General features: G+C 41.7%; 39 protein-coding genes and 3 long non-coding RNA genes across 78 annotated transcripts; 22 read left to right on the top strand and 20 right to left on the bottom strand.

Moving 5' to 3' along the window:
* Window positions 1–30169: 30169 nt before the first annotated feature.
* On the bottom strand, window positions 30170–33064 carry Creld (Cysteine rich with EGF like domains). Its single transcript, XM_043426580.1, has 3 exons — window positions 32522–33064; window positions 31459–32215; window positions 30170–30980 (listed from the first exon to the last, which is right to left on the bottom strand). Exons 1-3 carry the CDS (start codon window positions 32684–32686, stop codon window positions 30754–30756), a joined length of 1149 nt encoding a protein of 382 aa, XP_043282515.1. The 5' UTR covers window positions 32687–33064; the 3' UTR covers window positions 30170–30753.
* Window positions 33065–33510: 446 nt separating this feature from the next.
* alphaCOP (coatomer subunit alpha) lies at window positions 33511–40541 on the top strand. The gene is made up of 5 exons (XM_043427533.1): window positions 33511–33743; window positions 36156–37380; window positions 37461–38408; window positions 38528–39682; window positions 40010–40541. Exons 1-5 carry the CDS (start codon window positions 33664–33666, stop codon window positions 40244–40246), a joined length of 3645 nt encoding a protein of 1214 aa, XP_043283468.1. The 5' UTR covers window positions 33511–33663; the 3' UTR covers window positions 40247–40541.
* Window positions 40542–41238: 697 nt separating this feature from the next.
* Hcf (Host cell factor) lies at window positions 41239–52712 on the top strand. Of its 3 annotated transcripts, none has more exons than XM_043427532.1 (8): window positions 41239–42818; window positions 43686–44393; window positions 44734–44879; window positions 44984–47980; window positions 48115–48339; window positions 48438–48822; window positions 48931–49031; window positions 51149–52712. In XM_043427532.1, the coding sequence occupies exons 1-8, from the start codon at window positions 42659–42661 to the stop codon at window positions 51152–51154; spliced, it is 4728 nt and encodes a 1575-aa protein (XP_043283467.1). In that variant the 5' UTR covers window positions 41239–42658; the 3' UTR covers window positions 51155–52712. The 3 variants fall into 3 exon arrangements, with proteins under 3 accessions (XP_043283467.1, XP_043283466.1, XP_043283465.1); XM_043427531.1 differs by having other exon boundaries at window positions 41240–42818; window positions 48931–49035; XM_043427530.1 differs by having other exon boundaries at window positions 41240–42818; window positions 48931–49048.
* On the bottom strand, window positions 52502–53758 carry LOC122415422 (uncharacterized). Its single transcript, XR_006261920.1, has 2 exons — window positions 53370–53758; window positions 52502–52986 (listed from the first exon to the last, which is right to left on the bottom strand). It is a non-coding gene; the product is annotated as an uncharacterized lncRNA (long non-coding RNA).
* On the top strand, window positions 53740–84204 carry CRMP (Collapsin Response Mediator Protein). Of its 2 annotated transcripts, none has more exons than XM_043427543.1 (12): window positions 53740–54051; window positions 54263–54458; window positions 65671–65765; window positions 67111–67423; window positions 70003–70182; window positions 70387–70500; window positions 73141–73373; window positions 74860–75196; window positions 75556–75711; window positions 76179–76449; window positions 76751–76826; window positions 77178–84204. In XM_043427543.1, exons 2-12 carry the CDS (start codon window positions 54420–54422, stop codon window positions 77218–77220), a joined length of 1857 nt encoding a protein of 618 aa, XP_043283478.1. In that variant the 5' UTR covers window positions 53740–54051; window positions 54263–54419; the 3' UTR covers window positions 77221–84204. The 2 variants fall into 2 exon arrangements, with proteins under 2 accessions (XP_043283478.1, XP_043283477.1); XM_043427542.1 differs by lacking the exon at window positions 73141–73373 and adding an exon at window positions 71751–71983.
* LOC122415415 (epidermal growth factor receptor kinase substrate 8-like) lies at window positions 77177–134268 on the bottom strand. 4 transcript variants are annotated; one of them, XM_043427534.1, is made up of 9 exons: window positions 133670–134268; window positions 106457–107383; window positions 93817–94177; window positions 93340–93401; window positions 92663–92916; window positions 91879–92218; window positions 90185–91407; window positions 89329–89446; window positions 77177–86410 (listed from the first exon to the last, which is right to left on the bottom strand). In XM_043427534.1, exons 3-9 carry the CDS (start codon window positions 93951–93953, stop codon window positions 85269–85271), a joined length of 3276 nt encoding a protein of 1091 aa, XP_043283469.1. In that variant the 5' UTR covers window positions 93954–94177; window positions 106457–107383; window positions 133670–134268; the 3' UTR covers window positions 77177–85268. The 4 variants fall into 4 exon arrangements, with proteins under 4 accessions (XP_043283469.1, XP_043283470.1, XP_043283471.1 ...); XM_043427535.1 differs by having other exon boundaries at window positions 106457–107373; XM_043427536.1 differs by lacking the exon at window positions 106457–107383.
* LOC122415420 (uncharacterized) lies at window positions 105659–143651 on the top strand. Its single transcript, XM_043427546.1, has 4 exons — window positions 105659–105703; window positions 140776–141070; window positions 141340–141489; window positions 142717–143651. Exons 1-4 carry the CDS (start codon window positions 105674–105676, stop codon window positions 142908–142910), a joined length of 669 nt encoding a protein of 222 aa, XP_043283481.1. The 5' UTR covers window positions 105659–105673; the 3' UTR covers window positions 142911–143651.
* On the bottom strand, window positions 135407–149053 carry LOC122415416 (probable ATP-dependent RNA helicase DHX35). 2 transcript variants are annotated; one of them, XM_043427539.1, is made up of 12 exons: window positions 148887–149053; window positions 148260–148474; window positions 138336–138515; window positions 138116–138256; window positions 137766–137928; window positions 137499–137660; window positions 137080–137226; window positions 136794–136935; window positions 136389–136675; window positions 136008–136313; window positions 135767–135920; window positions 135407–135613 (listed from the first exon to the last, which is right to left on the bottom strand). In XM_043427539.1, exons 1-12 carry the CDS (start codon window positions 148918–148920, stop codon window positions 135487–135489), a joined length of 2058 nt encoding a protein of 685 aa, XP_043283474.1. In that variant the 5' UTR covers window positions 148921–149053; the 3' UTR covers window positions 135407–135486. The 2 variants fall into 2 exon arrangements, with proteins under 2 accessions (XP_043283474.1, XP_043283475.1); XM_043427540.1 differs by lacking the exons at window positions 148260–148474; window positions 148887–149053 and adding an exon at window positions 140734–140849.
* A 134-nt stretch (window positions 149054–149187) lies between these two features.
* LOC122415419 (sorting nexin-8-like) lies at window positions 149188–159665 on the bottom strand. Of its 2 annotated transcripts, none has more exons than XM_043427544.1 (9): window positions 159431–159665; window positions 156815–156942; window positions 151991–152123; window positions 151613–151806; window positions 151279–151396; window positions 150696–151155; window positions 150269–150485; window positions 149991–150179; window positions 149188–149820 (listed from the first exon to the last, which is right to left on the bottom strand). In XM_043427544.1, the coding sequence occupies exons 1-9, from the start codon at window positions 159471–159473 to the stop codon at window positions 149713–149715; spliced, it is 1590 nt and encodes a 529-aa protein (XP_043283479.1). In that variant the 5' UTR covers window positions 159474–159665; the 3' UTR covers window positions 149188–149712. The 2 variants fall into 2 exon arrangements, with proteins under 2 accessions (XP_043283479.1, XP_043283480.1); XM_043427545.1 differs by lacking the exon at window positions 159431–159665 and adding an exon at window positions 158755–159089.
* A 261-nt stretch (window positions 159666–159926) lies between these two features.
* On the top strand, window positions 159927–168531 carry LOC122415263 (integrin alpha-8-like). Its single transcript, XM_043427248.1, has 26 exons — window positions 159927–160105; window positions 160395–161170; window positions 161250–161389; window positions 161494–161667; window positions 161738–161845; window positions 161938–162138; window positions 162275–162451; window positions 163119–163351; window positions 163524–163767; window positions 163848–163986; window positions 164065–164126; window positions 164214–164343; window positions 164624–164709; window positions 164837–165031; window positions 165107–165206; window positions 165282–165456; window positions 165562–165743; window positions 165971–166101; window positions 166253–166334; window positions 166454–166601; window positions 166766–166976; window positions 167113–167279; window positions 167351–167531; window positions 167600–168014; window positions 168079–168175; window positions 168282–168531. The coding sequence occupies exons 2-26, from the start codon at window positions 160822–160824 to the stop codon at window positions 168508–168510; spliced, it is 4356 nt and encodes a 1451-aa protein (XP_043283183.1). The 5' UTR covers window positions 159927–160105; window positions 160395–160821; the 3' UTR covers window positions 168511–168531.
* Window positions 168520–175969, bottom strand: sbr (small bristles). Its single transcript, XM_043427541.1, has 10 exons — window positions 175831–175969; window positions 175546–175652; window positions 174597–174952; window positions 174395–174481; window positions 173679–174116; window positions 173483–173595; window positions 172825–172861; window positions 172498–172730; window positions 172236–172404; window positions 168520–172144 (listed from the first exon to the last, which is right to left on the bottom strand). Exons 2-10 carry the CDS (start codon window positions 175622–175624, stop codon window positions 171704–171706), a joined length of 1953 nt encoding a protein of 650 aa, XP_043283476.1. The 5' UTR covers window positions 175625–175652; window positions 175831–175969; the 3' UTR covers window positions 168520–171703.
* Window positions 175970–176505: 536 nt separating this feature from the next.
* LOC122414531 (tetratricopeptide repeat protein 39B-like) lies at window positions 176506–192098 on the top strand. 2 transcript variants are annotated; one of them, XM_043425884.1, is made up of 12 exons: window positions 176506–176752; window positions 176844–176943; window positions 178691–178736; window positions 178822–178850; window positions 178951–179131; window positions 183581–183713; window positions 184783–184915; window positions 185086–185185; window positions 185295–185360; window positions 185512–186233; window positions 186395–186628; window positions 186887–192098. In XM_043425884.1, the coding sequence occupies exons 3-12, from the start codon at window positions 178716–178718 to the stop codon at window positions 187206–187208; spliced, it is 1941 nt and encodes a 646-aa protein (XP_043281819.1). In that variant the 5' UTR covers window positions 176506–176752; window positions 176844–176943; window positions 178691–178715; the 3' UTR covers window positions 187209–192098. The 2 variants fall into 2 exon arrangements, with proteins under 2 accessions (XP_043281819.1, XP_043281820.1); XM_043425885.1 differs by having other exon boundaries at window positions 178929–179131.
* A 237-nt stretch (window positions 192099–192335) lies between these two features.
* Window positions 192336–197438, top strand: Ipo9 (Importin 9). Of its 2 annotated transcripts, none has more exons than XM_043426016.1 (13): window positions 192336–192498; window positions 192884–193275; window positions 193386–193619; window positions 193703–194072; window positions 194222–194481; window positions 194609–194876; window positions 194997–195313; window positions 195550–195769; window positions 195856–196127; window positions 196216–196606; window positions 196716–196864; window positions 196944–197016; window positions 197125–197438. In XM_043426016.1, the coding sequence occupies exons 2-13, from the start codon at window positions 192940–192942 to the stop codon at window positions 197322–197324; spliced, it is 3090 nt and encodes a 1029-aa protein (XP_043281951.1). In that variant the 5' UTR covers window positions 192336–192498; window positions 192884–192939; the 3' UTR covers window positions 197325–197438. The 2 variants fall into 2 exon arrangements, with proteins under 2 accessions (XP_043281951.1, XP_043281950.1); XM_043426015.1 differs by having other exon boundaries at window positions 196216–196624.
* Window positions 197404–326804, bottom strand: Slip1 (SLo interacting protein 1). Its single transcript, XM_043426017.1, has 7 exons — window positions 325129–326804; window positions 206277–206729; window positions 205589–205759; window positions 200828–200926; window positions 200469–200504; window positions 199014–200336; window positions 197404–198400 (listed from the first exon to the last, which is right to left on the bottom strand). The coding sequence occupies exons 1-7, from the start codon at window positions 325147–325149 to the stop codon at window positions 198059–198061; spliced, it is 2445 nt and encodes an 814-aa protein (XP_043281952.1). The 5' UTR covers window positions 325150–326804; the 3' UTR covers window positions 197404–198058.
* Window positions 326805–334375: 7571 nt separating this feature from the next.
* LOC122415262 (uncharacterized) lies at window positions 334376–340493 on the top strand. The gene is made up of 15 exons (XM_043427246.1): window positions 334376–334385; window positions 334498–334670; window positions 334741–334989; window positions 335102–335312; window positions 335440–335654; window positions 335798–335995; window positions 336126–336267; window positions 336400–336540; window positions 338386–338555; window positions 338672–338854; window positions 338934–339144; window positions 339342–339556; window positions 339723–339905; window positions 340032–340173; window positions 340263–340493. The coding sequence occupies exons 1-15, from the start codon at window positions 334376–334378 to the stop codon at window positions 340394–340396; spliced, it is 2577 nt and encodes an 858-aa protein (XP_043283181.1). The 3' UTR covers window positions 340397–340493.
* Window positions 340494–341177: 684 nt separating this feature from the next.
* On the top strand, window positions 341178–344461 carry LOC122414290 (serine protease inhibitor 3/4-like). Of its 2 annotated transcripts, XM_043425412.1 has the most exons (9): window positions 341178–341218; window positions 341321–341442; window positions 341525–341694; window positions 341818–342000; window positions 342859–343069; window positions 343145–343359; window positions 343520–343717; window positions 343850–344027; window positions 344115–344461. In XM_043425412.1, the coding sequence occupies exons 2-9, from the start codon at window positions 341433–341435 to the stop codon at window positions 344243–344245; spliced, it is 1296 nt and encodes a 431-aa protein (XP_043281347.1). In that variant the 5' UTR covers window positions 341178–341218; window positions 341321–341432; the 3' UTR covers window positions 344246–344461. The 2 variants fall into 2 exon arrangements, with proteins under 2 accessions (XP_043281347.1, XP_043281348.1); XM_043425413.1 differs by lacking the exon at window positions 341178–341218 and having other exon boundaries at window positions 341395–341442; window positions 341528–341694.
* A 517-nt stretch (window positions 344462–344978) lies between these two features.
* On the top strand, window positions 344979–347756 carry LOC122414292 (serpin I2-like). Its single transcript, XM_043425414.1, has 9 exons — window positions 344979–345112; window positions 345490–345629; window positions 345930–346106; window positions 346207–346399; window positions 346471–346685; window positions 346820–347023; window positions 347147–347288; window positions 347370–347408; window positions 347545–347756. Exons 1-9 carry the CDS (start codon window positions 345103–345105, stop codon window positions 347676–347678), a joined length of 1254 nt encoding a protein of 417 aa, XP_043281349.1. The 5' UTR covers window positions 344979–345102; the 3' UTR covers window positions 347679–347756.
* Window positions 347757–348525: 769 nt separating this feature from the next.
* On the top strand, window positions 348526–351291 carry LOC122414289 (alaserpin-like). Its single transcript, XM_043425411.1, has 8 exons — window positions 348526–348687; window positions 348810–348958; window positions 349055–349237; window positions 349471–349684; window positions 349759–349973; window positions 350271–350468; window positions 350580–350721; window positions 350955–351291. The coding sequence occupies exons 1-8, from the start codon at window positions 348576–348578 to the stop codon at window positions 351113–351115; spliced, it is 1374 nt and encodes a 457-aa protein (XP_043281346.1). The 5' UTR covers window positions 348526–348575; the 3' UTR covers window positions 351116–351291.
* Window positions 351292–351591: 300 nt separating this feature from the next.
* Window positions 351592–354410, top strand: LOC122414295 (leukocyte elastase inhibitor-like). The gene is made up of 8 exons (XM_043425424.1): window positions 351592–351734; window positions 352020–352144; window positions 352240–352422; window positions 352528–352738; window positions 352818–353032; window positions 353253–353459; window positions 354020–354167; window positions 354269–354410. Exons 1-8 carry the CDS (start codon window positions 351725–351727, stop codon window positions 354388–354390), a joined length of 1221 nt encoding a protein of 406 aa, XP_043281359.1. The 5' UTR covers window positions 351592–351724; the 3' UTR covers window positions 354391–354410.
* A 544-nt stretch (window positions 354411–354954) lies between these two features.
* Window positions 354955–360924, top strand: LOC122415261 (serpin B6-like). The gene is made up of 8 exons (XM_043427245.1): window positions 354955–355070; window positions 355180–355277; window positions 355488–355673; window positions 357497–357704; window positions 357791–358035; window positions 358373–358585; window positions 358705–358834; window positions 360725–360924. Exons 1-8 carry the CDS (start codon window positions 355061–355063, stop codon window positions 360922–360924), a joined length of 1290 nt encoding a protein of 429 aa, XP_043283180.1. The 5' UTR covers window positions 354955–355060.
* Window positions 360925–361988: 1064 nt separating this feature from the next.
* Window positions 361989–364326, top strand: LOC122414294 (serpin B5-like). Its single transcript, XM_043425423.1, has 8 exons — window positions 361989–362083; window positions 362289–362443; window positions 362551–362754; window positions 362972–363176; window positions 363270–363475; window positions 363647–363850; window positions 363921–364059; window positions 364185–364326. The coding sequence occupies exons 1-8, from the start codon at window positions 362074–362076 to the stop codon at window positions 364289–364291; spliced, it is 1230 nt and encodes a 409-aa protein (XP_043281358.1). The 5' UTR covers window positions 361989–362073; the 3' UTR covers window positions 364292–364326.
* BORCS6 (BLOC-1 related complex subunit 6) lies at window positions 362468–366371 on the bottom strand. 3 transcript variants are annotated; one of them, XM_043425434.1, is made up of 6 exons: window positions 366132–366371; window positions 365431–365961; window positions 365161–365321; window positions 364872–364990; window positions 364446–364650; window positions 362468–363346 (listed from the first exon to the last, which is right to left on the bottom strand). In XM_043425434.1, exons 1-4 carry the CDS (start codon window positions 366231–366233, stop codon window positions 364939–364941), a joined length of 846 nt encoding a protein of 281 aa, XP_043281369.1. In that variant the 5' UTR covers window positions 366234–366371; the 3' UTR covers window positions 362468–363346; window positions 364446–364650; window positions 364872–364938. The 3 variants fall into 3 exon arrangements, with proteins under 3 accessions (XP_043281369.1, XP_043281368.1, XP_043281370.1); XM_043425433.1 differs by lacking the exon at window positions 362468–363346 and having other exon boundaries at window positions 363741–364650; XM_043425435.1 differs by lacking the exon at window positions 362468–363346 and having other exon boundaries at window positions 363741–364650; window positions 366127–366360.
* Window positions 366372–366744: 373 nt separating this feature from the next.
* Ric (Ras-related protein interacting with calmodulin) lies at window positions 366745–369799 on the top strand. Its single transcript, XM_043425441.1, has 4 exons — window positions 366745–367354; window positions 367578–367634; window positions 367778–367851; window positions 368077–369799. The coding sequence occupies exons 1-4, from the start codon at window positions 367204–367206 to the stop codon at window positions 368503–368505; spliced, it is 711 nt and encodes a 236-aa protein (XP_043281376.1). The 5' UTR covers window positions 366745–367203; the 3' UTR covers window positions 368506–369799.
* An 890-nt stretch (window positions 369800–370689) lies between these two features.
* Window positions 370690–374840, bottom strand: LOC122414298 (uncharacterized). Of its 6 annotated transcripts, none has more exons than XM_043425429.1 (6): window positions 373542–374840; window positions 373125–373425; window positions 372837–372918; window positions 372508–372588; window positions 371863–371943; window positions 370690–371747 (listed from the first exon to the last, which is right to left on the bottom strand). In XM_043425429.1, the coding sequence occupies exons 1-6, from the start codon at window positions 373757–373759 to the stop codon at window positions 371653–371655; spliced, it is 858 nt and encodes a 285-aa protein (XP_043281364.1). In that variant the 5' UTR covers window positions 373760–374840; the 3' UTR covers window positions 370690–371652. The 6 variants fall into 6 exon arrangements, with proteins under 6 accessions (XP_043281364.1, XP_043281363.1, XP_043281361.1 ...); XM_043425428.1 differs by having other exon boundaries at window positions 370690–371750; window positions 373542–374839; XM_043425426.1 differs by having other exon boundaries at window positions 370690–371750; window positions 372418–372588; window positions 373542–374833.
* A 408-nt stretch (window positions 374841–375248) lies between these two features.
* LOC122414285 (uncharacterized) lies at window positions 375249–379500 on the top strand. 3 transcript variants are annotated; one of them, XM_043425403.1, is made up of 4 exons: window positions 375249–375354; window positions 375490–375614; window positions 376054–376894; window positions 377184–379500. In XM_043425403.1, the coding sequence occupies exons 2-4, from the start codon at window positions 375579–375581 to the stop codon at window positions 379001–379003; spliced, it is 2697 nt and encodes an 898-aa protein (XP_043281338.1). In that variant the 5' UTR covers window positions 375249–375354; window positions 375490–375578; the 3' UTR covers window positions 379004–379500. The 3 variants fall into 3 exon arrangements, with proteins under 3 accessions (XP_043281338.1, XP_043281337.1, XP_043281340.1); XM_043425402.1 differs by having other exon boundaries at window positions 375261–375397; XM_043425405.1 differs by lacking the exons at window positions 375249–375354; window positions 375490–375614 and adding an exon at window positions 375673–375911.
* Window positions 379501–379665: 165 nt separating this feature from the next.
* LOC122414286 (uncharacterized) lies at window positions 379666–383233 on the top strand. Of its 3 annotated transcripts, XM_043425408.1 has the most exons (4): window positions 379666–380168; window positions 380315–381215; window positions 381624–382228; window positions 382350–382631. In XM_043425408.1, the coding sequence occupies exons 1-4, from the start codon at window positions 380115–380117 to the stop codon at window positions 382497–382499; spliced, it is 1710 nt and encodes a 569-aa protein (XP_043281343.1). In that variant the 5' UTR covers window positions 379666–380114; the 3' UTR covers window positions 382500–382631. The 3 variants fall into 3 exon arrangements, with proteins under 3 accessions (XP_043281343.1, XP_043281341.1, XP_043281342.1); XM_043425406.1 differs by having other exon boundaries at window positions 379815–380168; window positions 381624–383233; XM_043425407.1 differs by lacking the exon at window positions 379666–380168 and having other exon boundaries at window positions 380619–380788; window positions 380872–381215; window positions 381624–383233.
* Window positions 383006–386094, bottom strand: LOC122414288 (uncharacterized). Its single transcript, XM_043425410.1, has 9 exons — window positions 385953–386094; window positions 385673–385872; window positions 385066–385493; window positions 384844–384929; window positions 384454–384628; window positions 384321–384376; window positions 384177–384248; window positions 383904–383969; window positions 383006–383663 (listed from the first exon to the last, which is right to left on the bottom strand). Exons 1-9 carry the CDS (start codon window positions 386038–386040, stop codon window positions 383392–383394), a joined length of 1443 nt encoding a protein of 480 aa, XP_043281345.1. The 5' UTR covers window positions 386041–386094; the 3' UTR covers window positions 383006–383391.
* An 8-nt stretch (window positions 386095–386102) lies between these two features.
* Window positions 386103–388572, bottom strand: LOC122414296 (torsin-1A-like). The gene is made up of 3 exons (XM_043425425.1): window positions 387705–388572; window positions 387325–387584; window positions 386103–387019 (listed from the first exon to the last, which is right to left on the bottom strand). Exons 1-3 carry the CDS (start codon window positions 387976–387978, stop codon window positions 386420–386422), a joined length of 1134 nt encoding a protein of 377 aa, XP_043281360.1. The 5' UTR covers window positions 387979–388572; the 3' UTR covers window positions 386103–386419.
* Window positions 388573–388579: 7 nt separating this feature from the next.
* On the top strand, window positions 388580–394717 carry LOC122414284 (uncharacterized). Of its 2 annotated transcripts, XM_043425400.1 has the most exons (5): window positions 388580–388773; window positions 389265–389610; window positions 389703–389840; window positions 390189–391189; window positions 391313–394717. In XM_043425400.1, exons 2-5 carry the CDS (start codon window positions 389274–389276, stop codon window positions 393101–393103), a joined length of 3267 nt encoding a protein of 1088 aa, XP_043281335.1. In that variant the 5' UTR covers window positions 388580–388773; window positions 389265–389273; the 3' UTR covers window positions 393104–394717. The 2 variants fall into 2 exon arrangements, with proteins under 2 accessions (XP_043281335.1, XP_043281336.1); XM_043425401.1 differs by lacking the exon at window positions 388580–388773 and having other exon boundaries at window positions 389179–389610.
* LOC122414303 (uncharacterized) lies at window positions 390729–391338 on the bottom strand. 2 transcript variants are annotated; one of them, XR_006261733.1, is made up of 3 exons: window positions 391199–391338; window positions 390986–391109; window positions 390729–390848 (listed from the first exon to the last, which is right to left on the bottom strand). It is a non-coding gene; the product is annotated as an uncharacterized lncRNA (long non-coding RNA). The 2 variants fall into 2 exon arrangements; XR_006261732.1 differs by having other exon boundaries at window positions 390740–390854.
* An 84-nt stretch (window positions 394718–394801) lies between the features above and the next one.
* Window positions 394802–410259, bottom strand: LOC122414293 (antichymotrypsin-2-like). 9 transcript variants are annotated; one of them, XR_006261730.1, is made up of 9 exons: window positions 405766–405922; window positions 402533–402660; window positions 402266–402448; window positions 401955–402165; window positions 401530–401744; window positions 401213–401407; window positions 400973–401108; window positions 396453–396700; window positions 396097–396234 (listed from the first exon to the last, which is right to left on the bottom strand). XR_006261730.1 is itself a non-coding variant. In XM_043425422.1 (8 exons), exons 2-8 carry the CDS (start codon window positions 402611–402613, stop codon window positions 395194–395196), a joined length of 1191 nt encoding a protein of 396 aa, XP_043281357.1. In that variant the 5' UTR covers window positions 402614–402660; window positions 410113–410259; the 3' UTR covers window positions 394802–395193. The 9 variants fall into 9 exon arrangements, 7 of the variants coding, with proteins under 7 accessions (XP_043281357.1, XP_043281350.1, XP_043281356.1 ...); XR_006261731.1 differs by lacking the exon at window positions 396097–396234 and adding an exon at window positions 397735–397952 and having other exon boundaries at window positions 396562–396700; XM_043425422.1 differs by lacking the exons at window positions 396097–396234; window positions 396453–396700; window positions 405766–405922 and adding exons at window positions 394802–395363; window positions 410113–410259.
* A 742-nt stretch (window positions 410260–411001) lies between these two features.
* LOC122414302 (uncharacterized) lies at window positions 411002–412435 on the bottom strand. The gene is made up of 4 exons (XM_043425442.1): window positions 412341–412435; window positions 411964–412200; window positions 411740–411894; window positions 411002–411375 (listed from the first exon to the last, which is right to left on the bottom strand). Exons 1-4 carry the CDS (start codon window positions 412393–412395, stop codon window positions 411208–411210), a joined length of 615 nt encoding a protein of 204 aa, XP_043281377.1. The 5' UTR covers window positions 412396–412435; the 3' UTR covers window positions 411002–411207.
* A 183-nt stretch (window positions 412436–412618) lies between these two features.
* On the top strand, window positions 412619–417229 carry NC2alpha (negative cofactor 2 alpha). Of its 3 annotated transcripts, none has more exons than XM_043425438.1 (5): window positions 412619–412756; window positions 413886–413958; window positions 414109–414202; window positions 414324–414503; window positions 414990–417229. In XM_043425438.1, the coding sequence occupies exons 2-5, from the start codon at window positions 413904–413906 to the stop codon at window positions 415351–415353; spliced, it is 693 nt and encodes a 230-aa protein (XP_043281373.1). In that variant the 5' UTR covers window positions 412619–412756; window positions 413886–413903; the 3' UTR covers window positions 415354–417229. The 3 variants fall into 3 exon arrangements, with proteins under 3 accessions (XP_043281373.1, XP_043281372.1, XP_043281371.1); XM_043425437.1 differs by lacking the exon at window positions 412619–412756 and adding an exon at window positions 413234–413598 and having other exon boundaries at window positions 415023–417229; XM_043425436.1 differs by lacking the exon at window positions 412619–412756 and adding an exon at window positions 413235–413598.
* Window positions 417230–417367: 138 nt separating this feature from the next.
* Window positions 417368–421971, bottom strand: lin (protein lines homolog). Its single transcript, XM_043425409.1, has 2 exons — window positions 420817–421971; window positions 417368–420730 (listed from the first exon to the last, which is right to left on the bottom strand). The coding sequence occupies exon 2, from the start codon at window positions 420529–420531 to the stop codon at window positions 418720–418722; it is 1812 nt and encodes a 603-aa protein (XP_043281344.1). The 5' UTR covers window positions 420532–420730; window positions 420817–421971; the 3' UTR covers window positions 417368–418719.
* Window positions 421972–422111: 140 nt separating this feature from the next.
* Xpd (general transcription and DNA repair factor IIH helicase subunit Xpd) lies at window positions 422112–426485 on the top strand. The gene is made up of 13 exons (XM_043426324.1): window positions 422112–422456; window positions 422532–422631; window positions 423064–423318; window positions 423442–423675; window positions 423759–423882; window positions 423977–424073; window positions 424179–424312; window positions 424404–424933; window positions 425182–425357; window positions 425461–425740; window positions 425830–425940; window positions 426013–426111; window positions 426212–426485. Exons 1-13 carry the CDS (start codon window positions 422452–422454, stop codon window positions 426344–426346), a joined length of 2280 nt encoding a protein of 759 aa, XP_043282259.1. The 5' UTR covers window positions 422112–422451; the 3' UTR covers window positions 426347–426485.
* An 87-nt stretch (window positions 426486–426572) lies between these two features.
* Window positions 426573–429766, bottom strand: Tbce (Tubulin-binding cofactor E). The gene is made up of 8 exons (XM_043426325.1): window positions 429669–429766; window positions 429194–429376; window positions 428519–428908; window positions 427753–428040; window positions 427528–427657; window positions 427146–427452; window positions 426851–427068; window positions 426573–426773 (listed from the first exon to the last, which is right to left on the bottom strand). The coding sequence occupies exons 1-8, from the start codon at window positions 429722–429724 to the stop codon at window positions 426681–426683; spliced, it is 1665 nt and encodes a 554-aa protein (XP_043282260.1). The 5' UTR covers window positions 429725–429766; the 3' UTR covers window positions 426573–426680.
* Window positions 429767–430105: 339 nt separating this feature from the next.
* Glo1 (Glyoxalase 1) lies at window positions 430106–432044 on the bottom strand. 3 transcript variants are annotated; one of them, XM_043426389.1, is made up of 4 exons: window positions 431909–432044; window positions 430729–431074; window positions 430464–430531; window positions 430106–430367 (listed from the first exon to the last, which is right to left on the bottom strand). In XM_043426389.1, exons 2-4 carry the CDS (start codon window positions 431022–431024, stop codon window positions 430180–430182), a joined length of 552 nt encoding a protein of 183 aa, XP_043282324.1. In that variant the 5' UTR covers window positions 431025–431074; window positions 431909–432044; the 3' UTR covers window positions 430106–430179. The 3 variants fall into 3 exon arrangements, with proteins under 3 accessions (XP_043282324.1, XP_043282325.1, XP_043282323.1); XM_043426390.1 differs by lacking the exon at window positions 431909–432044 and adding an exon at window positions 431772–431795; XM_043426388.1 differs by lacking the exon at window positions 431909–432044 and adding an exon at window positions 431184–431430.
* Tbc1d22 (TBC1 domain family member 22) lies at window positions 431957–437070 on the top strand. The gene is made up of 8 exons (XM_043426385.1): window positions 431957–432138; window positions 433276–433446; window positions 433834–434384; window positions 434488–434618; window positions 434732–434986; window positions 435065–435314; window positions 435421–435644; window positions 435851–437070. The coding sequence occupies exons 1-8, from the start codon at window positions 431969–431971 to the stop codon at window positions 435989–435991; spliced, it is 1893 nt and encodes a 630-aa protein (XP_043282320.1). The 5' UTR covers window positions 431957–431968; the 3' UTR covers window positions 435992–437070.
* Window positions 437071–437221: 151 nt separating this feature from the next.
* Apoltp (Apolipoprotein lipid transfer particle) lies at window positions 437222–454001 on the bottom strand. The gene is made up of 22 exons (XM_043426376.1): window positions 453810–454001; window positions 453410–453454; window positions 452201–453308; window positions 451663–452032; window positions 451277–451586; window positions 450405–451203; window positions 449643–450144; window positions 449378–449519; window positions 449111–449284; window positions 448448–448993; window positions 447294–448194; window positions 446085–447174; window positions 444189–445982; window positions 443550–443911; window positions 442019–443403; window positions 441753–441937; window positions 441502–441656; window positions 440119–441293; window positions 439745–439962; window positions 438661–439656; window positions 437994–438443; window positions 437222–437437 (listed from the first exon to the last, which is right to left on the bottom strand). Exons 1-22 carry the CDS (start codon window positions 453871–453873, stop codon window positions 437354–437356), a joined length of 12855 nt encoding a protein of 4284 aa, XP_043282311.1. The 5' UTR covers window positions 453874–454001; the 3' UTR covers window positions 437222–437353.
* A 174-nt stretch (window positions 454002–454175) lies between these two features.
* LOC122414797 (uncharacterized) lies at window positions 454176–455892 on the top strand. The gene is made up of 2 exons (XR_006261817.1): window positions 454176–455086; window positions 455174–455892. It is a non-coding gene; the product is annotated as an uncharacterized lncRNA (long non-coding RNA).
* A 67-nt stretch (window positions 455893–455959) lies between these two features.
* Window positions 455960–458906, bottom strand: LOC122414795 (speckle-type POZ protein-like B). Its single transcript, XM_043426387.1, has 2 exons — window positions 458769–458906; window positions 455960–457393 (listed from the first exon to the last, which is right to left on the bottom strand). Exon 2 carries the CDS (start codon window positions 457389–457391, stop codon window positions 456396–456398), a length of 996 nt encoding a protein of 331 aa, XP_043282322.1. The 5' UTR covers window positions 457392–457393; window positions 458769–458906; the 3' UTR covers window positions 455960–456395.
* A 654-nt stretch (window positions 458907–459560) lies between these two features.
* On the bottom strand, window positions 459561–466295 carry Myo61F (Myosin 61F). Its single transcript, XM_043426378.1, has 20 exons — window positions 465808–466295; window positions 465158–465371; window positions 464846–464961; window positions 464696–464766; window positions 464397–464605; window positions 464109–464291; window positions 463616–463822; window positions 463034–463293; window positions 462774–462943; window positions 462466–462620; window positions 462246–462374; window positions 462017–462170; window positions 461704–461935; window positions 461399–461629; window positions 461155–461314; window positions 460823–461068; window positions 460520–460735; window positions 460328–460428; window positions 460145–460247; window positions 459561–460068 (listed from the first exon to the last, which is right to left on the bottom strand). The coding sequence occupies exons 1-20, from the start codon at window positions 465810–465812 to the stop codon at window positions 460054–460056; spliced, it is 3177 nt and encodes a 1058-aa protein (XP_043282313.1). The 5' UTR covers window positions 465813–466295; the 3' UTR covers window positions 459561–460053.
* Window positions 466296–471970: the final 5675 nt, after the last annotated feature.

Raw genomic sequence — 471970 nt, 5'->3', positions numbered from 1 at the left:
ATAGCCTCAGCCCTTCGAGATTCGGGGTGAAGCTGGGTGTGAAATACCAAAATCCTGTGGCAGGACACCCTGTATACAGAGATGTGGTAGGTGTACCCGCGTGTAGCAAACTCCTCGGGGCATGAACGTCGTTCCACAGAGGACTTTAGCCACCGCATGAATCGAGGCTACGTGAACTGGACTTATATTGCTTCGAATATACGGGCATTATTGCTACGCGAGTTTCACCACAGATCTCCACAATTTCGCCCTTTCCATTTTTATTCTCCGCTTATTTTAATAGCTCCCTGTGCAGATAAAAAAGAAAAGAAAAAACAAAAACGTAATATTAGCTGCTGCAAATCTCTGGAAGGGTTTGGACTCGGAAAGTTAATCATGCAATCGGGAATTTCGGCGAAATTTGTCCCGCACGAAGCGCGTGCGATGCAGCAGCGAATGGACTCTAACTTTGAGGAAATTCGAGTCCACCCGAGTTTGATCGCGTTTCGATTAAAATCCTCCGCAGAAAACAAGCTTTCTCCCCTCCAGCACAGTGGCGTTCATTTATTTCGAGTGTTTCCTCCCATAATTCCCATAAAATCGATAACCCCAACCCGGTAGAGCAGCTTTTACTTATTCGTGGTTTGAATGAAAGGCTTAGAGGATGCAGCTCGAGCGTGTGCTCGCCGGGCTCGGCGAGAGGGAATCTCCTCGCTGGATGGAGAAACGCCATGCAAAAGAGAGCCACATACTCTGTGTGCGGACTCGCGCCCGAGAGGGAATATCGTAGCAGTAAGCCAGTAAATACGAGTCATGCTCGGAGCGTGCATTCTTCCTCGCAGAGGTTCTCCAAGCGGGATTTAAAGCTTCGAGTCCTTTATATTTGTGCCGAGCGCAGGGCCCCCGCAAAAGGGATTTCTGATCTCGGGCTACTGATAACAGGCACTCACGCATGGCGAGCTCCTTTTCATCGAGAGATTCAACAGCTGGACTATGTGCTCAGGGAATTATTTTGGAATAATTACTCAGCCCGTTTGTATAAATGGAGGTTTGAATTAAGGGGTTTTCCTGTTTTTACCGCGACTGGAATTAGTCGAGGAGAATTTCCTCGGAATTCTCACGTTTGACTCGAACCCTGGAGACTCCCTCGGGGCTATTTGCTCCGTGATATTTAGCGCGAAATACATTTTATAACGCTTTCCGGACGGGCTCATTCGAGGTACTTATTACATTTTTTCTTTCCTCTTTCGCAACGTTTTTCTCGAGCAATTGGGACTGAGAATAATTCGAGTGAAATTTACTCAGAGAGGCCGAGCTCGAGTATATAAATTCTGGGAAGAGCGAGCTGCGAGAGCGAAAAGAGAATAGAGATTTCATATAATAGGTAAATGAATAATGCATAATCGTCCTTAGGGAAACGTCGGAAACGAAGCTTTTACGCTTCCTCTGTGTCTCTGGCTTTATAGAGGCGCACGAAACAAAAAAACACGTTTGTTTTCTCCCTCCTCGAGGACGAAACCTCGCTCTCTCTCTCTCTCTCTCTCGCTCGTCGAGAATCTCAAAGCAAAATCTCGAGCAAGGACCTCTCAAACTCGCTTTTCTCTCCGCTGCGACTGACCCATTTATACTCCGCTGCACGCGCTTCGCCACCAAACTACCGAGATTTATTATTTCTCGTATAGCACCAACCACGGAGCACGACACGACCGACTCCGAAACCTCCTCGACGTCGCGTCCTGCCTTTCAACCTCACCAAGGGAAACCATATTTTTCGCGATCTCTGGCTAAGTACTCCAAACGAATTGAGACCTCCCGACGTACTGATTCAATCTTCCTGTTCAAAGTCACTGGGTTTGCACTCAAATCAGCAACAGAAAATAGCTTGTTTGAAGGAGAAAAAGCAGAAAACTCATGCAAATTCGTTTTCACGGGCTTTTTGTAATCCTCATTCAATCAACAGCCACTTTCTTACTTGCTCGTCCACGAGGGAAGTTTGGACGCGAGTTTCTTGATTTTTAAGGCCTTTGTACACTTGCGATGGCCGGATAAATGGAACATTTTTTTATCAGATATTCTTCAAGTATAATGCTGAAGAATATATTGTCACCCAATTTCATAAAGATCGGAGCAATAAATTCGCGGGTGTTTAAACCGACCGCCCGGTGCGCGCGGTCCTCTGATACTTGAATCTTTAAACGCGATTATCTCAGAATCGTCTTTTTTGAAGAATACCTTCGCGGTGGGGACGATTACTAAAAAACTGGTCCGATCGACATGAAATTTTTACCATTTATTTATTATACTAAAAGCCAGGGCCTGGACGAGGGATTTCGTATTTTGTTGGGAAACATAAAATTGTAAGAAAAATACGGAAAATTTAGCACCTCGAAAAATGAATTTTTTGTTAAAACTCTCGCCGTTTTTTTCTAAATCAATATTTTAACAAATCCTTCGTCCAGGCCCGAGCTATTGTCATAATAAATAAGTGGTATGAATTCGGTATTTTGAGAAATTTTTTCACGAAAAAAATAGTGCAAGTATACGCGAACATATGTACCAATGGAGCTCGTTCACAGTTTTTCAATAAACATTAGTTTTCTCGTCGAAAAGAAATTGAGAAAATCAGGTTTTTCCGACCAACTGCAAGTGCACGAGTCCTTAATACGTTTTTTTACCTGAAAATCCAATTTTTTGATCCCCGTCCCTCGACTCCAGTTTCGGACGGTTCAGTGGGACGCAAAGAGTCAATCTTTTTGCCTCATACGCGAATAAAGTTTTTTTATTGAATGGTGGGCATAGCCAATGGATTTGAAACACGAAAAAGGAAGGCTCTCGAGTATATTCGATATCAAAAGCTTAATCTTGAAATGCAAAAGAAAAAATACGGATAAGAGTAAAACGTGAAATTCGTATTGAAGCTCTAATCAAGAATTTGAAGCGTGCGCGAGTGTTTTTTTGCTCGTGGCCTTTCTCGGTCGTTCACTCGTTTATCTACGTTTTTCACGTGAATGACTCGAAACGCTACACACAGAGAGGAAGAGAGAGAGAGAGAGAAAGAGCGCGGTGCCTGTCGATATAAAATATTGGCACGTCTCTGCGAGACTCGAGCGAGTTTTCGGAGAGGAGCAAAAGCAGAAACAGACGACATACACGATATTTCATGAAATCTCACAAACGTGCAAGCCATTTTTACGTGTGTCGATGAGGAGCGTTGTGCCCGAATAATAACGATGTGCACGTTTCGTTATAAGCCAGCACGAGCGAGTGTGTGTTTCGTCTTTGAGTATATAAATGCTGGCACAAAAAAAAACGAGAAATATGAACGAGAACAAACGAAAAAAAGCGCACAAAAGTACGTCGAATCAGGGGCAAAAATCGAAGACTTTCGGCTAAAATTGCGCCTCATCGACCTGCAAATTAATCGAAGAGAGTGTACGCGAGCCCGTGTACGCCTATCGAATAAAAACCGAAACTTCAAAGCTCCGAATCGCGTGCACCGGCTTTCCCTGACAGCCCGAGGAACCGAAACGTTTCGCTATTTTTTTCAAATATTCAAGCCCCCCTTTGTGATGTCATTTTCCAACATTTTCAAAAGACTTTCATCCGATTCGTTTGCCTCTAAATGTTAATTAAATCAAAACACTGATCCAATGTGCTTTCGATTAAAAACCAGCTGCTTCGCATTTCCCAATGAATTTCATCCCACCGAACATGGCCCAGGTTCCTCAAAAAATTTATCTTCCCAAGACCGAAATAAAATCCACTCACGAGCCGCTGCTTTACCACAAAACAGTATTTTACAGCATGTAAAAAAATACATAAAAATCCATCTTTACAATAGTTTTCGTAAAAAGTAAACGATAAACGTCAATATTTATTCACAAAAATGCAACGTAAATTTTATCATTCAATTTTAAAGATCGTCTTTTTTCATCTATTTTTCAACGTGACGTCACTCCGATAGTAAAAAGTCTTGATTATAATCGTGCGCTCTGCGTTGTTTTGAAATTTTTGCAAATGATTATGCACGTTTGTCAACTTTTATCATTCATTTTATTAAAATCGCGTCACGAAAGACGGTTTTGAGGAAGCAGAAAGTGCAAAACTACCAATGATAAATGCGTTTATGGTGGCGACGAATCCACAATATTTCGTGGCATTTTTACGCCCGCATTATTGCATTATTGCATATCTTCACAAATTTTGTTACTTTTGCTCTTTCGCAATCGTATTCTAGCGGAGTGACCTCACAAACCGAAACAACATGGCGGCCACCCGCGCGAAAATGGAAAGCGATGAATAAAAAATAGTTGCTAAGACACTCTTCGGTCTCGTAAATGAAAAATAAAAAATTTAACTGGCTCATTGCGATGTCAGGATTCCTTGAAAACAGTTCTCGAGGAAGACGCAATTTCTCCAAAGTGTCAAACCTGAAAAAGCGAACGCTCAAAACGCTCATTCATTTTTGACGCATGCGGGAAAAAAGAGTTGGAGAATCTGCAACGTGATAGCTGTAATAACTCAAAAGATATCGTGTGTACATAGGATTGAGGGAGTTTAAAATTCAATTATATCCTGTAGGATGGTTATAATCCGATATCCTCGTCCCTCCAGCCGCCCCTCGTCCTCCCGATCTCCCATTCACTCCCTATTTTAATCCCGTATTCTCTTCCTCTCCCCCCGGCTCTCTTTCCTTCGACTCCCCTTCTCCGATCGCAACCCTCATCACTCGAGCACGGGGAGTCGGAGCTGCCTCGTTTCCGCTCCGATCCCTTATCCCTTTCTTCCCTCTCGCTTGCAGGAGTCCTTGATCCATCGCGATACAATCGATCTCGCGGTTTTCCTGCTTTTTCCGGGTCGAGCAAACTCTCCTTTATTCTCTCGAGCCTCGAGAGGACTGGACAGCCGGGCGAGAGAGGCGAAGGGAATTGAGGCGAAGCGGAATCTCTTAATTTTAAAAGCTGCCAAGCTCCTGTCCTTATTTCGAATAATAACGGAGGAATTTCATTCGATTTTCACGATGAATTCGTCTCGGTTTGTTTGCAATGTCAAAATAGCTTGACTCGCGGTTTGCTCCGTCGTCGTGGAACGTGAAAAATTCGCTGAATTTGCGATCCGAATTCTTCCGCTCCTCGCTTCCCCTTTTCTTCCCCCCCCCCCCCCCCGCCCCTCGTTTTTCCACATTCTCGTAGGTGCGGTGTAAAATCCGAGGCTGGTTGGAAGCGGGTGGATATAAAGCAGCCACAATGGCTGAGCGTATGCGGAGAGGAACGCGTTCCAGGAGGCTCCTTTGGCCGGAGCCGAGCACTGGGGAACTTGGTGATAGTTCAACCCAAAAAGCCACAGCAGAGCGAAAGAGCGGCGGGAGGCTGGAGCAGAGGAAGACGGTTTGAAGCGCGGTGTGCACAGAGCCTGTGGACTTTGATGCAAGTCGTTGCAAGTTCTTGATAGCGGAGCTGGTCGCTTTGTCGTGTAATGTGTCTCTGCGGTTCGAGGTCAGCCAGTACTTTGATTCCGGAGTTGCTCGCACGAGCGACGGGAAACCGACGGCTTCGTATTTGTGGCTGAATTTAATTTGAGAGCTCAAAGGTTAGGAAGCTAAAGAAGAAATAATTCTGCACGGTATTTGCGAGCAAAACTCCGAGTCGTCAAGAATCGTTCTGCGATCACGAAGATCCTATTCGCGAAGAAACTATAAATTCCGAGGCAGCGTCCTCAGTTTTCAATATTTCCGAGTCTTTATGAATGAGCCGCGAGGATCGATTGCGGGGCGTGCTTACGTGGCCCATTTTTTCTTTCGAACGAAAAATCGAATTTCGAGAGCTTTCGGGGCGACAGCCCCCCACTCCCGGTCCTTCTCTCTCTCTATTTTTCAACCCCATGGACGCGCAAAACGAGGGTCAGGGTTCGTCCCAGCTCCGTCGCCATAGCAACCATTCGGATTTTGGGGAACTCGCGGCCTCGCGATGGAAAAGCTCCCGAAGCAAATCGCCCTTTCTTCCTCCTCTTCGGCCTCCCCCTCGAGCCCCATTTTCGGCTTTGCTGCTCCGGGTAAAAGCTGCTCCTATGAAAAGCCATGCGCGGAAAAGCGTCAGAATCCATCTTGAGAAAAGCCTACACGCAATGACGATACCTTATTGACGTGACTTTTCTTTCGAAAATATCCACCTCGCCCTCGAGCATCCGTTTTCTAGGCGACGGGCAACCTGACACGCCCTTTTAACCAGCAGTACCGGGAATAAATTATCGCTTGCGTTCGTCATTCGATCGACGATCGGGAATCGAGTTTCCTCTGATTGCAAAAGCTTCGTCCCTGGAACCCCTTCGCAATCGTATTAAAGCGATCTACTTTAAGGAACTCGAGGAAAAACGTTCTTTAATGAAGAAAAAGCTTTCCACTTCAGCTGCTTCGAGGAAACGAGTTTGTCGTCAATCAATTTCTCGATCCAGAACCTCGACCAAATCAAATTTCTCGATATTTCATTGCTGATGCATTCGAGGACTGATAAAACTCTAGAAAATTCCGCACGAACATATCGAAGGAAGCAGAGCGTTGCTTGGCAACTTAATCTCCTTCAAGTTATTCTGAGCATTAAATTGAGCTCCGATACGATTTTTAAGAGAATGCAGAAGCTCTGGGAACGATAATCAAATATCCAGCTTACGTAAGACAATATTTGTAGTTTTATATCGTAGATTTGATTAAGGCTCGTAGAAAAAGGAATACGAAAGTTCGTCCTCCTGGAATTCTGTTGCTGCACGGAGAAAAATATGCATGTTGTTACAACAAAACGTGGTTTGCTGACCACGTTGGTCTGTTGCAGTAGCAATACGAACTGTGAATGTAACGTGCGAATCGTACGATCAGCAAACCAATGTTTGTTACGAATACTCACAAATATATGTTATCAATGATTTGTTAATCCAACAAATATTCAGTTAGCGTGATCTTTTTCATTGCTACTACAATGAATGATTTTTAGCACAACTAACAAACGGTAGTTTTGCTACGCGCACTAAGAGATCTTTTCCTTATAATTAGGGTGCTTAAAAAAAATTTTTTTTCCCTCGCTCTTATCCCTTCAGATTTTAGTATTCGATGAAAAAAATATCGTGTCAAAAAATCAGCCCTCTAACTAATTTCTTAGAGGTCGCTCATCTCACTTAAATTTCCCATTTAAGGAGGGTGGATCACGAAATAAAAATAATCAGAATTTGATAAAATTTGGTGATAACATTCTTTGGCATCAAATATACAAATACAATTTTTTTCAAATTTTTTTACCACGTGGTTATCGAATAATTGAGCGTTAAATCGAAGTTCTTATGAACGAGATGTATAACTGTGGATATGTTAACTCTATGCTTATACACGTGAACTTTAGTGTTCAATTACTCGAGAGCTATGCGGTAGAAAAATCTAAAAAAATTTTTATTGTCTTATATATCTTTAAAGAATAGATTTACCAAATTTTATTAAATTCTTATCATTTTGAAATTCTTAATATTTTTAACATGGTTTAGCATGGCAACATTGTATCGTCGCGATCCACCCTCCTTAATTAACATGGGAAAATTTTGCTTTTCGGCAAAAGTGAAAACACTCGTAAACGACTCAATACTTTTGCAATTCACGCATAGCATCTTGAAACTGGTTCTTTAAGCTTTCCAAAACCCTACGATAGAACATAATTATCAATTATACAACAGGCATTATAGCCACCGGAAAATTGCACACACACACACACACCTGATTCCTGATGCACACTTTCGATGTGCGCGCGCGTGTGTGTGCGGCTAACTGGTCTAGTGTGAACTTCAAAATATTCAAAAATAGCCTATTTTATCACATTTTCCCAACTAATTCAAAATCCCATAATTTTATGGAAAATGTCAGCCTCCTCCGATGAAATTTCATTAACGGTGACTAATCGAAGCTATTCATGCAAAAAAAAATGCTCGCATCGTTATTAGGAAGAGTAGCCAATCTGCATAATAACTGAAAATTCAAAATGGCCGTATTTTCGTTTATGATCTCTTAAAATGTCATTACAATCGCTGAATTACGCATGTCTTTTAATGAACCATGTAAAAAAAAATTCAATTTTAGATGGCTATAATGCCTGTTGTATAATCGATAAGTATGTTCTACCGTAAGGTTTTGGAAAGCTTAAAGAATCAGTTTCAAGATGCTACGCGTAAATTGCGAAAATATTGAGTCGTTTACGAGTGTTTTAACTTTTGCCGAAAAGCAACATTTTCGCATGTTAATTAAATGGGAAATTAAAGTGAGATTAGCGACCTCTAAGAAATTAGTTAGAGGGCTGATTTTTTGACACGATATTTTATACTCATTGTTACTCATTTCTAAATATAGCTAATCCCTCATTCATTTCTAGAACCCATCTCCGTTCCTTCTGCAGCATCATTGCCACGCTAACCAGCACAGATAGTGTTTATATCTATAAATAATACAAATTAAGAAAAGTAATGAGCAAAAAGATTTGCTCTCGTAACGTGAATTTTTCTCCGTTGGCACAGCAAATCCGCAATGGTTATTTTAGCAAATGCTATTTGCTATTATAACAAATCGAACGATAAAAAATACACATTTGTGACCGTAACTGGAAAATTTGTCGTCACTATGTTAACGTTCGAAATTTGTTGTTGTGAGTTGTGGTGAGACGTCGGAACCCATAGATTTTTCTCCGTGTGTGTTTTAAACTCTGCAAAGTTCAAGTTTTTCATTCACAGTGCGGGGGAACTGTCGAGGGGCATTAATCGAGAGTTTTATCACCGAGAAACTCGTTGGAGGTTCCCGCTCGCGGAAGAAGCAATAAAAAAAGGTGCAACGATTGGAAAAACTGGAGCCAATAACGAGCCGCCTCGAAGCCGTTTTTTTCACGCGGTCTTTTCGAAGCGAAGTTGTCCTTCGTCGAAGCACAATATTTTCAGCGCCTTTTGACAAGCCTCCAAAAAGGAGTCGAGCTGATCATAGAGGAGAGGACTTTGGACGAGGTCGTGTGGGCACAAGGTAAAAAAATGTTGGTCTCGAGGCCTGTGAAGCAACGACAAAGACAGCGATAACTCAGAGATTTTTTGTCTCCCTTTTCCTAGCGAGTTCGTTGTCGTCGTGGTTGTTTCGTTCGTAAATTTCTTTTCAGCGATCCGGGATGGAGAGACCGCACGCCGGAGATAAAAAGAGGTTCCGTTAGCGGAGCCTCGCCTCGGCCACTCTCGCGCGGTACGTGCAAACGCGAACGTGATGCAACCGAAGCATAACGCTGCAAAAGTCGTCGTCGAGGGTTGAGGCCTCGAGATGTTTCGCGCTCGCTCTCCCTCCTGCCTCGTTGCGCGCTCCGTCCTGAGAAACTCTTGGAAGAGCGGGGCAGGTGAGAAGTTTTCAAGCTCCTCTCTCGTCTCAATGGGCGATAGACAGAGGAGAGCGCGTTCACCTGAGCAACGTGGACAGTATCTCTGGCTCGTGAAGACAAAACACTGCTCTGTGCCTTTATTTTCTTCGAGGTAAATTACAAGGCTCTGCTCCTCCGTTCCGTGAAAATCAAGCAATATAAAGCAGCAAATGAAGGAGAAAAAGGAGCGGGGCGGAGGGCCGGAGCGGGAGTTTCGGTGCGTCCTCTCATTACGCGAGAACGAGAGAGAAGAATTTCTTCGGGAGAAGATTGTTCGAACCGCTTTCCAGGAACGGGGCTTCCTGCCGGAGAGATAAGAAGACTTTCGATTCCGCCTCAATTGATCTTTGGCCCTTTCTCACTCGGCGAAATGAATCATCGCGCGCTCCTCGCGCGCTCCTCCCCCCCCGGAGCAGCATCCCGGCTCGACTTTGAAATTCGGAGAAAACTTTCCACCGCGCGGCACCGGAATGCAAATTAAACGGGGGCCCGCTTTTGCACGGGCCCATTTTTGCCAGACGATAACAAAGACCTTGGTTATTACGCGCGTAGGAGGATCCCCGGCTTCTTCTTCCTCCTCTCACTTTTACGCGACGAGGCGTTATGACACCGAGCGAGCGACCCGTCGAGCCGTGTCGAGGCTTTTCTCTCGACGCGCGTTCCTGCACCACGCTAATGAACAACGCGGATCGCCCGGGAAAACGGACAAACCGTGTCCAATTATTTATTCCCTCGAGTCCTCGCAGACATTTTTATCCACTAAAATCGGAGCTAACGAGTTCCAGGGCTCACTCTTTTATTTCGTTGAAAATAAAAATCGCTCGCGCTTCAAATAATTCACCAACTTTTCCGCCGCGGGCCAAAGCCCCAGGAAAAAATCGACGCGGGCTTTGAGCCGCGCGAGAACATGCCCGACTCCACTTTCGGCACGAGCTAAACGAAAAAAGAAAAGCCAGAAAATTCAAACATTTACTCGTTCGGGAAAAACGTGACAATTTCTCTCCGGCAAAACTGAACGGTTCGTGCGAGATTCTCCGGCGCTCTCGTTCCCTCCTCGCCGCGGAGAGGTCGCTCACCCCAAACCTTCTAACCTTGCCCACTTCATTAATTATACATTGCGCTCAATTAGTGAGCGAGCTATAATGAAACGCAGACGTGTCTCCGCTTTCTCCGAACCAAAGCTAGTCTCGCTCCTCCGATTTTCTCATCAATTCCGCCCCGAGGCCTGCCTTTTTTCATCATTTCGTTTCTCTTTCCCTCCCCGTCAAGTCCCTTTCGTTTCGACCATTTTTCACAACATTTTCTCCACAAAATGGAGAAAAGAGGCCAAAACCTGCTCGGGCTGGGCTGTCGAAAGAAGCAACTCGACATTGATCCCGTTCACCACTTTTCCCCTGGATTCCCGAGACTCGTGTCAGAGGTATCGACACGTTCTAAATTCGGTCTGCGCATCGATCGGCTCGCGAGGCTTTTCTTTCGACTAATTTCCATCCAGCCTGCGATTCCCGGAGCTCCGATTTGCGTGAGTTTGACGAAAGGAGTGCGAAGCCTGTGAATTCATTAGAGCGAGCGGCTTCGTCGGACTGGCCAAGGATTAACAAAAAAAATATGGGAAGGCATGTCCGAAGGAAACAATCGAAAGCTCGATTGCGCGGGCGCGAGTGAAATTTTGATTGCGTTTCGCTCGCTCGGGACGAAGCCCCGAATCGTGAATCCTCGCTAGAAAATCCTAATGAGTAAAATTTTGATATTCTCGAAAGGTCGCCCTTAACGAGTTTTCTCTCTCCGCGGAGAGGGCCGGCAGGGGGCAGCTGTAAATGGGTTGTACAGAGTCGAGTTAAATGGTCATTAACCATTGGATTACGAGGGATCGAGAGGAGTCCGTCTCCGGGCCATGGCTCGGCCGCAACAGCGGCGCGGCCTTGAAAATAAATACTCACTAATGACGTAACGTCTCTCGTTGTTTCCCCCGCGTCCCCGTCGTCCTCTCGGCCCTCCTCGCTGGCACAATGAAGCTCGTGAAAAGCTTGCCTGTGTGTCGCGCTCTCTCGAGAAGTAACGAACGCGTTCGCACACACGTAGGAGCCGCGTGCGCGGCTTCGCGTGCTCGCGAGAGCTGGACGGGATGTGCGAGAGACGAGATGAGAGATGAGTGTAACGGTGCCTCGTGCCCTGTGTGCGGCCTCGCGACTTTCTTTTCCCCCTGTCAAAAGAACAAGCAAAACAAAGCGGCGGATTACGGGCCTGAAATCTTGACGGGTCCGAGACGAATAAACGTGCGAATCGTCGCTAGGAATTATTGCTAAGTTAAATCAAAAGCGTCCGGAGGTGGCCGAGCGGGAAAGGGGGCGAGATGACCTCAAAAGTTTGCCACAATCAGCATTCGCTTTGTGATCCGGGACGAGGATCGACGCGGCTCGGAGGCTGAGCAGCGTCCGAGTGCATTTGTCGAATCTCAGGAAGCTCGAATATCGATGCTTTGTCTCAATTAGCGCAGCGTGCCGGATTACCGAGGGGATTCTAGTGGGCCACTGAATATTCCGAGTTCGCCCGGGCGACGAGAGCAGGATCAAAGGAGTCCTCGATCCTCCCCCGCGGGTGCGTTCGAACGATCGATCCCAGGGGTCCGGAACCGAGCCAGGGTCCTCGCTCGCGCGAATTTTTCCTTCGCTTCTCCCGCTTCGGTGCCAAGAATAGCCTAAAAATAGCTCGAGCATTTCTCCCTGGAGTCGGGGAAAGAAAGAGTTTCGTTAACCAACGAAACGATCGAGCCAAAGGAGCGTCGAAAGTTAGCGAAGATGAATTCCGAGCCGGATTCATTCCTCGGAAGCGGACGGGGAGGCCGCTCGCACGAGGGGCATCGAAAACGTCCGTGGTCGCGAGCCAACAATGAGGAACAGCGAGTTATCTCGAGCGCGTTTGTATTCGGAAATAATCTTGCGGTGCGGCGTGAGCCTCGAAGAGAGAATTTAGCACGGATTCCTTCGCCTCCCCCCACCCCCGGGTCACCCTCGCAGTGGGCGAAATCCATGCAGCTCTCCTCCTTAATCGGCGCAGCCGAGCGAACGCTCCGTCTGTCCTTTGCTCTCCGTGGCCTACTACCCAGGAATCTCGAACGTCGAGAATCCCTACCAACGTCACTCCAGCCCTCGTATCACTCCTCCGCGTCCTCCTCCTTCGACTCTCGAGCTTACCCCGCCGAGCAGCGACGCTCGTGCATTTTATGCACACGGGAGAGAACCGCATCCGAGTCCGGATCGCCTCCGAGGGATGACGAGGCCACTGGACGCTCCTGGCGAGCGTTATCGACGGCCAACAATCCTCTACGGCCTCCGGACTCTCCGGGGCTGCTGTTTTCGGCCGCGGAAAACCGTTTTTGCGGCTTCTTTTAAAAACGGTCTTTTTTAAAAATGGGGGCAGTCTCGGACTCGAGTTGAGCTTGACTGGAACTTGGGATTTTTGGATTTTGCGCTCTGGGAATTTTGGTTCTTCGGTTTTTTCTGGTGGACTTTGTCTTTGGGAATTTTTTCGGCTTTTCGAATATATCGGCGGGACGTGAGGGGATATCGGCTTTGATTTTTGGGGAAGCAAACCCTGCGGAGGGGCGTTGGACCACCTGATTTTGGGAGGAGACTCGGGACGAATCGATCCAAGTTTTTGTGACCTCGTGCCGCCGCTTCGCGAAGATAAAATTACTATAAATCTGGGATGCTGTGACTGGGGGTCGCGCAATGAATAAATCATTCGCTCGTGTTCTTACGATTCTTACTCAACGCACGAGAAACTCTTACGACAATTATTCATGAGCTGAAACGAGGCTTCTCGGTTCTTATCTGCGTGATTATTGAGTGGAGAAATTATCGCAAATATTCATTGACGTGGCTCCTCCTAAGATCGGTTTTAAATTCGATTTCGCGACTTCGAACATTCGTTCAAATGGCTTTTAATCGGGAAAGGGACTGACGAAGATCGTTCATGAAAATGACGGCGGGAATTAATGGCAGCGAGAGATTATAATGAAATTTATTTCATTCGGAGAGCTTCGAAGAGCCAGAATGAAAATCGGGAAGCTGTCAAAAGGTGAGAACGAAATTGACACGCGAACGAAAGCCTCTGCCTCGAATCCCAGGTTAATTCTGACTCCGTTTCCCCGATTAAAAATCCGATTATTTTCGATTCCTCGACACCGATTTAACGTGCATAATTAGATACTCAAATTTACCTTTTCATGGCCAGGAGCGCAGCGATTTCATCGATTGACAGGTGCCTCGGTTGAGCCCCGGAAGGTCCGACGGCGCGATCACTTCGACGGGAGAAAGATTTTCTTACGAAACGTGGAGTTCGCGAACGTGGAGTAGAATTATTTTTCCGGGTGTTTCCGGAAGAGCGAGAGAGTTCCGACGATCCCCGGGGCCGGGGTTCGTCGACCCCAAGCTCGGGCTTCCTCCGTCAATGTTGGCAAGTTCCGAGCTGTTTTTTTGCCTTTTCTCGCTCGAGCCTCGAGAGTCGTAATAATTGAGAATAACTGAGAACAATTCGCGTCCACCGTCTTCGAGTTTCCGTGACGGAGTGCTGCTGATCGTACGACTCGTGCGAGCTTCGTGGAACGTTTCTCTCCGCGCGGAGGCGCCTGTTTATTCCTTCTCGCTTTCTCCAACGCGGCTTTTCCAACACTCGCGCGTCCGAGAGAGCTTAGCCTCTGCGCCGCTCAAATCCTCCTCCCACTCTCTTTTACTTCGCACTCTTTCTCGCTTCTATCCCAATTTCTCCCTCCCCCGGTTCCCTCGCCGCGCTCTCTTTCTCCATATTTTTTTCGTTATCTTTGCCTCTACCCCGGCCCCCGACTCCCGCCGGCTTCCTTCTTCATTACAGACAGATCAAATCTCTATGAGCTCTTAATTATGAACTCGCACGAAAATTCAATTTCTTCGTTTCTTTATTCACTCGATTTTCCAGCATGAATATTAACTTGATCGTTGGATCGTCCAGGGACCGAAAATCCTCGATATTTCACGCTTCGAACAAATTTTTAAGGTAGCTCATGCACGAAACCATTTTCTTAACAACGTCTTGAAATTTACACAGAATTTAAATCGCTAGTCGACTGACGCGCGTATCAAATTTTAAAGGTCTTCTTCGTCTTCGTCTTGTATTGATTATTTAGGCAAAAGTCCTTAAATACGAAAAAATACACAGGATTAAAGGAACTGTGCGAAAAAAATCGTTTATCTTTCCATACGAATGAACGCTGCTTACGAAGTTTATGAAAAACGTCGACAATAACGATGAAGTATGCAGTGAAGGTCTGGGAAAAAATTCGAGACGATTGTCTTACTAGTAATAAAGATGTATTACTTTTAAAAACGCTTTTAGACCAAGTTTAACGTACCGATTAAATGTATTGTTAGTGAATTTGTATTACAGCATATTTTATTAACATGTAAAAATATTAAAAACGCTAGTTTTGCAAAAGCATCAACTGATAAATGCAAATTTCCACGCTGACACATTTTCACTGGTATTTTTCAAATAATTATCTGCGTTTTTTCATCGGTTTTGTTGCAACCAGTCTCATTTTGTTCGTCAATTAATCCTCTATGAATCCACCATGAGTTGTTTTTTTTAACTTGATCGTTTCGCTGCTGTATTTAATTGTTCATTGAGTGAAAAAACTTTTTTATTCATAATTTCTGAATGAATGAGTTTAAAGGAAAATCTACGTGGTGAATTCGTAGAGGATCAAAATGAGACTGGGTGCAATAAAACCGGTTAAAAAATACAGATGATTCTTTGAAAAATACCTGTGAAAATGTGTCACCATGAAAATTCGCATCTATCAGTCGATAGTTTTGCAAAACTATCATTTTGAATATTTTTTCACGTTAATAAAATATGCTTGAATACGTATCTACTAAGAATAAGTTTAATCGGTACGTCGAACTTGGTCTAAAAGCGTTTTGAAAATTTAGCACTCATTCGACTAGCATGCGGTACAGAATTGCTGTCACAGGCTTCTTTTTATTAACACTTTTTTCTTGATCCATTTCTATTTGTGTTTTCCCTTTGCGCTCTCCAAAGCGATTTTTAGCATAAAAAACTAGAGTATTTTGGCCAGGGGCGAATGAAATTTGGGGTTCGGTCAGCGATGGATCCCCGATTAATAAACGGCTCGTCATTTCATTCGCCAAAGGCTAAGTTGAAAAAATTCATTTAAAATTTCGAATTAACAAATCTGACATTAATTTAGAGTGATTATAAATTTAACAAGGAAGAAAAAATCGAAGGAGTGTCAGCACCAGAACTTACGCTCAAATGTTACTAGAAAAAAGTCTCCGGAGCAAAGTGAATCGCGAGTAAAAAGCATTTTCGTGAAGCGCGATTTTCAAGCTCCAATTTGTCGTTTATTCTCTGAAAATGTTCGTTAAAATTTGACTCCATAAACCCCGAGGATTCGTTTCAGCGTCGATGATTCGCGGAAACGAGATTTTTCTCCCGTCACTTTTCCCCAGGTCGGATGACACTTCCCTGGCCAATTAGCCGACGAAGCGAGTCCTTGATTTCTGCTCTCTTCGCAAAAATAGTAGCTCTCGCTATAAGCAAACGTCGAAGGCGTTGCGAGTGGGGGGGAAATAAGGGCGTAGGAAGAGAAAAAGCCTCGTCAGACCACCCTCGCTGGGGTCCCAGCGGTGCGTGTGTGTTTTTCGTAATCGAAATATACGAGCTGCCTTCCCACGTACGCACATCCCCTCGTGGACCAGTCAGCGGGACGACGCTTCGGCGGTGGTTACGTCACGCGAAGGATGGAGCGACCAATAGGCTCTGAGAAAAGTATCTCCGCTCTCCAGGATCACGAAACGCTCCAGCGAACTTTTCTCTTTTTGTGGGAGCCCGGGGACACGTGGACCATGTGTCGGGGAGACTCACACGGAGAGAAAGAAACTCGTGCGTGTGGACGTGGCTATCGAATCAGGAAAACAGGAGCTCGAGAAAACCTCGTAAATTTGAGTCAGAGTCGTCAAAATGGCGGGGCTCTTCCCTTTTTTTTTTTTTATTATTTTTACGAGCTAAATGTTTACCCTTTTCCATTGACAGAAGTTTGAATAAAAATGATGCCCTGGATGTTTCCTCTGAGAAGAGCTCCTGGAACGATTCTCCATCGTGGAGATGGACGAGCTCCTGTAACCGGATTTTAAATGAGAAAAGCTCGCTTGACATTGAAAGTGGAAAACGTGCAACTACAGAAGAGTTATGGGGACTCGTGTACACGATGTAAAGAGCCGGAGAGGAGAAAGATTGGAGCTGAGAGAAGCGCAGTTTATCCAGAAAGTTTCTTTATTGTCGTTCGTTTCTAGTGACAGTAGCAATCTGTACAAACTGCAGACTTTCTCTACCTCCCTCTCGAATTCCATATTTTTATAGACTCATTTTGCCGTCCGTCCATTCCCTGCGGACGGAAGACTTTGGTCACGATTTTTTTAATTACTCCGTCACACGCATGTGCCGGTGCGACTGTGCTAAAAAATGCATCCGAAGCGTCGTGCTCGATTTGGTTTCATTGCTACGACGCCACAAAGTGGTCTCTTCGACAACGGACGAGAAATATGCGTATACGCGTTTGTTGACGTTCAAAGCTTTCCCGGGGAATGAGAGGACGAGAAAAAGCAGGGAGAGCGAACGAGAGAGGAAGAAAATTGTGGTACTGCGGTGATGAGTTTGCTGAGGATTGATGGCCTCTCATCCCCGTAACAATTCCTCCCTCCCCCCCCTCGTATTCCACGTACGAGATATTGGCTCGAGCTCGAAGTAAAGGGCGCCCAGTTTGATGGCTTCCAGTTTATCGAATCCTCCCTTCAATTATTCCGATCACAACTTTCCGCCTGCGCTTTGACATATTGATACAACCATTCCTATATTTTCAAACAACTCGTATATCCCCGACCTTCCCACCCGCGAAATATACCAACTTTACTCTTCACACTCTTCAGACTTTTTGCTCCAATCTGACTAATGGAATTTCAAATTTCAATGAAATTTCACCTTTTTTCACCTCGCCCCACTTTCTCTCTCTCCCCGTTCATCCATTAATCATTCTCCAACATTTTTTTAACAACTTATTTCCCGAGTAGCTTTACTCTCCACTCGGATACCAAGGGACGTTAATATTCGTTCGAACGTTCTTAAATTATTTTGAATTTTCGTTATTTTTCTCCTCAAAGTACTGCTTTCTTTGCTCTTGGCTCTCAAACCCGGAGCGTTTCCATTAAAATTTCATGCATTTGGCAAAAAAACACTGAAATATCGAGTCTGACGAAATGTTTTTTCCAGTTTTTAGTGAACGCGGATACGAGAGAGTGGCTTTTTGGAGCAAACGCCTTAATTAGGCGCCCATAAGCACGAGGATTATGGGAGGTACTTTGGATATTCCGTCAGACGATGGTTAGACCACACCTCCTCCGGGTCCGATTCCAAAAATGCGGTAAACCCTAAGTTTTGTGTGTGCACAAACTGACCATTTGGTGCTGACAATGCGCGCGACAGAGAACTGGCTTATTATCGTATGGGGCAGGAATAGAGGACAAATAATCGATAGCTACGCGTCAGAGTTCCTCGAATTTCCACCAATGAGCTGACATTTGGGCAAGGGCGAAGGGGCGGTGACCCCTTCGCACCCCCTCACTACGCGTGAAAAGCATTTCGAGGCCAGGACAGAACGAACGAATCAACGGAAAAATGCCTTGTCCCCTTTGGGCTTCTACAGCCCCTGGCTACTTTTCCCTCTTTTGTTCCCTTCCCTGGCTCGACCGAGGGCTACTCTTCGCCAAACATACGGGATGCTTCCCAAAATGGCGTCTATACGTATCCGATCCTCGTCAACGTCGAATACCGTCCTTTCGTTTTTAATGACCTGCCAAAACAACGAGCTAACCGAATCATTCGGTTGGAGCTGCGTTCACTAAAAATCGAGAAATGTAAAGGAACGAAAATTTCGGGGTGCGATCAACTCGTTCCCTTTCAGCCAACGAAATCGTACAATTTGTGCAAATTCGTAACGGACACGAATATTTCGAATTTCGTTGAAAGCAACTTGATGGGAGATATTTGAATTCTTCGTCTTCACGATTTTTCTCCGAGGATATTATTCAACTTGTGCGAATTCATAATCGAAACGAACTTTTCAAATTAAGGTAGATCATGCTCGAAGTATTTCACCGGCGTCCAAATTGGACCGAGTTTCACTCCCTAATTAATGATTAATTTTCAACTTGCTAAATGACATGCCAATTTTAGCCCCACCACCTCCAATCATTTTATTCAGAGAAAGTACAGTCTCGACGAGAGCCTCAGGCCAGCAGACGACAGGGCTGTCAATTTACCTGTCCCTAGACTCTACAAAGTCTACTCATTTGATCAGTGTGCTCATCAATTTTGACTGCTCATTTTTTGCCGAAATGACAAGCCATTAATTAAACGTCGATCCATCACTGACCCAGCCCCAAAATTTCATTCGCCCCTGGCTAAAATACCGGAGTTTTTATGTTAAAATCGTTTTGTGTAAAAATCGCGAAAAGAAAACACACGCTGGGAAATAAAAGTGTTAATAAAAAGACAGAAGGCTGTGACAGGAATGGCCCGAGCCAAGAAAAAACAAAATGCCTGAATAAGCAAATGTGAGGTTACCCGAGTGCTCTTTACCAATTTCTTCGTTCAATCTTTAAGGTAACACTTCTTTGTACGAGCAAGACCATCGTCTCGAATTTTTTCCCAGACCTTCTTTATATACTTCGGTACGTTTTTCATAAACTTCGTAAGAAGCGTTCATTCGTAATGTGGAAAGACGAACGATTTTTTACGCTGAGTCTCTGTATATTTTTCCTCGTATTTAAGCACGTTTGTCTGAATAAGCAATAAGACGAAGCCTTTAAAATTTGATTCGCGTGTCAGTCGACTAAGCATTCAAACTTATAGTACCTTAAAGAAGATTGGAACAGACTGGAATGAAACAAAGTGTATACGAATTTCCGAGCCAAAAACTAGAGATTTTAGTAAACTTCTCGATCTGCCTTGCCTGAATCGTGCATTTATGCATATTGCTAATTAAAATGAGCGTTCAAAAATAAAATAGAGAGTAATTGCCTCGAGAACACGAAGCTGAGAACGCCCGAGGAAACAAAGATTCGATATTAACCGAATAAAGATTTTGGTCGGACGAAAAGTGACGTTTGATATTTCCCAAATGTTTATCCCGAATATAGAATTGTCAAGAGCTCACTTCCCTCTTTACTTACCTCGACATTTTGCTCAGCTACGATGCCAAAGTTCACATTTGCTTGAGTGCAACACCAATCGAATTATAACGATATTATTTAGCATCAATTATTCCTCGCTCCACCGGCAACGTCGACCATTTTCGTGCTATTTTGGTTGGGCTCGTAGGAAGATCGAGCCGCATATGCACGAAGGCGAATAATTGACGCGCGTCTCTCGACACACACCCGTGCATGAGCTTTTATATTTAACATCGAGATGAAGATTAATATTTTATGAGACTTCTCGCCGTATATGAGCAAAGATAGAAAATTCTATCGATCCGAAATTATAGCTTGCATTGTCTCCTCGGATGCGCTCGCACCGGCCGAGATTCTTCCTCCTTCGCGTACACCGCGCTAATGACGATAATGACTCGAGCCTGATAAAGTATGTCATAAAGCTGGAGCCAGGAGTAAACAACCGGTAATTCACTATCTGCACCTTTATTTCGCTCGAGTATTGTCGAGAAAGCACTTCGAAGATGGACGACGAACGAGGATCCACGAACGGCAATTGCCAAGGAAAAAACGAGGAATAAAGTCTACCCGAGTTTTACCAACGAAGCAAAATACTCCGCTTCTCATCCTCCTCCTCCGAAGCCTGCTGCACTCATTCGCAGAATCGAATTTAATGCTCATTGCGTGAGCAAGTGCACGCTCCTTCTTACTCCACCTTTTTTTATTTTCCTCAATTTTAGTGCCAATACGCACGAGTCCCTTTGACGTACCTTCTTAGAGCCCTCGCTCTCTTTTATGCTCTTCAATTATCGATAATTTTCATGGCGAATTAAATTCTAACGATTTTTCGAGTTTCAGTGAAATTGCAACTGCGAACGTAATTGATTCTCGACTTTTGTCGACCTCAACGACACTGGATCGTGATCCAAGTTTCGAGAGCCGGCAAAAAAGTAGGAGGGACAACATTTCTTGGAAAAGCGAGATTCAAAATATTCTCGAACCTGTTGGATTAAACGAGAGTCTGAGATTTTGGGAAATGGCCAAAAAATAGGAAACAATTTTCAGGAATTTCGTAAAATCAACTCCGAGAGATTTAAAATTGAGCGCAAAGTCAATAAATTGAACGGGAACGAATTCGGGATGAAATTTCTCGTGAGCAGCGCCAAAGAAACGATGAACAACATCCGGCCTCAGAAGCTGAGGTGTCTGCGTTAAAATGTTTAATTAAGAATATTTCATTCTTCGAAAAAATGTAAAAGGCCTCGCTCCCAAAGCACCGAGATTCTCAGCTCTGTACAATAGTTCAAAAGAAGAATAAAGGATTGTCGTTTATGTGAAACTGTACTCGGTGGTTTTGCAGCCGCGTCGTTGCGGGCGTTGCATCAATAAAAAATGTTTTACGGTTCAGCTCGTAAAAGAAGCAGAAAAGTACAAAGAGAGCAATGGGGATTGAGAGAGAGGCGGAGAAGCGACAAAGACTCGTCTTCCTGGTTACAAATCTCCAACTTCTTCGGTCAACTGCGTTATTGTGCTCCGTTTGTAATTACTCACGGCTCCCCGCGATTTCATGAAATCCGTGTTCGATGAAACGTGATAAAATACAATAGACTCGAAGCCCTGCGTCAATTTCTCTCTCGCGTTCCACTTTGAGCGACTTTTTAGGCATTGATTTCCGGTCTGTTTTGCTCCAGTCATTCCGCAGCCGCGCGCCAGCGTTTCTCACGAGACTCTCAAAATCGATTGACCCGAAGCGAAGACTTGCCGAAGATCATTTTCCAAAAAAACCGAGAACCTTTCACCGAGTCGAAGAAAGTGTTCGACCGTCCAAAGTGCTGGCTCCGAACGACGAGATTCAATTCGACCCAACAAAAGCTAATTCCCACCGAAAGGAGCATCCCCAATAAAAATCTTTCCGTCGTGTAATTACCTAAAAACCAACAAAAAGCGATTCCGTTTGAAAGCGATGCGAGAATAAGAGCTCAAAACGAGCCCGCTCGCTCGAAGCTGCTGTCGAGAATGATTAGCGATGATTGGCCACGCGTTTGGCGAGGCACGGTTTAACGCGGGTGTGAAAACCGAGGTCGATACACCGGTAATCGGCGCTCGGCTGCGAGCGAGGGCGAGGCGGGCGCCCTTTGGGAGGAAGATCCAAGTTTTTTCATCGCTCTTTCAAGATCCCGTGAAACTGAGCAGGAAGCATAAGGAACGCGAGAAAAGTGAACCGACCATCCCGGCTAATGGGAGCGGATTCGAGCCGTTATTTTTTCATTTTCGCCCTTTTCGTAAACTCACGCTCGCGCAATTTGGGGCGAAGAAACGGAGAGGGAAAGGGGGAAAGAACGGAGGGAAGGTTCCTGGCGCGCCCGATGACACGGTGCAGAGTTTTGTGCGCTAAGGGCGACCCCTGATCCGACAACCTGGCGATCCCCCTTTCTTTTTTAACTCTCCCCAGCAGCAGCAGCAGCAGCAGCAGCAGCTTCGCCCGGTTACCCCGCTGCGTTTTTTTCGCGTTTTTTCTCCGTGCCGGTGCCTCCGAAAACGCTACGCGTCTCGCTCTCCGGGCCTGTACGCTTTTCGTGTCGCATGTGCAAGAGTTGACGCTGAATTTACGACACGAGGGCTGCGCTGAAGTCGCCGCGGGGCAATGAGGCGAGAAAATTTTGCCACTTTTCGTACTCCCACCAAATTTGTGAGGATTCGACACTCCAGTGGAGTTCATCGCACTTTATGGGCGACCTTCGAAACGTCGTGACTCGCTCGAATTTTACTTCAATGCACTTCGAACAATGCACTACGATTGATCGATTAGTTACCTAACGGGGGGAGCTTTTAAGCATTTAAAAAAGAGTCGACCACGCTGTTGCTTTACGAAATTGCCTTCGGTTCGTTGTCTTCACAAATTCTGCCTCTGAAGAAATGTTTGGATTCGCGGCCTCGAGATCGCTGTCGGCGCTCGAATTCAAACTCGAACTTTTCAACAGTTTCGAGGCCTTTGGATTTGAAGCGATCCAGATCACGGCTTTCGTCGTTCCGTTGCATTCGACTCTTTACAAAATGGCTTCGGTGAATCGTTCTTTTAATATTCAAACAAACTTGGAAACTCGAGGGCATTGAACACGAGAACTCTGCACACTTTTGCAGAATCTTCGATCACGAAACACCGAAAATGGAGGCAAATTGTCGCGGCTTCCAAGCCAAATCTCAGTGCTCGTAAAATAGTCAAGAAAAACTTTAACATCGTCGAATTTCGTTTCATTGCGAAATATTGATTCGAAGCTTTTGAAAACTCATTCCCAAACGAACGTTTGAGAAGTTTTTCTCGCTAGTTCAGCAGTTTTAAGGCGGATCAATAATTTTTTAAAAATTTCCTCAAAGTTTATACATTTTGCGAAGATTTATTGATTCCTCGCATAAATTGACTGCAGCGATAGCGTACCTCGGTAAACAGTGTAAAATCGCTCCGTCCCGAGTGGAATTGAAAATCGAATGTGTTTTTTCGAGCGATTCCGAGGAGCGTGAAAACAGGAAGAGGCCGCAGGGTCTCACAGTCCGAAAGAGCGAGTCGTCGGACGGAGCAAGGAGAGCGGAATTCACGGCAGCGTGGATCATCGATTTGGGCGCGTGATGCTTGGCTGGGCAGAGCGTTCCCGATCGGTACTTATCCATCCGGCGAGGCCGGGTCTGTTTATCAGCTATTCGTTCCCGATGAGAAGAGAAGCGAGGATAGCAGAATCGACGCGGGGTTTTTCTCTCTCGATTTCTCGTCAGAAGCACACGAGCGGGATTACGAAACCGCAGCTTTGCTCGTCGTCCGAGTCGTCAAACCGAATCCAGGCTCCGAGAGACAGTTTCACCGTTACCGCGCGCTCGCCGCGGGCGAAAAAAGTTGTAATTGGAGTGAAAAACGTTAGAATTGCGAGGAAAGAAGGTCGATTGGCCCGGACGCGGGAAACTGCGATTTTTCAGCACTCGAACAAAGCCACCGCGCGTCAAACACTTAGAACGCACTTGAAGCAAAATGCTGGTCGAACTCCGGGAAGCGGGAGACGAAAATTTCGCTCAGGTTCCGAGCCCCCCGCGGCGCCCCGCCCGGTCGCTTATCACGGTTTCGAAAAGATTTAAAAAATATAAAATTGCGAGTTTATTTCGAGGCGGAGAGAAATGCCACGTGCCCCTGCCAGGAACACACTGCGATGTTTGTCTGGAGCCAGAAATCCAAAGAGTTCTCATTCTCTGCTCTCTCTCTCTCGCCCTTTTTCCTTTTTTCTGTCTCCCTCGCTCTCCCTGCGAGTCTCTCGTTCTCTCCTCAGGAACAGGGACTCGCCCGTATTATTATTTAAAACAACCCTTCGAGGGACCGCGAGCAGGGGGTAAAAGCCTCGGGGAGCTGAGCGTCGCGCACACATACCTCGTTTTTTAGCACTCGCTCCGCATTGGGGGAAGCTTTAAAACGTTGGGGTGAAGCATTACGCTGCGCCAGAGGAAGGGTGAACAAACTCGCGCGTCTCGCACAGACCTCCAGGTGCCCCGGAACGCAGCCTCCGGCCCGTTAAGGGGGTACGTGGGAATTATCTAGACAGAAAAATATCGAGGGGCAAACATATTTTTGGGATTACTCGTCGGTCAAACGCTGCTGCGGAAATCGTCGATTTTTAATTATCGAATGCTTCTCGATATTTTACAGCGGTGATTAATTCGGAGTCGCTTCGAGCGACAGTTTTGATGCTTCACCGTTCGTTTGGGGCTCAAACAACGCTGGGGTCGCGAGGACAGTGGATCGGGGCATTTTTTTCGGAACTGGTGGAAAACATATTTAATTGTGAACTGATTTTAGCATTTTTGGGAAAACTTGTCAGCGTTGCATCAGTTCGGAGTGACGCTTCGAAACGGTTGAAGGACGGGAAGGGCTTTACATCACTCAGATAAATGACTGCATGACTCAATGGTGGGTCGCGAGATTATTGGGGTTTGGAAGTTTTTCAAGAGGTGGTAGGAAGTCGGGAGGAATAGTTTCGAGGTGAATTTGCCAAAATTATTGAACTTTGAGATGAATACAGAAATGACATTTGTAGAATGAAGTTCAATTTCGATCCAAATATTAAATTCGAAATTCGTGCACTCGGAAGAAGGTTCGAATTACCACAATCCTTAGTCACAGAGTTATCGAATTTTGGGGCTGTAGAAATAGCCTTCGAATGTAATTTGAACATATTTGTGAACATTCTAAATTGCTGCACTTAATACTGATTATAAATATACAAGAAGAAGATCATGAAATTATGTTTAGATTTAAATATACGGTAGATCAAAGGACCGCCCTTCAAAAATTGTATAATATGGATATATTACACTGAGTATTGCATCCCTCATCCCGGCGCCCCGAGTTTTAATAATTTCCGGGTCGGTGTTCCGTCAACGAGAAGCCGAGGCGTGGGGATCCACCTAATGGCGAGTTCGTGAACTAAGCGACAGTTCGGGATGCCCCGACCCGCAGGTTCCCGGGGCGGGGTGCAGCGTCGAGGGTTGGGAGTGCCGTGGGTTCGGAGGAGCCTGAGGGATCGGGTGCCTGGGGCGCTCGGTGTCGGGTTCGTCCGCCGAAGCTCGGTGCCCGGTCCGAGCGTGCAGTCGGGAGCTCCGTGTTTGAATTCCCGCGGCGTATTCGGGGGCCGCGTAGCGGCGAGGGGGACACTTCCGTCTGCGGAAGTGCGTCCGCTGGTAGCGAGAACCGAAGTTTCCCAGGCTCCCGCACGGGGTTCCGGGCAGCTGAATTCCGGTCCGTCTCTCCGCGCTTTTTCCCTCCGGGCTCGAGCTCCCGGCCCGGGACGCTCGGCGCGCGTCGATTTTCCCGCAGCTTCTCGCCCCCCCGGTCGAGACTCGCCCCGACTTCGCGGCCAGTCCCCGGCCCTCGTCTCCCGCATCGCCCGCTCGGTCCCCGCTCCCGTGACCGGGACGCCGGGCTCCCGGCCCGGGACTCCGCGCGCCGGGGTCCTTCCCTCCTCGACTCCGCGCCGCGCGACGCGACGCAGCGACGTCGAGTCCGGCCCGAGGCCCCGCGCCCCGGTCTCCCGCGCCCCCGGGCTCCGAGCGCCCGCTCGCGCGCTCCGTTCCCGGGAGCGCGCCGTCCTCGCCGCGGACCCGCGAGTCCCGTTCCCCCGGTTCGGGAGCCTCGGTTCCGCGGCTCGGAGGCGCGGAGCCTCGGCGTTGTCCCCGGGCCCGGCGACCCCGGAGCCCCCGGCTCGAGGCCCCCCGGTGCCGCGCCCCCCGTGGACTCCGCACCCGGGGAAGCCGCCTTCCCCATCGACCCGAGAGGCCCGGTGCGCGGCCGCGCCCCCCAAAATCGAAGGCCCCCAGGAACCGCGTCCTTCCCCGGGCGACGGAGCCCCGGAGACTCCGGCGCCCGGGGAACCGGCAACGAGCCTCGCCCCGCGCCGTTTCCCCGCCCAGTCCCCGGCCCCGCGCCCCCGCCGAACGGACACAAGCCCCGCTCCCCTCCAGCTCCGCAGTCCCGACCGACACCCCGCGCCGACGACCCCCGCCCCCGTCCCGCGGTCCGACGCGCCCCCGCGAGTCCCCCCCCTCGGGACTTCCCTCCCGGAAAAAACACTCGGCTCCCGATCCGCTCGGACTCGGTCGAACCTCGCCGCAACCTCCGCTCCGGCCCCGTCCAGGACCACGGGACTCGACCGCGCCCCGGCAGTTCCTTCGATCTCCGTCGAACCGAGTCCACGCGACCGGCGAATCTGACCCAGTCCCCTCGGAACTTTACGCCCGCGGATCTAACCCGGGCTCCGGGCACTCGAGCCTCGGCCGAGGCTCCTCGCTACCCCAGCCCCCGCGCGACCGAACCCACCCCCGGAATCTCACGGCACCGGCTCCCCGCGACTCGCGCCTCGGCCCCGGGCCCCGCAGCGGGGCTCGCGACCCGGGGATTTGGTCCTGGAGGAAAAATTTGAGTTTGAATTTAATTATTGCGCATGTTTGTTACAACAGCCTTCAAAAATTTGTATAATATGGATTTATTAAACTGAGTATTGCATGCCGAGCGTCGTCCGCGTCCCGCTCAAGTACACTCCCGTCGCCCGAACCGTGTACGAGAGCCCATGAGTGCGTGCTCGCTCTACCGGCGCGCGGAGGAACCACCCCGGCCGGGGGTTTCTCCGCCTCCGGGCGTCGCTCTCCCCGCGCCCGTATCGTCCCGTCGCTCGTCGCGGGTTCCGCGTCCCGCGTGCGCTCGACCCCGTCGCCGGGCCGAGGCCCGCGCGCGTTGCGCCCCGCGGCCGAGGTCCGGGGTCCCGAGTCCGGGGGCGCGCGTTCCCGGGGGGCCGGGGAGCGCGGCCCCGGCTCCGGGGGCGCCGGCCCGGCGCGGGCGCCGCTCCGCCGGGGCGCGCCGCCCGGGGCCCCTTCCGGAGAGCGTCGCGCCCGCGAGCGCGCCGGCGCGGCTCGCGGCCGCCGGGACGCCGCGCCAAAACCCGAGCCCGGCGCCCTCGCCCCTCCGGGAGCGGACTCGCTCCCGGCGACGGGAGCCCGCTCCGCCCGCGCGCCGCGCCGCCCCGTCCGACGGGCCTCGCGGCCTCGCGCCCGCCGCCCAAATTCACGCGCACCGAGACCCCGCGGGCCACGATCTTCCGACCGCTTTTTCCAAACGTCTCTCGGGAAACCCAGTGCACTTGGAAACTTTCATATGCACTCGGGATTCTGGACTCGGGGCTCTCGGGGAAACTCTACCACGACTCTCTCGAGAGAGGCTCGCGCTTTGGGAGCGAGGGAAACTCTCGCTCTTACCCCGCTACGCGGAGGCGCACGCGGCCCGATTCTCGGCGTCGGGAAAAAGCAGCTCTTGAATTTTTTCTGGATGCTCGCAAGAGGAGCAAACGTCTGCGCGAATTGAATTGAGATGGATCTGAAATTATGTTTTTATTTATTTATGAGAAGCTTTGTCAAGCTTCCGGCTTCTCTTCAAAAATTTTTATAATATGGATGTATTACACTGAGTATTGCATGCCCGGAGTTTCGTGGTTCGAGTTTATATGCTCCCCGGGCGCTGTGTCGTCGACGAGAAAGTTTGGAGCGGCGCGCCATCTGTCGGAGGAATGGAGCGGGGTCCCAAGGTGGATTCCGAGCCCCGTACTTTGCCCGTACGTTGGAGCGGATATCGGAAAATTGGATTTGCCTGCAGGGAGAAAGATTCGCGTGTTTCTGGAAGCCGGAGTTGCGAGTTATGGGAGTCGCCGAGAAATTTTGTGTGGGGGAAGCAGTATTTTGGAGTTGCGAGCAACGAGGGGGCGCGGGGTGGAAGGAAAAGGGCATGTTTTTTGACGCGGAAACGAGTGATCGTCGGTGTCGAAGGGATTCGGAATTGTCGATTCGGGATTCTTCTTTGGTTTGTTGTAAGCGGGCGGAGCTTGTTCTGAGCTTGATGGGACCACGGTCGATCTCGGGGTTTGCGAGAAATTCGGCGGTTTTTTTACTTTTGTGTTCATGGGGAGGACACGGCGGGAAAGATCGACGGGGAAAATTGCAGGGGAGGAAATTTGGTCGGCGGAACGATGGAAGTTTGCGGGTCCGTGGCGTTCGGCCGTTACGACGTGCTTCGGTGGAAATTCAAAAAATGGAGGAGTCGTTTTAGCGAAAATATTCAGGTTTTCTCCTCATGGGGAATTTCGGGAGCTTGCAGCTCTTTATTTTGAGGAATTGTTGGTCGGGAATACTCTAGGAACGCAAGGCTAAATTTGATCGCGGGGAAAGGTTCGAAAGTTTCTTGCAAAATGAGGAAAAATTGCGGGTCCTCTCGACGCGCCAGTATTTTTTTACTTGACGTCGTTCTGTGTCTGCTTTTTTTAGTCGCTTCGGCTCTCGGCGATCGTCAACAATTCCCGGGGGTTTTCGATCGCTGAAATCCCCGTATTTGGGAGGTAAATTACGGTGGTGTATTTATTCTTGTAAAATGCCGTGGGATAAAAAATCTAAGTGCTTGAGCAGTTCGTCAAATACGCGTGAGAGTCTCGCAAGTGCATTCGAGGTTATGTTCGGAATAAGTCGGCTGGATTTAAAATTTTTGTCTATAAAAAAAACACGCTCGACTCGACGATGCGAGGGCGAAAGCGCACAAAAATCAATGCAGAAGGTTTATGTTTTGTCACGCTTTCGCAAACTCCGTAAATTTCGGTTTTTATAAAGTTTGCCAAACGTGATTAAAAATCGAAATTTCGGTCACGAACTGAATATCGATGCTTTGAAATATATTCAGAGTCACATGCAACGAAATATTTTTGATCCGGAATTACCCGTGTGTGTGTGCTTGAACTCGGTGATTCGTCTCCGGCAGCTTGGTCGATTTTCTCGTACCAACATTTGTTTTCGTTCTGATGAAAGAACTCGATCCTTTGAAATAATCAGATTCACAATTTTCCGTCCACAAAACAAATCTCGTTCGAACATTTTCATTTCCGTATATTTTCGCAGTGAAACAAAAACATCGAACCAAATCCAACGAGATCGGACGAGAATATCATGAATTCGACCAAATTTTTCCGTTGCGTTAACCAACGTCGTCCGTTATTCGGGCAAAAAGTGAATCTAACGAATCCGAGCATATTTTATTCGAAACGAGATTTGATTGGTCGAACGTTTTTCAGTCCATTGTTTCGTGAGCTCAACCATTTCGACTACCACAACGTATTATGTCGTAACGTACTCGATTTGTGCCTTAACCCGGTTTTCAGGAAAGGGGATCTTGAAATTCGTACGTTCAATAGAGAAAAATGCTAGTAGGCATGTAAGTGTAAAGATGGGGAAAGGGGAGTAAGAAGCAACCGGCTGAGCCCGAGAGCGCTGGGGTTGCACTTACGCAACGTGATTTCGACGCGAAGAGAAAAGTTAAAAAAAGAAAAAAAGAGGAGAGAGGGTAACCCGCTGCACCGGTCCTTGGCCCCTAAAAAATCCAAAAATCCCATTCACTGTATCAGCTCACCCTATCGAGGAAATATGTGCCGAAGGATTTTCTTTCCTCGTCTTCTCCCCCCCCCCTCCCCCTCCACGCTGCTCGGCTCTTTCTCTCCAGCCGTGACAAAAGTGTTCTACCCATTTTTACCCCTAAAATCGCGCATGCACACGCTCGAACCCGGTTAATGCGGAGAAACGAGCGCGCGGATGTTGAGGGAGAATAAAAAAGCGAGGGGGGCGAAAGGGGGAAGGAGAAAAATCTCATTGTATTTGGCAGCGTCGAAAAACCTTGGGGTTAAAAATTATCGTTACGTTTCTCCGGTTTCCGTCGCTATTTTCGCTTCCCTCTCGCTTTCTCTTCTCCTTTTTATTGTGTCTTTTGAAACATTGTGTATTGAGTATCATATCCACCTTTTTCGTATTACAGTGCCCGGATTATTTCCAATCCCTTTCAAACTTCGCCTCTTTCATGTCGCCTCCGCCCGCCATTTTTTTCCATACCTCGAAAAAAATCACACAAAACCAGCACGAGTTGGGGCTGTGGAACTTCATCGTGAAATCAAAAACACATTTCTCTGGCATCCGATCTTCATCCATTTTAATCCTGATTAACTCAAATACGTGGACTAGAAAATACATTTCTATTGAGGAACTAAATGAAATATTCCATTCGTTATTTCACTATTTGGAAGTTTCGACGAGAATTCAATCCCAGTGGAAAACGATTGGCGGTTCGATCGATCGAGGAAAATTTACAAAAATGACATTTTTCCTGAATTTAATGACAAACTCACCATTTTTTGTACTTAAAAAATGAACACAGATTTTTCTTGATGGAAAATTCAAGTACAGGTTTAATAATAATTATAATTAAACATTCAGTCCCCGAGACATAACCAAAAATACCTCTTCATTGTGGCGTCTCTGCGTCCTAACCAATTTACATATTTTACATTGGAAATTTGTGGAGAAAACGTACTTCGAATCTCTCGTTTTTAACTCTTTTTTTGGTAATCGAAATTTATACAAAAATGCAAAAGATCAAACCGAGAGATTCCGTTCACTCGATAATTGTAAATACTCGACTGTTGTCACGCACATAAAACCATTTTTTCCTTAATTAAATCGATTGTTTTTTTTTTTTTATTTTCTATTCATTCGGCAGGCCCTAAAATGTCCATATTCGGTGTGGCACTCTGGACGTTCGTGTTTGCTATCATGTATTCGGAAGCGGATATGTAAACACCGACCATCACTCCTATCACACTCGCAGCGTAAATATTTCGTTGGCATATTAAAATTCCTGTCGCCACGAGGAGACCGAAGTACGTGAGGTAACGAGCCCAATTTTCTGTATTTTTACGACCGAGAATGTCTGGATCTGAAAAAAACAAAAGAAAAATACTCATAAAATATTTTCCTACCACACAATATCGCGGAATTTTATTTCGTTCGAATATTTCAAACCTCTAGATAGAAACATCTCTTTGGTATTGAACGTAAATTTCTTTCATATCTTGGACTTTTAATAAACAGGATAAAAAACCGTTGAGAAATATTCACGCGAATTCGTTCGTTTTCTACGATTCACGCTCAACTATTTTCATTCTTGGAATTGAATGGTGGTGGAGATTGCTGTTATCGTAGCCAATGGTATTAAAAATTCTGGTATTAATTTTTGTAGGAATATTATCAAAAATATGAAATTTAATATCTTGACGGCAAAAGCAATCCTTTGATTATTTGAATTTCGTTATTGCTTTTTGGGGAAAATGAATACTGAATTACATCGCAATATTTTTCATGATGTTATTTCATGACAAGAATTTTCAAGCAATTTCGTTTCTTTGATAACTTACTTATACAGATATTGTCCTTGAGCTCATATTCGTCAGCACATTTGATACACATGTCCGGGCCATCCCCGGTGCAGCCATTGCAAGCCCTGTCACATCGCAGACACGAATGGTTTCCTTCTTTATTAATGCAGAACTGATTTCCTGGACAGTATTTGTCGCTTTCTAGGCATTCGTTGATGTCTTCGCATCCTCTTTCACCCATCATCTGCCAGCCATCTTTGCAACTCTCTAGGCAATCGGCAGGACCTGCTCCTTTGCAGATTCCTACACAGGCTGTGTGACAAGTTGAACACAATAATTTGTTCTCGTCTCTGTAAGATTCGTAATGGCCGGCAGCGCACTCTCCACAATTCGTGCCTGTGTATCCTCGATCACAGGCACACTGGCCGTTTCCTTTCCTCGTTCCTGCACCTTTGCACTTTCCATTATTGCTGCAAACATTGTCAGGATAACCCTCGCAAGGTGTGCATGCCGAACCAAAATGATCTTTTGGACAACAACGCTGCGTCACTTCTATACAAAGGTAAGTGAAAATGTCGGGGTGTTCACTTTGATGGTTGAACCACCAATCTTCTATATTCTGCTCCAGTTCTTCTGCCAATGTGTAGCATTGATCTTCGCCTCTATCCACGCCTTTGCAAAGATTCTCTTGAATTTCTGTCAGTCGGACTTCGCTCTTCGAGTAGCTCTTCAGCTTGTCCTCTTCCCATGCGGTGTCGCCTCCCTCGAACTTTCCTCTCTCCGTTCTCTGGATTTCCTGGTGGACAGAAAATTTCATTATTGAGCAGAACAAAATAAATTTAACCAAAAAAAATTCTATATATTGGTGATTCTGCAGGAACTCGACAAACTCAACTTTTGATCAATGATAGGAAGCACTGTCTTAATGATACATTTTTTTGACAAATTGCCACTGTCAGTTGGAATAACGATAATTTAAAAACTCAGTCAAGGCTAAATATAGAATAAGGAATTGCAAATAAAATTGCAATTAAACTAAAATCAGAATAAAATTTGTGAGAATATTTTCAACTTGTACAGAGTTCAATTTTGATTGGCTTACCTTTTTGAGACTCCCTGTAAAAACTTTGCATGCTGCACAGGGTGGCAGTTTTTCTGATTTCAGTTTCGACGGTGGCGAGTATTTTTTACTTTCGGCAAAACCGAAAGAGCAGAAGATAAAAAGTGAAGTTGCATGGAGAAAAAAGATACTGGCAGGCTTTAACATATTCTTAAGCGCTTCTGGCAAATCGTTACTTAAACTATAGTTATTTTTTCAAGTATGTACTCGAAAGAATTTCAGTTCTGCTGAAAAATTAGTAAAAGTTTGCTAATCAATAAATATTTTAGCGGTAAAAATCTGCCAAAAGATTGCAGTTTTCACAGCAGACAAATTATTGAAGGTGTGTTGACAGACGCAATATCCACCACCTTGCCGTCTTAGCCAATCGTAAGTGGACGTGCGGTTGGAAATTCACCTATCACAAATCACCGCGTAGAATTTTTCAACTTTTTTATTCAAATTCCGAAAGCTACTGAATTCATAACCAATAAATATTCACATTATTCTAGAGCATTTTAAAGTCTATTCAACTCGAAACTATGCATAACAATCGCGTTCGACGATTAAAAAGTTCGATAATTAATTATTAACTGTTGGTAACCAATAATTTTGGTATTCGAAAATAAAATACCATGAAAATTCGAAATTTCATATTTATTCAAGTTGAAAAAGGCGATTGAGTCACGATGGTTATTCAAAATCATTTAGAAATAAAAAAATCAGGAATCGTATTGTTGAAAAAAAAGATTAATTTTATCCATTGTTGATTAAAAATCCAACAAATCCGTGGCAATACATAGTGGAATTATTTACTGATGCATGATCAAGAAGTATTTCGCCCCTCTTGTTCTGCGCTCCGTTCCTTCAAATTCGATGCAATCGATCAACTCAACGCGCGCGCAACAAAAAAGCCAGAAATTCGAAACTTATTGGCCAAGTTCATGCAGGTCGGTGTGACGACCGGCAAATAAAAAATGGTGTATTTTCGAGTTCAGTACAGTTGGCAAAGGTGTAAGTCCACGATATCCAAGTGACGTGTCTCGATCTCGGCTGTGTGAAATAACGACAATTAGAAAAACCGCCTGGGCGGTGATAAATGTTTAATCTTTACGGTTTTTTTCGGTTGAAAATACGAGAGAAATATGTTGACAAAGTTCGAGACCAAATCAGCGAGGGTCAAGGGACTCTCCTTCCATCCGAAACGTCCATGGGTACTTGCCAGGTATGTAACCCCCAACAATCAATCGCTATGTTTAAAAAAAATGATTAACCTGCTGTCGGTTTGACATCTGCAAAATTAACACAGATTCTACTTCATCACGTGCCATATTTTGATTTTTCGAGAAAAACTCCACCTTTTTCAAGATTTTTCTTATTTCAACGTATTTTTTTCCATTCTTGACAAAACAATCGAGATATCATATTTTTTAAAAAACACTGGACAGCCTGACTTCTACAAAATATGACATCTGAGTGAATTTCTAATGCTGTTGTGCATAGATATTCCGAAAAAAAGTGACTCAATAAAAATGACATTCAGTGTTCTTTATTATAAAAGAGATTTTTTTCGTAAAAAATTAATTGTTCATTTTACATAAGAGTACATGCATCGGATAAAAATCTTTCTCATTTTTACAAATATATCACAATATTCATTCACTTAATTCTCAGCTGTTTCCCAAAGTTATACATTTGCCACGGTAGTTGCTATTCATTTGCAGTTCCTCCAGTCACAGGCATTGCATCAGATTCCTTATTGAGGGTTGGTTCAATGGCGACATCTTGAGCTTCTTGTGACATTGTTTTTTCCGTTGAAGCAGTTTTTGTACTAGCACTTGCCGCTTTTCCCATTTCCGAAATGGAATTTTCTTTAACAGTTTGCATAGATTTTTTTGACTCACTGAACTTTGTAGGAACATCGACTCGAGGATTCTCAGTCTCCGAATTTGTAGATTCCATAGACGTTGGTTCGACTTCTAAAATTCTGAGTTGTAAAACAGCGTCATCAGAAATAGTTTCTGTAGGAATATCAGATTTTTCTGTCGTTGATTGTTTTTCAGAGTTTAGTGATTGTGTTGCAGCCTCCTCAGCTGGAGTTTCCAACAGAATGACAGGTTCCTCCGGTGTGATTCTCTGATCGAAGCTTGGAAGTTTCAAAGGAAGTTCTGAGATGATAGTTTTAACATTGACCATGTTGGCTTCCGAGTCCTCCGATGTTCTCCTCACTTCTTGAGACATCGCCTGCGTCTTGGTAACCTTACTTCCCGATTCCGTTACCAGATTTTTCATTTTGTCACAATCAGCAGGAATATCTTGGAATACAGGCCTTTGTAGGAAAGTAGGTCTCTTGTCATAAGCGATCAGAGGTTGAACAGAAAGTTGTCGGCGGTAATACTGTAACGTTGGTTCGTGATGATCGGGGAGAGGAAGGGCAACATCCCTGGAAAGAGGTTGAGGAGTGTTGTAGAAGGTGTATGGATAGGGTTGGGCAGGTGTGTAAGGCTGAGACGGAACTAAGGGTTGAGGCTGAGGGTAGAACTGCGGCGGGGAATACATTTGAGGATAACGGAACATTTCATAATTGGGGTAAAATGGTTGTGGGGAAAACTGTCTCTGGGGAGCTGGATAAAAGTATTGCTGAGGTGTTCGGATTCCAAATTGGAGGTACGGGATGGGAATTGTTGCCCAGCATCCACTCGTCACTACTATAATCTGGGAATACCAATTTGAAAATCAGAAAATTTGACGACGAAAAGTTTGTTTATTTCGAATTCGACATTCGTCTTTTCGGTATACTCACAATCAATGACGTGATTCTCGACTTCATGGTGTTTGTTTAGTGCACTGTATAACCCAAATGAAGAACTATCTACAACTGCCTGCTCATCGTTTATCCTCATCTATATACACCCGTTCGAACATCCTAAACGCCTCGAGCCCCACCAATTTTGTTCAAAAACGCTAACTGACCCGAATGTTTTCTCGATGAATAGCCTCAGGCTATTCCTGTTTACACAACGAAATCTCGTTCGAACCGTTATTTCGTTCGAAGAGTTATCTCACGGGCGTGGGCCATCGAAATAACTGGTTCCTAACCAATAACGGTAATCTATTTTCACATGGGGTCAATACTCCTCTTAATGACAAACGTGCGAAATTAATTTTTTTACCGCACTCCCGGAAACTCTGACACCGAACACAAAGACATTCACTCGTCTTCAGGCAGTCCTTTTTTCTTATTCTCACAGATTCCACGTAATGACATGGGCAATAAAATTTACATAACGTAATCGCTATCCAAGCATCAACGAGTTTTTTTGATAATTTGACCACTTTTCAACGGCTGGAATACAGACGCTATGTTCAATTCAAATTTCCCTAATTTATGCACTGGTTTTTTCCTCGGCTCCAGTAGAACGTCACATAAATTGTTCCTCACATTTTTGCATAATTCAACCGACAAACTTGTAAATGCTGTGAAAATTATTGAATCAGGTACGAACCATTGAAAAATCATGAAATATAAAAATATTCGAAAAAAAAAATGACAGCGATTTAAAAAAATTAGAAGAGATTATTCTTCTCGTATTCCACGAATTTGAACATGAAAATGATTGAGCAATTTCTGTTGCAGTTTACACAATGGAGTCATCCAACTCTGGGACTATCGGATGTGCACGCTGCTGGACAAGTTTGACGAGCACGATGGACCAGTACGGGGAATATGTTTCCACAACCAGCAGCCGTTGTTCGTCTCCGGTGGGGATGATTACAAGATAAAAGTATGGAATTACAAGCAGAGAAGATGCATTTTCACGCTTCTCGGTCATTTGGATTACATAAGAACGACGATGTTCCATCACGAGTATCCCTGGATACTGAGTGCATCGGACGACCAAACTATAAGAATTTGGAACTGGCAGAGTCGAACTTGCATTTGTGTTTTAACGGGTCACAATCACTACGTCATGTGCGCACAGTTCCATCCGTCAGAAGACATGATCGTATCAGCATCGCTCGATCAAACAGTTCGAGTCTGGGACATTTCTGGTTTGAGAAAGAAAAACGTTGCCCCTGGGCCCGGAGGCTTGGAAGACCATCTCAAAAATCCTGGAGCAACGGATCTTTTTGGACAGGCCGACGCTGTTGTGAGGCACGTTCTCGAAGGCCACGATCGTGGAGTCAATTGGGCCTGTTTCAATCCCAGCATGCCTTTGATCGTTTCTGGTGCAGACGATCGTCAAATTAAAATGTGGAGGATGAACGACCTCAAGGCCTGGGAGGTCGACACCTGTCGAGGACACTACAACAATGTTTCCTGCGTTCTTTTCCACCCGAGACAAGATCTCATTCTCTCTAACTCGGAGGACAAAAGTATTCGCGTCTGGGACATGGCGAAACGCACGTGTCTCAATACTTTCAGGAGAGAACACGAGAGATTTTGGGTCCTCGCCGCCCATCCGACGCTGAACCTCTTCGCAGCTGGCCATGATTCCGGAATGATCATCTTCAAACTGGAAAGGGAACGTCCCGCTTATGCTGTTCATGGAAACCTTTTGTATTACGTCAAAGACAGATCTTTGAGGAAATTGGACATCACCACGTCGACGGATACCTCCGTTATGCAGATTCGCGGCGGTGGGAAAACTCCTGCCTACAGCATGTCGTACAATCAAGCCGAAAATGCTGTTCTCATCTGCACCAGATCTGCTGCTAACATCGAAAATAGCACTTACGACCTTTACATGATCCCACGCGAAGGCGACACCAACACCGATCCCGAAACTAAGAGGGGATCGGGCGTCACTGCTATTTGGGTCGCTAGGAATCGTTTCGCTGTTTTGGACCGAGCTTACTGCGTAAGATTCGTACTCCACTTTATTACGATTTTCTGTAAAACATTTTCGAGCAACGAATCATTTTGTTTTTGTTTCCACAGCTGGTGATAAAAAATCTGAAGAACGAGGTCACGAAAAAGGTGCAAATCCCGAACTGCGATGAGATCTTCTACGCAGGAACAGGAATGCTTCTCTTGCGTGACAACGATCAAGTTATACTTTTCGACGTCCAGCAAAAGCGAACCCTAGCTGAAGTCAAAATCTCGAAATGTCGCTACGTCGTTTGGTCCAGCGACATGTCGCACGTTGCGCTTCTGGGAAAACACGTCGTCAACATTTGCAATCGTAAGCTCGAGTCGTTGTGCACGATTTGCGAAAATACGAGGGTCAAATCCGGGGCCTGGGACGATTCGGGAGTTTTCATTTACACGACGAGTAATCACATTAAATACGCTATCACAACCGGAGATCATGGAATCATCAGGACCCTCGACCTCCCTATTTACGTTACGAGGGTCAAGGGCAACCACGTTTATTGCTTGGATCGCGAGCCCAGGTCGAGGATGCTGAAAATCGATCCCACTGAATACAAATTCAAACTCGCTCTCATAAACCGGAAGTACGAAGAAGTTTTGCACATGGTTCGCACCGCGAATTTGGTTGGACAGTCGATCATCGCGTACCTGCAACAAAAAGGTTACCCCGAAGTCGCGTTGCACTTCGTCAAAGATGAGAAAACCAGATTCGGCCTCGCTCTCGAATGCGGAAACATCGAAGTCGCTCTCGAAGCCGCAAAAACTCTCGATCACAAAGCCTGCTGGGAAAATCTTGCGCAAGCTGCCCTCCTCCAGGGAAATCATCAAGTTGTCGAAATGTGCTATCAGAGAACGAAGAATTTCGAGAAACTCGCGTTCTTGTACCTCATTACTGGAAATCTTGATAAATTGAAAAAAATGACGAAAATCGCTGAGATTAGAAAAGACGTTTCTGGACAATATCAAGGAAGTTTGCTTCTCGGGGATATTTACGAACGTGCCAAAATCCTCAGGGTAATTATTTCCGACTTTTTTATCGTCAAATATTTCAATTAAACTTTTGAAGCTCCGCATTACATTTTCTGACTAATTTCCAATGTCAATAAAACCAAAAAAATGTCCAAATTTTTCAGAACTCCGGACAAAATTCCCTGGCGTACGTAACCGAAAAGATCCATGGAATCGCGACCGAGGAGGACGACGCACAGATCGAAACGATGAAGGAAGAATTGGGAAATTTGGAGGAGGGAGCGCTATATTTGCGGCCCCCGGTTCCGGTCCAGCAGGCCGAGAACAATTGGCCACTACTGACAGTATCGAAGGGATTCTTCGAGGGAGCGATGATGTCGCGCGGAAAGAGTCAAGTAGCAGCAGCTTTGGCTATCGAGGAAGATTCGACGGCAGTGGAAGGTTGGGGTGCGGACGACGAGTTGGGAATCGACGACGAGGATGGAGTCGAGAGTGGGGAGCCAGGCGCCGAAGGCGAAGACGGTGCCGGTTGGGAAGTCGAGGACGTGGACCTCCCGCCCGAGCTCGAGACTTCGGTCCCAACTGCCGAGGACGGTTATTACTCGGCGCCGACGAAGGGCGTTCCAACGTCCCAGCACTGGGTCAACAATTCCCAGCTCGCGGTCGACCACATTCTCGCCGGATCCTTCGAGTCCGCGTTCCGTTTGCTAAACGATCAAGTCGGCGTCACCGAGTTCGAAGTTTATCAAACTCATTTCCTGAACACTTTCTCACGAGCTCGCACGAGCTACGCTTCCCTTCCGAGTATTCCATCCCTCTATGCTTATCCTCAGAGGAATTGGAAGGATGCGACTCCTAAAACCGGGCTCCCCGCCGTGGGTCTGCATCTCGTCGAACTCGTCCAAAGACTGCAAGTCTGTTACCAACTGACCACAGGAGGAAAGTTCCTCGAAGCGATCGAAAAGCTCCAGGCGATACTTCTCAGCGTTCCTCTCCTCGTCGTCGACACCAGACAAGACATCGCCGAAGCTCAGCAACTCATCGAAATCTGCAGGGAATATATCCTCGGTCTGAAAATGGAAACTGAGAGAAAGAACTCTCCCAAAGGAACTCTCGCTGAACAAAAACGCGTTTGCGAAATGGCCGCCTACTTCACACATTGCAACCTACAACCCGTTCATCAAATATTGACTCTACGGACTGCTGTTAATATGTTCTTCAAACTCAAGAATTACAAAACTACCGCTTCGTTTGCTCGGAAACTCTTGGAACTTGGACCTCGAGCCGAAATCGCACAACAAGTCCGCAAAATCTTACAAGTACGTTATTCGTTTACATACTAGAAATTCGGGCAGCGAGTTAATTTCGAACCATCGATTTTCGAATTTCCATCCATTTTTCACAATTACGTGAAAATTTCAATTTTTTAAGCACCTCTTTGAACCAGGATTTTTATTCCATAAATAAACTGCAATTTCGGTATTTTTTAATTGATTTTCGATTTTTGGCTCAATCTGACACAAATCTGGAGAGATTTTCATGGCATACAAATTTTTAGTATTTATTTTCATGTTCCATGAATTTTTTGTGGTTTCCGAGGTGATATGCCGAGCGTTTTTTTTCATGAGATAACACCTTGTTTTCAGGCCTGCGATAAGAATCCGGTAGACGAGCATCAACTGGCGTACGACGAGCACAATCCTTTCTCGCTGTGCGCAACGACGTACACGCCTATTTATCGTGGAAAGCCGGAAGTCAAGTGTCCTTTGTGCGGCGCGAGTTATCATCCTCAGTATAAAGATACAGTATGCAAAGTGTGCGAAGTTTCCCAGGTTGGCAAAGAGTGCATTGGACTTAGGATAAGTTCGTTACAATTCCGATAAATTTCACAATAATATACAATATTATTAATAGTTATAAATGATTATTAATGCGATAAGAAATGCGACTATTATTGTTCAGTCAATGAGCTGTCAAGTATCGTTGTTGGCTAAAAATATCACAAGATTTTAAACACCACACTTAGAATGCGTCCAGCATAATAAAGTTTGTAAAAAAGTGCATTTTTGGCTGAATAATAAGAGCCTTTTTTGGGATATACGATCGTCGTTTTAATTTTTATAGAAACTATGCTGAAATATCAAAAAATCGAGAAATAAAAGTGCTTTCGTAAACGAATCTGTAAATGAGAGAGTCATTAGTCTTGGACGGTGGAGCCCGCTTCGAAAAACGACATTCTGATTTCTTTTGGTTTTCAATTAGTTTATTTTTTGATCCATCCCAAAAAATGGAATTTTCAGTGTTGTCGCCAAGAGCGGCGCTTTTTAACGACGAATCATTTTTCCCAGAATCATTTTTATCTTATTTAATGCTTGAAATTCAACGCTTCGCGCGGAGTCATTTGCTTTTGTGTGAAGTGAGCTGAGCTCAGGATGGCAATTGGCGAAAAAAGTGCCGGCTTCGACGCGAAACTCCCTAGATTGAATTTTTGTCCACTGCAAAGCGTTTAGGCCATTGCTTTTATTTGTTTCGAAAATTCTGTGATTGAAAGCAGTTCCGTTTTATATTTTGTTGAAAAAAATTTTCGCGATACTTACTACATTTGCGATATTTTTAGGTTATCTTCGTTTTTCCATATGGTTTACGAGGAAAAATTATTTTCATTATTTTATAACATTTGAGGCACAAAAGACGACGTTCAATTGTTCTGTTTTTTTGTTTCGATGTCAAAGTCGTGATATTTTCAAGGATGCAGCTCGACAATTGCTGACATTGGATAAAAAAAGTGTGAATATTATACGAGAATGATGAGCATAAATTTGGGTCAAAAATTATTTGTTCAGTGTGTTTCGTTGAACAAAACATACTCGGAGAATTGAAGTCGAAGCAAAGCTTGCTCTGCTTGCTTGGCTGCAAAAAAATTCCTGAAAAAAAAACGAAAACAAAAGACGGTTGGCATCACTGTGTGTTTGTTACCGTCGTGAAAAGTTGTGTGTGCAATGGTGGATGGGATTAGTGGAGGCCGCTTGTGCGTGCCGTCAAACTGCTGATAGCAAAAGAGACATTCATTGCATTAGTAGAAGAAATAAATCTGCATTATCGTCAAACGCGAAAGGTGAAGTATATCGGTGAAAAGTTTGTTGAGCGTCATTTGAGGAAAGAACAAATAAAAGAAATCAAGCCCCGCGCAAAAAAGAGCATCGACGTATCAATATATTTTTTTTCTCTTTTTTTTCATTTTTGACGCGACTTTCCATATATTGGAATAAAGAAGAATTTTAATTTGTCGCGGAGGCGCGTGCGTGTGTTCCGTGAAATTTGGCGGAATCGTGTTTTGGCCGGAATTCGGCAAGCTTTTTTTTCATGAGGGAAATGTAACCACGAAACAAAAATAATAGAGAAACAGCCGGTTCGGTAATAATAATAATAACCGTGCGAGGGAGTGGGGCGAATGGTTGTGCAACGTGAAAAATTGTATTTTTGTCCGTACTATTGGCGCTCTTTGAAAAACGGCCGTGAAGAAGCGCCCTGAAAAAAAAGGAAAGAGGAAAAAAGAAAAAACCGTGGGGCCCCCTCAGTGCCGTAAAAATCGGGCGTGTAAATAACACGACGAGGACAGCCGAAGAAGAGAGATACGGCGTAAAGCGACTCGCTTCAGTGTGTACGTCACGGACTGTGAATTTACTTGGCTGTGCGCGCATGTGTGAGTGTGTGTCGGTTGCCGACGTTTGGACTGCTGCCTGCTGCTGCTGCCGTGCGCGGGGTTGTGCTTCAACAGAGAGAAAAACCCGCCGGGTTTTCTTTTTTTAATTTCTTCGAAATACACCGACGTGATAGAGAAATTCAACGAAGTCTCTAATTCCGCCTTTTCCCTTCGTTCTCCTCAAGCCCGCAAAGTTTTCGGGCGATTTCCCAATCATAAAAGACCACTCGGAATTTGTTAAGAAGGTTAGAGTTTTGCGGGTGTGAGAAAAAACGTTATATACAAGTTGACACAGTTGAAGTTAGTTTTCGAAAGTGACAAGTATTGTTGGTTTTAACGTGCAATTATTGAATGCGTTAATGGTTCGTGAATAATCGCGTTTTATAAGTAGAAAAGGACGCCGAAGTTGAGGACGCTGAGATAAAAAAGGAGAAAAAAGAAATCACTACGCCAGAAGCGCGTTTATCGGTGTAGTTACATTTTCAGAAAGTTGAATCTTGCTCGCAGGGTAAATACGCGAAGTGGCGTGTACGTGCGTGCGTGTAAGTGTGCGCGTGTAGATGGTAAAAAAATGATGTGATCGACGGTCATCATGGCGGCACCCATGTTAAAGTGGAAACGGATCACAAATCCAACCGGGCCCCAGCCAAGACCCCGTCATGGACACAGGGCAGTCGCCATTAAAGATCTCATGGTCGTTTTTGGCGGTGGCAACGAGGGTATAGTTGATGAGCTACATGTTTATAATACAGGTAAATATTTTTCTTCTTTTTTTACTCTTCCACCAAACTTTCGTTGTGCGTCCTTTTTCGCGGCCCATATCAACGTCTCTCTCTCTCTCTCTCCCTCTCTACATACACGGTTGTTCCCGCGATCCAATATGGCCGCACGCGTTGACATGACGGTCACCGGCCGGATCTCTTCCTATTTTCTCTATTTTTCAACCCAATTCTCCGCTACACATCGTTCTCTTCTCTAAAAATAAAAAGTCCAGTTTGAATTTTATGCGACCCTTCTCTCGTTTTAACATCTGAAAAAATTGGCATCCAATCTCCTTGTGTCTTGACATTTTTCCCTGTTTATACGCGCGGGAGCGGCCATTGTTGCACGTTTGCCCCCTACCACCGCCTTCAACGCGCACCCGCGCGCCGCTTTTCCCGTCATTCCACGTTCGCGCTTCTACTCTCTCTCTCTCCCCCTCAATATAGCGCCATCTTCTACTCTTCTTTTTTCTCACAATGTCGCCAACTTCACGGTGCAGTTGATCGCGCATGCGTTATTATTTCAAGCGGAAATTTAGAATCCTGATGCAATATTTTTACTCGTAGTACGGAACAAACATTCGTTATCTCTCAATATCAATATTTCCTGAAATTATTTTTTCAATACGAATGAGTTCTCAAAATTAACGGTTTGTTTGGAATCTCAAGATTAATATATCATTGAATCCTTCGAAACTTTTTCATTAACGATTTTTTTATTATTGAAAATTCAACTCGCGCATTCTACAAAAGTAAAACTTTGAAAACGAGTGAAGCTTCAACCTCATCCGTTAAATACACGATTCTTTAAGGAGATCCTCCACGAATTTTTTATTGAGCAAATAACGACTGTTCCAGCGACGAACCAATGGTTTGTCCCGTTAACAAAGGGCGACATACCGCCCGGCTGCGCAGCCTATGGCTTTGTGGTGGATGGTACGAGGATCCTGGTGTTCGGGGGTATGGTTGAGTATGGAAAGTACTCGAATGAGTTATACGAGCTCCAAGCGAGTCGTTGGGAATGGAAGAGATTGAAGCCGAAGCATCCCAAGCACGAGCAGCCTCCTTGTCCGAGACTCGGTCACAGTTTCACGCTGATCGGAAACAAAGTTTTCCTGTTTGGTGGACTCGCCAATGACAGCGAAGATCCTAAGAACAATATACCGAGGTACTTAAATGATTTGTACACCCTGGAATTATTGCCAAATGGTGCAACCGCTTGGGAAGTGCCACAAACGCACGGTCACGCGCCTCCGCCGCGAGAATCCCACACCGGAGTCGCCTACACCGATCGTGTCACTGGAAAATCATGCCTTGTTATTTACGGCGGTATGAGCGGCAGTCGTCTCGGGGATCTCTGGTTTCTCGATGTCGATTCCATGACATGGAACAAACCGATTGTTCATGGCCCTACACCTTTGCCACGCTCGCTCCATACCGCCACTCTCATCGGTCATCGTATGTATGTCTTTGGAGGATGGGTCCCTCTCGTCGTCGATGATGTCAAGGTCGCGACCCACGAGAAAGAGTGGAAATGTACGAGCACTCTGGCATGCTTGAATTTAGGTAAGTTTCAATACGTTGGAAAATATTTCAAGTTAGTCGAATATCTTATTATTCGTAAAAATTGAGTTAATACACTTTTGCTGTTGTACTTTATCTTTGTGTCGTCCCATGATTGAGCGGACGGAGCTTAAGAGTTAACGGGTTCTGGTCTCCTTCAAAGATTGGAGAGTCATTTTTGACAAAGAAACACATTAACGTCCGTATTCTCCATCGTTAATTGAAGTTCGAGCTCAGTCATGGAATTACGTCACACAGAATTGGAATAATGAAAAATTGAGAATGTCATTGAATGAGTGATCGAATGAATGACAAAAAATGCTCCATGAATATTTATTTACAGAAACACTGACTTGGGAACAGTTGACGGTAGATTCTCTGGAAGAGAACGTACCGCGAGCACGTGCGGGTCACTGCGCGGTAGGAGTGCACAGTAGATTGTACGTGTGGTCGGGTCGAGATGGTTATCGCAAAGCATGGAACAACCAGGTTAGGGTCAGTTTGTTTCACGCCGAAGGAAGATCGACGGAGGTGATCGATCGATTGTTTTCTCGGAATCGAAAACTAAAGTTTCTTAATGTTAAATTTTTCAGGTATGTTGCAAAGATTTGTGGTATCTAGAGGTGAGTAAGCCTCCGGCGCCGTCGAGGGTGCAGCTGGTGCGAGCGTCGACGCATTCGTTGGAGGTCAGCTGGACTGCGACGCCCTCGGCTCAGTACTATATTCTGCAAATACAAAAATACGACATGCCACCGGCAACGAGTGCGTTCCCGGTAGCGGCCCCGCCGCCGACGACCACGCCAGCGTTGACGCCGGCAACGCCGCCGACGATTCCGGTATGTTCACCGCCGGTGACAACGGCAGCGGCAACTCCGATGATCCCAGCGGTTGTGACACCGGTGCGTCCTACGGTTCCTCAAGCTGCGCCGATTCGCGTGCAAACGCCGGTCCAAATGCCGCCGGTATCTAAGCCGATTTCGTCGCCTGTAGTCGCTAAGCCCGCGAGCCCCATGACACCCCGAGGGAATCTCATAAGAATCCGTTCGCCTCTGGTAACATCAGCCTCGATCGTTGCTTCGCCAGTACCGGCGTCGACAATCGCTGCTACTACGATCGAGCAGCCGACAGTTGTAAACCCCGCGACGACCGTCAGCCAATCACCATCCGCGATGTCCGGCATCGCTGCACTTGCTGCGGCCGCTGCAGCCACTCCGAAGATCAGTATGAATAACATACCGATGATTTCACAAGCCGGAACGAACACCATAAGAATGAAGAGCGTGCAGCCGGGCCAGCAGATTCGTTTCGCTGCGCCTGGGGCAACGGTTCTACGAACCGCATCTCCGCAACAGAGTAAACAAATAATTCTGCAGAAACCCGGACAAAATATAACTGGACAGCCGCAGATAGTTCATTTGGTTAAAACGACCCAAGGCATGATGGCTACGGTGCCTAAAATGAGCTTGATTCCTGGAAAAAATGTTCAAGGCGCTGGAGGCAAAGCTCCCAACCAAGGACCGACGATTTTACGACTCGTTAATCCGAACACAGTTGCCGGACTTAAAACTTTGACCACCGTTAAAACTTCAGGGCTCGTGGCGATGAGCAAAGGTCAAAGTATAGCTGGAAAACAAACAATTATGATCACGAAACCCGGAGGCAACGGGGGACTTGTCGGTCGGACGAATCAAATAATCGTTGTAACTACGGGCTCGGGTTTACGAGCCGTTCAGGCTGTCACTACGTCACAGGCCGGCGCCGGACAAGCTGGAAATCTTACGACTCCGGTTAACGTTCTTCCCCTATCGGCAGCCAATCACGTGACGAATCAGCAAGGTGTGAAGATGATCGTCGTCTCCTCGGGTGCTATGGTGGGTGGAACTTCCGGTAAACCGATTACAATCACGGTTCCGGGTCAGGGCGGCGTACCGAAGACGGTTACGATCGCGACTAAAGGCGGACAGCAGACGATCTTCAATCCTGGAAAAAGTCAAATCGTCACGATGCCTCAGATACAGAAAGGACAAGACCCTCTAGCAGCCGGAAAACCTGTTACCCTCCAAATGTCCGGAGGCTTGGGAGCTAAAACCGTGACTCTGATGCCAACGAGCAGTTCGATCGTCACGACCTCCGCGGATTCGATCGACACGACCAAAATGATGTTCGTTCCACAAAAACAGCCTTCAGCTTCGTTAGCCTCGACCTCCGATGGCCCAGCAACGACGGATGCTGCTCTCGCCGCTTTGGCTGCCGAAGCTGGCCTCATCGATCCCGTCCAAGAGCCTTCGGGCGGTTTGTCTTTCATGGTCGCTGACGACGTAGCTGGTGACGAAAAAACTGACGACAGTTGTAACGGCAACGAAGCCTCGGTGACCGCCGCCCTCGTCTCACAATTGACGGCCGGAGAGCCGATGCAAGTCGACGGCGAAGGGAACTTTGTCATTCCCCAGGTCGACGGCCCTTGTGATTTGCTTTCCTCCGACGACGAGGACGCCGGGGCTCCCGAAACGACCACGCAATCGGAGGCTGCTCTGGAATCTCTTAACGAAGATTCCCAAGAGATGGAGCAAGATCCCGCGCCTGTCGCGAGCACGGAAGAGCCGCAAGAGTCTTCGACAGACCCCACCGACGAGCCCGAGCCACCAAAGCCTTCGGAAAGCGAAGAAACCCAAGCACCGAAGATCGAAGAGGCCTCGAGTCAAGAAACCGCGGAATCGGAGCCTGCCACGCAACCAGAAACGCAATCGAGCGAAATCACGACGGAAAGTACCAGCGAACCGGAGCCCCCGAGCGAAGGCGACATGCAAATCATCAGCGATCCGCCGTCGGCTGATAATTCCGTCAAATCGGAAGCTACTCAGCCGGTCGTTGATCCGATAGCCGAAAGGATGGCAGAAATAGTGACGAAGGACGAGAAATCCGAGGAGAAATCCGACGGTGAAGAAAACCAGAGTAATACGATCGTCGCTGCGGACCTGCCTCCTCTCCACGAGAAATCCGACGCCGAAGCTCTCCTCGACGCCCTCGAGGATCAGACTTTCGAACCTGCCGACGAGGAAATGCCGGCTGAAAAAGACAATATTAAAAAAGAAAATTCACCCGGGGCTCTCCCTCCCGAGTCCATTAAACTCGAAGCCCCCGAGCCAATGATCACTGAACCATCGCCACCAATCGTCCCACAAGCAACCATCACACCAATCATTGCTCCACCAACGACCAACGCACCGAAAATTCCTTCGATTCCTGTTGCGCCCCCAACCACAGTCCCCACTGTAATCCCTACTTTGTTGTCACCGAGACAGATTAAATCTGATCCCCGAGACGAGCCCATGGAGGATGATAAACCTCTCGACGAATCCATGTCCTCCGTTACAAATGGCAATTCTAACGCTGATCAAGAATTGGAAGCGTTGCACAAAGCTATACAACGGGAAGCTAAAGATGATCTTCCAATCAAAAAGGAACCGCTCAAGCAAGAAAAGGAAAACGAACCGCGCCCCGAAGCCGGTGATGATTCAACCGCTTTGACTACTCTTGCTACCGCGGCCCTCGGCTCAGCCGAACAACCCGTCAAAGTCAAAACCGAGCTCGTAAGTCTTCTTCATTTCAATTCCTCAACTGTTTATTTCCATTTTAATTCAGTAATTTGAATCTCTACAAAACATTTAACTCGTGCTAATGAAAAATCATTTAACAAGAACTTTCAATTTGTGTTTCAATCTAGACCGACGACGAGAAAAAAGATATAGATTGGTACGACGTCGGCGTAATAAAAGGCACGACGTGTACGGTTCAACATTACTATCTTCCTGGTGACGAGCCACTCGACATGTCTCAAGCTCCCGGAGATATATTCAAGGGCAGAACAAAGATTCCTCTGGAATCTGGAACAGCCTACAAATTTAGGGTTGCAGCTGTAAATAGTTGTGGTCAAAGTGCATGGAGCGAGGTGAGTTGATCACTTTATTTTATAATGAATTTTCATTCGCTATCAATTCAATTGAAATGATCGATGACGTTTGAAATTGTTTTTACTCGTTTTCGTAGGTATCCGCATTCAAAACGTGTCTGCCAGGATTCCCGGGCGCTCCGAGCGCAATAAAAATATCAAAGTCTGCGGAAGGGGCCCAATTGTCTTGGGAACCACCGCCAAGTCATTTGGGTCCAATTCTCGAGTACTCCGTCTATCTCGCGGTTCGTAGCGCGAGTGCTGTTCCCAACAGCACCGGCGAAGCGACGACAGTCGCAACGACCCCGACTCAGTTAGCCTTCATCAGGGTTTACTGCGGTCCTACTAATGCCTGCTCCGTGCCCAATAGTTCACTCAGCGCTGCGCATATGGACGTCACTACTAAACCCGCTATCATTTTTAGAATAGCAGCACGTAACGACAAAGGATATGGACCAGCCACTCAAGTCAGGTGGTTACAAGGTGCGTGTTTTGTCCCGAGTTTTTTATTTTTATATTCGTTCTTGTTGAATTTGTACAGACGCAGAGTAACTTTGAACAATTTTTCACGAATCATTTTCATTTTTCCAGATCCAACGACAGCAGTGAAAAGTAATCCTCAAGTTAAGCGACCAGTAAACGACGCCCGCTCGCAGGCAAACTCCCCTCAAAAAAGAGTTAAGCCCGAAATGGCAGGTGACAATTTTTCGTGAGTTATTTCCTAACGTGAATCCAAACCAATCCCAATTTCAACCAAATGAAGCATCAAAAAGGAGTAATAAAAAGATAAGGAGAAAAGCGAAAGTTGAAAAAAAAATTCCTCCCGAGCCCTCGATCAGCGCTAAACTTATAATTTTATTTCCGCTGGTACACACACGCCTAAACAACGTTGAAAGCGAGTTAACGATTCGATGAATTGTATTCCTCCGTGCGACCAAGCTCGCTAGGGACTTTGTGTAAAAATGAATAACAAAACAACACGATTAAAAAATGGCTAATAAATGTAGCGAAGGTGAATTAATAACGAAAAACGAGTGAATTTTTCAAAGAATTTATATTGCTTTCTACAGACGTTACGAAACATATCGCAAAAATACACATTGAGTTAGTTCGTTGATTATTCACGCGCGATTGCCAATCGAACTTTTTGAAACTGTGAGAAGAATTTTCATTTTCTGTCTTCATGTCCACGGCGAATAAAATTTAAATCGCAGTGCAAAAAGCTAATTTTGTAAATACGCGTGTGAAAAATCAAATTTGCGATGAAAGTGGGCACGCGAAAAATTCAAAAGCATAATAAACCGGGGAGGTAGCTCGGAATAATGGTATTTTTGTAAGAGTAGTCGAACTCAACTTTTGGGATACGACATCGAGGAGTCGTTATTGGTTTGATTTTAATTACCAAACACGAAATCTACACAAAGAAAGAAACGAATAAATGGGAGAGAAGAGAATAAGTTTCTGTGCTCATATATGAGCTCGATCATTTTCGTGAGACACTTTGAAGTCGAGAATTTAAAGCTCCGTTTTAATATCTTGGGAATTGAATCGTGTCTCACGACTCGGGCAAACACGGTGCTAACAATCTTGTCTCGATATCTCTCGAAATCTCGATTGAAACCCGAAATCTTTATTTTCTTAAACTGCCAGAATGTGAATAAAAGAGGAGAAAATAACACAATTGGTAAGGGGGAACGTAAATTTTTGTCGAAAACAATAAACACGCACGTATTGCAAATTGTTATTTTTGTAATTAGTCCGTATTGGAATAATTTTTCCACCTTTATCGTTTTGAGTTCTCTCAATTCGGTCTTCCATAATTGAGTGAAAAAATATGGAGAAAAAAAACTTCAACACCAATTTACATTTCCAACGTTGAATCGTTAGTCTCTTCCAATTCAATCGATTTTTTGTATAAAAACCTACAAATCTTAACTTTCACACACACAGGATAGACGTTACAAGTTGCACGAATTATAACGAGAGCACTTTTTCCCCTTCACCGCATTAGTGTACCGTCTCCGTACTTGATAGTCATCGAGCCTTCAAAATTTACGAACAATAAGTGAAAACATCCAATCTTTCCTTGCGGTATGAAAAATGGCCCTAAGAGCTGTCTATCGCCGATGTATAGTGGAACAAAAAATCAAAGTGCCTAGGATATAGAGATGAATATAACTGAACGTGCTTTTTTCGTTTCACATTATCACTGATTAATGGGGAAAAGAAATGAAACATTTTTTTATCTCACTTCACTCGAACCTGAGAAAGTACGACTTTTATTTCCTTCTTCGAGTCATCGTAACGACTTTTCACACGTTTGTAAAATTTCTTACAGACAATGAGTCCAATCTCGTTGAGATGATAATTTATTGATGAAAAATAAGTGAATTGACGTCGAAAGATTCATCATATTGACTATGATTTCGAATGATCATTTTTCCGTGACAAACTTTGTTTTCTTCTGGTTAAAAATCAATGATTCTCAGGCATTTTGGAAATAACAGTCGTACCTGAAACCATCGATAAACAGATCCCGAAAACTGATCCTGTAGAGTTACGAAAACGCGCAGAAATAAAAGATTTGTGTGTTTTTTAAATAGTATTTTTGCGATACGCGCAGCACCCCCCTGACACAATAAAGAGAAAAAAAACTCAAAATTCGAAAATAATGGCTCTGTGGCCGAGAGTGAGAGAGAAAGAGAGAGAAGGAGGAAAAAGAAAATATTTGAAAGAAACCCTTCGAGTGAAACTTCTTGAGTATCGTTGCAACGAATGTCCGTAAATAAATAATTTGTGTTGTCTTTAGATGTGAAACGTCATTGAGTGATCCCTCGTAATCGACTGGGCGTTTTGTTGCCCTCCGCGTTGCGGATTAGCGACGAAAACTTGACGAAACTTGGTGTGGAAGGACACGATATTGTGAAAACGTGTTTCGAGGAGCGAGGAATCCGGGCGCGGACAGAAGGAAGCTGTGAATTTGTAGATTTGTCGAGACAGGGATGGCGATTTGACGGTCCTAGAATTCCCTGTGTAACGCTGTACGTGCTAGAGTCGAAATGCCTCCAATTTTTTCTTCCGAGTTCCTTTCACGTGCTACGAAAGAAGGGGAGGGGGGGGGGGGGGAATAAACTGGAGGTATTTCGTAGCTCGAAGCACCGGAAATTGTACATAGGTGAGCGTGTGAGACACGTGCATCGTCGAAAGTGATAGATTACCGTTCATTTTGTCCTTTTTTTTTAAAAACCATATTTTTCCGTTTTCAAAATCTGTGTCTGGTTTCTGTATAAAACGAGAAAAGCAGAAATATCTAAGGGACAAGAAGCTGGAGGAGAAAAGCTGGCGGCGTTACGAGAGCCCACTAAAAATCCATAAAGAGCCATGAAAGAAAGCACGTTCGTGTGGCTCGAGTTTGTGAAAATGCCAGAATGAGAGGAAAAAACAAAAGTGAAGAAAATGGACATGCAAAAGCGCCGCCGAACACGATTTTTGACAATGAACCAGGACATTGTATATCTGTGAAGTATCTGTAATAGTAAAAAAGAAAAAAACAAACAAAAACTATTGGTACGAACGAGAATAATGATTAAGAGTTATTGATACGTGACGAGCGTTTGAGGTGATGATTCAAGTGAAACAAAAAATAAGAAACGAAATACTGACGAATTAAAAGAGCGAAAGAGAGAGAGAGAGAGAGAAAGAGAGCTAGTGAAGTAATGAGAGATAAAAAAAGAAAGAAAGAAAAATGAATAATAATAAATAAGAATAATAATTAATGCGATCGGTCAAACGAAGAAGATATCTCAAACGAATATTAAATTTTATGATATATTTTATTTTTGTTTAAAATAGTAGACAGGATTATTCAATTGGTATATAAAAGAAGAAAAAAAAACACAAATAAAAGTAAAAAAAAAAAAGAAAAGAAATTATAGAACAGCAAAGAGTCGTGAAATAGCACGTGGGGTCGTTTGATTATTCAAACTTTTGGCTGTTCTTTTGCTTGGTTATTCTTCTATCATTTATTATCTCGTATCGAATCATTTAAAAGTATATATATATATATACAACACACACACATTATATATATCGTCTATTCTTATTTACCACTTTCGATAAAGGAATTATGAATAATTTAAGTAAAGCTAACCTCCCCCCTCTCTCATAAAGAAAAACATCCCACCCTTTTACCCTTATGAAATAAAAAAATGGATCGAAACTTCGAATATAAGAGCATTTCATCTCTCATTTAAGTTACAGTGTGTCACCGCTATACTTTTCTCAATGAATTATTCAAAATATTAATTCTCTTCGATGGTACAGTGTTAAGTATATATATATTATATAATAAAGAAAACAAAATAAATGTCAAATTTTTGATGTCATATTTATTAGACGATTTGCTCGTTTTGTCCCAATCTTCAGCCGACTTTGCAAACTCGATTAGAACGCCTTTTTTCACTCGGCCTTTGTGCACTGCCGATGGGAATTGTGGTCTCGTATTACGCCTCAACGGATACTTCTCTGTGGAGCGTGACTTTTTTTATTCTCAATCACGTTCATCGTGTAATCTTCACCGGTTAAACACACCCGGCGAATCGTTACTGTGATCTTCCGTAATTTCTTCACTTCAACGTTTCCGGTAAGCTAATCAGGTTTCGGTCAATTTAGTCATTGGAGTTTAACGCAACGAGCGTTGGGCTCGTTCGAGTCATTTTTGGTAGCAATCGAATGACACGGTTCAGACTCGAAACTCGAGGAGAGTTTAAACTTTTACGAGCCAAAAATAAATGAAATGATCACTTTTTGGATTTTTTTTTTTCAGTGCAAATCTCACGAATTTCATTCGAAAAAGATGGTGGAAAAAATTCTAAGGGTAAAATATTTACAAGAAGTATTGCAACAAAGTGTGAAGGAAAAAAAATTAAATTTAGTGCTCAATTATTGCAAGCATGTTGTTTGGAATAAAAGGTTAAAAATAGCTACGAAGAATCGAAATGAAAGGATGTCACATTGCTGAATATTCCTACCTCGGGTTTTCGAGAATAACGAACTGCAAAACGATTGCGTCAGTAATGAAAAGCGATGAAAACCGTCAATAAGTACCACGGAAATGTCAATTCATCATTATAATTGTGAAAGTTTCCACCCAATTGAGAAAGACTTGGAGAAAGTAATTGAATAAACTTGTACAAGTGGACTAATAAATTTGATTCTTCTTTATATCGATCGATTTCTTTTTTCTTATTGCAGGTTGTCCACCGACTGCTCAGCAGAAAACGTTTGACTTTTTTTGGCAAGCGCAGCAAAAATCCCCCGCTGTTAAATCGCACCTGAGGGGGAGTCTCCGCGCGAGCAGAAGAACGAGCGAGCGACGAAGAGAAGAATAAGATGAGCAGAAAGATCGCACACACATGACTGAGTGGATTCTCCCCTAGCTGAAAAATTCGGAGCGATCTTCGTGGCTGTTTGGACGTCGTAGAACAGAGGGAGAGAGACGCAGCGAGAGGGAGATAGAAAAAGAGAGTAGCGGAGGAATAAGGCAACGTGAAAACGGTAGAGGGGGCAGGCGTCGGCACGGGATGAGGAGCAAACGACGCTACTGCGCGAAGCGAGTTTGCGACATCAGTCGATCGCAGGCAACTCACCGACAGGCGCGCAAGCTTGAGAGCTTTTTTATAGCTGATTCTTCTCTATACACGAAGAATACGAGTAAGTTAAAGAAAGAAAGAAAGAAAAGCAGGCCAGTGTTGAGGGTGTCGAGAGACAATTTTGCCTGCAGGAACAAAAGTTCGCTAATTTCAAAATAAGCTCTAAATAAAGTCATACGAGAATCGAAACTTTGCCGGAAGAAACGAATTTCGCGCGTGTATTTTTTCCACACTCTTTTCCTTTGGCTAACCAGTGTTTCTATTTGATTCAGTTGAAAGAACACATCGCGCGGTGTGGTCCAGACTCGAGAAGAAAAACCTAATCGACGCGAAGTCACACGACGAGAATAGAAAACGAGTTAAACTTTCGGTGGCGAGAGGAACTTCGGGAAACGTACCGGCGATCGACACGCCAATTTCGCCGAGAAGATGAGCACTCCCGTGAAGAAAGTACCGATCCATCTGCAGGTGAGCCAAAAAGAGGGAACACGAGATGCAACCATCGAGCCATTTGGGCGTATTATGAACTTGTTGTTTTTATGCCGGCTTCGAGCACAGTGCTTTGTCAACAGCCGAAGAACGCCCTTTTCCACCTGAGATACCGGTCGCTCACGGCTATTTAACGCTCTTTACACCTCCCAACTGATAATCGATCCTCGACTCTATGCTTTTTTAGAAAAAACACACGCGCAATAACGCTCCGCGAATAGGCAGTTACGTAATCTTTTTAACTGTGCGTCTGTATGCGTTTTTTAATGAATAATGACAGCTGAACGAGTTAAGTACGCTGAACGAGTTAAGGCGTAGGATTTGCCTCAATTTCACGAGTTTTTACAGAAAGCTTTAGCTCGCACTTTCAATGACGTTTTTCTATTTATTCGAATAACTGTTTCCATTCATTTTGCTTATAACCAGGAAAATATCGTTAGGATGGTAAAATTTGTTTGAATTTTTTAGTGCTGTGCAAGTCTAACTTTTTGGAGTAAAATGAGAAACGATCGAATTTCTTATCCGAGCGAATTTCAATCAAGATTATAATTGTCGGAGCGAATTCTCCCTCTCCCAACTTCGATTACCGAGAAATGAAAGAAATTATCCGAAAAAGTAGATAAAATAATCGATTCTTATCAAGCGGAGAAATTGGAGTATTCTGGATTTAAAAAATTCTCGTGTTATCTGACAAAATTGTACGCGACCTCAGGTTGCTTATCGAGTAAAAAAAGAGAGAAATTTGCGTGGCTCCGTCGATTTAATCTTTCAATTTGATTCGAGCACTCGACGCGAGTACGAGCGAAAAGTTTTAATCGTATTAATGAAAACGCGTTCTGTGAATGTTAAGAGGGATTGTGTAATGTCATCGAAGCACGCGTTTCAACGCTCACTGCTATCGTAATTGCACTCGTAGATGATGCTCGCGCATATAAATACTTCCGAGCACATTTTTAAATCCTTAATCTGTAATATCATGACGAATCGCGGAATCGCACGAAGAGCTACGAGAATCACCGTTTTCAGAGACGGTACAGAGACGATGCTGCGGGTATAACAGGTGCAGGCGAAACAAGAAGCATACACTAACGCTCAAAAGTTTCACAAACCTCTCAGCTCCTCTCACAACGGGAAAAAATCATTTTCTTCATCTCAACGAATTCCACAACGAAAATCGTCATTGCACAATCACGAGCTTCAAATTCATCAATAAAAAAGGCGATTTTTTTCCCTTTTCAATTATTATTCAATAACAGCAAAGTTTAGAAAACATAAGAAAATGATTCAGTCGTCCACCTCATGAATAATTCAGTCCAAGATTAAAAATAGAATTCACAATTATTGTTTCCTCCCATAAAAGCTGTTTGGCAAATTTTTGTTGTTTGCACGTTCCAATTACGTGTCATCTGTATGCGGGTCCCTGTCAGAAACTCTCGTTACAGAGAACGTGTATAACAATCAAGGATTTTGGTCCCATCGTGTAAACATTAAGTAAAAATTAATGTAGAATAGAAGCTTGGAAACTTTTGAGAGGCAGTGTCTATAGATTTTGTATATGGCAGTTCTAGTGGACGGTAATAGGAATCCACTTGAAACTCGTTCGTCGGTCTTATCAAAAAAAAAAAAAAATCCAAGTACCCGGTGAGTGGCCACCGGCTGAAGACCACCGACCTGCCAACCGCGTAACAATCTGTAATACCAGTGTAGGATTTTGTAATCGTATATCTCGTATCTCTCGGCCGTGAAGAATCGTAGCTCATCGATATTATTTACAGGCCAAGCCTCTTTTTCTCTCCTTCATTCGCTGCTTAATCATTTTTCTTCTTTATTTATTCGTTTAAGCTTTTCAATTTGTTATTCTCGCACTTGTTCCCTCGGTCGTCGACGCTTAGTGGCGTTGAATCTCATCGGCTGTTTTCGCAGTTTTATTTCGAGATTGAAATATTGCTGATGGGTGGTTGGAAAGTGGGTGGGAGTGGGAGAATATTGTGAGGAGAAATTGATTCGAGCGAGGAAAAGGGAGAGAAGAAGCAGGAAATTAGATTGGAACCTTACAAAAAGTCGTGACAAATGTTCTCTTCCTGAATCGTTGTTGAAATGAAATAATGTCGAATTTCTCCACAAACTTGTAGACTCTCCAGGGGCCATTGAGCGAGGCGTTTAATCGAGAATAAATTACATTCGAAAGCCCCGGACGAAGAAACTCGGCGAATCTTAGCCGAGATCTCGAAAAGTCCTAAAATAACTGAAGAAAGCGAGGAAGAAACGAGTTTCGGAAGAAATTTTATCACGCCGAGGGAATAGCGAAGGCTGCTTGATTATTGATCGGGCGAGTATCTTGCGACAGTAGTGAACGCCACGAGGCGCGTCTCGTCGAGTTTCCCCTCCAATTATACCATCAGCTAGCACTTCGAAGAGCAAATAGAGGAATCGTCGAATGTGGATCAATTAAGAAGCAGCGCACTTCCCAGGTGTTTCGATCCACGCCGCGAACCTTCGTTATGGAGAGATAAAAAGTGTTCGCAAAGAAATTGAGATCGAGCCGCAGCTCGGGGGAAAAACTGGCAGAAAGTTCTCCCTGCTGAAAAAGGATCGCGAAATTTTTCCTCCGCATCCTCGTTGTTCGGATTTGCTGAAAGTGGTGAATGAGCAGAGGAAAAAAGGCGTTTGAAAGTGGTCGGGTCAGCTGCGCCTCCCGAGCCGTGACAACGAACCGTCCCGTTAGAATTTACTGTTCTCGTATTTAACCACGAGGAAAAAAACCGAATCGAATTCATATTCGAACGCTCGGCCCGCGTGGAAAATAGAAAAAATTCGTATCCGTCCACGAAACTACAAGTTTCGAAGAAAATACGAAACGCGTACACAGATAAAACGGGGTCGGAAGCCTCCCGTGAGGAGTGGGTGTACTGGAAATATATACGAGTCGCGGCCGCGAATCGATAGTTCGTTGACACTCGAGCTATATACCAACCGGCCGGGCTCTTTCTTCACTATATTCGTGTACGACGGAAAACGCTGGGAAATCCATGAACTCTGCCCCCTCTTTTTCTCTCTATACCACGCTAAACTCTAGCTTCTGGCATAAAAACTTCGGTTTTTACTCGCCTCTGATCTTCCCCTTACTTTGTTTCGTAAATATGCTTATTTCTGTACTCAGGCCGAAGGTTATTAGCCTTTTATTCTCGCCATTGTTCCAGTCGCGAGGTTAAGTTGAATAATCCATTAATTTAGTTTTCGATCACTCAAAAATGCAGACTCCTACAAAAATACATTTGTCTCCGTCCTGGAATCGAAAAATCGAGGAATTGCGACGAAACTTTGGTTTTATGGAAATCGATTTTCTCTTTTGAAGCCTCCAATACGTGCTTCTCAAATTTCCCAGTTCAAATGGCCCAAAAGATCGAATAATCGAAACTAAAAAGTTTCGTTCTCTCCTTTCTCTGTTTGGTAAACCCGGATATTTCTGTACTCAGGGTAAAATTTGTTTGCCTTTGCTCATGCATTTTGTTTGGTCACGAAGCTACGCTAGTTTCCAAGCAAATTTAATTTGGAAGGGAGCGAGAAGCTTCACTTTTTCGAAATTCTATTTTTCCAGAATTAAATCTACTGGAAAGTGGGTTCGTGAATATCAAACCTGAGAGGAGAAAGGGAAAAAAAACATCGTTTCTGTACATGTTTTTCGACTGTCAGTTCCATTTGCCCACGTCGTTCCTGACAACATTTCCGTAAATGGGTAAACGCAAACATCGCCAATGGGCGAATGTTTTCATTACCATCAAGTGCCACAACAGAATAATCACGTTTATTCGAATTCAGCTTCAATATTCTGTTGATCCAGCGACCACTCAAACAAACGTATTTTGAAATACTCGAGTTATCCTTGGAAATCCCACTAAAATATCCCACTAAAATAGCAAAGCATAATTATCAAACGAAATTCACAGTCGCAGTGCAATTCATAAACACTCAATATTCTTTTTATTCTGATTTATGGAGCAATAAATTGTCCACCGTCTTATTTTCAACCCTTCATTAAATTATGGAGATCGACGTGCAAGGTGTTGCTGATATTTTAATGAATATGTATGAGCTGTCAGAGCAGGAAATCTTTGATATTCTAATGAGGCGTATTATGCTTCAATTTTTGCAGGCTAATTAGAATCATTCTCAATATTAAGTGGTGCAAATAATCAGCAAAACGAACGTGAATTTTATTAATTCTGAAGAAGGATCGAAAAATTGTTTTTCGTGCTTCGAAAGTGATTTCCAAGATTGAGAATGAATTGTTCGAGCGACTTGATAACTTTTCTGTTACTTTTTCTTATCAAGCCTGTGAATCGTGCTAAATTCTCTTAATCGTTTCAGCCCCAACGATTAAACTAAAGCCATGCAATTTCCGAGCATCTCGAAATTTGAACTTGAGCCAGAAAGATTTGGGTCGTCGTGAGCTTCGTTCCCTTAAATCTGTTCGTTAGAAACGAGAACTCTGAACGTAACGACGTTGCGTGATGCGGTTCATACTTGTTGGAAATTCAACGTTTTATGTGCGAGGCTCGTGTAACCCATCCGCGATAGGAACAGAACAGGTGCACTTTAGCGGTATTCCTGCAATGCGATATGAATCTGTATAAATAGAGTTAATAAATTGATCGAGTTTACGAAACCTCAACGCGTTCATCAAAAATCGAATAGGGAAAATCGGACACTCTGCGACCCTGGGAAACTGAATTTCCCTTCCCATTCCCAAAACTTTATTAGAGCACGAAAGGTCTAAACCCTCACGAGGAAAGCTGCAGTCAATCGGGCCCAAAACAGGACCCAAAAAAATCATTTGGTGCAACAAACTTTTCAAATTTCCAGCTCAAGCAAACGTTCTTCCAGTTCCAGAGTGAAGGGGCGTAGAAAAAGGTTGAGCAACTGTCGAAAAAGCTTTTCAGTCGCCATGGCAACTCCCTTGAGAAAAAACCATCATCCAGCAAAATATTTTCATTCCCAGCTCGACTACTCTCCAAGCGTTGGAGTCGAGTTGGAAAAGAACGTTGAGCAATCGGATGAGAGGTTTTTCACTCGAAAATTTCCCAGCTTTACGACTTTGCTCCGAACTTGATAAAATACTGATAAAGGGTCTAGAAAAGCCTGTTTGAAAACGAGGCAACATTGAAACTGTGGGAGTCGATGTTGGGTCGTAACAAAGCAAACGTAAACATGGCGAAATGTAAGTAAATCGAGTGTCTGAGAGATAAGTTAAGCAACACATAGACCCGGTATCAGGAGCCCGCAGGTTGTCGATTCGAAGTGCACGTATAAATAATTTGGCGCGAGTGTTCGCTCGGTGGGAGCAAGGGGGAAGCCAGGTGTGACCTACGCGAGTCACCGTTTCCGGGGCTGCTGGTGTGTAGCGCGTTAGTTTGTTTTTTCTTCTGCAATACCGCGAGCGAAACTAGACCGCATGCACGAAGAGAACTCACGGCTCGCTTAGGCCAGCAATGATGGGTTTGGGTGAACAAAAGATCGGAAAAAACGGTGCTCCTTTGCGGTGCTCGATTTGTCGACTGTGCTCCATCCTCGAGCCTCGTTAGCCGTGACCCGTTGGCCAGAGCTAGCGAACGGTGCTCGAAAATCTAGCGAAAGTCCTCGAGGCAAAAATACTCTCTTTGGTGTGGGAGAGCGAGTCCGAGGAACCGGTCGTTTCTGTCATAATAATTCGCCGGAGGGAGCAGCGATGGAACGCTCGCGAGACGCTGTTTCGTCCGGATTATTCAGCGAGAGGGAAAGTCCTCGATGCTCTTAAACGTCCTCATTCATTTCTGTGATTGTAGAGAAGCTCGCAGAAAAATACGAGCGCTCTGCACACAGACATGTGGCTACCGTCTTTCATTGATTCGCTCGCGACGTAACTGCGGCAAAAATACCCTCTCACAGCCCCCGAGTCTCGATGCGTCACTGCTTTTCCACTCTCCTCGTTGCTGCTTTAGGGACAACCGCCTTGGAGCGATACTCCACGCAACAATCTCCGACAACTCGATTATTCTATCGTTTACTGACACTCGAGCGAAAATTAACGATTTTATTTTGGACTTGTAACGAGATTTAGTTGCGGTTGTAATTATCGAACGGAGGCTCGAGCAGAACGTTGCGTCTCGCAGCTTGGGCTCCTCGGAAACTTGTCGGTGATGGCGAAATCGATTATCGATATTTAGCAGAGCAGAGCCTTTGTCGAGAAAACCTTTCTACAATTTTCCTCACTCCAAACGCCTCGAGAAACACGAATTTCGATGGTGCAAAGCAGCGGTTATTCTCAGTGGAAAAAGTCGAAGGAGATTGAGACGCAATCTGAAGATAAGCCAATCTGTGTCCGTGTGATAAGAAGCGTAGGGAAAGAAAGTTTTACCGAAGATCGCAAGTCCCAATTATTTTATTGGCGACTTTATTCATGGGGATGAGTTTCGTCGAGGGTTCTGTGACGAAGGAGCCATTTTATTTCCCTGTTAAAATAAACGATGGCCAAATTCGACGAGGACATTGAATTCCTTTGATTAAGGGGGGTCCTGCTTCGGAAGGTCAAAAAATTGATTGTTTTCAGGAATGTTTTCAGGATGGACGGAAATAATTCACTGTAGCAAACTTTTCGGTGTAGCTTCAAGGATATTTCTGAAGTACGAAAAATTTTTTTAATGCGAGAAATACTAATGTGTACATGGTTTATACACAAAGTCTGATCGTCGAAATTTCTCAACTGTGTACAATGCGGAGATCGTAATTATTGTCTGTAACGAAAATTCCAAACTTTTTGTCCGATTTCATATATTTTCCTTCCATTTGAACCTATAAAAACCCGAAAAAATTACGAAATTTTATATTTTTAGCGAGTTTGAAAAAAAAAACGCTTCTAAACAAGAATATAACTTCAACGTGGTGTAAATATAGAATTTTTTCACTTTCTAAAGCAGAGCCCCCCTTAAAAGGCTGGACTCAAATTAGTTTGGGGATGTTTGCAATTTGTTTGACAGCTCTCAGCAGGGTGGTTTCGTCGCGTGGGGAGCGGAAGAGGATAAAAATGTGAAAAGTGATGCCGGAGAGGTAAAAGTGGTATCGATTAGACGATGGGATTCTCTCATCGCGTGTTCTCCAAACGTCTTTCTCGACGAGTTCAAAACCAGATCCAATATACATATGGGAAAGGTACATAAACCGAGTTGAAGGTGTGTTGGTAACTCGCGTAGTAAACATTCGAGTCTGACGTCATTCTAAATTGCACGGTTCCTCGCGCTTATTTCCATTTCGATTTCCAACTCTCTCAGGAAATCCGTTCGCAAGCGAGCAAGCTCACGTAGCGTGCTCGACTCTAATTCCATTCGAAGTTAACTGGGAGTTTCTGTTCCCCTCTACGACCCAAGCTGATCACCCTGCTTTTTCTCACTCCGTTCCACCGAGCGGACTCGCTATCTCAAAATTTGGACTTAATCTCGGCCCTTGTATCAACAGGCAACCGAATTTTATCAACTTCCCAGTTTACCTCACGGTTTTATGGGAACTTTTGTAGCTCGGAAGCCTTGGAAGTGATACTTTCGAGGGAACAAATTTTGACTTTGTTTGGCTTCGTTTTTATGGTCTTCCAACTGCTCACTCGTCGCTAATCATTCCGACACCGTTCCTGATGGATAATTTTTTATTTTTTAGCTCCAAAAAAATCATCAACGTTAGAGACTTGAACGAAAATCCCTAAAAATCTTGATTTTTACTCCCTAATTTCAAATATTATCACTTTGAACTAACGTCAGAGTTATCAATTCGAAATTGTAAATAAATTTTCCCAACTTATTTTTTGGTGAATGAAATTACAAGCCGTTAATTAATCAGGAATCCAGCACTGACTCGACCCAAAATTTCATTCGTCCCTGGCTAAAATACTCTGGTTTTTTATCTTAAAAATCGCTTTAGAGAGCACAAAGGGAAAGGAATCAAGAAAAAGTACTAAAAGAAGAAACAAAATGCCGAAATAAGCAAATGTTAGGTTATTCGAGTGCTCGTCAACAATTTCGTTCAATCTTTAATGTAAAGTATCTTTATTACTAGTAAAGCAATCGTCTCCATTTTTTCCCCAGTCCTTCATTACATACTTCATCGTTATTGTGCACGTTTTTCATAAATTTCGTAAGAAGCGTTCATTCGTATGTATTCGTGTGTATTTTTCTTCATATTTAAAGACGTCTATTTAAGGAGGGTAAATACATAAAAAATTTCAAAATGATAAGAATTTAATAAAATTTGGTGAACATATAGTGCCAAATTTAACAATACTAATTTTTAAAAATTTTTCTTCTGTACAGTTATCGAGTAATTGATCACTAAAGTTCGCGTGTATAAGCATAGCGTTTCCATATATTTGGTAGACATTCCGGGCATAAGAAATCTGCTTTAATGCGTATAATTACTCGATATCTAATCAGAAGAAAATTTTGAAAAAAAATTGTGTCTTCGCACTTCGACGTTGAAGAAAATTATCACCAAATTCGATCAATTTCTTATCATGTTGACGAATGTAGCCACCCTCCTTAAATAACCGATGAGACGAGCCCTTTAAACTTTGATGTGCGTGTCGGTTGACTGCCCGTTGAAACTCTGTGTAAATTTCAAGACTTTCTCAAGAAAATCGTTTCGTGTTTGATCTCCCTTAATTCCGGTGGAAGCGAGCTGTCGTTGCTTCGACCCGCTGATAATTTTCCGATTTTCCATCGTGGCATACTTTCCTGAGATGATTAAGATTGCAGAGATAAAAAACTAGAGATCGAAGGCATATTTCAAGTGCGTAAGGAGAGAGCGCATCTGTCGAGAAGTTTGCTTTACGCGGGGAGTACTTTGAAGAATAATAACGATCCATCCCGTCGAGCGAGAGGCTCAAAGATTCTCGAATCTATTTGCAGCCCCTCTTTTTTCCTTTTCTTTAATTATCGAGGAAAAAACAGTGGCTTCGTCGTTAGGTTCTCGGGGCAACACGTGGTCCCAGATGCTCGGAATTCCGATGAGTTTCACACGCATTCTTAGGCCTTAAGTTTCTCATACGATCGAGAAACTCTTCACGACTATTTTCGACTCCATCGCCAAACATATTCCGAAGCATGTGCCGGGCGGCCCTGGGTTTTATGGACTCGCAAACCCCCTTTATCTGTATTCTCGCTACAATTATTTCCATTTAAAATTCTCGCCGCATCTGTCAACTCGTAATACGCGAGGCCGACGCCCACGCGAATCATCGAATCGAGACGCGATTGCTACGCTTCAGATTTACCCAATCGATACCCGCACGAACCGCAGCGATGCAGGCTTCGTTAATTCTCCCTCGGATCACACGGATCGTAGTCACTCGAACACGTGCACGTGATTTTCTCGTTCATTAAAATCATTAAAATCCACTCCCGTTCGTGAAGAGACACTTTTGCTGATTATTCGGCACGTAATTTCCCTCGAGTTTTAACAGAATCTGGTTTTTCCAGAATTCGATTCCATAGCAAATCTCCAAGGGTGTCCAGAGCTTGACCAAATCAACTTTTTTTTGCTTGAGTATCCGTCTTCACAAAGCCCTTCGGCCCTTCATACATTTTGAAACTACGCGGTCACTCGAATATGAAAGCACGTGGAGCTCTCGCTGTTTTTACACTTTTTTCCCTTTTCGTTGCTCCCGGGACGAATATTCATAATTTTTTAATTCCCCCGTCAATTTGTTTGAATTGAATAAACATCGATTTAAAAATATCAATAAATATCTGGAGAAGTCGTATCATCCTGATATTTGTATTCACAGAATTTGCATCCCCGCAGACCTGAATATTCAGTTTCGAGTGCGTGTCACATTAATTGCGGGAAAATCGTGGCAATTTCCCCCAAATTGACGCTTCTTCGTGGACTATTTTTTTTTAGTTTCCTCGAGATTCCTCAGGGAAAATTTGTCAAGAGGTTTGATCATATTTTCTAGGCATCGAATCCCCCGAAGCGTTTTCGGAGCATCCGCAGAGCCTGTCCTGCGATGCCCCACTCCCTCGGGCGATGCTGCGAGCGAAATATGATCGCTGCTGGCTGAGGGAAAAACCGGTGGAGCGAGAGATCAAAATATCGCGTACGATTGCAATTGAGCGTGGAATCCCTGGCGACTCGAGTGACGGGTTGCAGGAGAAATGTTTTACGAAACATCGGTTAGGCGAGACAAAGAGGAGGGTTTAGAGTATCGCGTTACGTTGCATCGCACGGAGGGAAGCGCCTCGGAGGGCCGAAGGGTGGCTCTTAAGCGTGCAGCGCTAAAAGGGTGTGTTTGATGGGCGACGGGCCAGCGACGAGCCAGTGTCGGAAAATCTATACCGCAAGGGTCGAGCAGGAAGCGTGTGCCTTTACGTACGAAGTACAAAGAGGGATGCCAGCAGGGTGGAGTTCACTCGCGGTCGACACGCGCTTCCCGGCTCTCCGCGAGGGTGAAAATCCTTTTATTCGTCCCTCCCTCGCCGCCTGCTTTTTTACAGGCGATGGTATTTCGCCGCATTATTTCCCAAGCCAATGTTACTTCGGGGCGAAAAGTTTGGAGAAATTTGCTCCCTTCCGGGAGGAAAATCGCGCTCCAAATTTGTTGAGGAAACATTTTATGCTCGGGATCGTTGGAGCTTCGAATTCAACGGAGAGAAAAAAGATCGAGTGACCTCCCGCTCGGTGAGATTGAAGATTCGACGATTTGGAGGCTCGATCGAGGATTTTCGTCTCAATTTCGCGCTCGAGCGAGTGGGGTTTTTGTCGAGCCGCTTCCAATGTCCAGGGAGCGATTAAAATCCGATTAGAATGAGCGAATTATAATGTGAAAATCGAGTTTTCTGTTATAGCTCGCGAGTTGTTGAGAAAAAAGGGAAAAAGCGGCGCGTGCTTGGTTGAAACATCGTCACAGACGCTGCTTGCTCCACATTCCAAATCGGAGAAGTTAACGCGCGTGCTGCACCGAGTCCGTACAGTTTTACTTAGTAAGCGAGCTGATGGATAAATGACGTAGAATCTTCGCGAGCCGGCGGATACGGAACTCATCGTTAGCCCGAAAAGTCAAGCGCGACGAGCCCCGCCCCCTGCGAGACTGTCGAAACCCTCGATTTCAAAAGCACGTCGCGCCATCCACGATGCCTCAACATTTTTTCATGATTTTCTCCCTCTGTCGCAGAGCTCACAGAATCGGCTGCTCATAAAAAATGGCAAAGTCGTCAACGAGGACGGAATCGTCGACAGCGATGTCTACGTCGAGGATGGAATTATCAAGTGAGTTAAAAAACCCGACTTTTTCGCTCAATTTCCACGTACGATTTAACCAAAAATGAGAATATTTTTCTCCGCTCGTTTTTACTTCTCTATAAGCTTTTCCTTTCACCATATTTTCCGGTAATTTTTCGAGCTCATTTGCACGCTTATTTCTTGAGGGAAAACCCTTTCAGCGAGTTTAAAAATTCATGTAATGAGTCCGGGATGGTCCACTGGGAAAAACCTTGGAATAATTCACGTCGAAGGAATTTTTTAAAATATGCATTCCAAAGGGGCTCGGAAAGGTAGAAAAAGTATGTAGAATGAAACTGGTGCGATAATCCATGCGCAGTGGGACGGTCACCGGAAACGACTGGGGACCTTGTTTAAGCCCCACGGCGAGCGAGTTCGTAGTGCACGGAGCTCGTGACTCTTTTTCTCTCTCCCATCACCGGGGCTCCCCCCCACGTCGATGATTTATAACATTGTCCGCGTTAAGTCTGATATTAAATTCCACCCTCGTACTAACGAGCCTCTCCGCTCTCATTTTAAACACGAGCCAAATATCTCAACCTCGCCTCACACACTCGATTTATCGCTCGTCGTATCTTCATTCGTATGAATTTCACCCTCGATCGCTCGATAGACGGTGGCCACGTTTTATCGGGAATCGGGAAACCTTGCAGCGTCGCAACCGCGTTTGTTTGGGCTTCTCTGCCATTTAGCCGTGACACAGCTTTGAAAATACGACGTTTCTGCAGAGCTCGACAGTCCTGAACGAACTCCACTCGCTTCGCTTTGTCATCGAACCTTCCTCCGATGATAAAAAGTCGATTTTATCGACGTTTCGTAGCCTTTCAAGGGGCTGACCGGAGGAAAATGAAGCACGGTTTTGTATTGGATCGCGAGAATGAGAAAAAACTGTACGAGTCTCGTCGCACCCAGTTTTCATTTTTACAAACTTACGCTTTTGTAATTGGAAACAAATTACCGAATTTCGAGGATCTGGAATGATGCACGTCTATTTCGGTCGCTAGAGTTAGATTAATGACCGACCGAAATGTTTTTTCTGTAAGCTCTTAAAACGCGTTCCCTTTCCGCTGAAAGCGATTGAGGTTGGCCTAGCTGGCACAAGGGAGAGTTCGTTCATGCGGCGGCGTCTCGACGTCTTTGCACGACTCTCGCTCTTTATTCTGAGCTTACTCTAAAAATATGTCTCGGAGAATCTGCCCTTGGGTGTCTCCGCATCGTCTGGATCTTCGGAGGCTCGGAGATTCGCAGTGACCTTGAATTTTCGAGCACATTTTAGTCCCCAGGACTGGAATCGATGTTTGTGACGTTTGCTCGTTCGCTTATCCAATTTCAGACAGCTGGGCAGAAACCTCATCATCCCTGGAGGCACTCGGACCATCGACGCACGCGGAAAATACGTGATGCCCGGAGGTATCGATCCCCACACACATTTCGAGCTGGAACTCATGGGCGCCACTTCGGTGGATGATTTCTATCAAGGCACCAAAGCCGCTGTTGCTGGCGGTACTACCATGATTATGGATTTCGTTATACCCAAAAAGGGCGAGGGCCTCCTCGAGGCTTATGAGAGATATCGAGCCACCGCCGATGAGAAAGTTTGCTGCGATTATGCTCTTCACATCGGTGTTACCAGCTGGAATCCCAGGGTGAGGTTTAACGGATTATTATTCTCTGTATAGCAATGCTTTGGAACTTCCATTATCGCGTGAATTCGAATAGCGAGTGAAAACGGTAAATTTATTGAAGCTCGTTCCCAACGAAGTGGAATGAGATTTGTACAAGGACTGTTGAAACGAAGGAAGAGAAAATTATTTGTCCAACAATAATAATCCACTCGATTGTTTCATTATTAACTTTTCGTTTGAACTTCGAAATTTTCACAACTTTACAATCCGTTTATAACTGTCAGTTTCGTGTCAATTTTATTGTAAATGAAATCTGTTAAGTTGGAAGATTAATGAAAAAAAAGTGAACGCAGAACGATCTATTTGAAATTGAAAAATTTCAATGTGCTCCAAAATGTGGAAATTCGTTGCCAGCGATTAAGTTTTTGGCAGGAAAAAAACGTGGAAACAAATTTCAATGAAAATTGGCTGGTTTCATTCACTTCGATTTTTACTTCTCCATAAAAACTTTGAAAATTCGATAATTGTGAAAAATTGACTTAGCTTTGGGAGTTTATTGGCAGAACAAAATGCAGTTGAGAAACGAATTGGCGGAGGTTGGGAAATTTGAAGGAGAACTGACCAGTTCAACGAAGAAGATAAAACAATCGTGCATAGGTCAGTGGTAAATATTCGTAGGCACGAAACCGAAAACGCTCCGAATTTAAACGTCCTGCTCGAGTTGGCCGAAAGTAAATAAAGTGAGCGAAGCAGAGAGACAGAGGCCCGTCACGAAGTTTGAACTCTCATGAGGTCATCGTGTCATGTACGCCGAGGGTGTTTCACACGGTCTCAATTTCATTCAAGCACACTCATTGCCCGGCTACGTTCATACGACGAGAGTAGTTAATTAGAAAAACAGGAATCCACACTCTCGCGTGCTCGTACGGAAGAGAAAAGTGTGTAATGCTCGGCTCGATAACGGATTACGAAATAGAAGATCGTTCGTTTGATGTTTACACAACGTTTAACCATCGACGGAATTCGTGACGTAATAATTGCGCTTGTTCGCTCAGGAACCCTCAACCAGGTCGTGCTTCATTAGTTTCGTGTTACTAAACCGGAAACTCTGCATTTTACGGTGCAACAACACCCGGATACAATTCCATTGTATCCAAACACGTTCTGAGGCTATTATTTGCTCAAAATATGAGGAAAATTTGAACTTGAACTCGACCTTGTTCCATTTTTGTCAAAAGTTCGTAAGAAATTTCGTTCAATTTCCTCAGCGTTTTCGATCCTCGTTTCGATCGAACAGTTCTCAGCACGCAAGGTTTCGGGGGTCACAGAGACCCTGGACAGCAAAGCCTAGAAAAAAATGAAGCCATAAAAGAATTTTTGACGTTTCTTTGTCCAGAAACAGCTTCAAGGCTCGAAGAAATCGCTCGGGAACTCCGGCAGTCAATTCTCCAGCTGAAATTCTTCATTCTCCCACAAAGTTCTCACATCGTCTTAAGAGGCCTCGCGTAATTACATATTAGGTCGTGCGACAACATGTGTTTTTGGATACGCTCGCTCAGTCCCGAGTTAACTGGGTTACCGGGTAAACGAACACTGAGCACGCCTAACACGGAAATCACGAGCGGAAATTCGTGGGAACCTTTTAGGTGCACATCGCAGATAGAGAAACTTACCGACTATTCATTGCGTCCCTCAATGTTCTCTGGTGCAGTTCAATTGAGGTTCAGGGTCAAAATGTGGAGCGGAATTAACCCGGATTGTCATTTTTCCATGGGTGAACTTTAGATTCTATTTTCTTCAGTTTTTTCGTCAGCATTAGGAGCTTTTTTATCACTTTTAATGAACAAGGTTTTGAAAGGAGTTAGAAAAACCCGACAAATTATTGTTTTTTTCTGAATACATTGAAACGTCGAATTTTCACTAAAAATAGAGATCGTTACTCAACTGTTGTCGATAAGTAGGCTAAATACAATGTTACAAAACAGTCCTTGACACGGACAAACGTAATTCACGAGCGTCCCATTGTCGAGAGTACTTTCGTGGACCATTGAACGCTCTCGTTGCTCAAACGCACTTAAGGCTCGTGTATCGAGAGGTTGTGGATTGAAATTCAAATGTTGTGACGTCATTGTTCGCTCGCAACGGGCTGAATACATTTCCATGACGTTAAACGCCTCTTTAATGGTTAAACAAATGTTTGGATTTTCCTTCTTTTCTTCTCGGTTCTGGCCGAGTGTCAGTGCTCCAGGCGACACACAAAACAGTTGGAAACTCTCTCAAACCGCGAGCCACGAGATCCAAGCTCGATCCACGAGCTCAGCTTTCTCCCTTTTATAAATACGCATTTTCTGTATTTTGTCGAAGTACACAACCGAGAGAGTTTTTCACTATTTGCACGAGTCGCGGAGATTGAAGTTGGACTCACTGAGAGTGGTGCTCCCGAGAATCGCCCGTGGTTAAGTTGTGACCCACATCCACCGAGCCGTGGCTCGATCGTCGATGCTCTATCGCTTATTCCTTCTGCAAACGTGGAAAATTTTAATCCCAGCTCTGCCAAGCCATTTTCCTTGCTAATAAATTTAATTTTTTGTCTTTATCAGGTCCAAGAGGAAATGACGACACTCGTCCAGGAACACGGCGTCAACAGCTTCAAATTTTTCATGGCTTACCGCGACCTCTTCATGCTCAGAGACCCGGAACTGATCTCAGCTTTTGGAGCCTGTAAAAACCTCGGCGCTGTCGCGATGGTGCACGCTGAGAACGGGGATTTGGTTGCCGACGTAAGAACTTTCGCTCGATCTCAAAAACCGTGGGATTCTGATTTCTAACAAATCGCCTTCAGCCAACTCGATGGTCGAGGCTAATCCGAAGATAACGTCGTGGACGAACCACGATCGAAGACGTTATTAAAAAATGAACATTTTTTAAATTAATGACGAAGGAAAGGATTTTATTGATTGAGATTTTGTTTGTTGCCGTGACAGAACACGAAGAAGCTTCTGGCTGCGGGAGTGACTGGTCCCGAGGGTCACGAAATGTCACGTCCCGAAGAAGTCGAAGCCGAGGCCGTAAATAGAGCCTGCGTCATAGCGAATCAGGTATTTGATCGGTGGCGTTCGATTTTTTATTCGCCCATCATAATCTTTAGGCTGATTTATAATGCAAATTCTGCTTCGGTGAGCGTAGACGTATTTTTAGATTTGTATGAACGCTTTAATACATGCTTCTCAATATATTTTAAGCCCTGCACTGTACAGTTCCTCGGAGCTTATGACTACCGGAAAAGAAAGGATCGGAAAGTAACGATAAACTTGGCGCGGACAATTGCACGTTCCTTTATTACGACCGGATGGCTTTACGATCCTCTCGAAAGAGTCTTAGAAAAATCACGGTCTCTTTTCTTCGAGCCTCGCGCAATCTTCGCCTGCCGCCGCACGCTCTCGTAAAAGAACTTGTGGTCGTTATTATACTCGTTGTCTTCTCACTGTCTCTCAACCAGAAAGAAATTACCGTCGTACCACAGTTTCATTTACTTTGAGTACGTGCCCGATCGTACAGTCGCGTGCAAAAAGTACCGCGATTTCAAAAGCGACTCTACACAATTGAAAAATCTCGAGTAATTTCGTCTCTGGTTGCACTGAAAACTGCTCGAATCTGCGACTTCCATTTTTCAGTGGCATCAGCCTTGAAAAAGTTGCTCGAAGTTTATTTTTCACTTGCCTCAACGTCCCAATAACATTCGCAGAAAAAACGGGTTTTAAAGGCGACTGTACGACACGCGAATTCTTAAACGTATCTACAGTAAAACCTTTTTTTCATGTTATTTTGTAATTAGAGCAACTGTCCGATCCTCCATTTTTTTCCGATTGTCATTCACCTCGCTTTTTACTTACACACTCTCCATTTATACTTCTCACCTGTTTTTCGATGTCTTATATAAGGCCACCGTGTCATTATCCAATTATGCACTCAAAAACTCGCTCAATTCCTTTTTTTCTGTATTCATCGTTGTAAGTATCCTCTACGTAGCTTTCGAGTTTGACAAATGTGTGCAAATGACCATTTTTTAAATGCAGTTTCACTTTTTCCACGAATCTCAATGTTTTCGGGCCTCATTTTGGTTTGCTTCGAATTCGATGCCATTTCGGGTGACCCTGTGCCCAATTTTTTTACACAATTCAAATATTCATGTTTTCCATTGAAGAAATCTTTCCAAATTCGAATTCGCTCGACCCTGGTCGCCTAAATTCCAATGTCATGGAACAATATAAAAAAATATTGCGGCAATGAGAATGAGGCTTGAAAGCAAGAAAAGTGTACACGGAGGCTGAAAATTTCGCACGCTTAGGTCGACTGTCCGCTGTACGTAGTGCATGTGATGAGTCGTAGCGCGGCGGAAGTTCTCGAGGCTGCCCGGAAGCGAGGAGTCTGTGTTTGGGGCGAGACACTGGCCGCTGCTCTCGGAACCGATGGCACCAACTATAGTCACACTTGTTGGAGACACGCAGCCGGCTACATTCTGAGTCCACCGTTGAGGCCGGACACGGATACGCCGTTGGCCCTCATGACCAAATTAGCAGAGTGAGTTTGCCACCGAAAATCGTCGATGCGTCGAGCAACAAACATCAGCGAGAAAAAGGGAGGAAAAATCATTGAAAATGAAGAAAAACTGAAGGGGAAAGTCATCGGGACGAGATTTCGAGAATACGAAAAACTCGTCTCCGTCTAATCAAACACTTTTTCCATGAGCTTGCCACGCGAGCGAGAATTCCAGTTTACTTTTTAATCACTCTGAATTCTTGGCGTCGAGTGTTTTCTTCTCGCCTTTGAACACCGGCGATTTCTCGCTCGTAGACTGCCCCTATCGACTTTTATATCCATATATATCTGTGTCTATAGCCCCCCCAAGTACGTGAGAGTAAAAATACGAGCAACAGATGTTTGTCACGCCGATTTAGATATACGGAGCGCAATTTCACACCTGCATGCATGAGCTTCGATTTTATTTCTGTACTTTACGTTTTCCATTGCTACCACCACAATTTTATTCTCCACTATTTTATCGTTCGCATTTATCGTGGCATTAGCACGGAATCGCTGTAGTTTACCTGTAGAATTTATGTCGATAAGGAATTCGATTGGAAAGGTTGTTTTTTCGATTCTCCCAGGGAGAAATGGCGCTGATTCTTAGTTCAAAGGGCCCTCGAACGGTTCATCAAACTCGATTTAACATCAATCCCACGAGACCTTGAAAATTCGTTTTTCTACACTCTGCGCGTGGAAAAAGATTCTTCAAGGTCGCAGAGGCTGCAATACATTTTTGCCTGAATTTATTGGCCAATTTTGTCCGACGTCTAAATAATTTCTCGTTAACTGAACTGAAATCCAAAAATACGATTATTTCGTCTTCGAAAAATGAATAATGTTCGCCTCCCGATGTTTTCGGTGGGTCGAAAAATTCATTGGATTTTCCAGACGAGACAATCGTCTTTTTTGGCTTATCGAAGGCTCACAAACGTTCGCTCCTTTGAGAAACGATGAAAACAATCCTTGGATCGTCGGTTATCGGTCCGCACTATTTTATCGCATATTCTCTGTCTTTTTCTCTGCATTCGTAAGGTCGTTGGAGCACGCGAAGCACGAACTTGCATCAATTTATTTAGTAGAAAGAACTTCTGTCATGCTTAAGAAGATCCGAGATGTTTATTATATTGGGAGGAGGTTTGTCTCGCGTCTAGGTCAATTGTCCGTTGTACGTGACCGCTGTAATGAGCAAATCCGCGGCGGACGTGATAAGCGCAAAACGCTCAGACGGCGCTGTCGTTTTCGGCGAGCCAGTCGCCAGCAGCGTCGGAATCGACGGCGGTGAACAATACGGCCAAGACGTCGATAAGGCCAGACGTTTCGTCACTTGCCCACCTTTGAGACCGGATCCAACGACGCCCGCTTATTTGGTAGAAAAACTTGCCGAGTAAGTAAGAAAATTCGAAGGGAGGGAGGAAAACTCGTCGAGAAAACGAGGTTTCTCGAAAGTCTGATTCTCACGACTGCATCTTCACTGAGGCAAATAGATGGGCAAGAACAAAATTCCTATTTCGATTCACCTGATGCCTCTTCACGAAGATTCAAGGGAGAATTGGAACTTTTTGAAAGTTCCTGACTTCTCGAAGCTTCCTAATGGCTCCCAAGTTGCGAAACTTCTAATTACTAGCTTCGCTACAGTTTTTCGCCCGACGAAGCAGCACCGACTAGAATTATTGTTTCCAATAATTTAATAACATCCTCGAGGAACATTTAGAACTTGGATTCGCAATGATTCAGTGAGCAAAGATGATTAGGAGCGTGGGTAGAGAAAATTACAATCTCCAAAGTTCATCGAAGCTCGACGAGGTTCGAAGTCTCTTAAACTAGTTGAGTCGACTCCAATTAATGTTTACAAATACGATAAATTTGGAGCGAAAATGCACGAGTGCTTTCGACATTCTGCTTTATTTCTCGCTGAAACGCTGCCTGATTTAGCTGCCGGGGAGATCACGATTGCCTTAAAAGTATCGAGAGAATGAACCTCCGAGTACGAACTCGTCGAGCATTTCGATAGAGAAATTTACCGTACGATCGCTAACCAGTCGCGCTCGTACGTTTCACGTCGACTCTCTTCCTCCTCGCAACTCTCTTTCTCCCTCTGCGTCTCAACTCCGAAGATATAATTGATGCCTCGAAAAAGAATGAAAATAGAAGAACGCATAGAAACTTGAGTGTACGCAGGAAGGATGTTATAAGTAACGGGGCGTCAAGTGACGTGAGCTATTTGCATTTAAATTTATACGACGAGAGATACTCGACTTTGATATGCAGAGAGAAAAGCAGACGCCGGGTGTCAACCTATCAAACGATCTCGGATGAAATTTCTTGCTGTTAGTGCGCGAGCAAAGGAAAACTGTTACAATTGCAACGTCCGCGACTGCGATTTATTGCTTCGTTACGAAGCTACTTTTATTCCAGTAAAATCTCGTGTTTTCAATTCTTATCGGGGGATTGGAAAACAAAAATGAAATTAATCTCACTATTTGGAAATAATTGGGTGCCAGTGATGCGAATGCCAGACTGCGCGGAGACTCGTCGTAATTAAAAAAAAAATTAATGGAATAAAGGAAGATAAGACGCCGGAACAAGGGACTTAATATTCATGGAATATCACTTTTTTTAATTGCTTTTATTAGCATTCACTTGTTTTGTTACATTTTGTCAGTTTCACTTTCAAACTCGTGAATATTCATTTTCATTATTGAAGATTGACGAATAAATTAGACTCGAGTGGGAAATTTGACGATAAAGAAGTTTTTACAAGGAAAATTGCAGGGGAGATTTTTTTTAGGAGTAGAAATTCATTGTTCAGCCATTTCGTTTTTACGTAATCGAGCTCATGACCGAAGATTCTAATGATAAAAATTATTTAGAGACGGCCTACAAGTCACTGGCAGCGACAACTGCACTTTCAATGCAGACCAAAAAGCCCTGGGCAAGGATGACTTTTCGAAAATTCCCAACGGCGTCAACGGCGTCGAGGACCGCATGGCTGTCGTCTGGGAAAAAGGTGTTCACGCAGGACTCATGGATCCTTCGAAATTCGTCGCTGTGACGAGCACAAATGCTGCTAAAATCTTCAATCTCTATCCGAGAAAGGGCTTTATTGGCATTGGCTCCGATGCTGACATCGTCGTATGGGACCCCAACAGGAAACGAACCATTTCCGCTAGTACCCACGTTCAGGCTGTGGATTTCAATATTTTTGAGGTAAAACGAATTTGATAGTAAAATGAAAGTGTTTCCTGGGTCAAAATCGTGTTGTGTCCTCCAAGAATCGAAATTTTAAGTTAATTTCTGTCAATTAAATGCTGCCTTCGTTTTTAACTGTATTTTGACAGTTTTTCATTGTCATATTTCGAAAAAATTGTCTCCTGCCCAAGAAACCATTAAAAAGTACTTCAGAAGCCTCGTTTCTGGAGCTCGGTAATTGAGACCTTGAAATAACCGCCATAGAGATTGCCCACTTAATCAAAATTCAAATTACAGGTTTGTTGGAAGTTTTTCTTACAAACTCGTGCCCCGCGAAACGTGAGTGTGTAATTAACGACTTCTCGGTTTTTTTTCAGGGTATGGAAGTTCACGGTGTACCGGAGTACGTAATTGTCAATGGCAGAGTATGCGTCGACGATTGCGAGGTCAAGGTCGTTCACGGCTATGGCAAATTCGTTGAGACCCCGGTTTATCCTCCACACGTGTACGACTTGATTGAAGACCGTGAAAAGGTTAAATTAACGAACCATTTTTCTTTCGCACTTTCGTTCAGCATCTTTCGCTCCTTTCAGTTTTGAAAGCCGACTACATCATTTTCATAATTCAGTTTAAAGAAAAGCTTAAAAGCGTTTAAAAGAAAAGCAGGGAACTTGATACAAAACTGAATTACCCAATCCCCGGTTCCAGGGTCACAATTAAAAATTCATGGAAAATGTAAAAGTTATTAAAGAAAAAGGAAAAAAACTTCGAAAATTGCACAGAGTATGGACTTTTATTGATGTGACAACGATTTGCAGGTTAGAATGCAAAAAAATAAAGAATTTTACGAAACATCGCAATGAGTTTTGAAGATTTATAAAAAAATATTAAATTTTCCGTGTGCACCGACTGTTTAGACTTTCGCCGTTGGCAAATTATTCCTCGACCCGGCTGGAACCTTCAATGATAACTAAATTTCGTTTGACGTTTAAACATTCAGAGACCACGTGGCGTCGCGAGAAACGGAGCCCAGGCGAAGCGATACGCGGAGGAGGATGCGGCAATCGCAAAGGCGCGCGAGGCTGCGAGAGCAGCAGCCGCTGCACGAGTTAATCAAACGAACGGAACCCACGAGGTACAGCATAAGCCAAAACTGCCACAGGTTTCGTGCGTGCCAACGTTGCCGGATTCTGCGGTCGTAACTCCCTCAGCGAAGGGCCCACGTCTGGAAGGTCAAAGGAATCTTCAGGATTCGACTTTCTCTATCAGCGGTTAGTCACTGTTCTCAAAAACTTTTTACCGGGCAATGATTATTCCCCTTTTAACTGATTCTCAACGATCGTATATAAAAATTACCATGAAAATCGTGAGAATGCTAGAATCATGACGAAACTTTCATTTCTATTGAAGGAAATTTGAATTCCAATGATCATGAGATCCAATCGATTGATTTCCAGTGATTTTTATGCCTCGAATCATTGACCTTTCACGATTGCGAAGCAACGTCACGTTCTAATTTCCAATGTTTCTTTTTTTTTTTTTTTTTATTTTTTTTTATTTTTTTTATTGTAGAGGACGTCGACGATGCTCGGCGAGCGTGTATTCGCGTGAACAATCCACCGGGCGGTCGCAGTGCCGGAGGTTTTTGGTAATTCAACCAAGTCACACAGGGTCTACGCTTTGATGTGGGATATAACAAAAAAGCAAAAGCAAAAAAAAAAGAAAAAGAAACAAATAATAATGTGTACTGAAACAAACACGTGTCTCTGCCCTCCCTTTCCCCGAGGATAAGGAAAAACGAAAGAAGAAAAGAAAAAATTTATTTAATTTGTCCCAACTTTATGTTTTCCGTCCCATTGATGACCCACGAACCAAATCCTTGCTCGAAAAATTTGTTTCCCATGGGTTAATCCGCTTTTAATATTTCGCTAATCAACCAAATATTAATTGATTAAGTTAATACATCTCTCATCATTGGTCATTGTTCAAATCGATCAAGGTCTGTCTCAACCAAGGAGGATTCGGAAACGAAGCGCCAGTAAAGCTCACTCTCACGCGCTCCCTTAACCCTGGATCTCCGTGATACTACGCGGCTTTTAAAAAATATCAAATTCCAAACCTATTAAAGCTTATCGCGAACTTAATCGGCTTTTCGCGCGCAATGAATAATAAATAAACGAGCTAAAAAGAATCGCCGCTTTACTATTGATTAGGAGACTCGAATCTATCGTGAAAAAAATTTACGGAGACTATAAATTCTCTTATGTTTTCTGTTTGAACACCTTTTGTAATTTTTTCCTAACGACTGGACGTGTGAGCACTTGGCAACAGACAGAAAAACCTTGTAACAAGGTGCTTGGGAACAAACAATTTGCAAATAATATAAAAGCAAAAGAGAAAAAAACTATTTAAACGAAGTCGAACAGAGCCGTGGTGCATTTGAACAATTTTTCTTTCCTATCATACGTCGTTGTTTTTGGTTTTTTTTTTTCATCATCACGAGTGTTTGAACATCACGACTGATAAACAACTCGCCGCATGTTGAATCGACGTTACATTCAGATTTTATTGGCGACACAAAGTTTCATTTTTCCTTTTTTTTTACAACTCAAACAAACAGAGGCTTCGTAAGCACATATTACACATTGTACACGAAACAAAAGAGTGCGTAGAGTCTTTAAATTAATGTGAACAATTGCGTGTCCCAAGAGACACGCTCAAGATCATAAATTATTATTAAATTATACGCTAATTGTAATTGTATTTAATAAACGAGTAAATTAAATAACTAAGGTACGTTTATACATTGAAACAAATGAATATAACGAGTAAGCGTCGTTTCATGACGGTGTCCCAAGAGACCCGCTCAAGATCATAAATTATTATTAAATTATACGTTAATTGTAATTGTAGTTAATAAACGAGTAAATTAAATAACTAAGGTACGTTTGTACACACAAACGTTTATGAAACAAATGAATATAACGAGTAAACGTCGATTCATGAAAATTGCGCATCGGATATATATATAACCCCTAGCGGATTGTAGGACCAGGATTTTGCTCGAAACGACTACAAAAACGACCGAAATTGGTTGTTTTTGTACTTTTTTCGATCGTTTCCTGGTCGTACGATCCGCTAGTGACCGTACGCATTTACAATACACATATACATATATATTATATTATTATATATTATAGCTAAAACTGCGAAGCAGCAAAATTTTACGGTTTACACGAAAAATCCGACTAGATATTACATTCAAATACATCACATTGTTTCCATCGATTAATAACACCACGAAAAAACGAATTGTTTTACGACATTGTGTTCCACATTATTATTTGACAATTATAATAGACATTGCGATTGATAATTTTTAAAGAAACGCGACGCACAATACAGTCGATTATTTACGACATAAATGTGTTATATTTAAAAAAAAAAAAACAGAAGCGGAAAAGAGAATCGAAGATCAAGAGTGCGTTATTTGCTTAAGTCTTAAAAGAAAAAAGCAAACAAGTGTGTTTATTAGGATGGGTTAAAAAAAGCAATTTGTTTTTTTTTTTTGGATCCGACACAGAAAAACTAGATCCCGGACACCTCTATAGAAAGTACTTATAAAAAATGAGGTCTTAATGTTAAAGGGAAGATCTTTCTCATCACGGTTTCCATTTTTATTTCAGTCTCATAAAAATGACCATATTTCCTCTCTAAGCGATTATTAAGACAATCCTCTATGCATATTTTTGTAGGAAATCGAACGCCCTACAAAAGAGGCCTCTTACACTTTTTTCATTAACCCGACTATTTACTGGAGGATTTCAGGGTTGAAAGTTGAAGAAAATATTGAAAAAAAGTTTTTTTATGTTTAGTTTGGTTACTTAGTGAAAAATAATTATTGTCAAATGCATATTTCCATAGGAAATTAAACGCTCTCCAAAAAAGGTTTCTCCGCTTTGATCGCTTACTCTAACCGTTTAGCATATATTCGTATTCGAATCCCAATGTGTACTGATTTTAGCAGTTTTTTAATAACTATTTTAAATTTACCCATATAATTCATGGACTTTGAGAATATTTATAAAAATTTGAGTCCGTTTCGATAGAACAACAGCTTCCAGCTCACGCCTTATCTTTTGTTTGGGAATATATTTCTTTTTAATCAATTTTTTATAAAAATTTTCTTTTCAAAAACTCAATTTTTTTAGGTCCATTTTAAAACAACAAGAAACAAAAAGACTAAATTTTCGATTCACTATTTGACTTTTTAACAACCTTTGTGTTACCGATTTCTTAAGTTTGAAGTTTTTTGTATTCTCGACTATTTATTATGACGTAATAATAATTACCCCATATTACATGATTTTTTATATCATATTTTGACTTCTTGAAATGATAATATTGTGAAAAAAATTATTTCCAAACAAAAGATAAGATATAAATTAGAAGCTATTATTCTATCGAAATAGACTCAAATTTTTATGAATATTCGCAAAATCCATGAATTATATGGGTTAATATAAAATAGTTATTAAAGAATTATTAAAATTAGTACGCGCATCGGGATTCGAATACAAATATATGCTGAACACTTAGAGTAATCGATTAAACCGAAGAGATCTGTTTTATAGAGCGCTGAATTTCCTACGGAAATAAGCCGTATTCATTCGACAATAATTATTTTTCAGTAAGTACCCCAAAAAAGGGTTCAACAAGTTCTTCAACCTCTAACCTCGAATAATCCGTAAATGGTTAGATTAAAAAAGTGTAAGAGGCCTTTAAAGGTACTGGTTTAACAAACGATTGAAGATGAAATATGGTCATTTTTATATGAGACTGAAATGAAAATGAAAAACCGTCATAAGAAGGTTCTTCTTCTCAATATTAAGCTCATTTTTGCTGAGTATCTTCTAGAGGTGCCTAGTTTTTTTGTGACGAATCCAAAAAAGCAAAGTCGAATTTTTTTACCCAGCCTAGTAATTATTATAAGTTGCGCCTGTACCGAGTAGAAGATATATTTATAAGGTTATTGACACTGACATTTGAGTATATATTTCATCTACTGTTGACACTGACACTTGAATTTATATTTCATCTACCATTGACATTGACACGTGAATATATATTCCATCAAACATTGACATTGACACGTGAATATATATTTCATCAAACATTGACATTGACACGTGAATATATATTTCATCAAACATTGACATTAACACGTGAATATATATTTCATCAAACATTGACATTGACACATGAATATATATTTTATCAAACATTGACATTGACACTTGAGTATATACTTCATTTACCATTGACATCTACCATTGACATTGAAACTTGAGTATATATTTCATCTACGATTGACATTGAGATTAATTGTTAAGACGTTAATATTTATCCAGCATGTTTTGCCAGTTACTTTATTTTTCATTTTTGAATATATATTATATTGTACCACGACATTATTACGATTAGAATTTGTTAAGTCTGTTAAAGCTTGTTACAAACCGTCAGTCACTCGTAATTTATTATCATCGATAACGAAAAAGAATGTTTCAAAATCATGAATTTCACTTTTTTTTAACTCATCTTTTTTGTATGTCTGAAAAAATTCAAGGGAAAAAAGAATCCAACGATTTTTAATTCTTCTGCAAATTTTGAAACTCATTCGAAAATTGTTTTCTTCTTAAATGAAATAACGAATTGTTCGTCATTGGTCTTTTGGTTTGTACGAATTTTATGACACGTCAAATTACGAAAAGTCAAATGAAGAAAGTCTCTACAGTTATCGATATCTCGATATGTTTACATCCACAAAATACAGAGTTGAAAGACGTAGAAACATTACACATCCTGTCCTTAATTCCCCCCCCCCTCCGTCTCATTGAGTCATTCATTTTAGAAATAAGCAAATAATTGTTTCATGTCTCGGATATATAATAATGAAGAATCTAAGATCATATTACAGATAAGATTTATAGAAATGAGCAGACAGTGCACCATTGCAAAGACCTCCAAAGTTTTTGTTATTCAACGTTAAAAACGAAAATAACGTTGAAAACGAAATAGAGAAAAAACGAACGAAAAATGATTCTTAATATAAAAAGGCCTAGAGCTCTTAGAAATTGAAGAATTTGTAAACAGCGTCGAAATTTTTGTACCTAAAATAGGTGAATTCTAAAAGTAGAATCTTTAGCGTTTAACTATAAGAAGGAAAGAGACGAAAACAAAGAAAAGATTATTTCAAAAGAACATGCAGAGGCTGATAAATTTCAAGGAGCAAAATATTTGCTTAGAATTTAGACAGCCAAGAATCTTTGACGTCGACATATCGATGATGCGATTAGCTCGTTTACAATTATTCATTCTTCGAGGCAAATCGATTGGGCTATAAGAGCGTGAAACGACGAAAAATGGTCTTTTGCAGCCAGTGCCTGTCTGCTGGCATACTAGTTTATTCCTTGTCAGTTTGAATATTATTTAATAATATTTCAAACTGTCAATTCGTCAGTTTAAATATTTTAATAATACTTCAAACTGACAGTCACTGTGGGTATTCTAACTCCAAAGAAACGTGAATAACGTTAAAATAGTTCTGTATCGCAACCATTTACTCCCCCATAGTTCATCATCCTCTGGTATAATAGGGTATTCACATTTTCTACGAAAATTTTTATAACGAAATATAATCTACCCTGAAATCCGGTTTGGAAAAATAGATTGTACCCTGCATTCGAGTTGTACTGAGATTTGTATCCAGTAAATGAGAAAGGCATGACAATTATACATTGAGGCAAATGTTTTTTAACGAGCATATACGAATGAATGAACATCAATACCTAAATGAGCAAACATTTAGTGTTTGCTTCCCAGGCTTTATGTTTCATGTCTTTCTTTCATTTTTGTGTGTCGTTATTTTAATGTCGTGCCAGATGGAACAAGTCAACAGACTTACATTTTCGACAAAAAACGTGCATCACATTCATAATTGAATAAATATACGTTATATTCTGAGTGTTTATTTCAAAAATTAAATTTTTGTTAATCCCTGTCGTGTTAGATTGCATCAGTTGACTAGTCGTCATCGAAACGACGACTTTCATCACATTGATAATCTTTCAAAATATATGCATTATTTTAGCCCTGATTGACATTTCGTAATGTTTTTCAAAAATTAGATTTTCTTTTTTTGTTTGCATATATGTTGCACGACATGTCTTTTCTTTATTTTTTTTGATGATCACTTTATGATCACATTTCCAATAGATTAAATACACGGATTATTTCATTATGACATTGAATATTTTTGTTTGAGAAATTAAATTTTCAATTTTTCGCTACTGATCTCAATTTCAATTGTGATCAGTTGCTTGCTTTGTACGTCGAGCGGCCCTCTTATCTTGTAGATCACTTTTATGACCACATTAATAATGCATTAAATATAATTTTTTTATAATCCATTAAATATAATTTTTTTATATTCCATTAAATATAATTTTTTTATATTCCATTAAATATAATTTTTTTATAATCCATTAAATACACGCATTATTTTATCTTACATTAAATATCTGTTTCAAAAATTAAATTTTCAATCTTTCTTTAGTGATCCCAATTCCATTCGGGTTCAATTGCATATACGTCAAACGACTTTTCTTTCTCTTTTTTAAAGACCACTTTATCACATTTGCAATCCATTAAGGGGGTTCCCCCGTGCAGCAACTTGATTTTTGGGAGTTTTTTCGCGATATTTGTGCGGCGAGAAAAAAAAACATAGACTTTTAAATTTTGAAGGGTTTATTTATTGCTATTTCGACTCTATCGGAGAATTTTTTAACTCTGGTATCTCGGGTAGGTTCGGTGCAAAACTACTCTACAGGAACAGACATGTTCGTCCATGGTCTCCACGATTCCGGGGTCAAGAAATCCCCCGGAATCGTGGGAACTATGGCGAAGCATGTGGGTTCCTGTGGAGTAGTTTTACGTCGAGTCTACCAGAGATACCAGAGTTAAAAAATTCTCCCATAAAGTCAAAATTGCCATAAATGAACCCTTCAAATTTTAAATGTCTATGTTTTTTTTTGCCACAAAAAAATCTGAAAAAACCTTGAAAAGTCCGGCCACCATACGGGGTGATCCCCTTAAATACACGCAATATATCATTATTTCATTATACATCTGTTTCAAAAACTAGACTTTCAACTTTCCTCTGCCGGTTTCAATTCCTTCCGTGTCCAATTGCATATAAGTCGATGGACTTCTCTTTTCAACGGCGAGTTATATATCATATTTATAATAGACAAAATACAGGTATTTTTTCGTGATTGACATTAATTCGCAACTTTTTTTGGTCTTTTTGGTTCTTTTTGGCTTTTTTTGGCTTTTATGGCCTTTCTGGATTTTTTTGACTTTTTTCACAACTATACGATTTTTGTCCATGCAGTGAATAACGGAGTATCTTGTTTTTTGGCTTTTTCGTATTTTTTGGCTTTTTTTTTGGCTTTTCTGGCCCTTTTGGATTTTCTTGGCTTTTTTCACAACTATACGGTTTTAGTCCATTCAGTGAATTTAGAGTCGCAGCAGCGACTCTGAGACAAGCACATTTATAGGATTATTATGTATGCTCTATATATTGAGCAGGTGCTTGCAGGGAATGAAAGTTGGTATTCGTGTGTCCTTCATTATCATCGCTGTCCTCAAAGCATGATTTATTGTTTTTATACTATGAATATCTCGCTCGATCGTCGTCAACGATTCGTTCGAACAAATAAATCGAAATAATATGAAAATGTGCTAATCTTAAGTGTTCAAAATGAATTTTTTTGTTTTGGCGACGCGCAATTGTGTAGGAAAATATTTGCGACAACAAGAAAAAAAGAAGAGAGCGTATATTAGTTGATACTTAAGAAATAAGAAATGATACCATTCAGAGTATCTGTTTATGTCTGTTACAATGTATATGTGATTGCTTTAAATAAATAAAATATATATATACATATATATATATAACAATGATATGGAAATGTGTAACTTTTTACTGCAGCTTTTCATTCAGAATGGGAATGTTGAACCTAGGAAATCGAGGAATCTGATGAATTACCACAAAACCTTCGAGAGCAATATTTTCCAAATTTTCAATCACTTCATGAGTTGCTTCAGTTGGCAATCGTAACATGAAGAAAAAATCGTTCTAACGTCCTGCTATTAAGCCGTTCGTCACAATTACACAGACACACAAAACAAAAAAGTACTTTTACCAGACCCATCAATTTCGTATCGTAGTTCGACGAAAAATCATGCATGACTAATGTCAAAAATGCATTTTTTTTTGACATTTTTAGCAATTTTTCGCCAGTTACTCAGAATTGAAAGGCGCTGAACTGTCCCCTAATCAGAATCAGCGCGTCAAAACACATGGAAATTGTTGAGTCTTGTCATAAGTACTGCGGCCACTTTTTTCTTTTGTGTGCCGGTGTTGTTGAACATGTAAACATTTACTTGAGGTGATCCATCACTTTCAAAGTCTTACCAAAGCGCTTTGCTGTCAAATTTTATGGAAATTCAAAATATTCATTCAATTACCAGCTTTTTTTTGAAAGATTTATTGCCCAGACTTCGAAATATTTTAAACAAGGCTTCTGCAGCTGTAAGAATTATGGAAATAAGTGATTTGAATTATCTCACGATAACTTTTGAGGACATTGCGATAAATATTGAAGGCGAATATTAAGCAGTAATTAGGCCGAGAAACTTTGTTTTTTCCTGAAAAACTTTATCCGTTTTTTCATGAATCCATAAGTTTTTATCCTCTTCAAACGTGACAAGTGTCATCGTTACAGTCAAAAGATATTTAATTGAGTTTTTTAAGCATCTCAAGCTTTTTAACGTGACTGAAATGAGTGAATTTTTTTAAAGAATAATATCTCATTCGATCTTGTTACTTGAACGAAAATACTTGTTTTTAAATAGTAAGTGTTGTAAACAAAAGTTTTGCATTCCCGACTGCGTAACGAGGAATGTCTTAGTCGCAGAAAACAAATGACAAAGTAAGAGGAAATAACTTTAAAAAAATACGGATGATTTACTCCTTTTTTGGAGGTTCTTTGATAGTCACGTTTTCAACCTTTTGACGTGCTTCTTCCAAAACCTTTTTGAGTTCACCGGTTCTTGTGGCATAATATCCCGAGGCATTGCGCGAAAGCACGAGTTGTCCGTCGAGCCTCCGGCCTTCGGAGATACCGCATTGTCGTTCCAATTGTGATTTGGTCAAAGTGAAAAGTTCGGCACCAGTCATGCCTCGGAATTTTTTGCAAAGAATGTCGGAGAAGGCCTTGGACTTCAACCATTTTTGGACTTCTCGCGGGGTCGAACGTTCGGTGACGTAAACTAAATGAGATTTGAAATCATCGGCGTTTCGTTTCTTTCCGCGATATAGCATCATGACGGATTTCAGTTCCTCCTGCATTTTATCTTGCTGAATTGCCGTGTTAGATTTCTTGCTGTTTATCGTTCCAAACGTGCTGGAACTGCCAGAAGCTTCCTCAGACTTGCTGGAACCGGCACAACCTTCTTTAGACTTGCTGGAACCGGCAGAACCTTCTTTAGACTTGCTGGAACCGGCAGAACCTTCTTTAGACTTGCTGGATCCGGCAGAACCTTCTTTAGAATTGCTGCAACCGGCAGAACCTTCTTTAGTCTTGCTGGAACCGGCAGAACCTTCTTTAGACTTGCTGGAACCGGCAGAACCTTCTTTAGGCTTGCTGGAACCGGCAGAACCTTCTTTAGGCTTGCTGGAATCGGCAGAACCGTCTTTAGACTTGCTGGAACCGGCAGAACCTTTTTTAGACTTGCTGGAACCGGCAGAACCTTCTCTAGACTTGCTGGAACCGGCAGAACCTTCCCTAGACTTGCTAGAACCGGCAGAGCTTTTTCTAGACTTGCTAGAACCGGCAGAACTTTTTCTAGATCTGCCGGAATTAGCAAAACTTATATCAAAACGTTTGGATCTTGTGAATAGCCCCTTCGGAAATGGTGGCGGCATCGGAACCGATGAGACTGAAAGTTCTGCAATTTCAGTCTCAATATCTGCCAGATCTTGGTCGTCTACTTTGGATGATAACGATGATGATGCTTTTTCAGCAGGCTTTTGAATTTTGGTGAGCGTTTTCCGTATCTGCCATTTTAAGGACACCTCTCGCTCTAGGGCGCTCGACACGCTGGAACCTTTCACCACAATTTGTTATTAATTTAGTTTCAAGCTCCTTCTATCATGATATTATTTATAATTAACAATATTATTCCCAATGCACCAGGTAACCCATGCTTAAATATCCGTCGCCAGCACTTACCGTCATCGACAGAACGTTTTCTCAAGAAGCTTGGACTGAACGTGACAATACATTGAAGCGTGATTTTGGGGGGCGAGAGCACTCAGCATCTTTCTCGAGTTTAATCGTTTCTACATATTTTATTTCATGTTCAGACTCAAGAGTCGAATGTGCAAAGGATCAAAATTTAAAGCGATGCTATTCTGAAGGTAAGAATTTTTTGGCATATTGTCGCGAGCTTCAAGAGAGTTCTTTACAAATCATTTGACCACCAGTTTTCTTTCTCTTGTTCTCATATTCGTTCAAAATATTAATAAAAAAATGTCAATCCAAAATCATGAGATAATGAGCAATTGTAAGCAAATATTCGAAAAAGTTCGACCACTGATGCTTTCATCCAAAAAAAGGAAGCCATTGACCACGGAGAATTTCTCGTCTGATAGAACCAATAATAAATGATAACATACGTTTGTCACATTGAGAAAGAACGATGCACGAGCCAAGGGTAAGCCTTAAACAGTAATAATATAAATAATAATAATAATAATAATAACAGTAATTGTGATGACAATGAAAGACGATGAAAGTACATAGAAAATATGGAGCGCAGGCGCGTACGAATGGGTATGTAATATTCAAATGGTGTTTATTAATAAAGATTTACATAAATTACAATACAATGAAATACTGGACGGATCGAATCTTCAACCCGCGGAGGAAGTAACAGGTGGTGGAGATATGGAGTTGCGTAAACGAGGACGACAGAGGTAGAGACATGACGAGAGAGATCACGCGACGATAGAGTCAAGAGTAGAAGAAGAAGGAGCAGGAACAATAAACAAAATTTAAGAGAGAGAGAGAAAAAAACGACACGATTGGAATATCCGTTTCAGCATTCAATAATATTTGTATGAAGACACAAAACCCACATGCGTTTTGATAGGTGTATGCATTTACGAATGAGAAACATTCTGACAAGTATTTACTTTGCGCATAATCGTTTTGCTTATGTACACGCAAGTTTATTTCTCAATATTAAAAGAAATGGAAAAAAAACGCGTCTCGAAATTCAATGATTTCGTAAAGACGAATGGACTCTTAAGAAGCATTTCTCTCTCGGTCTACGCCTACTCTTCGTTTATTGTATAATTTACTTTCAAAACATTCATATTCGCAGACACACAGCCACGCGCACACTTCAATTGGAAGCCACACACTCTCTCTCTCTCTCTCTCGATAATATTCCCGGGATCTCGAACGACTCGAGGAGAAATATCTGTTTTGGCGTGTGAGGAATAAAAAACATTGCCACTTTGCAGCAGTAACAACGTGATTTTTCTCTTGGACGACATAGACGAATCCTTCAGCAATTTTCCATGTAGTTTGTACAAACTATTCGTTAAAAAATATATATTCCAACGTGACACAACAGTTATACAAATAGACACACACACACATTTATCCCACACATTGGACAGAGGACAAACCAATTACTGAATGAAACTTTATGTTTGTTGTTTTTTTATCCTTCGTGTATAATTAAATTAAAAGTAAAATTCCAACGCAGCTATCTCTCGCAATTGGGTCTTTTCGGTGGCGATTATATTTCTCGACGCCCCCTCCCCAACGAACGTAAAAACAATGTTAATCAAACTGTAATATCTAAAATTTGGTTAGTCGATAAATACGTGACTTATTACGATCGTTATGCATCGTAGCTTCAGAGATTTTCTTAAAAAAAAAAGAAAAAAAACACATCAAATTTCTCTATTACATTAAAAAACTAGAATCGTTATTTTCTTCAAAGAAACTCTAAATTACTAGTGATAATTAAAATTACTCATAACATCGAGAGTAAGCACTGGACATGAAAATTCCAGTTTTTATATGTCACCGAGAAATTCGAATTCATCCCATCTCTGCTGCGCGCACGTCGTTCGAGACCGATATTTTTTTCATGTTTTGTGAAAACGATAATAATTAATCAAAATACTCCCGGATTAATTCCATTTTCTGGCGTATACGTGAATATTGATAAAACCAGGAGAAAAAAATTCATATGCTTGGATTTAGTCGTCAGAAAAATGGATAAAAAATATATATATATTTCTGAATTTTTCATGAACCAGGACGACTACAGAATTGTAAATAATATTGCGGAGTTGGGTATTAATAGTCATTGTAAATAAAACATAAAGCTAATAAAAGTCATAAATAATAGCATACAAATTTTTTTTCGTTCAGTGAAAGAGAGAAACGGTGCGTCCACGTTATTATTTGATGGATTATTGGCCGAGAGTGGTGTAGAACTTGGCTGGTATTTTCTCACGCAACGATAAAACGAGGCGATTTGTTTTTTCGCGTTTTAGAAACATGACTGAAGCACGTACGAGGGAAAATATAAAGGCCAAAGTCTTGAAATGACGACTTTCGTGAAGATTATTTCCATTCGAAAAGCGCATTCTCTCTTTCTGTAAGCCCCGTTATTCGAACACGAAAAAAATCAACGCAATGGACTATGAAGCTACTAAAACATAAAATAATGCGATCGCGCACATAAGACTCTGCTTCAATTCTGGTAATATTCTCAGTCGTAAGCGATTGTAAAACAAGGGAAAATATTTTTACGTCCCTCTGCGTATTCTTGCTGATGTAATATATACAAATACACGTGAAAACGATTGGAAAAGCGATGAAACTTTTCAGTATTTCGCGAAAATTCATTCGTTGGAATGTAGAATAAATTCGTGTACGCGCGTGCTCCTCTTTTTGCTTGGAGGCAATCAGCGTCTCATTAAAAATATCGGAATTCACCTTTCTTTCCAAGACGCTCCTTACGGACCCAATCTGCCGGCGCTGGTGGTGGAATAGCGTGAGGTCTATGTGTCGTATCCGGTCCCGGACTTGTACTCGTGCCCTCAATTTCGGAGTCCTTTAAAATCGGTAATAAAATATATTATTTTTCAAAACTCGAGAAATCCGCTAGCAAAAAACCCCTAAACGTCGATGGTTTATCCGTTGTTTTAAGACTTTTGTGGCTGCGAATCAATGATTTTTCTGCCTGTCGAAAAATGTGTCTGTTCACTTGATTTTAAAATGTCTTACGAAAGTGTTGTATCAATTTTTCGTCCCAGCGCAGTTTCATCGTCATACAATAAAATCGTTTAGTCTCGATAGCAAAGCACTCTGTCCCGAGACAATCGAAAGATTACTCGCAAATGCAACAACGTACGATTTTAACGCGTCACTCGACAGAGACGAGTCATTGTTCATTGTGTCATTCCTCGAATGAGACCCTCAGTTACATTGCAATATCTACATTCGTCCGGCGAATATATACACTACCGTACGAAAGTTCGCAGGTAGGATTTATTTAATCAATCAATCGTGAAAATCCTTCAGTCTCGGGGACTCGATACTTGCACTTTTTCCAAGTACGTGAAATAACTTTTCGCAGATGAACCAATTTGTATTGTAGTTTGTTTACAAATAGAGGTTTCTTATACCGAGGAAAAGTTGATACCGCGAGTCCAGAAAATTTCCGGGTCAACATGTCCTGGAGTGCAGCCCAACAGTGAAAAAAATGGCATCTTAACCCATGAAATTGCATAAAATAGTCGAATGATTTGAAGCTTCTTAACGAAAGTGTCAAAAATGGGAGTTTTCTTACCTCGTAATTGTAGCCGTGCCCCTGTCGTTGGTATCTGCTCGCGTACACCGGATTGTTGAAAACATCACTGTCGCCAGTGTGTGCTGGGTTATGCGGAGTGACGATGGTATGAGGAACGTGAGCAACTTGACCCCTGGAGTTTCTCGCTTTCCACCATTTCCTGCTGTCGTCGAGTATTTCAAGATACTCGCCCCTGACGACGGTTAATTCTTTGTCGTTATTGGCGGTCCTGGGATAAGTGACTTGGACAATTTTAGCGTGCCGAGTGAGCAGATCGTCGAGCCAAGATTCTTGTGCCCTATCGATTCCAGGAGCGCCTCGGGGTCCTCGTTCTATGGAATCGACGGAGATATCGCTGTGAGCTCGAGTCTGATCGACGCGGTCTCGCTCCTCGCGAGCGTACAATTCGGAGCCGGGTCCGTAGTTTCTCTCGAAATATTCGTTGGTACGTTCCTCGCGGGGTTCGTACTCCAGGTAGTCGCTGCTGTAGTGAGATTCCTCGACTTCGCGATGGCTGTAATAAGGATCGTTCTGTTGTTCAGGAATTTCGTCCCTCTTTTGTTTGTCAGCGTTGAGAAGCGAGGCCAAATGATCGTGGTCCCGATGATCCTCGGGAATGGGGCATTCCGGGGACCAACCGTCCATGAAAATTGGGTGATAAGCGGGGACGTGATTCTTCCATTGGTCTCTGGGGACGAGCCACGTGTCCCCCAAAGAATGCCAAAGTTCGGTTTCCTTACTGGTGACACAGTGGATCAAAAGATTTACAGCTTCTCGAGTCAGAAGCGGGGATACTACTTTGCTGGGCAGGTTCGAATCGTAATTCGTGTCGTGGGACGCGTCCACGATGAGAGCCAACGGGGTGAAGAGAAAATGAACGAGCTCCGGAGCGTTCGGATCGTGGATGTGAGCCTTCAATTTAGCAAGAAGATTGAACGAGAGTTTAAACTTTTGAAATATATCGACGAACTCCGATTCCGGGGGCGGTTTCGCTCTCATCGTCAACATTCCGTCGCCCAAATTACGCTTTTTTGATTTACTGTTGCGTCTTCTACGCTCCAATTCTCTGGATGCTGCTGCCGCGTGCTGTAAACGAGCAATAAACTTCTCGATGTCGTCGAAACAGTGATTCAGAATCGTTACATCTCGCTCGTATTTTTCTGACGACGTCGATGACACTTCGTCGTTGTTTTCCTCGCGCGATATATCGCTCGGCCCGTCATCTATAATGCAGGCAAAATCATTACTATCTCTGCTTAACGACGATACAAACGGTCTGTAAGAGCCTGTAAAATTGCCAAAATCACGAAGCGAGTATACTGTCAATTATTAAGCTTTCATTCAACGCTGCAAAGTGTTTTGCAAAGTTTTTCACGTTCCTGCTTCGCCAATATTTGTTACCTCTACCGATTTTCCTCGGTACATTTGCGCACGCTGGACGTAGAAATTTGTGCGAAAATTCTTGTCAGATTGAATAAGAGTTTGATGAGTCGTTATAAATGAATGTGAACGGTGAATGAAAATGGGCTTTCTTCGTCGAAAACATTCATTAGAAATTTAAAGAGAGTGATTAATAGGGAAATGGGATATCTCGTTGCACACAGAAATACAAATGCGTCACACTTAAGTTGGAATAACGAAACGAGCATTTTGATTGAATTATGAACTATAAAAACACATATGCAAATTCTCACTCGTAGCTGCGTTGAAAGCCGAGACTTGTTCCCGTACGTTGACACTGTTGAGAGGTGGCTCTGGTGGCGGCAAAGTCGGCGGCGGCGGGATCTGACCTCTCGGTCCCCTTGACGGTTGCGCCGGTATCAGTTCCCCCAACTGCAACCGCTGCAAATCCCTAACAAGATCCTGGGCGGATACGCTCTGGCACTGGAATATGTGCATCTCTCCTTGCTGCCCAGCACCACTTTCGTCCGCGACTATAAACACCAGAATGTTGTTGTACATTTCCATCGGATCCCGCGTTATGAATGCAGTCGGCTCTTGGATCAATGCAGCTGGGAATCTCTCCATTACAATCTGCAAATAGTCGAATTATAGTTTCACCACTTTCCACATTTAATGGCCTCCCAATAATAATCATTCCTTCGATACGAATGTTTTAACGACTCGAAAGATCGAACGAAATTACGTAACATTCGCGGTAAATAATTATTTTCCATTTGTTCAACATACAATTTTACGAGTTTAAATGTCTTTGTTAAGTTAAAAAAATCATTTTTTTACTATTTTTAAATAATCAAATTCTTTGATCGTTGAGATTTTTTATTCCTTTTACAACCACGGAGACTGACCGATAAGGTTCCTCTCAAATGTCGTTTACTCGGAGGCCTCAATTTCCGAGTAGCCAATTATCAAATGTCGCTAAATTGTTAAAATTCGGTTAAAAATACCTAAAATTAAGACGATAACGAGGAAAATGAATTTTTTTCATTTCCAAGATTATTCTTTTTCTTAATTTACCCCAGTCTCGGTATCCATTATAAGGACCCAGTTGCGTTCGAGACGAAGTTGCATCTTCTGGCTCCAAATGCCATTGCTCTTCTCCAATTGGCAGAGCCGTCGCATGCCATCGGCCGGATACATAATTCCCGCTTCTTTGGCGACTGTGAATGTCGCCAAGTGTTCTATCATGAAGATCGGCTCGGAACTGCTGGTGCTGGGACCAGCGGCACCGGAAGCGTGCGAGGGACCCGGTGCTGGTGCTGCTGCATCATCTAACAAGAAGCCATTAATTTTTGAAATTCAAGCATAATTTCATCATCGCATTCGGCACAAATTCCTTTGTACAAATAACGAGAAAATAATTTCAACAATTTCGTTGAAAGCTCAGAGTATTCCACGCCAATTATTTCAACCCTAAAAATATTGTTCTCAAAACTGTTCTCTCAATTTCATCAACCACCGAAAATTCGATTTCCCACTAACTTCATCAATGCTTTTAAAATCACGCAAAAATTCGATAAATTTAATTTTCATCTTCCTCGTAAAAGGAAAAAATATTTCCCTCCAATAAACCCCACAAAATCCAAATATCCACAAACTTTATCAACATTTTGGTAAGCATGATAGTGCACTCAATTTAATTCGATATACAAAATAAAGTGATTGAATTTCTACTAAAATCGAGTAGCGCGTACCTTTGTCATAGGCAGAGGGAGCAGGGCTGTTGAAGTAAGGCATCGTTCGTCGCCTCACTAAACTGTAACAAGAGATAAAAAAATGAATTTACTTTTAAACGTTTTTCATGATCGAAGGAGCGCGTACAGCGATAAAAAATGAAGTTACGAGGCAACGGCTTATGGGATCGGAGAGCCGATATTACATTTCATAAATGGCGAAGCCTCGGACAAATATACTTGCGAGACATGTCGTATCCGGCGTTCAACGAACGCATATACACTTTGCTCGCCGTACTTGGTGACAAGAAAGTTAACTACTGTGCGTTCGCGAGTACGCCGTATACAGTACACAGATATAAGTTTATCCGTCGATCATAAACGCGTATATATTTTAGCCGATATTTTTTCAGCAGGCAAGAGGAGCGCTGTGAAATGGAATTTCTAGCGCCCTAATTCGTTTGCTCAACCTGTCCAATGGAATTTCAAGTTACATACCTGGAAGGGCACACTCCGAAAACGGATATTCTTCTCCCACCTCTGCCCCTCGCTTCGTCGGCCCTGTCACCCCCGTCACTCCCGTCATCCCCGTCATCCCCGTCGCTACGGACGGGCTTATCATTGAATTTTTTCATCGCGGAGTGCTTACAATTTTTCTATCTTACTATACTCCGAGGGACTTTTTATATTTTATGGATTCTGAGATATATTTTTCTAGGACAAATTTCGATCGGTTCAAGCAGTTATTCGCTTCGACGTGATTCGCCGTCTGATCGGCAGATTCGAAGGTCGTCGAGCTCGTCACCGATGCCGATGACTATCCGGGAACGTTCGTTCGCGGTTATTCCGGATGATCGAGCTAGAAAATTCAAGTACAATTATGTCTCCTCGGTTCATGGCGAGGATCGGGAGTGCGTGCGCGCGGTAAAGTGCAATTAGCCGCTCCTAATTTGTGATCGTGATCTCAGAGGAGATTTTCTCCGATCGGACCGCGCGAATGAGTCGTGTAGAGTGCGGCGAGAGTGTGAGCGGGCTCTCCCTGTGCGACGTTGTAGCCGCGACGGTGAAATTCCGCGAGGGGAATATCGAGAGTCGGAGAAAAACTCGGCTAATGGATCGCTCTCTGTTTCCATATTTTCTCACAAGTTTTTTCTTCCTTATCCCGATCGGCGATGACCATTGTTCGAATTCGCCGTTATCAAAAGCCTTTGCGAGTGTCTGCGCGCGTACATCGCGATAGTCGACGATTATTGTCGCTCGTGCAAGGGCGATAAAACATCGAGATTCTTCTTATCTAAACTTCCACTTCGTAACACTCTCGTGATCCTCCGAATACTTCCTCGGAGAAAATGCGACTGAAGAATAAACGCTTAAAGCGCTTTATTCCTTCCCGCGTGCGTTCCAGTTACCCATATACCTAGATATTGACGCTCGCGACAATCGCGGATCGTCGACGATGAAACTATTCGGCGAGCTACTTCCCCGCGCGACGATTAACGGCTCTCTGGCAAGCCTCGTAAAATAGTAACGACGCACCGGATTTTCGGGCTTTAGACAGCCCGAAAAGAGACGCGGATGTGATCGATCGTTTCGTATCAGTCGCGAAGCTGAACGTTGATTGAGTGATTCACTTAGAATATTCGAGTTTTTAAGTTCTATCTCAATGGCAAACAGGTGGCTTTGTGCTCGCGCTTTTATTCTCGCGTTATTATGCCTCCCCGCGAGCGAAATAATGCACTAATTAAATGCAGTCTCTATCTCTCTCTCAACTTCAGCCCCGGCAAATACAATTTATGGACTACAACGCTCAAGCTCGTTTATTATCGGAAAAGCCAAAGTCATTCCATTAATATTATTCCATTAATTAAATCTCGGCCGGACGACCTTCGGGACACAGAGAACTCTCTCGCGCGGCCGAGCGCTCTTTGCCTGCCCTCGATCCCATGTCAGCCCACAAAGTTGATTCACATACGAGAAATCATTCATCCTCTCTCGCCCGCGCGCGCGGTCAAGAATTACAATGGGAGAGAATGAGAGGAGCCTCTGAACTCGACGCAACTTTCTACCTTCGCATAATCAATCATTCAACGACGCCGAGCGCGGTGAAATTTTATGAACACGCGTATGGATAAATCGCGAGTCGCGGGCCGTTTACAATCGCATGGGGGACAATGCAATTTCGCAATTTTGTAGGACTCGCGTTTCGGGCTATGACGATGGCTCTAAACTTTTTGCGTCAAAATTTCTGTCATAGGAACGCATTTTTAACGATTTTTGACTAATCTTTTTTTTCGATCATCCTTCAGCCCAATTTTCTCCCAGGAACTTGTTGTTACCTTCGGAATCTCGTTGTGGTCGAAGGAATTTTCATCAAAACGAACGCGTTTCAGTTTAAAAATTTTTTAATTAACTTACGAAAGTACTGCTGGTGCAGGTACTTCCGTCGGGAAAACAGAGAGCGAGGCGTCGACTGATCAATTAAAACGTCTGCGTGAGTCACCCTCAGGATTTCAGTAAACAAACGAAACATTTTTATCTCCGCGTATACTGAGAAGGTGGAAGCCACCGATGCATCGCACAACGTTGAAGAGAAGAGACTCGAGAGCTCGTGTTTGCGTTACAATTTTTCAACGCTTGTTTGTTTTTCAGAGACCCCGCATGCACATATGAAAAATTCTTTTGAAAATATATCACCGTCTCTCGTATCGCGCTCGAGAGACGAACGAATACAGACATGAACGCGTACGAGGCGATATTTGCAGGGGCGAGGAGAAGCCTTTGTCGAGATAACACGGATGCGAGAGTGGAAGAAACACGTCTGCGTGTGGGGAAGGAATATTTGTGGTAATTAAGGAATTTCGAGGCGGTGAAACTGACCCCGCTGGCACTGAGACCGTTTCTGACTAATTTGAGGCTTTTTTCAGGTATTTTACCGGTAAATAATAAGATTCTGGAATTTCAGTGGACGGAAGTAGCAGAAAGTGATTCATGCCCCGTGATCTTTACACTGAAAACGGAGTTTTGTTGATCCCACATTTATTTTGTTGAATCAATCGTTGATTATTTGTTTTGTTGAGGCGTACAAATCTTTGGTCGAATCTCGTGAAAATGGTTAGAAAGTATATTTTGTTTTATAGACTGTCGATATTCGGTTGATTTCTCAGGATATTCAATCAGCCGATAGCATCGATATTTGGTTAATTTCTCAGGATGTTCAATCAGCTGATTACATTAGCTGATAGCAGCATCGATATTTGGTTAATTTCTCAGGATATTCAATCAGCTGATGAATCTATTGTACTGCCAAACGTTCCGGTTATAATTATTCGTGCTATTGAAACAACAACAAGGTTGTGGCTTACTAAAATTATTTTGTTGCGTAGACAGTGATTTTTCTTAGAAAAGCGAAAAAATGGTTAGTCATTTTGATTTTTTTGTAAACAATGTGGATTGATCGGTCACAATCTTGCAAAATCACCAACAAATATTTTATCATTGAAAAATCCATTTTGGCTAGTTCAACAAAAGCATTTGTTGAAATTATATTAATTCTAAGTAAATTATTAACTATATATACGGCATAAATAACGAGGTACTCAAAAAACTGCGAAACATTGTTTGTTTTTTTATTTAAAGGATGAAAAGGATTGCTTTCCAAATTCTCGAGAAAAATTTTAACAAGCATGAATACGAAGAAATTTTGATTAAAGTGAAATGTATATTTGATTAAAGTGAATGTAATTAAAGTGAACGAATATCCTTATTTTACAAGCGATAGGTATATAGCGTAGTGGATAGGGTGAGTGCGTAGGTAGGAAATATAGGTCTGGGCTTCAATCTCGGTTCAGGTAGGAAAATTTATTTAGAATCTGTCCGTTACCTATGCTCGCAAAGTGATAGGTTTGAACCAATAACCAACTCTGAATCGATATGAATTTTTTCGCTGCATTTTTATACGTAATAATTTACTTTTATTCATTTTTTAGAAAAAAAAAAAAAAAAAACATTTCAGCGAAATCATTTGTTCGGGCAGCAAATATTTTTTTACGGTAGCATACAATATGCTCACGCTCGCGCTGTGCTAACAAAAATACTTCTCTCCGTGTAAAATATTAATTTTATAATAATATGAAAAATGGCTTCACAGCAAAGCAAACTCATACATTCACTACATTATTAAGTGTTTCATAATAATTGGTATCTCTAGATACGTATCCGTTAGTCGTAGCGTCATGTTTAGTAAATTGAAATAATCATTTATTAACCACATCAAAGAATTATTTTAAATTCATCCAAAATATCTTATCCGACGTATTCGACTGTTTAATATGATTGAGTCAATAAAGTTTGGGATGTTTCAACGAAATTTCGTTTTCAGTGGAGCTATAAACAAAAGAGAGTTGAAAATAGCAGCAGAAAGCAGGAAAGTTGGCTATGGAATTATGCAGCTGATTTATAGAATCAAATATGAAATTTGTTTCCTCCTCAATGCGACTGTTCAAGTGAAAACACGGTCAAAGCTGCTCGCTGGAAAGTTGACAAAAGGGAATGAACTTCAATAGCTTCCCGGGCAGAGGGCAAACCCCGATAATGCAAATTAGAAAGGGAGAGATAAATGTCAAAAGGAAATGAGGTGGTTTGGCGACAAACCACGAAACAACAGAGAACTTAATGTGCTTCCTCTCTCCTCCCCCTAGTCCCCCCCGCGATCAAGTTAGGAATTCTCATTATCGCCTCGCCAGAAGTAATATCCGTTGGCCGTAGGCCTCGAACCATCGCTTTCGCTTCGCTGCGGCTGCTCAATGAATGCAATATTCATATTGAATTATAATAAACGTGCGAAATCAATTTTAATCAATCTACATGTTCAATTAAGCTCGAAATATGATTGAAGATCGCGCTCTATTCGCGGGGCCGGTGAAAAATTTCTATTGCAGCGAGCAGCGGCAGTTTCAAGGGCGAGATAATATTCATACTATTTAATTGATTTTCGGTGAGAAAATGCGACGCGGAATTGACTTTCTACGATGGGCGATTACCGGGCGAATAGGAAATCGCATCACTCGGTTCGAACTAATGTGAGGGCGATGAGAAAATCACGCGGGAACGTCCCACTCGCGAAAGCATTTCAGTTACAATTTAAATAGAATAACGAACGATTTTATTTAATGTGAAAAGAAAATCGAATTAAAAGAGGAAACGAGTTATCCCTGAACGGTATGATCCTGCGGATTCCCATTGAATTAATCACGCGTATAGGGAAGAGTGCGGTAATTCCGGAGGCGGGATAAATATCGACACTGCATTATCTTTATATTCCGAAACCCCCGCGTTCATGCAACAAGCTCATGTTATACGAGGCGTGAGTTGATACATTTTCGTTGAGGTAGAGAGCAGATTGTAAAATTTCGAACATTTTGATGTAATTTTTGCCCATAAAATGAATTGATGGGTAAAATGAATTGATGAATTACAGAATAAATGGTTTAAATTTTATTGAGAAAATAAATTTAATGTCGTAATTCCATACGAGTATCATAAACGCTTTCCCACCGTTTTTTAAAAATCAATTAAATCTAGAAACTTCGCAATTTGGGAACGCGGTTTCGTATGAATTGATTGTTATTTTTTTTTTTTTTTTATTTCAGATACATACCTCGTAAACAAATATGAAAGAAAACACCGGATTATGATATTGAGTGAACAAATAACGCAGTGCGAACGATGTAAAAATAAAAGCACTTAGTTTTGTTTTGAAAAATATGGAAATCCCCTGGATCATGTAAATTGAGTGTGAGATGTGTGCTCTCAAAATTGCACGTGAGCAAATACGAAAGTTCGGAATGAATCTGAATTTATAGAGTATTGTTTTCTGCTAAATCTCTGTAACAATTTTTGTTATCACGAAATTTACACCGGATATCGTAAACAAGATATGAAAGATCGTACATCGTAAATTGATTTGGGAATTTCATCATATGCACACTGTAAAAAATTTTATGAAATTTATAATACTTTTACTATATACAGCGGTGTATGAATTTTACAAACTGAATATATGAAATGAAAATTAATACGCTTCTGGGGTAAATTTAAAACAGTATTATAAATTCCCATAACTGGTATGAAATTTACAATACGTGATATTCAATATTCAAAACGAGTTTGAGAATTTTTCAAACTAGTGATGTAATATCCCATATTGTCAATTGGAAATTACAACATTTGTATATGAATCCACCTGTCGGGAATAAAACATTGAAAATACAGTACAACTTTGAAACTTATTTGCAGGTGTTTGGAAAATGATATACATATGAAGTTGCATTTTTGGATATGCGTGATTTGTGGTTCCAAAAATGGCCTTTCTAAAATGCTAAACGAGAATAAGAAACAAAAATTAATATACACGGTCGAAAATTATATGAACTTTTCAATAGATTTGCCATATAGTTTTTTTTTATAATTAGTTACATCACAAACCCCCATAGGTTCAGAGTTATAAAAATATTAAGAAGATTTCAGAATTTGACTGCCACCATATTGATACTGCCATTCCGAATTTTAAAAATCTAATGACAGATTCGTAATCAAGTTTTCAATCCTTTCAGCCCCACTTTTTTTACAGTAACGCAATTTTCGTCAATTTCTGAATCCGATGTCAAACATTCAAAATTCGTAACTTCGCGCAAATCGATCTTCGCTCATGGCAATAAATACTTGGGAATTTCCGAGGACGCTGCATGATTATGAATTCGATGTTAGTTTTCTGAATAATCTAAATGGCGGTCAAAAAAAGAAGAAAGTGAATCTATGTCCATAAAAATGATTACTCTAGGGTTTTTATTATTGACAATGAAAAATCGTGTCAGTTTTTATTCCAATTCGCATACAAATTAATAGTTGCCAAGGTCATCCAAGGAGAGCAGAATACAGAACGCTGATGCAATTTTTTTTTTTTATTTTTTGTTATTCTCTTGTTTTTTTTCTTTTAAATAAATAACTATCTATACCAGATTTGTGAATAGTGACCCCGTAAAAGTAACAAATTTCAGGCCAATTGGATCGATTTTCAAAAAAGTCGTCTGTCATTCAATCTGCCATTTTAAATTTTGAAAATTTCGAAAATCTGTAATCCAATTCGTAATCTACGACCCCAAAAACTTCCGGATACCAATTTTTATCAAAATCAGTGCAGACGAAACATTCCTGATTAAATGAATCAAGTCACAACTTATTAAATAATGTCTTTTTGGCTTAACATCTCACCAATGTCGTGGTAGTGTAGTTGGGAGCATGCATTATAAAAGGGGAGGTAGGTACGTGGATCGGATCAATTCCCCCATTGGACCAAGCTACATAGGTTTTGGAACCGGCTATGTGTGACATATGGCCGTTTTCTCCGACGCGGTTCAAATTCAGTTCAATTTTTTTCATATAGTTTCGGGATAGGATGAACCGAGTTTAAATCCAGATTAACGTTGGAAAAACGGGCAATAGTCAGTGTTAGCTGAAAATGGGCTGACCCACGTTTGATACGCAAAATTTCAATCAACCACTTTGTTATTAACAATCTCATGCGAAAAATCGCCGTTTTTTTGCGTACAAAATGAAAACTATCAGGGTAATCGTGATAGCGTCAACACAAAAATTGTAGAAAATTAAAATACGAAGAAAATGAGCGGTCAAATAACCCAATCGGACCTTTAGTTTAAGAGAAAATCGAAAAAAACCAACAAAAAACAGTTTTTTTTTAAATTCATATCTCGGTCTTCTTTTGAGTTGAAGCGTAGACCTTCCGGCCAGTACTATTTATTAATATAAACTTTATGTGTGCGAAGAGCAGGCAATACTGTCCAATCCATAGTGTTCAATCCGTGGCCATTTCAATTTTTTACTATGCAATTTCTCAGCAGGCATAATTGCGACGGATATTATGCGATTTTAATTTATCAAAACGATTTCGAAAGTAGAAGTCCCATACTTCAAAACGTTCATCTTGGTTTTTCTCCCCCTCTCTTCAACTTCTTTCGCGCGCTCGGCGGTTTTACGTCATATTCTATTTCTAACATGTTTTTCGGCGTTTTCACGCAAAGCCAAGATGAAAGTTTTGAAGTATATAATTTGGTTGTTGTTGTTTTTTTCCTCTTAAATAAAAAACCACCTATACCAGATTTGTGAATAGTGACCCCGTAAAAGTAACAAATTTCAGGCCAAATGGATCGATTTTCAAAAAAGTCGTCTGTCATTTAATCTGCCATTTTTTATTTAAAAAATTTTGAAAATCTGTCATCGAATTCGTAATCAGCGACCCCAAAAACTTTCGGATACCGATTTTTATGAAAATCGGCGCAGACGAAACATTCCTGAATAAAAGAGTTATTAGATCATGCCTTTTTGGCTTTACTTCTACCAATGCCGTGGTACTGTAATTGGGAGAGTGCATTATAAAAGTGGAGGTAGGTAGGTAGATCGGATCCACTCTTCCATTAGGCCAAGCTACATAGATTTTGGAATAGGCTATGTGTGACATAGTCAGTGTTATAGCGGAAAATGGGCTGGCCCATTATTCGGCGAATAGCTCGATATAATCTAGTGAGATGTTTGATATGCGAAATTTCAACCAACAACTTTGATATTAACAATTTCATGCGGAAAATCGCTGTTTTTTTGCGTTTTTGCGTACAAAATGAAAACTATCAGAGTAATCGTGATAGCGTCAATACAAAAATTGTAGAGAATTAAAATACTAAGAAAATGAGCGGTAAAACGACTCAATCGGACCGTTAGTTTAGGAGAAAATAATAAAAAACGACCAAAAAACATGTTTTTTTTTAAATTTATAACTCGGTAATTTTTTAGTTGAAGCGTAGACCTTCGGGCCAGTACTACTTATTAATATAATCTTTATGCGTGCGAAGAGCAGGCACTGTCCAACGCATAGTTTCCAATCCGTGGCCATTTCAATTTTTTACTATGCAATTTCCCAGCAGCAGGCATAATTACTACGGATATTATGCGATTTTAATTTATCAAAACGATTTCGAAAGTAGAAGTCTCATACTTCAAAACGTTCATCTTGGTTTTTCTCTCCCTCTCTTCAACTTCTTTCGCGCGCTCGGCGGTTTTCACGTCACATTCAGCTCTATTTTTCACATGTTTTTCGGCGTTTTCACGCAAAACCAACATGAAAGTTTTGTTTTGGCGTGAAAACGCCGAAAAACATGTTAGAAATAGAGCTGAATATGTCGTAAAACGACCGAGCGCGCGAGAGTAGTTGAAGAGTGGGGGAGAAAAACCAAGATGAACGTTTTGAAGTATGAGACTTCTACTTTCGATATCGCTTTGATAAATTAAAATCGCATAATATCCGTAGCAATTATGCCTGCTGGGAAATTGCATAGTAAAAAATTGAAATGGCCACGGATTGAACACTATGGATTGGACAGTATTGCCTGCTCTTCGCACACATAAAGTTTATATTAATAAATAGTACTGGCCGGAAGGTCTACGCTTCAACTCAAAAAATTACCGAGTTATAAATTTAAAAAAAAAATGTTTTTTTTGTCGTTTTTTTTATTTTCTCCTAAACTAACGGTTCGATTGAGTCGTTTTACCGCTCATTTTCTTAGTATTTTAATTCTCTACAATTTTTGTATTGACGCTATCACGATTACCCTGATAGTTTTCATTTTGTATGCAAAAAAAACAGCGATTTTTCGCATGAAATTGTTAATAACAAAGATGTTGGTTAAAATTTCGCGTTACAAACATGTCACTAGATAATGTGGAGTTATTCTCTAAATAATGGCCCAGCCCGTTTTCAGCTAACACTAAACTATGTCACACATAGCCCATTCCGAAATCTATGTAGTTTGGCCGAATGGGGGATTTGATCCGATCTATCTACCTACCTACACTTTTATAATTCACGCTACCAACTACACTACCACGACATTGGTAGATGTCAAGCCAAAAAGACATTATATAATAAGTTGCGACTTGGCTCTTTTAGTCAGGAATATTTCATCTGTATCGATTTTGATAAAAATTGGTATCCGAAAGTTTTTGGGGTCGCTGATTACGAATTTGATTACAGATTTTCAAAATTTCAAAATTAAAAATGGCGGATTTAATGACAGACGACTTTTTTGAAAATCGAGCCAATTGACTCGAAATTTATTACTTTTACGGGGTCATTATTTGCAAATCTGGTATAGATAGTGAAATTGTTAATAACAAAATTGTTGGCTGAAATTTCGCGTGACAAACATGTCACTAGATTATGTGGAGCTATTCTCCAAACAATGGCGCAGCTTGGTTGCAGCTAACATTAATGTCAGTGAAAAATTTATCTAGCTTGGCCTACATGTAGGTTAGGAATTTTTCTTCGAATAAAATGATTCTAGAGGTACCAGCTACTGGGATGACCATCACGGATAGTGAAAAATAATTTTTCAATTGATAAAATGATATTTTATTCGTCGTATCTTTAGCTACATCAACAACAAAAATATAGAAGAATAAGGATTTGGTAATTAAAGTTAAGCGTGTGTATATTAAATTTGATATACAACAGTATAATATTAATATTAGCAAATAACTTTTAATATTTATATACATGACAGTCAAAATTCTTCCGCATGTGTATTAATTTTCATATATGCAAGTATAGTCTTTTTCATGGGCTACAATTTTACTGGCATAATACCCAGTTTGGATTTAAAAAATCTTATCTGAAATTTCACACACCGTGTCCGCTTAAGAACTTCCCATACGAGTATATTAATTTTCATACAGAAATTTTTTACAGTGTGCTTCGTTATTCATCAATTTCGGTTTGATTGAGAATGGATCGAGCGGTAATCACCGTTCGCAGGTTTCCAGCCGGAATGATATCGAATTACTTAGCAGCGATTGGAAAGCAAGTTGTTTTCTCGATAAAATATAAAAATCAACGTCAAACTATCGAATGGAAAGCCCACATAATAATAGTTACGAAAAGCGTAGTCGCGTTTGAGGTACATCGTACTACGATTGCGTTTAACGTTTATGAGGATTCCCAAGCTACTCACCGCGTAGTGCAAACAGGAATATGAGCAATCGGCATAATGGGAGTAGCTAAAGGTTTCGATGCATCGCATGAGAAAAAAGGTTTGCGCTTTTGCATAATACGCGCTGTATGAAACAGTATTTACTGAATAAATATACGTACGTGCATGGCCGTGCTATAACCAGGAGTCTCTTGTGGAAATTCTCACAAGTTGAACCGCCAGGAGAGAAAGGCGAGATATGTATGCAGTTAGAGGGTGTCCGGAGAGTCGATGGGACGATTCTCTCGCGGAATTTACCTCCTCAAGTATTGAGAAACGATTTTGGCGGGTTCCCCAAGTTGCCAAAAAGTCTCCTAACTCCTGAGAGTGACTCGCTCGTTAATTAATATTCCCCGGGGTCGCGGCGCGTCGGGAAAGTCGTCGCGGGACTCGTCTCTCGGAGGTCTAGCAACGATATTTACCGGCGGGATTTGGAGCGTGACTTTGGGCAATCCTCGTACATATTAACGCGTCCGATTGAGCATGAAGTATTTCCATCTCCTTCTGATCGCACGAGTTCGAGCGCCACGACGAGTACCTTTGAGCCGAGTATTCGCGGGAGCGTATGCGTTCACAAGCGTCTCGTTGTGATGCGAGCGAGAGTATCAATCAGTATCGAAAGCCCTCGGGCAAATAGCGCGTAAGCTTTTGCGGACGACCACAGCTCCTATTGCTACACGCTTCATGTAAAAGCAAACGAAATTCGTGATTGCGTTCGTTCGCTCACTCGTGACACTAACGTGGGATACACAAGCCCGGCGTGCCCAACCAAGGATTTCAGACGATCTTCGCGCGCGAGCACTCGGCTAATGAATCCGATGACCGCGCGCGGTTTAACTCGTGACTTCTTATCGCGGCTATCTCTTTATTGTGCCTCTACCAGTTCGTTATCTATCATACGCGAACAGAGTTTTATTCCGGTCCGAGAACAAAAGCTGTTGACGCGCTCGAAGCGCTGGCTGCTTCGGGCCGGGGCTCGCGAATCTTTCGGCAAAGAAAATCGTCGCGATACACAACGATAATTAAGGATAAAAGAAGGCCAATGCTACTGTTTTATGTCGCAACTCAAATCCGCGGTCTCCTATGCGCGCTTGCTTCTTATTATTGTGAACATTATCGTCGCGTTCGGTGGTCGTTAATACTCGTATTACAACTGTCGTTATTATTATCATTATTATCATCAAGCGTATTGGAGAACGAACTCCGCGAAAGAGCCACTCGGATACCGAGGCTTATTACATCTAGATAATGCGCGTTTCCTAATGATTGTCACGAACCGAGGACTGAATTCTGTGATTGCACTTTTTCTCTAGTATGTTCACGACGCTGAAGTTTGCAACGTTCGAGTCCGACGAAATGAACGAAGAAAACATGTGTAATTCACCATTTTTTATTTCACTTTTTCATTTTTTATTTCAAATTGAATAATTATTGGAGGGTTTTTCAAAATCATTTCGTTCGACTCCAACATTTCAAAGTTCAGCGTCATTGTTATTCCCGGTATTTCTCATTTATTTCTGCCCTAGCTCTGTCTTTGCTAGAACCGTGGATATTCACAGCGACACTGAAGTTTGCAACACGTTCGAGTCAAACGAAATTAAGGATAAAAACTTTTGTAATTCATGAATTTTTTCATTTCACATTGGTCTCGACTGAAAAACTACGAATTGCAAATAAAACAAGTGACAGAATTGAAGAATTACTGGAATTATTGAAGAGTTTTTTCAAATCGTTTCGTTGGACCGGAACGTTGGAAAATTCAGTGTCAACATTCACATTAATAATGTCCTAGGGCGGGTTGTTCCAACTTCTTGGTAAGTCTATCTGACAGCTAAAGGTCTACAAGTCAATGCTTTCATTCACCAGATAAGCTACCTAGAAGTTGGAACAACTCGCCTTTAATGGAACAAATAGCTTGAAGGAACGTGAGAACTGTTAATACGAGTGTGCGAGTACAAGAAGGATCGTTCAGAGTGATTGCAAGAGAAGATGCACTTTGCTAATGATTGATTGTACAGAGTGTCTTAAGTCTCAGAGATGCTTACTTGTGATTGTGGAGCAGAGTTCGGTACCAAGCGCTGCGTCAAACTGATGTTTCTTCCTCGACTGTTCGCCAACGAGGAGTCTCTCGTCAATCGTCGACGTGAACTTAACCCCCACGCTTCGACGCTTGCGTGGTCCGAACGGTTGGAGCTAGAGTAAATAAGCAGAGGACCGATTCTGATGGGCGTTAAATTTCCTATAAAAAAGGTCCCGGGGACGATCTTCGATTCGCAGTACTTCAGCCCTGAGAGGGGCTCGAAATATAAGCGCATTCGCTGTTGCTTCGCACGTGCGTGACCTTCGAAAACTAGGTCTCCACCCGAGCAGCTCCCCAGAGCGAGCTGCCGGGGATCGAGCATTCCGGCCGGGAACTTTTGTGCCGGAAATTTCGTTTTCTACGAAATCTGTCCTTCACATTTTTTACTCCAACTCTCACCGTTTTTGAGCTATCGACAATATCGAGTCCCGGATTTCGAGAACTTTCCTAAGAAAGAGCTCGAAACTCAAACGATTGGAAATTTGATTTTATGTTTGAAAACAAACCCCGACCTTGACGTTATAACAGCTGGAACCTGGCGTCGAGCACCCTGTAGGATCTGGTGTAAAGCTCATGCGCATATTCATTCTCTGTACGTTTGTATTACTCAGGTTTCTTGTCCATGCACTCACTTTTATAAACGTAGTCCATTACAAGTATTACCGATCCCCCTCACGTTCCAGCTGTTTTGTCCTCCCCTACTCGCGCACGAGCTAACGAAACTTTTAGTCTCCCTCGAACTCCTCCTTCTCCCGGAATGCCTCGGTGTCCTTGGTTTTCACTGGACGCCCGGTGCACAGCGCTGAGTTCGACTTTCCAATGGGAGACCATCTGATCGGTGACCCATAAAAGCATGTGGCACACCAACTTTGCTTTTCCTTCCTATATATCCCTGATAATATTATTCATAATAACATCACCTGAGGGCTGGTTCGCGGAATATACTTCAAAACACACAACACCCGATCGATAAATATTCTCCGTAAACTAAACTCGTTTTTTCAATATTTTTTTTCAAAACATTTTACAAACTTCGCTCCGCCTGTTAATTATTCCCTAGGATCTTTTCAACCTGATGAGTAGTATCGAAATTCGTTGCTGATGCATAATTAAACGATTCTCAGAGGCTTCCTAAGAAAACTCAATATTGCAGAGTCCTCGGCGCCCGGGAAACTACACAAGCTCCAAAACCGAGCTTCAGACCCTGAACCCTGACCGTCAATTAGCTTTTTTCTTGCCATCCGGCGGACTAGTACCCTCCGAGGACAGGAATGGGGAACGAAGGCGTTTCTTGATCTCGAATTCGCTTCGTGACCAAAGAAAGTCGAGTGCATTATCGAGGCATCGGGCCCGCGATATTCACCTACGAAGGAGCAGCAACAGGCATTAGTGCACAAAGTCGCGTTACTCGTCCGCGAGGCTCGCGCTATAATTAGAGAAGAGTGAGCGCGAGCGAGAGGGCAGATGAAAAAAGGAGAAAGAGAAGTTACCACACTCACAGTTCATCGACCGTTACGCCTGTACGTACGTATATATATGAGTCTTTTAAAACCGGCAGGAAAAAGCAGCCGGCTGTGAGCTGGTGCGCGCAGGGAGGCGAGCTAAGTTTCTCGTCTATATAATACACTTTTCATCCGCATTCACCTGTACGCGCGGTATGCCGCGCCCGACGAATTTCGTTGCATTCTCTGCCTTCGCTATAAATATGTAACCGAGACTTCGACTCAGAGGAGGATTCGCTTTTACCTTGCTCGACACTTTTTCCGAGCGGCTCTTTTCGCGCCTCGCTCCTGCGCCCGCATTTCCGAGGTCCCGGAGAGCACGTAGTGAGAAAAAAGTCCATTGTAGGATTTACTAAACGGCCGAGCTAAAGTGGTAAAAGATGTTAAAACACGTTGATGAAGTGACTATTTTGTTGCTGAATTGACTGTAATTCCAATGTCCAGTTTCGTCCAACATGCGTTTCGATAGCCTGTATAACAATGAAGTACTTGAAGAAATGCTGTTAAGAGCATGGATCAATCGACTAACCTTACCTCGAATTTTCGAAATAAAAATTCTCCGATGTCGTTTGACTAATCAAAAAAAGGCTCTGTCAGCGGACGCGGAAAGATGGCAAAAATACGCTGACAGGGGCTTTTTTTTATTGATCAAACCGTGTTGAACATATTCAATTTCGAAAATTGCAGCTATCTCTCTCGTACTCACGGTGGCGAGATAGCGATTGCTCCATCACCTTAAGTATTGTCAAAAATTTAACATATCTCATATTATATACGGAGCATTATAAGCAAGAAGTTATTCCCATAAACGCATGGTGTACGATAACTCAAATATGGTTTGATAAAACATACTTTTTTTATTCACAATCTTTCACTATGTGCATTATACCCATTGGTATTTGTTTAGTAAAAAACACTGAAATGTCTGCTTACATACGATTAGGCCTTTAACGCTCGAAAGGTGCCTTTTGCATGTACTCTTTTCTAGGGGATTATTCACTATGAAAATGTCACTGAAAAAATTCGTAAGCTATCTTGTTGATGATTTTTAAGGTCGCTCTTTTCATTGTGCCATTAAAATTTAACTGAAACTCTTTTTTTTATGGTTTTTGCAAAATCAAGAAAAAAGTAGCAATTTTTGATATCCATTTTTTTAAAAATCCACAATTCGGAAGCCCTATCATATATTTTCCAACGATAAAGCGCACGAATCGTGTCCTCGATGTTTGTACTTTCGAAGTACGTGCTTGGTTTTTTTCCCCAGGGCTTACCAGTGCAAATAAACGATAAAATTGCTGAAATAAAATGTTTAGTTTGCAGGGTATTTAAATTTTGTGACACGAGAACGAGTATTTTAGAGTTTATTTGATGTCCAAGGTTTTGGATTGCCGATCCCGAATTTGCCACTAGTTTTGCAAAATTTGTTCAAACAATCGTTGACGGAAATTCAAAAATTTTCAAAATTGTTTCCAGAATCTACGCGGAAAAGTACGAAAAATATAGTTAATTGGCTTAAACAAATTTTAAACGAAGATAAAAAATGAAAAGTTTCAAAATTATTGATTACGAGGAATAGCGCACGGGTAATATGTTGCCACTGTTTGTTAAAACAAATTATTTGAATTTTTAAAACAATTTATTTAAAGGAAATATTATGAAAAATTGATATTTTTCGAAATTCTTTCAGGACTTATGACCCACGCAGGAATATATGATAAACATATTGGAATAATTATTTTACAAAATTCGATTGAGCAAATTTTTTAAATAAATAATTTCAGCAACTCAAAATTTTTATACATCTCTGTCTATGAGTAATAATGCTTCGGATATACAATTCTACTAATTGTTCAAACAATTTGTTTAAACGAATTATGACAAAATGTAAAATTTCCAAAAATCGTTCCGAAAGTCATTATCTAGACGCGTTGTCATAATTTTGGTGAAGACATGAGACTAAATTCAAACTCTTCAGAATTATTCCATAAAGAGCTGTCTATTAGAATTCATACATGCAAAATATATTCAGCAAATTTCACTTACTCTGCTTGCATAGATTATTAGTTCAAATAAAATGTTTTGCTTCCTCTTAGAGGAAGCTATGTCATGCACTGCAAAATTAAAACGCTTATAACTCGGAAACGGTTTGAGATACAGGGCTACCATTTTGCACAGATATTGATCTATACAAGCTCTTCATTCTCTGATAATTTTGTCAGAATTTGTAAAAAATTACGAATCGTACGTCGTTTTGAAATTTTCATAAAAAGGGTGCCGACGCTCTAACTTTCGAAAATTTAGAGATTTATTAATATTTTTTTTTTATCAAAAAACTATCATAATAGGAAAGTTGGTTTTGAATTTAGGGAATATCGGTTGAGCGATTTAAATCTTTGATTTTTTGAAATTTATGAAAATATGAGTTTTTCAAAAAATCGTCTAATAGCTTCAATTTTTGGAAATTTTGTAAGATATTGTGTATAAGACTGTACTTCCTCTATACTTTCCAGCAAAGTTGTCGAAATTATTTAATTTCAATGTAAATAGAAAAACGATGAAAATTGAATGTTGCAAACTGTTTTTTCTGATGGCTCGTCATTTAGTTTTTTTTTATGAATTTAAACAAAGAGATAAATTAAAGTTCGTAAAAGAAGGTAGAGAGAATACATTATTTCCTTGTACACAAAAAAATGCTGCAAATTAAAATTTGCAAAGTGCTTCCTCAAGATGGTCAAGATGCACGATGCTCAAAAAGCTTCCTCTATGAGGAAACCAAAATGAAAAATATAGCACCTCATAGAGTGAGCTTTGAGCATCGTAAATCTGAACACCGTGCATCTTGACCATCTTGAGGAAGAAATTTGCAAGTTTTTATTTGCAGCATTTTTTTTATCTCGTGTAATACACTGCGGTTTTACCTTTCAATGTCCATGCTTCAAGAATAATTTCATCCTATTCTTTATTTTTCATTTCATTTTGACAATACTATTTTTACTACACTACTGGAAACAATTAAAGAAACAAGAAATTTCCGTAGATTTTTTGCCAATTTTTGAAAAGCTGTGTCTCAGTCAAACATAGTGATATGACGATAAATAAAAAAGCATTTTGAAGCTTTGTTTTTTGACTTTGAAGATATCCAGTCATTTTTTACTCTTACATTACGGATACTGAGAAATTTCATGAAATACCTCCAGAGGAAAAATTTGCAAGTTTTTTATTTTTTTTCATGAGTGTGCACAGTCTTGAAAAAATTTTTGCAACTCGAATCAATACAAGCATCGGGTAGCTTGTTCATTTTCCTTCAATTTCATTTTTTAGAATTCTCCGTACGATTTTTTTTCCTCGCAATATTGACGGTTGAATAAAAAAAGACATTTTCGTATTGAATCATCGATATATCAGCGAAAAACCATCGCACAGGAATCCCAAGGATGGTTTTGGAAACTTAAATGAACGCACTGTAAAATGCTTACCCTATTTACGAGGAAATTTCTATCGTTCCATTCTCAATATTCGTTTGAAAAAAGAGTGAAAAAATGTCCTTTTACAACTCTTCAGAAAATGGACTGCAAATTTATGAATATCAATGAAATCACTCATGTGAAGCATAACTTTTAGAGCTCGATGTATCCACAATAACTCTACCAATTTGTAAGTTGATTGGGTGAACCGTTTTTCTGTCCCGAGAGATTCAAGTTTTGCAAAAAAATTAAAGGAACACGATTACTAGGCCTAAAAATGACACAAGCATTATTAAAATGAAAAAAACGACTTTTCGTTGACTTTTTCTACAACTTCATCAAATATCGCCCAAATTTAAAATATGAAAAAAGGAAAAAAAAAACCAAAATTTCCAAAAAATTTCGATTTTTTTCAAGTTTCCGTACACTTGAACGGAAACTTGCACTGCACGGATGCACGTTTGGCCCAATTTTCATACGATATTAGGTCTTGTTGTCCCTACCGTCGGTATTTGCGTTACCCAAAGCGTACCGAGGGAGAACATGTCGGACCCTGACGAGATCACCCTGACGAGATTTTTAAGGATGTTTATCTTTTCCTGGTTGTCAATGGCATGTTTGGGTTTCCCAGTGCTGAGCATAAGCAAAAGATACGACCGAAATGAATTTGAAAAAACGAAATTGAAGGTAAATGAATAAGCTACCCGATGTTTGTATTGATTCGGGTTGCAAAAATTTTTTCAAGACTGTGCACACTCGTGAAAAAAATAAAAAACTTGCAAATTTTTCCTCTGGAGGTATTTCATGAAATTTCTCAGTATCCGTAATTTAAGAGTAAAAAATGACTGGATATCTTCAAAGTCAAAAAACAAAGCTTCAAAATGCTTTTTTATTTATCGTCATATTACTATGTTTGACTGAGATACAGCTTTTCAAAAATTGGGAAAAAATCTACGGAAATTTCTTGTTCCTTTAATTGTTTCCAGTAGTGTATGTTGCGGTACCTGTTTTTCATCGACATAGTGCAAAATAATTTGTTTCGCCAATTTCTGGCGTTTTTTATTCATGGAGTGAACGATTTTCGGAACGATTTTGAAAAATTTCAATTTTTTATCATACTTTCTTTGCACAAATTGCTTAGATGATTCAAATAATTTGTTTAAACAGATAGTGACAACATATTACAAATGTATTATTTCTCGTAATTAATAATTCTGAAGCTTTTCATTTTTTGTCATTCATTTAAAAACTACTTAAGGTAATTCATGCACGAAACGATTTTCTTAAGAAAGCTTTGAAATTTACATACACAGAGTTTGGGTAATCGACTGACACGCATATCAAATTCTAAAGGGTTCATCTAATTGGTTCTTTAGATAAACGTGTTTAAATATGAAGAAAAATACACATCACTGTAAAAAATTGTATGAAATTTACAATACTTTTACTATACAGCGGTGTATGAATTTTAAAAACTGGATATATGGAATGAAAATTAATACGCTTCTGGGGTGAATTTAAAACAGTATTATTAATTCCTATAACTGGTATGAAATTTACAATACGTGATATTCAATATTCAAAACGAGTTTGGGCATTTTTCAAACTAGTGATGTAATATCCCATATTGTCAATTGGAAATTATAACATTTGTATATGGATCCACCTTTTGGAAATAAATCATTGAAAATACAGTACAAATTTGAAATTTATTTGCAGGTGTTTGGAAAATGATATACATATGAAGTTGCATTTTTGGATATGCGTGATTTGTGGTTCCAACAATGGCCTTTCAAAAATGCTAAACGAGAATAAGAAACAAAAATTAATATACACGGTCGAAAATTATATGAACTTTTCAATAGATTTGCCATATAGTTTTTTTTTATAATTAGTTACATCACAAACCCCCATAGGTTCAGAGTTATAAAAATATTAAGAAGATTTCAGAATTTGACTGCCACCATATTGATACTGCCATTCCGAATTTTAAAAATCTAATGCCGGATTCGTAATCAAGTTTTCAATCCTTTCAGTCCCGACTTTTTTACAGTAACGCAATTTTCGTCAATTTCGGAATCCGATGTCAAACATTCAAAATTCGTAACTTCGCAAAATCGATCTTCGCTCATGACAATAAATTTTTGGGAATTTCTGAGGACGCTGCATGATTATGAATTCGATGTTAGTTTTCTGAATAATCTAAATGGCGGTCAAAAAAAGAAGAAAGTGAATCTATGTCCATAAAAATGATTACTCTAGGGTTTTTGTTATTGACAATGAAAAATCGTGTCAGTTTTTATTCCAATTCGCATACAAATTAATAGTTGCCAAGGTCATCCAAAGAGAGCAGAATACAGAACGCTGATGCAATTTTTTTTTTTAATTGTTTGTTATTTTCTTGTTTTTTTTCTTTTAAATAAATAACTATACCAGATTTGTGAATAGTGACCCCGTAAAAGTAACAAAATTCAGGCCAATTGGATCGATTTTCAAAAAAGTCGTCTGTCATTCAATCTGCCATTTTAAATTTTGAAAATTTCGAAAATCTGTAATCCAATTCGTAATCACCGACCCCAAAAACTTCCGGATACCAATTTTTATCAAAATCAGTGCAGACAAAACATTCCTGATTAAATGATTCAAGTCACAACTTATTATATAATGCCTTTTTGGCTTATCATCTCACCAATGTCGTGGTAGTGTAGTTGGGAGCATGCATTATAAAAGGGGAGGTAGGTACGTGGATCGGATCGATTTCCCCATTGGACCAAGCTACGTAGGTTTTGGAACAGGCTATGTGTGACATATGGCCGTTTTCTCCGACGCGGTTCAAATTCAGTTCAATTTTTTTCATATAGTTTCGAGATAGGATGAACCAAGTTTAAACTCAGATTAACGTTGGAGAAAACGGGCAATAGTCAGTGTTAGCTGAGAATGAGCTGGCCCATTATTCGGAGAATAGCTCGATATAATCTAGTGACATGTTTGATATGCAAAATTTCAATCAACAACTTTGTTATTAACAATTTCATGCGAAAAATCGCTGTTTTTTTTGCGTATAAAATGAAAACTATCAGCGTAATCGTGATAAAGTCAATACAGAAATAGTAGAAAATTAAAATACGAAGAAAATCAGCGGTCAAATAACTCCATCAGACCGTTAGTTTAGGAGAAAATCCCAGCAGGCATAATTACTGCGGATATTATGCGATTTTAACTTATCAAGACGATTTTGGAAGTAGAAGTCTCATACTTCAAAACGTTCATCTTGGTTTTTCTCCTCCACTCTTCAACTACTCTCGCGCGCTCGGCCGTTTTACGTCATATTCAATTCTATTTCCAACATCTTTTTTTGCGTTTTCACGCAAAACCAAGATGAACGTTTTGAAGTATATAATTTGTTTGTTGTTGTTTTTTTTCTCTTAAATAAAAAACCATCTATACCAGATTTGTGAATAGTGACCCCGTAAAAGTAACAAATGTCAGGCCGATTGGATCGATTTTCAAAAAAGTCGTCTGTCATTAAATCCGCCATTTTTAATTTTGAAAATTTCGCAAATCTGTAATCGAATTCGTAATCAACGACCCCAAAAACTTCCGGATACCAATTTTTATCAAAATCAGTGCAGACGAAACATTCCTGACTAAATGAATCAAGTCACAACTTATTATGTAATGCCTTTTTGGCTTTACATCTCACCAACGTCGTGGTAGTGTAGTTGGTAGCGCGCGTAGTTAGAACCATTAAGTTAGGTAGGTAGATTTGATCGAATCGCCCATCAAACTAGGAATTTTTCTTTGAATAAAATGATTCTAGAGGTTTCAGCAACTGTGATGACCATCACAGGTAATGGAGAGTAATTTTTCAATTGATAAAATAATATTTTTTTCGTCGTATCTTTAGCTACATCAATAACAATAATATAGGAGAATAACGATTTGGTAATTAAAATAAAGCGTGCGTATATTAAACTCAATATAAGACTGTATATCAATATTAGCAAATAACTTTTAATGTTTATACACATGAAAGTTAAAATTCCATCGCATGTGCATTAATTTTCATATACACAAGTATAGTAATTTTCATGGGCTACACTTTTACTGGCACAATACCCAGTTTGAATTTCAATAATCGTATCTGAAATTTAACACACCGTGTCCGCTTAAGAATTTCCTATACGTGTATATATTAATTTTCATACAGAAATTTTTCACAGTGCAGGGGTATAGGGACCATGCGTAAAAAATTGTTAATCTTTCCATATAAAGAATAAACGCTTTTTGCGAAGTTTATGAAAAACGTATACAATAACAATAAAGTATACAACGAAGGTTTAGGAACAAATTCGAGACGATTGTCTTACCAGCAATAAAGATATATTACGTTAAAGTTTGAACGAAATTCGTAATGAACACTCGTATAATCTCACATTTGCTCATTTCAGCATTTTGTTTCCTCTTGGCTTGGACCATACCTGTCATAGCGTTCTGTCTTTTTATCAACACTTTTTTCTTTGTCCATTTCCCTTTGTGTTTTCCCTTTGCGTTCTCTAAAGCGATTTTTTCCGTGACAAACTTTAGTATTTTAGCTAGAGACGAATAAAATTTCGGGTTCACTTAGTGATGGATCCTCATTTAATTAATGGCTTGCAATTTTACTCGCCAACAAAAACGTTGGAAAAATTTATTTACCATTTTGAATTAATCACTCAGACATTAATTTAAAGTGATTTCATCTTTAATTAGGAAGTAAAAATTAGACTTAACATGGATACTGAACTGTGAAAAGTGTTAGGATGAGCCGTTTAGTTGTTATTTACATCGTAATGGGTAGAAAGAAACATCGTTGATGTAATACATCATTTTTCGGTAAAAATTCGATTAAGTTTCATCACTCAAACTATTGTGTTAAATTTATATACGAATCGTCTTAAATATCCAATATTGTATCACTTTATCGTTTCACGTTAATTTATTCGTCAGTTCAAAAATAAAAGATGTTTTATTTTTATAATTAAGGTTAGGATGCTATGTGATGCTTTTTTGATATACGGATGATGAATACAATTTGGAATATTTCAAATTATATGCATTTTTTCGATTTCGTTTCGAAATGAACTACCGCAAATATGTTTGCTGCAATTGATGCTGCGTCGGCAAAATAAATTCAAAGCGGCTAAGATTTTTAGCGTACCAAAGTCGATATGTTATTTCGATTAGCGAATGAGGAATAAGGCCCTACTACTACAGAGCTCACGAATAAAGTGATTAGTCGGAAGCACATATTTAACAATAACATTGAGAGTAAGATTGTAGAAAACGCTCTGGCGATGAAGAGTAAATTTTACGATTTAAGGAAGTTGAGGCCGTACAGTCATTTTTTTAATCCAAATGTTATGACCTGTACCTCTCAAAAATATTACAGTTTGGCAATGTTGCATACACTTTAAAGAAGAATTGGGGGAAACAAGACGAAACACTGGTGAAAGCTCAGTCGAAAACACGGACGGTGACGATCCTAGCCTCAAAAAACTGCACGGGAAACAGATTATTATTAATAGAATCTCAGCAAATCTCCTAATAAAACTGAAAAAAATGCTGCAAATTAAAATTTGCAAATTGCTTCCTCAAGATGGTCAAGATGCACGGTGTTCAGGATGCACGATGCTCAAAACTTACTCTATGAGGTGCTATATTTTTCATTTTGGCTTCCTCATAGTGGAAGCTTTGAGCATCGTGCATCTTAAGCACCGTGCATCTTGACCTTCTTGAGGAAGCAATTTGCAAATTTTAATTTGCAGCATTTTTTTGTATACATAATATACAATGTATATACATGTATATATAATATATTTTCTTTACCATCTTTTACGAATTTTAATTTATCTCTTTGTTTAAATTCATACAAAAAAATTAAATGACGAGCCAGCAGAAAAAAACAGTTTGCAACTTTTAATTTTCATCGTTTTTCTTGAATAATTTTAATTAATTGAATAAATTTAATAATTTCGACAACTTTGCTAGAAAGTATGGAGGAAGAATAGACTTATACACAATATCTTACAAAATTTGCAAAAATTAAAGCGGTTAGACGATTTTTTGAAAAACTCATTATTTCGTAAAATTCAAAAAATCATAAAATTTAAACCGCTCAACCGATATTCCGCAAATTCAGTACCAACTTTCCTATTATGATAGTCTATTTATAACAAAAAAAAATTATTAATAAATCTTAAAATTTTCGAAAGTTAGAGCGTCGACATCCTTTTTATGAAAATTTCAAAACGTCGTAGGATTCGTAATTTTTTACAAATCCTGACAAAATTATCAGAGAATGAAAAACTTTTATAGATTAACATCTGTACAAAACGGTAGCCCTGTATCTCAAACCGTTTCCGAGTTATAAGCGATTTAATTTTGCAAGTGCCATAATACACACACGCACCCACGCACGCACGCACACATCCGGACATTTTTTTTAGATATGATTTTTCGATGTTTTGGGACATTTTGAGCACATTGACATTGAAAATTAGAAAAAAAAAAAAATTTCATCGTCACATAGCTTCCTCTATGAGGAAACAAAAATTGACATTATTCAGCAAGTCTTGTTCATGTTGTTCAAAAAATTTCATATTGTTAACATCATTTTTAACAGAGATATCACCGAATGTGTCTTGACTTCCATAAAGTTACGTGTTATTTGGCCCAAATTGTTATTGATTTTTCTCAGCAGCGACGCTCCTAAACTGTCTGAAAATTTACCTGATTTTTTTTTACACTTCACTTTATAAGATGCAATCGATTTAAAAGTGATGAGATCATTTTCATTCTAATGCCTCAACTTCCTTAACTCAAAGGGATCATAAAAAATTGGTGCCAGTTAGTCGTCAAAATTACATTGAAAATCCTTAACCTTTTAACGTCCAAAAGACACCTTTCACATGTCCCATTTTCTACGTGATTATTCACTATGAAAACGTCATCGAAAAAATTCGTAAGCTTCCTTGTCGACTATTTTCGAGGGCGCCCTTTTCAATAGTGCCATTTAAATTTGGCTAAAACCCTTTTTTTATTATATTTTTGTAAAATAAAGCAAAAAGTCACAGTTTTCGAGGTGTCCGTTTTTGTTTCAATCCACGATTCGGAAGCCTTATCATATTATTTTCCAATAATAAAGGGCATAAATCGTGTCCTTGATGTTTGTACTTTCGAAGTATGTACTTGGTTTTTTCCCCCCTAGGCTTACCATTGTAAATAAATGGTAAAATAGCTGAAATAAAATGTTCAATTTTTAGGGCATACAAATGTTGTGATGAGAACGAGTTTCTTGAAGTTTGTATATAAATCGTATACAGTGTCCTAGGTCGCTGATCACGAATTTGCATAAAATTCTAATAAAAGCGTTTGTTTAAAAATTTTTTTAACAAATTATGACGAAATGTCGGATTTTTCCAAAATCGTTTTTCACGATCAATAAACCGTCAGTAATATGTTGCCACTATTTGTATAAACAAATTGTTCGATATGTTTAAATAATTCATTTGAACAAATTATGAAAAAAATGAAGTTTCCAAAAATATCACCATATGGAACCACGCACGCTTGGCCTCCCGCCGCCGGAGCACTAGTAAAAAAAGTGCAGTTGGAACACGAACTTTTCGATAATTTTTTGACACGAATGATTCCGTAGAATTATCTCAACGTACTAATCAACGTAGTAACAACAGTATTGTCGAAAGGCTATTGACAAAGAGTGGAATCAAATTATTCACGAAGCATGAAAGCTACAACATCTGTATTTTACACGTGGCAAAGAAAAATTCCATTTGAACTAATTAGCTGTACAAGCAGAGTAAATGAAATTTGCTGAATGTTTTTTTCATGTATGATTTCTTATAGACAGCTATATTTGGAGATGGATTCTCGGAAGTTCCAATTCAATCGTATTTAAAAAAATTTTTTTATTATGACAAGTCGTTGTTTATGTCTTATTTTTCGTAGTTAATGATTTTCGGAATAATGGGAAATTTAATTTTTTTTCATAATTTGTTTAATCAAATTGTTTAAACAATTCGAACAATTTGTTCATACAAATAAGGGCAACATATTACTGATGGTTTATTGATCGTGAAAAACGATTTTGAAAAAATCCGATATTTCATTATGATTTATTAAAAATTTTTTAAACAAATTATAAAGATGTTTGTCTTACGTATTTTTCCGCGTAGATCATGATTCTGAAAAGAAATTTTCAAATTTTCGATTTTTGACTATAATTTGTTTAAACAAATTAATTTTGCAAAACTATTTACAAATGCGTGATCAGCGACCCAAAAAACCTAGGACACCGTATACGATTTATATATAAACTTCAAGAAACTCGTTCTCATCACAAAATTTATATGCCCTAAAAATTAAATATTTTATTTCAACTATTTTACCGTTTATTTGCAATGGTAAGCCTAGGGGGGAAAAAACCAAGTACATATTTCGAAAGTACAAACATCAAGGACACGATTTATGCCCTATATTATTGGAAAATAATATAAGGCCTCTGAATCGTGGATTGAAATAAAAACGGACACCTCGAAAATTGCGGCTCTTTTGCTTTATTTTGCAAAAATATAATAAAAAAAAGGGTTTTAGCCAAATTTAAATGGCACTATTGAAAAGAGCGCCCTCGAAAATAGTCGACAAGGAAGCTTACGAATTTTTTCGACGACGTTTTCATAGTGAATAATCACGTAGAAAAATGGTACAAAAGGTGTCTTTTGGACGTTAAAAGGTTAAACACAAGCAAGAGCCAATGGTTTTATCAAAAAGAAAATGACAAATTTTATGATAATCTTGAGAAAAAATTTTATCCGAAAATGACTTTTCGGCTGCGCCTATATTCAATGTAGATGAAAGTGGGCTCTTTATCGTTCAGAGTAAGATTCCAAAAATCAATGATCCTAAAGGAAAAAAATAAAAAATTGAAGCTGTGACAGCAACGAAAAGAGAATCACTGATAACCGTTGTCCTCTGTATGCGTCCAGCAGAAATATTCGTGCCTCCCAGGATGATTTTCCCTCGAAAGAATATGATGGATACTTCAATAAATTCAATGGAAAATACTTTCATGATTTTCTAATTAATATGAAGTGAAGTTAATTTGGAAAATGCCTATTCCAGTTCATCTGCACCCTAAGTAGAATATCATTTTTTGACATTTTCTACTCAACTCAAAATTTGACCTAGTTCTTAACGATGTATGGTACAAAAGTCTAAATAATTAGAAATTGATCAAATTTGGTGACAATGTTCTTCAACATCAAATGCAACAACAAAATTTTTTTCAAAATTTTCTTCTGCTTAGTGATCGAGTAATTACGCATTAAAGCAGATTTCTTATGCCCGGAATGTATACCAATATATATGGAAACGCTATGCTTATGTATGTGAACTTTAGTGATCAATTACTCGATAACTGAACAGAAGAAAAATCTTAAAAAATTTGTATTATCAAATTTGGCACTAAAGAATATGTTTACCAAATTTTATAAAATTCTTATCATTTTGAAATTTTTTATGTTTTTAGCATGGTTTAGCATGGCAACATTGTATCACATGTACCAAATATCCTTAAGTTTTTAAAATTTTTTTATTCAAGGTTATTAAAGCTTCATACTTTTTTCAACGTTTTCATGCACCTTTCCTTATGTACTCTTCTGTAATGTTTCACATATTTCTTAAGGTAGATCATGTCCGTAAGATCATATTTTACGTGTGTCTAAATTGGGTCCATTTTAACTTCCTAATTAAATATACAATCACTTTAAATTAATGTCAGAGTTATTAATTCAAAATTGTAAATGAATTTTTCCAACTTTTTGTTGGCGAGTGAAATTACAAACCATTAATTAAACGGGAATCCGTGACTGACTGAACCCGAAATTTTATTCGTCTCTAGCTAAAATATTAAAGTTTTTTATGTAAAAAATCGCTTTAGAGCGCGCAAAGGGAAAACACAAAGGAAAATGGACGAAGAAAAAAGTGGTAATAAAAAAACAGAACGCTATGACAGGAATGGTCCAAGCCAAGAAGAAACAAAATGCTGAAATAAGCAAATGTGAAATTGTACGAGTGCTCATTACCAATTTCGTTCAATCTTTAACGTAATACATATATATCTTTATTACTAGTAAAACAATCGTTTCGAAATTGTTCCCAAACCTTCGTTATACACTTCATCGTTATTATGTACATTTTTTATAAACATCGTAAAAAGCGTTCATTCGTTATATGGAAAAAATAAACGATTTTTAACGCACAGTCCCTATAACTCTGTATATTTTTCTTCATATTTAAACACATTTATCTAAATAACCAATCAGACGAACTCTTTAAAATTTAATATGCGTGTCAGTCGATTACCCACATAAACTCTGGCTAAATTTCTTTTGACATGGTCAAAAGAAAAGATTTTTCTTCTGTACAGTTATCGAGTAATTGATCACTAAATTTCACGTGTACAAGCATATAGCCTTTCCATATACACAGGTATACATTCCGGGCATAAGAAATCTGCTTTAATGCGTAATTACTCGATAACTAAGCAGAAGAAAATTTTGAAAAAAATTGTGTTTTCGCACTTGATGTTGAATGACATTATCACCATATTTGATAAATTTCTAATTATTTAGACGTTTGTACCATACATCGTTAAAAGCGAACTCGTATTCCGCATATATGCTGCACTTCCTCTGCATGCGAATAGCTCCAAATTGTTCATACAACATTGATTGTAAGAGTCCACCTCTATATCCTGCGATTATTGGATAAACTGTTTTGGTAAAATGAACTATAGTCCGTTAATTATGCTCACTTAACATATGTTTATGTGATTGCGGTTCCGATCAATCAAACATCATTTATGCTACCGCAGAATTATCGCGAATGCAATTGTGTACACCGTATAACTGTATATAAATAAAACATTTCTCTCACCTTAGGGAAACGTGCTACAATAATGAAAATACAGTTATAAATACCATATTTTTATCTGAGCGCGGTAATCATACGCGTACGCGTCGAGCATTCACGTAAAATGCTCAACTTTTAATCTTTAAATGTCAGAATTGTTGCGCGTTGCGCCATCTCCTCGAATCCGTGTATACACGAGCCTGCGATACTGCGCCGATTCCTTTTCGTTACAATTCGTTTTCACCTTCGATCGCGATGCTAACCTGTTGCTATCGTTTATTCCTATACCTCGTTCTCCGGGTTATATGAAACATTCACGACTCTCTCCGAGCCACGACGCTACGGAATCCCGCATTTTTTTCCCTCGACCAGCTCCTCGATGATAACAGCAGGAAATACGCGATCGTCGTCTTGCTCGCGACCGATATTCGGCCACGGTAGTGGTCCCTTCCAGAATGAACTCACCCGAAGTTCGAGAGGCAGCTCGAGCTTTCATCACAAACTTAAAATACCCAGCACGATGAGCGACCGCGACTAACGATCCCCCGGCCGAAAAAATGAGCTCTCCGAGCACGCGATCACAAATTATTATTTTAATATCGAACGGAAGGCGCAGGATGCTTGCGTTTTTGCCGAAAAAAAAAGTAAAAAGTGAATTTTATATCGGTTATGCAAGAGAAACGAGGGGGAGGATAAAAAAATGTGCGTGTGAGAGAGAGAGAGAGAGACACGCCCTGTGTATTGTGAGAAATAAGAGAGATGACGGAATGCGCGCGCGAGTTGTCCTCTCGACTATATAGCGAAGTGCGAGAGAGGCGCGAAACGTCCTTGACTAAAATCGAGTATGTGCACGAACAATTCTCGCTTCTGCGACATCGAGCAGCCTCCTCCTCCTGCTCTCCACATACGCTGCTTTCGTCGTGCAAGTGTGCGCGTGAAGAATTCAGGACGTTATTATAATCATTGTGCAGCATGTTTGGAATATGTTTGCAACAGAGAGTGAATTCTGCTCTCGCGAAAATGCGTCAAAGATTGGACGGTTTTACGCACCCGGCCGCAAGCCCGTGCGCGCTCGTTTCATTTGTTTAATTCATTAGCTAAGAGGGAACTTTATTAGACGAAAATTTGCCCGATTCAAAGGGATTCCAGCGAGGAAAAAAGCCGTAATACTGCCTCATCTTCGCATGTTTTTCCAGCCGACGAAAGTTTCATAACTTTTAATTAAATGTATATGAGAGCGCAAATTTATCGGGAAATTCCCAAGGCCGGGGTGTTTTCGTCATTGGACCCAAAGTTGAGGAAATTTAATTGACGAAGTGATCGGGGTGTCCTTGCGCGCGCGGTGCAATGCATGGAGAGAAAATCAATAAACTTCGGGCGCTAAAATCATTTTGCCGGAATAATTGAATCTCCAGGAAAATTCATCGAGTTTTCGTGCTGTTTTCAGATCGTTTTTTATTTTATCGTTATTGCGTCATCGCGGAACGAAATTTTCAATAAAACGGTGTTCGATGATAAAGGGAAAGGAATCCGGCAATAAACAAGTTCGAGTTTTCACAGCCGTTTCCGAAGGATTTAAAATCGAGTAAGATTCCCTCGTGATTCTCGTATGTCCGCGCACTCGTGACGTCGCCCCGCGAATTTGAAGAAACTGAGGAAATTACGAGCAAGATAAATGGGAGCTGGATCTTTTGAGAAACCGAGACGCGAGCGTCGTGTACATCGTGTGTGGGAAGGATGCGAGCATTTCGGAGAGAGAGAGAGAGAGAGAGAGAGAGAGAATGAGAAAAGGCTGGCGAATTCGAGAGAAGAGGAAATTGGAGAAAAAAGGTGCAATCGAGAAGCGCGAGGGGAGAGAGAGAACGTCATCGAAGCTCTTTGGCGTACTGTAAACGCGAATAACTCGTTCAACGCGTATAAAGTTGCACTCTTGTCCTCGTGCGAGCGTGTGTTTGCTGCCATTCTGTCAGATGAGGACCGTTGAAGTTCGCAAGCTGCGAGAATCTCTTCTCTCCGTTCTTTTAGTCGAAAAAAAAGGTAAAAATACACGCAGCCAAGGTTTTCACGTGGAATGTGACCGGAATGAGGTTCCCGCTCAGCTCCTTCCCAATATTTTTCCTCTCTTTCAACTTCCTCATGTGCACAAGAAGAAACAGCATCTCTCAAAGACGTGCGCACGAGTATCGCGAATAAATGAAAAAATTCTCAAGATATCCGGATCGGAGAGCGAAGACAGAATGTGCAAATATATGTGAAAGTAAAGTAAAAGCGAAGCTCTGAGATATTGGATCATCGGAAAGAAATTGATAAAAGTGGGCGAGAGTAGTGCGATGAGAATTGAATATATTCTTGGGTGTGGATTTCTCAGTGAAGAGCGTGCAAGAACTGAAAGGCGAGAATTTTTTTCGAACGAAGAAAAGAAGCTGCATTACGAATGGAGTCGGAATTCAATAAAGTCCGCGCGATGAAAATCATTGGAGCATAAAAATAATGGAGGATTTTTCCAGAATTAACAGCGGATCTCTCTCTGTGCGTAGCACGGGATCTCGATTATCCGAGAGATCGGCTCGAAAGTATGCTGATTTCTCGCACGAGCAGACAAAATACTCGAGTCAAATGATAACAAATATATGAGAGCAGATTGAAATCGCTCGTCCCCGTACATCGGACATTTACAATACACGAAGAAAATTCCTCCGTCGCGTTTTATAACTTTCTATACGAATAAAATGTCAGCAACGACGCCGGGCGAGGGAGAGGCCCGCGCGTAAATACATTCCAGGTATATGAGAGATGCACCGGGACAGAAAACATGGCCGAGAATAATAGCGAGAGTGAGAGGAATACGGCAAATCTCTTGGGGGGGAAAAATAGCCCGGGGGTGTACACGAGCAGAGAATCAGATTTTATATTAAATGTACAAACGTTAGAATATCCGTTCCTCTTATTTTCTCTCGCACAGATACAACCCTCTACCTTTGCCCCGAAGTCTCTCTCGCCCCTTTTCTCTTTACGACATTAGAAGAGATGAAGTATTGAAAAATAACGGAGCCAGATCCGCAGTTATTTTGAAAGAACCTCTCGCGGTCTCGGCGCGCGTATGCGCGCAACGCTCATCGCGGAGTGCTCGAATCTCGAAACATCTGGATGTCAGCCTTGTTATAAGCCAATTTCCGAGTGCACAGGTACAAAGCGCTCCATTAATACTATTTATAAAGGTCAGCATGGGAAAAAAACGGGGCTTTCGCATAACTGTAATTTTATTCCATATTTTTCAAGGAAACTCGGTCACGCGCTATTTCTCTCGAGGGTATATTATTCTCCCTGGTAAATCTTTGTTATTTATTTTACATGTAGAGCAGACACGCAAATTATAACTAATATTATTGCTCGTCTTTGTGTACGACGATTCTCGAGGCTCGCAGCCTCCACCCCGTTGCGTAGAATTTCGAGTCTTTTCCTTTGCCGGATGAGCCTCGTGCGGCCACGAGCTTCTATTTTTTTCTCTCCGCTGCGAACGTCATTAGCGCGCTTGGCCGCTTTTATGTCCGTTGTTATCGGAGTGGGCAAATTTCTGTGCGTGCATGCAGGCCAAACGGAGCCGTGGACACACTGGACGCTTCTCGAGGCGCACCTGCGGCTCGGGCCTACGCGTTGTCCGGGAGCTTTGTCGAGCTCGCCGCATTTTCCCGAGGCTCCGGAATAAACTCGTCCCCTTGCCAACAGATTTTTCAGTAACCGCGCGCGAGGAATCAACCTCCGGACGATCGGAGCCTCGCCCCTCAACGAGTTCGATAATTACCGATAATTAATATTCATTCGTCCCTGTGTCGCTTCCTGCTTACGGAGACTAAAACTGGGCGCTAAGTTCAAGGGAAAATTAACCGAGCGGAATGCCTTTCGCGAGCCTCGAATTTATCCTCGGTGCTCAAAGATCTCTGGTAAATGCGTTATTTATGGTCGAAAACACTCAAACGTCGATCCGAAAGCAAATCTCGAAACTCCTCGGAGGATAACTGCGTTAGGGGATCCTCGCTCGCATCCGTTTTCATTCTAGATTCATAAAGAGTTATTCGAGATGCATAAAAGGTTGAAATATTGTTTTTCTCGGAATAGTTGAACGTTTGAATCTGCGATTGCAATAAACTCTCATTTCGATGAGATTGAAGGGTGGGGATCAAATGTTGGAATGAATAAAATTTCGAACAGTTACAATTTCGAGTTTATAAACTTCGAATGATAATATGGAGACAGATAGATTCGACTAGAGCTTTGAATGCCGAAAATAAAAAAAGCAGAAACTGCAAGGTTCGAAGCACGTTTACATCGAAAATAGAATGTAACGATCGCCCATAGGACGATGGCGAAAATATCGATTTTTCGAAAATCCGACTATTAATGTTTCGATTCATAAATTACTACAGTCAGCGATACTGTGAAAATTCACAATTTTGAAAATATAATAACGAAAGATCAAATATTACTGAGATTGAAATAATGAAACACCAAAAAGTCGAACAGTCAAAATAGCGAAAAGTTAGAAAGTCGATCGATCAAAATAAAGAAACGCAGCGGAGCTCCAAATACACGCGTCTCACTCACTCGCTTACTCAGACCGGTGATCTCCAATTTTAAACATCGCCATTTTGACTTTCGCCTTTTCGAGCCACCGCTATTCCGCATATCTAAGTTTTATAGGCTCGAAAAATTTACTTTCGATTTTTTGCTACTCTATATTCTGGTCTGTCTGTAAAACAATTACTCTCCATTTTGAATTCGAAAATATGAACTTTTGACATTCGGATGGTCTGTTAAAATTTCATTCGAAATGAAAACTATTGAAATATATATTTTCGGGTAAATACGAATTCAAAGAAAGAATTCTGCTGAATAGTAGATCGGGAATAAGAATTTCGAATTACTTATTTTTCTCCAAACTGATATGACAACTTAAAAAATTTCGAAATATCGACCGTTCGAGCGAAAATTAAGGAAGTTGAGGCTGTACAGTCATTTTTTTTACCCAAAAGTTATGACCTGTACCTTTCAAAAGTTAGGCCAGTTTACAGTTTGGCAATGTTGCATACACTTTAAAGAAAAGTTGGGGAAAAAAAGACGAAAAACTGGTGAAAGCTCAATCGAAAACACGAACGGTGACGATCCTAGCCTCAAAAAACTGCACGGGAAACAGATTACAATTAATATAATCTCAGCAAATCTTCTAATAAATCTGAAAAAATTGACATTGTTCAGCAAGCCTTGCTCATGTTGCCCAAAAAATTTCATATTTTTAGCATCATTTTTAACGGAGATATCACCGAATGTGTCTTGACTTCCATAAGGTTACATGTTATTTGGCCTAAATTGTTATTGATTTATCTCAGCAACGAGGCTCTTAAACTCTCTGAAAATTTAACTGATTTTTTTTTACACTTCACTTTATAAGATGCAATTGATTTAAAAGCGATGACATCATTTTCATTCTAATGCCTCAACTTATTCCTTAAGATTTTCGCTCGCATCATTTTGTTTTCTAGATTCATAAAGAGATATATTTAAGATGGATAAAAAGTTGAAAAAAACGTCGGCTACACGTGGAAGAAAATATTGTTTTTCTCGGAACAGTTGAACGATTGAATCTCTGCGATTGCAATAAACCCTCATTTCGATGAGATTGAAATATTGCATACAATAATGATCGAGGGAGGAAGGGCAAGAGAGCGATGAGTAGATTAAGATTTTTATGAATATATTTCTAGTATGGACCAGTGGAGAATCCTCCTCGTATTGAGTGAAAAACGAAGTGCTTTTCAATTGACTGGTTCGCTCGGGAGTTTATCACGTTTTTTAATAAACGATCGCGAAACACGGGGATTGATAAAGTTGGTAGATTTTTAGCCTCTGAAGCGAAGCACCGGGACTTTTCGAGTGGGAGATAAAAAGCGTTTTTCCCTTTGAAACAGATGACTAATGAAAAGCGTTTAGTGATTTGAGGCAAATGAAAAAAATGCGTGCTCGTCGTCGCTCCGTTCAATCGATCAAGGTCCTTTTATATGCAACACGGGGAGAATCGATGTGGAAATCCTCTGTTGCGTGCTGGACAACGGAAGAGAAGAACCGCGCGTGGCGCCCGAGAGGGGATGAGGAAAACCCGCGCGAATATGGGGTCAAGTACGAATCGCTGTATCGATGTACGACCTTAATCTAATCTCGCCGCTTTTTATCTCTCGTTTTCTCGGGCTCTGTGGGGCAGGATATTAGCGATAAAGAACGAAGGATCGTATAATAAAAAAACGAGGTTTTTCCTTTCCCCGGGGGCGCGCGCTGCGCGCGTAAAAACCGGAGCGCGGTTCGCGATGCGCGCGATCCACCAGCACCGGATCGCTTTCCTTTCGAATTATTCATAATAACGGATTAATCTTTCGTTGGCCAGACGCTTTTCGACGATAAAGACGCAACAATTTGTCTGAGCCCCGGCCACCCGCCGCCGCGCTGATAGACGACACGAAAACAGGCGTTTTATTGGACCGAGGAAAACAAAAAAATGGTCAAAAAGCGAGGCCAGGTGGAAACACGCTGCTTTTATCTGGGAACGAGGAATGAAAAAAAGGAGGAGAGAAAAAAAAAGAAGAAGAAAAAAAAAAAAAATAAAAAACAATAAAGAGAGAACAAGTGCGAGCGAGCTCCGGAAGCGAATAATCGATTTTACCTGCGGGTGCTTGGCAACTACCGTTCTCACTAAAAACTCCTCATAGCAATCTCTGTACACTGAAAAAAACATTCTCGAAACTTTTTCCACCGTATACGGAGGAAACCGCGTGCGGATGAAAATCGCGGATTCCGGAAGCTCGCAACGCCGCTGGCTCCTTTTGCGAGGGCAAATCATATTTCCCTGCTCGAATTTCATTGCCAAGCGATTCGTGGTCATTGCTGGTCCATCTCCGCTCCATTTTTATCTCCCTCTAATTGAGCGATTCAACGGCAAATTTTATCCCGGTAAATATCCCCAACAAATATTTAACAACGAGCTATCGACTCGACCAGCTTCCTGCAACAATTTTCAGTTTTCATTCGTTTACCAACGGAAACGTTGTACAAATTGTTCCCGGAAATGAAATCTTTCGATGATGTACATTGGCTGATTTTCACCCTCGCAAATATAACCAAATTAATCATCCATATGAAAACTAATAACAATGTTTTATTTCGCTCTATACGCTTCCGCACCGCACGCCCCACGCGCGCCTCGTTTTACTCTGAAAACAAGGGAAACCGAGAGACGACGATGCACCAGGGCAATACAGCCGATTCGAAAATAGCGAGAGACAAAAGAATTGAATTATTTGAGATTTTTCAAAAGTTACACGCTCGAAATGAGAAGAAAAATGTTTTTTCAGGTAAAAAACAAGTCCCGTTTTTTTTTTAAATTTTCCGACCATTTTTCAAAAATTTCGGGCCCGCTCGGTCGAAACTGCGGTCAAAACAACGTCACGTTTCACGAGGCTAGGCCAGTTTTGTGACGCAAAAAATTTTACTAAATTTCATCACTTTTGAGAGCAGCGAATAAACCGGGCTTCTCAAACCTCTGCAAACTGCGAAATTCCCTCAGGTGAACCCGTTTTGCCCTCGCTTTCCCTGCTCCCGCATCGGATGACACGCTACTCACAATCTAGCAGCGCGCACTTATATACTAAATGGACACGGCTCTTTGCACTGGGCGTGTTCAACATCGTACGCAATAAACTGCTGTTTTCGTATATAGCTATATATACATTTAGTGGTAAATTAAAATCGAGGCCTGACTGTTCACCGCGTAGAGGCAGAGCCCACAGTTCGACCTTGGGGATCGATTTCCCACGGTTTTCGAGAGTCAAAATCAAAGCGGAGGCGCTAAAATTTGGTTTTAAACGAGATTGTAGGTTGCGGCAGAGAAGAAAAAGAGGGAACACGTGGGCGAGCAGCGAAAGGGAGGATTAAAGTGATTGAAGTCGAAAATCGAGGGCGCTGCTACTATCGTAAACTCGATAGTTGGGAGGAGGAGCCTTTGTAACGGGAAAGGAGGTGAAAAGCAACGACAAAATCGAGGGAGAAGGAGAATTCGAGAGAACGATTATTTCGGAAAAGGGCTTGAGGAGTGAAAATATTTTATTGAAAATTCGATATCGCGAAAGCGAAGAGAGCTGAAATAAATCGATCGAAGAGCAGCGCGGGGACGCTGCGGAGGAAACGATCGAGCGATCGGGGACGCAGGAAAACGGTGCGGCGAATAAGCATATCGAGGAGGAATAAAAAAGTGAGAAAGTTTACGAAACGACACGTTTGCTGAATATCCGTTGCGAAGGAACTCAACGAATCGTCACACGCGAGGACGTGACTATTGTTAAATCGCGTTGGATCAGCGAGCGACGCTGTTCTTCGACGGATTCCCCGTCCGTCGCCTCCGCGACGCTCGTGCTTACGTCCACGGACAACGCGCATACGAAGAGAGACGCGTGACGGTCGCGAGATCGTCTCGCACCTGGCTCCTATCGTGCACCGAAATTATAAGATGCTGCCGCCGTCGCCGCTCCTACACTCGCCTCTTTCTTTCTTTCGTTATTCTCATTTATAACGCCTCGTCATCGAGACTCGCTCGCTCCCACCGTTTTGTTTTCTCTCCGTCATCGAAGCCCACAGCTTCGCGAGAGTCCGAGACCTTTTCATGCGTTATTTCTTCGAGTCAACTTTGACGAGTTAATATTCACGTTTTTCCGCCCGCGAGCCCGACAAAAACGGTAACGATTTTTTGAATATTTACTTCGAACGAAATATGGCTACGGTATTTTTCAATTTAAGACTATAAATTCCAGCGCTCATTGAATTCCAAGCGCAAATCACGAAGTCGGGCCAACGATTATTCCCAATTACTCTTCTCAACATCGAAAACGAATATTCGTTGAATTTTTTTTATCCGCTCAAAATAATTCGAATATTGCGACAAATAAACGAAACTCTTTTTCCGCCGCTCGATAAAATATTTGGACTAGAAATGAAAATTGGGTCTCAGTGAAAAGTTTCTCTCTCGCTTCGATCGAGTGCAAATTCGGTTTTTCGTCGCCCCAGTGACGCAGCCTTCGTGTTGGCTAACGAATTACATTTTCGCAGGACAAATAAAAATCAGGTAGAAACGTCGTCGCTATAATGCGGCTTAAAATCAACGATGAATAACGTTTTTCGAAAAACCAATGCGAGAATGTTTTTTCGAACGCAACGAAAAGCACGCATCTTCGCTCGAGGCACACTGGATTTCCTCGTACTGCTGTTCGTACGTACCGGTGTACCGTTAATTCGGGCGGAACGGGGAAATTACGAATTCCTTCGCTCCCCCACTCTCCGCGCACATCACAGTGAACCCCATTGCACAATGAGTAAGTAGTGTATCTTCCCGGGGTGCGAAGGCAGGAAAAATAACGAAAAAAATGTCCCAACTTTTGGAAGAATGTTCGCTGAGAGCGACGGAATCGAAGAATTTTGTGAATTCATCGAGCCGTCGCGACTATCGAACTCGCGGGACTGTTGCATTCGCTCGAATCGAATTGAGTGAACGAAAAACGTCAGAATAACTAAAAGCAAAAACATTTGATCGCGTCAATTGTTTATCAAGAGAAAAATAGAGTCCCGGAATTTTCCAATTACGAGAAAAAAAGCACAAGCCTCTTAATTGCTTCAATCAACGAGATAAAAAAGTGAATAAAAATTTCACGTCTCAGTGGAGCTTCGTTGCCGCGCGAGAGAAAAATATAAAACTGGCTCTTTGGGTGTCAAACGTGTCGTCGGCACTCGTCGGACTAGCGAAAGAAAAACTAAAAAGAAACGGGAGAAATCTCCGGATTGCTGTGTATATACGGCGTAGTAAAAATACAAGTTAAATTCCGGAGAGCGTGATCTGGCTCAATAATTTCCATAAATTCCTCGTATAACTTCCTGGACCCATTTAACCAAGATTTCCGAGAGCGAAAGAAAGAGAGAGGGGAAGAGGCGAGTGAAATTTCTCCGTCGTAAGAGGTAAAATGTAAAATAATACGTGAAGATGTATAAGCGGCGGGTAAAAAAAGTATGCACGCGGAGCAACAAGTTCCGCTCCACAATTTCGAACTCGAGGAAACTTCCCCTTCCCCCTGCCCTGCCCGCCATCCGCCACGCCAATCATCGCATCTAATTGCATAAGTAATGGGGCTTTAATCGCAAACCACATAGCATTTTAATTGTTACAATAAAAAACTATAAATCGTAATTAATCAAAGGAGCTTTGGAGAAATTCATTCTTGTGTACGTGCCTTAATTTATTGTCAGAAAGCTGCAACGAGGATAACACGAGAAAAATATACGAAGAGTATACGTTTGACGTTGACATTCAGGCTACGAAATATCTGCGATCTGGAACGCGGTGAAAAGTGTCAAAATTCTATTCATCGCTAACGATGAACAAGCCTCCAAATTAACAACGTTCAAACATTAAAGTGCAATTACCAACTTATAATTTTCACCTCCGATATATTCGACTGTACATTAAAATTTATCGACTTTTAATTATTCGGTAAACCAAGGAATTCGGAATAATTGATACTTCATTGAAAATTTTGGCGAATTGCCATTAAAACTTTCCGTTACAGTGCTATCATGATATTTACGATAACTTATGAAATTCAAAGAATCTAAAGGACGTGGGAAAAAACTCGAATGCAACGACCATTGACGCGGATAACGAGAGTTGGAATGCGATTTTGTAACGAATAAATTCGGAAAAATAAATCCTGACGAGAGAAAAATAATTGTTAAAATGAAAATGAACTTCGATTATGACAGTAATTTCTTATAATTTTATCGTCATTTTGATTTTCACGATGATTTATCGAACACCGTTCGTCGAGCGTGCGAAACAGTTGAGCGACGCGAGAGATTATACTGCTGCGTCGCTGCTGGACGTTGAAAGAGTTGAAAGAGTCGTGTGTACGTAAATATATACGTATATATATGTGACTCCATCATATTCGGAGAGTTCATTAACGGCAGCGCGACAAGTTTTCAAAATCATTTCCATAAATACCTTGAGAGCTACGTGAGATATCGTGCGTGGTTCAATCCTGTTACGAATACACGCACGAAATAACTATGCTTTCAAGCACACGTATACCGATTAAAAATTGATACAGCAGGGAAGGAAAAAATTCATAAAAAACGAATGAGTAAGATACGTACGAGACACTTTTCCAGGCGTGAATTTTCTTACAGCGTCAGAAACATGCCACGATCCTTCAGTCGCACGTTTCAATCTCGAACAATTTTTAAAAACACTGCTAAACGAAAACTTCTAGCGAGTTTTTCTTCGTTTTTTACGAAGCCGTGCGCACCTAACTCCTTCAAAGTTTGATTGCTCTTTTTTTCTAATTCCTCGACCGGAGGGATTGGCTTGACGTTTCTTTTTACGTACTTTCGACACACACGTTATATTCGCCTACACATTCACGAATTTTCAGTACGAAGCGAACAACAAAAAATCGAACAGCCGCTTATTCATCGGAGATTTCTTATTTTTATTTCGCTTCACTTTTTATGATTTTCTTCCTTTTAAAACGTTCCTTCAGAGTTCCGACGGGAAATTTGATTTACCCACGCGTTTGCTCACTTTGTAACCCGGCGCAGCAATTCGGTTAAGCTTTTTTTTCAACTCGCCTGTTTACAACGCAGACGCAAAATGCAACCTATGTATATTTCAGTAGACACGTCTTTCGTCCCGCTCATCCTCGACTGGCAAATGCCTCAATGACTACCTGTATGTTCCGCTGGCGGCGACTGCTTTCAATCCTTTTCCCCTCGGCCTACAACCATTTTAAACTTGTATTTCAATCTCCATCCTCTTCCCACTTCATCTCTCACCTATGCTCTGACGATCTCTCTTTCCTTTTCTATCTTGCTTTACCTGCTGCTCCACCAAAACGAGACTTTCTATAGCAGCAACTTTTAGTACGAAGATCCAACGCTCAAGGCGCTGAGTCTCGGGATGTGTGGAATCCACAGGTGTGTTTTCATAAAAGTATGCACGAGTCGTCGGTTGCCGCATGGTTAAGACGGTTAAGATTTTTCAAATTTTTTCATTACCTTTCGTCTCCTCTTTCTTGTTGAATCCAATTTTAAATTATACTATAAATTACCACTAAATTTTCAACTGAATTTTCTCAAGTGGTTAACCTTCAAATATCTCGCAAATATCTTGGCATCGACGAAATATCGATGCAAGTTATTTTTCATCGATCGGCAATTATTCCTGCGCACTGTATTATCAACTGATACAAGTTGTTTGAAAAAATTGAAGATTTTTTGCGTTACGTTTACGCGTGAGTCATCGATATTTGTGAGAATTAAAAAATTAATAGTTTATAGAGCTTTTCGGTCGATATTCAATGAGATTGATGCACGTTTTCTCATAAAAATAAAAATTTACAATTCCTCGATTTCGTGAGAGTTTGTAAATTAAAATTAGTAAACAGCGAATTGCTCGATTCGATTATTTACAAGGCGCGATTTCGATATTCTCGAATTGGTCGAATAAAAAGGAAATTTGGGGCGGGAAAATGATCGGAAACGCGATCAGGTGATTGGGATGCAACTTTTATTTACTCGTCAGTTTGCCCTGACGCCTGGAGGTTTAATCAATTCGAAATAGTCAGTGGGTCAGGGATAACCGGAAGTGAAAAAAAGACTCGTAAAATTTCTCGTCACTTTCGCAGAGTAATTAAAGAAAAAAAAGATACGAAATTCTCGTTGCATTGAAACTTTCGCTGATTTGCTTTTCTTGCGGTATTTTTGGTGGGCGCGAACCGCAGCTCTGCACGCGATCGAATCCCCTTGATATTTAAACCGTTTCTATAGTAGGATATTTATAAAACGAAGGAAAAAGCTTGAAATAGAAAAATATAAAATGCGCAACTCACTGCGTTCATGAAAATAAAAAAGTAAAGCTCGACTTTGGGTCGATTTTATTCACAATATATAAATACTGTCGTCGTGATAAATTCTTAAATAGGATCGATCGATGTCCTCTCGAAAAAATGCGGTGCAAGTTCCACGAGCCATTCCGGCTTCACAACTGTCAATTCTCGCATGTAGGTTTTCGTCGTTTGGAGGATTTCACAGAAAACGATCCTGAAAACACACACACACACACACACGAAGTTTCAGCAAATTTTTTGAAAAAATGTGTAGAAAAATTGGAACTCTTGGAAAATCACGAGCAAGTAAAATATATTTCCTGGGCTTCGGGAGTTTGAGGTTCAATAATTTTCTTCGTTCCATTACCATTGAGGTTGCTGAAGAGTGTACAAGCAGCTGTTTGGATGAATGTATAAATCGCGATTGCCTCGAACCGTTTTGTAAACTCCTGTGTAATGAAGAAAAGCTGCATTCGGAAAAAGTCCAGCGCAGATACATTTCAGTATACTTTCGAGGTCGCCTGAAACAGAGTGCATTCACAAGTTTAGTAAACAAGTGAAATGACGAAGGAAAGATTTCAAATAAAATTCCGACTGTTTTTACTTACCCTTTGACGAGAGAATGGGAATGTCCAATTTTTTCATCAGTACTCTCATCTGCGTTCTTATTTCCATCGCCCTTTTGAGGGCTTTGTGATTGAGGAAGTGTTGCTGACACCAAGCGGGTGTTTTATTTTTTTCGAAAGCCGAATAAATATTCAGCAGTGTGAAGAGATCTCCTTCGGCGACTTCGAACTTGCGATGAGCGACTCGAGCTTTCATTGCAGCTTGGCCGCCTCCAGGTCGTACGAGAACGTTTTGGACCTGAAGCATCGCCAGGATCGTCGATATTTCCTCAGAACACTCCATCTCGCCTGTTATTAACGAATTATTTAAATTAATTTAAGCTTAAAAAAATAATATTGAAAACTTCGAGACTGCAGTTTTACCGGAAACAATGAGACATTTTGCGAGGACAGGCTCGAGGGGCATTTCAGCCATGGTCATTCCCAAGGGCGTTGTCAATTCACCACGATCGTTGACAGCGCCAAGCGCGTAGAGCAATTCGAGTCCGGCAAGAAGATTCTTGCTGGGTGGCGATGAGGGAAAATTAAACCTCAAAACATTATCGATCCCGAGGGCTTTGAGCTGGAGAATCGCAGGCGCAAGATCAGCCCGCTGCATCTGGGGTGGAGTCGATTCGAAAAAATTTTCGTAAGCTTCCTCGGTGTACAATCTTAAAAAAAAAAATTATTCATTTCGTCAAAAGTGTGAGCAGGCACTTTGAAAAAATCTTATTTTCAATGAAAATTAATCGTCGTTATTTAATATCGAAATTTTTAAATGTCAGTTACCTGTAAGCCCGTCCGGATTGCACGCGACCAGCTCTGCCTGCTCTCTGATTCGCCGAGGCTTTTGAAACCGGTGCGATAATGAGACTGTTCGTTTGCGTTTCGACCTCGAACCACGGAAGTTTAGCGAATCCACAGTCGATGACTGCGCAAGTAAAAAATAACGAGTGTCAGACCAATCACCGTTCCTTATTTTGTAGTTAAAAGATTTACTCATTACATCTCGCAACCGCGTAACGCAACGACTGATATGTAAAAGCCCAACGTTTCGTAAGCGAATAAATATTACCGTGCACGATGTTCGGTATCGTTATCGAGGTTTCAGCGATATTCGTAGCGACGATCACTTTCCGAGAGTCTTTCGATGCTCTGCGAAATACTTTGAGCTGCTCCGAATTTGGCAACGAACCGTACATCGGTAGCGCTATCAGCTGCACTGAAAACGATGAACGAGAGATCAAATTTCCATTCGTCACTTAATTCATTGCCACCCGAAAGTTTGTTCAAAACATTGGAGTAAAGTTTGAAAATTTTTCAACGTGAAACATGGTATTGGAAAACTATGAAATTCGATTGTTCAAAAAATCTTACAAAAATCCCGACACTCGAAAAGAGTCTCGGGTTTTACAAAGAATTTTTAAAATTTTTTATATTTCTGAGAACAATATGTGGAGCTGTGCGATAAAGAAGCGCTCTAAATTCACCAACGTTTTCCTTCTTTGACGAGTCTCGCATGTTCGTTGAGAAGAGATACTGCGCGATCGACTTCTTCCATTCCGGTGAGAAAGGCGAGAATATCTCCGGTTTCTTCGCTCTCGTGAATTTTTAACGCGGTGTCAACGACGGCTTTGACATAATCGGCGACTGGATCTGCGAAATTATTGAAAGAACGATGAATCACAAAAATTTACTGCGATCCATTTCGACGGAGAATTCTCGATCGAGATTTTTAAAAAAAACGAAACATTTTTTTACCTCTAACGTAAAAAACATCGACCGGGTACAACCTTCCCTCGACGCTCAATATCGTAGCCGTGTCGCTCGTGCGGTCTTTGGTCGTGTTCGTGTTAAGAAAATCACGCAGTTGCTCAGCGTCCACTGTAGCTGAGGAAACAATGACTTTCAAACTTTTTCTTTTCTGTGGAGAAAATCAAAATGGATTGTTTTTTTCTTTTCCCTTGAGTATTTTGGATTTTCAAATGAAATTTTCACTGGAATCGAGCTCGAAATTTCGAAAATTCGATAAATCTTTAAGACCATTTTCCAGAATATATATATTTTTTTTCATCTTTTTTTTTTCATTACTCAATAAAAATTCAACGAACCCTGATTATTTTTTTCAAAAGTCCCATGATTATGTCCGTGAGCAAAGTTCTTTCGTGTACTTCGTCGAGAATAACGACGCAGTATTTCGTCAGCAGTGGATCTCCCATCATTTCCCTCAATAGAATTCCCTCGGTCATGTACTAGGAAAAGCGTGCAAAAAAATGAGTAAAAATTGAGTTTGAGGAGGGGGATTAAAAAAAATCGAAATTCGACATTCACTTTGATTTTTGTCCCAGCGCCGGTGCAGTCGTCAAACCTTATGGAATATCCTACTTCGGTTCCCAAAAGGCAGCCTCGTTCGTCGGCGACTCGATTCGCGAGCGAAGTCGCTGCAACTCTCCGAGGTTCTGTGATACCGACCATTTTTCCATCCGCACCCCATCCCGCGTCCACGAGGTACTGGAAAATATAATTTTAACGTTTAATGGACGAGCCTGGTGGAAAAATCGACCTCTGGTTTGGTCGGGCACCCCGCTCGAAAAATTCATCAATATTGTGTACAAATTTCGTGGTAAACGGGTCAATTTCAACGTAAATATCCCCGTCATTAAGGAAGCTCACGCGAATCTAATGGAAATCGAAAATTCCAACTTTAACAGTTGAAATTTGGAAATGTGCTAGAAATATACAGCGTGCATCTACTCCCGGAATTATTGCAGGATCTACAGTCTAGTTGGCGAGAAAGCAATTAACGAAAATCTCATTTTTTGTAGCCTCAAGGCTCCCATGGCAGGCACACTTCCTGTGCGACCAATTGGATTTAATGAAACAGGATCCTCCCAACTTTGAAGAGCCAAAAACGAGAATAAGAAAATATAATATTTTTGGACTTATTCGAGGTTATCGAGTAATAACGACACAAACGGTGGAAGGTTTGACAACACCATGAGCAGGTGATTTAAAATATAGAAATGCATACGCATATTAATAGAAAACGGCTGTTGTCACATTTTGCTTGACGATTTTACTCCGAAAGTATGACATTATTAAAAATTGAACAATCTCAAAAAATAAGTAGCACATTATTTTAATAATTGGGAGAATAAATTTAAGGAAGTTGAGGCATTAGAATGAAAATTATGTCATCGCTTTTAAACCGACTGCATCTTATAAAGTGAACTGTAAAAAAAAAATCAGTTAAATTTTCAGACAGTTTAATCATCTCAAAAAATAAGTAACACGTTATTTTAATAATTGGGAGAATAAATTTAAGGAAGTTGAGGCATTAGATTGAAAATTATGTCATCGCTTTTAAACCGGTTGCATCTTACAAAGTGAAGTGTAAAAAAAAAATCAGTTAAATTTTCAGACAGTTTAAGAGCCTCGTTGCTGAGATAAATCAATAACAATTTAGGCCAAATAACATGTAACCTTATGGAAGTCGAGACACATTCGGTAATATCTCGGTTAAAAATGATGCTAAAAATATGAAATTTTTTGGGCAACATGAGCAAGGCTTGTTGAAGGATGTCAATTTTTTTCAGATTTATTAGAAGATTTGCTGAGATTACATTAATAATAATCTGCTTCCTGTGCAGTTTTTTGAGGCTAGGATCGTCCCTGTTTTCGACTGAGCTTTCACCAGTTTTACGTCTTTTTTTCCCCAACTCTTCTTTAAGGAAGTTGAGGCTGCACAGTAATTTTTTTTGCCCAAAAGTTATGACCTGTACCTTTCAAAAGTTATTAATATAATCTCAGCAAATCTCTTAATAAATCTAAAAAAAATTGACATTATTCAGCAAGCCTTGCTCGCGTTGTCCAAAAAATTTCATATTTTTAGCATCATTTTTAACGGAGATATCACTGAATGTGTCTTGACTTCCATAAGGTTACATGTTATTTGGCACAAATTGTTATTGATATAAAACTTTTGAAAGGTGCAGGTCATAACTTTTGGGTAAAAAAAATGACTGTACAGCCTCAACTTCCTTAAATCGTTTAATTGATCATTAAAAGAGCAAAAAAGTTAAGTTGCTTTTTTGAATGACAAGTAACGCGTGACTTCTTAAAAGGTTAAAAATTAAAAGGGATTTTACTCAAATTTGAAATCCGAAAAAATCCTAACGTTCAGTAGTTTGGGAGAAAAAACCTGGCTGCAAAATATCTCAAAAATACGAACAAATTTTTCAACTTTTAGTCAAACAATGTTTGAAGATAAACCGAAAATTGGGTGAATGTTGAGCATTGAAAGGACCAGCTCGGGGTTGGACCTTCCTGAAAGCAGTTTCAATACGCCGAAGAATATTTCCCATCGATTCTCATAATCAGTACCGCTCCGATAGAGCAATTATGAGGCTTTTGTTGGCCGAATGCGAGTGGGAGTTGATCGATTAACGGAGCTCGATTTGCTGCCTCGAATATATCAAAAGCTTTCAACGATTCTTCAAATTCGTTAGAAAAAATATGGAAACAATATTTTTGGGAACGATGGATCGAGACGAAGCGAACACGCGCGTACTTTTATGTACACTTCACATCCCGTTGTGTAAATAAATTCGCATGGAAAAGAATAAAATCCCAGAAAATGAATGCAGCGAGAGTAATGTTAGCTCAACCATGTACACACAGGGTCGTGATTTGTCATCGAAAATATACAAAGCTTTTAAAACGAACGTGCCTGTTATCTCACGAGCATCACGAATTTCGTGTTAAAAAATAGATTTTCGGTGATTGGGCAATACAGTGGTGTCATTGTTGGCCATCGAAAACTCTCGTAGCTGTGCTGCTTGCAGAATTATGGGGGAAGCTTCATCCATCCTCTGAGGAATCAGCCCCCACCTTTTGTCACCTGTTTCCAGGGAGTACCGCGTCGTTTGCATCCCAGTTCAGTCGCGCTTTAACTTCCTTCGACAACGAACGTTCTCGAGTTCCTCCAGTCAGCAGTCGGTGTATCATCATCAATACGATGAAACCTGCACTCTTCTTCATTGTTGCTATCGTTTGCCTTGAGATGGGTAAGTCCATTGTATTTTAGGGAATATTGTCAGAAACTCGAATTAGCTTGAAAGAAGAATTTTTCGAAAAAAATGTTGTTTCTTCTTCCTTCTTCTTCTTCTTTTTTATGGAGTAAAAAAATGCAGGCGAATCATTTGACGTTTCATTTATTATTTTTGTAAACTGCGAGGGATGATAATTGCTCACATTTTCCTCGATTTTTCTTCGAACCATAAAGTAATGACTTTGGTGCAGACGAATTAACGAATGTTTTTGTTTGTTGTTCCAGGCAATACTCTCAAGTGCTACAAATGCAATGATCCACCAAGCAAAGCCTGCGGTTTTAGGAGCTTCGACAAAAATGGTTTAGGAGTCAAAATAGATGAGTGTGAACCGGAAGCCAAATGCATCCGGACCGTCACCTTCCAACCGGAAGATGGTAAGTAGCAAGAAAGAATTTTTAAAATTTTTCATCGAAAATAAAAAACAACGTTCGCATAAGCAAGATTCAGCGAAACGTTTGAGCATCTATCAATACTATTGACGATCCACACTACCGATGGTGGTGCTCGTGTCCCACGGAAAAATGGCGCTATTGGAGTGCAGTTACACTACAAGGGCAGAAAGTTTGACGCGCAGTTCAGGGCTATCAAACTTCTGCCCGTGTGGTGTACACTATTTTTCTTTACAGCTGGTCGAAAGTACGTTTCTTCCGAAACATGCATCTATCGATAAAAGATGTTTTTGATGCCTGCCCCGACATTTGCTGCACGAGCGAAGCGAGTGCTCCAGGTCGGAGGAGCAGGCATCAAAAAAACAAGATTAGCAAAGATAATTAATATGAATATTTGCATTCCTATGAACCTGAAAATAGATCATTATTCCGAACGATAATATTAATTTTATCAATCTGGTCACTTTATTTTTGGCTTTCGCATTGATTTTATCTGGAAGGATAAACGTATGTTATTCGTTTGGATTTGTAGCAGTATAGTGCTGTTTTGATAATAGTGCTTGAAAATAATATGACATTTCCATAACATATTTCCAAATGAATAATATAACCTTATTCGTACGGTTTGCGGATGTCTAGACACAATTTTTCAAAAAACGTGTAGGCAATATCGATTCAAACGTCAAAAGTCAAAAAAATAATTACGTCAAACCTTTCGGATTGCAGAAAAGTGTTTTTTCGGCCCGCTGCGCGGGCCGAAGTTGCCGCATTCCGCCTGCGTCGGACAGAAAAATCGTATACACTCCACGGGAGTGAAATTAGACCACCTCAAACCGCGTGCTTATCACCCTCGCCTTCGGCTCGGGTGACAATTCTGCCCGCGGTTTGAAGTAGTCTGTTTTCCCTCTCTAAGTGTGTAATATACTATTGCTCCCGTTGAGACAAATGAAGTGCGTGCAGTTTTGACAGCGCAGAAATGTTATACTTTCGGCACTGAAATCGGTGCCGAAAGTACGTACTTTCGACCGAGGTGTGAAGAAAGAAATTTTTTTTCTGCAACTTCAGATGAAAAAAAATTATAAAATTTTTCCCCCCAAACATAAAAGACTAATTCATCATAAAAAATAGCCAAAAAGTGAGCAAATTTTAAAACCTCAAAATTATATCGTTCTCAGCAACATAAAACCCCAGAACTTTGATTTCTTCTTTTAGGCAAAGCAAACGAAACGTCTCGAGGCTGCTTTGTGCATGAGACAGATTTACATGGTTATTCGCAGACACAGGGCGTACAGTCAGAAGTCCTCTACTGCGAAACCGATCTCTGCAATGGAGCAGATTCCATCGCCGAAACTCTGATATCATTTTTGGTCATCATTACAATTTTGGTGATCGCAAGTCACGATTAATAGCTTTCAACCGAAGCTTTCACGAAACATGTAGAAATGATTTCATCATTTTCTACAGGTAGTCTTTATTAGAAACATCGCGATGTCACTGTAACCATTAATGTTACTATAACCATTAATGTCAATATAACCAATAAAGCGTATGGATCAGTCAACTAACCTCACTTGGAATTTTTGAAATCGAAATTCTTTGACACAGTTTGATTGATTAAAAAAAGGCTCTGTCACCTTATGCAAAATGATAGCAAAAATCGACTGACAGAGCCTTTATTTAATCGGTCGAACTGTGTCAAAGAATTTCGATTTCGAAATTTGCAACTATCTCCCTCGCATTCATGGTTACGATATACCGACTGATCCATCCTCTTAATGTCAATATAACCAATAATGTTACTATAACCATTGATGTCATTACAACCATTAATGTCACTACAGTCATTAATGCACTATACAACCACTAAACTGCCACTTTTCGAAAGTGTTTTCTCCATGAAAAACACAATCGAATATAATTCGTTAAATAAATGTCGAAAAATTGTGAAAAAAAAACACAATACAATATAATTCATTAAATAAATGTCGAAAAAATGTGAAAAAAAACACAATACAATATAATCCATTAAATAAATGTCGAATAAATGTGAAAAAAACACGATCGAATATGTAATTCGTTAAATAAATGTCAAAAAAATGTAACTCAAATGAATAAAGAGAACAAATATGACAGTATTACAACGAAAATTGTGTGCGATTCTATTTTTTCAGCGCCTTCAAATCCCAAAGGTAGATGGGTGAAGATTACGCGATGATGTTTTTGGTAGGCAAAAATGAATACGTACTGGATAGATTTGCAAAATTTCGACGCTAGTTACCGTGTAGCTTAACAGCAAATTAATTGTTGTATATCGACTTTTCTCTGACACTTATCACTCCGGCATATGAAAGCCGTACACACATGAAAAGTTATTGATTTTTTTCGTTAGTTATATCCAAGATTTCGCAAAAAAAATCGATCGTTGTATTTCGTGGATATTCAAGAATACATGAGTATTTTAGTTTTTAAAGCTTTCGATTGAAAATCGGCTGAAATATGAAAAAATATCTGATGAGAAATCATTCGGATTCCACGACAAATGGATCAGTAACATTTGACAACGCTGCATTCAATATACGCTCGCATGTGACGTCAGTTCGACCTTTTGGTCATATTTTGTCGTTCGTTAGCTTCGCCATGTTTTTTTTGTAAATTTTTACAAAACGACGATTTTTATCCAGGTATACTTTTTGATCGTTCATTTTTTCATTTTCCCCCACTGCAATACTACTAAAGTTATTGGCGTTACGAATTTTGTCAGTTTCTTGTTGGAAAAAATAAACTTCATTGAAAGAATCGAGTAAATATTGAACTGTCATAAATATCAAGTTTGCAGACTCCTGGCCAATGATCAATGAGCCGTGGTTGTCAAACTCTCCTATAAAATTTTTGCCAGAACTTTTTAATAGATGGCAAGGAAATAAATGAGCATCTTGAGAAAGCTGCTCTCTACGAATATTGTGTTTTTTTTTCATACTGAAAACGGATGTTTACCTTTCTAAATAATGCTCGATATTTATCCACTCAGTACAAAGCTATCAAGATTAATTTGAGGCGAAAACATTGTTAACCCTACACCTCATGTGCCTTTTTTCATACCCTCAACCTCATGACCGGGGTTTGAACGCACCCCACTCTTTTTCTGCTTATAAATCCGGTCCTACGATGCTAAACTGACTTTATCCTACACCATTTTCTTCGTTTTTTTATAACGAAAAGAATGATGTACGATAAAACTAATTTCAATTGAATTTATATATAAAAAAATCGGTCGATAATCAGTCGATAATGTCGCTTGTTAGGACGGGAGCGTAGTTTGAAGTTCACGTGGGGTGTGCTCACACCCCAGTCATGCGTTCTAGGGTTAAAAGTCAATGTTTGTTGGGCTCGGATAAACAGTCGGAGGAATAAAGTTAAAATTTTTGTCGGTGTGATCTTGTTCAAGAGGAAGCGAGCGAGTACGAAAAAAGTCGATTCAGATTCGATGGCTGTTTGACCGAGGGATCAAACTTCCCTTCATGGGGATGGGAAAAATTGAATTTTTTCAAATTTCACCAAAAATATATCTCGTTACGAGGGTAAATTAAAAGTTGGATAAAGAATAAAAACAATGAAAAAGACCATAAACAAGTTTATTCTTCACCTGTTATTTGATGGGTATAAAAATCATTTTCGTTGCTTTTAAACTTGAGAAAAATGCGATCGAAGCTTGTTTTGTGAGCCAAATCGTTTGATGATCTCGATTCATTAAAATTGTGTATCGGTCTGTACAACGATATTGAGTGACTCGTTGGTATCAGTATTGAATGCGGAATCCATAACGTAAAGAAAAGATTCATGATAATAAAATTCAGACAAGTATGCAGAAATAATGACGGAACCGTAGGAGATCCATTTGGCTTTATCGATGTAACTCCACGTGCGATCGACGAAAATGGCGATGAGAAGAAAATCGGCGAGAGCGTGAGGATTCGTTAGGCGCCACAAGAGGGAGATGAACAAGAAAGAATTGAGTCTGGAAATTTCAGTTTGTTTGGAGTAAAGTTGTGCGGCGTGAGTAGAAAAGCCTTGTGGAAAATCTGATTCCAAAAGTTCACTGAAAACTTTAATGTAACGATTCCAGGTGAGGCTGGAAGCCAAGAGGCTCCCACCGAGGAAGATCATCGACAAAATGACGTTTTCACCGTGCAATTTTTTCCTGTAAGCGACACAAGCCCCCGAGGCTTTTTGATCGGTCGGTAGAATCATTTGGAGCTTTTCGTATTCGGGCTTCGACAGATTTGTCCTTAAATATTGAAAGACACCGAGCAGAAGCGCACTCATTCCCAGAGCGTCGCAAACAGCGTCAACGTAATAGCCGACGCTCCCAACTTCCGAGCGTTCTCCGTCGATGTTTCTTCTTTTCCTCGCGACGAAACCATCCAAATCGTCCAGCCAAGATCTCACTTGAAATAGAAGGACACCGAGCCTTCGCCTCCGCAGGGATTTCGACGAAATGCATTTGGCTGCTGCAACAGCCACGAAAACGTGGCTCACGCTTATTCCGGTGGGCGTTATCCATTGACAGGAACTTAACCCTGTCAAACGATTCACGAGAGCGGCGAGTGGCCCGAATATATAAAAATTCGGATAATCCAACATCAGACCTTTCACCGTCACTTTGCACAGCGGATCCAAATCACAATCCGGCTTTGGCTCGTAATCACTCTCATCGGTCCATTCTCTGATCCTGTAATCACGCACTCGATAATACAATCTAATATCCATTACTAAAAAATACAAAACTACGAGCCCACAGGCTCCAACGATTGTCCTTTTTCGCCAGAGCTCCGTGGCTGCTGGTATTCGTCGCATAACTATTTTTTTCATTTTCCTTGAGACACGCGAATTCTCGGTACGAAGGGAAACGCTGACAATTTTTTTATCTCGTTTCATCGATTTTCTTCGTATCGGATTTTTACCGAGTTTTTCCTCAAATTCTGTTCCCTGAATTAATCATTCGTTGTATAATCACTCTGTATTTTGAGAATTCAATTTGGTTCAGTAGTTTGTAGTTATTTTCACTTTCTTAGTTCAATTTTCTCGCATTCTAGTATGATTAAGCATACTAGATGATTCGAAAGAACGGAGCGACACTATTCTTGCTTTGAGAATACAATCGAACTGGAAAAATTAACACCTGAGCTGTATCCTAGAGAAAGAAACTTCTTAGTATTGGTTTTATCTCTCTGGCCTTTGGTTATCTTATCGAAACAGAATTTTTTTCGTTCAATCAATATCCAAGTAAAAGATCAAATCGAAGAATCACTCGAAACGAAAACAATGTTTGGCGAGAATTCCGAGAACGGATTCAGAAGCATATCGATGAAGATTCCGACATATCCTCGCGTTACACTAGATGTCTTGAGTCGTCAACGTCATAACTCGTACTGGTCATAAATCGTAGTATGAGTTTCCTCTCCAGGAACGGAGATAACCGTGTTGCACGTCGCCCAGTACAACTAAGCCTGGGTCACTGTTTTACCAGCTTATCTATTCAAGCCGTGAAAAAACCGGTAACTCGTTGGTGCTGGATAACAATATTAGTCACATTCCGTTCTGCAGATGGAAGAAAAAATGTTATTGAAAAAACTTTCTTTCGAAAAATCGATCATCAAAACAGGCGGATATTTTTCAATAAAATTGCATTTCTCAAAAAATATATAAATCAAATTTTCAATCATTTCGATAAAAAATCATCAAAAAATACTTCTGCTTATGTCAGAACTAGAATTAATCCCCATGGAGAATATGAAAAACCTATTTGCCTATGTATCCCTAAGCTATTCACCTCTAATTTTAAGTCTAATCTTTACTCGTAATCATAAGCTTAAGATAATATAAAACAAAATATGTAAAACATTGGAAAGTGTGATAAAACCTTATAATGTGCTGTATAAATAGTTCGACAATTTGTAATAGGCTAAACGCGCCTCAATACAAATAAACTCATTATCATATTATCATACTTTTGCTTATGATAAATTGTTCTTTTTACTCATCATTTATTTTGGTGATTTAATGATTCTACACTCAGTCCAATAATATCTCGATTCCATAGTATCCCAGCCAATTCCATACGAGTTCAGTTTTAAAAAAATGATAATTCTTTTAAATTGCACTCATATAGAATTCAAACCTTGCAAATCCCTGCTTCTAGGATTATGATCTTCAAAATCGAGACCAAACAATCTAAAGTTCAAAGTTTTTTTCTATCCAGGCTGGTCCTGGATTCATCAAAAGTTCAGGAAACTACCATTTTATGCCGTATAATACCTGGATAATAAATATAGACCCATTCAGGAATTAAGTATTTTCAACGTGCTATGGATTTGCCAAATTAGAAAATTTTGTGCTCTCCTAAATTTTCTGAAAAACGATTGCACTGCCTATGAATTTGGACGAAAATTATAAGCAGGATTACAATGTTATTCTGCTAACAAGGTTTTTCGTGTGAATTTCTTATCCATAGACGTTGGACGGTACAAAGCAGAAATAAAATAGCACAAATGCTATTTATCTCGAGCATATTATCTTAAGCGTGTCTGTATTGTTCCAGAAAATGAGCAAAATACTTGAGTCGATATAGTTCTCTAGGCCAGACACGTATATTGTAGAACAATAAATGTTTTTATTTCACTGATAATTGATTCTTATCGAAAATTAAACTAATACAGAAAACTAATAAACAAAGAGATTATCAATAGCGTATATACCTGAGGAACTTGAGTACTTTTTCCAGAGCCAGTTTCACCAACAAGGACGATTGATTGATATTTTTCTAGTAGATATATTATGTGGTTTTTGTTCCGAGCTATCGGGAGCCGTTGACGTTGCAGTGTCAGTGCCAAAGACTGATTTGCGTTGTAGATAAACTGAGTCGAAGAATGCGCATCGATGTCTGGTTTGTCTTCTTGCCATGTATTATCTCCTGAATGGAAAATTAGATGAGATTTTTCCTTTCGCTTATTTGTCTAATTACTAATGGAAGAAATTAAAAATTCAGCTTTTCGGAAAAGTGACAGTATTTCATATATTTAACGAAACTTTTATTTAGAATCGTCATATAAAATTATGATGCAAAAGAAATAGAAATTGCCTTCCAATTGACTGTCTTTTGCAATTCGTAGTCATCTTAACCTACAAATCGTTTGATTCGAAAACACTGATACATTCAAAAATACTATCGATTCTTCGTTTGAGGAAAGAAAGCATGAATAAAAGCCATTGGTAATCTGTGAAATGATTCAAATTAAAATCATCCGAAATGAATTTCGTTCACTTTTGCAAAAACAAAAAAATAACCTAAAATAAACATTTTTTTGTCACAGTTCTTCACGTACCTGGTGCGAGGAATTTTGGTTTAATGGTCAACATTTCAGTGGTTGATAATACAAACGTGTTATTAGATCTTGTTGGGTTTAATCACATTTTTTAATCAACATAAGAACAGTAAATTATAAACACTTTAGTACATACACGCAGACATTGTTGACTGAATTGTCACGTGGCGAACATGGTGCGGCGACTTGTGGAACTAAAATCAGTGGTAGCGGTAGGATCGAAATAGTAAATTGCGGTCTTTTTTCAATTTGTTTTCAGCCGATGGACCAATTATTTTATTTATTATTCTTTTCGCTTAGATTTTTCTTTGGGAAATGGACGAATTTTATTGATTTTTCGTTTTTTTCACTCATAGAACACAACAACCCACTTAGCCTGACGTAACAATTGTTCTTGAATGAGTTACATGAGATATACATAAATCTATATATACATATGATATGTACATGCAGTAGTGCCGTCATTCTTAATTTTTTTTACAGTTGATAAAATATATATATTAAGTACACAACGAGGACTGTAAATACCATAAAATATTAATTTCTGTAACGTTAGTTTTTTATTACTGATATGAGAATTTTTCGGCTGGTTGTGCGTCGAAGTTTGCATCGTTGTAAGACGAAAATTCTTTCCACTAATTTTATATCATCAAATCGTTGCAGATGAGGTCCAAATATATTCGACCAGTTTCCACTGCATGAATCTGCATACCAATCGTAGAAAATACTGAACTTTATTTTGCTCTATTTCAACGATGCCAACTTCAATATCGTAATTCTGTTGGTTCTTTTTCAACACAATTCAGTTGAAGACTGTAAATCTCCGTCACTTGAGAGTTCCATCGTTGGCCGATACACCGTTTGAATTGATCGTAGTTTTCTCGGGGAGGCACTTCATGATCGTGGGCTCGATTAATTTCCATACTTCTGCGAGCTGTCAAACCAAAGAATAAAACAGTTTTCATTCTCGGTAACGTTTTTATAGAAATTTTATATTTCACGTTTTGATTGTTATCCTTCATTCCAATTAACCATTTTTTTAAACGAATAATGAATTTCACAGTGTGAATTATTGTTTGTTTTTGTCAACCTCATGACTCTTACTTCGGAATGTCCGCGTATTTGAACTTCAACGAGACTCTGCAGCACAGTCGCAAGTATTTCGAGATGGGCATGTACGAGTTGAGTTTCCATGTGCAAACAATGAAGAGAAAATGAGTTTCTTAGCTCAACATTAGCGATAACGGATTCCTGAGCGACCATTTTATTTTCCAAATACTCCACGGTGTCAGCCTATATAAGATAAATAGTTGTAAAAATACTTGACCAACAATTTTGACAAATTTCATACTTTTCGATCGTCCATATTCCAATTATCTTACATCCGTGCCACGAATGACGCCTTGCATCTGCCGTTTCTTTAAAGCCAGCATCGTCGACAAAGCTCTTTGATGATCCGCACTTACGCCTCGTTCGTGACGCTCGCACAATGTTCTATGAGCTACGAGAACGTCCAGAAGCAGGTTGAGTCTCTCGCACAGCATTGTTTCCTCTCTCACAGCCTGTTGCAAGGCTCTCGCCGACAGGAGATTGAATTCCCTGTAAAAATAACCAAATGTATCAATGGAAACTTGAGATCAATTCAAGTCGTCCGTTAAATTCAGTTTTTTGAATTTTTTGTGCCTTTCCAATTACTTGAATCTTGACAGTGACAAAATGAATAAAAAAAAAAAAAAGATTTCTCTATTGAAAAGTAAGCTCTACGATGTTTTTATAATTAAATAATCATTCGACGATTAATTGCCCCACTTTGAAATAACGTGAAATCCTTTCTTCATGTCATGCCAAACGGTAGATCCGCCACTGGCCCAGCCACTGCTACCGTAAGGTTCAGCGGCGAGGTTCGTGAGTTGAGTCCCCAATTCAGCCATGTCGGCGGCATAACTGTGCGACCTGATAGCCAGGCAATCAGCGATATTTTTGAGCCTCGATATTCCTAAAAGTATAACCCTGATCTGGTCTCGACTATTGGCGAATTCCGTTAACGTTTCAGGGGGCACGAGTTCCTTGGCTCTCGAGGATAATTCCGAGGTGGCGAATTCGTCCGGAACTCGCCTGAAAACTTCGCGGATTTTGTGCTGGGTTTCCTCCCCGGTGTAAGTGAAGAAGAAATGAACAATCGGATCTTGTCTCACTATTGGATGCCTCGCAATCAACGTCAAAAATCGCAGTAACGATCTTCTTCGCTCTTCGAGAAATTGCGAATCAGCTGAAATGAAAATCGAACAACTCAGTGACGTTGGCACCAAAATATCACGAATTTCAACCACTTCCAAGAAAGAAAAATGATTGCGAAATAAGATTGGAAACTTTCAAGTTCCTCATCGAATACCTCCGACTATTTTCTTCGGTGGAAGCTTCGGTATGAGTCTGTAAGGAAATCTTGCGATCAGGAGCTCGTGCAACGAGACGAAATCGTTGTAACGCCTATGCACGTTCGAATTGAAAGCCTGTGGAATGGTAAACAAACAATATTAATTTCGAAAACCAAATTTGATCCATCATTAGTTGAATTATAACGCTACATTTTTTTGACAAAATCAGCATTTCAAAAGGTTTTCTTTTTCTCCAGTTGACTATTCATTGCTTTGAAATGACTTCAGAAAATAAAAAAAGCATGAAAAATGTATTTTTTAATAGAAAGATTAAATTTTTCGACTTCTCACCTTACTGCTAACCAGATATTCCACGTGTTTCAAAAAAATGCCTTTCCTTTCAGGCACGAGATTAACTTCTATATCATCCAGTTTGCAGATGTCCGTGTAATTGATGCCCAATTTTGCAGGATTGTTTCCACGGCAGAGTCTCTGAGCGAGGAACGTCACTTCGGACCAATCGCCCAAAACAGGTACAGGAAGTTCTGGTTCGACAAGAAAATCAAAGAAAATGTTATTCGATGGGTTTGAGCAAGGATTTTTCCTTTTCGGAAATGAACTGATTTTCAAATTGTGAAAATTTTCGTTTGCGGAGAGACAAAATAGTATTTCAAATTCAATGGTCCATGCTCGATTTTCCAATCGAGCGTAATATTCGTCTTATCATACCTTGAGATTCTGAGTTTTCCAAAAGTTTATCACTAGGCTGTTTGCCCGCTTGAGCGAACGCGACCAGAGCCAGACCCTTGTAGAGCCCACTCCTCGTGAGATAGCCCACTTTGCTATCAACCAGTTCCCAAATCTGTTGAAATGCAAACAAACAAAAATTAGATGAAGCAAGCGCACGATTTCGGTTTAAAAAACTTCAAATTTTTCGAACAAAAATATGCACAAGAATTATTGTCCCAACTGTCGACTCCGAGGAGACTAAATCATTTTTTTTACATAAAGCAACCTTCAAATTCTCATGACCTTGGAACAATAATTCCCAAAACCATGGCCTCGCATTGGCGAAACGAGTTCACGACTAATTTTTACACAAAAATAAACAAATTTATAAATCGTAACGTTAAATATTATACGAGCAATAAAAATTCATAGTTAGTGCCTACGCACGCATTAGAATCAGCTGAAGCCAACGCACGTGCGTATATGTGTATGAAAGCGAGAAGATGAGAGTGAATTCGAAGAGGCTCTGCACCGCAAGGTACGCTCATGAGCCACACGGCAGATTACAGTGACTCGTTCGTACCCGAGGATCTATTTTTCCACGTGGGCAATGACGTAGCAATCACTCGATGATTTGTGTATGAAAAAAAAAAATTGAAAAAAAAGAACCGGAGATTGATGTTTTGTTGGATTAACGAAGGAGAATGGGCCTTGAAAATATGAGTTGTGGGATGTGTGCATGGGGGACGGAAGTCATTAAAATTTCGAGTACTTTGTTGGACCGTGTGGAAGGAAAATATTGACACAAAAATTGCGCTAAATTCTCATCACTTTTCCGACCATTTTCCTTTTTCATCGTCCACGTTCTCGTTCAATCGCAAATACAAAAACCAGTTAGCTCAAAGAGCCAGCAATTAATTGCGGAAAATAAAGATAATGAAGTGCGAAGTGGAAATTTCTCCCTCGAGAGCGATCGAAGGTCGATTGAGACGAGAAACTATAAATAAAGCTCTGAAAGTGTAAACTTTGTAACTTATCGTACGCTACACACTCGAAGTTTCTCTCGCGAGTGCATCGTCGAGGACGTCGAGCACGGGGAGGTGCGTTATACATGAATATTTGTGCCCTAACTGCTACTGTTGAACGCATTGACGAGTGAATGTATTCCGTTGGTCGGACCCCTCGCTCGTTTCTCTCATCGACATGACCGGGTGTCATTAAACCTTAATCGTCGATCGAGCTCGAGCAGGCGAGAGACCAGCGATGATCTGACAGCAATTTATATCTTTGCACTCACCGTGCACCGAGCCAGTGAATTTTTTCGCTATTTCATTCAACGATTCTATTTCGGGCTGGAGCTCGTTGAATTTATTTTTTATAAATTTGTTTTCAGTCTCGAATGCAACGAGGCGAGTATTTTCCAGCTTAATTACTCGAATTTATTTCAAGCTTTTTCATTACATTCAATGATCCGTTGATAAAATGTTGAAAGTGGCAAATTCCTGGTTCGGCTTTTTAAAAAATATTTACAAAAAGGAATCGAATGAATTTTTATCGAGGAAGTTACGAGCTTTTCCGCGTCTCTGTGCCACATTATTCTTGCTTCGTTCACGTAGATCCGAGCCTAGTATAGCGAGTGCATTTTTTTTATAACATCTACGAAACTACTCGCCTCTTCGTCTATAAACTGCATTATTATCATTGCACTCTCGTTATCAAGAATAAAACGAGTGCTCGGGTCATGCGTGATATTCAAGTGCGTTTCACTTTGCCCGCTGCTACATAAACGTAGCAATTAATCAGAAAACTCTCGAGCATTATTTGCTTGTAAAATAACGAGCGTGACCCAACAACGAGGAAGGAAACGCTCGAGTCTAGTCATTCCTTTTCACCTCTGTCATTTCCGACCGCGACCATTCACGTTTTTACTCTTCTCTCAAATACCATCTTCAACGTCACTTTTCTTAGGATTAATTCGTCAACGAATTTCGTGTTTTCCTGCCTCGTCATTTCTTGCTCCACTCGAATATTTCGTGTTGCAGTTTTGTCAAAAATTACGAAAAAAAAAGTAACGAAAATTCGTTTTCTCGTCGTTGAATCGGCCGTCGAAAGAAAATTTGAAAATCATCCGAAAATTTTTCAACGACAGTGCCTGAAAAGTACCGAAATTCTGTTTTTTTTAGATTTCAAGTGACAGGCGAGAGGATTTTTAACCCAAAAAGCTAAATGATCAGAGCTCCAGCGTCCACGTTGCTAGAAAAAACGTCAATTGTGAAAAATGTTGAGTCCTCGAGGTCAATATTATTAAGTTGCGTGTATACAACAACGAGAAAAGCTTGCGCAACAGGTTTACAATTTATGATGATAATATATGACGTCTGCTCGGTCCGAGTGGAAGTCGAGCCCACGAAAAAGGAGTTGTCATGAGAATACATGAAATTGGACAGAGAAGTATTCGAAACGGGCGTTCCAGCGACGATAACGTTCGTTCGATATCACTTTCCGCCTCTCGTTTGTCTCTGCGTGAGAGAACCAGTAAATATTCCCGATGGTGCGTGTGCGACTGTTTAGATTTGAGGAAAAATTTTAGCCGAGTCTCTGAGAGTCGCCAACGAGCGTTGGAGTTCGCGAAATCCGTAAATTTATTCCCCTCCAATCAGGATAATTCGTCGCACGAAAAGTTAGAATTGACGTGAAGATTCCAACGTGAAATAAGATAATTCGAGTCGAGTCCATCGAAACATTTGTATAATACGAAAATCAGGAATTTTGCTTCTTCGTTTTTTCTCATTCCGACGGAAAGTTGACTCTCGAGCCTGTGCTTTCAAGGTCACCTTCAGTCCCTCGCGATCCATGTTTATAACGCTTGCTACTTTGTCCACCTGACTTTGAGTTAGAGGACGAAATGTACGTTAGAGAGACAGAAAGAGAGAAAGAGAATAAGGGAAGAGAGAGAAAGAGGAAAAGAGCGAAGAGGAGAGCAAGCTCGCTCGTCTGGAAACTTGACTAGCAACAACTTAATACGCGCGATTAACGAAGATGCTCTCTCGACGTTACTGGTCGTACCAGTCAAGATACTGACCATGAAGATTTTATCCCCTTCCCTCCCTGCCCTTGCCTCCCCCCGGCCCTCCCGCCGGTTTTTAGACTCCTCGTCTCGACCTTAACGTGTGTACGTACGTGCGTATATATAAATTGATCGCGCCCACGAATTACGTTTTATATATACCTTACGAGCGATACGTGCCGACAGTTTTGTGTTGGGGGAACGAGAGTGGGGCTACCGAAAGTGTATTCACATTTTCTCATCACTCGGCACACAAAAATATTAAGGAAATGTGAAAAAAGCGACTTCTCGAGTGAAGAAAAATGGATTAAAAATGTCAGGCGTTGCTGAAGCTCGCGAGTCTCGAAAAGTTAAGAAAAGACCATTTTTTCGAGGAAATCTTGAAAGTTTTACGACATTTCCAATTGACCAAACTCATTTTTTGCGGTTCTCAATTAACAATCGTTTCTCATTCTCAATGTGAATTCGAAGTATTTGCAACGATGAGAAACGAACGTAATTGGCACTGAGCAGACTCGAAGTTTATTCTTGATTTACGACGGTTTGGGATCGTAAAATAAAACTCTAATCCTCCAAGACCATCGTCCACGTCTCTTCGCAGTGTGTAATTCTCCTTACGGAAACTTTGGGGGCAAGGGAAAAAAATTGTAAGCAAATACACCGCGCCTACCGAGCTGCTCAGTCATGTGTGAGTCGCACAAACTATTAGGACGGCAAACAAGCAATTTCCTTCGCGTGTCCACGCGAGAGCGATCAAAGAAGACTCCGAGGCCTCGGAAATCATAAACCGACGAAAACAAATGACGCGGGAGTTGAGAACAACAAAAGTAATAATACGAGAGGGGAGGGAATGAGGAAGGAAAAAATTGAAAAATTGCACCCAGCCAAGTTTCTAATTCACGGGATTAAGGTATAACTGGATGGATAGGCTCGACCAAAAATTATATCTTGATCGGAATTTCCGTACTTCGTGATGCAATAAAAATCTGTGAAAATTCAACAACATTTGGAAAGCTATGAACAACAATTATCAATAATAATATTTCCCAAAAGTTAATAACAAATTGTTTAAACAATTAATTATTCAATAATTTTGCGGTGACCTATTGTTTTTTTTTTACGAATGGAATGTGCGCATTTTTCTGAATGCTCATGATTTTTTTCATAATTTTCATGGATTTTTGAAATTCCCTTTTTTAAATTTCTTAAGTGGCTCTATTTGTACATATTTGATCCAGTAACCTTGAAACTTTTCAAAACTGATGGTAAATATGTCGTCTAAAACTTCCAAAATTTAAATTGTTAAAAATTTTTTTCAAAATTTTTTCAAGAAATTTCAAAAATCCGCGAAAATTCTGAAAAAATTCATGAGCATTCGGAAAAATACACACATTTGATTCGTAAAAAAAAACAATGGGTCACCGCAAAATTATTGAATAATTAATTGTTTAAACAATTTGTTACTAGCTTTTGGGCAATATTATTATTGATAATTGTTGTTCATAGCTTTCCAAATGTTGTTGAATTTTTTCAGATTTTTATTGCATCACGAAGTACGGAAATTCCAATCAGATATAATTTTTGGTCAAGCCTATCCATCCAGTTATACCTTAAATTCATGCGCGAACAACGGTAAAAAAAGAAAAACCGGAAAAAAGCGGAAGTGAAGAGACAAACGGTAGGAAAGACGCCGAGAGGCAAAGAGCGAGAAAAGCAGCAGGAAAATGGAGATAGAAATGGAGAGAAAAACAACTCACCTGACTGAGGACTGAACTGCTCAGCTGTGACTTGACGAGCAACGACCTGAAGACCTCGCGTTCGACATTACCGCTCGTCGGCGAGCATATTTTCTCATAAACTTCACGGTAGAAAGGCGGTATAGAGCCTTTTTATTTTCGTGTTCGTACGAGGCAAAATCATGAAACAGACGTGAGAAAAAACATTTTACCAAACAAAACATTACAAACAAGTTAATAATTCAACGTGAAGTGGGAATCGCAAGTTGCAGAAATACAATTTTCCATTACTCGACTCTCCACACACGCACGGAGGCAACAATAGAATACGAATTTAGTGAATTTATTTGCATGTTCCTTTCAAGATTTATGTGGCTTCGAAACCCCGTTAAAAACTCGGAGCTTCCGGTGCAGTAAATCCATCAAATCAACCGTCTTCCTTTCCATTTGACGTTACGTCAATTTTCATGACATTTTGTTGTTCACTATCTACAAATTCGACATATTGTCACATCCGTGATAGATCAAGTGAAACAAAAGAGAAGATCGTCGTTGTTGAATCTCAATACTTTAATCATATTTTCAAATTTCGGATTTTTTTCCATTTTTTCTAACGAAGCGAAGGAAGAGATAAATTTTTCTTTTTCTCATCGAAATTATCGATGATTTGACAACGTTTTAAAAATGAATTAAAATATCGCTGATTCTTATCTCATTATTTTTCATCGAATTCTTACGATAATGGAAAGAAAAAAAAATTTCTCTCGGCCCCTTTCGGCGATCGCTCCTTCGCCATTGTTTTCGTCACATAAATTTCTAATGGAGCATTTCTCGTCTCGCGGTGTGTTATTTACAAGGAGCACCTTTCGAACAACTCTTGCATCGAAGTCTCCGAGTCACCGTGGAATTTCTAGCCAAGGCTCAATGTTCCCTTACCTCTCTATGTGCTGGATATATACATAATATACGTACACTGTGTATACGTGTATACACAGAGCGACGATTTCTCAAAGACACTGCGCGTTCAGTGGTTCAAATCGTGAAGAAAGTCAAATTAACGCCGAACATTCTGTCACGATCGTGTCGTGAGAGAGAAAGGCTATTTCCTTAGAACGGAAAATATCAATTTCGAATAAAGTTCGACCGAAAGCTGTATAATAATTTCACAATAAATTTTCTCCGGAACGTAAACAGTGTAATAAATTTATCAAGATTTCAAGAAACCTCAAGATCTCACGAATTCTTATGTTCGATACACGAAACGTGATTTCAAAGATTTTTATTTATTTATCCATTAATTGAATCACGTATCAGTGGCTAAGAGCCTCGATAAAGAATTTCAAGGCCTTGATACGATCAGTGTCAGTTTCACGACCCCTAAAAATACGCAGTCGCAATATTTGAAATATTTGAACTTCGGAAACATTTGTAAGCAGCTTTACGTCTCATTGCTCCAGTATAATATAGACTATCTGAAAAAAAAAACAGTGGAAAATACGTCAGTGCTCGAAAGAATTTGTACGTGACGTAGAAGCATGATAAAGATGATATTTCCAGAAATTCATCCTTTTCCTATTTATGGAAACACCTGTTGATTGTTTGAAAATAAGATTCCCGGAGATATTTTGAGGGTTTGATAACACGCAAATGAGATTTTTCATTGTCATAATAAAAAGCAAGCGAATCGTTTATATATCATTGGAAATGTGTCATTTGTTATCGCATGCTGTGTGTACATTCCGGAGAGCGAAGAATCGCGATTTTTCGCTTACTGTTGACGGAAAGGGAGTGGAAGTTAAAAACAGAGAGTATTCGAACTGGTGGGATTATTTGAATCAGGCGACAGAGAAAAAAATAATAAACTTAAAAGTTGGAGTCTCGAGATATGGAGCTGTCAAAAGTTGTCACGTATATCCAATTATTCGATGGTAATGATTGTTTACATAAAAATAATGATTTACCGAACGACAGATCGCCCGACGCCATGTTGGATTTTACTAATGTAACATCCGAGTGTTCCTTTTACCGGTTATCCACTTAAATATTTCAACACTTTTATTGAACAATTTTTTCACTTAAAAAAACCCGACAACGATTCCTAATCTGACACCACGAATGGACACGAATATTCGCACTTACGTATTTCAACGAGTTTTTCAAACACAAAGTAAATAATATGAGAATAATTTAGAGAACGTGACAAATGTCCCGCAACGAAAACAGACACGTCGTACGCCATTGCCGTGTGGCGAGCAACTGGTTACTGGTTGACTGGGTTTTGCCTCTCGAGAAAAATCCGCCGAGTTCTCTCCTCTGACAGAAACCGAGTGCATCGGCCACAACCAGTTCTAGCCGATCCAGCATGCGCGCACGATTTTTCCTTTCTTGTTTTTTTTTTCGTCTCTGCGTAATATCGCAATTGCAATATTGTCGTTGCAGCGACGAAAGTGATTTTTATCGAAATTTCAGCCGTATTTCAACACTTTAGTAAATTCAGAAAAACTTAAACCTAAACAATACTCAAGTTTAGGAATATTTACGCATTTTAAAAACCTGCTTAAATTTATGTTAATGTTTATCCTGTTGTAAATGTGAACGAATCAAGATTTTTAGAAAAAAGTAGAACGGTGAAATTACCTAATAACTCCACCGGTGGTTTTGCCCTCAGAAAATCGAACATATCGTTTTTTCCACATGTGACGTCAATTTGTCGTAAATAAGATCAATCGGTATCACAACGTTACATAAAATTCTACAAATAAAGGTTATCAAGAAACATTTGTACTGCCACGTACATGATTTTTTGTTAATCGCTATCGATCATTGCTTTTATTCTTTGGAGTATCAGGTTAATGATGTCGGAAATTCGCAGACGTTCTGCTCAACAAGTTGTCTTTTGTATATCTCCTCATTTCTTTCTCACTCGCGAATAAAAAAGCCAATATTGCTCTCTTTCTCTTTTACCAACCAAACTTGGTCATCTCGAAAATTTGAATCTGAAATTAATCGGTGCTGCCATCTGCAAACTCTTGAGTCCAAGTAGGCCATTTTATTGCAGAGCCATCTGTCATGCTACGATGAAACTAACACCACGAATTCTGAAATCAATAAAACAATGATAAAAAAGGTAAAAAACGATTATCCTAGAAAATATTTATTATTCATTTTTAGAGAATTTGTGGAGAGTGAATAATTCGAATTTGAATTTAGTCGAAATTTGAAAATTCTCCGCGTCTCCCTGTAGAAAGGGCTAGCAAAATTCAAATTATTATCGTTTTCTTGGAGGTTAGACATTAATCATTGCTCAACTGGGTAAGAAAATTTGAAAATTTTTCCATCAGCTCTTAGTAACGAACATGCAAATACTGGCTTTCACTGACAGAATATGACTGATTTTGCAATGTTCGTTTCATCAATTCGTTCCAAAATTTATATTATCGAAATTTGTCTAATTTTACATTTTGAATTATTTCATATATTCTGAACAATACGTTGAAATTAAAATATTCATATTTGTATTGGCGAAATTTGATACCAATAAAGATTAAATGAACTACAGCCCATAACAATAATAAAATTTATTATTTTTCATGAATTTCAGCGTTTATTTTCCAATCAAGAGCAAAATAATTATCAAACCGGATGGACACAACATGGCATTACAGATCACATTCAAAAATTGGTAGTTTAGTTTGTCTGCGTTCTTTGATTACAAAGCCATCTGAAATCAATGTTACCAAGGAAAGAATCCGTCCAACTTGGTTGCATCTTATCACTATATTTTTCTCTAAAAGAATGCTCTACGCTGCAGCACAGTACACTTTAGCAGCGGGTGTAATGTTTCAGTACCATACATATTTGGGATTCCACTTGCTCCTTTTTGCAGCTTGCATGAATTACGTCTAACTATGTAAAATTTCAGTCTTGCAGGCGAGATTTTAATTTATTTAATTTTACAATTCAATCTTTGTTTCGTTTCATTGAGAGTATTTTTTTAACTGTAACATTTCAATTGTTCTCTATTTAAAATGTTGCTGAACTCCCTCAGAATTTGCAATGTTCCTCGAATGGCCTTCAAACTTAGAATATCCTTTCGATCCAATCGAGAATATCAGTATTTAACTCGTCGTACTCACACTGTAAAGCCTATTAATTTATATACAAAAATCAAAGATTGTGCAATAGTCCATCATTCAAAATTTCACACTACACGAAAACTCGATATCCCGCCTGCTCTTGCCTTTCTCGTTCGCCCTCTGGTTAACGTCGCAGCCTTTCTCTTTGGACGTTATTTCAAAAGATGGTGGGCCAGACTGACTCCGACTCAGAAAGAAATGTACAAAAAATGGTTTGCTTCAAAGAAAGGTGTTTTTCTAGGTGAGAGTATATCTTATAGGACTTTAAACTGCATTGATAAACAACGAAACTAAGATTCTAATGAATGAATTTTTTCTAGGCATTCTTGGAGCATTTTTCTCAGGAGTGGGCCTGTATTATGTCTCGCATCTTGAAACTGATCCATTGACAAATCGTCGTCGTCTCATAATTCTCAATGACAAGCAACAGGCAGCTCTTGCCGACATAACTTATCAAATGGTAATTTTGGAAAAAGAATGGAAATGTAATTACAATATTAAAAATTCATTATAAAGATAACTATTCGAGTGTTTCGGTCAATGAAAACTCACTATATTTTACAGAACTTGGAAAATGTCAAGGACAAAATCGTCTCTCACAGGCATCCAGGATTCAAGAGGATCATGGCAGTCGCTGAAAAATTATTAAATGCTAACAACGACTTACCGTTCGTAGCTGATGAAAGTTGGACTTTACATGTTCTCGATGTAGAAGGAGAAAACGCATATGTTTTGCCTGTCAGTGAAACACAACAAAAATGTTGTTACATGAAAATTTGAATGCTAAATCGAAAATTTGGCTTTGCAGGGTGGACACATATTCGTTTATTTAGACTTTTTGAAATTAATGGAAAACGATGATCAAATTGCTATAATATTGGCACACGAAATTGCTCATGTTCTTCTCAAGCATGCGGTCAGTATAAATCGAAAAACAGAATTTTTCGAGTGCATTTTTGTAGTATTCAATCATTTCGCAAAATCTTTCATACTGTAGTTTTATTGCAGATCGAGAAAGTTTCGTACGGAATAATTTTAGATATTTTGTTAATTATACCACTGGCTGCGCTGTGGGCAATGTTTCCTGACCTTCTAGCCTTTTTTCTACAAAGTTTAGCCAAATCCTTGCTCGAGGTTTTCCTGCATTTGCCCTATAGTAGAGCTGTGGAGAAAGAAGCTGACGAAGTCGGGCTTGCTTTAGCCGCCAAGGTCAGAATTTCCTATTAAGGAGGGTGATTTATCATTGAAAAATTTATTTTCATATTTCCTCTTTGAGGGAAATAAAACTTGATTTTCCACTACGAATTCATCCAATCGAATGATTCAAACTCCGTTCAAACAACAGGCTTGTTTCGACGTTAGAGAAGCCGTCGTTTTCTGGGCAATGATGAAAAGTCTAGAAGAAATGAGTGGCAAGCTTAAAGAGCTTCCCATCGTCTCAACCCACCCGAATCATGCAGAACGTGAAAAGTTGTTGAACTCTAAAATGTCGAAAGCTCTAGAGTTACGAATGCTGGCAGGGGTAAGGAAAATTCATGATTAATAAATTGATGTAACGTTTTTAATATTTTCCGTTTAATAATTCACGTTACCTTATCATTAATCATTTTTTGTAATTCACAGTGTCCAACGATACCTCGTCTGGACCCAAGAACGAGAAAGCGTTCGATAGAGGAACAAGCAAAATTTTTCAAGTCGCGTGGCTACCAGTTGAACCCAGAATATTAAGGGGCTCCGCCTACTCTTCGATATTGCTGTACACTTACGTTTTATCCTCAATTCTGTAAACATTCGCGCAGTATTTTATCATTTCGAATATGATACAATTCGGGGAATAAAGACGAATTGAATTGAATGTAGAATTAAAGAGTGTTTCAAATCGATAAATGCTTACCAAACTTATTCTTGATATTATTTTGACAAAAATCATTAAGTTCTTTCTCTCTATTCTACTTTCATCGCATCATAAAATGATGATTAAAAGCTTATAAATAGAATTAACTTTCGACTTCAATACTGTCGTCAGTCGGCGCTTCCTCGTGATTGTCTTATCAATGCCCTTCCTGTACATGAGACAAAACTGATGTATAACTTTAGTGGTATACCATCCTCGGTCACTAGAACTCATCCTCGGTCGAAAAATTGTTTAATTTTTCTTTGCTTTCCACTAGACCATTTTTTCATAACAGAAATTCGTGTTTCACCATTTTCGGGCTGCGGGGGTGAAATTTACCATGATAAAAATACTGCTGCTGCTTCTTCTCCCGAGTTTATCATCCACTTACAATTTGGACGTAAGTCATCCCACGGTGCATCAACCGACTGCTAACTCTCGATCCGGAAATTCGTACTTTGGATACAACGTTATTCTTCATGCGAAAAGTCATACAGCAATAAATGGATCAACAATTCGGGAATCGTGGTAAATATTGAAATTTTATCGACTCGAATTATAAAAAATTTGAATTTGTTTTAATTCTGAAAAAGCCAGTCATTTTTCAGAGCTAAAAAAATATTTTTGACCTGTTTTACCACGTGTTGCAACCTCGATCAATTTTGTACTCATCCATTTTCGAATGTTTCATTTTTTGCAGGGTTATCGTGGGAGCTCCAAAAGCGAATTATACGAGGCAACCAGATCATGGAAACGAAATATCCAACGAACCAGGCATGGTTTATCGTTGTCTCCTAAAAGGTTCTTGTTTTCCTATCAATGTCACTAATCCTGACGACGAAGTTGGATTCATCGAGCAAGTGCAGCTAAACACTTTGATCGATAAAGACCACGGTTGGTTTGGGGCTGCTATTTCGTCCCATGACGACAGTGATTCTTTGACCGTAAGTCGCATGAAACGTCGTGAAAAATACTGAAAATCATTTCAATTGAAAACTATTTTTAACTCGCTAATTAATCGAAGGTATGTGCCCCCCGGACTATTGTGAAAATTTACAACACTTTTGCAATTGTATACCAAAATACAATGCACGGGGTGTGTTACAACGGAGGATTGACATCCGGAAGCTTGCAAATTGAAGATAAAAATTTCACGACTTTCGGTACGATTTGATTTTTTTAAGTGTGCTTGTCGATTTTTCAACAAGAATTTCAAAAATGGCTCCATTTTTGTGTTACAGAATTTTCTTCATCTTTTTGGTACAATCCTCTAAATGGGTTTTCTGTGCATTATCCATCGCAGGTCAGTCTCAGTAATTACGACGAACCAGGAAAATTCTTTTTTAATTTTTTCTTCCGTCTATGAAACTGATAATTGTATTATTGCCAGACAAAGTCGCAATCTCGTCCGATTCGCCCGATAATTGGATCACCGAAGCACGAGCTGTACGGATCCGTGCGTGAAATGGGTCAACATAAACCTACGGAGTTACCGGTCAGCGATGATCTCGCACAATTCGGTCAGTTAATTAGTCAATAACAAATTGGCTAGTAATGAAGCTCATAAATTGAGTTTTCACCACACATGCGCTGAAAGTTCAACTTTCCGAAATTGGAAGATTGAATTTTCGGTGCACGTGTGGTGAAAAATAGTATACACTCCACGGGAGTGAAATTAGACCACCTTAAACCGCGTGCTTGTCACCCACGCCTTCAGCTCGGGTGACAATTCTGCCCGCGGTTTGAAGTAGTCTACTTTCCCTCTCTAGGTGTGTAATATACTATTTTCTTGATTTCCAGGGTATGCTCTGACCTCGGGCCATTTTTTCAACCCGGACCAGATTATGGTTGCTGCTAGTGCACCTGGCTGGCAATACGTTGGACAGGTATTGAATAAATGAAACAACTTTTTCTGAGCTCATTTAAAAAAATTATGAAAAAACGATGAATTCAACGAATCCTGCGTCATTTTTGTATTGATTAACAATCGAATCACTTTTTCTTTATTTATAGGTAGCAGTTATGGATCCACGAACAGAACCGATGGCAATTGTAGTGTTGATCGAAGGCAGTGTCACCGGGGAATTCTTTGGCGCGAGTCTTGCTTCCGGAGATTTGAATAAAGACGGTCTGGACGATTTGATTGTCGGCTGTCCTCACTGGAAAAATGACAACGGCAGGGTTCTCATTTATTTTGGTCACAAAGGGGTGAGATGCTGTGTTTTTTATTCAAAATTAAATATTGTGCTTCCTGTTTCTTGAACTTTGGTATTTGTTTCCCAGGGGTTCTTCGAACCTGATGTCGTCTTGGAGGGAAAAGTGGTCGACGGACTCTTCGGATACTCCGTAACTTCCGGTGATCTTGATGGTGATGGATACGATGGTAAAAGTTTTAAAAAATCGATAATAAAACTTTAATTCTTCTTTCAACTTCTTATTATTCGGTTTTTGGTTTCAGAAATTATCGTTGGAGCTCCTTGGGAAGAATCGGGTGTAATTTACGTCTACAACGGTGAAGCAAAGCTTCAGGAATTTAACATGCTCGAAGCTTCGCAGAAAATTGTTGCTACCAGCGACGAATTTCAGCGATTTGGATTTTCTCTCTCAAGGCCAGTTGACATGGATGGCAATGGGTTCGTTGACAACAGTTTCAAAAATTTGTCATTGCCTAAAAACGAAAATTCGTGACGAAACCGATGACGAAAACAGGTAATCGCGACTGTGGAACTTTGGTTCAGCTTTTCAGACCTCGGTGTGGGTGCCTACGCTTCTGGCCATGCAATTGTCCTTTATTCGAGACCAGTTTTGAAAACCGAACTCACTCTGACGACGTATCCATTAACTTTGCCTAGAAATTCAACGAGTTTTATCGTCGAAGTTTGTGTCAGCAATTACATAAATAATAAACCATCCATGTGGCGTGAGTATAAAACCATTTGTTTCATCTTGAACGATTCGATCCCGAAAGTGTACGTAAAGCAAAAGTCTCTGAAAAAACTTGAAAGAGTAAAAGTTTTTGATTCCGTTGAGCTCTTTTTTTCTAGGGGAAACGAATCGTCCAGGGTCGAATTTCTCAGTGACCATTCGCTTGATCAAAATTATTTTTAAATCAAACTTACATGATTGAATCTTTAAAACTTCTTGTAGCTTTCGAATGTGAGGCAACGGTAGACGAAGATTTTAAACGTGTTGTCTACAAGTCGAGCAATAAAATGGTTCTGACGTGGAAGAAACCTCCGCATGGCAAAGCATGTGACAATACAACGTTTTATTTATCGGTAATGATCCACTATTTAATTTTTTTTACCTCCAGTTTCGACCAAATTAATCTTAATGATTAAATCAAATATCAAATCAAAATCGAAACAGTAATGACGGTAATGAAGTGCTTAATAATCAAATTTTTTAATTATTGTTGTAATTTTCCAGACGGGCAGTCGTAACTTCATCGACGTTATTGAAATCGTTGTAATTCATCGACTTCTGAACAGTTCTTACGTTTCTCAATTGCGTGAGTCTCATACTGCCGAAAATGATTAATTCCAATATTATTTATAAACTTACAAATATCAATTGATACTAATATGTCTGGAAAGAATTACAGTTTTGCGAAAATTCATTTTATTTCAGACGTCGAAAAATGTGAACTTTGTCCCATCGAGTATAAAGGCTCTCACTCGACCGTGGCCCGCACGAAGCTTCCTTTCGACATTGGCTGTGGAATGGACGACATTTGTCAGTCTTTTCTATTCGCTAAACTTTCGTTGGCGAACGTCAAGTGAGTTACTAATCAACCGCGAGAAAGAAGAAAATGCAATAGCAAATACGAAAGTTATTGAGCACTTGAAGAATCAGATAATTTCGCTGGGCTCATTGATGTACCAAAAAGTTGCAATTCAACCAGCATCACTCAATGATTTTTATTTAAATTGTACTTCTCAGTGATTCCACTTGGATCATTGGTTCGGATGATCTCAGTTTGGAACTTGTCATCGGAAATCACGCTGAACCGGCTTATTTGGCGACTGTCAAATTTTACATTCCAAAAGGAATTACACTGCGAAGTATTTTGCCTTCGTGCCAAGAAGATACTGACGGAGAAACTTTGCTTGTGATTTGTGACATTGGGAATCCGTTAGGAGCATTGATGCAGGTTCTTATTGAAATTGTTACATTGTTGAGTCCGATTGATAGAAAAACAAATCGAAGTACAAGTTTCTAAATTAAATACTGACTTTGTAACTGAAAATATTTTTTAATTTCTTCATTGGAAATGATTAAACAATCAGAAAAAAGTGAGCCTCGATCTGGACATGAATCGCATGCACAACGGCTCAACCGACGGAACCAAGCTCGATTTTCGAGTGGACATAAGCACTCGAAGTGTAAATCGAGGAATCGTGTCAATTGCAACTCCTTTGCTTCTCAAAGCTAACGTTTCTGTGGCTCTAACAGGGTGAATTTTAGAATTCAGTTTTCCTTATCAATAATGTATCATAGAATAATGAAACGTATTTTTGATTCTAGAAAAGCCCATGACAATTATTACTTCAATCATCAGAATGAAAAACCATCGAACGTGACGTTTCAACACACGTACCAAGTTTCTCGTTACGGTGCAACCCCAATCTTCGAGGCACGAATTTCCGTTCGGGTGCCTTATAAAATTGGAGACTTGGAATTTCTGACAATCACAAACAAGCCACGAGTAAGTCGAGGCAGAGAAAGGCTCCGATATTCGTTTTTTTTCTGATTAATTTTTTGCATTCTGAAAAGGTGGCCGTTTTGGGACGTTTCCACGAATGTTCGGTGGAGGCCGTATCAATTTCGCCGCCTCAAGTACCCATGGACAAAACAAATACCAATAAATTTGAGGAAATGCTTCAATTGAATACTTTCGCAAATCATACAAGAAATCGACGAGCATTGAAAAATGTCCCGACTTTGAACACGAATGCAATGATGCCTCTTGTGCCCCTCGATTTGAAGGGACCGACTAGCTCTGAAAATAATATTCGTTCGGACTTCTACACAATATCGGACCGTTCGAACGCTGCTGAAGTTTATTTGAACTGTTCAACTCCGAATGTCAAATGCGGACGAATCGTTTGCAACTTGGCTCACTTGAAATCATCGCACGATGTTGGAAAATTGCAGCTGAAATTTCTCATAGACAATTCCAAATTCACAGGTATTTCTTTTAAAAACAAATTCGAATATTCCATACCACTGAAATCCTATTTATCCATTCACAGACGAGGCAGAAGAGAATGGAAAATTCATTTACTTTTCGACTGAAGCCATGCTGGAAGTTCTGAGTCCCACGATGCAGTTCGACGTTCCCGGCACTGGGTAAGTCAGTCAAAATGTTGATAAAAATCGTTGAACGGATGGGTGGTCAACAATTTTTAATTTTCTAACATTTCGCTCAGCTAAAATTTGAACAATCTTTCCACAGGATTGTTGTGCCCGTAACAACGACTTTCCACCGTGCCCAAGGTGTGAAAAACGTGAGCATCTGGATAATCCTCGGATCAGTATTGTTGGGACTTCTGACGCTGCTCGTGTTGGTGATAATTCTCAATAGAATAGGATTTTTCAAAAGGAAACGAAAAGAAGAGTTGGACGAATTGAAGAGCAGCGATGACATTCCCCTGGCGACCGAACTACTTTCGTGCAATGAATAAAACAACCGATTCGTCACATTTCTTTTATTCGTTTTTTTCTTCTCTTATTATTTTGTTGCCGGAACAGTTATCTTATCGTAGTGGCTTGATCGCTTATTTCTTACATTCGTTCGTCGTTATACATAATATATATTTGCATTATATATATTTAGATATTTGTTTTCATTTTCATCAGGCCAAGACACAGACACACCAAGTCAAATTCCACTGGTTCAAATGGAATTTCAATTTCTACTTAGGACTATATACATTTACATTTATTCTTCCACATCATATCAATGTTTGTCAATGCACTCAATCCTGTTGCCATGAAATTAACTAGTTTTTTTTTCTTCATTTATTTCTTTTAATAATGTTTTTTTCTTCTTTCGTGTTTATGTACATTTTTTTTTTTTTAAAGAGAAAGTGATACAAAACTGAACATTCGTACGTTAGATTAAGAATAGTTTCGCGAAATTTCAATAACGACGCTGTTTTTTTTCCATTTAACATGAAATTTTTCAACAAAATTCGACGGTTCACAAAATGTTTCGTTTTAAAATAAAGAAAAGAGAAAAATATAATAGAAAGTTTTTATCTCAAATGATGACTGTCATATTCAATTTGTAATTTTTGAATACGACTCGTCAGCGCATGCTCTTTTTCTCATTCGTATCTTCGTATCCTCAATGAAAATCTTCCCTTCCTTTTAGTCAACGTAAAAATACATTTATCTTTGACAAACAATCCTTTTGTCCTCGTTGACATACTTTTCAGTTATGCTAACTATGAAATTTGACGTTGTGAAAGTTATCAAGTGAATGGCTTTTCGGGCCACGATGACAATTTCGGAAATTTTCTTCGCGGTGGAGAAAATTAGTGTAAGAGCATGAATTACTTTTCGTTTAAGTCATCAACGTCGAATCTGCAAAATCTTCGACTTTTCAATTTTTTTCTACCTCTCGACAATAAAAAAATAAAAATGTGGCTATTAATTTTTCTGTTGCCACTGCCAGCGGTGATTCAATCGTGGATAATATCATCGATGAAATCATTTCGCATTTTTAAAAAAGTTGTATCTGCAGAAGATTCGTGTTGCCGGTGAATAACGTGGCGATGTTTCGTCGCTGTTGTTCACGGTTGTTTCTTCTTTTCGTCGTTATCACGTTGGGAATCAAAAATACATTTGATTCAGCTGGAACTCTTTTATCATCCCAAAAAGCAAGAATCAGCACTCCGGACTTCCGATCGCAAATGTGAAGAGCGATTGGAGGATGGAGCCAGTAATCTTGGCGACGAATAAAGCGAGTTTTTCGTTTCCTGTTCACGGATGATGGTGACCGATCGACGTACACGTCGATATATGGCCCAATCTTCGAACTCTCCGTTTGACACAGTGCTGTTTTGTTCGATCAACATCTCACAAGACACTGCGAGATGAAACGAACTCTTCGAGCCCTGCTTTGGCAAGAGCCCTGGCCCCAAAACAATGATGTTTCCCTTTCCCCAGCCTCGAACAATAATGAGCTTCCAATTTTCCTTCCCATTCCTTCCAGTTGACGATTATTCGATGTTTCTTTTCATCACGAAGCCGTATAAATTTTTTTTCATTTTTTTCAAACTCTTAATGTGTAGATTCATCTAAAAAAATAATATGTGACCTGTCCAATGATAATGATCGAAACGAATTTATGCTCTTACACTGATTTTTTTCACTGCAACGATTGAAAATTCTTATCTAAATTAGCGTTGTTATTTTCTGTTTAAACCTCGCTTTTTGTTTCACATTCGCTAAATTCTCAATGCCACATAAAAAGCTTGTACGAGATTGCGATTACTGTACCACGATACACCAAATAATATGATCATTCGTGAAGCGCTTATTGTTTGATTACCCGTTTTTTTCGAGCACAAACTGCGAGATGAACTTCCAATCGATTTTTTTTACAATACAGCAAACGAAACAAAAAAGTATTTCAAAAGAAAGTTTTAGAATTTGTTGCTTGCCGATTGTTCGTTATCGTTTGAATTTCCATCCCCGCAAGAAGGTTCAGAACAAAAATGGAACTAAATTAACTTATGATTCTATAATAATAATTTATCATTGGATCCAAATGAATGGTGTACATGGGTTTGAGCCAACATCGTTGCGAAGACACTATTTGTCGAAATGATATTTTTTACGTAAAAAAAATGAAAAATAATTTTTTTAAATGGCAAAAAATGATCAAGTTCATTCACGGAAAAATGGAAAATAATCATAACTTTGTTGTCTCAGATCACATGTACATGGCCTAGAGATAAGACTGACTAATATTTTTTTTATACATTTTTTTCTTCAATTTCCAACTAAGGCAGTGAATTTCATCAGGTAAGGAAATTTCGTCGCAACTGCCATCGAGCTTTGGGCAAATGAATTTTTTTTTTATTTTTTTCACCTAATTTCTTTATCAAATATTTTTTGCTCGAAACTATTTAGATATTTTTTTTGTTTTTCGTTTTCTTTTTATACAGTATACAAAGGATTATCGACACGTTTATGTGCATAATGAAATCAACCCTGCCACCTGGAATATTTATCGTACACACTTCTGGGCCATTCAAAATATATCATAGCTTCGTTTTTTTTTTTTTTTTTTCATTCGTGAATTACTGAACGCCGCTGCGTAAGACCGGCACGGGAAATTCCCTTCTAGTCGAATTTCAACGAGTACCAAATGAACATTTATTAGTTTGCCTTTCAGCTGAATTAGGTGATCTGTGTAAAAAATCGATTAATATTTAGACGTAGATGAAGAAAGCATCGTAACAGATTTTCGATAAATTCAGAAAACGTAAAAGGCAAAAATTTGAATTGATATTTTTATCCGCGGAAATGTTTGAGTTTTTGCGTTTTACGTTCCTGCTTTCCTGACAATTTCACAGTTTTACATACTAAAATGTACTCGATTTTTTACCAAACGAGATATTTTTCCATACGCTTCAGCTTTTTAAACTGAAAGTGAATGAAATAAGATTATAGATAGAGTTTGATTTGTGCGTGTGATTGGTTTTTTTTTTTTTTTAAATATTTAGTGCTCGTATCGTTCGTGGGAATTAGCCGTTTCACGAGTGTTTAATAATTACGACGGATACCTCGGAGTTGTGAAGAATTTTCATAACTTCGTGGTAAATAGTTCTGTTAAAGGTTTGCAAGATATGAAATTTGGCAAATCTATTTTTTAAATGCTTCGGGAGGTATCCGACCGAGTTTGAAGAACTCTTGAAACGCGTTAAGAGCTACGTCGAAATTCCAATTGACTTCTTTCAAACACTTGAGACTCCACTCGAGATTCATGTTCGTGTGTTGACTAAGCGTTATCGTCATTTGTTGTCTTACTTCATCGGTCAGAGGGGACGACGTTGGTGCGGACGAACTTCCTGGTGCGGCGGTGTCAACCACTGCCGGAGCCGCTACTTGCATCACTGGACGCGGTTGAAGAGCTTGCTTCTCTTGCATTTGCGTTGGCGAGGTCAAGTGGAGCTGCTCGTTTCTTATGCAGTATCCACTTCCCTCAGGTACTATCACAAATGTTCGGTTGAAGAAACGTAACGGTTCGTCTTTTGTTTCGGGCTCTTTGAATAGGCCTGCCACCGTTATGATCATCATTGCATCCTGAAGGTATATGAAAATGTATTTTTGAATGTGAATATGGCGAAGAATTCTATTTTTGCTTTTATTTTTTTATTTAAATTCGATCACATACCGTAACGAGGCCTATATCCATCGTGAAACTGTTGAGATCGTGTCTCGTTCGTGGCATTTCCGAAATGTATGAAACGACAGGTAAACGTCCGACTTTCAACAGTTTCCTTCGTCTCACAGCATCGGTGACTCTTTTTAGGTTTCGGTTATCGGCGTGATAGGCATTAAATCTGCAAAACATAATAATGGAAAAATTTTGATCACGAACATAGAAAATAAAGATTGTTCAGTGTTCTTTGGTTTGTAAAGTATCTCAAACTTACTTATTACTGTTGTACGATTGTGATAAGGTGAGACTGAAGGATGCCTGTTCGTGATAAGCATCGAGCAAAGGCTGTCGATTATCACTGTCGAAAATGAGAAAATATTGTTGTAAGAATTGGCTGGCGATTTCTTGGGCCTTTGCGTTCGCTACGAACATCCTCTGAGTTGGTGGGAGTTTGGTTCCTTCGTTCTCGACGTCGAAGCCAATCGGCCGTGGAAGTTCCTGGCCATCCTAAGTATTTGCGAATGTGAAGAAAAATTGAGTAATAATTAGCAACTCTGTATCAGTTATTTCGAGTGGAAATATTAAAAAGTCTTGTACTCACTAATCTGAGAAGCTTCGGAAATTTTCCACGGATGTCACTGTGGTGAAGAAACAAAAGCCAGGAGATTGGAAGCTCCGAGTTAATTGTGACGAGAAAAAAAAATGGTGCCTCATTAATCACTCTAATTCAATGAGACTTAAAATTTACAGTATTTTTCGATGCCACTTACATTCCATATTAATATAAATCTACTTTTCGCTTTACCTGCAATCGTGTACTACATGTTGATGTTGAATAAACAAAAAACTAGTGCAACACTAGGCAGGAGAAACGTACTCGTGCAAACACTCTGTTGAGTCTTTGAGCTCAGAAATGTTGAAATTCCGACCGTTAAATAACATCCGATAAAAATCATATTAAAAGATGGAGAATTCATGAAGGAATCAGTTTGGGATACTAAGAACATGAATATATTTTGTCATCAAGATTCGAACCCACGATCCCTTGAATTGAGATTTACGATTTTTTCCTGTTTTTTATGTTATGGGCAGCTTGGTTTTCACTCATCTTTGGTCTAGCGCTTTTAGCAACAACAACAATGTTTGTTATTAAAAAACGCATGAGACACGATAAACTTTTCAGGAAAATCGCGTACCTTCACCTTCAGTGTGTACTTGGTATTCTTTTCTGTTTCTCGTGCACAAGTTTTTTACGTTACCTGATATACTCGTCGTGCCGGGTCTTGTATTTATCGCAAACGGGATTTCCGGCCAGGCGTAATTCCTCGAGTTGCAGTTCTTTCAAAGGATTCAATTGATTGAGTTCTCTGATCTGCGAATCAAACGAGTAAAATAGATTAATGATTAGTAGAATAATTCGACTACAAATAATTTGAACTTGATATGAAAACTTACTTTGTTGTCGCCCAAGTATAAAATTTTCATATTCGTCAACTTTTTCATCATCAGTATCAATTTCTCGAAAGAGTACAGTTGATTATGATCGAGGTTGAGAGCTTCGAGATTTGGTATAACAGATGTAACGATGTCGAGTGCAGCGATAAGGATCGAGGGTCGTGATAACGCGCAATAATAATCTTCGACGAGGTCAGGATCATGGTGAAAACGAGCAAGATCCAGCGCGTTCGTTTCTTGAACGTAACGTTTCGCCATAGCTTGTTTCATAGAGTCTCTCATTTTTTGATCGATGTTGTAATGAGGAAAACCCGGATCGACGCGAACCGCGAGCTTGAAACCTTCGTCGACTATTATTTTCCTGTCGCACGTTCGCAGCTTGTTAGCAACCTTCTGATCATCCACGTAGAAAACTACCGCAGTCTCGGTCGGCCTCCACTAAAATAAGAGTGAGAACGACAGAGTTAAGGACGTGGAAATTTTTCATCTTGTTCACGAACTTATTAGTTTTCAAACCTATCCCCACTTTGTTTGTGAATTAAATTTATGAGAAGAAAAAAAAAGAATGTCATTTGATTCAAAGGTAGCGGATTTCGACATGGTAGGAAAGTCTTTGTTGCTTTGATACGGTTTTCTTTTTGAAAAAGGTAACTCGAGAGCTTGAACGAATTTGAAATTTTTCATTTAACATTGAAAAAAATATCTTAAACGCTCACCATTATTGGTACAAAGGTTTCCGGTGCAATCAGGCTTAGCAGCTTGTTTGTTATGAACGTTCTCTCATATCTTTGACCATAAGGGATCTGTAAAGGCACAAATGATTACTTTTCAACTTACGGTACATAAAATTGTCTATCGATACTCCAAGAATTATGGTACTTTTGGAAAAATTCATTAAATTCTTTCTTTTGTACATACCGTAATCCTGTACGATTGTGTTTTAGTAGAATACCAAATAGTGTCGTTTTGTGGAATAACTTTTGGGTCATTCTGTCGCAACCGAATTCCTCTTCCTTGGGCAAGTTGACTATTGCGTCCCCTGGGAATTCCTCTGCCCCGTCCATGCTGCATAACGACTTCTGGACCATTGTTGTTAGATCCAGCAGACATGGGACAATCCTCATCGAGTATTTTTTGGAGAAAAGCCACTTTGAAAGTTTCTGATCTCTCTCGGTTCATAAATCTTTGCTTTTTAAATGATACGCGTGGTCTGCTCCCTCCGACACTTCTTGTTGCCTTCATTGGCACGTCTTCTGCAGTACGATCATCATGATCTGAAAATCCCAGTTTTTAAATCATTCATAAAAAATGTGTCATATACAAAAAATGGATATTTACTTGTATCTATGATATTTCAAAAAGAATAATTGACAAAAAACTATGATAGAATATTTCATCAGAAAATTGGAAACTATGTTTATCGATATTGGCTTTGTTATTATTTTTTATACAAAAAATCTATAGAATTGAAAAAGGATGAGTCACACTGAAGATATTAACAATGAGAAAGTTGGATAAATATTGACAAAAAAGAAAATTCACTGGAAAAAGCATTTTTTTCCAATTTTATCGTTGTTGTTAGTTTTTACACCAAATATAAATTTTTGGATTTGAAAACCGCAAGTTGCACGAAACTCACAAGTGATTTTGAAAAAGTCACAAGTTTCATGCATAACTGAGCAAGAAAAAACATGTGCTATAAGTATATATTGATAAGTGGGAGAGAAAGAGAGAAGTCGTCCGAATGACCTTAAAAAAACTGATGAAATTTATCGAATGATTGGAAAAAAAACTCGTAACCTTTCGTAACCTCGTGATGTAAAAATGGATCAATGGAGAAAGTGTGAGGATAAAAAGAAATACTCACCAAAATAATTTTTCGTGAATTTTCTCTCCACGTTGGTGGGCTCCGACCGCCACGGCGTTTTGCCAGATTTTTTAGGCATTTTGTAAATTGATTGAATTCGTTGATATCTGTAAAAATGAAATCACAAACAATTCTATGAAGGTATTGCGCGCATTAAAATCACTGCTTGTAAGCCACGAAAACGCGTGAAAACCACACAATGTTCGCGTGCGTTTTTGAGATCACGATATTTCACGCCCATTTAAACATTTCTTTCAAAACTTTTGCACGATAAATCATACGTACGGAATATATTATTCTTTATTACAATTGTTTAATAAAACAATACGCTGTTCGATGTTAATCGAATATACGTTAAATACGTGACTTCTTTTTTACTCGTCTCCCCAAGCTGGCAAAAAAAGAAGCAGACGCATAACCTCGGAAAACAGCTATTGCAACGGCCTAAAAAGTGTGTATCCGTACAGCAACGCCGCTAGTGGATTATTTTATAACTCAGCATGCAGCAAAATTCATTTAAATTGTGGCGGGAAAACATTGTGTTAGGCGTTTCTTTCAATTCAATTGTACATCTTACTGATTAACAGGTTGAGCTTTGTATACCATTTGCAACGCAATCCTTAAAATTGAAGAAACTCGCAAAATTATCGCATTTTTTCAACGAAACAAAAAAGAATCAATAACGACCGTTCATACATTATGCGCGGACTTTTATGAGCTGAAGCGTATCAAAGCGTTTCAATTTAGCTATATTCTCTAATGCCCAGAAAACAATAATATTGTGCTAAATAATTCATACGATTCCATACCAAAACATTGTCGTTCCACGGCGTTATCGATTATTTCATGCGATTGCATCATGCATTCATTTTTTCATTTTTTAAAATCATTAGACTAGATTCACGCCGTCACTGAATCTCCTATTCGACAAGGCTCACGGAATAGTAGACGAATCTAATATACGGTGGAGGTTGGAGGTGTAGTCTGTCCAGTCTGTCGCACAGTCTGTCATCGTAGAGATTGCCGAGCGGAGTGTTCGAGGGGATTTCTTGTTTGTTCTCTCGGACCCACGTCCGCTTGTCAATCAGTCGATCATTGCGTGTGAGTGTGTCGAGTTGTCACATATAAAGTCGTCCAGCGGGCACCACATACTTTTTTGAATCCGCGCGTTTTTCCTCGGTTCGTTTGTATCAGCTGGAAAAGTCACGTTCGTATAGCTTTTATAAAACTTTATCACCGTAGCGAACCTGCGTGTTACATTTAGTTATAAATACATATTATTTTATCTCGGTTAATAGAATTCGAGTAACACGAAATTGGGGCTTTTTGAGCGATAATAAATACGAGTGATAACAACATTTGAGATTCGAATAATCGATGAGGTACGACGGTTGACAGGTGAGAAATTTTCTCTTCGATATCTGTCAAGCTCTTGGCGTAACTTTTTAATTCATTAATTAGGTCATTTATGTTTAGAATTCAAATTTATTTATCATTTTCATTACAATGCGATATTACTGGAGAGAGTTTTGCACGTTTAATGAGATCACGAAAGACTTTCGTTTCGGAATAGAAAAAAAACATCACTCTTGTATTTTTGCCCCTTCCACAGCAAGGAGCAACGACTTTCAAGACTTCTTATTTCCATTTATATACAATAACTGTATCTAGCGTTGTTTCATTTTTTTCCATTACTCATATTCTGACACGCGACTCAAGATTCTCGCTTAGTTATCCTCTACTCCGTCGTGCAAAAATGAACTAACTCAATTACCTCTCGAGATGCGACGTACGACGTCGTGTCCATTTCGTAAACTGTAGATCTTCGATTGTATTACTCTTAACTAAGATTTTAATACGTACAGCGGATCGATTTTTTTTCACGAATGCCCATTGGTAAGAGTTTACAAATGATGTATTATGAATTTTTTTAAATGACATTGAGAAGGACATTGTTATGAAAACTGACCGTACTCTGTTGTGTCGTATTCGTTAGAAATTTATTTTCTTCCATATCCTAGGATGCCTAATGTTGTGATAACGTTATTATTGTTAATATCATTGTTGTTTTATCGTGTTCAGCTGTATTTATCTTATTATTGCTCATTGATCATTACATTAATGAGAAATAATATAAACTATCGTAAATTGATCTCATAATACGTTTTATGAGTGATTAATATTCAAAAAATTCGTAATTATTGCACGGATAATAAAAATGATTTTTAATGTGTTGACAATAACAATGCACCTGTACACGCATAGGACCTTTGGAACGTACTGAAAGATTTTGAATTTCCATCGAAATAACGTGAGACTGAAATATAAGATTTTTGACACTAAATAAATGTATAGTTTTAATGACCAAATGAATAATCTTCGTACTGAAAATAGAGTTTTTCAAATCAAATTTTTCCGTGTATTTTCTGTCGAAAAAACTGATTGCAATGAATTTGCAATACGATCGAAATTTTTGCTGTCACTTGACTTATCATTTTCGAAAATGTTATTCGACGAGAATTTAAAGCATTTTATCTGCGATTAGCTTAGAATTTTATCCAAGAAAACGCTTATCCGAAGGCCCGATTGTTATTAGCAGTGTTAGAAAATCGAGTTAACATGAAAAAAATACACAGGTGGAACGATGAAATTGAAGTGGTTTGCTACTCGATTTTGAAAATTTCATAAAAAATATTTTCCCATCTTCATAAATTGTCTTTTATTAATTCCTGGATATTTTATTGCTTCCTTTCTACCTTAGACACAATATTACAATAATAATTGATCAAAAGAGCAACGAGAGAGAATCCTGGCGAAAAAAGCGATAAAAAAGGCTTCTCATCTAAAAAGTAATGAGTTTATCCATGATGAAAAGCGCATTTTCAAAGACCCGCGACGAATTGCACTCTTGACATTGAAATTCGCAGAGTAACAATTGACCTCGAAATCTAACCAGCACACTTTAGAAATCCATCCCAAGAGACTTTCACCCACTGATAGACACTAATGCAGAAGAGATTGGGAGGATGATAAAAATAGTCACTTCTCGTAGTAATCTAGAAAAATAAAAACAATTTTTTTAGCCACAAAGAGGGTCCACTGAATTGAATAACATGTTGCTGTTTGTTTTTGTTTCTCATTGCAGATACACACGCACTATATCATCAACAATGTCGGACATAGAAGACGAGGTGAGCTTCTCAATATCAATAAAAAATCACGAAGACGCGAATTCTCGTTGTCGAACGTGCTTAATGTTTCGTTCGATTGTTTCAGTTCCAAGATGCGCAGGAAATGATTTCCGCGTGAGTTTAAACCCGTCGTCACAATTGTCCTATCGCCTGCTTTTTACCATATAAATGAATAAACTTGTTGTTGATAAGCCCCTGCTGCATGTTTTTTCAGGCCAACTACGATGGATCTGACGACCGCTATCGCCGAAGCTAAGCGCGCTAGCGATTGCTTCTTCAACAATGATTTTCAACAAGCCAAAAATATACTTGAACCGTGGGCGGACAGCAGCATGTATCATTCACTGGGAAATAGCGTTTTTGCTTTTCTGGAAGCCATTTTAACTTTCGAACAGGTATAAATAAGCATCCCAGTCGAAATGTGTTAACAAAAAAATAAACAAACTACTGAACGAGCAGTTCGAATGGACTTTGGGCAAGAACGATCTCAATTATTGGGACGGAACTCGCGTTAACCCTCTCGAACCGAGACCTATTTCGCGTTGACGGAAAATTATTCCCTTCATAATTTTATCTCAAAATACTTTCTAGCTTTCGAATCCATTTCGACATTTCAGTTTTTTTTTGGGAAATATGAATTGTTTGATGTTCGCTGCGCCCAGCACCAGGTCCTTGGGGAACGAAATGAGGAAAATTTACCAATGAATCTAGCACCTAATACCTTAAATACATCATATTAGCTTCTCTTTGAAAGGAAATAACGTTTGGAGTACGAAGAACAAATGTGTACGCACTTTTCTTTTGCGATAACTAAAGCACCTTTTCACACAACGCCAAGTCAACATGAAACGCCGACTTCATATTGATATTTCGATGGGTTAAAGCAGTTTATCTCTTGATTTAGGAGTATCAATGGTGCAATCTAACCTTGCTTCATGGAAATAGGCAATTAAAACCCTGACCTTACTGACCGATGCAGTTTTATTGGGTCTGGAAGCGCGTGTTGCGTATGAGGCAACATACGGTCCGAGAGAGTTAAGGAAGTTCACGCGAATCTAATGAAAATCGAAAATTCCAACTTTTGGAGATGAAATTTGGCAATGTGCTAGAAGTATACAGCGTGCATTTATTCCCAGAATTATTATAGAATCTACCGTCTAGTTGTCGAGAAAATAATTAACCAAAATCTCGTTTTTGGAGGTTTATACACAGCCTCTCATGCTGTCTGACCATTTGGATTTAATGAAGTAGGATCCTCCCAACTTTAGAGAGCCAAAAACGCGGATAAGAAAATATAGAATGTTTTTAGATGTGAATGATGTCTTGAGAAAGCCTTGAAATGGAAAAATAAAAACACTTATTTGAGGTTGACCCATGATAACGACATAAACGGTGGAAGGTTTGACAACACCATGGGCCAGCTGGTTTAAAATAAAGATGTGCATACTAGGGTGGGTCAAAAAGATCGACTTTGTTTTTTTTTTTTGGATTTGACACAGAAAAACTAGTTCCTAGGCATGACTAGAAAGCACTCACCAAAAATGAGCTCTTAATATTAAAGAGAAGATCCTCCTCGTCGCTGTTTTTCATTTTCATTTCAGTCTCATATAAAAGTGACCATATTTCATGTTTAATCGGTTGTTAAACTAGTTTCGATAGAATAACAGCTTCTAACTTACGTCTTATCATTTGTTTGGAAATAATTTTGTTCACGATACTATCATTTCCAGAAGTTGAAATATGATTTTTTTTTAATTATTCGATGTCATAATAAATGGTCGAGAATATAAAATCTTCAAACATACGAAGTCGGTAATAATACAAAAACAAAAGTAATCAACTCAGTGTGAACTGAGGCAAAAGGTAAAGTCGAATTAAGAAGGGTGGATCACGAAATCAAAACAATCGGAATTTGATAAAATTCTTTGGCATCAAGTATACAAATACACCCGTCTGTCTCTAATAAATTAAAGTTCCCGAAACGATGGATTTTAAATCACTAACATTACATAACTCGGGATTGACTGGACGGATTTACTTGCAACAAGGACCAATAGAAAGAGAAAAATCGAAAAAAAATCGTCACCAATTTTCAGATTCTTTCATGAAATGGTTTGTTTGTGAGAGCCGTTTGAAAATTCTGTGACGTCATAAAACCGGCATATTCGCGTATATAAGAGTACGGAAGGGATCGCGCTGGCTTTTTTTTGCGCTGCAGTTTTTTCTTTTCTTTTAATACTCGGCGTCCAGCAGCTACCGCGTCTTTTGATACAATTTTTTTCAAATTTTTTTACCACATAGTTATCGAATAATTGAGCGTTAAATCTAAGTTGTTATGCACGAGATATATAACTGTATATATGTAAACTCTATACACGTGAACTTTAGTGTTGAATTAGTCGAGAGCTATGAGGTAGAAAAATCTAAAAAAATTTATATTGTCTTATGTATTTTTAAAGAATACATTTAGCAAATTTTATTAAATTCTTATCACTTTGAAATTCTTAATATTTTTAACACGGTTTGGCATGGCAACATTGTAACGTCGCGATCCACCCTCCTTAAAGCATCGAAAATTTATTCTTTTTGTTTTTTGTTGTTTTAAAATGTAATTAAAAAAAATTAGTTACATTTTAAATGAGCCAGGTGAAAAATATCAAATCATGATTCGAAAGCAATATATTCCGAAACAAAAAGATAAAGCGTAAGTTAAAAGCTGTTCTATCGAAATGGACTGAAATTTTTGTGAATGCTCTCAAAATTTATGAGTTATATATGTAAATTTAAAACAGTTATTAAAAAACTGTCAAAATCGGTACGCATTGGGATTCGAATACGAATATATGCTAAACAGTTAGAGTAATCGATTAAACCGAAGAAACCTTTTTCGTAGAGCATTTAATTTCCTACGGGAATATGCCGTACTCGTTTGACAATAATTATTTTCCAGCAAGTAATTAAACTAAAAAGAAAATTTTTTGTTTTTAAATCGATTCTTCAACCTTTAACCCCGAATATCCTGTAAATGGTTAGATTAATGAAAAAAGTGTAAGAGGCCTTTTTTGTAGAGCGTTCAATTTCCTACAAAAATATGTAGCGGGGAATGGCTTAACAATCGATCAAAGATGAAGTATGGTCATTTATATATGAGACTGAAATAAAAATGGGAGGAGAATCTTCCACTTGATATTAAGAGCTCATTTTTGGTCAGTACTTTCTAGTGAGGAACTAGTTTTTCTATGTCGGATCCAAAGAAAAACAAAGTCTATTTTTTGACCCACCTTAATGTATAATAAATAGAAAATGGCTGTTGTCACATTTTGCTCGACGATTTTACTCCGGCAGTATTTCAACCGCTATCATTGTATTAAAAATTTATCAATCTCAACAAATAAGTAACACATAATTTTAATAATTGCGAGAATAAATTTTATTCGTTTCGTTGATCATCAACCCTCTCGGACCGTATGTTGCTTCTACGCAAAACGCGCTTCCAGGCCCAATTAAACTGCATCGGTCAGCAAGGTCGGGGTTCTAACTGCCTATTTCCATCAAGCAAAGTTAGATTGCACCATAGATACTCCTAAATCAAGATATAAACTGCTTTAACCCATCGAAATATCAATGAGAAGTCGGCGTTTCATGTTGACTTGGCGTTGTGTGAAAAGGTGTTCTAGTTATCGCAAAACAAAAGTGAGTGTACACCATTTTTTTTTGTACTCCAAACATTATTTCCTTTCAAAGGGAAGCTAATATGATGTACTTAAGGTATTAGGTAAATTTTCCTCATTTCGTTCCCCAAGGACCTGATGCTGCGCTCAGCGAACATTAAAAAATTCATATTCCCCAACAAAAAAACTGAAATGTCACAATGGATTCGGAAACTAGAAAGCATATTGAGATAAAATTATAAAGGGAATAATTTTCCGTCAACGCGAAATAGGTCACGGTCTGAGAGGGTTAAAAGAGCAAAAAAGTTCAGTTGCTTTTTTGAATCGCAAGTAACGCATAATCTTTCTTAAGATTTTACAGAATTTCCATTTGTCCCAGCATCAAATTTCTTCGAAAATAGTTCGCATTTTGTTTCCGTAGGCTTTGTCAGCGAAGATAAAAGAACAGAGAATACAAAAGTGGAAAAAAAGCCTGAAATTCAAGCAACGAATTTAACCCTCTGAAGTATAGTGACATACTGACATGTCACCTACGTCCACTCTGTTTTTCTTCAATCAAATTGTTTTTTAGTGCCTAACAACGAATGCAAATGTATTTTTAAGATGTTCGGAGATCGATCGTGACTACTTTACCGCTATTAAGGGTTCATGTTGCACTTAACAGAGGGTAATAATGTAATAACCCCTACCTCAATAGCCTCCGAGTACCAGATTTTGTTCTGATTTAATGATTTTTTATATTCTCAATCCGCCATATTGGAGCAGCCATCTTGAATTTCCAAATGTTGAATCGAGATTCGTAACCAGTGACCCCAAAAACTCTCCTTGATACGAATTTTTGAGCTGATTGCACTCGAGGAAAAATGTATGCTTCAAGGGATTAAATCAGAAGCAATTTGAATGGTTTACCGTTTCAGATTTATCAACAAAAATATTTTTCAAAGAATTCATTGTCTCAGTCAATATTTGAGTCTGAATCGATACGAAAAAAAGTTGATCCTCGTTTTCAATGAAGATTCAAGGATAAAGTGTTTGAAAAATAAAATAAATTGACGTTCGATTGATTGAGCAATGTTTTTTTTAAACGAGAGAAGCAAATCTCCGCTCTGCTTTAACGCAGAATATGAAAAGGTCCTTATTCATCCATATTCGTTTTGTGATTCGTCGATATAGAGACACATAGAAAAGGCTTCGGAGGCAATAAAACTGTGCATGAACGTTTGCTCGAAGCACCGACGGCACACCACCTTGACCCAGAACATCGGTAAAATGGTGAAAAAAACGAATTACGATCTATATACAATCGGTGAGTAAATTTATCTGAAAAAAAATTCAAAAAAAAGCAAACAAATGCATTGAATGAGTGACATTGCTATTGGAAAGTTTTATATAGTCACGAACTAAATGCATAAAATAGCGAGGAAGTACAGGAAACGGGAGCTTACGCAATCTCTGCACGTCAATTTAGGTGGATAGGAAAAAAATTAAAAAATCTGAAAAAGAAACTTTTTATCGTGTTACTTCGTTCTACGTGTCACTTTGTATTCTGCAACTCTCAACTTCTCTGCGAGTTCGTAGCGAGACGTAAACACGGGTTAATGATAAATTCTGCTAAATGACCTTCCAACAATAATCTTCGATTATTATTCTCGTCAGAACTTTCAAATTCAATGAGAAATGCAAATGTAGGTTGCACTTTTTAGTGAGCTTTTATTATTCTGAATATTCATCGTCTGAGATCGCCGCATTGATTCAATTAAGCTTCCTAATTGCCATAAAATATTTGTCTCCGCTATCTCGTCCTCGGCCCTTTCAATTGAAATTCTATTATCGATTTCCAATTGCCTCGGTAATTATATTTCGAGAGATTTCTCTTGTGCTTGAGTGAAACACACTAGAATACCGCTTACGGTAGCAATTATGTGTCACATCAAATACAGGAATACCACTTATTGGTGTAATTATTGACTATCGGTTTGGATAGTGCACCACAAGCTGATGGCATTTACGTAACGTTCTCGAACGACGCACTCCTCTGTACGATAATTTGCTTCGCAACATTCGACCAGTAAACTAAATTTACTTCCTGTGCACTTAATTTTTCTCGTTAGAACAAGTGAAAATTTGAAGTAGCTTGCTTGAACCATCTGGAACTTGGGAATTATCGAGTTTCCATTCGTTGAATTACCAGATAAATTTATCTCTGGGAAATACATTGGAGGATTAGGTTCAAGGTCGAACGTGATTTTCCTCGGAACAGTGAATCGTGAATAAAACGATTAAATTTTCGTTGTACGTGGATTAGATCCCGGGAATCCTTTTTGCATAATTCGTCAAAAATGCGAACGAAAAACCATCAAGAATTATTATTTCAGAGGAAATACATGCGGAGCTTTGCTATGCCGAGTCCCTCCTGCTCAAGGCCTTGCTCACCTTCGTTGAAGATGAAACGTTGGTCAGCTTCGTCAAGGCCGGACTGAAAATTCGCACCTGCTTCCTCTCGTACAAGTAAGAGGGAGATAAATTTGTGGGTTTCATCATTTCCACTGTAATTGCGAGTCAACTGCGAGTCTGATGAGATTCAGAATTTTTATTTTCTTCCACATTTTATTGAAGAACGTCGGTTACGCTCCAGTTTTTTTTTTTTTTTTTTTTATCATTTTTTTTTCTGATTCCAGGGAATGCTTGACTATACTGAGGACTCGAAAATGGGAAAACGAAATGCACAGGGTTCACTTTGAGAGCGGAGTTCGTATGGGAATAGGAACTTTTAATTTGGTGAGTGAGAATAAAAGAGACTCGTTCGTACTCATTGATTTTTTTCGTCAATTGTTTCCAAACACGAATCTCGTGTCTACTGGTGAATAAAAAATGTTATTAATTGCAGATGATATCATTGCTGCCTGGACGCGTAATAAAACTTTTGGAATTCATTGGATTTTCGGGCGACAAGGTAAGGTCTTTTTACGACGCATCGTTATAATTGTGGTTTTGATCAATTCGAGCACGTCAACGAATTGTGAAAGTCTCGAACCTTGGGGAATAATTGGGAAAGTTATTTTTATTGATTGTTTTTCGAAAGTTAATTGTATTCTGTTCGACAGAACTACGGATTGAAAGAGCTGAAGATAGGATACGAAGAGCATCGTGGGATTCGCCAGGTTCTTTGTTCAATGACGCTGCTCTCTTACAATTTGATAGTATCTTTCATCCTGAGTCACGCGGACGGTGATTTGGAGTGGTGCGAAAGAGCTTTGCATGAGCAATTGTCACTGTACCCGAACGGAGTGTGGTTTTTGTTCTTCAAAGGCCGTCTCGAGTTTACACGTGGAAACGTCGAAGAGAGTGTTCGTTGGTACATGCAATCATGGAAGAGCCAGACTTTGTGGCCGCAATTTCATCATTTATGTTTCTGGGAATTAATGTGGGCTAATTGCGTCCAACAAAGATGGGACGACGCTCTCTTTTTCGCTTCCTCCCTCGCTAAAGACTCAAACTGGTCACGCACCATTTATCTCTACCAAAAAGCTGCTATTATGATGATGAAGGATTCTGACGTGGGGGGCAAACAATGCGAGATGATAAGCACCCTCATGATGCAAGCACCGACGCACAAGCAACGCATCGCTGGAAAATCTCTCCCCATGGAAAAATTCGTCATCAAGAAAACTGAGCGTTACTTCGCTCAGAAGAAAAGTCTAGTCCTTCCCGTTTATGAACTCATGTTCGTGTGGAATCTATTCAGGGTCGTCGGCAAGCGTCGCGATTTTGTTTTGAGCATGTACAAAAATATCGAGAATGCTGAAAATCATTTGAAAATGAGCCCGTAAGTCTCATTCGTACTCGAACCTCATTTTTCAACGAAAACCAACACTTATAAGTTCACTTTTTACACAGAATTATAATATTTAACGAGTTTTCGAACATCCACTCATCCTCGAGATAACGAGCCTCGGTATATTTAACTTCGCGTTTTTGTTTCAACAGCAAAACCGAATATCAAGCGGATAACGAGGGATTGTTGCTGGCGATTAAAGGCGCGTGTCTCAGACAAATGAACCATCTTTACCTGGCCGAAGATTGTCTCAAACGCGTTATAAGCATGGAAAAACAAATAAAAGATGACACGTATCTCGTACCTTATGCAATCTTTGAACTTGCCATGATCGCCAGTGACCGAGGCGATCAACCTGCAGCAATCGCTCTCTTGGAGAACGCCAAGTTAGTAGATTATCTTTTCCTCATGTTTTCAATTACGTGCTTCCATAAACATAATTATAAGCTTCGAGTACACCGATAAGATTACACTCTGTACAGAATGAATGAAAAATTCGAGGCTCACTTGAAGAAAAGTTAAAAACGAATGGCTTTGATCACCCCATTCGGTGAATAATTTTTCTTGAAAGCGGTTTTTTCTTGAAAACTAAAAAATGAAGTTGAATTTTACGTACTACAAAGTCCTTCTGTTTTTTACTCCAGAAAGCACTACACTGGCTATTCGTTGGAATCAAGACTTCACTTCAGAATACATTCAGGCCTGATGGAATTAAATTCTCCGAAAGTGGATAACAACGTTGAAGAGGCTACGGAAGCGATATTGACCGTGGACGGTCGGCTCAACGTTCAAATGAAGGAACTATCGATATTGAACAGCAAGTCTACGAGAAAATCTAACGGTACTCACAGCGGTACATCGAGCCGTAATAATGTCCATATTGACGACGGTCAAATCGCTGGGCCTAGTCGTACGAGCTCGGAAAAGGCTGGAGTCGGAAGTAATTATTCCGTAACTCGAATCTAGAACGTATTTGTTCTACAATGTTAGTTTCAATGTCGACTCTCGAATCAGCAAAAAAAACTACATAACAATCAGAGAGATCTTGATGTTTTATGTCAAGTGTCCCATGAATCTAAGTATTGAGCCTAATATGGTAATATATGTGCGACCAATCATATCGCAATCATGTCCAAATATCAAATTTGGATTATGGGACTGATTATTAAGTGCTGGAATCGAGCGAGAGGAAAGAAAAACTAGGATAAAAAATGATAATGACAAAAAACAAAAACAATGAATACAGGGAGGAAAATATGAAAAATGCGAATGGAAAATCGAATGGAAAATCGATTGGCAAAAGTCGCAATTTTGATGTCGAAATGTCAAATAGAGAAATATAATTGTATGTCTCTGGATCATCTGGAAAGAAAACGTTTTGTTTTCTTATTGTGTTCCCCACGAGGATTCTCGAATCGGTAAAGCTTCATTGACTGTTCGTCTAAGACTTTACTCCTCAACAAACAAAAACAATGAATAGACGAAGAAAGATATGAAAAATCGGAATGGAAAATCGAATGGCAAAAGTCGTAATTTTGATGTCGAAATGTCAAATAGAGAAATATAATTGTATGTCTCTGGATCATCTGGAAAGAAAACGTTTCGTTTTCTCATTGTCTTCCCCATGAGGATTTTCGAATCGGTAAAGCTGCATTGACCGTTCGTCTGAAACATTACTCCTCAACAAACAAGAACAATGAATAGACGGAGAAAAAATATGAAAAATTGGAATGGAAAATCGAAAGGCAAACGTCGTAATTTTGATGTCGAAATGTCAAGTAGAGAAATATAATTGTATGTCTCCGTGTCACCTGGAAAGAAAACGTTTCGTTTGCTTATTGTGTTCTCCACGAGGATTCTCGAATCGGTGGTAAAGCTTCATTGACCGTTCGTCTAAAACTGTATTCCTCAACAAACAAAAGCTTTGTGACATGAAAAACGCAATGACAACAAACAAAAATGATGAATATGGGGAGGAAAATATGAAAAATTCGAATGGCAAAAGTCGTAATTTTGATGTCGAAATGTCAAGTAGAGAAATATAATTGTATGTCTCCATGTCACCTGGAAAGAAAACGTTTCGTTTTCTTATTGTGTTCTCCACGAGGATTCTCGAATCGGTAAAGCTTCATTGACCGTTCGTCTAAAACTGTATTCCTCAACAAACAAAAGCTTTGTGACACCAAAAACGCAATGACACCAAACAAAAATGATGAATACGGGGAGGAAAATATGAAAAATTCGAATTGCAAAAGTCGCAATTTTGATGTCGAAATGTCATATAGAGAAATATAATTGTATGTCTCCGGATCATCTGGAAAGAAAACGTTTCGTTTTCTTATTGTGTTCTCCACGAGGATTCTCGAATCGGTAAAGCTTCATTGACCGTTCGTCTAAAACTGTATTCCTCAACAATCAAAAGCTTTGTGACACCAAAAACCCAATAACACCAAACAAAAATGATGAATACGGGGAGGAAAATATGAAAAATTCGAATGGAAAATCGACTGGCAAAAGTCGCAATTTTGATGTCGAAACGTCAAATAGAGAAATATAATTGTATTGCTCCGGAACATCTGGAAAGAAAACGTTTCGTTTTCTTATTGTGGTCTCCACGAGGATTCTCGAATCAGTAAAGCTTCTCATTGACCGTTCGTCTAAAATTGTATTCCTCAACAAACAAAAGCTTTGTGACACCAAAAACCCAATAACACCAAACAAAAATGATGAATACGGGGAGGAAAATATGAAAAATTCGAATGGCAAAAGTCGTAATTTTGATGTCGAAATGTCAAGTAGAGAAATATAATTGTATGTCTCCGTGTCACCTGGAAAGAAAACGTTTCGTTTTCTTGTTGTATTCTCCACGAGGATTCTCGAATCGGTAAAGCTTCTCATTGACCGTTCGTCTAAGATTGTATTCCTCAACAAACAAAAGCTTTGTGACACCAAAAACCCAATGACACCAAACAAAAATGATGAATACGGGGAGGAAAATATGAAAAATTCGAATGGCAAAAGTCGTAATTTTGATGTCGAAATGTCAAGTAGAGAAATATAATTGTATGTCTCCGTGTCACCTGGAAAGAAAACGTTTCGTTTTCTTATTGTATTCTCCACGAGGATTCTCGAATCAGTAAAGCTTCTCATTGACCGTCCGTCTAAAATTATATTCCTCAACAAACAAAAGCTTTGTGACACCAAAAACCCAATGACACCAAACAAAAATGATGAATACGGGGAGGAAAATATGAAAAATTCGAATGCAAAATCGAATTGCAAAAGTCATAATTTTGATGTCGAAATGTCAAGTAGAGAAATATAATTGTATGTCTCTGTGTCACCTGGATAGAAAACGTTTCGTTTTCTTATTGTGTTCTCCACGAGGATTCTCGAATCGGTGGTAAAGCTTCATTGACCGTTCGTCTAAAACTGTATTCCTCAACAAACAAAAGCTTTGAGACATCAAAAACGCAATGACAACAAAAAAAATGATGAATACGGGGAGGAAAATATGAAAAATTCGAATTGCAAAAGTCGCAATTTTGATGTCGAAATGTCATATAGAGAAATATAATTGTATGTCTCCGGATCATCTGGAAAGAAAACGTTTCGTTTTCTTATTGTGGTCTCCACGAGGATTCTCGAATCGGTAAAGCTTCATTGACGGCAGACTTCCATCCCTACCAGAAACATTTCTACCAAAATTAATGTCTATCCAACAAACAAGTCCCGTAACATTTCTACCACTATTAAAACACTACCCCGTAACAACTCATCACATTTACATCCCTACCAAAAACATCTCTTCCAAAATTCAATCCTTCCGATTACATCTCCACCAAAATTCATGTCTATCCAAAAAACAAGTCCCGTAACATTTCTACCACTATTAAACACTACCCCGTAACAACTCTGCACATTTACATTCCTACCAAAAACATCTCTACCAAAATTCAATACTACCAATTACATCTCCACCAAAATTAATCTCTATCCAAAAAATGAGTCCCGTAACATTTCTACCACGATAAAACACTACCCCGCAACAACTCGACACATTTACATCCTCTTACCAAAAACATCTCTACCAAAATTCAACACTACCAATTACATCTCCATCAAAATTAATGTCTATCCAATAAACAAGTCCCGTAACATTTCTACCTCGATTAAAACACTACTTCGTAACAACTCGGCACATTTACATCCTCTTACCAAAAACATCTCTACCAAAATTCAATACTAACAATTACATCTCCACCAAAATGAATGTCTATCCAATAAACAAGCCCCGTAACATTTCTATCACGATTAAAACACTACCCCGTAACAACTCTAGCAAAATGGATATAATTCATTTTATAAATGTCTACCACGTAACATCTCTACCAGAAAATATTTCCACCACATAAAATGTCTATCCATATACATCACAACCTCCACTTTTGTTGGTAATGAAGGGTTAACCTTTATAAAAAGATAAACCTATTTAACCGTGAAAATTGAGTCATTAAAAGATTTTAATGACTGTAAAAGATTTTAATGACTTTAATGACTCAATTTTTACGGTTAAATCGGTTTATCTTTTTATAAAAGTTAACCCTTCCTTACCAACAAAAGTGGAAGTTGTAATGTATACGGATACATATTTTATGTGGTGGAAATATTTTCTGGTAGAGATGTTACTTGGTAGACATTTATAAAATGAATTATATTCATTTTGGTAGAGTTATTACGGGGTAGCGTTTTAATCGTGGTAGAAATGTTACGGGACTTGTTTATTGGATAGACATTAATTTTGGTGGAGATGTAATTGGTAGTATTGAATTTTGGTAGAGATGTTTTTGATAAGAGGATATAAATGTGTCGAGTTGTTGCGGGGTAGTCTTTTAATCGTGGTAGAAATGTTACGGGACTTATTTTTTGGATAGACATTAATTTTGGTGGAGATGTAATTGGTAGTATTGAATTTTGGTAGAGACGGAAGTCTGCCTTCATTGACCGTTCGTCTAAAACTTTATTCCTCAACAAACAAAAGCTTTGTGACTTTAAAACCACAATAACCAAAATCAAACGTACTTTCCTGCTGTCTTGACATCTCCATGAGTGTACACACACGCAAACAAGTACACACATTTCCTACACTCGATTTAATGTATATACGCACGTAACTCGTGAAAAATGAAAATATAATTTTTTAGATGAGAGAGAAAGTACCATTAAATGATTGGTATTGAATTTTGTAATCAATTGACTATAACATCAGGGAAAAAAGCAGAACTAAGCACATTGAAAAATGGAAAAGTTCATAAAAAGCATGGATTTATCATAACGTTTCGACGATTCAAATTTCAATACCATTGAAATGGGACAAGAGAATTGAAAAATGGCGGGTCCATGAATACGTCACACGCATACATATTTGCTATATAAAAGTATTGAATACAAGCAAGGAATAAGGCACCGATGGAAATTAGTAGGCCGATGAATCAGTCTGACTTTAATCGGACAACCTTATTCCTTGTTCTTTATTTTTTTAACGATATTTTTTGTTAGATTTTAGTTTGTAAAGAATCTAGTGACGATGATGAACAGGGTAGTAAAAAATTTATTTTTTTTACAAAGATTCCTTCGTAAGTAAATAAAATACTTATTTACTTACGAATAAATAAATATTTATTTTTACATCGCATATCTGATACCCAATAGATATCTCTTCAAATGATGTGCAAAATCTAAAAGACACTAACCTAACAAGAAATCTTTCAGAAACTATATGTGAAAATGAAAATCTAAATGATGGCCAATATGTGTAAAATGATATAAAGATGTGAAATATATATTTTAAATGTTTTTCGAGTGGTTCTCTATCTTTTTCCTCTCATTTTCTACCATTGCTGAGATTTTTATATTGCAGGAAAAAAACAAAATATGAATAAATTCAAAAATTGAAAATATGACGGCTCTATATGAGATTTCCGGTTTTTGGACCAATGGAGAAACGCCGTTCATCAAATGACCAATGACATGCGCACGTACGGGGGTTTCTAATTTGCCGGTAAAACGTCGAGCGCCTATATACATGTGTACGTTTCGCTATTGAGAGCACGAGGTTACGTGCGGATTGTCCGTGTCGATTATTCCAGTTAATAAATTCTCCTTTTATCCCTTATAATCGATGCTAAAATAGCACAGGGAATAATTTTTCTAGAATTAAACTGTTACGATATATACGTTTCGTTCCAGCGCTATGGTAAGTTCGGGATTTTTATTATTTTTTTTTTGAACAGATATAGCCTGTTTGGAGATATTGGCCGGTACTATACCCAATTTTCCACACGTTTTCAACGTCACTGTGTCATTTTCACTATTGTACGTGCTCTCGGTTATCTGTCTCCGAGTTAATTATTTTGCCGTGCTTGAAAACGTCATTTATATATTTAAAAAACTACGCTTTATTATTTATTCCAAAGCACAAAAAATTTTCTCGTATTTATTTACGTACGAAAACCAAACTTTTCCCTGTCCTTGCTGTACTTTCAAATTCTACTACTATTCTAAAAAAAAAAATTATCAACTCCGAATCCTTGTAGGGAGTAAGAATTAATTTAAAAAATCACTTATTTTCATAACCGCAGATCTGACAAACCAAATGTGCCCTTGAACAAGTGAATAATAACAAGCAACATTTAGCATGAGTGCGGCAAATGTTCAGGGTTCTTTGAAAGAGGCCCTCTACGAAACTCTCAATGGTATTCTCGCACCTCACAGAGAAACTCGTCAAGCTGCCGAGCAAAGAATCCAAGCCTTAGAAGTAACAGACGATTTTGGTATACATCTTACGGAATTTGTTATTGATCCAAATGGATCCTTACCCATTCGACAACTGGCTTCTGTACTTTTGAAACAATACGTGGAATCTCATTGGAGCTCCACTTCTGATAAATTCAGACCGCCGGAAATTAAACATGCCACCAAGGAAAGAATTAAAGAATTATTACCCTTGGGGCTTCGGGAATCAATTAGTAAGGTAATGAAGCGGAGAAAGTTATTTTATACAGAAAAAAAGTAATGTATTCGCGAGAAGGGACTTTGCTGATTTAACAAATTATTATCTATTGAACTCAGTCATATTTCTAGGTTCGTGCCTCAGTCGCGTATGCAATATCAGCCATAGCGCATTGGGATTGGCCTGAAAATTGGCCAGGACTATTTGACATATTAGTGAGTTGTCTCAGTGGTGACAGTGAATTTGCGGTGCACGGAGCAATGAGAGTTCTTACAGAATTCACTCGAGACCTCACGGACAACCAATTACCCAATGTTGGCCCCGTTATCCTTCAGGAAATGTACAGAATATTCCAGAGCGAGACTGTAAGTGGAAATTTTTCATGGAAAATGGCTTGTCAAAACGTAAATCTAATAAAGACGTTTGTTTCTCTTTTGTTTTTCTGCAGCAATATTCCATTAGAACTCGTGGCAGAGCGGTAGAAATATTTTCAACAATAGCAGCATTGGTTGCTACGACGGGACATTATCAAAAGGGTTTTGTACAGCAATATCTACAACCGGTGATACCAATGTTCACTGAGAAATTTGTACAATGTTTGCGAGTTCCTAACGGCCCGACGAGTGACAGCGGTCTCAAAACCGATATAATCAAAGCTATCAACTGCCTTATTTCTCATTTACCCAAATATGTGGCAAACTTTTTACCACAAATTTTGCCACCCATATGGGACACTATGACACAAAGCGCTAAGGTTTATCAGGATGAAACGGTCAATGGGAACGATGACATTAATGAAAAGGAAGTTGATTCTGATGGTGAGAAAAAAGTCGAAAACTTGTGTCCTAAATTCTGACAAAAGCTTTCATACTATTATTTTTTCCCTTTACAAAAACAGGAAAAAATTATTTGAATCTGAACAAATGTATTTGAATCTGAACGAATAATTGACTTTCGTGTTTTTTAGGCGAAATAATAAACTTCAACAATTTAATAATTGCCACATTCGAGTTCATACACTCGTTGATCGATTCTGTCATGGACCGCAAAAGATTCTCGAGCCTCCTCGACAATCTTCTCAAAGAAACAATGTATTATCTCATTATATTTATGCAAATAACCGAGGAACAAATTGAGCTATGGACGAGTGATCCGAGCCAATTTGTGGAGGAGGATGATCAGGGTTTAAACTACAACGTTCGCATATCAGCTCAGGAATTATTAACTGTGAGTATTCTTTGAAATCGAATTAGAGGTAGAGAATGTATGATGAAAGTATTAAAATATATTTCAGTGATTTCATCGGTTCTGTGTGGATTTTTCGTTATTCAACTTTTTATCGCACTTTTCACAGGCCCTCGTTAATCACTCGGAAGTTGTATCCATCAATGCCCTATGTGAAGTTGTAACTCGACATGTAGAGGAGACAAATCGACAAAGAGCTGCAGCAACGGCAGCTGGTGGAGTGATTGATCCAAACTCTTGGAAAATATATGAATCTTCGATTTTGGCTCTGTGTACTGTCAAAAATGAAGTTATGGAAATGCTTCAAGCTGGATCTTTGCATTTTGATCTCGTTGGATTTTTGGATCGGGTAGTTCTCGCTACTCTCAATAGTCCAGGTCAATAATTCGTTATGCAGTCTCAAAACTCAAAAATTTAGTCTACAGAAATATCCAATTCTTGTGGATTGCAACTTGAAACAAGGAAATAACGCTCCTTTGCAACATTTCTTCTATTAGGGGCCCATCCCTTCCTACTCGGTCGTTGTCTCTGCGCTGGCGGACGTTACGCGCCAAAATTATTGCCCGAGATGTGTTCCCGTTTCCTGGAGGCAACGGTCAATGGCCTATTGGAAAATCAGCCAGCATGTATACGCATAAGCGCGGTGAAAGCGGTGTACTGTTTCTGCGAAGCTTCGACAGCCGGAAATCCGGCGATCGAGAGTATTCTGCGAAATCATTTGCCCGCTATATTCCAGGGTCTTTTCAGTCTCACCAATCAACCGACTAACGCAGTTTTAACGCTCGTCATGGAAACATTCGCCGTTTTGGTCACGGTAATTAAATTCCAATGAAATATAACGCGTTACTTGTTTTTCATGCGAATTCAGGGTGAAGCAACGTCAATTGCAATTCTCTGAACGAAGTGAATTTGAAATGCACGAATCCCTTCTAAAATTGATCGAGTAATTCGTTTCCTTAATTTTGAACATCGTTAAAATTTTTCCCACCAAGAACTTGGTAGGATTCTACGAATTCGATTTGTTATTGTCACGAGAATTATTGTCCGCAGCTCGACAAAGCATTTACGGAAAGTATCGAGAACAAGATCTGTCCATTCACGATAGCAGTGTTTCTGAAGTTCCATAGCGATCCGGAGATTCTTGAATTGTGTCAGGACATATTTAAAGCGCTGACAGAAAATCCTCAATGCATTGGGCCGCTACAGACGCGAATAATACCAACGTTGATCAGCATGATGGCGGTAAATCCCATGGACAAAACCAAAGATGGTGAGAAAATGATAATCTTTATTTACAAAAATATTTTGTTGAAAAATTCTCAATTCAATTCTATCCCCTACATTTTTTTTTGTCAGAGGGCACTCGATCCGTGGCTCTCGACGTTTTGCAAGTACTAGTGCAATATTCGCCAAGACCTCTAAGCAGTGCACTCGTAGAAAACGCTTTTCCGGCTGCTTGCCACTGCATTCTCAATTCTGAGGAAAATGGAACACTCCAATGTGGTGGCGAAGTCGTACGCACTTACCTTTCGGTGGCAGCTCGTCAAGTCACTGAACATCGCGACAACGAAGGATGCACCGGGCTGCAATACATTTTGCAAATAATTGCGCAACTATTGAATCCTCGTGTAAGCCTCACGAGTCAAAGAGCTTTATTTGGAAAAAAAAAAATTCTATCAAAGGGCCTTGAATCGATGAATTTCTCTTAAATTTCAGTCGAGCGAGTTCACGGCAACTTTCGTTGGAAAACTGGTGACGACTCTGATACGAAAAGTAGGAAGTACTCTCGGAGGAGATCTCGATCTTCTGCTGAAAGCCGTTCTGAGTAAAATGCAGCAAGTCGAGACGCTGACAGTGATGCAGAGCTTATTGATGATTTATGCGCACCTGATAAACACCGAGTTCGATGCGGTTCTCAATTTTTTGTCGACTGTACCGGGGCCAACGGGCGAGAGCGCGCTCGCATTTGTACTTACCGAATGGGTAAGCAGGCAGCATCTCTTTTTTGGTGGTTATGACAGGAAAGTAACGACGGTAGCGTTGTCGAAAGTCCTTGAGCACGGTGTGACGAATGATGACACGAGATTGAACGAGATTACAGTCAAAGGTGAACAGATATTCACAGGTTCGCGGATTTTTATTTTTTTTTTCTTTTAGTTTCGCCTCGACTCGAGCTTCAATGAGAAAAATAAGTAACGAGCCGATGTTTTTTTCAGATAACGAAGGCGGCGTGAGAACGAGGAGCAAATCTCTCACGCAACCTTATCAGTGGACTACCATTCCTGTGCTCGTTAAAATTTTGAAACTCATTATAAATGAATTGTCGGCTGACATGGAAGCGATCGGTGCGAACGATGACACCGAGGTTCGTATTTTATTTTTATCTTCTGTAAAATGTCAAATTCGCTGCATCCCATTATTTGACTTTTTTTCGAATGATGCAGACCTCGGGTAACGAAGATGACGAGGACGGCGAAGACACGTTACTGGATCCAGGCGACGGGTCTGATTTACTTCGTAAGTATTTCTCCCTCCTTTAAAACTATTGACAAGTTTTGAACATTTTATTTGAAGGAGATTGCTCATTCTCCGGAAACCTAATTTTCAAATACTTCGAAATTGAAGGTATCGTTGATGAGGATGAAGAAGAGGAGGATCCAGATCTGCTTCAAGATTCGATTTATCACCTAAATTTGAACCAGTATCTTCGAGATTTCTTGACAAATTTCTCGTCGCATCACTGCTTTCCAGCTTTCGTTCAGCATCTAACGCTACCGGAGTGCAAAGTTCTCACAAATTTGAATATAAACGCGACGTATGCGTGAGAATGAGAAGGACAAGAGAGAGAGAGAGAGATAGAAAGAAAGAGAGAAAAAAGAGAGGACGACAGAGTAAGACTTGTAATTTTTCATAATAAAGCAATCTATTGTTTATGGTTTCTTTTATCGAATTGATACAAGTATTCCCGCATACCTTGATCGGGCACTTAGCGAGTTTACGTTAGTACGGAGAGACATACACACATGCACACACAGATTAGGAACCAGACGACCAACAGCGAAATTTGCAATGTTATTTTTGTTGCTTTTCCATTTAAAGTTCTATCGATAGACGACGAATTTTATGTTGTAGATGAAACATTTTTATGTTATTTTTTTTTGTTTTTTTTTTTGTTATTTTTCCATGAGACACTCATCTAACAATATATGCGGTTTCGTGCATTAATGCGATTTCGCGGGGACATTTATTATACATATCTACAAGCCTAAGCCTAGCGTATTTTGTCATTCATATACTCCTTATAATATAGTTTATTTTCGTGTAAAACATCCTGAATTCTAAATACTTAATTTATGTATTCATTTGTTAATTTTTCGTGTTTTCTTTTTCTTTCTGTTATTAATATATGTACAGTTAGCGAACGATGAAAGGATCATGAGTTTTGGCAAACTCGTTATTTCGCTATTTTCATTTTCTCTCGTTTATCTACAAAATTTTTCTTCTTTTCGCCGCATTTTTTAGTATTTTTTTGGGAATAATAGTTATCGTGGTAAAGAGCTCAGACTGTTGTAACGGAAAGTAGTCCCATTAGTTTTCCACCTGCCCCTGGTCCGCCACCGGTGCCACCCACTCTGTTCCCATGCGCTAACATTTCTTGTACAGTCGTAAAATCGTCCAGAGCTGATTTTTTTCTTGCCATTTTCTTGTAACTCAACTCCACGATGTTCAATGGTTTCTTCGGTGATTTATCCTCGGCGTGCTCGCTGCTGATGAGTGCGTCGTTTGCGCTCTGCTGCAACTGGAATTGCTGTTGGATGAATAATTCTTGCTGGCGTTGCTTCCGCTCTCGCGCACGCTCCAACTGTCGCTTACGCTCTTCTTTGGTCCAGTAGCGTCCAACCTTAAATGATTATTATTAAGTATTTCAGAATTAGCTTAATTCGATTCACATTTCGATGGTAATCAGTATTGAAATAACGAATTTATTCGAGAGCCTGGTCAGAAGTTTGAAAATTTTTTATCTCATCGACAATTATAAATGAAACGAAAGGAAAATTCAAAAAATTCCGAAATGAAAACCCTGTCAGAGCTTCCTCAGTTTCTCCAGCCTTCAATTAAGATGATGGATCAGTCGGTAATCACAACCGTGAGTGCGAGAGAGATAGCTGGAAATTTTGAAAAGGAAATTTTTCCACATCGTTCGTCTGATCGAAAAAATAAAAATGTCATCGGATTTTTGCGATCGTGCTGCGTACGATGACATTTTTATTATTTTAATCGGACGAACGATGTCAAAGAGTTTCAATTTCAAAAATTCGAGGTGTGATCACCGACTGATCCATCATTTTAAGGAGCACAAACCTTTTCAAGATCAATGCGAAGCTGAACTTGACGTTTCTGACTGTCACAAGAGTTCGTTGGTTACAAAATTTGGATTCACTTGCCCTACTTACATTTTAATTTGTCCAAAAACTCGTAATTTTCTATAAAAAGGGATGAAAAAGTTGAACAACCTTCATTTCCGACATGGTATCATCTTCGGTGGTGTGTCCAGCTCGTTCTTCAGAGATTTTGATGGCCCGATTCCTGAGAACTCGACTTCTAGCCGGTCGTTTAGTGATGTATCTAGTGCCATCGGGTCGTCTCTTGACTTTCCATTCCATTTGGATGTCGCCTTTGTCTTCGGGTGGATTCCACGAGTTGGTATTAGCGCAGACTTGCTGGCTGCCGATGAATTGATACTGGGTTAAATTGGGGGCTTGGAAGTTGCCATGAGATTTGGATTTCCTAGTGCTGACAGTGGTGTCGCGCGTGGTAAAATTTTTCCGGTTCAAAGCCTGTTTGAAGAGTTGTTGTTGCAGGATGATGGTTTGTTCGAGATTGGCGACGTTGGTGTACATCGTGTCGGCCGGAAGGCTCGTATTGGGGCCGATGTTCGAGGCTGGATCGCGTTCCCGATGTTGGTGATGCGACGAGCTCTTTTTCGCGGCTTGACTAGTTTTGCTAGTTTGTTTGGCAGTCGGTGTGACGGGGATGGGGCAGGAGCAGGCGATCTTGGGCGCTATCGTGGGTGCGTTGGTGGTAGGAGTGCACAAAACGAGGGTACTTTTGTGGTGATCTTTCTCGACCTGATGCAGCTCCAAAGTCAACGGATTGCTGTGACAAGATTCCCCGGTATTGTAAGCGCTCGAGCTGTCTTTTTCTTCGCCGGAACTGTTGCTCTTGGAAGAAGAATGCCAATTCGGTTTGGTGGCGTTGGTTTGATCGGATTGTTTGACTATTTGTTCACGACTCGATTGACTCCAGTGTTGTCGATGCTCGTAAGGCGACGAATAAATTGGCTCGTTGTCCGACTCCGGTATTGTCTCGTAAATGTGCTCGGTATCGCTCCAAACGTGACTCGAATAAGCTTCTACCAGTTTCACTGACGCGTTGTTTATCGTCGAAGCAATCGTTGTGGGCGGTGTGCGAATCGTCACGTTCTCAACCCTCTTCGTGCACTCTTTGAGAGCTTCTTGAAGCCATTGCTTGCGATCCTCATTCTGATGAGCTGGCGAAGTCGCCGACTTACTTGATTTCTGTGAATTTTGCGAGGAACACGTCGACGACGAATTCGGTGCTATGATCGAACTCGCGTTTGTCAAATGCAAAGCTGTGTGAGATGGCACCGGCGGGGCTCCTCTCACCGATGCTAAATTTCCGTCGTTATCTTTATTGTTCGTCTCGGCGACACTCGGTTGATGCATCTGCGGCTGCTGTTGCTGCTGGCGTATCAATTGCTCGATCATACTGTTCTGGTACGCGGGAATGTTGTCGGGAGATATTGTCGGCGAGCCCTGGGAAAAGAGGACGAAAATTACTCGTCAAATATTAAGGGGCACCCCTGTGGCTTGTTCGTTACAAGAAAATCGATTGTCCGACCCTCATCATTTCAATGCACCAATAAAAATCCAATTTATTCCAATTACCTGTATATATAAACGTCTATCATCGTAATCATCCTCCTGAAAGAAAATAATATTGAATAATGATATCCTCCTTTTGTTCACATTGAAAAGTGTCAAGCCTTCGAGAGCACTGTAATTACTCGAAAAAAAAATGATGAAAACGCTTCAATTTTTTTCCGACCATTGTTAAAAATCGCAAGGAAAAACAAGCCAAAAGACTGAATGATTTCATGAGTGAATAAATTGAAAAAGAAAAAGCCTAATTTTCGTGTGGCCTCGACGACGCAAACTTCGCTCCAAAAAAGAGAGTGTTCCGCATCCCGTATGCGGATCGCGAATCAAAGAATCCTTGAGGCAGGGAATACGTTTCATGTGCCTACCTGGTACAGACAACGACTGACGAGTATGGTAACCGCGTTATTCGTCTCGGCAAAGAGATTTTCCGTCTGTTCTTTGTTCGCGACGTCCTTTCCATTCACCTGTAAAGTTGCAAGCACACGTTGTATACGGCGAAGTGAAAAGGTGTAAAAAGGGGGGAAAGTGGTGAGGAAAGGAAAAGGTTAAAAAAAGAGGCGGTAAAACATACGAGGAAGGGGAGGGCGCGAGTTCAATAAAAATTAATGATTTGAGAAAGAAGCAGAGAAACTGTCGACTCATCGCTCTTGAAATCTGAGGGTGAAATATGTGATAGAAAATAAAATACCCTGTACACGTGTCACCGGGCGTAGATATTCACAATTTCTTTCACGATAACAGGCCGTTGAGACGGTTTGATAGTTTGCGAGAGAGATGACGCGGTGCAAACTCGATTGAAAGCGTACGAGAGAAGCGCCAGCAGATGAAGAAGATGCGGGATCGCATAAGCAGAAAGGGCTCCGTGTGAAAAACGAGGGTTGCACGCCCCGGATCCACCAAAAGAGGGTGAAAGAACTTGTGATCCTTCTTCCTCTCTTTCTCTACCTTTTATTCCTTCTCTCTTTACATCACGCTCATCCACCCAGTGACAGCAACAAAAAATCCAGATGGAAGAATATCGAGAGAGAAAAAAACAGCTTCCGTTCGTTCAAGTATGGAGAAATGATTCACGCGTCGATCTGCCAGACGAAAAGAACGAAATACGTGCTCCGCGACCTGACGCGGAGGGCGGCTAAGATAATGAAACAAGTGACAGTACATAATTGACAATTAAGTCCATCACTCCCCGACTCGCTGGTCTCTTGGCTTTAAACAGCTGTCAATCAATCCCAAGGACCCTCAATTGGAGGCTCCCATCCGAGCCACCGGTTCGATTAGCAACGCGTTCGAATGTTCGAGCAATCTGACAGTTGTTCCCCCGGCCTAGGAATCTTAGTTCTCAAAAACCTACAGTTTGCATCCTTTTTCACCGGCACAATTGCCTCCGGCAAAGCTCGGTCGTGCGTCGTTGTTTGCACCGAGTCGAACGAGCTTGCTCCCCCCACGTCGAAGCAGGGAGGCAAGAAACTTTGAAAATCACAGTTTCCGATCGCTGATTCACCAAAAGGATGGATTTGATACCGCGGGAGGGATCGATTGGAGGAAAAGAGAATGGTGCACACTTTCGTCGAGGTCGAGACTCCCCGATGAAACGAACGGTCCAAGGAGCTAGGGAAAAAAAAGAAAAGCCAACCACAGAGTTGGATTGTTTCTCATTCGAGAAATTCGTTTTGACACGCACAGAAGGAGCGAGGCTGAAGAAGCAGCAGACGATGATTAGAAGGAAAAAGGAGATTGGGCGTGATCGGCGAAAGGTTTTTCGATTATGTATGTATATATAAATGGGAATTGGAGAAGATCCTTTGACGTCGCGGTAGCACATGCCAGCTCGAGAGACCTTACGCCGAAGGGAGACGAGGCACAGAAGAGGAGAGAAGGCCGTGGTTAGTTGCCTTACGAGCAGCAGCGGAGGGTAATGTGAGCGAGACGGATAAAGTGTGAGAGACTGTGGATGATGAGAAAGCGAGCAGACGACGTAGAAGCGGTAAATCCACTACCCGGGCATTATGTACGATCTACTCGGGGGAGAGCGGGCGTTTCCTCTTCACGCGTCCACATCCACCACTTTGCGCGAATAATGATAATCTGCCTAAAGGGATTAGAGTCGAGGAAGCGCGCTCCTGCCTGCGGAGCGCAAGGAGAGAAAGAGAGCCTGGGACCGGGGGAGATTGCTGCCTTGAAAACGAGACTTTCGACCGAAATTCCTCCGCCGCGTCCTCCTCGTCCGAGTCCAGAGTCGCGAGATCGTAGGTCGAGCACGTTTCAGCCTCTTTTTGCATAATACCTCCAATGAATTTATCAACTCCTTCTGAAAGTACTTTATAATTTATGAAAATCGACGTACACCCGGGCATGTATGAAGGAGCTAATGGAAAACGTAAATATGCATTCGTCCAGAGGCCACGGAACGAAAAAACTTCATTTATCATTCGAAACTCTTCACCATCGGGAAAGATCCATTAACTTTGTTTAAAAAAACAGCTAGTCGAAGCTCCTGCTTCCAAAGGCCGACAGTCCATTTGAATCTCAAACTCCGAAAATTTTCTGATGATTCTGAAGTTTGCATCGATGGAAAAAAACGTAAATTGAAATTTCAAATAACCAGGTTTATTTATTTCGGGAATCAGTCTTGGAGGCTTACAAAAGTATGTAGCCAAAGTTTTAAGGTGTTCGAAATTCCGGAACGCACCCTAGCAGGGGTTGGAAAGTTGGAATCGTGAAAAAATCCTGGAATTTTTCCTATGGATATAACCAGTTTTTTTATTTCGGAAATCAGTATTGAAGGCTAATAGGATAAGGTATGCAAAATTTCAAGGCGGTTGGTGCTCAGGAACACACCCTTAGCGGAGGTTGGAATGTTGTAAAACTACTATAATTTTTCCTATGGATATAACTGGGCTTTTTATTTCGCGAATCTCTTTAGGAGGCTAATAATAGTATGTCGTCAAAATTTCAAGATGGTTGGAATTCCGGAACACACCCTTAGCGGGGGTTGTAAAGATACTATAATTTTATCTATGGATATAACTAGATTTTTTATTTCGCACATCTCTTTAGGAGGCAAATAAAAGTACGTGGTCGAAATTTCAAGATGGTTGAAGTTCCGAAACACACCCTTAGCGGGGTTGAAATGTTGTAAAGTTACTATAATTTTATCTACGGAGATAACCAGCTTTTTTATTTCAGGAATCTCTTTTGGATGCTAACAGGAGTATGCAGCCAAAATGTCAAGGTGTTCAAAGTTCCGGAACACACCCTTAGCGGGGCTTGTAATCTTGGCAAAACCCTGGAGCTTTTGGTAAGAATATAGCAAAACTTTTTTTTCTCCGAATCAGTCTTCTAGGCTCGTAGAATGAGGTCGTCGATGCTCCGGAACGTAGCCTTAGCGAGGGTAGAGAATTGTAAAAATCTTACAAAAATCGTGGAATCTGTCCGATGGATTTTTCTTTCGGTAATCAGTATTGCAGGCTGACACAACGAGGGTTTCGGAACTTGAACCACCTTGGAATAGGGTATTTTACAGCATGTAAAAAAATATATAAAAATGCGCGTTTATGATAGATTTCGTGAAAAGTAAACGAGAAACGTCAATATTTATTCATAAAAATGCAATGTAAATGTTTATAATTCAATTTTAAAAATCGTCCTTTTTCATATGTTTTTCAAATGTCTAAAACGCCATCCGCCATTTGAATTCCAACGTGACGTCACTCCGATAGCAAACAATCTAGATTCTTATCGTGCGCTCTGCGTTATTTTGAAATTTTACAAGTTATTATGTACGTTTGTGGACTTTTATCATTAATTTTATTAAAATCGCATCATGGAAGCCGGTTTTGTGAAAGCAAAAAGTACAAATCTACCAATGATAAATATGTTGATGGTGGCGATGAATCCACTATTTTTGTGGCATTTTTACACCTGTATTATCGCATTCAGGCACGAGACACCAACGATATACTATTATAACTCACAAATCTTGTTCTTGCTCTTTCGCAATCGTATTGTTTACTAATGGAGTGACGTCACAAACCGAAAGAACACGGCGGCTAGCGTTTCCGCGCGAAAATTCAAAATTATAAATAAAAAAAAGTTTTCAAGACACTTTTCGGTCTTATAAAATTTAAATAAAAATTCCACTGGTTTATTACGATCTCAGGATTATTTTGAAAGAGTTTTCAAAAAAAGGTGTAATGCCCTATTTTGGCTACGTATTGCTGTTAGTCTCCAAAAGTGATTCCCGAAAAGAAGCCTGATTATTTGAAATTTAAATGTTCGTTTTTTTCCATCGACGCAAACTTCAGAATCATAATTTTCTGTCATTTTTCCTCATTCGAATTTCCATTTCCGTCCAAAACGTCCCTGTGTTTCCTAAGCCTTGGGAGCTCCGCCATTTTCACCTCGCTGACGATCCTGAGGCCAATATTTTATTCGAAATTCAATTCTCACTCCCAATTATTGTAAAAAAACCACTTTCACTTCAGGAAGATCAGTGAAAAAAGAAACTTTGGAATAATCCAACGACAATGGAGAAGGAAAAATGACTCGAATGCTCCCACATTCGATCTCGCTGAAGTTTGCAACGTCCGAGTCCAACGAAATGATCTAAAAAACCCTCCAATAATTCCAGTCATTCTCCAGCCTCGTTTCCTGTCGAATTTTCAATTCGCAGTTTTTCAATCTGCACCGATACTTCCGAAATAAAAACTGGTGAACTACAAATGTTTTTTTTCTCCATTTCGTTGGACTCCAGCGTTGGAAACTTCAGCGTCGTTCACATTCGTGATTAACGGTTCTGGTATAAAGTCCCCAGGACACAGAATTAACCGAGACAGCAGGAAGGATTAATAACGTGGAAGCACGTGTAATTCAAGAGATTATTGAAAACACGAGACACGTGTACGTGCGACAGGGTGTGCGGACGAATTGAAATCGAACGCGCTGCTGCTAATCAGCGTGGAGTGACAAATCGCTCGTTTCATATTGGCCCGGGGATCCGGATAAATTTGAATATGTCGAATGTGTACGTGTGATCGGATGTCGAAAGAGAAACGTGTGTAAACGGACGTCAATTCTGTGGACGAAAACTCGGATGATCCGTGGCTTTGAGAAATTTGTCAAATTACCCGTAATATTTGATCGCCCTCGCGCAAACGTCCGTCCCTAGCGGCGAGGCTTTCGGGAATAATTTCGGAGATGTATACTTCGGTGTCGGCGTCCTCGCTGCCCGAGCCAGAACTGTAGCACACGGTTAGTCCGAGTTTCTCAGCGCTTCCGGTCTTTCGTAGCGTAACTTCCTGCAAATTAAATTATTTCATCAACACAGAATTTCCAACACGCGCTCCTATGCTAATTTTTACTCTCTCTACCCTCAAATTATTTGCATAATTCCCTTCAGGTGTATAACTTTCCGATGAAACGACACTTCACAACTATTATTTGTGTGTATACACCGAGAAATATACTTTCGACAACTGAGTTTCTTATTCAGCTCGATTCTAGCGGTTAAATACTTTAGTGAAGGGACCAAAAAATAGCGAATTCGTGATGAGCTCGATCGGAGAATTATTTCTGAAAGATTCTCACTCGAAGTAACTTGGAATGATTTTATACGATCGATTGAATTTCAAGTTACTTGGGAAGTGATTTTTCGATAAAAGCTGAGTTTTTCTTGGGGTTTTGAGGGAATAATTTTGCGTCGGAGGCTTCGAATTTTCGAGGGTTTGAGGAATGAGGAAAGAGGAAGGATTTCGTGAGCTCCGGGCTCACTTCCGGCGGTTCGTTCATTTCGACGGTCTCGATTGTTGAAATTACCTCAAAGTCCATATCATGGGCGAGAAAATCGTCGAAGCTATCGTTCGTTCTTTCCTCGGGGTTGAACTGAACCGGAAGGAGTTCATCCTCATCAACGAGTCCCGCCCAGTCGGTTTGCACCCCGGTCGAGACGAACGGAAAGGTCGAGCTGGTGGTAACGGAATTCCTCTTCCAGCTCGAATTCTCATTGCTCGTGTTAAGAACGCTTCTGTCACCGTTCGTGTTCGTTTCGGTGCTCGCTGTTGTGTTCGTCGTCGCAGTTTGACTCCCTCCCGTCAACGATCTACGCACCGTTGAATCCTCGATGTTTTTCTCATTCTCGGTTCTCGTTGTCGTGCCAATCGTTTGGCCCGGTTGTCGACGTAACACCTCCACGATTATTGGCTCCTGAGCTGATTGAAAACACCGAACCGCATCCTCGTGACTTGAATTCGAGACATCCTGGCCGTTTACCTGCACACAAGACAAAGAAAAAGCTCTTTATTCGCGCACCGCATCGACGAATTTTGTCGATTACAAAGTACTTTGAAACTCAGCTGGGAGACAACGATTTTTTCTAATTTTGTCATAATTTTTCGTGTTGAAGCGATGAAATTGAAATTCGTTGGTTATTTCGTAAAATTTTCCAAAAGTTTTTGCATTTGCCAACCAGTTTCGTCAGGCTTTCGATTTATCATTAAGAATTTTACAAATTTCTCAATAGTTTCGGTGCTAAAGAACCGATATTCGAGTTCGATGCACATTTTGAAAAATTCTCCACAGTTTACCCGATTTCCACGAAACTTACGAAAATTAAAGCAACCGAATGATTCGACTGCCCGAGGGTTCCTTGTAATGAGAGAAAAAAATTGCAACTAATTTCCATTTTGATAGGACGAAACAGCTGATAAAAAACGCCCTCAACGAGAACTCGTCAAATTTGTTATCGGAAGAGGACGCGTCAGATTTTCAAAAATACCTCGTAAAAAAGTGTTGATTCACCGAATCTGATATCGTTCGAGAATGGAATCAGCTGTCGATACAAAAGTGTATAAACAGCTGCGCAGACCCGCACGGGGGAGAGAGAGAGAGAGAGAGAGAGGGACAAAGGTACGTGCTCAAAGTTGCACTTTGCAGATGAATATGGGTGCGCAGGAAGGAAAAGCGAAGTGTAAGAAGATATGAAACGCACTGGTCGAGTGGAGCAAATAAAGGTGTCGAGTGGGAGCTGCGCGAGAGCAAAAGTCGGGTAGAAAAAAGTGCGTTTTGAAAGGGTGTCATACGAGACGATGCGCCGGAGGATAAATCGGATCTCTTGATTTTGTTTTCCGTACTCGAGAGGTCAAACAGCCGAAAAGTCACGCCTCGTGGGGCCCGAATCTACAGCGTCGCGTGGACGCGGTGTTTGCATAATGCATTGAAAATCAAAAGGTCGTAATGGAGACGAATTCAACTCGTTAAATGAAATATTACCAGCCCTTTTGTTTCTGAGCAGTCGATGGACGTGTAAAATACCATTCGAGGGGCGTAAAGTGCTCCGGTCCGTAGGCAACATGCCCGCTGAAATACAACCCTTTTATCTCTCCTCTCTTCCCTCTCTGCGGGGCTGAGTTTTCCCCCATTGTTTCCACGAGCCGGGCTCTCACTCCCCTTCATTTAATGTATATATGAAAACACTAAAGTCCAAAAGTTTCCTTTCACACCTCGAAAAATTCTGTTGAACGGACAAAAACCTATTTTTGGGCACGAAAATGTGGCAGTTACCAGCCTGAGCTTTTGTTGAACGAACCAAACTTCTTGTCATTAAAAAAACAACGGTTCCATCCACTGTATTTTCGCCCAATTATAAACAGACTTTGTTCGATCGACGAGGTTTTGTTCTCACCGCGTTATTGAGCTGCAAATGCTTTCAGAAAACTCAAATCGAAAATTCCTCAATTCAAAATAACCAACTGCCAGGAAATAGAAAAAACGATCGAACCGATCGTTCGGAAGTTTGCTCTATTTTTACGACGGTGGATTCCAACGAAATGAACGAAAAAAGAACATTTGTAATTCAACAGTTTTTCATTTAACGAAGTATCGGTGCATGTTAAAAAACTCCGAATTGAAAATTCGTCAGGAAACGAAATTGGAAAATTACAAAACTCACGGACTTGATTTAATTGATGAAATTTATTGAATTTCAAGATTTTCTTTCTCGTTTTGTGATCTCCGATATTCGTAAGACTGGAATCTAATGGAACACGCGAGCAGAAGAGGCATGAGTTGATATGAAATAAAAAAGGTTAGCGCAGTAACGAAACGTGTGAATTTCTGATTTGTGTGTACAAGCGGTGCAGCAGATTTGGGGTGATTTTCCACTCTCTGGAGAGGAATCTGCGCTGTATATGTATAAGCAGGAGGATGAGTCTCGTCAATCTCACCGCAATTAACGCGAGTGTAACGCAATCGCGATATACACAGTGCGAGGGGTAATTCGATATCGAGATTTCGAGGCATCCCTTGGGATCGTGGCATCGAGAGAGTGAGGAAACCCCCCATGATCGTTTCGTCAGACTAACTCCGCGTACATCGGTTTTCTCGATCATGGAGCAATTTGTTATTTTACGCGAATTTACACAGGGAAATAAAAACCAGCGATAAAAACGAGCGTGAAAAATATCGAGGAGACGAGAACTTTACGAGTTTGCGTAAAAGCGCCGGAAATTCGGTGTCGAACTGGGAAAATGCTCTGACTATTTTTATCGTTCGGTTAAATTTTTTATCGTTCAATGTGCGACTTTTTCTAGGGACTTTGAGACTATTCAATTCGAAAATCATTTTTTTGGGAATATTTGAAAATATTTTATTAAGAAAAATTTCATAATTTCAGTCCACGAACGAATTTGAAAATATTTAGTCACTAGAAAATTGGACGATTTTCATTTATTTAGTCTCGTTGGTGAATATTTGAAAACCTCTGTGACGATGCATTCGTGGAGGAACATAGAAACTGATTTATTTTCGAACCTTCTGTGCAATAGAATTATGGTAATTTTAAAAAAGCTCTCGAGAAAGAAAATCCGGAAAATAATTGTTTGGGATCGTAGAAAAATAGAGTAGAAAATGAAATGTTTGCGAAGATGGAAGATTAAGCATGGACGTTTCCCCGTAGAATTATTATCGTTGTATATACTTAATGTGTACTTTTAATATTTATGTACATTGTGCAGTGAAAAACGTGTTTCTGTAGAAAGTTTTTGGCAGGGAGCTCCGGCGCGGGGACGCGGTTCCGGAGAGTGAGATCGCGTTTCTTTCGAGACGCGGCAGTGTGGCGCGCACTGTTGGTCCTCCTCTTTTCCGCCACACGCTAAGACTCGCTCACGAGAGCTTTAGCGACTGATTTACGAGGATATAAATCATCCTCCCTTCCTCCTTTTATACTTTCCTGCTGCCACTCCTCTTTCTCTCTATTCCTCTCAGCCCCAGAATCTTTTCGATCTTCTTCCCTCATTTTTTCGTCTCGATTCTCCTCTCCGTCTGGTCCTCGGTCCCGATTATCTTCTCCAGTCATTTCCCTCTTGCTTTGATCGCACTAATATTCCACGTTGCATGTTAGCGTCGAAGAAACTTTGACAAAGCGTTAAAAACGTATTTTTTGCTGCGGAGTTGTGTGACAGGCGAAATTTTTTCCTTCGTTTCGCGAATTTTCGAGTATTCGACGAATACGATCGTGCCGGAGCGATTATTGCTGTCGCGATTTTCATCGCGGGAAGGAAAAATCTTCTTTCGGATAAGCGGGATGAAAAAAGTTCGGTAAAATATATTTCGAAAAATCGTGGATTCCCATTGGTCCAAAGAGCTTCGAAGCCTCCAACAGTTTCGATTAAAAATCGAGAAATTTATGAACCGAGGGAAAAATCGTGGGACTTCCCCGCCGATTACCAGCGAGTGTTTTATGGGAACACGCGTGTATACGTATCGAGCGAAAAGCCGAAAAAAAAAGCAGTTTGAACGGAAGGTGCACAGGGGATTAAGCAGAAAGTATCCATGCGCCTGGTGTACGCGCGGGGAGTATAAAACGAAGCTGGAAACAGCGAAATTCGCGAGCGCGCGGAGAGAGTTTCATTGAATTTTATTTTACACACTGGCCGCGCGCGATCCGCACTCTCCCACATTGTATTTCATATTCAGCCGAGGGAGCAGAGGAGCGCGTTTTATTTACAGTTCTAAATTTCCACACGGGACGAGAGACTAACGAGGCACGTATTGTGTACCGCTGCGAGAGCAGGGCCCCGGAATTAGTAAACCGTGATTACAACGAGAAGAAAAAAAACTTGATCGAACTAGGCGAGAAAGCCGGACGACGAGAAACGAGACGGCAAACAAACAAGTCACCGACTTTTCTCACTTTAATGAACCAACGAGTTTTTCGGTAACGAGAAAAGCGCTGTCCGAGTTTGTTCAAGTTTGGAGCATATTTATAGGAAGAAGCGAGACTCCGAGGGTTTGTTTGCCCGCGAAGAAAGCTCAAGTTCGTTAGTTGGCTCGATTTTTTCCTCGATGCTGTTAATATTAATCACGAAGAGCTATTGCAGAAGTCCATCGATCATTCGGCTGATGATAATTATAAGAGTTTTCCTCGGAGCGATTGGGAATTAACGAGACCAAAAGAGTTGCTGCTCGGAGGAGGAGGAGGCTCGCAGTAAACTCGAGACAAAGTTTCGAAGTGAGTCGGCGCTTGAGCTGGCACTTGATCGACGTCAATCCGCAGCACTCGAGAGTGCATTCATCGAAGAACCTCGCCGAGTTCGTCGGGCCAGCAGATTCCATGTGTTTTCCTCTTCACTTCACAATAAATAACGAATACGAACGATGAAAAGTTGCCAGGAGCTCGAGATATATTTTGCTTACTTTCATAATAGAATCAACGCGAGCATTAATCACAGTGGAGAAATCGAGAAACGAAGGATGGACGAAAAAAACATTTTCCGCGACTAATAACACGCGAAGGGGTGAGAAGGGGGCAAAAATATCGAGGGATTTATCAATCGCGAGGCTAATGATACACTTTCTCAGGCTTTCCCACAGCCCCGAGTACCACCGGGGAGAGAAAAGTTCCCTTTGAATGGTTTTCTCCTCGAGTGACAGCCAAGATCAGGGCCGAGTTTGCTGGGGCCACGAGGAGGGAAGCTCGAAGTTTGATCGGAGCTTACGAGACGATGGTCCTTGATCGACGTGCAGGCAGCACGTATACGTATAATGGGGAAGAACCAACGAAGGAAGAAGAAAATAAGTAGAAAGAGCAACAGGGAGATAAGAAGAAGAAGAAGAATGAGATGAAAACAAATTTCGAGGTAAACGAGAGTTTGCGCCGGGTAGTGAAGTTTGGAAAAGAGAGGAGGGCCAAGAGGGACGAGCAGGAACCTCGAGGGATTCGTCAACATCGTAAAAGCATCCCCCCGGGGATAAGTTCGTGTCCGGATCTTTATCTACACTCCTATCTTCAATGTCCTATTCATTTCCTTTTGCAAACATTCTATATAGACATAACATTAGCATGCGCAGGCGCAGAGATACGGGAATAATTGTCTGCGTCAAGTTTCGTTTATTTTTATTGTATTCAAGTATGTCCGCATGGGGAAGACGGTGCTGTAGAAACGGCTGGGAATAAAGTGGAAATGAACTTTTTTATGGGTGCGATGCGGACGGGCGGGGGCGGGACAATTAAGCGGTCCCTGGCACTGCGTGCGTCTTCTCTGATTATGTTCCTGGGAAGTGAAGGCGTAATTCCAGATACAGAGGAAAAAGGCAAATAACACGTGAATTTTCGAACGTCGACATTTATCTTTATGGAGGCTTTAGGGCTGAACGAGCGTCGAGGCATCGAGAGGCTCTTTTTCATTTCCGCCACACACGCGTCCGCCTTTTGTGCGGAGAAGTTTCTCTCATCACGATGCTCTGACAGCCCGTTCGCGTCTCGTCTTTCTGCTCAGTTCGCCACCGTACTCGATCCGATTGACACGACGTCGAGCAACTTCCGTGACGACGTCGACGAAACTCGCTATTTCGCGCGTCTCCTCGCCGGATACCGCGGCGAACAAACATGCCCCAAAAACGCCCCTGTCGACTGACTCGAACGTTTGTCTAGGAAATGTGCGGGGAGAGAAAGTTTCGTCGTAAAATACTTCGGAGGATTGCGGGCATCGATGAATTTATATCTCCGCACGAAACTTGACGAACTTGGATGTTTATGATATTCTCTTGTTACCCCGAGTCTGCCGCGGCTCGTCGAGTTTTTGGACTGGAGTGCGAGGACGCCGAATTAGCAGCGGTGAAAATCCGGGGCAAAGTCTGAAGAAAAATTCCAAAAGGAAGGATGAACGGGCGACGCGGAGTGATAAATTCGATGCAAAAGTCGAGCACGAAGCCGGCGAGTCCCGCGTCGCGCACTCGCGCCCCTCCCGAATATATTTTTAGTCGCCCGGAGGCGAAAGAAAAATCTGTGAATCGAGGAACAGAGTGATAATAAAAAGGACGTAATACGAAGCCCATAAAATACAAAGTAAGTAGAATCCGAGTCCATTCGTTGGTTGTCAGTCGATTTACGTGTGCACATAATAAATGAATGCACAGAGGCATGTGCGCGCTTGAGCAAGAAATAAGAGGAAAGAAACGCGAGCGAGGGGCCATTTGCTCAGCCACCAATTGGACACGTTGGTGTTGATGATTCCTGAGGGTTGTACACATGCCTTAACGAACAGTAACAGTTAAATGTCCATAAAACGAGTACTGAGAATAAAGTTTTCTGGCACGTGGCCCGAATGAATCGCACGAGAATTCCCTCCCTTCGGCAAAAACCGCCTCGACGCGGTGTCCGTCGTTGTGCACGTTCGTGCGCTCGTATATAACGCACAGCCGCAGCTCGTCGCGAGCGAATTTCACCTTCTTTTTTCTTTCTCTTCGCGTCGTTTGCGCTCTCTCCGCTCCCGAATTCAGGGAGATGAACATTTCGAATAAGTTCCGAGTCTGCACACAGACGCGCGCGAGGGTGTAAATCTAAGAACGGGGCAAAATGAGACACGAGACGGGCGACAAAAATCTCGTTTGGTCGGCGAACAAATTCGTTTTCCCTCGAACATCGATCCTCGCTTGAATTTCTGTAGCATTTCGCCCCGGAATTTCCTCCGGAGCCGGCGCCACTGAGACTCGCTGCTCGACAGCTGTCCGCTACCGCAAACCCGGCGAAAATGTATTCCCAGGGAGACAAAAAATGAGGCTTCGGATAAACGACAAACCTGATTTGGGGAAAACCGGGAGCAATCGGCGATAAGGTTATCGGGAAAAAGTAGAGATTGCCGGGCCCCGGGGGGAGATTTAATATTCACCGAGAGCCGAAATCCCGACTTTTCAAAGCCCCCGTTTCAAAGTTTCTCCATCAGTGATTAATCCCGAAATTTCTCATGCCCGAGCGCGCGAATTTGAACCGAGAATTGAAAAGCCCAGGTGATGGAGTCGCAGGGAATGGGGAGCCCCGAAAGGAGGCCTCGGGTCGATTGATCACCGCCCGGAACCCAGTGCCCTCATCAACAACCAAAGCACCAATTTCCATAGAGCCTGTTGCAATACCCTGTCTGATGTAGCCTGATCGAACACGGAATTCTCGGAATTATGGAGCGCTACAGAAATTGTTACGAGAGAGCCTTATGTGGGGCTCGGCAGAGGCGCACGGAGAGCGAGCAACTTCCGAGTAGATAACAATATACAGGCGCGATGGGTGCACTCAATGGATCCCGCTACAGTGTAGTTGCGAGCGAGTTCGGAGTGTATCAGACAGACGCACAGGAGCTTTGTTGGGAGCGACGTATCGAGGGAGAGAGAGAGAGTGCGGCGCGCATCATCGATTTCCTACACGTATCAAGTTTCGGTCTCGTAGCGTTATCAGGTATCGGTGAGCGAGAGAGACGGAATTGGAGAGCGAGGAGGAGGAAGAGAGGGAAATTGAGCTGCGAGGGGCGACGCTCGAGGGAATTCCAATCTACGAGGCAATCGTCGATTGGTCGAATCGTCGATACATGAGACCCGCTGATGTGGCAAGAGATCGCTCGGTTTGAGCTGGAGCTACAAAATTATACAGGCTGTTGTACGGGACGCGGACGAGGAGTTGTAGCGAGGCTGTGATTGGGGCGCGGAGAGTTTGGTGTGTTGACGGCGAGCACACGGGGAAACACGCGAATCTCCTTCGTATAATCTTTGACGTATCCGAACGCGACGAAACGTTCGAGGGAAAAAGCCGGAATTTTTGCTAATAAAAGGGCATTTCGTGGGCTAATAACTCGCGAGTAAATCGGCATTGTCAATCGGCGATTCATCGATGTGCATCGCCGAGTAATAATCGGCCTCGAAATACTCGAGATCGTCGAGGCTCCCTTACCCGATAAATCGACAGAGGAGAGAGCGAGAGCCAATGAAAAGGAGAAGTCAACATCCGCGGAAAGGGAGACGAGCGCCGCGATATTTTGCGGCGAAACGTCACGAGACTCGAGGCAGAGCGTGGATGAGGACGATTCGAGAACGGCGACGCATTGTCATCGACATTATTGTGGGCTGCTCCAACGACCGCAACAATGGCTCGCGTTGTGTGGGTGGCTGCGTCTCGAAATCCGATGCTCCGGTGTACGGCGCTCGCGATCCCTCCTCCCGCGCCACCGCACAACGGGGATAGCGACGATGAACATTGTCGCGGAATTGGGAGAGACGAGAACGAGAGAAAGAGCTACTCGCGCGAGGGGGGTGCAAATGGCTCTGGCTGTACGCATCTCTCCTGCTGTGTATGTGCAACGAATGATCGAGAGGAAGAAACGGGAACAAAAGCCGAGTAAGTGAAACACGAGGTTCGAGAGGTCGCGCTCGATTCAGCCTCCACTTTCCTCGTGCACTGCCTAAACCCCGGGACTTTGGAGCCCTCTTCTATTTACTGTTTGCACTGGCTGAGGAGGCGTTCGTTTACAGAGAAGATTGTCCTCCCTCTGCTGTATACCCACGCGAGTTCGGATAGAGGCTGCTTTTGCTGAGACGGAAATTCCTCGAGGCTCTCTCGTTCCGTGAATTCAATTCGGAATCGAAGCGATTTTTTCATCGGATCGTTAGCACCGATTTTCCAGCGAAACTATTAGAGGGACGGAAAAATTGGGTGGGACCGATTTTGCGGGGGGGGAAATTTCCTGGGGAAAAGTCCCCGAAGGTTTTTTTCCATCTGCAGTAGCCGAGCTCTGGGAGCACCCGGAACCCGAGCTGGTTTCGGAGCGACTCTTGCAGGAAATTCTCGTATCCCATTTTCGCTCGTTTAACACCGTTTTTAGAGAATCGTGCGCGACTCCGATTTAGCGAAATTGACGATTCTCCTGGAGGCTTCCCCACGAGAACACGGCGCTGGTCCCTGCCAGCGAGACTTCCGTATCGAATCCGAGTTTGCGGCGATGACGATCGCCGGTGGGGGAGCCTCTACAACGGCTCGTAGGAGGAGGCCGCGGAGTGTGTGTATACAGCCATAGACACGAGATGTCTGGCTCGTTGTCGTCAAGCTGTGGATAACCGCAGCTTGTGGAGCGTAATAGACGAGCGTCTGTGTGTCGCACCCCGGAGCGATCCACGCTCGCTCTAGATTCTTGCAAATCCAGCGAAACCGCACGACGCTGGGCTGGTTCGGGTGTGCACAGGGCGTTGAGCGTGTCACTGCTACGAGTCTCGAGTACATCTGGCATTTACCTGTGCATCCATCAAAAAGCGTCGGGAGAAGTTGCGCGCAGGGTAAAGCTTTGCCGAAATAAGTGAGTATATGCGAAGCAGCGAACTTTCTCCCTTTCACAATTCCCAGAGGCGGAACTTGGCGTCTCTGGCGTTTCCTGCGTTAAAAAATTACGGACGAGTTTCCACGCCGAGGATATCGCACGCGGTCCGGAGGATCCGCGAGCAGGGAACTTTGGATCCCCAAAAATCCACTCTGCGCCGGACCTTTGCGAGTATTCGAAAAGAAACTCCTCGCGAATTCCGCATTCCCGAGTCGATCGTGAGGCTCGACGTTGAGAAGTTAAAACCAGCGTGCATACTTGTAGCGGCAGCAGCTCCGATCAGAAATGCAGCGCGCGCGCGTTCCTTTGAATCAAGCCTCAAACATCTCTTTATGAGGGCACGATAAAAAAGCGTGTCTGCGGCAAGGGCACGCGTTTAAAATACGCCAGGAGAGCTGCTGCTGCTGCTGGATAAAGGCATTGAGGGATGCTGCAAGATGCTGATGGAAGCGCCCAGAGCGGGGGGAGGGGGGAAGAAAAGCGAGTGAAATACCCGAGCGGTTAAAGAGCCGGAGATATCCACAAACGAGAGTTCTCGCCACGGCAGCGAGGGTGGGCCGTGTCTACGTGTGTGAAGCAGTTAAGGAGGCCCAGGAGGAGACGCGGGTATCCTCGCAGTGCGGAAAGTTGACTCGGTAGAGGGAGGGTGGCCCCCGCGCGCGCGAAGGAAATTCGAAGGTGAGCGAGCGTGATGGGGCACAACGAACCGTGAAAATTCACCGGAGGAAACACGTATTTGCTCCGTTTCCTCGAGCCCATCTCTCTATGTATAAACTAAACGCGGTTTTTTCTTCATTCTCAAGCTGCTGGGAAGGCTCCCTTCGGAGCTAGTATGTGTGTCGAGCACCTCGGGTAGCTATCAAATTCCCTCGGTGCGTAAACGCCTCTTTCGTGTCGTTTTCCGCGACACGAAAATTCGCGGAAACAGAGCAGGTTAAAGTTTCCTCGTTATTTGCGCACCCCGTTCCTCCTCCTTTTTTATCTCCTTTATATTCGCATCGTCAATACTCCGAGTGTATTCAGACACCGGGGAGATCGGGCGACTCGCAATGATGTAAGTACCGCTGTCTGACTCAGTAATTCCGGGGCAAATCGCTCCCGATAAATCAGTAGCCGGAGCCTTAATTGCTCGGCTCTCTCGTCCCTCGACAACGAGACTTCACGTTAATTGAATAGGCACAATACTGTATATACCGACAGCGATTCTACGTATATATACGTAAACATGTGTAAGTATAACTTGAGATGGAGCGAAGGATCGCGAAACAGAGGTCGGAGGGCTGCGAAACCCGGGGAGGCAAGAGGAAGGCTGCATTAGGGTGCATCGTCGTTGGTCTCCTGCCGTAACCGCAGATCGATCGACCGCACGAACGGCGACGTATGCTTTACCCTCGGGGAATCCCTCTGCCGTCACGCAGGGGAGATGAGACCTTTGCCTTGCCCTCCTCCCTCTCGCTGCTCTACCCTCGACTTTGGATCGCCGACAATTTCGTACTTCTCTCAATTCTCATGGTTCAATGCTCTTAGAAATCCCGAAATGCTTCCGGAATTCGGAAGTTATCGGTACGGCGACCCGGCCATACATACGCGACGTATCTCGGTGTGTCATTGGCCTCGAGGCTCCGCAGCCTCGGTCAAACCGTCAACGGAGCTTTACTTCCAAGTGCCTCGGAGGGATTTTCTATTTTACTAAAATTTCGTATCGATTTTTCGACCGGGGGGTTTAAGGAAGATCTAACGCGAATATCTAATGGAAATCGAGATCCCAAATTTAAGGGGGGCTGAAGCTTGGAAATGTGCTAGAAATATGCTAGAATATCGAAGGTTCATTCATTCCCGGAATTATTGTAGGATCTAACGTCTCGTTGTTGAGAAAACAATTGACGAATATCACTTTTTTTTAAAGGTTGTACACAGCCTCTTGGGGCTCTGGCACACTCCCTGTGGGAACACTTAGATTTAATGAAACAGCATCTTCCCAACTTTAAGGAAGTTGAGGCTGTACAGTCATTTTTTTTACCCAAAAGTGATGACCTGTACCTTTAAAAAGTTAGGCCAGTTTACAGTTTGGCAATGTTGCATACACTTTAAAGAAAAGTTGGGGAAAAAAAGACGAAAAACTGGTGAAAGCTCAGTCGAAAACACGAACAGTGACGATCCTAGCCTCAAAAAACTGCACGGAAAACAGATTATTATTAATATAATCTCAGCAAATCTCCTAATAAATCTGAAAAAAATTGACATTATTCGGCAAGTCTTGCTCGTGTTGCCCAAAAAATTTCATATTTTTAGCATCATTTTTAACGGAGATATCACTGAATGTGTCTTGACTTTCATAAGATTACATGTTATTTGGCCCAAATTGTTATTGATTTTTCTCAGCAACGACGCTCCTAAACTGTCTGAAAATTTAACTGATTTTTTTTTCCACTTCACTTTATAAGATGCAATCGGTTTAAAAGCGGTGACATCATTTTCATTCTAATGCCTCAACTTCCTTAAAGAGAATATCACTTGGAAATGGACAGAGAAAAAGACACAAACGGTGGAAGGTTTGACAACATCGTGGGCCAGGTGGTTTAAAATGTCGATATGCATACGCGTATAAATAGAAAATGGCTATTGCGACATTTTGCCTGAAACGTTCAAACCGCTGTCATTATATTAAATATTGGTTCAATCTCAACAGATAAGTTGCACATAATTTTAATAATTCCGAGAGTAAATAGTAATAGTTTCTTTGATCATTAAAAAAGCGAAAAAGTCCAGTTGGCTTTTTCGAGTAACGCACGATCTTCCTCAACATAAGATGAAATTTATCGGAGTTCGACGAGGCAGCCACATTTCCTTGTTACCTTCTCTCCGTTGCAGAAGCGATTTTACTTCGAATCTCACAATTTCATCGTCCAACGATGAAGTTATTGGTATTGGAAGCGATCAATCATCGGCGGGCTTTCTCCTCGTAAGATAAAAAATCCAGCGACTAAGTTTTTTTTCCTCGAGTTTGAAAACTTCATTGAATTTGATGTACGGGCGGAGAGCAGTGGTTTGGGCCCTCGTTTCGTTCTATCTGTTCGAATCGCTTCCACCGCGAGCGCGCACGAGTTTACTTCCTTCCAGCTTTATTTCGCTTTCCAATTTGATAACGAGGGAATTACTGTTATTGAAAAGAATCAATCGTCGCTCATCTGACAGAGAAAAACTCCTTTTTTATTCCACACACCCGCACCCATCCACTCCTTTTTTATTCCATCGAGGTGCATGACCGGTCTAGGAGCCACGGACTCGAGGCTTTAGCCAGGTGTGCTGTGTATATATAATAGTGGAAAACGAGTCTGAGGGAAAAGCAATGGTAAAAACGATCGTACACACACAAATATGTAATACACGTATACGAAAATACGGGAGTGAGCAGTGCGAAGGGGCTGCCTCTTCGCATTCACTATTTCGTTTTTTTGCGTTCGTTTTTTTTTTTTTACTTTTTTACTTTTTTACACCCCTCTTTAGCGCAGACCACTCTCTCATCCCTCGAGCTCTTCTTTTTCCGCTCTCGCTCTTTTTTCTCGCTCGAGCTTTATTTTTTTCGCCGCTTTTTTTGCTCCTCCTTCTTGAGACCTTTTTTTCGTTTCGCGCTTCGTGTTTGTTTTTCTTTCTTTCTTTCTTTTTTTCTCTATTGATCGATTTCCACGACGGAGCGCTTATTAGTGCACGAGTGTATGCGTCGTGGCTGAACGAGCTTTGATGATCGATGAGTCGATTCTTGGAAAAATAACAGCGAAAAAAGCCGCTCCGCCGGCGAGAAAGCCGCGTCGGGGGGCTGCGGGGAAAAGAGAAAAATTTATGGGGAAAAACAAGGCTGGCAACTCGGTCTAGCAACTCGCGAGAATCAACGAGGTCATCGAATTCGCAAAAAGTCTCGAAACCCGGCGTCGAGGCACTCGTTTTGAGAACGTGCTTCCAGGCTTTTTCGAATTTTTGACGCTCCGCGGGATTCTCACAACCGAATTTGCTGGAGGTTTTTTTTTTTTTTTTCGTTGGCTTGAAATTCGAACGATAATTTGAAAGAATTGTGTGGAAATAATGCGGAAGAAAATTGTGGATAATCCTGAAAGTTAAAAGTGTCTGTTGATTCAGAGAAAGATTTGCAACGGAGGACTAATTTAAACGAAATTGGCAAGTACTTTTGCAACGGGTGAAGGATTCAGGGATTTAATATTCCCACGCGACGCGAGGCACGACAATATTTTTGTCCTCGCACACGTATTTATACACAGGTGGAATGAAAATTGTGGTAAAACGTTGCCAAACGAAGTTAACTGGCCGCGAGAAGGCTCGTAGTCTCTCAGCGAGTGAGGCCGGATAAAGAGAGACCGAGTCGTGTACGGAGAGCATTTCGGAACGGTTTAAAACGAGATAAAAACTCGTTTTCTGTGAGCTTGGGATCCGTCCAGAAAAGAAAAGTTCAAATAAAAAGACAATAAAAATAAATGAGAAAGCGAAATAAGGTAAAAAACAAGAAAAAGTAGAATCGCCGTCCTGCTGCAAAGCTTTGGAGACTCATTAGTCCTGAAATTCCCGGTTGCGGTCGGCTAATTTTTTCTACCCTCGCAAATCTCCTGGCCGCAGTATATTTCAACTTTTTGCTTATGTGCGGCCCGAAAAATTAGTACGAAGCACGCTTTAGTTACACGCGCGCACTTGTCCCAGCCTACAACCTTGAAAGTGTGTGCACGAGATAAAAAAAAAAAAAGAGAGAAAAAACGACCATTATTTCACTCATTTTCGTGTCCTCCCTCTCCACCGTGTGTTTCCGCATGTGTAATACGAGTTTCGTCTCTTTTTCGTGTCAAGTGGCAGGCAGAACTGCCGGTTGAGTTAGCGTGCCACATTTAAAATTGTCTGTGCTCCCGTGCGCATCCATGCATCGAGTGTCCTCCGCCTCGAGTCCTCGTTATTGCAACAAGTGCGTTCGAAATTCCTTGAAAAGCAAAATGTCCTTGAAAAATGTACGAGGAAGCAAAGAGTCCACTGAAATATCTGAGCTCCGATGAAATTGAGGGGAAAACATGGTCGTTGGTGGGAGGCCTCGTGAAATTCGAGCTCAAAAGAAGTGCTCGCGATGCGAGGGAAATCGATATTGGCTTGGAAGAATTCAACGGAAAAGCTAAAAGTGAAGTTGCACATTTTCGCGAAGCTCGCTCGGCTCGTGAATAGATTGGTAAATGTAACGAACACGTTGAATGTTTAAAAGGTAGATGGGAGAATGAAAATGGAATTTGACTCGAAAGTAGTCGGGTCGCGGAGCCCTCGAGGGAAAATGAGTGCAGGTGACAGTGTTATTCAGAGCAGTTTTTTCGTTGAAAAAAGTATCTCAAACGCGGTACACAGCCGCGTTGTAATCCACGCGAAACAAAATTGCTGGCTGAATTTTCAAAAGCTCTACTTGCTCCCTCTGAAATTTACACGAGCATAGAGGAATTTTTTTCCCCATTTTTTTTTTAAATTCCTGTTGTGCCACTAGGACCACCGACCTCTTCGAAGGGTTAATTCCCTTTGACAATAAATTGCGTTAGGCAATTTCCGGCCAGTGGTCTCTCCGTGAATAGCGCACGGGGCCTCCCGTGCCCGGCACAACTTGCCATATATACAGACACGCGCGCGCGAGAGTTTTCAGTACAATGGAAATTAGGTGCATTCACCCCGCAGCGAGAGCGATCCGGCGTGTGAACGCAGGTATATAAACGCGTCGAAATAGAATGTTCGCGTTCGGATTTAATTTTGCATTTTCATGAGTGCCCGGTGCTCTTGACGACGCGAAAAATGGTCTCCCTTCGTTAATTGTGTCAAGAAACTATTTGCGATTCGTTTATTTACACGCTCATTTTTAACGCGCTTTTTTTCACCGAGCGATAAAGAATGGAAATTTATTCATTTCCGGATTGAATGTACGCTTGGAGAAGGACCGTGAAACTGCGCGCGACTCAAATTGTTCAATTAAGGGCTCTAATCTAATGAGAATTTTCGAAAAATCGCTTTTTTTATTGCATTTTTCGAAAATATATGTACATATTTAAAAGTATCATACTGAAATTTTGTAACGATCTGAGCAGCCCAAGTGTACTTTTGAGCGACTTTTTTTTCTCAAAATTACATTTTTCGACGGCTCGTTGATGAAATCTCCGAAACTATCGAACCGATTCTTACCAAAATTTTATCACGTGTTCTTTATGACTATAGCTATAGCGCGTATCGTGAGAATTTTGAAAGTTTAAGTGGAACTATTTTTTTTTTTGCAAAAAACGATGAAAAAACGTGCTTTTTCGTAGTTTTTTTTAAAAAATCGGCCGCCATTTTGTCATTTTTGAACAAAACAAAAATCGTACGATGGGCGCTGTAGCCATTCACCTATTGAATCTAAAATCATTTTTATTTTTTTCCCCCGATTTTCGAATCGTCTTCTCCCCGATTATTCTGTACGAAAACTGAGCAAAATGAGTATAAAAAAATTTTTTTGTGTATTTTAAGAGTGTACTTTTTTATGCCCAACACTTGTTAAATCCATATTTATATTTTACATCGGTCAAAAAAATTCGTGAAAATAGTTTTTTGTTGCCCGTCTAATTAGGATAGACCCCTTAATGAGGGTCATTGACGCGTCACTCGAGTGTTGAGAAACGAACAAATTTCATCGTCCAAAGCTCCTCGCTCGAGCAACGAAAAACTCCATTTTTTTCGCCAACTTTTATTCTAATGCCTCGAGTGTATCGTAAGCCTCTTACATGCGATTATTCATTTTTCTATTCCACTCTCTACGTTTTAAGTAGCTGAAAAAACATGCTTAATCTTGGGGCGGGCTCGAGCGAAATAATCGTCGATGAGTGGAGGAAGATCGTGGGGAGCGATACCAGAAACGATCTCATTTTAAAGGGGGGCCTCCCATTTGTCACTTACACACATGCATGCTACCTCGTAATGCTTCCTGTTGTACCCATAATATCCGAAGAATTCAACGACCTCGGGAATTCTGTTTCGATACTGTGGAAACGTCGTTTATACACTTCCGTTCAAAAGTTTGACTATTTATCATGAAAAAACTTTATTTTCGAGTGTTCGGAGATGACCAGAGAAAGAGTTATCTCCGCTCGAGTTTTTTTCATCTTCCATAGACAGAAAATCAACAACTCGCATAAACGAGTTTTAGTCAATCTTGAATGAGTTGATTGCGAAGGAACGAATGGCTCGTGAGCCCATTTTTGTCCCAGTTTTCGCGCGTCGATTATGCGCGCGCCAGGTTTTCAAGCTATTTTGTAATGAGCTCATTCTCCATTTACGGGTTTCGTGATTTTCCGGGAGCTTTTTGTCCGTCGAAATTGAGGCGCGTCGAGACTTTTGAACGTCGCGGTGTAGCTGCTCTTTCCCCGTATAGCACACACGTGGGTATTCGAGCACGGAAAAACGGAGGCGTGCGCGGGCGATTTTACATCGAGATTCGGGGCATCGAGCTGGCGAACTACATTCGGATAATCCGGGAGCGGATTACCATATCGGGTATCAACGTTTTCCCTCCGGCCTGCGAATACATCGGAGTACGCTTTAGGATTGAAAGCAAAGAAGCGTTTGACGATTGATGCTTTTTCTCCGGCTCTGTACATATTTCACAAACCTCCGAAATTCGGGCTAAAATTTCACTCCCGAAATCCACGCGTTTCTCTCGAGTACCTCCGTTCGAGTAACCGGGGCGTTCCGCCCTCTAAAAACCTTATCTCCCGAGTCCCAACTCGTCTTCTCCCCACGTAGGATCGCGCGGATAAAAAAAGTTGGCGAATATTCTAACCCCGAGATTCGTGGCGAGGCACGACCCAAGATTCGAGCGCGCCTTTACTTACTCCCGGGAAGTAAAATAAATTGCAACTTCCCCGTCACCGATATCCCAAAACGAGGAATTTAAAAGCGTAAAAAAGCAGGCTTTTTCGTTCCTCGACGTTCCAAGCCGAATGAGTGTCCCTGAAAAAGCGGTCTTCGGGTCTCCCCCGCTGACACTAGCGAGTCTGCAGCAACGAGAGGGCCTCGAGAGCAGAATTAAGCCGTTGAGCAGACGGGAAGAGAAACAGAGCGTTTAAAAAAAGGCAGGAGATGAAACAAGAGCTCGCATCAACGATGAGGAACGAGAATGGAGCGTGCGAGAGAAAGAAAATCGAGAAGGTCCAGAAAGTAGCGAGGAATTAAGGACTCGTGAAACGGACGTCTGTGCCAGACGAGCGAGAGATCCGGAGCCAACTCAGGCTTTATGCAAATCGTGTATTTATACGTATACACGCATGGAAACACGTACATCGAGTTTGAAGGCGTGTATGTGCGAGGCTCGAGAGGTGGATTGAGTAGCAAAGCCGAGAGAATGGTTTAAGCTCTTCGTTTGCGATACTCTCTCGCACTATGGGCATTTGCATTCATACATAAGACACGTATAAGCGCGCGGGGAGGAAAGGGCGCGGTTGCAAGTTCCGTCGTCTCGTTCAAGCGTGTATGCGCGGAGACATTTGAAGGAAATTCGTATTTGCTCGAGGGTTCGTTCACTCCCGGGGAAGAACATCGGGCTCGCGTGTTTTGAACGATGATTAATTTACGAGGAGAAGAATCCTCGGACACTTGAGCGTATCATCGCGGTTGTTGTCATATTTTGTCGTTGTCATTTTAATTGGGAGGATTTTCGTTCCATTTTCACCATTTTCATCGTCATTATGATTCGTCGCATATTTAGTCGCATTGAAAATGCAGCTTGAATCGTATTTGCCGCGTTCTCATTAAAGCAATCATCATTCATGCGGAGCCGCGGAGCGCGCGCAGGTGTGCAAGCGGTCGCTTCTCTTTGACGCTTTTAATAATCATTTGACTACAAAAGTGTCGGTCAAAGGCTGGAAAAGAGCCGAAACAGTTGGCTGCCGAGCTTAAATCGTCGCGCCGCGTGAGCCCGCACTCCTTCGAGAGCGCAACTCCGCTCCGTGTGTGTGCACGAGCTTTTGAATTCCCACTTGGAATGGACGCGAAATGTGAATATGCGGATTCGTGTTTACGTACGGAAAGCTTTTTCATGCTTCGAACGATGGAAACGCGTTGAAATCCGCTCAAATGCACACGAGACGCGAAAAACGTCCGAGGCTCCTTACCTCTTGCTCCTCCTCCTCCTCCTCGGGCTCGCACTCCAAACCCGTCTTATTCTCCGCCTCTCGGGCTTTCAACTTTTCCTCCTTTTCACCGCCCTTCCATATTTATTTCCACTCCCTTTATCTCCAGCCTCTTTGACGGACTTTTTCTAATTGCACTTTTCTAAACTTCTCCCCCTTCGTACTTGCCCTACTGTTTGCCCCTCAAAGACAAAGTTTCTCTTAGTTTCGTGTCAAAGCCCTTAAAATCTTTGCTCTCGCATTGACACCCGCCGCGGAGGAGGAATGAGCTTCTGAGCCGGGGCGAATTACGAAGCAAGCTCACTGCGAAGAATCGATTCGAATAACAGTTTCTCTCGAACCCACTAAAAAATTCGTCTTTTTACACGATATATACGGAAATAAAAATGTGAATGCGTGTGCTTGAAAGCAAGCCGCGATGGAGCGCGAGGAGCAACTTTTGCGTCGAGTATCGTGACGCTTTGAGTATGCGAAAGCGATGAGCCGAGCGCAGGGGCATTGTTGAAACACGTGTAATTTCCGGCTGAAGTAGACTCTCATTAGACCGCGAAAGGAATAATTAAGGTGTCGTGGTAGATTGAGAGACGCGAGATTGGAAAAAGGCCAGAAGGACGCAGAAGGGGCTGGGGAGCGAGCGGGAGGACAATGTGGAAAAGCAAATTTATTTCTTTTCGGAGTTGTGGATAAAGCCATTACATCTTTAAATAGCGGCTCCGGTCTGTCGAACGTGCAAAAATTCAGTGCACAAAATCCACTTGGGGGAATGTGAAAAAATTGCTGTAGAAAGATGGGAAGCGAGTGCGGACTGCGAGGGAGGAAGTGCACCGGGAGAGAGCGAGCGAGTGCGGAGGGCCGTAAAAAAACAGAAGTTGGAACAAAAAGCTCGGAACAAGAGCGGGTGGTTAACAGCCATGGTGTTGCAGCGTTAACGAGCTCGCGCGGTACTAAATAATGATGGGTTATTGAATGCCACTGCTCTCGCTCTGCGAATCCTGACGGTCGCGCCTCCCGCGAAGAAAACACGCGCGGAGCGCGTACAAGACCGGAAAAGAGTGAAACAAGCCAAAAAAAAAAAGTAAAGAAAAAGCACACAATTGAAAGGAGAGAAGAAGCAGAAAGAAAAGAGAAGAGTGGCAAATGGAAAAAGACGAAGAGCTTCTCGCGCCCGTTTTCCGTCGAGTTCTCGACTCGAGACGCGGGGATCAGTTCAGCAATAATACCCGAGGTATCGACGCGCCTAGTTACACACTCCGAGTGCACTAGCACACGCACCGAGAGCGCGGGGGGTGGGGCACAAAACGGGCGACAAGAGGACAACGAGATGCTGCAAAGTTTATCCAACATTTCCCTTCCCTTTCTCGAGTAACTCACGACACGTTTTTTCCCCTCGTTCTTCTTCCTCGCTCTTTCCTTTTTTTTTTTTTCATTTCGCTTTTCTTCGTTATTTCGCACTTTTCTTTCCGTTCACGTTTTCTCACCTTTTTCCCTGCTTTTATTTCTTTATCAGCCTCGCATAAGCTCCGCATTTCCTCGTTTCTCGCTCGGAAGATTTCTCTCCGGGTGCGCGGCTCGTGCAGCAGGATATGCGAGAAATTCTTATTATTTTTTCCCCCATTATTATTATAATATCGCTGTTTTTATCATCGCAGTTGTTATGCAACGAGCGTAGAGTTTTCGTGCTCGCACACGCGCATATGCCGACGCGTGTGCAGCCTCCTGCTCCCGGGTTATCGATTCGGGCTGCTTCTTTTTTAACGAGAATATATACGAACATCGCGAGAACGTTTGTTGCTCGTTGAGCGTGCAAAAGTTCGTACGCGCGCGTGCGGCTTCGCGAGATGCGTCAGTTAAAGTGCTTCCTAGCGATGAAACGTAAGCGCGCATGCAGTTGAACCGAAACACAATTTCCTCCTCACAACTTGCCTTATCTCCTCTTTATATTGTGCTCGGGCGCGAGCTCTGCTAAAGTACTTTTGATAAAGAAGCTCGCGATGAAGGAAAATCCAATAACAGCAAAGCTGTCCGTCAGAGGCAGAGATTTTCTTCTGCGTGCACCGAAATTGCAATATTCCACAATGATCGTTTCCCCTGTAACTGAAAAGCAGCGCGATTCGCCGTGTTAACACGGATCGGGGAACAAAAAAATTGGCTTTCGTCGCTGCACGTGCATGGAACTCGGGAAATAAAATAAAATTGCTTCGTCGGCTTGCGCGAGAGCGGACGAAAATTGCGGAAATTTCATTCCCACAAAGTATATATTTTCCCGAAAGTATATTTTATGCTCACAAACGTACTGCGCGGCTCTCGTTAACGAAATTTCTGCCTCGAATCAGCAAACAGACACAATTGACTCAACTCTAAGCCTCTGAAGTACGAAAAACCACGCGAGTGCTGGGTCCAGCCTCCGAAAGACGTCAAATTCCTCAGAGGATTTTGAGATGCGTGTTAATTAAATGAGGTTTTTATCTCAAACACGAATCCCATCGCGAAAGCGGCGAGTCAAAGGGCGAGCTCAACGTCAAACATCGCAAATCTTTCCAAACGAATTTTCTTCAGTTTTTCATATTTTAACATATTTTGTTGAATAATTTTTCTTTGAACAGTAAATCGCTAGCATTTGATCTCCCGGCTTTTGAGATTCTGTTAACGCAGCACACACAATGTTCGCTCGTATTACAGACTTTCAAACGCGCACATACGCGTCGTCGTTTTTCTCGCTGTATTTTCCCATTCCCCTGCTCCCCCGGCCGCCCTCCTCTGTGCTGCTTTCTATTTTCCTTCCGAGAGGGATGAGCCGACGCAAGAGTTCGTAAACCATGGCCCTTAACCTTATATATCACCGCGTAGTTGAAGCATCTTGGCACGACTCGACTCGAAGGGCGTGCCCGGCTTTCCAAGTTCGCGAAAACACTCTGCGGTCGCCAATATCTACACGCTCGCATCGAGCGGAGCTGCGTGTGTATGCACATCGTGTACATCCCGGCTCGATATAACGATATGACTGTAGATATTTCTGTGGCAAGAGATCGGGGCAAGAAGCTCCGGTGGGTCAAAATGGCCCATCGTCGTCGCGATCAATTAAATTTTTTGTTTCCCCAGCTCCGCCGATCGGAACGACAACGTTCATGGGCTTTTTGGAGGCTTTGACGGTGCAAAGATTTTCGTCGATTCAACAGCGTTTTTGTCTCATCGCACGAGTATTCATTTGAGTCAACAAATTTGGTGTTTCGAGCCAGCGAGTCTTGGAACGAACCTCGCGCCCTCCGGCCCGATTGATGACGCTGAAGTTTCCAACGTTGGAGTCCAACGAAATGATCGAAAAAAACTCTTCAATAATTCCAGTAATTCTCTTATTTTGTTCCCTGCCAAATTTGCAATTCGTAGTTTTTCAAGCTGCACCAACGATTCGTGAAATAGAAAACTGGTGAATTAAAAACGTTTTTTTCGTTCATTTCGTTGGACTCCAACGTTGGAAACTTCAGCGTCGTTCCGATTCGTCGATCGAACGATCTCACTTCGTCGCAGAAAAATCGAGCGAAAGTCCAAAGTTTTCAGACTCCCTTGCCCTCCCACTGGCCCGTTTTGCCCCCAAACTGTTTTTCCTTCCGCGGAGTTTCGCGGAGCCCCACCGTGTACGTCGTACACGCGCGTATGCTTTCCTCATCGACTTTTCTACCGAGCTGCACATCCGTACGTGGCCTATCTCTAGATTCGTATATTATTCGCCTCTTCCCTGAGCCCCCGGTGTCTTCGGTGTGTCTGCCGGCTGCTGGCTCCTCGGCGCTGCATACGGACGACATCGGAATGCGAACAATACGGAGGAAATGGCGCAGAACGGGAGAAAGAACGGCGATGTATTATTTCGTCTTTCCTACTTCTTTTCTCCTGCTCGCGGCGGGCGCACGGCGGCTACATCGATATCTGTGATAACTCGTTTCTCGTGTCATGCATTATATTTTGACGGAATGTGTATCTCGCGATGCTGACTCATGCGTAGCCCCCTTCGGAGCTACGAACGCCCGTGCACTGAGGGAAAGCGAAGGGCTTTGTATTCCGTCTGCATGATATTCGATCTTCGGGACGTCGGAGACTCCGCTCCTCCAATAAAGTCCGCGTGGCATCTTCACTTTTATCATATTTTTACGAAGAATTTCCGAAACGTCAATGGACTTATCGAGATTTCTCGCAAGTCAAAAAACACGCCGGCTTTTTTCCTGGAGCTTTCAGGCACGCGGAGAAAACGAGGCTGAAAATTCTAGAGGAAAGTACAGGAATTTGGTACCTCGGGGACGGTATTCACGGACTGGATATTTTGCAGCACTAATTCGGAGAGCGGTAATAAGAAGCGTTCTATTCGCCATGGTTAAAAGCAATACCCATGGCTTTATTCGAAAGACTCGAGAGTCTTTTTCTCTGTAAGCATGCTAAAAAATGTTTTCAGTCACTTCAAACGTTTAGGTCGTAAAGTACGCTCAAGCCTGAAAAAAAGTATATTTATGGTAAAATGTGACACGTGGTCGGTGCGTATTCTTGTATGTGTCACGGAAGGGGGGAAAAATGGGAATTCAAAAAATACCATGCCGTTTGTAATCGGTGCTTAAATGCTTGGAAAATTCTTGAAAAATAATGTATTCCTTACAACACAAAACGAATCGGTTTTCTTCTCTTTGAAAAGTTTTCGTGCATTCCGTTGGTGGGAACAGCAGCAGCGTTGATCGCCCTCGGGAAAAATGAGATTGAGCACGTAGACGAAAAAGTAGAGAAAACGCGGAGTTGCCTGGGACGTTTAGAAGCGCGGTTGAAATATTCAAGATGGGAGATGACTGAAGGATAATGTTGTCAGGGGAGGACGGGGAAGGAAAAAACGTCGTCGGTGGGCCGAGAAGCAAACGAGGAGGCTTACAGAATCAGGGTTATTACAACGTGAGACGCGCGCGGATAGGTCGTCGTCCGGGCTAAGTGCGGCTCTCGCAGCGCAGCGTGCACCGCGGGAACACCGGTTGTGGCTTGCGGCGTCCCGGCGGTTCGTGCGGTTTCTTACTAATAGGGCTGTTAGCGCCACTTTGCATAAATATTCTCATTTAGTAAGCAAGCTCAAACCGTCTCACACCCCGATGCTTCACTCTCTTACTCGATCCCCTTCACCTTCGCCCCTGGCGCGCGCGCGTTCACGCCCTGCTCGCGATATCGCGCGGTCTTCTTCCCCCCCGAACCCCGACGACGTCTTGCACATAATCCTTCAAGCGTCTCGGGCCGCCGCAGCACTCCTCGACGTTCCGCTTTAATGCTGCACTTTGTTTTCTTAAGAAACTTTCGAGGTAATCATTCCTCCTGAACTCTTTACTTCATTCAGATTCAACTTAATATTTTCGCGAAATCTTCGTTCGTTGTTGAGATCAGTTTTGAAGAGAACGGAAACTTGGTCACTTGACGAAATGTGCTTGTTGCAGCAACGAATCGTGACGCATAATTAAACGAACCAAACAAAAATCCACTTGATTCGAACCCTTAAGGTAGTTTTCTTACAATTTTATTAAGGAAGTTGTGAAATTTACGCAGAGCTTAAATGGCCAGACTGACACGCATTTCAAATTTTAAGGGGTTCGTCTCATCGGTTGTTGAGACAAACGTGCTTAAATATATGAAGAATAATACACAGGGTTGCAGAGACTATAAGTAAAAAATCGTTCATCCTTCCACATAACGAATGAAAACTTCTTACGAAGTATATGAAACGACGCTGAAGTTTGCAACGTTGGAGTTGAACGAAATGAACGAAAAAAATATTTATAATTCATTATTTTTTTATTTCACGAATTATTGATGTGGCTTGAAATATGACGAATTGGAAATTCGGCAGGGAACAAAATTGCAGATTTACTGGAATTATTTGAGAGTTTTTTTCGACCATTTCGTTGGACTCCAACGTTGGAAACTTCAGCGTCATGTATATGAAAAAGTACACAATAAGATAATGAAGTATGAACGAGAGTTTGGGAACAAATTCGAGACGATTGTCTTACTAGTAACAAAAATATATTGTCTTAAAGATTGAAGGAAATTGGTGACGAGCATTTTGTTTCTTCTTGACTTGGCCCCCTGTCTTTTTATTAAAACTTTTTTCTTGATCCGCTTCCCTTTGTGTTTACCCTTTGCGCCCTCTAATGCGATTTTTAACATAAAATCTGTAGTATTTTCGGTCAGTGTGATGGATCCCCGATTAATTAATGGCTTACAACTTCATTTGTTAAAAGATGAATTGAAAACATTTAATTACAATTTCGAATTGATAACTCTGGCATTAATTTAAAGTGATTATATCTTAAATTAGGAAGTAAAAATCGATCGAATTTAGACACCCATAAAATACGATCCTTCAAGTATGATCTACCGTAATTCGTAGCCTCAAATAATTACTCATTTTTGAAGCACTACCTAAAGCTTCGTTGACTCGAAAAACTTGAGTTAAATCATGAAAATTCCTGTCAAACATTCAATCGTTAAACTCGCATCGACAATAATTTTCCTCAAGCACCGTTTTTCCTGTCACGCACAGCTCGACGGTCCCCTCATTCGAAAGACCTGGTGATTAGAATCTAGATTAAGGCACTTTCCTCACCAGCGATTATCCGTCAATGAACAAGCGATGGAATTTCGACGCGATGAGATGTAAATGCGGTTGGCAATAGAAACCGCGAGAGGGAGAGAGTTTCATGTCCTTCGAAAGTACTCGGAGCATAGGATCGAGTGTATTTCAACAAGATGATCGCGTTAATTTCTCCTCGGCAACAAGATGCAATAATCGAGGTAGTTTAGCCACGGCGACGGAGTCGGGCTCGTTCACGCACGCGGTGAAGTTTATGCGCAGCGTGGTGCATGAGATGAGAGGAGGAACAAGCGCGAGCGAATACGAACGTACAGATTATGAGGGTAGACGCGACGGAGGGCCTCGTGCATGCTTCTCGCTTATCATCGGAGCCCCATAACTGTATATAAATATCCGTATTATATATGGAAAACCTCGACGCCTCTGATACTGAGTTGGCAGGATTTACCTAATTCACGATAATTATCAACGCCCCCTGCATCGCTAATGATCACTTGCGGAGCTCTCTCTCTGGTGAAACACTCCCACGAAATTGCCTAACCTCGCGAACCAACGATTTGCCTCGACAGTGTCGAGCACACGCTAATTTATCGCTCCCTCCAACGCCGCGTCATCGTGATCAAAATTATCAATATTACGCTTGATTAATTACAGGGATTACCTCAAAGCTTTTCCTCTAGTCTTGGGATCAAGCGTTTTTACTGAGTTTAATAATTGTTGGAGAAACTTTGAATTCCAATCGATAGCGCTCGTGGCTAAAATTATTTAAGTGGGAACAAGGTGAAGTTTGTTGACTCGAGGAAGTGGAAGTTGGTTTTTTTAACTCATTCATATTTTTTCGTACACTCGCTTCGTTGAGTTTGATTTTGGTTGCGATTCTTTTGCTTGATTTTTTTCTTTCAACCAACAAAAGTATTGCTGAATCAAGAAATTTCGTTTGCTTCTAACTTTTGGTTGATTTAAACATTAAATTTGGTCGAATCGCGTCAATCACCTCGTCTCGGTTTACAAAAAAAGCGTCGAGCGAGATTCCGAAGAGGAGTTTTTACCGTTGCTGAGCAACGGTAAAAACAGAACGCCCGAGCGGAATCAAAATGCGTTTGGCAACGAATCGAACAAACGTCGAGATGACTAAGGAATAAAATGTTTAACCGAGTTCGTTTATTAAATTGTAATTTAATAAAATTTCATTACAATGTTTTTTTGGAAGGGATTGATTTATAAAAGTGAAATAAAAATGTGAATAAATTCCGTGATTGTGATATTTCTTTGACATTCTCCAACGAACTTAACAAACGAATGATTTTTCATAGAGAAAATACATCGCGGAAGAAAAAATGTGAAAAATAACTTGTGGAATCTAGGCAATTTATCCAGTTATTCTACCTGGGGATAAGAACGTAAAATTTAGAAGCGATGGGAAAGAGACGGTGCGGTAGAGAAGTGGAAAAAGGTCGAAAGAGTTGATAGCCGGGAAGTGGAGTCAGAGAGATCGTTTGCTATAAAACGGGAATCGTTTCCGCAAATTGTCGTCTCTCTCTTTCCTTCATTCATCGTTTCCCGGCCGTTTTTTTCCACCGTTTTTCGTATCGTCGTGTTCCTTTTTTTTTCGTTCTTTTGCTCTCTCGCTCACTCGGGTTTGGTCCTTTATTCGCATACCTCTGTGACGGCTCTTATTCGCCCAGTTATTCCGTTTCATGAGGTAAAAAACGTGCGCGGGCGGGCGGGCCGCTCTGCCATACGACAATGCATTCAAAAATATTCGTGCTCGCGCGAGCGATGATATTCTTTGTGGTCGCGACAGTGCCACCAACCCACGCGACTTTTTCTCCCTTTCTCTCTCCTTTTTCCATCTCTCGCTGGGATATTCCGAGCGATTCTACGCGCTCCTGTTCCGTGTTCTATACGGCGAAAGCGTTGCTGCTTTTCAAAGAGGATTCAAAGCGCGAGTGTACGACGACTCCGCGACAAGCAGCAATGAACTGCGAGGGTCCTTGCGATCGCTATGTGCCTGCATTTGTCGTGGCTAAGGACCCGCCGCGGTTCACAGTCGGGCTCAAAATTTGCGAGGAAAATTGCAACGAAACACATCAACGAATCATGCACATCGTAAGAAACATTGAGGTAAATGCTCAAGGCAATTGGATACTTTTAATTAAAATCTGGATCTTTCAATCCCTCGAATTCGAGCTGTTTCGACTACATTTTTTCATGATTTTTTGTTTCTTCTCTAAAAATTTATTCACAAAGGAAAAAAGAAATTGGCAGAAAAATGATCGAAAGCTTTTTTGACATTGAAAAGCCATTTTTTTTTTGGGTCGGTACTCTTTGATGGGAGTGACTGTACGCTGAGTAAATCCTTAAAGGGATTCCGATACGAGACAATAAAATTAGGCCAGTGCTCGTGGAATTCACAAATGGCGGTGGATAAAAATCCAAAGGAAGAGCAGAACCGTATTTATTTCCTTTGCCGGTTTCAACCTTTCAGCCTCACTTTCCTCCCTCACTTTCTCGTTTTTTTTCGCATTCGTTTTTTCTCTTTATTTTTTATTTTTTTATTTTTTTTTTATCCATTTTCTGCTTCTTCTCCATTCTTGCCTCTTTGATCTTTCTCCGCGTACAGCTCCTCAACAAGATATGAATTTTGTTGAACGACTTTCGAGAGTTGACGAAGCTTTCGAGTTAACCAGGATAATACGAAATAAAATCCTTTTTCTATCTCCCTCGACACACCAGACGGAAGAAGCTTGACGTACAAAAGATGCACAGGAGTGACCCAGATATTAATTCATTTGAGGGATGAATTTTCCCTTCGTCGAGCAAATTGAAAGGGAAGAAGTAAGCTAACCGGATGTGGGAGGATTTTAAAGCTCGCGTCCCTCGGAACGCGGTGATTCCACCTTTGTAATATCGCCGCGAAAATATCCTCGTAAATTCAAAGAGCTCGGCTCGGGGATGCCTCAAATTTTTAACGGAACTGTCAAAACAACGAAATAAAGGATAGAGAATAAAATAAAATAAAAAACGAGGCATTCCATCGCTGAAAGCAGGATCGCCGACGATGGGGAAATTCCATAAAAGCAGACAAAGATTCTTGACATTAAAAAGCAGTGGGCTCGTTTACAAGATAAAAGCAGTTGAGCTTGCCAGCTCCTCGTAATCGAATCCTAAAATGATATTTCCCATTTCGAGGATGCCGCGCGGATGGCTCGTCGCGAGGGACTGTCACAGGAAAGTACGAGCTGCTTTTCATCCCCGCAAATAGCGCAACGCGCGTGCAGGGGCCGAAAGTCGTCGAGCTGACACATTAAAATGAGACGTTGAGCATCCTCGAGGAATTGATGCAGCGGAGGAAAAAGGGACGCGAGAGAGGTCCGAGAGGAAAAGCGAGCAGCGATGGGAGGGGTGCGAAGAAAGGAAGAAAAAAATATATAAAAGTAAGTGAATCGTCGGTTTTTCTAGGTGAAAAGGGCCCTCGTGCGCGGGGTGGAATGGAAGCGATATGGGAGCGGTCTCTCGTCGAGAGGCGCGACTCTTCTTTCATACCAAGTATTCACGTTCAACATAATAGGGTTGGATTTCACTGGGAGTGCCGCCGCCGAGGGGAAGAGAGGAGGAGAAAAAATGGCAAAGAATCATACATGCTTGAAGAGAAAGCGAGAGGACGAGGGGCGAGAGTGAAAGGCTCGCGAAATGGACACTGGAAATGGATATGGGCATTATATCCAGCCCTCCCCGTTCCCTCTTTGTCCCTCTTTTTTCCTCTTTTTTCCTCTTTATCTCTCTCGTCCGAGCTTTTCTCCAGGCTCCGAGCAATCTTTAACCTTTCCGTTCGCATCTCCGCGCCGTATTGTGCCGAAAATATGATTAGCTTCTGCTCGGAGGATTGGAAGAGGGGAGCCGAATGGTGCGCGCGAACACGAGTTTTTTGTCGGATCGACGATCCCCGAGATCCTTTTCATCGAAAAGCTCCGCAGCGACTTACCTTCCGCCTTAATTCAACGAATTTGCTCGGCGCGCTCTTTCAGGCTTTTCGCGAAGGAGTCGCTTCCAACGAACATCGATCGTTGTTGCCAATTTGCCGGACTCCTCGCTCCCGGAAAGCCTCTATGAATTCGCTCTCGCTCGATAACCGCCAAGTGTGGGCAAGAGGAAAATTACATGCCGGGCGAGCCGGCTAATCCGGGCGGACGCGTGTCAAAAAGTCCCACGGGACGCGCCGCACAACCCCGAGATAAAATCCCATCCGCGCGCGCAAATGTACGTGCAGCCGCTCGATCGACGAGCTCGAAATATCTCCGCCGCGGCATACGCGAATCGGTGATGTTTCTTTGAAAGCGTCGCGCCGTAAAAATCTGCTCGCACATGATCCGCTCGACGTATGGAAAATTTACTGTTCAGCGGAGCGTTAATATTAGTTATTGCTTGGTGTCATACACGGGGAGAAATGTTTCGGGATCGGAGCAGCCTGGAAAAATTCGTCGAACCGTTGAAGCGTGAGGAGCCCCGCTTCGAGACGGGAATGGATTTCGACGTAACACACGGAGATTGACAGAGGAATGTGCGAATGAAAAGTTCAATATTCGACGGTTTTTCAAAGAGCTCCGCGACAGCCGGTAATTAGGTTCGTTGCAGTGGGAATAAAATACTCTGGAACGACTCACAATTCGAAGAGCTCAAATCTCGAGTTTATAAGCCTACAGATTAATTCGACTAGAGCTTTAAACGTCGCGCAAATAAATAAAGTAGAAACATTAAAGTTCGTTTACATCGAAAATAGAATATGTAACAATCGCCCACAGAACGACGCGAAAATATTGATTTTCCGATAATCCGTAAACGCGTAATACGCTAAATAATCGATCGGAAATAAGAATTTCGAATATTGCTTATTTATCTCCAACCTCTCATACGACAGCTTTTCAAATTTCGAAATATCGACCATTCTACAATTCGCTTCTTCGTCATATCCCGCCCCAAGGTTTTATGTTTTTATCGAATCGGAAGAAAGACGAGCTCCTCTTACAAGGAACATCACTTTGGTGTCCCCCTCCGATTTTCTTGAAACTGCTGTATGTGAAAGAGCATTCGAAAGTAAGAGACACGTATTTTTTTTTATCGGCGGAAAAACGGTTTTAAGGGGTGAAACCACCCTTGAAAGTAAGGCATGTCAGGGGGTGATTTTGCAGTTTCACCAGCAAGCACTCAACAGATTTTGATAAAACCAAAACCAAAATGTTTCTTATCTGAAGTGATGAAAAGTTCACCCTGTGCACGAAAAAAAAAAAAAAAAACAGGGGGTTAACCACCCTTACATTCTTATATTTCTCACGCCACAATGAAAAGGAACGAATATGATGGAATGAAACGGGTTCTATTTCCATGAAAACATGAAAATAAAGTTCACATGTTTTTGCATTTTTGCAAAATAGCAGTCTTAAGGGGGTAAACTACCCCTTTTTTGAATTTTCGTACTGTATGTGGCTTATTTCTGTTTTACATGTTTTTGCTGATTCGAAATATTATAATAATTTCGAATCAAGATTTTCTGAGGTATCAAAGTCAATACAAGACTCTGAAAGTGTGAATCTCCCCCACTCGATTTTCCTCTTTATTCGCTATTTCAAAATTTCTCCCTGCATTTCGTTCAATTTGGTTGCTCTGCATCGAAATTACGAATTCAATAATTTTAGGAACGTATAATGATCGTATTGACCTCAATCTTGGCGGGCAAGGGAAGGAGGAGGGGAGCCATTTGATATTTACTACGATTCAACTTTGAAGTCTGAATAAGTCTATGCTGTTGATCTTGTTTACTAACGAACATTTTTTAAATGAAACTTCAATACACATTAACAATTCATTAACCGTCTCATAGTATAGAATCGGATTTTATTAGATAAGTACATATATCGAAATAAAATATAATAAAACCTATCATTTCCAGCAATTATGGCTCATACGTTGTACAATAATGATATTCATCAAAAAAATGTTTCAAACACAAAGATTTTTTGCACCATGCACATTTTATAATCGCTATATTATTGCAACCAGGTATTTCACAGTGTGTTTTTGATTGACCGAACCCAAAATCAACAGGATTTTCGAAATATTCCGGTTTTTCCGTAATATAATTACTTTTAAACCATGAATATTTGAAAAGATTGATATAGCGTGGAGATGACAATTGATTGTGGGCCAAAGATTGCAGTTTGATTATATTATTCCTCAAATGTAAATTTATATCAGCATCCACTAATAGAACACTATCTGAAAAATGTCGTACAAAATTTTTCCATATCCTGAATCCAAATACATCAAGCGGTTGAATTTTTCCAGTTGTACCTTTTGGGATAATCATTGTGATGATTTTTTTATCATGAGGGGTGGCTTCACGTACAACTTTGGGGCAGTGTCCACTCCAGGAATCAATCAGTAATACATTGTCACTTCCAACATTCGGAAAAAAAACTTTTTCCATCCAAATTTTAAAATGATCTGTAAACATATAACAAATTATATATTTATAACTATATTTTGGAAAAAGTTGATGCACCCTTAACGATAATACGCACCGGAAGTAAGTTTCCCAGATTTCGATGCTGTTACTATGACGTTATCTGGCTTAAACAATTCGTTCGTTACTCTCGGTCCAAATTCACCTTTTGCCTCCTTTAATACTATGAAAAGTGGAGAAAGTAGTTTCCCGTTGGCATTTATTGTTGGCTGAATCGTGTAGCTATGGGTCGTTGAAGACACTGATTGTACAACGCATTCAACTTTTTTCGATCCTTCCATCGCTAAAGTTCGTGCTGAATGGATTTCCAGTTGAAAACCGCTTTGGTCCGAATTATATACATTACTTGACCCATACTTTTCTATTAGTAATTTAACATCTTGAACAAATTTGTCCGCATTTGTTTGCAGAAGCGCTTCTTCCTCCACAGTTTTTCTCGTTATAAATTTATTAATTTTTCTGGAAACAATGCGATGCGATTTCTTAAATTTCCATAGCCAGTTATGAGAAGCTTTGAATCGTATATCTTCATGGCCTATTTCTTTCTGTGCCTGTAGAGCCCACTTTCGAAGGTCAATATCATGAACAATGACACCCGCGTCTACAGCAGTTTTCATATTCCGTAATGTGTATTCAGAAATTCGAGCAAGTTTTTCTTTATATGTACCACCCTTGTTCAGTTGTTGTGCCCAGCGTCGTAACTGCCGTATGGATTTTACAGATTTGTATTTTTGTTTGACGGTTTCAACACTGTAATTCTTTTTTTTACCAGATCTCCAATATTCAACAGCTTTTTTTTTATAATCATAGCTCAGCTCATCGTCACCAGAACAAGCGTCGGAATCGACATCATCATCCTTTTGCCATATCATATCTTCAACAGCAATTGCTTCGAACTCTTTAAATGGTTCTTGAAAATCAAGAGTTTCTTCCTGTATCATCTCAATCCCGTTGTAATCTTGCATAGAATCGATTAAAATTTTTTCGAAATTCTCCTTCATCTCTATTTCTGCATTATTAACAGGAGTTTGTGCAATGTTCATAGCTTCAAATGTAGCCAGTAACAATTTGATAACGTTGATTGGGTTGACTTTCATGCTGGTAAAAGTAGTAGGCACAATACACCAAAAGCACAGAAAAAGCACGCACGATTTGGAGCTCACTCAAAAATGCACTAGTACAATGCTAATGGTTACCGCCTTCGAAAATAAGTATCGAAAGAAAAAAATATTTATTAATCTCACGATGCCTGATAACGTTTTTATCTGATGCATGACTCAAGAATATTCGGAATGACTAATGTTATTCGGTGTGTGAGAATGCCAAAAATATCAGGTGATCATAACTACTTGATAACATTTTTATCTAGCACAAACACCGGGATCATATGTCTACGCCTCTATTTTTCCGCCAAAGTTATGAAAGTGTTTTATAGAGGCATTTTTATCTGTAGCATGGTACCTATTCATTTACGTGCAGTTTACAAGCTTTCTATGATCACCGAAAAAGTAGTTGTGAGAACTTCCCCCCCCCCCCCCCCCCCCCCCGCCAAACCGACACCATCCAGGTCAATACGAGTTTTATATGTTCCTAAAATTATTAAATTTGTAATTTCGATGCAGAGCAACCAAATTGAACGAAATGCAGGGAGAAATTTTGAAATAGCGAATAAAGAGGAAAATCGAGTGGGGGAGATTCACCCATTCAGAGTCTTGTATTGACTTCGATACGTCAGAAAATCTTGATTCGAAACTATTATAATATTTCGAATCAGCAAAAACATGTAAAACAGAAATAAACCACCTACGGTACGAAAATTCAAAAAAGGGGTAGTTCACCCCCTTAAGACTGCTATTTTGCAAAAATGCAAAAACACGTGAACTTTATTTTCATGTTTTCATGGAAATAGAACCCGTTTCATTCCTTCATATTCGTTCCTTTTTATTGTGGCGTGAGATATATAAGAATGTAAGGGTGGTTAACCCCCTGTTTTTTTTTTTTTTTTTCGTGCACAGGGTGAACTTTTCATCACTTCAGATAAGAAACATTTTGGTTTTGGTTTTATCAAAATCTGTTGAGTGCTTGCTGGTGAAACTGCAAAATCACCCCCTGACATGCCTTACTTTCAAGGGTGGTTTCACCCCTTAAAACCGTTTTTCCGCCGATAAAAAAAAATACGTGTCTCTTACTTTCGAATGCTCTTTCACATACAGCAGTTTCAAGAAAATCGGAGGGGGACACCAAAGTGATGTTCCTTGTTAGAGTTCTTATTTCCGGTTCGTTTGTGCTGCGCTGCCGAGACAGAGCGATATAGCACTTACAGAAAAACACTGATAAAGTACTTCATTCGAAGTTAATGCTCTCGCGGGGTGAGTACGAAAATAAACAAACGAGAGATAAGCGCGCTCGTTATCGGAGGCAACATAATTCGTATAATTGAAAGGATAAATGCACGCAGAGCGTACAATGAAACGGGTCCGAGAGTCTCAGCCGCGTCGGCCAATTAGCAGTTTCGACCGCGGAGATTTCCGCCCGCATTCATCTCATTCTTCTTCAAATTTCAATACTCTCTTTTTGTAATCGGAGATTTGTTTCTTTTCAATAGTTCGATCGACCGAGGCCGATCGTCTGTTCTCGTCCCTCATTTACTGACAAACACTCACTGCCAGGCGTGGGGAAAACGCGAGGGGTGCGAATAGCCGAAACGGTGTACGCAGATATAGCCCCGCAGGGGTGCTGAGCTAGCGATGAAGGAGACTCGGGAGCAAGAGTTCCACTCAAGAAGCAAATTCCACGGAAGCAATAAATCCACCATTTTTCGCCTTTTTCTCATCAGTTATAATCATCTCCCCGCAGCAGCCTCGTCGATATTTATCGTTTGACTCAAACAGCTTCAGCTCCAGCAATATGTTTTTTGTGCCTGCCCCTGCCCGCCGCTCCCAGCGTTCCCACTTCTCTTTTAATGCTCTTTACACAAAAGCACCAACTTCGATCCCATAAATCCAATTTATAGGCGGAATTTATGATCGAAATTTAGTCGCTAAGCGAGTACAGAATATGAAGAGGGGAGACTGTCTCTTCGTGCGCGCGTTATCGCAAATTAGTTCGAGCATCAGTTATCTCACGAGATTAATGGGTCGACCGATATTAAGCTTGTTGCTAAATCTTTTTCGAGGGTGGGGGTGAGAAGCTCCGATGCTGAAGCACGTTGAGTGACGTCAGCAATGCCACCTTACAGATACCGAATCATTACTATTCGTTCGGATGAAAAATGCGAAAATTTTCAAGTGACAATTATTATTCAGTAAATACGTTTATTTTAGTCACTCAAACTTGACGGAACATTTATTCTCGGTTATTTAAAATTTTTTTTAAATAAACTTATGTCAACGACTGCCTGTCAAGGAATCGCTCCCGTTGTCATGTTTTTAGCATCATTTTTTACGGAGATGTGACTGAATGTGTCTTGACTTCCATAAGGTTACGTGTTGTTTGGCCCAAATTGTTATTGATTTTTCTCAGCAACGACGACGCTCCTAACTGTCTGAAAATTGAACTGATTTTTTGTACACTTCACTTTGTAAGATGCAATCGGTTTAAAAGCGATGACGTCGTTTTCTTTCTAAAGCCTCAACTTCCTTAAGTCGGTAAACTATTTGTCCTTTTCAGCTGAATCATCGTGCTGATCCGAAGTGTCGTTTTCCCCCGATGAATTTCTTCATTAATGAGAGTGACGTAAGCAAAAAAGTGTGAAGATAACAACTCCGTGCCATTCGACCGATGCAGTCAAGTGACGTTTTTACTGAACTTTGACATTTAATTTCTGCAGGATGAGTTCGGTAAGCTCAGGAGTAATTCATCGACGAATAGAAACATTTTTATAGACATGAATTCACCTCAAAAATGTGAAGCAAGCAGAAAAAATCGGGGGCACACTTTGTTGACGGCGAGAGGGAGCTTCTGCGGAGGCGAGCGTGTCGCTGCGAGGCTCGAATTAGCGAAACTGCAGCCAAGTTTACGTTTTCGCCCAGTTTAGACGAATGTTGAAGTTTCCGGGGTCGGAAACGCGTGTTCGGAGCGTGGAGGAAGCGCGAGGGAGGGCGGGCGCGGAGTGGCGAAAATCGGGAAGAAAAAAGCGACGACGAGGCCGAAAGAGGACGAGAACTCGCGAGGAGCCGGGGGGTCGCCTTCGAAACTTTCGCCCCGAGAGTTTTGCAAAGCAATCGAAATTGCCGTCGCGTCTTGCCCGCAGCTTTGCCCTCCCCGGCCCTTTTCTCCCGGCTCACTTTTTACTCCGTATATATACACCGCGAACGCCGCACAATGGATTCGTAATGATTCCGCGAGGGAGAGCAATGGCGAGTAAAGTTTCGCCGAAGAAATGCCGAGCTCCTGGCGTTTCGTCCCCGCGCTACGACGGCGAACCAGAAAGCCCAATTTCTATACGTCCATGCGCCCGAGAGAGAGAGAGAGAAAGATTTGAGAGTGTAGATGGACCGAAGGAATGAAATTGGAGGAGAAGAAATGAAAAGAGAGAGAGACAGAGAAAAAGGGAAAGCCCGCAAAAACCCTGCGAATTAGCCCCAATGTTCGAGACCCCGGTGGCCCCGGGGCTTCCCAACCGTCGACTCGTACTACTGGCTACACACGCTCGAGCCCGGAGCTCGCTCCTTGTTCGTTTCTTTCTGACCTTTTTGCCTCGCCGCTCTCCGCGCTTGTACGAACAAGTGTACCGGGACTACTGCACGAGCTTTCTTCTTCCACTTCTTCCTTCATTTCCTACGCGATTCGTACACACGCGTTCAACAAGATCGTGCTTATACACGCAGGAGTGTGCAATAGTCGAGGGCTGAAGCAGTGTGTACTTTGATCATACTCAGGACGATTAAAACTCCAAAGTAAGTCGTTGCCGCAACTTCTAAATGGATCTTGACGCGATTCGCGTCGCGATCGCGCTCCTTTTTTCTCGCGAACTTTTCCACCTCGATATCTTTATCTGCGCGAGGAAAGTACAAAGTACGTTGGAGAGTTTGGGCCTGTAAATAGACGGGGGGATTGAAAATACTGTGGAAACTCTGTTTTCGCGACGGACGACGCGGAACTTGAGCGTTGGATTTTTCAATCGGGCGATACGGTTTGGCCAGGGCGCTGCGATTCATCCGCCCGGAAAGAGAAAACGGAGAGGGGAGGGCGAGATTTTTGTGCAGATGCAAAACGTGTTAATCGAATTAGCGATGATCGAATGAAATGCGGACACGCGAGGCCCGCGGAGGTTTCGCTTCTGGCTCGCGTGTGTGTCGCCCCGCAAAAACGGCCCGGAGCCGTTGTGCCGGTGGGTTCGCACTTACGCGGTGCCGCGGTGGGAAGAGCGAGAGAGCTCTCAACGATTCGCCGTTTTGATCGTTATTGGCGGCTTTTATGCGTCCGGTAGGGCGTCGCTCTTTTGTCTTTTGTGTGCATCCAACAACGCTCAGGGCTCGATAGCGCGGAAGGTTTTTGTCCCGAGGTTATATATGGCGCCCCGGGGGTGGAAAGATACGCCGGTGAAATCGGATAGCGCGATTCGCTCGTCGGTGCGTGTGAAAGCGAAGGCACTCGCGCGACGATGCTGCGACATAATTTAATTGATTGAAATTTGTTTGTACCGATTTTATTTCAACCGCGCAAATTCTCCTTTTTCAGAGCGCTCTTTCCCTCCAATAAACGAGAAACTCGCTTCCCATCAGCGATGAGAGATTCCCTCTCTCGAGATTAATTCATAGCCGCGTGTGCGCACATGCTCGTGGAAATTTGCTCGCGACGCAATGAAACTGCGGCGCGCGGCATCGAAATTTACGGCAATCAAGTAATCGACTTGTCTCGTTATGGAATGAAAAATTCAATCAATCGCATTACTTGTATCTGATCGCTCTGGACAACGCGGGAGATAAAACTCCGCGCGCCGCCCGTGCAAAATATCCCGAGAGCTCCCGCACCGAGTTTTTCCCTCGTTTCCGCACACTTTTCATCCCTTTCACACCAGGGACCTGCCTCCGAGTCGTCGAATAAATTTGAAAAATTTATCTCTCCCGTGCAGACACCACGCTAACGAGGAATTAATTAATTAACCTCACTGAGATACCCGATTTACGCACATCACGAGGCAATGTATGACGAGAGTTATGGGAAAAGAAACGCTGAAATTCGCTGGTCAAAGAACGAAGCGAGACGGAAATTACGCAGCCAAATTCCCTCATGGGAAATCGCCCCGGCGTGAACCCCCGACGATCTTACACAAAAACTATATTCACTCCGGTTTACGCAGACAAACCCGACGCGCGCGAGACGTTAAGACGGCGAATTTCTCACTCCTTCGGCGTCAGAATTAATGCTGAATTTCCGTAGACCGAATACGCTGCATGGGATTTTCCATCGCGAACCATTCTTATGAAACCGTAATTCAAAACTCCTGCCACCGAGAAAATTAACACTTTCTCTACAGCAAATAAAAAATCGAGCACAAGCTCCAATGTTTGGACATTTTTGGAGTGCAAAATCAAGATTTTGGTAAAATTTCATGAAAAATTGGACACTTTGCGCTCTTAGGACCTTCCGAAAATTCAAATTTTATTGAGCGAGAGAAGAAACGCTATAAAAATCGATCGAGAACAAAATCGATCGCTGGAAAATCGAAAAAAGCAGGAAATGGTGGAGGGAAGGCCCCATATGTAAAAAGCGAGAGCCGCAAGCGAGAGAGAGAGAGCGACGAATTCGTTTTCGCCCTCGTTGGAAAATTCCCTCGTGGCCAAATAAGCCACAACATCAGAAGAAGTTTCCTCTGAAGCTTGGGTTACGAAGCGCGAATTTTCTCTCTCTTTTTTTCTTCCTTCCTCGTTTTTTCCTCTATCCCCAGAAGGCGCGAGCTCACGTTTTTATAACGCGCCCTTCAATCACCGGAGAGGGATTTGACGTGCGTGGGCGCGTCAGAAAGCGAACGTGATGTTCGACAAGTGCCAAACGAGAGGCGTGCGTCGTGTGCGTGCGTGGGTGCCGGTGCAATCTAAGGCACGGGGCGGTGTATGGTTGAACGGAGGAATGAGCGGAGTAGCGATCGGCCACTCGTCATTCAATTGACTAATAAATGTCCGTTAGAGCGAGCTCCTCAAATTGGATATTCAAAACTGCCGATCAATCCGCGATTATGACCGCGTTTGATTGCAGAGTTTGAGCTCGTTTCTCGATTTCCCCTAATTGGGCTTCTACAATTGCACGAAAATATGGAAAAATGTGATGAGTGAAAAGCTGTAACTAGAATTGAATTTCTGCTCGAGAAGGAGGAAAAAAGGCGAACGAGCGCGAAGAGGTTTCTCCTCAACTATGTCCATTCGCGTCGAGCTGGCCTGATCGAGGGCAAAAGAAAAATTGGAGTTAAGGGCTATTTAGGAATTTAGGGGACGCGATGAAGAGCAAAAAAGTAAGTTAGACAAGGGCGAGGGGCGATGCGCGAGCGGGAGGAAAAGGGAGGGGGGTGAACACGGGAAGGATTGAGAGAGGGTGAGATGTCGTTGGCACACGACCGCTGCACCAGACTGGCGTGTCACGCCGCGTTAAGCTCAACGAGTTTCGATGAAGCGAAAACGTACGCGGGTGCGCGCCTATATATCGTCGTTCTATTCCCTCGTCTTTGCTCCGCATCCTCGTTTTTTTTCTTTCCACCTTCCACTCTCTCCTTTCCTCCATTTTTTCCTCATTTAGCTCTCTCTCTCTTCCGCTCGTTTTTTGCCTGGCTATAGGCAGCCGTTCATGCGCAATTAAAGTTTTCACGGCTGGTCGAGAATTCTCGAGCTTCCTTTTTTTCACTCTCTTCCTCCGCCGACGCCTTCTTTTCTCCCTTCGACTTGACTCGAGACACTCAACCGTGATCCCGTTCAACCCTCCGGATTTCAGTTGAAAAAAGAGAGAGAGAGAGAAAGCAACGAAAAGAAGAAAAAAATACGTAGCCGAAGTAAAACGTAAAAAGAATCGACTCCGATCGCAGCAAAAATTCCAATGCCCTCGGAATTTTAATCCAACGCCGCCGCGCGAGGAGAACGAACTTAAGACCGGGATCTCCTCGAGAATTAGATGCTTAATAAGTGTCTCGTCAAATCAGCTTATTTGCTTCCCATTCTCCAACTCTTCTCCCCCCCCCTCCCCCCTCCGTCATCCTTCTTTCCTCCTTCCGGATTACTCAAGATTTTCATCCGGCGTCCGTGAACGAAGAGCCCATTGATGAGCATTTTCATATTTTCTCATCGATTTCTTCATCTCTCCCGCCGCCCTTCCCCCCGTTGAAGGGAGCTCGAACAGTGGAAATGGAGAGAGTCGTAAAAGCTCGTTCCGCAGCAATAAACGAATGTACAGCTCCCTCCTCGTCCTCCTAATTCCATGAATCGAAGAGCCTCGAAGAAACGGTTTTCCCATCAGGAGGGAATTTAATAGAGGCGTATCAGGAGGAAGAAAACGACTGCGAGGAATGCGCTTCTCGGACAATCAGCTGGACAACAAAGCAACCGGAAATAAATGATTGACTGGAATCGTGACCCGGGCGTATTATCTTGGCACATAGAAACGCATGTAACTCGTCGTGTCACGTCACTCTTGCATGTGCTCTCGCTGCAAATGACGCGTCTGCGGCGCTCGCCCCGCGCTCACTTACGAGCCACACAAAGCGATCGTAATTCATTCAAAGCGGGTATAGTCGTGACTGGCGCGTGGTGCAACTTCAAATATGCCTCGCCCGTGAATGTGCGTATAAGAATTGATCGAGAGCCAGCAGGGCGAAGGGAAAGGCTCCTGAAAGCTTTTCAGACGCGTCCCAACACTTTTTCTCTTCATTTGCTTAATTTATGTGTCCGCGTTATCTCCGAGGGAAAAAACTCCTCGCGGCTGTCTCGAGGTGAGCTCGCTTCGACGATGCGGAAACTGACGAGCGGTCCTCGCGGCTGGTCTGCTCCGAATAAACGCAGCGAAAGGGACGCGTTTAGCAACATCCACGGAACTAAAAAAGCCATGCGGCAGGACCCAAATCCGGGACGTGTTGAAACAGTTTTCGCAATGTGGCGGTTTCGAGTTCGGAGGTTTCTGAAGGTTTTCTAGGAAAGGAGCTTGGAATTTGTTTAAAAATATCGGATTTTGCGACGCAACTCGCACTCGTGGAGCTCGGTGCAGGGGTGGCAAAGAAAGTGGTCGCGACGCTGAAAAAATATGATGAAAGCCAAGGCCCAACTGCACGATGGCAGCAGACTCGTGTACAATTGCGTGTGTCAATTACTCGCAGGATGACAAACAGAATTACGAGAAAGAACGAGAAGTTTTAATGATTAGATTGAAAGAGAGTTTCTGGCGGATCTTTACCGTTGGCGGGCAAAAACGGGGGAACAAATAAAAAGAGCGAGAGAGAGAGAGAGACAGAGTGACGGATCTTTAGAAAAAAGTTGTTGAAACAAAATGGGGAAAGGATGAAGAGCATTTTGGCGTGTGTTCGAGTCCTCCGAAGTGGAGAAATCGGAGGTGAGGCGCGGCGTTTTTATTCTTTCTCTCTTTGCTGTCCTGAAACGGGCGATGCTTTGTCGAGGCTGTGCTCAGCAGCACGCGAACGAGGTAGCGTGCTCCGAGGAGGGATGGAAAAAAGGAAAAGCGAGAGAAAAAACGAGGGAGCGGAGGGGCTCTGTGGGAAGAAGAAAAAAGAAAAGCATGATATTTCCATCGCGTGCGCGTTACAAGCGCATAAATGTATCTACACGAAAGATATATTCGGAGGCAACAAATATACACGAGCATAGGGAACGAGGGAAAAAGGAACGAGAAGACAAAAAAATACGGAGCTTTCCGTGATAAGGCTTGGAAAAGGGGAAAAAAATCAGTGCACCGACGAGAGATCGAGGGAGAATGAGACGCGGGAGATTCCGAACGAGAATATCTCCGAACGAAAATGAATAACGCGCGTTATAGACCGACGCCTGTGAATGTACGGGCACGCGTATTGTCCAAATGTTCATGCATTACTGCCCGTATACATTAGCGTTCAAAAGTTTCGAGCTCGTTCTATTTCTTGTATCTCGTAGTTAAACTCGTTTGGATACTGTTTTGTGAGCGGAGTTGAAAACACTGAATAAATTAGCGATCGAAATGCTCGACTATTATTTTTCAAGCACGAAAAATTTTTGCTCAACTTCGGTTTTTCGAATCGACGCAATTTCCATTCTCAATCCGTTGGGCCGTCGAGAATCCAAATTGGGACTTGATTCGAGTCGAAACTCCCCGACGCGAGTCTCCAGTCGAAACTTCGAGGTTTTTCCTCCCTTCTAGGACTCGCCGGGATCCGTAAGGGCATCGAATCAACGAGCTTTCCAGCTCGGTGTACTTTCCTCGGATTTGATGCTCTTCCTACGGAAAAGTTTGGTGCAGCGAGTCCTTGGCAGCTTGAAACATGGGAACGGGCACAAGGATTTCCGGTGCGAGGGCGCGAAAACGATAAACAAAAATGATTAATGGAATAACTTGAGGGAATAAAGTTTTGTATGGAAGTGTAATGTGTTATGGATATTGGAACGGTACGCCAAAGGAATGAAGGAAAGAGGCAGGAAAAGGGAGGATGAAATGCGAAGGGTATGAATGCTAAAACAAATAGCGTATGACATGAGGGAATAAAGCGCGTGAAGCCAGAGGCGAGGCGTGAAACATTTCAATGCGAAAATTTACGTGCGGTTTACCACGGAGAGAGTGATTTAATTAAAATGTCGAGCGTTTCTGGACCGATGACGCGATTGGTGGCGTCGGTGGTGCGCTCCTACGGCACGAGGATTAAAGCGGAAACGAATTTCGGGCTGCTCGAAATCTGAAGCTCATCCTGCGCGATGGACATTCATTCGGTCGCGGAATAATTGTGGAAACGGGTCACAACGGAGATTTTCATATTGAGAGAATTTAATCAAAGTCAGAGTTTCGAATGGTTTGAAAAGTCATTGTGGACGAAAATAAAAATGCTTTGGCTAAACGAATGAGCTCGGTCGGGATAATTGTTTTGACCCGCGGAACATCGGGGCTGGAAACGGGACGAGGAAATTTCGTGTAACGGGAAAAAAAGCTTTTGAACGAGCCGGAATTATGAAATATTTGACATTTTTTGCGACAGCGGGTATTTCGAGTGGCGAATTCGCCCGGTGTTCGTACGCGTATTTGTGCATACCTTCTTCTTATGTATTTATATTATATTAGTGGAGAGAGAAGTTTATTGGAAGGTGAAGTGGACTGGATGAGATTGCATAAAGGGTTCTCAGAAAAAGGTCGCAAACCGCACTCTTGAGATGGGTATCTCGACCTCTTCTTTACGAACGATTAATTACGGCGAGTCAAAGGAAGCCGAGGGTGGCTAATTAATTACGCTGATTTCGTTCTCAATGGCAAACGAGAATGAACGTTTCCTCGCGCGCTCCGATACAGTTATAGGCCGCAACTACGAGAGAGACTCGGGGTGTGTCACTTGCGAAGATAAATACAGCCAAGTCGTTTGCAAATTCGGAACATTATTCAAGTGACTCGTTCAATGTTTTCGTTCAAAGATATTCGACCACGAGTACATAAATTATGGGCCGATTCGTTCAAACTTACTTCAATTTAAAGAATCTACAGAAACAATCTACTTTCGTCTCGAAAACGACCCAAAACTTTAAACGTCATTAAAAAAAGGATTTTTTTACTCAATCATTCTTCCGAGTTTCCCCCTTCGAAGTTCTCGCACTCTTCGGAAATCACTTGTCGATCGAAGATTCCCCACATTTGGTCCCAACCTCAAATAATGGACTCGGAAAACTCTTTTCCGTCAAGCACAATCCATTAATTTGTAGGTGAAGTTTTGTTTTGAGGCGGATCATGCCTGAAGGATTGTATTTTATGGGTGTCTAAATCGGATCGATTTTTACTTCTTAATTAAAGATATAATCACTTTAAATTAATGTCAGAGTTATCAACTCGGAATTGTAATTAAATTTTGTCAACTTATCTTTTGGCGAATGAAATTACTAGCCATTAATTAATCGGGGAGATCCATCACTGCGACTGAACTCGAAATTTCATTCGCTCCTGGCGAAAATACGATAGTTTTTATGTGAAAATCAATCAAGAAAAAAGTATTTATAAAAAGACAAAAGGCAAAGAAGAAACAAAATGCCGAAATAAGCGACAATAAATGTGAGGTTATACGAGTTACCAATTTCCTTCAATCTTTAAGGTCTTCATGCATTACTAGTAAGACAATCGTCTCGAATTTTTTCCCAAACCCTCGTTACACACTTCATCGTTATTACGTACGTTGTTCATAATCTTCGTAAGCTCTGTGTGAATTTCACGACTTTCTTAAGCAAATGGTTTCGTGCATGAACTACCTTAAAATACAAGAGAATTAATCGATACTTTGCATGTATGGTCAGCGAGGCATGGCTTCGCTCTTCCTCTCTGTTGACTGAGACCAAACACAAGCAAAAATGATTAGTTCCAATATAATAAAAGTTTTAACCCAAATAAAGTGCTCTCTGATGCGATTTAAAACAATAAAATTGTACCAGGACACGTATAAATTACACAAAAATTGACTAAACCCAACTCTTATTTGCAAACTAAATCATTTGCCAAACCACGAAAATTTCTTCTAACCCCCCATATTTTGTTCCACCTAAACGAATTTATATCACCATTTTTTTTCAACTTCACTCAATCTTGATGAAACAATAAAAAATAAAAGTGACATTATGACAGGAAAACGGATAGTTAACAGCTGATAACGAGTTGCGAACAAGTAGTTGGTCCATATTTAGAGACTCAGTTGAGTACACAAGCGATCGTTACGCATTCACGATGACTAATGCCTGTTGTATTTGCGTCCGCAAACAGGGGGAGCAGCTCGGCTCGTACGCGGGAGTGTAGCAAGTTTGTGGATGGCGAGAGAGGAGGCTCGCGAGGGAGTGCGAGATAAAGAGGGAGAGGGAATGTTAATCCTGCATACCTACGAAACGTACGTTCGGTAATTATATCTATAGGAGAGTGAGAGAGAAAGAGGGATGGAAGCCCGTGGAAAGGGAGGCTCGGAGTCGGAGTTGAATCGTTAGTTACTCCCATCGGTAGTTGCGGAGTCGCACGAGGGTCGACAGACACGCCGTACCCAAGCCGGACGTAAGAGCCCTCTTGAGGAATTAACGAGAGAGCTCGCAGGGTGGAGTTCGTATCGCGTACTGCGAGCAGAGAAGGATACAAAACGGTGGAACGAAGACCGACGAGGACGAGGGATCGAAACGTGATTACCATTCAAGATGCTTGTTTACCCTTCAAAGCCGCAAGGTATTCGTCGACAAGCACAGCTAATTGTAAGATGAGTACGTGGCTCACATTTTCTAGGTCAAAATCATCGAGGAATTGCCGCTGAGCAGTTTCAGCGGTCGCGGGGACGAGGAAAAAGTTCGGCGGAGAGGGCAACCAAACTGGGCCTAGTTTCCAACTTGTTTCATCAAATTTGGAGATCGAATTGATTTTTTTTCGAGGTTCTTGAGCTGCGGCGATGAATCGGGCTTCGGTTTATGATTCGTCGATCAATCCGAGTCGTTGGGACTCTGTTCTTTTTTCGTCTCGAAGGAACCGAGTGATAAGCAACAATGGGGATATGAGCAGCGGGAGAAAAATGAGGCGGGAGCGACAGCACAAAAGTTCGGCAACGTCGTAACAGTGGAATATATCCAAGGAGGCTATCTCTTGATGCACAACCGAAAAAAGCTTTGTGGAGGCTCTAAAAAAGGTTTGTGCAAGCTCGTACAATTACTCTGTGCCGAGAATGCACTGGAAGAAAGTATGCAGACTGATTTGGGACAGCAAAGATTCCAGGCTTTTGTCAACTTTCGATACTCGCTCCCCTGTCCTCGTTCCAAGTCTTTCTACTCTCGTTTGTACATCGAGAGTCCTCTGCAGCCGAGACTATTGGGAAAACGAGAGAGAACACGAGACCCGAGGGAGAGTGTCAACCGCGAAACGGCGGAGCATTTCGTTAACGAATCGGACTCTGAAGAAGAAAACAATCGCGAGGCAAATTTCCCGTCAAAATTCGTAGGACCAACGAGCAGGAAAAGTTTCCTGAGAATCTTTCGCATCCAATGATTCGACGGACGGAAAACGATTGTCGTACAAAAACAGCGAAAACTCAATCCCTCGAGCCGAAGGTTACGAAGCCCGCAATCCATCAAGATAAAAAGTGGCTACGTTTTAGAACGACACTGCGATTAAAAAATGAGGAAAGGAACCGCCTCGTTTATTTTTCATTCCTCTTAATAATGGTCGCGCGGAGCGAATGCGAGACTCGCTCTTGGCGCGTCGAGAAAGTGAATGTTTATATACCCAAGAGAATTCGAGGAGAAATTCGTGATTCGTAATGCTGGAATGAGATTGCCGCGGAAGACGCGGAAATGAAAAGGAGATATATAGGAAGGAAGAAGCGCTGTCGGAAGTATACCGAATGAGGGAAAGGATGAAGAGAATTGGGAGATCGCTCGGAGGAGAGAAGCCGGGGGGGATCCCGCGGAGTTCAGACAAAGCGTCGAAGGAGAAGAGGTGCAAAGGGGCCACGAAATGAAATTTCTTCCTTCGCTAATCTACCTTTATTCGATAACGTCTGAACCGAGACGACTCGGCGATATCTTTTTCATATATAACTAATACCGTTGGCTAAAAAAGAACGAAACGTCGAACATCGTGTGGGGTTGCCTCGGGCTTATGCTGGGAGCTCGCGACATCAGAATTCAGGTACGAGTTTGAGGCCGAATGACACGAAAGGGTCCTGCAAAAATAGAAATCTGGAACTGAGAAAAAAATGGTTTCCCAGATTCTGTTCTCCCAAACGCGTCCCAACGTTGCGAGATTGCGCAACGAGCTTGTGAATTTTCGACTAACCGAAATATTCGAAATTATCAATTGCCATGTTCAACCCAAAAGTTCCCATAAAAAGTTCCTTTTCAGAGGTTCGTCGAGCCCTTGAAATTCCGGATGGCAGCCCAAAAACGGGATTTCCCCAAAAAGTGTTTCCGGAGGTTCATCGGGCCCAGCTGGGTCCGTTTTGCCCCCTTCCTGATAAAGTATCTACAGCAGAATCTCGTCTACCAGTGAACCACGTTTTCCCTTCGAGTCTGGATGCAAGGAGCAGGGAGTAGAGAAGCTCAACGTGAAAACACGTTCCCTGGAGGGAGCTGCCAAAGATCAGCCCTTGCATCTCCGAGCTCAGCCAATCAGGTGCACACCACCGCGACGAGGCTGCTTTAGCACACGTGTGTGTGTGTGCGAGTGTGGAGGCGAAGGGTACGAGGAAGTACGAAGGTGAAATTACTGTGTTACGAGTTTGTTCGTGCGATGGTTATCTAAAGTTCGATCGGGTTGGCTAGTTTTCGTGTTCGTCCTCGAATCTGATGACGTTCGAGCTCCCTCACGGGGGACACAGACACGTATTGGCTTTGCGAGGGCCTTCCGCGGATAGCGGAAGGCCGAGCTGTCAGTTCCGCTACCAAAAAGCGAGTTAGAAAACTTCTTTTTTCCCCCTCCCTCGGGCGGCTCTGTCTCGTTATTCAAAATAGTAGTATTGCTTCGAGGATGAAAAACTTTGAGTAACGTCGCGCTGAATCCTCTTCCGGGAGCTCTTATTTTCTCTGGGAGCTCGAACTTTTCTTCGCCGAGTTTGAGAGAGTTTGCAAGACTCGAAGCAATTACATGTTTGCTCTGCAATCGGCGGAGCTCCGGGGAGCGTTTTCCCCAACTACTTTGGCTCCTCCCGCCCAAGAGGGAACGGCGATTGTACAGAGAATTTTTGGTCTTCGTTAACCAAAACATGGAAGTTAATGTCGTCAAGATAAAATGGCGAACAAAGCTCTCGCGCGCGCTTCCCCGTACCGGCTTCTATTCTCCCTTGACTTTTTAAATCCCTGTACGAACGTGCACCGAAAAAGAGGAAAGAGAAAACTCAGCTCGTGTAATGTGCTTGAAGCTCCGTACAAAGGGCACAAAGGAAACGAGCCGGGAAACACGCTCTTCGTCTCTACAGGTAGCCGGAAAAAAATGAGAATGGAAAGAGCGAACGCCCGGAGGTGGGGACGTAAGACTGAGAAGATGTACGCGCGGATAAAGATGGAGAAGGCGAGAGAGCAGGAACGAGATCTTCGTGACCGTAACCACTCTATTTTCTAGTACGAATACTCGGGCAGGGGTTGAACGACCCTCTCGTAAAGTGAAAGAATCCGTGCGGCTTGTCCGCATGTACTCTGGCGTTGAACGAAAAAGAAAGCTAACAAGACAAAGATGTGTTGAATGAATTTCGCGTACAAGGCTATAAGAAGAAAAGAACGAGATAAAATGGCGAGTTCTCTTTGTGTGCACGATTCCTCTTGACTTTACGAGAGCTTTTTGAACCGTCTGGCATTGAAATTGGGAAAAAGTCTTCCGAAAGTTGTTGCTCCACTTTTAATCTCGTAAATATGGACGCGGCATATCCGTCCCCGCGCGAATGGATGGAGCACCGGGGGGAATTCCGTTTCGTTCGTTCTCCGAGAACGTGGAAATTCGTCGTTGCTTCGCCGATCGAAAGAGCCAAAAAACGTGACACGTCGAAAATGGAGGAAAATGGAGCGAAAATGTGCGAGGGCCCGCAAAAAGGTGCAAACCGTCGCAAAGTTTGCCAGGCCTGAAAGGAAAAATAGTTCAAGTGGCGAATAATGCGGGATGGTATGCCAGGTGAAAAAGGCTCGGTGAGAAAAGCTCGCGCGACGTCCTCGGGGCGACACGTTGCGGAAATGGAACCACCTTAACATTGCAGGAGAGAGTGAGAGCTTGAAATAAGTTTCGTGCGCGAGAGCTTTACACGTTTCTAAAGGGTATCGCGAGGCGAGTAGGAAAAGTTGACGAGAAGTACGACCGCGTGTGTAAAGGCAGGAGTGTGAGAGAAAATGTGGTCTCCGAGGAGGGCCGGGGGGGGCGGGCGAGTGTCGAGTAGATGACATTCGGGCGCGAAGCGAGAGCAAATACTGTCATCTTGAGAGCGGGCAGCATACAATATTATCACGCGGCAGGGATCTAAACTGTCCGAGACGTTCGGCAAAGCTTCGGCTTCTCATTCGCGAGATAAAAAAAGGGGAGAAAAAGAGAAACTGGTGAAAGCGGAGAGAAGAAGGCAAAGAGAGAAAAACGAGGAGACACGAGGGAGGTGTGCGAGAGCCTCGTTTCCACGGGCAGGAGAGAGGCAGAGGCCTGGGGAAGGAAGCTCGGGGCCAGGGGGGGTTGGAAAGTAGTATGAAGAAAGAGAGAAAAGACTCTGAAAAAATGGGGATAAACTCGCGGACCTCTCGGTGTAACTGGAAAGAAGTTTTTCTTGGGCGTTTACTCGGTAGAAATGTTGGCTCGTAAGAAACTTCTCATCGTCGCGTCGCACTAGTTTCTTTCGTTCTCGAGTAGAAGAGCTTCGCGTATATAATACGAGCAGCGTACACGTATAAATGGTAGCGCGGGAATCTTCGTTTTTCTTTAAGCGTGTGCGAGCCTCTTACCCGGGGCGAGCTTTACCTTTGCTCTCTTCTGTTGGTGTACGTGGGACACAGCCGGGGGAGGGGGGCGCGCCGATGAAACGAGAAACGTCTGCCCCTTTGAGGAGACACGAGCGCAACGCGCTGCCGCTTTTTCGCCTCTGTGTGTAAGCGAAAAATGAGAAAATAGAAGAGAATAAAAATGAAAGAGCAGACAGGGAATGGAGAACGGCAGTGACTCTTACACCTCGAGTGCGGAGGCAGCGAGGGCGCATTATGCTCGAAATACTCGCCCGTGCTGGAATCGTCTCTGGCCCTCTCGATAGCACACGGCTATTGAACGACGACGGAGGAAGCGGAGTCCTTCCAAGCTCATTAAGCATATTTCAAGGGAGGCGAGACGCGGGGGTCGGCCAAGGGAGTATCGACCCCGTATTGACGAGCAACACACCTTCATTTTTTCTCATTGCTCCAAGGAGCTCGTATTCCGTTCGATCGTGCCTTAATCCCCGGAGCAGCGGGCCGAGCTTCAAGAGGATCTCCGCACTTCCGCGTGCTCGCGCTCGCCCGGCGATTTTAATCGCGAAAAAAGCTTCGAGCCCCATCCCGCGCTCGGCGTGTCTTCTCTCGCGCTTCTGCCGGATGTTGCTACGCTCGACGCGTCAGCCCCCGGGCTCTCTTTCACGCTTTACTTTGTACAGGATTAAAAGGTGAAGGTGCGCATATACATAGCGAAGAGCCCGAGTTAAGTGGCGGCACGCTGTACACAAAGAGTCAAACGAAGGGAGCCCGCGTGCGTGGGGAAAGCGGGGGCACACGCTGATGGAGAGAAGAAGCGTTAATGAAATTGATCTCATCGACGGAGCCAGCAGAGGCGGACGGGCGAGAGTGGAAGACGTCGGCGTTCGCTTTTGAGGCGATGCAAACGCGAGAGTGGAGAGCAATGATGAGAGGCTACTTTCCCGCTGAGAGCTCCTGCTGTAATGCTCTTCTCGTCTGTCGCCCTCTCGCCCCTCGCCTCCAGCAGCCCCGATGTACGCAGATGTCGCTCGGATCCTTTCCGGACTCTCTAATGGGCCTAAATTCGCGTATGTGCCTCAATATATTCGTCAAGCCTCGAGTCGTGTACGCGCGCGTACGCGTAAATACACGGAGCTTCCCCGGGCACACGGAGGCTCGCCGCACCGCGATAAATTAAATTAAATTACCGGCTCGCGATATGCCGGCGTGCGCGCCTCGCCCGCCGATCGAACCGGCAGCGCTCCTTCGCCGAGGCAGAAGCCCGCGTGTAAAACGCGTCAGTTTGCCGTCCGACGCGGAGCTCCAGCTCGAGTCCGTTCGGCAATTAATTGCCTGGCATATGCGCGACGATACACGCGCCGAGAGAACCGACGTACATGCACGCCGGAGCGGGAGGGCCCGGATAATTTCATCACTCGCCTGGTGCATCGAGGAATAAACTAATTTGTCGTCCCCTTTGTGTTGCTGCTGCTGCTCCTGCCTCGAAAACGCAGCGTGCGCCGGAGGTGCAAATTCGCTGAAAGAGCTCGCCGCACCCAGAAGAGGATGTTGGACGGAATAAAACCAACAAATACTGATGGCCAAAGAGCGAGAGAATAAAAGCGCCGGAGGAAAAAAAACCAAGTGCGACAACTCGACTGATCGAATAGCGAGAGAAAAAGGGAGCGATGAATGCTGCCGATTGTTCGGATCCAATTCGCTCGGAGTGATCGCGCGACGACAGCGATCACGCAACGCGCGAGAAAACCCGAGATACGTTTCACTGGGAAGAAGCAGCCTCGAGAGAAACAAAATTACGAGAAATATCGAAACTCCGATGACACACGCGATGATTTAGAAACTCCGCGCCAAAGTCCACCTAGCGTGGGCGCCGAATCGCCTCCTCGTGTCAGAGGATTCGCCGGATATACGTCGACGGATAAAACCGCGCGTACGGTCTATAAATACACTCGCGGAGTCGTCCATACATTACGGAGGCGTGTGCACAGTTATGTTCGGATCGAGAGCATTTGTGCCGGGATCAAATGCCGCGAGGGAGCCTGCGCTCCGCTGAAACCTGTTGCGATAGTTGTAAAGCTTCCTGCTCTGAGCGAAAAAAATCTTGGCCTATTGGCGCGACCATCCGCGCATGATTTAATGGGAACGCGCTAATTATCGGTCACGCAACCCCTCGTCGGTATGCTCTAATTCATTTTTTCTTGATTGCGCGACGATTAAGCAGCGGAAAATTGACGGATAAAATGTTGAATGAAAAATGCTGGTCACGCGACGACCTCAGTCGTTTAATGTTGAATAAAAACCTCTTGGCGAAGGATCGAATGACAGCTCGCCGCGCGCCCACTCACGCGCGCATCGTAATGTCAAACTCGACTGATCGACGTTACCACTTTCCTTATCTCCGTTATATCTTCTTGCAACTAATAAAGCAAGTACGACTATGATTTATGGCACTTGAGGCAAGCGGTCTGCGCTGTCCGAGGACGCAAATGGGAAGCATAAAATTTGAATGCTCCGAGAGAGAGCGCGCATGGGAATGAATCATTCGACTTGAAAGCACGCGCGTCTTTAAGCGAGTCCGCGCGAATCTAATGGAAATCGAAAATTCCGATTGCGAGAATAAATTTTAATCGTTTCTTTGATCACGAAAAGAGCTAAAAGTTCAGTTGCTTTGGGCCCAAGATGTTGGATTGAAGGCAAACGCAATTTCTCATTATTCTCGTTTCACTAGCATGTCCGTAAAAGCGATAATGAACTTGTGATTTTTCCAAAAGCTCCGTCATCCGGTAGTTAAAATAGCTCGTTTTGACCGAAGCTGTTGAGAAGGTTCATCGATAGGATTGAAAAGTGGCGAGGAATAAAATCCGCTCGCTATTGCTTCCGCGGAGGCTCGCGGTTATCCATAAAATTTCATGTCCCTCGGAGCTCAACGCGGGCATAATATTTCAACAGGTTCGTTTAGCCCGATAGAATTACGTTGGAAACTTACGATCCAGAGCCTCCGAAGGGCCGTCGCGAGGGGCCGCATCTTCCAGATCGAAATCAAACCGTGTTTCCTTAGAGACGAAAATGAAAAAACGTCGACTCAGACTTTTGCTCGCTTTTCGAAATCCGAGTCAATTAGAGCTTCCGGAAGCTCGAGAACTCCTGCGAGATCATTCCTCCTTATTTAAAATCTTGGAGCCATAAAACGCGAAATGTGGCAAGAAAGAGCTTCTGCCAAGATCTCCTCCGCGCCCCCCCTCCTGCCGCTCGCACATCCTCCGCAGACCTGTTGCGATCCCGGCTTCATCGACTAAAGTTATACGCACTTAATAGTCCTCCGGTATTCAGCCTCCGTGTATTATATAGTAGCGAAACGTGTTCGGATGTTTATTGCGAGTCCGGGCGATCCTGAGAGAAACGCCGCTGCGCGCACTCAAACCGTCTTTCCTCTGGCTCTCCTTATTAGTAATTCCCAATTGCAAATAAAGAATATACTCGATGTCTGGTGCGCTCAGACGTACGAGAATATCCCTCGTAATATGGGATAGAACGGGGCGAGATGAACCGGTGGGGCAAAACGGACGGATCGATCGAGAGGCATGCATGCAGTGGCGGAAGAACGGGGACCGAAAAACTCGCGATTTTTTTCGTCGCAGTAAATCGATCGCTTCGCGTTTCTTGGTTGAGGGGAAAAAAGTAGCGATTTTTTTTGAACTTTCGGCCCGTTTTGCTCCTTCGTCTCATTTTCCCCGAGCTCCCTTATTCCGTGCAGCACGCGCGGCGGTTACTTGCAACTGCACACTGCGCGTTTGTGCAGCGTTCGCCTTCCGGGATAGTTTGGTGTCTTTACAGCTGAGACTTTACGAGCGGCGCAGACCTCTCGGGACTCGGTTTACTACAAATAACGTCACGGTGCGGGCACAAAAACGTAAACGCGGCACGGCACCGGAGCAGGCGGCTTCAGCGACACGTCTCCGAAACAATATTACGCGAAGGACCACAGTAAAAGGGGGAAGAAGATGGAAAAAAAGCGGGGAGGTGGAACAAAATAACGAGAGAAAAACGCAGGGAAATGAGAAAGAGCAAATAAAGATGGAAATACACGCGGGAATAAACGAGAGGAAACGAGAAAAAGTGCTCTTGCCTAGGAAACGACTTCGGCGTAATTAGCAGGTTCAAGAAATCCGGGAGTGATTAAGGCGGTATCGGGTGAAAAATGTTCGTTTACGTCTTATCACGGACGGATGCAAAGATCGCAGGAAGCAGCGTGCGCTGGCTCCCCGGTAAATTCAAGCGGCAACATTTATAAATTGAAATGTAATTAAATTTTTGCAGTTCGCGAGGCTACGCAATATTTTTCTTATTCGAGGCTCTATAGCTCGAATAATTATTTTTATCCTTCGACTCGGAATATTTTTCAAGTACATTTTTTTATTTCGTGCTTTCACATTCCCGGCTGCAGCAGCAATTATTCCGCAGGGATTCCCCCGTGCCGTACAACACTCCATTTTTCCGCTTATTTATTCTATTCCCAACACAGCGAATAATACTTTAATATAATTTCATTAAAGAGAAATCTACGGAAATGGGAATGCGAAACGGTACTTTTAGCCTCGAGATTAAAAGTTGCCCATACTTTTGCCGCGACCTCGAGAAACTAATATTTTGCGCTGGATCCCGAGCAAATATAAGACCAAGACAGCGAGTCGCGGAACGATTTTTCCTTCCCATTCTCTATAAACGTACGAGTGACAAGAAATGCTCGGGGCATTCATATTTCACTCTCCAGCATCGCCGCCTTTCCTTCCTCTTCGTCGCTCTCGCTCCTTTTATAGCGGATATTTGTCACGGGGCGCCTTAAAACGGATGTTCCTATATGCGATGAAAAGTGCGCATGTGGACAGAAAAGTGCATGTAGCAGCTTCCCCTCGAGGTTTGCCTGCTCCGGGCACCTTTTTTTTCCTCTGCGGTTGCGAGAAAGAGCTTTAAAATATGTAGGTGAGAGGTCAATTTCGCGAAGGGGGTCAAACGCCACGTGAAATATTTGGAAGAGAGTCTCGTTCTTGCGAGGAAAGAGGAAGGAAAATGAGCAGCTGGAACGATCGAGCCTGAGGGAAGAAATTTTTTATTCTTTCGCCGCGAATCAGGAAATTTTAGGAAGTGGATAAAGAAATGGAGAACGAGCAAAAGCATCGATCGACGAGGCTCGATCGAGGTTTCTTGGCTGAGCGTATGATTCATAGAAAAAGATAATATAAAAATCGAATGATTCGAGGATCCAAGTTATTCTGACAGCAAAAGGGGAGTGAAGTAACCGGAGAATTCGTGCGTGGCTTAATTAAAGGGAACGAAAAATCATCGAGATCGATGTTCGATCGAAGGATTTTTCTCTCGGCTCTGTTGCGCGAGGCGGTTCCGTCACGAAACGGCGCGCCGCTCTTTTTTTATCTTCCAAGCGTACGATACACGCGGAGTGGATAAAAAAGAATAAAATTCAATCGAATCTGTCAACAGAGGAGAGAGTGAACGATCGAGCGTCTCCTATCCTCGACGCGATCGGATTCAATCTCAACCGCGTTTCAATCGGGGGGAGAAAAAAACGGACAAAAACTCAAAATAGAAAAAAAAAACGGAGAGAGCGAGTGAAAAGATCTCCAGTCGACATCGCTTTAACGAGATTGTCCTCGGCGAGCGGGCCGACGGGAAAAACGGATTGCGCGTGAACGTTTTCGGATTTTCGTCCTCGGATAACGTCAGCGAGAACTCGCGGCTTCGTCGACCCCGCCAACAACTCGTACGCAGAGAAGAAATGCGTGATTACTGCCCTCTCGTTTCGTAAGTCATACACCCAGCTGAGAACTGTTTGTACAAACATCGCAGGCTACATTCGTTCACGTACATGGGCTTACCCGCGCACAACGTGACGAAAACTGGAGCCAGACGACGCTCCTGCGGAGCGACGATTCAGCAAAATTGGAAGAAAAAACTTTCGGTGAGAATCAATTCAATTTTTCGTTTTCAAAGTAACGAGTCGTTCATAACGTCCAGAATTTCAAGCACAAAAAAGCCTTTTTCAGCAAAACTTTCAATTCTTTTCCAAAGTTTTCTCGATCGTCTTCACTACTGAACGAAATTTTGGCAGACGAAAAAACCCTCCAACAATTCCAGTCATTCTGCAATTTCCTTTCTCGCCGAATTCGTAGTTTTTCAGCAGGCTGCACCTTCGCGAAATGAAAAGTGACTGAACCACGAATATTTTTCTCCCCCCATTTCGTTGGACTCCAACGTCGCAAACTTCAGCCTCGAATTTCTCTGCGTCAACCACAGACCTGAATTTTCATCGAATTTTCATGCAGTCCAGCACATTTTGATGTTACACAACGCGAAGAAAAGTGAAGAATAAGTACGAAAAAAGTTAAGGAGCGTGTAAAAACACGAGGAGGTTCAAGACAAGATGGACTTTTGAATATAAACGCGCGTGAAAATGCCCATATAAACATAGTTACCGTTGAGTGTGTACAGAGAGCGAATTGAGTTGGAACGCGCTCCCGGGTTTGCACTAGTCAAGAACGTTGGACGAAGAGTATACAGGGAGGAATACAGGGAATGCGGGAGGGGGAGCACAGTTGGGCGGAAGGTTTCTCTGGTTGAGGGAGACCCGATCGGGGTAGTTTGAGTGAGAGGAAAACGGCAAATCGGGGGAGGAAACTAGATAGGATCGAGATTGGATCACGCCAAGATAGAATTGGATAGGATAGCACTGATGCTTGTGGTTGGGATGATCGTATATGGGTGTAAGTATTCCGGTTTGTGTGTCCCTTTGGAGGCGAGGAAGGAGGCAGAAGCGAGAGGGAGAGTGCAGCTGTGCTATTCAACCGCAATGTCATCGCGGTCGTCTTCGTCTTCGTCGACGTCGTCGTTCTTCGACTCGTCTATAAGCCTCGGTAAACCTTTGAAATTTATTCGATCAATTTCTCGACGAGCAGGACCGAGACGGAGCACGGATACCGAGCGGGGAGCTGGCAGCAGCGGAAGAAAGACTAAGTTTTGGAAAAACGACGATAGCCCACTTGATCTAGGGCTTGACAGGATAAATAAAAGGGAGAAATATCACAGGCTACCGCTCAACTGAATTTAGATCATCATCGCGGGTACCGTTGAACCGCCACATTTTTATGGACCTTGCAGCACTGCTCACTTTCGTGTACTTCATTATTGCGGATTACCATCGATCATCTTGCAGTGAAAATAAACATTTTGGCTTCTCTTTCGAACAAAGAATCTACCTTGAAATAACTCTAGTTTCGCGTGGACATCAGTTATTTCATGGGCGGTGAGAAAAAGTTCGTATTTTCGTGAAAAAAGGGGAAAAATTGATGTGCTCATTTTCGTTAATTTTTCGCTCTTCTTGTGATCGAAAATTGACGTTTGATGGAAATTTCATTTCTTTAGTTTTTTACGAACCGATTGCTGTGGGAAGGACTTCCTTCAATGGTGCGCGCGGGAGGATTCGAGTCGAAACAATCAACGTACCTGTGAACAGAGAGGAAAACACGCAGGGTAAGAATCGCAATGATTTTTCAATTTAAAAAGAATCGTAAAATACTATAAAAAATTATGATCAATCGTTCACTTATTGAGGATCGAATGAGATGTCAGGTTTTTTAAATTCACCGAGACTTTTCAGACGTTTGAAAACTTCCAGATTTCGATCACGTGTCATTTATCACGAGCGGAGTCGTTGAAACTGGGGGAATAAACCGCAGAGACGCGGGAGCAAGAAAGAGGGATAAAGAGAGTGACGAAAAACTCTCGGTCTAGCAAAGTCATCGTCTCTCGCTGGCGTCTTTCAGAGCATCTTAGTCTCACGACGAGACGATCTCTTCGAGATAAATATCTTTCTGGTGCACCAAACGAGCCTCCTTTGCCATAAACGCCCTTTCCCACAATTTTTTCGTCGTTTACGTCGCCCCTTCATCTCGTCAACTACATCGAGCCAGCCTATTTCTCACCCTGAGCAAAAAAAAACCTTCGTTTTTCACTCCTTTCATCATAAATTCGAATAAAATATTTCCAAAAATATGAAATTAACGTAATTTATGGACCAAGAAAGTCTTGAAATTTACACAGAGTTTATGTGGGTAGTCGACTGACGCACGCATATCAAATTTCAAAGAGTTCGTCTTATTGGTTATTGAGAAAAACGTCCTTAAATATAAAGAAAAATACACACAGGGACATGCGTAAAAAATCGTTCATCTTTCGTTCACTTGGAATCTCACATTTGCTTATTTCAGCATTTTGTTTCTTCTTGGCTCGATCCATTCTTGTCGTATAGCCTTCTTTTATTAACACTTTGCGCTCTCTGAAGTGATATTTTACATAAAAAACTGTGGTATTTTAGCCAGGGAGGAATGAAATTTGGGGTTCGGTCAGTGATGGATCCCCGATTAATTGATGGCTTGTAATTTCATTCGCCAAAATATAGGTTGAAAAAATTGATTTGCAATTTCGAATTAATAACTCTGACATGAATTTAAAGTGGTTGTATTATTAATTAGGAATTCGATTCTTTGAGAAAAGAAACAAAACTTCAGGGTTTTCTCACGAAGATCGAAGGATTGGAAATCGAGTAAACTTCGTCTCCGAGTTTCTCCTCCCAATTGCAATCCTTATTGCTGTTTTTTCCATAAATTTCTACATTCCCATCGCACTTTACGTTCGCCTTTTTCCCGAGCATAAATTTCTACCTTCTCAGTCCATCGGGTCGATACGTTTTCAGTTTTACGTCGAGGGAATACGAAACATAGAGTTTGAAGGAATCTCAAAACGATTTGAAATGGTTAAATAATTTGATTTCCTCGAACGCGTTGAGGGTCGAAGCTCGTTTCGTCGTTGTTGAAAAACAAGGAAAAAGGGCCAAATCAAAAGGTATTTGCGAGACGGCACGAGTCTAGACTCCTAGTAAATTTATCGTACAAATACGAGAGGGCGCCATTTTACGTTCCTTTAAATAAAGACAAGATTCCCTCGACGGGGATGAGCGTTGCTGGAGCGTTCGGTATATGCGTATCGGTATAGATAGTCCTACCTGTTTTCGTTTCGCTCGAGATGAAACTTTGCCTTTTCGGATGGGCGCGACAAGGCTCCAGAGACGATTGCAACGCTCCAACGGTCGTCGAGTTTCACGACATGCGGCATTGCGTTCCTGCGCACACTTTCCTGTCTATATATATTTCATAGAAAGGAGTGCAAACGAAAGCGAATTTGTCGTTTCGAGGTCGCCGAGTTTGGCGCGAGAAAAACTCGACGCCCGTTCCTTCCCTCCGGATCGTTCTTCCTTTCGTTTTTTCAGACCCGACACGCTCGTTTCCCGTGCATAAAGCCAGAGGCGAATTTGAATTTTCATCGAAATTTTCTCCTCCTGTTGTGCGCACACCGACGAGAATGCGAAAAGAAGAAAAGAGAGTGAGAGAGAGCGCGCGCGGCCGATTGAAAAAAATGCTGAAAAAGCGTCCAATCGGAGGGATTTTTAAAAGAGAATTTCGAGCAGAACGAGGGGTCGGGGGGGGGGGGGGGGGGGGGAATGTTGACACGAGAATTTAAGTAGCTGCTCGAAATAACGATTTCGCAATGCGAACGCGTTTGCAGAAGGGTAATTGGTTCGGAATATAAAATGAAGCGTTCCACGGCATCATATTGAAACTGGCAGCTTAATGAATCGTAGGAAAAACTTTAATTACGTGTACGATGAAGAGCTTTCAGAGATCGCGGAGAGCTCCGGGGGCTTAGCGGAGGCAGCTGGCCGAGCGGGATACCCGAAGAGGGCTTTGCTGTTTCGAATGATTCTGTTAAAAGTTTAAAGCTTGTTTAAAGTATGAGGATAGTCTGCTAGCGAGGCTGTGTATCTCCGGGGAGTTTGCGAGAACCAGTTGATTTACGGTGTAGCTTGACCTCCCTCGCTCCTTCGCTATTTCGCTTTTTATTTCACCTTCCGCTGCTCCGGCTGTGTTTCTCCGTCTCGCTCGGCCTTGTTTTCTCTCTTGGTCTCCGGTACAGTAGCGTCCAACGGGGTAGCACTCCGCTGTGCTGTCTGCAAAAGCTTTTACGTGCGGGGGTGTCGTCGAGCGTCGAGTAGCAGTCGCGCCGTCGCTCGCTCGTCGACGTCGTCGTCGTGCATGCCTCCTCTCGCCGAGGGGCTCCTCGCACTCTCGACTATACCCACCACCGCTTCCGCGCGCTCTGTACAGATATTCCTCGGCGTGGAATCTCGGAGCTTTCCTCTTAACACACATACTCGTGGCAGGGCCGCGAGGGGATGAGCTTTCGTAGTGGCTCGACCAAGTCGCCCCGTCGCTAGCCATATTTCAAGCAAATCGTCCGCAATCTCAAAAGCTTTTGTCACCGTTCACTTCCGTCCAGCCGAGCTGGAGTTTCGCGTCAGGGACTGAGATAGAAAACTCGTTTGAGGCTAAACGCGGAGTTTGACAAAAGACCGCCGGATTATTCGGGGCCAGGCGGACTCGTCGCGAGATCGAGAGAAGGAAGAAAACGAATCTGGAGCTGTCGCCGAGCGTGTCGGGACTGAGAATACTTTGAGGCCAGCAACGACGCAATTGCGAAGCACGAGGCTCGCGACTGCTGCCGACTTGCTTTTGGATAGCGACAAAAATCCTGATCCCCAGATATTTCGTTCGCGAGCCGGTGGATCGACGAGGAATCGCTGTTTTTCACGCGGGGTTAAAGCGCAAAAATATTTGTACCTCCAAATCCGGAAGTTTTGGAGCGATTGAACGAGCGAGCAGGACACGGATGCTAGGAAGGATTTCGCAGGACGGTGCGGAACGTGTGTGCACACGCGGAGAAACAGAGGGCGGAATAACGGACGCGGCGATAGCAGGAAGAAGAGCAGGGGGATTTGTATTTTATAGGGCGATGTCAATTTTTTAGCCCCCGCGGACGCGCGAATGATCCAAAGGGCGCACGGCTGCGAAGTTGGTTATACACGCGAAATTTCGAGGGCGCACAGACGCGAAAAGGGGGAACAAGAGTACAGAAAAAAGGACGGAAGCGAAGGAGAGCGGGGCGGTAGTGCCGGCAGCGCAATGACGCGCTTTTCCAAGCCCGCAGTAACAAACGCGGAGCGTTGATCAAAGCGCATGAACGAGGCGAAGCGAGCGGCCGCGCGGGGGAGGAGGAAGCGTGCCTGAGTGGGGCTTCAAGGGAATTTATTTCGTGCGATTTTTCGAATCGCCTCGTTCAGTGAGCAATCGGCAAAAATCACCGTTTCGCCCGATAGGTAATGGGCTCGGGAAGCCCATCGAATACACGCGAAAGAGAGAAAGCCTCGGGGATGAGGAAAATATCGCGCTACTCTCGGATGAAATGGTAGAAAAAAAAGGAGCAGAGAGCGACGGAGGAAAAAACAGCAGTCGATTTCACGTGTTGGCTGCTCTTCGCTACTGCGCGAATTCCGAATGAAAAAGGGATTTACAGAGAGTGAGCGAAAGAGAGGCGGCCCGCGCGGTTCAAAGAGAGAAAGCACAGAGCCGCGTTCGCGTTTTTGTAGCGGATCGCGAGGAGGAAGAAAAGGCATTAAAGCTTCGAGGGAGTAACACGAGCGTTGGCGCATTCGAAGCTCGTTTTGTGATGTTACTTAATACCATTATTTTCGTATCGCAAAGCCAGCACCCGGACGAGATTCGTTACACGATGAATTCATAAACTCTCCATGCATTATGGAGACATCAAGTGTATCAATGGCACAGAGCCGCTCCTCCCCGTGTCATTCGAATCGAACGAGACTGCGTGTTCAAGAGTTTTCGAATTAATGAATCATTTGACTTTATACCAATTTAAACGAGTCTTTAATCTCCCGATGAAAACCGCACACCCCCCCACTATCGGGTTTCCTTTATCAAAATTTCATTCACATCCCGCGACGAATCCCTTCGTGAGAATAAACGCGCGCGCGGGCGCGCACGGATTAGCTTTCAACGTCGCACGTGAATTTTAACAGCTTCTTCATTGCCCTTTGCGACCCGATCCGGGAGAATCGACTAACTGTTACGGAGATGAGCAGAAATAAAAACATTGGAAAAACAAGAGAAAAAAGGAGAGGCGGGCCGAGGGGGGAAAGCCAATAGAGTCGAGTGGCTTTTTGCGCTCGGAGGGTTCAAAGATTTCTCATTGAAATTCATTAATTAAAAGAGGATTTTTCACATGAAAATTATGTGCGAGCACGATACGTTTTGCCTCGCAATTACACCGAGCAATTCATCCGACGAAATTCGAAGGGCGCACTTAAAAAAATGGTCGTTCGCAGTCGTCGCGTATTGCGGCGTTCAATCAGGCTGAAATCGTCAACCGTTGCTATCCAAATGTCCGCGCGCATCGAGCTCTCCAAGCTCAAAAAACGTGGCATTTCATTACAAAAGATCGAAGCGCTCGAAAATTCGTCGAAAAACATTATATCGAATGAGCGAATAATAACTGCATGCGACGAAATCCTCGCATCGAAACCCGAAACCATAAAACCCCCAATTTTCAGAGAGCCCCTCCAACGCGCGTTTACAGAGAATGAAAAAAGGAAAAAACGACGTTGAACTTCACTCGCAGACATCCTATCGGAATCGAAGAGTAGCAATTTTCCATCAAAAGTGTATTTTTATCGGCACCGCGTACACTCCCGTCGACGTTGAAATGCGATCCGCCCGCGCGCGAGGTTTACGTTGTTTGCAATACACGTTCGAACGTCCGATCCAAAAGAGAGTATAAAGAACTTACGTATGTACATATTTCCGGCGAGTATAGATGTATACATAAATATTAATAGGAGTAGAGAAACGTGGGAGTTTTCCGTTCGTCTGTGTGCACATCAAGGTGGCAGGTTAAGGGCGCGAGGAAGCCTTTGAGGAGAAAAAGTATAACGGCTGCGAATATATCGCGCAGTGGAAAAATGCACGCGGTAGGAGGATCGCGGTACGTGTATGTGGGGCGAGAGAGAGAGAGAGAGAGAGAGAGGCGTCGCGACGCGTCGGTTGCAGAGGAAAGCCGAAGCCGGAGCCGCGCGCCGTGGAGTTTATATTTTCTTCGGTCTTTCTCGGCCCTTTTTCTCTCTCTTTTTTCGCTCCCCGACTCTCACCTTTTTCTCCTCACTTCCGTCGTGCCTCTAACCTTTCCTTCTTTTCATTCGTCATATATCCAGCAGCAGCATGAGGAACGAAAAAAAAAAAAAAACAAAACATACGAGAGGGTGCAACTTCACAAGCTTGAATCTTTCTGATTTTTCGTCTGTGTGCCACACAGAAGCCGCTCTTTCCTTCTCTTTGGTCGAGGCCCTTTCATCGCACAGGTGAAGTCTTTATTTCACGCAGTGCTTATGGGGGAGAAAGAGAGCAGCGAGGGAGGGAGCGCGGAATACCGGTGGAGGATTTTCTCCTCCCGTCTCAATCTCAGCTCCTACTTTATGCTTTTCCTTTTTCCCGGCAAACGTGTATAATGTACATTCAACGAATATGAGTGCACGGACAGGAGCTTTTATATTCAAAGCGAAGCGTTTTCGAAGATGCGGTTATTTCTCGAACAATTCGTTTTATAATTCATCGAAAAATGTTATTTTATTTGATATTTTATCTTAAAAATTTGATTAATGAAAAATTTGACTTTTTTTTTGAGTTCGTCGGGAAGTTGAAGCTGCGATCGCAAAACGGCTTCTCGGCTCCTAAAGTATGCCGGCTTTTCCGGTCAAACGTCGCGTTCCCCCACGTACGTTGGCCTGTGGAAACTTCATAAATACAGACACAATGGCACACATTCGGACGGCGTTATGTGCGTTTTTGTACGCACTCCTTCGCATTTGAGTCGAAAGAAAAGAGAAGCAGTGAAGGAGGGTGGAAAGAGAGTGCGAAAAGGGAGAAAGGACGAGAAGGGACTCTCGTGGTTTTTTATGTGTGGCAAAAGAGAAGTGGAGCGGTGGCAGGTCCGGGGGCGGCGCGCAGGCAGACTCTGTTGCGGGTGCCACGTATTACAGAGAAAGGGCGCGAGAGCGAGAAGGAGGGAAAAAACATATACGCGGAGAGGAAATGGAAAGCGAGACGTCGGGGAAAAAGAGGAGGGTGAAAAGGTGAAAGACGGAACGCGTATAAAAGAGAGAAAGCAAATGAGAGAGCGAGAGCGATAAAAATATGTGGGAAAGAAAAAAAGGAAGAAAAATACGCGGCAATGAGAGGGAGGTCGAGAGTCTCGTGGCTGTCGTCAGCACAGCCACACGATTAAAATGTAAAGGGATTCATGTTGAGCTGCGTGCGCGCCCAGCCAATTTATATGCGTCTGGGTTTAGGCTCTTTCGCACGCGTTACCGTTGCCACGGAGAAATCGGCCTGCGATACACTCTTCCCTCGCTCGTACGCGGACGCACACGCATACGATGAATCTCAAGAGTTTTCAAACGCGCAGCGTCATTCGATGGAGCATTTTCGTGAATTTTCTTCGCGAACGAGAGCACCGATGACGTTTTACCAAAAGCTTTTGTGATTGATTCGAAAAAAGATTTCGAAGATGAGCGAAGTTTCTTATCGTAACTCCGCAGTCGCGAAAGTCCGTTTTCGCGATGGAGTGATTCAGCGACTTTTTTATCAGTGAATCGGAGCAGCGAGAGGTCCGAGACTTCTCAACGTCGTCTTTCGGTCCCGCTCCCAGGCTCGCTCTTTCTCGCCCTTGATCAACCCGACAGCAGCACAGAAATCGTGCAGCACTCGTTGTCCCCTGAATAATAACATTAACCGTATTTTCTAGCGCGAAATTTTCGGTCAATTATTAATTCTCAACGTTACAAAAAGCCGGAAAGCGATCGAGAAAAGTGAGCTTTTCGCCTCGTATTTTATATGCCTCGGATTCTCCCTCTCAATGTTTGAGTTACGAAAGACTTTTGGGCGCAATGAAAATAGAGAGGACGAAGATAAATGCTCGAGTATTATCTTCGTCGGGAGTTCTGCGGACCGATTTAGTATTTTAATAAAGCTGCGAGTTATGCACGAACGAGGTACGGCAGGAGGGTCGGAGGGCGGGGGGAGGAAATGAGCGAGGGTGCAGGACAGGCGGTTCTAAGAGGGAAGTTACAGGAGGAGACTTTCGGCAAGGAACACGACGACGACCAAGTGCTCCAAGAAAGGAGGAGGACGCTAATGGTGCCATAGATTTTGCCGGGGCTCGTTCCTCGCCTCTCGGTCGCGCGGCGGACTCTCTTGGCGAGCTTTCACTGCGCGCGTGCACAACGATAAAGTGTGTACGTACGTGCACACACGCGCGAAACGAGCATCTCCGCAAGCCCATTTGAGGTTGACTCGTAAATATGCGGGGGAATTTAAGCAGCGAGCGAGGCAAAGTACAAATGCGAGAAAGAGACGGCCTGGCGACAACGACGAGTCTTTTAGCCTTTACGATCGCTTAGAATAATTTACGATTGATTCTTCGCTGGGCGCACAGCCACACGCGGACGCGGAGAGCCGGGCACCACCCCGGAACTCTTCGAGTACAGCGCCGCCGCCTCCTCCTCTTATTTCTTTTATTCACAGTCGCGAATTTTATTCGCAACTTGGCTCGGAGAGGAAAATGCGGGAGGATCGCGAGCGAAAAGATCGAAGGGATCGCAATTTTTATCGCGCTGTTTTCCTCGCGATAAAAATTTCATGCGCGCGAGTGTAGACGCGCTGCTTTTTATCCTCGGTGAATTCGCTGGCTTTCGATGATGTCGTGAATATCCGCGGACGGGAGCAATATTATTTACGATTCTAATGAAACGACAGTAAAATTCTTTCAGACTCCCTCACGCTCTCGCGTTGGCCGGAGGACTTTATTCGAGACCGAGTTAACTTTCGATCGTCACACTACGCTGAACGCGCGGTAGCAACAATGAGAAGCGCTCGCAATTCCATTCCGGGGTCGTTTCGACTGCACAGGGAATTACGATCGTTCGATTTTTCATACTTTATGAATTAATTAATAAACCGTTGGCTCGGTGGGGGAGAAATTAATTGGATTTCGTTGCGATATATTTCTTGGAAGATATATTAAATCCATAAACGCGAATCCCACCGTCGTTGGTCTCCCATAGAAAACGATGCTCGATGTCGATGGGAAATCTTCAGTCCGGAAGCCACTTTGATTGAGAACGAGAAAGGCGCGGATTGGGCGACAGAAATCGAGAGAGTAAGGGAGAAGGGGCAAGCGACAAAATAATAAAGAACGAGAGAAATCCTTGAGGGAGAGTAAATCCTCGGGAGCGTGAGAGATTCGATCGAATCTCCACTGGATTGTCCAATAATCCTCTCTTCATTTTATACCGAGGAGGAAAATCGCGAGATAGAAAATCCCACGAAGGCTTTTATATTGAGCGAGATATACGCGGTATAAAATGTCTCCGGACGGAACGTAAGTGACGCAACGAGCGCGATTTTCTACCGGAAAATTACGCGACTTACGCCCCTCTCGTTCTCAGCCAGCTCACACCTTCGCCTATACAGTTATGCTCGCCATTATTCCTCCCAGTTTTTTGTCGCAGTCCCGGAGAAGAGCTTTTGGCCAGGGCGATGTCGCGCCCCGATCCCTTCTCCCACCCCCCCCCCCCTCGCGCTTTCTCTCGCGCTCTTTACAGAGCAAAAAGAGGGAAGCGTTATCTGCTCACGACCGTATTCTTCCGTAATACTGTGCAATATGTTTTATCTTTAGCGATGAATCCTTTGGCTCTCGGCCTTTCTCATCTTTTGCTGCTTTTGACGAAAAAAAGCGATTATTTCACACAGCCCAGAGAAAAGACTGCGATTTCGCGTGGCTCGCCGAAAGAACGCAGGGAAAATAAGTCCTGCGTCCGACTGTCAAGGATTCGGGACAGCGAGTGATCCGGAAAAGCCAGAAAAAGTGCTCGATTGTGCGGGATCGATTTTTTGAGAATCTGATCCTCGGCGGTGGCAGGTTTGTGAAGAGGTTTCAGGGGAGTCGGGGGGAGCTAGAAAAGGGGGGAATCTTCATCAGACAAATCGTCTCGTTTCCTCATCTCGATTTCCCAGATTCAATGTACCTTGGGAGGAAAGAAGGCGCGGTTGAAATTGGAAGAAAATGGAAGAGATTTGAGCTGTGCAATCAACAAAAGAGTGGCTGAAACAACTCGGGGAATATTTAATCCACGAAGCTCGTGCGAGAGTCCATGATTGCGACATCATAAAAATGGAGGAGCGAGAGGTTCGCAAGGTTTGTGTTTTATGCTTTGATATGTCAGAGAATGACAATGGTACTACAGCAAATTTAAACTTGAAGTACTTATTACTTTCTCTTTTCGTAATAACAACAATAATATACGAAGGAGCGAGTGGGAGAGAGGGAGAGTATAATGTCGTTCGTTTTATTATTATTCTCGAAAGTTATTCGAGCATGGATTCTCGCCTTTCGTTCTCTCAGCAACGTTCAAATGAATGAATGCTGAAAATCCCGTCCCGCCTTCTCCCTCTCGTGCTCTTTCACTCTTTTATTCTTGAGGGTTCGAGAGAATATTACGATAGAGAGAAATAACCTGCTGAGGGAGAATGGAAAACTGGGCTTTCTCCTTCGGGGGAGAGAGCGAGTCGGGCGGCAGCGGGGGAGGAAAGAAATCGCGTCGAGAGGACGTCGGACCAGATTTAATTACGGACTCCTCGTCGCACAACCCGGCCGCAATATTCGTCGATTATTCTCCAGTCGAGGAGAGCTCGTAGCGCGTTTCTTCCTGCGAGTATGAAAATTATGTGGGCTCCCTCAATAGATAGAAATTTGCGTAAAAATGAGGAAAATCTTGAAGAGGATCGAAGAACGTTCGGATCGGCACGCAGGCGAGCGGCTAATTGAACTTTTCATTTCCGAATCCGTCGCTCGCTCGCTCGCTCTTTCACCGAAAAACAATAAACTTTTTCACAATCCGCGGGGAATATTTTACAGAATGTGGACGAGCCAAGGGGGCGGGGAGTGCGCGAGCAGAGTTCGCTCCGCCGACGCCTCGTCCCGCGGGAGCAACAAACTTCCGGGAGCCACAACGCCGTGTTTAAAGGCCGGTAGCCGCGGAAGGTAAACTCGCTGTAATTGGGAGACTGAAACTTGATCCTTTTGAGTAAACAGACGCACGTATGAAAGAAAATATTGAATTAGCCGGAGCCTCGTCACCGCGAGGATCAAATAATATCGGGAAAAGTCAACAAAGTGATTACGGAGGAGTGCGGATATAAAATCGTAGAAAAATCGCTGAAGATAAAGATTTGATCGCGCCCCGTTGAACGTGCTCGTCATAAATCCGTCAACGTCTTACCCGAGATTCGAGAATACGAGCGATTCATCGGAAGGAACGTGAATCACGAAGGAATAACGAGCAGGCACAGCCTCATGATTGTTAATCGTCGTTGTCCGAAGTTAAAGGCGACGTAAAAACCGGCGCACACAATGCGGCCCGTAGTCTCGCGGGGGGGCTCAGCACCAGAGACAATTTTCGGTGCCAAAAGATCGCGAGGGAACTCGCGTGTGCCAGATTTCCGAGCACCCTCCAAGCGCAATCTTACTGCAGCACGAAATGCACTCGCACACATAACGAGCGCGCGCCTGCCCGGGTGCATAGACATAAAAATGCACACGGTAATTTCTTCGTGCTTTCGCGAACGACGGCCGAATGGAAGCCATCTGCTCTTATTGCAGTGCGACGGAACTCTCGGGCTTCCTTAATACGAGCCCTCGCTGGCAAGCGCAAGGGCGGCTTCTCGCACTCCCTTAATTACCGCGATGCGCCGTTACGCTTCCGAAACCTCGCGACGTGCACGCCCTCGCTGCAATCTTTCCTGCTCGAGCTCGGCTCTTATGCAGAGATATGTAAAACGAGCAAATAAACGTTTCTGTTGTACAGACGCGCGTAACTGGCCGTTTTGCGAAAGCATATAATAACCCGTTGGCGTGAGAGACGCTGTGTGTGATTTGAGATACTCGCGATGGCTGCTCGTGTGTGACGGAGGGGAATCCTCGCGCCTGTGCTCTCTCCGCGGAGCTGCGGTGGTTTTCACACTTCGCGTCCCCCGATCGTCCTCGAGCGTGTGCACTTAAAAAAACTGCAATATCCCCAAGTACGTGCAATTAGGAGAGACGAGTTTCAATTTTGAAGGAACAGGTTTCTTCACATTGGAGGAGAATTCAGGGGAGAAGAATAAAATGAAAAGAAATTCAGGGAGATTTGTCGAGAATTGGAAAAGTGTGCGAAGATCTCCCTCAGCGAGTCGGTTGCCCGAAATCCTCGTTTTTTCTCCTCAATACACTCCTCCGTCCTGAATCGCTCCGGCCTTAATTCGCACATGCCATCGAAGCTCAAAATTCCATAAACTGCGTACTTCGAACGAATGGCTAAACCCCTCGCGGCACCGAGCACATTAATTCTCAACTTTTACGCCCTCCCGCTCACTGTGCCAGTTGATGTACGCAGGAGATGCGTAATATGCATATTTCAAGGGCTACACATATCACGAGAAGTACACGATAGAGGCAAGTTCGCTCTCTCGCGTTAATATAATTTCATTAGCGCTAGAGCTCCGACGTTATGCTTGATGTATAGAGCCCCGCGTATATGCGGAACTCGCTCACACGTACGCGCTCACACGGACTTTAAGGCTGATAGAGAACGTGCGGGAAAGGGCTTATGGAGCGAGAGCACCGGGCGCACAGCGAGGCTGGATTTACTCGTGGCCGAATGAATTTCTACGAGGCTTCCGGTCTCTCGACGACCTTCCAACTTCTCTCTCTCTCTCTTTCTCGCTCTGCTCTTGGATATTGCCGTTGCGTATATATAGAAACAAAACTGTGGAGGAGAGCCTCTCGTGGCGTGCGGTCCCATCGGTGGTAGTCTGCAAGGAGACCTCGGGATTGGATATTATGAATTTTATTCCTGAGCTCGCCACCTCGGGAAGACCCGATCCGCTGTCTGCCCGACTCTCTCCGTTTGCTAACTAATACTGCGATCCTTTCTCTCCGTTTTTTGTACTCTTGCAATCTTATTTATAATCCATTATGGGAGTTGGAGGTTAGAAGGGACGAGAGGTTCTGCAATATCGAGGAGAGCAAGGCCAAATGAATTGGAGGAAACGTCTTTTTCATTTATTTGTCGAGAAAGATGAAAAAATCGTGTCCGGGGTCGCTGACGATCGAAAATTCTGCATATTACGATCGTGGGATGAAACTGCGTTATTCACGCGGCGAATTTTCTCCGATTGTACGTAAATCATCTCGATAATTAAACCCGATCCGACTCCCGGCTGGAATTTTTTCTAGTGTCCCTCTCGGTGCTCGCATTAACGAAAAAAGGAGGGGGAATCGAACTCATTCCGGAGTCTTATTGAGTGTGATGAAAAAAGAAGCCAATACTCCGGACGGCTGGGGAGGAGATAATATTGGAATCGCTGCTGGACGAGAACTCGGAATAACGAATGAACCAGAAAAATCCGAGGATCGCTCGAAATTCAAATGAATTGGAGTATATTTTAAAGTGCCGCCGTTATCGCCTTCCCGCGTACCTGAAATTCTACGGATTTCCAAAGTATGAAGAAAAATCCTACAAAGGGGCTGAAAAAGTTTCAACGTAGAAAAATTGGAATAGATGAAAACCTCGGAGAAACGAAGGAAATATCAATTGGGCTTGTCGCACGTTCTAATAAAACACGAGTTCGAGAAGTTAATAAAAAGGCAATCGGACATTCCGAGCCACGGGAGAAGCGTCAAACGAGAAAAATTCACTTTGCAGTTACACCTCATCGGGAGTTTCATTCGCGTACGAAGAATGCAATCCGAATGAAAATAAGACGGTATCGAAGCGGCGAGGTATCGAGATACATAAAACATGAAGAAATATGAGTTTAAATGAAAGGAGCGTTCGAGCGCCGAGGAGAGATGAAAAATAAGAGGAAAGGGAATAAAAAAGGAATAGAAAAAGCGAAGGATAATCCGCAAAGCGGAGAAAAAGCGTGGGAGGCTCGGGAAAGATGAAAGCAGTGCGAGACTCCTCTCTCGTGTCTTTCGCTCGAGTTTAAATGAAGGGAGGATGGAAATATAAAAGAAACTCGGAATTTTATAGATATACGGGCGCGTGTACAAAGACTCGAAATATACGTAGACAAGGCAGGGGGAAGCTCTCGTTAAGACAAGTTGCAAAATGAGTTGATTCGATCTCTCGTTTGCCTTCTTCATTCGCTCTTGGCTCGCTGAAGCGCGCGGCACACTCCGAGGCCAAGATCCGCGAACGTGCTTGTCGGATGAAATGAGTTGGCCAGCTAGGAAAAGCGGAGCGAGGGGGACAGACGATCTGCATAAACAGGGAACGTGTACCGAAGGAGACAACGTTCGCTCCAAATATACAGACATTTTTTGACCTCGCCGTATACGAGATATTCCGATGACAATGGACCAGCATGAGGACTGGATTCGCGAGGAATCTATTGTTCGCATGCACTTTTACTTAACTGTCATTTAGAGTCAGTTATTTGTAGAATATTCGAGAGGTTCGTGAAACCTTTACTGGATGCGAGGTAGAATTGGTGCGCGTGGATCTGTAAACGCGTTGGTGGGAAACGATAACGAAAGCGTCCTGAAAAATTTCACATCGCCGTAACATTGGGAGCTTGCTCACCAGGCGGAGGCCCACATTTCCGTCGAATTTTATCTCGCATCCCTCGAGAAACGCACCGACTTCCGGTAGCCTTGCGCGCTCTTTTTTTATCTCGATATTTCGTTCCTTTTTCGTCTTCTTCTTCTTCTTCTTCTTTTTACTCACCATTCGTAGTCCTGCAGGCGAGCGACGAAAAAGCGCTGATGACTTATCTCGTCGTTCTCCCGACTACCGGGGGGAGAGCTTTCCTCGCCTTCTTCTCCTCTCGCACCTTCAGCCATAATTACACTCTTCCACTCGTTTAAACTTCTCATTTATACACTCCAACTAAGCATCTACGAGGCGGCTCTCTCTCCGCGTTTATTTCTGTTCGTCTTATCTTTGCACTTTTCTTCTTTTTTTTCAACCCTCCCCTTCCCCCCACGAGTCCTCCTTCGCTCTATACTTTCAGCTGGGAAATTAGTTTCATCTTTCACGTTTATCTGGTTGATGGAGAAATGTTCTGTTTCGAATTTCATTGCTGCATCTTCGTGAGTTCTTGATCGAAATAAACGGCCTTTGCGCGTGGGTGCGATCGAACACGCAGCGTCGAGGGAACGTGCATTTGGGAATTTGATCGAGTTGGAAAGCCAAAGCTACTGGAATGACGAAGTTGGAGAAGTGAGCGTCGATTTTTTGGTGTTTTTTCTTTCGATAATTAAATAATTAAGGAAGTTTGACGTCCACTTGGGCGAGTGGCTACGATTCTGGATTCTAGAAATCCGTTCGTGCCCAATGAGGCGCGAGCTTGGGGGAGAAAAGTCGGGAAATTGGCGTGAAGATGCGCGGGTACGAAGCGAAAATGAATAAGGGGCTCGTAACTTTTTCAATGCCGGGGAGAGAGCGAGGAAAAATGTTGGAGCGGAGCTCGGCCGTGCTCTCGTTATTCGCGTCCAGCGAAACGAGCTTCCGGCGGAGCTACAAAACGAGACGGAAAGCTACGGAGTTTTGATAAGCCGTAACGAAAAAGCAATGTTTAAAGATGGAACGGCGGAGAGTGAAGTAAGAGAAAAAAGAGGAGAGTAAAAAGATGGAAAATTGGCGAAAATGTTGTCACGACAATTCCCTCGAGGGGTTCCCTCGCAAAAGGAAGACAAAAAGCAACCGGAAGCCCGCCACGAAGACGGAAGTGTACTCTGAGTGCGGTGAAATGACAGAGGCATTCTCCGCCGATGCTTTTTCCTTCGATACATCCCTGGAAAAATGCACTCAACGAAAATTGTATTTGTCTGACATTTCTTTAAGAATGGCTTTCTCTTATTATTCCTATCTCGGATGGATTGCGGTAAGAAAACTCGCCGAAATCTCTTCTCTCGGTGCGGAGAGAAAAAGGGTAACGAATTTTTGCAGAATTTCCATTCCACTTGTACCGCGTCGAGGAAGCCTCGTTCGAGCTGACGGGAAAAATTTGACGAATAATTCTTAAAAACGAAAACAATATTCCGAGGTTTGTTTAATATGCTTCGCGCCGTTCGGGAGTGAACACGCGAAAAATAAAAAATAATTGAACCCGATGATGTTCGCGCATTAGTTCGAGGACCGCAAACATTTGAACGTTGAATTTTATTCCGAGCGCGATTTACTCCGCTGAACGCGATAACTCGCAGCATTGTCAGTGGATCATTATGAGCCGCGTTTAATTATCCCGCCGGGGGAATTTTCCCATCAAAAGTTTCGCGCAGCGTTCGATGAGAGGCGGTGCATCACAAAATGGTGATGAAATAAAAACGAGTTGATTAAGTGAGAAAATAATGATGAGCTCAGTTCTCGCGGCCCTCTCGATAATCCGGAGCTCGGACACGCGGCTTTGTGTCCGGACGAACGAACGCAGCGGAACGGTCCCGACAAGCTCGCGCTTCGTAGTGTCGCGTCGTGCTAATTTTTATCAGAAAAAACATAAACGCTTGACGTCGCGCCTCGATCGTTAAAATTCCAACGAGAATAAAATGAAATTGCAAAAGAAAAAACGCTCCGGAGAGAGTTCCCGGTGGAATTACTTTTCCATGCTGGGGCGACCCATGGCAACATGCGGCAGGCTCTTCACATTCGACGCGTAAATACTCCTATTTTAGTTTGAAAATTGACGCTCGAATGATTCTTGACGAGCCGCGTGTTTGTATATCGCCCGTCGGGGAGTAGAAAAGAGTTGAAAAAAGTGTCGTTGCATGGCAACGACGCGACGAGCGTGTTTCCCCCTCCCCGTGTCGCGACCGAGTACAAGTTCAATTTGACGAAGTACGAAACAATCGTAACCGCGATATTAGCGTGCGGAGTTGAAGCGGAGTTGGTGAGCGCGCACACTCGGCCCGTTACCCGTTACTCGCATTATGGTTACAACTAGCACAAATTCACTGTCGAGCGAGCGCGTACGAAAAGGAAAGCGCACACACAGAGACACGTGCGTGGGGACATTCGTCATGCCGAGAGACGAGAAAGCAACAGAGCTCGTGTAATGCACTACAACTCGATTTACCACTAGATATCCGCGTGACAGCAACGAAAGACTGGAACACAGAGTCGGGCAAAACAGAGAGCGGATAGACCGAGAGAGAGAGAGAGGGAGGACAAACTCGAGAGCAGAGTTTAACTGCGGCGCGTGAGGACCGCAGCATCCCCTCGCAGTTTTCGTCTCGCTGTCTCTGGCTTGGCTCATTCGGCGCTTCCGGCTAACGACGCAGAGTCGGAGTGAGAGAGAAAGAGAGAGGGAGTGAAAATGATATTTGTACCGGAAACGAGAGCGATGTAGAGGGATTGCACTCGAGTTCTCAAACCTAGACAACAAATCTGTGTGTATAGAGAGCTGGATGGGGAGGGGGGGGGGTTATGGAATGGGCAAAATGTAAAACGATAGGAAAAAAGGAAGGAAAGATTGGCAGGGGGGAAGTTGGGGAGGGTGTACGAAAGGAGCAAAAAGTAGAAACCTCCAAGAGAAAAGCGTTAACGGGACGAAAGCCGCGATCCAATTAGCTACATCCAGCTTAATGAAAGAGCGGCTGTATATAGGACGGTCTGGCGACGCTTCACCAGCGAGAGTCAATAAAATCTCCTGATAAAGTCGAAGGGAGCGAGGAAATAGAGGGTGGTTTATTCGCTGCATTTTTTCACCTCCTTTCTTTTTCTCGTTGCTCGCTCGTTGTTTTTTAATGCGTTGAGAGGGAATGTAAAGCAAAAAAGATAAAGGACTCGACGAGCCGGGCATCGATGTACGAATTTTTTGGCCATTGCTCGTAATCCTCCCCGTGAAATGCCTGCGGGCCAGAGGAACGAGATCGGGAGAAAAAAATAGGAAACAATGATACACGTGCGCCCTGCTTCTGCTAGGGAAGACATAAAAGGTTAATAACGCAACCGAGGAACAAGCTCGGAATCGTAAAATTTGTCTAGACCCCCCCATCCGTGTAACGCGTTTCCACCTTTTTTTGTATGGGACGGAAGAGCGATGTTGCTGGCTGCGAGTAAAAAAATAACATTTGGCCCACATCGCCCCTCGCGTGAAAATGTTGTGAACACGATAAAAGTGTGCGGTCGGCTGTCATGCGGGTGCACCTGAAGAATTAATTATAGCTCATCCTCCAACGCGGGCACGTCGCGTTATATATCTCTCCTGCTATTCATTACTGCGTGTGCGAGGGAGACGTCGTGTCAGGCTCCGGGTTATTGATCACTGCTGTCCGGCTCCTCGATTACCGGGGGTGACAAAACAAGTTTTCCTTCTTTTTCATCGCGATGTTCCACTAATGTTGGACATTTTTGGGGATCGATTTTGAGAGAAATGGTTCAAGGAAAATGAGAAAAGGCGGAGCTCGGGGATGGAAAAATTGAGGAATGTGTGCAACGTCGGGAAAAAATACTGCTGCACGCAACCCGAAAGACCAATTTGCACGAGCACTTGTTTCCGGTCCAAGCGCGGAGAGGGGTGGGGCGGATACAATTTTAGAATGACGCAAATTTCGAAGAGCTGAAATCTCGAGTTCACAAACTTCGAATGACAATATATGGAGACAGATGAATTCGACTGGAGATTTGAATGTCGAAAATAAATGAAGTAGAAGCACGTTTACATGGAAAATAGAATGTAACAATCGCTCATGCGGAACGACGACGAAATATCGATTTTCCGAAAATTCGAGTATCACTATTTCCATTCATAAATTACTACAATCAGCAATACCGCGAATATTCACAACTTCGAAAATATGATAACGAAAGACGAAATATTGGTGAGGTTGAAATACTGAAAGACCAAAAAGTCGAAACGTTGGAAAGTCGACCGATCGAAATAAAGAAATATGCAGCGAAGCTCAAAGTGCACGCGTCTCACTCCCTCGCACTTACTCGGACCGGTGATCTCCAATTTCAAACATCGCCATTTTGACTTTTCGAGCCATCGCTATATTTTGCAATCCAAGTTTTATGGGCTCGAAAAGGTCGCTTTCGATTTTTTGCTTCTTCATATTCTGGTCTATCTATAAAACAACTACTCTCCATTTTGAATTCGAAAATATGAACATTTGACACATTCGTCTGTGAAAATTGCATTCGAAAAACCATCGAAATATATATTTTCGAGTAAACACGAATTCAATGAAGGAATAATATTCGCCGTTGAAACCGTAACCTGCTGAACAGTCGATCGTTAATAAGAATTTCGAATAACTTATATTTCTCCAATTTTCAAAACTTCTAATTCCGTTCTCCACTTCGGTTATTTGACACATCGAACCCCGCCCGAGCGATTCGCAGCCAGAGCTCGCCATTCAGCCACAATCATTCGCACCGTTCGTCGCCCAAGGGATGCCGAATTCTCGTAAATTACTCGGCCGCAAGATGCAGCAGTTTCCCCTGCTTTTCAGAGGTCCCATATTGATGACCTTGGAAACTAGTCGTGCCTTTGATTCCTCAAGGAACGTGGATCCTGCAGGCCTCCGTTGAGCGAGTGTGTCCTTTGAAAACGACTGGGACGCACCGAGCGATCTCGTAATTGGTGAAAGCAGAGAGCACCTGATTAAAGGGGGTTCTCGCTTCTCTGAATTAGCGCTCTGATAGACCGATTTAAATAATTCGTTATCGCGCGCTGCTGCTTCCTGCGACTACGCCGGTAGAGAAACGGCGATGGTACGCGTATGAAAGATTGACATGAAAACGATTTTGAATGCGTCTCGTATGCCGGCACGCGGAGGGAGAGAAAAAGCGGGGCCGGGGGACGAGTGTATAGAATTTTTGTATGGGACCGCGGACATCCCAGCGGACGTCTGTTCGTTTGTCTCGGCTCCCCGTATCCCTTTCGATTCGTACAGAGTGAGAGAGGAGGAGGCGTTTACGCGTATACGCCTCGCGAAAACGCAATAGTCTCGTCGTCCCTTTTCACCGGTCCATCTGTACGCTGCGAGCGAATATCTACGTCGACGGTGGGGCGCGGTGCGACTTGTACGAGACTCCACTTCGCCATGGGGCCGCGGGTGGAAGCTGCGAGCTACCTTAATCATCGAGTTTCAGGGAGGACGCGAGGCGATGGAATTCCGAGGTGTATGAAACGACACTTCAGAAGTAACGAGACTCGTGCTCGATGCCGAGGAAATTGAGGGAATCTGTCTGCTTTGGGGGACCTTTTGTCTCGTTGTCCCGCGCTCGTCCGCGCGCTGCATAACAGAGAAAAACGCGGACGTCGTCCTGTCTCGATTTCAGGCGTCGATTTCCCTCCTCCGCCTCAGTCGCTGCATGTTTTCCTCTTTCGCGAATGGAAGCGGCCCGGCGCACGGACGAGAAAAATGAACGCACCGAGGCGGAGGGTGCGTTTCCTCTATGACAAACCGCACACCCGAAACGCTCCACGCGATACAAAACTCTCTTTCCCTCGCTTTATCTATCGCGTGCCCGCCCGCCTGGCTGCCCGTCGAGAAAAAGCTCCGTCGCGCCCGAATTCGGGAGCAAATACTGTCCTGGGCTGAAAGGGCGGGGAGCTTGTGAAGCGACGCGCACGGAACTCGGGCCCTTCGTCCTGAGGCGGCGCGGTCGATCGACGTTTCGCCAGCGTTCTCCCTTGGACACTCGTCCGCCTATTTTTTCCCGGGGCTCCAAAATTTTCGAGCAAAATCCTCTCGTAAAAGGTCCGCGCGTCGTCGCAAACTTTTTTCCCCGCGATCTTCCGCTGCGCGCGCCCGAAGTCCGAAATCCCAATCGCGAGCTTTCACGACTGCGACGCATTTCCTTCGGTTTTGTGAGAGACTCGAGCAGATTGAGCCGCCGATTCGGAGATGCGAAAGAAAAAGACGGCGAAGCCTCGTGAAAATCTTACCAGCGTGAATAATGGAGAAGGAGAAAAAGAGGGGAGCGAGGAGGCTCGCGAAGAGCGGCTGAAAAAATGAGGAGACTGCGGAGAAGGGGCGACGTACATAAAGTATAAAGTTTGAATCGGCACTTGAGTTTTGTTTTTGTTTTGTTATCCGCGGGAGCTTGGCGAGCGACGGATAAGAGAAAAAGCTGTAAGCCCCGCTCCGTGTGAAAAAAGCGCGAACAGAATATCGCGGGATGCGGCCCTCGGAAGTTTTTTATCGCGGAAAAACGGCACAGTATCGAAGCGAAAAAGGCTGGCTCGGGGGGGGGAGGCCGTTCGCTAAATCCGGTTCGATAGGAAAGCAAGAGTGCGAGAAGCGCCGGGTAAAAACGGAGAGTTATGGGGCCGGGGAGACGACAGGACTCGGGAGTCCTGGGATGAACTCCGATAGCGGAGAGGAACCGCGCGCGGATCGCGTCGAAGCCACGAGTCGCCGAGTCGGAATAATGTGGCGTCGATAAATGGCAGGCGTTAGCCGCAGATTCGTTCGTAGTTGAAAAGCCCGAGATAAAGGGAGAAAGAAGTCGAAGACGGAGGAGGAGAAGAAGAAGAAGAGAAAAGAGAGATGAATGGATTTCGGTTCGACTGTGAATGCCGGGCGGTTATACGGGTCGAGGATTCGTATGAGGAGCCTCGAGACGCGTCGTGAAAAGTCGAGGAGAAAGAGACGAAGAGCAGCCGCGCAGCAGCAAGCTCGCAAGAAGATGGCGCATCAGCGGATCTCCCGCGACGGCGATGGATTGCTGCTGGAGGCTTAACCGAGGAAGCGCGAGCGAGCGAGACGCGGCGAAAGAGAGACGGAGCCGCAGAGAGAAAGAGCGAAACCCATCACGAGAGGAAAACGAAATGCTCGAGAAGAGAATGAGACTGCTGGCTTCGTCCACGCTGCAACCCCTCCGAGGGGATGAGCCCCGTTTCTATCTATAGAAATACGCGTACCCTCGATTCTCTCGCATACACTCGCGTGCTGCTGCGCTTGTACGGGACATAGTTGGTTAGATTTTTGCCCGGCGGTAACGAGAAATAAGACGGAGAATGGTGCTGGACGCGGCTCTCGACCTTAGCTCGCTCCCCGCGCCCCCCATTCCCGCTGGCTCTTGTCTTCATTTCGTTCGACGATATACTACCGCGCGCGCGTGCACGACACATACCGGTGAGGAGAAGGAAGAGCCGCGAGGATCAGGCTGGATGCGGTTACGAGCCGATGGCCAATTTAGCCGCGACCTCTTCAACCTCGAGAGCCATTCACGCGCTTCGGGGCTCGACGCAACGTCGTCGCGAGGATCGAAAAATAACGAGGAATACTTCCGTGCGATTCAATCGTAAATTAGAGAAGCCTGCGAGCCACGGTGGGTCGTGCGTTTGCCAAGATTCTCCTCGAATTTTGTCTCCTGCTTCTCTCGTTCATCCTGAGAAAAGCATTTCATCGACGAACGACCGTAAATTTTTCTCATTTCTGTACTCAACGAAACGGCGAGTCGCAAATTTCGCGAATATAGAATTGGAGAAATGCTCGAATAATTGGAGTTTTTGAAAAATCGTTTCGTTCGACTGCGTCTTTTCGAAAGAAAGGTCGCGTTGGAATTCGAGCTCGGTTTGCAGCGAGCTCCTGCTCGCAGCAAACTTCGAGATCACTCCGCTTTTAATATATCTCGCGCGAATGATTTCCGTGCCGTGTCCATTGCATCGTGGATTAGGAAGTAAATAATGTCATCGCTGCTGGGGCCGAAGGGAGAGCCCGGAGGAAGAATCCGTGGGCGTACCAACAACGGAGGAAAGAAGAAGAAAAAAGGGGGAGAAAAGTGTGCGAGCAGCGCACTTTCCACAGTTCCAGGGCAGGAAGAGAGAATCGATCGTGTCCCGAGTGTGCGAGCAGGGAGCTCGTGACGAGCAGCATCGCGCTATCCTATATTTATCTATAAATATACAGACATAGGAATGAACACGAAGGGCATTACGGCGGGGAGGGGGAGAGAGAAGATGCGAGATAAAGCGAGGAGAGCTCTAGGCCTCGATCGAAACAATGGATCCTCGTACCCACAAAGTTAGGAGCGCGCGCGCTCCAATTTCTTCGTATAAAACGGGGGCGCGAGCGGAATGAAGAGAAGCTCCAACGACTCTCGATTTGTCGTGTGTATGAAAGAGGAGCTGATGAGAATATGCAGCCCGAGATATAAAACTTGACGCGATAGGGATTGAAAGAAAGAAAAACGGAGCGACGAGATCGCTCATTTTCGTGCGGGCGAAGAGCATGCACTCTTTTTGCGCCGGGCGTTGTTCAGCGGTTGATAAATAAAAATTTCGGTGCATGAAGTGCGGTTGGGCAGGAGGGAACGCGAGGATTGGCCGGGCGCTTCGTCCCCCGCGCCCAATCATCGTTTCAATCCAGCATAATCCTCGTACTCAAACGCCCCGAGATTAAAGTCGTGACCTCATTTCTCCGGAATTACTGTTTTTTGTTACTTCCCTACCCGACTTTAGAAGCTCTTAATCGTTGTTTTTTTCTCCTCGGTTATTATTCTCGAGGGTGTTTCACCTGAGCGTTTTAGCTGCGAAATTGCGAGTGGAAGCAGTTCGAGGATTCCGCTTACGCGGGGCCGTGCGGAGCAGCAAATTTAGCAAAAAGAAACGCGCGGGATGCAATTATCTCGCGATCTCTTTATTGCGCCTTCCATTTTTATTATCCGCACTATACATATTGCTCCATTCATCAGCTGCTTTCCCGTACGAATAAAATGAGCCGGGATATGAGTTACTTTTTCGAAAAAGAAGAAAAACCACTCGGAGGAATTTTGTTTAACGAATAGCCGCGCGAAAAGGGGGCGTTGAATCAGCTCTCTCGTTTGACGATCGCCTCGCGACGAGGAAAGAATAAATGTAACCATGCATAATATCCGAGAGCAAACTGACCTCGTTCGGGTATCTGGGAATCGATCGAAAACTGCGTACACACGACGCGAGCGCTAACCGGGGAAGGAGAGATTCCGTCGCATACACAACGCGTTTAATGGGCTTAACGTATACCCCGGCAAAAATAACATCCATAACGAAGCAGCTCATGAATGCGCGTCTCTCGCTCGCTCCCTGCTGCTCGGAATCGAGGGAAGGAAAGTATACGCGAGGTCTGCCACAAGGGCCGTCGTCGCGGGACGTTACAGACTCCTGCAGTAGCTCCCGCAGTAGCACCAGCCCGCGTTCCTCTGTGTGAAAGAGGCACTAATACGAGCGCTGAATAAACAGCGAACTAATAATAGCCCCAGTGTGTGCGACGAGCGAAGGAACGAGACCGGGCAGCGTGCCGGTCATCAAATGAATGAATTGGGGGAGACTGGCTTCGAGGTTGTGACGATTTTCGTCTCATCGCCCACAAGCTTTACGAAAAGTATTGTTCAACGCAATGTGTACGCGTTGGTACGCGCTTGTACAAATTACAATTATTGCCTCAAATAGGATCGTTAGCTCAGACGAGGGGGTTAGAAAAAAAATGGAAATTGTCACAATTTGCAAGCAATATGTATAACGCGATACAACGTAAGGCGATAAAAATTGTTTGCAAACGATAATTAGAACTCTGGAACAACGGGATTAAAATCTGGGAACGCTTAAACCAGATATTCTCAATTCGGGGCTTGAATTCCGTTTCAGTAGGACCGAAAACATCGTGGATCCTAATTTTTATTCCATTACAGATTTGTTACGTGCGACATATGCAACAAAATTAGCGATCTGGGCCATGCACTGGCAGCTTACGTCACAACCGTATAGCGAATGCACTTTTATGCAAACGAACAAACGCCGTGTCAATAAAAAGCTGGATGGTAAACTGGATAAAACTGGAGGATACTGCTGGATTAAAAATGGAAAGAGGGAAAAGTTGAAAAAGCTGGAGTCATTGTAGCAGGAAAAATGGTGAGTGATATTGAGAGAGAAAATCGAGTGATCAAGATCGTTGTTGGTGGGCGCGAGCAGGAGCTGGGAAACAATGGGAAGCGAACGCTCCCTGCAGATTGGCTGTTGTGATTGACCTGAGAGTCCCCGGCATTTGGACAAAGTTCAAAAGTATTATAAAGGGGGGGGGGGGGGACGAGAGCGCAGGAGGGAGATAGAAAAAAGGGTGGAGAAAAAAAATGGAAACACCTGTGCGACATGCAATTTATTCGGGAGCTCGATTAATCCGTCGATCAATCTTTCGGTCTGGTGTGCTTCACGGATCTGTGCATAGTGAGGAGCGGAGGAACGAGAGGGAAAACAAGGGAGAAAGGTGACTTGGTCACGCGTTGTGCGGTCGCCGTTGGCGAGCGTGCGGCATCCGACCGGGCTTTATAAACATTGCACATCATTTGCATCTATATAGGAGCGTAAAACAGTGACACAAAGCTACCAAATGCGGAGGTGAATGACGCGGAGCCTGTGCGCGTAGAGGGAAAGAGATTGAGGGAAAAAGGGAGAAAGAAAGCTCGAGAGAGGATGGCGGTATAATGTATTTGTATAATGGACAAACGAGCCCCCGAAGAGCGTCCATCATGGGATTTCTCCTGGTCAGCGAAAGCTCTCGCATATTGACAGATTCGTTGGCGCACACGAGGTTATTGGCATACTCGTTCGACCGCTCGTTATTTAACAGTGCGTTTCACCCTCCACCCCGCGGGCTCTCTTATGCTCTTTCTCCGTCAACCTTTTCCACGTCTATCTATAGAGGCGACGCACGCTTTGTAGTTCTCTTCCAGGCTCGAACGTCACGCACGAGGGGTTCGTCATGTTACGATTTGTCGAGCACGAAATTTCACTCTTTCCCTCACCTCGCGGTGCTCTCGCTGCTCTCAAAGGCGAGCGTTATTTTTTTTCTGGCTAATATGTTAAATTGCACTCCCATCGACGCATCGGTTCGAGTCGTATTTCCGCTTCTTTTTTCCCTCGCCAAAGGAGATGAGTGGCAGCAGTCAATATGGGAAGGGTGAAATTTTACTTCTGGATTGCTTCGAAGGGTTTTTGGAATTCGACATTTTTGGTGGTCCTCTTTTCAGCAGCTCGTCCTCGTTGGATGCGATTAATTCTCGAATACTTTGCTCAACGACGAGAACGAGTAGGAAAACAGTCGCGAAACTCTTGGCGCAGCGGGAAACTCGGGGGGGCGAAAATAAAAAGTGCGGACAAGAATGTTCGAGCGAAGGTTTCTCATTCTTGTCTTTTTTTTCAGCTCGGTAAATTAATGCAATTCACGTGAACAAAGGGGAAAGTAGGAAGCGGAAAGGAGGAGCGCGCGGGGAAGAAAGAAAAAAGCAACAAACAGGAAAAAAATATCTCGAAGAACGGATGAAAAAAAGCGAATATCAAAGCGTATCTCGGCAGGATTTCGGGGCTAGCCGCGCGCGACCGGAGAGCAATAAAATCGAGTACTTAATCCCCCGCGATTCGGCAGCCCTCGCTCCTGCTCGTCCAGCCGGCATTTTATCCTGCAATAATTATCGCTCGACGAATAATTTCAATCAATCGCAAGACTCTCGGCTTATAAGAAATTCAATCAATTAAGGAGAGACTCCGGCCCTCACAATGCAATTATCCTACATTTTATCGTATATACTTGAGAAAGCGGTGGATAGCGCCGGGCGATTCGAGTCGGAATGAGCGGGAGGAGGAGGAGAAAGAAAAAAGTGAACGATCCCGAGAGGAGGGACTCGAGGGGGGCTCCGGCTCGAAAAATATACGAGTTTAAAGAAAAAGAGGAATGAAAATGGCGCACGAGAGGGTGGTTCCGGGAGGGGGAGGAAGGGAACGTGAAAAAAAGCGAGAAAAAGAGACACGGAGAGGGTTGTGTGCGGCCACGCTCCTCAGGGCACTGTAATACCACTTTGAGGTGCGCGGAAGAACCTCCCGGAAGTTCGCTCTGCCCCGGGTGTATGAGAAATAAAAAAATAAACGATGATTTGTAAGTAATATGAAAGAGGGAGGGAGAAGAAGAGCGAAGCGAAGAGCGCTAAACGAGGAAGGAGGACAAAAAGCTATCGATGTTCGAGGGCTTCGAAAACTTATTTTCGCCTCGATTTTTCCCGCGTACTTACGCACATCGCCTCATCCTCTTTCTTATTTCCCTTTTCTTCGGTTCTTCCTGCGTCGAACCGTGCCCGGCTATATCGGATAGCACAAAAGAAAACTTTCTCGACGTTTCCTAGCTCTCTCCCCGGGCCATCGTCGAGGCTTTCGCATAAACGCGTGTATATTTTTCCGAGGTACACGCGCAGAGCGGAGGGACGTAAAAACGGAGAGGGAAGGAGGCAAGTGTATCGCGAGAAGCAAGAGTCGAAACGCGGTTAGGCGAAGCGCCGCAACCTCGTCAAAAGTATACGAGAAAAATACTCCGGCCGCAAAAAGCTGGCGAGTCGCGCGGGCACTTCGCTCCTTTTTTTCTTCCGCGTTATTTCTTTTTGGTCGTTTCTTCTCGTGCTGCTTTTCAACCTCATACCGCGAACGTATGCGCGTCTTCGTAATACGAGTCGCGGCCATACGCGTACATTAGGAAGGATTTCATGGCTATAAAATGGAAGGAGCGAGGCAAAATGGACCCGTGGGGTAAGACGGAACGGGATTGTTAACGATTTTTCGATCCCTCGGAGCTCTCCCGCCGCGAAGATAAACGCTGGAAAATCTCTCGGCTCTTCAATCAACGCCAACGACTTCCGGCTCCGTATGAAAACTCCCGCCTCGCCTCCTCGCCGCCCCGGCCCATTTTGCCTCAAATTTACTTACACATATATAGACTCGAGGGAGTAAATAACGTGGCAGGGAGAAAAGTAGCGAGTGAAAAACGCCGAGCGAGTCTAAAAGGCAAGACTAAACACACGAGCGGCCCGGCCCCGCGCTCTCTCTCTCTCTCTCTCTCGCCTTTGACTGACTTGTGAAAACAATCGAAAAGCTAACAGACCGACTACTCAAAAAACACACGCACACCCGCGAGCCCTTTTTATGCGGGGAACGTAAGCTTTCGAGATTGTTTTACGATGACTGACGCGAACTTGCCTTGGCCGCAAAAACTTTATCGGGCGTCATTAGAATAACGATGATCGAGAAAGATTGATTGGCTGCGCGGCTCGCACAATCCGCATGAAACACGGTCACACATTATTTTAGATTTTTAAATACTCCGATACAGAAATTTTCATCTCTCGTCAACATTCCCAACCAAACCGGCCTTTTTCTCTCATTTGTTCACGAAAGAGGGAGAGAAAATCACGAATCGGAATGCGCGACTCTTTCAGTCCGGGTCAAACAACTTTTCACACCGCCGTGATTCTGCGTCACCGCAAAATGTAATTTTCCAACATGACCGCGAGCCTCGAAACTTCAGGGAATATTGCGTCGTTTGTAATGTCAACGACCACGGCCCGAGCCCATTTACGAGTACAGAAGAGACGCTCTGCAACGATTCATTATCGAATAATTTCGTAATTGCTGCTGCTGGCTGCTCTCACATTTGATATTCACGAGACCGTAACAATGACCAAAAGTTACTTCTCGTCTGTCGCTTCGACATTATGACAATTTATTTCATGAAAAATTTCAATTCAATCATTATTACCAATGAATTATTACTAATTACGAAAACAATATGATATTCAATCGAATTCTTTGTCACTGAATTTAATTATTATTAAGGGGGAATATCAGTGTGGAAAAAAACTCTGTAAGAACTTGTTTTATATTAATATTATTTAAGTTACATCATTCAATTTTATCCTGCTCTCAAAACTTGAAACGCGTAGAGTTTTTTTTAATTGTTTACTTCTTTTTTATTGACAATGTAACAATTTTATTTTATTTTGTTTTCAGTTAAATAATTTCATGGTTTTGAAAGATCGAACAAAATTTATGTACAGCTTTTGTTTTTGGTATGGGTCGCAATAATTATAATTAAGGAGGAAGAAAACTTATCTTATGTTTGTCTTTGGCTTCGAATTTTTTATCTAACATCGGACCTATTCGTTCGAGCGTTCGATCCCAACTGAACTCGATCGAAACATCTCTCGCGACTCCTCAAAATCTTGAGAGGGGAAACGAGTCGCAGAAAAACACTTTCCCCGAATTACCTACCGAATTTACTTTCAGGCCAGAACTCCTATTTCAATTTCTCCTTACAACAATTTACTGCAAACTTTTTTGTAGAATTCGATTGCTTTTTTAAACGGCCGCCACCATTTTTTCTATTCAAAATTTTCAAATTTCCTACGATGCTGCGACAGCTGTACTATTATAATTGAATAATCTTTTTGAATTTTTCATTTCACATTTTGCGACTACTCCTCTGCTTAATGAAAATGTACTAAAAATAAATAAATGAAAAACCCCCCTATACTCCATTACTACAATAATTAATACACAAAACTTCAAATAATTTGATCGAGCGCTTTTTTTAAAAAAACAAATTCCCAAAAATGCCTCATTTTTCAGCCCATCACACAGAATTTCCCCCTTAAAAATGATTCAATAACCGTAAATAATAAATAAAAATAGAATAAAATTGAGATATAAATGAAACGAAATGAAAGTTGTGACGAGAAAGTGCAAGAGCGACGCCCACGATTGCAGGAGTTTCAGTATCATCGAGAGTTCACGCGAGGAAAAAATTCGTCAACGATAATCGCGGATACTGGTTACCACGATCAATAAAATGCGAGTGCGAGATTTAATGCTGGGTAATTTTGGTTGATTCGAAGTTGATAAAGCCGCGGTGGTTTCCGTTTGACGGGAATTATTCCGAATGAAGTGCGGCCTGATAGGATCGCGTATGATAATAAGCGTATACACAGAGAAATATTAGTGGATAATATGCATTGACGCGGAGCATATAACACGCTCCGGCATTCGGGGTGGACGGGGCGCGAGTTATGAATTACGGGATTGGTAATAATACAGCCAGGACGTTCCATGGGCGACGTGTACATCACGAAATTTCACGGAGACTTGAATTCATGCAAATCTCTGGCCCGATCGAGGGCGGTGCGATTCGTCGCGAGCCCGCGGCCCTTCCGCCGTTGCGGGCTCATCCGATTTGCAATATCCGTTAAATGGTTAAAGTATGTTCGTGCGTTTGGAAACTTCCGGGAAAAAGGATCGCCCCGGATCGCAGGCTTAATTAATGCATGGCAAATATACGAATGACGCCCGTTTCAACGCTTCCTAATTGTAGCCCCGCGCATTCACCTAAATACTAATATTTGTTGTTTCATCCTTCGCCTCGTCATTGAGTCGCGGATGGAGCACTGCGAACGTTATTCAACTTCGGACACGAATATTGTGCGATTTTGCAATCGTCGGCAACATTTTGAACGCACGGCTACGCTGCTGTTCAGGAAATTGGATACTTCTGCGAACGAGAATGAAGAATTGCATGGAAACTTTTTGCTCGGCGAATCGTTTCATAGGATTCGTCAAACATTGTTAGAATATTTGACGAATTGTAAATTGTAGAAAGTCATTTTATCGAGGGGAAAATCGAAGAAATTTGAATAAAGAAGAAATCAGGAAATCGTACTCTACTGTGGGCTCGAATGAAAGTTTCTGTGGAAACTTTGAGCTGAAAATCGTACCAAAGAGATTCGTCGAGCATCGTCATCAGTGGAACAGGCTGTGGAGACTCATTTCATAAAAAGATGAATCGAAAAAATGGAGAAAAATAATAAAATCATGATGAAAAACGATTTTTATTGTATTTTATGAATCTCTTTCTGTCGCTGCTGTTTTAATATGAAAAATATTGATATTATTTGACGTATTAATGAATTACTGAAACGCGGAGAGAAAAAATGTTGTATTTGATTGATTTCTCTCTGTATCGGCAACACGAACATTGAAATATTGAATTCGTCGAAAATGATGAAACAACGAATGCGAGTGTCAAATCTGAAAATCTGAAAATGATTTGATGTAAAATGGAAGAGCGATTTGAAATTTGGCTAATTTTGTCCGAGGTGCTAGAAAGTGAATTTAAAAAAAATTTGAAGCGCACCACGAGTCGGGAGGTCGCTGAAAACGGAGTGTAAATTAAGCCGGTTCAAAAAGGTGGTTTTTTTCATCAATCGAGGAACGAGGATGGGAGGAGTTTGTTGAATTTCGTGGTGTTCCGCTCGGGGAAACGAAGTAATTTGTAAAATTCGAGGGATCGCTACGAAATCGGGTTTTTAACAGACGATGTTTACGCAGCGAAGAGGATAAAATGAATTCATTTATTCAGCGATGGCGGCGGCGACGGCGGAGGGGGCAATTATGAGAGACGAGTATTTCTCCGGTTTTATGCATATTCCGGGAACACGGATGTGAAAAGATAAAAAAAGTAAATTGTTTACTCTGCGGAGGCGCGTCAGAACTCGCGATACGGTCAGTGCCCGCGCCAGCTCTCTCGCGAATATGTCTATGGATTTTCGCGAGCGTGCGTTCGTGCCTAGGCCGCAAAGTATTGAAAGAAGAAAGTAAAAAAAGCGAAATGTCAACGCGCTCTCGATGTCCGTGGCGTTGGTAAACATCGATGCTGAACGCCCGATTCGCTAATTACCAACGAATCATCCGGGCAGGAAGATAAAACAATAAATTTCATTCGATCGGCCGGAAAAATAATCGATGGGAAAGAAGAAGTTCTGGAACCCAACGAAACTGGCTCTGGGGGAGCCACATTCAATTTCAACATCATGAAACGTTAAAAAAAACGGGGGCTCATAAATCGTTTAATCGAAACGACTTTAAAACCGTAATCATAATATTAAAAATTGATCAATCTCAACAAATAAGTAACGCATTATTTCAATAATTGCAAGAATAAATTTTAATCGTTTCTTTGATCACGAAAAGAGCAAAAAAGTTTAATTGCTTTTTTTAATGAAAAGTAACGCGCATGATCTTCCTTAAAACGCCCAAAGATATTTTCTCACCTTCAAGTTTGACCTCCAAGGCCCTGTCAGTCGGTTTCACGCCCCCTTTTGACAAATAATTTCTCATGCCCGTGGTAAATGCACGTGCTGCAAGAGACACCGAGCATCAAGCAACAGCAGCAGCAGCACACATGAGCGCTCCGTACGTACACAAGGAAAGAGCCGGCTCGCTCGCTGGAGCTTCCTGGTTAATGCGTTCTAGCTAATATCACTCTGTATAAATCCAGGGCTTGGTGAACAGCTTGAAAGCGATAACGCGCGTGTACAGACTCGGTACACGAATAATCAGTCGGGATGGCCGTGCAGGGGACGAAGGCAAGGCGATTCGTTAGCGAAAGGACGAGGCTCTGAAAGCGTGTGCGTTTCGTGTGTCCTGCTCATTAGCATATTCCAATTCACGTTCGTGTATCAGCGAGAGAGAGAGAGAGAGAGAGAGAAAACCGATGGTAGGAGGAGCTTACTTTTCGCAAAACTTGACTCTTTCATCATTGAAAATGTATAAAATAAAAATATGAAAAGCTTGTAAAGGAAGGAGGGGAAAAGAGGGAGAAAAACGAAATATTTTAAATCCGAAAATATTCAAAGTAATTATCAATAATAAATAAACTGGTGGAATTTCAATGCTGCGTTTTTAAATGAAAAGCTTTTTTGAGGATTTTCATTCGCTTCGGTTGGTCCGCGAGCCGCCTCCTCACACGGGGAGTTGATCCAATTCCGTCCATCCGTTCAAACGATTCATTCGACATTGTATTCTGCCGCAAATTTTTCACGTACTTTCGCGACAATGACGCATGCACTGGGAAAATTTCATTTGCGAATGAATACGAATTCGAGTCCGTTTCTGAAAAGCTCTTGCCGTGATTTTTCACGCGTCGTGACGCCGCCGGTGCGGCCCCACATACGCCGTATTTATGCACAGAAATAGAGGCTTTTCACGAAGCACGTGAAATCGGGGCGGTGGCGACTGCACGACGAGAGCAGCTCGGACGACACGCGTCTCCCTCTGCCCCTTTCTCTCGCACACGTTTGCCGAGAGACACGAGAGAAAAGCGCACAGAAACGTACGTACACGGGTGCCAACCGCACGTCCAATCAAGAACCATTATGCGCGAATTTCCCTCAAAGCTTATTGCCCGCGTACAGAGCTCCGTATATAGTCAAGCCTCGGACACAATTTGTCGTTCATTGTGATTCCTAGACGTGAGAAATTCGTTAGCCACGAGGCTACTAATGTGCGTCGTATTTAACCGAGTACTTCAATTAACGGGCGAGAAAGTGGAGAATTTCGAGACGCTTTTGATCGAGGCTACACAGCGGTGAAGAGCGAACGACTTTTTTCGATTTTTCACACTCCCCTCGAGCTTATTAAACAACGAAAATTGCAATAATTCGTCTCGAAAAGCACGAAGATCCTTGGGTCACTAAAAATTCGCCGATTCCTCGAGCCCAAATTCTCGAAAGATCTCGAGTAAAGGGTGAAGACACCAAAAGCAGGGAGTCGAAACTACCTCGGCCAGAGGAGCGCTCTTCTCCCTCAAAGTTTCCAACATATAAACAGATAAAAAAATCAATTTCCCAAAATTCGAGGATCAGGTTTTCTCTCCATCCTTTAAGAACCGTACGAAGCGGAGTGTACGCGAGGCTCGTGATGAAGCGAAGGAATAACAAAATGCAAAGTGGAAGCGATGTCGTGAACTCGCATCCGAGAGCCCAAGAGGCGGACGAAGATCCACGAGACGCAGGAGTTGCCGGTGCCAGTTGCGCCCTTTTTTCTCTCCCTCCCCGACATCGCGGTGTCGTGAAAGAAGGAAAAAAACGAGCAGGTTCTCTCACGTATTATATTTATACAGTACAAATTTATTCAAGAATTATGTGCACACGTAGGGTCTAGATACGTATCGTGTGTCCCTGCATAATCCTTTGTATTTCATTACTCGAGAGAATACACGCCTCGCGCGCGGTCTTGATACAGTATTGTGAGTAGAACCGATCCGAGAGCAAATATGTACAGGGTGTCCCGCCGTAAATAATCGAGCCCATAAACTGGATCGCCGAGTGAAATACCGGGAGAAAAAAACTCGCGCAGAGTCTCCTTTTTAGCGAATTTTTGGTGCTCGGTTTGGTCCGATGGAAGTTGTCGAAAAACTGTTGGCTTTCGGGGCTCGTAGCCGCCGGAGGCTCGGGGATAGGGCAAAAGTGCAGAGGACCATTTTTGCAGAGCGCGAAATTTCCTAGAAAAAAGTTCCCCGCGATGTTTCTGTGTCTCCGGAACCCTGGTCCAGGGAGCGGCCCGAAGAACCTGGACCTTTCGAAGCGAAAAGGCTTTAAAATAATGATGACGGCGGCAATGATGCTCGGGACAGCACACCCTGTAGAGACACGTACGGAGAGTCGTCCGTCACCGGGAAAGTGTCGAATAATTCCAAGAGAAAGGGAAAATTTGATCCTCCGGATTTTAAGGCCGGGAGGGAGCCGTCACCGGCGAGACGAGCCGCCAGATGCTACACGAATATAAAAGCCACGGAGAGAGCAGGGGGAGCATCGGAACTACATCGAAATCTCTTCGGGGGTTCGTGTCTCTCGTTGCGCGTATACGCAGCTGCGACACTTTGACCACGATTTCGGAGCGACTCGACAAGAAGGGGAAAAAACAAAAGGCGATTTTTTCTCCTCGAAGAAAATTTGTCCTCGGGAGAAGAGGGCGAAGTTGGGAGGAAAAATGGCGCGAGTCGGGCCGAACGTGACAAAAAATTAAAGTTTCATATCGAACGAGGAAGCGTTGAAGGGAACATTGAAAAAGGCCCCGAAAGAGGGAATTCCGCACTGCGGAATAATCGCTGAAAAAACCTTCCGGTTTTTGTCGCCAGCAGCTTACGAAGCAGCTTGAATAATTGATCATTTTCGAATTAGACGAAAGTGCTTTTTCGGAGGCTCTGCAAAAGCGAGATTGGAATTGAGGAGGAGAAGATTGATTAAAAGGAGACAAAAAGAATCGATGAGACGCGAGATCGGAGTTCCAGTAGATTCGAGAGCGAGAAAAAAGAGGACGCGTGAGAATGTAAATGTGTGCGCGCACACATGGTGGCCATGGCGAAATGAGTTTCCGAAGTGGAATTTCTGTGGAATCCCGTGGCGCTGACGAGAGTGCGAGCCTTTTTTCTCCCCCCGAGTACAGAAGCCGTGCGGCGGTCCAAGAGTGAAAAATAGACTGCAACATATTCGATAAACTGTCGCGACGTTGACGCGGTGCTGGCTGTGCACGAGGCATCCGAGTCTCTCTTGACAATATTTCTATGGGCGGTTCCTCTGTATTCGTTTAAAGAAAGGAACAAAGAACGTATGTGAAAATAAGGCAACCTTTTTCAAGTGTGTTTTTATATTTATCGGAACAATGCGCGCCTGTCGATCCCGAATCGTTACGCCTGTCAACGCGCGTTCCCGAGGCCGCCCGCGAGGGAAACTTTTCTTCGCGTGTCTTTCTGTTTTCGTGTTTCCGGACCGCAATTTTCTATGCTTCGCTGCATTAAAAAAACCATAAAACCAACCGCTCCTTCGCATTAACGCGCGTTCTTCCTTCCCTCCTTCGCTACAACCGCACACTCCGCTCTAATTTCACCCTAAACAAGACATTTCGAGCCCTCGGCGCGGACGCGATTACTCGCGAGGGGAGGAGGCGTCGCGATAAGACCAACGAAAATAATTATCTGGACAAACTGCTTTAGAAATCCTCGGACGATCAGACCTCGATCTAATCGTAATCGGACCTCGAACCCTGAAATACTCCGACAAAAAAACCCACTCGATTAACTTAAAGTCGATTAATCAAAATCACTGAATCACTAAATTAAGGTGGAACTGTAGCACACATAAAAAAAATAGGGATTTTCACGCAAATCGGTAGATACGTTCGAGAGCGGAAAAAACATTGAAAAACGAGCGTTAAAAAAGCCACTTTTTGATGGAAAGAGCGCTGACGCAGCTTCAAACGCGGCAACGTCGCATCGATCAACGCGCTCTCAGCGCGCAGCGCGACGAGCAGCCAACAAAAAATCCCGAGCAAGCTTAACAACGTTATTCTCGCCATTTGCCAAAATTTTCGACGACAGCGGCAAACTCGTGCGTATCGCAGCACTTCACGGTCGAGAAACTACTCCGCGAGCAGGGGCCCTCCATTAAACAAAGTTTAGTTCGAACGCAGCGAAAAGTGTCGACTGGATGGACAAGTTAGTAGCGTAATGGGAAAACTGGTCCACGAGAGTTTAGCTTCCGCGCGGAGGTGCACGCGGAGCGAGAGGAAGGCGAAGACGAAGGACGACGGAGCGAGCAAGAGCACGAGAGAGCAGCAGTGTAATGCGGAACGTTGAACCAGAGAGAGGGTTAACGAAAAGGTGAAGTGGTCGGTCGGGCCGGTTAGAGAGAGCGTGTCGGAGGGTTAACGCAATCCGCAACCACGGCTAAGCGAAAATCTCTGTACATACACTCGTCCGCGTACGCGTGCAATATATTAGAAGTATACACAGACGCAGAGGGGGCCGGGGAGCCAGCCGGCGCGTTCTCTCGCGCAGTTGCAGCCCGGAATCTCATATTGCGTTTGCAGTCGCTGCGGTTTATGCGCCGGCAACGTGTGTGACGCGGGAGAACTAACGTTAACGCCGTTACAATGTAATTCATAAAGCGCAGAGCACTATCTCCGCCGCGACTCTCTGCCTGTGTGCACGGAGAGTGGAGCTTTGCGGGCAGACTTCGCCAAAAGCTTGTGTTGCTTCAGACGCGCCGTATACACCGATCCGATGTTTTAGACAAAATTAGTAACGAGCTTACTCGAGACGGCGCGCAGGATTCGCGGATTTTTGGGGCTTTTCGAGAATGTTTTGTTATGATTTTAACAACGAAATTATTTTAAGAAGCTCTCCGATTACGGTTATTTTTCTGTTCTGTTCCCTGCTTAATTTCCGCGTTGTTTTTCAGTCTACACACTCGTGAAGTAAAAAACAGGTGAATTACGAATATCTTTCTTTTTGTTCGTTTCGTTAGATTCAAAGTTTGCAGAGTTCAGCCTCGTGCTGGAGGAAAAATCACTGTCGATCACGAATTCTGGTTTTATAGACGGATATAAATATTACCGAGGCAAATGAATTTCCGATACAAGAGACCCGCACGAGAGCGATCCCGAGGGACTGCAAAAGCAATGGAAAAAATAGGGCTCACTATTTATTTTCGATAACCGATAAATCGCTTCCAGCTCGCTCGCCGCGCCGCTCCTGCTCCATCGGAATTATCCGCCAGCTCCCTTTAAGGTGCCCGACTATACGCGCTGCTTTGCATTACACCGCGCCGCCTCGCTCTCTCTCGCTCTTTCTTACGCTCTCCCGACGAAGCTTTACAGCCGCGAGACTCTGCGCGTACGCTGTATGCACACGCGCATGCATAGTTTACCAACGTGTTACAATCCTCTAACATATTAAACACGCACACGGATATGGGCTCGCCTAGAGATATTTCATATCGCGAGATGTGGAAAAGGTGATCCGGAGATTTCGTCAAAAAGAAAATCGAGATGCGAAGAATTTTTGGGCTAAACATCGAAGAACGATTTTTTGGGGGTGAACGACAAAAATCTTTGAACTTGGGCATTCGGATGCTGTGATTCGACGGGGTTTCGAGAAACTGCGATTAAATTATGGAATCTGACAGTTTTCAGGAAGTTTCATATTCGCTCTGTTGGCGAAGACAGCAAATAATGGAAATATAGAGAAAATAGCGGTTGAATTGAAAAAGACGAAATACGGATATGCCCGCTGAGAATGGAAGACTGAGAAAAATCCGGAGGGATGAAAAATAGTCGGGATTTGGAGAAGCGAAGCTTTCACGCGAAATGCCTCATACAAATGTGTATCTTCGAGGTGAATTCTCCACTGTACTATTCCAGCATGGAGATCCCTAGGTAAGTTGCAACATTGCACGGGGCTGTGTGCACTTTGCGAAGCGTTTCAAGTTCCAAGGGAACTGTACGAGCGGGAACGAGACGCAGGGAAAGAGGGAAGCGAGAGAGAGAGAGAAAATGTGTTGTCGGGCTCGATTCTTCTCTCGGATAATGGCTCGTGTACGTTGGGTAACTCGAGGATTCTCGAGTAACAGCGTTCACCGCTCTTCTGGCAAACGTGTTTACGAAAATTACATTGAAATTCGTATAAATAATTTATGAAGTGTATACGCGAGCGCACAGAGGCTGCTCTCGTGGGTGCGTGCTATTGAAACTTTGCTCTTAGCGCATCCTCCTGCTGAAATAAACGTCAACCGGTGCACGAATTGAATTTTTCATTGAAGTAAACACACGTGTCAGTCGGATTAATGATAATTGTGATATATGCAAAAGCCTGAATACTCCCACGTGGCTCGCGAACCTTGATTGAATTGTTATTTCGTTGATTATTCATTCACAGGATCTTCCGATTCTGCATTCGAATGCAATTCGTCGTATTTACCAAAGTTACAGTATACCGAGAGGCGCGACACTAAACCAAACTCGCAACTGTGCGATCGCGAGAAGACAAATGGAAATCAAGGCTCTCGCCGCCGTCTCTCGAACGACGCCCCGCCCGAAACCCGAAACTCCAAAATTCTCAGCGTTTTTGGACCCACCGCAAAATCGCGGCTCGCTCGCTGCATCCGAAAAATCGAAAATTCCTATCCAAACACGAATCTCCGATACGAATCCAATTGAGACAGACACAAAGGTTGAAAAGTTTGTTCTTTCCACTCGCGCTTCTCACTCTTCTTATTTCCGATATCGGATCCCATCGATGTATACGTGCGTGGACCCGATTCCGGACGCTCCCGCTCCCAGCCAACTTTTCCCTTGCGCGCTTCCGAGCCCCGCGAGCTTCACTTTCCTGAAGAAGCGAAAGAGGAAATAACCGATGAAACTGCTCGCCTTGCGGTCTCGCCTGCGAATATCTGTGTTCTTCCTCATCCGATTAGCGTTGATACACTAACTGCATAATGGTTTTCTTTCATGTACATTTTCCACAGCATATTCTTAAGCACAGAAAACACGCACTTCCTCGAGGAGCGCATACTCCGGGCTACGATTTTTTAACACGATTTCTCTCGGAAATATTGGACACTTTTTTTTCCAAGTCTCCGCGACTATTTCAATAAAATCTGTCAAGTTTTTGAATAAACTCCAAAATCTTCATTCACATTTGTCTTCCTTTTGAGAACTTCCGGTCTGAAAAAACTGGATATTTTTGCTATCGAAAAACATCGAGAGTTTTTATGCTCTTTCACAAATTCTCACGCGATTACCGAGTCTATTTGTCGAAGCATCAATCGCCAGAAAATTCGAAGAATTTTCGAAAATCGAAAAATCCTTCCTCCCTCAAATTCTTCTTTGTTCTCAGCTCGAATTTCAAAAACCTTAAATTTGTATCTTTCAAAAAATTTGACAACTTTTCGTTTCCTGATTAATTCCGAGTATTTCTCCGACTATTTTCCAACTGGTCAACCATTAATTAAAAGATTGATAAAAACACTTTCCAATTTTCGCAATGAATTATAAAATTCCGAGATATAAAATTCCAACGTAAAAAAAAGTCTCGAAAGACTTCAAAGAAGTTGAAAATCGAACGTGAGATAAGAATTTCTCCTCCATGAAATGCGATACGCGACGTTGTTACGGTGCCGACAATCGGTATCGTTTTTTCTCCCCCCCCAAGAAGTAAGTCATTCGCACGAACCTGTCTGGATAGCGAGACGATAAGAGGGTACGAAAAAAGAGATAGGAAGAGTGAGAAGTTTGACGGGGTTGGTGGAGCTCGTGCGAGAACTCGGAGAGTGCGAGAGAAGCGGGGAGCGAGTCGGTCTTGAATTCATCTGCTCGTATTTTCATTAAGCCCGGGAGTTTTCTTCGTGTATATAAGCTCGGTGGGCTTGTTTATATTTAAATACGATTACTCAGAGTTTAGATTTACGGTGGGGAGGGGGAATTTTCACGAGTAAAGTGTGTCAAAAGTGAGGTGGAAAAGCTTGCAAATACTCGGGGAAAATGGGTCTTGCTCTCTCGGTGTAAATACCTTCGTGTAAACGCGTATACACGACGATTGAACGTCGATGCACAGTTTCATGATACTTCCTCGTAATATTTGAAGCAACACGATGATTATGCGACACTGGGGAGGCTCCGAGAGTTACAAGAGACGTTGAAACTTGGGGGTATCTCGGAGCGGAGATAACTGAGAGATTAAATTACAATTGTGCGAGAGAGTAAAGCCAATTAGAGTCTTTGTTTTGGGTTTGAATTATATTCTTGGGAATGGAAAGTTCATTCGTTGCTGATGGAGCTGAAAATTCCGATGGTTTTCCAGCCCAATGTTTCCTCTGGTCTTTCCCTGGCCATCTTTTAGCTAGGAGCGAATGAAGGGTGGGGATCAAATGTTGGAATGACTAAAATTTCGAACATCTAAAATCTCGAATTTATAAACTTCAAACGATAATATGGAGACGGATAGATTCGACTAGAGCTTTGAATGCCGAAAATAAATAAAGCAGAAACTGCAAGGTTCGAAGTACCTTTACATCGAAAATAGAATGTAACAATCGCCCATAGAACGATGACTAAAATATCGATTTTTCGAAAATTCGACTATCACTCTTTCGATTCATAAATTACTATAGTCAGCGATACTGTGAAAATTCACAATTTTGAAAATATAATAACGAAAGATCAAATATTACTGAGGTTGAAATACTGAAACACCAAAAAGTCGAATGGTCAAAATAGCGAAACGTTAGAAAGTCGATCGATCAAAATAAAGAAATGCAGCGGAGAAAGAAATACACGTATCTCACTCACTCACTTACTCAGACCGGTTATCTCCAATTTTAAACATCGCCATTTTGACTTTCGCCTTTTCGAGCTATCGCTATTCCGCATATCTAAGTTTTATAGGCTCGAAAAATTCACTATCGATCTTTTGCTACTCTATATTCTGGTCTGTCTGTAAAACAATTACTCTCCATTTTGAATTCGAAAATATGAACTTTTGACGTTCGTACGGTCTGTAAAAATTGCATTCGAAATGCAAACTATCGAAATATATATTTTCGAATAAATGCGAATTCAAAGAAAAAATATTCGATTAAAGACGTAATCTGCTAAATAGTCGATCAGGAATAAGAATTTCGAATTACTTATTTTTCTCCAATCTTACATGACGAATTTATTAATTTCGAAATATCGACCATTCTACAATTCGGTTATTCGAAATTTCGAACCCCACCCCGAATGAAATTTTGGCCTGTGATTCAGGCATGATCTTAAAAAAGGCTCTATCAGTCGATTTTTGCCATCGTCCTGTACAAGCCGACAGAACCTTTTCTTAATCGATCAAACTGCGTGAGAGAATGACGATTTCGAAAATTCCAAGTGAGCTCGTCGTCTGATCCAACGCACTCAAATTTAGTTGACGTTTCATCATAACTTTGCTGCGCCTCTAACGTTTTCTACACGAGTAAACTTTCACCTCGGTAAATCCTGAAAAAAGAGAAAAACAATTGAAATATTTATGCTCAAGAATCGATAGTCTTGAGAGGAAACGCAGTGGATTAAGGGAAGCTGTTCATGGGTAGTTGGACGGTGGCAGGAGGCATCGAGAGGGTGTGTTGTCGGGCTCGGTGGTCGTGCAATGCGGTTCGAGAGCTCGGCTTTCGCATCGATGCGATCTGAATATTCATGCGAGCCGGTTGTGCACACACACCTCCACACCCGATTCCGCCTTCCGGCTCTGTACTTCCTACCAATTTCCATGGCTAACAATATGCTCGTATATGCGCGCGTGTGCGAGTATATGCGGCGGCGACGACGACGACGACGAGCGGTCCGCGATATTATTAACAAGGCGATTGACAAAAGTTATCCCAATAAGGAGGAGACACGCGACGAGCAAAATTTTCCAATCTCAGATCTCTCCCGGGACGAATGAAACGCTTCGATTTCTCGTTAACAAGAAGCCCGCGCGCGATCGAGCCCATTACTAAAGGATATTCGATCAAATAAATAATGGCATAAATTCGCGTGGAGGAATATTCCCGAGGTTCGAATATAGCTCCGCTTTGTGCAAACGTTTCGTCGCCTCCCTCGCTCTCTTTGCCTCTCGAGCCGGCACAACTACAGTTTCACAGAGACTCGACTTCTCTCCGTTATCGGACCGCCACCATATGCACCCTGTGGCCATAGAACGTGCTCGAGAAACTATAGAGTAGACTCGACGATCTGATGTTCAATCCTGCTGGTATAATATACGTTTGAAAATCAGGCTGCGGAAAGTGCAAAAGGGCTGGGAGGAGCGAGCCCCATCCGCAAATACAGGGGGAGTTACGCCCTCCGGGGCAGCCTGCGAGCCGCCAACACACCTCTGCGAATAGACACACGAACGGTTTGTCTAAGCACACTGGATACGTCGACACACAGCCGGGGCTATATAATATATTGAGAAAATGGAGCAACCCCGAGGACGGGCAAACAGCACGGTTCAACGCGTTCGTGTGGCTCACGTGTCAATTTCGAGCGCTCGTGTATTCGAGCCCTCTCCCGAAAGTGATGAATGCAAGGAGAGATGCCAGCGTCAGGGACGGAATCACGTGACCCAAACTCAGCGACCCGAGGATGCAGCTTCGCGACGGTGCAGAGATAGTGGCGGGAGAGCCCCCGTTGTGTAATTAAACGAGGATGATGTTTGTGGGGGTGTGAATATCGGCGGGGGAGAGTTTCTCGCAGTTTGAAGGATATATTTGGGGATTCGAGGAAGCAAAGAGCGTTGATTCGGTCGTGAGAAGAGTTCGTCGAGGCTGCGGGGGTGGGAAGAAACTTTTGCTTCTTCGGAGTGCAATCTCAGAACTGCTTATGAGATAAACACGAGGCTGTAGAGCCATCCTGTTGATGAGCGGTGGGAAAAAAGTGAAAAAATACGTTTGAAGAAGGGCGTTGTGCGTCGCGCGGGGTGTCCAAAAGCAGCGCTCGACACACTCGAGGCCTTCGCCCGCCGCCGGTTTCTTCATCATCAGACGCGTTAAAGATGCTGCTGCTGCGGAGCGGCTCGCGTCGCAGCGTGATGAAACGCCCGCGCGAACAACGCACCGAGAGGTCGGGGCTTTGACGTTTTTACGACGAACCGGAAAGACTCGAAGCCCCCGCGCCACCTCCTCGCGCCTCTCGGTCTTGCCTCCTTCCCTTGCAGCAGCCTGCCAGAAAAACTCTTACACGAATCTTATACTTTGTGCACGCATTCTTTATCGCTCTCCATTCTTTCTCGTTTCCTCTTTTTCCCAGCGGGAGGAAGAGCCGCCGCGGGGAGGGGCGACGGATTTTCTTCGCACCGTCAGATTTTCCATTTTCCTGAAATCCTTATTCGCCAGAGCGGAAGTAATTGAGGAGACTGAGAATGCGCAACGTGAACCGAGAAAGAGAGAGAAGGAAGCACTTTCAGATTTTCTTCGAGCTGAATTTTTCTCTTCCCGTAATATTCCTTTCTTCCGCTTTTACTCGACACACAAATGTACGAACATTTATGTATATACGACACGATGAAGAGTCGGCGCAGCCTCCGTTCGACGCTTCATTCCCACCGGAGGGGCCGGGCCCGTTTCACTTTTTTCTTTCGATCTACTCCCCTTTCTTCACTCCCTTTTCCAACACTTTCCCTGCGCGCCCTGTCAAACGTTCCGCGACCCCTTTTCTCGGGGGCAGCCCATCCCGGACGAATCGCCGCCGCGGCCCACATTTTCTTGAGTGCTCCCAATTTCCTCGAGCCGGGAAGCTGGAGGACTTGAGAGCGCGCGAGTCCAAAAGCATGGTGCAACGATTCCAATAATTTCGGCGCGGTTTTCTCGATCGTTTCGTGCCTCGCGAGGCTCCGACAGAAAATCCCAACGTTGGGGAGAAAAAAGCGGAAGAAACTCAACAACGAAATCGTCGCCTCGACGAATCCCCATCGGATTCGTCGACCCACCGAAGCAAAGATTCGATTCCGCACTCGGGCTAAAGACCGGCCATGACCGCGGGCGCACGGCGAAATGCTCCTTTTTCATTTCCACTCGATTTGGCTCATTTGTCGGAGAAAACCGAGCGAGAAAAAGGAGTGTCCTCGTCCGTGGTAATCCTTATCGAAGGTGTGCATATCCCCGAGTCAGTATGCGAGTGCATGAGCACCCAAACGATCAGGAAGGAACCGGAAGTGGGAGAGAGCGCGAGGGGGCAAGCGTGGAAAAACAAGTGAACGAGGAAGTGCTTTATCGCTCGCACGTTATACCCAGCACAGACTATCGCCACTAATCGACTCTTGCCACTAACGAGCGACGCTCGTTTCTCGCCCGCAACGATTTTAATAAACCCTCGTCTTCGCGCCCGCCCCCTGCCCCGTTGCCGGCGGCGTATGCGGGCTCCGCGAGCAGAGAATCTCCTCTGGTTTATCGACCAGCGAAAATGTTCGCGAGCAATAAAAACCGCGAATACTCGCGGTGAGAAAAGACAACGAAAGGGGGAACACAGAGAATTCCGTTGCATCTGGAATCTCCTCGGAAAACATCGCGAGATTCCATCGTCCGGCGAGCGGTACCGACATAAATTCCGCAGTCGCAAATCGATCCAATCGACGGCCCCATTTTCCTTCGGATTCGCATTATTCCCACTCATTTCATTCCCCCCCGAATCGGAGCAAAAATAATTATAGCATTGGAAGGAAAGATCGTCCAGAAGCGCGAGGAAAAACGAATAAGAAACTTTACAGAAGCTATACGCGCCATACCGGAACGCTCTCCAAAGCATCCCAACGAAAATCCTGCACCAGGCCTCCCGTTTCTCGTGAATTATCAAGCGCGATGTGGGCGTGCACACGACGAGACGTTATCAATGACACGCCGCCGGCGGGTAGAGATTCGTGCGATTTCATCTTCCGCCAGCCTCGCTCCTGCGATAACGCGCTGTGAAGATCAAAGGCATTATAGCAAAACGTGATACGAGGCACGGCGAGAAAGAGCGGGGGGGGGGGGCGGGGGTGTAATAATATAGGAGGAGACACAACGTGCGTTTGGTCCTGCGGAGAGGAATCGGGACTCCGGAGGAGAGTGCGCGAGGCCGCGATATCGCAGATATGCAGCGTCAGCGATGACGTTGACTAATGCCTCGCTTCGTACATAAGCACGGACAGAGAGACAGGAATATTTTGAATATTACGGAAATTACGTGTGCTGGATCGGATTGGCGGGGCGCGAGGAGTGAAAAGCGAGAAGTTCGGAGCAGCCTCGCAGGCCGGCGCGCAGGGGAGCGAGGCAAGAAAATAAAACAGCCAAGCACAGTTTCAAAGGAATGAAATGCTGAGGGAAAATCGAGAGTGGGGGGAAAAGGAGCGGAGAAATTTACTCGACGCGATATACGCGGGAAAGGATGGAGGAGCGAGGCGCAGGGACGATAAGAAACGAGAGACTTTAACGAGCTCGAATATAACGCTGCGAGTCAGTCAGCCGTAATTACTGATAGGCTTTTATTTCTTCGTGCCCGAGAGGCTTTTTCAACTCGTGAAATTGACGACAGCTAAAAGTGGGTATGGGCTCTGTCGGCGGGAAAACAAACGGGTGAGATTGTTCAATTATTCGATTAACGGGGGGGGGGCGCGAGGTTTGCTTGCGGCGTCGATAGAAACGTGTTTGTCCTCTTTTATTTGTTCGACGTCGAAGTTTATTCAAGTTTATTCCTAGCTTTATCATTCTCGCGGGAGTGTTTTTCGCTGGCCAATGTCGTTTGTGAAGCGATCATAAACACCGTAAATCGAGGGATTTACAGGGGCGGGAGAATTGATTTCGGAAATATTGGACCGCAGCCGGTGTGTCATGTGCGAAAACAAATGCGATGTTCGAGCGATTTATTCCTGCACGGGAGCGATTTCCTCCGCGGCGAGAGAGAAGAAAGTGCAATGGAAAGTCGAAGGTTAAGACGCCGAAGGCGAGTCGAAGTGCGAGGGGAAAGAAAACCCGAGCGCCCGGATGAAAATCCACGTTCGATAAATTTCCAGTCGATAATGGAATCGCGGAAAATGGAGCAATAAATTTCAACACTATTGTTTTCCACGCGAAACGCACACACACACACGCCGCGAGAAATCGCTCCGCGCCCGAGCACACACGAATCTATACGAAAACGTCATTTTTTCAGCTTCTTTTTGTCCTGGGAAAAGAAAACCGCGGAAGAAGAACGAAGGCGCGGGGCCGGCGGAATGAAAAAAGAGAATTTCCGACCGAGTTCTCGATGCGGAGAAACGAACGGGAATAATAAACGAGAAGCGATAGAACCGCGCGCGAGCCTCGCAGACTCGCCGTTTATTTCCAATACCCAACGCGCATATACGTTCTACAGGTACTTCGCGTTCGCCGCTCGCCGCGGCGAGGTGTCGCGACGGGAATCGAAAACTTGGAATAAAACGGCGCAAATAACGGCGAATTCGCTGTTCGCCGAAGAGAAAGTAACGGGGAAGAGAAAACCGCAAATCCTTAGCTCGAACGATCCCCCCGCGCGTCATTCGCTTTGATTTCGTCGGGAAAATGCGGCCGCGTGGTGCTGAATTCGCGTTTGATGACAGTGCAGCCCGCGAGGCGAGACCGCGAAGCACCGAAGAGACAGAGAAGCGAGCCGAGATGCGGGGAACGAGCGCCGGGGAAACGGAGCTCAAGAAAGAGAGGAAAGTGCGACTATCCAGAGCGGTGCGCGCGAGAGAGCTTCGCCGATGCCGCTGAGATCTCGGAGCAGGTCGTCGGTGTTAGACTCGCGGTTAGCTTAATTAGTAATTATCCGTCCAACCACGTCTGACTATAGTGGCCTGGCGCAAGCTGCGCGACTACTAAACCTCGCTTTCCTTCTCTTCGGTCCTCGAGCGCGCGCGCGCGCACACAGACAAATATACGGAGCCTGCAAACTGAGACTCACGCACATAAATATTCTATATATCCTGCTCACCCGGAGAGAGAGAGAGGGAGAGCTGCGACGACAGAATAATCCGAGTGCGAGTTCAAACTCCGGGCAAAAGGGCGCAGCTCAAATGATTCCGCACGCCAAGCTCAGCGAGTTGCGCTCTTTCTCGCAGCGGCTCTCGTCTTTTCAAACTTAGCCGAATACACACACGCCCAGAGACACCGAAAAAGTCGGCGTGGAAGCGACGAGAAGAGGGAGAGAAACGCTCTAATTTCCACGCGTACGTCTCGCGGGGAGCGCGGGGAGAGGCAAAGCAAACGTTCCCTCTGTGGCTTTCACAGCACGAGACACGAGAGATTCAGGATTCTCCGAAATATACGCGGACAAATACGCACACGTGAGGGCGTACCCGAGTCTGTGTACGGCGCGTGTGGGAGAGGCCGGGGCAAAACGGGGTACCTTGAGAAATATCCTGATTTTTGGGACGTTGGAGTTGGCAGGGTTGGAGTCGAACGAAACGAGCTGAAAGGAGCCGAGTCGAGTGATTCTGCAATTTTGTTCCCTGTCGAATTCGCAATTCGTGGTTTTCCAACTTGCGTCGATCGTGAAGTAAAAGAAATGCTTTGTTCCTCCATTACGTTGGACTTCAGCGTCGTCTATTTTTGCAATTCGAGAAACTCGGTTCGTTGCTACTCCCAAATACGAAAAGCGTACCGTATTTTTGCGATTTTCCAAGAAAACCATTTTTTCGGGACCCCTGAAAAACAGCTGAAAGTTTTATTTCGCAGCGCAATGCGAATGCAACGCCATCTCGGCAGCTCCTTGAAAAGGAATCGAAGAAAAACGAGAATTGCTTGAAAGTTTCATTCTTTTTCTTCGCTCGTTGAAGATTATTTCGAAATATTAAAAATTATTTGCCTTTTGAGCTTTTCTGGAGAAGCGCACGAAAAAGAATGAGAAAAAATAAAGCTGCGAAACTTTTGAACCAGCCCGTTTTGCCCCGGCCTCTCCTACACGGAGATCGCATAGCGCAGTCTCCGAGAGTTGCGGTTCTAATCAGCGTGGGCGCGCGTACGCGGTGTGTTGTCGACGTGTGCGTGTGTACGGTGGGTCGGCCGTGTGCTCGATTCGTCCATGTGGATGGGATTCAGCTCGGCAAAACGCTCGGGCGTAGCCCGGCGCGTTTGCCACGATCCCATTTTACAGATTGCTCAAACGACACGGCGAATTTGCTCTGAGAATTTTCGCCTGCGGCTCACGTCCGACGATTTTACCGAATCTGTCGATCCCGCGCGTGCACGCGGACGCCGATATCAGTCCCGTCGATGAATCGCTCTGTATATAAATCAACGGGCGGTTCTTCGCTCGGTTGTGTGCTGGGGCAATATTGTTTCGACTTAGCAAGAGTGCGAGGCGAATTTGCGGTTATTAATCGGATTGATTGACCCGGAGCCGGAGGTCGATCGCGTCGAGAAACGTGCCCTCTCGCCCGAAGTACCGACGCGCAATTAGCTCGAGTCCGCCGCTCCGAAACGACCAACTGCGATCCTCATTTTTTCGTCGCTACGAGGCTAAAAAGATCCGCGAAGTCGTCTCATCGGGTCGTACCGCTTTCGATGATTATTGAGCTGCGCTAAAGCGGTGAAATTGTTTCATCGGCAATATAAATGAGGAAGCGAAAAAATGATCGGGACGGGAGACGAGAACAGCAGTTCGCTCCGTCGATGCGGTTAAGGTTACGACGAAACGAGTAAGTGCGCGCGCGAGCACTGTTTTCCTGTCGAGTCGTATATCGAGAGTCGAGAGTTATTGACGCGTCGTAAAAGCCAATTAAATACGTCGGGGGATAATTACGAGGGGGAAAACTAGCGCTGGGATCGCTGGGATTCATCATCGAATCTGTTCGGAACTGGAATTTGGCACGTGGAGAAACAGTGGCAATTTTACTTTAAGAAGCTGTCTTCGCGTCGAGATTCTCGGAGAATAATAAAAGAAATATCGAATCGCAAGCAGGTTTCCGAGCGAACGACCCTGGAATGAGAAGCTTCGAAATTTTGTCCCACCGCGCGCCACGAAAATCGACTGGACCCCGTCGAGCCCTCATCCTCTCGACCCACGATACGCGACGTCCGTAATGCAATTTCGCGTCAATTGAGGAAACCGACAAACGAAAGAGCCGCGCGCGCGTAAGGCTATCGGGATCTTAAGGTCGCGGCTGCTCCACAGGAGAGAAGCGGAGATGAAGCGAGTCCAGGAGGACACATAAGAGCCGGAGATAAAGCTCCGTCAAGAGAAAAGGCCGAGGGAGCGGGCCGCGAGGGGGGGGGGGGGGGGGAGTCATCTCATCTCTCCGCTGCTTTCATTACCCGGACGCTTGGTGGTTTTCTTGAGCGTCCGCTCGGGCTAATTACAACGAGAGGAACGTTCTCTGATGCCCTCTCAACAAACATTTCATCGAGAACGAGCACACGGGTGAGTGCACACGCGACTGGGAACGCGCGCACGCACGCTCGAAGAAAAAGGAGAAGCAAACGCGTGGATGCCAAGTCGCGATTGTTGCTGAATTTATTCGATTTTTTGAGATTTTTCATCGGCTCATTCGCTCCATTCATAAATTCGTAGGGAATTATTGTCAAGTGGGAATTTAATAGAGGAATCGCGATCGTAGGAAAAATCGATTCTCGACACCGTTGAATCGCTCCCCGCAGCTTTTTCCACGATTCTCGAGAAATACAAAAACATTCGGCCCTCCCGAAGCCAGGAGGCAACACACGACTCGTGCCGCAGGCAAAATCTCCGGATTCATATTCGCACGTATATAATGGAGTCGTTCCGATACCCTCGAGTCTCCGAATGTGTCTCGCGCGGCAGAGATCTCCTCGCTGCTGACGCGTTTATGCGAGGGTATGCGCAGATACGGCGCGCGAGTTCGCGAAGCCAGTAAACTTTGCGTTCGGCTCGTGAACGCGTGCGATTATAAAGGGACTGATAAGTAGACCGTAAAAGTAAATGCACGTTTTGTGACGTGCGTGCCGCTGCTGACCAAAGTGTCTTCGCGAATGTTGCTGCGATGTAAGTGCTCCTGCGGAGGGGGACAAAAATCACGATTCCCGATAAACTTTTAAGTAGTTTGGCCGTTATATGAGACTAGTCAAGTTTGCAACTACTTATGTTGATCAATTTCAAGTCTAAATTATTAATAAAACTAATAAATACTTACATTGAGAATATTTTTATCACGATAATGTTATAAAATGCTTTAAAAATATCATTAAAGATCAAATTTATACTCCAACTTGACTAGTTAATGACTGACTCGCTACCGGTGACGCTTTTCATGAAAAAAAAAAGCGAAGCCTCTAGACGAATGAGAGCACGCGAGTCAGTCTGAAAAATAAATTTGATGAAATTGCCGCGATTCCCGAATTTGCTCGAAGTTCAATCAGCCGTTATACGAGCAGTCCAACGTAACGACTGACATCCGCTTTCGATGCGTCAAAAACTCAAGTTTTTTCATGCTTTCTTTCTTAAAAGCCTCGTAAGCAGGTAATGTTTTTTTTGAAGGAACGGAATCTGCGTGATAAATTTTCTTCGCGTTAGCAACTTTTCCGAAGCTCGAACACCGCACGATTTTTTCACAATTAATATTATTGTGAGTTCTCTTATAGAGACCGTGTTAGAAGCTCAAAATTGTAAATGAAATAATTCCAAATTTTGGAATTCCAACTGTACGATTTACCGCAAAAAAAGGTGGACCCTCGGACCGTGCTTTATTGAAACTGAATCGAGCTATTTGCTGGCCGGTTGAGCGAAAGATTGCGAATTTTGTGAGCGCGATTCGTTCATTATAGTTTTTCATACGAAATTGGATTTCGTGTCTCGTCCCGTTTGTCGCCAGAGCACGCGTTGGTTTAGCCCATATTTTTAAATCGAATTTTATTGACACATAAAAATGTTTCGTCGCCCGAGCCCACGGTACTGCGTGGACAGCGACGCTGCTCCACTGTCTTTACGGTTTTTGTGCCCTTTTTTCTCTTTATCCGGGATAAAACGCGCACGAATTGCGCACATCGCGGACCAGAGCTGAACCGAGGACTCGTCCCGCGGGACGTAGCCGTCGCGGGGAACGAGCACTCAGTTTCCTCCCGTAATTCCCTGCGGTACAAATTACGAAAGAGAGAGAGAGAGAGAGAGATTCCTCTCCGTCCCTCTCCTCCGCCGGTCGGGCGTGTATTTGTGCAGAACGAGGGGGATCATCCGGACAAAGTCGAGAGCGATTTTTGACCGAGGGCATTTTTTCGGGGGCTCGATGTTCGACGCACGTGAAATAAAATTTCGAGGACAAAAAAGGTCTGGCGAGCAGCAGCAGCAGCAGCTTGCCCTTTTTCATGCGAGTGTGTATACGCGACGATAGAAATTGAAAAAAGACTCCGATTGCGAGTCGTGACTCGCGAACCTTTTTTTCAGGCGCACTTGACTCTTCGGGGGTGCTTTTTGTTCCCACCAATTGTTCTTTTGGAAGCACGAAAAATGGAGAAAAACGTAAATGAAATGTAAAAATGTTGAGAAATTCGCGTTTCGCTCCGAGCCGAGTGAAACTTTTCCACTATTTCCCCCCCCCCCCCCCCTGCTGCGCCGATATTCCAATTGATAAGAAAATTTAACGAAAGTAAAAACTTGAGGTTGAGAAACAACGCCGAGTCCGAAAGACCCTTTGAACCCGAGCGAGCAAGGCCGTCCAATTGTATACGCCGGGCGCTCGTGTTAAGCGTGCGTGGGAGTTTCGTCTCGAAATCCCAAGATGCTGCTGCGCTAATGGGAGACGTTCAATTGCTCTCGGGATTTTTTTCGAGCCGTTCTGTCTGTCACGCCGCGTAACAAGCCCTGTCTGCAACTCCCTTTTTCCAGCTCCTCGTTCCCTCCTCCCGAGCTCAACCGCACGTATTTCTGTTACGAAGCACAAAAACGCGACTCGATTCGCTGCTTTTCCAGTACCACGAGACGCGTGCGTGTGTGTACATGTGCGTGTAACGATCCACAGAAGCGAAAACTCTTCCCGGATAACTCCACCGCAACGGGCAAACTTCAAATGAACTTATCAAATGTGCAATCAATCAACGCGTATAGAGGAAAAAGGCGGTCGACGGAAAAAATCAATTACAACTTCCAGCCGAACGGTTTTCGCACCTTAGACTCGCTACCGTCCCCATTTTCTCGTCAATTTTAACCAGTCGATTACAGGTATTCGATCGAAAGAAGAAATCCAATCCCCAGTAATTATTTTCTATTAAAAAAACACCAAAAAGTGTCGAAACTCTGGGTAAAATTGACTGGAATTTGGCTCGGAGTACCTCGGACTTAATTTTTATAAAATTTGTCAATTTAGGAAGATTTCCCGGCCTCGAGAATCCTCGGAGTGGAAAATTTGAAGGGATTTAGGAAGTTTAAGCGAGATACGAAAAACCCATGAGACTTTATTGCGTCGATGTAACGAATTGAAAATTTGTGCGCGAATCTTGTTGAACAGCGCTCAATAACGTGTGAAAAATTTCGAGAGCTTCCGCCGTCTCGTAATCGAGAGATTTATTGCCGAAAATGAGAGGTGGAAGCGTTCAAAAAATGGTGAACTTCGAGCATAAATACCTCAATTTCGAGACGGTGAGTATAATCGGGACGTATTCCGCCAAAAGTGTAATACTCCTCAACGGGGAAATGGATGCCCGGGAAGCCGAATTTCAGATCGCTTCGAATGATTTCTCTCCCAATGAGATTGCTAAATCGAATGGCTCGGGAATCAAAGTTTGATATATCCGTGCGGTCCGGGTGGGTCTCGTTACCCGCAGTATTGTAAATTCGAGTCATAAGTGGCTCCCGTGAAGAGAGATTGCCCCGGAGGATGGCCAGAGAGGGACCGAGAGAGAAAAACTCGGAGAGAATGAGCGGGAAGCGAGAGAAGCGAGCTTCTCACCCCACCGAGCCAGCGGTTGAGCACGATTACCACCGCGCGTTCGACTATTAATTAACCCCCTGGCGAATTCAGCGATGCGCTGCGGTGAGGCATCCCAATCCCCGGATTGTTTACTCAACCCTCCGCTGAGAGTCCGAGGGAGGGCGAGAGAGGAGCCGGTCTCTGTGTACGCGCGCAATCAGCTTCCGGTGATCCGAGATTGTCTCTATTGGGAAGTGATCGATGGCGGCGCTGCGCGCTCGAGTCCAGGCCGGCGTGGCCGGTTCTCGGGTATCGAGATACTTGCCCTAATCGATGCCCAAGATCGGGTCGGTACTAAAAAATGCAGTTGCATTGCCGACAGCGTGGGACGATTGGGGGGGGGGGCGGTACGGCGACGAGGAGAAAAAAGGGTCGCCCTTTGATAATGCATGTTCATGAGATACTTGGGATTCGATGTAGCCAGAAAAGTGCGCTCTGAATTCGAAAGCTTTGGAATAACAAAGTGGCGGAGAGTCCGGGGACAAAAAGCGAGTGGAAGGTCTGACTTCGTTTCGATTTCTTCTCGAGTTCCAACCAGAGTTCGAGCTCTCGGTGAAACTTCGCGCACCAAGCTCGAGCTTGTTACGAGGTATTCAAATGAAGCGCGACGCGTGGGAGCAGGGAGCGAGGGGCACCGGGGACGGAAAAAGAAAAATTATTCGCTCACGAGACGCTGCTGCGTGCAGCTGGGCGCCCGAGAAAAACTCTTATTATAAATTAGCTCGCGCCCGCGATATTCATTGGCGTCTGGCGCGCCAACGAAACTTTATACATCGCCGTCCCTCTCGTTTGCCGCAGAAGTTGCCGCTTCGGAAAGCGCCTCCTGCTTTTCGCGTTCCCGTCGTTTTCAGTTCTCACGTACTATAACGTGTTTTCGATGTAATATCGTTTGTTATCCTCGCGTACAGACATATTCGAAAACATTGCGCGCCTCCACATCCCGCCGCCGCTTTTGGACCCATTAATCTCACCGTTGCCGCCTGCTGCCCTCCGCACCAGCCTCTGTGCCCGCGCGCACGGCCCCCGACGTATTAATTTTCCGCTCGTACACTAAAAAAGTGTTTTCGATTCGGGTGAGCGATGATAGTCGATTAACGGCGAGACGCGTCGCATCGGAAAACGCTGTTTCAGCATCTTCAACAATTTACAACAAAAGTCTTTCCGCATTTTTGCTCGCTTATATGCAAAATAATCCAATTTGAATTTTGTGCAAGCAAACTCCCCGCGATGCAGTGAGTTTCGGTAAAAACAAACGAAAACGCTGTTTCTCAGTAGCGCCAAGTCCGCGAGAATGCGCTCGAACTTTCACTCGAATCGTATCGGGCCCAAGAGAAGTTGCAGCGATTTTAGAATCGAGAGAGGAGCGAGCAGGGGCGAGGAATAAAAGTCGAAAAAGTGACGACGCCAAATCCGAGAAAAATCACACTCCGATTGAATGTTTCGCTCGAGCGAGAGGCTACCGTAATACACTCAACAAATTAACACTGATACGCCACTACAAATTCGTAGTTCGTAATTCAGCGTCCTCCTAACGAGAGATATCGAGAAGCTACGGAACATCGTATATTAAATTACCCTTTGGCCCCGGGATTCTGGCGAGCGATGTACACTGCGCAAAGCTGAGCGAGACGGCAGTCATTCGAAATTGCGGGGGAGAGAGAACGCGGCCCGAGAGAACGAAACGAGAGAGAGAGAGAGAGAGAGAGAGAGAGAGAGAGAGGACAAAGAACGAGGAGGGAGCGAAGGTGTGCGAGGCAGCGCGGGGGGAGCTGTCAGAATAAGCTTGTGTAGGTCGGCACACCCTTGGGCACTTGCGAATACGTCTTTTAATCAGATTTATCGGAGAGTGAAATCGTAATTAAGCGAGTGACACCGCGGGGAATTGTGGCTACGTTCCTCTCCGTTTTTCTCCTCTATTTCTCTCCCGAAGTATGGAAGGGAGTATACATAAATCAGAGAATATAAACTCGGCCTCTCCTTAATTGTTGAGAGATAGGCGAGCGCGCCTTTGCACAGTTGTACCGTTTGCTTGCGGCGAGGGCGCGAGCTCCGACGCGCACGCCGGTCACTCGTACCGTCGCGCAGCAATTATATCACGATTATTTGAGCTGCCCCTTCCTGTTCGGCGAGCGGTGGCGCACGTTCCATTGTACGCTTCTCATATCGCGTTGCAGGAGAGATTTTTGTATCGGGGAGCCGAGCACAATGGTCGCATTATGGAACAGCGAATGCGACGGTTGACGCGCGATGCCGATGGCGACACGAGTCACGAGAGCGGAGCGTCGATCTTCGAGCGACTTTTCTCCGCGGGAGAAACTTTGACTCGCGACTCCGGCTCCCGAGATCAATGCTAATATTATTCATAATGAAAATCATCGGGTGAATCACGGCCACGGAAATAGCCGAGGGAAGCCATGAAAAATGGGATAGACGAGAGCGACGTCGCCGAGTCCGACAGGGAATAAAGCGAACGTTGAATCGGACTCGAGCACCGATGTATCTGGGCGCATAAGTGCGCGCGGAGAGAAAGAGAAACAGATGCGGGGCTTGTCAAGTGTCAGGTCCAATGAGTATCGAATCATATAATCATCATCGTCGCATCTTCGTAATAACGGCGTCCTGTCGCGGATGCCAATTGAGAGAGAAGTCGAGGCAGCCCCCCTCGCGCGCTCCGTTTCCTTGCCTCTCCCCCCTTTCTCCCTCGTTCTCATTATTTATAAACGGCCGCCTCATTCGCGCACATGTCTCGTGTGTGTTGTCACATGTCCGCGGGAGCGATCGCCGAGATTTTTGTTCCTCCTTGTTTTTAAGGCCTGACGTACGTCCGGAATTCTCAAAATATCGATCTTTTTGCAGATCATTATTCTCTGTAGTTTTGGGCGTTTTTGACGATTCTGAAAATTCCGAGTTCGATCGATCGTTGTTATAGAAAACAACGTTCGATGTCCTTTTTTCTTAATGTTCGAAATTGTTTTCTCTAATTGCGATTAGAAAATTTGATGAAGATAATTAAAGTGCGAGATTTGTGACACAAAATCCCGTAAATTGCGAAATTTGTTCAATTCCAAAAATCCGGCTCGACGGACCACAACTTTATTTGACAATAATTTTTTAACGTTTTTCAGATCATCGACATTCGAGAAGAAATTATGCTGACCGTGGAGCAAAAATACAACGAAATAAATTGTTTTACAAAGTTTAAATATCAATAAAGAGTGCGTGGGAAAATGATTTTTGTTTATTTCTATTGCCACCTCTTCTGAAAAGAGTTTCACTTTCAGCGCCTTATTCAGGCACCGCTGGACCCATCTAAGGCGGTTAATTATTTCGGATTTTCGGGATGCGACTGAATGTCGTCCCCGCCTCTGCGCTGAAATGATTTTCACCGATGAGTTTCCGTTGAACGCCGGAGTGCGAACTCGCGGCCACGTGCGACTGGTCGCTCGACCCCCGTTTTTACTCCGCTTCCATTCGACTTCGCGCTGCTCGAAAAAAGCTCGGCAGAGTCCGGATTCCGAGCGGCGCGGATCGCCCGATCCGCTCTCGTCACGCATAAGCACGCGAAAAATCTTTCGCTCCGAGAATGCGACGTCGTTATTCATCGCGCTGGATGCCAGCGCCTCGATAACCGTAATCCAGACGTCAGACAACCGTCTCGAGGGAGCGCGTCGCGCGGGCACTTGCGTTCGTGCGTGCATCCGAGGAGGAATGTAATTGCAATATGTTTCCCTTTGTAGCAGGCACGTCGTGCCCCCGCAATGGCTCGCGTTTCGTACACACACGCGCGCGCGCGCGCGCGCGCGAGACCTCGTAAAGTGTGCGTTAACGAGCTGACACTAGAAACGGAGAGTTTGAGAAGAGCGCGAGGCTGAGAAGGTGAAAAAGTGAGAAAGAAAAGAAATGAAAAGAACACGAAAATGCTGAAAACTTTCTCAAATTCATTTTCTTCAAAACGACTCAAAAAAACACTACGAATTTGTAAAAAGTCGTTTCTTCGACGATCTTCGGGCTTCGTGCTTCCTGTCGAGCTGACGCTCGACAACCAAAAGGGGGCTGCTGCCCTCGAACGACGCTCCCCAATGGGAGCTCGAAAAACACACTGGAGATCGCGGAGCAAGTGTTGGAACTCGGACGCCGCGCTCTGACGCTCTTCTCGCCTTCACTGCGCTTCGTACCGGCCTGTGAGAAACGGTAGAAAGGGAGGAGAGCAGAGAGAGAAGGAAAATTAAGGGACCGCCGTCGAGCCGACCTTGCGGGAGACCCTCGAGAAAATTCGCGGGGGGCCTCTGATTTTTGGACAGGAGAATCGTCAGGGGCGTTTCTTCCTCGTGGGTAAATACATGTGTGCGTATTTCTATGTAAATAAACGGGAGCGCATGGATTTGGAAGAGTTAGGCACCCTTCAGTGGCGTGTAACTTTGTTAAATGGGGGGTGCAACGGTCCAGAGTTTCCCTTCTCGTTGAAGCTTTCTCTCGAAACTTCGCGCACGTTTCTGCGCACACACACGGGCGTGAATAAGCGCAAATACGCTCTCGCGTGAGCGCGAGCGCGTACAAAAAGCGGTGGAAACCGATCGAGAAAGCTTCTCAAATTGCTGAATTTCTGGAGCCTCGTCTCTTTTGGATACTTCGTGAAAAACACCTTTGCAGGCTCAAAGATTTTCTGGGAAAGGCGCGTTTTCAGGCAGCGAACGGGCCCTCCTCGTTTTGCGATAGTTTCTCATCAATTTCTCGCTCGTTTGGACTTTTTTCTCGTCGTCGAATGCCAAGACTTCGGCTTGCTAACCGCTTTGAAAAAACTGGCGCGCTGCTTCTCCGGGCTTTTCAGTTTTCTACCTGAAATCTCGCGGAAACGCATTTCAAACGAGTCCAGTTCGAATTGGCGTTCAATTCGTTCGTCCCGATTTGGCCGATGCTCGTCGGCAACAATCGCGGAATTGGATGCGAGAGTTTCCGCGAAAACGGGACATTTTGGTGGGATAAATGAGTCGACGGACGAGCGAGGAGCGCAAAACGGAGTTTTCCGATAATAAAGTTACTTTTTGTTGAGTTTTGAGGTCCCGCGGGCTGCCGCGTGCACGTTTTCGACGCCTGCTTTTTCGAGCCTCGTCGCTGCACTGCCGCGGATTGCTCGCCTCCGAATGAGACTTCCGGGAACAGGATTTTCGATTCAATGCGAGAAAAAACACAAAATTACATTCGCGAGTGTTAATCTGAGTGAATCGAGTCTGAGCGACGTCGCGCCCAGGTCAAAGCACGTCGAAAAAACTCTGGAATAAAACACACGTAAACGCGTGCGGCGCGAAACTTATTATCGGACGGTGTCAAGTGCGCCGGGGTCGTTCCAAGTCCCCGCAAGCGAAACTGGGTCTAGCGAAAAGCATCTTTCAGCGGACGAACTCATTAAGCAGTCACATGTGAGCTCCGCAACGTCAAATTGAAAAAAAAAGCAGCAACAGCTAAGGACGAGTGTGTAAAATGAAAGAAAAAAAGAGAAAAAACGAGAGAGAGAGAGAGAGAGAGAAAAAATGAAAACCGTGTGCATCTGTGTGTAAAAAAAAGCGAAGAGATACTCGAGGTCGAAAGAGGTCGAGAATGAGAGAGAGCAAAAATAGTGGGGACCGTGGAAGGCGGTCAGCGAGGGCTTGATAAATCGCTCGTTCATTAATTGACCGAGAAATCTATCAATATGCGCGACTGACTGCGGGGTCGGATGGAACGTAACCCCAATTTTCTTCGAGAATTTAATTCTCCGTTTCTCTCAACTTTTTCAGAGTCTCGCTACCTCTTAGAAAGCTGGCAAAGTCTCGAGACTCGACTCGCCTCACATTTATCCGATTCGCTCGAGCAATTTGTGCCTGAATTGCTGTAAATTCGGTGTAAACTCGAGCTAAGTAGAGGAATAAAGAGAAACGTGAACGAAGGAAGCTCGATTGTGCTCACGGAGAGAAAATTTCACTAAAAACTACTATCGCGCCATAGAAGTGGGCTTCTATTTCGGTAATATTTATTAATCCTTACGAAGATGCATAGTAATTTTTTGTGAAGCGACTCGATGAAAATTTATGAGTGATGTCCAAATAAATACGACGCTGAAGTTTGCAACGTTCGAGTCCAACGAAATGAAGGAAAAAAAACATTTGTAATTCCCCAATTATTTTTTATTACACGAAATATCGGTGCAGCTTGAAAAACTACGAATTTCAAATTCGACAGGTAACAAAATTGAAGAATTACTGGAATCATTATGGGTTTTTTTACATCATTTCGTTGGACTCCAACGTTGCAAACTTCAGCGTCATAAATAAATACGCATCGGTACACATGAATACCGGCATATTATCGTACAATCGCGAATGAAATTCTGTTATTTACAATAGTAAACTTCTAAAGACTTTGGCGTATGATCGATGCTTGTGTTCGAGCTCCTCAAATTTTACGGAGCCGAAGTTTGCAACGTTGGAGTCCAACGAAATGGAGGAAAAAAAACATTCGTAATCGATGACGCTGAAGTTTCCAACGTTGGAGTCCGACGAAATGATGGAAAAAAACTCTCCAATAATTCCAGTAATTCTCCTATTTTGTTCCCTGCCAAATTTGCGATTCGTAGCTTTTCAAGCTGCACCAACGATTCGTGAAATAAGAAATTGGTGAATCACAAACGTTTTTTTTCGTTCGTTTCGTTGGACTCCAACGTTGGAAACTTCAGCGTCGTCGCAATTGACCAATTTTTAATCTCACGAAGCAGCTTGAAAAACTACGAATTGTAAATTCGACAGGGAACGAAGTTGGAGAATTACTGGAATTATTGGAGACTTTTTCTCAAATCACTTCGTCGGACTCCAACATCGAGTGATGGACTCGGCAGTTCGTCATCGAGTGCACATAAATTTTACAACGTTTCCTTGGTGAACTGTGTCAGGAAAAAATAGGACAGTTTAAACCTTTGTCGCAGCAAAATGAGCAATTCGAAAATTTTCATTCAGAATTAACTGAAGTTTGCAACGTTGGTGTTCAACGAAATGAAGGAAAAAAGATTTATAATTCGTGATTCTTTTATTTCACGAATTATTGATGTGGCTTGAAAAATAACGAATTGGAAATTCGGCAGGGAACAGGATTGGAGATTTACTGGAATTATTTGAGAGTTTTTTCAGATCATCTGGACTCCAACGTTGGAAACTTCAGCGCCATAAAGCCATGGCAGCACAGTAATTCTTAATTTTTTCTCTCCGTGCCCAAGTCGATCGGCGGAGTTGAACCTTTCATGCGGCGGGTTCTGCACGCGTTTATCTCAAAGCTGACAATAACCTTCGATGAAAAACCACACTTTCATTGACCCCCGTGAAAGTAAAAACACCCGAGCTCCTCTTTTTCAGTTTTTTTTCATTCTTCCCTTGAAATAACCTTTCGAACGAGTCCCACGTGTCACGCGAGACGAAAACCGCGTTCGTCTCCGTTCGAATTCCACACATTTATCGAGATGAAAACCCCCGAGTCAAACTTTCGGGGAAGCGCATACCTGAACCGCTCCTCGTCCCATTGTACCGGGGAATAAATAAAAGTAGAATACACGTGCAGCGACGCCCGCTCGCAGGTCTTCGGCGAGGCCTCGACTTTTCTCGGGGTTTCTGCTCTCCTCGGAGGCGACTCTTCGAGGCTTGCCGTACGAAGTGGCAACGGAAAACGCTTGGGAATCGCTTGATTTCATTAATCGGCGGATTTCGATCCCACCGGAAACGATGCGCGATAATATTTCCGGAAAACAGGCGCCCGATCGACCGGATTGTCGAACGACGACTTTGGACCGTCGATGATGTTGATTTTTTTAAATTCCTGCCCCTGCTCGCCCTTTTTCGAAAAATTCGAGACAAACTGTAGTTTTGAAAAAAACGACGATTTCGAATGCGAATCGTCGAGATGTTGGAGAAAGGAATTCCGCCGTTCGAATCGAAGGCAGGGGCGAGAAGAATTTTTGACAGGCGAACATTTGTGAGAATGGAGAATTTATAGAATCGTCGGTGCCGAGCATTTCGAGTGTTCGGCTTTAATAAGTCTGACTTCTTCGGGTCGAAATTACGAGAGGAGTCGCACGATAAATTCAAGAAAGAGAAAATTTACAGTGAAGAACCGACTTTTCTCAGTGATAATAAATTTCGACGAGGAAAAATTATTGCCAACGGTCTGCAACGATTTCGGCGTTGGAAAACATTTTTATTGTCCTCACCGTCGAATGTCAAAGTTTGAAAAGCTTGTGTATTTTGGTCCGCGAAAATGAAGGGATTCTTCGGATTGCCAAATTAGCGTTCGCAAGTAAAATCTGCGCGTCATTGGCCGATCTGGGACTGAAGGCAAAACTCGAGTTGAGAAAGATCGATAAAAGTTAGTGGGAACAGTTGCGCTGTCGCGAGGAGCTGTGATTCGATATTAAAAGTCGAATTTCTCGAGTACAGTGAACGTCGTTCATGCCGCGATGATAAAGGAATAGCGTCCGTCCCAAGCCATCGATTTAATCGTTATTTATCGCGGAAATCATTTATAATAACAGTTATTATTTCACTTACCCGTATAACTAGAGCCTCGAGATGAGACTCGATCTTGCAGGTTCGTTATTTCGTACATTTCATTCCTATGTTTAAATTTTTCATCGATTAAAAATGCGAGCTGAACGTGTATTTATCATTATTCGATGTGGTTTCAAGGCTGCTGTTGATGGAAAATTTAATTTGAGGTTAAAAAACAAAAAGCGAAAGGTTTCTTCATTTTTTTCACTGACTTAATGCCATTTGAAATTTTTTCATTTCAAATTCACGATAACTCGAATGAAAGTTGAAGAAAAATTAACGAATTGTGGTGTGCCGTTTGAATCGACAACGTTCAACAGAATTCGATAATTGCGGCATCGATCAAGAATTTATGTGAGCTTTGAAATATAATCAGAATTCAGAACGAATCGAAGGATTTTGTCAATATTTGTGTGAATGTCAAAATATGCGTATGTAAAGAAAAACCGTTAAATATTGAAAAGAAGCATTTAAAAATGAAGCAAAACAAGTTCGAGTTTCAAAAGTTTTAAAAGTTCCGAGTTGAGGGCAGTTTACTCTCAAACGTCAAAACGTCAAACCTTGCTCGGTTGGGTGACAAACGAATCTTGAGTCTGAATTTTCGCGTCGGCCATAAAGATAATCGCAATTTGAAGATAAATAATAAAAACGATTTTCCGTAAATTCCATGGAAAAGTCAAATATTTTTGTAACTTGATAATTTTTTAAACTTACCTTGAGTATAACGAAGTCCATTTCGCGTCACGAGGCTCTTTGGTTCTTCGTGTAGAATGGCACGTCCGTGCAGCGCACAAGTTAGTTCGTCCTCTCTGCCGAAGGATTATTCCACCACAATTGAAGGTTGAAAAAAACACAAACACTTGGGAGCAAGAAAAAAAATAGCGTGTGAATCACGCGGTGGATTAGCGAGAGGAAAAAGAGGGCGTTTGTTAAAAGTTTCTATCGAAATACGTTTTCTGGTGGCTGCTCGGAGGAAAAACCAAAACAGCGCGACGAGTGCGATGAGATAAAAAAGCGACGTTACGGAGAGCGATCGTGTCGACGACCGATAGAACGTACACACGCTGTCGGCACTTTTTTCTTATTATTTGATTCTCGTTTTCACGTCGAATAAACACAGCGAGAAGGCCTCACGATGGTGGTCACCATCGCGACTCGAATGCACCTTTGCCAGCTATCGTTTTCTCCTTTATTTTTTTATTCTCTCTTTCACCAGTCTCGCACTTGTCCTTGGTTGTTTTTCCTTTTGCCTTTTTTTAGCCAACTCTGTTATGATGATTATTCGCTCGTATTCCTTTCCCCGGCTCGCCGATGATCACTGTTTTATTTTTTTTTCGTTACTATATTTTTTCGTTTACGTTCTCGTGGAGCGTGTTATTTTTTATCTTTAAATATAGTTATGCGGATGTAGCAGACACGTCGGTGTCGTATAGAAGTTGAGCACTTCGAAACTCTCGAACTGCCCTCTGTTCTCTATTTTTCGAATTTACAAATTTCCCGAACTTTCAGTATCAGCTTGGTTATGCATGTTTTGCATGCAACGCCGTTTTTGGTGACCTACCCTTTTGGCAGCTTTTCATAAGCAGTATTTTTCGTCCTCGAGCCAAAAAACCGCGTGACGAGTCTCACGTCGGTTTGTGGAATAAACTTTTTTTACGAACACCGGCAAGTCCGAGCGAACGCGCGAAAAGGTTTCCTAACCTCTATTTCTTCCGAATGAAACTTCAAAACTTCGTACAAACTTTTCTCCTCTTTTTTTTGTCGCCCGCCCCGCCGCTCCGTTTGTTCTCACGACTCTCCGAAAATCTTTCTCTCGAGTGAGAAAATTTAATCGTACCTCGTGCACGACCAGTGTCGCCACGCGCGCACTTTTCGTCGTCTCGCGAGACTTCCGCTTTCTATTGTCGAAAAAGTTTCGAGTATAAAAATCTTTTACGACCCGATCGGACAGCTCGATTATCTCAAGTTATTTTCCTCGTATGTTCTTCGCTCCTCATTGCAAAATCTCTGCTCAAAGTTTTTTTCAGGAAATATGAGAAATGTAAACACGAAACACCGCGAAAGTTTTCGTGTCTACGAATATGTCGCGAGGAATATTTTCATTCGCTTTTATTCGGATTGACACATTTTTAAACTCGTTAAAACTCGACCGGTCAAGTTAAAAAGATAAATAAAAAAAAATCCGTAATTCTGTACTGCAGCGAAAGTCTCTAATTTTAATGTCCTTCGATTTATTTTTTTTCTACTCCGCAATTATTTCAAAGGCTTTTACCTTCGTGTCAACGAATTATTATGTTTACGTAGCGCAGTCGATGAAGAACAACAAGATACCGAACGCTCGAGGGAGCGCAGGAGAGAACGAAAATATTACTGCTACTTGCACGCGTGACGGCACGGGACCGACTGAATCGTGTGTCGTCACTCCGGCTGCAAACTGCAGCGAAGTAGCGAAGCGCCCCTCTGCGATCGGAACGCCGCCAAACAGCACGCGACCAAAACCGGCGAGTCCGACAGAATCCCCACGAGGATTCTTCCTCGCGTTTCTTACCGTTTGTCACGTGTGAAGAATAAATATACGAATATTTTAATTGGTGTTATCCATACAATCTTTCCGACTTACGACTCTGTAGAATAGCAATTAAATTTTTGTATTCACGTAATTATGTTAAGCCTCAATTATTTATCATCTTTTGTTGATGACTTTTTCGCGCCATTTTGTGTGACAAAAGAAGATCCCGGCGTCGCGATATCCTTCCATTTGTTTTTCAAGTCGGTTAGAATCCTTCTCAAAAAAATTGATTTCTCGAACGATCGTCAAGCTCGTTTTCTCGGTGAGCTCGATTTCTACAAAAATTGAAATAACGCGTGTCCGACGTTTTTGTGCTCCTCTGATGTATTTTTAAAGCGATTGACCGCCGTTGAATAGAGATGTACTACATATCCATAAATAAAACACAGGGATATGAAACGGATCCGGTGAGATGCACAACCGGAGTCGGTGGTTGTCTTGACCGGGAGGATAGGATAAAGGATTTATGTATTTGTATGCGAGTGTCTCCGGAGCACGAACGATCCGAGGAGACCGCGATGAGACGTCGGTATACGCGCGTAGAACAGCCGTAGAAAGAGAGAAAAGCGGAGAGACAAGGAATTGTGAAGAGAAGTGGGAGGTGGGGGAGAAATGACGACGATAGAACACAACGACGAGTCCACGGAGCTCTGGGTCGCGAAGGTCGTAAACCTTTTACAGATTCTTGCGTCCGTCGCCGCGAACCTAGCCCAAAAGGGGTACTGCAAAGAGAAAGAGAAAGAGAATGGTGGCTCAAGTATACATTCAGAGTAGAAACATTCAGCCGAATGATATATCTATATGAGCACCGAGGCGATCTTGCATTTGCTGAATCAACAACCGTCGCGTTGTTTACGAGCGTGGCAGCAGCCAGCGAGGGATAAAAGTCGTCTCGTCGCACTTGCATCCTTCCCCGTACACATAGTCATATATATTTCATCCATCTTCACCAAAGTTTTATTCCGCCTGTACGTGACAACACCGTTTATGAATTATTTCGTTTTTTATCACTTTTTCAATCGTTCTGCTTTTCGTATTACACACGAAGGAGGATCGTCCAGCTGGGCGAGTGCTAAACGCGACGTCGCGACGTGGTTTTAGGTTAGGTTTACACCGGGCGGCGGTTACTTGGTTACACTCGCGCGTACTTATAACCTGCAAACGATAAATTCGAAACCAAGACTTTTGGATTGAATTTTTATTGTGATATCGAAAGTGTACAAAGAGCAGTGTCGATTTTATTACAATCTTGTCAATCTTCGGGTTTTTTAAATCGTTTTACATCAACATTAATTTGAAACTCTGCGGAACATAAACGGATAATTTTGTTTGGACACAATATGTGGTTGGTATAATGATAAATCGAAAGGAACGAATATTCAGATTAATGACAAATTGAGTAAACAAAATGAATTGAAGAAAAGGAATTAAGAGTTGGGGAACGACGTCGAGGGGTTAGAATGACGTGCGATATCTCTGCGTATTTTTTTATCTTTCACACACACGCGCAGTGAGCTTTTACACCCAGGACAAGAGGCTCGAGTCGCTCGAGTCTCTCGATCTTTTTTATTTTCCATTCATTTTTTTCTTTTCTTTTTCTCTAACCAACGCGTCCACCTTTTTCTTCTTTTCGTCTTTTTGTCCATCGCGCATCGTGCCTGCTGCTGCTGCGAGCCCCCGTATTTACGTGTGTTATACGCACCAACACTTTTCTTTTGCTTCGCGACGTACGCATCGAAGAAACGAAATACTACGGAAAAAGGCCAGGCAGGAGCGAGAGGGAACAAGACATCGGCGCGCACGGGTCTTTTTTAATTAGCGCGACTCTGTGATCTGCGCCGAGCCCTTTCAAGCTGCTTTACCTTTTCGTCGTTCGTGGACATGCTAAATCACATATACATATGAGCTTTTTCACGTGGAACTTGAATTCTTAAAAACCTCGCCATTTTTCTATTGGCCCACCGTTCCTGCTCCTCAACATTTTACCATTATCTTGTTTGCATATGACATTTTTTTTCTATTATTTATTTTTCTTTTGGAACTTCACAATATTACGAGACCTCGAAAAGTGATTTAAAAGCGTTAAAAGTCCGTTTGAAAAGCACTTTAAAAATCCAATTAAATCATTCTCGTGGAGCTCCAAATTTTTTTCCCCAAACGTTGCGCTCCCAATTTTGCATCGTGTTTTGCAGGAAAAAATGTGGATAAAATTTTGTTCTCGGAAGGAAAACTCGCGTGGAAGGGCTCGTGCATTCGAAGCCGCACAGGCTTACTTACCCCTTTCCTTTTCCTGTAAAACTCCCTTGAAAAGCAAGTTGCATCTTCGACGATATTACCCTTTGCTCGAATGCAGCGTCACACGAACACGCACATATGCGATCTTATTTTACTTATCTCCCAGCAATTTCTCATTATCGTTAATATGCCTCGCTCTTACCTCGTGCATCCTCCCCCTGCTCCTTCTACTTTCATCCCTTTATACTCGCGACGGGATGAAAATTGTATCAAAGGCCTCGAACCTCCTTCAACTTCGCGATTCAAGCGAATCTGCAGGGATGCTAAGATTATTATGATTTATTAATTAAATAATGGGAGAGACTCGCGTGCGATGAAATCGAGAAAAGGAGATGATTGGAAATGATTGACGCTGCGAAATGAAGCTTCTAATTGGCAAAAACGTTCATCATACCAGATGCATTTTTAATAATTCAATCAATTTTTCTCGCAAATTTATTTTCTTAAAAAATTTATTCTGACGCCCGGATAAAACGGAGGGGAAAGAAAAGATGTTTTACTAAAATTGGGGAAATTCTTCTTTCCCCGTGTTCTCAATATTTCGTATATTTTTTCTAAAAATAAGAAATATCTTCGTTTTTTCCAAATATTCATTTTTTTCGAAATTTCTTCCTTTTCCTTCCAAATTTTCCATTTTTTTCGTATTTTTCATTCCCTGTGAATTCCATTTTTCTCGAAATTCTTCTTTTTCGCCGTTTCTTTGAATATTTTCGCACAATGCAGTTCGAATTTTCAAACGATAGAGCCCCGATCCCGACGCACTGCATCGAAATTGTGGTAAAAAAATAAGTTTCCAAAAACCTTGGAGCATCGGCCGCCCGTTTCGCCCGGATTTAAAATTTCGTCGAGTTGAATAAAACGAAGATACGAACCGTGTGAGACGGCGCTGGTGCGCGTTGCTCGTTGAAAAACCGTGGGACTCTTATTGGCGTCTCTCGTCGTGGCCGCAACTCTGACGGTGATTCTTTCTGGACTGAGATCAACGAGTCGAACCGAAAGTTTTTCTGTCGAGTCTTCGGTGTTTGATATCGAATGGAATCGTTATCGCGCTCGAGATAAGAGCGGCGTGTCTCGCGACTCTTATTAATTCGTTTTTTTTTTTTTTTTTTTTTTTTTTCGTTATCTCCTTCCACGAGTTCGGATCGCTCGTGCTTTTCTTGACTCTCATTTCCACACAATTCTCACAATTGTTACCTTGACTTTGAGAATCAGCTCGATTCCTCGGCTCTGCGGCGCACTCGTCGATTCCTGAGCCGCTTTCAAGGTGCGTCCTGCTGCCCCGATATCAAACAAATTAACAGGAACGCAATCGAGCGTAGCAGCTTTTCAAATACCCTCGATTTTTCGATATTTATCGTTGGTTGGATGACAAAATTTGACCCGAATTATCCACACGAAACTCCTACGATTGCCAACGACTTTGGCACTTTGACGAAATCCACAAAAACCGAGGGCTTTTTCATTTGAGGCTTTTACAATTTTTTCCAATCTCTTCCACTCCTGCACGGAGAAAACTAATTCGTTTTGTATCCCAAAAACTAAGAAATTTACTGGAATTCTTCTCAATTTAAAAAAAAAAAAAAAAAAAAAAAAAAAACATTCCGAGGCAAAAAGGGGTACCTCTCAAAAACTCGTGAAATTTTTTTACTATGATTTTAATTCAATGCACCTTGGGTGCATTTTGCACCGAGTGCTTCCGACTTACCGCTGTAAGCGTCGAAAGCGCTCTAACGTACGTCGAACGCACCCTCTGTAATTCAATTTAAAATTAATGATATGAATAATAACGAAGATTGCCAATGTTTATTTTGTAAAAAATTGTATTCCTTATCCACTGAATTATGGATTCAGTGGATGAGAATGGTCCGCAAACATATCTGCGAATACTGTCGTAAACAGTAATCCGCGAAGCAGTAATTGCAGATATACGAATACTTTTTGTATATCTGTGCAAAAACGTCTTCACTTTGGAAATTGTGTAAAAAAAAGAGAATTTGAAAAAAACGAATTTTTTGGAAAAAAAAATCAAAATCCAATAAAAAATAAGATAGTTTGGAAAAAATATGTTTCATGTTCTTTTCGGACGAGTATAAAAATTGAAAAATAAAAGACAAAAAAATTTCTCTCATTTTTCGGGTATCCCGTTTTGCCCCGGTCTCCCCTACATGATTTTTCAAGAATTTTAAAAGTTTCAGGCACCGATTACAAGCAGCATAGTATTTTTTGAATTTTCCAATTTTTCATCCCTTCAACTCTAAACACAGCTTTATGTGGGTAGCAAAAAATGATGCACGTGCGAGAACTATATTTCGTTTTGTTTTCGAGTGTTATTCATCATGTCAGCACTTACTGATAAGTCGAAATGTATTGTAAATCACAAATTTGGTAAATTAGTAAATTCATAGATAGTAAATTCATAGACATTTTAGCATACATAGAGTTTTTTTTTTCAGGGCTGCCCGAGCATACTTTACAATATAAATATTCCAAGTGGCTGAAAACATTTTTTACTATGCTTATAGAGAAAAAGACTGTTGAGTCTTTCGAATAAAAGGTATGAGTATTGGTCTTTTCACTATCGTGGATAGAACTTCGAATTAATGCAAATTTTCAAAGTCGATCGCTTCCCTCGAGCTTCTAAAACGACGAAAACCGCGTTCGGAACTTTCGCAATTGCGCTATCGATTTTATCCTCATTTTTCGAATCAATAAAAACGTCGGATCAGAAGTTAATTTACTTGTTCGTCGCTGTAATGTTTTCTCAAGTGTTTCTCTAGCACTCACGATTCACTCGATTATTATAACGGAAATAAGACATTTTTTTCTCTTTCAATTCATTCCTCTACTAATAATTGAGGCAATTTTTTCGATAAGAAATTTCTTATCGACTCCATCGAAGCGATAAAATTATTAGAGCTTTCTCAATAGATGCGGCTACGACCCAATTTCCGTAGTGAAATATTACGACTGATTACACAATCGTTCAACAGAAAAACACCTGAATTTTGCGTCCTCAAAAAAAGGCTAAATCAATGTTTACTTCCTGTCATATTCCACGAGGTTTTTACTCTACTTTGTTTTCCTCATTTGATCTATGGAAAGAGCGACACGTTTTATTGGCCCAATACTTGCGTACGCGGAAAAGAGGCCGAAAATTCGAGAGTGCTATAAAAATATAGTATCTCGGGGACTGAATTTTGCAGCATTAATTCGAAGAACAGTAATAAAAAAATTTGGTAGGCAGAGCGGCCGTGTATCTTTACTCGAGATTGGTCGATTTAGTAATAAGTAGTTATTACTTATTTTTATTTATAATTATTAATAATTATTATGTATAATATAATAAAGACTCAAGAGTCTTTTTCTCTATAAGCACAGTAAAAAATGTTTTCAATCAATTCAAATGTTTATATTATTTTGATAAGTATGCTCGTGCAAGCCTGAAAAAAAAATTATATTCATGGTAAAATATCACAGGAATTCGGTGTTCATTCGTGTATTTATGATAGAATTTACATTGCTGATAGTGAAAATTTGTGGTTTACAATAAATTTCCACTTATTGTAAGTGCTGGCCTGACACGATGAATAACACTCGAAAACAATACGAAATATAACGTGCATCACTTTTTGCTATACACGCATAAAGCTGTTTAGAATCGAAGGGAGAAGAAAATTGGAAAATTCAAAAAATACTATGCTGTTTGTAATCGGTGGCCGAGTACTTGGAAAATTCTTGAAAAATGATGTGTTCCTCACCATACAAAACGAATCCGTTTTCCCCGCGTATCCAATTCCAGATTTTTGCTAGAAAAGCATTTCTTTGTGAGGTTAGTTAGAAAAATGGAAGAAATGAGGGAAAATAGTAATTTTTTGGTAAAAAATGTTTTCGATTGAGAAAATGTTGGATTTGTCAAGAAATAAAATGTTGTCTTCGCAAATTTTGGAACGTTTCATGAGCGCGAAAACGCGCGGAGGTTTTATTGAGTTCGGATGATGAAAATAGAGCGTGTGACATTGTCCACGCGTGGTAGCAGGTAAACATTTTTCTTTATCGGCGTGAACTCCAAACGAACCGCTGGCTAGCTGACCTCTCGACTTTTGAGCCCCGCTTTGCCCCTCGGGTTCGAGTTGAGAGACTTTTCCCCAGGCTGCTCATCAAGTTTACCGGGCGAATAAAGCAGACCTCGATGATCGCTGGCAAACGAGTCTGCTTCGCAGCGAGAGACTCTCTCACAGAGAGAAAAAGAGCGCGGGGAACGGCGAGCTTTGACGAGGCTCGTTCCTCAGAAGCAGGAAATAAAGAGGCGGCTTACAAAACGTCAATCTATCTGAAAAGTTGTCTCTTAAATGAGCCTCGCCGAGTTTCAGTTTCTCAAAGATAAAAAGGGAAAAATTGTCTTGACACCATCTTCGGTACACACCGCGTCCTCGTCTGCTTCTCCGCCCTTCATCATCCTCGTCATTTGCAAAAACGAGCCCCACATTTACCGTCTTCTTTTCCACCGACCCCTCCAATTTAGCCTCGCACGTAATATCTCCTGGAATTCGAAACGAGAAGGAAACATTTCGACGGAATTCACGTCGTCCAGCACGCGATCAAATTGGACTTTCCAATTCTTCGATCGAACCGCTTCGAAATCACAAAACGAACGAAGTGCGGCTAAAAATTCTCTCCGAAAGTCGAGCTTCCGATGTTGAAACTTGGGTTACGAAACGAGAAACCGAGAAAAAATATCGTCGCCTATCGTAATTGGGGTAAAACGACAAATTTCGAAAATTTCGTAGACACCAATTGAACTTGTTTCAACAAACCCAAATCCACGGAGCGGTGCGAGCACGCGAGAAATGGAAAGTAGAGCACGTTGTTACAAATTATCGACGAGTGTTTCGTTTTCCCATTGTTCGCCGTCCCTTCGTCGATGCCTTCTCGATCTTCTGGGCAGTAACCCGAGGCATTTATAGGCAGATTTTTTCCACGTTTTCGAGTCAAACGAGTTGAAAGTTTCTCCGAGGAAGCTTCCGACCGAATGTTTTGGTGAAAAGCCTCATTTTCATCTCGTTTTTGTTCCGTTCGATTGAAGAAACTGCATCCAAAATGCATCCACGTGAGTAACGATCCGACTCGATGAAAATCCCTCGATATTTACCGAAATCTTTCAATTTTCTCCGCACGCTCGTGCCAATCCACGTACTCATAAACTTTGTTCTCTCCGCCAGTGATTTTGTTCAGGATCCTGATCGTCGGGGTCGCCACTGCTTCGGCGGCGCAATCGTCGACGCCAAACGTCGACGAATCGGATGTAACGTATTTGACGAATTCGGCGTTGAAGCTTTTGGCGGTTGAAAAAGTTTCCAGCGGCGCAGCTCACTTCTCAGGGGAATTGGTCCAGGTACCAGTCCGACCGAACGATCCGTTCGGTCCCGGGTTTACGAGAGACTTTTATGCGGTTGCATTTCCAGCAGAGGAAAGCTCGAATTGAGCCAAAAAATGGAGAAATTTTGTTCAACTGGTTTTTCTCGATGCAGGAAATCGCGAAGGACCATCGAAAGAATCTGGTCAGTTCGCCGCTCGGTGCTACCTTCGCCTTGTCGATGGCATCTTTCGGAGCGAAAGGTAATACGTTGTGGCTTCTGTACAACGCTCTCGGTCTGTCCCTGCTCGAGGATATTAGCCAAATCGGCTTCCGGACAGTCGTCGATCAATTGAACGTAAGTTTCGAAGTTTTCTGCGTACTTTGTGACCTCGGTCGCTCGGTCTGGGTCGTGGCTCGATCGCCGATGCCCGAGAGTGTCTCGATTAGCAGCTGAAAATGATTTGCAGAGTTACAAAGCGGTGGAGCTCCACGTGGCGACGAGCGCATTCGTTTCTTCAGCGATCGAGCCAAAAGCCCGTTTCGTCGAAGCGATCTCGAAGGTCTTCCGTTCCCCGGTGCAGAGCGTCGATTTCAGTGAATCGGTAAAAGCGAGCAACCTCATTAACGGATGGTGCGAAATGGCGACGAACAGCCGCATCAGCAAAATCGTTAACGCAAGTAAGATCGTTTCTCCGGCCCGCCCAGCCGCCGTTTCTCCCTCTCGACGCCGATTTTACGCACATTTTCGAGAGGAAATTCGACGTTGAATGAGAAGCTTTAAACATTGCACGAATTTTGCTCGTAGACGAGCTCGACGAGAACACCGGCTTGGTCCTCGTGAACGCGGTCTACTTCAAGGGCGAGTGGTTGAAAAAATTCAACGATTTCGGCACGTTCGAGGCTCCGTTCAACCTCGAGGACGGCACGGTGAAGCAAGTGCTCAGTATGAACGCGCGCCACACTTTGAGTTATGGGCAATACCCGGAAGTGGACGCCGCCTTCGTCGAGCTTCCGTACAAGGTTCATATTGAAATATTCTTTCAAGTTTCTTGATATTTTCAATGCTCGAAACACTTTCGAAGTCCGAAAAATCTGTGGGACTTTCGTACCCAGAGATTCGAGGTCAAAAAATAATTTCAAGCGTCATTTGTGTACACGCACAGAAGGAAAAGGGTACCCGAGGAATGAGCATGTTCGTCATACTTCCCAATGAAATCGACGGGCTCGCCCATCTCGAAGCGAACTTCCACCGCATCAACGTAAAAAACCTAATTCAACGTGGAAGACCTCAGCAAATCAATCTCCGGCTACCGAAATTCACGATTCAGAGTGAAATCGAGCTGAAAGAGCCCCTGAAACGAGTGAGTAATCGGAGCTTAGGATCGAAGAAAGTTCGCGCACGCACGATATTCTCTTCGATGTCATTTTCTCAGGCTCCTCATTCAAAAACCCGTGGTTGCAAGTTCATGCTTCACTGGTCTTTTTTTGCAGATGAATATGGGCGATCTGTTCGATCCTTCCACAGCAGACTTCTCGGGAATCGTCGACACGCCTCGTCTTGGTTTGGACAAAATAGTGCAGAAAGTTTTCATCGAAATAAACGAAAAAGGGAGCGAAGCTGCATCGGCCACTGGTGAGAATTCTCGTCGTGCATCATCCGACAAGGAATATTCTTACAAAAACTTGTCATTGGCAAGAGGATTTTAGGCACTTGCGGTTTTCTCGATCGTCGAAAAGTCTCAATATTTTCTCTTCTCGCTTGCAGCTTCTTTCTTCACTTTGAGAATGAATCGGGGATCAAAGTCCACCGACTTCATAGCGGACCGTCCGTTCTACGCCATCATTGCGACGACCGACGAGAACCCTCTGAACGTCTTCACTGCTCGGTTCACCGGCCAAGAAGACTGAACCATCTCGTGACTCAGCCCCGCTCAGGGCGACCCACGAAATCACCAAAATTCTACGAAAATCATCGAGTCCAAATAAACTCGCTTCGTCTCATCGGCATCAATTGTATTTTATGAAAATCCACATCAGCGATGTAAAAGCCCCAAGGTGGTTTGGGACGTTGCAACTGATAAATAAATTTATACAAGAAACGCTTGCCACGAGTTATTTCAAGTCACGATAAGACGAATTCGTCCAAGAGCTCCGAGACAACGGCCACCATCGCTAAACAAATATTTCGGATGTCGGAGTGGCCACCCGAATCCCACAATAATTGTACGAGCTTGAGGTGTCCCCGGATCAGGAGAAAGAGCAAAAGACAAGCAAAATGATTACTTTTGTAGACAAAATTAGACTGTAGGGTATTTTACAGCATGTAATAAAATATATAAAAATGCACGTTTGTGATAGATTTCGTAAAAAGTAAACGGGAAACGTCAATGTTTATTCATAAAAATTCAATGTAAATGTTTATAATTCAATTTTAAAAATCGTCCTTTTCCATCTGTTTTTCAAATGTCTAAAAGGCCATCCGCCATATTGGATTCCAACGTGACGTCACTCCGATAGTAAACAATCTAGATTCTTATCGTGCTCTCGCTGTGTTATTTTGAGATTTTACAAGTTATTATGTACGTTTGTGGACTTTTATCATTAATTTTATTAAAATCGCATCATGGAAGACGGTTTTGTGAAAGCAAAGAGTACAAATCGAAAAAAAATTGAAAATTATAAGTAAAAAATAGTTTTTAAAACACTTTTCGGTGTTATAAGATTCAAATAAAAATTCCACTGGTTTATTATACGAACTCAGGATTATTTTGAAAGAGTTTTCAAAAAAAGGTGTAACACCCTACTGTCGCCCCTTAAATCTTCATATTTGAATGTACGTGTTGAATCGTATGCCTGTCTGCGCGCACGAAATGCTGTACGAACGTAATTGGTGAGTTTCGGAAATTAATATAAAATAAAAACAATTAAAATATTCATAAAAGATCGTCGTTCAAACAAATAAAATCAGTACAAGTTGAGCAGCCTCCGGTGAGGACAATGCTCGGATGGGTGACCGGGTGATAAAAAAAAAAACTCCACCAGCCACCAGGCTCAGTAGAGAGAACTTACCGAGGGCCTCTGGTCGGCTCTGATGCTAAGAATCCGATGAGAAAATGTGGGAAAAATCCACATTCGAATCTGTCAGAGAAAGCTTCGACTCCGAAATTCTTCAAGTTGGAATTGTCTTTTTGGATCCTTGGTCCAGTCGTCGCGAGGAAACGATGCCTGAGAATGAATTTCCTACGTTCGCATCGACGATGGTACGGCGCTATCGAGATGTGCGGATGCAGCAGACAACGAGAATCCGGATCATCGCGATAAAAAGCCAAAACACAAACAAACATGAAACGAGTCGGAAAACATTGGGTTTCATTGGGAATCGCACTTGTTACAATAATGCGAGGGAGCGACGCAGTTAGCACAATATTGCTCCTCGCACTCGAAAGTGTCTCGTTGTTTGCCCTCTCTTTTCTTACTTCCGATCGAGCGCGCGTATTGCACGCTTTCGTGATTCAGTTATAAAGGGAATCCTCGCTTAATTTCCGTCTCACTTCGGCTTGAACTTTCACTCACGACAGTCGTGAACGCTGCAAACATCGGCTGGGTAATTCATTCCGCAAAATGCGTTCGCGTGAGTAGTTGTTGAAACCGTTGAAGGTTTTTTGGCTCTCGGCCTAGCGATTTTGGGTGAACGAAGTTTTGGAAGCCGCAGCAGCAATTAAAATTTCATCGTTTTCGCTCTTCTCAACAGTTCTCTCGTTGACGATCTTCGTACTGGCGAGCAGCACGACCCTGGCGACGGGGAGCCCATCGCAGAACGATCAATCGAAATTCACTTATGGAGCGAGCTCGCTGCTCAGGCAAATAGCCGTGAGCCAAGTGACCAACGGGGCGGCCAAATTCTCGGGCAGATTGGTTCAGGTACGCGATTTTCACTGAGCGATGAACGCGTTGCTTCGAACTCTCGGAGTTTCTGCTTCGATTTTGTTTAATAAAATCGACGATTTAACGAAATTTATGTCGTTTGGGCGATGCAGCAAGTAGCGGCGAACGATCGGGCCGGTTTCGTCATCTCGCCGCTCGGTGCTGGGCTCACTCTGTCGATGGCATCGTTCGGGGCTCGAACATCCACCGAAAACGTATTTCTCAAGGCTCTGGGACTCCCTTGCGTCGAAAACGTCCGGAAAGTCGGGCTCCAAACGGTCGTCGATCAGCTGAACGTGAGTGTGCTTCGAACCGAACGTTTCTTTCCGAACTCGCTGCGCAGCACGAGTTTTTCATTGCTGCCAAAAATTGCAGAGCTTCAAAGACGTGACGCTCTACGTAGCGAACGGCGCATTCGTTTCTTCGAGGATTCAGCCCGATCCCGAATTCGTTGGAGCGACGAAAAAGACTTTTGGCTCGTCGGTCGAGACAGTCGATTTTAGCAAGCCGGCCGAGGCCACCAAAGTCATAAACGATTGGTCCAAGGAGAAGACGCGATACTGGATCCCGGAAATCGTCACTCCAGGTAAGGCCGCTCGCTCCCAATCTTCTCGAATCCGTCGAACGCCACAGTCCTCGGATTTCGAAGCAATCGTCGAAGAGCGGATCGATCCATTCAGCGGACTTTCCCGCATGATTTCCGTCCGGAATCCGCCTGGAAGAACCGCCGCGGAAAGTTTCTGAAATTCGAATGAAAGATGAAAAATTGACGACTTTTTGCAGAGGATCTCGACGACGGTACGAGCTTGGTTCTCACGAGCGCCGTCTACTTCAAGGCAAAATGGTTGAAACAATTCAACCGTGAACAGACTGCCGAGTCGATGTTTTACCGCGAGGACGGAACGACGAAGCAAGCGCTCAGTATGACAGCAATCCACAACATTCCTTACGGGGAATACCCGGAAGTGAAGGCAAAATTCATCCAACTTCCGTACCAGGTAAATCATTTATTCGCGATGAAAAATGAAAACGCGGCTCTCTCGACTCCAAAAGTAACTTTCGATTCGGAGGGTGAAACTGAGTCAAAAAACGTGAACGAACTTCAAGAAGCTTGGGAGAGGCTGAGGAGAGAAAACATTCGAACTTAAATATTTCTGCACGCAGAGCAACGTCAGCATGTTCGTCTTGCTCCCTGACGAGATCAACGGTCTCGGCTACCTGGAGGCGAACTTCCACAAAATCAGACTCCGCAAACTCATTCAGCGCGGTAAAGAGAGACTCGTGAACATTCAGTTACCGAAAATAAAACTCGAAAGTGGGATTCAGCTGAAAGAACCGTTGACACGAGTGAGTACGGTGCTTTATTATAAAAAAAAGCTGTGCTTCGTCGTGCGATTTTGCCAGAGTGTCAATTCCATTGCTGCACGAGAATAAAGAAGTTGCTAATCTGAGTTATTTCCTGCGTTTTGACAGATGGAGATGGGAAATTTGTTCGATCCGGACAACGCAGACTTCACCGGAATCGTCCAGTTCCCGAGGATTTTTATAAAGAAAATTATTCAGAAAGCTGTGATAGAGATCGACGAAGAAGGCACCGAGGCTGCTGCAGCGACGGGTAAAAGCGCTTTGATCGAGCTCGGTTTCACTGAGGAGGCATCCCCATATTTCCTTCTCGTCTTCTAATCGACGAATTCACGTTTTCAGGCGCGATTTTCGGAACTCGATCGACCAGTGGACCAAAATATCTCCCCTTCATCGTCAACCGTTGTTTCGTCGCAATCATCGCTACAACGAACAAGAATCCTGTGAACATCTTCACCGCCCGTTTCACCGGGTGAGACGAAGAGAAAATCTTGACTGTCACTCGATAACGGAGCTTGGGCTCGCGCGAAACCTCTGAATCGACGAAGCGGCCGAAGACGAAATGTGATTAAAAAACCCGGTCTCGGCTGATCGCCCTTTTACATTTTGTACGAAGAAAAAAAAATGATCAATAAAACAGTCGTGAATAAAAAATTCCTTAGTAAGCGATTGAAATAATTTAAAAAATTTAAAAATCAAGTTTTATTATAGAATAATGGCCAAATTGAAGGAAAGAATTTCGAAGTTCTAGACACTTAAAATTTTCCTGGCTTTAAATGTTAACCCCGGTGTGTGGTCTCTGCGAGAATTCATTTAGAAAATGGCTCTTTTATTGAACGCTGCCAATACCATAAACTTAACGAAATTTGGACTCGGATGATCGGATTCACGAAGCAATAAAATTATTATGATTCCCTATGCAGTGTTGTGGAACCTGCGGAGAAAAACAACGCAGCAAGCACTGCGCGTCGCAGCAAGGCACAAAATTTGTTTTCAAGCGAAAAAAAAACTCGTTGCTAAAAAATAAAACGTACTTCGCGCCCAGATGAAAACTATTTTGAAGAAAATCTTCGTAAATAAGAAAAAATTGAAAACAGAAAAGCATTCGAATAAAGTCCAAGGCTATGGCGAAATAAAGTGTCGAAATCTTAACGCTAATAGTGGGGATCACGTTCCTCGATAAGAAGCCGTAAAAGCAAACGTACCCGTTGCGAATACGTCGCATGTTTTTCCCGGATCACACTTGTTACAATAATTCAAACATCACGACTAATGCCACAATTTATATTCTCATAAGCGTAAACGTCTTTTTATTTGTCTTGTGTTTTTTTGCTCCATTCGAACGGCTTACCGAACCGCCAAATTTCGTATATAAAGCCGATTTTCTCCTTCCACTTCAGACCAGTTCGTGTGAGAGTATCGCTTACCAGACTTCTGAGCGTTAGAAATTAATCGATAAAAGTTGGGTTGTTCATCGCTTTACATCCACTGCCGATTCCCAGCTTATCGAAAATGCGTTTACGTAAGTACAGCGTTGATGAAGTACAAGGAAGATTTATTAGATGAAAATTTGTGAAAAAAATTCGCCTTTTTGTCACCGCTAGTAGTTATCGTACTGGGGATCGTAATCCTCAACGTCGCTGCTATCGCAGCTCAACGACCATCGATCAGGGGCCGAATGCTTGAAAAATATGGGACGTCTGCCTGGAATCAACGGAGATCTACCAACCGAGTACTCAAGAGCTCGGACGATTTTTCGCGCAAATTGGTTAAGGTGGGTCGACAATTGATATGGTTTTGAATTTATTATCGCTGTGTCTAATCTTAGCGAATAATCATGCTAATTACTCAGTTTCAGAAGAAACGTTAATTATCGTTTTTCTCTTCTATTGCGCAGGAAGTCGCGAAAAAAGATCGAGGAAATTTCATCGTTAGTCCGCTCGGTGTGTCGATGACTCTGGCAATGTCAGCTTTCGGGGCACGGGGTCGTACCGAAATGCAACTTCGCAAGGCTCTTGGACTCTCCAACGACGAGGAATCTAGAAAAATCGGATATCAGACCGTCACCGACTATTTGAATGTGAGTCTCGACAGCGAATTCACATTTATAAAAATGTGCTTTTCCAAATATAAAGGCTTCTCGAATGTCGTAAATTAAGGTAGTTCGTGCACGAAACGATTTTCTTAACAACGTTTTGAAATTTACACAGAGTTTAAATGGGCAGTCGACTGAAACGCGTATCGAATTTTAAAGGGTTCGTCTTATTGGTTATTGAGATAAACGTGTTCAAATATAAAGAAAAATACACGCAGAGTTGTGGGGACTATGCGTAAAAAATCGCTCATCATTCCGTATAACGAATGAACGCTTCTTACGAAGATTGTGATTAACGTACACGTCAATAACAATGAAGTATATAACGAAGCTTTGGGAAAAAATTCAAGACGATTTTCTTACCAGAAACAAAGATGCATTATAAGTTAAAGATTAAACGAAATTGGTAATGAGCACTCGTACAAGCTCACATTTTTTTATTTGCACAAAAAACAATAGTATTTTCGCCAGGGGCGAATGAAATTTTGAGTTTAGTCAGCGATGGATCCCCGATTAATTAATGGCTTGGAATTTCATTCGCCTAATGATAAATTGAAAAAATTGGTTTACAATTTCGAATTAATGACTCTGACATTAATTTAAAGTGATTGTAGGTTTAATCAGGGAGTAGAAATCGATCGAGTTTAGACACCCGTAAAATAGGATCGTTCGGGCACGATCCACCTTAATCATATCAAGACGGCGTTGAGTATTAATGATACTTTGTCGTGAAAGAAAAGCGGCTTGGATTTCATGAGTGGAAATAATATTTTACAACTTTTCAGCGGTGAGAAACGCCGCATACGAATAACCGCGAATTCGTCGATTCGCTTTACGTTGCAGAGTTTCCAAAAAGCGGAATTGCACGTCGCCAACAGGGTATTCCTTTCCTCAGAAATAACTCCTAACCCCCAATTTGCCGATACAATGGAACGTGCATTCCGTTCCCAGGCGCAAACTCTCAATTTTTATGATGCAGCGAAATCGAGCCAAACTATAAACAGATGGGGCGCGGCAGAGACGAACAATCGTATCACAGAAGTCGTTAGCCCAGGTGAGACTCGTCGACGCGTATTGAGCGATTGAAAATTAGAGCGACTGAATAAAACTACTGGAAATTTTACCGCAGGTGATTTCGGCAGCGATACGGTAATGACTCTAGTTAACGCGGTGTATTTCAAGGGCACATGGTTGAAAAAATTCGACCCTGAAGTTACAAGAGATTCACCGTTTTACCATGAAGATGGTACTCACAAAAATATTCCAACCATGGACGCAGTGCTCAACGTCACTTATGGGGAATATCCAGAAGTCGACGCCACCTTCATTCAACTTCCTTATCAGGTGGGAATAAAAAGTTTCGTAAAAAGTCGTATCTCGATCGACATGGAAACTCGTTTGTTCTTTTTCGAGGACAAAATTCATTTACATTTTCTGAATGTGAAAAACGAGATTCGAGTTATTCGACGAAAAAATAATGAATCCAACGATCCTTTCTCCACAGAGCGAAGATAATCAACACAACATAAGCATGTTCATCGTACTTCCGAATAAACGGGACGGTCTTACCACTGTGGACGAAAATTATGATAAAATTTCCATCTCGCAACTAATCCAACGCGGAATATACCAAAATGTTGATATGCTCATACCAAAATTTAAAATCGAAGGTGAACTTGATCTCAACGGACCCCTGCAACGAGTAAGAACACACTTTCATTGAATTACATTTGACGACACATTTTCTCGCGAACAATCGCGAGGTATTTTTGTTTCCCCAAGCTTATGACGCGCAGGGGACAAAATTTGACGATAAAATCGGCTTGTTTCACAGATGGGCATGACGGACATGTTTGACGCGTCGAGAGCAGACTTCTCGGGCATCACTGGTGGGGGGTACACTCAGGATCCCAACGAAGTTATTTCGACTGGTAGAATCGTTGTAAACAAAGTTATGCAAAAAGCTGTCGTAGAAGTCAACGAAGAAGGCAGCGAAGCTGCGGCAGTAACCGGTGAATAATTCAATTCAACGAGTTTTACGATTTTTCCATTTCATATATGCCGATTGAAAAAATAATGAATTTTCCTTTTATTTTTAGTTGAACTTTTCGAATCCCGATCGTTCGGACCGAAATATACGCGATTTATCGCGAACCATCCCTTCTACGCTATTATCGCTACGACCGGCAAGCATCCGATCAATCTCTTCACGCTTCGCTTCACCGGTTAAGAAGATCGACTTAAGTCCAGTTTCAAATGTTCAATCGACAGAACGTTATTCGTCTAGAACATATGTTACACGTACGATAAAAATTCTCTGTCCTCGTAACCCTCGCGTTTATCTGAGTAAGAAATGAAAAAATAATAGCATAAAAAAGATGGAATGAAATCTGTGAATCTTATACTGAAACAATGGAAACTCCAAGGAATTATCAAAAATCACAACTCCGAGTCTGTAATGAAAAAAAAAATAAATCAACTATTCAAGATTTTCTGGGAAATTCGAACATTCTTCATCAAAATATCCGTCAGAAATTCCACGCTACCCAGACGACAGTGAATAGTCCAAAATTCAATTTCATTCCCAATACGAAATCGCTCGATTTAACTACTTTCTCGTCCAGTCCCTCGAGAAATAGAACTATTCGATCGAGCTTTCGTGAGAGGGCACCGCCTCAGTTTTCCTTTGGCAGGAACGACTATCGCTATTTTCGTTACGTGAGGGATGTTCGACTCCACTATCGCCACCGAGCAACCGCCTTTGTTTGGACTTTGAACCGGACCATTGCGTCACCTCTCGATTTATACCTTGTTTCGTGTCCATAACAATCGAGTGTCCCCTGCGACACAATAAATTATCGAAAAGTTTATGCGAACGTAGAGAGACTCGAGCAAATGAGAATGGAACGTGACACATGAAAGCATTGTTCTGCATCCCACTTCTGATCTTTCAAGCATCAGGCCATTAGTTTATATAGAGACGTTCCGTCCGCTCGAAATTTCAGTTACGACACTCCCAACGGCGAAATATTGCGTAAAATACTGTTTTGCCTCCCGCTTTACCGGCGTTTCAATCAAACATCGGAAATGATTTTCCGTGAGTATTAAAAACTCGATATCGATCCCACCGTTCATATTCGGAGATCGGCGCTGAGCTTCGACCACGATCTGAAATAAGTCGTTCCAATAATTTATAGTAAATAACTCATTTTTGAGATGCTTGAAAATTTACGCACGAAACGCGACTCCATTGTAGCCGCGCGGTTCCGCGACGTGATCCAAAGACGAAAAGTGCGATGGACCAAATGGAGCCTCGCCATCGCATTCGAGGAACATTTCACGTCGAAGAGAAGCTTCGCATCGCGTTTTAAGCCGCGCTTCAGGCTCAAATTCATTCCACTTTTTCACTGTCTGCTAAATGTACTCGAGTTTCAAATCTCCTGGAATTTTTCAAGTACTGGAACAAATTTGCAGTTTATTTACTGGGTACTTTGGGCCTGTGCTCCGTAACTGCTGCTCCCAAATCAACACTCATCGATGAGGATTCGCCACGACTTGCAGCTCGCAACAGTATAGTGCTCAGTGCGGCTTGGACCGCGTCCACCCTGACTCCGGTATAGTTTCTAAAAAATTATCGATAAAATCTCTTTCAAGCATGCGGTAACCTTTTATTTTAATCATTGCTATGGATTCCTCAAATTTTTTTCAATCTGTGAGACAGTTTGTATCAGGAATTTAGAATTATTCAGTGTATGAATTATTTAATAGAAATAATGTGCTCTGGTGATGGAATCTCCATAAGCTCTCGTATAAATTTTACGATTTTTCGCGTTTTCATTATTTGTTAAGTGAATAATGAATGATTTAATTGTTAAAAACGCGAATATTCAAATGAAACGTGATTTTTCGCGTAGTGGGTCGCCCTATTGAATTCTCCCAATTACGTTTATTCTCCACTCGGTGTTTATATGACTCTGTCGATGGCATCATTCGGAGCGAACGGAGCGTACAAAAATTCGTTGAAATATCTTCTACAGCAAATCGTAGATGACCAAAAAACTGGAATGAAAGTATTCATCGATCATTTTCAAGTGAGTTTACACACGGCTAAGGATCATTAGACATTTAGTTGAGTGCACGCGAATTTCACAACTGCAGATAACAATTGTTTTGAGTCTGAATCCGTTGCAGAATTTCGAGCGAACTGGACTGCACATGGCCAACGCTTTTTACGTTTCTCCCGATATCTCTGTTCGCCCGGAATTCAAAAGAACTATCGAGGAACGTTTCGGTATGACGCCGCGGAATTTGACAAGGAACGTCCAAATGAAGGAATGGTGCGAGTATCACTCGCGACGTCGCTTAACGAACATTATAAATCGGAGTAAGACGATCCTTCGTTCACTCTCGCCCCGTAGGAACAACGATACTTAAAAAGGCTTCGTTTTTCAACAGGAAATCTTGCCCCGAACAAGGCTTTGTCGTTCACGAACGCTGCGTACTTCAGGAACGAGTGGTTGCAGAAATTCAATGACTTGCACACTAAACAAGGCACATTTCACAGGGAGGATGGCACGAAAAAACGAGTGCCTGTGATGAGCGTTGCGGGATCATTTCGCTACGGAGAATTTAAAGAATTTGGCGCAACTTACGTTGAATTGCCATTCAAGGTATGATTTCTCCTCAAAATGGGGAGGCTTTGCAGATTCGCATCTCCTGAAATTTCCTTCGAATGTTATTAAAAAAGCTGATGAAAAATTGATTTATACGATAAAAAGTAATGTCGAGGGTGACTTTTCCGCAGCGCGGGAAAGACGACAAACCCAAGGTCAGCATGTTCATTGTACTCCCGGACGAGGAGCACGGGCTGGCCCATGTGGAAAGGAAGTTCCTGAACATCACCGCGAAGATACATGAGAAATACGGAAACGTCAAAAATGTTTCGATTAAACTACCAAAATTCAGCATCACAAGCGATAAGATTGATCTCAAAAGCCCCTTGACGCATGTGAGTCTACCTTGCTACGAAATAGCAGCGAATAATTGGTCAGACATTTTTTTAAGGCGATAGAGTAGTAAGGAATTTCAAAGATAACGTGATTAATCGTCGATTTTGCGTTCTTTTACCCAGCTGAATCTCGGAAGCTTGTTCGATCCGTTCGAAGCTAACTTGACAGGAATAGCCGAAAAGCCTCGAATTTATTTCAACGATGTCGTACAGAGCAGCATTATATTAATCGATGAGGGAGGAGTCGAAGCCGCGTCAGGAACGGGTAAAAATTACTTCACTTTATCAATTTTTCGGCTTAATCGTCTCTCAACTTTTATTTTTTTTTTTTCTGTACGATCCGAAGGATGCAATGAAGTACAATGCGAGTCTTACGAGCCGTTAGGTAAGAACTTTCAATATTAATTTAATTACACCAAAGGCGCTTATTTTTGTTTCTAACTTTCGATCGATGTAAAATTACGAATTCGTTCGTGTTCACTACGAAAATTAAAATTTTTCGTTTCGGCTTCCACTTTCAGTTCCGCCTTGTCATCCGCCAGCCCCTCGCCCCGAATACATACCCTTCGTTGCAGATCGTCCCTTCTACGTTATCATCGGTACAACCGAGGAGTTAAATTCTGTGGACGTTTTCGTCGCACGGTTCAACGGTTAAAATTATAAATCTTAGCATATATTAATAGAATATTCCATTTTTTTCGCCAATAAATAGATTAACTGCGATTTCATAGGCTCAAGCTGGTAGAAGTACTCGTTCAATTATTTCAAAGGTTAAAACCTATTTCAAAGGCTTCGAAAACATTTTCAGCAGGGTTTGTGATTTTTTTCCATGGAATTTCTTTTTACACTTTTTATGATATATTCGTATATATTAAAAGATTGATATTTTAGTCAATTATTTGCGTAAATTTTACGTATTATTTGTCTCAACGATCATTCATCTCAATAACAATTTGTCTTATTCATTAATTAACTTGTTAATTATCGATATTGTATCAAGTGACGATGTAAAGGATAAAAAAATTGTATTTATCGTCGTAAATAAATGCTTTTGAAAAATGAGCTATTGGACAACTGCATTTCTAGAACAGAACATTATTCTCAGCTGTATCTTTGAGTCGAGAGAACTTCAAAGTATTTTTCAGACTATCTCGCACATGAATCATACTTGTTTTCGACGAATTCAACTATTATGGATATCACACATTTCGAAGGTGAAACTAATCAAACATATATTTCATGGCTGTGACGAAATGATTAACGAGAAATGCAAATAACGAGACGACATTGCTGATAAGATGGGAGGAAAAATACTGAAAGGCAAGAAACGTGGCCCGGAAGAATTTTTTATCATGCTCGGTTCCACATTTACGTTTCACATTTGCGACAATGGCTTACGTGATCTTTCATAAACAATTAACATTTTTTTCTAGCACGTGCAACACTCACCGCGATATTTTCGTCTCATTTAAATCTTCCATCGTAATGATTTTTTCGTATTTTGCACAGCAACGATTGCAACGCGAATAAAACCGTTCGGCACGATTCGCAAATGCCACAACAGCTTGAAACTCTCTTCTCGGAACATCTGCACTTTTTTCTGCGTAGAGTTTATCCAGCTTCCAGTTTCACAACTCGAGCTTTGGTCCACAAAATGCCTCGACGTAAGTTGTCATCACACTCGTTGGAATTTTTTTTTCAGGGCTGCTCCTTCTTCACTTTTCATTCGCATCCGATCGTACGAGTTTTTCGGACTTTTCCAATATTCTCGTGTTCTTTTTGATAGTTTTCCTGCTGGGAGCTTTACTCCTGCACGTCGCAGCCTCCAACGCAGCGCAACCGGAAGCTCCGGGAGCGCTCGACTCCAGGGTCAGACAGTATGCCCTCAACACAGTAACTCGCGACTCGAAACGCTTCTCGAGCAAATTGGTGCAGGTAACGCTGTTTCGGCTTTTCGTTCTGTAATTCAGACTTTTACAAAATTGCGTTGATATTTACTGAACGCTCCGTGCATTTCTCGGCCTCGATCAGGAAGTCGCGAAAATCGATTCGAAAAATCAAGTCGTTTCTCCGCTCGGTCTTTCTCTTACTTTGGCCATGGCGTCCTTTGGAGCACGCAGAAAGTGTCAAAACATATTTCAGGACGTTGTCGGGACTCCGTTCATAACATATACTGGAAAAGTTGGATACCAAGCTCTCATCGATTACTTGGCTGTGAGTCTTTCTTCATAGATTTTACACTCAGTTAGGGCGCAAATGGTAAATCGACAAATTGTCACATTCGCTTTAAATTTTTATCATATTTCTGTGATAATTGAGTAATCGCGAGTTGAAACGATTATTTTTGTGCAACAATTTTCCAAGTTTTTTTTATAGACTTTCGCTTAACTTTACAATCGAGCTGATAGCAATGAGCAGCGTTCACGTCGTATGAAAATCCGTTGCAGAGCTATAGGGGAGGAGTGGAGCTGCGCGTTGCCAACGGCGTATTCCTCTCGTCGAAGATTCAACCGAAACGTGAGTTCATCGAAGTCACTGCACAAGCTTTTCGTTCGGCGGTTCAAAAAATCGAATTCGAAAAATCAACCGAAGCGGTTAACACGATAAACGAATGGAGCCGGAACAGGACGAACGGCCATGTCGAAAGCGTTTTACAACCAGGCAAGCCCGCTCTTCGACGACCTTTTATAGTTTGCTCCAAGAAAAAAATAGTCAAAACGTGGTTTCTGTGGCAGGTGACGTCAACGAGGATACCAGCATGGTCCTCGTGACCGCTGTGTACTTCAAGGGCACTTGGATGAAAAATTTCGTCGTCGAAAATACACGGGAACAACCGTTTTATCTCGAGGACGGGACGGAAATAAAAATTCCAACGATGAGTGTCGAAAGATCTTTCCGTTACGGCGAGTATCCCGAAGCTGATGCCAAATTCGTCGAGCTCCCGTACAAGGTGAGATCATTTCCGATCGAAGATAATTCGACTAATTCTAAATTCGTTCTCGGGTCAGAAAAATCCTTTGACTTTTACCGCCCCAGCAGGAACAAAATATTCAAAAGAAACTCGTTCATTTGACAAAGCAATAAAACTCTCAACGAATATCGCGATCACAAATTGACAAATAATGAGTTTGCTGATCCAACAAAAAACTTGCTCCATCATTTTTATTTTCCTCGATACTACTAGATTTGACCCAACAGAAATTTCGTTTAGCCAGTAAATCCCTTCTATAAATTTATTCTCTTGCAGACCGAAGATGCAGCTCACAACATGAGCATGTACATAATACTTCCGAATAAAAAATCCGGTCTCAAGCATCTCGAGAAAAATTTCCACCAAATAACCGTACAACAACTTATCGCAAGGGGAACGAAAAAAAAAGTTTACATTCATCTGCCAAAATTCAAGATCGAAAGTGAAATCGACCTCAAGGAACCTTTGTCACGTGTGAGTGTCTTGCTCCATTTGAACTTTTTTTTCCTACGATCCTCGTTCATTAAACATGTTCGCCAAAATAATCGACTCCATGATTATTTCTTGCGCACGCTGCGCGTACAGATGGGAATGTCTAGCATGTTCGATCCTCGCGAAGCCGACTTCTCAGATATCGTTACATCCCCTCGGCTCTACGTAACGAAGATCGTCCAAAAATCTGTCATAGAAATCAATGAAGAAGGTTGCGAGGCCGCTTCATCGAGTGGTAAGAAACCATTGCCCGATATTCATCACCCGAAATATCATTTTTTTTCATTCTCACATTCAATTTCCGGGTGTCGCTGTTTCTGCAACTGATTTGCGCTATCCATCGCAATAAATCGGTTTGAAACTCGACCGTGAAAAAAAAATGTTTCTTCTCAAACTCGGAGCCCCACAACCCGGTTTATTGTTCCATTGAAAACCAGTTTAAATGTTCAAACGAAATGTTCTTTCCAGCTGTAGCTTTTTCTTCACGATCATCCTTCGATTCTCCGACTTTGTTCTTCGCGGACCATGCTTTCTACGTTTGTGTCGTCACCACGGGCGCAAACCCTCAGAATATCTTCACCGCTCGCTTCACAGGCCAAGAAGAGGAAAAAAGTGCGCGACGGTGCTGAGCAGCTTTTCGTGCGGAAACTCGCATAATCAATTTACTTTACGAAATAAATAATTGAGGATAAATATTAAACGTCGAAAACGATCGGGTCGACGATGCTGGTCTACAGAATCGATAATAAAAATGTTAGTTTTCATGGAAGGATCGATGAATAAAGTGACGAATAATTCATGCAAATTTTACTCATTAACTTCGGATAACTTTATTCCTTTTGGTACGTTAGTGTTTTTATCGACGAAACTATAAGAAAATTGAAAAAATAAAATAAAATAAAACATCTGATGCTGGATTCAAAAATCCACGAAGTTGAAGGAAAAACGAGATTTTTCAAGAATCCCCTCCCGAAGCCAACCGTTCAAATACAATGGAGCTGTGAAATTACGGAGAATCCCGCGCACTTGGAAGCATCGATAAGAAAACAAAAAGCGAATTAGGTGGCACGAAAAGTGGCCCATTGTTCTCCAGTCGCATGGAAAGCGTCACGTTATTTTTCTAATTTCGGTTTACCGGACCCGCCTCAGTTGAGAATAATCCGCAGGGTGGTTGCCAACGCTCGCTAATTTTTCGCTTCAAATCTCGTTCTTTCGTCGTTTACAACTGAGAATAAAAAATGGTTGCACGTAAGTACCGCCCGATCTTTCGTTTATTCGTACCCTCGCATCTACCTTCAAAGTCGATTCAATTTTTCGTTGGCCTCTCTCCGAGCTTCCGATATTTTGTTCTCGAGCATTATGATTATGAAAGAAAATGAGATTGCAATAGTAAACGCAGCGGCGGACCTCTCGATGGAAACCGCGTGTATTTATTTGAAAACTCTAATCAGGGTAGACCCCTTAAATCGAATGTCAAATAATTACGTTTGCACGATTGTGGTGTCTTATTTCCGGGCGTTTATTCGTCGACAGCCAAAGACGAGGAATGGACCCATACGGACATAAATTCCAAGTACCAGGAGGTGTTGTGGACGAGGTCGGAGGCCCTCGAAGTGCTGACGAAAGGTCTGAACGAGTTCGGGCCCGTGTTGTGGCAGGTAAAAATGACACGCTCATCATCGTCCGCGATTGTTACGAAACCGAATCGGCGAAAGCGAATATACGAATCGACACGCTTGTTTTGCCGTCACAGAATGTCGTTGGCTCCGAACTGAACAATCGCATTCTTTCACCGGTCCTAGTGGCAGTGTCTTTGGCAATGCCATCGTTCGGAGCGAGCGCGGACGACCAATCGAGGTTTAACGGCATCGTCAAGACTCCGAAGTTCAAGTACCAGGCGAGAATAGCGTATCAGGCGCTGGTCGATCACCTGGAGGTGAGGATCCCGACGTCAATCGCATCTTCGCTGTTTCGATTATCGGAAAACCCCATGTTTTTTTCGTATCGGTGAAGACCGGAAGTAAGTTGGGACTCGTTGCAGGAATTGAGAGATGCAGGACTCCGGGTGGCCCACGGCATCTTCATGTCCGAGACGACAGAACCTCGCTTCGAGTTCATCGAAGCGACTACGAGAGCTTTCCGATCGCCATTGAAGAAAATCAATTTCGAAAATCCCTATGAGATAGCGAAAAGCATCAACGACTGGATCACCAAGAAAACGGGCAGCAAGATTTCCAACGTCATCGCGGATGGTATGACGAGCGCTTCTGACGCCACTGTCCTCTTCTGCTTTGGGAAACTATACTAGAAAACGTTTGTTCCTCGTTGCAGTTGACATTGAACGACATCCGTGCATTATTCTCGCGAGCGCTCTCTACTTCAAGGGTACGTGGGAGCAAAAATTCAACGAAACGGATCCCAAGAGTCAACCGTTCCACCTCAGCTCTGATCACGAAAAAAACGTGGATTATATGGCCACAGACGGAACTTTCCTTCGTGGATATATCAAGGCAGTTGAGGCCGATTACGTCGTGGTTCCGTACCAAGTAAATGAATTTTCTTCGACAATAGTTTTTTCACCGAGTGCATATAGCAGAGAGTCGACTTTATAGTTCGGTGCGATCCCAATGTCCAAGCCCCGGAAGTCCGATTTCATGCGCTTCGGAAGGCTCCATTGTCAAATCTCGTTTGGAAAGTTTTGTTTTATCATTGCTACGATTAATATCGCGAATGAAAAACCATCGATCGTTTCTTGTTCGTGCGCAGGTGAATGAAGGAAAAAAAATGATTCCTATGAAGATGATCTTCATACTGCCGAAGGAGGAGACCGGTTTTTTTAAGCTCGTAGACAACTTCCATTTGATCGCTGTACAAAAGCTTATCCCTGAAGCGACAGAAAGCGAGGTCCACATCCAGTTGCCGCAGTTCGATAAACTGGAATGTCAAGAGGACCTCAAACTACCTTTGAAACGAGTAGCTACGCACACTCACCAAATTTGAATACCAACTTAAGGCGGTCACCCCGTGTGGGAGCCGAATTTTTTGGGGGTTTTTCGCGATTTTTTGAGGGGAGAAAAAAAAACGTAGACTTTTGAAATTTGAAGGGTTTATTTATTGGCGTTTCAACTCTATGCTAGAATTTTTCAACTCTGATATCTCGAGTAGATTCGCTGTAAAACTACTCCGCAGAAACCCAATTGTTTCTCCGCGGTCTCCACGATTCCGGGGGATTGGTCACAATCTGAGATGAAAAAACCAAAGAGCGTTTTTATCAGTGAAGCAGTCGCTGTCACACGAGCTCTAATCGTACAGGAATATTAAAAACTGAATGATTTTCGCGCTCTTAAACATCTTTGAAAATTGAAATTTTGTGTTTCGAAGCCCGAAAACCATTCAATTTATAATATTTCTATTAAAAAAAGTCCGAAAAACCCCCTTAACCGCGTTACATTATCGTTTAGGATATTTCGCTTCCATTTCGAACTTTTTGAAAGCTTACATTTCCACTCGTCGTCATTTCCTGTTTTCCACAGTTGGGCTTGGGCGCGCCGTTCAGTCCGTGCGGCTTATCGAATTTCAACAAGCTCGTCGATGAGGAACCCAAACTTTATATTTCTCAAGCCGTCCACACAGCTGTTTTCGAAATCGATTCAATCGGCGTCAAGGATCCACCCTCTCCTCGTAAGTTTTTTCAGTATTCAACACCAATTTCGTCTCGTCTGATAAACCGATTCAACGTACTTCATTATCAATTCGCCAATGAAAATTGTTCGCTCTTTCAGCTGCCACGGGCCCGGGTGTTTTTCAGTTTATCGCCAATCGTCCTTTCTACGCTGTTCTCCTCGGAGAAATCAATGAAGATTACGTCAATATATTGACAATTCGCTATTGCGGACCGAATTAGAAGAGTCCTGAGGAACAATGTTCTCATCGCAAAAGACTCTCGATATGAAATTCGTATGAAGAGCGTTTATCTTCTATTATCAAAATTATTCAATATATTCTATAATCGAAATAAATAAAAACAACAGCGATGATTGTGCACTTTTGAGAAATACAAATAAATTCTCTATCGCAGTAAAACTGCCTCACTGGTTCAAAATTTATTGAGGATTTTATTTTCCTGGGCGCCCGGAAATTTTGGAGACCACGAAACAAATTTCGTCTCTTTCTTGAGTTTTTTTGTTTTTTTTAATTTTTTTAAATTTTTTTTTGTTTTTTACCGATAGAAACAACGAAACCAAATTGCATCAGCTTTACCTGCAACTAATATCTCGAACGTGCTGCTGGAACTCTAGAAATATATTTTCGAGATAAGACGAAAAGTTTCGAGAAGCATCGATGAATATAAAAAACCAATGGATACGAATACGTGTCGTCGAACAATAAAATTTTCTTATCGAATCAGCGTCGTGACAATACTCGTGGTAAAAATACTTTTTGAACTGTCATCGGTTTTTTACTTTCGGTTGGAACACACAATCCGCATTCACATATCGTCGCGGAAAAGCTCGCGCCCGAGGAGCTGCGCAATTCGTATTAATAAACGCTACAAGATCATCTGAAAATTGAAAATGAGCGGAAGTATGCGATGAGCAAACTCTTTGAATCGTTTTATACACACACTTGTTGAAGCTACCTGTGAAATTATCATTTGAACGGTGCTTAATAATCCTTGTTTGATTCTCCGAAGCGAAAAGTCCAGATGACTTACTACAGGATGAACTGATAGATGAGATTCTTGAAACGATTTATTCCGGCATGCAGCAATTCAATGGGAATATTATGAAGGTAGAGTAGCCAAATGCTGTTTCATAAGGCCAAAGCTCAAGTTAACTTCGAGCTCGAATCGAGCAGCATTTTCAACGAAGCTCATTAAATAACTGATGGGAAATATGTCGGACGTTTTTCTTTTGCTGAATAGCCGCACGACGAGGATTTTCATCGACAGCCAAGTGGAGTGAAAATATTTGAAAATTTCGTATTTTATGTTCTGTGCAGTTCCTCATGGAAGCGAACCCGAGCAAAAATCTGGCGTTCTCTCCCGTTGGTTGTCATCTCACATTGTCAATGACTTCGTACGGGGCTGCAGGAGGTTTCGAAAGCGCTTTCGGTCACGCGCTTGGATTACCGTCACCGAGATACTTCGGAGATTTGGGATTCAGGAAAATCGTCGAGCGCTACAACGTGAGTTCTGTCATGATTATTTAATTTACTCTTTTATTTATGACGTTTTTGCTATTTTTAGGAATACGAATATGTTATTTTGTTTTACTTATTTATTGCGGACGCCGCATTTCTACTAGATACCATAAAAGTCAGTAGTGATTGACAATTGTTAACGTTGATACAATAATTGTTTGTACGAATATTTGCGAAGGCATTTTATTAACCACTTTGGAGGACGATAAATAATTTTAAAAACTCTAAAAAAAAACAAATATGAAAATACCGCAATGTATTTTTAACCCTTGAGAAACGACCACGACGATTTTATTTTATTCGTGCAATTTTAAATATTTTAAAAAATGTCCAATTTTCTCAAAACTTCTATTGGGTCGGTCGAAAAAGGGCTGCGGTGAAATTCTCCCCATAAATGACCATTAAGGAAGTTCAAGCGTATCTTATGGAAAAATTATTTTTCAACTTTGCACAATCGACATTTTCAAACAGAAAGCTTAAGACTTACGCTTGAAGTGTGCTTAAGGAGGGTGGCTACCGACGATACAATGTTGCCATGCTAAACCATGTTAAATACATTAAAAATTTCAAAATGATAAGAATTTAATAAAATTTGGTCAACATATTCTTTAGGGCCAAATTTGACAATACAATTTTTTTAAGATTTTTCTTCTGTACAGTTATCGAGTAATTGATCACTAAAGTTCAAGTGTATAAGCATAGCGTTTCCATACATATAGGTATACATTCCGGGCATAAGAAATCTGCTTTAATGCGTAATTACTCGATAACTAAGCAGAAGAAAATTTTGAAAAAAATTGTGTCTTCGCACTTGATGTTGAAGAACATTATCGCCAAATTTGATCAATTTCTTATCATTTAGACGAGTGTAGCCACCCTCCTTAAGCTTAAGACACACAATTTTCACACATATTTAAGCGCTGTTCAACAAGATTCACGCGAATGGGCCTTATCTCGATTTTACAGGAAAATCTCGTCACTATCGGTCAAACAAAATTCAACTTATTTCGCAGTATTTTAGATTTGAAAATTGTATATTAATATACGTATCTCCGGGATTTGAGATCGTGCCTTGCTTCCCGATCCTTCCGAGATGGTCCCGAGTTTTTTCTTTCGTCTGGTGACGGAACGGATTGAGAAAAAAATGTATCGATCGTGCGATCTTTCCAGAAATCTGGAGAGAAACTTCCACCTCTCTCTCTCTCTCAATAGATATACAACTTCTCGTAACTCGGTGTACATCGAACACATCGATGTATATGGAATCAATCTTTAATGCTCAAAATCCCCTTCGGATAGGGTATCCCGATATATTTTTGAATTATTTAAGGAGTTTCGGTACAGGCGATACAATGTTGCCATGCTAAACCATGCTAAAAACATAAAAAATTTCAAAAAGTTTAGAATTTTATAAAATTTGGTGAACATATTCTTTAGTGCCAAATTTGACAATACAAATTTTTTAAGATTTTTCTTCTGTACAGTTATCGAGTAATTGATCACTAAAGTTTACGCGTATAAGCATAGCGTTTCCATATATATAGGTATACATTCCGGGCATAAGAAATCTGCTTTAATGCGTAATTACTCGATAACTAAGTAGAAGAAAATATTGAAAAAATTTGTGTTTTCGCACTTGATGTTGAAGAACATTATCACCAAATTTGATCAATTTCTTAATATTTTGACTTTTGTACCGAAACTCCTTAACAATAAAGAATATAACTCTCCTCCCTTGGGGACGAAAATTGCTAGCAACGCGATTCCCAAACGCTTCGTAAATATTCGGCTGAAAAAATATGTTGCAGAAATACAAAACAGCCGACGTGGTGTTGAAGAGCTCAATATTTGTTCCTCCGGGACTTCAGCCGTTCAGAGAATTCATCGATCAAGCGAAGAACATTTTTCAGGGGAGTCTACACGAAGTAGATTTCAGCTCGAGCACAGCGAGCAGTACCGTGAACAATATGGCCCGGGATAAGATGGTGGCTGATATCGCAGACGCAATAGCACCGAGTAAGCAGGGGTGTTTATGTTCTTTTATTTTCTTTGGGTTTCACCGAATCGAGGATGCGAAAGTTCAAATGATGTTTTTATCGCAGCTGATGTTAACAAAGATTCGAGCATAGTTCTCGTAAACGCTTCGTACTTTAAAAGCAATAAGTTCGAAGTCAGAGAGACCGTCTATCGAAGTCAACAAAATTTCATACGTCATGATGGAACCTCAAAAAAAATGACTTTTTTGAGCCTCCGCGGAGAGTTCACGGTTGGCCAATGTATACAAAAGAGACTGTTACCTGGTGGGGGTAACGGATACCTGAGCGATTTTATCATGATTCCATTCGCAGTGAGTTTATTTTGCGTTTACGAATCTTCAAGTATCGCATTTCGAGCGAATCAACCGGATCAAATGAACAGTGTCAGAATGCTTCCTTTAGACTTTCTTCTCGACTCGCCATACTTTTTTGCGAGCGCGTTTCCCCGAATATTCGATTAAATAAAAAATGGTCCGACTTATCACCGTGAGGCAGGAAGTAAATTTTAATCTACTCGGATTGTTACGAGGACTTTGGACCTCAAACGACAAAGTTTCTCGCGTGCTCATATGACGAGGCCGCAGCGCGTTAACACGAGTGACTCTCGGGGGGGAAAGAAAACACATGCAAATAACTATTTCCTTACAGAAACCAGCAGCGGAAGATTACTACGATATGAGCATGGTCGTAATTTGTCCTCCCGAAATAGAGAACACGACAGACAAGTTTAAGGAGATCGAAAGCACGTTTAATCAAATTTCTACTATGGAATTTATCGGTGGGCAAAAATCAAAGTGCCATTTACTGATGCCGCAATTCCGGATTAAATTTCAATGCGACTTGAAGCCAGCCCTCGAAAAAGTGAGCAGAACGCTGAGCTCGAATACCATTTGTAGTTTATTTGTTTCTTTGTTTTTCCGCTGATTTTTCATCATCTCGGTGTGCACGCAGTTGAACGATGAATTACGATTTTTTCGCAGCTGCACATGGACGTTTTGTACGATCCGATACGAGTATACTTTCGAAAAATCATGATCACTCCTGACCTCATTCTGACGAAAGCAGCACAAACGAGTTTCATGGACATCAACGGTGGAGTTGAATCAAAGGGTAAGCGCCGAAGCAAATGATTTTAAGGAGGGTGGATCACGAAATCAAAATAATGTGAATTTTATCAAATTTCGTGATAACGCTCTTTGGCATCGAGTATACAAACACAAATTTTTTCGCCACATGGTTATCGAATGATCAAGCGTTAAATCGAACTTCTTATGCACGAGATGTATCACTGTAAACTCTGTGCTTATACAGGTGAACTCTAGTGTTCAATTACTCGAGAGCTATGTGGTAGAAAAATCTTTAAAAATTTATATTGTCTTATGTATTTTTAAAGAATACATATTAAGGAGTTTCGGTACAGGCGATACAATGTTGCCATGCTAATCCATGCTAAAAAATTAAAAAATTCAAAAAGTTCAGAATTTTATAAAATTTGGTGAACATATTCTTTAGTGCCAAATTTGACTATACAAATTTTTTAAGATTTTTCTTCTACACAGTTATCGAGTAATTGATCACTAAAGTTCACGTGTATAAGCACAGCGTTTCCATATATATAGGTATACATTCCGGGCATAAGAAATCTGCTTTAATGCGTAATTACTCGATAACTAAGTAGAAGAAAATATTGAAAAAATTTGTGTTTTCGCACTTGATGTTGAAGAACATTATCACCAAATTTGATCAATTTCTTAACATTTAGACTTTTGTACCGAAACTCCTTAACCAAATTTTATTGAATTTTTATAATTTTGAAATTCTCAATATTTTTAACATGGTCTAGCATGGCAACATTGTATCGTCGCGATCCACCCTCCTTAAGGATATATTGCACAGGCGATACAATGTTGCCATGCTAAACCATGCTAAAAACATAAAAAAATTCAAAATGATCAGAATTTTATAAAATTTGTTGAACATATTCTTTAGTGCCAAATTTGTTAATACAAATTTTTTAAGATTTTTCTTCTGTACAGTTATCGAGTAATTGATCACTAAAGTTCACGTGTATAAGCATAGCGTTTCCATATATATAGGTATACATTCCGGGCATAAGAAATCTGCTTTAATGCGTAATTACTCGATAACTAAACAGAAGAAAATTTTGAAAAAATTTGTGTTTTCGCACTTGATGTTGAAGAACATTATCACCAAATTTGATCAATTTCTAATTATTTCGACTTTTGTATCATTCACCCTTAACTGTGGAACTCAAATTGTCGTTGCTTCACTCTTTCGCGAGATACTTCTCATTTTTTCATCGTACAGTTTCCATCGAGATAGATCATGCCCGAAAGATCGTATTTTATGGGTGTCTAAATTGGATCGATTTTTGCTCCCCAATTAAAGGATATATAATCACTTGAAATTGATGTCAGAGTTATTAATTCGAAATTGTAAATATATTTTTTCAACTTGTCTTTTGGCGAATGAGAAATGACAAGCCATTTATTAATCGCGGACCCATCACTGACCGAACCCGAAATTTCATTCGTCCCTGGCGAAAATACCATAGTTTTTTATGTCAAAAATCGCATCAGAGAGCGCAAAGGGAAATGAAGAATATCACAGGAATGGCCCGAGCCAAGAAGAAACAAAATGGCGAAATAAGCAAATGTGCTCATTACCAATTTCGTCGTCGCGAATGTTTTTCTAACCCTTCATTGTATACTGCATTGTTATTGCGGTGTACGTTTTTCACAAACTCCATAAGAAGCAAGCCTTCATTCATATTTTTCTTCATATTTAATCACGTTTATCTCAATAACCGATAAGACGAACCCTTTAAAATTTGACATGCGTGTCAGTCGACTACTCATTTATAGACTCTATGGGTAAATTTCAACAAACATTTATCATCCAATCATCCAATAAACTTGAAGTGTCTGCATTTCGAATAACGAAAGTTTAAAAAGTCATGAATTTTCGTATTATTTTCAGATGATGTTAGTGATGAGGTGAAGTCACGTTTGCACAGCATCGACCAACAGTTTATAGTCAACCGTCCCTTCTATATTTTGATCCTCGAGACGACTGACTTTCCCGTCATAAAAGACCCCACAAAAAAGGAAGATGAATATTCAAAGAAAAATGACATTCCTCCTCAGATCGTCTTCGCTGCCCGTTTCACGGATCTGTGATCGTTTATTTCGTCAGTAATCGCTCCTTTCAACGACGATCCAAATCTGTTTTGTTCTGCATTCGCACAAAAATAATGTTCTCAAAGATTTTAACGCTGTTTCATATTTTTATTTAGAAATTCGTATTTCGTATTTTTTTAAGTTATTGTCTAATTATATCTCTAACGAACGGAGTATATTCAACGAGAATAAAAGAATTTATTGGCAGCGGACTTATTCGCGATGTCGGGACCTTGAATCATCGACGATACAAATAATCAAACGAATACCGAACGAGTCACGTAAATTTTTCATCGTATTGTTCTCAAATCAGGCGCTCGTACTCGTGACAATGGTTTTCAAATCTCGACCTTGTTTCTCGTTGGACCTAAAAAATCATCATTTTTCTTATCTTTAAATTAAAAATCAACGTTGCAACATTTTTTGCTGCACAATCGTTCGTGTCGACAAATATATTTATAGTTGAATCAGCAAAATAAATATCGAATCGAGGAACGAACTTGGCATTGCAAACTCGAATTTTTTGGCGATGCATCGCGATATTCGCTTTAGTCTGCAATCTCGATTTCTAACGAGGCTGTTGAAAGGGATGCGCTACGTGTGGAGTGCTGGATGAGACGAAGAGAAATAAAAACAAAGGTAACGAAAGATGCCCTCGATCGTCGCGCACGACGATCCAAATTTTAGCCAAAGTCGATACTGAATCGCGACCTCAATTTTTCGCTATCTTCGAGACACGAATTTTCCCTCCGTTTTGTAATCGTGAATATAGCTTGCTTTCGAGCCTGCGTTTGACGCGCTTTGCGTAACAAAATAATCGAGACGCGAATTCGTGACGATCTTTCAACCGCTCGAATCGTCGATGAGATCAAAAATATTCTAAAACAAAGGAAAGGGGTCGCGAAAGTATTTCAAATTTCGGTGATAATTCGCGTTTCGTTGTCTCGTTTAATCTCTCATTTACGTGCCATTTACGTGCTTTCCCATCTACTCCGCGCTTACTTCAGCGTTACGATGATGCTGGTATAAAAGAAATTCTCTCGCTTCTCAGTGTCGCATTACAGTTTTAGGGAAAATCTCGAAACGTCTGATCGTTGAAAATATTTCGTTGAAAAAGTGTTGCCATACGCTTCGAAGCGAAGATCGACCATGAATTTACGTGAGTTTTTTAATTTATCAGTATTTTATTTAACTCCGCCTAATCTTTCTCACTATTCGATGATATTTTCGCTGGCTTTTTATGGAGTCGTCGAGCTCTCGTTGGAAAATCCAACGCTCGTTCCATTTGACGCGTGCTGACAATAGTAGTTTCCCGCAACATTTTAGTTTTGTACGTTTTTATAATTCGATTACTCTTTCGTTAGTTTTCATAGCGAGCATTTTGACCCTCCATCCATCTCAAACAAAAATTGCTCGGCATGGTACATTGAGTATCGCTAATTTGACTGCATGTGAGAAGGACAATGCAATCAAAAAAATTGCTGATGGCATCAATAAATTTACAGACCTAATAGCCCAGGTACGATTATGGCAAAACGATCGATTGAACGAGCTCATCGGCTCTGTCATTAATTTAATCGCCTCTTAACATCAATCTCTGAACACAGAATCATTGTATTCGTACAGGAAATTGTGAGAACGGAAAAATCAAACTTCGTTTTTTGTCCACTCTCCGCTGCACTCACACTGCATTTGGCATCGTTTGGAACAACCGGTACCTCCAGAAAAATCATGCAGTCGCTTCTTCCCCCCACAGTCTTTCATTCAACCGATCCCGAGCCGGCATGTGTTCACCAAGTTGGAGTCAAACGCCTCATTGAGAAAATGTCTGTGAGTTCGCATTAAATATTCGAAATTTCAACAAAAAACAAAAGTCACAGTTCAGAGAGTCTTGAACTTTGATTGTGACAGAGCTTGCGAATGGTAAAAAATGATTTCTTCAAACTCGTCGAAACCTTCTCAATTGAATTTTTGTAAACGATAAAATGATTATTTGGAAACTCGGCTGTTGACGACGATAAATAGACTGAGTAAAGCCTAATTTCAGAAATACGCAGATTCGGGGCTGAAGACAGTTAACGAAATATACGTAACTGAATCATCAACCCTGGCTAAAATATACAAAGACGTTATCGATTATTTGGGTGTGAAGACGACATTAGTCAACGATGATCCAGCAGCAACGGGTAACGCCCTTGATGACAACTGCCGAGGAAATATGGAAAACGCTATCAACGATGTCTCGAGCTCGCGTACGCTCCCGCTTTCATTGTTCTTCACGATTCTATCCTTGGATGGATGATGCCGACGTTAATACACACACTAAAATGCTATTTTCGTTACAGTTGATATCAGCGATGAGACGAAAATAATAATCACGTGCGCTGTCCTCTTCAAGGGCATGTGGTTGAAAAAGTTTAATCTAGAAAAAAGTCAAAAAGATTTTTACGTTAAAGGGATTCATAGTGAAAAGCGAACCTTTATAAGTATAACAGGGAAATTCAATAACGGAGAAGAAAGTGGCTACACTTGGGTTGAAATTCCATACGCGGTAAATTGGCTTCGACGAGTCTTATATTAGACACAATAAATTCGTGTGGCTTTTATTCACGCATCAACGTATCAGAATTTAAAATGCGTCGAAATCGAGCTTGATTGGAGTTAAAAATATAAGAAAATTGGACGATTAACTAAAAGTATCTGAATTTTTACGGTTCGACAGAGCAAACCTGGATTCGAATTGAGCATGATGATCATTCTTCCGAAGAATACGCCAGATTCGGCCAGGATCGTGTCAAAAGATTATGTAAACAATCTATTTATCGAGGATTTATTAGCAAAGGGACGTTCTTCGGGGATACACATCGAGTTACCGAAATTCGAGATTAAATCTGCCAACTTTGACATGTACAAGATCCTAAATAAAGTAAGGAGACCTTCTCATGATTTTGCTAGTATTTCTATCTTGAACATACATCAATGCGTCTATTTTTCAGATGTCATATTCGAAAGAATTGTTCCATAAGAAGTATACAAAGATGCCGATGTTGGAGAAAACTGGCCTCCGCTTTCACAAGTTTGTTCTAAGCACTGTCATAACGGTCGATGAAAATGGCAAAGAGGATATAGGCGAACGTGAGTTTCAATGTTTGTTTTTACCTTAAATACGATTATTTTTATCTCAACAGCTACTTGCCTTTCCCTAAACCTTCATTATGACGATTCGTACGGAGATTATAAGAAAAATATTTCTCTTTCAGCTCCAATTGCAGAGTACGAATTTATTGCAAACCGCCCATTTTTAGCTATAATATTCACGAGAGACGAATATAAGATAAAAACTTTCGTCGCTCGCTACAGCGGATAGAAACAAAAACATCTCTTCGTAACGCAACTCGATAGGAAAAAATATTGTAAAATACGATAAATTTCGTATCGGTCAGTTGCTATTACTATAATAAGTTCGTTTAAACAATGATAAACATGCCTTTTTTGGCTCTAGAATGAATCATCAGAAATACCTGCTCCTCGAATATATCGTCCTATCGAGTATGGGCATTAATCTCATCAAAACTTCATCGCAAACTATCACGACTTTAGTCCTTTAAACGTTCATATATTCATTCTCGAATGTATCCTCAGAAACACTTAACGTCGAAGCCCAATAAAATCCAGACGATTAACAACCTTATCGGATATTCTTATTTCGTCACCCTCTTCTCTGGCCTGAAACATTTTTCATTACTCTATAGAGATTCGTCATAAAACTTAAACTCGAAGAAATATTATTTACACAAAATTATTGTGAATTATGAAAAACTTCCTCATTTGCGAGGAAAGGAGTTCTTGGAAAAAGTCAAGTTACTAAGAGCGCTCTCATTTTTTTGTCCTACAGACTAATGAATAATTTATTAAAATCTTAATTATAAATTAATAACGAAAACAACCTCCTCTGTATTTCTTCTTGATACACGTTTGTCCGCCTGACCGCAACCACGATTTTCGAAAATATACTTATAGATTCATAGCACTCTCAAACAGCTCCAGCATTCTTTTCATCTCTTTGCTATAAAAAAATTGGTTCAATTGAATATTGAATTGTCATGGAAAATTTAAAAACTGAAGAAATCATGTTATTCTAGTTACATTTCAACTATACGAACTTTGTATCAACGAAAATTACCAAAACTACTTTGACTTTGATGATAAAATTAAATCCTAGACCATCGGACTCACATTTGTTCAGCCAATTTGTATATTGGACTCATGCTTTTTGAGAGTTCCTCGCATTTTGCCATAAGCTGATACATTGATTTGATGTTGTGATCGACTGCGTCACAGGTTTTGCAGACAGCATCTCGATACGTTTCCAAACATCCGACTGTTACTGCAGAGGCCTAAAAATTATTATGCTCAATAATTTTAATCATTTTTGGAGAAAATGAACAAAAAAGTTGAGTCGATTGTTAGTCTTTTTGATAATTCGAGGAATTTAGTTTCACGAACCCCGTGCAAAATAGCAGCTAAATTTTCTGTCAACGAGTCAACAGAAGTGGCTATTTTTCGTGCTTCCATTTCAAGTTCATTGAGAACATTGTGATCCAGTAATGGTAATTGCGGTGTAAGAGCTTGTCTGTAGAGGCAAGGAGTTGAACTCCGTGAGCCAGGGAACGAAGGAGTGTCACTTTTTTTCGTTACTGGGCTTGACAGTTTGATTTTTGTCTCGAGATCTTCCGCAACGAATAATACCATGTCACCTTCCTGCATAACTGTTCCTTCCAGCTGAAGATAACCTAGAGCTTTTTGATAACTCGGTAAATCTGGATCTATATCATCTTCATCCGGACTTTCATCGCTGCTCTTCAAATTCAATCGATCCGGACGATGTCCGACCCCTTCCATTTTTGCTATGCCCTCTTCTAATAATTTATCACCGTCAAACTCTGGTGATTCCACCAAAGACCTCAGCTCTGACATGGGAGGCGAAGATTGCGAATCGAATGATATTTCGGAATAAGACGCTGTCATCTCGTGCAGCTATAAATTTTTATTTGAATAATATTTAATTTCCAGTAAGCGTTTCGAAAGAAAAATAATTATATTCGTTTTTCATGAGAAACGTTTTTATCGGTGAAATAAAATATTTAGCACATACAATTCTATGATTAAAAATTTCACACATCCTTCATAATAAACTCTAACCTTACTCGATCTTCGTCGTAGTCAACAGCCGCATGAGTTTTCTCAATACGAAGTGATTGTCCTATTCTACTGGAAGATGATTCCACTCCTAAATCCTCGGGCTCCATTGCTTATGTCCCCCCTTAATACAACAATTGAGGACACTGCACGTCAAATATTTTTTATATACGCACAACGCACGAATCACGGCGGAACGCTTCGCTTGACAGCTGATCGACATCTAGCATTTAGTACATACTGTTATTTTCCACATTGTACTACAGCTGTTTATGGCGTCGCCACATATTGACAGTAGTTCGCCGACCGTTTCCGGAAACATACGAAAATTATTGACGCACCCACCTTTATAGCCGAACAATATATTTAAAAAGAGCGCCAAATTCCTGTCATTTTCTTAATCATTTTTTTCTCTCATGGTTATGCAACGATTCGAATAAATACGAAATAGCTGCTTTTTGTAACAATCAATAAATCTGAATGTTGAAAAATGTCACGAATAATCTCAGTTTTTCACTCTTCCCGTGGATCGCGATAAAAAAAAAGCCCTAGACACGGAAATTCCCGAACAGCCACGAGTATTGACAAAATTGGGTGAAGAGCTTCCGCGATCAACTCAACACCCCTCGCGCGCGTGAGTCCACTGTCCCACCGTACAATATTTTATGCGCCGTTTTTAATAATCCTGCACACATGTAGGATGTAAATTAATTCATTTGTGCTTATCGTCCACGTTACAGATGGCCTAAAAATACATTTTTCGTAGCATATTCTTGTGTGCGTTGTGCGTGACAAAAAGAACAAACAAATCTCAGTCCTTTCAATATTCTTCCACGAGGTCTGTCGTGCATCTTTGCAGCAACAATAATATCGATTATTACGAATTATCGGAGACATATTTATTTCATTTTAACATTTTCAACATATCGACAAAAGACTTTTAAACTTCTAAATCTTAAATATACCAAATATACAGTGCAATATTTACATCAGAAAAAATTTAAAGCAATGTCAAGTTTTGACAGCTAGTGAAAATACATCAAATTTCTATAGAGAAAATTTATCAAATATCATTTTACTATGTCAACTGACACAGCACAGGAGAAAAATATCTATCTCAATGGAAAAGATTCAATCAAAAAATCCGCATTTGCTCCACCTACTACCACTCGAGGTGGTCTCCGAGTTTACAAAATTGTTGTACTCGGAGATGGGGGAGTTGGTAAATCAGGTAACGAAAGCTATTTTTGTAATTAATGAATCTTGCCAATTTCAGAGGAGTTGAGCCTTTTCAACATTCCTGAAACACGAATAAATATAACAGTTTATCGTTACTTTTTTAGATTACAGAGTACACAATTTTTATATATGTGTATATATATATATACGAAATTATTAATACTCTTAACTCCTTGTTATCAAAGACTCATTTTAATAATGTTGATTCTTTTCAGCTGTTACCCTCCAATTTGTCAGTCATAGCTTCTTGGAGTACCATGACCCTACAATAGGCAAGTGAAATTCCACAGTGCTTTCTAGACATGAGTTAGTTTTGCTTGTTAAAAATTCATTGATTCCATATTCTATAGAACTATTGTACATTTATTAGTCAATTTTTCCAATTTATGGATAAAAAATATTGAATTTTCAACAGAGGATTCTTATCAGCAACAAGCGGTCATAGATGGCGAAGCTGCGCTGTTGGACATTTTAGATACAGCTGGACAAGTGAGAGCCATTCATTTACTATTTTTAACTAAAAAAATCTCTTGAATTCTAGAAATTGAATCTGCATAAATTGTTCCTTTGATAAAGTTATAACAAACTTGGTCACCAATATTTTTCAATAGTTGAATATAAACATTATGAACAACGTGTCAAGCCTCATTGTTTTTTAAACAATTTGGAAACATGTGGAATAAAAATGAAAGAGGACTTTGTGTATCTTCTCAGGTCGAATTTACAGCTATGAGAGATCAGTACATGAGATGTGGAGAGGGTTTCATGATTTGCTATTCAGTGACGGACAGGCACAGTTTTCAAGAGGCATTGGAGTACAGAAAATTAATATCAAAAGTGAGAGCAAGCGAAGATATACCATTGGTGTTGGTCGGCAATAAATTTGATCTCCAGCCACGACGCAAAGTTTCGACCGAAGAGGGAAGAGCTTTGGCGGATCAACTTGGCTGTCCCTTCTATGAAACATCAGCGGCACTCCGACAATTCATTGACGATGCATTTTACTCTGTAGTACGACAAATACGTGCCAAAGAGAATTCACGTGAGATTGTGAGGAAACACAGTCGATGGTGGCGTCTCAGATCCATATTTGCTTTTATATTTCAACGAAAGAAGAGAAACAATTCTCATTATTCGCCCTAAACATCACCAACGATACAATAATAAGAACCACCTTGCTGATAGTCCAAAGTGGGCGTTTTGTTTATTTTTCGTTTCTTTTCGGACTGCTGCAAAATTGAAACAATGAAAAATGAATAAACAAAAAGTAGGCGCAGGCGTTTCTTTTTTGTCTGAGGAAAAAATATCATTAGAACTGATAATAAAACGAAAATCATCTATTATTTATTTTTTTACTAAATTACAAAATATTTAAGATGCAGTGATTAGAAATTTCATGTCTTTTTCGAAAACCATTTTGCCCAGTCTTGAGTTAAGATAAAACGAAAAATTCAAAACATCCGACCAAAATTCGCACAACAATTTTTTATGAAAAAATTGCGTTATTGACAAATATATTTTTAATAGAAACAATGAATACTTTGTGAAAATACGCTTGGTGCCGTTTAACAGAGCAAATATTTTTCATCCTAACAGGATAAATAGTTTTTTCCATCAACAACAATATAATTTCAACGAATGTGAAGAAACGTTTGTGAATTTCCAATATATCTAAAAGAATATCAAAATGATTGGATAAAAATGCAGGCAATTTTCGTTCAATCATTCACAAATCTACGCACACGTCGAAACGTAACTAAAATTTATGGCGATAAAATATTTTCGCCATTTTCATTTGGCTTCGTTTTCTTTTTAACATATTTTACAAAATATCAAGAGACTCGGTAGAGTTTAACCATGCTTCTGTTAAATGTTTATGAACGTTAGCGTACATGTGTGATAGAAATTAAGAAAACGAAACAACTGATATCATTCATGAAGGTAGTTCACTTTCATGGCCTATTTTTTTTGCTTATGTCTTTAATATTAATAATATTACCATATCGAAAATGTACTCCAATGAAATCGAGTAACAAAAAAATCGTAATTTTCTAACGTTTCATGTTAGAACCACAATTCTTCGATAAGTTTTCAATTTTCAAATCACATTTTCGATTTTATTTATCGGAAAATTTGCTTATCAACGAAAACCCCAAATTTTTTAACGTTTCTCCATTATTTTGGTTATTTTATATTATATTTTCAATTGAAAAACGCTTTTCATAGAGATTTGAAACTATGAATGTGAAACTTCAGTGTGAACTACCTTTACAAACGATTTATACAATTCTCATACCGGTAAAGCTTTGCACGCGAATGGAAAATGAAACCAGCAAGGAGAATAATGAAACGCGTCCCAGCGTTAAAAAAAAATACAAATTTTATCGCAACGAATTCTGACATCAGAAGAAATAAAAAAAAAAAAAAACAAAATAAACTCGACGAAGCAATGAATCAGGGGCTTTGAATATCGCATGAAAAAAGGTTGAAAGCCTTATTAACGAGCCCACGAGCAAACACGGTCTTTACACATTAACAAACGGGTACAATCACAATACCTGATGATCAGTTATATTGAGGCATGATCCATGGGTGCTTAAATTATTATAATAGATAATAATAAAAGAAAGTTTGCATTAATTGAGACTATTGAGACGACGAAAAAATAGTCCACTCTTTCCAATTTGCTCATGGCTTAAATGTTTGAATTTTGCAAACTTTATCGTGTAACAAAAAAAAACAAAATCATAAAAAAATGACAATTTTGCGTAGGAAATCCTATGCTACACAAACGAATAAAAAAACATGTCAAACAAATAGCTGTGTAGGAAAAACGGCACTATAAAATTTGTTGTTTAGTTTCTCGTCCATGTGAAACGCAAATACGAAGTGTATCTAGTCGTTACTTAATGTTTGCTAGTCAGATTTTATCGTTTTCGTCAAAGAATATCGGCGATACAGAGTAACACCTGAGAAAAAAAATAACTACCAAAACAAAGAAAAAAAACTAATTTATTGATTGTCCGTATAGAGTATTGAATGTTGATAAAAATATTATTTATTATATGCAAGCTTAGTTCTCGATCGTACAATTTGTAAAACACGGAAAATCGTTCGATGCTCCTGTACAAATCGGATGTTTTGACGTGCTGAACCAATTTCTCATGGTTGCGATCACTATCACGATCAATGGATTTAAAGCCATTATTTTATGCAGTGTTTTCCATGTAGCCCGATGCTGTATTGGGTAAAATTGTTATACATGTACAATTATATGTTTACGTGTCAATCGTAGTCAAATTTGTTTAGCTGATGTTCACGCAAGCATTATTAATAAAATGTTTATTCTCGTCTGTTGATTTCAATACAGCTGAACTGGAAGACAAAAAGTAGAATGACGTGAGGGTGAAAGGACTCACGTTTATGCCAAAAATGTAATTCCACAAAACCCTTACATTTTTAGATTTTCGAGGAATTTCGAAATTTCAAAATTGAGTTATGTCTTTCTGCTGAGAAATTTCAATTGGGTATGAGAATATCCAAAATCTCTATGAAACGCATGTAACATATTCTTAATCTAGTTTCACGTTCCACGTTTGGTTTCAATGTAAAATAAAAAAGGGAAAATAGTGATCGAACAAAAATCCCATTATCAATGAACAGTATTACACAAAAAAAAAGATTGCCAATGTTTTATATAAAATATTCACATTTATAATTGAGATTCATAATGAACGTGGAAAATCTTTGAAATGTTCGAACAAAATTGGGCACAATTTTCGCCATGACACACGGTTTTAAAATCCTCCAGATACATACAACATTTAAAAAAATTAATTATCGTCCTGTACAATGACAATACAAGAATAATAATAACGTCGATTTCAATTGTATACTTGAATTTCCGCAGTTTTAAGTTTTCTTAAATTTTTCAGACCTTTGTTAAACACAATAAAACATACTGTCGAACTGTAAAATGCGTTCATTTTGACTGATGTATAAATTATATGGCGCTGAGAAAACAGTGGATTTCATTCACCGTTCCAATACTTTAGTTATTAATTATAATAATATTCCATATAATATATATATATATATATATATAAGTATATAGATTTATATACGTAGATATTCCGTTAAAAAACAACTTCCCCCGTCATATTGTTGTCCAAGTATGATTGAAAATAAGAATGATCGATTTTCCTTCTGTCCTCATGATCCTAAGATTGACATCAGTATTCAAAAAATATCAATCGAATGGTTGACCGTCAGAAAATTTTTGATCAGAGTTCAATTTTGTTGCTCCCCGTCGTTTTTGTTGTGCTCATCCGGCTCGATAAACCGATGACTTTCCTCTTCACCTTCATTCGCATTATTGCTCGGTTCTGCTATGTTGAAGAGGATTACGAAAAGATTGATGAATTTAGTATTTGTCACGATCGATTTTTCAAAATCTAGTCAATAGAAATAATTTGTAAAATGGAATGAAGCATTATTTACCACCGTTCGCCTCGTCAACGTTCTCTTTTCCGTTTTCAATATTGGCTAAATTATTTGCAGCGACCGTGTTCGATGTTGGTGCTGAAACACACAATGGCATAAATTTCAATTGTGTCCTCGTTTATAGAATAACAAGACAACGTGAATCCCAACGTGTGTTATTTGGTGAAAATCCTTGTTTTATAGTGTACGTTATTGATAACTCAGCCCCAAACAGGTTAGACGAGAGACAGAGAGGGAGTTAGACTGGAGATGCTAGACGAAAAAGAGAGTGAGCGAGGCCGAGACCAATGTTCCTGGTAATAGTAGCGAACGAATGACGAAAATTCCAAATCGAGTTGGTGAAAATTTGGAGATATTCCTGCATGAGATTTTGTGTGTTTATGAATTTTTAGGAGAGAGCCAGAAAGCGAGAGAAGCTTCAGAGGAATTCAAGAATTTATTCCGAAAAAATAGTAATTTAGAAGAGTCGATTTTCTGCTAATTGTTATACGAACAAAAAGCTCGAGCTTCAGAGAAATTTAGATTCATTCTTGGTGGATTTAGGGCCTCTACCTTTCAGCATTGTTACTGAGAGGCGAGGAGATTGACGTGAAACACCAGGCGGATCTCTCGGGAGTATTGGCACTCCATGATACTTCATACCTCGTTGACCCGAGACTGATATTTGCACTGCTGATTCGTCAACCGGACCCAACTGTGCCTTGTCTTTGGAGCCTTCCGTTACTAAGCACAAAAGCAAACATGCCAGAAAAAAAATATTTTTTTCTCTCGTATCCTTCAACTTGTGGAAATGCAACTACGAGTGTGTCATTCCGAGTTTTTATCTAACGGAACAGACTTGTGTAGAGTTCTGCTATAATACTCATGGAATTTGAGCATTATTATCAAATTGCAAGATATAGCATTAGTATTCCTTGGTAACTGTGAAAGCTGAACAATTTGGAATTCAACATACAACGGGAGAAACTTACATTCTGTTCGAAATTCTTCCTCCACAGCCTTCTCATTTTGAATGTTAACCGAAAGCTTCAATTTCTCCAGATTACTCAGTGCCTGTAATCATACCATTTTATTTCATATTTCATCAATCAAGTTTTCTTTTCCAATAAATTTGATTTGTTTGGTATAACAATGCAAGAAGTGAGAATCAATAAAATAATTGATAATATCAATTCCAATGAGATTTATATAAGCAATATGACGGTTAAAAAAACCACTTTTTGCAGCATCAAAAAACCATGAAATCAAATGTATCGCACCGCCTCAAGATCCGTCATCAACTTTTTATTTTCCTCCTTCTTGGTTGCCAACTGAGTAGCCATTGTATCTTTTTCTAATCTCAAAGTTTCCAAAGTGGCGCTCTTGGTAGCATCGAGCTTGTTCAGTGAATCCAGTTCACTTTTGCACATAGTGAGTGATTCCGTGACTTCGTCATTTTTCATTTTCAAAGAATTAAGTTGCTGCAAACGCACGTGAAGAGTGCCAACCTCGTCCTTCAAGCTTTTGTAACGCTGATCCATGTTTTGCCGCAAAGTTGTACACTCGTCTCTCTCTTCAGCACTGATAAAAATTTATCATTATTTTAGTAAGTTTTCACAGTGTTATTCCTCTTTGGTTGGATAAAAAACGTTTAATTTTTCAAGAGACCATTGCACAAGGAACTTGTAAGTTTTTACCTGATTTTCAAATGTTCATTGAGCTCGTCAAGTTGACGGAGCAATTCAAGATTCTCGGTTGAGAGACTCCACCAGTTGCAAACAAGAAAAAAACAGGCAACGAGCAATCCACCGACAAACAGTGGTGGACATCTGCCGCCGCCAACTCTCAAACCATCCAAACCCATTATTCTACTTATCTGTGGCTCTTCCGCAAGATAATTATCTTTTGAAAGCATGTATTTAAAGGCTGTAACGACACGCACTGAGCTTTGTGCGATTTTCGACAGAGAAATTATATTCACAGATATCTATGGATTTGTATATGGCAAATACCAGATATACGATAATTGTTGATTATTCTGGTGTGAGGCGTTAACCTCAAAAATTGGATAACGCTTCACGGAGGGCTTTTCTCAGTTAAGTAAAAGGTCATATTTGCATTAAGAAGATTAATTGTAATTGAAAAATGATCAATTGTTGTTTTTCGGACGTACCGCGAACGTATGAAACAAACAGAAAAAAAAAGTACGAGGCCCTAATACGAATAAGTTGTCAGATGCTGCTGTTGCTGACAGACGACTATATATTCATCACATTGATGATGATAAGGTCAGTATCACATTTCCGATTTGAGTAGTGTATATGTAACAAGTGCAATGAAAACGAAAACTTTCGTTTCGGTGTAGTCATCGAATTCGCCACGCCGCGCGGCTGCTATGCCCATGAAACTAAAAGAATATTCATTTTGAGGAGATGAAGAGGTCAGGAAAAAAATAAAGAGTATGCGTACACATGTACACACGCATGCGTAAGAAAACTACGCAAAATTAGGTTCGACCCATGTTCGACCTCTGATATTTTATTTATCGTTCTGTAGATTATAGCATTATTGTTTATTCGTCTTCGTCATCTCGGCTCTAATGTTTCGGCCCGGCGACGGTGCCGGGGCAGCGTGAAATCGTATGGTCCCGTATGATTTCATTCTAAATTTACTACTTTTTTACCAAAAGGTGACGAAGCAGGTTGCAAAATGGCGGCTCGCCGCAACTTTACAATGATAATCGACGTACTCTAAACTCTAAACAAACAACCAAGATCTTCTGCTGGTAGCGGCCGTAGCGGCCAACGGGCCAACGACTGCAATCCGACAGAAGTGCAGAAGAAAGCCGGCTGCATGCGACCTCACCTCCGATCGACGACTGCCTAATGCCTAATCCGCCGTGGCTGCAGACCCTGCGCTACTCCGTGCAGTCTCTCGCGCATTAAGCCACAAATTGCTTAGACCTGAGCCAACCACAACAAGAAGAAGAAGAAGAAGCCACAAATTCGCCAATGCCATGGCGACCAAACATATCTCCTCTATATTTTCTATCACTCACTCCAACACCAACGGTTCTGGCAACATCGAAAAGCATGGTTTTATATAATTTCGAATCAGAAATTTTGAACAATTTACGAAACTCGAAAAAGTAGTTTTTAGTGGTGCCTTGCGATTCGCGCTTACAGCGGCATTACATATCTTAGATATGGCGATAAAACAGGAGTTCATTCATTGTGAATTGGAACGCATTGGTCGTGTTGTTGCCGCAGAATTTCCTTGTATTGCGCTTTTCAATGCATAATTATATTCGAAATGAAAACTTTTTTCCCGCATCGTTTTGTGGCGCCCTCCGGAAAGAAATATTATGGAGCGGAAAGTGGAACTGAGGCAACTGAGGGGAACGATTCGTGTAATTTTTTAGTCGACAAGTCGACATTTTACGTGAGCAGTAGAAAATGAGGGGATTCACATATAAAAAATGAATCAGTGATACGTTAGTGCAGAGAACATGTTAGTGCCTTGATTTGGTGAAAACTGTTTTTTTTTCCGTCAGGTTAGAGCTTGCCTAAATCGTTACTTTTTTAAGAATCTTCGAAGCAAGTATATAGATAAAAGAGTTTCATATACACATTTTCTGTGCTGCAGATGAATGCGGAAGGTTTGTGCTATAAACCGTTTCATTTTATGACGCAATTATAGCCACACAAATCTCAAGGTTGCTCAAGGCCCTGACGATGGCACAGACAGCTGATTCTCTCGTCGCCCTTGAGGTTAGTTTCAGAATATTATTTATAACTCCGAATTTAGTACGGATCTCATGAATCATATCTCTAACACACAATGGACTTGCTCATTTGTCACCTCGAAGATACCGAGTCGGATCTGATGTGTGACATTTTATCTCCACTTCTAATACGAAGGAAAATATTTAAAAAAATAAAAGTTATGAAACCGAATAAAAAGGACTTGTTTCTGAAAATCCAATAGTCTACATCTCACCGTTAACGTTTGAAAAAACGGGTGAAGGATTTGACACTTGAAGAGTCAACTATATTTACCATTACTCTGTAAACATGCAGTGTCATTTCATAAAGTATAGATATAGTGGCTCAGAGTTTGCTGCTTATGGTCATAATTGTATTGTAAAGAAACAGCTTTTATATTATTTTGAAGATATTGACGCATCACCAACTTGTGTTTTGTTCATAGGCGAAATTGTTTGAAACATCGAGAGCGATACAACAAAACTTCTATGAAATTTCAAGTGATTGGAATTGCTATGAGCAATATGAACTCAATTATCTCAGAGACTACATCGGCATTGCTATGTTTGGACCCCCCCGACCCAAAGTTACTGATGAAAACAACAAATCAACATACCCCGATGAAGATATAAACGATGCAGGGTATTTTATTTATGAAAAGGAACAGCAAGAGGCGATACAAGAAATATACGACAAAATATTGAAGTATGCTAATCCAAATGGCTTGACAGGAAGTGTATTCTGCAATGTAATATACAATGTTATATTCAACAAAGAACAAGAGCAGGAATCTTTAGTAAAGAAAAAAGTGAAATTGGCTGCTATGTTGAAAGAAAACGAACACGAAGGTGGAGAAGCAATATTTGGATGTTTGGAACCAGAAGTTCAGGCTTATCCAATACCGGTATTCAAAGTAAAACAGATTTGTACTGAAAATACCGGAGCCTCTGAGAAAATTTATTTCATAGATAATGGAGGAAGGGTCTACAACGGATTTGAGGATTATTTGGACAACAATAGATTACCATTATGTACCATGGTTTATCCCAAAGATGGCAAATATCAAATTGATCAGCAATTATATTCTGAATCGAATGTAGCAAATGAAAACAATGACAATCGTGAGTCAGTGGTCTGGCTGGAGCATAGACAATCACCCGTTGATAGTACTACGTCAAAAATTTTGTCGGGAGGTGATATTGTCACTACAGTGGTGACTGTTGCTAGTATGGGTGTTGCAATTGCTTCATTGTTTACTCCTATTGGTCCTGCTGTCGCAGTAGCAAGTATGTACCATAAAAGACGTATTTAATTATAAGAGGACATTTTTACGACCATATTACTGTTGAATCAATCATTTTTCTAGAATGAAAAACTCGAATTTGCGAAATATTCTCTGGAATAATACGGCTATTTCCATAGTTTTATTCACGTTTTCATTTCCATATTTTTTTCATTATATTTGATGATTTTTGAGTCGAAATCTCGAACTACATAACGCCAAATCGATGTGAAAGCTCTATAGATTTATTTTTAATTTCATTTCGACTTTTTTTTTGTTATTTGAATTTATAGGTTCCATAGGTGGTGGTGTAGGCGGTGCATGGAGTTTTGGCAGATCGACTCAACATTTAATTGACCGAGGTCTTCATGACGAATCGATAAGTCCAACAGCTGATAAATCTACGTTCTCGGCTTGGATGGGAATTGCCGGTGGTGCTGTAGGTTTAGCAGCGACTGGTAGTTCGGCTCTCCTCTCACGAGCTGTACGAACAGGAACAACAGTCAGTAGAGCAGCAACGTTGACATACGACGTGGTATTGGTTGGTAATTTGGTCGTAAATGGTGTCGGCCTCAGTTTTAAAAGCTACGACATTTATACCGCGTACAAAGAAGGCAGAGATGTTTCGGCAGTGGATGTCGGCATGCTCGTTGGCCACATGTTCTTTTTCGGAAATTCTGTAATGAATATCCGGTTCGCTCGAACCATCATTGAATCTTCACAAGCCCAACTGTTGAAAGATTACGAAGCGAGTTTACGCAGCAATCGACATCGTAAGGAGTTCCAAAGAATGGCTCGCAACACGAGAGCTGCCGGTACCAATGACATTTCCAGCAACGAGGAAATCATCCGAGGAATCAACAAAATTTCAAACAAGGATGATTTCTTTCAAGCCATGGTGAGAAATCGCAAATCTTTAAGTGCTTCGAATGCTAGAGCAGCTTTCTCCGATGGCAAAGTCACTGTCAATTCCATCTTGACCATCGATCCCATTGAATTTGCAAATTTACCGAGAGAAGTACGAACAGAGATCATTAGAAGCGTGGTCAATCCTCAAACCGGGAGCAACATCCATTCACCCGAAGTCTCAATACCCTCCGGTGGACTTGATTCAGTGATTTCTGGCTCGACACCCACTGGTTCGACTCAAACTCAGACTAAAGGTTCTGGTGGAACTAAACCGATGAACCCAGGGCAACAAAAACCCAAAAACTCTGCTGGAATCGAAGCGAAAAAAGCAGCTGACAAGCAGCCTAAAAATTCTACTCCAGCCAAAGAAACTGTTCCAGCTGAATCAAAATCGAGCAACTCCGTTGGAGTTAAACGAAACAATGTAGCTGGAACAGAGCCAAAAGATTCTGGTACAGCCCAAAATAAAAATTCCATGAAACCACCGTCTGCTATTTCTCCTTCAGTTGAAGCGAACAATTTTCCTGAAATGACGTCCGATACTTCGGCGAAACCAATACTGCGAGCCACTCCAGAAGTTTCAACAAGTCATTCAACGTCAACGAAGGCGAATGCTTCCCCTGGAGTTCTGAAAAAGTCCGCCAACACCAAATCGGATGTTCCGACAGCAACAGAGCCCAAAGATTCAACGAAAGTACTCAAGCCGGCCAGAACGGCTGCTGAAGTGAAAACAAAAGTTCGACCGAACGAAACGACTTACAAAAATTTTGAAACACAGAACGGTTCGGTGCTCAATGAATTCTGTACAAGACACGCAAGCGCCTTGCTACAAACTGCCCCTCCGCAAATAACCGATTTTGCGAATGTACTGAGCGAGCTTCGATACATACAAAATTATGTCATTATTTTTGGCAAATTACTCGAGATTGGCTACAAAATATTACAAAATCTACCTCGTGACGAAGAAATAGTACTGGGAAATATACTTAGTCTCATAGTTGAATTTTTATGGAGTTATCTCAAGGAATGCATAAGATTTACAAAACCGGGAATCCCGATCGATGATCCTTTGATTCGCAAATGTTTGGACGGTGCTCTGCAAGAACTCTGGGTCAACGTAGAACAGAGAATCGAAGTCTACGTCGAAGCCTTTAAAGAATGGTTAAGAAAAACGTTTCCCCAAACATTCAAAATTCCCAATTAACTCAATTATCGAAGCTCGTCAGAATTTGTAGTAATCTGCTCAATAGTAGAAATCAGATGTACAAAGGCTTCAAATTTTCCGAATGCACGCGAAGATCCTCGAAACTCAATGGATCGTGAAACTAGAAAGACTAAAAATTCACCTATCGCCTAACAAAGACATATCGAAAAACGTGTCCAATCGTAGTATCTTTTGATATAATAAAATTTGTATTCCTGGTATACAAATAATATTGAATTTTTTACAAATTCTCTAATTATTGGTAATTGGCACATTTTTTTCTATGAACTCACGAAACGCACGTACAAATTAGTGAATTGAATATTTGTTCGCGGTTCTATTGGCACGATGTAAATAATAGTATTGACGGTTCGCTGAAAACAAAAGATGTAAAAAACTAATATAGAAAAGAGCGAAACTCCAGTATTTTTGATAGTTCTAGCGACCACTTTATATTGTAACATATGTAAGTAAAATAAAAATTCTTCGATCTTGGAGTCAAATTTTTACTTTTTTCAATCGACATCGTAAGGTTCTGTATATAAACGAGCCGCTACCGCGTCTTTTGATAAATAAATTTATCGAGTATATAAAGTGATCCATGCTTGTGCCGAATTAATTGAACATATAAATCTGATATTTTTTCAAACGTCAATGAAAAATTAATCAGAAGGCTGATCATGAAGACATTAAATTGCATACGCCGATAATAATTTTATTCGCGCAATAATTACGTGTTGTAGACTGCAAAATTCAAAATATATATTTTTCCCGCTGGCGTGTGGCGGCCTCACTGAACAAAAATGCGTAGAAGAGAGGTGTGGTTGGGTTGAAACGGGAACCAGTGGAAAAAACAGGAGGGAACGCTTCCCGCTGCGTTTATTTTTATAAAAAAAATACAATGGTGCGAGCCACGCAGAAAACGAGGGGAATCACATAGAGTTTTGCTACAGTGGCGTACCTTCATATCAAAACATATGTATTACCTGTGGAATAAACCTGGATTTTTAGGTACTGTTGGAAATAACTCTTCAGAGAATCCATTGGTATATACAGCTGTGCCGTCCGAAGAAATACAATCTTTCGAGAATTCTACTACTTTAATTTTCTTATGATAGCAAGGTCGAGAATGGCGAAAAAACTTGATACTTTTCTCGCCCTCGAGGTTAGTTCCGACATTCTTTATTCTATTTCACTAAACTCCGTATCAATCAAAAGATTTTACGTAATCAAACAATATACCTACGTACAGGAATAATGCTCTACCCGAATAAACAGCAGCAATTGATAACGAATTCCTATCCCTCGTAGGCAAAATTGCTCGAAACAGCGACTGCATTTCAACAAAATCTTTACGAAATTTCGGGCGATTGGCATAGCTTCGAATACAAAGAATTTAATTACCTCAAAGACTACATTGGTTGTGCTATGTTTGGGCCTCCTCAATCTAAGGACCAAGATGAATCGAAATACAATGCAAATGAATCACAGAATAAGAAAAAAAGTGAAGCCACAGAAGACCTTGCAATTCAGTATAACGTAGGATACTATGTTTACGAAAAAAAACAGCAAGAGACTATAAACTTGATTTTTGACAAAATTCTTGAGAATGGAAATCGTTACAACTCAAGAGGAACCATATTTTGCAACGTAATATTTAATGTGATATTCAACACGAAGCAAGCACACGAAGCTTTCAAAAAGTACAAAGGAAAATGGGAAGCTTACTGTGAACGAAAAGAAAATAAGGATGGGAAGGAGACCTCTGAATGTTCGATCCCTGAAGTACAAGTTTATCCTGTACCTGTATTCAAAGTGAAGCAGGTTCGCACTAAATGGACTCTCAGTGATAATATTTCTCTTTCCAGTACAACTTCTGAGAAAATTTATTACATAGACAATGATGGACGAGTTTATAAAGGATTCAAAGATTACTTGGATAACAATACATTACCAAAATGTACTATGGTCTATCCAAAAGATGGCAAATATCAGATGAATCTGGTATCATTTAAACATCGCAAGCATCCAAGAAAAAATGGAGAATTTATAACAGATGTCTGGCTGGAGCATCGCCAATCACCAGCTGACAACCTAGCATCAAAAGTTCTAAAGGGTGGCGATATTGCTACTACAATCATCAGTTTTGCTAGCTTGGGTGTTGGAATTGCTGCCATGTTCACTCCTATTGGTCCTATTGCAGCAATTGCAGGTATACTCTAAGAGTGATATATTGTTATCGACATTAGTTAATGTTGCCAAAAACGTTTTTGGGCTTTCATTCTGCCAATTCAAATTCACTTCATAGGCTTTCATGCTTCTGTGATTCGACATTTAACCCAAGTTTTTTGTTAATTGATACTGCTATCTCATTAGCGCCAATAGAAATTGATTTATAATAGTTATATAGCTATAATAGTTATAAAATAATAATTTGGTATTTTTTGCACCATTTGATTGTTATATTATTAAATTTCTAATGGTAGCATAAACTGAAAGAGGCTCAAGCAGCTTATCCAGTTTTAGATTTTTAGTAAACATTTTTTTATCAGGAAAAACTGTAGAATCTTTCAAACTCGGGCTCTTTAGTATTTGTATATTTTGTATTTTAATTGCACAGGTGGAGTAGGTGGTGCAATAGGCAGCACTTGGACCGTTGGAAGATCGGCTCAACATTTGGCTGATCGAGGTCTCCACGATGAAACAATAAATCCAATCGAGAATAGATCTGTGATGGGTGCTTGGATCGGGATTGCCGGTGGAGCTGTAGGCTTTGTAGCTTCTGGTAGCACAGCTCTCGTCTCACGTGCGATACGTACAGGAACAACGATCGGTAGAGCAGCAACGGTAGCTTACGACGCAGTGCTAATTGGCAACTTGGTCGTAAATGGGGTTGGCCTCAGTTTCAAAGGTTACGATATGTATGCCTCGTATATGGAAAGCAAACAGATTTCAGCAGTAGATGTTGTTATGCTTGCCACACATTTGTTTTTCTTCGGAAATTCTGTAATGAATATCCGGTTTGCTCGAACCATCATCGAATCTTCACAAGCCCAACTGTTGAAAGATTACGAAGCGAGTTTACGCAGCAACCGACACCGTAATGAATTCCAAAGAATGGCTCGTAACACGAGAGCTGCCGGTACCAATGATATTTCTAGCAACGAGGAAATCATCCGAGGAATCAACAAAATTTCAAACAAGGATGATTTCTTTCAAGCCATGGTAAGAAATCGCGAATGTTTGAGTGCTTCGAGTGCCAGAGCAGCTTTCTCTGATGGCAAGGTCACTGTCAATGACGTCTTGATAATCGATCCTATTGAATTTGCAAATTTACCGAGAGAAGTACGAACAGAGATCATTAGAAACGTGGTCAATCCTCAAACCGGGAGCAACATCCATTCACCCGGAATCTCCAACGCCTCTAGCGGACTTAATCCACCGAATTCTGCATCGAAATCAGCCAATTCGGCTGGCATTAAACCGAATTACGTGACTGGAACACAACCCAAAGAGTTTCGAGAAGCCAAACCAAATTTGGTAAAATCGAAGGTTGAGATGGAAATTCGACCGAACGAAACATCGTATAGAAAATTCGATACAACCAACCGTACAGTTCTCAAGGAATTTTGCACTCGACACGCGAACTCCATGATGCAAGCTGCGCCACCGCACATTGCTGATTTTTCAAATGTCCTCACAGAACTTCGTTCTGTTGTCAATTACGCACAAATTTTTACTATTTTGCTTGAAATCGGGTACAAAATATGGGAATCTTTACCGCAAGATAGAAAAATAACAATTGGCGAGGTTCTTAGAAAAATAGTAGAATTTGTTTGGAATTACGTTAAGACGTGTATAAAACGTCGAATACCGAAAATTCCAATCGATGATCCTGCGCTATGCAAATTTTTGATTCCCATCATACAAAAACTTTCCATTATGGTCGAAGAGGAAATCGATGTTTGGGTCGAAGCCTTCATTAAATGGCTCGAAAAAAAATGTCCTCAAACTTTTTAATTGAAATTCAATTTTGAATCGATAACTCGTACAATTATAAGAAACCTCGAAGGTGCCTCAGAATCTCAAAACTAGACTGCTATAGACTGTAATATTAGGGAGACTGAATTTTCACTTAACGAAAAATAACATATCATATTTTTCATAAATTCACATAAAATTGTGATAATCGTTAGGATTCTACAATAAATTTGTACAAATTTCAAATAATACCACAAGCACGTTCGCCAAATGAAAACGGTTTGAATTTCGATAATTTTTCGTTCAAATTTTCATCGAAAGGAAATTAAAATTCCATACTCGTTGGATAATTATTAATGAAACTTCTGAATAATTTAATAGTATTTTTTGATCGAACCAGAGAACGATTATAGTTTCGTTATACTCGTACTATGGCCCGGTGGATCCCAAGATTCATCCGTTAAAGAATGTCTTTTTTTTCGTGGAACTTTAACTTTGCCACTCGACGGTGGTGCTCTTCTTTCTGGGTCTGATATGAGAAGTTTCGTGTCGCGAAAACTTTCCGGATTCATCGCTTCCATACTCGGTTGAGAAACGTTGGAATACGATTCTTCCAGTCCTTCCGAATATTGGTCCGTATAATCGCATTCGTGAGCACCATCCGGCCACGTAGCGTATTCTTAAAAATGAAAAAAAAAACACGATAAAACAATAGAGCTTAAAAATAAATCGATTGAATACCAGATTTAGCTAAATTTGGTATCGTTCTGTGAATTGCAATACAAATATTGATCGTCCGGATTGAATCTATACCGGCAATAATAAATACAAAAAATATTTATGAAGAAATAATTGTATTGACTATCATTGCGTAAAGTGGAATCATTACAAAAAAAAAATCATCGTATTATCATCTCACCTGTTCTTTCAAGAAGTTCTGATTCGTACTGATCGTCCGGACAATCGTAAGGCGCTCTGTCGTAATCTGCAATTTGTGAAACAATAATTATAATTTTTAAAGGAAGTTTATGGACAGTTATGATATTTGAATCCTTTAAGTTGTGGATAAAATAACAAATTTATATAAAAACTGTCGAGTAATCATTGTTGAAAGATTTAACATGCTCTTTTTCCTCATAATCAGTCAAATACGAATTTCCTCATTTGAATATCGAGGTAAAAAATCAATTACCAATGATTTCATCTTCGTCGTTGTTCCTGCAGTCGTCTGATTCGAAATTCGCTGGAAGGCAAGTCCGAGAACCTGAAAGACGAAAACGGTTTTTTTCCGTTTAATTGAATTTGAAAAACTTGGCATTGAAAGTTGGATCCTCACCTGCGGGTGTTTCAGTCTCGGCAAATCGTTCATAGTCATCTTCGTCGGGAATGATCCTGAAAGATTGAAACAAATTTTCAGTAATCCATCACTGAAATGTCGTTTTTTTTAATTTACAATAAAAAGAACTAACGCGCAAGGTGGCAAATCCAATCTTTTTTCGACATTTCTTCGCCTGGACGATATCGAACAAATCTTCGATGCCTTTTCCGCTTTGCTAAGGTGCTTCGATTTCCGAAACTTCGTATCGCGATAAAGATGCAGCATTGCATCAGCCTCGGAAAGATCCAAATCGGCTACGACGTGAGCTTTAAGCAGGAGGAATCATAAGTCATTTAGACATTTTTCGACCGCGATAAAATACAAAAAATCTATTATAATTATAAATTTATTTGATTATAAAGTTCTTAATAATATTTTCAGAATAAGAAATAAAAGGAAAATTGTGTTTTTAAAGTATTAAGTTCAAAATAACGAAAAGAGTTTTTGACTTGAGAAAAAAATAGCGCAGCGGAAAACTTACGAGATTCGTCAATCAATCGATCAATATAACGAATTCTGCCCCAACAAGGTCGAGTTTCCACGCCTGCAATTTCGCTCCTCTGAGCCCTTTAAAACCAATGCGAATGGTCGATTATAACAAATGATTAGAATGTTTTTTTCATTTAAAAATGAAGAAGTGGAGAAATTGGCCGGCACATTGTCGACGGTTGTTTGAAAAATTTGAAAAAATCAAGCGACGTACTGGAAGATTTTTTGTAACGATTTTTCACTGTGTTTCGTTCTTTCGTGCTTTCTCCTTGAGATTTGTCCCACTCCAGTCGAATCGGAGCCAACAGTAGCCGCTGCCGTTTCATTTTGTTCTTCGGCGACGATCGGGGTTTGCTTTGCAGCAGCTGCCTTTTTTCGTTCAGCTTTTTCAGAAGCATGTTTGAAACAATCGGACTCTTTGGACTCAACGGACCGTCTGCCAATGTTCGACCATTCCGACAAAGGCTCGTTCGACAGAGCGTAATAACCGTGAATCCCGAAATTTGGAATCTCCTGGACCGAAACGTACTCGCACAAATCACCGCCTATCGAAGTCATCACGCGCGGATGCCCGTACGTTACTGTTTCATCCCCCTGTTGCGAGCTGGTGCGTGTTTTCACCAGGGAAATCATGTCTTGAGCCTGTGGAAGAAACGTATCTTTGAAAAAATACCGCACCAACATTTTTAATTGAAAAAATTTCAAATTTGAGTGTTTGGAAAAACGATATTAGCCAATTTTCATAAGTAATTATTTTCGATACTTCAATGGAGCTAATGATCAGAAGAATAATTGTGTAGATATTTCGACACAGTACTTACTTTATGTTTACCAGGTACAATGTCGCCCAAGTCACCGGAAGGTGGAGGTTTTCCAAAAATTCCAGTAAGTCGATCAGTCTGCATCGCTAACAGTAAAAGCTTCAGGTATTCCACGTGAATATTGTCCGCAGCAGAATCCGGAGTGTGGCGAGAATTTAATTCGACAAGTTTCTTCAACCACAAAGCTGCCATTGCTCGATCTGATAATTTTTCGAGTCAGTGAACAACGAGCCAGTGAATACTCGAATAATCATTAATTCACTGAGTTGTGTATTTTAACCTTTCGCATTTGGGAGATTGAGAACCAGAGGTTTCGAGAGTTTCAAGTAAAAATTGAAATCATCCATATTGCCAGTTTTCGCCGTCATTTTTCCGATGTTGATTTCTCCTCAACCGTTAATCAAATACTTTAAACTAAATAACACAACGATTGATTATGAAAAAAATGTTTATTGATCTTTGGTGTATCATATTCGTAGCTGTCTGCTGTGAGTCGAAATTTGGAGCTGTCAAAATTTTGATAATTAGACAGAGGGCACCATCATTAGTTTTGAAGAGCAATAAATAAATATACCGTAAAAAAGTTGATAAAAACTATGAATAATTGATGGCAACACGATTCAATCGTTTCCAAGTATGCTTCGATCGGGAATTGCACAATTTTACCTTGTGTTTTTCATTATAAAAAAATACTCGGAATTGAAATTCGATTTTTTATAGGTTTTCAATAGTTGATCTGAAAAAATATCACGTGGCACTCGCGGAATCTATTTGCCGGGCGCTATTGACCTTCGTTTCTAGCCTTTTGCATCCACCAGTAGCATAAATGTTGTAAGGCGGTGGGCCATAAATCACAGTCGATAGAACATCTTGTTCCATCAAAGACGACGGTGGATCAGGATATTCGTCGGATTCGAAAGCGTCTCTCATGCACAATTTCACGTGTTCTTCCTCAAGAGGCAAAAAAGGCACGTAATAATCTATCAAGGACGATTGAATTGCACTGCTGTTCAAAAAACCACCGTTTTCTGTGACAGCGTTGCTGCTTATCAAACTCTCAAAATGATGCAGTTTCATCTCTTTGCGTTTCTTTCCCTCTATCCAGAATTTCAACATCTGATCCAATATTTTCGAACCACTTGCGTTTGTCAAAAATATGAATATCGCTTTGTTGCTGTTCAGTCGGATCTGACGCGATTTGTACTCCAAAAATACCGGTTGAGCATAATCCAGAAAAGGCTGAAGTATCTCTAACAAACCCTCAGGCATTTTGTGCACTTCGTCAAATACGAATATTGACCTTTCGCATTGCTGCAGCGTTTCCACTAATGTGTTTTTTATGAATTCCTGAAAAAACAGTGTTTTTAGTTTCTCTGAACTAAATTTTGGTGACTGAACTAAATTTTTTCTTTATAAAGTATAACAAAAATTTACTTTTTGCTGTGCTGGACAACTACAAAAAAGCACAATCTTCAATGGTTTATTCCAACAATTGCATTATTCAGATTTTCTATAAATCTTAGAAGCCTATTGTACGATAGAAAAATGTTAAATTCTCAAGTTTGCAAAAATAAGTCTGGACTTGTAGAAAAATTTCAAAATCTCATTGTGATTGACATATTTCAAAACTTTTTAATGCTTTTTTATTTTACCTTGTGTTCTTCCAAGCGACTTTGAGAAAAAATGCTGCCGCTGAATAGTTGAAAGAACTTGCTCTTTGTTCCATGTTTTAGGAAAGTTGAAGTAATAATGGAAGAGACATAATTCTTTCCAGTGCCCGTTGGTCCGTGAAAGCTCATAACCAGAGCTTTGGCAGGATTTTGAGTGGCCTTGTATCCACGGAGAGCTCTGACAACAGTTTCTTGAACAATGTGTTGTCCGTACAAGCGCGAAGCCAATTGTCTCTGAAGTTCTAGAGTTAAGCATTCAAACGATTACACTGGTGGTTCGGCTGAACTAGAAATAATTTAGCATATTCTAAAAATGCAAGAGGAAACTAGATTCTTCAAGGTCCTTTATCAAAATTACACACCTGTTACGTTGATCGGTATGTGATCATCTATGCAACATTCGACGAATTTGCATTTGATAAAATTTCGATAACCGTAGAGAAAACCAACTCCAACTGGCACACTCCATGTTAAAGGATCAAAAGACAAAACACCGTTGATTTGGAACAAAATGCCAATAATCGCCACAACATTGCGTATTTTCATTTTTTTTTCATTTGTTACGAAAATGGGAACAGAATCCAATTGCGAGTGAAGATTCGAGATTTTCATTCTGAGTGGCCGATTCGCGCACATGGCACTGTTATTTTCGAAACGGTTAGTTTGGAAACTGTCAAAACTTTAGTTCTCTTCAGTCGGTACTGTTATCGCGCGCGGTATAGACAAAAAAATAATCTCTAATTCCAATAATTGCGTGATTTTAACCCCTCCCTTCCTCACATGTTATTTTGCCACTATATCAATCTCAATGCTCGAAATATTTTTATCGCTTTTGTTCATTTTACTTTCCTTTCTCTCATTTCCATACGTTTTCGCTATGCGTTATATTTGAACAGCAGAGTTGAGAGGAGTAGAGTGAAACAGAAGTTGAAATTACAGAGTTCATTCGTTTCCATTGAGTTTACAAATCGGAGAGTCGAGATAGTTTACATTTTTGGCACTCCTCATTGTGGCGCAGTTACAACTCGTTCGTCTCGTTCAACCTGTTGCTTCCTCCTCCTCGTGGTGGCGAGAAAAAAAAACAGACAGAAAAAATATACAGGAAAGATAACACTTTATGGTCGTATGGTCCCACTTCCCACTACTCTTTACAGCATCCCCCACTTTGCGTTTTCATCTTCGAAATTTGAACTGCCTCTCGGTGCGACGACCGTTGCGATTGAGAGAGCCGAGAACGAAACGACGCGACAAAAAACGCTGCAAGTAAATTGCAACGCGTATGCATCAACCTTCGATTTTTATTTTTTCCAAAGCAAGTGCTCAAAGCGAAGATTTTATGCTGAAAAAATTCGTCATAAGTGAAAGTACAGCGTTGATACAAACCCCTTGGCTCATCTCTGTTCAAATTATACGAGCTACAACATTGAAAGAGTAAGTTATGCAGGTTCCTGGGAAGTAAGGGTGATAATAATCATGTGGAGTGTTAGATCAATAATCAATATACTTTGTTTTCCCATATACGGCGAGAGTATTATTATCGTGACGTGATCCATTCAATGTAAACAGATATTAAAAAAACACTCTTTGTAGTATAAAAAACGGAAACAATTCGAGAGTGTTCTTTGATCCTTTATATAATATATCGGTGAATATTTTAAAAAATCACTGAAAACCAATCGAAGTATGATTTTTTTGTTGCACCCAAATCCCCAAATTCACGAAATCAAAGTAATACGTTTTTTTTTTTGGGAGTGTAATAAAAAATTCGAACAAAATAAAAAAAAATATTTGCAGTAAATCTGCAATCTTTCACAAAATGAAACTCCCATGGAAAAATATGATAAAAAAATTTTGGGTGTTACGGGTTGGTCATTTCGAACTCTACCAATTACTTACCATTAATTGACCGATCAATATAAAAGGATTTCAGAATGAGTGATTACGGAGATAACATTAAATACAAATGGACGCCAGAAAGCACAACGCTGCTGGTATCAGTCTGGACAGACAAACAAGTACAGAAGCAACTGGAATATGCCCAAAGACCTCATCTCATATGGGAAAGTGTTGCTCGTTACATGAGAAAAAAGGGATATACAGTATCAGCAAAACAATGCAGGTCTCGAATGAAACAAGTATTGGTTTGTTATCGCGAAGCCAAAAGAGCAGGAACACGAGCCGGCGTTGAACAGTATTACGAATCCATCGATAAGGTACTAAAAGAAAAAAAGGCTGAATCAAACGACACGAATGGAGTTGATACAGTTGGTAAGTTTTTTTTTGTTTCATTGGGCTTTCATGTTTGGATATTATTTTCTCTGAAAATTGAATCTTTTTATAAATTATTGTATTGTGTACAGATGCAATAGTACCGGTGAAATCACCTCCCAAAGATGTCAAAACCAATAAGAATCTGAGGATGAGATTCAATAAGTACAGCGAGCCTATCGAATCTCTTATAAGAACTGAAGCTCTTTCTCCCACTTGGCATCTTGCGAGTGAGTATTCTCATTTCTAAAATTGCATTAAATAAAAAGTTTTTTTATTTAATGCAGATACAATAGTCACACAACTAGCTTGAGATAAAATTGTTGAAAATTCGTAAATTGAATGAGCTTTTTTAATTGCCTTGACAAAAGTATGTAAAATAGGATGAAACCAAATTCATTGAATATTCATATTTGAGACTTGATTTTTGATTCAACATGAACAATTGAAATGAAAATTAAACTAAAAGCAGCACAGCGATAGCTAAAATAATGCAAAGTTGTCAGAGGTACAATTAGTAATGGGAAATGTGCCAGTTTGATTATCCGGAATTTGAATTTTTTGATTGATTTTTGAAGATGAAGAAGACTATCCAGATTCGGCAGAATCAAACGAAACGGTGTTACCGTATCGTACGTTTTCGCCGACTCGTGATGCAGCAACGAACACACTGAACAGCCGTTCTCAGTTATTGATGAAAGGTACACGTCGAGCAGCGTCCCTCGACGATCAACCAATCAGAGAAGCTCGTCCGTTGAATCCAATGCCTAATAATCGTTTTGGCGAGATGCTGTATCAAAACGCTGTACAAAACGTGCAAAATCAAATAATTCAAGAAAACATGCAACAACGTAATCTACTGCAAAGTCAATTTATCCAGTCGGAAGGTACGAGCATGTTTCCACAGCAAGATTTTCTGTATCGACGTAACGGAAATCGCAATGATCTGTATTACGGGGTCGATGAGATTGCCCCGACCAAATTACGTGTTGGAAATCAGCGTGCAGACTTGGGAACGGCGAATAACCCACGGATCATCGAAAATACAGTAAGAACGCAAAATCAGCTCCAACAAACTTGCGGTATCGATAATCGCGCGATGCCTCAAGAACCACGACGTGGAAATTTCGCTCAGAATCTCGCGATGAATTACAAACATTACAAGGACGGACCACCAAATGGTTTTTTCATCGACACCAATGTCACCGAGAGTCGACAACGCTCCACCAATTATTCACCTGAAACTGCGGTCAATTTGAACGAAGCTTTTTGCCAAGTCAACAAAGATGATAAAAATCATAATTTGAACGATAACTATGACCAACAACCAATGGATGATGTCATTCGGGGCATGAATGCTACAACTATCACTCACAATGCCACTTTCAACGACGATACAATTTCCATCGAATTCCTCGAAGGCTCCCAATCTCCGTCTGACAATGGTGCTACTGGCTCCAAAAGTTTGTCCGATAATTGTGAAAGAGTGCCCAATGTTCCTGTTCGCAAGAAAAAAGTTCAGAAACTTGAACAGCTCATGCTTAATGCTATTACTTCACAAACTGAAGTCGTCAACAAGGTAACTTACTTTTTTTTTCTTGAGTTATCACAGTCCGGAATATGCCCCGACGATTCAAAATCCATTATGAATCTTCACCGATACTATTTCATCGAAGGCGTCTTATAGATTTTTCTCTTTTAGATTTTAGCTGCTCAAGACGCTATGGTGTCACGTTTCCTGGACCTGGATCGCGACCGTCAAAACCGGTTGGAAAATCGTTTGGATCATTTGATGAACGTCGTGTACGCGTCAGTGCTGAACAAGAGTTCTGAAAAAGATAGCGAATCGAACGTTCCAGCAGTTTCGACGGAGCCGGTGATAACCAGTTTGGCACCGCCACCGCGTCCGGGCACGGTTCCACCAAAGCTCGATCTCGTGCCACCGAAGCCATGTCGAGTTCCTTGTACGACATCGAACGTCGAGCTAATAAATCAAAATCCCGTTCAGACGCGTCCGGGAATCGTTTCGCCAATAAAACAGCCGGGAGCGATATGGTCGAAACTAGGTCCGGTGTCTCAATCGCCGTTTGTAAAAGCACAACAACAGTTGGGACTGCGCGGAATGTCGGCAAACAGTGAAATACGAACGCAATCTTCAGCCGAGCGTAAAATATCACAGGAGATGGCAGAATTGTCAATGGACCGCCGCGCGCTCATATACGAAACGGAAAAATTTCTCGAGATAGAAAAACACACGGAAGAACAATCGGAGAATGCGAAAATAATTACAAAAATGGGCCAGGAAGTTGCGGCGAGAAAGAAATTGTTCGATTCGCGTCGCGAGCCCAATCCCGGCATAATATTGTCAGCTGCTTTTTTAGACGCGGAGCGTTACGTGTCTTCGATCAACTGCGATTATCCAAAACTCGCGAGTTCTTCAAGCGGCGGTGTTTCCGGTGGTGAGGTCGACGACGACGAGGAGCTGTTGTTGCTGGCTGGTCAAGTCGACAACTACGAGCGTCTGCGTCGTTTGAACATGCCATCGGAGTACATAACCAAGCCTTGTGACTCTTCCACACCTGCGAAGCTCCCGATGCCAGAAAAGTGTTTAGACAAAGAGGAAGAGAGAAGCCAAGTTCCCAAACAAACGATTCAACAATTGGCTCAGCTCGTCATGAAGAGCGCGCGTTGGAGGGACGCCACTGGGAACGAACAAGCAACGAACCGTTTCCCTCCAACATTCAATCAACGTTTGCCTAATGATTTCAACATCCCTCCGCGAAGGAACGAGCTTAACGACGTTGCAAAAAGGAATGACGAGCTTATTAAGAGAGAACAGAACTTGCCAGCTCGTCGATCCTACGCCGAAGAACTGGCTGAGAAAGAGAGTCGTAACAAGGCTCTTGGGTGGCTTCAAGATCGGTATTCTTACGGCTGCGAGAATCCGATCGTTCCCACCGATCGTGACGTCGCAAATCATCGAGCTTCTCGTGAAGCTCCAACAGCTCTTGCCGCAAAATCGTATCCGATCGGTTTCTCCATGGATAATATTCTTCGTAATTCGAATCAAAATCGCCAAATTCCTTCGAATGATCGTCGAGTAGATTTTAATCCCGATATAGTCGGAACGAATACTTACGCCCGGAGAAACGTCGGCTTCGTCGACTTTGATGAACCCATCGTTGACAAGGTTCCAACCACTTATCCTCGACAACGCCATCAAACACACGAACTCGCCCAACCACTGTCCCAAAAGTACTATGATAATAATTCCGGCAAATATTCTACTTTGCCAGTGATGCATCGACACATGATCGATCGTTACGTGCAGGGTAATAATCACACTATCGCCCGAAAACTTCACGACAGAGATGAACAGGTTTCTGACGAGGATGAAGAATTTTTGGACACTACCACGAGTATGCATCCGCAACCCCGTAAAACGTCACTCACTTCTTCGTCTGGCAAACCTGGCAACTGTGCCATTTCATAAATATAATCCTTCATTTTTTTCGTTTTCGTGATATAACCACCGATGTGCTGAACAATTCCATTCTATATTCGTGGAACTATTCAGTTGGATAGTGATATTTAAGATTTATTATTACAATCCAGATATGGGCATTTTTTGAATGGAAAAAATTTGTTAAAATTCATCATTAAGCAGCGTGAAAGATTGATTTTTAGTCAGATTGTGTAGCTTTCATGTTTATTTACAATTTATACTCTTTGATTGTTTAGCTTTCTTGCTCATTTCCAATCCATGCTCATCTCTGACTTCCAATTAGCATTTATTTCTACATTCCTAGAACAAAAAGCAATTTTAATTTGGTCTCTGATCGTATGAGGAATTTATTTTTTTCTAGGAACTAATTTCCTGTAGAGGAACGAGGCTATTATATGCAATTCTGATCAGCACCCAGTGGTTCTCAAGCAATCATCAATAATTGAGGGAAAACTTGAAAAATTTGGTAATAATGAACGTTGATAAAATACTGGGATATTTCGGTCATTGAATTCGATTTTTTTCGACCTGGGCGCTTTCGAGTACTGTTTTCAAACATTTCTCAACAAAACAGAAATAGTTCGTTGATCGAAAAACTACGTAAAGAATTATCATTTTTCGAATTGTCTGGTTTACTCAAGCCTCTTGGTATACTTTGAGGATTCGTTATTTTTCTATAATTTTGATCTATAAATAAATGAATTAAAGGTACGATCGGTCGTGGGACCGAAGAGAAAATGGGCCATACGAAATTATCATTGCCATATTAGAAATGATGCTCTAACGAAAATATGCTTAAATTTTTTCGTCTAATTAATCTCTAATTTTTTTTTTTTCTAATTAATTTTTTTTCGTCTAATTAATCATAAATTAGCCTGTAATGATTAATGCAATTGTTAGTACTATTACGTAGAAACTCTTAGGAGGACGCTTTGGGGTCCAAGAGACCTGTAAAATAAGTAAAAACTTGAGGATTTTTGTTTCTCGGAGACAAGCTCGATTGACTCTACGGCATTTTGAGCAGAAAATGAACTATGCATCAAAAGTTTGTCCTGGAAAACGTGATCTTGAAAAATAATATCAATTGCATTTTGACCGGGTCCCACTGACCCTGTGTACTCCTGTCGTTATTCAAATTTAGCTGTGAAAAGAATAACTTGGAAAAAACGCAATATTCGTGCAAATAATGTCGACGATTCAAGCTCTCTTTCGCTTCATTTAAAAATGAAATATATAAGCGAATGAGAAAAAATATTCTGGAAGATGTGACGTGCAATAATCGTTGAAATACGAAGGTCGAAGCGAGTGAACTTCTGATTCTGATCTTTCCCACATCTTCTAAACCTGGCTGATATCGAATTATCATAAAATTGAAATTTTATAATAAACTATAACATTGTTATATGAAATATTTGACTTATATTGAGCAGAGTTTACCTTAAAAGAAACAGAGAAATATCTTGATCATTGTGATTGATGATGGGGAGGGCTTCCAGCTACGGTTCTTTGATAGATAATAGCTTGAACCGTTTATCCGTAGAATAAGTTTGGACAATAATTTTTATATCATTTATACTTTGAATAAATTTTCTTCCACGAGTATCTGCCATGCTCATCGAATTCTTTATTCATCAAATTATTTTTTTTCCAAGGTAGAAAATAACCGAAGGAGATACAAGTGCACAGTATTTTTAAATATTCATCAAATCCATTGATGAACTATTTATTTTTATTTATTTACACACGATTTTACAAGGCTCTCCACCCGAGAGATAACTCGTAAGCTATCGGAGAAATCTTGACAAATAAAATCTTTCTCCGTTTGGTCCAAAGACTAGAATACAATTCGACACGTTGGCAACAAAAACTGAGATGTGAGAAATCGACGTACGAAGTGACAACGAATAACTGATCCCTTAATAACTCGTTTGAACATGAGCTCTCGACTCATATTGGCAAGATTTTTCGAGAACAAGAGTTTTTAGCATCTCTGGCAGAACACACTCACACTACATATTTGTACTACATTTTTCTACGGTGTTTTATAACACGATGATATACTTTTGGTGCTCATTTGTTTACGAATTTTTTTTAGGATCACTCGGATCGACGACAGCTCCACTGAATAATTCGTATCCGGTCTTCGCCCCATCGCTGCTCACGGTTTTAGCGACTATGGCGTAGTAGAATGGCCGATTGAGATCCATTTCCTTCGGGTATCTCATGCATCTCAAAGAAATCTGAATTCCTGCAAAAGAAAATGGGTCGACCAGGTTCATTACTTGCGCACAGGACATTCGATATCGAAAGTTCAAACGACGGAAAGCATTATTTTCGAAACTTACAAGCAAACGGTTAAGGAAAAGGAAAGAAATAAGATGAGTCAAATTTCAGTGCCATACTCAAATGCTCGTTTATTCATATTTTCAAAATACAGTCCATTCACTTAAATTCACAATCTCCGTAGCATTATTATTAGGGTCGCTTTTTTCACGTCTCACACTCATGGTTCTCGAAGGGAGGCCATAAACAGCGTCGCGTTTCTACTTATGAGCATTAAAATTGAGCCTCGATTTACTTCGAAAGGAAGAGGCCCCAGAGTTAACATCTTATTGTACACAATCGTTCCTGCAACACATACAAATCGAATTGTTTTTCCGTTTATTTTTCAAAATAAGTGTACGTCCATGCTTCGATATTCATTTATTTTGATTTTTTTTCATTCAACATGTGCAAGTACAGAAATTAAGATTTTCGTTCAATACACATTTTCGTTTATTTCACACAATTGGAGTATTTTTATCAGCGCCTCATTACATAAACCTCCTTAACAACTTTACTATTATAATCCCCGAAATTCGAACGACGTATTAAGCACGATTTTCTACTAAATTTAAAGAATAGATCAAATCATGATTTGCAATGAATCTACGTGAATTTTTTAGAGAAAAAATCACATAGTTGAGTATCGTTGGAAAAGATTCACGGTTCTGTCAGTCGAGATACGAAGAGAACCGTCGTTTCGCTGATCAACATCAAAAGCGAGGGATGATCCACTTTGAAAGTTATTGTTGGAATGGTGGATTCCAACACTGCGGATTCGACGACGAGTATTACGCCTAAAAAATCGTAAATTGTTTTATTCGCACAAAAAATCTCAACTTCTTTCCATCCAATGTGATATTTTTGAAAAACTCTGCATTAAAACCAAAGGAAATGAACTCGGAAAACAAATTTGTGCAATACCATTTTTTCCCAAAGTACGTTTTCAAAGTATTCGATTTTTCGTGTCAATAATTGGCGGACAATAAAATCTATGCCTGTACTGTTTATTCACCAAGTCTTAAAGTAGTACAATAGACGAAAATCTCTTGGCCTTTTTCAGTTGCTTGTTTATCATTAAGTGTCATGGATTGTGTCAGAAATTGAGTATTTATTTTCCAGAGGTTGATGGCTGGTCCAGAGCAGCTATGAACAGAACAGCGTCATTGGTTGCTATAATGAACATCGATGGATGATCCACGTTGAACTCGATGGGCTTAGGTGGAGGCATGATTATTAAAGATGTTGGTACAGCTATGATTCCTAAAAGTAATAAAAAGTCGTTTTTTTTCGAAGATCAACACATTTTGAAAAGTATTCAATGAGAAATTAGGTTATAATGATTTGACAGCAAATGACGATTAGAGGCAGAGCAGGAAATTTTCAAAGAATGTTATAGATATAAAATTAATTTTCTAATTATTCTCAATTTTATCTTTGTTACCTGACTGTTGCTACTTTATATTAGCAGTGAACTGAAAAACGTGGATATTTGTCTGCATGGATCACTCAGTATTGAATTTTTACTTCTCAAAAGATTTTTTTTCAATTGGGATTGAATGAAGTTTCATAACCAAATGAATTTTACAAGTAACAATGTATATTTTGAACGTCACTGTTTTTCTACTACCCAATCGAATTTTCTTATAATTAATAGTTTGAACATGCGTCATGAATCATGCAAAAAACTCGAGTCCAATCCTTTTTTATGAATTGTTGACTAAAATTTTAATAATTTTATGGTATTTTTGGTAATTTTAAAAAATGTTCTAGTGCCCTTGTGAGGAAGGAAAGATCCGAGGGAATGAGTACGAAATGTCGAGTACGTGTCAATATCCATTTATTTGTAGCCAGCAAATATTATGGCTTGGTATTTTCGAGTACATCACATTAATTATGACTAAACCGTGCGAGAGTGACGATTATTGAGAAACGTTTACGAAATTCGACAAGAGAAAGCTTTTTTTTAGTAAAAGTATCAAAGCTCGATGTGAGAAAAGGAAATAAGATTTATGAAATACTGAAAAGAACGAATAATTTTTCAATGTGTTGCAATATAAAACTAGTGCTAATATAGTAAACGTACCAAAACGAAGGTAAATGCTAAAGTTCATCGACTCAAAATACCTCGAAAGAAGGTCTATTCCTATAGTCGACGACCGATCATTTCGGGATCGAGAATGATAAGATTTTAAAAAATAGCTATAAAAGAATATTTCACTGTTTTGTTCAATACGAAATCTGTCAAGTTTTCAGCTTGAATTTATAAATGTAAAATGAACATGAAAATGGCTCACTGTTTTCTTGAAAATTTGTCATAAGACGTGTCGTGGTTTAAAAAAGTTGTATCATTTTATGTGAATTTAATTGACGGGCAGTTCGCGAATAGATCCCCTGAAGAGTATGGTATGCTGATCTTGTGAACGAGTTGCTATAATGAAGTGGGCCGGCCTGTCAACGTTGAAGTCGATGGAAGGTAAAGTGGGACGAATACTAAGCAGCATAACTTGCACGCCTGAAAAAATGAAAAGAAAGATAAACGACGAGAGAAATGATATTTCAAGATGAAAAGAGGAATCAGGTTCTTCGGAGTTTCATCAGTAAGTACACCTGGCATTTCTGTGCTTAGTGTGTATTTAGAATACAATTATTCATCCCGTGTGTTATCGATTGATAAATATTCGTACACATCGTTCAGGAATTTTTGCTGCTCACCTGTAGCTCAACTTTCAATAAATTTATAACGAAACATGTAAATTTCCCACTGAGTTTTCAGGCTTTTTCAATAACAAAAGTAGCTCGCGGAGAAATTCAGTTTGGCTTTTTCAAAGTGATGCTAATCTAACAGTAAACAAGACGACGCCTTGCGAAACGATTTGAATGAGTGCAGGCCTGTCCACTTGAAAATGAGTTTTCGGTATAGAACTCGACCACCAAGAGGATCCATACGCCACCGCGACTAGAAAAAATATCAATAAGTAGGGAGCGAAATATTGAAAGTTTATAAATTATTAAATGATTCGGAAATACTTGGCGATATATCAAAAGGTGAAAAGGTTGCAGAGCGATTGAAAAACTCGTTTTCTTTTTTTCGTTGAATCAAATCGTTGTTGATATCAATCGATTTAATATTATTTTTTCAGAAATGTTAGTCGTTTTTACAGAGCTCAATGTGAAAATGATTCTCATGCAAAATTCGCTCACGTTTCAATGCCTCTTGTTAATTCATGCAAACTCAAATCGATTCATTCTTCACACAGCGTTTACTCCGAAACATTAATTATAGATATGAAGAGATGGAATGTTGTGTGTGAATTTTGTGTTTTTGACAAATTATAATTAGGGTTGAATTATTCTGGGAAAATGATTCTGTCAGAATCAGGCTTTCTTGTGTCTTTTGGTCCGGTGTAACGGAAACTGAAGAGCTTGACCAAATATTGACGCGGTGATGCGATGAAAGCGACGAAAGGATGGTTGGCGTTGAAGACGTCTGGTTCCGAATCGAAACGGTTTCCTAAATCGGAGTCTGAAAAAACGTATCGATTACTTGATTTTTCTTAACGTTCCAATTGTAAAAGTCAAAATAATGATTCAACTGAAGTTCTAAGAGTTTGAAAAGTTGATACTCTCAATCGTTAGTTTTAAAAATACTGAATAAAATTTTATGGATAATTTGAATGAAAATAATAACACTTCTCATGTTCTCTGGAAATAAATCACACAACATTTTACTTCACACACAAAAAAAAACAAACCGGACAATAATTCAATCGCGAAAAGGAAAATCATCAATTTTTAACACAATTAGTTTTCACAATTTTGCAAAACAAACTTATCAAACAGTGCTTTTAAGCATCACACAGTCAGAGCCGACATTTCGTGAGGTGTATTTTCCTATCGAAGCGTATAAAAAGCGTTCGTGCTTTGGAATCGCGGAAATAATGATTTCAATACCTTTACCTTGTGATAGAAGTTGCTGCGGATTCCTCAGTCGTTTTTTTTTTAAATATTTGTTCATTAACTCTCATCATCGTTTTCACTCTCGGACTCAAAACTGAGTAAATAAAAAGTCGCTGATATTCGCAAAAATGTTGACCAACACTTTTTGCGTATCGCGAACATTCGATAAATTTTATTCGCTGAAATCCGTCTACGTTTTCACTCACGTTTTCACAAGTTGTAAAATCGTTATTTATTAATCATTTGAACTTATCATTTTAAAATGCAAAAAAACGTTTCATTACACTTTGCAGAAATGTTATTCACCCACTTTAGTTTCTATTCTTTTAGAAAGAAAATTGATCCACTGAATTTTTCAATGTTTTTTGTCTTTACAAATTTATTCTGTAAATTATATTACAAGCTACTGCTCCTTCCAATATATATATATATATATATATATATTTTTTCAATTTTATCAACGACGTCATGAAAAGCCCACAGAAATAATAGAAATTTGTTTACATTCAAAGTTTTCTAGTTATGATAAGTTCCTTCGAAAACTTTGGTGCCTTGGGTCACAATGGCGTAATAAAACGGACGATCCACTTTCATTGTGACCACCGGTTCATCGAATTGAATAGCAGAAAAAGCCACCACAACAACAGCTGCAAAAGAAATTTATCGATTTTTGTTCTCAAGCAGTCTCAAAAAATTGTTTTCCTCTCAAGCTATTTTGATGCTGATAAAATATTCGAAATCTGAATAAATTTCTCCCCTACTTTTACACGTGCTCGCGCCAAAGATTTGTTTATTATTATAAAAATTTGATTGTTAGTTTTGTAGTTATGAATTTTGAAAAACCGTCTTGAATTCTTCTCGCTGGCGGAGAAGAGGAAGCGTCGAGCCTCCGTTTTTTCTTTTACCCATGCCAAATAAAGGTTCTTCTCCATCTCTTCGGAGGAAAAAATATTTAAAAAATTGTCTGAAACCGGGAATACCGTACAGCTAATTTGCCAAATCCCAAATATTTGCATTCCGCATTGAAATTCGTTTTAACAACGTTAATAAAATGCCTCCGAAACGAGATAAAATCCACCTGTGAAAAATCATCAACCACCTCGGGAGGTGCGAAAATCACACACGCACATGCCTCAAATAAAAACCAGTAATTATCACCCAGCACCGCGCATAAAAACACCTTAATACTAAAGAAAAATTTTAATTGAGCTTCGTCATTATTCACAAATTCCCTCACACTATTCAACGCAACATTAGTTGGAATCGGAGGCCTCGGAAAGCTCTAGGAAGTGAGAGTGATTGTGGATTAAAAAAACGAATAATATCGAAGCTTGGATCGTTGTAACGCAACTAAAAATTGCAGTCTTTGCTCACAATCTTAATTCGCATAATCAGAGCGCAATTTCTTCGATTCTGTTGAAAGTCCTAGAAATTATCACGAAAATCTGCATTTTTTGTGTTCCAACGATTCAAACTTCAAAACCATCGAATCAACGGTGCACTCGCAGTACGTTTTTTGCCTCGTTAAACAAAACAAAAGACTTGAAATGGTTGCTAAGCTTGAGAGAGGCTTACCGGTCGCTGCAGCGGCTTCGCTACCCTCTTCGTTGACTTCGATGAACGCCTTTTGGAGAACTTTGCTCACCGCGAGAGATGCATCGGAAATGCCGGAGAAATTAGCACTGTCGGTAAACATGTCGGTCATTCCCATCTACGAAGATAAAAAATCGATCAGACACACCGACACGATCGCAGAAGCTCATTCGACTTTTTCTCTACTTTTTTCTCGACTATGGGAAGGCCTCGATCACTCACTTTCTGGAGAACCGAATTGAGCGGAATTTCGCTCTCGATTTTGAATTTCGGCAAGTAAAGATTGACATCGCGTCGGCTACCGCTCAGAAGCTTTTCTACGGTGACCTTTTCAATGTTTTTCTCCAATTCGGCCAGGCCATCGACCGCGTCGGGCAGAACGACGAACATGCTCATCGCGTCGTTTGCTCCCTCGCTCTGCAATTGGAAAATCAATTCCATTTAGTCGTAGACGATTTATTTTGGGTTTCAGTCCAAGTCGATCGACCCTGTCGATTTCATGAATCTTTATTAACTCCAATCTTTCGTTGGAGTTTCACCTTGTATGGAATTTCGACGAATTTGGCCTTGACATCTTCGAGAACACCGTAATTGTAGGAACCAGATCTGAACATAGTCGGCACGTCTTTTTTCGTCGTCGCGTCAACGTTGAAAGGACGAGGTTTTGTGTTTGCAACGTCGAACTTTTCAGCCCAGTTGCCCTTGAAGTACACGGCGTTGACGAGAACCATAGCGGTCATCGGGTCGAGATCATCTGTCGGAAAATTTCCTCATCAATTACCAAGTACGAGCAAATTTTGTAGAAAGTTTCATTCTCGTTGGCGAATGAATTTTTTTTTATAGGCAGAAAATAACTTGGAACGCGAGAAGCCAAAGGTGAGCCTCGTCCGCGATCGATCAAGCGGGAAGGAGAAAAAGTTTTCAAAGCCAAAGGACCCGCGAACGAGGATGAAGCGAGACTCACTAGGCGAGATGAGATCCTTGATTCGATTGTTCGTCTGAGCCTCGCACCAGTCGTTGATGGTCTTGCTGGCCTCGGCTGCTTTACCGAAATTCACTTTCTGCGCTTCCGAGCGGAAGCCCGTTTTAGTCATCTCGTTGTATTCGGCCTTGGGCGTGAATCCTTCGGCGAGGAATATCTTGTTCGCTAAACGCAATTCGACCTGTTTGTAGTTCTGTCAAACAAGCGAAGGAGAAATCCATTAAAACATCGTACGGAAAAGCGATTATTTCGGTTTCGAAGTTATTCGTTCATTTCATTTCGTACAAACTTACTTTAAAACTGTCAATGAAAGCCTGGAATCCGCTCTTCGCGACTTCGTCCTTTTCCGGGAGGGCGAGAACCGACCGCATTTGTTTTTCGGTATTTCCACGCGCACCGTACGCCACCATTGACAGAACCATCGAAGCACTCAATGGTGAGCAAATGAGATTGCCTTTCTTTTCCTCAGCGACTTTCTAATGGAAGAAAAAACCATGAATTTTTCACAGTTTCTCTGTGCACGTTGAAACCTTTCGATAACATTCTTTTCTGAAAATCACCTTGAAAAAGTTCGGCGAAAAAGTGTTTGCACTTTGCGTGACTGCTCGAAGAGCCTCCGACTGGTTCGGTTGGACCGCCATTGCGTCTGAACTTGACACGTGCCAAACGACAGCAGTGATTAACAAAACTGAAAAATTCAATCAAAAACATTCGTTTTAGTTTTTACAACGGAGAGGCTCATGGGACTCTGTCAAAATTCAGTTCTTTCCACAAAAACAGAGAATCCGAAAAATAAAAAACAAATGGACAAAACATCGGGACGAACGCGAGTTACATAACCTCGAAAATCAACTGACATTCGAACCTCCCAAGCTCGATGAAAACCGTCAATAATTATCCAGCCATAAACTTATGACACATTCGTCAACGAGATCAAAGATGCGACCCCAAATTCCAAATATTTTCATAAGCAAATCGATCGAGCGTTCAAGTCGTCCAAGACAGATGTTCGTCACGCGTGAATGGGGGGGGGGGGGGGGGAAGGGGAAGAAAAGTAATTATTCATGCTCACTCGCCGATCATTATTTCCACTTGACAGATGGGTAAAACCCGTCAACCGCTGATTAGCTCACACATTCACTAAGTTAACGATGCTGCACAATCACTCGAGCAATCCTGTAGGCGATTTTATTTATCGAGTGTCATATCGACGGGGGGCAATGCAATGTCAAACGTCAAAAACGGGCTTCGTAGAAAAACAGTCGAACAGTTTTTTACTAAATATATTTTATGAAGATTGCCAAGAGACACAAACGTTCGAAATTCATGGACGAGATCACCGCACGGTTTATCTGTTCGATGACTCATCGCGATATTTTTATTTTATCATAAATTTTGCTCATGCATGTTGCAGTATTTAATGAAAAGTGTGATCTCTGTTTGTGAGGCCATGAGTGATCGAGCAAACAAGTTCTTCACCTTGATAATATTTGTCTGGAATGAATGTTGAAAAAAGATTGAAATTCTGTGTGAATGAAGACACTGTGTTTGTTCAATGGAGATTGTTTGAGCGAACGGTCGACATCCATCACGCTCGCGAGTAATTATCACACGCTGATGCAATTCGTGTGTTTCTTTTATTGGAAAGAGACGATGTGTCAAGTTTGTGCGACGGAGATTCGCGGGATTTTTGCGGGCAGGTGAAATGGATCGGTCACTTAACCTCATTCGGAATTTTCGAAATCGAAATTCGGTGCGTGGAAAAAATTTACTTTCAAATCAGGCTGTCAGATTTATTCAAGGATCCTAAGACGCGGACGAGAAATTGGGAAAAATGATTTTGATTCGTGCAGAAAAATGTTGAGACATTCCTTCCAGCACAATATTTTTTATCGTCGAGGAGAAAACGTTTTTGGGAATTGCAGTCGATCCCAAGAGCCGTGAAATTCTCCCGCCGGATAAACTCCTTTGACGAGTTTACTTCCTATTTATGTTTTCCCCGTTCAACATGTTTTGCCACAATGTTTCACCTGCTGCGGAGACCCGCATGAGAGACGCTTGTTTTTCTGTCACCGTTACGCGATATCCCGGCGAATTGCCGTCGCGAAAACTTGTTTCGGGCCGATATTTACTTATCGATAAAAACGAAAGAGCTGGCTATTGAGCTGTCAAAAAACATTTTTCAACCATTTTCTCCGATGAAAGATTTTTCAGCAAACAAAAACACGGAAAACATGTTCGAATGGGAATCTCGAAAATTCGATGTTCCGACAAATAAAAAGGCATTTCGAGTCAAAATCATTTGAGACAAAAGTTCGAGGTGATAAATCTTCGAGCGACAAGTGGAATGGCAAAACGATTACGAATACTCTGATCGGCTGTGTCATTATTCACAAATACAAATCTATACGAAATTGCGTGAATCGATTCTCTTGTAAATAACGATTGAAGATCATTTCGAGGATAATCTTCACGGGAAATACCCAGCGAATCGTCGGGACGATTACACGCGGAGAGAAAATATTTTATTGGATCGTCGGATGTAATTATGATTATCGTTAAATCAACGCGGTCGATAAAGAAAACTATTTTTTTATCACATTATTCTGGGACCAAGTTTTTTCCAATTTGTCTTACAACCACAATGACATTGGAATTGACCGCGTCGTGATCTAATCTGTCGAGAACTGATGGCTCGAGAAATGGCTGCCGAAATTTCCATTTATTACTTTCGGTTGCACGATCACGAAATGCACGAAAACAAAAAATGGACACGATACCGAAAATGCGTACAAAAAAGTAAACAACTCTCGAGCCAGAGACGGGCGGGAGCAACGAAAATCATAATAACGAACTATAATTGAATCCTCGAACGTTTTATTGTTAGCCAACCGTCGATTGACATTGGGAACAATTCGCAAATGCACTAACGAGTTGTAGATATATCCATTAAAGTATAGACACACATCTGATTCGTGTCACGATCGGAGTCTGAACCTTTTTTATAGCGCATTGTATATTATCGATTTGTTGATTCGTCATAGCGGTGATAAAGTTACCGAGAGTGATAAAGCAGCGCGTACGTGAAGATCCAGATACTTAAGAACGCTTTGTGCATGGATATATACACAAACACACGATTTTTCAAGATGGCTCAAAAAATCACTTTTCACAGGTTTGACAGTCGAAAAGAATTCGCGACTCGATAGAATCACAAAAATGATGGAATTTTAAGGATGCTTGGAAAGAGAACGAGATGCAAAGCGAATGACAATTTGTCACTGGCGAGCACTCGCATGGACGATTGAGTCGAAGAACAAAAGACATCGAATGTCAAAAAACACAAAGACGAGGCATTGAACGATTTATTAAACGGAGGATAACTTTAACGAATAAAAATTCACGAAACTCTTGATGAAAAAAGTTGAACACTGTAACGGCCATGCGTAATGATAATATCGAGCCATCGAAGTTCCGAATTGGAAAGTTAAGAGCATGGATCAGTCGGTATATCGCAACCGTGAGTGCGAGAGAGATAGTTGCAAATTTCGAAATCAAAATTCTTTGTCACAGTTTGACCGATTAAAAAAAGTCTGTCAGTCGATTTTTGCCATCGTTCTGCGTAGGCTGACAGAGCCTTTTTTTAATCGGTCTAACCGTGTCAGAGAATTTCAATTTCAAAAATTCCAAGTGAGGTTAGTCGACTGATCCATACTCTTAACCCCAAAACACCAGAGTCGAGAACGAGACACTTTCAAAACGGTTCGATAAATCCATAAATCGTGTTACTTACGGAAACGCATTGTGTGATATTGAGAATGTCCTGATGTGTCGAAAGAAAGTATAACCAAGAGTAGATCGTTCTCTTCGAAATATCGGCGCTGATATGCAGCGAGATTCGAAGAGCGAGCCTTTTTCAACGATTGTCTAATACCTCCCCCACTCGAAAGATTCGAACGAATGATCCCCAGAGGTCGAAGCGGGAAGGAAACAAGCTGTGTAACGACACTGCCGCCACGCACAACACATATGTATATAATGACCTCAACTCGAAACGTGGCCGCCCGGTGTCTTCTTCACGTCTCAAGAAAACAACACACGTTCGTACAATTCCTTTTGATTTTTTTACCAATTACATTTATTTTATTGTGTCGATGTATTTTTTTAGGTTCGGAAGTGTCAAAAAAAACTGGAATTTTATGAAAAATAATTGAAATCATAATTTTTATTATTCATCGAGCCCAAATTCGTATAAAAGGAGGGAACAAAGCGGGTGTTCGAACCGCATGCTCTATTTCAATGTCAATGTTGTTTGTCGACGAAGTAAATTTTGGAAATTAATCTTCTCGTTGGTACAACATAAATTTCCACGTGAGTGCACGCTTCGATATGGAAGATTTCGTATTTCGTAAAAATATTGACAAAAAATCCGTTGCGTTTAATGCTCACTGCGGCGAAATTCGGAACTATATGTTTAACCTCCTTATGAATACTTCGACAGTTATATGTGAGCAAGTTCGTTGACAATCGTTTGTCTTTTGGATGAGTTAATTTTTAGTTGTTTGCAATCGATATACGAAACGCCGATGATATCATTAATCTTGGCCAATTATCGAATTCTCTTAACTCGACAGTCCAAGTAAAGAAAAGAGAGAAAATCGGTGAATTTATGGCCAGAATCATGGGACCTCGGGGCGACCTGTGTTTCGCTTTGCAAATATATCTGCTGCCAGAATGCAAACTTGGATAAAGATTGACCCACTTATATTTCTATCGAGTCAAATATTTTCTTACCAGCGATACTGTTTCGAGATTGTGGGTCTCGATTTCTCATTAATATTTATAGTGTTTTTTTTGTTATTTTTGACCTTATTTATCTAGGGATGCTGGCTTATCCAGCGATAAAACGGTGACTCGCGTGACACTCCTTGCGCTACAGTTTTACACTACAACGTAAGAGCGACGAGTGTGCGGGGAAAAATAAGAATAAAAAGCATGACATATCTCGTGTTCCTGCAGCAGATTTTCTAAAGTCTCGTTCTTCTCAAAGGAATCCTTCAATCGTGACTCTCGAACGCCGGTCAATATTACGATGCACGATTTCTTTTTTTGTCTTCGCTATTCATTACGAACTTGAAGTGCCAGACAACCTCTGAGTTTGAGTTCGACAACCTGCTCGATGAAGTCCCTCGTGTGTTATTTTTCCCCTTTCCAAGTGTTTCGTGTTTCACCTTTCTGTTCTTGATAAAATGCGTTGAAAATTTATCGAGCGGGTCTTCTGTTTCTAGGATAATATAACCTCAACATGTGCGGGCGGTTACGGGACACATTATGTCAGGAAACAGGATAACGCAGGTTTTTTTTATTTCCGGACGAGTATCGTATCTCAGACAGTGAAATTTATGGTCAAATTTTATTTATTGCCCTGCTAGTTCGCGTCCGATGTACACACGGCTTGATAAAAAATCGTAACGTCCACCGTAGCGCTTCTGACGCGTGTTCAAAAATTCACGAATTTTTCAATCAAGAGGTTCGAAAGTGTAACGAAAATGAACCTTCGGAGATTCGGAAAAACTTCGTATAACCCACCCGAATTCCCAAGAAAATCACAGCGTGCCAGGAACGCTTCGACACGGGATTCTGAGAACGCGAAAATTCTAGCGAAACGTCGTTATTGTTATTCCGACGCCTCAACTGACAAAGGTAATGCAAAGGAGTTCGAAAATATCGGCTAAATTTGATCGATTATTTGAAAGTTCACCATTTCTCATAAAATGTAGGTAAATTTAAAAAAACTAACGATATTTTCAACCGAATTCGTATATCGATCGATAAAGCTCCATTGCAAGCTCCATATATCGTGGGAAAAGCGTAACGACTATTTTAACGACGTGTCCGAAAGTCGGGAGAAAATAAAGTGCGTCACAAGCGCCGCCATTACAGCACCTCGATAAGATTATTCTGAATGCAACAAAAATGGCCCTGGATCCATCATTTTTAAATGTAAAAATAAAAAATCCGTTCGTGGAAAAACCAGAACTTTTTTATCCATGCAAATAAGATTCTCGTTGAAGATAAATATCACGTACATAAAGAAAGGACACTCGACGAAGATATACATATACGTACGAGACCAAAAAAATAGCAGACCCTGAGAAAGAAGTGAATAGGAGAAGCACAATGATTAATCGGTGTAGTACAATAATGGACAAGGTCTTGTCGTAGGAAAGACTGAACCGGACGAGCCGGTGAGGTTACGAAGAAAGAAAAAAAATCACAGAGAAAGAGACGATTAGAGAAACCACGACTCTGTGCAAATGACGCGCACACACAAAACAGTTGCCATGCTGAAGTCTTCGTAAAAAAATAAACAGCGAGAAAAGGGTAAGTAACATAAAATAAACGAGACACGCCGGCTGGCATTCCCTAGTTGCGGCCACGGACGGTCAATAAACATAACTTGCTACAACGCCAGTAAATAAACTCGCCCTTGCATAAGCGAACACAAAAACTAAATTCCATCATCGCTGAGAAAAGAGTTGGATTTTTGCTGATAAGATTTGTATTGGGAAATATAATGACAAACTCGCTGTAATCACAGAAAATTCCGTGATTTTTTAGTCTGATTTTTCAGTTGTTGGCATGTCTATTCTCGAACGACTTGCTGCAACTCTGCTCACAGGTTAGGTTCACCAAGAAAGTAATCCATCAAGTTTGAGATTTTGAAAATTTGAGAAAATATTCTTATTATACGAATTCGGGTTCTTTTTACAGTTGAATCGGTTGAATCCATAACAAAATGACTGTTCACATGTTTTCGTATCGCCAACGCCCTCTCGTGTTCGCCCGCGACAATATTCGGCGAAAACTTGGCACTTGTCAGTTGAAAGCTTCGGTGGATATTGAAAATTTTCGGCAATTCACTACTTCACGATTGGTTTTTCACACGGTCAAGTTTATTTGATTTTAACTTTACTTATCATCGGTCACAATGTAGCCAAAACATGGTTTGTGGGAACGAAACTGAGCTTGGATTGCTTGAGAGAAAATACACACACGTTTTTAGATCGATGACACTCTCGAGTTTTTTGTGCGATAATTTATGATCGGTTTTCTTTAAAAGCATAAGGAAACAAAAATAAAAAATGGAAAGCCCCAAATTTAATGACAGCAGCACGTACACCTGAGCTCCTCGTACTAAACTTTAAAGTGGACGTGTTCGTGCTTCGAATGCGTAAACGAGGATTAACACATCATCGAGTGGGTGTTTTGGTGCGGTGTCAGACACCGAGGCGCCCCATACCATGCTTGCTCGCGAGCAATTTCATTCAAGGTCGCGTTCGCGGAATATATTAAAGTTTTGTAAATAAAAAAAAGCAAAATATCATTCAATATTTTTCTCCTTTGACGTTTATTCCTTCGCGTAACACACAGTGACGTTTTCGTAATAACCACGGAAATAATAAAAATGATAATCGGCGTTATTTCCTTTCAAAAATCATACCTCCTGCCGTTGAAAAAACGAATAATTCAATGTCGTCGTTAAAAAGTAATAGATAAAACAATATTTTTCATGGGTATGTGCGGTCTCTGCGAAAGCTATAGAATTTGTGTGGACACGAGAAAAGCAAAAATACTCTCTCATTGGGGCAATGCTGATTTTACATGTTATTAAAGATTCTTACTCGTAAAATAGAAAAAGTACGTGTACGAAATGCCCAACGATAATCGATAAACGAGAGGAGATAATCCAGAAAGTTCACGAACATATCACTGGGGAGATTACGGAATTGAAATAATTACTCGTCTGTCGTTTCAAAGCGAAAAATGATCCATATTATGGTTATTACGTCTGTGCGAGATGATAAAATTCAATGAGAGTGAAAATGAGGACGGAGATGAGGGAAATGCAATTTCGAAAATAAACGCGAGTGTGTTTCCTGCCCCGAATAGATTTGTGCACTTTCTCGCGCGAATAGTGCCATTTTATCGAAACTTTTTCTTTTGACTTTTTTCCCAATCGCGTTGAAACAGGCCTTCGAGTCGTGAGTTTTTCTTTTTTATCAGCAGTCAGTAACGTAATATCTTAAAATATACGCAAATATGTTGGAATAACGTGATGGATCATCCGAGTACTTACGATAATTATTGGAAAAGCTGAACGTCGTGAATATTTTTTTCTCTCGGCGCAAACGAACGAGAATCGATTCTGTGGGCACACAATATTGGATTTTTCTTTGTTCGACTGGGCGTCGCCGGCTCTGTCGTAACGTTCTTCCGTAAAGTATACTGCGCTAACCTCGCCGGAGTGAGCAAATATATCGTTTTTCAGAGAACCGGCTGAAGCAGCACACGATCACGCGAAGATTGTTACGATAACAAACGGTCACTTGGGAATTATCTAAAATTATCGAACACGTTGTGGGCGTAATATACAGAATTGAATTCGTATCGATGAATTTCAGAGATTTCGATAACGAATGAAAAACCCATTTTTCGAACTTTGTTTTTTTTTCTTACGCATTCCAGTTTTCACGAATTCACGGATTTTCCAACTTCGGTGAATTTTTTTTTACGAATTCGAAAAAATATATAAATTTTCGTCTTTTTCAGATCTTTACGTACGAGCTAATCAAGATCCGTGATGAATCATCAAACAAAACACATTTTCCGTTCGTTTTTTCGACAATAATTCTCGGAAAAAGTTTTTGTAAATAAAACCAAAAAAAATGAGGTTATGAAGAAATAGTATATTACACACCTAGGGAGGGAAAGTAGACTACTTCAAACCGCGGGCAGAATTGTCACCCGAGCCGAAGGCGAGGGTGATAAGCACGCGGTTTGAGGTGGTCTAATTTCACTCCCGTGGAGTGTATACGATTTTTCTGTCCGACGCAGGCGGAATGCGGCAACTTCGGCCCGCGCAGCGGGCCGAAAGTTGCCACTTTCCGCCCGGAGGGCTGAAAAATATATTTAATGATTACTCATTCGACGTCAAAAACGACGGAACAAGCGCAGTATTTGTACATTCCGATAAAACGAATAAAAACTCTGTCCTATTTGTTAACTCAAAGCGCGATAATAAATTCACCCTCGAACCGATTTATCAGTGTTCCAGAATCCACGAAAATATTTCTCGATCCAGTGGTTTATAAAACTCGTCCAAAATTCTTTAATTTTTCATTTAAAGTGACGATAATCCAAAAAAAAAGGCCAAACTCCCTGCGCAACGGTATTAATTCATCGAATAGTGTTGCTGGTTGAATTCCGCTACGCATCCTTCGCATCTGCAAGTCGGTCGAGGGGGGCAATGGCTACGAGTTTCTTCTTGGGGTTTTCTCATTTTCGGCGGACATATTTTGCGTGGCCTCCGGGTCTCGCAACACGGCGGAGCCTCCGGGTTCTATAATTATTTAAATAAAACACAGCCCTGCAAAAATAAGCTCCAACAAAACGCGTCTATGCGGTGTTTAATAAAATGTCATAATTTATTAACGTATCGAATGTGTCTGTCCACTTAACCGTAGAACCGAAAATGACTAATGGCCGTTTTCTCCGACGCAGTTCAAACTCAGTTCAATTTTTTAAATATAATTTCGAGATAGGATAAACCGAGTTTAAACTCAGATTAACGTTGAAGAAAACGGGCATAATGGAATTTATGAATCAGCACGTTTTCACAATCGTCGTCGACAATCGATCACGTCAATAGTCGGACAACATTGTTTTTACTTTTTTATATATAATAATAATAACAGCAAAAATACCTGCATTTTGATGTAATATCGTACAGGCTTGGAGTCACAAGAATTCGAATGATCCGTAGATTTTTGATTTCCTTCACTTTTATCTTTTTCAACAAGATGCGAGTGTGTCTGTGAATGTTCTTTACTTTCTAAATGAATTTTCTCTTGCTCACCACCTTAATTAATATTTTTATGTTTATTTTCGTGCTCGTTTTGCTCTGAAATAGTGTTGTCTTTGTCGCTACCTTTGTCTACATTTCCATGCCCTCCCCTCAACCTCTCGTCTTTATTATCGTTTCTATCTTTGCTATCCTTATCTTCAATGGGATTTATTCTGATGGTCGGTATTTCTCTGTCGACTTTTGGGGGTTCCGTGGCTTCAGCTGGTTTGCTACTTTGTCCCAAGTCCCATACCCAGATGCTTCTCGAGGGACACTTGGCCCTCTTCACTTCATTCTTATTTCGATTAAGTTCAGCGAGAACTTGAAAATTCATGGAAATTTTAATGTTAAATTCGTGGCTTGTGATTATTGTTTGTCATAATATTATTTATTTTTTTTGTAATAATGATATCGTAAACGTGACTGTTCTCAAAATTCGGGGATTTTTTTGAATAAATTACCGCAATCCTTGATGCGACAAAATAAACTCTTTTCGTCCGGATCATCCGCTGCCATTTTTTATCTCTCAATCCAATATTCCTATTCTATGAAATGAGTTTTCATAAAATGATCGTAATTCATCAAATGTTCCTGCCGACGAAATCTCGATGTTTCATTCGACTAATGCAACAACGTCTCGTGGGCAATGTCATCAATTCCGTCAAAATTTGAAAGGGTTCCCTGCGATCGATGGCCGCAATATTTTTCAAATTCGCTGTCGCCTCCGGTACTTCAGTTTCAGATGATTTATGAGCACTTGCAATGTTTGTTTCCGGGATAGAAACCTGATCTGTACAGCAAATAAATTGATCCTCAAATAATTTCTCCGTCCGCGATTTTCGCATATTTCCTGGGATGCAACAGCGTCGAATATCTGGTAAGTAATTTTCCAGACCGAAAGTCATGTGAGAATGTTGCGATAATTTCTGAGACATTCCTGTTTACGATTCTTTTCGTTTTGCATTAAAAAAACAACCCGCGATTTAATCAATTTAATTTGTTCATCCATGTTACACGCGATTAGCCAAACATTTCAGTAACGTTAGTCAGTTTTTTCATGAATTTATCAGCAATAACTTTTCGGATCGTCAGGCCGTTGACACACCACTCGTATTGTCGTATTTCATGGAACAGGAGGAATTACAGATGAAAAGTTTTGATTTTGAGCGCGCACGTGTATATACATGTCGCTACTTCTTCGCGTTCTCGTCGTACGTTGTGCACGTTAAAAAAAGATGGCGGTCCGGTGTATCTACATATACGCATCCCGTCCTACCATATCAGCTGCACCCAACCACTTACTATCCGAACTATCCTGACAAATATATATTTTTCCAAACTGTAGCACGTACTGCGCTCTCGTACCTCGTTCGACCGAATCGAGCGACAAAAACAACCTATAAAAATTTCTAACGTTTTGTTTTTTTTCACGTACACGTTTTTTTTCTTCGGTCGACTATTGCAATTTCGATTTCGCCATATTACACGTCGCATATGCGTGCCACACACCAATATATATAAAAAGAGAAAAAGGAGAAAAAAGAAGTATAATCAAATCGTTTATCGAGCGTGTGTGTTCTCGATTGCGTGTAGTGTGTTGTTTCGACTTTTTTTTTTCTATTGTATTTATTTATTCTATATCCTGCTGACTCTTGTTGGTTTTGGATATACATCGTTATGCCGTGTAAAAAGAAAAAATATAACGCTCGTTTTCCAGCGGTGAGCCATACCATACGATGTTTCCTCTTGTTTTTTTCCGTTCTCTCTCTCACTCGCACTTCTGATACAACTTTAAGTTCACTGTCAAATTCACATGTTTTTCATCATTGCCGTTGTTCACACGAAATACGGAATTGAATTTTATTATAGTGCGATTTTTATGAAGGAAAAATTGTTCGGCATTACTTACTCACGAATTTATAAACAGCTCAGAAAATGCTACTTTACAAACAGATAGTTTACGATCAACTTAACCTTAAAAACTGTACTTTCCATGCTTTTTCTAGGGACGGATCAAGAAAATTATGCAAACCGACGAGGAAGTTGGAAAAGTCGCTCAAGCTGTTCCTGTCATTATCTATATCCTTTCTATTCGATTTTACACTGTAATTTGTTACTGCTTTTTAATATATTTAACTCAGTCTCTTGCTTAGCCCCTCGAACCACCGAGTCTTTTGTATACATGTTTCTTTTTATGAAGATTGAATTTTTTCTTAACCATCGATGCACCTAGAACATTGGAACTTTTTGTACATTCACTACTCACCAAAACGATGCAGATAACCAATGCTAAAAACGCAAAAACCCTGAGACCGTCCCACATGTGAGTTTTTCTAACTCGTCAATTTTGTTGTTTTTAATCGTACTTGAATGATCTATCCCATTCGTTTTTTATTCAGCACAAGAACATTTTCTTCAATCAGTATTGAAATTCAACTTTTTAGGAAGCAATGTATATTATCTGAAAGCCGATTTGACTTTCTAAAAGACCTTGTCAAAGGTCTGCCTGATGTTTCCGGAGCGGATGATGATGTACCGACACCGCCATTGACGCCAGCACCGATGGGTGTCAACATGGTTCCTGGTGCTGCCGGTGTGCCACCGACTTTACATTCCGATGGACGGTTTGTTGGCTGATTAATGGCATCAATCACTAAAAATGCTTTATTTCTTAAGTTCTCTTGCCAATTCAAGTTTCTAACTAGTCATGCGAGGTCTCAGCAAAGATCTCAGACATTCAACAAAACTTTTTATTGTGCAACGATTTCAATCAATATCACCTGAATAACGATCATTGAACTTTCATTTTTCAATGAAACTGAGGGCACTCCAATCCTACTCACTTTGCAAAGCATGTTTCACTGACAATATTGGCAAAGGTGCTTCAAATGAATAGATTACGCATTGAATATTTCAAGTCATGCAGCTGTTGTTCAAACTTTGAAAACACATAATGAAATTAAAAGAAATATTGACAATGACAATGAAATATTGACAATGACAATTGAATTGACAATGAAATCTGGGAAGGTTTGAATTTTTCATTGAAATGACACTAAGAGTCTCCGAGAATGTGTATGCCAAAATTGTTTTTGAAACTTCCATTTCAGAGTACCCGAAGAATTAATGAATTCGTCTCGCAGGCTAAGTCGAACGAGTAGAACTTCAAAGGATGGTAATGACCTATTAATATTGGATGGAACCGACGAATTGCCAAAAATTTTTATACCATCGATGTCAAATTCGACAACACCCATCGGAACGCCATCAATGTTATTACCAACGTCTCAGCAACACGATGTGCCTAATTTTCAAATATCGATGCCCTCCTCGTTCCAAGTAAAACAACCGAATTTTTATACGGAAGTAGAACCAGTGAATCTACCGTCAAACACGCACGCCACGAACATCGTCGACCAGCCGACATCGAATTTCGATCATACTGCCGACATCGACGAGGATTATGACACGTAGTTACGTTTCGCGTCGTTCGGTTCTAGCACCCGTTCATTTTTTCTAACTCTTAGCTGTAAACAATATATTGAAAATTGCACCGTTGAAATGGAACTAAATTTTATTTCCTTCTGCAGTCAATTCCAACATTTATCGGCAGTTTGAAATAATATTTGAAAAAAAAAAGAAAACAAGAAATTAATAAGATCCGAAGATTTGAGACTGACGAATAAATCGAAATTTTTTCATTGCGAACCGTGTAATTTTCAAAAAAATGCTGTGAAAGGACTGCAGAAGTGAACGAAGTGGCAAATCGTCACCGTGCACACACGAGCACATACACACAGACAATAGAATGGTGCGTTGTAGAATGAAAACTTGCTAGCCTGCCCAGGGGTGCCTGAAATCTCTCAAGAAACTCGTATCGAACCTTTGACGAAGAAACAGAAGAGCACAATTTTTGTTGAACCATTAATTCTTTTTCTCTTTTTTTTTATACTCTTTAAATTATTCACCAAAATCTTTTGCATCTTCTTCTTTTGTTTTTCTTTTCAAACGAGATTATACGGTACGGTTAAGCTCGATTCGATATATCGGGCAGCGTAAAAAACGAGAATGATCTTTTTATTTTATTTTTCTTTTTGCGCTGAATAAAAATCTAAATGAAATATTCTTACAATGAGAATTCAAACCGTACATTTTTCACGAATGCGATTATTCTCACGATTATTTGTCAGAAACTTTTCGATTATGTACACACATTTTTTTTAGCTCTTCTTTATTGCTAGAGTTGAGAATGTACCATCGTACATTTCCATCGAGCGAGACTAAACGTCATTTTGAAGTTTTCTTTGCTAAAATCCAACGAGATTCGTCGAGGAAAGTTGCCTTATCACATTTTCATTATAGGGGGTTTTAAAATTGAAAAAAATCGAGCCAAAAGAGTTTCAAGTGTATTCCAATGATGAAAACTTTGATGCCATGATTTCTTACCGGGTCAAACCCCTCGATATGTAGTTCATTCTTTGAATATTCACTCGCCAAATATTTATCCACTGCCCGGACATCAAAAACGAAAACCACCATTATATTGAACGAAATCAAACGATACTGACGATCCAAATATTCGTTTCGACGGAGCGCGATTCGCATTGCAAGTGACTGATTTTTGTCCCGAGGCAAATAAATATTGGAGTAATGTGTACTTATAGAATTAGCCTCGCGGTAGATATTTAAGTATTCTATTGTTTTTGAATATTATATTTTAGTTATTAAACATAAGTGTAATTATTACGTGAGTAGATTCACACATATAGGACTGATAGACCTCTTTTGTGTATTTATGTGTAAATAAATGATTCTATCTTGAACATCGAATGGTCATCATGAAGTTGACTAATGGACCAATCGAGAAGAGGATTGAAAACAACAAAAATCATTCGATATTCAAATTCGACGTATTCATACCTCTGTAAATTTTTGTAGACCCAGTCCATGTCCAGCCACTGTTCAAAAAACAAAATAGAACTTTTTGAATACTAGGAAAAAACTGTAGTTTGAACAACACCTAAATCCACGAAGTAGCACTTTCCTATGAAAACACGTTGAGATTTCATGGGGTGAAAATTGCCACAGTACTGCGAAATTCTTTCCTATTGGAAAGTGACGAATTTCGAGGCTTGAAAAAAGGGTCTTTCGCCTGGGCATTGAATTTGGACTCAAGTTTTGCCTCGGGTATTTTACCAGAGTGAACCAAAACTACAGTGAGAAAAAGCAATAAAAATAGTCACTATACCTTCTATAAATACAGTTTTTAGCGAATATTCATGACAAAAATGATTATTGTCAACTTTGTAATCACCATTGTTAGATAAAAATAGAAAATTTCATTGCAAAACTCCTTTTTTAAGGTCTAACTCTTTCTCCCAATATTCACGAATCTGTGAACCGGTTTTGTACTCCAACATGAATGGAAAAGCATTAAGTGGAGGGACGATTGGAATTTGGATGATAAAAAAGCATCGTAACAAAAGTGTAAAAATATTAAAAAATAGTGCATTATAAATCGTACGCCTAATACAGGTTAGGCTTAATCTTAAGGTATAATTAAGTTACATATTGATTATATGTACAATGTTGCACTAACCGATCGAACAGATTCGCGTTTTGTCGAGTAATTTAAAAAAAAATGGTGAATTTTCACTTGTCATTTTTCCGTAAAGCATTTTTCGCATTTGAAGAGTGAATGAAATATTATGAAAAATTTTTAAATGTGCAACTGTTTCGATCGGTTTTGTCGCTTCTTCGTTCCGTAAAGACACGTTGCTCGTCGTGAGACGAACGTGAAAACAATTTTTCGAGAGTGAATTATTTCAACGCGTTCGTTAAAATCCTACGGAGTAGGTGCTTTCTTAAAAACGCCGAAAGTCTACATAAATAAATTAGAAAAATCGATGAACAAATAATAAATCGTTAATTGTTTTTTTTTTTCCATATCTCAATTCTCACGTCAGAAATCCAGTCCCATATTTACGCATAAGAATTATCATTATACAGTGCCGAATTTTTCAAAAAAACCTCGAGTCGTCTGAAGGTGTCTCATGTTTTTTTCTGCGTCGTGAGGTCGATATGCCGATAAACTTTTATTCGTAAATAGAATAACGTTATATAAATAATAATAATTATTATTGTTAGCAGTCGTGCGATATTTTTATACTGACACATCTAGATTAACAATTAAGACTCGGCTTTTGTCATATTCATAATCTCTCAATTAATCAGTACGTTTCGATCTATAGTTAACTCCCGATTGTCTTCTGCAAATAATAAAATGCTTGTATCAGAATATTCACACGACGATATTAACTATACAAATGCCGCCGGCATGGGCAGTTCATGACGCAATCGCGTTCGATTACGATCGATACTAAACACTAATCGAATATGATAACGAAATATTTCGAAATTCCGTTTTTTTCAATCGAATTATTGGTGGACACTTACCAAAATGGGTTTCACGAAGGTGAGCCCGGGTTGAAAACTTTCAAAATCGAATATCTCGTATAATTCATTTTAATGAATTCATTTAAATCGTATAATTCATTCAAATCTTGGATCTTCAATTTTTTATCGTCAATTTTTGGACAAAACAAAGTCACTTCTAAAATACCTAGAGTAGGGGGAATTCGTATTGAAAATTTTAGGTCTTTCGTTCGACCAGCTGAAATGATGGAACTCACGAACTCCCGAAACTTGTTAAACAATTAAATCATCCCTATGTGATAGCACGTTTGTTTTTGTTTTTCGTAAATTCATACATATATATGGAGCGTATATATATATATATATAAATAATATGTAATGTGTATAATACTGCAATTTCATGTCTCAGTTTTCAATGTTCCCCTCGTAAAAAGATTCGCACTTTTCCAACAAACGGAGTACGGGATTAATGTTGTAAGGGAACAAAGATTTAGATACTAATCTATCAATGGCTATTCTTAGAGTTATCAGTACCGTCATGGTGTCGTCTAAATCTCTGCCGCAACAGTTGACAAATTCAGACCAATTTCGCCTGACGTATTTGAGAAACCTAAGTAAATATAATAGAAAACAAGTTTCGTTGCTAACGAGTAAATCGAGCAAAACACCATGATCGTGGGACACGGCTCTGACGAATTGTACGAAGGTTAAGCTCGGGCTTAGCATATGGCCGAGATCGTTTTGTGGGGGTCCACGATAAAAAAGGCCGACGGCAACGTCGAGGCAGCAGACCATGCCTTCAATGAGGAAATCATCTTGATCGTGAAACATTTGTACGACCCATTGAGAGAGTGGCATTTCCGGATGAAAAGGCATAAGAGCTTTGACGCATTGGTCCAGTTGGCGAAGAACTTCGCGAATACTGCGCTCGATTACGGCCATATCGGCGTCGAGATCTTCGGCCTCGGAGCCCAGCGAAGAATCGCTGGAATCGCTTCGGGTCTCTTTGACAGTGACGGCGACGCTCTTCAGCACGAGTAGAACGATCTTTTGTAACAAAGGTCTATCGCCGTCCCCGGAACCACCTCCGAATCTGCCGGATCCATGCCGATAAGGCAACGCGTCCAAAAGTCTCCAGTCCTTGACAGCGCGAACGATAAGATGAGCGAGAGAGCATGGCTCGTCGGGCAACACGTCTTGCAACGCTAATGTGCTTCCGTAGCACAAAACCTCGTTGAAGAGACCCAACAGGTGTCTCCAGATGACCCCGGGCACGTTGGCGTTGAGCAATACGACCAAATTGTCCAATTGCGAGTAGAATAATTTCGTATCGATCACCGATAAATTAGCTTTTACCGAAATAATGCTTTCCCAGAGATCGAGAAACGTTATTACCGCAGATTCGTGCTGTGGTGTATACGAGCCGAGGATCGCATCGAACTTCGACACGAGAACGGTCCATTTACTCTCGAGAGCTTTCACGCACATTGCTTTAACCGGCGTGCTGTCCAAGCTCTCAGGATCCGAGATGATCATGGTATTACAGGTTGGCGGCGGAGACGAAGTTTCAGGATCTTCCAGAGGATGTAGAGCGCAGTCTTTGTGCTCGACCACTCTTTTCACAACGTCGAGAGTGAAAAGCATCTGATTCGGTGAGTTGGTGTTGATCAGAGATTGCGTTAGTCTCTCGAGCCAAGCAGCCTCTGTGTTCTCCTTAGTAACGATGAAAAAAGAGGCGAGAGCACGACTTGCTGCAAACGAAACGAACTTGTTGGGCGTACACGACAAATCGATTATTTGATCAATAATTCCATGCTCGTTCCTCATGAGGGCTTCGCAAACGTCAGCCACTCTGGTACACATGAGCCCCCGAGTGTTTTGCTTCACAGCAAGGTCGAAAAGGAGTTGCAGCGCGCTTATGAATTCTAATATTCTATCCGGCTCCCACTCCGACAGTACGGATGTTCTGTAACGTCCTTCGGAGCCTTCCGAAGATGTTGCAAAGGGCTTCCTCAAGCTGCTTTCCGGTACATCGCATAAACATTGCGACAACAGGCTGTTCTGCAGTTTTGCCAAGTCACTCACCGGACCAACATTATCTAGCATTCCGTCGTCGTCGTCCTCTTCCTCGCCATTGACAACTCGTTGCTTCTTCTTCGCCGGTTCCTCCATTGCCGTCTCAGGAGTTGAACCGCAGCGATATCTCTCAAGTACCATTAGCCACGTTTTATGCACAGTTTTTAGCAATCCTTTGTGATAACTATCAAAAATCCTAAGATTCTTATCATCGAGTTATCCTGCTTATTGACATTGTGACTTTGCGCCGTATCGACGATTCGGCTGACCAATTACGACAGTGCATTTCTCACTATGATCCTTGCAGAATTATTGAAATAATTTATCGCACGTATGTAACCTGCAAATAAGTCCGTCTCAATTATAAAAATCAGCAAACAAGAGAATATCGTAATGAATGAGAAAATGATAACGAGAAAAACTTACCATTTGACAGGACGAAAAAAACCCCAAAATCAACATGACAATTCAGCCTTTGTGTCTATTCGGTTGTTTCTGTTTCGTTAACGTTCGTGGCACCGTCTTGACTTTTGTGCAATATGTTATTTACTTCCAAATTTATATATTTCGAAAACTTTATAAGTTTTGGGAATGTTCCGTACACAAATGTATATACGTATACATCTGTATATAAATATATTTATGGTACACTATGCATCATATATATACATGTCACGAATGTGTGTATGCATATATACATATACATGAAATTGATCGATTCACCGAATCCACAGGTCGTTCGTAAAGTAAATATTACAAATGGCTCTGGGACGCGTCCCACTTATCCAACATACCACCGATGAAACATTGACAATGCGTCTAAGAATACACGTGAATTGTTTTGGTTTTTTTCATTATTTTTCTTTGTAATCCTGAAATGCAACGATTTAGCCTGTTATGCGCCTCGACGGAGATTCAACCATTCACAGAAACTCGATTTGACGAAAGATCAATGTTTTTTTTGCTTCTTGGCTCTTTTAATACACGAAAAAAATAAAGATGCTCACGTTATTTTTTTACCACAAATGATCACTCGTATGGTTATATCCTCGCGTTGAAAACTTTTGTTACGACAAATTACGATAGAACGACATAAATAAATGATCGTTTCTGTTTTTGTAAGAGAGTTAAGAAAAATATATACGGATTTTGACTAGGAAGTGGGACCGAGGGACTCGACACAGGAAGAGGTTTTCGCTACGTTGCCAGATTTACATCGTTGTAGGCTTCTTTAATACCATATTATTTATTTATTTCAACGCATTCTTTGGAATTCTCTTTACAAACATTATTCTCATTTAGTAGGGATTCTGCACTGTTATCGCGTTGCAATTGTAATTGCTTCGAGCGTCTTTTATTAACAATAACTCGATGGCATCACGCGGAGCTGCGTAATACAGTAGCACCTCGTCGAATATTCCACACGGCACTAAACCGTACATAAAGAAATGGATCATTAATTAATAAAAACTCGTTACCAAAATTATTTTAATATTCGTAGACCTCGAAAAATCACACTTTTCACTGTAACTTGTGCCTCTTCTACTAATTTGTATTATAAAACTTGATTTTCGCAATGTGGCAACGTTGCCAATCACACGCATGCGCCGTTTTTTCTCCATCAAAACATGCAGCGCCATCTGTCTTACCGACCGTCCGTAACGTTGGAATCTTACGGATTTTGAAAATACGGCAATATATATATAACTGCGCCGGTTGTGATTGTGAAGTAGATTTAAAATTTTTCGATGTTTTGCTCTCGTAAATGAACAATAATACACTTAATTGTTTTGTATATCTGTTTGGAAAAAGCGGAGGTCAAAAAAAATATTTTCGGTTCTTGAAGCTGTATTGTGTCAAAGCGTTATTGTTTTACTTGCTATTTTAAATCACTAACAATTATTCTCTGTGTCCATGGGTTGAAGCCGTTAAAGATAAGTTAGGTTATCCACGCGAACCTGTCGAAACGTTTTCTTATAACGTTACTCACAAACTCAATGTGCGAATCGAATGTTTTAAAATTTTATTTGTAACTCGTTACTCAGTTTTCATCTTCTCAAAATGAAGTAAGCAGCGTTCAATTATTTTTAAGCATTTTTTGTTTGTTGCCATTCACTCAGCATTGCATTATTCATTTCTAGGATCAGTGTTGATGGCTTGATCGTTTATTTTCCTTACGACTACATTTACCCCGAACAATATGCTTACATGCTTGAACTCAAAAAGGGTTTGGACGCCAAGGTATGTGCAACTTTTGCGATAATACAAATTCATAAAGTTTGAGATCATTTGTCGTGGTCTGAACAGTTCTTGCAATACTTCGGGTTGTGCAATTTTATTGCAATTGGTTCCATTTTCTACAAATTACTGCTTGTGATACAGAACTGGAACAAAAAGGTTGACCTCTGCCCAAGCTTCTTTGTCCAGAAACATAATCTCTGAGAACATTGTTGGGTTGTACTTTTCTCCCAACAATATTTTCCACAATTAGAGTTTGTGTCCAATTTCGTATACCTAAGCTTTTGGGTGCTGACCATTCGTCTAAAATAACTTTGAATTGAAGGAGAAATCAGTTATTTTTGACAGACCAGAATCGTCTAGAATCATGGATAATGAATTGTTGTAAGGTGTCCATATTTTAATCCATATTTTTGTATTGGTTTCTCTTTTCAGGGTCACTGCCTGCTGGAAATGCCTTCAGGCACAGGGAAAACTGTGACACTATTGTCACTCATTATCGCATACATGTTAGAATATCCACTGGTCGTAACAAAACTAATTTATTGTTCTCGAACAGTTCCCGAGATTGAAAAAGTTCTCGAGGAGTTGAAAAACTTGATGGATTATTACGAAAAAGAAGACAAAGTCAAACCAAAAATCGTTGGATTGGTTTTGAGTTCAAGGAAAAATATGTGCATTCATCCAGAGGTAAGAATTATGATTTCTGTTGAATCACAGGAATTTTTAATTATCCAACTCTTTTATTTACTTGAATTCAAGTGTGAGGGCAATATGAATTATTTGAAGTACAGAAAAATTGAATTTCTTCAGGTGAGCAAGGAACGGGAAGGTAAAATCGTTGATGGTCGCTGTCATTCGTTAACGGCGTCGTACGTCCGCGATCGTCACAATTACGATGACACAACACCAATATGTAATTTTTACGAAGGATTCGATATGGAAGGTCGAGAACAAATTATGCCATCGGGCATATATTCGATCGATGACATGAAAGATTATGGACGAGACAGGAATTGGTGTCCATATTTTCTGGCGAGATTCGCGGTGAGATGAAATGGCAATATTTTCAATTTCTACGTTTCTACGTTTTTTGTTTTTACAATATTTGAAATTTCTCTTCTCCGAAGATTCTTCATGCCCAAGTCATCGTTTACAGTTACCACTATTTATTAGATCCCAAAATTGCGGAGACTGTATCAAAGGAACTTGCCAAGAGTTCGGTCGTAGTTTTCGACGAAGCGCACAACATTGGTTCGTTCTATTCATGAAATATCAAGTCCCTCTAAATAATAATTAGTTAAAAAATTACTTAACGCTTGTATCTTCACACAATTCCATGTTTCAGATAACGTTTGCATAGACTCGATGAGCGTCAAAGTAAATCGACGGCTGATGGAAAAAAGCTCCGCAAATATTCAACTCCTTGAGAAAACAGTTGCAGAGTACGCTTCACGTATAAAAAAATAAAAATATTCTACAACAGTGTAATCATACGAAACGAACATTGAGTAGGACAATTTTTCACAAAATTTTCATTCAAATTTTAGAATGCGGGATGACGATGCGAACAAATTGAAAGAAGAATATCACAGATTGGTTGAGGGTCTGAAAGACGCACAACTCGCGAGAGAAACTGACGTTATTCTCGCCAATCCAGTATTACCAAATGAAGTTCTCGAGGGTACATAGAAAATTCAAAATTTCGTTATTTTTATTGATTTTATTGTTTGATTGAGATCAGTGTTCGAAAATACAATTTTCTCGTGTTGCAGAAGTGATACCAGGCAACATAAGGAACGCTGAACACTTTGTGAGTTTTCTCAAGCGTTTCGTGGAATATTTGAAGACGCGTTTGCGGGTCCAGCACGTCGTACAAGAATCTCCAGCTATATTTCTCCACGATATCCAATCAAAAGTTTGCATCGAGAGGAAGCCACTGCGCTTTTGTGCCACAAGGTTGTCATCGCTTCTCAGAACGATGGAAATCACTGATATTACAGACTTTTCGCCACTCATTCGTATCACTCATTTGGCGACTCTGGTGTCGACGTATACGACAGGATTCACCATTATTGTCGAGCCTTTCGATGACAAAACGCCAACAGTGTCGAATCCAGTGTTGCATTTCAGTTGCTTAGATTCTTCGATTGCGATGAAACCGATTTTCGACAGATTTCAGTCAGTCGTCATCACTTCCGGAACACTTTCGCCTTTGGATATGTATCCGAAAATACTGAACTTTCATCCAGTAATCATGACTTCGTTTACCATGACTTTGGCAAGACCGTGTCTTCTCCCAATGGTAATGCATCGTGACAGATTCAAAATGGTTTTTCAAATTGCAAATCTTATGTGCTCACGTTCCATCTGTATTTCATTTTTCATTTCAATCTCAGAGATGCAACGAATTGTAAAATTTCGAAAAATTTTTATTTAAATCTCGTGAAAATTTTCCCTAGATTAGTTTTTTTAAATGAAGAAAAAGTGAAAGGAAATTTTTTAAGTCAATTATGAACCGATGAATTTTTTTCCTTTGGATTTTCTTGACAGATCGTCGCAAAAGGAAATGATCAAGTGGCAATTTCCTCGAAATTCGAAACGAGAGATGATGTTGCAGTAATTCGAAATTACGGTCAGTTGTTGGTCGAGTTTGCAGCCACAGTTCCCGATGGTTTGGTTTGCTTTTTCACTTCTTACCTCTACATGGAGTCAGTCGTAGCCGCATGGTAAGAAATTTACAACTTTGAAAATTTGGACAATTTATTTTCTAATAAATTTCGATATTGGACAATAACTTAATGTTAATTTTTTCATTTTCGTCGTTTTAAGGTACGACCAAGGTGTCGTGGATCAACTACAAAGGCACAAACTTTTGTTCATCGAGACTCAAGACTCTGCGGAAACGAGTTTGGCTTTGATAAATTATATAAAAGCTTGTGAAAATGGCAGAGGTGCAGTTTTATTGTCAGTCGCTAGAGGCAAAGTTTCGGAAGGTGTTGATTTCGACCATCATCTTGGTAGAGCCGTTCTCATGTTTGGAATACCGTACGTCTACACTCAATCGCGTATTTTGAAAGCGCGATTGGAATATTTGAGAGATCAGTTTCAAGTGAGTTGCAGATTTTTCTTTATTTCTGTAAAAATTATTAAAACTCACCAAGTTTTTCTACACCTTTGATAATTTTTTGATTTTTTCAGATAAGAGAAAACGATTTCTTGACTTTCGATGCCATGAGGCACGCAGCTCAGTGCGTAGGACGGGCGATTCGTGGAAAAACGGATTACGGTATCATGATTTTTGCAGACAAAGTAAGTTTTCAGTTTTAACAACCTTCAAAAAATTTTTTCCTTATTCTTCAACACTAAATTAAATATTTCCAGAGATTTTCGAGAGCCGACAAGAGAAGCAAATTGCCGAAATGGATTCAAGAGCATCTGACTGATAATTTATGTAATTTATCGACAGAAGAAGCGATTCAGGTAAAATTCAGATATAATTATTTACGTAAAAACAATGCAATTGCATTCTTAGAGGTTTGTGCACGAATGATAATTGCGTATTTGCATTTCGTGTGCACAGATTAGCAAACGATGGTTGCGACAAATGGCGCAGCCATTTTCGAGAGAGGACCAATTAGGATTATCGCTACTGACTCGAGAACAGCTCGAGAAAGAAGAGACTAGTAAAATTCAGCAATCGGCCCAGCAGAACTAATGGAGTGTGAAAACCGTCAAAATCAATTTCGTCAAAAAAAATATATTTTTTGTACATCCTATAGCTGTATATTACTTTTCCCATAACAACAAAAACTCAGATTCATATGAGAATAGTAATAAATTATTATAAGCACTTATTTTTATTGTCAAATAATAATTTATTAAATTCGTCATACTAATTCTGCAGTCTGTGTACGTGAAAGAAATGCATGAGAAGTGAGAGATGATTCGCAACTTATAAAACGTTTATTAACAAAATTATTAATCGAGAGTCTCAATAGCGTAGAAAATACGAAATTAGTTTATCTATAAACAAGCGTATTTGTTTTGTATCACCAACGCACGAGTATTCGGTCGCCGTTTTGTATAGAGTAATAGCTCAACAGTTGGAGAGGCTTGTCAAGTGGAATTTCATCCTTCGAGATCTGAAATATCAAAAATACATGAGCGAGAATTGTCAATCGAAAATGTGAATTTGGTGAGAATTGAGTTTCGCACTTACGTCCCTTCGCACGAATGATAACTTGGGAATTTTTCCACCAGTTCTAAATATTCGCTGCGCCAGACCAGTCACCTTTTGCACGTCCATGTCTTTCAGTAACTTTCTAGTTATCGTTTTCGTTTGCGATGGATCGTTCGGACAACAAAATTCTACTTTTATCACGTCGGATACCAGAGTTATATTGGCTTTGGGGGCAACCACTTCCGGACCTCCGTATTCTATGAAAAAATAATATTCGTATTGTGTCCTAAGAATCACAAGCTTTGAGATAAGTTTGAAATTAATGAAGACGTACTTTCGACGAGGACTGGATATCTAGGATGATTCTCAACGAATTGTTTTCTTCTTTCGGTAGTTTCGGTACTGCCATTTTCACTAGCACTTTGTAGCCACTGTGGCCCGAATAATTTGAGATAATCGTACTCGGCACCTTTTCTCTCAGTTGCATCAATTTCGACACCGTTCAGGAACTTCAATTTCGCAATCTTCGCTATAATCAATTGTCTTGCGGTTTCGCAACTAACTTCCTTCAAAACCGGATTGTCGCGGAATTTCAGATCTTCAAGATTACTGAGTTTCTCCAATTCGCTGATCGAACGCCACTGGAATTTCGAACGAAAACTTTTTAATTTCATGTATGAAACTTTTGTTTTTATTTTCAAAGATTTTTTTATCACCTCTGCAATGGAATTATGCGAAAGATGTAGCTGTCGCAAACCTGCGAACATGTGCGTTTTCCCTGTTGTTTTTTCACACGGAAACCTCACAATTGAAATTCCGTTTGAATTAAGATTTAAATTTTCGAGCCTGCGAACACCAAAGAAAGTTTAGATAATTTTGAATAAAAGTTATAAATATAATGAGCAAGTTATAATCATCAAAATTGTGAGGAAAATATTTGCCTTGGTAACGCTCCTAACTTTAGAACTTCGTCCCAACTTTGTAAAAAATTACCCTCAAGAGTAAGACTCGTTATTCCATTCAAATGGAAATCACCGGATGGTTCCTCCAGTCTTTTAACGATGTTGAAGGATATCGACAATTCCTGCAAACTTGGAAACAAAACCGTACAACGTTGAACCTTTGTCCAATTGTAATTCATTCTTGACATTGTCAAATATCGGATATTTGGAAACGTCTCGTCGATGGTTATCGACGTACTATCTTCCTCAACGGGCAAAACATTGTCACTGAAAAAAAGAAAACAACGTCAAATTGCACAGGTAGTAAATGTTTTTCTTTAAAAAAATTATGATTAACGGTAAAATAACAAATTTTCAATGAATATTACAGAATGACTAGAAGAAATCAAAAGTTTTCAACACTTTAGGCTTTAACCCTAGAACGCATGACTGGGGTGTGAGCACACTCCACGCGAACTTCAAACTACGCTCCCGTCCTAATAAGTCACATTATCGACTGATTATCGACGGATTTTTTGATATATAAATTCAATTGAAATTAGTTTTATCGTACATCATTTCTTTCGTTATAAAAAAACGAAGAAAATGGTGTAGGATAAAGTCAGTTTAGCATCGTAGCACCGGATTTATAAACAAAAAAAGAGTGGGGTGCGTTCAAACCCCGGTCATGAGGTTGAGGGTATGAAAAAAGGCACATGAGGTGTAGGGTTAAATTTACTCGATATTTTTTATTGGGAAGAATTACCTGACGTCCAATCTTTGAAGTTTTGGAAGTTCTCTGCATATGTCCGCAACAACGTTCCACGAATTAATCAAGTTTTTTGATATATCGAGTTCTCGAAGATTAGGACAAAGTTCACCAAGTTCACCAGGTTCGCCAGCAGTCGAAATACATTGTTCACGAAGAAAGACCGTTGTCAGCTGGTCGAATTTACTTTGTTTCCTGTTTACTTTTGAAAATCCTACCATTTCTACGAAAGGTGCTTTCATCTCTTTTTTTAAACTCGTTAAACTAGCTCTGTCTATTCCTGCTAAATCATCGTCTATGAGGCCGTAACGATCTTTTATTGCTTTACTAATGGTTACGCCTAATTTTGCTTTTCCAGGACGAACAAATGATCCAGAGGTTGAGTTTCTGTGAACATAATAACAAACTTCATTTAAAGTATCCATCATTCCAAGTATGAAGAAATTTTTAATGAAAAAAACTTTTTTTTGTAGTTAGGGAGATGGCATTTTTTAGAAAAATGTCTCATCGCTGAATTGCAATCTTACAGATACTCCATGTGCAGAGCAATTGAAAATTTCATAATCCTCAACTTGATGGTCAATCTCTATAGAATTTTGAAAGAAATTCTAATTACGGAGGAACTTTGAAAATTACTTTGAAGAAAAATGCACCTATAAAAGTATTTCTTACCGAGCTTCGAAAAATGTTGTACCCTGGTAAGTACCATTGTGTTTTCCTCTGGAAGGATCATCCCAATCGATACCGAGCCAAGTACCTTTGGTATCTCCAACGGTCCCTATATACCTGACAGTGCCACGATGACCTTCGCATTCTACCCTCGCACCGATCTCATAATTTATATCCTCGACCATCCTGAATGAATTTCTCGATAATTACAAACTATTTTTCAGTAAATAAAAAAAAATACACACGAGCAAAGAGCTCGAATAAAAACAACTGACTATAGAAGTTTTTCTGGAACAATTGAATTAGGATTTTTGTTTCAATTCAGAATAAGAGAAGATCGTTTGAACTAAAAAAAACCGTCTAACCTCTTAATGATGTGAATTTGCATTTTTTCGAAAAGTTTGAACGACAAATAAAAATTTCAAAGATGCAATAAGTTTGAAATATTTCACTTTAGTATTTCATTGTCAAAACTCACTCTTGAGGATCGTAATGACTGCGGCTCGCCGTATTTTCTTCAGTTCCAAAAGTCATTAGTGCAATTTGACATCTCTTCGTTTGCGTGCGTCCCCTCCTGTCACTTCGCCAGATATGAATCTCGATAAAGATTTGTTAACCAAGGAATAAATTGAGAACTGAACGAAAGATGGCAATAGTACAAAATTCTTGGAAAAATAATCTTTGAAATTGACAACGGCGAAATTCATGGAGGTCTCCAAATTCTAATGTTTGTTTCGTAGGTGGCGTAGTAGAAAGATTTCGAAAAAATTTAAAGTCTTCAGCTTATATTGAAAAAGTAAATATATTTTATCAAATTTTTTATACAATACCACGCATACTGAGTATAGAAAAATATCGTGCAAAAGCGATAAGTAATAAGATATAGGATTAAATAATTATAAAATAAAACAGAAGTCGTTTTCATTTTCTTTTTTTGTACATTTGCTCTCTGCTGCAATGCTTTCAGGAAGTTCACGACGTTTATAATTTCAGTGCGCCATTGCGATATCCGCGATAGTACGAGGACTGAATATTTCGATCCAGTAACCATCAGGATCTTTGATGAAAGCAATTCCCTTCATTTTTCCATCTTGTGGTTTTTTCACGAATTCAACTCCTAAACGTTCGAAATTTTTACAGGCTTCGTTCACGTCCTGTACTGCAATTCCAATGTGTCCTGGAACCAATTGAAAAAAATTGTGCATCGAGCAGCTGAATTTTATCACTTCTTGGCCGATAAAAAGGAAAATTAAATTTTTTTTTAAGCTCTCACCATATCCTCGAGGCTCCGTATTCCCTGTATGATAGGTTGCATCAGGATCTGTTTCAGTTCCCCAATTGCTGGAATAATTTAATTAAAAATTGGAATAACTGCAAATTATAAATGTAAATTGAACAGTCGATTTGGATTTTTTTTCAGCATAAAAGTTCTTTTACTTTTACATATGATTATGTAATTCAGAGTGAAGTTGTGAGTTGTTCATATTTTTAATGATGAATCGATTGATAAATATTGGTTTTTAAAGTGGAATACGCACTGGGTCAACTCTATCGTGGCTTTTCTGCTGAAAGTCCATTCGATGGATTCCCTCTTGTCCGTTGGTACATCCTCTTGTTTTTCATAGCCCATAAAATATAGAGAGAATTTATTCTCTGGAAAATCAAGTTTTTGGAGCAATCTCATGCCCAGTACACCGGTATAAAAAGGCAATGATTTCCTTGGGTCCTTAATGCGATACATTGTTTGTTGCATGATCCAATCTTTGGAGATTGTGGGAGGAGCAGAGCACAAATCGCGAGCTTCGCTGTTTGTCAAACCACAAGTTTCACCCATTTTTGCGAGTTATGCAGAAATTTTTGGGTTATGTATTGGCGAGAGAATTTCTAAAAATAACAACAATACAGATGAATGACGAAATTTTAATTGCTCTTTGCTTCGTGGGTTAATTATTGCGCACTATCATTGATTTTGATTGATTAGAAAAAGTCCTACAAAAATTTGATGAGCACTGGCGGTGATTAAAATGCAAATATTATTATGTTAAACGACGATGCACGAGTTTGCAGAATTTTTCAGATAATTTATCAATGCTTTATTATGTTGAAAAAATCTGTTATGAAGGAGCGACGTGCGATAAGATCGCGGCGAACGGCGAGTACGAAGATATTCGCACATCAATTTTCAACTTGTTCGTCGAACGTGTCGCGACCTCACCATATTTTATCGACGATTAATATAACGTGGAATATATAGATTATATAGCGGCATTGCGCACGCACACTATGGCGGTTTGTTATTGAGCTACGAATTGTGGAAATCCCTTTATAGCGGGAAATTGAGAGCAACAGGCGGATCGTGTTAAATTGAGAAAAAATTATCGGCAGGATCAATGATAACGCCGAATCTCTCCTGGCACAAATTGTACTATTAAAAAAAAATACTAGAAAAAATGCTATGATTCTTGCGCCGATAAAATTCGTCTACTCCGCTCCACAATTATTGAATGATAATTGCTCAATTTTCGAGCAATTATATCCTGCTCGAACATAATTGTGCAATTGCTTATCCTACACCACTCACTTATATTCACGCAACGCTAAAATATGCGACCGATGAAAATATCGAGAAGGGGAATAGTGAATTGGGGAAAATAAAATTAATAAGTAATCGAATTGACAACAACGACAGTAAATATAATAATTAAGTTTATTACACACCGGTCGTACGTCATCTCAGCGTGATTTGTCGGTATTCACACAGGTGAACGTACAGACAGGATGGCAGCACCCGTTTCTTTACCGACTCGTCGCAGCTGTGGTGGTAAAAAATTATCCTCGTATAACGTCAAACAGTGTACTTGCTCCAACGACGAGAGAGAAGACCGTGGTTTATTTTTCCTCGAATCGTATTATTTTGTTCGTCATTATTTTCATACGAATGTTCTTTGGTAATTAATTGTTTAAATATCTGTTTAAACGTGTTGCGTATGCCTGTATTTTGCATTTTTCGAGGTAAAAAAATAACTCGTTCTAGTGTCACAATGTTCGGTGGTGTAAAGCGTGAAGAAAAAGAGAGTGAGAGAGATAGAATGACTTTTAACTGTCTTACACCCAACTCGGTGACATTCCACGTATCACCGATAAAACACTTCCAAACACTTTTACCTTCGTCCACAATAAATACAAAAATATTCAATGACAAATGCTGAATAATTTCGTAATTTATATTTTGTTCTCATAGTTTTTAGTTATATTCACGTTGAAAACATAACCTTGTTTATTAAATTTCTTGATTTGATTTATTATAAACTGCTTGCACCTGTTACCCATTTATCATCGACAACCGATTATCAGGCCACACACGTTAACATAATTGTTGCTCGCTGTGTTTCACCTGGTATAAATTTGTATGATTAAATGAATTTTTATTTCTTCAGCCTTAAGCACCTTAAGCGAAGACTTCCAAATGCAAGTTGCCCTACATTTGGTTATTCCAATCTAAATGTTTGCACATTTATTTTCAAAATAACGAATTTTAAAGCCACTTTTTCTGATTTTTTGCATAATCCTGTTAAATTTTGTAATCTTAGATAAGATAAAAAAACTAGCATATTGATGGTTGGTCAAATAAGTTTTTTCTATCCTCTGTAAAAACTGTTGCAACATAATGGATGGCAAAAAATTTGTTGTTTTCCCACTATTTATCTGAAGTGATAATAAATTCAAAAAGACCGCTTAATTTTGAAGCTAATTTTTACTATAAATTCAAATTTTTATTTAATTCAATTGAACAGAAAAAACATTGTAAATTACCTGATATGAGTTTGGCAAACACTATATTATATTTAGGATAATTGAATTTGTTCTGCTTAATATGGAAGTCTCAGAATAAGCTTGTATAATATTGAGAATACTAAATACTAAATACTGAACACACATCCATAGATGGCAGGTTTATACCAATAAAATAAAGAAGAAAACCTATTATTTTGCTTTTCTCATTTTTTTTTATACATTGCCATGTAAATAAATGACTAAATGAAAAAAAAAATTTTCAACTGAGTTTGTTATAATATTTTTTTCAGCTGTTCACAAAGGTATGAAGGGCAGTTTAGCTTGTTCGTGCGATTGTCGAAGAAAATTGGCAGTTGGCAGTTAACGTCCTTTTCAAAGATGGAAAATCAAAGTCATCAAAATCAGTCTCAGTATAATCATCAGTCTTTTTGGAAAAAAAACACACGAGCCGTACCTGGCAGGTACGTTGATAGGAATAACGCCTGTAAAAATATGAATAACTTAGAAAAATCTGGAGTTGGAGCTACTAATTTTCAACAAGAAATTTTCTAGCCAAAACAATGAGAATTTTATTCCTAAACCATCATTTTTGTTCAATTTGCATGACAGAAAAAACGTTTATTCTCATTCGTTGACACAATATTTTTGTAGCTTTCAACATACTTATTTGATTTGTTCAATATTTCATATTGATCACATATTTGTGTAATATCACATGTTTTATTTGTTCAATTAAAATATAGATTTCAAAAATATTTTCTGGAGATATTGAATGATGATATGATAACTTATAAATATCGTTGAAATTTCATTTAATTAATTTGTTTAAAATATTTAAAAAATACCAGGCCGAGTCCGAAGCAAGATCCTCGACAATCGAGGGGAACAACAACGAACAATTTACCGATAAGTTTCACGAGCAACGTAGGAAATGCAGGAAGCGGAGGAGCAGCTTCGTTTCAGGATTTTCAAGAAAGCGTAGACGACGCGTGGGACTCGGGAGACGATGAATTTTGGACGGTATCGGATGTGAAAATATCGAAGCGTGTGAGTCACTCTGCTGCTCTGAGCGTGATAAACAGTCATCGAAGCAGCGGTAGCTGTGCTGAAACTCAAACAAATTCAAAGGATAGTCAATCACGTCAGACGATTATACCGGACGAAAAACGTGCCGAGGCCCTTCAGAGGTTAGCCGTCCAACCACTTCATCTTCGAAATGCTCAAATGAGCACAACCACCAATGCCTCGGCAAATCATAATTCACAAAATTCTAACGAGGATCTCGACCCGAAAAATGCCAATTCTCCGGGTCATAGAACGACTCATTTCCCCGGCAGACCGCAGCCTCTCAAACAGAGCAACGCTTCTTCTAAGTTTTTCGTACCATCCAAGGAACAAGGTGCTTAAATTCGACTGAAAAAATCTCCATCAAACGACTTGCATTGTCTTAGTAAAATTATTTCCTTTTTTACTCTTCACCCTCATGCTCATTTTCATTTCAGATGGTGAAAGTAAAGTCGATAAATTTCAATCCTTGTTGGATTCTCCTCTCCTCAATTTGGATGAATTGAGGCAATTGTCCTGGTCCGGTGTACCTGCTAAATTACGATCTGTTACCTGGAGGTTACTTTCTGTAAGTCGTACAAACCGAGTCATTCGAGTTTCGCTCACCTGAATTTTTGCACTTGAAAAATTCAACTACCTCTTCTTCAATTCTCTTCATCGTTGTGTTTATTTTTATAACAGGAATATCTTCCCGCCAATATCGAGCGTCGCCAACAAGTTCTCGAACGAAAACGATTAGATTATTGGAATCTTGTTAAGCAGTACTATGACAGCGAAAGGGACGAAGGGTTCCAAGACACATATCGACAAATTCACATTGATATTCCTCGAATGTCCCCGCTTATATCACTTTTTCAACAGCACACGGTACAACTCATTTTCGAGAGAATACTTTATATATGGGCTATTCGACATCCAGCATCCGGTTACGTCCAGGTAATAATCTCGATTTCATAAATTTATTCGCGAATCAATTAATTTTTCCATTATTAACGATCCTTTGAACTGTCGAAGGGCATGAACGATCTCGTCACGCCGTTCTTTTTGGTATTCCTGCAAGAAGCTGTACCAGCCTCAGCGTGGCAAGATCTCGAAAATTACAACGTCGCAAGCTTGCTCCAGGAACATCAAGATATTATAGAAGCTGACAGCTTTTGGTGCCTGTCCAAATTTCTCGATGGAATTCAGGACAATTACATCTTTGCTCAATTAGGCATTCAACATAAAGTGAACCAATTGAAGGAGCTCATACAGAGGATTGATGGTGAGAAAACAGAAAAAAGTGTTGAAAAAACTGAATCGCATGAAAGTGGCAAAATGCTTTCAATCATTGGAAATTATTGACGAGAATTTCTTTCCTAAATTCTCAGCCCCGTTGCACCAACATCTGCATCAGCATGGCGTCGATTATTTGCAGTTTTCTTTTCGTTGGATGAATAACTTATTAACAAGAGAAATACCTCTTCACTGTACGATTCGCCTTTGGGACACTTATTTAGCGGAATCCGATCGTTTCGCCTCATTTCAGCTCTACGTTTGCGCCGCGTTTCTTCTTCGATGGAGGCGTCATCTTCTTTTACAGCCAGATTTCCAGGTTAGTCTCGAAACTATGTTAAATGTAACAGCGATAACCTTTGACCCGAGATTACTTCCCTTGAGTAATTGCGTAAGCTAGCCAGAAAAGTAATCCAGAGTGAAAAACAATTGATTTTCTTCATGTATCACAGTATTTGTTTTTTCTCTCTTACTTTCCATATTTTCACGTACAGAAGTTATAATTTCCTTCCATTTTTACAACAGGGGCTGATGCTAATGCTACAAAACCTGCCGACCCAGAACTGGACCGACTCGGAGATTGGAATATTAGTTGCAGAGGCATACAAGCTAAAATTTACGTTCGCTGATGCACCGAATCATCTTCAGGCTCACGACACAAGGTGACCAATTATTCCTGTGCTTGGTTGAGATTGTCACAGCGGCCAAAACGAAGGAGAGACATTTAAGAAGACGATAAAAACGATAGTGGGCTGGACGCTCCTGAACGAAACGTATCATCGTTATTATTTGTTTTTGCGGAGCGAGTTGAGCCATTCACATTAAGGTCATGAATATATATATATATATATTTTTTTTATTATTCCCCCTTTCCTTCGTGCACCGTTCCCATTTAGCATGATTTACATCGTTGATTCTTCATAGAGGATAAAAACAAAAAACAAAATCATTGCGTGTATTCATACCGAATTCGGAATCGCGTCGTTGCGAAGGAAATTACCATCTTGTGGAGTCTCGAACGTGTAGAACATTGCATGCCCTCTACCGTACCATTTCCAAACTCCGCTTGCGAGGTTTTCAACATGAATCATTTGATACTTGCCGATGCGCGGTAGATTTATATAATATCATATACAATATTATATATATTATATATATTATATATATATATATAGAAGAAAAAGAAACTAATTGAAAAGTTTTATATATAATTATAATCGTTGTTCTTCGATGTAACGATTATACATAGGATTTCACTTGAGCTTATATAAATGCAAGTTCGCCATCGATGTGCTCGCTCCTTTCAATACCGTACCATAGAAATGACTACCGATTGTAGGAAGAAGTTGTGCTACGCGCCAAGCTGAGAGACTCAAATAACCGAATTCATTTCATTTGTTTTGGTAAAATCGAAAAATTTGAATATCCAGATAGAGATGAGTGGAAATTGGCAACAAACTGTTTCGGTGTTTGGGACGAAAAAGCTCATTGGAAAAATTGAAACTTTGTGTCGATGTCTGTTTTCTGTCATTCGTTTTCATTTATTTAAAAGATTTATCAGTGCCAAGAAAAATTAATACGAATGGTACGAATTCAGAATGAAATTGCTAATGAACGATTTCAGTTGAAAATCGGAGCTTCTTGAACAGCTTTTATTGAAGTTGAAATATTTTTCCTACAAAGTTGAATGGATTTTAAAATGAAATTGAAGGTTTTTAATAAAACGAAGTTCAGTTTCGATAAAATTTTGAATTATTTTGTGACGCCGAAACTCAGAATTTGCTCGTACGAAATCACGTCAGTGTGCCTCATTCTCTCGGTTTATTTCTAACTGTTCTATTATCTTAGTGACTAAGGCGGAGGTAGGTAACGAATAATCTTAATGACAATAACAAATCGAAGAAATTTCTTAGCATTATATTAACAACTACAAAACCATCTTTCAAAATAAATATGTAAGTGTAACTTGGAGATTTAAACGCTGAGACTCGAGTATGCGTTGGGCAAGTTTCATGAGAAACTTCAGTCTCATTCGTCCTCGATGTCGATTTGACCATAATCAACCTCCATCGGTTGCAGTATCGCCAACGTGTCGTCCTCGTTAAAGGTTTCCTGTGAAAAAAACGAACAGCAGGTGATTTGCTACTTTCCCGAAAATTCCATTAAACTTAAGCCTTAAATATATTCTTATTCGTTTGCCCTTTTACGAGAGACGACACGGAACGAATCGAGAGCTAACGAGACGATTTTCTCGATCTCCGAGTGAAAATTCAGTTTTATTTGTGACCTTTTTTCTCATTCGCTTCTCTTTTCAAACTCGCATTTTACTTTATTGAGTACTGACAAATAACTATTGCGAGATTTACAGCGGTGAAAAAAGTTGTAAAAATCTTCTCCTAACCAAGTCCAAATTTGGTGAAAAAAATATTTAACAATGATTTATTGTACTCCAAAAACGATTTGACTCTTTATCTGTCAAAATTATTGAATTGAAATAATTGAGGAAATTTTAATCGCTTTTCGTTGCAGGTATACCGAAGGGACTTTGTGCCAAAACATTTTGCAAAACTTTCTCAAGCCTGACAAAGCTGAGACCGGTGCTTATGAGCTTGGCGATACGATATAAGTGGAAAGTGTAATTCGACCAGAAGGCCGTGTCGTCACATACACTCACGAAATCCACGGAAACTGGCATCGGATAGACGCAAGGCATGCACTCCATGTGCGTTATACCGTCGTTGTTGGCGCTGCATTCGCAGTGTTGACAAGCACTCGGCTTAGCCGAAAGTGCAATTCTCTTTGAAAAAACGGTTGCAAACTTTTTCACCGAAGTTGGCTTCTCGAAACGTAATTTGTTGCCGCTGAATATCGTCCCATTAGTTTCCAGTGACAAAGGAGCGCAGTAGCCCAACGCGTTTTTCGATAGCTTCACTTGCCTCCGCAAGTCTACGTCTCCTACTAGAGCCTTCACGTCTTTTCTCGTGTAAGACTTGTGAGCGTCTAGACCGTAAAACATTTTATTGACTCGTTGCTTCTTGAAGTAGAAATCACCGTCCATCAAAATGTGGAGCGTTATGTCATGCTCGAGTAAAACTTGATGCAGAACCGAGTAGTCGAGCTGAAATGTGGAAGAAAATACACTTTTTTCAAGCCTCCTAAACACTCCATTTTCCTGAGGTACGATTAACTCAAAATTGAATTCGATCATTGAATGAATAAAAATAAAGTCAAGCGACAGGGGGAAAAAATGAAGAATCAATGACAATTTTGTAAATACGATGAAAGAAGAAATGCTCGTAGTAAAAGAAGAATTTTGTCCATGAATTTCGTCTTACCGTTTGGTTCTGTGGTTCGCAGTGTGAGCAAGGCATCAAAACAAAGGTTTTCGAGACGCCAGCACGAAAAACAAGCTGCGAAGCAAACCCGATAGCAGCGAAGACGTCCCGATTGCCGCTGCCTACAGGGATGTTATCGAAGTAGTCGAGGAAGTTGGAAGGATCGTGTGTGAAGAGACGACTCTGATGGATGAGGTTTCGTGGACGATCGTAAACACCGTCGCCGCCAAAAGTGACGAGGGACCATCGATTATCGGTGAGAGCTTGTTCGTTGAGTTCTTTGCTCATTTGTGTTATCAGTTGATCGATGTTGCGGTTCCGGCGAATATCGACGTTGCATTCTTTCGCCTCGACGATGAAAACTACATCGGTTGACTGTGGGACTTTGTTGCCGTTTAATTTGCGGAATTCTCCCTCAGGTACTTTGCTCCCATCGAGCATCGGACACGCCGTGCATTTGTCTGGGATTCTTAAATAAGTGTCGTAGAAATTGCACATTTGCATGTACGACATTGCAACGGTGCATATTTCTTCCTCGTTTCTACTGTTGGAACAAGCTCGAGCGTAGTGTCCCGGATCGATGACGTTGAAACATCCGCTGAATTCAGAACTTTTGTTTACGAACAACCAATCGCACAAATCGTTCTCAACCGTTGCAGACTCCTCAGCGAAATTCTTATCGTCCGTACATCCGTTGCGATTCAACGACCAACTGTGGGCGAATCGACCGACGTCCTTCGCGACGATTCCCTCAGCACTCAACGTATCGTCCATCGGCTCGTTGTTCATCGTCCCCAGGAGCCCCGCGGTTTTTCCGAAGTAGAAACCAGACAACTCCAAAACGCAAAGATCGTATTTCAAATTGCAGCGAAGTTTGAACTGCTCGTGCTTCGTTTCCACCGTCACGATGCTCTCTTCTTGGTACACAAACGCTGTACCGTTTTCCAGTTGAACCGGAAGTTGACGAATCCTCCCCGAATCGATCAGCTCGACGGTCTAGAAAATTTCAATCAAAATTTCAGCAAAATAATTCACAAGAATCTTATTTTTCGTCGTTTCAAGGTTCTTTTTTTATTTTACTCACGTCTTTGAAGACGTCCAGTTCAATGACTTTCTTCCCAATTAGCACGATTATTCGATGGGTTATCGCTTCGTTATTTGATTGACGGTCGTACGATATCAGAACTGCGAAATCATTCCTCACGAAATCTTGGGCTAATAGATAAGTACAAGAACCCGAAAAGTCGTAGTGACGACCATCGAAAGTAATAAAGTGCTGGGGGCCGACGATCATCGCTTGAGCTGAAAGAAAGATCATTCGAACGTGCGAATTAATAACAACGATTGATTTAATTGCTTGAATATTGGAATTTAGTGTTTCCAGTCATGAAAGAATTGTCAATGCAATAAAGGAAAATGTAGTGAATGAATTCTGGGATAAATGGACCAAGATATTACCTTTGAAAGGCGGCAGCCAATTAGCCGGTTCGGTGTAAGGTTTGTACTGGTAGTAGAGAGTCCAAAAGGTCGTGTTGGAAGTGGTGAAATAAGTTTTGACATCGACAATGGCTCGGTATTCAGGAATCTCTTGGAATTCGGGTGTTTGATTGAAAGCGTGCCAAGACATGGGTAATTTTTGTTCGAGGCACATGAGGCCTTCGTCAGGATCGAAGATAAATTTGGTTTTGGCTTCTCGGTATCGACTTTCAGCTTGAAGAGCGGTTTGGCTGATGTCGATCAGCTTGGCGTGAGCCATTCTGACGAGATTTTCGATTTTGCTTCGCACACCGAAATATTCATAAAAGTATTTGGCTCTTTCGTAAGCTTGATTGATTTTGTCGAGGGCGTAATGGACGGTCGGCAATTTGGTGAGTTCCTTCAATTCCGAGACAATTTCATCGACGAGTTCTTTGAGCTCTTTTCCAAAAGGCACGATCGTGAAGTAACGCTCGCGTATAAACTGTATGACGATTGCCGAGTATTTTTGGACGTTTGTGACGATATCGTTGGCTTTGATGTCTCGATAAATGCGATCGACGTCGTGGGTCAAATTGGTGAAACGATCGAAATAGGGCGAACCGATTATTTCGTTTTGTCGGTCGTACAAAAAGTCGACAACTTCCTTGCTCACTTTCCACAAAACAGCTTCGAGGTAATGCAAAACTCTGATGAAAGCTGGTTCGATCATCTTCAGCATGGCGTGCCACTGCCGCGAAATTGCCTCGGAAAATTTATTCCACAAATTTTGTATGTACTTTATGAACGAAACGTGCAAATCCTTCACAAACATGTCATACTTTTCTATCAATTTTTCAACAATGTTTGCAATCTGAGCTACTGATTCTCCTCGAAGCACGGCAGTTACGATTTCCGAAAATTTCTTGTAGCCCATTTTTATCGTCTCGATTATCCACAGCAATGAATTTCTAATCGCTTCTCCAGATTCTCCCATTATTTCCCATATCTCGTTTATTATGTTGGGCAACGTTTGTATGTGGCTCCTCAGAGAGAGCTCGTCGATCGCGTACATGCCAATTGCAACGATGTCCTTTATGTAAAAGTCGTTCGCGTTGTACGAATCGTTCAGGTATACTTTTAAGTCGTCGAGATCTTTTTCCAGGCTTTTCAAATCGCTGGAAAACAAAAGAGTGCATTTCGTTAAATTTGCAAAAAAAAAAAAAATTCACTTGCGACAGTGAGAAAGTAGAAAGCAAGTAATCATAATGGAGTACAACTTTAACAAAAGCGTTTATAGAATTAAAAGTTCGAATAATTTCACTCTCGTTACAAAATTAACAGGAAAACTTGACTTTTTTTTCGTGTTTTCCATTAATTACGTACTCCCAGTCCTCAAGAAAATCTTGAATGTCTTCACGAGCGTCGTCCCAAACGTCATTGATCGCTGCAACGGTTTCGCTCTTTACGTATTGTTTCCAATAATCAATATCGTTTCCTAAGTCATCGTACGTGTTCGTGATCGACGATTTAATAAGATTCTGAAAAGTTAAAAATCATTGTTGATCATAAAAAAAAGTTCCAGTGATATTTTTCTCTCGCAAAATCCTAATCAGTATCGAGTGTCAACAACGCACACAAATATCTTCACGTAATTCGGGCCTCCATTTAAGTTTGGACGTGACGAGTCTCGAGTGATTGAGTTTCAGGTAAAACGAAATGTCGGAAACAACGAGATCCTGGTCGTAGGTCCGCCAGATGTCGAACGCGGCGTTTCGAACGTCAGGAATGTTTCCGTACATTCTTAGACTTTCTACAGCATCTGAAGGCATTTAAAAAAATTCCTCAATATGCGTTATGTCGTGAAAAACAGCGAAAAGGAAAATTAGAAAAAAGCTTTTACCCGGAGTGTAATTGAGCATCATCCAAGTAAGTTTGTCCGGAATATTCATATAAAAGCTTCCAGTAGCATTGAGATCGGGGGTGTTAATGACGCTGCCATTAACGACGTAGTTCGGGTCAGTGGGATAATAGCGAAGGTCGAAGTGTTTCACGAGTTCGTTGCTTTCCCGGTGGAACAAAACGGAATAATTAAGAGCATCGATTCTCCCTCGGAACTGGCCAGTTTCTTCAGGCATGTAGTTCCTTCTATAGAATCCACGATGATCAGTTTCCACAAGGACGTAAGCTCGTTTATGGAAATTACCGTCGATTTTGAGGTCGAATTGAGTTCTTGGATGTTTGCCGACGATGCTGTAAGTGTATTCGATGTCACGAGGGCTCGTGCTCGTGTCTCTGAGAACGCTGGAGAGGAATAGTAGTTTGGAGGGGTCATTGGAGTAGTCGACGACGAGGCTGACATTGAGCAAGTCCCTCGGATCGTTTCTGATCAGATCCCCAGTAAAAGTGACGTCTTTGACGAAGCTCGGATGTCGGAAGCTCAGAACAGCTTCCTGATGGTCGAGGGTCGTATCGTCCGTCGAGTTTCTCCATTTGAACGCTGTGCCAATGGTCCTCGGTCTGTCGGTCTCTTCGTCCCACTTGAGTTTCGCTTCGGAGTCCAAATCGTGTCTCGTTATGCGATAGAATCCGTCGAGAGTGAAGTTCCTTCTTGGGTAGGCGAGATTCAGGATCAAAAATTGATTGTCCACCTCCTCCGTCGTCTTGTTCACGATATTCACGTGGTAAGAAGCCCAGGCGTCTTCGGCCAAGCTGATCCAAGTGTTCTGATCGAATTCCCCGGGCAGTATCTCGTAATCAGTTTTTATTTGTATCGTCCTGTTGAAGTGAACGCCCTTCAGACGAATTTCTTGGCCTTCGTGAGTCGTCCTCACTCGAGATTCTCCCGCTATGTTGAACGCAGAACTATTATCCAATCGGTAAACGTTCACTTGTTTAAACTCTACCGTCGGGTAATTCGTTCCTCCATTTCCCCCGCTGTACTCGTACTGATTAACGTAAATAACTCCGATCGGTGCAACCTTGTTTTCCACCGTTATCTCTATTCTGTCCCTCTCGAAACCAGCTCGAGATTCGCCCTTCGAATTGTAGCGGGCATCCACCACTTTGTTCTCGTTGTAAATTAGTTCTGCCCAGCCGTTCGTCACTTGAGGCCTCTTCTTATAACCGTACGTCATGTGGCCCACGTGGCGAGTATTCAGAGGTATTTCCAGTTGAAGCACGCCCTCCAGACTCGAATTTAATCTTTGGCTGTAGTAATTGTAGTCGGAGTTCAACAAGGCTGTTCGGTTTGGCCAGAACACTTCGAAGAACCTTTTGTTTTGTTTTCTAGAGAAATACATTTTTAATAATATTTATATCATTTCAATCAGCTGGAAAGAGCTACGAAATTTCTAAGCTAAAATCAAAGTGATCGTTGAATTTAATCGGTCAAATTTCAACGAAACTCATTTCATTTTCGAAATATTTCTTACAGTGTCGTCAGCACGATGAAATTGCAGCCGGCGTAAGAAAACTGAGGCATGTGAGTCGTCGCGTTCAGAGTTCCGTTGACGTTCGACAGACTGGCGTACGAAATTCTCGCATTTCCAACTTTCCTTTGCGATGGATAAAAGAGAGCGGCGTTCAAGTTGCTGTGCGTTTCCGGGGTCGAGTCGTAGTTCAGTTGCAGGACCGCTGTTTCTTCGTTCTCGAAATACGGCGTGTACAGCGAGTACCTCAAATCTGCAGCTTTCTGGTCGAAGGTCACGTTCAGTACGTTGTTGACCGTTTTACTCGATGAATGTCCCCACGTTAGGCGAACGTGACTGTCCAGGGCGTGAGGAATCATTTTTATCTGCGAGAAGAAAGAAATTGATGAAAAACATTTTTATTTTTTAAGTGAAATGAGTTTCGATCCAAAACTGAATTCAAATTAAATCAGATCGAATTGGATCCAAATAAAAATTTTATTAATTTTACATCATTCCATTTCATAGAGTGATTTTTTTTTTTAATTTTTTTTTTTTTTTTAATTCAAACTTTCTCCAAAAATATTGTATTATCAACTCTGTGAAAAAATTTGAGGGTAAAGATCGAAAATGTAATTGGGTTAACGAACGTTGAAATCTTACAGATCCATCGGAAGCATAATTGGTCTTGGCCTTCAGAGCGTTGTAGCCAAGAACGTATCGGGCGTCTTGCAATCCATGATTGGCGTGATAAGTGACTAAAAAGCGATGATGATCGTTGTCGGGCGGCGGTAATCGGACGGCGACGACAGCGTCGAATTTCTCTTTGTTGATGATTCCGACAGTGGCATTGCTGGCGAATCGCCAGCGATCTTCGTCGACGTTAACGTCGAATCCAACTTCAATATTTTTAAATGCTTTTTTAGGGTTTCTCAAAAAGACTCGTGCATCGAGGTTTTCCTTGTTGATACCAGCGACGACTCTGCCGTACATGTCGATCAAATAGAGCAATTTCCAGGAAAGGAGACAGTGACTAGTGTCGTCGTTCAAACGATGATTCACTTTGACGAAACCACTCGTGTCCGAGAGCAACATGTTACCGTCGAATTGAAAACGCTCGATTTCCTCCCAGGGCGTCAACGAGCTCACGTAAATCGTCGTGTTTCCATTAACTTGAACGTTCATGAAAGTGCTGAGCTCGTACTTGTGAATTTTCTTCGGGTTGTCACTGCCTCCGGGGACGACCTCGATACTCGTGTCCCAATTCAAGGGGTTTACGTAATCCAAGCTGAATTTACCGGCATAAGTATGATTGCTATCGAATGTAACTTCCAAACCATAATTTTCCCTTTGCAATTTGATGGTGAATGTGTCTTCTTTAGAACTTTTGTCACGAGGCGCTATATCTACGAGGATCTCGTAGATTTTTTCGTTTTGCATCGTCAGACTACCGAGGACTTCATAATTTGTTTCAGTTTTCAAGTTCAAAAAGTCACCATCGATTTTATATTTGCCGTCTTGAATTTCGACGATTTTTCCATGATACTTCAAACGTCGGGAAGGATCGTTAGGTCTCGTGATGTCGAGATCGATGTCACCGCTTCTGTAATGACCTTGGACTTTGACCTCTTGCTCGGGATAGAGTTTGAAATGTAAGTCAAGTTCAGCAGTGTCGTTACTCTTAATATTGTTGATGTAAAGTATATCAGCTTCGACGCTTTGCAAGGGTTTTATCCAGGTGTCCAGAGTGAAGGAAGCTTTAGCAAAGTTCTCGTCCTCGAGCAGCCACGAAGCTGCAAATTCGGCGGATCGATCTTTCGGCTTGGCCAAACGAAGGGCCAACTCGACGCGCTTTTCTTTCTCGGTGAAATCTTTTTTCCCGATTATTTTTGTCCGAGGTATGCACAAAATCGGACTCTCGACTTCCGCCGATATTCCAGCGTCCACAAAGTTTTCCTCCAGTTCTAACGAGCCGGCTAACTCGGCTCGAGAATCTTCGGTCTGAATGGAAATTTTTGATTTGTAAACATTCTCATCGATTTCGTAAGTCGTTTCGGTGTCGACGTACTTCAAAAATGACAGTGGAGTCTTCACTTTGAACTTTAGCCTGTGCGTCTGCGAATCGTCCTCGTCGCCCTCGACGTACGAGTAGTTTCCGGAGTAACCGCTCTCCACCCATTCCGAACGGTTCAAGTAATTCAAACTCACCTCCGTCAGGTATATCGAATTTTCGGAATCAACGTTGAATACGTACAACGAATTGATCTCCGACGCCCACACGAACGGCGTGTCGACACTCAACTCGTTTTTCATCGTAAACACGTCGTGGAACGTGAAGCGATCTTCCAATATTATTCTCCCTTGTGGAAGCTTCAAGGAACCGAGAATTTTGTAAATCGATCCATCTTTGTCGATGTCAATCGTTCCCACAATGGGAGCTACGATTGCTGCGTTTATCTGCAACGAAAAAATGTAAATGTAAATTGACTCTTAAAACTTTTCGTTTTAAAAGTTTCTTTGATCGTTTGTCGGGTGAATCAAGAGGAGAAGAAGGCTGACCTCAACGTCTCCTTTCCAGTAGAAGTTTTCTTCATCGTCATCTTCCTCGTAGTCCTCGTCCGAAGTTGGAGTGGCATCGTCGAATTTAACTTGAGTGGGAAGTGCAGGTGGCGGAGGTTTGGGACCACCGTGAGCTTTGATGCCAATTTTCGTTTCTACGATTCTGACGGAAAATTCGGTGTCAACGTCCAAATGTCCTTCGGGTTCGATGCGTACAGCGACGAGTTTGGCGACGACGCCACTTTCGTGGAGCCCATGAATGGGAGAAAAAAGTACGTAACTGTAATGAAAGTCAGTGAAATTATTGTAGTGCCAAACGCCCTGGAAGCCAGCGGTGATATTGTTGTAAGCGACTCGAAAATCAGCTTCTTTTTTGTTCAGTTTAGCAACGAGCAGAGATCTTTGGAGGAGTTCGATGGGCGTCGCGAGCTGGAGCTTGACGTGGAAGTCGTAAGAGGAGCCGGTGAACAACTGGCAAAGAGCTTCGAAGCCCAGAGGCCCAGCGGGGCTTAAAACTTCGGCGACGACGTGACGATCGCGCTCGGAGAGTCCGAATCGTCCGCGTAGAAATGCGTAACGTTCCAAAGGCGTCGTGACGTTGAACTCGACCATGGATTCCTTGAACCTCGCCAAATCGCCTTGGAGAATAGTCGTGTAAACTCGTTTGTCAAGCTCGAGATTGGAAGCCCCGTAGAAACGCCAATTGGGCATAAAGCGAAGGTGACACTTCATTTCACCCTTTCGATAATTGGCGATCGGTGATACCAACTGCAAATTTCCTGTGATGTTGTAACCCTCGTTGTCCAATTCGCGATCGATAATCCACAAACTCTTGAGGTCGATCAACTTATCAGGATCGTAATTTATCAGCACCCGAGACTCAATCGATTTCTGAGGGATTTGTTTGTGCGTGACGTTCGCCGTCAACCAACCAACCGAATGGACTGTGCTCGTCAAACCGAAATTTCCGTTGTACTCCAACATTTCTCGAGTTCTACGGGTGTTTCCAAATATGTCGACAGTTACTCGCTGATTGTCCTGCCAAAACGCACTGCAGCTGGCCCCCAGTTCGTCCATCGTTTGTCGATACCTGTTCAATCATTTTTCAGTCACTCAACCATTTTCCAAAATTATCATTCAGCAAGGGAAACTTTTATGGCCCTTAGAAGCCTGAAACCTGAGAGAGAATTTTACTAGTATTTCAATTACCTCGCGTTGAATGAAGTTTTTTTCCAATTTTCGAAAGGCGTCAGCAGCTGAGACTCAAATTTAACAGAATTAGGTCCAGAGCTCGTGTCGAATCCCGTGTCAATGGTCAGTCGAATGTTCCTTTCGGCGTCCCAGTCGATCCTAGCATCCATGAGATAGTTGTTTCTGGCTTGTCGAGCAAAGAGACAAGACCCAGTGAGCAGTCTGTTGGGATAAGTGATCATGATGTTGCCACTTGCGTTTTGCGAGTGGGAGGCAACGTCGACGAACTTGTTGAGGTGAACGAGAGTCGCGAATTTCAAAGCAGGGTCCCTGTTCGCGTCCCACTTTACTTCTATGCCAAATTCTTTGTTCTCAGGCTCGTTTATTCCCGTGGCAATGAGATGGACATCGCGCCAACGGTCCAGATGCAATTCCATGCGGATTTCACGCTCCGTGTCGACGTTCGTCGTCATCGTGTAGACGTTGCTTTTGTAACGACCTTCCGCGTAGGAAATCAGTTTCGTCGGCGATATCGTCGAGTGCTCGATCACCAAAGCGTACTTTTCCAAATCCAAGTGCTCCAAGTGCAGCCCTATTTTGAGGTCGACCACGTCGTGATACAGCTTACAATTCAACAAAATGTCCCTCCGGAGGCTCGGCGATGTCAGGACCATCTTCAAGCTGTGGCTTATTATCACCGCTGTCGATCTGTCCGCGTACGTTCCTCGGATCGTTACGTTGTGCCCGCTGAACCACGTGCCAGAAAAATCTATGTCGTACTCTCCCCTTGCTTTCTCGTTTATTCGTGCGTCTATCAGCATCGAATTGAAATTTGGTATTGTCAGGTTCGCGTGACCCTCGATCGCGAACATCGTCCCTCTTGGCGTCACCATGTTCACCGCTAAGCTTATTTCTTTTCCTGAAAACCGAAAAAATGTTATTTCGTTAACTTTAGTCACTCGAGAAGCGGACTCGATTCCAACGGGGAGAATTGAGAAATGAGCGATCTTCAAACTTTTTCAATATATATTCGCTTTTAAACGGGCAAGCCACATAAAATTTGATTCCCTCCACTGACAAGAGTCAATTGAGTGGTCGATCTCGCTCAGCCCTAAAAAATGCATTTAAAGTCGTTACAAAACCGGAAGTAATGCGAAACGATGTTATTATACCTGGAGCATATCGAATAAGGAAATTGGTATTGGAAGCAGCGCCGACAGCGAAGTGTTGAACACCAACTTTGATGTCTAGATTCTGAATAGGCTTCGTAATAGCAATAAAAGCATTGATTTTGGCTTCCTGCGACTGGAAGTAAGCCCTGGAGTGAGTGAGCACAAGCTGCGCGGTGAGTTTGTGTCTGTTGTCTTGGAGGTGAGGTTTCGTGTTGACTTCGGCGTGTAACTCGATGTGGCCCAATGCCTGTTGGTACCAAGTTGCAATAACTGCATTCAGTTGAGGATAAGCCGTCGAGTGGAGTTTCAAATTGGCTTCTTTGTGCGTCAGGGTCTTCGAGGAACGATTTATCAATGCGATCTCCACTTGGAGGGTTTCTTTTTTCGGAGATTTGTTCAGTTGATAATCCAGCTTAACGTTTCCTGTTAAACTTGTGTTTCTTCTCATGATGTAACCCAAAACTCTGCTCTTTATTTTCTTCGTAGAAAAACTCAAGTCTATGTCGCATTGAGAAACGTTGTTTTTTTGAGCGTTTTTTATGGTACCTGCGAAAAGAAAATTAGAGAAAAATCGCTTTCAATTCGTTTTTATCTCCCGACTGTTGCTCCCTCATTCTCATCAAACTTCGTATCGTTTGCACTGTTTCACGAGGAAATTCCTACCCGACAATTCAGCAATTCTTTCACTGTTGATAGCCAGATACAATTTCGGGGTGTAATTGTAACCGTAATTTCCCCGCTTTCTCGTGTACCCCAAGCTCGCATCCAAGTGTTTAGTGCCATTGATATCCAAGCCTACGTCGATCATAGCCTCGTCTTCCGTCCTTTTGTAAGTTCCTGGCAAGAGTGATAGAAAAACGAAGAAATTATTGAGGTGGGGAGGCTCTTCGTGAAAGTTTTGTCAAAACTGAGTTTAAAAGAAGTTTGTACCTTTGGCTTCTAAGGAATTTCCTGCAGATCGGAGCAGCACCGTCACGTTATGGTTTTTGATGCCAAATGTCACAGTCGCACTGAGCTCCCGGTTCATTTGAGAACCCGGAGTATCGAACGCCATTTTCATGATACTTTCTTCCTGCGGAAAGCCAAATATAACGGGAACAGAAAACATTGAATTTATTCGAAACGTGGAAAAGCTGTTTCTCTAAAAAATATGTCGAAACTCTTTTAGCCTCGTAATCAATCGAATTATCTTTACCGGTGTAGAATCCCATTTGTACTCGAGCAGATAATTCTTCGCAGTGGGATCAGCTTTGATAACCGAAACTTTGAAGAGCGTTGGGCCATTGAGAATGAAATAGGAAGCGTTGGAGACTCTGGTGACGTTCGGAAACTGGTAATCCGCGCAGAGTTTCAGTCCGATGAGTCTTTCCAGCGCCGACCAGGTGCAAGTCGTGTTGCTTATTATGCTTTCAGGCACTACCATTCCTTTCCGCGATTTCTCACCGGCCAGAAGCTTCCCGACCAACTTTTCCTTCGTCTCAGCTCCGTTCGTACTCACGAGAAGAACATCCGTGCGTATCGATATCACTTCCATACTTTTATTCGGCAAATCCAGACTCAGTCTTATCAAACGTGCGCGCTCGATTTTCAGGTGAATTTGTACTGCTCCGGATGAGTAAACGTTGCTGCGCAATTTCAGGCCGGTGCTCTTGTAAAAAGCGTCGACGATCATCCTTCCTGTAACGTCGATACTGAAACTGCAAAATCGTTATTTTTTTAGAGTTATTTTCCAAATTGCTCATCTTTCGAAAGTTAAAATGCCATAAATTCTCGAAAAAATATGATAAATGAGGAATTTTAAATTCTCTCGTCTCTTTACAGGCGACGATGCCTCGAGGAGTCTCCCTCAAACGACCACTTTGGAGGGACGATTTTTTGAATTGACAAAAAAATGGATTTCGACGTCGAAAGAGGGAGCGCGAGGGCTCCTGAACTTTCGAGGCAGTTCTCTGCGTACCTGGGCGTGACGTTCCCAACAACTTCGACTTCGGTGTTGCTGGCCAGTCGTTCGGTGTTGAGGAGTCCGGAAAACTTGAAGTTGTAAGCAGCCGATCCAGCGAGATCGAGGCGGACAGGTAGACCGGAAGTGGTGGGCACGACGTAGCTCGAGTCCAAGAACATGACCGTATTTTCGCCGTGGAATTCTTTGCCGGACAAAATTTGTTTGACTTTCGCCCAAGGATTGAGAGCAGCGAGACTCGTGCGAATTTGCTGATCGCCATTGAGGATTTTGAATCTGAGTTCATTGCCGAATATTTTGTAGCTCATGCTGATCCTTGGATCGTTGAAATTGTTGTCGATTACGTTCGGCAGAGACTTCACTTGCTGCCAATGATCGTTGTCCTCTCGAGCCGAGCGAAAAGCCCGGAGGAACTGGTTGAAGTGATTTCCCACTTTTTCGTTGCTCAGCGGACCGTTCGGGCCAAATATGTTCTCCACGTAATACTCCATCCCTTCCATTCTCATCGAAATCTCAAAAACGTTGACCGACTCCCCGAAGAGATCGACCGTCACGTTGAAACTCGTGGAACGGGGCACGTACGATTTCGATGAAAATATCACGTTGCTCTGATAATTAGCGCCGAAATTCCACTCCTCGGAGAAAAACGATTTGTCGTAATTACGCGAATACTTTCGCACGTCGCTGTTGAATTTCGTGCCCAAATCACGGTCCGTCAATAGACTTTGAATCTCGACCCTCGTCGGGGATGACGATCCCAACAAGTTCGTCAAATGACTCCACACGAAAGAACCAACTGGAAAAAGAACCAACAGAATCGTCATCAAAATAATTCCTTTTTTTCTTTTCGTACTTTATGGAAAACTCACCCTGATTTACTTCCTCGTGTTTCAGCGTGTGCTTAACGATCTTGATGACATTGTAATCGGGACACCTCATTACCTGAAGGTACGAAGCTATTCGAATTTCCGAATCGAGAGTAAAATTACGATAATAATTGAGGAAAGTGTCGTCCCTCGTTTCCGGACAGGATGGCAATCTTCTGTGTGCCTCGATAGCGGAAACACGAATTTCCATGGGAAGATAACCGCTGGATTCGTCGATGCAGGTCTTCAAACGTTTCAGCAAAGATTTCGTCTCGAGGCCCATGTTTCCAATCGCTTTCAAGGCTTCCAGCGTCTGGTAGCAGAAAAATCAGATTTAAAAATGCTCCCAAAAAATTGACCAATGTTTTTTCACTGTCATTCACTCGCACCTCTTTAACCTCCGAAAATTCATGATGTTTCAGGGAGCAGCCATTCTCGATGACGGTTTCCATCTGTCGGAGAAAATCTTGGATCGGTTTGAGCGTGACACCCGCGCAGTTTCCTTCCTGGGTGGCGCAATAGGCATGAACGACAGCAGAATAGCTGAGAATAAATTGAGCATCCGGAATCTCGTGTTGGAAATCGAGCAGCGGTACGAGGGCGTGCAATGTTGCTGCATCGGGTCTCGGTATCAGAGCGAAAGCAGTTACCCACGCGTTCGTCGTCTCCTTGTCGACGGATTTTTTAATTATCAAATCTCTCATGACGCGAACCGCTGCGTTGCTCCCGACGAAAGGCAGGGCGCTGACAATGTGTTTTCTGCAATTTCAATGCCGGTGAAGCACTCCGATGGAGCGCCAAAGATCGAGAGGTTTTCATTGAAAAAATTCGTGGAATTTTGATGAAAAGATTCTGGCACCTTTGCCTCTCAATTTACATTATAAAAAATCGTTTGAATTGGAAGAAAAATGAAATTTTACGACTGACCTTCCTCCTTTGCAGATGCTGTTGGCTCTGGCCAAGAGTTGCGACATCGAGGGATAATCGAGGAGCCTCGAAGTGTGAATAAACTTGGTATACATTTCGGAAAAGTTTTGTTCAAGTTCTTCGGTGGATCCGAGTCTGCACATGCTTTTAAGAAGATCTCGAGAGGTTCTGAGGTCGCCATGAACCGTTCTGGGGGATGTGGAATGATCGTAGAGCAGACTGGTGCGTCTGGCAGTGATCAAGTTCTTCATTGAGGAGTTTGTGCTGGCTGGAGCGTCGTTGATCTCTCTGCTGAAGGTGTCCTCGTAATCGCCGTCGATTTCGTCCTCGTACGGAGACTCTTCGACGAGTCGAAGGCTCGCGACCGTTTTGGTTCTGGCTCCGGCCCTGGCGCCGTTCGCGAAGGCTTGGAGATGGTGGGACTCCTTGCACACGACCATTTCGTAGATGTTGTGATCGATGGTGATGTCGCACTCGCTGTAGGATTTGAGCAGCGGTTGGCTGAGCGGTCGGGTTTGGGACAGAGGGCTGCGATAAAAGTTGGATTGGACGACCGACAGGTGCTTCCCACCGTGAACGCAGGTCGCCAGGTCCTTGCTCTTCTTTATAATCAAACTCGTTTTTTTCGCCTCGTGGAGGCGGTAACGAGTCTCACAAATTCCGTTTACATCGAGCTCGTTCGTTTTCCTGTCGACGTCGAAGCGCTTCATCGTGTTTTGAAACATCGACAATATCCCACGCTTCAAATTCAACGACCAAACCGACTCTCCAGCCTCCGGACAAACCTCGTTAACGTGACCATCGTCGAAGGCGAATCTGAGCTCGTGCCTCTCCAAATTCGATTTAAACTCGGCGTCCGCGCCGTCCGGAAATTCTCTATTGTAATCCTCACGGTCGTGCCTTATGCTCGAATTGCTGATGCGCAGGTAGCCCTCGCAGGCAGACACGAAGTTCACAGTCACCGTCGAATCTATGAACAACGTCGACTCGCTTCTCTCTTCGGCACTCCCGACCGGCTCTCCGTTCCCCAAATTCGTTGCCACGTCCACGCTGTAGTGATACCGGTAGTAAAGACCCTCCGAGTACTTGAACTTTTGCTCCGGATGAACTGCCCCGAAAAACCAGACAAATTTTCACTTTTAGTTCACCCAGACGAAAATCGACCCGACTGTTTCTCACCGGCAAATGAGCCATCTTTCTCCAACTTACCGACGCATCTCGTACGACTGCACAGCGAAGGGTCTTTGATGATTTCTGAAAAGTAAAAAATTCTTTTTCACCCAGAGCAATTGAGGGGCTTGCGAAAAAATCGGGGCTCGTTTTCTCTCTTCGATAATACCGAAAAGTTTCTTTTTCCCGGAACTGGTTCGCGCTCCCGTCCAGCCTCGTGCACTTTCGTAACGTAATTCCGCTCCCTCCTCGACATTTCATAGAACGCTTCGAAGATTAACCGAGTGAATGAAAGATATCGCGGATTGCGAAAGCTATTTGTGATACAAGTCCGAAACCGGTAGAGTTTAAACGCGAATGTTATTCCCGTCGAACGGAAACTCGGAAAAGCTCAAACCCCGGAGTCGCGAGCAAGCGGAAAAGCAGTTTTTCTTCTTACCTGCGCTGCTGGCTCGTCCGACGACGAGTGCGGATAAAACAAGTACGGCAAGAGTCCCAGTCATGTTGCCCGAGCGGAGGAAACGAGTCTAGAAAGCACTTTTCCAAATCCCCGAATTATTCATCCCTACTCGCGTACTTCCAGGGCTCAAGAATTTCCCAGAAACTTCGTCGTCTCCTCGAATTTACGGAGCTCGATCGAGCGACCCACCGTGACGAGTAAAAGGTGAAAATTCTCCGGAGAAGAAGCGATACGAACCGAAGAAATTCGAGAGAAAGAGCGAGAGAGAGAGAGCGAGAGCAACTAATTAATTGAAAATCGTAAAAGGCTGATGAGTTCGTTGGTCACGTTGGGGATAACAAGCCCATCAAACTCTATTGATGTGTCGTGGTGCTCTCGTCGCGATCAAACTATCCGCAAGCACACAGCTTTATATATAGTTAAGTAAGTGCTTCCTGCCCTGTCCGAGAGCTCGGAGAGAATGAGCCCGTGTCGAGATGATCGAGAATCCCATCGGCGGTCAAAGGTCCCAGCGACCTTTTTTATTTTATTTTTTTTCCTCTTTGTAATCGTGTGCACACGCACACACGCGTACCCTCTCGTCTCCGTGCGCGCGTGCATTTTTCTCCCCTTCGATAATGTACCAATACGAAAAATCTTGTGCGACCGAATCAGAGCGCTCGAGACTCGCTCTGTACCAGTTCGAAAGGTCATCGAGGGAGATAAGATTGTGAGAAAGAGTCGGGCAGCTTCTTTCTCTCTTCTTCCTTCTTCGTACACGTTTCTTAGACGAATTTTCTCAGGCTCGAGGATACTGCTTCGGAGTTCTCGATTTATCGTATTTCTCCTCGAGTACACATTGCGATTAACGTTTTTCCGATAAACGTGAGGGCTTCGCGTTGCTCTTGGACGTTCCTGCGTATGCGTCGACGAGACTTCTTCGTTGATTTTTATCGCCGGGAGACAACACTGAAAGTTCGAAGAAAGGAAAAATTCGTTAGATTCTTATCGCCAGTTTGTGCGTGGGTCGGGGACGAAAATTCGTGGCATGTATTCTCCCCATTTTTTCCACCGTATTTCCGCGACCGATTTCATGACTCACCTATTTTCTGCTGTTTCGCATTTTCTCGGAACGTGTGCGACTCGGCGCGAGGCTCCGGACGCAATCCGAAGTTTACGAAAATTCGTCTACTCGCTTCGCCGTTATCTCGACGCGAATGTACACGCGAACTCTCGGAGGAAAAAAGAAGGTCGAGGAAGAACGGTGACCTCATTCCGTAAGGCTAAACAAAAATTGTAACTTTGATAACAAACTTGTTGACGTAAATAACGAAATGCGCTTTTTCTTGCAATGAAATTTCAAGTCGTGGGTCGAAGCTCTTCTCCGGTCACTGCATGTTTTCGTCTCACCGAGAGTAGAGAAAAATAATATATCGAAGCTCATCTGGGAATCAGCGATTCGATGGAAAGACCAATTTTATCTCGAACAAACTAGAAACTTCCTTCTGAACGTCCCCTCTGTCATTCGATTCTTCATTTTTAACCCTCAAATCCTACGAGCTGATGAATTTTTCAACGAAAAGTTCCATTTCTTCTCTAAACTGAATCTCTCCTTATTTTTACGATCGAACGTTCACACAGCGTTTGATTTGATCTCGTGTCATTATATTTTGTTTTGTTACGAAAAAAGGAATAATAAAATGGTAGAAAATCAAACATTAGTGATGCTTACAACGAAGAGAATACTAGCAAAATGATAAAATAACAGAAATACTGTTCCAATTATTGTTGTTATGACCATTCGAATAATGCTCGTAAATTCGTCTCGCGAATAACGCTCCATCTCTATTCTCGTCTCGCTCGCGCGTACGTGATCGGCAGCGCCTGCCCTTGACGCGCAATACTCTCCCCGCGGCGGCGCAGCAGCGTAAGTGAAATAACGTTACACAAATTTAAAAAAGGATAAACTGAACAATGAAGTAATGAGGAAGATTGGAAAAACGGATTTATTCCATTGGAACAATGTTTTCATTATTAAAATCGCTGTCAGAAATAAAAAACAAAAATTTTTCGATCACTGAAACTTATTTTGTTGACAACCACAGATTTTCGAATTCCTCGAAGTAATACAAGAAAACAAAACACTGATATTTTCCATCAAATACTTTTTTGTTTGTTACATTTCAATGTACAAAATGTTTTGTATTATTTGTATTAATTATACGATTGGGCCTGTATACCTAACCTCACTATATATATTGAACGTGATTTTTAGGCTTTGTCTTTTACAATGGTACAATATAAAACCAAAATCTCGTACATATGAGCCTAAATGATACTCGCAAGGTCAATTAAAAAAAATGAATACAAAGATTATAACAATATTTTCTTGAATTTCGATTATCAAAAAACCTAGGTCAGTGAGAAATATCTTTGCTTCAATCGCATCTTAATCGATTATAAATGCATCAGTCTCGTATCCGTGTGTACAATGATTCAAATTATTTACTAAATTTTTACAGCAAAATACAGAAACGAAAAATTAGATATCGATCAACAATATTTTCCGTGTTTTCATATATACATTCACTTTTCCTCGAATATTTCGCTCATAATTGTTTTTGCACTGTTTTGAAGCATTTCGAGAGCTCTTTTTTTCAACTCGGTGCAATAATATTTGGCCGCAATGAGAAGATAATTTTCAACATTTTCGTCAGAAAGTGTTGCCAACATGTGATTTTCGCAGAATTCTTTCAAGTGACAAACGTCATATTTGTCTGCAACTACTAAAATTTCTTCAAATATATTTTTCAAGTTATATATTTCTCCAGTATATAAATACCTGAGAAATTCTTCAAAAACCTCTGATCTAATGTCATCAATCTCGACTCTACCTGTATGTTTCTCTTTCATATCGCTCGAAAACATAACCTGAAAAACTTCGCTCTGTGCTGCGAGGATAGCTTTGTGAGCGGTTAATTCTTTACCATCGTCGTCGAACACGAACGTAATATCACTAAATATTTTGGCATCGTACATAGTTTTTAAGCTTTTGAGAACATTCGTTTGAGCTTTTTTATAAGGACGACGGTAAGATTCGGGAAATGTGGTAACCTCGAATCTTACGGTCAATAATAGCGAAGGTTTCGAGCGGTCTACGATATTCGAGATCGTAATCGGTCCGTATTTTTTATCGAACGGACTACATATCGTTTCGAAATATTTCTCTTTCGGGTGCGAGTGAAAACTTTCGTATCGGTAATCATTTATATTACAAATTAGTTTTAGTGCTACAACGTCTATGGAATCTGAAAATTCAACGCGTAACATACTTAGCGTATTGAACAGACGAAAGGATATGCGACAAGTGCAGTTTTCTAAGCCAGCCACTTGAAAAGAGTCAGAGACTGACTCGAAAATAGTCACTCCTTCTGGATTTGCTCTTTTATTCTCATCATATAAAGTAGACCAATTTGAAAATGTCCATATAAAGTCCGTTAGGTGTTGTTGCTCAGCTGCTATCGTCAATGAATGCGATATACCAGGCCCGGAAGAGTAATTCACCGTTTGTGAGAGAGTCATATCTGGAAAAGTGATATAGAGGACAAAAATTTATCTCAAGAAAATATATAAAATTTCATTCTTGTGTTTATGATGTTTGATACACATCGCCGAGTAGTGTTTGACGAGTTAAAAAATGTTAAGAATTGTCTCAAAAATTTTAAATTAAATCCAAACTGTATTGTTTTTTATTTCTACTTTTTCTTTCCATTCAAATATTTAAAATCAGGCATGTTTTTCAGCGCCATCTTTAGCGCGAAAGTTAAGGATATTTGGTACAGGCTTTGGTACAGGCGATACAATGGGACTTGGACGCTGATAGCGTTATGGCCGTTTTCTCCAACGCGTTCACGTCATGTTCGACTTGGTGCAATTACAAAATGGCGGAAACAACAAGTGATCTTGTTCTTTTTTAATTACTCGACAAAATAATACTGGATTCATCGAAAAGTGAAGACAGCGAAACAAGCAGTAGTACGATAACAGAGATAACAGACGATTCTCTCTGTGGATGCGTTCAACGACCACTTGAACGTCGAGAGCGTTGAGAACATAATTCTAAACGCACCCATCTAAACGCTTGTAGCATTTGCAACTTGCAACGCAAAATATAGCGCTATTAACGCTGTCAGCGTCCAAGTCGAATGTACCCAATGTTGCCATGCTAAACCATGCTAAAAACATAAAAAATTTCAAAATGATAAAAATTTTATAAAATTTGGTGAACATATTCTTTAGTGCCGAATGTGACAATACAAATTTTTTAAGATTTTTCTTCTGTACAGTTATCGAGTAATTGATCACTAAAGTTCACGTGTATATATAAGCATAGCGTCTCCATATATATAGGTATACATTCCGGGCATAAGAAATCTGTTTTAGTGCGTACTCGATAACTAAGCAGAAGAAAATTTTGAAAAAAATTGTGTTTTCGTACTTGATGTTGAAGAACATTATCATCAAATTTGATAAATTTCTAATTATTTAGACTTTTGTACCAAATATCCTTAAACCTCCGAATGTAGTCACAAGATCGGAGGTCTGAGATTTCTACTTTCCTAACCTGCAAATAGCGTACCGGATCACATATATGCAACCAACAAAACGAATTTCTTCATTATAATCTTACCATACTGTAACTAGTTCAAAAAATACCATCAATCGATATCTGATGATCATGCAATTTTTATTCAATCTTCTATCGCTTTTATATTTTGATAAATAGGAGGGCTCGGTTACCGAAAAGATTTTTGACATTTTCAAAAATATTTGCTTATTTCTACGGTGTTTGAAAAAGTCAATATTTATATGAAACAGAAATCAATGGATCTGGTTTATATAGTTCCATAGCTTTGCAGCATGATCGTCTTTAATATTGTCAAATGGTTTTTGACTTACCTAATTTTGTTTTGTGTGATGTTTGAACATAAACAAATACTACAGTGAACTCGTAGCTCGACGTTTTTCCGGAAAAGTGCACTCCTCCTGCTGTAGTACTAGAAGAAGAAAAAAAAACTGTCCCCCACCCCACCACCACCACCACCACCACTGAGCACCACGCGGTACGCGGTGTCGATGTCGTGACGTCAGTGTGCATCTAAATTGGTATTATTTTTGAATATTATTCTTTCGAATTTTCAATAGTAATTAGACAGTTTAGTAAAATGGCACAGGGGAAAATGAAAGTGAAGTCGAAAGTACCGGCGTCAGCGAAAACAAAGCAAGGAAAATCAAAGAAAGGATTGGCCGTGCAGAGACGAGGGAGTTAGTATACGATTTAACCTCAATCCGTTATAACACGTTGTATCAGTTATGAAAAAAAATAAATGGAAATGCAACAACACAAACTTTTTAAAAATCATCGCCACCCTGATCCACTTTGTATGATTATATTTATTTAATTCCATGAAGATGCTCCAGTCAAACCAAAGAAAGCGAAGCTCGTCGAAGCGAATAAGCTGAAAAAAATCGTCACGAAAACAGTCAATCGAGCGATGGAAGATGATCTGAGAGAAAAAGCTTTGGAAGGGAAAAAATCTTTGACGAAGAAAGAACATTCTACCGTTGATCCAGGCAACCACAAGTTAAAACAGTGAAATTTAGTTTCTCGTCAACATCGAATTGTTCCATTTTTGGATGGAAGTTTTGTTGATTCGACTCGTTAAAAAAATGATGTGAGAGTTTCCTCAGTTTAAATTGCGACATTGTTTTATTCCAGTTCTAGTATCATTTACGCGTTATATAATTAGTACAGAACATTGTTGTCAAATTTTAACAAGACCTGTCTTCGACTCATTCTACAAAAATGGCACTAGACAATTGCTCACAAGGAACATCATCATTGATCCTTCAAACATCAAGGACAAATTCCAATTCATGTCCATATAGAAATTATTGTGCGTTTTGCGTATCTGATTTTCAACAACCATAAATAGACAATATTTGACACTTTTTCAACAATCTTCCAATTATATATTCTATATATATTATATGTATTATGTTATATCATCTCTATCTTATTAATTAACAATCCTCTTGCTTAGTATCGCTTAGATGGAAGCATTTACAATCCTACCAAGAAATAGATTTTCTCAAGAATCCTAATCAAGTAACCTTTTTCCACATCTTGCCTTTTATTTCCAACAATTCTTCAGCTTTATTTACAATCTCAAATTGTTCCACTTCAAGGAGAAGCCACCTGAAATTGATCAGATAGAAAAATTAGCACACAAATATTTGATCTGCAATTGCGAAAGTACTATTTGTCAACTTACCACAAGTAAATGACCACTCTGTCTGTCTTTGCTAATGGCTGGTGTTGCTCCGGTGGTGAATTCAATCGTGCCCTCTTTCCCACTGACTAGTTTGTGCGATAAGCTGTGAATAAGGATTGAAAAAATGACATCACCGAAGAAATAACATTGAATGTGAAATATCAATTTTGGAGGAAAACTTACGATTCGCTGTGAACTATTTTGAGGATTTTTGGGTTGTTTGTGATGTCAATAGCTTTGGTAAGTGCCTCAATGATGTGCGGCACCTCCAAAATTAGATCGCCCTACGAACATCGAGTTGCATATTTGAATAAATTTTTAAAAATTTACCAAATCGCTTTGAAGAGACAAAATGATTCATTATTTTTATATTACTTTGTCCTTTTTCAATTCTGGAGGTATCCTCACTATCAATAGATTGTCTGATTCTCCAGTTACAACTAATTCCTCGATCGCTTCATAGGACAAGCGATGCTTCAATTTGAAGGTTTTTATTGTGTCCAGGATGTAAACAGCTTTTTCTGTTAATATAAGAACTCGCTCCCGTGGCTTATAACCGTGTCGGTCGTACTTAACAACTGGAGTTCCATACTGTAAAGGAATGATTTCAGTTGAGATTTTTTTGTCATTTTGAATTTTGCATCATTTGTTTCCTACGAATTGGAAGGATCGTCTTACTTTAATGTTTTCACCGCTTGGCAGAATATTTGCAATAAAAGTTTGTCGTAGAGCGGAATGCTCCTCGCCTAATCTGTCCTCCTGGAATCTCGGACCAATACTCTTGGCATACGATTTTTTCTTGTCTTCGAACAAACTTTCGGCAAGAATTTTAAGTTCGAATTGTTCTTTGTCGGATTTTGACAGTGCGAGGCGATATTTCCGGGCTCTCCAGAGTTTGTGCATTTTCCTCAAGTGCTCTGAAGCCTAAAATTTTTCATCGATTAATTTTTTTGCCCTTTGCTCCATTCAGTAATCTTCAGAATTTGTGTTTTAAAATTATTCCATTGTACCTCTCTGCACGCGTAGGGACAAGCCGGCCAATTATTGTTGAGAACGCCATTTGGCAAATTTTTTGACAACCTCAAAAGCCATTGAGCTTTCGCAAGTTCGATAAACCTGGTGTTCTCTTCATTTGGCTCTCCATTTCGCGTGATGAATCCTTTGATAAACCTAAAATTTCGTCCAATTGTATTTTTCAATTGCAATGAATATTCTGTTTCATGTAGACGAAAATATTTTATTAATTCAGTATACCTTCGAACTATTTGAGCAGCTCTTCTCCTTTTTTCTGCTTCACGTTTCGCTCTCCACCTCCGTGCGTATTTCTCAATCACGATCACAGCTTCTCTCATCTTAAGATATTTTCGTCTCTGGACAATTGCCTTCCACTGTGCCTGTATTATTGCTGCTATCTCATGTTTCTTTCGCTGAAAAGCATCTTCTGTGTCGAACAGAGTTTTTGCAAACCGTATAAAAAGTTTGGTACTGAAAAAAATGAGTTTATCTCAATTTCAACAATTCATAGTCACAAGAAATTTCGAATCAGCATCTCGACTCACTTTCCCATTTGATAATCGTTCTCCTCGAATCCAAGATGATGAACCAGCACCCGCACTCCTTCCTTCGGCGGTCCATTGTAGTGTGGCCAAGTTTTTGGACAGAGAGATTTGTAGCGTTGAAGAAACTGATCGTAGGGTCTTCTGTAAGCGAACCCAGCTCTCCGGACCCTCAAATTTTCCATCAAACCAAGATACTTGACTTGATGGAGGACTATTTTTTCGTTGAATTGATCTGAGACAGCAAAAAGTATAATTTTTAAAAAAGTGCTTTTCAAACGGTGACTCCATTCAATTTTTTGTCCCCCAAACTCACTTGATATTTTAAAATCGTTTGGCTTGATGCATCGAATGTAGGACGGTTCTTTTCCCATGAGAATATCCATGAGATTGTTAAGGCTGTTTTTGAATTGAGTCACCGCGGTCTCAGGACGTTTTTTGCTCCGTAGATCCTTCACGTCGAAGACGCTCTGAAATATTCACCCAAATTTCATTTATTCGTTCAACTCCTTTGCATCAATTATTCGATTCGATGGCATTAGTACCTTTGTAATCGAATTTGTGGTTTGGGACATAACTTCTCGCAGATCTCTGAACAGCAAGTCATTATTTTTCTCTAAAAATCCTCGCACATTGTAAGTAACATCACCGGCGTAATGCACCAATCTAAATTCCTGAAATAAATATACTCAATTTATTTTTACTCCTAATTCATCATCTTATTATATTATTTTTTCAGTTTGAATCGAATGAACGAATCATTACATCTCGGCCCATGATCTTCTGGGTTCTCACATCTGCTTTCATGTGACTTATGAAGTGAGGATGGCTGTTCAGGTTGAAATTAAGCTTTTCAAGAAAACTGAGATCGGTGGGTTCTCCAGGGCGAAGACACTCCTCGTCCATCAACGAAATAATACCTGTAAGAAAAAAGAGCTTGAGGAATCGATTTTTTTTCAATATTTTCAACACATTTCTGATTTTGGAACTTTTGCAAATATTTCCATGAATTTGAGTCACTGAATGCACTCCACTGAAATTCGTTTTGGTTGATTCCATTCGGTTAGTGATACCTTTGTATTTTTCCTCGATCAAGTCACAAATGACTTTATTGTTAAAATAAGGAATATTTTCCCAAGCGATTCCTTCTTTTTCGTATTCTTCCTGTTCCGATTTGAGGGTCAATTGTATGAACAATTGTTGGAGTTTTTCGTTACAAAAATTGATGCAGAATTGCTCGAAGCTAAAAATTTAAAATGATTGAGAGAAATTAGAAATTGTAATATTACTCGACTCCGCTGTTTCACTTTTTTTTTTGTTCCAGGTTCCTCACCTATTTTTCTGGAATATTTCAAAGCCGTAAATGTCGAGAATGCCCATGACGCTGTTCCGACGTCGATCTTGTGGCTGCAGCGATTTGTTCAATCTGGTTACGAGCCAAGTGAACAATCTGTCGTAAACCGCTTTGGCCAGCGCATCTCTCGCGTAAATTGCTAATTCTCGATTGAGAGGTGACACCACGACGTCACCGTGCGCGTCTATAGTCCGGTGAGTAAAAGCATTCGCCAAGTGTTGAACGTCACAGCCCAACAACTGTTCCCGAACAATTATATAGTTTTAGTATTTTACAAATGCTCGTTTATGGGGAGAACGAAAATTAGAGGGTTTGCTCAATAAGCGATTGAAGTTGAAAAATTTCTGGAAAAATGTCTTGTAACCAAAGGATCAAGATTCCAAAACTTTCTGACAAACTTCGTCGCTTCTGTTTAACAATGAAAATACAAATTTTTGCAATTCTACACACCGCTAAATCCTAGCGCCATTTTATTGTGGCATCAAAGTGAATAAAAAATTGATGGAAAAATTCTTATTCGTTGAGGATATTAACTTAACGCTGGAATATTTTATTACTTACAGAAGAAACTGCTTCGACGGATGCGGGTTTGAGAATTTGTGCAACACCTTCCTCTTCGGTGAAACCAACGTTTCCAAGGTGCAAAACAGAGGCCACAATCGCGAACAAATCATCCTGTTCCTGTTGCGTCATTTCCACGGTTTTCATCGCATCGATTACTTGACGGTACTGACCAGCGTCATCGATCGTATCCACTGTCCCTTTTTTCTGTTGTCATTTATTATTATTAGATTATAAAAGTTTGAGGCTTTCGTCGAAGTGATAATTACTAGGAAATTTTGAACGGCGTAAGAATTCTTGAGTTTATCATTGTTCAAGTGCATTATTCATGACAAAAGAGTTTTGCAGTAATTATTCTATTTTTAATCCATAATTTTAGTCTATTTTACTTGAGATTTTTGAAGAATGAACATATTGAGACGCCCGCAGTTACTGTGGCACATTTGCACCAAATTTCCCCTCGCTTCGACCTTATTAACTATTTTTTCCTTACCCCATTGCTGAGATAAAAGTACGTATCGAGATTCCTCTTGAGGAACAATTTTCTCAGTGCTTCGTCATCAGCCCCAGCCAACAATTGATAAAAAATGTGAAAATTTCGTTCGCCCCCGGATTGATGCACGACTCTCGATTTTTCGAGGAGATAATTCAGAATATTTCCGCCAACGGGATCGCCCTGGAAGTAACCGAAACTTGAGCTCGTTCGTATTCACTCTCATCGACGAACACTCGATTTTTATAATTCGAGATGACAAAAAGGAAATAGTGAGAAAATATTAACTTGAAAATTGAATTGTATGTCCATGTATTTTCCAAATCTCGAGGAATTGTCGTTTCTGTTGGTTTTGGCGTTGCCGAAAGCTTCGAGAACCGGGTTGCTCCCGATTAGTTTGTCGTTGACGGCTTCCACCTGTTTTTTGTGGCCGGTCGCCGCGGCTATGAATTCCAACACTTTTTTCGATGCTTCGGTTTTCCCCGAGCCGGATTCGCCTTGTTTAAAATGAAAGTATTTTGAGAAACCGCGTAACTCGTCGCGCGCTATCAAAGAAAATAAAGGAAAATCCAACGACTGGCAATTACCTGAGATGAGAATGCATTGGTCACGATTTTCCTTCGAGAGGGAACGATACGCAGTGTCAGCCAAAGCAAAACTGTAAATTGGGCAATAGTAATGAATTTTTCTCGAAACAATCGAGCCCAAAACGTTGATTTTGTCAAAATCAAACTTACATGTGCGGTGGTGCTTCAAAAAAATTTCTTCTCTGATAGTACTGAATCGTTTCGGGTCCATAAATCGGTAATTTTTTATAAGGATTCACAGAAACGAGAACTTGGCCTATGTAAGTCTGAAAGGAAAGGAAATCGTTGATTGTAAACCTCAAATTCTTCACTTTTTCTTCATCCAAATCCGCCACTATGAAAATACGATTTTCACCACTTCCTTAGTTCGTTATTTCAGTAATCCATCAATTATTGTGACAAATAATAAAAATTCAATTGTTTGTGTTCCAGGACAGAATTTGGTGGCGACAATAGACTCACGTAAATGAGATGTTCCTTGAAGCGTTTCCGAAGGTTGTCTATGAAGGCACTTTCACTCTGAAAATCTTCGAGAAGCACAAAATCTTGTACCCCGACGCGATCTCGTTCGTGAAGATCTCGCTCCATGGCTGTAGTGCTCGTCGGAGGGAATCGTTTCAACGAATTCGAATTTTCCGTCGAAGCAGCTCCACTCTTTTCCGCAGCGCGATTCTCGCTGTGGACAAAAAGCCGGTGAGTCAACCGGAGTCGGAGGACAAAAAAATCAGGGAAAGACAGCAATCTCTATTTATTTTATCGTCAATAAATACGCGAAGAAAAATGAGGGTATATCAAAGGATCGCACAACGCGTGGAACTCGATGACGGAAATAAAATTTGAAAACTCGCTCGCTGTGGGTTTTTTCGACCTTGTCTACCGGCCGGTGATAAGCCCCCCTTAGATTAGATATCGTAGAATGTTTTATTTCGTTTCTATTACGTCCTCGTTCAACGCGCTCGCGGAATCACCTATTTTTTAACACTCAACGTACGTGAGTATTCAAAAATATTTCGAACACAATATGCATTTCCTTGAATTCATTTTAAAAGCAGATTATAAAGGTTTATCATCGAGATCGAGCGATTAATTATTTCTCACTTTTCGTCACTCACCCCATTTTTATCGAATCAATAAATTATTTCGCTTTATCGCGATGCTCTTTCAACGCCGGTGTTTGTAATCAAAGTGTCGAATCGGTCACGAGGGCTCGAAAGTTCAAAGAAATTTTTCTATCCCGATTCATTCGATCGCTACCGGGCGAACAATGCTTTTCGTTCTTCCCGGCCGAATTCTCAAACGAAGACTGCTCTTAAATTCAACTTTTAATTCTATTGAGATAAGATAAAGACACCGCGGTGAGGATTTTACGCAAGATTATCTCGATCCGAGAAATTTTTCGTCGAAATCGTGAAAAATCTTTTTCCAATTTCTCTTATTTAACGAGAGCTCGTAAACGACTGAATTTGTAAATAAAAAACCGGCGGATTTTTCCTATCGTTAAATCTCCACTGTTATCGCGCGTTAATTCCAAGTTTCGGGGAATCGAGTGGATTTACGTTATTCAACGTAAAATATGCATCGGAAGAGCGATTTCCGTTTTGCATCAACCATCCGGCGAATACTGATCAGTATTTTCCTTCGAAGCTTCTTCGAGCGGGGAGGAGTCGCCGATTAATAACGAAATATCGCACGTATGTGGGAACAAACTTATGTCGCAACGTTCGATGTCCAAGTGGGAGAGAAAATAAGCGACAAAGCATTTATTTATTTTTTCATATCGCGTTGTTTCTCTCGCATCGAGTATGTAATCTTTTGAAAACTTGCTATCGTTCGGCTCGTGAGATTTTTATCCAACAACAAATCGAGCGTACGCGTCTGTGTTTGTTCTTCGATCTTTACAGTTTGTACTTAGCGGGGCTCGTTAATAAACGAAATTGCATTTCAACGAAACTCGATTAAACGATCTTTCAATTATTTTTACAGAATGGCGAAACCATGGGGAAGAGAATTGGCGTCGATGAGCTCCGAGGGGCCCCAACAACGTGGATTACGGTCAACGAGAGACGCGGGGAGACTCAATTTTCACAAAAATGCAAGAGAGTCCGGTAAAAATGGGACCGAATTGATTTTCAAAATGCAGAAGTATTCGAATCCCACACTGCAAGAATTTCGGTATTTTGGAGCTTGGAGCAAAGTTGTTTTGGTGCTGCACAGCAGCGATTCGTTTAAAAAATAGTTTTTCTCACTGAAAACTGTAAAATTCGGGAGCGAAGCATGCTTCTAAGGAGAGAGGGGACACCCTTTATATCGTCGGGTATAAAATTACACGAGTTATCACTCGTGTCCAGTGGTGTTGATAGAACTATTGACACAATTAGTGATTGCGATTCTCAGTTTTTTCTTTTCCTCGCCGACGAATGGGTTCAGTCCCGGTTAGTTTGAAAGCTCCATTCGCGAGACATGAGAATACCGACGTAAATTTTATTTCTGGAACTCTTAAACTTTCCACCCATATTTCTCGTCTCTCATTTCAGTTCGTGATGCTTCTCGGGCCGCTGCAGACCTAGTTAGGGTCGTGAGTCGGAACGAAATCGCACGATAATATGTTCGAGCACTCGCGAGACTCTTTTTTGTTCTCGCCCTCAAGGCTAATAATCTCGACCCAAAAATAAATAGCGAGCCGAGAGCTGCGGGCCTCCTCGCCGAGGACCTTGTTATCTCCGATAACGAATGAATGTTTTCTGTCAGATTCGACAATTCGCAAAGCTCCGTGGCTGCTTTTTTGTCCTCAGACGATTCTCGTTCGAATGAATGTATGAAAGTCGACTGTGTGCGGAGGCGTGAGACAAAACCAACTTTTTCATACCGCCTTCCATTTTTTCGAAACAATGTACCAAGAGAATCCGGTTTTCCCGCTGACTCACCGAATCTCGAGAGACCACTACCAGAAAAAGGATTACGACGACTAACGGCGATTCTCCCGGCAGAGTTCATGGCCTTTTTGTGCTTTTTTTTCACCCGCAATCTCGGCCCTCAGTCTCCAAAAATAACAAATCTACTTCCAGGCTCGATACTAGCTGTATTCGCCGCTTCGCCCGCCTCATTCCCGCCGAGTCTCAACCTCGCAATGATTATCTTACCGGAAATTGGGCCCGAACTCCCACCACGAAGAGAGTTTTATTTTTTCAAATCACAGACTCCTGTTTATACCCTCAAAGTTGAAAAGCCGAGCAAAACGAGAGCAAACTTTTCTACTTTTTTCTCATCTCTTTTGCCGAAACTTTCAACTTTCATCCCAAAAGTGACTCAAAACAAAACCAAATGTAGGCTCTAATTTTCGATGTGATAAAAATCCGTTTCGACAGTTTTAATATTTCCCTCTTTTCCACTATAACTCACGTGCTTTTTCGTGTTTTGCAGAACGCAAATTCTCAGGCAAAAAAAGCGAGGTCAGCGAGAAATCAGGATTTTTTTCACCTCCATTCCTGACCCTTGACCTTTAAAGGACGGATCTGGTCGAAATATCGACCACTAGTTTGGTCGGGCACTTAACTTGAAAAATTCATCGATATTATGCACAAATTTCGTGTAAAAAGAAAGGTCGATTTCAACGTAAAAATCCCCATCCTTAAACTCGTTGAATTTACCGATGAAAATTTTCACGACGAGTGAACAAGAATAAGTGTTTGTTTTCAAATGGTTTTTCAAGCAATGATTACTTTGTGTCGCAGGTGCGGGAGAGCGGAAGAAAGAAAAAACATGTCGCACAAAAGTGAAAGCCTCTGGGTGCCCGCAGAAGTCGTTGGTTACGTTGTTTTTTCATTATTATCCAAGTGGAGTTTCACCGTTTGTGGGATGAAATGAGATTCATGAGGTGGCGATATTACGGATGGTAATTGTGTTCTACACGAACGCTGGGATATGCCATGCACCATCAACGGGTCGAAGCAATAATTCGGTTTTCCTCCTTCGACTCGTACGGAGCTATTGAATTTTTATTCTCACGAACTTACGAGTTTTCCAAGACTCCGGGGAGTACCGGTTTGTCGTGGATTTTGGCTGGACGCTTATTTCTTCTCGGACAAACGTGTTTCTTATCGTTTGTTCGACACAGAGTAATGGAGAATTTACGAGCAAGCACGAAGACGGAACGAGAAATACGAGAGCTGTCGACGAAAGTTGGGAGGGAGAGAGAGAGAGAGAAAGCTTTTTTAACGCGTCTCTGCTGCCAAGCCTCGTTGATTTCGTTTCCTCATTTTCTGTAACTGTTATACGTGCGTGTAACCGTAGACGACGAAGTATCGTCAAAGGCCAACCGGTTACCGGAAATGGCACTGTCTTGTCGCCTGTTAACGCTCAGAATCGCTTAGAAAAGTCCGAAGCTTTGCCAGCCTCGTTTCGACGTCACACACTCTCGTCAAACGAGCCAATGAACGCGATAAACTAAACGAGGAAAAGCCAATTTAACTTGTCGTTCGTCTCGGCTCTGTCGAATATAATGACATTCTACGAGTTTCACCAGTTTCTTTTCTGCCCTATCACACATTTTATATCATTCCTAGTTTTTTCTCAATTTAGTGAAAGTCACTCAGACCACGTATTTTTCGAGGAAACAACATGGAATTAACTAGCTCTGCAGTAATGCCTCAGCACGATTAGATTATTCTCGTAACGAATGTTAGGAACGTGGCTGCGTGGAACGTTGAAATTGTCTTCATTTCCAATATTGTTCCACAGGTCTCCAGAGATGTTCAAAGAGAAATTCCAACGGGCCAACTCGGAGCTGCGAGACTCGATCGAACATCGAGACTCCCAGGATGAGGTTTCGAGGACAATTCCCTGGGATTTTAAGGATGGATTTGGACCCTAACGGAGCATCGACGCGATCGCTGTGCGTGTCCGGACAATTGGAACGAATTCTGTGATTAAACTCGGGCGCAGCCGAGGGCACGAAGACCGCAAAGTCGAATGATTTCTCAGTTGCGTGGGTGTTCGATGACTGCTGCGATTCGTTGTTTTGGAAGAGCTTAACAAACCGTGTTTTTTCGAGGAGGCCGGCTGTGCGGCATCCACAGTGTGGCAATCGCATAAATGAGCGTTTTTTCGAGCCTCCTATCTCCAGGAATAGCTGATATTTATTTCGGTTAATCACGAGCGACTGTACGTGTGCCCTTCCAGCAAGCGCACGTCGCTTTGGAAATCATTCGGAGTCTCTTCGTTCGTAGTATATCGCGTGCTGCATCTCGTTTGTCCCCGCCAGTTTATTATTACACTCTGGGGAGTAACCGAGCGACCTTACTTCGTTCTTCTCCTCTGGAAACCCCCCTCGCCTCGGCTCTCTTTGCCCCTCTCTCGTTGCTCTTTTTTTATATTCTTTCTCGCCTCTTCTCTCAATTAGGTTCGAGGCTCTTTGTCAGCGCAAAATCTCCGAATTCTGATGCCTCCTCTCTCTCCGTACGGGACTCAAGGTTGAGGCGAAGCCAGAGCGAGAGAGAGAGAGAGAGAGAGACGAGGATGGATGTCCCTATGAATTCCCAGGTAAAAAATCGAGGAAAAAAATAGAAGAATGAATGCCAAGTTTTAGATGTTTCGAGGCGCAACCGGTTTTTTCCTCCACTCGAAAAATTTGATCCTGGCATTGAGCTAGAAGATTTGAACTTTTTCTAAACTCGAATGACGCAGAGGGCAACAAGAATACAAATAAAGGACGATTCCTCGGCTGGAAGAGCCTCGAAATTCGGGCCCTTTTGTACAATCGTTTCGCTGGTTCCTGAACGTTTGGCTTCCGTGGAAGAAATACTTTTTGTTTAGCTCGAAAAGTAAAGTCTCTCGGGTATCGATTGTTGGCGGAAAGTTTGCGGGAGTGAGTTGAAGCAGCGGTGGAACGGAACTGGGAATCTCGATTCGTGGAAAAATATCGAAGAGTGATTGACCTCTCGCGAGGATTCTGGGAAGCCTAGTTTTATCGTATCTCGTTATAATTGCGTTTCCTTTATTCCTTCCGATTTATTCGACGCTCGCGAAGCGTTCGAAAAGCGAGTGAATTGGAGGTAAAAAAGGCAGGAGAAGACAACTCCTTCGAGGATTCCTCGAACGCGATATTTTTTCGCATCTTTGTTCTCCTACTCAATCTCCTTTTACCCGAGGAACCTCCAGCACAAACTTTATGTTCCACTTATATTTGCAATTTCTGTTCGCAGCGTTGTAGCAGCGCGCGCGGGAGCGCTCCGAAAGGCGAGACTGCGCGGACGAAAGGAGAGAAAACGTATAATCCGAGATTGGCCAGCACGTGAGAGGGTTCGATGCGCCTCTCACCGCGCTCCTTTTTTATTCTTATTTGCCCTTCACGGATATCCGCGAGCGAGAAACCAAAATTCGATAAATACGAGTCCGCGGTGTGACGCTTTTCTTCCCTCGCACCGTTTCCTTCGAGCAACCACGTGCGGATCGAAAAATCAATCTTCTCTCTTGGGACGTTCGCCTTACGAGAATCCTGCCCTCGCTGCTGCTCCCGCGAGATCAGAATCTTCCATTGAAATTCTTGGGAGTCCTTGAGCACTCTTGAGTGTAAAATTTGAAAACTGCGGCCACCAGTTTCTCTTGTGCCTGCCGAAAATTTGTATTCCGCGAATAGCCCCAAGTGTCTTAGAATTTAGAAACTTGGTATGGAGGCGTCGTATGAGGTCGAAAATCCCAGAGACTCGAATCGCAAAAGCACGTCCCCTCGAATGACGTGTTCGAGGACAATACACCGGTGAAAAATCACGTTTAAATGAGCCTTGCCTTATTCCACCTGCTGGGGATCGTGACTCCTCGGCTCGCGAGTCTCCCAATGACGCGCGGTACCAGCTGGAATTACGAATAGGACAAAAGCGTACGTGGATCGCTGCTCAGAGCCGCCGATCAATTTCGCAACGGACGATAACGAGTCGAAACAACGAACGGCTCGTCCGCTGCAGCTCAATTGAGCGTCGAATCATCGATAGAAATTTCTTTTATCACGGAGAAATAAAAAGCGCTCGGAGATCGACGTCCTCGCTAAAATCGCTGGGGCTCTTTGTCTCGGGCCTTAATTCTTCGTTTTGCTTCTCCCTCGCGCGCTTTGCATTTTCATTGCGCGTGACTCACGCTCCAGATGCCGATGCGCCAATAAAATCCTATTTGTCCATAGGCTCGGCCAGCGCGCAATCGATTCCCGACTAATCGCCCCAAGGTTTACAAAAATTAGTCAATCCTCCCTTGAACCAGTTTTGCGGAGAGCTCGTCGAGATAAGT

This window comes from Venturia canescens, chromosome 8, assembly GCF_019457755.1.
Source record: "Venturia canescens isolate UGA chromosome 8, ASM1945775v1, whole genome shotgun sequence".
In the NCBI taxonomy this organism is placed as follows: Eukaryota; Metazoa; Arthropoda; class Insecta; order Hymenoptera; family Ichneumonidae; genus Venturia; species Venturia canescens.
The sequence above is the reverse complement of the archived record's forward strand: the minus strand, read 5'-3'. Positions and strand labels throughout refer to the sequence as shown.

What these genes read in the sequence shown, in the direction of transcription:
- Creld (XM_043426580.1), bottom strand. Translation starts at nt 32,686, where the DNA reads ATGTTAAAGCCTGCCAGTATCTTTTTTCTCCATGCAACTTCACTTTTT. An exon ending in TTACAGGGAGTCTCAAAAAG is followed by an intron (nt 32,216 to 32,521) that starts GTAAGCCAATCA and finishes TCTGTCCACCAG; the next exon opens with GAAATCCAGAGAACGGAGAG. An exon ending in CAAGGACAATATCTGTATAA is followed by an intron (nt 30,981 to 31,458) that starts GTAAGTTATCAA and finishes TGTTTTTTTCAG; the next exon opens with ATCCAGACATTCTCGGTCGT.
- alphaCOP (XM_043427533.1), top strand. Translation starts at nt 33,664, where the DNA reads ATGTTGACAAAGTTCGAGACCAAATCAGCGAGGGTCAAGGGACTCTCC. An exon ending in CGTCCATGGGTACTTGCCAG is followed by an intron (nt 33,744 to 36,155) that starts GTATGTAACCCC and finishes TTTCTGTTGCAG; the next exon opens with TTTACACAATGGAGTCATCC. An exon ending in AACGTGCCAAAATCCTCAGG is followed by an intron (nt 38,409 to 38,527) that starts GTAATTATTTCC and finishes CAAATTTTTCAG; the next exon opens with AACTCCGGACAAAATTCCCT.
- Hcf (XM_043427530.1), top strand. Translation starts at nt 42,659, where the DNA reads ATGGCGGCACCCATGTTAAAGTGGAAACGGATCACAAATCCAACCGGG. An exon ending in GCAAAGCATGGAACAACCAG is followed by an intron (nt 44,880 to 44,983) that starts GTTAGGGTCAGT and finishes TAAATTTTTCAG; the next exon opens with GTATGTTGCAAAGATTTGTG. An exon ending in GTCAAAGTGCATGGAGCGAG is followed by an intron (nt 48,340 to 48,437) that starts GTGAGTTGATCA and finishes TCGTTTTCGTAG; the next exon opens with GTATCCGCATTCAAAACGTG.
- CRMP (XM_043427543.1), top strand. Translation starts at nt 54,420, where the DNA reads ATGAGCACTCCCGTGAAGAAAGTACCGATCCATCTGCAG. An exon ending in TTGGTAGAAAAACTTGCCGA is followed by an intron (nt 73,374 to 74,859) that starts GTAAGTAAGAAA and finishes AAAATTATTTAG; the next exon opens with AGACGGCCTACAAGTCACTG. An exon ending in TGGATTTCAATATTTTTGAG is followed by an intron (nt 75,197 to 75,555) that starts GTAAAACGAATT and finishes GTTTTTTTTCAG; the next exon opens with GGTATGGAAGTTCACGGTGT.
- LOC122415415 (XM_043427534.1), bottom strand. Translation starts at nt 93,953, where the DNA reads ATGAAAAAATTCAATGATAAGCCCGTCCGTAGCGACGGGGATGACGGG. An exon ending in GGCTTTCAACGCAGCTACGA is followed by an intron (nt 91,408 to 91,878) that starts GTGAGAATTTGC and finishes CCTGCATTATAG; the next exon opens with ATGACGGGCCGAGCGATATA. An exon ending in GGAGCGTCTTGGAAAGAAAG is followed by an intron (nt 86,411 to 89,328) that starts GTGAATTCCGAT and finishes TTGTGGTGAAAG; the next exon opens with GTTCCAGCGTGTCGAGCGCC.
- LOC122415420 (XM_043427546.1), top strand. Translation starts at nt 105,674, where the DNA reads ATGATTGTCACGAACCGAGGACTGAATTCT. An exon ending in CGAACCGAGGACTGAATTCT is followed by an intron (nt 105,704 to 140,775) that starts GTGATTGCACTT and finishes GTTAAAAAATAG; the next exon opens with ATTTTCGGTGATTGGGCAAT. An exon ending in TATCGTTTGCCTTGAGATGG is followed by an intron (nt 141,071 to 141,339) that starts GTAAGTCCATTG and finishes TTGTTGTTCCAG; the next exon opens with GCAATACTCTCAAGTGCTAC.
- LOC122415416 (XM_043427539.1), bottom strand. Translation starts at nt 148,920, where the DNA reads ATGTTGACCATTAAACCAAAATTCCTCGCACCAG. An exon ending in AAAGTACTCAAGTTCCTCAG is followed by an intron (nt 138,516 to 148,259) that starts GTATATACGCTA and finishes TATATTTTCCAG; the next exon opens with TACCTCGTGGACGCGGGATG. An exon ending in AAAATGTCTCATTGTTTCCG is followed by an intron (nt 136,314 to 136,388) that starts GTAAAACTGCAG and finishes CGTTAATAACAG; the next exon opens with GCGAGATGGAGTGTTCTGAG.
- LOC122415419 (XM_043427544.1), bottom strand. Translation starts at nt 159,473, where the DNA reads ATGTTCGATTTTCTGAGGGCAAAACCACCGGTGGAGTTATTAG. An exon ending in AATATCTGGTTAGCAGTAAG is followed by an intron (nt 151,397 to 151,612) that starts GTGAGAAGTCGA and finishes ACCATTCCACAG; the next exon opens with GCTTTCAATTCGAACGTGCA. An exon ending in GGATTTCACGTTATTTCAAA is followed by an intron (nt 150,486 to 150,695) that starts GTGGGGCAATTA and finishes TTATTTTTACAG; the next exon opens with GGAATTCAATCTCCTGTCGG.
- LOC122415263 (XM_043427248.1), top strand. Translation starts at nt 160,822, where the DNA reads ATGTTGCTGAACTCCCTCAGAATTTGCAATGTTCCTCGAATGGCCTTC. An exon ending in CCGACATAACTTATCAAATG is followed by an intron (nt 161,390 to 161,493) that starts GTAATTTTGGAA and finishes TATATTTTACAG; the next exon opens with AACTTGGAAAATGTCAAGGA. An exon ending in GTTGACATGGATGGCAATGG is followed by an intron (nt 165,457 to 165,561) that starts GTTCGTTGACAA and finishes ACTTTGGTTCAG; the next exon opens with CTTTTCAGACCTCGGTGTGG.
- sbr (XM_043427541.1), bottom strand. Translation starts at nt 175,624, where the DNA reads ATGCCTAAAAAATCTGGCAAAACGCCGTGGCGGTCGGAGCCCACCAAC. An exon ending in AAACCTTTGTACCAATAATG is followed by an intron (nt 174,117 to 174,394) that starts GTGAGCGTTTAA and finishes CTCTTATTTTAG; the next exon opens with TGGAGGCCGACCGAGACTGC. An exon ending in CGGCACGACGAGTATATCAG is followed by an intron (nt 172,862 to 173,482) that starts GTAACGTAAAAA and finishes TCTTCACCACAG; the next exon opens with TGACATCCGTGGAAAATTTC.
- LOC122414531 (XM_043425884.1), top strand. Translation starts at nt 178,716, where the DNA reads ATGTCGGACATAGAAGACGAG. An exon ending in TTACGATCTATATACAATCG is followed by an intron (nt 183,714 to 184,782) that starts GTGAGTAAATTT and finishes TTATTATTTCAG; the next exon opens with AGGAAATACATGCGGAGCTT. An exon ending in ACCTGCTTCCTCTCGTACAA is followed by an intron (nt 184,916 to 185,085) that starts GTAAGAGGGAGA and finishes TTCTGATTCCAG; the next exon opens with GGAATGCTTGACTATACTGA.
- Ipo9 (XM_043426015.1), top strand. Translation starts at nt 192,940, where the DNA reads ATGAGTGCGGCAAATGTTCAGGGTTCTTTGAAAGAGGCCCTCTACGAA. An exon ending in CATTCGCCGTTTTGGTCACG is followed by an intron (nt 195,314 to 195,549) that starts GTAATTAAATTC and finishes TATTGTCCGCAG; the next exon opens with CTCGACAAAGCATTTACGGA. An exon ending in CGCAACTATTGAATCCTCGT is followed by an intron (nt 196,128 to 196,215) that starts GTAAGCCTCACG and finishes CTTAAATTTCAG; the next exon opens with TCGAGCGAGTTCACGGCAAC.
- Slip1 (XM_043426017.1), bottom strand. Translation starts at nt 325,149, where the DNA reads ATGGACTTCGTTATACTCAAG. An exon ending in AGGGCGATCAAATATTACGG is followed by an intron (nt 200,927 to 205,588) that starts GTAATTTGACAA and finishes GCAACTTTACAG; the next exon opens with GTGAATGGAAAGGACGTCGC. An exon ending in ATACCATGTCGGAAATGAAG is followed by an intron (nt 198,401 to 199,013) that starts GTTGTTCAACTT and finishes TAATCATTTAAG; the next exon opens with GTTGGACGCTACTGGACCAA.
- LOC122415262 (XM_043427246.1), top strand. An exon ending in TGAAAGAGCCCCTGAAACGA is followed by an intron (nt 335,996 to 336,125) that starts GTGAGTAATCGG and finishes CTTTTTTTGCAG; the next exon opens with ATGAATATGGGCGATCTGTT. An exon ending in TCTCGGGCAGATTGGTTCAG is followed by an intron (nt 338,556 to 338,671) that starts GTACGCGATTTT and finishes TGGGCGATGCAG; the next exon opens with CAAGTAGCGGCGAACGATCG.
- LOC122414290 (XM_043425412.1), top strand. An exon ending in CCGTCACCGACTATTTGAAT is followed by an intron (nt 342,001 to 342,858) that starts GTGAGTCTCGAC and finishes TTTACGTTGCAG; the next exon opens with AGTTTCCAAAAAGCGGAATT. An exon ending in CACAGAAGTCGTTAGCCCAG is followed by an intron (nt 343,070 to 343,144) that starts GTGAGACTCGTC and finishes ATTTTACCGCAG; the next exon opens with GTGATTTCGGCAGCGATACG.
- LOC122414292 (XM_043425414.1), top strand. An exon ending in TATTCATCGATCATTTTCAA is followed by an intron (nt 346,107 to 346,206) that starts GTGAGTTTACAC and finishes AATCCGTTGCAG; the next exon opens with AATTTCGAGCGAACTGGACT. An exon ending in CGAGTCTTACGAGCCGTTAG is followed by an intron (nt 347,409 to 347,544) that starts GTAAGAACTTTC and finishes TTCCACTTTCAG; the next exon opens with TTCCGCCTTGTCATCCGCCA.
- LOC122414289 (XM_043425411.1), top strand. Translation starts at nt 348,576, where the DNA reads ATGCCACAACAGCTTGAAACTCTCTTCTCGGAACATCTGCACTTTTTT. An exon ending in TCGTCGAGCTCCCGTACAAG is followed by an intron (nt 349,974 to 350,270) that starts GTGAGATCATTT and finishes ATTCTCTTGCAG; the next exon opens with ACCGAAGATGCAGCTCACAA. An exon ending in TCAAGGAACCTTTGTCACGT is followed by an intron (nt 350,469 to 350,579) that starts GTGAGTGTCTTG and finishes CTGCGCGTACAG; the next exon opens with ATGGGAATGTCTAGCATGTT.
- LOC122414295 (XM_043425424.1), top strand. An exon ending in TCGGGCCCGTGTTGTGGCAG is followed by an intron (nt 352,145 to 352,239) that starts GTAAAAATGACA and finishes TTGCCGTCACAG; the next exon opens with AATGTCGTTGGCTCCGAACT. An exon ending in TTCCAACGTCATCGCGGATG is followed by an intron (nt 352,739 to 352,817) that starts GTATGACGAGCG and finishes TCCTCGTTGCAG; the next exon opens with TTGACATTGAACGACATCCG.
- LOC122415261 (XM_043427245.1), top strand. An exon ending in AAATCGTCGAGCGCTACAAC is followed by an intron (nt 355,674 to 357,496) that starts GTGAGTTCTGTC and finishes AATATGTTGCAG; the next exon opens with AAATACAAAACAGCCGACGT. An exon ending in TTATCATGATTCCATTCGCA is followed by an intron (nt 358,036 to 358,372) that starts GTGAGTTTATTT and finishes ATTTCCTTACAG; the next exon opens with AAACCAGCAGCGGAAGATTA.
- LOC122414294 (XM_043425423.1), top strand. An exon ending in GGGTTGAAATTCCATACGCG is followed by an intron (nt 363,476 to 363,646) that starts GTAAATTGGCTT and finishes ACGGTTCGACAG; the next exon opens with AGCAAACCTGGATTCGAATT. An exon ending in TGTACAAGATCCTAAATAAA is followed by an intron (nt 363,851 to 363,920) that starts GTAAGGAGACCT and finishes TCTATTTTTCAG; the next exon opens with ATGTCATATTCGAAAGAATT.
- BORCS6 (XM_043425434.1), bottom strand. Translation starts at nt 366,233, where the DNA reads ATGGAGCCCGAGGATTTAGGAGTGGAATCATCTTCCAGTAGAATAGGA. An exon ending in TTGACTACGACGAAGATCGA is followed by an intron (nt 365,962 to 366,131) that starts GTAAGGTTAGAG and finishes AAAAATTTATAG; the next exon opens with CTGCACGAGATGACAGCGTC. An exon ending in TACAAATTGGCTGAACAAAT is followed by an intron (nt 364,991 to 365,160) that starts GTGAGTCCGATG and finishes ATTTTTTTATAG; the next exon opens with CAAAGAGATGAAAAGAATGC.
- Ric (XM_043425441.1), top strand. Translation starts at nt 367,204, where the DNA reads ATGTCAACTGACACAGCACAGGAGAAAAATATCTATCTCAATGGAAAA. An exon ending in GTACCATGACCCTACAATAG is followed by an intron (nt 367,635 to 367,777) that starts GCAAGTGAAATT and finishes AATTTTCAACAG; the next exon opens with AGGATTCTTATCAGCAACAA. An exon ending in TTTTAGATACAGCTGGACAA is followed by an intron (nt 367,852 to 368,076) that starts GTGAGAGCCATT and finishes GTATCTTCTCAG; the next exon opens with GTCGAATTTACAGCTATGAG.
- LOC122414298 (XM_043425426.1), bottom strand. Translation starts at nt 373,759, where the DNA reads ATGCTTTCAAAAGATAATTATCTTGCGGAAGAGCCACAGATAAGTAGA. An exon ending in CTCAGTAACAATGCTGAAAG is followed by an intron (nt 371,944 to 372,417) that starts GTAGAGGCCCTA and finishes TGTGTGTTTCAG; the next exon opens with CACCAACATCGAACACGGTC. An exon ending in CGTTGACGAGGCGAACGGTG is followed by an intron (nt 371,751 to 371,862) that starts GTAAATAATGCT and finishes TCTTCAACATAG; the next exon opens with CAGAACCGAGCAATAATGCG.
- LOC122414285 (XM_043425403.1), top strand. Translation starts at nt 375,579, where the DNA reads ATGGCACAGACAGCTGATTCTCTCGTCGCCCTTGAG. An exon ending in ATTCTCTCGTCGCCCTTGAG is followed by an intron (nt 375,615 to 376,053) that starts GTTAGTTTCAGA and finishes TTTTGTTCATAG; the next exon opens with GCGAAATTGTTTGAAACATC. An exon ending in TCCTGCTGTCGCAGTAGCAA is followed by an intron (nt 376,895 to 377,183) that starts GTATGTACCATA and finishes TTGAATTTATAG; the next exon opens with GTTCCATAGGTGGTGGTGTA.
- LOC122414286 (XM_043425406.1), top strand. Translation starts at nt 380,115, where the DNA reads ATGATAGCAAGGTCGAGAATGGCGAAAAAACTTGATACTTTTCTCGCC. An exon ending in ATACTTTTCTCGCCCTCGAG is followed by an intron (nt 380,169 to 380,314) that starts GTTAGTTCCGAC and finishes TATCCCTCGTAG; the next exon opens with GCAAAATTGCTCGAAACAGC. An exon ending in TCCTATTGCAGCAATTGCAG is followed by an intron (nt 381,216 to 381,623) that starts GTATACTCTAAG and finishes TTAATTGCACAG; the next exon opens with GTGGAGTAGGTGGTGCAATA.
- LOC122414288 (XM_043425410.1), bottom strand. Translation starts at nt 386,040, where the DNA reads ATGACGGCGAAAACTGGCAATATGGATGATTTCAATTTTTACTTGAAA. An exon ending in TCGATTGATTGACGAATCTC is followed by an intron (nt 384,629 to 384,843) that starts GTAAGTTTTCCG and finishes TCCTGCTTAAAG; the next exon opens with CTCACGTCGTAGCCGATTTG. An exon ending in CGACGAAGATGAAATCATTG is followed by an intron (nt 383,970 to 384,176) that starts GTAATTGATTTT and finishes CACAAATTGCAG; the next exon opens with ATTACGACAGAGCGCCTTAC.
- LOC122414296 (XM_043425425.1), bottom strand. Translation starts at nt 387,978, where the DNA reads ATGTGCGCGAATCGGCCACTCAGAATGAAAATCTCGAATCTTCACTCG. An exon ending in CATACCGATCAACGTAACAG is followed by an intron (nt 387,585 to 387,704) that starts GTGTGTAATTTT and finishes GCTTAACTCTAG; the next exon opens with AACTTCAGAGACAATTGGCT. An exon ending in GTCGCTTGGAAGAACACAAG is followed by an intron (nt 387,020 to 387,324) that starts GTAAAATAAAAA and finishes CTGTTTTTTCAG; the next exon opens with GAATTCATAAAAAACACATT.
- LOC122414284 (XM_043425400.1), top strand. Translation starts at nt 389,274, where the DNA reads ATGAGTGATTACGGAGATAACATTAAATACAAATGGACGCCAGAAAGC. An exon ending in GAATGGAGTTGATACAGTTG is followed by an intron (nt 389,611 to 389,702) that starts GTAAGTTTTTTT and finishes TATTGTGTACAG; the next exon opens with ATGCAATAGTACCGGTGAAA. An exon ending in AAACTGAAGTCGTCAACAAG is followed by an intron (nt 391,190 to 391,312) that starts GTAACTTACTTT and finishes TTTCTCTTTTAG; the next exon opens with ATTTTAGCTGCTCAAGACGC.
- LOC122414293 (XM_043425415.1), bottom strand. An exon ending in CTTTCATTGACAGTTTTAAA is followed by an intron (nt 402,166 to 402,265) that starts GTAAGTTTGTAC and finishes CTTGTTTGACAG; the next exon opens with AACTACAAACAGGTCGAATT. An exon ending in CGAAGCCGCTGCAGCGACCG is followed by an intron (nt 395,364 to 400,972) that starts GTAAGCCTCTCT and finishes TTTCTTTTGCAG; the next exon opens with GAATTCAGATTTCTTTGAGA.
- LOC122414302 (XM_043425442.1), bottom strand. Translation starts at nt 412,395, where the DNA reads ATGGCAGCGGATGATCCGGACGAAAAGAGTTTATTTTGTCGCATCAAG. An exon ending in TTGTCGCATCAAGGATTGCG is followed by an intron (nt 412,201 to 412,340) that starts GTAATTTATTCA and finishes TGAATTTTCAAG; the next exon opens with TTCTCGCTGAACTTAATCGA. An exon ending in GATATTACATCAAAATGCAG is followed by an intron (nt 411,376 to 411,739) that starts GTATTTTTGCTG and finishes AAATAATTATAG; the next exon opens with AACCCGGAGGCTCCGCCGTG.
- NC2alpha (XM_043425436.1), top strand. Translation starts at nt 413,557, where the DNA reads ATGCCGTGTAAAAAGAAAAAATATAACGCTCGTTTTCCAGCG. An exon ending in ACCCTGAGACCGTCCCACAT is followed by an intron (nt 414,203 to 414,323) that starts GTGAGTTTTTCT and finishes TCAACTTTTTAG; the next exon opens with GAAGCAATGTATATTATCTG. An exon ending in ACTTTACATTCCGATGGACG is followed by an intron (nt 414,504 to 414,989) that starts GTTTGTTGGCTG and finishes CTTCCATTTCAG; the next exon opens with AGTACCCGAAGAATTAATGA.
- lin (XM_043425409.1), bottom strand. Translation starts at nt 420,531, where the DNA reads ATGGTACTTGAGAGATATCGCTGCGGTTCAACTCCTGAGACGGCAATG.
- Xpd (XM_043426324.1), top strand. An exon ending in CGACGAAGCGCACAACATTG is followed by an intron (nt 423,883 to 423,976) that starts GTTCGTTCTATT and finishes TCCATGTTTCAG; the next exon opens with ATAACGTTTGCATAGACTCG. An exon ending in ACCAAATGAAGTTCTCGAGG is followed by an intron (nt 424,313 to 424,403) that starts GTACATAGAAAA and finishes CTCGTGTTGCAG; the next exon opens with AAGTGATACCAGGCAACATA.
- Tbce (XM_043426325.1), bottom strand. Translation starts at nt 429,724, where the DNA reads ATGACTTTTGGAACTGAAGAAAATACGGCGAGCCGCAGTCATTACGAT. An exon ending in ACAACATTTTTCGAAGCTCG is followed by an intron (nt 428,909 to 429,193) that starts GTAAGAAATACT and finishes TTATGTTCACAG; the next exon opens with AAACTCAACCTCTGGATCAT. An exon ending in TATCATTCGTGCGAAGGGAC is followed by an intron (nt 426,774 to 426,850) that starts GTAAGTGCGAAA and finishes TTGATATTTCAG; the next exon opens with ATCTCGAAGGATGAAATTCC.
- Glo1 (XM_043426389.1), bottom strand. Translation starts at nt 431,024, where the DNA reads ATGGGTGAAACTTGTGGTTTGACAAACAGCGAAGCTCGCGATTTGTGC. An exon ending in GCCACGATAGAGTTGACCCA is followed by an intron (nt 430,532 to 430,728) that starts GTGCGTATTCCA and finishes AAATTATTCCAG; the next exon opens with CAATTGGGGAACTGAAACAG. An exon ending in TACGGAGCCTCGAGGATATG is followed by an intron (nt 430,368 to 430,463) that starts GTGAGAGCTTAA and finishes AATTGGTTCCAG; the next exon opens with GACACATTGGAATTGCAGTA.
- Tbc1d22 (XM_043426385.1), top strand. Translation starts at nt 431,969, where the DNA reads ATGGCAGCACCCGTTTCTTTACCGACTCGTCGCAGCTGTGGTGGTAAA. An exon ending in CGTACCATCCAAGGAACAAG is followed by an intron (nt 434,385 to 434,487) that starts GTGCTTAAATTC and finishes TTTTCATTTCAG; the next exon opens with ATGGTGAAAGTAAAGTCGAT. An exon ending in CAGCATCCGGTTACGTCCAG is followed by an intron (nt 434,987 to 435,064) that starts GTAATAATCTCG and finishes GAACTGTCGAAG; the next exon opens with GGCATGAACGATCTCGTCAC.
- Apoltp (XM_043426376.1), bottom strand. Translation starts at nt 453,873, where the DNA reads ATGACTGGGACTCTTGCCGTACTTGTTTTATCCGCACTCGTCGTCGGA. An exon ending in AAGAATTGCTGAATTGTCGG is followed by an intron (nt 448,994 to 449,110) that starts GTAGGAATTTCC and finishes TTCTTTTCGCAG; the next exon opens with GTACCATAAAAAACGCTCAA. An exon ending in GCGAACCACAGAACCAAACG is followed by an intron (nt 438,444 to 438,660) that starts GTAAGACGAAAT and finishes TCCACATTTCAG; the next exon opens with CTCGACTACTCGGTTCTGCA.
- LOC122414795 (XM_043426387.1), bottom strand. Translation starts at nt 457,391, where the DNA reads ATGACTCTCTCACAAACGGTGAATTACTCTTCCGGGCCTGGTATATCG.
- Myo61F (XM_043426378.1), bottom strand. An exon ending in ACTTTTATCTCAGCAATGGG is followed by an intron (nt 463,823 to 464,108) that starts GTAAGGAAAAAA and finishes AAATGACAACAG; the next exon opens with AAAAAAGGGACAGTGGATAC. An exon ending in GAAATATTCCAGAAAAATAG is followed by an intron (nt 462,944 to 463,033) that starts GTGAGGAACCTG and finishes TTAAATTTTTAG; the next exon opens with CTTCGAGCAATTCTGCATCA.